Below are 576,716 nucleotides of genomic sequence, written 5' to 3'. Positions count from 1 at the left end.
ATTTGTCCTATAGTGATTGTACCAAAATAACTTATCTGAAGCCCTGGATACTTTAAGTTAATGGAAAAATTGAAGAGAACATTAAAGTCTCATTACCCTAGATGGTGATTTATGAATTAGGTTTAATAGCTTATGTATTCTCCCATCTGCTGAAAAATGTATCTTTAGAGATTTAATATTAAATTTAATAATTCTAGTTTTGAATGCAGTTTTTCATAGAACTTACTAAAAGAACTTGTAATACTTCTTTGAAAAAATCTCTGAAGTTTCATATGATTGAAATTGCTCAGAAATATAAAAGCAAAGAGCCATTAAAATATATGTAAATATCAAAGGAATGGAAATAACTTCATAAAAAATTACACAGTTCATTGTCTACTAAAGGGCTGATGTTCCAGTTTGTAAACTGTGGTAGTTCCTATATTCTTCTCCTGATTTTTTTCTACCCACTTGTCATTAACTCTGTTAATTATCTATATCAACATGCAAACAAAACTGAAAATTTTTAAATCACAAAATATTTGAGTAGGAAAAGTCCTCAGAGGGGATCTACTGAAGCCACTTAATTTACAACTGAGGAAACTGCTGCTAGTTTCTGCATTGTTTAGATTTTAATAAATTCCATTATCAAAATGACTAAAATCCAAAAATAAAAGATCACTGCATTGTTCTAAAATAATTCCATATTGACAAGACATATAACCGCCATTGGTCACATTCCTTTAAGAAGGGAGACAGCACTCACAATAAGAGTATCACAGTTGTACTTCAGGTATTTGTTTTGTTTTTATTTTAAATCTTAAAATGGTGATAATCGTACCTCTCTCTTAGAGCTATGGTGAGAATTTAATGAGACAGTGAAACCAGAGTGCCAGGCTCAGAGCCTGGGGCATAGCAGGTGGTCAAAATAAATATTGCTTTACTTTGCTCTCTGCTTTGTAATTATATAATTATTTCAATGCCAGAAAAATCTCTTTAGTTAAAATGTAGTAAAAAGTATAAAAATCAATGGAAAATTTTGGTCCCTTCAAATTACTTTCTCTAAGCTACTCAGGAATTGAAAATGAATTGCTAAGACATAAACAAATAAGTAAAAGAAACAAAGAAATGTCACATCTTACAGTGCTTACTTGGTAGATAGAAGACAGGTTATACTAAAGCTCCAGGTTTGCGACTGAAAGCTCAGGCTACTTCTCTATCTTTTTCAGTACCAGAAAGTAACCTAAGGGACAATTAGACATTCAGAGAATCACCTAGATGCAGCCAATTTCCAGTAGCTCTAGTTTTAATCAGGAATTCAACATACATACATTATGGAGCAACTGCTATGTATTGGCCACTGGGATAGTTGTTCGTGGGTATCAAAATTAATAAGAAACTGTCCTCTTCCTCAGAAAACTGAGAAATCTATTACAGCAGTTATGAAATATGACAGAAATGAATAAAGCTGGAGCACAGTTCAGGGAGACCTCTGCCTGCTTGGAGATAGAAGAGAAATTAGGTCTGAGCTTAGTCTTGAGTAGGAATTAGCCAATTCAAGGGCTGGGAGAAAGGAGAATATTCAATCAAGGGACACGCAGAGACAAGAGGTAAGGTGTTATGAAACGGACGGGAAAGTGTGACAGTGCAAGCAAGGGGAACATATGGGAAGTTGAGGCAATTATCGTGGAGACTTGTTGATTTTCCTTACTTTCGATGACACTTCTATCTGATGAGAGTGAGAGGTGCTCAGGGAAGAAGCTTGCCACATGTAAATTTAAAAAAAAAAGACAATTAGCTACAAGTTTCAATATAAATTATTAAATAAACAAAGAAAGGGAAGTGACTCATAAGGTGGTCAGGACAGGCTTCATAAGAGCAGGAAGGATTAAAAACTAGACAAGCATGAACCCACTGAAATAAAGTAGTTGTAGAGGTACTGGAGCAACTAGGAAGAGACTTTTAAGTAAAGAAAAGCAAGTCAAAGGACTGACACTACCTGACTTCAAAACTTACTATAAAGCTGCAGTGATCAAGACAGTATGATATTGGTAAAAGAATAAACAAATAGCTCTCTGAAACAGAATAGAGAGCTAGAAATAGACCTACACAAACATAGTCAACTAATCTTTGACAAAGGAGCAAAGGCAATACAGTGGAGCAAGCACAGTCTTTTCAACAAATGGTGCTGGAATAATTGGACATCCACATGCAAAAAAAAAAAAAAATGAATCTAGACACAGACTTTACACCCTTCACAAACATTAATTCAAATGGATCACACATCTAAATGTAAAATGCAAAACTACAGAACTCCCAGAAGATAACACAGAAGAACATCTAGGTGACAGGTATGGTGATGACATTTTAAGTATAACACCAAAGTACAATCCATGAAAGAAATAATTGATAAGCTGGACTTCATTACAATTAAAAACTTCTGCTCTGCAAAAGATAATGTCAAGAGAAGGGGAAGACAAGCCACAGATTGGGAGAAAATATTTGCAAAAGGCATATTTGATAAAGGACTGTCATCCAACATTTACAAATTCTTAAAACTCAACAATAAGAAAATGAATAATCTGATTTTTTTAAATGGGCAAAAGGTCTTAACAGACATGTCATTAAAGATCTACCAATGGCAAGTAAGCACATGAAAAGGTGTTCAACATCATGTGTCATTAGGAAATTGAGAATTAAAACAATGAGATACCACTATACACCTATTAGGATGGCCAAAATCTAAAACACTGCCAAGAGCAAGTGCTGGAGAGGATGCAGAGCAACACAAATTCATACGCTGCTAGTGAGGGTGCAAAATGGTACAGCCGCTTTGGAAGACAGTCTGGCAGTTTCATACAAAACTAAACATACTCTTACCACACAATCCAGTAATCACAATCCTTGCTATTTACTCAAATGTTGACATCTCTGTCCACATGAAAACCTGAAGATGGAAGCTTTTAGCAACTTTACTTGCAACTGCCAAAACTTGGAAGCACTCAAGATGTCCTTCAGAACAGGGGTCCCCAACCCCCGGGCCGCACAGCAAGGAGCTGAGCAGCAGGCGAGCGAGCGAAGCTTAATCTGCCGCTCCCCATCGCCCGCGCTACCACCTGAACCATCCCCACGCCCCCCATCCGTGGAAAAATTGTCTTCCATGAAACTGGTCCCTGGTGCCAAAAAGGTGGGGACCACTGCTTTAGAAGGTGAATGGATAAATACACTGTGGTATAAATAGACAATGGAATATTACTCAGGGTTAAAAATGAGTTATCAACCCATGAAAACACCTGAAGGAAGCCTAAACATATACTAAGTGAAATAAGCTGGTCTGAAAGGGCTACCTATACACTGGATGATTCCAACTATTCTAATTCTGGAAAAGGCAAAACTATGGAGACCGTAAAAAGAACAGTGGTTGCCATGTTGTGGGGAGGCAGAGCACAGACGATGTTTAGAGCAGTGAAAATACTCTGTATGATACTACAAGGGTGGATACATGTCATTATACATTCATCCAAACCCACAGAATGTGTAATGCCAAGAATGAACCCTAATGTGAAGTATGAACTCCGGATGATAAAGATGTGTCAATGTACCTAAATAGACATTTCTCCAAAGAACACATACAGATGACCAACAGGTACATGAAAAGATGCTCAACATCACTAATTATTAGAGAAATGCAGATCAAAAGTACAATGAGGTATCACCTCACACCGGTCAGAATGGCCATCATCAAAAAATCTACAAACAATAAATGCTGGAGAGGGTGTGGAGAAAAGGGAACCCTCTTGCACTGCTGGTGGGAATGTAAATTGATACAGCCACTATGCAGAACAGTATGGAGGTTCCTTAAAACTAAAAATAGAACTACCATATGACCCAGCAATCCCACTACTGGGCATATACCCTAAGAAAACCATAATTCAAAAAGAGTCATGTACCACAATGTTCACTGCAGCTCTATTTACAATAGCCAGGACATGGAAGCAACCTAAGTGTCCATCGACAGATCAATGGATAAAGAAGATGTGGCACATATATACAATGGAATATTACTCAGTTATAAAAAGAAATGAAATTGAGTTATTTGTAGTGAGGTGGATGGACCCAGAGTCTGTCATACAGAGTGAAGTAAGTCAGAAAGAGAAAAACAAATACCATATGCTAACACACACATATGGAATCTAAAAACAAACAAAAAAAATGGTCATGAAGAACCTAGGGGCAGGACGGGAATAAAGACACAGGACTACTAGAGAATGGACTTGAGGACATGGGCATGGGGAAGCGGAAGCTGAGACAAAGTGAGAGAGTGGCATGGACATATATACAATACCAAATGTAAAACTGATAGCTAGTGGGAAGCAGCCGCATAGCACAGGGAGATCAGCTCGGTGGTTTGTGACCACCTAGAGGGGTGGGATAGGGAGGGTGGGAGGGAGGGAGACACAAGAGGGAAGAGATATGGGGATATATGTATAGGTATAGATGATTCACTTTGTTATAAAGCAGAAACTAACACACCATTGAAAACCAATTATACTCCAATAAAGATGTTTAAAAAACAAAACCAAAAATTAAATAGTATTGCCATATGGTCCAACAATCCCACTCCTGGTCATATATCTGGAGAAAACCATAATTTGAAAAGATACATGCACCACAATGTTCATAGCAGCACTATTTACAATAGCCAAGACATGGGAGCAAACTAAATGTCCACTGACAGAGGAATGGATAAAGATGTGGTACATATATGCAATGGAATATTACTCAGCCATAAGAAGAATGCAATAATGCCATTTGTAGCAACGTGGATGGACCTAGAGATTATCATACTAAGTGAAATAAGTCAGGAAGAGAAAGACAAATACCATATGATGTTACTTATATGTAGAATCTAAAATATGATACAAATGTACTTATTTACAGAACAGAAACAGATCCATAGACATAGAAAAAGAGCCTATGGTTACCAAAGGGAAAAGGGGGTGGGGAAGAGATAAATTAGGAGTTTGGAATCAGCAAATACAAACTACTATATATAAAATAGATAAACAACAATGTCCTACTGTATAGCACAGGGAATGATATTCAATATCCTGTAATAAATCATAATGGAAAATATGAAAAATAATATATATATGTATAACCGAATCACTTTGCAGTACACTAGAAACTAACACAGCATTGTAAATCAACTATACTTCAATAAAAAATTAAAAAATAAAATTTTAAAAAACGCTTAAAATCTTGAAATTGTTTTGGGGTGACAAATTATGTATCCCAGTTGATATATCTGAGCCTGGACCACATGGTTGATGACTGTAGGTTTAGACCATTTACATTAAGTGTAAATATATGTAAGTAATAAAAGGAAAAAAAAAGATGTGTCAGTGCAGGGTCATCAATTGTAATAAGCATATTCTGGTGAGGGATGCTGATAATGGAGGAGGCTGTGCATGTGTGGCGTAGCAGGTATATGGGAAATTTCTCAGGCTTCCCCTTAATTTTGCCATGAACCTAAAACTGCTCTAAAAAATAAAGTTTATTAATTAAAAAAAACCAAAATAAATGTACAGATACACATACACATACAATCCTATTTCCAGGTGTGGGAACATTGGTCACTTAGATTTCTCAAACTCCTCAGCTCATGTAATTCTTATTTTTTTAAAGAATGGTTAGGTTGTATCATTGACCACTTTGAAATATCTGAGATATTTTACCACTATTAATTTAACCCCCAATGTTAAGTATCTCTAATTACTTAAAGAAAAATAAAAGCCTAGACTGGAACAGGTATTCTGGTATTCGTTTTAGGGTGGCCTGCTGATTCTGGGAATAAAGTTAATCTCTTTAAATTAAACAAACAAACAAAATGTTAGGTTGTCATTGATACTGTTCAATGACAAGTAACACAATCTTATTCAGGACTTTGCAATCCTGAGAGACTCTAACCCATTTTCTAGTGTGACTGTATATTCCAGGTTCTCTTCCCGTATTTATCACTTAAATTTCTGGAACTGTAAAGGGCATAATAATCAAAGTTATTGTCCAATTATAAAATATGAGTATGTTGTTCCTACATTGTAGGCCTGAAAATATATATATGAATCCGATCTTCCCAAAATGAGTCATATATTAAATATTCCATGAATGAACTGATAAATAACTTTATGATAAACTAATTTGTTAGAAGAGGAGAATACATAATATACTGAGCTAACTGAATGTGATTAGCTTACAATTTTTTTCTAGAAATACCCAGAATAAACATAAAAGGAGGAGATTATATTAAAATGAAAATCTTAGGGCTTCCCTGTTGGCGCAGTGGTTGAGAATCCGCCTGCCGATGCGGGAGACGCGGGTTCATGCCCCGGTCCGGGAAGATCCCACATGCCGCGGAGCGGCTGGGCCCGTGAGCCACGGCCGCTGAGCCTGCGCGTCCGGAGCCTGTGCTCCGCAACGGGAGAGGCCACAGCAGTGAGAGGCCCGTGTACCGCAAAAAAGAAAAAAAAAAAAAAGAAAGAAAATCTTAACTACATTCACAATACACATCTCCTACGCTGTCTTCTTGGATTGAAGAAAAATAATTGTATATAAAATATACCTTAAAAGCATTACTATCACCTGCAAGCCTATTCTCCTTCATCTATTTCATGTGAATCTGGGTATACAAATTCACTGTTATATACACAGTGTGTATATAACAATATTTATGTATTTAACTATAAGGATCGAAACTGAAAACCAAATACTGGTAAATCATAAAGGATAACTTGAAAATCCTTAAACAAACATATTTATTTATAGTTCTGTTGTAAAATTAGTAATTATTTTCAATATGACCTCTGTGCCTTGTTTTAAAATATCGTGATCCAAGTTACAAGGACCAAGCGTCAGAAGAAAGACACACAGAGAGAAAAAACAAATACAAGTAAGAGCCTTGAGCATCATCAGCAACAGAAAAGACTACCGTTGTACCTCAGTATACCTGGGCTGTGGTTACCAAAATCCGCCGATGCTGAACTCTCTTACGTAAAATGGTGCATGCAGTACAATGAATACTATATGCAAGACTCTCTGAGAGCCCTGCTACTTTTAAGATAACTAAAACCCCATCCAACTCTTCCGGAAAACTCAGAAGAGCAGGGATATTTCCTGAAAATAGCAATAGTGAATAAGGATAATGCTCCCATTCCTGGCCTGTACGGTCTGTGAGGGGAGACAAGTAATGTCCCCAGTCAAGCCAAAGATAAAGTAAGGATGTAGAGATGACATTCAAAAATATGGCTGAGGACTTTCAACCATAGAAAGTGAATTCCCTAAGATACAGTGATAGGATTTTAAAGGGAAAGATGAGGTGGAAGGATAAATAAGAGGTAAACAGATACAGAGAAAAGACGATAGCATCATGTGAATGATGGTTCCACAGAGTTGAGGAGGGCAGTGATCAAAGCTGGGTGTCTGATAAGAATTATAAGAAGTATGGTGGAATCAGCCTACTAAGCCTCTCTATATTAGTCTACTCATGCTCACTTCCTCTTAATTTTTCCATCCACCCCAAACTAGCTTCCCTGTCCACATTCCACTGAAACTACTTTTGCTACATTTATCAGTGACTTCCACACTGCCAAATCCAGTGAAATGTCTTTCACGTAATCTAACCCTCAGCAGGCTCAGGCGTGCTTGACTGCTCTCACTTTCTTATCCTGGCCTTCCTCACACCATGCATTCCTTTATTGTCTTCTCCTCTTGCCTGAATATGAGATTTCCTTTTCTTTCTCTATCCTCTTCCTAGGTAACACTGACCAATTTCATGATTTTAAATACCATTATGTCATAAGGATCCCTCAATTTTTCTCTCCAGCCCAGGTGTTTCTTCTCAGTTTGTTACATTTACCCCACAGCTTACTTGGCATCACTACTTCAGTGTCTAATAAGCATTTCAAAAAAATGTTTTTCAGGAAGTTCACTTATTTATTTATTTTTATATTGGCGTATAGTTGATTAACAGTGTTATGTTAGTTGTTCTCTGGTGTACAGCAAAGTGATTCAGTTATACATATACGTGTTAATGTGACTCTCAAACTGCTTCGACTTCCATCCTCCATTTGCCATTACAATAATGTCAGTAGAATAAATAACTGAGAAGAAAAATTACTAAATTTACAAGGTGTATATGTTTCTTCTTGATTTTAATGTGATAAATTTAGTCATCTTTATTTCACTCTTTTCTCTATATAAGCCAAGTAAGTTAAAATTTCGCAATAATACTGATTAGTGTCTTGCTTGTTTAACCAGAGCCACAATGACCTTGAATCATTTGGTTTGACTATGTTCTTTTTTTCCCCCCTTCTTTTTCTTCTTTTATTTGGGAGCAATGTCACACTTTCCTGGAGAATTTTCTTTTAGTAGCAGCAATTTAGATTGGTGATTAAGCTTGTGGACTCCAGAACCAGATTGGATGCTAAGCCCAGCTTTACAATTTATCAGCCACATGACTTGCCTCTGTTTCTTCATCTATGAATTGGGAATAATAATAACTATCTACTTTACAGGGCTGTTGTGAAGATGAGTCAATGCATATAGAGCTTAGAAAAAGGGGTCTGCCACATAGTAAGTGTTCATAATGTTTATTACTCTTACTTTCTCTGACTCTCATATGCCAATGAAGGAAGAAACCTAGCCTAGACTATCACTCATTTTAATTATTTTCAAATGAACATAATTTTCATTATTTTTTATTAATTAATTTATTTTTTTTTATTTTTGGTTGTGTTGGGTCTTCGTTGCTGTGCGCGGGCTTTCTCTAGTTGTAGCGAGCGGTGGCTACTCTTCATTGTGGTGCACAGGCTTCTCATTGCGGTGGCTTCTCTTGTTGCAGACCATGGGCTCTAGGTGCACAGGCTTCAGTAGTTGTGGCTCGCGGGCTGAGTAGTTGTGGCTTGGGGGCTCTAGAGCGCAGGCTCAGTAGTTGTGGCGCACCAGGGCTTAGTTGCTCTATGGCATGTGGGATCTTCCCAGACCAGGGCTCAAACCTGTGTCCCCTGCATTGGCAGGTGGATTCTTAACTATTGCGCCACATGGGAAGTCCCATTTTCATTATTAACACTACTATCATCTCACTCTTATATCTTCAATTCTTGGGGAGAAAAATCAATAACTTGCTCTTTTAGAAGGGCCAGACTACTTTGAGGAACAACAAACATTAAATAAAACCACTTAACCCAGCATTTATAAATCAAATTAACCTTGTTTCAAAATAGTGAGAAAAGCAGGTAACTTGCTATATATTTTCAGACCTCACTCTGTGTTAGGGAATTGTTTCAGGAGTTATTTATTCAAACAACACAAATTAGGTTTAATGAAGAAAAAACCATAAAGTTACAAAATTGGATTGCAACATACTCACAGTTACAATATCCGTCTATTCTAGTTTGAAAAGAAGTTTTAAATGTTGTCTTTGCAAGTTAAATGAAAAAACTTTCTCAAACACAGTGACTCATCTCAAGTCTAATTTCTGAAAGTTATAAAAAGCTATCTGAATATGTAAACTCAGTCTCCTCCTCCTTTATTTATTTTGATTTCATCTGTAAAGCCAAAAGCCCTCAGGTTTTAACATTGTATTGTTGTTAAAATCATGCAAATTTAAAACATTCATATTAAACAGAACTAAAAACAGAAATCACAGGACAGTCTTGAAAACATAAACTTATCTTTTACCAAGTAAGGTCCAAGGAACATATTAAGCAATGCTAGGCTCAGGTACCATTTTAAAATAGTTCTGGCATAGCAATTGGAAAAACTGAAGCTCAGAATTGACTGTGTCATATAAAGTTCCAGTAAGATTTTATTCTGCTTAAGTGTACAAATGATAATCAGATGGGTCACTCTGGTAAGAATTACATAAAAGAACACCAAAATATGTTCTTTTAAGGTTTTATGAAATTTTACTAGCTTTAAAAATGTTATGTGAGTGGATTCTCTGGATTACCCACCTATCAATTGTTAAACTATGAAATACAAGTAATTAGAGTATGATGTACTTCAGTCCTGCTGGTCTTCCCTCTCTTAAATGCACACAAAATAAAGTGAGTGCTCTCATCAGACACGTAAGAAACACCCACAGCAAGGACAGTCTTACTGTAGGTTCTAGAGTTTAGAGTTGTGCTAAAGACAAACTTTTCTTATGAAGGTAATAATCAATTAGAAGAGAAGATTGGAAAATACTTAAAAGGAATATATACAGTGTGAATTTATTGTGACTAAATTCTAAATAATTGCTAATAGCCAAACACAGTAGATTAGTAGTCAATTAATATATTTAAATTTTATTGTCAGAGATAATTTGCTTGTTGTCATTAAAAATATTCTGCATTCATAAAAATAATTAGTGCTTAAAATAAATTAAAAGATACATGAAGTTTATTAGATATATTCTAATTCTACATACTTAAATTGTCATAGAATTAAGTATCTCATAAATGGTCGGACAAGACTTCATCTATTACCCTCTGAAGTCAATTAAAAAAATCTTCTGAGTTAAAAGAGTACATTTAACAAACAAATCCAATTCACTGCCTCAAAAACCTTACTCCAACTGCATATTTTAAAGACAAAAATCCACAAGAAAAACAAGAGAGGTGACAACAGCAATAAACTTTAAAATAAGGAGGATTTGGTAAAAGAAGTGTGATAAACTAGGGTTTCCCTAGACACACTTTCCTCTTCATAATCTGACAGCCATCCTTCTTCAATACTGGCTGAAGACTGGAGAATTGTTTTCTGGAGAAATGAAGGACTAAATGACTCACATTAACTGGATACATATTAAACGCTGAAAGCTGACACACATAACCTGTTTTCCCCACTCAACTGCCAGAGCACTGACCTTTGCATTCCAAAAAAAATATTTCATAAAAGAAAACTCTCTTAGAAATCCATACAGTCTTAGGAAAATCTAAAAGTATTGGGATACTGGGGTTCTCCAGCAAAAATCCCATTCAGATCATTCTAGAGAAGCTAAAGTCAGTAATTTTCACCTGTATTTTCAGAGTTTCCAATTACCATTTTAGTCTCCCACTTTTAATTATGAGGATAATAGCAAAGACACCAGAAATTTGAGTAAAATCTTTAACATGGTTTCAAACAAAGTTACTGTAAAGAAACTGACATTACAGAAGAAGAAAATTTCAAAATCCATCATTAATAAGACAACACATTACAACCATGAAGCAGAAAAGGATGGATTAAAAAAAAATTCAGAGACTAATAAAGAAGTCTTCAAAGTAAATACAGATATCCAGAAATGGAAAATTCAATAGAAAGGCTGAAAATAATAATATAATCTAATAATATAATCTAATAATAAAATAAAATAATAATATAATAATAATATAATATTATAATACTATAATCTCCAAGAAAGGAAACAAAATGACAAAGAAATGACAAGGGAAAATAGATAAAATTAGAGAACCAAGCCAAAATAGCTAACACCTGGATAATAAAGGTTAAAAAGAGGAGTGGATAAAGAAGATGTGGACTATACATTGGACTATTACTCAGCCATAAAAAACAACGAAATAATGCCACTTGCAGCAACATGGATGGACCTAGAGCTTGTCATACTGAGTGAAGTAAGTCAGACAAAGACAAATATCATATGACATTGCTTATGTATGTGGAACCTAAAAAAAATTGGTATAAATAAACTTATTTAAAAACAGAAATAGAGTCACAGATGTAGAAAACAAACTTATGGTTACCAGGGGGGAAAGGGGAAGAGGGATAAATTGGGAGACGGATTGACATATAAACACTACTATATATAAAATAGATAACTAATAAGGGCCTACTGTATAGCACAGGGAACTCTACTCAATAATCTCTAATCGGGCTTCCCTGGTGGCGCAGCGGTTGAGAGTCCGCCTGCCGATGCAGGAGACGCGGGTTCGTGCCCTGGTCCGGGAGGATCCCACATGCCGCGGAGCGACTGAGCCCGTGAGCCATGGCCGCTGGGCCTGCGCGTCCGGAGCCTGTGCTCCGCAATGGGAGAGGCCACGACAGTGAGAGGCCCGCATACGGCAAAAAAAAAAAAAAAAAAAAAAAAAAAAAAAAAAAAAAAATCTCTAATGGCCTGTATGGAAAAAGAATCTAAAAAAAGTGGACATATGTATATGTATGAATATAACTGATTCACTTTACTGTATACCTGAAACTAACACAACACTGTAAATCAACTATACTTGAATAAATTTTTTTTAAATGGAGTCATACGGTATGTATTCTTTGTGTCTAGCTTCTTTCACACAGTAATGTTTTAAAGATTTGCTAATGTGAGTGTATTTGTAGTTTATTACTTTTCACTACATAGTAGTGTTTCATTGTATGAATTAACCACAATTTGTTTACATATTTCCTGTTGAACATTTGGGTTGTTTCCAGTCTTTTATGAACAAAACTATTATAAGCATTCTTGTACAAACTTTTTGTGAACATGTGCACTCATTTGGGGGTGGGGGATGGGATATATCTAGGAGTAGACTTGCAAAGTCAAAGGTTTGTGTATGTTTAATTGCAAAAAAATTATTGAATGTGGTTGTACCATTTTACACACCTCCTGTAACACATGAGATATCCTGACCAACACTTGATTTTGTAAATCTTTTATTTTTAATAAAATATGTTTTATTCTTGTAAACATAGAGAGATATCTCATTACAGTTTAAATTTTTATTTCCCTCATGATGAAGCACCTTTTGTGCTTTTATTGACCGTTCAAATATTTTCTGTTTTGAAATGCAGGTTCACCCACATTATGTATTGAACTGGGTTGTTTATCTTTTTATTAGTCACTTAAAAATGAATTATTATTCATTACAAGTGAGTTAGTTATTCTATAAATGAGTAATTTGTTAGATGTATATATTATAAATATTTTCTCCAACTCTGTGGCTTACTTAATTATGTCTACTGATAAAAAGAAATTTTAATTTTGTTAAAGTCTATTTACCATTAAATTTTTTTTGGTTACTGCTTTTTGTATCCTGTCTAAATAATCCTTGCCTTCCCTAAAGTCATAAATTTTTGCCTTTATGTTTTCTTCTAGTGATTTGACATTCATGTCTAGATCTATAATAGGTCTCAAATTAATTTTTATGTCTGGTGTGAAGTGGTCATAAAAATTTTGGGTTTTATGGCTATTCAGTTGCTCCACCACCAACTATTATAAGGACTTTTCTTTCCCTATTAAATTATATTGGCACCTTTGAAAATAATTAAGTGACTGTATATGTGTAGGTCTATACTGTAATCTGTTCTGTTGATCTATTTATTCTTACACCAATACCACACTGTCTTAATTACTGTGACCTTAGAATAAGTTTTTAAATCTAGTTGTGTCAACTCTCCAAATTTTTTTTCTTTATTCCTGGTAGTACTCATTGACTTGACATCTACTTTATCTAATACTAATTATAGCTAAATTGACTTTTTTATGATTGGCTTTTCAATCTATTTTTTTTCCCAACCTCTCTGCATACTTATTCTTTTTTTTAAAAACATCTTTACTGGAGTATAATTGCTTTACAATGGTGTGTTAGTTTCTGCTGTATAACAAAGTGAATCAGCTATACATATACATATATCCCCATATACCCTCCCTCTTGCATCTCCCTCCCACCCTCCCTATCCCAACCTTCTAGGTGGTCACAAAGCACCGAGCTGATCTCTCTGTGCTATGTGGCTGCTTCCCACTAGCTATATATTTTACATTTGGTAGTGTATATACGTCCATGCCACTCTCTCACTTCGTCCCAGCTTACTCTTCCCCCTCCCCCATCCTCAAGTCCATTCTCTAAGTCTGTGTCTTTATTCCTGTCCTGCCCCTAGGTTCTTCAGAACCACTTTTTTTTTTTTTAAGATTCCATATATACGTGTTAGCATACAGTATTTGTTTTTCTCTTTCTGACTTACTTCACTCTGTATGACAGACTCTAGGTCCATCCACCTTACTACAAATAACTCAGTTTTGTTTTCTTTTATGGCTGAGTAACATTCCATTGTATATATGTGCCACATCTTCTTTATCCATTCATCTGTCGATGGACACTTAGGTTGCTTCCATGTCCTGGTTATTGTAAATAGTGTTGCAATGAACACTGTGGTACATGTCTCTTTTTGAATTATGGTTTTCTCTGGGTATATGCCCAGTAGTGGGCCTGCTGGGTCCTATGGTAGTTCTTAGTTTTTTCAAGAACCTCCATACTGTCCTCCACAGTGGCTGTATCAATTTACATCCCCACCAACAGTGCAAGAGGGTTCCCTTTTCTCCACACCCTCTCCAGCATTTACTGTTTGTAGATTTTTTGTGCATCCTTATTCTTAATGCCTTAATGTCAGGCTGATTATAAAATAAGACTCAACTATAAACTGCTTTGTTGGGTCTTAGTTTTAAGTCCAAGCTAACATTTTCTGCATCTTAAGTGGAATTTTAATTCTATCAATATTTATATAATTATTGATATGGTTGACTTATGTCTTTCACCTTACTGATTTTTTTTTTTTTTTTTTTTGGCTGCGTTGGGTCTTTGTTGCTGCGCACGGGCTTTCTCTAGTTGAGGTGAGCGGGGGCTACTCTTCATTGTTCGGGCTTCTCTTCGCGGTGGCTTCTCTTGCTGCAGAGCATGGGCTCTAGGAGCGTGGGCTTCAGTAGCTGTAGCACGCAGGCTCAGTAGTTGTGGCATGTGGGCCCTAGAGCATGCAGGCTTCAGTAGTTGTGGCACATGGACTTCAGAAGTTGTGGCACATGGGCTCAGTAGTTGTGGCTCACTGGCTCTAGAGCACAGGCTCAATAGTTGTGGCGCACGGGCCTAGCTGCTCCACGGCACATGGGATCTTCCCGGACCAGAGATCGAACCTGTGTCCCTGGCATTGGCAGGCAGATTCTTAACCACTGCACTACCCAGGGAAGTTCCATACTGATTGATTTTTATTTGTCCCATCTCTTTTTCCTTTGCTCCACATTTCATAGCTTCTTACATATTATTTGAATATTTTTTTTAGTATTCCATTTTATGTTCTACTGGTCTTTTCATTATGTATTACTTCTTAGTGGTTACTTAGAGATTACAATATCCATCCTTAATTTACTACAGTACCTTGAATTAATAGTATACAATTTCACAAACAATGTAAGAACCTTACATATGCCCCCTTTGTTCTTATAGTGCTACTGTTGTATATTTTATTTCTACATATTTTAAATTCCACAATGCATTGTTATTTGCTTTTAAATAAATTTTAAAAAATATTTTTATATTTATCCACATATTTACCCTTTCCTGTGCTCTTCATTTTCTTCTTGAAGAGCTAGTCTTTCATCTGGGCATATTTCTCTTGATTCTGAAAAAACCTCTTTAACCTACTGTTCATGAATGTCTGCTAGTGAAGAATAACCTTGTAATTTGTCTGAAGACATTTTTACTTCACCTTAATTGAAGAAGATACTTTCATTGGGTAAAGAACTGTGTGTTGACCTTTTAAATGCTAAAAGATGTTATTCCATTGTCTCTAGCTTCTACAATTTAGTCGGTCATCAATCGTTTTCAGCCAAGGCTGTTTTTAAGTTTCTTCTATTTATCTTTGGTTTTCAACAGCTTAACTATGATTTACCTTGGCAAGATTTTCTTTGTGTTTAGCCTACCTGGTGTTCAGCAGCCTTCTTAATTCTGTGGTTTGAGACTTTAATCAACTTTGAAAACTTCTTGGTTATTCTCTCTTCATATTTTTTTTTCTGCCCCATTCTCTTTCTTCCCTGGGACATAGATTACATGCATACTAGGCCATCTGATATTTTCTCTCAGATATTTGCATTTCTATTCAGTAATTTTTAAATTATCTTTTTCTACATGCTTTAGTTTTGATTATTTCTAACGACCTGTTACTAATAATTTCTTCTGTTTAATTCAGTTACCCTGGTGTTAATCCAGTCCAATAAATTCTGCATGTCGAGTTTTTTTTTAATTAATAAACTTTCTTTTCTAGGGCAGTTTTAAGTTTACAGCAAAAATGAGTTGAGCTTATTCAGTAAAATTCTCACAGAAGGAGAAATGGGGAGAGGGGAATTCTTAAGACTCCTTCAGGTTCTGATTTAACACGTCAGCCCAGTGTGGCTGTTTTCCCCTTGTCCTCACAATTTTCCTTTGCCTATGACAAGCTTACTATTACATTTGCTTATGATCTGCAGACTACCCCCGGAAATGCAAGTGGGCACTGACTTGTGATAAGATAGGAAAGGTTTGTCTATATTTGGAATTTATTTAGACTTATTTGACTCTACAACTTTTTGATGACTTAAAATACAAACACTATTTTTTAGTTTAACCATTACAGTGGAATCAATGGTCTTTTCAACCTTCTACAACTTCACCAGAAGTGTAAAACAGTGTTTGATACCTTTGGCTACTCACTCGTCTTTTCTCTTAGCATCCAGGATGTCATAATATTCAAATTTTCCTTTGCCCTTATTTCTTCACTTTCCCTAATGTTGGCATTCCTCGGGGCTCTTTCTTCTACCCTATTATTTTCTCATTGTATTTTCTCTCTCAGAGTGATCTTATTTATTCTTGTCCATATGTTAGTGATCCCAAAATCCATTCTTTGCCTAAGTTGAGGGACCACATAATAGCTTTAAGCCTTTTTGAAACATAGAATAGCTTTTGAGATTAGAGACTTTAAAGAACACAGAACAAATGACTCTAGTTTCTAAAGAACTGAAAAGAATAAGATTTTCGGGCAGAAGAAAGAAAGCTCATACTAACTGAAAACCATATGTTTAAAAATTTCACCATAATTTGCAGCCTAAGGAAGAACTTACAAATTTTATACAGATTCTTTCATCAGATGATGATTTACAAATATAATTGGCTTTCAAGGAGAGAATCATAGTTTTACAAGTGAAAAAGTGAGGTCTTATAATAGTTAAAGTGGCCTTGTGAATAACTTTCAAGAATCATATTAAAAATTGTAATTGGCCCATGAAACTATATATATGATGGCAACAGAAATTTGCTATTGTGTTAATATTCCAATTTACTAATTTCTTAGGAAAAGAACAAATATTATGAACATAAAATGGTACTTTTTTTTTTTTTTTTTTTTTTTTTTTTTTGCGGTACGCGGGCCTCTCACCGTTGTGGCCTCTCCAATTGCGGAGCACAGGCTCCGGACGCGCAGGCTCAGCAGCCATGGCTCACGGGCCCAGCCGCTCTGCGGCATGCGGGATCCTCCTAGACCGGGGCACGAACCTGCGTCCCCTGCATTAGCAGGCGGACTCTCAACCACCGCGCCACCAGGGAAGCCCAAATGGTACTTTTTTATTAGACTATAAACCTGTTTCTTGTTAGACCTGCCATTATGTTTAGACCCTAGAGGTATATACTAATGCTTAAAGTTATAGAAAAGGAACTTTCACTATCTTACTGTCATTTGTGGAGCTCAAATCAAACTCTGCAATAAAGCTTCCCATCCACCAGATAATTCTGTCTCTCCTACAGATCAGAATAATCAAACATTCAAAATTTTAAAATTTGAGCATAAGTGCTTTACATGGATTCCAGATGAATTATTAAAAACAAAACATATGCCCTCTCAACTTTTTAAAAGAGTTATATTTCATAAGTCTGCCCAGTGAAAATATCCAAGCAGGGTTCTCCATAATCTCACATTCAAAGCCATCCAAATAAACATAAAATCCAAGTAAAAACAGTGGCCTTGTTATGCAAACACAGCTTTACTATTAGACTCTCCTTCCAAATAGATTCAGAAATTCTGGAGTTACTATATTCCATAGTAGTTTTGCTTTCCAACTATGATACAAAACTAGACTTAAGGGCTTCCCTGGTGGCGCAGTGGTTGAGAGTCCTCCTGCCGATTCAGGGGACACAGGTTCGTGCCCCGGTCCGGGAGGATCCTGCATGCCACGGAGTGGCTGGGCCCGTGAGCCGTGGCCGCTGAGCCTCTGAGTCCGGAGCCTGTGCTCCGCAACGGCAGAGGCCACAACAGTGAGAGGCCCGCATACCGCAAAAAACAAACAAACAAAAAAACCACACACAAAAAACTAGACTTAAGTATCAATATGGCTAAAATTTAACTAATACTAGTCTTGAATCATAGAATTCCTGAACATGAACTTTTAAAACCATGAACATTTATAATCTCTGAAATTTTCAGAATAAGAAAAACACCTTAAATTTGCATTAAAATACCTCAATAAAAATAGTGTATTATGTATGTGTTATTTAGCTTAAGTTACACTCTAGATTCAATCAATTATCTTAATTGTAAATTCACATTCCAGGGATGGTCACCTAGCATTATATGATAAAGGCCACACTTCAGAGACAGCTACTCCAAAGGCTTCAGCTTTCTTTATTTTTGATGAATACTAGATTTTTAATAATTAGAATAATGAGTAATAAAATGGGATTTCATTCATTAAATTAATGCTTGCTTGTCAGCATGATAAATATTTTAAATGGGTTCTTAGTGGTAACATTAGTGGTATTCCAGATATGTGGGTTGCCTAAAGTTTTAAGACACTCCTGCCCTTGCATGAAAGTATAGTAATCTAGGAAGCCCTATTACCTGAATCTTTGGGCACAGAGCTTAAGGCTTAGGTCTCAACTGCTCTGGGATCCAGATCCTAGAGTGCAGAATTCTGTTTTCCTTATGCCAGATATAAAATCAACCAAACCCTGCCTTTAGCACATTGCTGCAATTGTTTCAAGTAAATGTTTTATGGAAAATGGTCTTAAGGGCACCTAAAGAAGAGAGCCGGAACATAATCAAACTTTCAGAAGATGCTGTACATACAGCTTTGTTCACACTTAGTAATCTATGTTTGTTCAATAATTTAGTTTAAGATTTGCATTCATTATAATTTAGTAATGAGGTTGTGGGGTAATAGCTGAACTGTACCTCACCAAAAACTTTCTGACAGCTACCAATGTGTTCTAAAGGGACCTTGACAGTTGAACTGTCTCAATTCTGTTTGTATTAATATAGTTCCGGCAGTGGAAGCTTTCTTAAGACTCATTTTTAAGCTTCTATGAGAAGCTAGGAATTAGCATATGGAGAGGCTCTAGCAACTAAGCATTCCTTATGAAGGTGTAAAAGCTTTCAACAGTAAAAACAACGTATTAAGTAGGAGCTCAGGGGACTCCACAGTCTTAATTCTACACATAAACTATGAAGGCAGACATCAGAGACAATAGAGGAGGCCATAGTAAAAGGAGAAAAGGAGAGCAGCAGATCTTTGCATTATAGGCTGTTTGTAATCCACGAATGTTGTAAATTAAGGACAGAATACTTATATAGAAACATTTTTCCTTATACAATAATTAATACCTTATAAATAGTTTGATAAATCACTAAAAGAAAGCAAACATTGATTCCTTCAAAAGCAAGCAGAATTTTCCTCAAATCATTTAGCTTCCAGAAATCCATATTATGTGCTTAGTCACGACTGTTTTCAGAGCATTTACTCATAGAAGGCCTACACTGAGCATTCTGCTTCCCGACACAGCACCTGAACATTTTCTCCCAAGCTCCCAATATCACCTGATATCCAGGTTGTGACTTCTCTCTACTCCTCTTCCTTCTTTGGTTTTCTGTTTTAGAGCAGTGATAGTTAAAGCCTTTTCTACAATGGTCTTTGAGCAACTGGCTTAAGTTCTCTGGCAGGAACAAGAAATGCAACAGGGGAAAGAAGAACAGGATTTTCTTCAAGTACAGAATAAAGAAAAATTCCAATTATGATATTATCTTGTATTCAAGAGGATAATATTTAAAGCAATTCCAAAAACAGATTTTCTGTACTTTTTTTTTGCTTTTAACCAAAAAAAAAAAAAAAAACTGATTAACTTATGCTACCAAAAAAAAAAAAAAAAGGAATGAACCTTAGTATCTCACTGTACCACAAGTAGAGCTCAAAAATCAAACTTCAAGAAGAAGAGGGAGCCTTAGTAAAAGGTGTTCATGAACTCTATCAGAGTCACACTGTCATAAATTACTCTCTTTTAGCTGCTTTCTGTCCTCACGTATATCCACTAGAGATTCATTATTTCTAAAATAAAGAATCATTTTGGCATCGCTGAGATCATTTACCTTTCCTATCATGTGATGGTGGGGTATGTTTTGTGCTGGGCAAACAAAAACAATAGCTACCACATATTAAAGGGAGAGAAAGACAACATGCTTGTACCTGAAAAAACTCAAGTATTTCTGTGAAATTTAAAAAAAAAATACGGATGTATAGTCATACCATCTAGTCAATTGTTAAAAAATACTGATTAAAGAAAGAGAAGTGCTTTATTGACATTTTTAGTCCTTGATTATAAGCCTCCCAAAACATTTGAAGTTAAGATGGAGAAACATTTGCCATTATGAATTCACGATAAAACTGATGTGTGTGCTTCTGAATCTGAAAACTTTAAGTCAAATCTTTAGGTTTATTTTTAAACACTGAAAAACAATCAAAAGAATTGGAAAGTCAATGTAACTAAGAGTTTTTCATGCATTTTAAAAACAGATATTGGGTTTTACAATATCTCACAAGGAAACTGCTATAATGTTGATGAAATGGTAACTCAAGAAAACAAATTCTGCAAATACTCAGTATTTGCAGAATACTGAGTATTTCTAGTCTATACAAGGCACTACAAAGACACACAAATAAGTAAAATTTGTCCCTTGAAGAGCTTAAAACACAATAAGAAGTATAAATTAAAATCTCAAATAATCACAGAAAATTATAAATAAAATGGTATAGATTATTTTAAAAATAGGAAAAGATTACAAGGAATTAAGAGGGTCCAGATGTAATTTAGGAATGAGCAAAATGTGAAATAAGGAGTTCAACAGGCAATCAACATTTTCTTATTATCTATTCTTTCCTAGGAGCTTTAAATTTATCACCTCATTTAATCCTTTACACCATCCTTTTAATAGTTATTTTGTCCCAAATTCACAGACAGACTGATGCACACAGTGTAAACAACTTATCCAATGTCACTCAGGTAACAAGTAACCTAGATCTCCTTGATTATACAACTTCTCAATGGTTCCTGGAGATGTGCTTTGAAATACATGATAATGGAAAGACTGTGCTTTCAAATACAGGTTCAACAAAAACAACCTTTTTAGTGCTTGGGTTTGCTATAAGGAGATTTACAAAGAGTAAGAGAGAACTGTAAACTAGATATGTTTTTGTCTTTTACTAAAAGAACCAAACTGGAAGAACTTCTAGTTAGAGATGGTTGAATAAAAAAAATACCTACTACTACTATCTGACTCAAAGCTCAGTTAAAACAAAAGAACAATTTTTTTAAAAATAAGGAGGAATTTCTGATTCTGCTATTGACAGAATAAGAGCCTACCAGGCAATTCCCACAGAAAATAACTGTAAAATCTAGACATGCTACAAAATGCAATTGTCTGAAGGCACTGGAGAATGAACAGTAGACAGATTCTTGTGTTGTGTAAACACCTGAAAGAGAAGGAGAAGAGAAAAGCTATACCAAGAAAATTCCTATTTTTGTGGCTGTTAGCAAGAAGCTAAGGAGTACTGGCATGTCACAACAGGATAAGTGCCAGTGGCGAGAGTTTAGGATTTTCTGGCCAGGGGAACAAGAGAACTAAAGTCATGCAAATCACGGAAGCTGAAGAAACTGGGAGAACCTTTGAAAACAAAGAGCCATTTAAAGATTGAATTCCAAATGCTGTCTACTCCCATCTTTTACTGGCCCTGAACCATGCATGTGCTGCATCAATTCAAAGCAGATCAGCAAAAGGCAAAAATTGCGAACTGACACTGGAGTTTCCACCAATGAAATAGAGTGCACATATAAACCCAACTAAGATAATAGCCTGATGAAACAAAAGAAACAACACTCATTTGAAAAAAATAACAGAATCCAAAATCCCCATAATTCAATAGTCATACTGTCAAGAATACAATCCAAAACTGCTTGACAGAAACAAAAAAGAGAAAAGAAAAAAAGAAAGAGGGAGAAAGACATTTCAAGAGAAAAGAAAATCAAACAAGATCAACCTTGAAACGAAACAGATGTTGAAACTAGCAGAAAAGTTTTCGTAACTATTCTTAATGCAGTAAAACAAAATTTACTCATGGTGAATGAAATGATAGGAAATCTCAGCAGAGACACAGAAGTTAAAGCTAAAAAATTGGAAATTTTAAGAACTGAAATGTACAATAGCTGAATTACAAATTGCACGGGATGGACTTAGTCCAAGTCTAGAAAAAAGAGCTAACAGAGGATACAGCAAATAGACCTGAATATAGATCAACAGCAATTATCAAATATGAAGAATAGTTAAGATATCATGAAGACAGAACAGAGACTCAGGGACCTAAATATTAAATGATCTAACATATGTGTAACTGGAATCCTGGAAGAAAAGGAGAGAAGGGAATAGAAAAATTATTTGCATAAACAAGGGCTGAAAATATCCAAAATTTAATGAAACAAAGAAATTTAAAGATACTCAATGATGCTCAATGAACATCAAATGGAGTAAACATAAGGATATCCTTTCTTATAAATGCCTAACATGCATTAATTATTTAATCTTTACAAAATTGTCAAAAGATAGTTAATATTATTATCTCCATTTTTAGATTTAAACACTGATACACATACCAAAAAAAAAAAAGGGTTCAAATACTAATATAAGATCAGCAAGCTAATAAATGGCCAATCTCTTATTTGAACCCTAGTCTGACTCTAGAGGCCCTGCTTTTAACACTCTTTTAAATAGGCTTGTACATACACTGACTTAGTATCCCCAAACTCCTGAAGAAGAAACTGAAAATATAGAAAGGAAAAATATTCAAGCATATAATAGAAGAAATGGAGATACCACGTTCAAGGAAAAACCGATAATGTTTATCACTGATATATGTTTGGTGAAGTTACCAAATTTCATGAATTAAAAAAGTAAGTCTAGTTATCTAAACAAAAAAGCAACTCATAAGCAAGGTAGAAAATATTAGTCTCACTTCAAGCTACCATACAGGTAGAAATAGAATACCTATGACCTATTAAAAAAAAAAAAAAAAAACTACTTGATGAAATCCAGACAACTGAATACAATTCAAAACTTAAGTACTCAGAAGGGTGAAAGCCATAGTAAAAAGGACAGTTCATGAGCTCTGAAATCTTTATATTTCCATTGAAATATAGATAGGACTAAAAAATTGAATATTATGCTCATAAAATAAATATAAGGTTATAAATCCTGGTGATGTTAAAATATTAATATTAAAATTAGTAATAGCAAATATTTGGAAACAGATGAGAAACTGGGAATTATTATGTGTGAATCAGTTATCTACTGCTATGTAATAAATTATCTCAAAACTTAATTGCTGAAAATAACTAACATTCATTATCTCACACAGTTTCTACAAGTGGCACAGGTCAGCCTTATTCAATGAGAGAGGGAACAAACTACACAAGGGTGCAAATGAAAGGAGATGAGAATCATTGGAGGCCACCTTGGCAGCTGGCTACACCATGTGTTCATTTCCTCATCTTTCATAACACAGAATTTATTAATATTGTCCAAAATTGAAAAATGAGGCTACATTATAACAACTCCAAATTTTAAATAGTTTTTAAATAGCATGAAACTATTAAAGAGATTTTCAAGTGTGTTTAATTCATTTTGGTAACTAAATTAGAATATTTTTGTCATTTGTCAATAATTTATACTAGAATTATTCAATACCATAACAAGTTTTCTCAGTAAAATTTACGGCTTTTAAGGAATGTTGCCATATATTATAGAATTTCTCTATGGAAATTAATCTTATTTTATTTTGTAAATATAATTTAACATCTAACCTCTAATTTTAGCATCAGTGTGAGGAATGTTAAATAGAACTACGTTTCTTACCTTTTAAAGACTATTTTACAAACTTCTGGACTAAGAAACTTATAGATTTATGGAGAACATGTGGAAACAATTTAAAGCACTGACATGGTCAAGGCAAAAACAGAAAACGGAAAAGTCACTCTTTTGCAGTATGGAAAAAAATTCCCTTGGTCTGACTTTTGAGTTCTTCCATTCTCTATCTTGATCCTATCAACCCAACTCATTTCCCACTTTTTCCCAAAAGACGACTTCATTCTTTAAGATCAATGTCTCCCTGTTAGAAACATGCTATTTAAAAATCACTAAAAATTGGAGTTGTTGAATAATGTAACCCTATGTTTAAACTCTGGAAAGTATTAATAAATTCCCTGATATGAAAGATGAGAAAATGAACACAGAGTATAGCCAGCTGCCAAAATGGTCTCCCGATTATTTTGTTCTTCTTTATTTTCTACATTGGTCTATGTTACGTCCTTTAAAGGAATCCGATTTAAAGCATGGACCTCCTCCCCTGGTTTTTCCTAACTTCTATTCCTCTACCAAAGCCTTAGGTTCTTGCTTTAGAATCTTCCCTAGTCTCCCTTCTCCACCTTATGGGTTTTCTGAAGCAGAAGCAGTATTCCTAACTGCCACTTGAGTAAATGAGAGGAGGGCTATGGCTTCTAACCAAAAGGACCCTGTCACAACAGGAACACCCTCGATGTCAGGCAAATGTACGGAGCCCTGAGCACTCTCTTCTTGTCCCTGCTGTAGTCACCTATGATTCTGCCTGTGAAGTACACCTAAGGGAGAGAATTCAGAGGCTGGTCTCATAGAGTGAAGTGATATTCTCTAAAGTTCACTGGTTTTGATTAGCTTTCTACTTTCTACTGACCTGGGAAGCTGTCATTTCATTTTAAAAAAACGTTTTAAACAATTTCTCCTCTGGTAACTAGCAAGCAAGAAAAGGGTGGTAAAGTCAGATATTACCTGGATTTTATGTAATGGAGTGTTACAGGACTTACCATTTATTCATTCAGTCATTCCATAAATAGTTATTAACAATAACTTTGTGCCAATCACTACTCTAGATCCTGAAACTCAGTGATAAACAAAAAAAGAAAAATCTCTATTCTCACAGAATTTATATTCCTACGAATTGCTCATTGCCCTTACAACATCAGTTGGTGTTCCAGCTACACATTCTGGAATAAATAAAACACCTGTGGGGGAATTTATTTTTCAAAGATGGCCCCAACACTGTCTCCCACTTTTAATAAAATGTGACTCTGACACTCCTCCAAAATAGGGGGTTTAATAGGGTGACCAACTCATCCTGGTTTGCCTGGAACTTTTCTGGTTTTAGCACTGAAAGCCCTGTGTCCCAGGAAACCCCTTAATCCCAGGCAAAAAACTATGGGGGCTTGGTCACCTAAGATTTATCGTCCCTCCCCTTAATCTAGGTGGCTTATGACTACAACAAAAAGAACATATGTGACTTCTAAAACTAAGTCATAAAGGCAACAGGGCATTCACCTATCTCATTTGGAACCTGGCACCAAGCTTTGAGGACGCTCAAACTAGCCCATGTGAAGAGACCTCATGCAAAGACCACAAAGCTACATGGTGTTCCAGTCATTAGACCAGCTGAGGTCCTGGCTAACAGTCAAAATCAACCCCCAGAAGTGGAAGTGTCCATATGACTCAAGCCCTCAGCCACCAAGTCACTCCTAGCTTTCAAGTATTCCCAGTCCAGACACGGTGGAACAGAGAAAAGCCAGTCCTGCTGCGCCCTTTCAACTTCCTGACCCAAACAGACACTGCAAGACAATGGTTGCTATAATGTTAAGTCACTAAGTATGGGGATGATTTGCTATCTGTCAGGAACAGGTAACTGACATACTTTCCCAAACTTGGTGACTTAAAAATGCAAACACTTTACTATAACCGTCAATTTTATGGGCCAAGAATTTAAGACAACGTCAGCCAGGTGAGGGTTCTGTTCATCATAGCATTGACTGAAGCTAGTCAGTGGAAGTCATCTAGCTAATGCGCTGCTTTGGAGACGCCAAGACAGCTTCACCCAAGTGTCTGACATCTTGCAAAGGATGGCTGGAAGCAGGGCTAGCTGGGACTGTCATTTGGAGCACTCCTGCAGCATGGCAGACTCAGGTTAGGCAGACTTCTTAGGTGGCAGCTCAGAGCTTCCAGAGAACATTCCGGTAGGCCTGCATAAACGTTGCCAGTCTTCTTAGGACCTAGCCGCAAAAGTCCCAGAAAGTGTTCTCCAGCATGTTCTATCGGTTAAGCAAGTCACTAAAGCTAGCCAAAATTCCTGGAGAGAGGAATGGGACTCTGCCCCTCAATGGGAAGAGTAGCAACTGATTTGCAGCCATGTTGAATCTTCCATACTTGGAAGATTCATACAAGAACCATACATGAGCACAAGGAGTGAAGATGACGAGATTGCGAGTGTAAAGACAAGCGTGCTCCCGTCTTCATCTTTAGGTTCAGATATACTCCTCAACAGCTACCTGCACTCGCTATCAAATGTTTTGTTTGTTTGTTTGTTTCAAAGGCCATTATATTGCCATTTCATTAACATCAGGGTGTTAATGCTAATCATCTAAAAATGGCAAACACCAAACTTGTGTATGTGGGTGTCAGGAATTTAAAACAGACTATGTGGGCTACTATTGTAAGTATATATTACTTTTTTTGTTTGTTTTTTTGTTTGCTTTTAAACATTTTTATTAGAGTATAATTGCTTTACATTGTTGTGTTAGTTTCTGCTGTATAACAAAGTGAATCAGCTATACATATACATATATCCCCATATCCCCTCCCTCTTGTGTCTCCCTCCCTCCCTCCCTATCCCTGTGCTACGTGGCTGCTACCCACCAGCTAGCTATTTTACATTTGGTAGTGTATGTATGTCCATGCTACTCTCTCACTTACTTTTGTATTAAGAAAAAGAGTCATTTTTAAAAGTAAGATTCTCTGAATCTATAGTTAATCTTTATTAACAGACTGGGGCTATGACATAAATTCTAAATGAATATAGGAATCAGTGAAAATTTCAAGTATAAGGCAAAGGATGAGTGTTCTAAATAAAACGAATTTCAGACTCAATATTTTCACACATGTTGTTGCAACATATTTTGCTTTGTGTTATAATTGCTAGTAGAATTCTGCCAAGGAGTTATTAAAAGCAAATTTAACATTAAGCAATGATTTTCACATTGGCAACTGCATTCCAACAAGCTCCCTGTCTTCGGCATATGGAGCCACTGCTTATTTCAATGAATTATAATCTTCATCAATTTAATAATCAGTAGGTGGCTGTTGTATCTGTACTTCTTGACTTTGGTAATTTCAAAGTCTCCAGTGTGTAATCGACTATTCATTTTGATTTGTACATTCCACACTTATTTCTCTCTTCTAAGAATTTTTAAAAAATTTTAATTTGAATTTATTCCTTTTTAAATCTAGAATGTATCTTCCCAGACTAAGATTTTTAAAAATTTAGTGAGGGTGAAACTAATTAGAGATATTCGTCACAAAATCTCTCTTCTTCCTTCAGCCTCTTATTCTTCTTCATCATTAGTAATATACACTGACTTAGGGCCCACTATATGCAGGGCACAGTGGACAACAAGCCATGATTTCAAAAACATATGTAAAACAAAGCCTACATTCAAAAGGTTTACAATCTTGTTGAGGATATGTCACATATATATTTAAGATAACAATACAAGGTAATTTGGGGCTGGATGTCAGAAAGACAGGTATAAGGGCCCTTGAAAACCCTTGAACTTGAATCCCGTTCTCTAATCTAAGAAACCATGGCCAGAGATAATACCTTTCCCTTTTTGGAGACTGTTCTGGTACCCTGACAATTCTCTGGTCACCCAGACCCCCAAGGACATTATTCAGGACATCTACAGAAGTAACCTCCTGCTATGATTCACTCTTTATGGAAGAGTCCTCTTATCTAACTCCCTAGAAGACTACCACACACAGAGTTTGCCCCAAATAAGCAGGCTGGTGAAAGAAGCTCTTATTTTAAAACTAAGAAATTCATATCAACAGGAATAAATGGAAGATAGAAAAACAGAGATAAAACATACTAAAATGAGGCTAGAAATGGTGTGGCCCAGGCATAGAAGGAGGAGAAAGAGTAAAAAGGGATGTACTATTTAGGGAGCAAAATTCCCTCAGATCAATGTGAGTTATCTAATAAAACCATAATAATAATGTGTAACAAATACTCACAAAACCTCAGTGACATACAATGAGTGTGTGCTATTTGCAAAAATGATCAGGCAGTTCTACCGATCTATCCTAGGCTTGCTCACAAGTTATCTGGGGATACGCTGGCTGTCAGCTGACACAGAATGACCTTGGCTGCCTCAGCTGAAGCAACCTAGATTGTACTGTCACTCATTTTCCAGCAGACCAGACTAGCATGTTCTGTTCCCTGGGATTGTTTTATTGTGGCTCATTTTATGGCTGTAGTTTGGTCTCAGAGGGACATATGTTAGTGAACAGAGTTTGCTAAGGACTTAACTTGTTCTAATCATTTAACGTATCAAATGTTCTTGCTCCAAGAAAAGGAAGGTTACTTGCCTGTTAAGAAAACAAGCATTACAATTGGCTGACAAAACCCAACTGGAATTAGTTATGAAAGGTCATCTAAACAGACACATGTTTTTGTAGGGCTTTTTAAAATGCAAAATGTCTATAGATAGTAAAATAATCCTGGTGTGATACAGCAGCATTCTGAAGTCTTGTTTAAGAGCCTGTTTAATGTAAAAGAGATTAAATTAACACATTCTGAAAAGGTGATTAAATACACACTAATCTATTACTGAAAACTCATTAAGAGCTTCAATCTTATGTTCAGAGATGCTTATGCTCAGAGATTAATCTGTTTATATTCAACCTAGATCTAACATGAAAATTCTTTCCCAACTCAAAGCTTCTCCTTTTGTGGTTTATTGCTCTGGAACACTCCTCTCCCAGGTCTGGGCTCTCCTCCTGACCTCAGACTATATTACCTAATCGCGGGGCCCTCTCTGAAGTCAGTTCCCCCTGCACCCCATAAAACAATGCCGAGCCCTATCTCAGCACCTTGTTTCTTTCCTAAGAAGAATACTGGGGCTTCCCTGGTGGCGTAGTGGTTAAGAATCTGCCTGCCAATGCAGGGGACACAGGTTCAAGCCCTGGTCTGGGAAGATCCCACATGCCGCGGAGCAACTAAGCCTGTGCGCCACAACTACTGAGCCTGCGCTCTAGAGCCTGCAAGCCACAACTGCTGAGCCTGCATGCCACAACTACTGAAGCCCGTGCACCTAGAGCCCGTGCCCCACAACAAGAGAAGTCACTGCAATGAGAAGCCCGCACACCACAATGAAGAGTAGCCCCACTTGCCACAACTAGAGAAAGCCCGCGCACAGCAACAAAGACCCAACTCAACCAAAAATAAAAAATAAATAATAAAATTTTTTTTAAAAAGAAGCATACTTGTTTACTGGGTTGTTTGTTTAGTTGGTTAGTTTTATGCCTATCACATCCCCTAAAATGTCACCTCAAGGAGAACTGGGACCATATCTGTCTTACTCACTTCGAGATAGCCAAAGCTTAGCAAAGATTTGACATATAATAGACAATCCTGTAAATATTAGTTGATCAGATGACTCCCAGCTTTTTTCACTCACTACATTGCCCCTCATGGGCCATTAACTGCATTGAAAAACTTCTTCTGTTCATTAATTCCCAAAATAAAGAATGTTGAAGATAAAATAATAAGAACAAAATGTCCCAATTGGATACTTTTATAGTCCCATATTACTAACTGTTTCCATACAAATCTTTCTGGTTTCTTGCACTACTTGAAAATGAAGATGTTTCGACACCCCAGTGATAAAGTGAGTGTGGGCTTATCTACCCTCAAAAAAGATCAACCTGGGGGGCTTCCCTGGTGGCGCAGTGGTTGAGAGTCCGCCTGCCGATGCAGGGGACGCGGGATCGTGCCCCGGTCCGGGAAGATCCCACATGCCGCGGAGCGACTGGGCCCGTGAGCCATGGCCGCTGAGCCTGCGCGTCCGGAGCCTGTGCGCCGCAATGGGAGAGGCCACAACAGTGAGAGGCCCGCGTACCACAAAAAACAAACAAACAAACAAACAAACAAAGATCAACCTGGAACAACCAGAGAGAAGACCATCTCAGCAGAGCTGTTTTGTGGAGGGTCCAGAGTTATGTATTCATGGCGCTACTTTTATCTTTTCCACGATAGGGGTTGGCAGAATTGTGTGTGTGTGTGCCACAAATATATGTGAAGTGGCATTATGCTATTCTTGGGCAACAAACATAAGCTAGGCATTGTTCTCTGTCTGGGGATTCAAAGTACCAATAGGATACAATCCCTGTCCTTAAGGAACTCAGTTAAGTAAATCAGTTTATGTTGATATTAGTTTTCATGTTTCAACTTACTAAATAAGGTTAACATTGACAGCAACCTATCTCCCAGGGCTACAGAGCCTGGGGTGTGGAAAGCAGACGAAGGAGTAAAGAGCAACAAGGTTACAAGTCTTTGTTTATTTCTTCTGTATTATTATTAGCTGCAGTGCAATGCATGTGGTAGCTGACCTTAAGGAAGGACTTGATTTGCAAGCACTTGTCATTCGTTTCTCATTGTTTCCCATTGCTGGTTGCCTAGTCATGGTCTAACTTTACTTAAAGCCCAAGGGAAGTTAAGAAAGCATATTTCATTTCTCACTCCATTAACAGGATGGGAAAGCTATGGGAAAGTAGATATAACATTTGTTGCTGAAAGTACAAAAGATCATTAAACATGAGTATACCCAGATGGGAGCTCCACAAACATGTATGATCAAGTGTCATTTTGAATTGGAGACGTAATTTAATTAGGTTTGGCCAGCTTATGACAAATTTCACTGAAACAGTTTTATCTGTCTAGTTTTATGACATTCAAGTCCAGAAGGAGTGGTTTTTGTGTAGTCTCTCATGTGTTATTTTGTGTAGTTCTTAAGACAAAGCAGAGAAGCAAGCATAGACGGGGTTTCAGCTGTTTACTGAATTTTGCAGTAGCACGTGCATACTACTATACTATAACCTTCAAGAATGTTGTCTCCAAATATAAAGATCAATGATGAAAAAATGGAATTTACTATCTACAGAGATGTACAGATTTGAACCAAAGCCTTAAAGAGATATTTCCCAATGCTTCCTTTCCTCTCTTCATTTCCTTTTTCTTCTTTCTCATCTTTTATTCCAAATATGAAAAAAATGATAAACCATTTTTAAAATGAGAAATTCAAAGCAGATTGCCCTAGTGTTTGCTTTAGAGACAACTCCAACTAACATACTGTTACACTAAATGGTGAAGTGACATCCTTTGTCTTGAATTATGGACAAAGGTCTATGGGTATTTGTGATTTTCTTCAATTTCCTATAATACACTGATACTGGAAATTCCCTAGTGGTCCAGTAGTTAGGACTTGGTGCCCTCACTGCTAGGGGCCCAGGTTCGGTCCCTGGTTGGGGAAATAAGATCCTGCAACCCCTGTGGCATGGCCAAAAGAAAAAAATATATATGCTGATACTCAAGTTGTGTGGAAAGTGTTTAGAGGTGATGTCAACAGCTGCATGGGTCACGCAAGAACACCACACCCAACTACCACCTGTTTGAAATAAAAAACCACTACCACTGAGATTCTAAGTACAGACACGTTTCCTGCAGGTTTAAAGTAAAGGGCCAAAGTATATGGCCATCATATTACAGCCAGCCATCTTGGTTCTTTCTTCATGAAGAGCTAAGAGGAAAGCCACCTCAAAATTTTAAGACATGAGTTCCCTAGCAATAGTCATCTTCCTGTCTGTCCTCTCCTTCTCTCTTTCCCTTTTCTTTCCTGCCTGAAGATATTTTCTGTCTAGGAAAAAAATTCAGTTTTTTGTTTTGTTTTGGTTCGGTTTGGTTTGGTTTGGTTTCCATATCTCAAGATTGTTTAGCTAATATTTTTGTATGACTTTTCCTTGTGATTTATTCATTGTCACCTTTCTATCCTTCCTTTGGTAAACTGTTACTAAACTGTTAGTTTGCCTGTTTAACCTTTATTTTCTTGCTCGTTTCCTTTTAAAATATTTTACCCTTAGAATTTGGTATCTATTTATTTTTATGTTCAACTTTTTTGTTTCCAATCTCCATTCTTCATCTTTGATTTTATCAACCTCTACAACCTGATGTTGCTGCTAAAAAGATTCACATCAATCAGATTCTTATTCCTTTGTAAATAATCTATTTTCTTTATAGAAAGTTTTAGGACTTTTCATTCTTCATGTTCTAAAATCTCTCTACCATGTAGCTGAGAGCGTGTGTGTGTGTGTGTGTGTGTGCGTGTGTACATGTGTGCACACTTTGAATACATCCTGCTCAGGATTTGGGGTTTTCCTTTATCTGAGTAACCACCATATCTTCCTGTCCACAAGTTCTCTGTCTTTTCCTTCCCTTAAATATCATTTCCATTCTCTCTATTCTCTCCATCTGGCACTCATTTTGATAGATGCTGGAATATTTAATGCTATCACCTCTTCTCTTGTATTTTTGCTTCTTTAACCCTTGATGCTGTGTGCCATTTTATGTCATTTCTCACATTTCCAGCTCATTAATTTCTTCTTCAATTGATTTTGTGTTCTTCTGGAAGTGAAGTGAGATTCAATGTTAATAATTATACCATAGTCCTTATAGTCACACTTTCTAATTATTGCCATTACTATCTATTCTATTTTTATTGAGATATAATTGACATATAACATTATTGTTACTATCTACTCAAATCCCTAATCATATTCCTTGGTCATGATAGCTTTGTTTATAACTCTCAGGACATATGTAATATTTATTTTAACTCCCTGAACTGATATTTCTATTAAGTCCATTTCCTTTTGTTGAGTTTTAACCTCTCTTTCCTGTGACCAGTGTGGTCTTCTGGACCTGACCAGCTTTTTGTCACCAGGGCATTTGCAGCAACCAAGGACAGGAGTTTTTCTTTTTTACTTGAGTTTTCACTTACACTTCTCTGGCCTGGAAGCAGATATGTGATGTTTGCTGCCTGGTTGGAGGGAATGGGTGGTCGGGGGCAGAGATGAAAAGCTTGCCTGCATGACTGCTCCACTACATATTCCTGAGTAACTGACCTGGCAGATATCCTTTAGGACACATCTGCCCCTGGCTTCTCTTCCTGGCAGCATGAAGAGCACTCTCCCCAAACAAAATTATTCCATTAGTCCGTGTAGACCAGCAGTTGGACCCTTCACCAAAGCATATGACTTCAAAGTGATGACCCTGGATTTATGAGTGGTGGACATCAGAATGTAATTCTGCTTATATGTCTGTAAGTGTATGTATGTACACACCACAAGTACATTAATACATTTGGTTATATATTTTTTTAAAAATCCAAATTTTTAACAATGAGTACTCCTGGAAAGTAGAAGTGGGTTTTGTTTTGATTTTTAAATTTATTTATTCATATTACTTGAATTTTTTACACACATGCATCATATATAAATTTAAAACAATTATTAAAAATGAAAGAAATATAATCTTTGCAATGAATACATTTATCTGAATACTCAAATTCTACAAACCAGTAGGAGCCGGCACCTGAACTGCTCTATATTCTAACCCCCACTGGAATCAATTTTACATGAATGACTTTTTGGTGTTATGCCACAGAATTTTACTAAAAGAACTTACACAAAAGTTTCTCTGTGACATCTGTTGTTTTTCTTACCTTACAAATGTTGTTAAGAAAACAAGTCATTACATTTTAACCAGTTTTTTAGTACCAGGAATATTATACAGGTCCCCTGAGCAGTGACTTTGTTTGTATCTTCATAAGTTTGTGAATCTTGTAACTAATTACATTTCCCTCTTTACACTGGCTGCTAGAAATCTCTGAGCCAAATAGCCCACTTTAAGCAAGTAGACAGAATCCTGCAGCAAGCATTTGTTAAATTCTTTTACCCTTTGCTTCGTCTTGTTTTTCCAAATATTTTCCCTTTACCTCAATTTCCCCACTTATTTGTTCTTATTTTGTATATTTTTGTAAGTTGCCTGAAATCCTTTTCAAAACAAAGTAGGGTATAAATAACTAAAATCATAAATATGCAAAGCAAACCATGCCAGGACACAGTGACATTTCCATTTATGACCTAAATATTACTAGTTTTACTTTGGCCCTAATACCCATAATACTTTCATTTCCCCTCCACAGCCCTAGGGAAGCCGTTTATTCTTAATATACTATTGAGTCTATTCAGCATCCAAGGGTGCTTTGAAGGGAAGATGGGTCAAAGAAGAGGCAAAATTTCACAATTTTCGATGGGTCCCCAGATAAAAAGTTTCTTCAGGAGAATTATACAAGGGAAAAGCTATATTTATCACGTTTAATAAACAGTGTAGAGGTTTAAGTTGTCGTTTGCATTTTCCTTTAGTTAGATCCCAAACTAGATAAACATCCATTTAGAGTTATCAAATTCACTCTCTTTTATGTTGTTGCTATTAAGCACCACTGACATGCAAAAGGAGTTAAAAGCCACATGAGTAAAAAAGAACTTGAGGGGAGTTCCCTGGTGGTCTAGTGGTTAGGATTTGGCACTTTCACTGCCGTGGCCTGGGTTCAATCTGAGATCCCGCAAGCCACGTGGTGCAGCCAAAATAAAAATTTAAAAAAAAAAAAAAAGGAACTTGACTTTTGTTTTACTATAACTACTCTGAGAGAGAGAAAAATCTAAAATATTCCTTTCCCTCTCTTTCTTATTTCCATATTTCTGGCAAAATATATCATGATAAAGCTGTTTTTATTTCACTATACTAGCTGAGCTCACAAAATAACAAAGAACAAAAGGCAGAAAAGAAAACTCTAATAAAACTAGGAATGGTCATAATCCCAAACCATAAACTGTGAAGGCTATTTGCCAAATCCAGAGAGGATGCCACAAGCTAACGTATACTTCTCCAGAGTTCCTGCAGGTAACAGAGTTCTTAAAAAGTAAATGACATGCCACTCTCTCACTTCGTCACAGCTTACCCTTTCCCCTCCCCATATCCTCAAGTCCATGCTCTAGTAGGTCTGTGTTTTATTCCTGTCCTTCCCCTAGTGGCATGGACATATATACACTACCAAACGTAGGGTGGATAGCTAATGGGAAGCAACCGCATGGCACAGGGAGATCAGCTGGGTGGTTTGTGACCACCTAGAGGGGTGGGATAGGGAGGGTGGGAGGGAGGGAGATGCAAGAGGGAAGAGATATGCAAACATATGTATATGTATAACTGATTCACTTTGTTGTAAAGCAGAAACTAACACACCATTATAAAGCAATTATACTCCAATAAAGATGTTAAAAAAATAAACATAAAAATAAAAAAAGTAAGTGACAGAGCCCAGGAAGCCTCAGCAACTATTGTTTACTTGCTTCAATGAGTTCTGTATGTGTGCCCAGTTCCACCCACACAGAATCGTAGAATAGAAGGGACCAAGGGACAAACCATTTATACTTGCCACGTTTATTTCCTGAGACATAGACTCCTAACTCAGCAGTTGGAGTGGGGAGGAGGCAAAAAGTCAGAGTCAGTTAATAAGAGAACTAAATAAAGACAAATTCACAATTTGTAAACCACTGATATATAGCAGTTCACTGTCTATTTGTCCAAGTGAAGGCAAAAGTGCCAAGAGAAGACACAGTGACTATGTGAGAAATGTTTTGAGACAATGCTCACAAATTGATACTGGCAGCTGCCCTAGATCATGCTCCCTGTTTCTCTCCACACAATTTTTTAGTAAACAGCTTGTACATTCAAAACAGTAATAGCCAAAAAGAAACCAGAACAATACCTAAATATAGATACAAACAAAAAAATAAAAAGTAGGAGAAAGAAAAGTATAAAGCAATTAAAAATCCATTGAAGAATGACAGTAGACTGAGCCTCTCAACCTCTATTTGGATCTTCCTCTAGTATACTACAGAGACTGGAAAAATAAAAACTACACTTCCCAGATGAAGTTCCAGTATGGTTCAGGTTCCACCAAATGAGGCTTTTTCTTTTCTTTTTTTTTTTTTTCTTGGTGAAACTTGAATTCAGAACTGAGGAGGTGAGAAGAGAATCAGAGAATGAAGCATGCCTTCTGCTGGTGTGGGTCATACCAACTGCAGCATGGCTCTGGAGCTAACAACCATAGCTTCCCAGCTTCCGCATTTCAGCAGGAACACCAACTACACTGGCAACCATTTCCATTCTGTGGCTTCGGGAATTATTTCTGGAAGTTCTTCCTGAAACTTGCTTCTTCAACCCTTCCAATATGTCTGCAACCCATATAATATGCTACAGTAAATCCCTTATTAAGCAGGCGACATTCTGCCCTTACAACTGTGTACCTCCGCAACAGAGTATCAAAGAAATGGAAATCTAGGATTTGCTCTCTGACCTAAATACGTTTCAGCAGAGAAAGTCTCCTACCAGAACTAAATGGTGGGAACTAGGGAAATCCATGATGTGCGTTGGTGAAAACAGTTATTCAGATTGTCACCTGTGATCATGTGGAATTAAGCCCATTTGGGAGTCAATGCTTTGACAAACCAAGTAGCTGCTACAATAAAATATGACGGTAAAAATTAAAAATGTGACGTTCATGAGACTGTCAATAATGTCTTCTAACTACATTGTTGAGGCTAATAAAAAAGAAAATAACCAGTGCAGGATTTTAAGTTCTCAGCTCAAGTTATGGTACATATATGTCAATTCTCAACGTCATCAAGTGTTTCCGGAAAACTTAGGACATTGGGAGAAAGTGGTAGCCTGATCATTTGAATGAAGACATTTGGGTAGACTCAGATAACTTTGAGTACCCCAGATCTCTAAGTCCCTGGGGGCCACCCTGGTCAGCAGAATCAGTTCCTCCTTCCCTGTCTGATAAGTAGAGACCTGCCAGACGTAAGATCCTCTAATGGCTTCATGTGAGCAGGATACCTTTCAAAAGAATGACAAGTTTTCTCATGTTCCACTCTTGCATCTTTCATTGCCTCAAGATTGTCAGCTAGAATCAAATCCAAACATGTCATGGTGAGGATGGTACAAACTCTAATTCAGAAAGTAAACACCTTACATACCAAAATAATTTAAATATTTTGTAGTTAATTTTACATTGTGGTTAACCTGGGGGAATACCGCGGAAATAGATTCTACAAGTGATAGACCATGGAGAAAGGAACAAAATTATAGACCAGGATGAATTTATAAATAAGGCTACACTTTCATTAAATGAACTTAGTATGACAAAAAAAAAAAATCCTTGTAAGTGTTCAGCAAGAAATCCCAAGACTTAAGAAGACAGAAACGTTGGAATAGATTAATTAGGTATAACCATCTCCTAACTAGATCTCCTAAGAGGGCTCAGAGTATACCACCCAACCAAACCACTGAGAAATCCTCTGCTTTAGTCAATATTCAGTCAAGGAAGATTGAAGCACCACCTTTCCTGAGAAGCTCTGTAGTTCTGTAGAGGTTGTCCTTCTAGATTGAAAGAAGCTGCTACTTAAATGATCTCCCTGACTTCAATGAGCCGATAGAGCATCACTTAACCAGGAAAAGCAAAGTGGGCAAGGTGATTATGATGGACAGCAGAGCCAGAGCGATGATCAAAATGGTTTGACCCCCAGGATCTTTGGTACGCACCAATTAATGAAGAACTGATATAAATGGGCAGTTTTACTAAGGTTCTGCTTGATTTGTATAACATCAATAAAAACCTACATCTGGTAAACAGAGGCCTGACTTGAGTCAACAGATTTAAGGCTCCTCATCCAATCTCCAGGCCTGGGTCAGTAAATACACCCACAGCCCCTCAATAAAGATGAGACCAGGTATATTTCAGGAGGGACCTTGCAATAATACCACAAGTGTAAATGTTCTTAGAAAATTCCTAGAAGTCTACTCTAAAGGGATTAGGGCCATTTGTTAGGATGTGATGGTTAATTTCATGTGTAAACATGACTGGGCTAAGGGATGTCCAGATAGCTGGTAAAATATTATTTCCGGGTGTGTCTGTGAGGGTGTTTTCAGAGGAGGTTAGCATTTGAATCACACAGACAGAGTACAAAAGATCTGCCCTCACCAATGAGGGCTGGCATCACCCAGTCTGTTGAAAGCCCCAATAGGACAACAACAAAAAAGCCAAGGAATTCTCCCTCCCTCTTCTGGAGCTGGGACATCCACCTTCTCCTGCCCTTGGACATTGGAACCTTTGGTTCTTGGGCCTTCAAACTCCAGAACTTAATGCCAGTGTATCCCTGATTCTCAAGACTTCAGCCTCATACTGGGAGTTACATCATTGGCTCCCTGGGTCTTTGGCCTCTGGACACGGACTGAGATATAGGACTGGTTTTCTTGACTCTCCAGCTTGTAGATGGCAGGACTGTGGTATATCTCAGCCCCTGTAATCATGTGAGCCAATTCCCGTGATAAATCTCCTCATATATATCTATATATATCCTATTGGTTCTGTTTCTCTGGAGAACCCTAATACACAGGGTTACTATGTGCTGAGAAAAAGAACTAGCATACCTTCCAATAACAAATGGATGCTGATTCTGAGATGACACAAACCCCCAAGGACCCAGAATGCCACTGTTTCCTAAGAGTTAGAAAGGATTTACTTAGGGGACGATTTATAACTAGAGCTTTGGCTCAACTCCATCTCAGCATAGGCCCAGTATATCTGAGAACACGCCTGTGGTTATTTCCTCAATTTTGAATTCTCAGTTGGAACAGGCATACTTAGCTACTGACAGAACCATAACATCGGGACCCTGAACTATGAAGTAAAGGATATAGTGACAGAAATGGCAAAATGAGTCTCAGGGATAAATCCTTTCTCCCAAAGTAGTAAGTCAAATATCAAATCTGTACTCCTGAGGGGATTTCAGATATCAGTGTACCTCCAATGAGTACCTGAAAAATCCTGAGATTGTAAATCTCATTCCATTCCCATTTAACTGCCCTGTTTGGCCCATGTAAAAAACAGATTGACTTTAGAAAAAAATCAATACTGTCGATTGCTGTTAACCTAATCAGGTGTTGACTCAATCGTGGTTGCTGATCCATATGTAGCTCTTTACTGGAACAGCCCCTGATACCTTGTATGCTCCAATTCTCTCTATCGAGCACTCTCTCTCTCTCTTACACACACACACACACACACACACACACACACACACACACACATTTTCCTTCAGCCAGCAGGGTCAGAAGATTAGGGTCATCATTGTTCCTCCTCAACTCTTGGCTTTATACCACAGTTTCATCTGCAAACACTTGTATCATCTCACCATTCCAAAGGTCACCATGCTGATCTCCTATATTGAGGAACTATACACACATAGATAACACCTAGGAAAATCGGTGTCCCTCCAACTCTTTGAAGTTTTAGGGCGTCCAGAGTCCAGGACATAACAGGATACGAATATCCCCTCCGAAGTGAAAGACAGGTGCTGGACCTTGCTTGCTTATCACAAAAATAGAGATGTAACACTTCAGGGAACTTCTTGGATTTTGGAGAAAATATTTGCATATGCTCCTTCCACCAACTTATTAAATAAATAATTTGCAAGGCTGTCAACCTTAAGTAGAAGCCAGACCACAATAAGATATTCCAGCTAACCCAGACTGCAGCACAAGCAGCTTCATAATCCAGCAATTGAAGTGAGGATCTGGAAGAACTATTGCTGATTAGAAGGTCTGTAGCAAACAGACTGTTGCAAGGACGCAACAGCAAGCCCTGACTGAAGATTCACAGACAGACCTCTAGAATTTAGGAGACATGCCAGCCCTCTTTTAGAAGATAAATACTCTCCTTTTACAAAACAGATGTTCTCTTGCTGCTAGGCTACTTGTTGGAGAGTGAGACTTAACTCTGAGATACCAAGTAACAGGAGATGTTACTGTTCATCATGAACTGGTTATCTGATTCAGGAAGCCACAAAGTTGGCATGTGAAAATGACATGTACAAGATAGGACTAGCTGACTCTAAAGGCACAAGTAAACTGTGGGAACATATGGCCCCTGCCTGCTCCTGCTGTGCTGTCCCTTCTTCTTTCAGTAGGACTCCTAGGGATTTCTCCAGGGCCAGCTATCTGAGGAAGGAAAACACTGAGCCTGGTTTACAGGAGGTTCTGCATGATACACCACACTAACCAGAGTGGTCTGCTGAATCATTAAATATTTTATACTCAACATTCAATATGGAATATCACTGAAGACAAAAAAAAAAAAATCCCAAAAGAAGTAAGAGAAAAACTGGGACACCGTGCTGCTCTCTTGACAATAGGTGCTCTGCATAGAGTCCTGTGAATTAAAAGAACAATTACTAAAATCAGAAAATCAAAAATGTTAACTAAAAACTTAATTGCTGTAAATTTTTTAAAGGATAGGAAAAATACTTTAAAATTTTTGTCATGCTAAAAAGTGTATAATTATCAGTATCTTGCTAAACATTTCTAATCCACCTGGCACATTGGTTCAGAAGCTCTGGCCTATTAAGAGGCATTGAGGGGGGCTCAGTTGAGATGTGACCCTATTAAGGTCACAGAACCACAGTGACACGTGGTACCTGGAAATGTCAGGTACTGCAGAGGGCAAAAGTGAAACATGTCACTGAAAATAAGCAAATTACTTGAAAATTTGTATATACAGAACAGTCAACTCCCAACTCTACCCCTCTTCCCCACATACACACATAGATACAAGAGTCAGATTTCTGCCCCCAGGCAAAGTATTAGAGGGCTCCTCTCAAAGAAACTGACCCTAAGCAAACACCTTCACATAATGACATTTAGGGTAGGGTTGTAAATAAAATACTTAGACTAAAAAGTTATTTATTGTGTTAAACAAAATTCAACCAAGTAAATTTGAAGATCTAATTGGCTTTATTGAACGATTCATGAATCAGGCAGCATTCTGTCTAGCAACTAGAAGAACACTCCAAAGGGCTGTACAAAATGGAATGTTTTCGTAGGAAGAAGAGTGGGGTAATGCAGCTACTAGGAAAAGAAAAGCAAGCATTATTTTTAGGCCAGGACATCTTATTGGGGGGTAAAGGATCAGCAGGGGTTTAACCATGCAGATTGCCTCTTCTTCCTCAGGGATGGAGAGGGCCCATGTGACAGATTACTGCACTACGTTGGTGCTGACCAGAAAATTCCAAACTGGTTGATTAAGATTACATTTCTGGTTAAGGCAGAAACTGCATCTGAGTTAGGTATTAAATCTAGGTTTGGTATCATTAGCTTTAGCACAAGTAATGCCATATTAGGCCTGTGTTTTTTTTCTTTAACAACTGTTTTAACTAAAATTTGAGTTTAACTGCATGTCCCATATTTTTATTTGCTAAATCTGTCAATTGTAATTTAGAGATTCCCCAGTTTAACACCAGCCTCCCTGCCTGCCCATCTGTACCCCAAACCAAGTTCATCTGTGGACAAACTTCTTACAATATGAACAGAAGTCCCATCAGCATATTTTATTGCTTTATTACAATATATGAGTAGATAACCAGGGATCACCAAATATTTGAGGAAAGCTTCAGCATGAAAGTGAGAGATCCAGATTAAAAAAACAGATTGGTGACCGCCAGAGGCAGGGCTTGGGAGGCAGGCAAAAATGGATGAAGGGAGTCAAAAGACACAAACTTCCAGTTATATTGTAAAATAAATAAGTCATGGGGATGTAATGTATAGCATGATGACTGTCGTTAATTATATTGTATTGCATACTTCAAAGTTACTAAGAGAATAGATTTTAAAAGTTCTCAACACAAGAAAAAAAATTCTGCAACTATGTACGGTGACAGACGTTAACTAGACTTATTGTGGTGACCATTTTGCAGTATATACAAATATTGAATCATTGTGTTGTACACCTGAAATTAATATAATGTTGTATGTCAATTATACCTCAATTAAAAAAAAAGAAATAAATAAGAAAGTCCCCCAAAAAACTCAGAAAATACTACCCCAAAGGATACACAATATTTAGAGAACAGAATAGAATTTAAACAAACAAAACTTCTTTATAAAAGCAGAAAGAGGTTAGACAAGATATTACATCAACAAACCAAACATATTATTATGTAAAAGGACTAATCAGGGAACCAAAAGAAAGCAAGTTCTTAGAATTTTTCAATTATGATTACTAAAATTGAAAAAATTAGTAGAATATTTGGATAATAAAATTGAGGGGCTTTTCCTGTAAAAATACAGTAAAATGGAAAAGATGGGGTAGGGTGGGTGAAGATGAGAAAGATACAGAAATAGAGAATTTAGAAAGAAAGAGAATTTAGAAAGAAAGAGAATTCAAAAAGTCCAAAACCAGAAATCATATAAATCACAGAAGGAGGCATCCAAGAAACAGAAATAAAATTATCAAAGCAATAATTCAAGGGACTATCTCAACTGTAAAGTACATAAATCTGTAGATGAAAGAAAATACTTAATCTGTAGATGAAAGAAAATACTTAGTGTCCATTCCAGTAGATTAAAAAAATAAAAAAGACTACACAGAGCAGTGTAAACTTTCAGAACAAAGTCAGATTGGTATCAAATTTCTTATCAGTAACACTGAGTGCTAGAAGCCATTTTCAGACACAGACTCAGAAAATTTATATGCCATACTCCCTTCCTTAGGGAGCTGTGACAATAAACTGTAGCAAAATGAAGAATAAACCAAAAATATGTTGGCATGAATCCAGAAAAGCACGGAAGGAAGCACCAAGCGCTGAGATGACAGCTGTGTGGCAGAATGAGAGCACTGAACCTGGAGAGCAGCAGGGAGGGCGCTCCCGGGGGAGGCTCTGGGAGACAAAGGGGACTTCATGATAGCATGAAGAGTTTTAGAAGAAAGTGAGGGGAGACCAGTCTCACCTTCTGATATGTAAAGAGCTTAGAAGTTGTCACTCTCACCCTCCCAAGAGAACAGCTGTACCAACCGCAAATCAATGACTTTTCTTAGATCCATCAGAGAACTGAGGTCACTGCACAAACCGCACCTGAAACTCTAGAGAGACAGGCGACTACAGAGAATCACAACTGAGATGAGCTTACCTGGAACAGCCATCTCTGGAGCCTGTAACTGGTAGGAACACACACAAATGATAATGCTGGTGAATTGCTGGAGGCCAAATGTGGACTAACTTTAGTGTTAAACACCCCTGGGGCCCAGTCTTAGAAGAGCCACCACATTTTCATGGGTTTTACCTCCAGGAGTTCCAAGAGGTTCTCACAATGAAAATCAAAGAAGAAACCCCCTCACGCTTTGGGCAAGGAGCGGGGGAAATGTAACCATTTTGAAATATGCCCAGAGTGTTCTCCAGGACAAACGTCTGCCCTCCAGGGGAGACTACCAGAGCCTCAGGTGATCTGAGGAAAAGGCAATCTAGTCAATTCCAGTCCTCTAAGCCTCCCTCTCTCACAGAAATGGGCCGGGGGCTAAGAAATGCTTCTAAGGAAAACAGCCAAGAGACTCAAGTCCACTAATAAAACTTAGATGTAATCAAATTAACAGTACAGAGCACTGCCCCTCCCCAAAATCTTGCCAGCACATCAACAAGACTTCAGTACAATAACATGGAATTACAACTCAGAGAGCTGCAGGACACAGAGTACACTTAAAAAGGGGTTCTGGGACTTCCCTGGTGGCACAATGCTTAAGAATCTGCCTGCCAGTGCAGGGGACACAGGTTTGAGCCCTGGTCCGCGAAGATCCCACATGCCGCGGAGCAACTAAGCCAGTGCGCCACAACTACTGAAGCCCACGCACCTAGAGCCCATGTTCCGCAACAAGAGAAGCCACCACAATGAGAAGCCCGCGCACCGCAACGAAGAGTAGCCCCAGCTCTCCACAACTAGAGAAAGACTGTGCACCGCAACAAAGACCCAACACAGCCTAAATAAATAAATAAATAAATAAATAAATAAATAAAGGGAGTTCTAAGGGGAATCCAAAGACAACAGTGAGGGAAAAAACAACAACAGCAACAACAAGAACAACAAAAAGAAACTAGAGGAAACTGAAACCTCTGGCACTTAGAGCTACAGCAAACATTAAACACAGTCAGCTCCTAGCCAGATTAACATAAAATCTCACACTAAAGGCCTAATTACCACCTCAGCTCCTAGTACTTGGTAGATCGTGCCTAGCTTTCAACAAAAGATTACAAAGCATGCTAAAGCAAGAGAAAACAGTTTGAAGAGACTCAGCAAGCATCAGAATGAGGCTCAGATATGACACAGATTTTGGAATTATTAGATGGGGAGTTTAAAGTAACTGTGATTAATATGCTAAGGGCTCTAAAGGCAAAAGTAGACAACATGTAAGAATAGTTAATAAAAGCAGAGAGACAGAATCTCTAAGAAAATGCTGGATATCAAAAACATTATAAAAGAAATAAAGAGTGCTTTTGCAGTGCTTTGATGACTCATCAGTAGACTGGTGAAAGAGCCAGTGACCTTAAAGACATATCAACAGAAGCTTCCCCAACAGAAATGCAAACATAAAAATGAATGGAAAAAGAAATAGAATAGTATACCCAAGAACTATGGGATAATTAACAAAAGCTGTAATCTATATATAATATAAGTAACCAGAAAGAGAGAAAAAAAAGAAGAAATATCTGAAGAAATAATAACTGAGAATGTTCCCAAACTAATGACATACACTAAAGGACACACCCAGGAAGCTCAGAGAAAAGCAGAATAAATACTTAAAAAAAAAAAAATCGACTCCCAGGCATATCATATTCAAAGCACAGAAAACCAAAGACAAAGAAACAAAAAGAAAATCTTGAAAGAAGCCAGAGAACAAATATACTTTACCTACAGAAGCCAACATACTCTTTACTCTCATAAATGCCCTTTATTCAATAAATTCTCTGGTGAATTTCTAATTTTCTGCTTGTGTAGACTGGATGCTGAGAGGCAGGTGCACAGACCAGGGGAGTGTGCAGGTACATCATGGTTTATTACCCTTATCTCTTAGGCTTCACTCAAAATACTGAGAAAACAGGAAAATTCCTGTTGAATGGTGAGTTAACATATTTACAGTTGTTAGGTAATATTTTTTTTCTTATACTTGCTTTTACTTTCTGACACTTATCCCCATTTAGGCAGCAGCTAGTGGGTTCTATGTCTCCAGAAGAGGATAATGCAGAAGAATCTACAGGTTTTTAAAAAGTCAATTTTTTGGCTTTTGGTATTCAACAGCAAAAGCCCAAGTATAAAGCAAAAATTTTATGAGGAGAAATGACCAGACAGAGCCACACTGACAACCAAACAAACAAAAAGAACACAAAGTTAGGGATCAGTATAGAAAGATGACCGTGACCCACATGAAATGCCTCCAGCCCTTAACACTACTCAGTCTCCCAGAACTCAGACAATCAGGACAATGGGTGCTCCATAAAGAAATTAAGCTCAGGTGCGAAAATTAAAGGGAGATATTTTCACAACCAAAGGCTCTTATCTGAAATTTGGACTTGGCAGGTATTACTTGATTTATATAGAAAATGTCTGAAAGAACACATAAGAAACTGTCAACAGAGTTTATTTTAGGGAGTTAGAATAGGAAGTCAATAGGGGACAATAAGAACTTTTACTTTTCCCTTAGAAACTTCTGTAATGTTCATATATTTTTGAATTCATTTATTTATTCAACAGAGTATACATTACCTTTATTAAGGTATAGTTAACAACAGAGAACACACAAAAAAATACATGTGAAGAAAACTATTCAATGTAAATTTTACTCTGCTCTCTGAGAATGACAAAAAAGAAAATGAAAGAAGATTCAGTAGGAAAGGAAAGCAAGGGAGAAGGCAAGAAAGAGATAAGGACCCATAAAGAGTCAGCCAAAGGGAAAGAGAAACATTAACTTCTTGTACAAATAATCTGAGGACAAGGGCTTCAAAAAAAAATGTGTCTCTAGCCACCATACTATAAGAAAAACACTGAAAAACCCTCCAAAAGGAAACAAACAGGCTAGTTAAGGAACTGCTAACCATACTGGCTAAGGAAAAATGGCAAGTTGATACTTAAACATGAGCTAAGAAGCCTTATGAAAGACTGTAGCCACCTCTTCCTGCAAATAAATGAAAGTTCATCAACTGGCAGAAAGATTAGACTAAATTTTTGCCTCGGAGTAAAGAATTAAAACTGAAGTATCAATTAAAAGGAAGCAGATTTATATTCTCTAGAGTTTCCTTAAAATTAGATACATTAATTAAAGAACAATCCTGAACATTCTGGGGAGTAAAGGGCCAGAAGTGCTTTGAACTGTTAATACCTCTGCTTTGCTTTGGACTTGATAGCAGAAGTAGCAGCATGTATGCAGAAGGAAAATTGTTACAATCAAGACCTTGCCTGAGAAGTGAAGGTGAGCCCAGCATGGAGGGGCAGCCTTCCATTTGCCGGTGAGAAGAACCAGCTGCTTTTCCCTTCTATAGACAAGAACTGTAGCAAGCACAGCTGGGATGAGCTCTAGATAACCAGGGTAGCATGGCTGTGGGGATCCAGGAGAAAAGTTTCTGCAGAGAGTGTGTTCAAAAAGGAAAGCATGGTGAGAAGGGTAAAGAGACCTGAGAACAAAGTGAAGATTAACCTTACCCGCTTCACAACTTTGCCTCAGGCCAGACTTTCCACTCCATTTATGCCATCTTTTTTCTTCCCCTTATTATCAACTGAGCAACTATGAGCCTTAACTTGGAATGTCAATCCTAAATATTTATGTGTTAGCACAAGCTCCCACGCATTAGAGGTCTGATTGCTAAGCAGTGGTCAGAATACCTTAGCATGATAATCAAATGTCAGCATTATTTTAGTGTGGCAAAATAACAGTCCAAAAATATTCTATGTCCCAGTTCTCTTCTAAACATTAATCACAAGAAAATGAGTGCTTATAATTATCTTTAATTTAGGAAGGAACTCATAAATGATAGCTTGTTATTTGCATGTCAAAATCAAGACAGCACGTCGCTATTTAACAACCTGGAAGTTGGAAAATTAAACTGATGGAAAGGAGAGGGAGACTAGATACAAATCAAATTGGTAGTTATTTCTTTATTAGGTGTTTACAAGGAGCACTTAATAAGTTAATAGCAAAGGTCCTTATTAAAACAAGAAAGGCTCTTCACACCTATTTGTTGTGAAATAAATAGTAATTCAAAGACTTGGTAAAGTGTTTTCCCTTGGGAGTCAGAGGCAGTGTCAATGGTTGTATAAGAGTAATAAGACTAAGTAGTCATGGCTATTACTGTATAGTTTATACAATTTGTGCACACTTTCTCATATATTAACTCATGTAATCCTCATAAGAAGTTTTCTGTCCTCACTCTCTTCCCTAAACACCCTCTTCAAATCAGAGGTGAAGAAACTGAGGTTTGGAAAAGTCAGTATTTTAGCCAATGCAACAGAGCCAAGGAGCTAAACCAGAGTTCAACAGAGGTGTGACCTCAAACCCATAAACATTCACCTTTGAATAGCGCCTCCCTCTGTGAAACACTGGTTCTGCCATTAACAAGCTCTATGATGTCAGATAAATTGATTAATTTCTCTGGATCTTGGTTTCTTTCTATGTAAAATTCCTTTACTGAATTACATGAATTCGAAGTCCTCTTTCTTAACATTCATCATTCCTCTATTAAAAGTATATCATAGGGCTTCCCTGGTGGCGCAGTAGTTGAGAGTCTACCTGCCGATGCAGGAGACGCGGGTTCGTGCCCTGGTCCGGGAAAATCCCATATGCCGCGGAGCAGCTGGGCCCGTGAGCCATGGCCGCTGAGCCTGCGCGTCCGGAGCCTGTGCTCCGCAACGGGAGAGGCCGCAACAGTGAGAGGCCCGTGTACCACACACACACAAAAAGTATACCATAAAGCCAGAAATAAAGCATGTGATTTGCATTGATAAGTTTTGTTTGTTTATTTTTTAACAAGGGGTGATTATTCCCCTTGGAAATGAAAACACTACCTGAAGAATCAATAAATTCATTAAATCAATACTTATCAAGAGCTGACTCTGTACCAGAATGATGCCTGTGATTGATACAGAGGATGCAATAATAAAAATTAAAATAAAATAATAATAATAATAATCCCTGCTCTCACAAGTTCAGAGATAACTGGAGGAAATGTGCAAGTCAAGAAACAATTTCAAAACCATATGTTAGGGCAAACTGGACATGATAGAACAGGCATGTAACAGAGACCAGGAAATCAGGAAAGGCTCCCTGCAAGCCATAATGTTGAAATATAGCTTGAAGGAAGAGAGATTAACTAGGCAAATAAACAAGTAGAAGAAAGATGTTTTATGCAGAGAGAGATGAAGATAAACAAATATTAATAAACTAATATCCTAAAAGCTAACTTGCATACTGTAACTGCTCAACTTCCAAAGTGTATCCATAATTGCCATTGAAACCACAGGACCTGATGTAGCAGAAGTCATCCTAAACATATGGTTCTACAGTTGTGCAAAATGATCTTCATAAATATTCAGCTGCATGACTAAGGCAATCAATTGTGTCTGATTCCAAAGTATGAAGCCTGTGCTCCTTACCTCTAAGTGTTGCCACTTTCCTGTACATTTTTTCCTTTAAGTTCAACTGAGCACAAATGATCTTGGTGCATAAACACATTTAAGGACACTGGACAATTGAAGCATTACTGAGTAATTGAAGAGAAGGTACAAGACAACATAAACTCAGTTGAAGAACCAGATTTGAACCTGCTCTACATCCATTTGGAAAGGTCTCCCTGAATCTATGCCCTAGCCATGTACTAGAGACATCTCAAAGAAAGAGACTTTCTGCAAAACGGTAGTTGGAGGGGAACTTTCTTCCCTCTGAGGTTTAAGAGGGCAAGCCATCAATCCCACAAAACTGTAAGAGTACAATCAGATTCATTTTGTATAAGCAAAAGCATAATTTTACTTGTGGTTTGGCAGTAACTGGTAATTTATGGGTTTATATATTTTAACAAGGTATTAACATCCTATAATTTTTAAGCCAAAAAGATAAAACAAATTTGAGTTTTCATCACTCATTTTTACATCCCAAGGAAGGAAGATCAATGATTCTTTCAAATGTCCATCACACAACATTCACTCCTTAACTGCACATCTGGTGTAGTGAGAGAAAGTAAATGCCTTCAGACATGTGGATGTTGTATTTAGCAGGTGTTTCCCTAGACTTAACTAGCTTTGAAAAAGGTACAGACCTATGAGTCACACTCTCAATGACAACAAAAATGAAAAACCAATACTCCAGAGATTATGGTCCCAAAAGAGATCCCCAGAATCACCCAAGCGTCCTCTTTCTTCAGAAGGAATCCTGGATAGGGGCTGGGCTGCAGGATGGACCCCAGCCTCTCATGGCCTCACCTTCTCCTCCCAATCAGGGTAGGAAGCGAGTTTCTGTCACAGGGTGCACAGCCTAGGATTCCCTAGCCTTCCCCTGGGAAACTGACAGTGGTAACTAGAAATTGCTACAGATAGTTGAAATAGAAAACACATTGCCACTATTAAAAACAAAAATCATAAATACACAAGCAACTATACTCCAATTAAAATATATATATATATACATATAATTTGATTATCGATGTGAACTTAGAGCTCTCTCCAAGGAAACTCTTCGACTAAAAAATTGAAACAGCAGTGGAAGAGGTCTTGTTTCTAAAAACATACTTTGTTTAAAGTAGGAAATCACTCCCAAGCAGTGAGAACTCTAAGGATTTCATCATTATTACCTATTTTTTTCTGGAATCAAAACTGCCTTTCTACTCACCCTTGAAGCCACTTCAATAAAGGCTCTTCCTAGTGGGAAAAAAATAAACAAACAAATAAATAAATACACATTTGCTTTTTTTTAACATGTCACTAAAAATACCACTTTATTATTTATTTATTTATTATTATTATTTTTAAATTATTTATTTGGCTGCATTGGGTCTTAGTTGCAGCATGCAGGATCTTTGTTGTGGCATGCAGGATTTTTCGTTGTGGCATATGGGCTTCTCTAGTTGTGGCACGTGGGCTTAGCTGCCCCACGGCACGTGGGATCTTAGTTCCCCAACCAGGGATTGAACCCACATCCCCTGCATTGGAAGGCAGGTTCTCAACCACTGGACCACCAGGGAAGTCCCAAAATACCACTTTATTTTTAACCAATGATTATATTCTATGTACATACTATGGTTGTGAAACTTTATGCAACATCCAATACAGTCATATCTCTGGAATCCCCAAAGCGACCAATCAAAAATGTTTTCAAGATGTGAACTTAATGTACAACTTAAAGTGACAGAAGGAGGCCACCGACACTTAAGTTACACCCACCTGTCATTTCTACAGCTGTTTCAGCTCCCAGTTCCATAGTAACCAGATGTGGATATAGCCACTTTTCATTGGTCTTCCCAAACTTCTCCCAAAAAAGTGTGAATATAGCACACTTTTCCAAAGTTTGGTGCTGTAAAAGTGATTTATGTCAGAACAAGTGTCTTAAAACCAGATATTAGACAACTGTGCTCTCTAAAGACTTTAGCTATCCTGCCACAAGAAATTGTTTATCTCCTTAACTTATTAAGCATTTTTTTGAAGATTCCAGAATCTTGGAATCACCATATTGTATGGCTCCCTTCTCTAACCGCAGATTACTATTAACATCTTATGCAGAGCATTTTATCCAGAAACTTGTTTCACTTTAATAGTGTAAACCATGCCTTGGTGTCTTTCTCATCCCACCAAAGTGGACTACACAGGTGTTTTTTTAGAGGAAGAGTTTTCTTTTCTAAAGGAACTCTATGTTAGCTGTTAAAAAAAAAAAAAAAAAAAGCTGAGAAAAGAATTTCTCCCACTAAAGTAACAGAGTAATTTTGTTAAATTTAATTAATTTCAAGAAGTTATCATGAACTACATTAATAAGGCAGATAAAGACCTAAGGGCCTTGTTTGTTCTAACCTAAGGGATATTTTAATTCTATAAAATACCTCACTCCACACTTATTCAATTAAACTCCTATTAAGTACCTTCTCTTCCAATATTCTATCATGGATGAACCATAATGAGCCAAAGAGATGTAAACTCTGGAGGTTATAATCCAAAATGTGTGACAGATCATTTTTTTTTTAAGTACACATATATGAAACTTGTGGGAGTTAATATGATGAAAATGACTGAGTGTGATGATAAAGAGTAGTTAGGGGGACTTGCTTGGAGAGAATGGTCAGGAAAACTGTCTATAAGGAAGTGACATCTGGGCCAAGCCCTATGGAATGCGAAGATGGTGGCCACCTGAAGACTCATTTTCAGAGTATCAGGGCTCTGAGGAGGAAAAGGAGAAAATGAAAGAAAGCCAGTCTGGCTGCCCAGCACCACTCCTAGACATAAATGCACAGACCTTTTTCTTCCTCTGAGTCTACCCTTTAAAACAATGAGCAATGACCTTGGCCTGGAGAACAGTATAACAGACCAGCTACATTCCTACAACTCTACGGGCCACCCACTAAGGAGTAATTAACTTTTTGTCCATTCTCTCTTAAGCAAGGACTCCTTTCAAATGGAAGTTTTCAATACTGCATGGTGGTGACATTGCAGAAAACATCCACCAAGCCCTCTGGGACACATTTGGGAACTGTAAACAGTGGTCCATCTGCAACTCATTTGCTGTCCCTTCAGAGAGCAGACTAATGACAAACTTTTGACTGATGGCTAGTTTTTTGTTTTGTTTTGTTTTTAAATCTTGCTTATTGGTAACAGAGTTACCAAAAATGCTATACTTAGACAGGAGCCTGTGGCAGTTACTTGATTAAATGCAGCAACTGCATTGAGATAAGAATCAAACCACCATATAAAAGCCTTTAGAAAAACACATATGGACATGATAGTTGATGTTTCTCCAAAAAATATTGTTTATTCATGAGTTAGTGTAGTTCTGAGTTGGATTTAAAGGACTTCAAAGCTACCTCCCTTTCTATTCCAACTGATGAGTGACTTCTATAATGAACATCACTGGGGTGTCCATGCTCTATAAGCAACCTCTTTGGCACCACAAGTGAAGGTAGATAATGGATCTACATAACAATTCTCTTCCAGGGTCAATTTAACATTTTTCATTTTCAATTAGAGACACTAATTGTGTCTCTCCAAAATGTCTTCATAAAAATGAGCAGGGGAAAGTATATAAAACCATAGTGACAATTATAACTGTACAATCTTGATGTTGATTCACCTAAAGAGAAGAGTCTGCCAAGGCTAAGGAACTTCAGACTATAAAGCCTGTTAAATAATCATGGGAACATGAGAAGGAGCTCAAACACACTGGAGAAGTCGAGATTAGGAAATTGTTACTTTTACGTCTAGTGAAGCCCTCAAGGACTATCTTAAGTCTTATTTTCCAATGTGAGATGGGTGTGTATAAATTATCTGAAAAGCAAATCAAATTCCATGTTTTTCTCTACCTGTCCTTATCTGTAAAAGGGAAAAGTTGACAGAGCCTGCCCATAAATAAGCATATCCACTGACAGATGAGATTCTTCAAGCCATTATCTTCCACACTGCTTATTACTGTTATCATGGTTTTTGTTTTGTTTTGGCCACACTGTGCGGCTTGTGGGATCAGGGATCAAACCCACACCCTCAGCAGTGAAAGCACAAAGTCCTAACCACTGGACCACAGGGAATTCCTGACTATTATGGTTTATAACAAACACATCTATCTATAGCTTGGCTTGAAAAGAGTTTTCACAGTGTCCATCAGTAATAAGAAACCAATGCCCTTTCTCATGTGTTAGTTAAGCCTATAACCTATCAACTCACACAAAACAAAGAAAATGAGGCTATGGGGGTAGAAGAAAGAAGAGACCTAGGATCCGGAGAGGAGCATCAGTAAAATTCCTTTACTCTGGGAATGTGCACCCCAGTTCAGCAGGTCCTGGTATAAGTGGGAAGTAGGAAACTGGCTAAGAGTATCACTCACTCATAGGAGGAGGAGCCAAATGAGAGCTGAGACCCTCTGTAGACTGGGCCCTTCAGAGCTCAGTGCACAGTAAAGCATCGGTCAGCCCTTCCAGAAAACCACGACCCACATTACAGCTTTTGGTTGCACTTTGATAAAGCATTATCCTACGGCCTTGGAAAGAGGAAGACCCAGTTTAGGTTGGGGTGAGAAGAGAGGGTCACCAGCTAAGCCCTAGTAGGAGACACAACAGGCTCAGGAAATGCAACACTGAATAGAATGAACTAATTCTACCCTCAGCTCTAATGCTTCCCTGCTATGTGACTTTCAACAGCATAGTTCACCTCTCAGTCTACATTCCCATGTCTGCAAGTGGGGCATGATAGTAATACTCACATTCGAATGTTTTTTTCTTTTCTTTTCTTTTTAATTAAATGACATTACTGTAGTGCCTGTAGTGCCTGTAAAGTCATTCTTTTGAACACTGCCCTCCAAAAAATAATGGTTATTATTTAGTAAGTCTTTAGCATATACCCAGCATACAGCTGAGCAGTTTACATGAACGATTATCTCATTTAATCCTAACAAATATCTTAGGAGGTATAGCCATTTAGAAATTAAGGAAATGAGGCACAAAGAGGTAAGCTAACTTGCCCAAAGACATATAATCAGACATCAGTCGGATCCCAGCTCCTATGTTCTTAATCACTATAATGTAATAACTCCATATAACTAATTCTCAAGGATGTTTGTTATGAGCATTTCAGTGGCCAATAGTCTCACCAGTTTACTTTTATTCAATAAAACAATAAATTGCATTGGTTATAAAAAGAGTATTTTAAAATGAGATTCAGGGAAGCAGAGTCAAGATGGTGGAGTAGGAAGACACGGAGTTCATGTCTTCTCAGAACTAGAGCACCTACCAGGCACTGGTGGGGGACCTTGGACACCTAAGGGGACAGGAGGAGCCCCATCACAACTGGGTAGGACATGGCACAGATGAGGGGGAGGGAGAAGTGGAGGTGGGATGGCAACATCACCCCTGAGGGGTAGCTGGGGGAGGGTGGGTTCCCACGCTTGGAGGGCCCCACTTATGGCGAGGGAATCAGCAGGGACAGGGAGAGACCTTTGGGTGACTGGAGGACTGGAAGGAAAAACAGCCAGCATTTCCCCCGCCCACTCGGGCCCTGGGGAGCCTGCTGGGGTCCTGGGCCTAAACCTCTGCCCTCCGAGGCCCCGCTCCGGTTGTGCTGAGCATAAGCCCTGTCCCCACCCACTAGGACCTTTTCCAGCAGCTCTGGTCCTGAGCCTAGGACCTGCAACCTTGCATAAGCCCCACCCACCCGAGAAGCCTTTCCTGGTCCCTTTCTTTTTTTTGCTATTGTGGTTCTGTTTTGCCTTGTTGTTGTTCTTTCATTTATATTTTTATTTTTTTCTAATATATTTTTTACTTTTCTAATTTTACTTTTTATTCTTTGTTATTGTTCTGCGTTTTTTTTTTTCTTTTCTTCTTTTATTTTGGGCCGTGCCGTGCAGCTTGTGAAGTCTTGTTTCCCAGGCCAGGGGTCAGACCTGAGCTCCTGCAGTGGGAGCATCAAGCCCAAACTGCTGGACTAACCTCAGACCACAGAGAATATTAATCAGAGTGAGGTCTCCCGGAGGTCCTCATCTCGGCACCAAGATCCGGCTCTACCCAACTGCTAACAAACTCCAGTGCTGGATGCCTCAGGCCAAACTACCAGGAAGACAGGAACATAGCCCTAACCATCAAAAAAATGAGAGGACAAAAATATAGGTTACAGATGAAGACGCAAGGTAAAAACCTACAAGACTAAATAAATGAAGGAGAAACAGGCAACTCGCTAAAAAAGAATTCAGAGTAATGACAGCAAAGATGATCCAAAATCTCAGAAACAGAATGGAGGCACAGATTGACAAAATATAAGAAACATTTAAGAAGGACCTAGAAGAACTAAAAAGCAAACAAACAGTGATGAACAACACAATAACTGAAATGAAAAATACACCAGAAGGAATCAATAGCAGAAAAACTGAAGCAGAAGAACGAATAAGTAAGCTGGAAAACAGAATGGTAGAAATAACTGCCAAGGAGCAGAATAAAGAAAAAAGAATGAAAAGAATTGAGGACAGTACCAGAGACCTCTGAGACAACATTAAATGCACCAACATTCGAATTATAGGGGTCCCAGAAGAAGAAAAGAGAGAGGGTCTGAAAAAATATTTGAAAAGATTATAGTTGAAAACTTCCCTGACACAGAAAAGGAAACAGCCACCCAAGTGCAAGAAGCACAGAGAGTCCTATACAGGATAAACCGAAGGAGAAATACGCTGAGACACATATAACCAATCTAACAAAAATTAAATACAAAGAAAAAATATTAAAAGAAACAAGGGAAAAGCAACGAATAACCTACAAGGGAACCCCCATAAGGTTAACAGCTGATTTTTCGGCAGAAACTCTGCAGGCCAGAGGGAGTGGCAGGACATATTTAAAGTGATGAAAGGAAAAACCTACAACCAAGACTACTCTACCCAGCAAGGATCTCATTCAGATTTGATGGAGAAATTAAAAACTTCTACGGACAAGCAAAAGCTAAGAGAATCCAGCACCACCAAACCAGCTTTACAACAAATACTAAAGGAACTTCTCTAGGTAGGAAACACAAGAGAAGAAAAAGACCTATAAGAACAAATCCAACACAATTAAGAAAATGGTAACAGGAGCATACATATGGATAATTACCTTAAATGTAAATGGATTAAATGCTCTAACCAAAAGACACAGACTAGTTGAATGGATACAAAAACAAGACCCATATATATGCTGTATACAAGAGACCCATTCAGACCTAGGGACACAAACAGACTGAAAGTGAGGGGATGGAAAAAGACATTCCATGCCAATGGAAATCAAAAGAAGGCTGTAGTAGCAATACGCATATCACACAAGACAGACCTTAAAATAAAGACTATTGCAAGAGACAAAGAGGACACTACATAATGATCAAGAGATCAAAGAAGATATAACAACTGTAAATATTTATGCACCCAACATAAGAGCACCTCAATACATAAGGCAAATGCTAACAGCCATTAAGGGGAAATTGACAGTAACACAATAATAGTGGGGGACTTAAACACCCCACTTACACCAATGGACAGATCATCCAAACATAAGATTAATAAGGAAACACAAGCTTTAAATGACACAATAGACCAGATAGATTTAATTGATCCTTACAGGACATTCCACCTGAAAGCGGCAGAATACACTTTCTTCTCAAGTGCACATGGAACGTTCTCCAGGATAGATCACATCTTAAGTCACAAATCAAGCCTTGGAAAACTTAAGAAAACTGAAACCATATCAAGCATCTTTTCCAACCACAACATTATGAGACTAGAAATCAATCAAAGGAAAAAAACTGTAAAAAACACAAATAAATTGAGGCTAAACAGTGTGCTGCTGAATAACCAAGAGATCTCTGAAGAAATCAAAGAGAAAATTGAAAAATACAAAGAAACAAAAGACAATGAAAAAATGACGACCCAAAACCTATGGGATGCAGCAAAAGCAGTTCTAAGAGGGACGTTTATAGCAATTCAATCTCACCTCAAGAAATAAGAAAAATCTCAAATAAACAATCTAACCTTACACCTAAAGCAACTAGAGAAAGAAGAACAAAGAAAAACTAAAGTTAGTAGAAGGAAAGAAATCATAAAGATGAGAGCAGAAATAAGTAAAATAGAAAGGAAGGAAACAATAGCAAAGATCAATAAAAATAAAAGTTGGTTCTTTGAGAAGATAAACAAAATTGATAAACCTTTAGCCAGACTCATCATGAAAAAACAGGGAGGGGACTCAAATCAATAAAATGAGAAATGAAAAAGGAAAAATGACAACTGACACCACAGAAATACAAAGGATCACAAGAGACTACTACAAGTAACTATATGCCAATAAAATGGACAACCTGGAAGAAATGGACAAATTCTTAGAAAGGTATAACTTTCTAAGACTGAACCAGGAAGAATTAGAAAATATAAACAGACCAATCACAAGTAATGAACTTGAAACTGTAATTAAAAATCTTACAAAAAACAAAAGTCCAGGACCAGATGGCTTCACAGGCGAATTCTATCAAACATTTAGAGAAGAGCTAACACCTATCCTTCTTAAACTCTTCCAAAATATTGCAGAGGGAGGAACACTCCAAAACTCATTCTATGAGGCCACCATCACCCTGATACCAAAATCAGACAAAGACATCACAAAGAAAGAAAATTACAGACCAATATCACTGATGAACATAGATGCAAAAATCCTCAACAAAATACTAGTAAACAGAATCTAACAACACATTAAAAGGACTGTACAGAAGGATCAAGTGGGATTTATCCCAGGAACGCATGGATTCTTCAATATACACAAATAAATCAGTGTGTTACACCATATTAACAAACTGAAGAATAAAAAGCATATGATCATCTCAATAGATAAAGAAAAAGCTTTTGAAAAAATTTAACACCCATTTATGATAAAAACTCTCCAGAAAGTGGGCACAGAGGGAACTTACCTCAACATAATAAAAGCCATATACAACGAACGCACAGCAAACATCATTCTCAATGGTGAAAAACCGAAAGCTTTTCCTCTAAGATCAGGAACAAGACAAGGATGTCCACTCTTGCCACTATTATTCAACATCATTTTAGAAGTGTTAGCCACGGCAATCAGAGAAGAAAGAGAAATAAAAGGAATCCAAATTGGAAAAGAATAAGTAAAACTGTCACTGTTTGCAGACGACATGATACTATACAGAGAAAATCCTAAAGATGCCAGCAGAAAACTAATAGAGCTAATCAATGAATCTGGTAAAGTTGCAGGATACAAAATTAATGCACAGAAATCTCTTGAATTCCTATAAACTAATGATGAAAAATCTGAAAGAGAAATTAAGGAAACACTCCCATTTACCACTGCAACAAAAAGAATAAAATACCTAGGAATTAATCTACCTAAGGAGGCAAAAGATCTGTACTCAGAAAACTATAAAATACTGATGAAGGAAACCAAAGATGTCACAAACAGATGGAGAGATATACCATGTTCTTGGATGGGAAGAATCAATATTGTGAAAATGACTGTACTACCCAAAGCAATCTACAGATTCAATGCAATCCCTATCAAATCACCAATGGCATTTTTCATAGAATTAGAACAAAAGATTTTACAATTTGTATGGAAACACAAAAGACCCCGAATAGGCAAAGCAGTACTGAAAAAGAAAAACCGCTGGAGAAATCAGGCTCTCTGACTTCAGACTATACTACAATGCTACAGTAATCAGGACAGTATAGTATTGGCACAAGAACAGAAATATAGATCAGTGGTACAGGATACAAAGCCCAGATATAAATCCCCACACCTATGGTCACCTAATCTATGACAAAGGAGGTAAGAACATACAATGGAGAAAAGGCAGTGGTGATGTCTTTTCAGTAACTGCTGCTGGGAAAACTGGACAGCTACACATAAAAGAATGAAATCAGAACACTACATAACACCATACACAAAAATAAACTCAAAATGGATTATAGACCTAAATGTAAGACCAGACACTATAAAACTCTTAGCAGAAAACAGGAAAAACACTCTCTGACACAAATCACGGCAAGATCTTTTTTGACCCACCTCATAGAGTACTGAAAATAAAAACAAAGGGGACCTAATTAAACTTAAAAGCTTTTGCACAGCAAAGGAAACCATAAACAAGACAAAAAGACAGCCCTGGACATGGCAGAAAATATTTGCAAATGAAGCAACTGACAAAGGATTAATCTCCAAAATATATAAACAGCTCATGCAGCTCAATCTCAAAAAAACAAACAGCCCAGTCAAAAAATGGGCAGAAGACCTAAATAGACATCTCTGCAAAGAAGACATACAGATGGCCAATAAACACATGAAAAGCTGCTCAACATCACTAATTATTAAAGAAATGCAAATCAAAACTACAATGAGGTATCACTTCACACCAGTCTGAATGGCCATCATCAAAATATCTACAAACAATAAATGCTGGAGAGGGTGTGGAGAAAAGGGAACCCTCTTGCACTGTTGGTGGGAATGTAAACTGATACAGCCACTATGGGAACAGTATGGAGGTTCCTTAGAAAACTAAAAATAGAACTACATACGACCCAGCAATGCCACTACTGGGCATATACCCTGAGAAAAACGTAATTCAAAAAGAATCATGTACCAAAATGTTCATTGCAGCTCTATTTACGATAGCCAGGACATGGAAGCAACCTAAGTGTCCATCGACAGATGAATGGATAAAGAAGATGTGGCACATATATACAATGGAATATTACTCAGCCATAAAAAGAAACGAAATTGAGTTATTTGTAGTGACGTGGATGGACCTAGAGTCTGTCCTCCAGACTGAAGCATGTCAGAAAGAGAAAAACAAATACCGTATGCTAACACATATATATGAAATCTAATAAAAAATGCTTCTGAAGAACCTAGGGGCAGTACAGGAATAAAGACACAGATGTAGAGAATGGACTTGAGGACATGGGGAGGGGTAAGGGTAAGCTAGGAGGAAGTGAGAGAGTGGCATGGACATATATACACTACCAAATGTAAAATAGATAGCTAGTGGGAAGCAGCTGCATAGCACAGGGAGATCAGCTCAGTGCTTTGTGACCACCTAGAGGGGTGGGATAGGGAGGGTGGGAGGGAGATGCAAGAGGGAGGGTATATGGGGATATATGTATATGTATAGCTGATTCACTTTGTTATATAGCAGAAACTAACACACCATTGTAAAGCAATTATACTCCAATAAAGATGTTAAAAAATAAACCTAAAAATAGAACAAGCTTATGACCCACAATCCCACTCCTGGGCATATACCTTGAGAAAACCATAATTCAAAAAGACACATGTACCGCAATGTTCACTGCAGCTCTATTTACAATAGCCAGGACATGGAAACAACCTAAATGTCCAACGACAGATGAATGGATAAAGATGTGGTACCTATATACAATAGACTATTACTCAGCCATAAAAAGGAACAAAACTGGGTCATTTGTAGATAATGTGGATGGACCTAGAGTCTGTCATACAGACAGCCAGAAAGAGAAAAACAAATATCGTATATTAACGCATATATGTGGAATTTAGAAAAAATGGTACAGGTGAACCTAGTTCCAGGGCAGGAATAGAGACACAGATGTAGAGAATGGACGTGTGGACATGAGGTAGCGGGGGAGGGAAGGGTGGGATGAACTGGGAGATTAGGTTTGACATAAATACACTACCATATGTAAAATAAATAGCTAGTGGGAACCTGCAGTATAGCACAGGGAGCTTAGCTCGGTGCTCTGTGATGAACTAGATGGGTGTGATGGGTGGGGGGGATGGGAGGGAGACACAAGAGGGAAGGGATATATGTATACATACAGCTGATTCACTTTGTTGTACAGCAGAAACTAACACAATATTGTAAAGCAATTATACTCCAATAAAAAATAAAATAAAATGAGATTCAAAGCTATTTTTCTTTCAAGTGGGGGAAAAGTAGTACATAAAATATTTTTTCTGAAGATTTTTTTAACATCTTTATTGGAGTATAACTGCTTTACAATGGTGTGTTAGTTTCTGCTGTACTACAAAGTGAATCAGTTATATATACATATGTCCCCATATCTCTTCCCTCTTGCGTCTTGAAGATTCTTTAACCAAAAGATTTTTCAGCTTTAACACATACTATCTTGCAGTAACATATTTTTTGGAGATTTTAATAGTAATACTAGTAACCATTTACTGACACTCTACATTCAAGTACTGTTTCAGGTACTTCAGGTTATGTCTAATACCCATTATAACACGAGGAACTATCACCCTCACTTTCAGAGATACAAAACATTATAACGTGTAAAGGGCTCAAACCCTTAAGTGCTGAAGCTGGAGTTGAAGTTCAGGTCTCTCTTGCCCTTCAAGCTGTGTTTTTTCTGGTTCAACAAGCACTGTCATAAATAGATGCCTCCTTACTCTCTTAATTGTGCCTTACTCTCCCTGACTCTATCATCGCCCAAGTTCAAGTCATGCCTCACTGAAGCATTAAAAATGCCTCTGGAATTGCTTCCTTCAAATACATTCCACAATGCCACCAGAGTTATATAAGTAACAGCAGTGCAAATTTGATTATGAATGCTGTTCTTCACATACTTCAAGTCCCTCCAAATACATCAGCCTATGAAGCCCTCCATAGCTAGCCCTGCCCAAGCTTCCAGAAACCTACACCTCATATTTTGCTTTCTATTAATAGAAAAATGACACAGGGTTTGCCACATTCACCCTGCTGTTCATTCAGCACTGCCTTTGTGCTCTCTGTGTCAGGAACAATCTTCCGACCTTCCAGTCACCACCTTCTCTCCACCCCGAAACCTAGCCACACATGTTCATCCCTTAAGAATCATCCCAGGGCTTCCCTGGTGGCGCAGTGGTTGAGAGTCCGCCTGCCGATGCAGGGGACACGGGTTCGTGCCCCGGTCCGCGAAGATCCCACATGCCTCAGAGCGGCTGGGCCCGTGAGCCATGGACGCTGAGCCTGCGCGTCCGGAGCCTGTGCTCCACAACGGGAGAGGCCACAACAGTGAGAGGCCCGCGTACCGCAAAAAAAAAAAAAAAAAAAAAAAAAAAAAAGAACCATCCCAGACATCTCATCTCCCAGAAATTGTGCCTACCTTTTATTCCTCAAGCTGCATAAGGAGAACCTCTTCCAAAATCACAGTGCCCTGCACATACTTTTCTCACATTATTTTGAAACATTCTATATACGTCTGTATTTCTCTGGGACCATATTCCACTGAACTTCGTTTCTCTGGTACTTAGTAATACTAGGAATTCAGTAAAGAATCTGTTGAAATAAACTAAAGCAAGTTGCCCAAGTATAATAGTTAAGAAATAGAAGAAGCAGGACTTGAACTTCAGGTCGCCTGAGGCTGTGTCCAGTACTCTGTTACAACCAAAAAGAAACATATCTATGCAGTAAAGGATTAGACTGCATAGTCTTTCTTGAAACAGAGATTGCAATTACTGTCGTCTTGGGAACAAATGACAGAGAAATATTTTTAGACAATTTGTAAACCATTGGTATCAGTATGTGGTAAATCAATGCTAATTTCTACTGTGGCTCAGTGTATTTCTCAAGCGTCTGTAATACAGCAGTAAAAGTTTATATATAAATGAAATATGTTCATACCAACAATGACCTTTGGTAATTACATAATTACTGAACTGCCTGGTACTGTTTATAGACATCCAGTTATTAAACACAGATTCAGAAGCAAGGGAGGAAATAACAATTTTCCTTGGTGGGCTCTCAAAAGAGACATAATTAAAGACTTAAAAAACCCAAAACATTTAAAGACCTTCCACAAAACAAACAGTTAAACATATCTTAAATGAATATTACCTTCTACCTTAGAATTAGGACAATGAAGCATATTTTATCTACTGCCTGTAAGGGGTAAACACATATGAAATACTGAAAAAATAATTTTAAACTAACTCCTTGATTCTGGTATGGTCTCTTTGCTGGATTTCAAATAAAATACTTTCCTCTATTTGGGGAAATGCCTCACTGTCCTTCACTGGATTCCCTCCTTTACCTAGCTCTTAAATGTGAGTGCCTCTTAGATACTGCCTTTGGCTCTTCTCTCTTTTTTGCATTCCCTGGGAACTTCAACAGGGAACTTCACTTCAACTACCACTCAGAACAGGACTGCACCACTCGATAGCAAAATGCAAATAACCTAAATAAAGAATGGGCAAAGGACTTGAACAGACATTTTTCAAAATAAGACATACAAATTACGAACAGGTTATGAATACATGTTCAAAATCACTAACCATTAGGGAAATACAAATCAAAACCACAATGAGATACCACTTCACACTTGCTAGGATGACTATTATCAAAAATACAAAAAATACTAAGTGCCAGAGAGCATGTGGAGACATAGGCACCCTTGTACACTATTGGTAGGAATGTAAAATGGTACAACCACTATGGAAAATAGTATAGAGGTTGCTCAAAAAAATCAAAATACAACTACTCTGTGATCCAGCAATCTTACTTCTGGGTATATACTCAAAAGAAGTGAAATCAGGATCCTAAAGAGATATTTACATTCCCATGTTCATTGTAGCATTATTCATAGCAACCAAGATATAGAAGCAATGTAAATATCTATTGACAGATTAATGGATAAGGAAAAGTGGTGTGTGTGTGTGTATATGTATATATACATACAATGAAATATTATTCAGCCTTAAAAAAGTAGGAAATTCTGCCATATGCAACAACATGAATAAACCTGGAGAATATTATGCTAATACTATAATATATATTATTATTATATAAGCCAGACACAGAAGGACAGTTCATGGTTCCACTTATATGAGAGATCCAAAATAGTTAAACTTATAGAAGCAGAGAGTAGAATGGTGATTGCCAGGGGCTGGGAGGATGGGGAAATGGGGAGCTGTTGATCAAGGGATATAAAGTTTTAGTTATGTAGTATGAATAAGTTCTAGAGAACTGCTGTACAACATAATGCCTGTAGTTAACAGTGCTGTATTGTGACCTTAAAAATTTAAGAAGATCTCATGTTAAGTGTTCTAACCAAAATAAGTTTTAGAAAAAGAATAACATTACTCCCAAGTTTATGACTTCAACCCATTTGTCACTTCTCTTCTCCATACTCTTACAAATGCCTTCTAGTCACTTACAGGTGGATATATAAGAAGTACCTAAGCCTCAGCATATCTAATGAACCTCATCATCTTACACGCAAAAGTTAGTCCTTAAAAACACATTCCTTATCCTGGTAAACAGCACCACCCAGTTGCCAAACTAGTCCTTCTCTCTCCCTTACATCCAATTTTTACCTAGTTACATTGATTATTCTTCCTATACAGCTCAATATAGCTCCTCCTCTTCCATCCAGTTGTAACTGCCTTAATTCAAGTGCCCTTCATCTCTCATTGCACATTTCAATAATCAGTTTTCCAGCCTCCACTCTTTTACAATCGCTCCTTCATTCTGCTGCCAGAGACATATTTCTATACTGAAAATCTGATCACACTCTCCTGATTGAAATATTTTAATACACCCCACCTCCTGCCCTCAACATTCTTAAATGCCCTTTTCCTTCAACCTAACATGCCTCATTCCTGTATATCTTTGCTTATATTATTCCCTTTGCAAATTATCCTTCTCTTTTGCCCCTCCTTTACCTTTCATTCTTCGCTACTCCTTATCTTCTGGGAAAATGTATTCATCCTTTGATCTTAGTTGAAGGGTAACCTTTTCTTGGGATCGTTCTGCGATTCTCCTAAGCTGTTCTTGCTCAAACTGTGATCATAGAAGCATCAGATTCATCTGGGAGCTTGTTATAAATGCAGAATTTCAGATCCATCTCAGACCTCCTGGGTCCCACCCAAGGAGGCTTTTACAGATGTTAAAGTTTGAGAAGCACTGTGTTAGATCAGAGTTACTCCCAAAGCATCTGGGAGCTTACTGGAAATGCAAATAACTATCTGATAAAGACTTGTATCTAGACTATATAAATTATTCTCAAAACTCAATGATAAGCAAACAAAAACAACCAAATTTTTATTGCAAAGATTTGAACATACATTTCACTAAAGAAGATAAACAAATAGCAAATAAGCTCATGAACAGATGTTCAAGGTAAGTAGTCATTAGGGAAACTACCCCAAGATATCACTATATAAACTGTCAGTATGAAAAGAATAACAACAAAACCTGACAATAATCAGTGCTGCTGCCAAGAATGTGGAGCAACTGGAACTCTCATACATTTGGGGAATGCAAAAGTGGTACAACCATTCTGGAAAGCAGTCTGTCAGTTTCTCATAAGGTGAAAGACGCACTCAGCATATGACCCAGCAACCTCACCGCTTAATATTTACCCAATTGAAATAAAAACTACATTCAGACCAAAAAAAAACCTGTAGATAAATGTTTATGGAAGATTTATTCATAATTTCTAAAAAGCTGAACCAACTTAAATGTCTTTCAGCTGGTGAATGAATACAGTAACTGTATTACCATACACACAATGGAATACTCATCAATTAAAAGAAGAGAACTATGGATACACACAGAACATAGACAAACCTCAAATTTATTATGTTAAATGAAAGAAGCTAGACTCAAAAGGCTACATACTATATGATCCCATTCATATGACATTCTGGAAACTACATGATGTAGAACAGATTGGTAATTGCCAGGGTCTGGCAGTATGGAGAGGTATTGACTGCAAAGGAGCATGAGGGAATTTGAGAAGATGATGGAACTGTACTACATCTTACTTTTGGTGGTGGGGTGGATAAAGGACTCTCCATTGTTGTCATAACTCACAGAACTATACAGTAACAAGGATGAATTTTAATATACATAAGTTATATTTACTTTAATAGAAAAATGATAAAAGTTTTATTATACAAAGTACACATATATTATGATCCGTATATTCTAAAATGGCAATTTTTCACATTTTAACACTTCTGAAATTGGGAGTTATAATGAATGGCATTTAACATATCCTGGTTCCAGTGGGCAGCAGTTTCTTCTTAGTGGAACATAACATAATGTATCTCACAATCAGTGGTGTCTTAGATTTGATGAAATATGTTATGCACATGTACTTTTTCTAGTTGGTTAGGTTACATGCTTATTTTAGAAAATGTATAAAATATGTTAATGTAAAGGAAAAACTAAAGTTAGGCAATAATTCTAGAGATTATAGCATTACTATTTTTAGAGTACTATATATTTTGTCTCTTTACTAAGCACATATATTTATTCTTATAATTTAAAACATTTCTGCATTTAAAAAATAACCTAGGTTTGAATGCCACCTCTATCACAGAATAACTGAGGTGACACTGGGTTACATCTCTTACCTCTCTCAGCCTCAGTGTACTCAAATGACATCTGAGTTGGCCCTCATGGTTAGAAGACAAACATCTTCAAACTTATAAATTCACTTATCCCAAAATTATTTGAAAAATTATATATTCTCTCATATATTTTTAATTGACTTTAAGTATTTTCTCATATCTTTAAGTAGATGTAATTTCTCTAAAACTGAGAATAAAACAATTACTTCACTCTTTAAATGTATTGAGTGGAGTTAAAAACCATAAATATGTGATACCCACCCTAAAAATACATGCATAAACTGTTGTTCAACTGAAAATTAACATATTTCTCTTTTTCACTTAACCATATAATTTCATTACACAGAATTTTACTGTAATTATATAATATTTTATAATTAAAGGCCTTTTAGTGATCATATATTCCTGTACCAAAAATATGTATAGAAAATTAAAATGTGTTTTCTTTCTTGTGATCAAAAGACTTTAAATAGCTAAAAGTTTCTTCTGGATTGAGTTATCATTACAACTATTATTAGCTAATAATCAAAAGAATATACAGGTAACAAATTTTAGTTTAGTAATAATTAACTGTAAACATATAATTTTGCTAGACGTGTATGTCTTAGTGAGATGAATGGGGCTTTTTTTTTCCAATTAGTTCAACTATTTATAATTAAATGGACAGAATTCTGCATGGATTGATGTCTATTTTTCTTTTTTATAACTGGAATTACTAAACAACTTAGTTCACAAAAACAAATAGATAGAAATGGAAGGAGTTTTGTTAAAACACTGGCTCACATTTCTTTGAACTACTTCCAGTTTCACGATTAAACAAAAAAAAAAATCACATGATATATTACTATGGAGCTTTTTTTTTAAGTAATAAGCTAAAAACTCAGCTAGGTTCCCATTCAGTTGTATGGAAAGTGAAATGTTAGGAACTGTTTGATATGCAAATATAATTTTACCCATTATACTAAAATATAAATCTTATGTACCTTCCAAATTCTCTTGTCCAGCTTCTCCTTTCTATGCCTTGGTCAGCACTTTACTTACACAAAGTCAGTCCTCTACTTTCATATTTGGATGAAATACTATGCTTCAAGGCATGGGACCTGGTTTTCTGAGCAGCCACCAAGATGCAACCAAGAAGTGAGATCATTATGGAGGTAAACCTTGACCAAGGGGAAGAGGATATGGGAGGAGGTCAAGGAGAAAATGTCCCCCTTCTTTCATTTTTTCTTATGGTTTATTTTGAGTTGAAGTTCCTTCTTTCAATCCTTCTAGAAAAGTCTAAAATAAAGAGTGAACTGTGACTGTTAATGTCTCCTTTGTGGTTCCTTATAGTAACCAGTATAGCAATACACATCTCTTTGCCTCATTTCTCCTTTTCCCTTACCTTCACTGTCTTAGGCTTCCACTGATACCTCTCAAATAAAGTATTAGTCCTGTCAAGAATTGCAAAGGGTCTCACCTTGCTTGTGAGCTAACAAGTGAGCCTGCCACAGTTTCATAGATGCTGGGAAAAGACACGAGGTCCCTGGTGGGAGACAAAGGACTTGACTGTTACAGCACAGCGGGAAACTGAGTTTTATGATTACACTGGCTCCCCTTGCCAACCAAGTCATGTGCGGACATTGTACACACAGTGTATCTGTGTTACAACCGAGAAACCACAAGCTTGGGAAACCCCAATATTTAAAGGGGTTGCTAGCAATTCTGCCCAACCTCTTCCCCACAGGGGAATATTATCTTTATTATCATGACATTATTCATATCTTCCAAGGCTGTCTACTACACAAACATCCTTCAAAACATAATCTTGGACAAAAGCTGTCACAGATGTGTAGAAACACCGTGGACAATTGGCCCCGAAAAAGTCTTTTACTCTTTGCCTTCAGATCCACTGTCTAAAGAACCCAGCTAAGATATACAATCATTAAAGTCATTCATTTTCTCCATTTCTGGATATTTTCCAAATCTTCTTCTGCATCCTCACTTGACCATTTTTCACTCTATTCTGTACTCTGGCAACTTGACCCATAAGGACCTTTTACACTTCAGTTGTGTTCAGCCAATGAGAGGCACCATCTTCAGGTCTGAGGGTGGGTAGTGAGGTTAGAGTCATTTTTGCCCTGTGCCCTCTCTGCTAAAGGCTTCTTTCAGGTGGCAGCTGATCTAACAGCTAGTTTATAATTTTACTTTTGTTCACAGGACATAGAAAATGTTTAATTTTTTATTATCAAACAAGATGAGGAGTATTTGTAATTAGAATAAATTTATATGACATGACTTGGAAAAATTGATTTTAATTACTTTAGGTGACAATATATATTGAGTCTGAAAGAAACCACATTAAAGTGTTATTTGGAGTTTTTTCCAATGTATTTTGAAAATTTTGGTATTTCCAGAAAACATCCAATTGCACTGCTTAAAAAGCTTTCCTTCTCTATATTTTTTGGCTGTCCTTAGCTGCTTTCAGATACCAGAGAATAATACTGAGACAAGTGGAAAAGGATTTCCCTTATTTAAGTATGTAGAAAAGATCATTCTTAAGCATTTAATATTTTTTAGTAATGTTCTTTCCTCAATGGACTCTTCCACAGAAGCCATAAATTCTTTGGATATGGAAGAAGCAAAGCTGTATAAGTAAAAATTGATATTATTCCCTTACCCTCTATACTACATATCTGATTTCACCTCATTCTTAAGTGGCAGAAATAGCAGTTTCTACCATTAGGTTTTATCCTTAACAGAAATATGAGCAAATTCAGGAAAGACTCAAAGCCCTCTGGGTTCATAGTGCTGTAATTAATCACTGTCCGAGGCTTCCCCTTTGTTGGATACCCAGAGAGGTTTACTCTTCAGGCAATACACCTTAGTAGGAAATAAGGTGAATGAGGAATTTGCATATTCTTTATAAAGTAAGACTTGGGCTTTCAGTGAGATAGGCTTGTTTTCTGACACATCAATTTCGGGGAAAACATATGAAAGTAAAGTATCAGGAAATTTATTGTTTTAAAACCGTTCATGCTTAGGTATCTTGGAAAGTTTTCCCATACTCCCAGGTAGAAGACCACTGCACTATGCTATACTGTACTTCTAAACATTGGGAGGGATGCTAAAAGCTTACGAAAAATCTTGAGTTATCAAGTTATTGATTCACAAAAGCTCAAAACTACCTCAGTAAAAGGATAAAATCTATTTTTATTGTCCTGTTGAAAAATAAAATTAATAAATGTAATATTTTAAACTAAAAAAAAAAGGGGCATAGCCTTAGGTAAATCCATATGATCCTACCATATTTCTCAGGATCAGAGTTCCCGTGGCCTTCCAACACTCTCCCACCTCTCTCCCGGGCATCCATGTGTCCACATGCTTCACTTGCTACAGCAACAAGCATTCCTCAGGAACTTGCCTGAATGGAGTGTGAATCAGTGAGCCCATTATTCCAGTCTTTTCTAGGACCTATTCTCAACTCCCCTCAACTGAGTCCACAAAACCTGAATGTGGTAGGGGTTGCAGACCCCTCTTCCTGCCTCATTTTCCTTCTAGGCAATGAGAATGTGCATTAGAGAAAAACAAAGAAAGCTCCTCTTTTTGCCACCCGGAAATATTGAGCAGCAACTATATTCAAAACCCTGTGAAAACCCTGCATAATGATTGGTTCTTTAAAACATAGTTGAATTTTAATTTAGTTGGTTTTATTTCATTGGGGAACTGTTAGTGTAAATTAGTATGTTTCAGAGGTTCCAAGTATAATTTTATAGTGTTTAAAGGGTAGACTCCACATTCAAAAACTCTAAATCTCAATTAAGATCGCGCACCATTCAAAACTTCTCCAATCCCTAATTAGGATACATTGCCACCAGGTGGCAGAGGAATGCTTTCATTTCATGAACTGAGCTTACTGGAAAAATTGTATTGCTATTTATTTTAATTGTTTGCTTTTTGTTATAACCTAGACTCAATATTAACTAATGGAGACTAATGTTAATGTGGTACTAATTAATAATACCTTTTAGCACTAGTTAACAGAAATTGCTCTTCCTCCCTTTAAGTCCATGGCATTTTGGGGGGTCCTCAAGACCCTTTCAGAAACTTCACAAAGTCAAGAATATCTTCTCAATATTGCAAATACATTATTTGCCTTTTTCATTCTCATTTTTTCTCACAAGTGTACATACAGTAGAGTTTTCCACAGGCTACACAACACGGGATAAGATTATCATTCTGACAGTTAAAGGAATGAATGTATTATTATTGTATGTTTGTATTTTTTCTCAGTTTTAATTCCTAATATGGTAAATACTAATATTAGCTATACAAACAGAAGTTCTTTGGGATCCTAAACAATTTTTAAGAGTCTAAAGGAGCCCTAATATCAAAAAAAATTTGAGAAATGCTACTCTAATTAGTTAATTAGCTTTAATCAATGTTCATGTATTTTTGTCTCTTCTGAGGACAGGGATCATGTTATATTTACCTTTGGACTCAATCCCATTGAAAATCTAGCACTAACCATACATAATAGATAATAAAGGTGTGTTAAAAAATAAAGTATTGATAGCTGGGAGATGTGAGTAAAATGAAACAGGTATTAATGGAGAACACATTTTTTAAGTTTACCTATTAAAATTAAATAATAAAATATTTAATTTAAATATAAATCTTTAGCTAAAATCTTAAACCGAGTACAATTTGGCCCCTTTCTATTATTAACAGAGACTACATTAATGAATATATTTGTCTTTTCCTCAAAGATAACATTTTTAAAAAGACATTTTTCATATTTTTTGGAATTTACTTTCCTATACATAACCTGAAAATGTCAAGTTTTAGTCCCAAAATATCTCTAAGTTTCCTCCTAATATACAGTTATAATAAAGTCCACTGATACTATATATCTTCTTCCTCAGATATCAGTTTCTCGGCACTTCTTATTCTAAAATGCTAGTCTGTCATTTTTTTTGAAATTAAAATACAACAATAGCACCTTTATATGGTAAGTATGATCTTGATGCCCTGCCAATTTTTAGCTTTGATGAAAACTCATTTTTTTGAAGTTGGCATACTGTACCATGGAGCATCATATTCTGAACACCTTTTTTTTAATCTATAAAAGTTATAGATTCTGGGCTTCCCTGGTGGCGCAGTGGTTGAGAGTCTGCCTGCCAATGCAGGGGACACGGCTTCGGGCCCTGGTCTGGGAGGATCCCACATGCCGCGGAGCAACTAGGCCCGTGAGCCACAATTACTGAGCCTGCGCGTCTGGAGCCTATGCTCCGCAACAGGAGAAGGCGGTGACGGTGAGAGGCCCGCACCGCCATGAGGAGAGGCCCCCGCTCGCCGCCAACTAGAGAGGGCCCTCGCACAGAGGCCAAGACCCAACACAGCCAAAAATAAATAAATAAATAAATAATTTTTTAAAAAAAAGTTATAGATTCTTACACAAAAATTTTAAGTAAAGCTATTCCAGTCACTGAGTTCTAATGAAAATATACCAGAAACCACCATAACCGAACAGGAAGTCATCCTTAATTACGCATTGAGGAAACGAAGTATTTAAAGTATATGAAAGAGATTCTTATAACACACCATCATGTGAATTGGAAACTGATTGCTTAAAACAGTAATTATATGAGATACTAGGAATTAGCATACTGAGAAGAGCATTTCAAACATAGGCAAATACAACTTGCTTTGAGAAAAGGTAGGCTAAGAAGCATCGCAGCCTTACAGGGATGGACCTTCAAGGCACCTCCCAACTTTCAGGAGAGGACTGGGAATGACTTACTCATTCCGACAACGGGGTACAAATTTTGATTGAGCTGGTTTTACTCAATTCCTATATCTGAAATACTTAAAGGAATTCTGCCTTTACTTTGTAAAATTCCGAGTTAAATCATCAATACTGACTGAATCCAAGCTATAGAATGAGGAAAATATAAAGTTTTAATGAGCATGATTATGTATAGGAAAAAATCTTATAAATAATGTTGTGTAATTCTTCCATTTTCCCTTCATTCAATCTAAGGAACAGGTAATACTCTTAACCTCAGGTATAGGCTAAGAAAATGTTTTAAAAGTCAAATAATTTCTTTTTCTTTTTTTTTTTTATCACACAGGGGTTTTACTGTAAACTAACTTCCTCTGTATTCCACACCATTCATATTTCCTAAAAGACTTACTAGAATTGTTACTTTTTAAAAATCAGGAATGGATAAGTACCAAGTTTTCTTAGGTTATCCAACTGAAACCTCTACGTTTCAGTTTTATTTAAAGAGTCACCATAAACAATTCTATAGTTTCTGAAGTTTGTTCTTAGTTGTACAGAACTTAATGAGCTTCCCTCCCATCCAATAAGTGCAGTAAATTCTTGCTGCAGCTGCTCACATGTAAGAAATGGCACCTCTATTTGTGTGGTACACAGCTTTCAATTTCTCTTTTTGTTCTGCCTATAGGCTCTCTGGGTTTCTCTATTAGCCTAATGTAATCTGTCTTTTTTGTGTTTGTTTGTTTGTTTTTGAAGCCACTCACCTTGTTATCTGCTCCTATACTGCATCAGTGGGACATGTTATATAAATGTTATTTATTTTTGGTGAGATTATTTTCCTAAATGTTTAACATAAAAAAGTCACTAAACCCTATTAGTAATAAATTATGATTCCATGACATTCTCTCAGTCAATCAAAAATCCCCTGTAAGCACTGAAATTGTGAGGGGAACCAATGACCAAAGCTACCAGCCCTGGTCAGGCACGACAGTAACCACTCACATGAGTTCTCTTACTACAGGAGGCCCTGGAACCAACAAGCTACCACTGACCAGCAGAATTCAGGAAAGGTCAAAAGGAGAGAGGAGATGCCAGTCCACATGTCCTACCAACCTCCCACAATCCCTCTTGCTGGAATCCATCTCGGCTGAGCGATGTGCACGCCACCAGGAAGGACCCTGAGTCAGAACGATTGGCCAGAGACAACCCGGAAACTAACCCCATTACCATAAAACCGAGACTGCGAGCCACTTGGCAGAGCAGTTCTCCTGGGTTCCCTTAGCCTGCTGCTCTCTGCCCGGGCAGCACGTGTGTCTCCTTGGACAATTCATTTCCGAGTGCTAGACAAGAGCCCACTCTCAGGCTCTGGAAGGGTTCCCCTGCCTGCAACAAAATCATTTTATGCTCATTGTGTGTGGACAATACTTAGCTTTTTTTCATCCTGCCTCTTCACAGTATGGAATCTGTGTTCCCAGAACACACTTTTTTTTACATTTTTTCAAACATACTCAGGTTTGCAACGGCAACTTAAAGTCCTTTTAAAGAAATCTGAACTCTTGTTTATTTCCATGTACAATAACAACAAAACAGCAAAGCATATGGGCTTCCCTGGTGGCACAGTGGTTGAGAGTACGCCTGCCGATGCAGGGGACACGGGTTTGTGCCCTGGTCCAGGAAGATCCCACATGCTGCGGAGCGGCTGGGCCCGAGAGCCATGGCCGCTGAGCCTGCGCGTCCAGAGCCTGTGCTCCGCAAGGGGAGAGGCCACAACAGTGAGACGCCCGCGTACTGCAAAAAAAAAAAAACCAAAACAAAACAGCAAAGCATGGAAAATAATTAAAGATTTTGCTATTTTTATCTTAAAATCTATGAGGCATTCTTAGACAGAAGCCACTGGGCACAAGTTTTGTTTACCAAGTAAAAGGGAACTCCCTACACTAGGAGGCTTAGGACATGGTTCCCAGCTGACTCCTTCAAGCTCATTCAATGCCTAGTGCTTTTCTCTTTGCATTTGAAAAAATAAAGTGAAGACCTGGCATATTTATTCAGGTTATTCACGGAAAGCAAAATTCTAGTACTGACAATAAAAGGAGACTTAAGACTATGTTTATTAACCAAATTTTCTGTTTAATTGCCCTACTCCCCTTTTCATTTTTGGTTTAATAACAATCCTATAATTTTACTGCCCTCTAGGATACCCAAATCCCTCCAAGAACAGAGCTGGGGAGGCAGCAAATGAATAAGAAAGATTCAGGCTAAAGCCAGGTAGCCTTTCCCTCTTCCATCCTCTTCAAAACTATCTTATTGCTGTAGGGCAGTGAAGGCTAATTAAGGATTCACATTTCCAGACATCTCCCTTTCCTCCCTGGTTTAGCACCAAGCATCAGGAAACCACTCCTGGTTGTGCTCTGGAGGACAGTGGGGTGGGGAGGGAGCAGCCCACCATTAGAGTAACCAAGCCCAGCAGGGCCTCCCTCAGCAGCTGGAAGAGTGGAACTGATTTGTTTGGAAGCACTGACAAGCCTAGAGGGCAGAAGCTGCTGCCCTATAATTGCAAATCACTCCTCAGTTCTTCTTGGGGTATGTCATTAGCAAGCTATAGGAAGGATTAGCTATTCAAATTAAAAGGGGTGGGAAGACAGCCCAAAAGGATAAAACAACTAGCCATACATGACATAGAGTAGAAAGTCAATAAAGGCTGTTGACTGACTTGATAATATACATCTGTCTTTTTAGTATGGCGATTCTTTAAGAGGAAGAAAATAAACTATTCTGTCAAAACAACACAATGTGTGAATTCACTTAATACAAATGAAAAAGATGATAATCACAAAGAGGATGATGATCAAGGATGGTTAACATAATTCAGGTACTTTTTAATCAAAGAGGTAAGGTACCTTACCTATGTCAACAAACACAGAATCTTCTTTTTCCTTTCTTCATCTATTTCTAAGTTCATGAGTTTCCTCATGGATATTCATTTGTCCAAAGAAACAAACATAATAAAAAATGCCTGTTACATGCAAGGTCCTAGGCTAGTTATTAAATACAGAATAAAAATAAGATGATTTTTATGAAAGCACACAGATGGTTGTAACATGTTATACAAATGTTTGATGTTGTTATTACTACTACAAAGATTTATGTGCTTTTACACAATAGATTTGGTCCTCTTCTGGGGCCTAGATAGGCCTAGTTGGAGCCCAAGGCAGATGTTGCTGGGCAGGGACTCTCTGGAGTCGGCCTGCCAAAAGTGGAGCACTATCCCGAGTGCACTGAAGCTGAACGGTAACAAGAGGGAGGATCCCAGATAGAGGCAAGAATGAAGTCTGTGGCTCATTGGGCCATAAATACTCAACTACAGTCTAAGGAGCAAGATCTAACTGAAAAGAGGCCAGAGTAATGGGAATAGGTCAGTGTGGGATTTGATTTTATCCTATGTACAATTTAATAAGTTCACCTGAAACTAGTTCTAAATACTGGTAGAAGATATGGAACTTCTGGGTCAGAAATAAAAGACTTGATTACACGTGGCACAGGAAGGACCGTGAGCAGCCACCTTCCTTGCCTGGCCAGTCCCCCTGGGGCAACGCGGAGGAGGGCTCAGATGGATACACATGCCACTGATCTTGGAGAAGCCCCCATTTTACAGCAAGAGGTAAGGAATGTTACTCTTTGTTCCATTGTTTCATTCCTCAAGGTTGTTCCCTGAAAATAAAACCCTAAGAAATGGCCCAGGTAAAGAGTCCTCACGGCCTTGTATTCTTGGTATACCCAGCAACCATGTAGGAACATGAGAAATTCATGAGGTGTATCTCCCAACAAGTATTCCACATCAGGCAAATGTGTCAGATCTAAGACAGTACAAAGTGAAAGGATGCTGGCAGCCTGTTTATTTCTAGCACTGGCTAGTGGATTTGCTGATGAATTAAAACAGTCATCTTTCAACCCTATCTGGACATGAAAATCAGAACATTTTAAAAAATCCACATCCTAGATATTCTGATTAAACTGCGGTCATGTGGCTTGCCATTTTTAAAAAATGACTCTAATGTACAAAGTTGAGACTCCTGATTTAAACAACCCTTGTGGGATTAGATCATGTGTCCCCATCTTCCTGAATGATAAGAATCATGTACAGAAATGGTTCTCAAACTTTAGTATGCAGTAGAATCTCCTGGTGGGCTCACAGATTGCTAGGCTCCAAACCCACAGTTTCTCATTCAGTAGGTGTGGGGTAGGGCCTGAGAATGTGCAACTCCAAGTTCCCTGGTGATGCTGCTGCTGCTAAGTCTGGAAGTACCCTTTGAGAACCACTGATTTAGAGTGATGCCTCTTAAACCTGTATGAATACCAGGAGTACTTATTATAATGCAAATTATGATTTAATAAGTCTAGGGTGGGTTCCCAGAGTCTGCCCTCGCATACTGCCAATACTGTTGGTACTTGGCCCACATATTGAGTAGCAAGGATCTGGTGGTTCCAGTTAAAAATATAAAACCCAAGGCCCCATTCCAGACCCACTGAATCAGATTCTCCAAGGAGAGGCCTGGGCTACACGACCAAACACCCCAGGTGATTCTTCTCAAGACAAGAAATCTTTGTAATCTTAAAGTTGAATGTAAATAAAAATAATGTGATCAAACCTGAACTTTCCATATGCAGTTCTAGATACATTTCATTTTATGATTTATGTTCAACTGGCAGTAACTTTTAAGTCCCAGCTGAAAGCTTGTGAAGGGTAGCAGAATATGCCACCCTGAAAACATGCCACTGTGGCTTAGAATTATTTTGAGCTGAAAGCAATAGAGAAAAAGCAGATACAAGAAAAGCTCTCTGCCCTCTCCCCCCAACCATTTGTCTAAAAACAGGATATATATTCTCTACTAGAAAGGAGGAAAATTAATCACTAGAAACAATTCTTGACCCTTATCAGCCTACAGATGGCATACCTAACAAATCTTGCTAAAACTAGCCTTTATATACCATTAGTTTCCCCATATATTTCCCTTCCCACAATCTGCTGCCCCAAGAAGTTCAAAGTCCTCTTCCCTTCTCCTGTCATTTCTCTAAAAATGTATCCTTCTTTTGTTAAGATGTTATTTCAGCCCAAGTTCTAACCATCCCTTTAAGTTACTCACTGCTGGGTGTTCCCATGTAGATGCACAATGCACAGGTTAATGTGGTACACTTAGCACAGTTTCAGAAACATGAGGCTATATACCAGCAGACCAGAATAGCTTCCATTAAAGCTAGTTTGTGTTACTATTGTTTTAAGCCTCAGTACTCTGTCTCTCTCTACAAAATAATTTAATATCTGCCAATAAATGCTTAAATGCACTGAGTTAGCAATGCTAAATACATTTATAAAGCAAATACTCCTCTTTTAATATACATCAGCACTTCTAAATTAATGTTTATTAGATTTTTACATGTTTTTCTTAAAACACATGTCACTGAGTCCTAATATTTAGAAGAACAGCATGTTTAAAAGAAGAAAAAAAAAGGAGAAACAGAAAATAGCTAAACTATATTTTTATTATTCTTATGATTTACCATGTCTCCCTTTTTTTTTTTTTTTTTTTTGTGGTTCGTGGGCCTCTCACTGTTGTGGCCTCTCCCACTGCGGAGCACAGGCTCCGGACACGCAGGCTCAGCGGCCATGGCTCACGGGCCCAGCCGCTCTGTGGCATGTGGGATCCTCCCGGACCGGGGCACGAACCCATGTCCCCTGCATCGGCAGGCGGACTCTCAACCACTGCGCCACCAGGGAAGCCCCATGGCTCCCTTTTAAAATCATTTCTATCCCATACTTTGTTCATAACTGTCAGTGAGTAAAATATTGTTTTTTCAAGACTTTAGCAAGAAGCTGAAACAAATTTAAAGTGCTTTGAAGTCAGTAGATAGGAATCAAAACATGTCTAATTACCTCTGATGAACTTCAGCATTAAATATATATTAAAAATTATTTATTCTCAAAGGATCATTTTTATGCTTGGCATCACAAATTTTTATTAAAGCAGATAGAAAAAGATGAGGTTCACAAGATGACTAAATAACGAAGCAGAGGTATCAACTGAAACACACGTACTTTGGAATCTATAATTTTAGCAAATGTCTGACATACACAAGTATGGAAGAAAATTTTTGCCTTTGCAGGATCTAGATGAAGAGTAATAATTCTGATGTGGTGTCTCTACTATTTGAGATAGATTAATAATCAATTGCTTCCTAATCTTCATTCGTTTCCAGGTTTCTCTCTTCTATCTCCTCTTACTTTCCAGCCTCAATCATCATTTCCTACCCAGGCTAAAATACATCCCCATCTCAGGCCTATTTCTGAAGCTTCAGACTCACATTCTCAGCTGTTTACTAGCTGTTATTTCCTAGCTCACCTATCTGAACCATAAATTCAGCTTATCCTAAACCAGTTTAACAACTTTCTCCCCCAGAGGAGATCCTTCTCTGGTTTGCAGGTAATAGGAATTCTTTTTTTTCATACCTTCATGTTTATAATCACTAAGTTATTTTCAACTCTTCTTTCTACTTCACCCCTTAAATTCTGGCAGTCATCAAGTCATGTAGATTCTAGCTCCAAAATATTTCTTGCGTTCTCTCTCTTTGATCCTCACTTCCTCTGTCTTGTTTATGCCCTTCTTATTTTTAACTGGAGCTCCATAACAGGGGAGGGAGGAAGAGCATCTTCTCTTATCCTCTCCACTGTGGCACTGCTGTCAGATTCTTTCTTATCCTCAGCCCTCAACTCACTCTCTGGCTCTAAAGCCTTCAATGGCTCTTCACTTCCCATCAAATTAGCACTTTCACCCTGGTATTTGAGACCCTTCTAAATACATATTCCGGCACATATTCCCTGTCTTATTTCCTACTACTTTCCCCTAACTTCCACATGTTCCAGTCAAACCTGGTGGCCTCTCCAAATAGGACCTGCGCTTTCTTCCTTTTAAGGCTTTCTTTCATTCCTGACACTTAAAGACAGCACAACATGGTGGAAAGAAGAACTGTGAGCTTTGGACTCACTGCATTCAAGTCCCTACTCATCAGTTGTGTAACTGTGGAAAAATTACTTAATTTTTCAAATCCTCTATTTCATAATCTGTAAAAATGTACATAATTCCTACCTCACAGCTATAGTTTGAACTATTTTTTTTTCTTTTTACCGCTAAACACCAGGCAGGTAAAAGGTGAATAGGAACCGACCCTGTGCTCAAAGATGTTAACGTCCTATTAAGGAAACAGACTTTAGACAATTAGTTTATCCCTCTCCTTTTTCCTCGTGGCACTTTGTTCTGTGGGCCTCATGTAAAGGTGATGTGCAGAAGAGGATGGAAACCTTCACACTGGAGCTACTGCTTGAACTGGGTCTAGAAAGATATGAGGAATTTTGTCAGATGGATCAAATAGAAAGCAGAGATGTTACCAGACAGAGGAAAGAGCATGTGTGAAGGCAGAAGGAATGGCTTTATATTTGCTAATTTGATCAACCGGTGGATAAGGATGCCATAAACCAAGAAAGGGACCCATAAAAGAAGAAAATGGAATGCATGTTAGAAGCCCAGTTAGCTTTTTTTTTTCTTATATATCTTTTTTTTTTCAAGGTAACAGTAGTGTTTTCTTTTTAACTGCACATGTCTATAAACCTAATAAACAGGTTTTTTCTATTTTTTTTATAAAGCAGGTTTTTATTAGGCATCAATTTTATACACATCAGGGTATACATGTCAATCCCAATTGTCCAATTCATCACACCACCACCCACACCCCTGCCGCGGCTTTCCCCCCTTGGTGTCCATACGTTTGTTCTCTACATCTGTGTCTCAGTTTCTGCCCTGCAAACTGGTTCATCTGTACCATTTTTCTAGGTTACACATATATGCATTAATATACGATATTTGTTTTTCTCTTTCTGACTTACCTCACTCTGTATGACAATCTCTAGATCCATCCACATCTCAACAAATGACCCAATTTTGTTCCTTTTTATGGCTGAGTAATACTCCATTGTATATATGTACCACATCTTCTTTATCCATTCCTCTGTCAATGGGCATTTAGGTTGCTTGCATTTCCTGGCTATTGTAAATAGTGCTGCAATGAACATTGGGGTGCATGTGTCTTTTTAAACTATGGTTTTCTCTGGGTATATGCCCAGTAGTGGGATTGCTGGATCATATGGTAATTCTATTTTTCGTTTTTTAAGGAACCTCTGTACTGTTCTCCATAGTGGCTGTATCAGTTTACATTCCCACCAACAGTGCAAGAAGTTTCCCTTTTCTCCACACCCTCTCCAGCATTTGTTGTTTGTAGATTTTCGGATGAAGCCCATTCTACCTGATGTGAGGTGATACCTCACTGTAGTTTTGATTTGCATTTCTCTAATAATTAGTGATGTTGAGCAGCTTTTCATGTGCTTCTTGGCCATCTGTATGTCTTCTTTGGAGAAATGTCTATTTAGGTCTTCTGCCCATTTTTGGATTGGGTTGTTTGTTTTTTTAATATTGAGCTGCATGAGCTGTTTGTATATTTTGGAGATTAATCTTTTGTCCATTGACCAGTTTGCAAATATTTTCTCCCATTCTGAGGGTTGTCTTTTCGCCTAGTTTATGGTTTCCTTTGCTGTGCAAATCTTTTAAGTTTCATTAGGTCCCATTTGTTCATTTTTGTTTTTATTTCCATTACTCTAGGAGGTGGAGGAAAAAAGATCTTGCTGTGATTAATGTCAAAGAGTGTTCTGCCTATGTTTTCCTCTAAGAGTCGTATAGTGTCCAGTCTTACATTTAGGTCTCGAATCCATTTGGAGTTTATTTTTGTGTACGGTGTTAGGGAGTGTTCTAATTTCATTCTTTTACATGTAGCTGTCCAGTTTTCTCAGCACCACTTATTGAAGAGACTATCTTTTCTCCATTGTATATCCTTGCTTCCTTTGTCATAGGTTAGTTGACCATAGGTGTGTGGGTTTATCTCTGAGCTTTCTATCTTGTTCCATTGATCTATGTTTCCATTTTTGTTCCAGTACCATATTGTCCTGATTACTGTAGCTTTGTAGTATAGTCTGAAGTCAGGGAGTCTGAGTCCTCCTGCTCCGTTTTTTTTCCCTCAAGACTGCTTTGGCTATTCGTGGTCTTTTGTGTCCCCATACAAATTTTAAGATTTTTTGTTTTGGTTCTGTAAAAAAATGCCATTGGTAATTTGATAGGGATTGCACTGAATCTGTAGATTGCTTTGGGTAGTATGGGCATTTTCACAATATGGATTCTTCCAATCCAAGAACATGGTATATCTCTCCATCTGTTGGTATCATCTTTAATTTCTTTCATCAGTGTCTTATAGTTTTCTGCATAAAGGTCTTTTGTCTGCCTAGGTAGGTTTATTCCTAGGTATTTTATTCTTTTTGTTGCAATGGTAAACGGGAGTGTTTCCTTAATTTCTCTTTCAGATTTTTCATCATTAGTGCATAGGAATGCAAGAGATTTCTGTGCATTCATTTTGTATCCTGCAAATTTGCCAAATTCATTGATTAGCTTTGGTAGTTTTCTGGTGGCATCTTTAGGATTCTCTAATGTATAGTATCATGTCATCTGCAAACAGTGACAGTTTTACATCTTCTTTTCCAATTTGTATTCCTTTTATTTCTTTTTCTCCTCTGATTGTCGAGGCTAGGACTTCCAAAATGATGTTGAATAATAGTGGTGAGAGTGGACATCTTTGTCTTGTTCCTGATCTTAGAGGAAATGGTTTCAGTTTTTCACCATTGAGAATGATGTTTGCTGTGGGTTTGTCATATACAGCCTTTATGATGTTGAAGTAGGTTCCATCTATGCCCACTTTCTCAAGAGTTTTTATCATAAATGGGGGTTGAATTTTGCCAAGCTTTTTCTGCATATGTTGAGATCATATGGTTTTTCTTCTTCTATTTGTTAAGATGGTGTATCACATTGATTGATTTGCATATATTGAAGAATCCTTGCATCCCTGGGATAAATCCCACTTGATCATGGTGTATGAACATTCTAATGTTTTGTTGCATTCTGTTTCCTAGTGTTCTGTTGAGGATTTTTGCATCCATATTCATCAGTGATATTGGTCTGTAATTTTCTTTTTTCTGTAGTATCTTTGTCTGCTTTTGGTATCAGGCTGATGGTGGCCTCATAGAATGAGTTTGGGAGTGTTCCTTCCTCTGCAATTTTTTGGAAGAGTTTGTGAGGGATGGGTGTTAGATCTTCTCTAAATGTTGGATAGAATTCACCTGTGAAGCCATCTGGTCCCTGGACCTTTGTTTCTTGGAAGATCGTTGATCACAGTTTCAATTTCATTACTTGTGATTGGTCTGTTCATATTTTCTATTTCTTCCTGGTTCAGTCTTACCAGGTTATACCTTTCTAAGAGTTTGTCCATTTCTTCCAGGTTGTCCATTTTATTGGCATAGAGTTGCTTGTAGTAGTCTGTTAGGATGCTTTGTATTTCTGTGGTGTCTGTTGTAAGTTCTCCTTTTTCATTTCTAATTTTATGGATTTGAGTCCTCTCCCTCTTTTTTTGATGAGTCTGGCTATTGGTTTATCAATTTTGTTTATCTTCTCAAAGAACCACCTTTTAGTTTTATTGATCTTTGCTACTGTTTTCTTTGTTTCTATTTCATTTATTTCTGCTCTGATCTTTATGATTTCTTTCCTTCTGCTAACTTTGGGTTTTGTTTGTTCTTCTTTCTCTAGTTCCTTTAGGTGTAAGGTTAGATTGTTTATTTGAGATTTTTCTTGTTTCTTGAGGTAGGCTTGTATAGCTATAAACTTGCCTCTTAGAACTGCTTTTGTTGCATCCCATAGGTTTTGGATTGTCGTGTTTTCATTGTCATCTGTCTCTAGGTATTTTTTGATTTCCTCTTTGATTTCTTCAGTGATCTCTTGGTTATTTAGTGATGTAGTGTTTAGCCTCCATGTGTTTGTGTTTTTTTTCATTTTTTCCCCTGTAATTCGTTTCTAATCTCAGTGTTGTGGTCAGAAAAGATGTTTGATATGATTTCAATTTTCTTAAATTTACTGAGGCTTGATTTGTGACCCAAGATGTGATCTGTCCTGGAGAATGTTCCGTGCGCACTTGAGAGGAAAGTGTAATCTGCTGTTTGGGGATGGAATGTCCTATAAATATCAATTAAATCTATCTGGCCTGTTGAGTCATTTAAAGCTTCTGTTTCCTTATTTATTTTCATTTTGGATGTTCTGTCCATTGGTGTAAGTGAGGTGTTAAAGTCCCCCACTATTATTGTGTTACCGTCGATTTCCTCTTTTATAGCTCTTAGCAGTTGCCTTATGTATTGATGTGGTCCTATGTTGGGTGCATATATATTTATAGTTGTTATATCTTCTTCTTGGATTGATCCCTTGATCATTATGTAGTGTCTTTCCTTGTCTCTTGTAACATTCTTTATTTTATTTTATTTTTTTATTATTATTAATTTTTTTGCGGTACGCGGGCCTCTCACTGTTGTGGCCTCTCCCGTTGCGGAGCACAGGCTCCGGACGCACAGGCTCAGCGGCCGTGGCTCACGGGCTTAGTTGCTCCGCGGCATGTTAGATCTTCCCGGACCAGGGCACGAACCCGTGTCCCCTGCATCGGCAGGCGGACCCTCAACCACTGCGCCACCAGGGAAGCCCCATTCTTTATTTTAAAGTCTATTTTATCTGATATGAATATTTCTACTCCAGCTTTCTTTTGACTTCCATTTGCATGGATTATCTTTTTCCATCCCCTCACTTTCAGTCTGTATGTGTCCCTAGGTCTGAAGTGGGTCTCTTGTAGACAGAATATATATGGCTCTTGTTTTTGTATCCATCAGCAAGCCTGTGTCTTTTGGTTGCAGCATTTAATCCATTCACAGTTAAGGTAATTATCAATATGTATGTTCCTGTGACTGTTTTTTAAATTGTTTTGGGTTTGTTTTTGTAGGTCCTTCTCTTCTCTTTGTGTTTCCCACTTAGAGAAGTTCCTTTAGCATTTGTTGTAGAGCTCGTTTGGTGGTGCTGAATTTTCTTAGATTTTGCTTGTCTGTAAAGCTTTTGATTTCTCCATCGAATCTGAATGAGATCCTTGCTGGGTAGAGTTATCTTGGTTGTCAGTTCTTCCCTTTCATCACTTTAAGTATATCATGCCACTCCTTTCTGGCTTGTTGAGTTTCTGATGAGAAATCAGCTGTTAACCTTATGGGAGTTGCCTCCCTCTTGGTTCTGTGGCCTGAGGCAACTCAACACTGGAGCTGACCTGGGCTTTTTGGTGGGGCTAATGACAGACTCTGGGAGGGCTCACACCAAAGAGTAGTTCCCAAAACTTCTGCTGCCAGTGTCCTTGACCCCACAGTGAGCCATAGCCACCCTCCACCTCTGCAAGAGACCGTCTAACACTAGCAGGCAGGTCTGGTTCAGTCTCCCCTGGGGTCACTGCTCCTTCCCCTGGGTCCCGATGTGCACACTACTTTGTGTGTGCCCTCCAACAGTGGAATCTCTGTTTCCACCAGTCCTGTCAAAGTCCTGCCATCAAACCCCGCTAGCCTTCTGAGTGTGATTCTCTAGGAATTCCTCCTCCTGTTGCTGGACCCCCAGTTTGGGAAGCCTGACGTGGGGCTCAGAACCTTCACTCCAGTGGGTGGACTTCTGTGGTATAAGTGTTTTCCAGTCTGTGAGTCACCCACCCAGCAGTTATGGGATTTGATTTTGCTGTGATTGCGCCCCTCCTACCGTCTCATTGTGACTTCTCCTTTGTCTTTGGATGTGGTGTATCTTTTTTGGTGAGTTCCAGTGTCTTTCTGTCGATGATTGTCTAGCAGTTAGTTGTGATTCTGGTGTTCTCACAAGAGGGAGTGAGAGCATGTCCTTCTACTCCACCATGTTGGTTCAGACCCAGTTTGAGCTTTAAATAAGATAATTCAGCAAATGAACTCAGTACATATTACTGTCCCCACCTCCTTTCTTCATGTAGACAAATCTCACACATACTGTTCTCACTCCATTAAACTTTTCTTCATCTTCTAACCCTTCTATCTTAACTCTGTATTAAAATCATTTGCCAAGTAGCAAAATCTTTGATGTCAATGATTTTGTTTTATTCATCTCAGCATCTCTGGGGCAACCCACATAGTGTCTTGAATCTCGCTCGTTAAATATTCATACAATTGAATTGATTTTATTATCTCTAATAAAAAGCAGGATGAAGGAAAGAAGCCCCTAACTGACCCTGGTTCTATGGGGACAATCTAATCAGCCACATACAAGATGAGACTGCAGAATAGAGAGACCACACATTCAACGACAGAGAACAAGACTGCATGCCTTCTCAGAGTTCATTTCAACTTATGGGAACATCAAACTAAATCTCAGGGCTGCACCTCCAGGAGGGTACAGAACAGTAACTACTCTGGCCCATAATTTGAAGGATCTATTGCCACTGTAAGTAAGTAGACTCCAAGAATTAAAGACTGAGGGAGTTTATAGGGAGGACCAACAAGAGGTGATTTTACCAGTTGATGCCAAAAGTGACCTGAGACACAAACATTGCAAACAAAATCAGCATTGACAGGATTGGATCCAAATACCAGGATAGATATACCTTCAGGCTATTTGTTACCATTCTTTAAAGTATCTCTCTTCATTTTTCTTATATTTTGCTATTACTCCAGATTTCATGTGGATGAACAGCTATATGGTGGAAGGCTATTTACTGCATTTGTTTCAGGGCCCCAATCCTTGTAATGATGGCTTTGGTAAAGCCATTTTTTTCTCATCAACTAGAATTTCTTCACATACACTTTTTAGACACCTTAAAAAGCTTGGGGCTTCCCTGGTGGCACAGTGGTTAAGAATCCGCCTGCCAATGCAGGGGAAACTGGTTCTAGCCCTGGTCTGGGAAGATCCCACATGCTGCAGAGCAACTAAGCCCTTGTGTCACAACTACTGAGCCTGTGCTCTAGAGCCTGTGAGCCACAACTACTGAGCCCACGTGCCACAGCTACTGAAGCCCACATGCCTAGAGCCTGTGCTCCACAACAAGGGAAGCCACTGCAATGAGAAGCCTGCACACTGTAGTGAAGAGAAGCCCCTACTCGCCACAACTAGAGAAAACCCACGCACAGCAACGAAGACCCAACACAGCCTAAATAAATAAATAAATTTATTTTTTAAAAAAAGCTTGGAAGTTCCTCTTTTTTGGCATCAATTCAAAGGAAAATACTGCTACACATTTGCTTTTTGATATGGAGATTACTATGTTCTGATCTACATAGTGACTGATTCTATTTCAAGTGGGTTTCAATTGATAGCTATAAGGATAAAAGCAACTAAGAGAAAAACAATAAATATATAGACAACTTCTTAAGGTTTCTTTTGTAATTATTTCACTTTGGGAGTTAAGAATAGGAAAACAAATATCAATTGTGTTCATAAGCTCATTAGAAAAAATAACAACTTTGTGCTGAAGACAACTGACCTGACTACAAGAATGTTTTGGTGCCAACAGTTTCTAAGCTTTGTTTCCCAGTTGAGCCACAGTATTAGAAACCTGACTTGTAAAGAGTAGGTCCTGAGGGAAATGGAATTCCCTCTTTTAATGAAGCAGCCATGGAGAAGATAGACCAGCCAAGAGCAGGGCTCCACTCCTGATTATAGAAGCAAAGAAGGAATCACTGAAGAAGAACTGAGGCCTAGTTAAAGAAAACCCAGCAGTGTATGTCCTGCTTACTCAAGGACGCAGAAACCCCACCTCACCCTTTTGGCTTTTGTTAGAACAGGAATCCTTGACAAAGATGCAGCTGCAATCACTAATATCCATCACCATTCCCACCTATTTCACTAAATTAAGCTTAATTCATGAAAATACCCGCCCTTGACCAGGGGTGCAAAATTAGGAGAACTGGTTCTCTTTTATTTTTCCTTCTTTTCATTGCACGAGTAAATCAACTTATAAAAACAAACCAAAAAAAAAAACCTATGAGAAGGATTCATTCAAATGAGTTCAAGAGGGAGGAAGTAGCATAAACTTCCTACTTCCTACTAGAAAAATGGTACAGATGAACCTATTTCCAGGACAGGAATAGAGGTGCAGATGTAGAGTACAGACATGGGGACACAGTGGGGGAAGGCGAGGGTGGGATGAATTGGGAGATTAGGATTGACATATATACACTACCATGTGTAAAACAGATAGCTAATGGGAACTGTAAAGCACAAGAAGCTCAGCTCGTTGCTCTGTGATGACCTAGATGCGTGGGATGGGGGGCGGTGAGGGGGTGGGAGGGAGATCCAAGAGGGAGGGATTCGCTTTGTTGTACAGCAGAAACTAACACAACATTGTAAAGCAATTATACTCCAATTTAAAAAAAAATAACTTCTTGCTCTACAGCAGTTAAAAAAAAAATTGCTCTAGCACAGTAAATTCCCTGGTGGTCCACTGGTTAGGACTCTGTTTTCACTGCCAAGGGTGCGGGTTTGATCTCTGTTCAAGGAACTAAGATCTCACGAGGCGCAGCCAAATATATTTTTTAAAAAATTGCTCTAGCATATTCAGTGGGCATCTTTAAAACTCCTTCACAATGTGCATAAATGAGTTAGTTAATCTTGACTAGAACATTATCAGTTTTAGTGTTTATTCTAAACAGTTTTACTGAAAGTTATTTTAAATATGAGTAATATAAACTTTAAAGAGTCATTAATAAAAGTATCAATTTTGTCTAGATGGCAGTGTAAAGTGTAAGTACTCCTGTGATACCAGGATTAAAAGTCACTATAGTGCCTAGGATGGTGATTCACACATAATGTTGTGGATCCAGTATCCATAATTGAAAGAGTATTTAAATCCATATTAAGACTGACATGAAGTCTACTAAAATATGTTGAATATTCAGTTTCCCCCAGATGAATGCTTCAAATAAGAATGGAAGATTTTTGAAGCCTAAGAGAAAGGGAAATTTCTACTGTAGCCCACGCAGTAGAGGTGCTTGTTTTGTTTTATTTTGTTGCTTTGTGTTTAAAATGTGTGATATTGTTAAATTATTATGGCTGAAATGTTTTCTATAAAAAAATTCTCCTAGGGAGGGCTAAGGAAAACTCCCAGTAAGTGGGAAAAGCTGAGAAATTCAAACAAGCAGGTATTGAGTAGCAGCTGGTCTCAGGATCTGTCACTCTCTCTGTTCAGTTAGTAAGTGACAATACATAAATAAGTGATGAATTTCTTTATCTGCCCAAGCCTCCAGTGGCTCCCATCTACCCTATGTAAAATTTCAAGCTCTACATATGACTTGCAGATCATGTCAGGCTCTGACCTCCGTCTCCTCTTCCATCCCCAGATCTATATATTTATTAAGATATACATCCCCAACAAAATGTTTCCATGTTCAATAATAATTTATCAATATTTATAGGAAATTCCCTGGTGGTCCAGTGGTTAGGACTCTGTGCTTCCACTGCAGGGGTCACGGGTTCCATCCCTGGTTGGGGAACAAAGATCCCACAAGTCACATGGTGCAGCCAAAAGAAAGAAAATATATAATTATGCTTCACTAATCAATTGTGTAATAATAATGATTATAATGCAATATAATCCAGAATAGAAATATTAATGTTTCAAGCCTTATGGCCAAAGTAAAATTTTAAAATTCAATTTCAATTTAATAGACATAATTTATTTAAAGTATAATAGGCTGATCAATAAAATATTTTTAAGCAAAAGCATATATTACATAAGGATGACATGATGTGGGATAAATGGAATAGAACTATGTATTTTAGGAGAAAAGAAACAATATAAAAATTCTTACAGTTAAAGAAGAGCTTGTCAAGTTTGAGTCAATTGTAGTACATCATCATATTTCTAGAACCTAAAACAATGTGTGTTTATTATTCAGTGAACCAGAGATATCCTCTAAAACCAGAATGAAAAGAGAAATAAAATAATGGAAGAAGCAGAAGAGCACTAACCACTGTGTGCTCCAGGCTAGCCAAACAGAACAAAAACGTATTAGAAACAAGAATATAACTTTGAACCATAGAGTTCCAGGTGACACTGGAGAACTAGGTCTAAAATGAACTCGTCAAAATGAAGAGTCTTAGAGATAAATCACAAAAAGCATTTAGACCTATGCCTGGCATATGGAAAATCCTCATAAATATTTGCCATCCTTATTATTTTATCACATCATTATCATAATCAGTGGCCTTAGCCTATTTGGACTGCACCTAAGCATTCTCAGCAACTGGGGAATTTCCGAAGGACATTTTCAGTCTTCAGTCTTTAAGTGGACTCCCCTGTGCCACTTGACTGCCCTCCTTCTTGACTCCCATGACACTCACACCTGTTTCTATTTTGAAAATTCTGGTCACTATGTAATTCTTGTATAATTATATTTTCTTTTTCATAAGCTACCTACTGCCCTATACTTCCACCCTCAGCTCATCTCTCTTCTTAGCCTATATATTCTCTCTGAGTGATGGGTTCAACAATCCCTTTGGATCATTTCTAAGTCTGTTTATCCAGCTTTACCCTGTCCTCAAACCTCTGAACCACATGTCCATTTGGAGCAGATTTGGATGCTCCTAGTGGACAAGATGCATTCACCATTTTGCCCCCCAAAATTTTCTTACCTTCTCTCGGCTCTGTTAGCTAGTGGCACAGGCATTTTCCCCCTCACCAAAAGGAAAGATCTGGCATACATCCATTGCTTCTCTTCTTCTGTCAGCACTATTTCCTCTTATCATTAAGTCCTTCTCATATTACTCCTAGAACATTTGTTAATGCAGTCCTCTCCTCCCCCTCATTCCTTTCACATCACTGCTCTTGTTCAGGCCCCACAATCTCTCAACTGGACTACTGTAATGGCTTGTTAACTGGTCTCCCCAACTGTAATCTGCCCTCAAATCCATACTCCCTGACCATGTCTGTCTCCCTTAAATATTATTCAGTGGTATCTTATCCAGCAAAGGATCAAGTATAAGCCCTTTAACACCACATGTGAGGGCCCCCATTTCCTCACCTCTGTCTCTTCCAACACAATGTGCCATATCATGCTCCAGAAAGATGAAACTGCATGCAATCTTTACTTTGCTTGATCCTTTTCCTGAAATCTTTGGCCCACACTTTTTATCTTAGATAATTCATATTCATTTATGCCAAGAAGCCTTTCCTGACCTCATCAGTCTGAGAGCTAAGGGTCTTGATATATACTTCCTAATTATCTGTACAATATCTTTACCTATATATCCATATCTGTAGGTCTTCTATTAGACTATGATCCCAGTAGGACATGAATTTTGTCTGTTTATCCCCAGCACCTTATCACAGTGCTTCAGCTATAGTCACTGCACAATGAATGTTGAACAAGACTGAAGTTTTGAGTAATTGTACACAATTCAGGGCCATACTTAGGTAAACAAACAGGATAAAATAGTTGCTTCCCGGTGGAAATTAAAATCTGTTTTAAATGAGGCTTCACCAAGAACCTAAAAGGGAAATGTAAGAAGGAAAATGCAAAGGCTTACAAAGAATTCTAAAATAATACAAATCTAGTTACAGATTGTCCAGACACGTCAATTTTTTCTATTTCAACTTTATCAAGTTTCAATGCTAGTTTCAGGTTCCCTACACAGAAAGACTGAATTAAATAGAGGTTTAAAATATGCCATGCTCTCTCTCTTCTCCATGCCTTTACCCAGGTGCTACAACTTTCACAATTTTCTTCACCAGGTTAACCTATACGTCTTCAATCTCAGCTCATCTGTATGTCTAAGGAAAGATGCCACAATAGGTAAATGCAAAAGGCATTTCACAAAACAGAATATATACTTTGATTCTGTCTAAAGATATATTTGTCTCTGTGTATACTCAATCCAAATGTAACCTTTTTTTTACACAAAATATTCAGAAGGGTATATTATCTACCTCTGGGAGGTGGGATGGAAGAAGGACGGGTTCAGAGAATTTTTACTTCACTTTCATGTTATTTGGGAGGAGTTCATATTCACTTCTGTGACGTCTGACTGGACCTGCCCAGACTGGGTTAGGTGCTCCTTTCTGCTCCACAGCATCCTGGACAAACTCTGGAGCATAGCAGTATCCCAACAAGTTTTTACAGTATGTTATTTGAGTATCCATGCCACTACCCAAGCTTTTTGAAAGTGAAATTTATTTCTGTACTCCCAACTAGTACCTGACATATAATAGAAATTGTTTTATATTCTAGAAATTCAACAAGTTTCAACAAATATGAACAACTGAATTGAATTCTCCATGACTATCAATCCTGGTGCTCTTTTTCAGGAACAGAAGTGGTCAGTTTGACATGAAAAAAGTGCTCAAAGGTTTGAAATTCAAGTTTTTTTAGATACATCCCAAGATAAGAAAACCCTCTATATTCAGTCAAATTTGCAAACAGCTTTCCAAAATTCAGGAGACTTACTCTTATATCCTTGTCAAAAATATACCAACCCACTGAAAATAGGTAATCAAACAATTACTTGTACACAAAATGTTCATAGCAGCACTATTCGCAAGAGCCAAAAGGTAGACACAACCCAAATGTGGATGTATGGATAAACAAATTGTGGTGTATTCATTCAATGGAATATTATTCAGCTTTAAAAAGGAATGAAGTACTGATGCATACTACAATATGCATGGACCTCATAAACATTATTCTAAGTGGAGGAAGCCAAACACAGAATATCACATATTGTATGACTCTATTTATTTATTTATTTATTTTTTAATTTTTTTTTCGGTATGCGGGCCTCACACTGTTGTGGCCTCTCCCGTTGCAGAGCGCAGGCTCCAGAAGCACAGGCTCAGTGGCCATGGCTCATGGGCCCAGCTGCTCCGTGGCATGTGGGATCTTCCCAGTCCGGGGCACGAACCCGTGTCCCCTGCATTGGCAGGTGGATTGCATGACTCTATTTAAATTAAATATCTAAAATAGATAAATCCATAGAAACAGAAAGCAGACTGGCAGTCACCAGAATATGGGGGACGGTGAGGAAAACAAAGAGTATTCAGGGTTTCCTCTTGGCATGAAAAAAAAACGTTTTGGAACTATATAGACAGAAGTCATGGCTGCACAACATTGTGAATATATTAAATGACACTGAATTGTTCACTTTAACAAGGTCAATTTTATGCCACATGAATTTTACCTCAATGAAAAAAAACATGCCAACTGCTTATGACTTAGAAGTAAGACATAAGTACTTACATAAGGGCTAATTTTATGTCTTTACCATGATACACCAAGTATTTAAAGGGAGGGAAGTTAACATGTGATGTAAGTCTTATTCATTAATGGATAGCTAAATTTTCATGAGTATATTCTATTTCTGTCCAGTTTTAAAGGTTTGAGGGAGATGACAAAAAAAGAACTACTGGGAGAGAAGGTCTATAGCAATTAATTTTTGGTATGTCCTAACTATAAAAACAGATTAGACGAATTTGCAAGGTTCATTTTTCTGCAGCTCTTAAATTTGTTTTTAAAAGCTAAATTTAGCTGAACTCTCTGATAACAATCAGAATTAATTCTTTTATCATTATTAAATAATCTATCTCTATATGTGCTATAAACTTGAAACTGTAAAAATAGATGACTCAAGAATATGAAACTTAGATTCCTTGAGAATGATGTAATCACATTTGTTTGGATTCAGCTATTAATGTTATCCCAGATGGCACTGCCTTTGCTGTCATTTCCATGAGAAAATGGAAATGATTTTTCCATATGGAAAATGTTAAGGAGTTTTAGTACAAAATAACATACATACTTTGTTAATAATACTGAACGGTATCTTAATGACATGGAATAATAAATGCAATTCCTTAAATGCTTACCTTATGGTGAAAATTACTTAGGCTTAATAGTGGGTTGCACAGGAATGCACAGTGCATAGTAAGGTGCTTTTAAAATGTATGATATAATTTCTAGAAATACTATTAATATCCCAAGGGAAACTGTACAATTTATGGTTTCAATTAAGCTCAGCTCAACAAATATTGACCCTCTATTATATGCTGAACATTGTAAAAGGGGAGAAAAAGTGAGTAAAAAGAGAATTACTACCTTTAAGAAACTCACAGTCTGATGAAAGCCACAGAATCCAAACAAGTTGTAACTCGATAGTTTTATGTATAATAAAGTATGGACATATTACAAAAGTAGTACAAGCAAGGCAGTAATGAACTCAGTTTGGAGAAATTAGAAGGAATGGTACATGAACTGGCCTTAGTAGAATGAATAGGAGTTCAAGGGGTGAACAAGCTGGGAAAAAATTTTTCAGATGGTCTAGGAGTACAAAACAACCTTGTCATCTTCAGAGAACAACAACCAATTTAATACTGAAGGAAGAAGAAGAAGAGGAGGGTGTGGGAAGAAAAGAAGGGGGGGGACAAAGAAGGGGAGGGGAAAGAGGATGGGAGAAAAAGAGAAGTAGAAAAGGAAGAAGTTAAGAATTGAGAAGTGGCAGAAAACGAGGTGGGAGAAACAGACTGGGACCAGATTAGGAAGAGCTTTGTTGAGCTTGAACTACCTCTTCTAAGCATCAGGGAATTACTTAAGGAACTCACCTAGGGAATGATGTGGTCAGATTGAAATGTGGAAAGGTCACTCTGGTAACAATATGGAAAAACTGCAGGGGCAAGTCTGAAATGAGGAGGATCAAATAACAACCTACTGCTATAGTTCAGACTGGAGATGACTAGAGCTTGAACTAACACAAGGCCATTGGTGACACAACAGAGAAGACAGACTTGAGATACAACATGAGTGATCACTTGGGTACTGAAGGTGGGACAACACAGGAAGTTCCAAATAAGAGTTTTCTGGACTTTGGATAGTGGTGGTGGCATATCACTAATGCAGACAGGAAAAGAAAAGTGCAATAGTTTCAAGGTAGAGAAAGGGGAGCCACATTGCTCAATTCTGGGTATACTGACTGAGGGACTTATTAGACCTCCAGCTGAAGATACATATTTAGGGTTATTCATTTTTAAATAATAATTTCAGACAGAGATAGATGACATTATCCAGGGAGAGAATATAATGAGAAGAGAACTAAAGAGAAAACCATACTCAATCATATTTCAAGTAAGGGTTACTCTAAAGAAAATATCACAGAAATAGTAGGAAATCCAGAAGAGCATGATGTCATGGAAATCATGGGAGGAAATACTTTCAAGGAGAAAATAATCAACAATGTTAAATGCCAGAGAAAAACTAAGTAATATAGAGACTGAAGAATGTTCATTGGATTTGGCAACTATGAGGTGAAAAGTAATACAGTGGTAATTTCAGCAGAATAAGGAAGGCAGAATTCAGACGGTAAATTAAGGGCAAGGAAACAAAGGTAGTTTCTTTTATCCATTTATTATTTTATTTATTTAATCAAATTTTTATGCTTTATTTTATAAAGGTATTATTCCAATAAGATGGTAAAGGAGAGAAATAAAAGAGGTATTCACCATAGGAAAAACGTTTTAAAGAGTGTTTTAGGCTTCTTTTTAATGTCAGTTCAGTCTTTTTTTTAAGAAAATATAATCACTGGCAGGTTGACCTCTAAAATTCTCCTAGTAGCAGGAAAATCACTGCTGAAATTTTTGAAGCGTTTTGAAACAGAAACTATAAAATTTTAGGAAATCCTTTGCAGCAGAGAAACAGACATCGGAGAGCAGGGCACCCTAATAACTTCACATACTGGCATGAACAGCAAATGAATGCCTTCAGAGGTGCTGCATATCAAGAAGCTGTTGACACCATGGAGGTGGTAACATGTGGTGGTTAACAACAGCTCTGGAACCCATCTGTCCAGGTTCAAGGCCTGGCTCTACCACTTTCTCTCTCTGCGACCTTGCCTAATTTACCTGTGATCTTGCCTAAGTTAATTACATTGTCTTCAGTCTCAGTTTTCTCACCTGTAAAATGGAGACAATAACTCAATCTACATAATAAAGTTCTGCCAGGAATAAATGAGATAACATTTCTCCGGCATTAAGTGATTAGAATGATGATGCTGATTTGGTATATTTTGCTAGATGGTGATGATGCTGATTATACATAGTTTGTAAAATCTTATTTAAAGCTATGAAACTGGATGAGACCATGAAGGCAATGGCAGTAAACGGAAAAGAGAAGAGGTCTAAAGACTGTTCCAGGGCTATAAGCTATTAGGATCTTGAGGGAGAACCAGCAAAGGAGACTAAATTAGAGCAGCCAGTGAAGTAGAAGGAAAACTTGGAGAGTAGACTCATGGAAGCAAAGGGCAGAAAGTGTTTCAATAAGGAGAGGATAATTGAGTCACACAATACTAGTAAGTCAAATAAAATGAGGACTGAGAATTGATCACTGGATTTAGCAAAGTGGAAATCTTTGACCTCGACAAGAGCAGGTTGGTGGACCTTTATGTCCTATGTTAACATGTGTATGGCCTTGATCACTTATGTGCAAGCCACTGACTAGTATTTTTGCTCATTACAGAATATGATCCAAATAGGGACAACGAAATGTGGCTGATGTTTGCTGGGGACTTCTGCAGAAGATGTTTACATGCTGTTCTCAGAGAGCCAATGGAAAGATACACATTCTGCCACTGGATGTGACCAAGAAAATGAGTACCACTGGGAATTGTTGACAGACATTTTACAATCTTGAGAAGTAGTTGTTTTGTCACAGAGGAATAGATAGAAGTCAGGCAGAAAAATAGTCACTAATGACATAACTGAATTACCAGTTATCTGAAGTTCAACAGACCTTTACTTATCCTCCCCGAAGTCGGCTTGGCTCAAGATAGCTATAATAGTAAATAAATACCATGTTTTATATAAGCCATATTAGATTTTTCTGTTACTTGCAAAACAGATATTCCTAACTAACAATGCAATTTATCAAGGCTCATATTACATGAGCTGGGTCAGGGGAGAGGCACTGGTTACTGGAGGGATTCTGGACAGTCAATAAAAATAACTCCTACCACAATCTATATATTACAGATGACCAAATCCTGCTCTTTTTCATTTCTGTTTACTTCCCCATTTTAAAGACATTCTAATGATTTATAAAATTAATTAACTGATTTTTTAAAAACTAGAATTCTGTTCTGAGAGGATTCTGAGAAAGATAGCATTCAAATCTAAATGTCTTATTTCCTATCCATTCCTACTTTGAATCTATTTGCCTATCTTAAGTCAAGCAGCTGTTGGTGATGGTGAGCCACTGAGTATAAGTAAGATACTGAGTTCTGAAAAGGCCTTGGCAGAGGAAATAATGTTGGACCCTTTCCAACATGGGGCAAGCATGAGTCTGAAAACCAAACTCAGAGACCCTCAAGATGAAGTTCACACTTGGTGAATGCTGGGGAAAGCTTCAAAGTTCTGTGCACCCCCAAGCATCTGAGGTTGACGTGGTCTCTTGTTACATTTCTTAGCCTGACTAAGGAGTAGGCTACAATTTCAATATTTCTGAGGGCAGGAAAGTGTGAGTAGAAAGAGGAGCCGGAAGATTCTCTCTGCTGTCTAGATAGAGTCAGGTTGTCCATCTGCTGTACAACTCTCCAGGGAGTTAGACACAGGATGCCTTGCTTATCACTAATGAAACCACTGACACTCCAAGATCTGTACTCAACTCCACACCAAGAAAAATAACAACCTGAAAGAGGAAGATCAAAGAATATAGGTTGTCAGTGAAATAGAGCTCCTTGGGAGATTAATGACAAGTTGAACAAAAAAAACTTGAAGAGCACTTTAGTACAGCACACACACACACACACACAATCTAAATATGTATTTAAATCTAAACATATAATGGTAGACTGTATGGGAATGTGTTTTTAAAAGTACTAAATAAGAATTCTTAAAATGATAGTCTAATGAATTTAGAAGTGTTTACCTCAGCAAAACCTAGAAATTAGGGACAGGGGCAAGGTGGGATTGAGGTGGAGAGATTGGGGAATAAAAACATTCCAAACTTCTCATCTGGTGGGATGCAGTGGAGAAGATAAGTGAAAGTATGCTTACGGGACATATTTTGTTGGAGTGAGTGGGATAATAATTAGAAGTGGAATGCCTTCGTAGAAAAAAAGGTTGGTCTCTCCTTTCACAATGTACACATATATCAAAGAATCACATTGTACACTTTAAATATATTACAGCTTTATTTGTCAATTATACCTCAATAAAGCTAAAAAAAAGAGCGAGAGAAAGCAGAGAGAGAGAGAAAGAAAACAAGAGTCTAGTGAAGTATTAATTTCTTCATCCTGCTGTACCTTTTGTACTTCTGTGTCCTATGAGGCAATATACTTCCTCCTGTGCTTAAGTTTGGGGACAAAAAACCTAGGGATCTCGTTTTTAAACAGTAGTAGCAGAGAAATATGTGTCTGACTTCGAGTAGCCGAATAGGGGTGCTTAAAAGAGTGAAGGGGAATGGAAAGAACAGTAACCTGAACAAACCATGGAAATAAGAATAAATTGCAAATAATAAAGTAAAATAAGAGGAAAAATTATGGAAACAAATGAAAAATATCAGGTGATATGCACAATGTCAATGGACCATATATTTCCATTAAAAGATTCAGTCATGTGACCAGAGGGCAGACAGCAGAAGCAAAAAGAACTACAATCCTGCAGCCTGTGGAACAAAAACCACATTCACAGAAGGCTACACAAGATGAAAAGTCAGACGGCTAAGTACCAGATGAAGGAACAAGGTAAAACTCCAGAAAAACAACTAAATGAAGTGGAGATAGGCAACCTTCCAGAAAAATAATTCAGAACAATGATAGTGAAGATGATTCAGTATCTCGGAAAAAGAATGGAGGCAAAGATCGAGAAGATGCAAGAAATGTTAAACAAAGACCTAGAAGAATTAAAGAACAAACAAACAGAGATGAACAATAGAATAACTGAAATGAAAACTACACTAGAAGGAATCAATAGCAGAATAACTGAGGCAGAAGAACGCATAAGTGACCTGGAGACAGAATGGTGGCATTCACTGCTGCAGAACAGAATAAAGAAAAAAGAATGGAGAAATGAAGACAGCCTAAGAGACCTCTGGGACAACATTAAACGCAACAACATTCACATGATAGGGGTCCCAGAAGGAGAAGAGAGACAGAAAGGACCCAAGAAAATATTTGAAGAGATTATAGTTGAAAACTTCCCCAACATGGGAAAGGAAATAGCCACCCAAGTCCAGGAAACACAGAGAGTCCCATACAGGATAAACCCAAGGAGAAACATGCCGAGACACACAGTAATCAAATTGGCAAAAATTAAACACAAAGAAAAATTATTGAAAGCAGCAAGGGAAAAATGACAAATAGCATACAAGGCAACTCCCATAAGGTTAACAGCTGATTTCTCATCAGAAACTCAACAAGCCAGAAAGGAGTGGCATGATATACTTAAGTGATGAAAGGGAAGAACTGACAACCAAGATAACTCTACCCAGCAAGGATCTCATTCAGATTCGATGGAGAAATCAAAAGCTTTACAGACAAGCAAAATCTAAGAAAATTCAGCACCACCAAACGAGCTCTACAACAAATGCTAAAGGAACTTCTCTAAGTGGGAAACACAAAGAGAAGAGAAGGACCTACAAAAACAAACCCAAAACAATTTAAAAAACAGTCACAGGAACATACATATCGATAATTACCTTAACTGTGAATGGATTGAATGCTGCAACCAAAAGACACAGGCTTGCTGATGGATACAAAAACAAGACCCATATATATTCTGTCTACAAGAGACCCACTTCAGACCTAGGGACACATACAGACTGAAAGTGAGGGGATGGAAAAAGATAATCCATGCAAATAGAAGTCAAAAGAAAGCTGGAGTAGAAATATTCATATCAGATAAAATAGACTTTAAAATAAAGAATGGGGCTTCCCTGGTGGCACAGTGGTTGAGGGTCCACCTGCCGATGCAGGGGACACGGGTTCGTGCCCTGGTCCGGGAAGATCTAACATGCCGCGGAGCAACTAAGCCCGTGAGCCACGGCCGCTGAGCCTGCGCGTCCAGAGCCTGTGCTCCGCAACGGGGGAGGCCACAACAGTGAGAGGCCCGCGTACCGCAAAAAAAAATAATAATAAAAAAATAAAATAAAATAAAGAATGTTACAAGAGACAAGGAAAGACACTACATAATGATCAAGGGATCAATCCAAGAAGAAGATATAACAACTATAAATATATATGCACCCAACATAGGACCACATCAATACATAAGGCAACTGCTAAGAGCTATAAAAGAGGAAATCGACGGTAACACAATAATAGTGGGGAACTTTAACACCTCACTTACACCAATGGACAGAACATCCAAAATGAAAATAAATAAGGAAACAGAAGCTTTAAATGACTCAACAGGCCAGATAGATTTAATTGATATTTATAGGACATTCCATCCCCAAACAGCAGATTACACTTTCCTCTCAAGTGCGCACGGAACATTCTCCAGGACAGATCACATCTTGGGTCACAAATCAAGCCTCAGTAAATTTAAGAAAATTGAAATCATATCAAACATCTTTTCTGACCACAACACTGAGATTAGAAACGAATTACAGGGGAAAAAATGAAAAAAACACAAACACATGGAGGCTAAACACTACGTCACTAAATAACCAAGAGATCACTGAAGAAATCAAAGAGGAAATCAAAAAATACCTAGAGACAGATGACAATGAAAACACGACAATCCAAAACCTATGGGATGCAACAAAAGCAGTTCTAAGAGGCAAGTTTATAGCTATACAAGCCTACCTCAAGAAACAAGAAAAATCTCAAATAAACAATCTAACCTTACACCTAAAGGAACTAGAGAAAGAAGAACAAACAAAACCCAAAGTTAGCAGAAGGAAAGAAATCATAAAGATCAGAGCAGAAATAAGTGAAATAGAAACAAAGAAAACAATAGCAAAGATCAATAAAACTAAAAGGTGGTTCTTTGAGAAGATAAACAAAATTGATAAACCAATAGCCAGACTCATCAAAAAAAGAGGGAGAGGACTCAAATCCATAAAATTAGAAATGAAAAAGGAGAACTTAACAACAGACACCACAGAAATACAAAGCATCCTAACAGACAAGCAACTCTATGCCAATAAAATGGACAACCTGGAAGAAATGGACAAACTCTTAGAAAGGTATAATCTGGCAAGACTGAATCAGGAAGAAATAGAAAATATGAACAGACCAATCACAAGTAATGAAATTGAAACTGTGATCAACAATCTTCCAAGAAACAAAAGTCCAGGGACCAGATGGCTTCACAGGTGAATTCTATCCAACATTTAGAGAAGATCTAACACCCATCCCTCACAAACTCTTCCAAAAGATTGCAAAGGAAGGAATACTCCCAAATTCATTCTATGAGGCCACATCACCCTGATACCAAAACCAGGCAAAGATACCCCCCCAAAAAAGAAAATTACAGACCAATATCACTGATGAATATAGATGCAAAAATCCTCAACAAAATACTAGGAAACAGAATCCAACAACACATTAAAAGGATCATACACCATGATCAAGTGGGATTTATCCCAGGGCTGCAAGGATTCTTCAATATATGCAAGTCAAATAATGTGATACACCATCTTAACAAATAGAAGAAGAAAAACCATATGATCTCAACATATGCAGAAAAAGCTTTTGACAAAATTCAACACCCATTTGTGAGGAAAACTCTCCAGAAAGTGGGCATAGAGGGAATCTACCTCAACATAATAAAGGCCATATACGACAAACCCATAGCAAACATCATTCTCAATGGTGAAAAACTGAAAGCATCTCCCCTAAGATCAGGAGCAAGTCAAGGATGTCCACTCTCACCACTATTATTCAACATCGTTTGGAAGTCCTAATGGCAGCAATCAGAAAAGAAAAAGAAATTAAAGGAATACAAAATGGAAAAGAAGAAGTAAAACTGTCCCTGTTTGCAGATGACATGATACTATACATAGAGAATCCTAAAGATGCCACCAGAAAACTACTACAGCTAATCAGTGAACTTGGTAAAATTGCAGCATACAAAATGAATGCACAGAAATCTCTTGCACTCCTATACACTAATGATGAAAAATCTGAAAGAGAAATTAAGGAAACACTCCCATTTACCACTGCAACCAAAAGAATAAAATACCTAGGAATAAACCTACCTAGGGAGACAAAAGACCTGTATGCAGAAAACAATAAGACACTGATGAAAGAAATTAAAGAAGATACATACAGATGGAGAGATCTACCATGTTCTTGGAGTGGAAGAATCAATATTGTGAAAATGACTATAGTACCCAAAGCAATCTACAGATTCAGTGCAATCCCTATCAAATTACCAATGGCATTTTTTACAGAACTAGACCAAAATAATCTTAAAATTTGTATGGGGACACAAAAGACCCCAAAAAGCCAAAGCGGTCTTGAGGGACAAAAGCAGAGCTGGAGGAATCAGACTTCCTGACTTCAGAGTATACTACAAAGCTACAGTAATCAGGACAATATAGTACTGGTACAAAAACAGACATATAGATGAGTGAAACAGGATAGAAAGCCCAGAGATAAACCCACACACCTATGGTCAACTAATCTATGACAAAGAAGGCAAGGATATACAATGCAGAAAAGACAGTGTCCTCAATAAGTGGTGCTGGGAAAACTGGACAGCTACATGTAAAAGAATGAAATTAGAACACTCCCTAACACCATACACAAAAATAAGCTCAAAATGGATTAGAGACCTAAATGTAAGACCAGACCCTATAAAACTCTTAGAGAAAAACATAGGAAGAATACTCTTTGACATAAATCATAGCAAGATATTTTTTGATCCACCTCCTAGAGTAATGGAAATAAAAACAAAAATGAACAAATGGGACCTAATGAATCTTCAAAGCTTTAGCACAGCAAAGGAAACTACAAACATGATGAAAAGACAACCCTCAGAATGGGAGAAAATATTTGCAAAGGAAGCAAAGGACAAAGGATTATCTCTAAAATATACAAACAGCTCATGCAGCTCAATACTAAAAAAACAAACAACCCAATCCAAAAATGGGCAGAAGACCTAAATAGACATTTCTCCAAAGAAGACATACAGATGGCCAAGAAGCACATGAAAAGCTGCTCAACATCACTAATTATTAGAGAAATGCAAATCAAAACTACAGTGAGGTATCACCTCACATCAGGTAGAATGGGCTTCATCCGAAAATCTACAAACAAATGCTGGAGAGGGTGTGGAGAAAAGGGAACCCTCTTGCACTGTTGGTGGGAATGTAAACTGATACAGCCAGTATGGAGAACAGTATAGAGGTTCCTTAAAAAACTGAAAATAGAATTACCATATGACCCAGCAATCCCACTACTGGGCATATACCCAGAGAAAACCACAATTCAAAAAGGCACATGCACCCCAATGTTCATTGCAGCACTATTTACAATAGCCAGGAAATGGAAGCAACCTAAATGCCCATTGACAGAAGAATGGATAAAGAAGATGTGGTACATATATACAATGGAATATTACTCAGCCATAAAAAGGAATGGAGTTGAGTCATTTGTTGAGACGTGGATGGATCTAGAGATTGTCATACGGAGTGAAGTAAGTCAGAAAGAGAAAAACAAATATATATTAACACATATATGTGGAACCTAGAGAAATGGTAAAGATGAACCGGTTTGTAGGGCAGAAATAGAGACACAGATGTAGAGAACAAACATATGGACACCAATGGGGGAACGTGGGCGGGGGGCAGGGTGGTGTTGTGATGAACTGGGAGATTGGGATTGACATGTATACACTAATATGTATGAAATGGATAACTAATAATAACCTGCTGTATAAAAAAATAAATAAAATAAAATTCAAAACTTAAAAAAAAAGCAAATAGCAACTGAAACATATCACTGTTAAAATTTTGCTAACTATCCTTCCCCAAGTATGCCCATTCCTTTATTCATTCATTCCTTCATTCAGCAAATAATTTTTGAATGCCTACTGTGTGCCTTGCGACTCACAGTCTGTGTCCTCAAGGTGCTTTTTCTCTAGTCATATGTCTGGTAGTAATAGTTTCAATGAAGAAAAATAAAGAAGGGTATTAACGTTAGAGAGTGAAGATGTTATTTTAGATGAGATCATCAGGGAAAATCCTTTCTGATGTGGTAACATTTGAGCAGAGGTGTGGAGGTGAGAGCAGGAAGATGGGGACATCTGGGTAAAAGGGTCAGCTGTGCTATTAAAGTTGTGAGATGGGACAGTATCTGACTAACAGTGAGGACAGAGGACCAGTGTCCCAAGGGAAGGGGAGAGTAGTGTGTCATGAGGTTAGAGAAGTTACAGGGGCCAGATTCTACTCTGACTGCAATGGAAAGCCGCAGGAGAGTATTGATCAGAGGAGGCTCCTGATCTGATTTCTTTTCAAAGACCCACTCTGGCTGCTGCTTGGGGGATGGACTGTAAGAAGGAAAGTGTGCAATAGGGAGAAGACTGTAGCTGGAATCGAGGTGAGAGCTGGTGATGCTTGGACTAGAGTGGAGCAGTGGAAGAAGTATATACACATACAGGTATAGCCATATACTTATACCATTTTACAGAAATGGCACCATATCTATGCTGTACGTGTGGTTCAAACTTTTCTTATTTACTCCTTTTTCTTTTGTTTGTCTCCCTCCCCATTACCTGATCTCTAGCTCACACCCTTCTGCTCCTCCCTTCAGGTAACTAACACAAGAAGCCAGCCAGATATGCAACCTTTCAAATTTATCTCCATTTTTATAAATCACACATGGAGGACTTTTTGATAATGCCTTCCTTTACAAAAACTGAATCATACTATCTTACTTTGCTGTGTGAACTGCCAATACTTTTGATAACTTTTCTATTCGGTTGTTTGCCTTTTTCTTACTTTGAAGGCACATTGTAAGTATTGACTCTTTTTGTATCATTTATTACAAACATTCTTTCTCATTTAGCATATGTATTCTGACTTTATGGTATTTTGCCGTACTTTAACAATATTTTGCACAATAAATTATGTCTATCCATCTTATAGTTTCTTGGTTTCCTTCCTTTCTTTAAATCATCTCACCTTAGCCATACATATATTCCAAATTTTCTTCTAAAATTTATTGTTTTTGCTGATTAAAGTGTGAAATAAAAGTCTAATCAATACCTGATTTAATTCTTTACGCAAACTCCATTTTGAATACCAAAAATCTTGTTTTTCAGTTGGTTTCAGTTGTTTTTAAATTAATCATGCCACCCAGACACCATTACCAAAGGTCAGCAATTTTTATGCCAGAAAGTGTTGTTCTCTCCTGTATAATGGTTACCTCTATGTATGTCTCCTTTCCTCTACTGCAATGTAAGCCCCTTGAGGACAGATTCTTGCCATTTACCTTTATGTCCCTGTGCTGATTTTGAGTTCGTTTGCCCTCAGGTCCATTTCTTATCTCCAGACTAGGAGACTCAAGAGGAATAGGGCTAATGCCTGCTGCCTGCAATTCCCTGTTCCCTCATCAACCGCCTCCATCTGGGTTCGATTAATAGGAAACACTAGGTAAGATTAAAGAGTGGGAGGAAGGGAGAAGCCAGCGCATTCCTCCTCCTTTTCTGAGTCAGCCAGCATCTCTGGAGACAGCAACTCTCCTCCATGATCCTAGTTCTGTAACCCTGGCCCCCAAACCCCTATATGATCACCCTCTCCTTTTGCACACCTAGATGGTACTAGCTTCCTAATGTTGCCTTACTGTCCCCTGTTTGGCTTCTCAGCTCTTCCATCATCTAAGTAAATCAATTCTCAGCTTTAAATTCCCTATATTTACTTGATTCAGCCCTGATACATTCTCCAGTAATATTTAACTTTGTGCCTTAATCAGAAGAAAAGTTCAAATATTTTTAAAGCCATGAATATCATGATGGCCTTCCACACAGTAACACAATTACTGGGAACTGCTCATTCTTACCTATTCAACACCAAATGCAATATAATTTTTTTTTTTTTTTTTTTTTGCGGTACGTGGGCCTCTCACTGTTGTGGCCTCTCCCGTTGTGGAGCACAGGCTCCGGACGCGCAGGCTCAGCAGCCATGGCTCACGGGCCCAGCCGCTCCGCGGCATGTGGGATCTTCCCCGACCGGGGCACGAAACCGTGTCCCCTGCATCGGCAGACGGACTCTCAACCACTGCGCCACCAGGGAAGCCCCCAAATGCAATATAATTGACCACGCATTGCTGAGTGTCACATAGCCACCACCTCCAGAAATACAGCATCCCGTTTCTCCATCACCACAAGCAATGATACTATCTTCATTCACAGATTCTGCAGACTCTGGATTTAATTCACAATATCTCTGTTCTTCCTTGCCCTTCAATAGCATCTTTTCACTTATGATTCCATTAAATGTATAGATTATTAAAATCTTTCCTCTTTGGGCCTCCATGCTGTCAACTATCCAAATTGATCTGTCAAATTTATAAAGCAACTGATATCTCTTGAGAGCACAGTATCTGCCAAACAGTGTACAAACCAGAAGCTACAGGGTTACCATGATAAAGTCTCTCTGAAATCTCAGTAAGCTGGTAATTATAATTCAGTGTGATAAAGGATGTTTTGGTAGGCAGAAATCTGAGATTCCCCAAGATCCCCTACCCCTGGTGTACACGCCTTGTACAATCCCTTTCCCTTAAGTATGGGCAGGGTTTGTGAATATGAGGGGGAAGTCCCTCCCTTGATTAGGTTACATTATATGTCAAAGGTAAAGGGTAGTCATTCCTGCAATTATGTAATGTTACATAAGACTGACTCTTAGAAGACTAAGAAGAAAGATTCTCCTGCCGGTCTTGAAGAAGCAAACTGTCGTGTTGTAGAGAGGGCCATGTGTCAAGGACCGGACCTGAGAGTGGGCCCAGTTAACAGCTATTAAGAAAACAGGGACTTCAGTCTTACAGCTGTAAGGAAGTGAATTCTGCTGACAACATGAGGGAGCTTGGAAGCCTAACTCTCCCTAGTCAAGCCTCCAGATGAGGACACAGCCAGCCAACATCTTGATCTTGGCCTTAGATCCTGACTCACAGAAACTGTGAGAAAATAAATTTTATTGTTTCAAGTGCTACATTGTGGTAATTTGTTACACAGCAATAAACAATGAAAATAGATTTGAGAAAGGTAAGCAGAGGATATTAGGGCACAGAGGAGAAGACCTAGCCCAGCCCATGGCCAGGGATGACTTCCTGAAGGACGACCAAAAGTTGAGACCTGAACACTCTGCAAGTGTTAGTCAGGCAAGGGGAGGGAAGTAGAGAAAGGAGGGATCTAGAGATACTTCAGATAGAGAATCCTGTGTGTGTGTGTGTGTGTGTGTGTGTGTGTGTGTGTGTGTGTGTGTGTGTGTGTATGACAGACAGAGAGAAGCACAGACTATAAAATCTTTCTCATTAGGTCTCTAGTAATTTTATCATAAATTTTACCATAATATCCTAAGTGCAGAGAACAGCTTCTTTGACTCACAGTAGGTCTTCTCCATCTGCTTCACGTAACAACTGTTTCATGATCTCCAGGATGCCACCTTAAAGTACTTCCTTTTAGCCTCTACCCAGAATCTCACACCTCACCACCAACAGTGCATTTGTGTAACAACTGTGTGAACCTCCTTTCATGGTATCCTTGGCTTCTCGAGGGCTAGGACCATGTCCAGTTTACGTTCTCTCCTGTTTTAGTTTCTGTTATCATATCAAAAACACCTGCTGACTGGCTAATTTATTTTCTGGCAAGCAAGGCTTAATGATATCTGAGCTATTCAAAGTAGAAAGAAACCTCTCTCATCCCCAGCCCCCAGACCACCATTTAGGTCTTCTTCTCTCATGGGATATTGAGGGGTTTGGAAAAATGGATAATGGGCTAGGAATTTCATTTTTATTTTTGTTACCAATCAAGTGTATGTATAGTTAAGCTTTTTTGAGTGCACATTATGTGTCCAGCATTGTGTAAAGCACTTTACATGGATTACCTCATCCTGTGCTCACAACAAACCTACAGATAGATGTAGTAGTATATTCCCCATTACACAGACATGGAAACTAAAGGTTAGGGAGATTTAGTAAGTAGCAAAGCAGGGATACCAGCCCCAGCATTGTGTGTCTAGAGCACAGGCTCTCAATCACTATAGTATAGTGTTTCTTCAGGTCTCAACCTGGATATTACTCCACCCAGGAAGTCCTCCCTGACCACAAATGCACCCAAATGATTTTGGACATGGGAAGCTGTCTCTTCCTCAGGGGATTTTATGTTCAGGCACAGAGCTGAATTGACACTGCTTAGATTTAATCACAATTCTGCCATTTATCAATTTTGTAATCTTAATCCCTTGAAGAAATATGATTACTCTTATTCTGATCCCGAGAGAGCTGAAGCAGGTACGTATATTTAGAGTAGTGCATTTCCATACTACCTGGAGACAAATGAAAATGAAAACACAACGATCCAAAATCTATGGGATGCAGCAAAAGCAGTTCTAAGAGGGAAGTTTATAGCAATACAAGCTTACACTGGGAAACAAGAAAAATCTCAAACAATCTAAACTTACACCTAAAGGAGCTAGAAAAAGAAGAACAAACAAAACCCAAAGTTAGTAGAAGGAAAGAAATCATAAAAGTCACAGCAGAAATAAATGAAATAGAGACTAAAAAATAATATAGGGCTTCCCTGGTGGGGCAGTGGTTGAGAGTCCACCTGCCAATGCAGGGGACGCAGGTTCGTGCCCTGGTCTGGGAACATCCCACATGCCGCGGAGCAGCTAGGCCCGTGAGCCATGGCCACTGAGCCTGCACGTCCAGAGCCTGTGCTCCACAATGGGAGAGGCCACAAAAGTGAGAGGCCCGTGTACCAGAAAAAAAATAAAAATAAAATAAAATAAAAATAATATAAAAGATCAATGAAACTAAGAGCTGATTCTTGAACAAGATAAAAAAAATTGATAAACCTTTAGCTAGACTCAACAAGATAAAAAAGGAGAGGGCCCAAATCAATAAAATCAGAAACGAAAAAGGATAAGTTACAACTGACACCACAGAAATACAAAGGATCATAAGAGACTACCATGCCAATAAAATGGATAACCTAGAAGAAATGGACAAATTCCTAGAAATCTACAATCTCCCAAGACTGAACCATGGAAAAATAGAGAATATGAACAGACCAACTGCCACTAACAAAATTGCATCAGTAATTAAAAAATTCCCAACAAACAAAAGTCCAGGACCAAATGGCTTCATAGGTGAACTCTACCAAACATTTAGAGAAGAGTTAACACCTACCTTCTCAAACTATTCCAAAAAATTGTAGAGAAAAGAATGCTTCTGAATTCATTCTATGAGGCCAACATCACCCTGATATCAAAAGAAAACAAAGATATAATAAAAAGAGAAAATTATAGGCCAATATAACTAAATAACATAGATGCAAAAATCCTCAACATAGTTTTAGCAAACTGAACCCAGCAATACATCAAAAGGATCATATACCACGATCAACTGGGATTTACCCCAGGAATGCAAGGATTTTTCAATATCCACAATCAATGTGATACACCACATCCACAAATTGAAGAATAAAACCCATATGATCATCTCAATAGATGCAGAAAAAAACTTTTGACAAAATTCAATATCCATTTATGATAAAACTCTCCAGAAAGCAGGAATAGAGAGAACATACTTCAACCTAATAAAGGCCAGATATGATAAGCCCACAGCTAACATCATACACAATGGTGAAAGCTGAAAGCATTTTCTCTAAGATCAGGAATAAGACAAGAATGCCCGCTCTCAGCACTTTTATTCAACATAGTTTTGGAAGTCCTAGCCACAGCATTCAGACAAGAAAAAGAAATAAAAGGAATCCAACTTTGAAAGGAAGAAGCAAAACTGTCACTGTAGATGGCATGATACTATATACATAGAAAATCCTAAAGACACCTCCAGAAACTAGTAAAGCTCATCAATGAATCTGGTAAAGTTTCAGGATACAAAATTAATATACAGACATCTGTTGCATTTCTATACACTAATAACAAACGACCAGAAAGAGAATTTAAGGAAACAATCCCACTTACCATAGCATCAAAAAGAATAAAATACCTAGGAATAAAACTACCTAAGGAGTTAAAAGACCTGTACTCTGAAAACTATTACATTGATGAAAGAAACTGAAGACAACACAAACAGATGGAAAGATATACTGTGTTCATAGATTGGAAGAATTAATATTGTTAAAATGAACATACTACCCAAGGAAATCTACAGATTCAATGCAATCCCTTGGTACCCAAAATACCAAGGGTATTTTTCACAGAAATAGAACAAGTAATTTTAAAATTTGTATGGAAACACAAAAGACCCCAAATAACCTAAACAATCTTAAGAAAGAACAGAACTGGAGGAATCACACACCCTGATTTCAGACTGTGCTGCAAAGCTACAGTAAGGAAAAGAGTATGGTACTGGCACAAAACAGACACATAGATCAATGGAATAGAATAGAGAGCCCAGAAATAAACCCATGAGCTTAAGGTCAATCTACAACAAAGAAGGCAAGAATATACAGTAAAGACAGTCTCTTCTATAAGTGGTGTTGGGAAAACTGGACAGCTCCATGTAAAAGAATGAAATTAGAATGTTCTCTAACACCATATACAAAAATAACCTCAAAATGGATTAAAGACCTAAATGTAAGATTGGAAACCATAAAACTCCTAGAAAAAAACCTAGGCAGAACACTCTTTGACATAAATGCCAGCAATATTTTTTGGATCTTGTCTCCTAGAACAAAGGAAATAAAAGCAAAAACAAACAAATGGGACCTAATTAAACTTGAACGTTTTTGCACAGCAAAGGAAACCACTGACAAAATGAAAAGACAACCTACTGAATGGAAGAAAATATTTACAAATGATATGACCGATAAGGGGTTAATATGCAAAATACATAAACAGCTAATAGGGCTCAACATAAAACAACAATAACAACAACCCAATTTTAAAATGGGCAGAGGACCTGAATAGATATTTTTCCAAAGAAGACATACAGATGGCCAACAGGCACATGAAAAGGTGTTCAACATTGTTAATCATCAGAGAAATGCAAATTAAAGGTACAATCGGATGTCACCTCACATCTGCCAGAATGGCTATCATCAAAAAAAACATGAATAACAAATATTGGCGAGGATGTGGAGAAAAGGGAACTCTCAAATACTGCTGGTGGGAATGTAAATTGGTGCAGCCACCATGGAAAACAGTATGGAGATTCATCAAAAAACTAAAAATAGAACTCCTGGGTACATATCTGAAAAAAACAAGAACACTAATTCAAAAAGATACACACACCCCAATGTTCACAGCAGCACCATTTACAATAGCCAAGACAGGGAAGCAACCTAAGAGGCCATCAACAGAGAATGGATAAAGAAGGTGTGGTATATATATATATATATATATATATATATATATATATATATATATACACACACACACACACACACACACAATGGAATACTACTCAGCCATTAAAAAGGATGAAATTTTGCCATTTGCAACAACATGGATGGATGTGGAGGGTATTACACTAAGTGAAATAAGTCAGACAAAGACAAATACTTATGATATCTTTTATATGTGGAATCTAAAAATTAAAACAAACTAGAGAATATAACAAAAAAAAAAAACAACAGACTTGCAGATTCAGAAAACAAGCTAGTGGTTACTAGAAAGAGGGGAGGGACAAGATGGGGTAGGGGACTAAGAGGTACAAACTATTATGTATAAAATAAAAAAGCTACCAGGATGTATTGTACAACACAGGGAATACAGACAATATTTTATAACAACTATAAATGGAGTGTATCCTTTAAAAATCGTGAATCGCTATGTTGTACATCTGTAACATATAATGTTGTACATCGACTATACCTCAATTTTAAAAAAAGAGAAATATGATTACTATTATTCTGATCCTCAAGGGGGTTAAAGCAGGCACATATCCTTAGGATAGTGCATTTCCTACAGTGAAATAGAAAAATTTCTCTTAAGTCAAGCATTCCTTTCCAGGCATTAGGATGATAAATGTCAGGTATGTTGAAAGTTGACATGTCCTTTGAAACATTACCTTAATGATACTTTTAAAGCTATTTATAATAACCAGAGGGAGAAGGGACTATAAATGAGTATTTTTACATTTGTGATCTTTAACGGTGAACTTTAAATAACACTGTTGTAAACTATGAAATATTTTAGCTGATTCCCAAATCCCCAATAACTTCGCAATAGGGTAAAAAGGATGGTGTTCAGGAGAGAAGATCTGAGCAGCTATATATGCAATACAGCAGAGGGTGAGTAGTATGTATGTTCAAGACAGGAGGTCAAATTGGCTCTTTCACTATTTTCAATGTTGCTAACGAAGGGCAAACCTCAAAATGTTCAGCGCTCCATGACTTTTCAGATCAACATTGGAAATTGTGAGTATAATTCATGTCAGATATTGATTTACTGGAAAATACAAATGTAGAGAGAAAATTTCAGCATTTTAATCTTTTCTAAATATGGTCTCCTTGAAATACAGTGGGAAAGGTCTCGACTGTGAGCCAAGACATGTGGGCTCCAATGCTGGCTCTGCCTTAACTAGCTGTGTGGCCTTGGCAAGTCCCACCGTCTCACTGGGCTTAGCATCTTTGTCTTTACAAATGAGAGGATGGAGACCCTGACTGGAGGACCCCATAAGTTTCTTCCAGCTTTAGTAGCAAATGGAATAAACGACTTGGTATCTTTTATTTATTTTTGGTATCTTTTATTTTTAAAACAGATGATCATCTTGGAGAGCATACACTTTAAATAAAGCAGTGGTTTAAGGCATCTTGGAAAGGCATTTTCATGGTCACTGGATGGAGGAAAATAGACTGCAATTAACATATGGAGTCAAGACAAAATTAAGTGACATAAGAACAGTACTTAAATATTTTCCTGAGCATAGAAATGGAACTTTCAGGATTATCATTTTTAAAATTGTAACTTTTCAAAATGTACATGATTAGTAATCATCTGAAAAAATAAGTACAGCATAGTGTATATAAAATGTATATTATAGAAACAGACTCACAGATTTCGAAAACAAACTTACAGTTACCAAAGGGGAAATGTGTGGGGCGGAAATTAGGAATTTGGGATTAACATACACATGCTACTATATATAAAATAGATAACCAGCAAGGATCTACTGTATAGCACAGGGAACTCTACTCAATATTCTGTAATAACCTATATGGATAAAGAATCTGAAAAAGAGTGAATGTATCTATATGTATAATTGAATCACTTTGCTGTACACCTGTAACTAACACAACATTGTAAATCAACTATACGCCAATTAAAAATAAATAAAATAAAATGTATTTTACATGTAAATCTCAACTATAAAAAGCAAAGCCTTCTTATGAATTATTTTCAAACATTCAAATTAGATTTTAATTCATAACAGCCAAAATTTCCAATGAACTTACATATATACATATATTTGTATATTCACATACTAATATATATGAATTATTGCTAATCGGCTTAGTGAATTTCTAAGCATTATACATTTTTTTAAAACTAGGCTTCAATGTATTTATACTTCTTGTAACTCATCGGGAATTTCTTGCTTCGGAGAGCTATGCAAGCCCAGAGAAACCCTTTATGTCTGAGTTTCACACATGAAATGGGAATAAAGTAATACCGTATTTCCCTAAATCTTTACAGAGTAGTATATTCCACCAAAGTAAACTGGAAGTAGAGACTGAAAGTGCTTGTCAATGGTCTAACCGCTAATGGAGAGTCATTTCAAAACTGATGGAATGGCATTTCCCTTGGGAATTCGTGTGAATTTTACTGGCATGCTCCAAAATCTCTGACTCCTGGTTTACGAATCACGTTTTTGTTTTCTGTTGCTGTGTTGATACTTATTTGTCTTGTTTATTTGTTTCAGTTTTCCCTCTCCCAGGAACTCTTATGAGCAAATGTGATGATCTGTAGGTATATTTTGAAACTGCATCTTTCATATCACTGTCAGAAGATTATCTAATCCCTGATCTAAATTGTAATACAAATGCCCAATCTTATTTCTGTCCTAGTGAAATCAAACAGCTCAGAGATATCTCTCAAATCCATTATCTATCCTCTCTGCATTCTTCAAGAGACATAAACTAAATTGCCAAACCTCTCCCTGAGAGTTGGTAAACAATGAACAGGATGAAGGTACCCCAACAAGTGAGGGGGGAAAAAATTAGAGAGATTCTACACACTGAGCACACATACACACACATACATACACACATGGATGCTTATCTGTTTTGACCAAATGCCATTTAGAAAGTATTAGAAAAATTTATGTATGCTATATCCGTGTTAAGCATGGGATTACTGTGAATAATTCTAATTCTGCAGTTACCATTGGTGAATGGCAATTGTGTGTCTTCCAGGTGGTCTTGACAAAGAATGGTCTTGGTCTCCTCTGAATGGGAGGAGCTGCCTTCCAACATGGGTGATCTGCTACTTCTGAGATTTTTACTCTGGTTGCTCTGGGACATTTAATGGTCATTTAATCAACCTTAAAGTACTCGTTGAACTAGCTCTAACTAAACATTGTGATTTAAGTGGTGAGATTAGTGAGATATTGCTCCAGGGAAATTGATGTTTTGAACGTTTCTAGGGCAACAGTTAATCTCTCCCAGCAGCAAGTCTGTTGGAAAATAAGTGGATGGGAATATTCAAACCCTTTTAAATTAAAGGAAACACTATATTTGAAGATTAAGGTCATGGAGAGATGCAAACACATGCTAAGGATACAAAGGCTCATGCTGTTTATGTAATGACATAGTTACTCAGAAAAGCAGAAATCAAGACAATTTCACTTGATTAAATGGTTTTTTGTTTCGGTAATTTTGGTTTGCTTTGGTTTGCTTTTTGGTAAGTTACTTTCTGTGGTTTTTCGATACAGTTTAACTGCTGATCTGCCTAGAGGTTTGGCCCTAGAAGAATCTGAAATAACTGTGTAGACCTTACAGCAACAGACAGGAATCTATGTACAGAGCTGTAAAATAAGCAGATGCAGAGGAGAACAAAGGCAACTATTTATTTGCCTTTCTTTTTTTCATTTTCTATGATCCTACCATTCTTCTTAGAACTACATTTCCTCTCTATTATTTAATGTCCATTACTGATAAACCTGGAAAACAGATATTCCTCTTCTGTAACAGAATCTTTTCAATTATAGTATTTTTTTTTTTCCTTTCAAAACCTGCAAAGGCTGGATCAGGGACTAATAATCTCTTAGAAATGAGTGTCCTTTTTATATCTTTTTCCTCTCATTCATGCTGAGCAGGGGGTTGGGAGGTGGAAGACACAGTAGTATTGGTTTCATATGCTTTACTGGGGGAGGAAGGAAGCCTTTCCATCTTCAGGAATCCTGCTGCATAATGCAGATATGGGTAAGAAGGATCAAACCTTTATCAACTGACATAATATTTCTCTAACTGATGACACTCCAGAGAGAAGCAGAAATTCAAAAAGGCTTTACAGAATAATGAGGGATGCTACTAAAGGCAATCTGGGAAGAAAATTAAAGGGGAACAAAATCACACCTGTAATCATATAACCTGCTAACCACCTGATTAGTAATCTCCCTAGATGAGTAGTTTGTTTGTTTACTGTTTGTTTTGGTGGAGAGGGTTCAGACTGTGGAGAGGGTACAGTTCTAAGAACATGAGATTCTCCATTCAAGGAAAAGAAGAGCTCATTGAACACTTAACACTTGTCCTTGTATACACTAGTTTAGTGTACCAGCTTATCCCACCTTCTTTCCTTTTAAACAAGTTCATGTTGTACCATGTTCTCTCCTCCAATATCCACCAAGAAATGAAAGTTTTGTTTTTCTTCCTTTCTTAACAAAGTAGCTACAGAGAAGTGCTTTATTTTGCTTAATAGAGTAATTTGAAAAACAGGTCCCTGAAGAATCAGAGTAATCTCAATATACATAGAAAGAAAAATATAAGTGAATGGAAAATTCCCAACAGCGCATTGTGTGACTGGCTGACCTCAGCAAAATGTGTATTTGCTTGTTTTTCTTTTTAACAAATGTGCTATTTTAACACCTACTTACTAATGAGAGCTATCAATGTTTCCAACTGACAAACAGCCAATGCAGAAGGATTAAGAAGGACACGGATAATAATTTTATTGTAGGTAGAAAGAAAATTTATCACTCATGGTGTGTTTAAAGGCGGTCTTTCTGCCAGTGTTAAGTTCCTTGGGGAAGGGAGAGTTCCCAGTGCTTTACAAAATAAAATTTAAAAAATCAATGTGTTCAACTTGTTTTACACCTATCTGAGCACATTTTGAAGACCTTCTAAAGAAAAGTGTCGTTTTTCTAAGTTTTCTCTGATACAATATTTTTTTAGAACTACCTTTTCATTATTCTGGATTATCATCATTATGCCTCTCCTGCGTTAGAGCAAACACAAATAGATGAGAGAAGATTTAGCAAGTTAATAATAATAAGCACTTAAAAAAAAAAAGAAGTAGACTTGGTAAGGATTATTATTATTATCTTTTTTTTTTTTTTTTTTGGTGGAGGTGCCGGGGAGGTAAGGATTATTTGATTGATTACGTGTTCTTCAGTAAATCTATTTCTTGGCTACACCTATTAAAAAAAAAAAAAATCACACCCAAGGACCATGTTAGAGTACAACTATTGTGAAAGTACTCCTTATCAGCTGCCAATTGAAAAAAAAAAATCTCAGGAGGCAATGAATTCAGTCAACAGAGACCTTCTGAGTTTCAAACCTGACCTGCTGAAAGGAAGGAATAAATTTAAGATGCTTTTACTTATAACTTTTAATTCTGCCAGATTAAACACCTAAATCTTTCCCCTAAATTATTAACATGTCTAGGTAGGGTGAGATTATTCAGAGGTTATTTTTCCAAAAATTTCCCAAACTCTGGCACAGGATTGGCAATATCCCTATAATGTTCTTTCATTTAAAGAGTGGTGCTGAAGGAGAAAAAAATCATTTTAGTTACACATTGTAAACTGTCTAGCTGATAAAAAGCTTTCATAAGGATATTTGTTTTGGTGAAATAAATTGGTACTGATGCAGAGAAACTGATTCGAGAGAAAAGGATGCCAAAGAGGAAACAATGGAGGGATATAAATCAAAAAGTAATACCAGGAAGAGATTTAGTGACTAGCAGTAAATTGCTTATTCATGGCCATTTATTGATATTATACTTCCAACAACATGCTATAAGTAATACTAAAATCTTTGTATTTTAGAGGCACATTTAATATTTACTCAAAGTCTTAAGGAACTTTTCACTCAATTTAATATACTTTTTTGCATATCTGATGTAAAATTCTAGATATAGCAAATATAGTGTATCAACTGAAAAAAAATACACAACCCAGAAGTTGAGAATTATGTTTTATTCAGTGGACTTTCTGAGGACTTAAGCCCAGGAGTCAGCCTCTCAGATAGCTCTGAGGGACTGTTCTGAAGAGGTAAGGGAGGAACCAGGATATATAGGAGTTTTTACAACAAAAACCAGGTAGTCAAAACATCAAAAGATTACTGTTACTTAAAGAAAACCAGACATCTCAAGTTAATAAATTTAGCACTTTTCTGTATATGGGAAGATTCAAGAGTCTGGGTTCATTGAGATCATTCCTTTGATATGCACCTTAACTATCTAGGGCCAGTGTCCTGGTTTTTTCCATCCTGAATCCCCTCAAGGGTGCACAGTCAGGGCAGCTGCAGTGGCTGAGGGCTAGATGGCCCCAACATCCCTTGTTTCCTGACATGGCAGGCAACATTCTTCTTCCACAAGCAAAACTATCCCATTCTTATCCCTACTGTTTTCCCTTCCCCTACAGGTATTTGGAGGGTCACAAGGCTGAGTGTTTAAGATTCCATGTCCACACTTGGTAACCAGTTTGACAACCTCTTAAGCTCCGAGGATTATTTTATGGTCAGTACAAATTTAGTCTTGGCCAGTATGCCAGAGCTGGCTCATCCTGTCTGTAAGACCCAATTATTAAACTTTCAGGAGGTTTTGGAGCCAACCAACAGCACCTTGGTAGTTTGAAATTGGCTATGTGGGAGTATTTACACCATGTTAATTGTCACACCCCCACACCCCCCAAGCCTGAGAGATGGTTAATAAACATTTACCAGTACACTACTGGCCAGAGCTATTCTTTGACTTTTTCATAGAACGCCAAGGAAAATAAAACCAATTGTATAATTCAGCTTTGACCAAAAAGCTCTCTAAAACATTTTATGTGTTTTTTTTAACCAATAATTTTAGAATTTCAGGAATTGGTACTATTAAATTTAAAGAATATAGGCCAATCAAATCATATTAGATTGGGCTTATCTGTAAATAATTCTATTTAATTTAAAGCTTGAAATAATGTCTTTCAAAGAAATATATTCACTTTATGCAGATGCATTCAGTTAAGTGAGTTCCATGAACTCCAATCCCTTCCTTCTGTCTCTTGTCTGTTTTCTGAGGATTTAGCTCTATTGATTCCACAATCTGACATCCTCAGAATACATTTGTCTTATGAGTAACTTTATACATAAAAAATGTATTTACATTATTAGCCATTTGAGATTATTCTCTTGAAGAAAGACCAAAAAAAGTCAGAAGACAATACAGTTGACCCTTGAACAACACAGGAGTTAGGGGCTCCAACCCCTGAGCAGTCAAAAATCCATTTATAACTTTATGTCAGCTCTTCATATCCATGGTTCCATATCCGGATCCAACCAGCCAAGGAGTCAACCAACTGCAGATCATATAGTATATTATAGTACATATTCAGTGAAAAAAATCTGTGTAAAAGTGGACCCTCGTAGTTCAAATCCATGTGTTCAAAGGATAACTAACTGTAGTCAAATCGATAGAAATCAGTGACTGTAACTGTGAAATGTAAAATCCCCTGAAGAGGAGAGAAGGAGACAGCTCCCCAGGATCAACATTATTTGGAGACAGCTGTGGTCAGGGAGGACTTCCTGGATGAAGTGATGACCAGATTGAGATCTGAAGGGACACCATACTATAATGATTGAGACATGAGCTCTCATAAATTCCTAATGGACAATAAAAAGATACTAATACGTCTGCACATGAACCTACTAAAATTTTCCCCAACTAAATTTTTATAGAAAAAACAAGGTTGTTTTATTCACTTTGGTTTTAGTTTCACATTTGAGGAAAGCACAATGCTGGTAAAGACATCTTCTCTTATTTCTCTGGTGAAAAATAGGCCCTGTATCTCTGCATAGTGAGTACTTAGCACCTTTGTGACAGTGTTCAATATAAACCAGATTATGAGAGTATCTTCTACATTTACAGGTGGACAGGGTTCACAGTGAGGTGAAAGAGCTTAAACTTTTCTTTTTTCCTGGGTTTGGCTCTTGCTTAGCATCCCTCAGGAAATGAGCTGTTAAGGGATGTGCTGCCACATCAGAATTCTGAAAGAAGATACCTTAAAGCCATAAAAGTAAACCTTCCTTTGGATAATTTAGCAGGCTGATTATAGCACATTTCATCACTGACCAACAGAACAGAAATAAGTACTACAGCCAAAGGCCTGTTCCAGAAATATTTCTGACCAAATAGTTTTCTCGAGCTTTAGCTTTGTGGGTTCATATTTAATCACTTCAGCACTTTGCTGGTTAAACTCTGATACAAAATGTGAATCCCAGAAAAGTGTTGTTTCATCCCAAACAGCTGGAAAATTGGTAATTCCTTTTCCCTACCCCTTGCTGTAGATTCAAAAAGATCATTCCAAATTCCCACTATTTATTCTGCTCAATAAATTGTCTTGTTCTGTGGTTTTTCAGGAACTTTAACCAACAGTCCTAGTACCTTTTTGTAAATGTTGTCTCATTTTATATAACTGCTTTAAACAAATTATCTAAGCTCAGAACCAAATTTATGGCAGCAGATTCAGACTCAAGCCCTCCAGAGCACTGGTATCTATACTCCACATAACACATAAGAACAGAGTTTCCTAGGTCAGGCAGGACAAGACCTCCACACCAGTGAACTCTTACCTCTTCTCTGATTCACATCACCATTATGTACAATTTTTCTCTATATCGGTTTCTTTTAAAATAAATCAAGTATCTTTGTAAAATTACAGACATTATAATACTACTAATTTTCTTTAATTTGTTAAAATATTACTTCAATGACACTAACTCTGAAAAGTTATAAATGGCAAACGGCTTTTTCTTAGAGCATACAATATACCAGATACATTGCTGCTTTCTGTGATCCAGTGATATTCATGAACTTGATCAATGTATAATCATTTAAGAATCCATTAGGATAGAGTATGAGCCGGGTGAATCTGGCTGTGTCCACCACTTTTAACATCTGTTAGGGCAGTGGCCAAGTGTCATGGACCACAGCTGGATTCTCTCTGAGTTAATGGCAGTTGACCAGAGGGGGACTGAAATGCAAGGGTTCCCTGAACATATGCTCTTGATTCTAAATAATTTATTTGAGGCCTTTGTTTTATATCACTAAAACCAAAGAGTGTCCAGGTATGAGGGGGTCTAGCCCAGATGGAAGCCTAATCAAGTGAATCTCTGAGTGGGCCAAGCAGAACCAACCCTGTCCATCCCTTTCCCCAGGATCTGAGAGCTGATGGTCTCAAAAAGTGCTTTAGCCCTACCTCTCTCTTTAGTTCTGGGCTCTATGTCCAGCTCCCTCATCTAGACCCATTTGTAAACTGCTAGGAAACTCTGGGTAGATGGCATATCCATGTGGAGCACACATCTGTATGATCATTCTCTGTATGTGTTTGGACCCTTTACTATGAAAAAGCCATCACAGGCCCCATTTAGCCATCTGATTCCAGGTTGGTTCCCTGTCAGACTCCAGGAATTTTCTTAAGCAAAGGAAGAAGCCTCTCCCAGTCAATCTTACCTTCTGATGCAGGCATGTTAGTTCTAGATAGCCCCACAGACCTAAGTTACAGTAAGGCCATCAGAGCATTATATGATGCAGGGCCTTTCTTCACGTTAGCAGCAATAGCTTAGATACTGAGAACAAGGCCGGGTATTTTTCCTCCTGTTGTATTACATATTTTATTAGTAATCTAATAATCGCAATATTAATATGTTTGTGCTGCTCAGTCAATGCCAGTGAGTTTGCACTGTCAGCATTTTGTATCACTATTTATCCTTAATATTTTGCTTTGGGAGTGCCTTTGAACTAAACAAAGAAGGATAATTCTTCCTGTTTTTCCATTTCCTTCTCCATCTCCCTGTCCTTTGGGCTGCTGTTATACAGAACACTAATTTATAAAAAGAATGGTCTCTCAGAAGTGATGAAATACAAAAATTTTAAGCCCCTTAATTGCTATGTTTGTTTCAAGTGTTACAACACTGAATTCTAATTTAGTCTCAACGTTCTAAATTAACATTCCAAAGATTCTTTTATCTAGCAATGATGCAAAATACCAAGTTGAGAGTCAATCACAAGAAGAAGACATACAATTTCTACACAATTTATGTTTGGTTTTGCATTCAGGCGCCTGGGAGAACACTAGAACAATAATGTTTGCCATTTTCAGGTAACTTCAGTTTCCACTGTGCAATATAAAACCAATTCGAATAGGATTTTTAGCATTCTTTTCATTACTTATTAGGCTCTCATTTAGTGAGACATAGTGTGTACATGAATATGTCAGCTTATTTCTCGTTTCCCCCAAATACATAATATTATACTTACAAGTTACGGGCTAAAAGTAGAAAAAAGATTCACATAGTTTATGTTTGCTTTTGCCTGACTAATGGCAGTTGTATCACATGGCCCTGGCCAATGCTTGGGGAAGGCTGCCAAGTACACACAGACAGGCCAAACGTCACTAAAGATAAGCAAGTCACAATGCGTGGTATGTGGTGGCACCAAACACCTGCTTAAAATAATTCCTCAAAATAAAAGAAATTCACTTAAGGGAAATGCAGCTTATTTTAAGAAATTTTCCTCTGGTATATTTCTTCTTTTGAAATTTCAATAATACCCTGTTGGATAGTCATTTTTGTTTGGGCAGCTTCTCATATGAGGGCCATAAATCACAAGGAGACACAGACTTGGTCTCCTCTGTCCCACACAAAGGCAACCTGGGACCCTTGATTAATGCTTTGCTTTCAAATTAATGCTAACTGTTGTTACATTAATTCGGAATAAATTAAAACTATCAATAAGAAATAATAAATCTTAGAAACGAAATTGAGTTATTTGTAGTGAGGTGGATGGACCTAGAGACTGTCATACAGAGTGAAGTAAGTCAGAAAGAGAAAAACAGGGGCTTCCCTGGTGGCGCAGTGGTTGGGAGTCTGCCTGCCGATGCAGGGGACACGGGTTCGTGCCCCGGTCCGGGAAGATCCCACATGCCGCGGAGCGGCTGGGCCCGTGAGCCATAGCCACTGAGCCTGCACGTCCGGAGCCTGTGCTCCGCAACGGGAGAAGCCACAGCAGTGAGAGGCCTGCGTACCGAAAAAAAAAAAAAAGAAAGAGAAAAACAAATACCATATGCTAACACATACATATGGAATCTGAAAAAAAAAAAAAAAAAAAAGGTCTGATGAACCTAGGGGCAGGACAGGAATAAAGATGCAGACATAGAGAATGGACTTGAGGACACGGGGAGGGGGAAGGGTAAGCTGGGACAAAGTGAGAGAGTGGCATGGACATATATACACTACCAAATGTAAAATAGATAGCTAGTGGGAAGCAGCTGCATAGCACAGGGAGGTCAGGTTGGTGCTCTGTGACCACCTAGAGGGGTGGGATAGGGAGGGTGGGAGGAAGACGCAAGAGGGAGGGGATATGGGGATATATGTACACGTATAGCTGATTCACTTTGCTATACAGCAGCAACTGACACAACAATGTAAAGCAATTATACTCCAATAAAGATGTTAAAAAAGAAAAGAAATAATAGATCTTTAAAAATAACCACGCTTGCAAGGGGTAGGGGTTGTGGTGTGATGAACTGGGAGACTGGGATTGACATGCATACACTGATGTGTATAAAATGGATGACTAATAAGAAAAAAAAAATAATTAATTAATTTAAAAAATAATAATAACCACGCTTTAGTAGAATAAGCTGAGCTATCAAAGTGCGACTACACCTAGAGCAACACTGCAGTGAGTTTAACCCAAAGGAGCTACAACTTAATAAAGATATATGAGATGGCATCAAAGCATTTTGGCAAAATATTTCTGCCACTTTCATGTAACTTGTTTTAAAATATGTTAACTCAGTCTTCAGAATTTAAAAAAAATATCTTAATATCTTCTATAATGTAACTGTTTAAACAGCATTAGCATTAGCACTTACTGGACTCTTTCCAACATTAGGGTTATAGGTTGAAATTATTGCTTTAATCACTTGAGTTGAGACATCTCTACTTTCAGCACTTGAGGCAAGGGAGCAGGAATGGCGACGCAACAGAGAGTACACTGATTTTAGCATTAACATGTGACTGATCTTAACTGACAAGTCTCTCTTGTCTGTTATCACCACTCTCACCCCATTATCTCTGTCTAGTTCCAACATGGCCAGCGACAGTAGCTTCCTCTCAAGGCTCTGGGCCTCCAGTCTTCCTCTCCCCCAACCCACCCACTACTCTGAAGGAATCTGGCCATTTGACGCCTTTCCTTAAAGCTTTGGCAATTGTTCAACTGCCTATTGTACTTGACTGTATTAAGTAAACCAATTTTCTATGAGGTAAATCAAGTGATAAACCAATTTCTTCACAATTCATCATTAACCTATTTCTTCAGCCTTATCTTTAACCATCCCTTATGCATTCTAAATACCCTGAACTGTAATTTTTACCACAATGGCTAAAACACAGATTGTGTGATCAGACTGTCTCAGTTCTGATCCTAGTAGTACCACCTTCTAGACGTGAGAGCTAAAATTAAGCGCTTAATTTCTCTAAATTTCAGTTTTCTCATCTGCAAAATTGGTATCAAAAGGTTGTTGTTAATATTAAATGATACAATTACTCAATGAAGAGTAGCTAGTACTAATCACAGCAAATTAACACTTTATTCACTCTCACTTACATGCCTTTACCCAAAGCTATTTGCCTGATGTGACCCTCCCACCTGGCATCCTTTTTTCAATGAATTCCTATCTGTCCCTCAAAGTCTGGTTCAAATGGTAACTCTCTTTGAAAGCCTTCCTGGACCATTTCACTTAGAAAAAGGTAGTTGCCCCCGCTGTGGTAATTTTATAGCAATTTGTGCATATTGCACTATCACAACATGCGTCTTCCTAGATCTATATATACCTTCTCCCCTACACTGTAAGATCTGCATGGAATACAATAATATCTTTGCATCCTTGTATTATGGGTTGAACTGTGCCCTCAAAAAAAAGATATATTTAAGTGCTAATACCCAGTACCTCAAAATGTGGCTTTATTTGGAAATACGGTTGTTGCAGATATAATTAGTTAAGATGAGATCATACTGGAGTAGGATTGGCTCCAATCCAATATGATTGGTGTCCTTAGAAGAAGGCAGCAGTATGAAGACAAAGAGACAGAGAAAACACCATGTGAAGGTGGATGCAGAGGTTGGAGTGACACATCTACAAGCCAAGAAATGCCAAGGATTGCTGGCCTTCACCAGAAGCTAAGACGAAGAAAGGACGGATTCTTTCTGAGGGCCTTCAACCAACACCCTGGTCTCAGACTTCTAGCCTCCAGAACTGTGAGACAATAAATGCCTGTTGTTTTAAGCCACCCAGTTTGTGGTACTTTGTTATGACAGGCCTAGGAAACTAACACATATTCCCAGATTTAGGGAAAAAACTCCAATATATTTGTGTTGAAGAAACAAAAGGCTTTAAGAATTTCACTTAATCAATTTGGATTTACAAAGAAAAATAAGAGCATATGTAGATGGCTATATTAGATCATCAAAAATTCTGGCTCTAAGAATCTATGATTCTGTGTGATTTCATATTTTAGTGTCATATTTTAACCTCCCCATCTAAAAGTTTCTAAGATGATAGATTCTTAGGACTTTGAAAACTTTGCTACATTCCTCCTTGCCCTGTAACCTACACTGATTACTCATAAAATGAAAATTATTATTAATCATCAAGGCAGTGATATAAAGTTTTTCAACAGATGATTCATAAAAATGACATAATTTTTCATCTTTATATGTTATCTGTAATCTAAGGATATTGTGTCTGAGATGCTAGCAAATTTTTCTCAAAGCATTTTTACTTTCAACGTATTTGCTCTTAGTGGTCTATTAATCTATTATAGTGTTATGCTGATATGTGCCCTACACCTAGAAATATTAACTTACACAGAAATAAGAGTGTAAAGACAGATAAAACTAATCTTACATTCTAGGCCAGAATCAATGTCTACTCTCTACTTTAGAAACTGTAGCTAAGAAAAAGGCAGACAAAAACCTAGAAGAATTTGGAACAAGAAATGTAATTTCAGTCATTGTCGTTAGAAGGCATAGTCACTGTATAACTAAAAATTCCAAAGTATACAAGGAAGGCAGAATGCCATACTATTTGTGCCTAAAATAACACATTATTATAAAGTAAAACAATTTCATTCTTAGAGCATCGAAAATCCAAGACTATGAAAATGTGCTTTCTGAGATCTCTGAGCCTTAACTTTAAGAATCTGCAGTTAAGGTGCTAAATCTGTCATAAAATAGAAAGCTCTGCCCTCCCTGAGCCAAATATCCAGTTTTCTGACACCTACTTTTACTGTTGGCTCTAAATAGATATCTCATCTTTTATTGTTCAGGTCTGTGAGCATGAGAAGGAAGCCAGAGTGAGTCCAGTTCTCTGGCTTGTGGAATTCCTATGAGTGTACATGTTCTATTCAGTAATCCAATAATCCAACAGCCATGCAATAATCAATAATCACAGGTTATGTTTTATCCCAGGCCCACCATTAGTTTTCTGTGGGTAAGTTACTTTTATTCTGAAGATCAGTTTCCTCGTTTGTAAGCCAGAATAATGACAGTGCCTGCTTCCTAGGATTCGTTGTGTGGATTAAATGAGAAAAAGCTCAGAGTGCTTAACATAGAGCCTGGCATATAATAATCACCCAATAAAAGTTAACTGCTATCTTCAACATCATTATTACTGGGGCAGGTAATAGAACCAGGAAGCAAGTTAAGGGTAGGACCATGCCTATTAATGGACACCTGATACTAACACTCTAGACCAGTGACTGGCAAACTAAGCCTGTAGTTCAAGTACAGTCCAAAGCCTGCCTCTGTAAATAATCGTTTATTGGAACACAGTCACTCCTGTTCTTTTACATGTAGTCTATGTCCACCTTCCCCTGAAGGTTGAGTAGTTCTAAAGAAGACCATATAGCCTGCAGATCCTAAAACAGTTATTATTTGGTCCTTTAAAAAATAAATTTTCATGGACTTCCCTGGTGGCGCAGTGCTTAAAAATCCGCCTGCCAAGGCAGGGCACACAGGATCGAGCCCTAGTCCAGGAAGATCCCACATGCCGCGGAGCAACTAAGCCTGTGCGCCACAACTACTGAGCCTGTGCTCTACAACCCGCGAGCCACAACTACTGAACCTGCGTGCCATACCTACTGAAGCCTGTGTGCCTAGAGCCTGAGCTCCACAACAAGAGAAGCCACCGCAATGAGAAGCCCGCGCACCTCAACTAAGAGTAGCCCCCGCTTGCCGCTACTAGAGAAAAGCCCTCGCGCAGCAACAAAGACCCAACACAGCCAAAAATAAATAAGTAAATAAAAATAAATAAATAAATACATTTGCTGATCCTGCACCAGGCCCTTGCTACCTCAGCATGTCAAAAATGTAGACACTCAGGCTCCCCAGACCTACTGAACCAGAATCTGAACATTTACACAACATCCCCAAGTAACTCACATGCACATTAAATGTTGAGATGCACTGGTCAAGGCCAGGAGTCAGCAAACTTTCTGTAAAGGCCCACTAGTAAATATTTTAACCCTTGGGGCAATGCATCTCTGTTGCACCTGTTCGACTCTGCCTTGCTAATTCGAGAGCAGCCATAAACAACATGTAAATAAATGGGCATGGTTCTATACCAATAAAACTATTTATGAAAACTGAAATTTTAACTGCATATAATTATCTTACGTCACAAAACATCCTTTAAATTTTTTTCAAACATTTAAAAATGTTAAAACCTTTTTTAGCTCATGGACCATACAAAAACAGGCAGCAGGCTGGATCTGGCCCATAGTCTGCAGTCTTAGTCTAGGCTACTGGCACATCACTGCTGAGCCAATACTTTGCCCCACTAATTCCCACTAATCCCCACTAATTCTCCCCAAGACTCTAAACACCTATTTACATTTTCTAGCTCATGTGGCTTTACAGAAGTTACATGTTACTTATCTGACTTATCCTAGAATACATTTCTGTTCCTCCTATATAATTTCTAACTTATAACATATTTCTGTAAATATTTCTGTCAAATGATGTGATGGTATACTACATCTTTTTTCATCAGCAGAATAGAACGTAGCACAGAGAAGCTGAGCTAGGAAGAGATTATTATAGATCTATCTACCTATCAATAGATTTCATATATATATATATACATATATGTGTGTGTGTGTATACACACCTAACAAGCTGAAGCCTTATGAAATGTATTATTTTATATAAGTAATTCTGAGGAGAGGTAGCTTGGGGGTTGCTCAATTCAATGTCTCAACAACATCGTGAAGGACTAAGGATCTTTCCATAGTTCTATACTGCATTCTTCAGGATGTAGGCTTGTCCTTAGGCTAACTACCTTATTCATAACCACACAAAATAACATCTAGTAAAAATAATGTCTTTTTTTGTGTGTCTCCTTTTAAATGTGACAAAAATTTTCCCAAAGTTCCCCCGAATATTTCACTTCCTGCACTAACCAGAAATGCATCATACCTATTGCTAAAATATGAACAGCCAAGAAGAATGGGAAAGGATATGGCCATACTGAAGAGGTTAAATTATCTGCACAAAAATCCCATATTGGAAAGAAGTAAGGAGGAAGGGTGCAGGAGTTATTGAGCAGTCAAACAACACTAATACTGCAACTGGAATTTGTATTTAGCAAGTTGTCACTAATAAAGCATAACCCATTCATCAGCCAGAGTTAAGCTGAAGGTAGCTAATTAATTTTCAAGAAACAGGTAACACTGGGAGAGTCTGACTGTGACCGTATAACCCAAACATTGGCATAATATAGATCTGAAGCAGCCAAAATGTAATTAAAGAATTAAAGGCACATACCAGAGTCTGAGAATAGCTATAGAGTTTGGCAAAACCTAACCCTAAAACCTTTCATAGATCAACATCCATCATGTGATTCAGCCAGCTGGTATCTGTAACCACCACTCTGGCTCCAGCCAACCTTCTCAACAATATGATCAGTTCCAATTAAAATAATTGCTAACCCATTAGAATCCGCATTCTTTTTAGATTCCTTTCCATCCAGCTCAGTCAAATGTTTGTCATTTTAGTAATATTCCATTGGTTCCTGAATTCCCCTCACATTTTTGTTGGCTCTTGATCGTAATTTTACACTCGTCAATAGCAACCAACACTTGCTTTTACAGGTGGGATATTAGGGAGCAGTAGGGGCTGTGGAAAAAATGAAGAGCATATGCTCCACTTCTGGGACCAGCTGCTTCTCTGCTTAGGTCTCTTACCTGATGCTAGTGATTTTCAATGTGGTGAGATTTTCCAATTTTTCAAGAGAAATCAGGAATCTAGATGTTTATGTAGCCATTTCCCAATTTGTCAGCGTTGGCAATTAATTACTGGGTACTGATTACACAAAGATATTCATTTTGTGAAAATTTCTTGAGCTATATACTTTGATTTGTATATTATTCTGCATTAAAGTATAATATGTACTTGAACACAAAGTTCACTTTAAAACAAGCAAAAATGAAAAACCAAAATAAAGCAAAGTTAAGTTAAAAACACTCCAATATGATCTACAGGCTATCAGTCTGTGACCACTGGGGGAGATATCTCCTGCAGCTTCATTTCAGGGTGCTGCAGGTGGGAAGAAACAAGGCTTGGTCAATTCAGTGGCTGATGGGTGATAAGAGGACTAAAATAAAAAGAGAAGTTGGTGTATTCTCTTCTTTCTGTCTCTCACTGTCCATCCTTAGTGTCTACCCAGCAGCAGAAAGTACAGAAAGCTTGGTGAGAACAGAGCACTGTTTCTGAGACCCAGCTGGTGAAGGGGTAGCTATGCAGACTGTTACTGTTTATTTTTCCCAACTATTTCCTCAAGCCAGGAAACAAAAACCTATTCTAAATATAACCTATTCTAAAACTACTCTAAATTTTCCAAATATAACATAGAAAGTTCTCAAACAAATTTCCTTTTGTGTAATTTAAAAGTCTAAATTAGAAACTGACTGATATTTGTTAATATACAGTAGGACCTGACATGTTTCAGAGATACTTATCTGACTTTCCTGTTATGTTTTGCTCTTTTTCATAGGAATATAGTTATATGTTGGGTAATTTAGGATGGGGGTATCTCTTAGTGGGCTTCACAACAAGTAGTTTTGTTGACCTGCTTATTTTAAGTATTTTGCTGCTAAAAATGTGACAGTTATACTTTCTTTTTCCCATGAATGTGTGAAGACACATTTAAACATTTCAACTTGTGAGAAATCTGCTTATTTCCTCTGCAGAACATTGAAGAAAAAAAAGTTGCTACTTGAACAGAAAGATTAAAGCATTTAAATATGATCAGATATCTAGGAATAACACACTCCATAAAGAAATTATGAGAAATCACAACATAACTATATTGTAAATGAACAACTCAGAAATGTAATATAAGAGAATAGGAATAGAAGTGATGCTACTAAAGCAACCTGAATAAGCAAAACACCACCAGACAAATTCTATTGGATTTTTTTTCACAAAGACTAGAGGAAAAAATAAGATAAAATCTGGTAGTATTAGAGTTTGCCAGTCTTTAAACTTAAGGGTGAATTGTAGCTTGAGAATTTTCTAAAGGTTTAATGAATAATTATTTCCCTTTAAATCCAGTTTTTCCCTAATAGCTTTTTGGAGAACTATCTGATCTTTGACAGTACACAGCCCTGGCTTATGAATAAGGCAAAAATAGTTTATGAGGGAAGGAGTCTTCTATGTATAGACTTGTGTGTGTACATGCTTAAACTGTTTACAGTGGAAACGTAACCAGAATAAAGATAAAATTACCGACTGGATTCTTAAATGACATAACTACTGCCTCAGAGTCTTGGGAAAACTGTTGCTCAGAAGCTTCCAGGATTCCAAGAAATCAACCAGGAAGTCTAAGAGAAAAGGTAGGAAGATTTTAATTAAAAGTTCATTATCTAATCTGAGGTGAGTTGAGTGCTTCTATAGATGTTTATGAGATTTTATCACCTGTCATTAAGGTTCATAAAACACATCATTTATACACACAACAACCATATAAGTCAAACTCTCTAAACTTTCAAGTTACCATCTAGCTTAAGACCATCACTTACCTTGATTTAATACATTGCTCTAGATTCTCCCTAGATGGAATAGACTAGATATTGGGAAAGCAGCTAAAGACACAGACAACCTACTGACCTTTATCTTTTCTCTCTAAAAGGCATTTAAGGACTTCCCTGGCAGCTCAGTGGTTAAGAATCTGCCTGCCTACTAATGCAGGGGACACGGGTTCAAGCCCTGGTCCAGGAAGATCCCACATGCCGTGGAGCAACTAAACCCATGCACCACTACTGAACCTGCTCTCTAGAGCCTGCGAGCCACAACTACTGAAGTCCGTGTGCCACACCTACTGAAGACCACGTGCCTAGAGCCCCGTGCTCCACAACAAGAGAAGCCACCGCAATGAGAAGCCCGTGCACCACAACCAAGAGTATCCCCCGCTCGCCACAACTAGAGAAAGCCCACGCGCAGCAACAAAAACCCAAAGCAGCCAAAAATAAATACATTTATAAAAAATTAAAAAATAAATACAAGGCATTTAACAGAACTTCCTGTTTCAGACAGGTAAGATGTTGGTTTATGTATATTTTCATCTATACTAAGTATTGAGGCCTTGAAATCGGAAAGATCATTTCAGTCTTTCAAAAAATGAAGGGAAAGTGAGGCAAAAGACATTTTCCTTGTGTGTACTAATCTGTTACATTTGCTACTTTGGTTTTTGGAATGGAAGGTGAGATCCTATTGGAGATCAGACCCTAGCTTACTGCTTGAAGGCCCTTCCGATCCTGTGAAGTACATGACTCCATGAATACTTGCACAGACACTAACAAGAGCAAATTCAATTGGTCCCATAGTAAGATGCCCTTCAGACAAACAGTGACTCTTGTAGTCTATCTGACTTTTACTTCGAAACAAAATACAGGAGGAAATTTTCCAAGTTCTCATGCTAAGATTTTTTTTTTTTTTTTTGCGGTATGCGGGCCTCTCACTGCTGTGGCCTCTCCCGTTGCGGAGCACAGGCTCCGGATGCGCAGGCCTAGCGGCCATGGCTCACGGGCTTAGTTGCTCCTCATGCTAAGATTTATTGTCTGCTATTAACCAATGTTCCACATACCTTTATTTAAATCTTTCTTCTTATATTGAGAAAAGTTGAAACCTCCCCATCACCAGTATCAGCTGCTGTCATGAAGCCATAGTGAACAGCCTCCTGTGTTCACAAAGCACCTTACAGATCCCAGCAGTGTTAAGCACTCCTGGTTCTTCTGCTTCAGACTCTTTTGTCCAAAGAGGTCACTGAAGAAGCAAATTCACTGATCAACATAGTTTGCTGGTTTTTTTTTTTTTTTTTTTTTTTTTTTTTTTTTTTTTTTGCGGTATGCGGGCCTCTCACTGCTGTGGCCTCTCCCGTTGCGGAGCACAGGCTCCGGACACGCAGGCCTAGCGGCCATGGCTCACGGGCTTAGTTGCTCCGCGGCATGTGGGATCTTCCCGGACCAGGGCACGAACCCGTGACCCCTGCATCGGCAGGCGGATTCTCAACCACTGCGCCACCAGGGAAGCCCAGTTTGCTGGTTTAAAAAGAAGACACTTCGTGATTTATAGAGAGCATTTCACCAATACTATAAGCCATGCATGTGGAGTTCCAGAATACAGAAAACAAAATCTCTTATTTTTATAATTCCAAATATCAACATGTGATAGAACAAACAATAATAACAAATACCTATATTGTGAAACGCAAATCAACACATACTCTATCGCTTCATGCACACGTCTGAAATTATTTCCATACTATCTAGTTATGTAACCTTAAGCCCAATGGATGGGGGGGAGGGGAGGAAGCACAAACACGAAGCCATCGCTCAAGCAATAGAAAGAACAAACCCTGGACTTACTTGTTGGCAAGATTTCTAAAAGCTAAGAATGGCAAGCGTAACAGGAAATAATAGTTTGTTTATAAACAGCTTGTTTACGGATCAAACAAGAGTTAGTCCATGAAAGTCCTAATGTGGTCAAATCCATTGTTAAAATATCCCCTTATCTTACACAGCTTACAATTACTTCTAAATGTCACTCGCCTTAATGACATTTCCCTTTCCTTGTTCTCTATCGCAACATGGTGTGTAAGTAATAATGAGCTGAACCAGGATTGGAGGCGCCTAGTGACCCAGGTGGTTTTCCCACTGGTTTTGCCGGCATGGCTCCGGCTCCTTCTGTGACCCTCCTAGTTGCTGACAGTGAGCCTGTCCCTTTAATCCCCCCCCATGCCCCCCATAACCAGGTAATCTTTGAAGTCCTGAAGCTCCTCCGATTTCTTGATTTCTGCATTTCTGAAGGAACTCTGGGTGCCAGTTTTTTGTTGCCGTTGCTTTGTTCTGTTTGGTTTTTGTTTGTTTGGTCCTCCTGGTCTCTGTGAATTTTCTTCGTATTTGACCCCAGGAATCTGAACTTCCCGCCCCTCCCCAGCCTCCCCACCCATTCCCACTTCAGGAGTGACTTAAATGACAGAAGGCAAAGTCCTGAAAACGATCAAATTCCAACATAGTCAGGGACCATTACAGACAGCGTTACAGCGGCCACACGCCCGTGACTGTATCCGAGGGCACCGAAAGGGAGGAGGATGCCGTCGAATGCACCGTTGTTTGGAAGAGTCGCGCAGGAATGGCCAACTGGTGTTTTGCCAGAAATTCGGTTTTCCCTTCTATTTTCCTCAACGTGCAAAGGACTTGCGAGGTGAACTTAACTCCTTCTAAAACATGTATGCCCTTTTTATCTCAATCACTCTTCAAGCCTGAACTCGTCAAAGTCTCTTGCAAAAACACATATCCCCACCACGGTACCCCTTACCCACCTCCCCTGGAACATTCCGTCACCCATCTCGCTGTGTTGCTCCCTAGACTCGTCTGATATCCACCCCTCCCCTACCCCCCGGGGGCAGGCAGGGCTAGGACACCAGACTTACCTTAGTCACAGGAGGCACGGGGCAGGGGAGGGTGGCAGGGACAGTGGTTTCTGAGTGCCCAGGAGCGAGTGGTGTTTGGAGGGAGCCGTCCTCGGTTAAGCGGCACAAAGGAGATCGAGAGCAGCGGCCTGGGTCCGCAGCAGGAGGGCTGTAAAAGCAGACAGCGCCGGCACTTTCAGGCGGGCTCCATTCCGGTGGCCTCCTGCCCCACAGCCCCTAAGTTTCTGATATTGGAAAGGAACGGCGGCCTTCCCGTTGCTGAGACCTTCCTCGCTCCTTGGCGAGCGAATGTGGGCGCCTGCTCCGCTCTCTGCCCACAGGGGGCGGCAGGGGCTCCCGGTTGCTGAGAGACTCCAGTTTGCGCATGTGCAGTCTGCTTCCCGGAACCGGCCTGTGCTGGTCTGATCCTGTCAGGGCCTGTTGGACCAGAGTCTGGCTCGGCACAGGTGAGCCTCATCCAGGAGCTAGACCCCACCCCCTAAGCCCCTTCTACCCATTGACCCGAGCAGCTGGCAGGATGGCTTGAGACGGATCCCTCCTTGCCCTCTCTGGGATGTAGAGAAACTGGAACCCACTTGGATGTGTGTGTGGCGGCCACTGCCCTAAACGTCAAATTTACTCTGCTGTCCCCGCTTTCAACCGGGGCCCAGCAGAGGGGACGGTTTTCACAGTGCGTGGCGTACCTCTCTCCCTGCCAAGATTCTTCCTCATACCTGTCAGTCCGTCAAACCAGTGGTCCACGGAAACGCAGCTAGGGACAAGCGCCGAGGAGAAATGGGAATCTCTCCTTGGGAGAACAGGAGGAAAAGGCTAGAGAACTTGGAACCCGCGGTGTCTCATGCCCTAGGAGAACAGAGGTCAGGAAACGGTCAGTGCTGTCTGGCCCAGCGGGCTGCGGGAGAGGAGGAGGATGGTGACTCCAGCACAGCTGGGCTTGCTGCTTAGGGGCAGAGATGTAGGAAAGAGGCTGGGGCGGTATCATAGGAGAAGCTTTCCCTGCAGATCCAAGAAAGGAAATTATTTTTGGAACTGGAAAGGAAAGACCCTGAGATCCTTTCTTCTTTTCCCAGGTCCTTAGGAGCAGTCATTTTTTAATTAATATAGTCGTCCTTCAAACGGTGTTATACGAATTCAGTATAATATATGAATTTTAAGAATATACTTCGATTTTTCTCTCTCATTCCTTGTGCCATAATTTTCATGCAATTTATTTCTACTATATGTTACTAATTGTTTCTCCAGACACAGTAGCTCCTGTGGTTTTTATTTAACTTTTTAAGAAACTGCTGAATTGTTACCCAAAATAAGTGTGGCATTTTACATTCAGCAATATGTGAGGGTTCCAGTTTCTCTACGTCCCTGCCAAGGCTTGGGATTGTTAGCATTTTCAGTGTAAGCCATTTCAATGGGTGTATAGTGATGTTTAATGGTGATTTTAATTTGCATTTTCCAAATGATTAATGATGTTGGGTATTTTTTCTTGAGCTTGTTAGCCATGAAGTGTCCAAATCTTTTTCTTTTGTCCATTTCTTAATTGGGATGGTCTTATTATTGAGTTAAGAGAGTTCTTCATATATTCTGTGTATATATGTGCATTTACACACTTTGTCAGATATATGTTTTGCAAATATTTTCTCCCATTTTGCAGCTTGCCTTTTCATTAACAGTCTTTTGACAAGCGGAAGTTTTGGTTTCAATGAAATCCAATTTATCAAATTTTTCATGTATTGCTTATGATTGTTTTATCTAAGAAGTCTTTGCCAAACCCAAGATCATAAAGATTTTCTCACATGTTTTCTTCTAAAAGATGTATGGTTTAACTCCTATAGTTACATAAATGACCTATTTTGAAATATTTTTTTGTGTGTGTATGGTTTAATGAAAGAACTGAGATTCATTTTTTTCCATACAGATGTCCAGTTATACTAGTACAGTTTCCTGAAAAGACTATCCATTCCCCCTCTGATTTTTTGATACCTTTGTTGAAAATCAGTTGATAATGTGTGTTGATCTGTTTCTGCATTATCATTTCTGTTCCATTGATCCATGTCTATTCTTCACCATTATTACATTGCCTTTATTACAACAGATTTGTAAGCCTTGAATTCAGGTGATGTAAATCCTCCAGTTTTGTTACAGTTGTCCATAGGTATCCACAGGGAATTGGTTCCAGGACCCCTGCCCCCCCACAGATACCAAAAGCCATGCATGCTCAAGGTGCTTAGGTAAAATGGCGTAGTATTTGCATATAACCTTCACAATCCTTCTGTATACTTTAAATCATTTCTAGGTTAATTGTAATACCTAATACAGTGTAATGCTATGTAAATGGTTGTAAATGCTATGTAAGTAGTTGCTGGTACATGTCAAATTCAGGTTTTGCTTTTTGGAACTTTCTGGATTTTTTGGGGGGCAGAGATATTTTTGATCCACAACTGGTTGAATCAGTGGTTGTGGAACCCATGGATACAGAGGGTCAACTGTATTTTTAAAAATCATTTGGAAATTCTAGATCCTTTGAATTTTCCTAAAAATTATTCAGTTAGCTTGTCAATTTCTACTTGCACTCATTTATGAAAGATATATTTACTGGATATAGAATTTTAAGTTGACACTTTTTTCTGTCACCATTTTAGAGAGATAAGTCCAGTATCTTTAGAATTGCATAATTTATGACAAGAAGTGTGCTGTTATTTTTATCTTTGTTTTTCTGGATGCAGTGTATCTTTCCTTCCTTGATGCTTTTAAGATTCCCTCTTTAACACCTTTTTAGCAGTTTGATTATAGTGAACCTTGGAGAGGTTTTATTATGTTTATTTTACTTGGTCTTCATTTTGCCTTTTGAATCTGAGGGTTTATAGTTTTTTTAAATCAAATTTGGAAAACTTTAGGCCATTTTTTCTTCAAATATTTTTCTCTTCCTTTCCTTCTTCCCTGGAAATCCAGTTGCAAATATGTTAAATCATTTGTTATTGTCTCACAGGTCTCTGAGAACTAACTTCTTAAAATCTTTTTTTTTCCTCTGTGCTTCATTCTGAATACTTTCTACCACTGTTCAATATGTATGTTGGATTTGTGCTGTTTAAAAGTTCTTGTCTGTTAATTAATTTTACTATCTTTTTCATTTTGGATCTGTTTTATTGACTGACTTTTCTCCAAGTTATGGGTCACATTTTTCTGCTTCTTCAAATATGCGGTAATTTTGTTTGGATGCTGGACATCATGGTTTTATGTTTTTGAGTGCTGCATTTTGTTATATCTTTTAGGGTAAATCTGAATTACCTATAGTGCTTATTTAGCCCCACTTTTAAGGTGAGGCTCTTCTGGGGTCTCTACTAAATGCATCATATATTCACAAAGGTCTCTTTACTTTAGATTATGGGAACTTGAATGATCCTCAGACCTTTATGAACTCCAGAAATTTTTACAGCTTACAGCTCCCTGATAATTGTTCTGTCCTTTGATATCGTTCGTGTCCAATGGTATATTTGTAGATTGATATTCAGCCAAAGATTCAGTGGGACTCCTCTGAAGATATCTGGAGCCCTTCTCCATAGCTCCTTCCTCCTAGGCAGTCTGTTCCACAAATCGTAGCTGCCTTGGCTTCCCAAGTGATAATTTCTGTCTTTTCAATTCACTGACATACCCAAATTTTGTTTGTATACCCCCACTTCTTCTTGTACTTCAGTGGAAGTTACTTCTAGGCAGAAAGCCTGGGCAACAGTAGGGCTCACCTAACCCATTTATTTCTCTTTCATCCAGGATTACTGTCCTGTGTTGCCTACCATCAAATATCTTAAAATAGTTATTTACTAAAATTTGTCCAGTTTTCTAATTGTTTTTGAATGGAGGGTGATTACATATCCTTGTTATTTCTCATGGCCAAAATCTGACATAACTTAGAATGGGGTTTGGTTTTAGAAATTTCTGAGATTTAGTACCTCTGAAATAGAATTAAAACATACATTTGGCTGTTTAAAAAAAAAATGTAGCTACCTTTATTATTTAATCTCACACATCCTCTGAAGTCTAATTCCTTCTACAAGCAGGAAAAGATAAAATAAAATTGGACTAATTAAAATTAAGTCAGCTTCTTTTCATTTTAAAATATTTTGGGGAAAAAAATAAGTCAAAGGTTAGTCACAACCGTTTCTCCCCTCTTACAGAGACTTCTCTAAATCTCTTTTCTCTACAACTGGCTTGTGGGTCCAGGCCAACATGGTGGTATAGAGAAAGCTCTTTGGTCCACATGCTGTCTTCAGCAATTTTTCCTTTCCTCCCTTATCACTGAATAGCCCACACCAATGCCTGCTGATGTATGACCGGTCTGGCCTTTTTCCATGGTTTCATCTGCCACTGCTGCCTCTGGATCTTATCGTGTTCCCTCATCCTAAGGTCCTTATAGTGATTCTTTTCTGTTTTACGGATGGTCTCAATCTGTGACCTTTGTGGGAGGCCCAGGAACCGTCAGCAGACTTTCCTCACCATTTCACAATATGCAGAATTCTTTGAGGCAGTCTTCAAACATTACCTCAGACATTGCTCTTCTTCCCAGAGACTACATAGCACCAACACAAGGCTAAATGCAGGGTTTGCTATAGAGCTTACCGCATTTCCTCTTCCCTCTCCCCAGGGCATTAGCACCCAAGCAGGTGAGTATGTCACTCATATCTATACTCTCCCACTTCTCTCTCTCTAGTTTTCAAATCCTGTTCTTAGTGAAAAGGAACTCCCTATCCTGTTATAAGGGAACTTTCCTTGCAGTATAGTCCTTGTTCTCTTCATGCTGTGGCTTATAAATACAATACTATAGGAGTTGAGTGGACCAAGCCCAGACTTTTACTTGTAAAGAGAAGATTTTGAGCCTTATAAAACACTCTTGTTCTTTAACAAAGCATGACTTCATGAATAAAGTCTTGCAATGGATTAAAAAATGTCAGCTCTTAGACTCAAAGAGGAATAAAAGAATTCTTTGTTCTGTACCTACTCTCTGAAGCGATAAATGCCATTGATTCAACAGATAGGGCCGCCATTAAACACCCAGGGACTAGGGAACAAAAAATAAACACTGATTTAATACCTGAAAAAGTATTATCCCTTTAACCTTCTTTATAGTAAATTTTTGCATGAGAATTGGCTTTCATCATATCCTCTTCCTGTCTTCTAGCATCCACATGGCCTAGTTGTAATAATAGTAAGAGCTTAAATGTACTGATTGCATAAGTTATGTCAGGCACTTCTCTAAGAGTTTTCACTTAATCCCCATAACAATCCTATGTGGTATGTATTATCATTACCTCTATTTTACAGAAAGGAAAGCTGAGGCACAGAGAGGTAAAGTATCTTGCCCAAGATCACATAGACACTTTATCTTGGATAAAATTACTTAACCTTTAATTTTCAGAAATTTCATCTGTAGAATGAGGATAACAACTGTAATAATGTCAATGAGGCAGTATGTATAGCAATTAAGCAAAAGCTTCCCAGATCCAGACTGCCTGCGTTCAAGTTCTGTCTCTGAGTTACTAGCTGGTACCCTTGGGTTCCTTGAGCTCTCTGTACTTTAGTTGCCTCAACTGTAAAGCAGGAAGGATGGTAAATGTGTCTGCCTCTGAGGATTATTATGAGGATAAATGCATTAACATAAGTAGAGACTTGGAACCAAACATGGCACATTACAAGTTCTCAATAAATGTTAGCTTTTTTCAAAGGCTCACCCTACCTTATCAGAAATCCCGGAGATGAGGCAAATTTTAGAATTTGGAGACATTTTTTAGAATGGCAATATGGAACATTACCCTAGTAGGGTCTGAGAAATACCCCTTGACCAAGCATTAAGACTTCTATAGCAAAATATACAAATATTTACTTTTAATGGGATAAATAAAAACTAAAAATATCCTCATGTCAGTTCAGGTCAGATTTTGCTGTTGAATCAATTATTTCAAGATTTTAGTTTTCAGAGATTTTTATTTTAGACTTCAGATGAGGTAATATGAACTGTATTATTTCATATTGTTCTGAGGATTAGATGAGGTGGTCTATGTAAGCTAAGTCAAGCACAAGGCCTGGCACATAGTAAGTTCTCTGTAACTGTGCATTTGTCATTATTATTGAAATTAATACCATTAGTATTACTATTATAGTAAATCTACAAAATATTTACATCTAGAGCAGCAGCTTCATAGTTCCTTTACATTATTCTCCTAGACAGTCTCACAGATAACTTCCTATGAAGTTCCTCGATTTCCTTATTCTATGATATTTTATGCCTGGGCATGAAACTCGGCTATCCCCATTATCTCCGTCACCTTCCTTGGTGAACAGTCCCTTATTTGATCCCCCAGCCTTGTCGCTGTCTCGTCAAGTCACAGTGAATGAAAGAACACAGCCTCCTAGAAAAAGGAAGAAAGAAAATAAAATAATGCCTGTCATTTGTTGAGTATTTGCTCTGGGATCAGTGCTAAGTACTTTATATAATTATTTTTTTATTGAAGAATAGTTGATTTACAATGTTGTGTTAGTTTTAGGTGTACAGCAAAGTGATTCAGTTTTATATATATATATATATATATATATATATATATATATATATATATATTCTCTTTCAGATTCTTTTCCCTTATAGGTTATTTTAAAAGATTGAGTATAGTTCCCTGTGCTATACAGTAGGTCCCTGTTGGTTGTCTATTTTATATATAGTAGTGTGTATATGTTAATCCCAAACTCCTAATTTATCCTCCCTCCCCGCCTTTCCCCTTTGGTAACCATAAGTTTGTTTTCTGTGTATGTGTGTCTGTTTCTGTTTTGTATGTAACTTCATTTGTATCTTTTTTTTTAGATTCCACATATAAGTGATATCATATGATATTTGTCTGCCTCTGTCTGACTTCCTTCACTAAGTATGATGATCTCTAAGTCTGTCCATGCTGCTGTAAATTAAATGACATTATTTCATTCTTTTTTTTATGGCTGAGCAATATTCCATTGTGTATATATACCATATCTTCTTTACCCATTCATCTGTCGATGGACGTTTAGGTTGCTTCCATGTCTTGGTTATTGGAAATAGTGCTGCAGTGAACATTGGGTGCATGTATTTTTTTGGATTATAGTTTTCTCCAGATATATGCCCAGGAGTTGGATTGCATGATTATATGGTGGCTCTGTTTTTAGTTATTTTAAGGAACCTCCATACTGCTCTCCATAGTGGCTGTACCAGTTTACATTCCTGCCAACAGTATAGGCGGGTTCCTTTTTCTCCACACCCTCTCCAGCATTTGTTATTTGTAGCCTTTTTTTTTTTTTTATTTTTTTTATTTTTTATTTTTTATTTTTTTAACATCTTTATTTGAGTATAACTGTTTTACAATAGTGGGTTAGTTTCTCCTTTACAACAAAGTGAATCAGTTATACATATACATATGTTCCCATAACTCTTCCCTCTTTTGTCACCCTCCCTCCCACCCTCCCTATCCCACCCCTCTAGGTGGTCACTAAGTACAGAGGTGAACTCCCTGTGCTATGCTGTAGCTTCCCACTAGCTATCTAATTTACATTTGGTAGTGTGTATATGTCCCTGCCACTCTCTCACATCGTCACAGCTTACCCTTCCCCCTCCCCATATCCTCAAGTCCATGCTCTAGTAGGTCTGTGTTTTATTCCCTCCTACCACTAATCTCTTCATGACATTTTTTTTTTTAGATTCCATATATATGTGTTAGCATACGGTATTTGTTTTTGTCCTTCTGACTTACTTCACTCTGTATGACAGATTCCAGGTCTATCCACCTCATTACAAATAACTCAGTTTCATTTCTTTTTATGGCTGAGTAATATTCCATTGTATATATGTGCCACATCTTCCTTATCCATTCATCTGTTGATGGACACTTAGGTTGCTTCCATGTCCTGGCTATCGTAAATAGAGCTGCAATAAACATTTTGGTACATGAGTCTTTCTGAATTATGGTTTTCTCAGGGTATATGCCCAGTAGTGGGATTGCTGGGTCGTATGGTAGTTCTATTTGTAGTTTTTTAAGGAACCTCCATACTGTTCTCCATAGCGGCTGTATCAATTTACATTCCCACCAACAGTGCAAGAGGGTTCCCTTTTCTCCACACCCTCTCCAGCATTTATTGTTTCTAGAGTTTTTGATGATGGCCAATCTGACCGGTGTGAGATGATATCTCATTGTAGTTTTGATTTGCATTTCTCTAATGATTAATGAGGTTGAGCATTCTTTCATGTGTTTGTTAGCAATCTGTATATCTTCTTTGGAGAAATGTCTATTTAGTTCTTCTGCCCATTTTTGGATTGGGTTGTTTGTTTTTTTGTTATTGAGCTGCATGAGTTGCTTATAAATTTTGGAAATTAATCCTTTGTCAGTTGCTTCATTTGCAAATATTTTCTCCCATTCTGAGGGTTGTCTTTTGGTCTTGTTTATGGTATCCTTTGCTGTGCAAAAGCTTTTAAGTTTCATTAGGTCCCATTTGTTTATTTGTGTTTTTATTTCCATTTCTCTAGGAGATGGGTCAAAAAGGATCTTGCTGTGATTTATGTCGTATAGTGTTCTGCCTATGTTTTCCTCTAAGAGTTTGATAGTGTCTGGCCTTACATGTAGGTCTTTAACCCATTTTGAGTTTATTTTTGTGTGTGGTGTTAGGGAGTGTTCTAATTTCATACTTTTACATGTAGCTGTCCAGTTTTCCCAGCACCACTTATTGAAGAGGCTGTCTTTTCTCCACTGTATATCCTTCCCTCCTTTATCAAAGATAAGGTGACCATATGTGTGTGGGTTTATCTCTGGGCTCTCTATCCTGTTCCATTGATCTATATTTCTGTTTTTGTGCCAGTACCATATTGTCTTGATTACTGTAGCCTTGTAGTAGAGTCTGAAGTCAGGGAGCCTAATTCCTCCAGCTCCATTTCTCGTTCTCAAGATTGCTTTGGCTATTCGGGGTCTTTTGTGTTTCCATACAAATTGTGAAATTTTTTGTTCTAGTTCTGTAAAAAATGCCAGTGGTAATTTGATAGGGATTGCATTGAATCGGTAGATTGCTTTGGGTAGTATAGTCATTTTCACAATGTTGATTCTTCCAATCCAAGAACATGGTATATTTCTCCACCTATTTGTATCATCTTTAATTTCTTTCATCAGTGTCTTATAGTTTTCTGCATACAAGTCTTTTGTCTCCTTAGGTAGGTTTATTCCTAGATATTTTATTCTTTTTGTTGCAATGGTAAATGGGAGTGTTTTCTTAATTTCACTCTCAGATTTTTCATCATTAGTGTATAAGAATGCCAGAGATTTCTGTGCATTAATTTTTATTTGTAGCCTTTTTGATGATGGCTGTTCTGACCCCTGTGAAGTGCAAATCATTGTAGTTTTGATTTGCATTTCTCTAATAATTAGCGATGTTGAGCATCTTTTTATGTGCCTGCTGGCCATCCATATGTCTTCTTTGGAGAAATGTCAATTTAGATCTTCTGCCCATTTTTTGATTGGGTTGTTTGGTTTTTTTGATCTTGAGCTGTTTGTATATTTTGGATATTAATCCTTGTCTGTTGCATCATTTGCAAATATTTTCTCCCAGTCTGTGAGTTGTCTTTTCATTTTGTTTATGGTTTCCTTTGCTTTGCAAAAGCTTTTAAGTTTAATTAGGTCCCATTCATTTATTTGTATTTCTGTTACTCTAGGAGACAGATCCAAAAAGCTACTGCTGCAATTTATGTCAAAGAGTGTGCTGCCTATGTTTTCCTCTAGGAGTTTTATAGTATTGGGCTTTACATTTAGATCTTTAGTCCATTTTGAGTTTTTTTGTGTGTATGGTATTAGACAATGTTCTAATTTCATTCTTTTACATGTGGCTGTCCTTTTTTTCCCAGCACCACTTATTGAAGAGACTTTTTCTCCATTGTATATTCTTGCCTCCTTTGTCATAAACTAATTGACCACAGGTGCATGGTATATAATTATCTTATTTAATTCTCTCAAGTACTTTATGGTGTAGGTCTTGTCATTACCTCTTTACAGACTGAGAAACTGAGACATGAAGAGGTTAAATGATTGCCCAATACTTTAGAAAGAAGTCCCTGAAAGTTTTCTTGTGCTTCCTCCTCCCCTCCTCCTCTGTGGGAAAGAATCATAGTTTAGTCATGTTTTCTAAAGGGTGCAAACTGTTCCAAAGTGTAAGAACCACTGAGATTATAGATATTATTAAAATAGTAGATATTATAGGTAGGATTAATGAGTGCAATCAGATTCTAGATTCAAGTGAGATATATTTGCAAGTCCACCTTCCAACCTAGGTAGTGTAACATTGTTGACTCTGTGAAATGGGAATTAAAAGACGTCTCCAACAACATACAAGGCTGTAATCTTTTCTTCTCAGCTCACCTTCAGCATTTCCCCCACAACCTCCATCTTATTCCCTCCCTAAATCCTTTTTGTGTACTCTCTCCAGTCTGTCACCCTCACCAGATTAAAATCTCCTTTGAAACCAAGGGCCATGTCTAATTCCTCTTTCTATCCATCCCCAAACTACAATGTTTTACACATAGTGACTTCTTGATATGCTTTTGATGAAACAGAAACTAAAGCAATACCTCAGGGGAAATCTCAGACTGGCATTTCAGCCTCAGCTGTGTCCTTATTTTACACATACATCAGTCTCAAAATCAGCTACAGCCCTTATATTCCTTTGAGTTCCCAGAAACAGAAGAATCTGAGGTTCTTGTCAAATAACTATAAAAGAACATTTTAAACAGTATAGAAAGTATTTCTCCAGGTAAACATCCTCTTAATTATGCCTGTTCTCCAGTCTCCGAAATTATAAAATGCACTCCCCTTTTCCTCCAGTTTTGTGTGTAGGATGCAGATGTGTAGAAATAGGCTGTGGATGGAAACCCTCAAAAATTAAGCCCAAGTCAATTCAAGAATTAAAAAAAGAAATCCACAGACAATCCCTATCATTTCTTTATTTTTCAGTATAGCTTTCCTATAAAACACACCTATATAAAAATGATACAATAAAAGCTGTTTAAATGATGCAACTTCATCCCAGTCATCTATGGAGCATATGCTATATATAGCCATTTAATTTGAGTCTTTCTAGTCTCCAGAAAACCATCTTTGTCTCTTTTCCTTGAGTAAGGACTTTATTTGCCTGACAGTTTGGGTATTTGTGGGATACTGGCACTATTCTAGGATAGTGAACACTCAAATTTATGTTTCCATATTCACTTAAATATCTGCTGGGATCAGCATGTTCACATAGGGGATTGAGGGGCAGCAGGAAGTGGGGGGTGGGGAAATTCGGAGGCTTGGCTCATTTGTTTTTATCTGAATTACATATCACAGATCAATGAAAATAAAAACTTTTTCAAAAGATGATTTTCATATGATTAAGAGAATGGTAATTGTTTAGCTGGTAAACATATTAATTAATTTGTGGAGGTAACTGGAGGGAGGGTTAGGGCACTAAAAGATGGTTCCCCAAGCCTGTTTTTGGCATAGCCACCATTCATATGCTACTTTATATGTTAAACCACATGATTCTGCCACTGAAAATGTAAATAAAATTTGAATTTTAAATTAATAAGCATTGAGAAATAGAAGGCATTTCTTTTCTATCTTTTTTCTATTTTTTTCAAGGGCATATCCATTGACCATGCTACATATTCTGGGTAATACGAAGATACCAGAGATTTCAGAGTAGAAAGTATATGCCTAGCCCTAACTTTGGCCCATAAAAGTCTTTAAATTGCATCTTATAACTGTTGTCAAGTGAATTCATTCAAACAGCAAAATCAATTTAATCATATATTGTTTTAGTTTTTATTAAATAGTTGAAAGGAATATATTTGAGTAATTCAAAAAAATTTTTTAACCTGAAAAATCCATTCTATGATAATAATAGGTAGTTACTCACATTTTTTCCTAATGTCCAAGTGAAATACTGAGGTCTGGATAGGGCAAATCAATTGTCTAAAGTTACTCAAAGGACAAAAGTTTTGAGGAAAAGGAAATGTTCTTTTCACCTTATTAATAGTAAATCCAAATCAACTGAATGAGTTAAGAAATTTAAAAATTCAATAAAGAGTTTCAGTTTTCATTTCATCTTGTATGCAATACACATTAAATTCTAATTTAGATATATTTTATTTAAAAATTTTTTAAATGAGAAATGTCATTTACAAGTGTTAAATAGTAGATGATTTTTAAGCACTTCTATTTTGTATAATCAATTTTTAAATTAAAATTTTATAAAAAAAGAGAAGAGAGAGGATTAAAAAAAAATAAGGAAGACGGGTGAGACATTTTACAGTTTCTCAGTTGCAAGGAACAGCACTTCCTTTTCTCATGATGCCCAAAGCTCCCTGCATGGTGTACTGTGTCTTATTAGTTAGAATGTGTCTCTCCCTACAGCAGAGCAGTGATGTTACTTTCCCAACAGCTGATTGGGTCAGTCTGCCTCAGGGCACTCAGTTGACCACAGATTATTACATTCCCAAGACTGAAGACCCTCCTTTTCTTTCCCCAGCACTTAATGCATAGTTTCTCTCTTTAGAAATTCAGGCTTCTTCCTCTGAGAAGTAATACGAAAGTCTGCTGAATTATGGCCCTTTCAAACTGGAGCTTGATCTATTTTTTCTTCTTTAATTCCTGGAGAGTAAATGGAAAAAATATGTTTAATTCCCGATGTAACTTTGACTTCCATTTAATAGAATGGACATTTGAAATTTTTGCACTGAAAAAAATTGTTACATGGTTATTTTAACTTCATTTCAAGAAGACTAGACTTCTGTTGGATTGAAAATTATGGGTAAAATTGGGGAATAAAGAATTTGTTAACCAGGAATTGTCACTAACCTAGTTTATTTTAAATACTGTAGATTCTACAAGAGAAAAACATTCTCCTCCAGTTTACACAGTAATGAATGAAATTATGTATGGTGAGGGATCATTTTTGTGGCTCACAACTCTGGAGCCTGTGGAGCCAGAATGGACAAATGAAGTGAAGGTGCTTTGGTGTCTAAATTCCATTGATAACTTTTAAACAAAAATAACAGTAGAATGAGTTGTGGAAATAGCAGTGGAAGAGAGTGGATGTCTCAAGAAAAATATTCACACGATTGTTTAACATTGAACTGATCAAATAAAATAAAATTGTGAGCCATTTTCTTCTAAGGAAAATAGGATGTTTACATTCTTAATTTTTCTTTTTATCTGAGTCCAAGTATGGAGAATCTAAGAGTCTAAGGCTGGCTGGATCTCCCTATAATTCTCCTTCAGAGAAGCCTTCAGTGAGGAATTAAGAAAACCAATATTAGGGAAAGGAAGCTGTTTTAGTGGGAATGTGGAAAGCTGGGGAGAAGGGGCTAAGAATATAAAACAATAAAGTCTAAAAGGGAGATACATCCAAAAATCTAAATTCTTTCTCTTTTGCTAGCTACTTGACTAGTGTCAAATGACTCAACTCTAATAAATTTAAGGCAGTAGTTTTTAATCAGGCATAAGCATCAGAATTACTCACAGAGCTTTTTCGTAACACAGTTGCCAAGATGCCACCCTAGGCTTTCTAAAACAGAAACCCTGCAAGTAGGACATGGGCAGAGATCTTTTTTAAAAAAGTTTCACCACCAGTTACTCTGAAGCATACTTCAGCTTAAGAACTACTTTTCTCATATAGTCCATATTACCCCCAGGCCTCACCACTCTGCGCTTACAAACAAAACCACAGTAACAACTCTGATCACCCTCCAGGTGTAATTGAGGGTCTCATCCACCCATTTCCATAGTCCCCAAATGCATAGCACAGGGTTGAAGAGCACTCCTCCAAGATTTTTCTGCCTGTCCTCCCTTGCTGAGGTCCTGGCTAGCAGAGTCACTTGAGAGTGGTACTTAACACTGGCTCCCTACTCAGAGTGCTGACTCCCATCCTCGTTCTTGCAAAGTAAAACCCCTCAAACCCAAACAGGCTTTGTTATCTCAGAACAAGGCTGTGTTATGCCTAGACATAAAGGGTGCTCCTTCACAGTCCGGAGGCACCAGCTCACTGAAAGACTGAGACCTAATCACAGAACTAGAGAACTATTCCCCTCCCCACACACCTCACCACCATATTAATAAAGGTCTATTTACAGCAGTTACTTTTACCACTAAATCATGTTCAGTTCTCAAGAAAAATTACAAGGCATACCAGATGGCAAAAAAAACACAGTCTGAAGAGATTGAACAAGCATCAGAACCAGATATGGCAGGGATGTTGGAATTATCAGACCAGGAATTTAAAACACCTATGAGTAATGTGCTAAGGGTTGTAATGAATAAAGAAGACAGCATGCAAGAACAGATGAGCAGTGCTCAAAAACCAAAACAAAGAGAACAAAGAGTGAACAAAACAGAACAGAATATCCAGGGACTTAGGACAACTACAAAAAGTGTAACATGCATAATGGAAATACCAGGAGAAGAAAGAAAGGAACAGAAGAAATATTTGAAAAGACTGGACATTTCCCCAAATTAATGTAATATGCCAAGCCACAGATCTAGGAAGCTCAGAGAACACTAAGCAGGATAAATGCAAAAAACAAAAAACAAAAACAAAAACCCTACACCTTGGCATATCATTTGCAAATTATGCAAAACCATAAATGAAGAAAAAATTCCTGAAAAAAGCCAGAGGGGAAAAAAACATCTTATCTATAGAGGAACAAAGATAAGAATCACAGCCGACTTCTCCAAAGCCATGCAAGAAAGAAGAGAATGGAGCATAATATTTACAGTGTTGAGAGAAAATGATGTTTTTCCCTAACCTCTAACCTGCTTCATCACCTTGGCCCCTAAGCCACATGATAGGTGCCTTGGTGCCAGTGGAAACAGATCCATCTTGCAGTCCATGTCACCATCAGGGTTCACACTAATTCCATGGGACCTATTAATAGAAGAAACAGCCTCCTGTCCACCCATATCCCTTTCCATTTCTATCTCCAGACACCCTCCTCTTTCAAGATACTTTCCTTCTATGTAAACTATCTCACCAAAATAGCTTCTTTGAATTTTAGCTGCACCTTTTCATCAAACACATAGCAAAATTTCAAATCCCAGTTTAGGTTGAGATGAGATCCCTATTACTCTAGTAATTCTTTTACTACAATACCCTTTCTCTCAAGTTACCTAAAAACTAGCTAATTCCAAGGGGATCACAAGGTCTTAGATCAACTGAGTTGTTAAACCTCTGTGGTTACCCAGAAAACGCAGTTAACATCTGTATTTTCAGACCCAAGGACCAAGTGTCTTTTGGATTGCCCCATGGATAAGGGGAGGGAAAAAGATTGAGAGGACGTTGGGTAGAAAATGTATACTCAGGTCTCCAATCTTAAAAACTCTTTGAAAAAGTCTTTAAAAAATGATACAATGACCTTATCTACAAAACAGAAATAGGCTCACAGACATAGAAAACAAACTTATGGTTACCAAAGGGGAAAGGAGGGGGGAGGGCTAAATTAGGGATTTGGGATTAATAGATACTACTATATATAAAAGAGATAAACAACAAGGACTTACTATATAGCACAGGGAACTATGTTCAAAATCTTGTAATAACTTATAATAGAACAGAATCTGAAAAAGAATATATATATATATGAATCACTTCGCTGTACACCTGAAACATTGTAAATCAACTGTACTTCAATAAAAAAATAATAAATTACAGAAACAGAAAAAAAATATTAAAAAACCAGAAAACAAAAAATTGCCTGTATCATGTCATCAGTTCCTGATCTCCTTGCCCCCTGCAAGCCTCCTCTGCTCCCTGCTTCACCCCCACTTCCCAGATCTTCTTGTCAGGGTTTTTTACCTTTGCAGGTGTCTCCACCATCCAGCCAGTTGTTCAAGTTAAAAGCTAGTTGTCAAATCTGGCTCTTCCTTCTCCTTCCTCTCGCCTCCCACAACGGATCTATCACGAAGTCCCATTATACTCTGAATTTCTATTGACTCTATTGTCTCTTTTTCTCCATCCCTACCATCTCTAGTCCAGACTTGACATCATGAAACTAATGCAATAAGCCAGAACTGATTTCCTCAAGTCCACTTTCATACCCTGAAAATTTTTCTGTGGTACAGACATTCTTTAAATGTCTGCTTCCCTCCCTATTAAAAATCTTAAAATCTCCCTAAATCCTTTGAATGTCAGAGTCTTCAAATATAAATTGACGATAATGATTTCTACACTGATGGTTATTACAGTAATTTGAGAGAATGTAAAATATATGTATAGACAACATGTATATAAAAAGCCTGATACTTGGCATGTGTCAAAAGTTATTATTTTTTTCTTTCTAAGGTAATTGAGGGCATTGGATTAAATGGAAAAACAAAAGTCCTTTTCAGCTCGAAACTTCTATGATTGTATGTTACTAAAAGAAGCTGGGATGTACCTAAATTTTAAATTTGGTGCCACACTCTTGAGGTTTTCTATTGGTAATAAGATACTGAACCAGATGGATACAGATATGACTCAGGCTATGTCAAAGATGATAAAAATCACTCTTGTCTACACATTCCATTTTGCCAGCCCCAGCTCTGTCATCTTTTTTCTCCTGGGTCATAGGTTGCTGAACGATTGCTCAGGCTAGGGAGTCAAAAGTAAAGAGTCAGAGCTTCAGATAAGTCAAGCCTTAAAACAAACTGAAATAAGAGATTTAATATAAGCACCACTCATCTTATCTTTGTCTCAAATGGGCAGGGGTTAGGGGGTACAAGTTTCCAAAAGTGGAAGTGACGGATCATGTTTTTCATGTTAACCCTGAAGAAAGGAGAAAGGAACAGTCATAGAGAGGCATAACAGATGGTCTTCTTAGAAAGATTATACTTTATAATTTAATCGAACTGAATTGCATTTAACCCCCACTCCCATTCCAGGTTCTCCTACACAGGAATCTGAGGGTCAAGACACTGGGGAATGAGAAATGTGTAGTATTTCCTCTGGTTCCTAGAACTATTTCATGTCTTCTGAACCTGTGTGTATATATGGTAGCTGGTGAATGGGTTGGCTCCTAAGTGTGGAGTAACTACTAGGCAAGGGATATGGATAAAGAATACAGAAGGAAAATGGTGTTTCTCAGCACCTTGAGATTCAAAATGGAGCTGTGAAACATACATCTATAGGTATATATATATAGTAGCTTCTTCCAAATGCATAAGTCTATGTTCTGCTCTTTCCCTGATTGTCTTCTCCACATTCTAAACTCCTGCTTCATCATTCGGTTCCTGAAAGGGACCCCTTGGATCAGTGACCTATCACATACTCAGTCATTCCTGGAATTTCCGCAGACTTGGGAATCACACCATTTCCTTTTCAATCTGTAGTAGATAAACATATCTCTCTCAATGAATGAAGCATGAGTTTATTTGCTTAAGATAAATAAATAAATGAATGAATGAAGTTTGAGAACTCCCCACAAAGTTGGTTCTTACAGCTTGAATCTCAGAGTCTTCATCTGTAAATTGTGGGTAGAATGCCTACCTTGTTTATTGTCACAGGAAACTGAGAGTTAGAAATTAAAAACCTTATACTTTGCTTGGCAGAGAGTAGGCAGTTATCTTTTCCCTTAATAAAGCTCAGCGATATCCCAAATTTGGAAATTAAATTTGCACACAAATCCCTAGGACTAGCATCGTAAGGATTTTTTAAATAGTTCATAGCTCATGGTTCCAATATACATGTTTAAAAATGTCACATAATTGATGACATCCATTAGACTTCCAAGGACATACTTGGCTTTCTATTATGAATTCCAATACTTGAAAACCTTGGGGGAAAGTCTTCTGTTATAGGGTATGTCAAATACAAGCTCTGTTTTTGCTTATTTATACTAAATAGCCTCTAACCTCCAGTTCACTATGCTGTACGAGATTTATTTACAAAGCCTTCAGCCAGAGCTAGAGTTCCATGAGTTCTGAGTATACATGAACTTCCCTTTTAGCAGATTATTTTGGGTCAATTTCTCTGGTGTGACTTTGATTTCAGCATGTTTGTCCACTTATGTTTAGAAACTACATAATTATAAACAATTTTTTTCCAATGAGAGCTATTTTCTTTTAAGAGTATACTATTTAGAACAAAAACTAAATTTATTGACTACATTCTCACTTGGGTTATAAATTAAATTCTGTAGACAATGACATGATCATTACATCTTAAGCAAGTCAGGAAGTTATATAATTTTCAAAATGTGTAGTGAACTCAATTGACCCATATTTTGAAAAGCATTCAGATTTCTCCCTGTGGAATAATTTGAATCACACACAAACCCACATTTACCTAGCTTTTTTAAAATGTAGGAAAACTCAGGTTTCTTTTGCTAAGTAAATTACATGTTATTCTTCAAGATAATTGTCGTGTGACTGCTTTAGTTGGCTAACCTTGTGTTCTCACCCAGATATAATATTATTTTAAAAGAAATTGATTTTATATGAGGTATGGGGTTGGAGATTCTGAAAGTACAAAAATCCGTATCCAAGTCTTTAATATTTAATCAGGATTTTTCAGCACATTCACAAAAAAAGCAAGGTAAGCACATTTGAAAGTGACATTCATTCTTATAATTCATTTTGATACTATTCTTTGTAGAGCATTTATAAAATTATTTCCGAAGTGACATGTTCATATATGAAACTTCACATACTGAAAATGCTACCTCCTGCAGAAATCTTACTCAACTATAGATTTAGTGATAAGCTGAGACATTGGCTTATCTTGAGACTATCAGGTGTGTGTAATGATAATGTAACCATAAGCGCCTGTAGAACACTTTACACTATTGAAAGTGCTTTTACATTATCATTTATCATTTAATCACAAATAGTTACAGACTTCAATAAGTTTTTTTGGATTGGTCAAAATGTAGGAAAAAAAACCTAAATTTAGATCTCAAATAACTTTTATTAGTATTTTACTGATAAGGAGATAGAGCATTTAACCAGAAGAAATAAAGACACGTTGTGAACAAATATGTCGGAAAAACAGTTTTTCATTTAACTATAAAAATGCATATACCATGACTACTATCAATTCTATTGAGTTTACTCTTTTGAATATATAACTACATTATAACTTGAATGGGTTCAACAGCGGCACTGGCCAGATGCCACAAAGCTTAGGGATTAGAGCCTGATGCGTTAAAGCTCAGTTAGGAATTCGACAAGAAGGAGCCCAAATCCAGAAAGGAAATGGAGGGTGCAAATTATTGTTCTTAAGAAACACAGTAGTCACAGCTGGGGAAACCCAGTATGTGTAAAATAGAACCACAGCCTAGAGCAGGGCTGGCCATGAGAGGCTGATCCAAGGGGGCAACAAACAGATCCAACTGGAATGGAACAGGATCCAAAGTCCTGGGATTACTGAGTGTGGAGTTGGAGTGTGAATTGTATGCCCTCATGGGTCAGCTGGAACCTAGTCAGGTACAGGAGGTAGAACTTACTTAAAGGTGCATGTTAGGGAAGACAGATAAAATAGATCGTCTTGTTAGTCTTCACTTTGTGGTTATGAAACAGTAGGAATAGTGACGCAATTGCTGACTTCTTATTGATTTGGAATATTATTCAGACTGAATTTTTAGGAATCAGTTTCTGTAATGAACATTTATAAGTAATTAGAGAAATTAGAATGATTATTAAATATCTACTAAATTCCAAATAAAATTACTTTTAGGTCATTTTGAAGAGGATAAAGCTTAAATCCTCCATCCTGATCAATAGGAAGAATAAAAGTATTTCCTAAAAGCTTTAGGCCTAGCACATTGACACGATAGATATTAAAAATTATTTGTTGACTGAGCATGAATTATTTCTGATTTGTTGCAGTTTGGGGTGACTCCTTTAATAGTCTTTTAGTAAGTGAAAATAAATACTGCAATTCAATATTATTTTTGTTTTGTTTTGTTTTCCTTTTTGCCTATGTGTTTATATAATTCCAGCAAAGCCATTTGCACGATTCTGAATTCTGATTTTAATTATATATATAAGGTCTTTTTTTGACTAAAAACTGTAATTATCCCCCCGATTGTTTTCACAGGATGTTTCTGCCTCATGTTAGTTTTGATCTTTAATTCATACGTTTTTCTGAAAAATGTTCTGAGACATTTTTGTCTCATGAGGTTAAGGGAAATAAGTCTCCATTAGAGGATGTTGCTTGATACAGGAAAAATAACATGGTAAAATAGCGGCTCAAAGGTAAGTTTTCAAAATACATACCTCCATTGACTCAATGTGAATTTGTGTGATTCACAGAATCAAACTCTGAAACTGCTGGTAAGAAAAAAAAACCTAAAGAGCAGGCAAAGGAACAGAAATATGCCAAGGACTCAAGGGAAATTTCGGGAATAAAGAATAATGAGGTATGGGGTTTTTCTGAAAATGTTTTTCTGAAAAATGTTCTGAGACATTTTTGTCTCATGAGGTTAAGGGAAATAAGTCTCCATTAGAGGATGTTGCTTGATACAGGAAAAATAACATGGTAAAATAGCGGCTCAAAGGTAAGTTTTCAAAATACATACCTCCATTGACTCAATGTGAATTTGTGTGATTCACAGAATCAAACTCTGAAACTGCTGGTAAGAAAAAAAAACCTAAAGAGCAGGCAAAGGAACAGAAATATGCCAAGGACTCAAGGGAAATTTCGGGAATAAAGAATAATGACATCTAAGGGCCTAAATAAAAAATCAAAAGTTGCACCTTATTGCATTTTGGCACCAGTGTGTGCCTTGAATTAAATATTTGAAATAGCATTTTATTCAGAGACAAGTATATAAATTTAAAAGTGAAATTAAAATGCCTGCAACTAATACCAATATAGAAAATCCATTTCTTCTCCTCTTCTCCTGACCCCTACCCCACAGTAGGAGGTTGACCTTCACTATTTGTTGGCTCAGGAAGAGAAATCACACATCACCCCCAAAAGTTGACCTGACCAGGGCAGGAAACAGTTCTCCTGGGAATCATACAGCATTTATAAGTCTCTTGATAACTGCATCAATGGTGTCTAAGTTTGCCTCTTTTAGCTCCTATTTTTCTATGCCCTCCAAACCAGTGCAAGCAGAGAGGCTTTATTCCTAGTCCCAGTGCAGCCCCAGAATGGTTGCTGTAGAAGTGAGAGATTGGGGGACATGATGTTGATTCAGTTAAGTCTGATAAGACTGGATTTGTGAGAGGATTTGGGGAGGTAGATTTCTCTTCTGTGCCCAGAAGAGTACGTTTTTACACTCTTAGATGCTGCACAGTAAATTTAATGGAAATTTAATGGTAACTGTGTGTTTATTTGTATGTGGCTAGGTGTTTTCCATTATCCTGAGAGAGTGCTGAAAAATACACACACACATAAACCCATACACACTTAGTGGAGAGGCAAAAAGACCAACTGAACTGTAGTAAAGCTTAGCTTAATCTTCAAACTAGAGAAATGGCATCACCATCAATTAAAAAAAGAAACCTTCATAGTCAGACTGCCAGAAACCTCACCCAGGCCAGAGGTCCTCATCATGGCAGCCTTGGAGATAATCAGGAAAATTCTCTTAGAGACTTTGGCTGCTTAGCTCCAAGCGTCAACAGGGACAGTGATGTTATTTTTTAAATAATTTTTAAAAATATATTTTATGCATTTGCTTTATTTATTTATTTATTTTTGGCTGCTTTGGTCTTCGTTGTTGCGCGAGCTTTCTCTAGTTGCGGCGAGTGGGAGGAACTCTTCGTTGTGGTGCGCGGGCTCTAGAGCGCAGGTTCAGTAGTTGTGGCGCACGGGCTTAGTTGCTCCGCGGCATGTGGGATCTTCCCAGACCAGGACTCAAACCCGTGGCCCTTTCATTGGCAGGTGGATTGTTAACCACTGTGCCACCAGGGAAGCCCCAGGGACAGTGATGTTAATCAACAGTGAACTGTCCCGTCTTTGCCACACCTTCACCTGCCACCACACCCACACATATACCCACGTGTATTCATGAATAGGAGCTGTTTCTCTACAATCCTTAACACCTTCTGTATTGAGGTGAGTGGTCCCACATTTGTCTCCTTTCTGTTCTTTCCTCAGACCAGAGTGTCAAGATATGAGCATATGGACACAGAAACACATGGCAATCTCCTAAATATTCATTTGACTAACAGTCCAGCAAATTGCAGTACTCTGAGGATTAACTAGTCACTTTATTTCTTTTGGAAAGCTCTGCTATAACTGAAGCCCAACATTTTGTTTATGTTCCACTGTTTATCTTCCAAGGAACATGCTCAAATGTACTCATCACGACAAAGTACCTGCTGTGGAAATGCATTTTACAATTGTGAGACATGAAGACTTTTTTTGGAGGAAGAAGGGTTATTATTGAATTTTTTAAGATTTTTGATCCCTTATACGAGTGGACAAAATATAAGATTCTTAGAGATTTTAAACAACTTTAAGTAGTGTTTCCAGCCCCTCTTTATAAAGTTAAGCAGATCCACCTTTATGTTAAATGGATTATTTGAAACCTATAAATACAAATAAGTTCCATTTAATTGTTTTGACCTCCTCCTCCTGCAACAGCACTTTTTGAAGAACTGCTAACACACAGTAAAAGAAAGATTTGCATTTCAGAGCCCTTTGTTTCCCCAACCATGCGCTAGTGTGGGTTCTAAAGAATAATGCAAAAACTCAGTGGCAGGAAGCCAAAAAGAGAATAAAGAAAAGCAAAGATGGAGATAAAAAACAACTCCACAAACTATCCCATTAAAGATGGAGATAAAAAACAACTCCACAAACTATCCCATTAATCCTTGAATGACTGGGAATTGATTATTAGTGAGCTCATTTTTTTGTTATTAGTGATTATTAGTGAGCTCATTATTGACTAGAGAAGGCTGGCTTTGCCAAGCATCATAAAGCATGATTGAACAGAGGCTCTCTCAAAGACTCAAGTCCCTATATTTTCCCTAAATGGATGTTAACACTAGAACTATACAAGTCATATAACGTTGAGAAAAGAAATTAAGATTTTAGTTTCTTCTCTAAATATATTTTCATGAAAGTAGATTGGAAATAAAAGAACTCAGGGACTTTATTGCTTGTCCCAATGGCTAGATTTTGGGCATTTATATTTAAACAAATAACTCTAATAAGATGTAAGTGCTATATTCAAAATTTGTGCTATGGAAGACAGGAAATAAATTATATCTGTAGCAATTAAGATGTATATTCTTAGCCTTTTTGACCCACATTTTATTCAATTATCAGCATTCAACAAATATTTGTTGAGCACATATTATATGCCAAATATTTCCATCTAACAATGCCAACTATTATCTCCAATTCTCTTTTAAAACAAAGATTATTAAATAAATGGGGATTAATAGAGAGAGCAGATGATTTATTTGTCTTAGGAACATGAGAGGGAGAAAGAATTTAGAGACCTGGCTGGACCAGAGGTGTGCTGATAAATGTTTAACAACTGGCTGTCCAGGATTTTAAAAAAAGGAGGCCCCATTTGTAGTGTTTGTTAATTAACGTGGTGTTAATACCACCACCGTGTTTGATTTCAGTCTACCAACCTGACATCACTGAATGTGGAGCTGGGAAGAGACAAATATAATCCATTCTCCTTATCACTTATGAGCCCACTCTAGCACATCATTGTTAGTACTCAACAATGACTTTCCGGGGTCACCCTGAGAGCCTATCTATGACTACATAACAGGAAGAACTGGGAAGTTAAATAGCTTTGCAAAGTGACTCATACATGCCCATAGATATATTTATATATGCCTACATTGTCTTTATCTCTCTTCTTTTAGAGCATCCAGTCTCAATAGCTGTCTTTCTTTAGCCCTCTGCTACACTGAGCAACTGACCTCTGCTACCACAAAGAGAACAACAGCTTCTGCTATGGGAAGCTGGCAGTAACTTTGAGCTACTTCTGCAATATGTTCCACTGTTTTGTCACACAATATTAAAAAGAGGTGTACTAGGGGATGAGATTTAATAAAATCAGTAAATGTTTCTGCTTCATCAAGGAAATTCTTAAATACAACTTGCAGTTTTCAATGAGACTATGTTAAAATAAAGAATTCAATGACTATAAGCCTTAATTAGAGCTAAATTTCCAGAAGTTTACCCACTATTGCTTTTGTATCATCAGTACAAATGTCAAAACAATTTAAAGGGCCAATAATATCTTAGTTTTATCATGAAAATAATTTTTACCTTGCAGGTCTCATAAAAGCATCTCTGGGCCTGCTAGGGGTCCATGGACAACACTTCGAGAACTACCACTCTAGTCTAAAGTCACAGATGTCTCTTGGTTTGGTTATTGCAATAGGCTCCCCACATCCATTCTGGCTACCTTGTAATCCATTCACCAACAAACAGCCAAAGGTGGACTTGTAATATGGCAAATCTAATCATGTCACTTCCTACTCAAAACCCTCTTACGACTTCCCATTACTCTTAGGATTAAATGAAAACCCTTATGGTTGACACAGCCCTCTATGATTTGGTTCCTGCCTACCGGCTGCAGCCTCATCTCCCTCTGTTCTCCTCTTCAATCTGTTTGCAACAGCTACGTTAGCCTTTTTCTGTTCTTCAAACACAGTAAATTCATTCTAGCCCCCCGAGTCTGCATGTGCTCTTCTTTGTATTTGTAATGCTTTCTCCACACTCCACTGACCTGATTAACTAGACTTATCTTGCAGCTATCAACTTAAATCTCACTCTTAAGAGGATTTCCTTACCAGTCCCTTGTTAGATCCCCTCTGGTAAACGCTCGCCTGCTTGTAACAATATAAATTACTGATGTTCTTGTTTTTGAGATCTGCCTCCTCCAAGACCATAACTGTGCTCAAGGAAGAGACTATGTCTGTCATGCTCTCCATAACAGATTAAGGGCTTTGAGTCTGATTTGATTGAAGGATGTCACCTAGTATGAAAAAGAAGGAATTGGAACTTGATCTACACATAAAATGTCAGTCTTTCTGCTCTTTGTGTATAACACTGACTCTTTGGACCTCAACTGAGGGAACAACAACCTTGAAAAGACTTATTAGGGGGCTTCCGTGGTGGCACAGTGGTTGAGAGTCCGCCTGCCGATGCAGGGGACACAGGTTCGAGCCCCGGTCCAGGAGGATCCCACGTGCCGCGGAGCGGCTGGGCCCGTGAGACATGGCCGCTGAGCCTGCGCGTCCGGAGCCTGTGCTCCGCAATGGGAGAGGCCACAACAGTGAGAGGCCCGCATACCACACACACACACACACACACACACACACACACACACAGAGACCTTTATTATTTAAAAAACATGTAAGCTGGAGGTGCAGAGAACATGTCCCTCATTGCCCCCAGGAATTAAGTTAGAGCCAGACCAGCATGGTTGTATTCAAAACTGAAACTCCAATAGTGAAGATTTTGTTATAGGGATAATTTTGTCATACCTAAATTTCTCTTTCCTTTAAGATAATGTCTTTCCAAGGAGATTTCTAAATTCTTCATTGAAAGATACTTCAAACAATCTATAGATGTGTTCCAGCAAATATCTGAACTCTGGCAGTAAGCATAGCTCAAATGTGGACTTCCGCTACACATTATCCAGTCATTTTATTATCTCATCCATTCCTCCATTTTAGTAAAAATATTGAAGTATGTACTAGCTCTGAGTCAAGTCTATAACTTTTTGACTTTCCGGAAAAATTATCATACTCCCAAGCTTAACATCACAGTAAGTCTTACCTCTAGAAAATATTGTAGCTCTCCTTCTATTAAAGAAACGTGTGCCAGAAATTAACTCTAGGAGGCTCAAAGTTCTTCTTTGGAGTATGCCCAGTGTGACTTGCATGTGTCTTATGCCGGGTGGATGACCAGCAGGTGACTGTAAACAGCAACCTAAGAAGGTAAAATTAGAAGTTAAAATTTTTAATTATTTTTGCTTGGTTCAAAATAAGCCACCAAAATAAGAATTCTCAAAATGCGCCTGTAAATATTCTTTATTAATTCTAGTCAAAATGAAATTGATGCATCTTACACAGTGCAATGTATGAACAATTCATATTATCAGAATTGCTTGGTGATGAAAAGTGAAAGTTGTGGCTAAATGGCTAAATATTTTGTTTAAAATGTCTCAACTACATTTAGAAGCATGTGAGACATTGTTTCCTTTTTCTGTTTCCTGCAGTATTCCTCCCAAAGCTAAAGTTTGTTTTAAAAAGATAAAGATTAAACACTGCAGTGAATTACGTCTGCACTCATGTGCAAACATCTTTTTCTTTCTGCTTGTCTTTGTGAATATTTGAAATCTAATATTTATTACATTGTGTTTGAAAAAGAGACAAGTTAAAATGCAGCTTGAAATAGAGAAGTTGGTAACCGTAAGAGATCTAATTACAATGAACCTACCATAACTGGGTCAGCAAGAGGCTAGGAATGAATTTGTCTGTAATGGAAATAGGAACTTTTCTGGAACATTTAAATAGCTGATTCTGTGCCATTGCATTGGATGTAATCAGTCAGTTTTTTAGATTAGGTTTGAGAAAGGAATCCCGGGTTGAAAAGTTAAGAGCAGAAGGGTAGTATCTAGAGACAAGCTAGGAGTTGTGCTTGGAAACCTAGACATCGGCTGATTTCTGAAAGGAAGAAAGCAGCAGGAACCCCAATCCCGTAAGTGTGGAAGCATCAAGGAAAAATTCCATCCTCTGCAGCAGTTGGATGACATTGTTACTGAATGGTTTGGAATTTACCTATGTCCTTTTATATTTACTGTTTCTAATTTCTTTTTCTATTTGTACTGTTTGATTTTAGGCTGTTCACCCAACTGATGAGTCACATAGTGCTCCATAGTTCTGTTAGGTCTCCTCTAAGGAAATTTTTGCTCACAAAAACTGTAAGACTAAATGACTTATCTGTGGTGTATTATACACAGATTTCTTGATCTCAAAAAAGATGATGGCACAATTTGTACATTATCCTGCTTCTTGCTTTTGATTTTCTCCTTGCTTCCTTTAGGCATACTTTTCCCATGGTTAGTGCCTTCTCCAGAGCTAGAGCAAGACTTCAAATTCATGCCAGTTATGTTATTAGATGAACACTTTGAGAAGGATATGGAAAATAAGAAATTACCAGCAAAAGTGAGGTTTTTAAATTATCTATGAAGATAATTGATTCATATTATACATTCTTCCTCTAGAATAGCACTGTCTGGTAGAACTTTCTGTGATGGTTGGAATGTTCTGTATCTGTGCTGTTCAGTGCAGTTACCGTTGGTGCAACTGAGTAACTAAATTTTTAATTGTATTTCATTTTAATCATTTTAAATTTCAATAGTCACTATATGTATAACTGATTCACTTTGTTAGTTTCACCTGAAACTAACACAACATTGTGAGTCAACTATACTCCAATAAACATTTAAACAAAATTTAAATAGCCACATGTAGCTAATAGCTACTGTACTAGTCAGCACAGCTCTCAAATATGCCTTTCAGTTATGCTCAGCTATACAATGTCATTTCATTAATTCCCAAACTACCAATTTAGGAACCAAGATTATTATTATTTTTTTAAGTTATTTTTTTAACATCTTTATTGGAGTATAATTGCTTTACAATGGTGTGTTGTTTCTGCTTTATAACAAAGTGAATCAGCTATACATATACATATATCCCCATATGTCCTCCCTCTTGCATCTCCCTCCCTCCCACCCTCCCTATCTCACCCCTCTAGGTGGTCACAAACCACCTAGCTGATCTCCCTGTGCCATGCGGCTGCTTCCCACTAGCTATCCACCCTCCATTTGGTAGTGTACATATGTCCATGCTACTCTCTCACTTCGTCACAGCTTACCCTACCCCCTCCCCATATCCTCAAGTCCATGCTCTAGTAGGTCTGTGTTTTATTCCTGTCCTACCCCTAGGCTCTTCGTGCATTTTTTTTCTTAGATTCCATATATATGTGTTAGCATACGGTATTTGTTTTTCTCCTTCTGACTAACTTCACTCTGTATGACAGACTCCAGGTCCATCCACCTCACTACAAATAACTCAGTTTCATTTCTTTTGATGGCTGAGTAATATTCCATTGTATATATGTGCCACATCTTCTTTATCCATTCATCTGTTGATGGACACTTAGGTTGCTTCCATGTCCTGGCTATTGTAAATAGAGCTGCAATGAACATTTTGGTACATGAATCTTTTTGAATTATGGTTTTCTCAGGGTATATGCCCAGTAGTGGGATTGCTGGGTCATATGGTAGCTCTATTTGTAGTTTTTTAAGGAACCTCCATACTGTTCTCCATAGTGGCTGTATCAATTTACATTCCCACCAGCAGTGCAAGAGTGTTCCCTTTTCTCCACACCCTCTCCAGCATTTATTCTTTCTAGATTTTTTGATGATGGCCATTCTGACCAGTGTGAGATGATATGTCATTGCAGTTTTGATTTGCATTTCTCTAATGATTAATGATGTTGAGCATTCTTTCATGTGTTTGATGGCAATCTGTATATCTTCTTTGGAGAAATGTCTATTTAGGTCTTCTGCCCATTTTTGTATTGGGTTGTTTGTTTTTTGTTATTGAGCTGCATGGGTTGCTTATAAATTTTGGAGATTAATCTTTTGACAGTTGCTTCATTTGCATCTATTTTCTCCCATTCTGAGGGTTGTCTTTTGGTCTTATTTATGGTATCCTTTGCTGTGCAAAAGCTGTTAAGTTTCATTAGGTCCCATTTGTTTATTTTTGTTTTTATTTCCATTTCTCTAGGAGGTGGGTCAAAAAGGATCTTGCTGTGATTTATGTCATAGAGTGTTCTGCCTATGTTTTCCTCTAAGAGTTTTATAGTGTCTAGCCTTACATTTAGGTCTGTAACCCATTTTGAGTTTATTTTTGTGTATGGTGTTAAGGAGTGTTCTAATTTCATACTTTTACATGTACCTGTCCAGTTTTCCCAGCACCACTTATTGAAGAGGCTGTCTTTTCTCCACTGTATATTCTTGCCTCCTTTATCAAAGATAAGGTAACCATATGTGTGTGGTTTACCTCTGGGCTTTCTATCCTGTTCCATTGATCTATATTTCTGTTTTTGTGCCAGTACCATACTGTCTTGATTACTGTAGCTTTGTAGTATAGTCTGAAGTCAGGGAGCCTGATTCCTCCAGCTCCATTTTTCGTTCTCAAAATTGCTTTGGCTATTTGGGGTCTTTTGTGTTTCCATACAAATTGTGAAATTTTTTGGAACCGTGATTATTTGACTTGAACTAGTATATCACTGACTTTTTGAACTATGAAGAAAATGGCTGATGATCAGATTAATAATGTAAAAAAGTTATAGATCAAAAGTTCAACTTTTATAGGGATAGGAACTCATTACAAGACCTAGTTTAGAGCTATTAAAACTATTTATAAATTAATATAGATAATAAATTTGTTAGGTGCTGAATCACTTTTAGTATTCACTGATATGAAGCAGGTTTAAATGGACCTTTACTTGGAAACACTCTTGTGATGGTTAATTTTATGTGTCAACTTGACTAGGCTAAGGGAAGGCCTGGTAAAACTTATTTCTGGGTGTGTCTGTGAGGGTGTTTCCGGAAGAGGTTAGCATTTGAATTAGTAGACTGAGAAAAGAGATCCTCCCTCACCAACGCATCCCATCAGTTGAGGGCCTGAATAGAACAAAAAGGTAAAGGGAAGGCATCATTCTCTCTTCTTGAGCTGGGACATCCATCTTCTCCTGCTCTTGGACATCAGAGCTCCTGGTTCTTGGACCTCATGACTCTGGGACTTAAACCATCAACTCCACTAGTTCTCAGGGCTTTGGGCTCAGACAGAATTATACCACCAGCTTTCCTGTCTCTCCATAACTGCATAAGCCACTTCCTATAATAAATCTCCTCCTATATATATCTGTATATATTCTGTTGGTTCTGTTTTTTCTGGAGAACCCTGCCTAATACAACTCTTTAATAGGTATTCATTTATTTGAACTGTATGCCAGACACCGGACTAGTGCTGGAGATTTTTTAAAAGACTTGCCTTCAAGAAGCTCATTTTTGTCCTAGAAATTAAATATGTATCTTTGACTTATTATAGTTTAATATTAACATAAATATTAATATATTTACCACATTGAAGATATGCAAGGACATTAAACTATTTAATGTCCCCCCCAAAAAAACTCATTTTTAAAGATGTCACCAGCACTTTATCTATTGTATGTCATGTTTCTGAGCTTTTCCCAGATTAGTGCAAAGTAATGTTTTTTAATATTTCATTTAATTGTATTTCATACTGATTATTATTTATATGATTTATAGTTTCTTTAATATATTAGCATATAGTATAGTATATATGTATATATAATATATACCTCCAATATTTAAAGTTTTGCCTACATTTTTAGGTAACAATAAATTTAAAACTTTCCAATATTTAAACCATGATTTAGTTTTATATATAGTATATAGCACTAATGTACTAGTGTAAGTACTATATTCCTCATAGTAAGTACTATAAGTTTAACTATACTTATATAACCATAAGAATAACTGCATGTATTAATATAGAGATAAGTAATAGTAATTTCTCCTTTTAATTTCTTGCATTATTATTTTAACACCTTATATGTGTTATCATTAATAAAAATGATGAATTGATTTGCATTTAATGAAAGAGACAATATGTTAGCCTTTCCAGGAATATTGAGCATTGGCTATGGGGCCAGACTGCCAAATTGTTCAGTTCCTAGCTCTCTCACATACTAAATATAACCTTGAACAAGTCATTAAACTTATCCGTGCTTCAACTTCCTCACTGGAAAAGTAGAAAATAATATTTGCCTCTTCATGGAGTCCTTGTGAGAATTACCTTAAAAGATTCATAAAAAGTGCTTTACATAGTCCCTGACACATGATAGTGCTCGATAAAACTTTATTATTATTTTTTTTACTGCTACTACTATTGGGAGTATTGCAAGACATAGATATATTTGAGACCCTGTGTCACCTACTTAGAGGACATATTTGAGGAAGGGGAGCTTGCCAATGTTCATGTATTATTATAGTATACCAGGTAGTATCTGTCTTCACAGAAATTAAGCCAGAGTTTAAATACCAGAAGATTTTTACTTTAGGTATCTAAATTTGTAGATAAAATCTTCAAATATTTTCATTTCCTTATAGAAAGTTAATTTACTTATATTTTTCCTCTCAGTACAAGGTTAGAAAGTCCACACTTTCGTAATTTTGTACTTTATTTTAAAGAATGTATGTTTAACATGGAGTCATTGCAGAAGATGTCTCCCATGTTGAAAACAAATTTATTTTTCTCTTAAGGACATGTGTATATGAAATTTGAAAATGTAGTCTTTGCCCTGTATGCCTCTAAAACCAAGGAATGGATATATTAAAAATGTGAAAAACTAAGAAAACTTTTCCATAATAAATACTGTCCTAGAAAGGATGTTATATTTGAGAAAGGCTATGATCCAAAAGCATGATCAGAAATTTTCAAATAGATCATTGAATTAGATCTCTAAATGCCACCATGCACTCAGTAAACAGATTTAGCTGGCAATGCAAATCAAATTGGGAAAAATGCTTGCCAATTTCTCAAGCCTCAAAGATTTATATCTTTAAATTCATGCTTAAGTCAGTATTATAGTATATGGAATGTTCCATGAGCTTAGTTTAAGCCCTACATTACAAGGTATGCACTTGTAATTCCACTCCTCAAACTATGTGCTTATAGGACATTCAAAGGAAATAATTGGCTCCAGATATAATCTATTTGCCCTGATTGATCTTAACTGTTTAAAAGTACGTGCATAGAAAATAAATGGAAAGTAAATTTTTTAAAATATAATAATAATAATTGGCTCCAAACTGGAGAGCTAAATAGGGAAATGTGAGCAGTAAGTGTGCTTTTGAACCCGTTTCTCTCTTTCCATTAATTTTGAGACCATTAGCTTCTATAACAAATAAACTTACAAATGTATGATAGCTCAAATACAGTAAACATTTATTTCCCACTCATGTTAAGTCCAAAATGGGAATTCTTGGTTGACAGATGGTCTTCTTTGAGCAGAATTCAGAGACCTAGGCTTCTTCCAGTTTTGGATCCATTATTTTCAACATGTTGTTTCAATATGTCAGGCTAGTCTTCAGCTAATCAAAATGGGATGGAATAAATATCATCAAGGGGAGTGGTTTCCTGGACCAGGCCTGGAAGTAGACCAGGCCACTTCTACTCATATTCCACTGGTTGGAACTCAGTTACATGGCCACACCTCACTTCAAAGGAAACTGGGAAATATAGCTCAAGATATGCCCAGGATGACAGGCAACAGTGCCACCCTCCTCTGGATAATCTATACCCTGCACACTATAGTTTCCTCTCCTCAGTCACTAGTGCTCTCCTAGTTGTTTCCATCACCTCTTCAATTGCTGGAGGAAAGTAGTCTATTTAATTCACAGTTATGTGTCAGCCCTGGATGTGCATTTTAAAAGCAGAAGACTGGAGAATGATAACTCCATAAGAAGACAAATGGAGGAGTTTTGTTGTTTTCTTTGTTTTGTTTTTGGTTGTTATTTTGTGGGCTGGGTTGGTTGGTTGGTTGGTAAAACAGGATCAAAAAATACTTTAAGCAATATCCTTAGTCCACAAAAAAGACAAATTCTAAAAACCAGTCAATTTTTTGGAAAATGGGGGGTGGGAGCATACAAATGAAAGAATAGGTAGTATAAATAGCATCTATTTAATTCTGGCTTTTTTCTCATGTCTTTAGCTATTCACAGTGTAAAGTACTGGCAGATTGGTATCTCTACTGGTATTAAGTAAAAGATGTACGTCATCAAGTCAACAATAGAGACCATGTGTCTTAATTCCTACGCTGAGTTAGCATATATAAAAGTAGAAATCGTTAAGTGCAGTATGTTCCAAAACTGAAATCTTGACTTTCTTTCACAAACTTGCTCCGCCCACATACTTTCCCTTCTCTGTATTTTTTTAAAAATAAATTTATTTATTATTTATTTATTTTTGGCTGTGTTGGGTCTTCGTTGCTGCGTGCAGGCTTTCTCTATTTGCGGCGAGCGGGAGCTACTCTTCGTTGCGGTGCACAGGCTTCTCATTGTGGTGGCTTCTCTTGTTGCGGACCATGGACTCTAGGCGTGCCGGCTTCAATAGTTGTGGCACGTGGGCTCAGTAGTTGTGGCTTGTGGGCTTTAGAGTGCAGGCTCAGTAGTTGTGGCGCATGGACTTAGTTGCTCCGAGGCATATGGGATCTTCTTGGACCAGGGCTCGAACCCGTGTCCCCTGCATTGGCAGGCGGATTCTTAACCACTGCACCACAGGAAATCTTCCCTTCTCTGTTGATGAAACTTTATCCCAAAGTTGCACAAGACCAAAACTTTAGAGTCATTTTTGACTTCTCTCCTTCTCTCATACGTCTTGTCCAAGCTTCTCTCTTCTCTTATCCAGGAAATCCTGTTGACTCTATATTCAAAATACCCAGAATATGAACACTTCACTGCTGGTTTAAGCCTCCATCCTCTCTCACCTGGATTACTGAAATAGACCCCTAACTAGTTTCACTGCTTTTACTTTTGCCTACTCCCCATCACCTAGACCTCCATCCCCCTTACACACACAGAGACTACTGTCAACCCATGGGGTGGGGGAAAGAAGCAAAAGTTGAAGCAGTGAAATTTGTTAGGATCTACTGCAGTAATCCAGGTAAGAGGCAATGAATGCTCCTACCACCTTCCCTCTCAATCAGTCCACTTTAGCCTGAATGTCCTATAAATATTTCATTGTGTTTCCTGTCCTCCTACCCAGAATTTCCAAAACCCCTTAAGCTGATTTTTCATTTTCTTTTTTGTAAATTGAGGTGTAATTTACATATAAAATTATATTAGTTTCAGGTATAAAACATAATGATTTGATATTTGTGTATATCACAAAATGATCACTACAAGAAGTCTGTTAACATCCATTACTACACATAGCTACCAATTTTTTTTTTCTTGTGATGAGTGCTTTTAAGATCGAATCTCTCAGCAACTGTCAAATATGGAAAACACTGTTTTTAACTACAGTCCCCATGCTGTGCATTACGTCCCCATGATTTATTTGTTTTATAACTGGAAGTCTGTATTTGTGCCTTTTGAGCCCCTTCACCCATTTGCCAGCCCCCACCCCCCATCTCTGACAAGCACAAATCTGTTCTCTGTGTCTATGAGCTTGTGTTTTTAAAGATTCCACATATGAAATCATATTGTATTTGTCTTTCTCTGTCTGACTTACCTCACTTAGTGTAATGCACTCAAGGTCCATCCATGTTGTAGCAAATGGCAGGATTCCATTTTTTTAATGACTGAATAATATTCCATTGTATGTATAATACCATATCTTCTTTATCCATTTATCTGTCAATTAACATTTAAGTTGTTTCCATGTTTTGGCTATTGTAAATAATGCTACAGTGAACATGAGGGTGCACGTATTTTTTTGAATTGGTGTTTTTGTTTTCTTCAGGTAAATACTGGAGAAGTGTAAGTGCTGGATCACGTGATAGTTCTATGTCTAAGTTTAGGAGGACCCCACCACGTTGTTTTCCACAGCAGCTGCACTAACTTACATTCCCACCAATGGTGCACAAGGTTTCTCTTTTCTCCACATCCTCGCCAACACTTGCTATTTCCATGTCTGGTAGTTTCTTCATAATCATCTTTGCTGTAGACATGTTTGCCACAAGCATTCTTGCTGGAAACATTTTTGCCACTACTTAGCCACAAGGCAGTTTTGCCATAATAGTTAAGATAACAAAAAATAAAAGAGGGACATTAAAAGGGACATAAACAGGAAACATCAAAAATGAATAATAAAATTAAAAAGACTTTATCGCAAAATACAAAATACTTGAATACATTTAAAATCTGTGAAGATTCTTGGCAATACTGTGCAAGTAACTTGTTTTATTTTGTGGTTTGTACCTAAACACTTGTTTTCAAAGTCTTTTTTTCATAGTATTTTATATCTTTTTTCTTTTTTTTTTTTTTTGCTTGTTGATCCTTCTCCTTGTTGAGCATCACACTTTTTCTTTTTCACTAAAATTTCTTCCTTCATTAAGATAGACTTTCCAAATACTAGAATGCTTATTTATAACTGAGCTTTGTATTGTGTTGTGAAAGCCTTCCACACTGTTGTTTGTTCTTGGAATATTATGTCACATGTCCATTGAGAGACATTACAAAGTTCTATGGGAAATGTGGGCCTGGCCTCTTTCTCCTCCCATGTAGTGTGTTTCAAAATAAAAAACCAATTCTTAGTGTAAAATCATCATCTGTCATGCTTTTTGTATGTCAAACCAAGCTATCAACCAGTTATTTTATCTTTTACAGTAAAATTGCCTTACAGCCAATTAGTTATGCAGCAAAAATGTGGCAAAAATGCTTGTGGCAAAGATGCTTATGGCAAAAGTACCTAGAAACATTATTTCTTGTTTTTTTAAATAATAACCATTCTAACAGGTGTAAGGTGATATCTCATTGTGGTTTTGGTTTGCATTTTCCTGATAATTGGTGAAGTTGCATTTTCCTGATAATTGGTGAACTTTTCATGTACCTGTTCGGCATCTGTATGTCTTCTTGGAAAAATATCTATTCAGATCATCCTACCCTCCCATTTTTAAATCAGATTGTTTGGGTTTTTTTGCTGTTGAGTTGTATGAGTTATATATTTTGTATATTAACCCCTTATCAGATACATGATTTGCAAATATTTTGTGTCATTCAGTAAGCTGCCTTTTCGTTTTGTTGATGGTTTCCTTTGCTGTGCAGAAGGCTTTTAGTTTGATGTAGTTCCATTTGATTATTTTTGCTTTTGTTGCTTTTGCTTTCGGTGTCAAATCCAGGAAATCATCATCAAGACTGGTGTCAAGGAGCTTACTTGGTTTTTCTTTTGTATGTAATATATAGTACTCTCTAACATATCTTATGATTTGCATAATTTTTATGTTCATTGTTTGCCTCTCTTCCAGAATGTACACTCCACAGACCAGAGATTTCTTTTGTCATTTATTCCTATTGCTACCTTTCCAGTGCCTAGAAGAGTACCTGGCACATAATAGACACTCTGTGAATATTTATTGTATGTTGAATGAATTTTTCTAGACGGCAATATAAAATTAAAAAAATTGATGATCCTGTCAGTTTTAAGCTTTTCTAGGTCACTATTACATGCTAAAGAAGTTTAATCAAAATTCTTGGGACCGAGACTTCCCTGGGGGCACAGTGGTTAAGACTCCATGATCCCAATGCAGGGGGCCCAGGTTCGAGCCCTGCTCAGGGAACTAGTTCCCACATGCATGCCACAACTAAGAGTTCGCATGCCACAACTAAGGAGCCCATGAGCCACACCTAAGGAGCCCACCTCCCACAACTAAGGAGGCTGCCTGCCACAACTAAGAGACCCAGTGCAACCAAATAAATAATTTTTTTTTTAAAAAGAGAGACACCTAGTTCTAAAAAAAACAAACTAAAAAATTCTTGGGACCAATATTTCTCAAGATGTATTTGATGGAAAGTTAATTTCACAAAGTGCCCTTGCCAGACAAGTTTATAAAACATGGCATACCATACCTCCCTCTTCGAGATTTGCAAAGTCTATTAGTATATTATAGTCTCTGAGATAGTATGCTGTAAAGAAACCTATTTAACTCTAATGCAGCATTTCTCAATTTTACTTAATGTAACTCTTTTTTCATGGAGCAGCTATTAGCATCCAATGGAATTTTTGCTCTGAAGCTTATATTGGGGAAATATTGCTCTAGACCAATGGTTTAAAAATTAAAATATCCAAATGGGATTTAACCCAGAAATGAAAGGTGGATTCAACATATGAAAATCAATCATTATAATATACTATATTAACTAAATAAAAGATAAAAGCCACATGATCATCTCAATACAGTCACAGAAAGCATTTGACAAAATCCAAAATTCTTTCATGATAAAAACACTCAACAAATGAGGAATAGAAGGGAACTTCATCAACCTGATAAAAGACATTTACAAAAAAAAAAAAAAAAACCTCAGCTTACATCATACTCAATGGTGAAAGACTGAATGTTTTCTCTCAATGATCAAAAATAAAAATGTTCACTCTTAACACTTCTGTACAACATTAAACTGGAGGTATTAGCCAGGGAAGTTAGATAAGAGAAAGAAATAGAAGCATCCAGATTAGAAAGGAAGAAGTAAAACCATCTCTATTTGAAAGTTACATGATTTTCATGTCACACAATTAGAACTAATTAACAAGTTCGGCATGGTTGCATGATACAAAACCAGTTTACAAACATAATCATTTATATTAATATACACTAGTAATGAACTAGGAAATGAACTTAAGAAAACAATTCTATTGATAATAGTATCAAAAAGAATACTTAGGAATAAATCTAAAATAAGTGCAACATAAGTACACTGAAAACAACAAAATATCATTAAAAGAAACCAATGAAGAACTAAATAAATGGAAGGACCTGTTCATGGATGGGAAGGCTCAATGTTGTTAAGATGGCAATACTCCCCAAATTGACCTACAGATTCAACACAATTCCTATCAAAAATATTAGTTGACATTTTATTCAGAAATTGACATGCTCATTCTAAAATTCATATGGAGATTCAAGGGAACCAAAATAGCAAAAAAAAAAAAAAAAAAAAAAGGCTAGAAAACTCACTTCCGGATTTCAGTACTACAAAGCTACAGTAACTAAGGCAGTGTGGAACTGTCATGAGGATAGACAAACAGATTAAAGGAAAATAATTGAGAATTTGACAACAAATTCATTATAGAGCTGAGATTCAAACCCAGATCAGACATGAAAATCCATGTTTTCCCCACTACCATTTAATTTTTGTTGTTTTTCTCCGTATGCTCCAAAATACCTACCCCAGGATCATGTACCTAGTAATCAGTCCATAAGTAACCAATGCGTGAATGAACAATGCTTCTGGTGATGACAGCTATCTTATAAAGGAATGAGTGGCATGTAAGGAAGGATAATTATATCTTTAAGTACAACCCACCAGCTACCCTGAAGTCAAAGAAACAAATTAAAAGCTATAGTTGTCTGTGTGCTGAATACAGAACACAGATGGGGTTTCTATGCTCTAACAACCTTCACCCTTCAGAATGGATTGGTGAGAACATAAGTAAAAATTATCAGCCTGAACTATAAGACACTAAAACTTAAGATCAAAACTAAAATTAGAATAACCAGGAGACTTTCACCTCAGATTCTAACTTTTCCTGCCAACCTATCATTTTCAGAGAGATTAAGATCAGTGCTGACTGTCTGGGAGGGGGAACATTACATATACACTAATACACATGAATTCTCCAGGGAAGTCCTGGGAGGCACCGTAACTTTTAAGATCCCTGGAAATTTTTAGTCTTAAAATAGATTCACCAACAAAACGATCCTAAAGAGTTTAACATCGTCCGTAACTAACCTGCACTATCTCAAACCTGTCTCCTCTGACACCGAGAATGAAATGCTACCGCCATCAAGCCTGACAGTAATAGTGTTGAAGCACTAAGTGGCTTTCTAACAAATTTAGACTTGACAGTTATTTTCTCTTTCTCTTGTCTTAGTGGAGTAGTCCACGAGAACTCTGCACATTTTCTGGCTGCTGAGGGAAATACGCACTAACCTATCTGCCTGCAGGCAGCCATCCAGGATGGGTGCCCTGCAGATGGGGCTGTAGGGTGTACTTGTGACAGCTCTTTGACAACACAGGGGAAGGATGTCCAGAGGAGATTGTGGCTGACTGCTAGGCCGAACTTCTCAACTTCTCATTAGTCTCCTTTTATAGACTTAAGAGCTAACCACAAGCAGTTGCATGCTTTGATAAAAGTGGATCATAGAAATGGAAATAAATGCCATATTTGACACACATTTTAAGCTCATTTCGTTGGACAGTTGAATGTAAACCATTGTCTTCTATGGGGCAGTAATATCTAACAGGTATTTTTAAAGGCTTTATATTGTATCTAACATTATTATATAAATTAAGCCATTTTAGGTAAAACAAATAGCCTCTGAATATTGGTATTTCAATGTTTCTAACCTATAAAATCATCTAGAATAACTTGCTTCGTTTTTAGAGCCTAAATTTTCCTGCTTATGAAAATAGCAATAATAAAAGTCATCTTTCTGTTTCTTGTGTTACCAGGAAAGCTATTGTGCAGATAGTGTAAAATATCCCTCTGGTATGAATTTAGCCTTGAATGAATGATGTGGGCCTGAACTAAAAGAGTGCAGGACCTTATAGGGTGCCTTCCTGAGAGCCAAACTTAAAAGGTTAATTTGTCTTCCTCCGCTTGTTTATCTTTTGCCCTGATTTCATTACTTAGTTCTTTGAGCTTGTTATGTTATATATGTATTTTGTAAGAACCTGCCCAAGCCCTTTTGGAATAAAGTGAGGGTATAAATACTCAAATTTTAATTAAATAGTATAATCATTTAGTTGGATTTTCTTAAGCACATGCTGAGCGATTACAGGGATGAAACAAGGAAACAGAAAATTTTAGTGTTTTATTTAGGAACACCAGACTGTTAACCACTTAAAACGCATAGGCCATGTCCACATGAATAAGGCTCTCCTTAACATTTGGGAGAAATTTTGAAATGAAAAAAATGCCGGGAGTGAGAATCAAATATTTATTAATACACTTTTATACTACATGTTACGTGCCAGACACTATGCTGGTTGTTTTACATGTATGATGTATGTTCTATTATTACCACTATCCACATTTTACAAGTGAGGAAACTGAGCATCAGAATGGCTAAGTACCTTGCTTGAAGTCACACTGGGAAAAAGTAGCAGCCAGCATGTGAAGCCAGACAGATTGGCTATGGGGTCTATTACACAATTAGGCTGTGTTACCCCTCCAAACAGCACAAGGCAGTTGTGTAAATAGCTCTGTGATTCTCAGTCCTGAAGGCTCAGTAGCATCACCCTGGAGTGGGGTGAGGGAAGATTAATACACATTCTGATATATGGACCCCATTCAGAAATCATCACATATATTTTCTAAAATCCCTATAGGTGATTCTATTCTTGCACCCTATGTTAAGAACTACTGAAACAGATGAACCATCAATTTCAGTTTGTAAACTAAAGAGCAGCAAGGACTTTGAAGGGATAGTCTATGTTCTGAGCAGGCTTTTTTTTTTTCAACAAAAACTTTTCCAAATATTTATTTTCACTATTTCCTTTTTTTTTTACATTTTTATTGGAGTATAGTTGCTTTACAATATTGTGTTAGTTTCTACTGTACAGCAAAGTGAATCAGCCATATGTACACATATGTCCCCTCTTTTTTGGATTTCCTTCCCATTTAGGTCACCACAGATCAATGAATAGAGTTCCCTTTGCTATACAGTAGGTTCTCACTAGTTATCTATTTTATACATAGTATCAATAGTGTATATATGTCAATACCAATCTCCCAATTCATCCCACCCCCCTCTTTCCCCCTTGGTATCCATACGTTTGTTCTCTACGTCCGTGTCTCTATTTCTGCTTTGCAAATAAGATCATCTATACCATTTTTCTAGATCCCACATGTATGTGTTAATGTACGATATTTTTCTGGCTTACTTCACTCTGTATGACAGTCTCTAGGTCATCCACGTCTCTGCAAATGACCCAATTTTGTTCCTTTTTATGGCTGAGTAATATTCCAGTGTATATATGTACCACATCTTCTTTATCCATTCATCTGTTGATGGACATTTAGGTTGTCTTCATGGCCTGGCTATTGTAAATAGTGCTGTAATGAACATCAGGGTGCATGTGTCTTTTTGAATTATGGTTTTCTCTGGGTATATGCCCAGGAGTGGGATTGCTGGGTCATATGGTAATTCTATTTTTAGGTTTTTAAGGAACTTCCATACTGTTCTCCATAGTGGCTGTACCAATTTACATTCCCACCAACAGTGCAAGAAGGTTCCCTTTTCTCCACACCCTCCAACATCTATTGTTTGTAGATTTCTTCATGATGGCCATTCTGACTGGTGTGAGGTGATACCTCATTGTAATTTTGATTTGCATTTCTCTAATGATTAGTGATGTTGAGCATCTTTTCATGTGCTTCTTGGCCATCTGTATGTCTTCTTTGGAGAAATGTCTATTTAGGTCTTCCACCCATTTTTGGATTGGGTTTTTTGTTTTTGTGATATTGAGCTGCATGAGCTGTTTGTATATTTTGAAGATTCTTTGTCAGTTGCTTCATTTGCAAATATTTTCTCCCATTCTGAGGGTTGTCTTTTCATTTTGTTTATGGTTTGCTGTGCAAAAGCTTTTAAAGTTTAATTAGGTCCCACTTGTTTATTTTTGTTTTTATTCTCATTACTCTATCTGAGCAGGCTTTTCAAAATCTTTGGAATATAGGAATGATTAAAATGAGTGCAGTGTCACAGTGATAAAAACAATTATGAGAATAATCACAACCCAAAGAAACCAAGCCACATACATACAGGTCCCAAGCTGTCACTCTCCTGTCAACAAAAGACATCACAGTTGCAGCAGTAGGGAGTTAGATTCTATATTCAAGAGAATACAGAAACTTAAGTCCAGAGGTGAAGGAAGGCAGACCAAAGAATACCTCTCTTACAGCATGTGTAGGTTACACTTCCATTAATGGAAAGAAGTACCATTGTAAGGTAGCCACCCACCAAGCTAAATATACAGCTGCATACTCCATTTTTACTACATGAAAATGAATATCCTTTTTAACCTATGTTTTATGGTCAAAACTGTGAAATATCTTTAAATTTGTGATAGAAGATCACAGAGATTGAAGGTTAATTTATTAAGTTCATTTATTCTGTACTTAAAAACAAGACTTTATTTGGAAGAGGGAGAGCAAGAGTAAGAGCAAGGAAGAGATTAAGTGAAAGAGGCTAAGTAAAGTAGTAAATTAAAACTAATGTGTGTATTTACCTTGAGAGTTGTTGATTCCTCATGGAGACATATGATGCAGTACCTTTCAGTGTCAACCCTCCAAACCCTATCAGTTATTTTAGTTCCTGGAGTTTTCCAGAGACACAGAGGATTTAACAAATTACAGAGACTACATATGTGAATTATTCACTGGACATTTTTGCTGTATTTCATTCATATCCACACTGCTAAATGCAATTATGTTAGGTGCCAAATTCCTGAAAATAAAGTGGTTCTTTTCTCAATAATGTTTAGATGCTTCAGATCTTTTGGGACATGGTGGGGGTATAAAGAAGTAAATTAATATTATCTGTGCTCAAAGGCTCCCGTGTTTATTCCTGCACTGATATCAACCTGATTTGCTAATGAGGTGACAATAAAATGGTAGTTACAGTTCCCTACTTACATTTCACTATGAGGTTCTTAACTTTAGGGAATAAACTGCTATTTGTGCCCAGAAATGCATTCTTTCACCTAATTTTATCTTGACTGCCATGTGGTTAAAAAAAATCCTTAGCCTTTATGTGGCTGATTTTTTCCTTTCTTTCTCTTCAGGCTTTACAGTTTTTTGGAGCAGTTTTACCGTTTGAAACTATAAAAGAGCTCCTTGAGAATTTGGAGGACTAGCTCCATATCAATATGAATAAACCAAAGGACAACATTCTGTATCATCCTTCAAAGACTTCTATTTGCAAGGTATTATACCAAGTTGTTTGATGCTAAGGGGAAAATCTACCAAATGATAAGAAAAGTGATAGCCAAAATAATAATAATAATAATAATAATAATCTGTCATTAACGATCATTTGGGCAGGTTCTAGGTTGTCATTTTCCCTAGCCTAAGTAGTTTGAAGAGGCAGGCTAAACAAATTAATACTCTGGGTAAGATTACAGAGCGAATAGTATTTCAAATAAATATTTTCTGGCATGGTAAAAGCATCTGATGACCTACAAGGCATTGTTCAGCGGGGGAGTGTTATCTGAGGAGGGTCATCACACAGAAAGCACGAGGGCTCATCTTTCCCTCTTAACCTGCACTCCGCAGTGTCTGAGCTTGCGCAGCAGACCTAGACTCCTCCGTGAGGCAGGCGGGCAAGTGTAGGTGGAGTCAGCTTTGCGGAGCCAACGCCACCTGCAGATGGGCTCCAAGGTGTCCATATTGAGTCGAAGTTACAGAACACTGCCGTTTCAACCTTGGGTCTCAGCTCCATTTTCGAATTCAGCTTTAGCAGCCATTAATACACTAACCCTTTCTCAACATTTGTGTCTACTTTCTACCACTTGGAACTCAGAGAAGAGAAGGGGTGATTCATTGACTCCAAACTTTTTTTTTTTTTTTGAGTGCTAACTTTCGATGGCCACCTTAGGCAAGTTGCTTCACCTCCCTATATTTTTTAGGAATAAAATGCTCAATACTAAGGGTCCCTTCAGCTATTTCAACTTTCCTAAGTAACACATTTTTTAAAGCCAGCTGCAGCTGGCTGTAATCAAAAGTAGTCAGATGTGCATGGATGTTGAGAAAAGGGAACCCTTGTGTACTGTCGGTGAGACTGTAAATTGGTGCAGCCACTATGGAAAACAAAATGAAAGACCCTCAAAGAATTAAAAATAGAACTATTACATGATCCAGCAATTCCACTTCTGGGAATATATTCAAAGGAAACAAAAACACTAACTCAAAAAGATATCTGTGGGGCTTCCCTGGTGGCGCAGTGGTTGAGAATCCGCCTGCCGATGCAGGAGACACGGGTTCGTGCCCTGGTCCGGGAAGATCCCACATGCCGCGGAGCAACTAAGCCCGTGAGCCATGGCCGCTGAGCCTGTGCGTCCGGAGCCTGTGCTCCGCAACGGGAGAGGCCACAACAGTGAGAGGCCCGCATAACGAAAAAAAAAAAAAAAAAAAAAAAAAAGATATCTGTGCAGCACCCTCCGCCCCCCCCCCATTCAGAGCAGCACTATTTACAACAGCCAAGACATGGAAATATCCTAAGTGTCCATTGTTGGATGAATGGATAAAGGAGATGTGGTGTATATATGCAATGGAATATTATTTAGCCATTAAAAAAAAACAAGAAAATCCTACCATTTTGTGACAGCACAGATGGATCTTGAACGCATGTGCTAAGTGAAATAAGTCAGATAGAGAAAGACAAATACTGTATGATCTCACATATAATCTTAAAAAACAAATAAAAAACCAAAACTTATAGAAAAAGAGATCAGACCTGTGGTTACCAGAGGCAGAGGGTGAGGGAGGGGGAATTGGAGGAAGATGGTCAAAAGGTACAAACCTCCAGTTATAAGATAAGGACTAGAGATGTAATGTACAACATGATGACTATGGCTAACACTGAAGGATGATATACAGGCATATTGTATTATTGTGCTTTGCTTTACTTCACTTCACAGGTATTGTGTTTTTCACAAATTGAAGGTTTGTGACAACCCTGCATTATCAGATGATGGTTAGCATTTTTAAAAATTTTTATCTATTTATTTTATACTTATTTTTGGCTGCGTTGTGTCTTCGTTGCTGTGCACAGGCTTTCTCTAGTTGCGGCGAGCGGGGGCTACTCTGCATTGCGGTGCACAGGCTTCTCATTGCGGTGGCTTCTCTTGTTGCAGAGCACAGGCTGTAGGTGCACAGGCTTCAGTCGTTTGGGCACGTGGGCTCAGTAGTTGTGGCTCACGGGCTGTAGAGCGCAGGCTCAGTAGTTGTGGCACACGGGCTTAGTTGCTCCGCGGCATGTGGGATCTTCCTGGACCAGGGCTCAAACCCATGTCCCCTGCATTGGCAGGCGGATTCTTAACCACTGTGCCACCAGGGAAGTCCCTGGTTAGCATTTTTTAGTAATAAAGACTTTTAAATTAATATATGTACATATTTTTAGACATAATGCTATTGCACACTTAATAGACTACAGTACAGTGTAAATATACTTTTACATGTACTGGGAAACCAAAAAATTCTAGTGACTCACCTTATTGTGATATTCGCTTTATTGCAGTGGTCTGGAACCAAACCTGCAATATCTCCAAGGTGTGCCTGTGTAGGCAAGTTGTTGTGAGAGTAAATCCTAAGAGTTTGTATCACAAGGAGAAATTTTTCCCCGTTTTTTTCTTTTTTTGTTTCTCTTCTTGTTTTATCTATATAAGAAGATGGATGTTAGCTGAACCTATTGTGATAACCATTTCACAATGTATGTAAATCAAACCATCATGCTGTATGCCTTAAACTTATACAGTGATGTATGTCAATTATTTCTCAATAAAACTGGGGGGGAAAAGTAGCCAAATGTGCATTTCTCTAAAAACACCACACTTACGTTCAGGTCTACAAATTTGTGAGACTTTAAAATAGGAATTAAATATATAAAATAAATTCTTATCAACACTATTTCCTTCTATTCCTTTAAGATAGTAAATCAAATATTAAAATATCTTCTTTCCCATTAAAGGAATTTTACAATTATTATTATTTTCTTATCCCATTTAGGATAAAGATTGCATTTAGAAAATTCAAAAGGTAAAAAAAAAATACTGTATGAAAAGATATGTGGATCCAGCATGTATTCATGAAGTAAATACTCCAGGGCCTATCATCTCCAAAACCAAATTGCTGTGAATCAGAAACTCAAATATGATTGCAAACCATTGCAGCAACAGATTTTTGCCTAAAAAGGAAAAGGATAGAAAAGAGAATAATTTTGTCTTTTGAATATCTAGATGTGCTAAATACTATGTTAGAGACATTTATATGTTTATGTAATTGAAACCCCTGCAACAGTTTTGTGATGTTGATATTTTATCCCCATTTTTATAGAGAAGTCAGTTGAAGTCCAGAGAGGTTGAACACTTGCTCAAAAACACACTGTTAGTAAGATCTAGAGTTTGAATTCCTATCTGATGACCCCAGAACTCAAGTCTTTTCCAAATCATTCTCACCATGTGCTGGCATGAGTTACACTGGGTGGTGGCAGTGGAAAGTGTGTGTGTACAGCTATGATGACAGCATGGCTTTTCATTTCTGACAGGATAAACTCCCTTTATACTCCCATCATCTATGTTTTTTTTCAAAGAGCATCTATTCAGTCATAAGCCTCATATCCTCAGGAAGCAATTGTCCCATCATTCTTAGAGGACTGTTATTTTCTTAAATGTTAGTTGGGATGAGGTCACACATCAGGCCCTTGGCAACCAGTCTTTGTTTAATGTTTGATAATACATTTGTCTTAAGGTCAAATGGGATTATTACCAGAACTCTACTGAAACATAAAAGCAAATGGAAAAGGGACAAAAAACAGGGTTGGGTCCGAACTCCAAAAAAAAGAAAAAAGAAAAAAAAAAGCATCACAGAATGGATTTGATATTGAAAAGACAAAACCCGAGGAACGAAAAAGCAGTAATAGAAATATATTTTACAAATGTCATAAAAATTTGTTTAAAAGACAGATTTCAGTTTTGCAAGGCAAAGGAATGAAATCAAGAAAATGCTTGCTTATTTGCTGTAGAGGGAAAAAAACTAGTATGACATCAAAAACACAGACTTCAATTTTACTCCTTCATATATTACATTTTATTGAAAAAAATAACATACATATAGGAAAGTATATGCATTAGCCTACATATACATAAGTATACATCTCAGTGAATTTTCATAAAATGAGCACACCTGGATAACCACCACCCAGATCAAGAAATAGTACATTTCCAGGATTCCAGAAGTCCTTCTCGAGCCCCTGGCAGTTCCCTGCCCTGCAAAAGTAACTCTCCTGACTTATAACACTATAGATCAGTTTTGCCTGTTTTTGACCTTCATATAAAGAGATCATACAATGTGTACTTCTTTGTGTCTGACTTCTTTTGCTGGACACTATGAGATTTCACCCTTATTGTTACATGTATCAGTTGTTCATGTTCATTGCTAAATAGTATGTCATTGAATGAATAAAGTGCAGTTTACTTATCCATTCTATATTTATAGATATTTGAATTGTTACCAGTTGTGGCTATTATGAATGCTTAAGAATATGCATATTCATGTACCTGACTTTCTGTAGTTCACATATCTGCCGTATATGTACCGACAAGTGGAATTGCCGAGTCATTGGTTGTGCATTTGTTCAGTTTTAATATTACGAAAAGTTATTCTGAAGTTGCTGTATCAATTTACATTCCTGCTAGTGGTATATGAGAGTTCTGGTTGCTCCAAACCATTGCCTGAGATTGGTATTGTCAGTCTTGTTCACTTTAGACATTCTGGAGGGTGTGCAGTGATATCTTAGTGTGGTTTTAATTTGCATTTCCCTGATGACAAATGAGGTTGAGAACATTTTCACATGTTACTGGCAATTTGGATACACTTTTTTTTTTTTGTCAAGTGTCTCTCCATGTAAGTCTTTTGCAACATTTTCTAATGTTTTCTATCTTTTTTTTACTGATCTGTTGAAATCTTTGTTTGTATTCTAACTCTGTTGGTTTGTGTATTGCAAATATCCTCTGCTTTGTGGCTTGACTTCCTTAATATTATATTTTATCAACATAAGTTTTTGTTTTGTTTTGTTTTGTTTTGTTTGCGGTACACGGGCCTCTCACTGTTGTGGCCTTTCCCATTGCGGAGCACAGGCTCCAGACGCACAGGCTCAGCAGCCATGGCTCAAGGGCCCAGCCGCTCCGCGGCATGTGGGAATCTTCCCGGACTGGGGCACGAACCCGTATGCCTTGCATCGGCAGGCGGACACCACCAGGGAAGCCCCATAAGTTTTAATATAGCATGATTTATCAGTATTTTCCTTTTTGATTAGTATTTTCTGTATCGTGCTTAGGAAGTCTTTCCCTACTCCTAGTTCATGAAGTTATTCTCCTGGGTTATCTTTGTAAATTTTTTTGTCTTACCTTTCACATTTAAATCTTAACAGCACTTTGAATTGACTTCTGTGTGTGGGAGGAGTTTCCTTTCTGAAAAAATACCTGTTCTAGCTGGTCATCCAGGACAAGAGGTAGCACAACAGGAAAATCACACTAAAGTGAAAAAAACAATTTAATTGTAAAGCAGTCTTAAAATATTGTATATGTTTAGATTACTTGTGCTTGAAGATGGGATCCTTATTTATAAGATATATTGGCAGCTGTCACTATAGAGTCAGCAGCTTTATTCTGAAAGGATAAGAAAGAAAAATAAAGTGACTTTTTTTGGACACTAAAGAATACAAAGCTCCTAGTTATTTATGGTGGTGAGGGGGTAGGCAACTCCCTATTCAGAATGAGTTCAGGAGCTTTAGCAAGGGTTTTACAGTCAAAAAGAACTAGGTTTATATTTCACTCCTACTACTTACCAGCTGTAACTCCCTGTGTGTTCTCATCTGCACAATTAAAGTCATACCCATCTCCCTGGGTTAAAGGGAGGAGACAATTAGATACCATATATGTTTTATTCATTGTTGTGTCTCCAGCACTTACCACAGCATATGTCACACAGTAGGAGCTTAATATTGCACTCCCGTCTGTTTACACTGTCATTATCAGTTATCTACACTCTATTTAGAATAAATAGAGGGGCTCCCCTGAGGGTAAAAAAGCAAGAGGTCATGAAGCAACTTTGAAAACATTAGACTATCTACTTTCATAATTTGGTCAAAGCAAAATTAGTAAGACAGCTTAATGCTGATACTCAAGAAGAAAGTAGAATATCATTATTTTGAAATGTCCTTGAAAGGCCAGAAATAGAGTAATTAGCATGGCTTTGCAAACCCAAGTAGTGTTGGAAAGACCAATTTAATTTCTCTTCCTTATATATAGCAATGCTTATAAAGGGAAAACTCTTTAAGCTAATCACTAAGGGCTTTCATTTCATCCTACCCAACATTCCTGGGAATATACTAAATTCTTGCTCCTCAAAGTGTGGGCCTTAGCCCTGTATCAGCAGTGTAAATATCACCTGGGAGCTTGCTAGAAATGCTGACTCTCAGACCTACTGAGTTAGAACCTGCATTTTTAGCAAAATCCCCAGGGGATTCTTAAGCACTCTACTCTTGAGAAGCACTGGACCAGATAGCAGATTAAAGTGTCTATGATCTGATAACCATACTTAAAAAATAAAGCTAGGGGGCTTCCCTGGTGGCGCAGTGGTTGAGAGTCCGCCTGCCAACGCAGGAGACGCGGGTTCGTGCCCCGGTCCGGGAGGATCCCACGTGACGCGGAGCGGCTGGGCCCGTGAGCCATGGCCGCTGAGCCTGCGCGTCCGGAGCCTGTGCTCCGCAACGGGAGAGGCCACAACAGTGAGAGGCCCGCGTATCGCAAAAAAAAATAAATAAATAAAAATAAAGCTAGGAATGGAAGCAAGGATAGAAAGGAGGTGGGGAGGGCCGCGGGTGTCAAGCTGAAGAAATGGTAACCATCCTATATAAGGTCAGTTTATTGGTTAGCAAGGTCATTTTGACTGCAAGTCCCAGGAACTGGGCACTACATGCTCTCAGCCAGGGCTATTTATCTTTCCATTTATCACCATTTTTTTGGCTCTTTTCTCCACAGTTTCAAAAAAAAATCAAAATGATTGGATCTTATTTTTACTTTTGATTTCTATCTTAGCTTAAAGAGGGCTGCAGGAAAACTGAAGGGAAATAAAATGGAGGAAAGGAAGGAGGCAAAGTCTCTAAAAGAAACTGCAGCTGACATGCTTCATGGTCTCTCATTCAGATACTGATTTGGCCAAAAACTATTCTCCTTTTCAATCTCTGACTTAGAGTCCTAAACTCTTTATCTATACTTTCTATGTCCTCCCTTTGAAGAGAAAAACAGTATGAATGGATTGGGCTAAAGAGTTTCTACAAAAGTATTTTTTTTTTAGTTGGTTTGTAGAAGTAAACTCTGGTGAACTGAATAAATGAAATAGGTGGCCCAGGTCACTGTAGTGGTCTAAGAACCTAAAAGTTTGTGAATTGCTAGGTGGTTAAGTCCATTTATTAGTGGGTACCCCAAAGACTTACTGTTTATGGTTTAACTATCTTTGTTAAAGAATGTTGGTAAAAATAATGATAATAGTAACAATCACTAGTATGTATGGATTGGTTAATGTATGCCAGGCACTGTGCTAAGTGTTTTGGATATAGTCCCACATTTAGCTTTCTCAATAATATAGATAAGCTAGGGAGATTTTATATCAGTATTCATTTACTGAGTCCCAGTAGGTAAGAGGAGAGTAAAAGTCACAATAACACAAAATATTCACTAATAAGTTGACCACTTATAGAAAGAATTCCCACTCAAACAAGCATCACTTCTGTTTAATGCCAGGATCCCAGTCCAGGAACCAAAGTTGTCTCTCACTTTCTTGTTAATTGTATCACACATCCAGCACCACAGTGAAAACCAAAAACAAAGTATAATTGTAGATTTGGGAAAAGGTGAAGTTGATTAAAAAAATATGTTGGAACACTGTTCAGATCACAGGCAAAGACATTAACAAATGAGGACCTGGCAGAATTTAGAATAGTTAACAACTGAAAAAGAGAAAATAAGCGAACTTTTAGCAGGTTATGTTCTTCATAAGAGAAGAATTTATCAAAAGATTATGATCCTGCTAAAAAGCCAAATGTAAAGTAAAGATTGTCTATCATGATATCATATACTTTTATCCCCAAAAGTATACCAAAAATTAATAACTGATTCATTCTTTATGCAAAGAAATAACTTTTTGAAATGTTAACTATGAATCAAGAAGAATTCATTTTCATGTAGTTTAGCTTGAATTTTTAAAGATGAATTTGCAAACTGCATGCAATTTGCTATGAATAATATAAAATGATATCTGAAGTGTATTCATTTTAAGTGGGTTTTCCTTTCAGTATCAATCCTGCTCAGGTAAGAAGGCTCTCCTGTTTTATTATTATCCATTTTTTAAAAATTGAAGTATAGTTGATTTACAGTGTTGTGTTAGTTTCTGGTATATAGCAAAGTGATTCAGTTATACATATATATACATGTTCTTTTCCATTACTGTTTCTTACAGGATATTGAATATAGCTCCCTGTGCTATACAGTAGGACCTTGTTGTTCATCTATTTTATATATATTAGTTTGTATCTGCTAATCCCAAACTCCTACTTTATCCCACTCCCATCCCCTTTTCCCGTTGGTAACCATTAGTTTGTTTTCTATGTCTGTGAGTCTGTTTCAGTTTTGTAAATAAGTTCATTTGTACACTTTTTTTTAGATTCCACATATAAGTGATATCATATGATATTTGTCATTCTCTGTCTGACTTACTTCACTTAGTGTGATAATCTTTAGGTCCATCCATGTTGCTGCAAATGGCATTATTTCATTCTTTTTAATGGCTGAGTAATATTCCATTGTGTATATATACCCCATCTTCTTTATCCATTCATCTGTTGATGGACATCTAGGTTGCTTCCATGTTTGGGCTATTGTAAATAGTGCTGCTATGAACATTGAGGTGCATGTATCTTTTCAAATTAGTGTTTTCATTTTTTTCCAGATATATACCCAGGACTGTGATTGCTGGATCATACGATAGCTCTATTTTTTAGTTTTCTAAGGAACTTCTATACTGTTCTCCATAGTGGCTGCACCAATTTACATTCCCACCAACAGTGCAAGAGGGTTCCCTTTTCTCCAGACCCTCTCTAGCATTTATTATTTGTAGACCTTTTGATGATAGCCATTCTGACCAGAGTGAGGTGATAACTTATTGTAGTTTTGATTTGCATTTCTCTAATAATTAGTGATATTGAACATCTTTTCATGTGCCCATTGGCCATCTGTATGTCTTCTTTGGAGAATGTCTCTTTAGGTCTTCTGCCCATTTTTTGGTTGGGTTGTTTGTTTTTTCAATATTTATTTGTATGGGCTGTTTGTATATTTTGGAAATTAAGTCCTTGTCAGTTGCATCATTTGCAAATATTTTCTCTCAGCCCATAGGTTGTCTTTTTGTTTTGTCTATGGTTTCCTTTGTTGTGCAAAAGCTTATAAGTTTGATCTGTCCCATTTGTCTTTTTGCTTTTATTTCTATTGCCTTGGAAGAAAGACCTAAGAAAACATTGGTATGATTTATGTCAGAGAATGTTTTGCCTATGTTCTCTTCTAGGAATTATATGGTGTCATGTCTTATTTATTTATTTACTTTTGGCTGTGTTGGGTCTTCATTGCTGCGTGCGGGTTCTCTCCAGTTGTGGCGAGCGGGGGCCACTCCTCATTGTGGTGCGCAGGCCTCTCACTGCAGTGGCTTCTCTTGTTGTGGAGCACAGGCTATAGGTGCTCAGGCTTCAGTAGTTGTGGCATGTGGGCTCAGTAGTTGCGGCTTGTGGTCTCTAGAACTCAGGCTCAGTAGTTGTGACACATGGGCTTAGTTGCTCCGCGGCATGTGGGATCTTCCCAGACCAGGGCTCAAACCCGCGTCCCCTGCATTGGCAGGCAGATTCTTAACCACTGTGCCACCATGGAAGTCCCATGTCTTATATTTAAATCTTTAAGCCATTTTGAGTTTATTTTTGTGTATGGTGTGAGATTATGTTCTAACCTCACTGATTTACATGTAGCTTTCCCAATACCACTTGCCAAAGAGACTGTCTTTTGTCCATTGTATATTTTTGCGTCCTTTGTTGAAGATTAATTGACCTTAGGTACATGGGTTTATTTCTGGGCTCCCTAGTCTGTTCCATTAATCCATATGTCTGTTTTTGTGCCAATACCATGCTGTTTTGATTACTGTAGCCTTGTAGTATTGTCTGAAGTCTGGGAGGGTTATTCCTCCAGCTTTGTTCTTTTTCCTCAGGATTGCTTTGACAATTCTGTGTCTTTTATGGTCCATATAAATTTTAGGATTATTTCTTCTAGTTCTGTGAAAAGTATCATGGGTAATTTGATAAGGATCACATTAAATTTTTAGATTTCTTTGGGTAGTGTGGCCATTTTAACAATATTAATTCTTCCAATGCAAGAGCATATGATATCTCTGAATCATCTTCAGTGTTTTATAGTTCTCAGCATATAGGTCTTTTCATCTCCTTTGTCAGGTTTATTCCTAAGAATTTTTTTTTTTTGGATGGAATTTTAAAAGGGATTTTTTTTTTACTTTTCCTTTTTGATACTTCATTGTTAGTGTAAAAAAATGCAACCAATTTCTGTATGTTACTCTTGTCTCCTGCTACCTTGCTGAATTTGTTTATTAGTTCTAATAGTTTTTGTGTGGAAGCTTTAGGGTTTTCTATATGTAGTATCATGTCATCTGCATATAATGACAGCTTTGCCTCTTTTCTTCCAATTTGGATATGTTTTATTCCTTTTTCTTGTCTGATTGCTGTGGTTAGGACTTCCAATACTATGTTGAATACAAGTGGTGAGAGTGGGCAAACTTGTCTTGTTCCAGATTTTAGCAGGAAGGCTTTTAGCTTTTCACCATTGAGTATTATGTTAGCTGTGGGTTTCTCATAAATAGCTTTTGTTATGTTGAGATGTGCTCCCTCTATACCCACTTTGGTAAGAATTTTTATCATGAATGTATGTTGAATTTTATCAGATGCTTTGTCTGCATCTATTGAGATGATCATGTGGTTTTTGTCTTTTCTTTTGTTGATGTGGTGTATCACATTGATTGATTTGCGTAAGTTGAACCATCCTTGTGACCCTGGGATGAATCCAACTTGATTGTGGTGTATGATCTTTTCTATGTGTTGTTGGATTCAGTTTGCTAAATTTTTTTGAGAATTTTTGCATCTACATTTATCAAAGATATTGGCCTGTAATTTTCTCTTTTGGTATTGTCTTTGTCTGGTTTTGGTATCAGGGTGACGGTGGCTTCATAGAATGACTTGGGGAGTGTTCCCTCCTCTTCAGTATTTTGGAAGAGCTTGAGAAGGATCAGTATAAATTCTTCTTCATATGTTTGAGAATTCTCCAGTGAAGCCATCTAGTCCCAGACTTTTGTTTGAAGGGAGATTTTTTTCATTGTTTTTTTTTTTTTTTTAATTACAGATTCTATTTCACTTCTAGTGATTGGTCTGTTCAAATTATCTATTTCTTCTTGATTCAGTTTTGGTGGGCTGTATGTTTCTAGGAGCTTGTCCATTTCTTCTAGGTTGTCCAATTTGTGGGCATATAATTCTTCATAGTATTGTCTTATGGATTTTTGTATTTCTGTGGTATCAATTGTTAGTTTTCCCCTTTCATTTCTTATTTTGTTTATTTGGATGCTCTCCCTTTTCTTCTTGGTGAGCCTGGCCAGGAATTTGTCGATTGTGTTTACCTTTTCAAATAACCAGCTCTTGGTGTTATTGATTTTTTCTAATTTTTTTTAAGTCTCTATTTTGTTTATTTTCTCTCTGATCTTTATAATTTCCTTCCTTTGCTGACTTTAGGTTTTGTTTGTTCTTCTTTTTTCTAATTCTTTAAGGTGGAAGGTTTAGGTTATTTATTTGAGATTTTTCTTTTCTTTTTTCCTTTTTTTTGAGGAAGTCCTATATTGCTATGCACTTCCCTCTAAGAACTTCTTTTGCTGCATCCCATAGATTTTGTATGGTTGTGTTTTCATTGCCATTGGTCTCAAGGTATTTTTTAATTTCCTCTTTGATTTCATTGTTGACCCATTGGGTTTTTTTTAGTAGCATGTTGTTTAGTCTCCATGTAATAGTTTTTTTTCCTCATTTCTCTTTCTGTGGTTGATTTCTAGTTTCATGCTATTGTCTTCAGAAAAGATGCTTAAAATAACTTCTGTCTCCTTAAATTTGTTGAGGTTTGTTTTGTGTCCTGCTATGTGGTCAGTCCTAGAGACTGTATCATGCAGTCTTGAAAAGAATGTGTAGTCTGGGTTTTGTTTTCTTTTTTTGGATGTAATGTTCTGAAAATATCATTTATATCTAACTGTTCTATTGTATCGTTTAGGATCTCTGTTGCCTTATTGATTTTCTATCTGGGAGATCTGTCCACTGATGCAAGTGAGGTGGTAAAGTCTACTATTATTGCATTCTCATCAATTTCTCCCTTTATATCTGTTAACATTTGTTTTCTGTATTTAGGTACTCCTATATTGGGTGCATATATGTTAATAAATATAATATCCTCTTCTAGTATTGATCCTTTTTTCATTATATAATGTTCTTCTTTATCTTTCTTGATGGCCTTTGTTTTCAAAAGTTTATTTTGTCTGATTTGAGTATTGCTACCCCCACTTTCTTGTCATTTCCATTTGCATGAAATATCTTTTCCATCCCATCACTTTTGATCTATGTGTGTCCTTTGCCCTAAAGTGGGTCTCTTATAGGCAGCATATTGTAGGCTCTTATTTTCTTATCCAATCTGCCACTCTTATGTCTTTTGATTGGAGCATTTAGTCCATTGCCATTTAAAGTCATTATTTATACATAGGTATTTATTGCCATTTTAAACCTTGTTTTCCTGTTGGTTTTATATTTCTTCTTTCTCTCTTTTTCTTTTTGTTTTTCCTTTTGTGGTTTGATGGTTTTCTTTTGTATTATACTTATGTTCTCTTCTTTCTGGTTTTTGTGACTCTATTTTATGTTTTTGATTTGTGGTTACCCTGTTTTTCAAGTATGTTAACTCCTTCCTATCTCTATTTATGTTAGACTGGTAGTCATATAGGCTCAAACACATTCTAGGGGAAAACAGTCTACATTTTCTTACTTTCCTCTCACACATTTTATGATTTTGATGTCCTCCTTTACATCTTCATGTTCATCCTTTTGCTGTTCATTGTGGTCATCACTTTCACAGAAATTTTTTTAATTCTTTTTTTTTTAAATCTGAGTACTGGCTTATTTAAGTGATTTACTTTCCAAATGTGTTTTTCTCTTTCCTATAGATTCTTACTCATTTTCTCTTTAGAAAGGACCTTTCACTATTTCCTTTAGGATAGGTTTAGTATAGCTGTATTTTTTTAGTTTTTGCTTATCTGAGAATTTTGTTCTCTCTCCATATATTCTAAATGGTAATCTTGCTGGTAGAGTATCCTAGGTTGCAGGTTTTCTCCCTTTCAGGACTTTGAATATATCTTGCCACTCCCTTCTGGCTTTCAACGTTTTGGTAGGGAAATCAGCCTTATGGGGGTTCCCTTATAATTAACTCTTTATTTTTCTCTTGCTGCCTTTATTATCCTCTTTATTTTTAACTTTTGCCATTTTAATTATAATATGTCTTTGGTATAGGTCTGTTTAGATTCATCTTGTTTGGGACCCTCTGTGCTTCTTGTAACTGGATATCTGTTTCCTTCTTTAGGTTTTGGAAGTTTTCAGCCATAATTTCTTCAAGTACTTTTTTGATCCCCTATTTTCTTTCTTTCCTCTGGGATCCCTATTATGTATAGATTATAGTGCTTTATATTATCCCATAGGTCTTGTATATTGCTTTCATTTTTTTCATTTGTTTTTCTGTCTGCTGTTCTGATTAGGTGATTTCCATTATCCTATCTTCCAGATCACTTATTCGCTCTTCTGCATTATCCAGTTTTCTGTTGATTGCCTTTAGCTCAGCTTTTGTCTCAGCAAATGGGTTTTCTAATTTTAACTGCTTCTCTTTAAGGTTTCTAGTTCCTTTCTCCAGTAATCTGCATTTCTATCAATAGCCTTTCTCAATTCCTTCAGTATTTTCATTACCTCCTTTTTGAACTCGGGATCTGGTAGACTGGAGATGTCTGTTTCATTGTTTGTTCTTTCAGGGGAATTCTCTTGATCTTTTAATTGGGAGTGGTCCTTCTGCTTCTTCACTTTACTTATATTTCTCTGAATCTATGAGTTTAAGAGAAACAATTTTCTACTGTGGTCTTAAAGGGCTATTTTTATGTGGGAGTATTGCCTGCCACATCTGTCCTCAGTGTGAGTTGGCTGTTATCCCCCTGATAATGGGTATGATTGCTGTTGTGGTGACTAGAGCCTGCACTGGATGTTGAGTGGGGCCTCATCTTTGCTCTGTGGTTGTCATAGCCCTGTTGGGGGCAAGGTCTGCTCCCCGGTTGTTGGAGTAGACACACCCGATCCATTTATGCACTGCAGTATGAGGTAAGCAGGACTGGAGCATTCCTGCTGGGAGAAGAGTCACTGAGTATTCCTCTGCAGGAGCTGTCCACCAGGAAGTACACTCCATGGTGTCACCTGTCACCCATTGTGTGGGCTTACAAAGTACATCGTGTTTGGCACTGCCCTCAGCCCGAGGTCAGGCACTGGGACTGCCATAGTTGTGCACCTAGACCTGCCTTGGGAGCTACTGAGTCAGTCCAGACCCTGGCCCTGCCTCTGCATGCTTGACTGCAGTAATCCACTCAGATGTCCCACAGGCACTGAGTTTACAAAGCTGCCTGTGGCACATAAATCCACAGATCACACAGTTGCTAAGACACTCAGATTTCAGCCCTGCTTCTGAAATCATGCAGCCCCTGGGAATCCACTAGGATTTCAGCCTTGCCTCTGTGTGCAACTTGATGGTGCTTGTGTGCTCCCAAAGTTGGTAGAGGTGGAGCTGCATCCAGTGTGTGCACACCAAGAATGAGACTGCTGTGGCTGTCCCTGCCCCTCCCTTTGAACACACAACTTAACAATGGGGCTTCAGTGGTGGAGCCAGGCTCCTTCCTGATCACGCCCCAGTTGTGGCTTGGACCACACTCCAGCCCCTTCAGGCTGTCTCCATGCAGCCAAGCCCAGTTCTCTCCCCAGGTCTGTTCTCTGAAGCTTGAGTTTCAGCACCCAGGCCCTGCGCTCACCAGCCACCATGAGGCCTCAGGCTGGGGACTGCCGTGAGATGGTCAGGACCTTCTGTGCAGGTCTCTGTCTGTTCCTTCCACTACAATCCAGCTGCTTCACTCTCCTCTGAGGCTCTGAAGCTCCCTTTCTGTCCCGGCTCATCTTATGGCTGGTGAAGGGCCTTCCCAGGGTGAGTGAAACTTTTCTCTTTCACAGCTCCCTCCTAGGGGCCCAGGTCCCACCCCGATTCCTTTCTTTTTTTTTTTTTTTTCTTTCATCCTACCCAGTTACATGGTGATCTTTCTTGCAATTTTGGTTGTATGAGATCTTGTGCCAGTGTTCAGTAGGTATTCTGTGAGACCTGTTCCACATGTAGATGTATATTTTATGTATTTGTGGAAGGAGGTGAGGTCCACATCCTTCTATTCTGCCATCTTGATCCGGCTCTTATCCATTTTATATACAGGAAAACTGAGGCTTTATATGGCTCTATAAATTGACTAAGATCACAGCCAGACATCCATTCTGCAAGATCCAGTCTTAGTCCTTCAGAGTATCGCTACTAAAATTAGGATTCTAAAATCATTTCTAGGGCTTCCCTGGTGGCACAGTGGTTAAGAATCTGCCTGCCAATGCAGGGGACACGGGTTTGAGCCTTGGTCTGGGAAGATCCCACATGCCGCGGAGCAACTAAGCCCATGAGCCACAACTACTGAGCCTGCGCATCTGGACCCTGTGCTCCACAAAGGGAGAGACCGTGACAGTGAGAGGCCCGCACACCATGATGAAGAGTGGCCCCCGCTTGCCACAGCTGGAGAAAGCCCTCGCATAGAAACGAAGACCCAGCACAGCCAAAAATAAATTAATTAATTAAAATCATTTCTAATAATAAGAATTTGACCAATGAAGCCAACAAAATGAGACAGAGGAACTTTAAATTCCTGACCTCTAAAGTTGTTGAAAGTAATATGATGATATAAGACATAGAATAGGACCTGGGGAACTCACTGAATTTATTATTTGGGGGTCAAGATGCATCTTCTTCCTTAGAGAAAGTAAATGCAACTGGTACTGAGAGAAAAAGTTTTCTAAAGATATGGTATTTGGTGGATAACTTAATACAAAGTAAATCTGAAAGATGAGAGAACATCTGTAACCATAAAACCATGTCATCCAAGCCCAATGCCACATTCTGCTCAAGGTTATGGACTGTGACCATGTCATTGATTGCACATCCAAATTGAAACAAATGATGCAGTACCTATGGGAACTTTGGATGCAACCTTTCATTTATAGACATAACTGTAGTTCCCAGACTACACAAGTGTACATGCTTATTGCAGCAGTGACAAATCCCCTCATGATATAAACTGAATGATAAATGGAATATCTGCTGGGCACCATATCTTTTAATTCCAGTTGCTAGAATACACAGCCTTGTCTATTCTTACTTTTCATATATTTGAGGAAATATAATCTGCTCAAATTTTTAGTTAGATAAACATGATATCCTTGGGGGAGAGGGGAGAGAGAACTTTTTTTATGGTTCATTATCAGAGCTCCCACTGGCTCAAATTAAATGTAATTTTGTTAAAGATGTAAACAACAAAAAGCAAGAAGGTTTACTGGTGAGAAAGATGTACTTGAACTGGGGAAGTTGGATACTTTCCAATATCAATCTCAACTTGAGAACAATCTCAACCCTCTTAGTCAGTATAACAAAGAAATCGCAAGACACAAAATACATACATAATTTGCTTTACTTTTTTAAAAAAGTCACTGTATATTAACAGACAGAAATATGAATGCTTATTACTTTAGACTTCTAGGACAAAATAAAATAATTGTGTATAGTTGGTAAGATGAATTACATGGTGATTAATGTTTAGTTGTGCACATTTGCAAGGGTGAAGTGACACTAAGCTGAATGTTCCAGCATGCACTCACATGAGGGTAAAGTTATAATATTTAAGCTAGGATATCTAAGGTAAGATTGCATAGAATGGGTAGATTAGGCTTTATACAACTATATAAACATATGATAGCTTGAAGGAAAAGTCAGGGAGGTCTTTGAGGATATAACGTTTTAATAATAATAATAATAATGAAAATCATAGGCACACCACTATGGATCCAGGGTGAATTAATTGTGAATGAATGAAGTATTTAGTCAATGACTAAGCTAAAAGCCTACAAATGAAACTGAGAAATGCTTAAAATGTATGAATGCAAGATCACTGGATGAATATTTATGTAAGCATGGGAAAAACAGAGCAATCACCTCAACAGAATATATTTGGACATGTCAACAGAAGTCTCTCAAAAGCCCTAACACTGCAGAAAATGGCCTCCAGCACCTGGCCCTAACTTATCAGCTTGGAAAATCCATCTGGGCATATCATTGTCACCATTTTTTTGTGTAAACTAAAATAATCGTCTCCTCAACTAGAGAGTAGAGTCCTGGCCACAGTCAGTCACAGTCACCTCATCTGAAAGACTCAACCAAGGGAATGTGTGTGTAAAGGTACAGACAGGCACTATAACAAATGTCACTTCACCCTACCATATGTTCAAATAAATCATCCAATTTGTAAAACCCACTATCTATATTGAATACCATGTTAGGCAACAGAAAGGAATTTATAGTATGTTTATGAAAGTTTTCAAATAATACTAAGACAGGTGGATTAATTACAGACAAAAACAAGGTAATAGCTAGTTACCAGGAGAGACTGGTTAAGAAAAGGAAAAAAATCTAAAGAGTCACAAAGGACAACAAATTAAACGTGTTATCTCAATCCTTAGCCCTACACTGTCGTATAACGCTTACATATAGGATAAATAGGAAGATGGGAGCTGGAAAGTATTTTTCCCTCAAAGTTAATCTGTGTCAAATCAAGAGCTTTGTATTTGGGGGGCTTATATTGCCCCCAAAATTGGGAAACAGGAGAGAGTCTTGGAAGAATCTTAGGAATAATAAATAATTTAAAATATGCTAAGTCCTGTGAAATGATAAAGATGTTTAGATAAGATAAAAGAATAGTTGTCTTCTGAGAGTCTTAACCTCACATTTATTTCAGTGTAGTATAAAACAAAATATTTGTTTACTGATTTTAGATAGAATGGAACTCTTCATAACTCTTTTACAGGAGGATGATATCAAACCCTTATAACCACAATGAGCTACCATGTCATACCCACTAAGAAGTCTGTAATAAAAAAAGATGGACAATAACAAGTATTAATGAGGATGTAGGGAAATTGGAATCCTCATATATAGATCATGGAAAATTAAAATTGTGCAATCACTTTGGAAGACAATTTGTCAGTTCCTTAAAAAGGTAAACAAAGTTATCATGTGACCCAACAGTTCCATTCCTTATATATACCTAAGAGTATTGAAAACGTATGGCCACATAAAAGCGTGTACATTAATATTCACAGAAGCATTATTTCACAGTAGCCAAAAGTATAAAAACCCAAATGTCCATCGATTGATGAACGGATAAACAAGATATGGTATATCCATACAGTGGAATATTATTTGCTCATGAAAAGGAATGATATGTGCTACAACCTGGGTGAATCTTGAAAACATTATGCTAAGTGAAAGAAGCCAGACATGAAAGACCACATATTATGTATTTCCACTTATATTAAATGGTCATGCAGATACAAAGAGCATGTCGGCTTCATGGGTCTGCAAGTCATTCTGTTGGGCCAGAACATTTAGTTTTTGCAGAAGAGCTGATGCGGCTCAAAAGGTTTTGTGTTTACAAGGAATGAAACTATGAGCTTTATTCCATAGGAGATGGAGAGCCATCAAAGATAATACTCAAGGAAGTCAATTATTCAGATTTAATTTTAAGCAGATCATGCTGGCAGCAATGTGGGTCAAGGATTGGAGGACTACAAGGCTAGAGGCTGAGATATTCTTAGAGAGTAAATGGTTAAGGCAAGTAAATGATGAAGCACTATTGGCAGGAATAGAGATAAGGTGACCAGGTATGGAGATACTTAGAAAGGCACTGTGAGCTGAGGGAAGAGGAGGAATTGAGAATGACTCATTAGGCAGGAAGATGTTTGTTTGTGGTGTTTCCATTTCTAATAAAATTACATTTAAATTGTAATGTTGAATTTGAAGTGTTTGCTCCAGGATTAGAAATCTAGTTGGTAGAATTTTGAGTTTTCAGCGAGGGGGAGGATGTCTGGGCTGGAGATATATATTTGAGGGGTCATTAGAACATTCCTGAACTAATGGGAGTGGATAAGATTGAGCAAGAAGAACTGATAGAAAAAAGAAAAGAGGGCAAAGGCCAGAAACCATTAGAAGCCTAGATTATGGATAAGGCAGCATAGAGCCTGGCACACATTGCTCAGTAAGTATTTGTCAGATGAGTGGACAAGTGAACATCATATTTGCTCCCAAGGATAGCAGGTAGGATGAGGGATTGAATATGGAATCAAGAAAGAAGGATGCCACAGAATCTTCTTTCCTAGTTGTTAGTAGGTCACAATAAGAAATAAAAATCAGTGCTGTACATTGGTTGGGCATAAAATTTTGGAAATTTTAAACGAAGAAATGAGATTGCTGAGGAAATAAGTATGAATAGAAAAGAAGGCTGAAGACTGAATTCCAATCAGGAAGAGGAGGTAGATCCAGCAACTAAGAGAGACAAGCAGCCAGTGAGATGGGGGTAGAGGGAGATGGGAGTGGTGTCTTGGAAACCAAATAAAGAAAACAGATAAGGGGTAGTCATTGCTCCAAATGCTGCTGATAAGTCAAGATGCGACTGAGAATTTTATATTAGATATGGCAGGGTAGAGGTCATTAGTGACCTTAACAAGTGCCCTTCTATGAAGCTGAAATGGGAGAAAACCTAACTGCAGTGGGTTTAAGAGAGAGTGCTGTGGAGGAGTCAGATATGTGGGTTCAAATAAAAGATCCAGGCAGAGAATTGAGGAAGTGAAGAAAATAGAAACAGATATGGAGTTCTAGCATACAAGCGAGGAGAGAAATGGCAGAGCTAGTGTGGGAGGAGGAGTCAAGAGAGGGATTCTTTTTAATGAGATGGGAGATACTCCACATGCTTTTAGCTAGTGGGAATAATTTAGTGCAGAAAGAAAGGATGATGCAGAAGAGAGAAGGGATCAGCCTAGCCTCAGAGAGGTTAAGGAGGAACAGGACCCAGTACACAAGCTGGGGAAGGGGGGTTGGTTGGTAAGAGCCATGCTACTGCAGGAAAAGCAGAGGATGTGGGTCCAGATGTAGGAAATGCAGTAGATTTGATAGAATTTAATTTTGCAGATAAGAAAAAAAAATAGTAATAAATAACTTCCCAAGAACCAGGAAGCCATGATAGTTAATTTAATTTCTGTCTAAAAATTGTGACATGTTAAATGTTGGCCTAAATGAGACATAGTATTATTCCTTAAAAATAATAGTATTATGGGCTTCCCTGGTGGCACAGTGGTTGAGAGTCTGCCTGCCGATGCAGGGGACACGGGTTCGTGCTCCTGCCTGGGAAGATCCCACATGCCGCGGAGCGGCTGGGTCCGTGAGCCATGGCCGCTGGGCCTGCGCGTCTGGAGCCTGTGCTCCGCAACGGGAGAGACCACAACAGTGAGAGGCCCGCATACCGCAAAAAAAAAAAAAATAATAATAATAATAATACTATTATTCTCATAAAGTAATTTGTCTCTTAGTAAGTGTAAGAATAAAATGCTATAAAAGTTTGAATATGGGAGGTAGCTGGTTTTTACATATCAAATAATATGACAGCAATTTTATTGGAATCCATGTAAAGGAAACTAACACAACTGGAAGATTTCTAGGGTCACTTAACTAGCCTGACATTAAACAGGAAACCATCAATAGCAATATTTACTTTAGGAATACATATCTAAATCAAACTCAGAGGGGTACATTTCCTTGTAAAATAAACAGAAAATATGCCCTAATAGCTATCTTCCCAGTAATAGTGTATTTTCACAAAACACTTTTAAATAATTAGAATTTATTAATGTACTTTCACAAAACACTTATAAATAATTAGAATTTATTTTACATAGTAGGCATTCAAAAAAATCCTTTTTAATGAATACACAGATGGATGAATAAACTTTGAAGAAACATTGAGGAGCTTTCTGGATCCTATGAATAGTCCAATTATTCTTCAAAACATGAGTTACCTTCCCTTATATTGGGCAATAGAACATTGCCTGTTTGGGTCCTAAAGCAAAAGAAAAAAAGTATTATAAGCTATAAGTCAATTAGCTTTTGTAGAACTAATTAATATAAGGGATAAATTTATCTGAATAGAGTCGTATTTTTATTAGATAGTGGAAAAAGGCTTGAGCAGGCAAGGTAATAGAGATTTCAAAAGGCACCAGGAAACATTTACTTTCTAAATTCAAGGCTCAACGAACGTTGGATATGATTATAATTATCACTATTCATGTTTTCACTAACTTGTTTTGCAACTAAAGTTTCTTTACAGTTAGTGATTGGTTTTTCTTCGCTGTAAATAAAGCAGTTGGGGTACTGTCTGCACCTTATCAGGTGATAATGTGACTTAAACAACCTGGATTTTTATGTCCAACAGGGAAAATAATAATGTTTAAATATTACACTTTGCATATATATATTCAATAAATATTTGTTAATTTGGTTTAAAGATTGTACCTATTTCACATGAAGTAATAAATATTTAACATAATAAACCATCAATCCAAGCAAAGGTTAGAAAATGGTTACTAAAAGATCAATTGGGGACGATACTGTGATTATATATGAACAAATTCTGACCAACAGAACAGATGTCTTGCTACTTAAAAACATAGAATTATTGCTTTTTGCAAAATACATAAATACAAAGTAAACGTAAACTGCAAAGAAGAAATCTCTCTGGGATGCTAAAAGTCAGTTCTCTAGCTTACATCAGAGCTGGATCGTTTTTAACCCCCTTTTTTTTTTTTTTTTTTTTGGCGGTACGCGGGCCTCTCCCTGTTGTGGCCTCTCCCGTTGCAGAGCACAGGCTCCGGACGCGCAGGCTCAGCGGCCATGGCTCACGGGCCCAGCCGCTCTGTGGCATGTGGGATCTTCCTGGACCGGGGCACAAACCCGTGTCCCCTGCATCGGCAGGCGGACTCTCAACCACTGCACCACCAGGGAAGCCCCAGCTAATTTTTAAAAAATTTTAATCATGTCATGTGTTAAAAATATGCAGAGGTTCTACAGCAATTCATACACAAATATATACCCATCTTCACTCTTCACCTTCCTTTGCCAGGTAAATTATTACTTGGGCTTCTTGCTATCATAGGAAACTTGTAATTTCACAAAACACACAATGTACAATGTTAGGGAACTGAACCTTGATGACTTAAGATGAACGGGTATATTTGAACTGGCAAGTTTTTAAACTAATGTGGTCCTTAGGAGGTGCTTATTTGGCTTGGCGGGCCCCTAAGTATAGACTTCTGGGTTTGCATAGGTCTTACCATTTTGATACCGTGAGCAAGGACTATCTTTTTTACTTGTTTTATTGACTCAGCACCAGAATAAAGTGTTGATAGTGCATAGATTAGGATACGTTCAGCAGCAAATGACAGAAAACCCAACTCAAACTAACTTAAAGAATCAGATGTTTATTGGCTTAATTAGCCAAGAGAGAGGAGTTTTGGTTTCCTTAAACACTCCCACACTTAAAAATAAGGGGAGATTGCAGATTTCTTTGCGACAGGGATGGGGTGGGGTTAGAACTAACTCCCCAGAAATCAGGCAAGGTTAAGGGAGGGCTTGGCTCATGTTTTTAAATGCAGTTTTTTGTTCCCTTTCTAGAAACCAGCTGCAGCTTTAGGTCAGAGCACATTCAAATGAGCCACTTCTGAACAAGCAGCGCCCAGGCCCCAGGCCCTGCTGTGAAGGCCCTGGCAAAGGTCAGGGCTTGGTCCATGTGACCTTCCTTCCCATGCTCGTCCAAGCGGTGCTCTGCCTCAGAGTTCAACTTACATCAGGTCACCTAGCAGAAATCAGCCATTCCTGGGCTCAGTGAGGACGTTTGTTCATTTTAGTTTCCCTTAGCAAAAGACTCCCCAGACATTTAAGTGGCCAAAGCTCATTGATTAATGAGGAGAGGTATGCCATGTATAACAGAGTTACACAGTTCCTGGGTCAGGAGCGAAGTTTGCTTAAGCAAAGCTGTTGTTACCATTAGCCTGTCACATCCAGATTTCAAGACTGGAAAGGATTTGTCTCAAAGGGCACTCCAAAAATTGAACTGAGAAATCCCAAAAAAGCTGCCTGAATCTCCCTGTATAGTCTTATTCAACATCATGTAAGGGACCAGACAAATCAGATTGGTGGTTTTTGCCACGTGGCTGACAGGGTCTTGGTGCTCCGGCCGGGTGTCAAGCCTGTGCCTCTGAGGTGGGAGAACCGAGTTCAGGACATTGGTCCACCAGAGACCTACCAGCTCCACATAATATCAAACGGCGAAAGCTGTCCCAGAGATTTCCATCTCAATTCTAAGACCAAGCTCCACTCAACAACCAGCAAGCTCCACTGCTGGACACCCTATGCCAAACAACTAGCAAGACAGGAACACAACCCCACCCATTAGCAGAGAGGCTGCCTAAAATCATAGTAAGGTCACAGATACCCCAAAACACACCACCGGACTCAGTCCTGCCCACCAGAAAGACAAGATCCATCCTTATCCACCAGAACAGAGGCACTAGTCCCCTCCACCAGTAAGCCTACACAACCCAGTGAACCAACCTTAGCCCCTGGGGGAAGACACCAAAAACAACAGGAACTATGAACCTGCAGCCTGTGAAAAGGAGACCCCAAACACAGTAAGTTAAGCAAAATGGCAAGACAGAGAAACACACAGCAGATGAAGGAGCAATGTAAAAACCCACCAGACCAAACAAATCAAGAGGAAATAGGCAGTCTACCTGAAAAAGAATTCAGAATAATGATAGTAAAGATGATGCAAAAACTTGGAAATAGAATGGAGAAAATACAAGAAACGTTTAACAAGGACCTAGAAGAACTAAAGAGCAAACAAACAATGATGAACAACACAATAAATGAAATTAAAAATTATCTAGAAGGAATCAATAGCAGAATAACTGAGGCAGAAGAATGGATAACTGACCTGGAAGATAAAATAGTGGAAATAACTACTGCAGAGAAGCATAAAGAAAAAAGAATAAAAAGAATTGAGGACAGTCTTAGAGACCTCTGGGACAACATTAAATGCACCAACATTCAAATTATAGGGATCCCAGAAGAAGAAGAGAAAAAGAAAGGGACTGAGAAAATATTTGAAGAGGTTATAGTTGAAAACTTCCCTAATATGGGAAAGGAAATAGTCAATCAAGTCCAGGAATCACAGAGAGTCCCATACAGGATAAATCCAAGGAGAAACATGCCAAGACACATATTAATCAGACTATCAAAAATTAAATACAAAGAAAAAATATTAAAAGCAGCAAGGGTAAAACAACAAATAACATACGAGGGAATACCCCATAAGGTTAACGGCTGATCTTTCAGCAGAAACTCTGAAAGCCAGAAGGGAGTGGCAGCACATATTTAAAGTGATGATAGGGAAAAACCTACAACCAAGATTACTCTACCCAGCAAGGATCTCATTCAGATTTGACTGAGACATGTAAACCTTTACAGAAGCAAAATCTAAGAGAATTCAACACCACCAAACCAGCTTTACAACAAATGCTAAAGAAACTTCTCTAGGCAGGAAACATAAGAGAAGGAAAAGACCTACAACAAAAAAACCCAAAACAATTAAGAAAATGGTAATAGGAACATACATATCGATAACTACCTTAAATGTAAATGGATTAAATGCTCCAACCAAAAGACATAGACTGGCTGAATGGATACAAAAACAAGACCCATATATATGCTGTCTACAAGAGACTCACTTCAGACCTAGGGACACATACAGACTAAAAGTGAGGGGATGGAAAAAGATATTCCATGAAAATGGAAATCAAAAGAAGTCAAATATCAGACAAAATAGACTTTAAAATAAAGACTATTACAAGACACAAAGAAGAACACTACATAATGATCAAGGGATCAATCCAACAAGAAGATATAACAATTGTAAATATTTAGGCACCCAACAAAGGAGCACCTCAATACATAAGGCAAATACTAACAGCCATGAAGGGGGAAATCAACAGTAACACAATCATAGTAGGGGACTTTAACACCCCATGTTCACCAATGGACAGATCATCCAAAATGAAAATAAATAAGGAAACATAAGCTTTAAATGATACCTTTAGCAAGATGGACTTAATTGATATTTATAGGACATTCCATCCAAAACAACAGAATACACTTTCTTCTCAAGTGCTCATGGAACATTCTCCAGGATAGCTCATATCTTGGGTCGCAAATCAAGCCTTGGTAAATTTAAGAAAATTGAAATAGTATCAAGTATCTTTTCTGACCACAATGCTATGAGACTAGATATCAATTACAGGAAAAAAATCTGTAAAAAATACAAACACATGGAGGCTAAATAATACACTACTTAATAACCAAGAGATCACTGAAGAAATCAAAGAGGAAATCAAAAAATACCTAGAAGCAGATGACATTGAAAACATGATGACCCAAAACCTATGGGACACAGGAAAACCAGTTCTAAGATGGAAGTTTATAACAATAAAATCCTACCTCAGTAAATAAGAAACATGTCAAATAAACAACCTAACCTTACACCTAAAGCCATTAGAGAAAGAAGAACAAAAAAACCCCAACATTAATTAGCAGAAGGAAAGAAATCATAAAGATCAGATCAGAAATAAATGAAAAAGAAACGAAGGAAACAGTAGCAAAGATCAATAAAACTAAAAGCTGGTTCTTTGAGAAGATAAACAAAATTCATAAACCATTAGCCAGACTCATCAAGAAAAAAAGGGAGAAGACTAAAATCGACAGAATTAGAAATGAAAAAGGAGAAGGAACAACTGACACTGCAGAAATACAAAGGATCATGAGAGATTACTACAAGCAACTATATACCAATAAAATGGACAACCTGGAAGAAATGGACAAATTCTTAGAAAAGTACAACCTTCTGAGACTGAACCAGGAAGAAATAGAAAACATAAAGAGACCAATCACAAGCACTGAAATTGAAACTGTGATTAAAAATCTTCCAACAAACAAAAGCCCAGGACCAGATGGCTTCACAAGCAAATTCTATCAAACATTTAGAGAAGAGCTAACACCCATCCTTCTCAAACTCTTCCAAAATATAGCACAGGGAGGAACACTCCCAAACTCATTCTATGAGGCCACCATCACCCTGATACCAAAACCAGACAAAGGTGTCACAAAGAAAGAAAACTACAGGGCAGTATTACTGATGAACATAGATGCAAAAATCCTCAACAAAATACTAGCAAACAGAATCCAACAGCACATTTAAAGGATCATACACCATGATCAAGTGGGGTTCATGAACCAAGGACTGCAAGGATTCTTCAATATACACAAATCAAACAATGTGATAAACCATATTAACAAATTGAAGGGGAAAAACCATATGATCATCTCAATAGATGCAGAAAAAGCTTTCTACAAAATTCAACACTTCTTTATGATAAAAACCCTCCAGAAAGTAGGCATAGGGGGAACTTACCTCAACATAATAAAGGCCATATATGACAAACCCACAGCCAACATCGTTCTCAATGGTGAAAAACTGAAACCATTTCCTCTAAGGTCAGGAACAACACAAGGTTGTCCACTCTCACCACTATTATTCAACATAGTTTTGGAAGTTTTAGCCACAGCAATCAGAGAAGAAAAAGAAATAAAAGGAAACCAAATCAGAAAAGAAGAAGTAAAGCTGTCACTGTTTGCAGATGACATGATACTATACATAGAGAATCCTAAAGATGCTACCAGAAAACTACTAGAGCTAATCAATGAATTTGGTAAAGTAGCAGGATACAAAATTAATGCACAGAAATCTCTTGCATTCCTATACACTACTGATGAAAAATCTGTAAGAGAAATTAAGGAAACACTCCCATTTACCATTGCAACAAAAAGAATAAAATACCTAGGAATAAGCCTACCTAGGGAGACAAAAACCTGTATGCAGAAAACTATAAGACACTGATGAAAGAAATTAAAGATGATAAAAACAGATGGAGAGATATACCACGTTCTTGGATTGGAAGAATCAACAAAGTGAAAATGACTCTACTGCCCAAAGCAATCCACAGACTCATTGCAATCCCATCAAACTACCACTGGCATTTTTCATAGAACTAGAGCAAAAAAATTCACAAATTGTATGGAAACACAAAAGACCCCGAATAGCCAAAGCAATCTTGAGAAAGAAAAACGGAGCTGGAGGAATCATGCTCCTGGACTTCAGACTATACCACAAACTACAATAATCAAGACAGTATGGTACTGGCACAAAAACCATAAATATAGATCAATGGAACAGGATAGAAAGCCCAGAGATAAACCCACTCACCTAGGGTCACCTCATTTTTGATAAAGGAGGCAAGAATATACAATGGAGAAAAGACAGCCTCTTCAATAAGTGGTGCTGGGAAAACTGGACAGCTGCATGTAAAAGAATGAAATCAGAACACTCCCTAACACCATACACAAAAATAAGCTCAAAATGGGTTAAAGAACTAGATGTAAGGCCGGACACTATAAAACTCCTAGAGGAAAATGTAGGCAGAACACTGTATGACATAAGTCACAGCAAGATCCTTTTTAACCCACCTCCTAGGGAAATGGAAATAAAAAGAAAAATAACCAAATGTGACCTAATAAAACTTCAAAGCTTTTGCACAGCAAAGGAAACCATAAACAAGATGAAAAGACAACCCTCAGAATGGGAGAATATATTTGCAAATGAAGCAACTGACAAAGGATTAATCTCCAAAATTTACAAGCAGCTCATGCAGCTCAATATCATAAAAACAAACAACCCAATCCAAAAATGGGCAGAAGACCTAAATAGACATTTCTCCAAAGAAGATATATAGATTGCCAACAAACACATGAAAGTATGCTTAACATCGTTAATCATTAGAGAAATGCAAATCAAAACTACAGTGAGGTATCATCTCATACCAGTCTGAATGGCCATCATCAAAAAATCTACAAACAATAAATGCTGGAGAGGGTGTGGAGAAAAGCAGACCCTCTTGCACTGTTGGTGGGAATGTAAATTGGTACAGCCACTGTGGAGAACAGCATGGAGGTTCCTTAGAAAACTAAAAATAGAACTACCATATGACCCAGTAATCCCACTACTGGGCATATACCCTGAGAAAACCATAATTTAAAAAGAGTCATGTACCACAATGTTCATTGCAGCTCTATTTACAATAGGCAGGACATGGAAGCAACCTAAGTGTCCATCGACAGATGAATGGATAAAGATGTGGCACATATATACAATGGTATGTTACTCAGCCATAAAAAGAAATGAAATTGAGTTATTTGTAGTGAGGCGGATGGACCTAGAGACTGTCATACAGAGTGAAGTAAGAAAGAGAAAAATCAAAACTATATGCTAACACATATATATGGAATCTAAAAAAAAAATGGTTCTGAAGAACCTAGGGGCGGGACAGGAATAAGACGCAGACGTAGTGAATGGACTTGAGGACACAGGGAGGGGGAAGGGCAAGATGGGACGAAGTGAGAAAGTGGCATGGTCTTATATATACTACCAAATGTAAAATAGATAGCTAGTGGGAAGCAGCCACATAGCACAGGGAGATCAGCTCTGTATTTTGTGACCCCCTAGAGTGGTGGGATAGGGAGTGTGGAATGGAGACACAAGAGGGAGGAGATATGGGGCTATATGTATATGTATAGCTGATTCACTTTGTTATACAGCAGAAACTAACACACCATTATAAAGCAATTATACTCCAATAAAGATGTTTAAAAAATAAAAATAAAAATAAGGGACTTCTCTGGTGACACAGTGGTTAAGAATCCGCCTGCCAATGCAGGGGACATGGGTTCGAGCCCTGGTCCGGGAAGATCCCACATGCCACAGAGTTACTAAGCCTGTGTGCCACAACTACTGAGCTAGCACTCTAGAACCCGCAAACCACAACTACTGAGCCTGTGTGCCACAACTTCTGAAGCCCACCGCATAGAGCCCTTGCTTCACAATAAGAGAAGCCACGGCAGTGAGAAGCCTGCTCACTGCAATGAAGAGTAGCCTCCACTCGCCACAAGTAGAGAAAGCCTGTGCGCAGCAATGAAGACCCAATGCAGCCAAAATTAAATTTTAAAAAAAATTTAAAAAAAATAATCCTTTTAATCAGTTTGAGTTTACCCTCTATTTTCTTCAGAGATCCTTACTGAAACAATTGTAAATAATCACGCAAGCCAGGTTCTCCAAAATAGTAACTCCTACAGGTAAAACCACATTTCATTTTGTGGGTAACCTTTCCTCTAAGCAATTTTTGAATTGGAAAGAGGGTAGGGGGCTGTGAGGGGTTTTCCATGCTACAGACCCAGCTAGGCCCACGTAGGAGTGAAGGAGCCTTCACATGGTTCCAACCCCAGCCTGCACGCCTTCCACCTGAGACTCCAGGTGCAGTGGATTAGCAACCCTGCTGTACCCCATCTGAATTCCTGACCCACAGAAACCATGAGACATAAAAACTTATTATTGTTGTTTTAAGCCACTACATTTTGAAGCACCTTGTTACACAGCAACAGATAACTAGTTCACTTGTCCTCTCCAGTGTCCGTCCACTGAGGAGCTCCCAACCTTTCTCTTTTTTGCTGTCCATCATCTCTGACACCTGTGAGAAGAGGTGGTACCAGCACTCACTGACCCTAATCACACAGCAGAGCAGGGTGACTCATTTCTCCTGTCTGCTAAGTCTTTCCTGGCAAGACTTCACAGCATAACACAGTGGTAAAGAGTGTACACCCTCTAGCTGAACTGTGTGGCTTCAAGTACTAGCCTAGCGCTGCCACTTACTAGCTGTGAGCCCTTGAACCAGTAATATAATCTCTACATGGCCCAGTGTCTTCATTTGTAAAACAGCTGATAGGGTTATTAGGAGGATCAAATGAATTATTATTTGTATATTGTTCCAGAGCGCCTTAAATATAGAAAGTGCGACATAACTGTTTGTTAAATAAAATAAGACAGTATGCCAGAAGATGACCACTTTTCTCACAAAGCAAAAGAATGGGTAAGAGTCACTGAATCCAGAAAAAGTAAAGGATGGCATTAAAAACCTAGTCTCTTCTAAAGTATTCTAAAGTATTTCATTAAGGGTAACATACTAATTACCTGATATGACTATATACACATACTATTTTGCTAATTTGTCTCTGGCTTTCTAAAACAATTTTGAACCTCCTTACATAGACTGTAGCTTTCTCCCCTGCTCTTTAATAAATGTTGAGACCTGTATATCAGGTCTGGTATATAAGCCAAGATCATGACAGGAAACAGATGACACTCGGAGAATTTAATTAAGTGACTTTTTTTTTTTTAAAGGTGGAGAAGATTTTTAAAAGGCAATAACAAAGGATAGTACAGCTAGAGATGGCAGGGAGCCATTAGCTCCCACAGGCTGTAAGGCAAGTGTAGTTCTATGGAGAGGGTTGTCTGGAAGGGACTTTGGCAGAGGGACACAGCCAACCAGGGCTGACCCAGTTGGGAGGTTACCAGGTGTTTGGTTACTTATTGCTGTGAAACAATAATCACGTATTGTGCTCACAATTTTGTGGGTCACTAACTCTTGCAAGGGCACAGCAGAGGTGGATTATTTTTGCTTCACAAAAGCCTGGAGTCTTGGCTGGGGTGGTTTGAAGAGCTGGAGATGTTTGAGACAGCTTGACAGGGGTCATATATCTGGAGCCTCAGTACGGGTGTTGGCTGGGTTCCTTGGTTCTTCTCCATGATATATCTGCTAGGATTGCAATATCCTCCAAGATATTGTCTTCACTCATATGTCTTCCCCGGAAGGCTGGAACGGCTAGGGGATGGCCAGCATTGCTCTCTCTCCTCAGTCTCTCCCTATGGCTCCCTCCACCAGGGAAGTCTCAGCGTAGTTGACTTCTTACCAGATAGCACAGAGCTCCAAGAGTGAGTGCTCCAAGAGACCTAGGTAGTGGGGGCTTCAAGGCTTCTTGTGATGCCATAGCCTCAGGAGTCTCAAAATGTCACTGCCACTGCATCCAATTGTTCAAGCGGGCTACTTAGGCCAGCCCTGATTAAAGGGGAGAGGGGAATTAGACTCCACCCTTCCATGGGAGAAATAGCAAAAAAAATTAACATCATGTTTAGTTTACCATATCAGGTTATTAAAGATTCTAAGCTCATTTTCCTCCATGCCTGCCACCTCTTTCTGATGCTCCCTGTAAACCAAGGCAACCAATAGCCAGAGGGCAAAAGAGCTTGTTTTTTTTAATCCTGCTAAAATCTAATAAAATGAGAAAATTTACAAATTTATAAATATACAAATTTATTATACTTTTATAATCACATGTATTATTAATATCAATACAGTCATATTCATATTATTTTTAAAAATTGAAGTGTAGTTGATTTACAGTGTTGTGTTAGTTTCAGGTATACAGCAAAGTGATTCAGTTTTATATGTGTGTGTGTGTGTGTGTGAATACACACACACACACACACACACACACACACACACACACATATATATATTCTTTTTTCAGATTCCTTTCCGTTATAGGTTATTATAAAATATTGAGTATAGTTTCCTGTGCTATACAGTAGGTCCTTGTTGGTTATCTCTTTTATGTATATGTGTATATGTTAATCCCAAATTTCTAATTTATCCCTCCCTCCCCCTTTCCCCTTTGGTAACCATCCGTTTGTTTTCTATGTCTGTGGGTCTATTTCTGTTTTGTACATAAGTTCATTTGTACCTTTTTTAAAATTTAGAATCCACATATAAGTGATAGCATACATTTGTCTTTCTCTGTCTGACTTACTTCAGTTAGTATGATAATCTCTAGGTCCATCCATCTTGCTGCAAATGGCATTATTTCATTCTTTTTTATGGCTAATATTCCACTGTATATATATATATATATATATATATATATATATATATATATATATATATATATATATATATATATATATATATACACACACACCACATCTTCTTTATCCATTCATCTGTCGATGGACATTTAGGTAGTTTCCATGTCTTGGCTATTATAAATAGTGCTGCAATGAACATTGGGGTGCATGTATCTTTTTGGATTACAGTTTTCTCCAGATATATGCCCAGGAGTGAGATTGCAGGATCATATGGTAACTCTATTGTTACTTTTTAAAGGAAACTCCATACTGTTCTCCATAGTGGCTATACCAATTTACATTCTCACCTATAGTGTAGGAGGGTTCCTTTTTCTCCACAGTCTCTCCAGCATTTAGTGTGTGTAGACTTTTTGATGATGGCCATTCTGCCTGGAGTGAAGTGATACCTCATTGTACTTTTGATTTGCATTTCTCTAATAATTAGCGATGTTGATGCTTTCATGTGCCTGTTGGCTATCTGTATGTCTTCTTTGGAGAAATGTCTACTTAGGCCTTCTGCCCACTGTTTGATTGGGTTGTTTGTTTTTTTGATATTGAGCTGTGTGAGCTGTCTGTATATTTTGGAAATTAATTCCTTGTTGGTTGCATCATTTGAAAATATTTTCTCTCATTCTGTAAGTTGTCTTTTTGTTTTGTTTATGGTTTCCTTTGCCGTGTAAAAGCTTTTAAGTTTAATTACATCCCATTTGTTTATTTTTGTTTTTATTTCCATTACTCTAGGAGATGGATCCAAAAAGATATGGCTGCAATTTATGTCAAAGAGTGTCCTGCCTATGTTTTCCTCTAGGAGTTTTATAGTGTCCTGTCTTACATTTAGGTCTTTGATCCATTTTGAGTTTATTTTTGTATATGGTGTCAGAGAATGTTCTAATTTCATTCTTTTATATGTAACTGTCCAGTTTTCCCAGCACCTCTTATTGAAGAGACTGTCTTTTCCCAGTGTATATTCTTGGCTCCAAAGGAACTTGTTTATATGGTCCTTATAGGTCAGCCTTCTGGGGAACAGAGTAGGATCTGGAGGAACAAACAGAAGATATCCAGCATATCCAATGAGTCTCTTAATCCTCAAATACGTGTTTTAAGGCTTTCAAGCACTGTGCTAGAGTTATATAGGAGTGTGTTCTTGAGAACATAAGAATGACCAAGAGGAGAGAATCATATATAAGCCCTTCATTACCTACATTTGTATTTCCTATTATTGTACCTTTCATTCTTGCAGTCTTAATCTGTGTTCATATAGAACAGTGTTCTTTGGTTTGGGCTAGAATTTCATTCCCTACATACCTTCAATTTCTGGTGTTTCAATACCCCCTCCAGTTAGACTCCCCTCCAACTGGAATCCCACCATTGGAATATTCCTGGCAAATCGTTCTTACACAGGCTGGGTAGCAACATGTTCGTCTGTGTGGGCTAGCATGCTGAGGCTTGGGATGCAGTGCATTTGTACCCCAAGAGTCTAGCAATGTCAGATACTATGTCCCCTTCCATCATGAGGTTCTATTTAAAAAAATAATTTTTTTTTTGATGGAAGACAGGGAATAGTAGAGTATCAGGTGAAGCCCTTAAAATCATAATCTACATCCTTTTCTGTTTGGTTTATCGTTGGAGTCAAATAGTTAATACCTTTTTCAGCAAGGACTAGTAAAGTAGCATTCTTCTTCTATACCTTCCAGAATTTTTTGCTATCCAGTAATTTTAAAACATATTACAGTTTCATTTTAAACTAAGTCTCATCACAGTTTTCCAGATTCCCCAAGTCAGAAAGAGCTTTTTTCTCCTGAACTATCCACATACTTCTAGTGACAGGTGGTATAAGACACATTCATATTTCAAAGGATGTCCGACCCTTCTTGTCCTGAGATTAGGTGATTCTGAAGAATGGGTGGTAGGAATATTCTTACAATTCATTCCTACAGCAGGGCAGCTAGCAAAAACTTAACAATAAAAAGAATTGACTTTGAACCAGGTAAAGATATCCCCCTTAAACCAAACTAAATGTATACCTATGAACTTCCTCTTAGCTGGATCCCCAAAACGCCTTCAGCCACTCCAGTGATACTACTGAAGAAGTCCGAGGAGGAATTTTGGGTGGAAAGAGTCACTTGTCTTAATCAGTCAGCAGTTAAATCGTTACAATGATGTGGTCACATTGCTAGGGACTCACTCAGAGACTCAGAAGGGGTCCTGTAAATGAATGATCCAAGCTTCCATGATCCTGGAAGCTTCTTTAACTTCAGGATAAATCCACCTCTGCCCCTTTTGCAACTGATTTTTCCCCAGGGGGAACCATTGCTCTTCTCTGCCTTTGTACCTAGATCGGGGACATCCTGATTCAGCTTGGCACACTGTACCCCCACATGTCCCGCTGCCTCCAGCCGCCTCCCAGTGCTAAACCACAGGTAATAAAGATACATGTTTTAGTTCCTCTCTTCCAGATGTTCCAAATTCCTTATACAAATTCACTCTATCCTAGGGACGTTTTTTACTCAAGGGGTCCTAGGGCATGGCAGCCTTTTGTTTCAACTGTCATTCCCCCTTCAAACAAGGGAAACCTTCCTATACCACATGTACACAACTAAAGGCAAAACATCTCGTGATTTTTAGCAGAAGACCTTATTCAAAGAAACTGTCTGCCTCCTTTCTCACAGGTTGGAAGTGCTCACTTAATTTTTAACTTCCCCCCCTCAAAGTTTACCTACAGGTATTGCCTGCCTCAAGAGGCACCCTGTTACTTTTTTTAGGTGACTACTGCAAATACATGTACATATATTTATCAATTACATACTATAATATTTTAGGTCATTATGTGGAGCATACACAATTTACTGTTCTCAAGGACCTTATAATCTGGTATTCAATATTTTACTTAACATTAAGCACCTAGCAGGTGCCAGACAGTATTGTGGGAGCTGGGACCCAGTGGTGAATAAAACAAACTCAACTTTATGGAGCTTACAGACATCAGGAATAAACAAACAAATAATAAATATAGAATATAATGTCAGAGTAGATAAGTGTATCACGAAAAATATAGCTGTGTTTGACAATGGTCTGATCGTGTGTCCTATTTACTTACTCAGAAGACCCTTCCGAGGTGATACGTGAGCAAAGATCCACATTAAGTGAGAGGTTGAACTATGCAACTCTGGGTTTTTTCAAGTCAGAGAGGGCAGGTGTGAAAGCCCAAATTTGGGAGATTTATTTTATATTAATAACAATAAAAATCGTTAATGAGGGCTTCCCTGGTGGCGCAGTGGTTGAGAATCCGCCTGCCGATGCAGGGGACACGGGTTCGTGCCCCGGTCCGGGAAGATCCCACATGCCGCGGAGCGGCTGGGCCCATGAGCCATGGCCGCTGAGCCTGCGCGTCCGGAGCCTGTGCTCCGCAACGGGAGAGGCCACAATAGTGAGAGGCCCGCATACCACAAAAAAAAAAAAAAAAAAAAAAAAAAAAAAAAAAAAATCGTTAATGAGTTACAAGAGCAGTAAATAAGACATCAGACAGAAACATTATTCATTCATTCAATAAATGATTACTGAGCCCTATTATGTTCCTAGGGAAATAAATATGAACACAAGTTCCCAGAGGTGTTCAACTAAGACTAGCGTGAATAAGACACAGGGCCTGCCCTCCAGAAGCTCATTTCTTGATGTGGAAATACATTTCAAGTAGAGGATTACAATACAGGGCAATGGTTGAGCAGGTGCTATGAGATTACTTAAGAGATATATACCTAAATGAGCCTTGGGTGGGACCCGTAGCGGGCCTGGGAGTGTGAGTTTTCCTGGAGAACTTAATCTCTAAATTAAATCCAGAGGAAACAGTCGGAGTTACCCAGAAGCCAAAGAGGGCAAATTTCAACCTCTTGCAAAGTCCTGGGAAAGTGAGAATATGCTACATTTAAAGAAATGTGGCACTGATGCTTCTGGAATAAAGCAGGTTCAGATCACAAATGGCTTTATATGTCTTACTGAGAAGACTGTCCTCTATCCAGAGGATAATGGGGAAACACTAAAATGTTTTAAGAGGGAAGTGACTCCATCAGGCTTACACTTTGGAAAGATCACTCTGCCTGCAACATGGAGAGTGCATGGCTTCAAGGATAGAAGACAGGAAGTGGGCTGGAGAAAAGGGGATGGACTTAAGAGTCATGATGTAAGATCAATCTTCAGGACTCCATGATTGGTTAGAAAAAGAGAAAATTATGAAATGAATTATTTACACCAAAAAGGTGACTTCAGAGAATAGATTTGGAGTCAGTGTTGAAAGATGTGCTGGATTTGAATAGATGGAGTAAGGAGTTTAATAGAAAGGAAAGGACTAGAAATCCCTTCATGTAGCTATTCTCCAGGTAAGAACTATTGAGCTCTAACTGTGTGCTGGGCACTCTGACTATTAAAGTATATTTATTATATCCCATAATAGAACAAGTCTTTGTGAGCCATTGTTACTGCTGTTACAGATTAGGAAACTGAGGCATTGGGCAGTCACACAGCTGGCAAACAGGGTTATATGAATTTCCAATCCAGACTACAAAATTCAGTGCCATTACTTTATAAACATTTCTCATTTTACCAAAAAAAAAAAAAATGTTTCCCACCAGATCATAGGTGAAGTAATTTTGGCTATTTAAAATATACAAAAAAACAAATTCACTCTCAGCATAAAATAAAAACACCAAAATAATGTCACTACTGAAGAGATGCAAAAAGTCTAATGCAGACTCTGAAAGCATTCAAAGAGGAATTTCCCAAAATGTTTTGAGCAATGGCAACACAGTTTATAAAAACATATGGCTGGGCTTCCCTGGTGGCACAGTGGTTAAGAATCTGCCTGCCAATGCAGGGGACACAGGTTTGAGCCCCTGACCGGGAAGATCCCACATGCTGCGGAACAACTAAGCCCGTGTGCCACAACTACTGAGCCTGTGCTCTAGACCTCACGAGCCACAACTACTGAGCCTGCATGCCACAACTACTGAAGCCCATGCACCTAGAGCCCATGCTCTGCAACAAGAGAAGCCACTGCAATGAGAAGTCCATGCACCACAAGGAAGAGTAGCCCCCGATCACTGCAACTAGAGAAAGCCTGCACGCAGGAACGAAGACCCAATGCAGCCAAAGATAAATAAATAAATATTTAAAAAAAACAACGTATGGCCTTCCAAAGTAACTATTGCAAAGAGAAAATCACTTGCATTGATCAATTCTAGAGTTTTAAGACATTATTGAAATGTTTTTCAGGTTCCCAGACCTAATATGAAAGAAATTTTGCAGGCTTTACTCTCATGCTGGAATATCTTGCACAATACTTCTAATACATGCACCACCTCAGTGATTTCATTGACAGAGAAGAATGAAAACAAATAAACTGAAGGAATTGGGGCCTGTTCTGTGGAGTATTTCCTTCTTTCGACTGATTTATTGATTACTCTTCTTGGAAGTGGTATTATTTAAAGGCAACATTTTATGTAAGCATAGCTGGAAATTTTATTCTAGAACTTCCAGATATTATGACTGCATGTTATCACCTTTAAATATATTTTCATTTCCCTATAAGAAAGGAATGGGAAAATTGAGTCACTGTGACTATATCTATCAATAAAAAGACTGAACTTCTAGCTTCATCTAGATCTCTGTACAACCTTTGTTTATTGAAAAAAATGGAGTATTTTCAAGGCATGTATCAAAGTGGAGTGAAAATTTTTGCACACCTTAAGTATCCCTAATTTGGCGGTCTTGTTTGAGTTTTAATTGATTTTACTGAATTATAAAATGTTGATTTTTGTTTTCAAAGAATTGAGTCAAAGAAGTTTATCCAAAAGCTACTCCTAAAAGATGAATGTTATCTCCGGTCATGAGGTTCTTTCTTTTTCTCTGGCATAATAATTAAATCACACTTTTCCTTATATATTTGGAAAGAGGCAGGCTTCACAATGGTGTCTATGCAGCCATCTGAGATTTTTTAAATGAGGCTGAGCATCAACTAAGAAATTTTTATCTATAACTTATAAAGGAAAGACAGATGATTCTCTAGGCTAGAATCAAGATCAACAAAACTCTGTCTCTTGGCGTTCTTGTAAAAATACACATTTTTGTTCCTTTAACCTTCAGAGTTTATTTTAAATGACCTACTTTTAAACTGGTTTTTAGTTAAGTGTGTCACACCTGGATGCAGTTAACTTAAAAGTGTTTCACTCCTCGCTATTTCTTTCTAAACTAATTATTTTATTTTTAGTCATTCTGACTAGCACAGGATATTTTCTCTAGAGAATGAAATCTTTTCTTGAGTAGGAAAGTGGATGAAAAAAATATAGATTTATTCTGGATGTAGGTGTTTTAGGTTATTTCATGTTTCTGTGGATGGTTAATATTATATATCAATTAAAACGACATCATTCCTCTGTCTTAACATATTCTCCATATGCAGGTGAAAGGGCAGCGAGGAACCTCAAGGTTCCCCTCTAGGGAAAAAGTCCACAGTTGTTTTTCATCATGAATCCATCTGTGTTGCATCCCTCTGTCAGGAAAGTGTATCTAGTATCTGTCCAAAATCTCTCCTGTTTTAGTGTAAGTCCATTTCCTCTATGCGTGACCTTCCTTGATATGAAGAACAGCTGCTTGCCATCCTCTGTGTAATGTCTTTTCACATGGATCAGCCTTTGTATATCAAAGTGAATTCTTGGCTGCTTCAAGAGACTTAGGTAGAAAACCCTATGTTTGATTTGAGGGGAAAATGCTGTGTACTGATTGGAATCATGGCACTGCACTATAACAGTTTTATTATTCATCGGTTGGCTCTGTCTTTGAAATTGAGAATTATGGTCTGATTTAAATTCACGCATTTAAAATATTAGGCTGAGCCCTACTGTGCAACAACTTGAAACATGTGCTCCAACACTGTCCTCAGAAAACTGCTATATCACATGAGCCTAGTGCTGCTAAGAATAAGCTGATCTTATTAAGCGTGATACGACTTCTAAAGACCACTAAAAGAAATAACCCTTCCCCAGAGATCAACTGCTGACATATTTACATACATAAAATAAGCAAAAGTACTGCCAAAGTACTCTAAGGAAAAGTCCACATTTCTTTTTAAATTGACCCAGCAAATATCTACTGAACACATGCTATGTCCCAATCACTGTGCTTTATTATACAATATTATTTTAGTTGGATTCCTGAGGGGGCCTCCACGAACCCCTTATCCTGCTGTTTACACCCTGGTATGATCCCCTCCCCTTATGTGAGGGCAAAACCTGGACTTGCTTCTTTCAACTGAAAAAAATGTACAACCTGAAAGTTGAGCGTTATGTTTTATTTGGTGGCCTTACTGAGGGCTATATCCCAGGATACACCCTCTCAAACAGCTCTGAGGAACTATTCCATAGACGTAAGGGAGGAACCAGGACATAGAGGAGTTTCTGCTGGGAAACAAAACAAAACAACAACAAAAAACCATGTAGTCGAACATCAAAAGACTACTGCTAACTAATCACATACAGACACAAAAACAACAACAACAAAAACCAGACAAAACCCAGACATTTCACCTTAATGATTTTTAGTGCTTTTCTATTTATGGGAAGATGCAAGAGTTTGGGCTCACAGAAATTGTTCCTTTGTTATGCATCTTAACTATCAATATCTAGGGCCAGTATCCTGCTTTTCTCCATCCTGTGTTCCCCTCTGGGCACACTGTTGAGGCAGCTGCAGTGGCTGATGGCTTGATGTCAGGCAACATTCATTGTTTACTGAAATGGCAGGGACCTTTTGTTTGTCCACACTTCCAACAAATAGAATATGGCAAAGGTATGTATGTATTTATGTGATTATGGGTATGTGACTGTTTGATTACATTATTATAAGCTTACACTGCCCATCTTGATGGAGGCTGCCTCCCTTGCTGGCTTGGAGGAAGCAACTGGCCATGTTGGGAAAATCCGTGTGGCGAGGCACTGACAGTGGCTTTGAGAAGCAGAGATTGGCCTCCAACCAATAACCTGTAAAGGTCTTCAGCCAGAACCCAGCAAGAAAAAGAATTTCTCAGTTCTACAATCACAAGAAATTGAATTCTGCCAACAGCCTGAGTGATCTTAGCTGAGGATCCTTCTCCAGTTGAGCCTAGATGAGACTGAAGTTCTGGCTGACACCCTGACTGCCTTGTGAGACACCTCTGAGTAGAGGACCCAGTTTAACCAACCTAGACTCCTAATTCACCAAAACAGAGGTACCAAACGTGTGTCGCTTTAAGCTACTAATGTGGTAATATCATTGCATAGCAATAAATAATGAAGAGCTCCTCAGTCTTTGTCTTTCTTGACCTTGAAATCTTTGAAGCATACAGACCAGTTATTTTGTAGAATTTCTCAATCTAGATGTGTTTTATGTAAATCCCTCAATCTCATCCTCATGGTTAGATTCATGATTTTGGCAGTAATGACACAGAAGTAACGTTGTGTCCTTCTCAGGATAGTCTATTAAAAGGTGTACACTGTTGGTTTGTCCCAGTGTAAGTGATAATAAATCGAATCACTTGGTTAGAGAGGCATCCACAAGGTCTCTTTGTTGTAAAGATACTATTTTCCCACGGTAAGTAATAAGAAACCTGTGAGGAGATACTTTCATTTTATTTTATTTTACTTATTTTTTTTATTTTTTATTGGAGTGTAATTGATTTACAATGTTGTGTTAGTTTCTGCTGTACAGCAAAGTGAATCAGTTATACGTATACATATATCCACTCTTTTTAAGATTCTTTTCCCATATAGGTCATTACCGAGTATTAAGCAGAGTTCCCTGTGCTATACTGTAGGTCCTTATTAGTTATCTATTTTATATATAGTAGTGTGTATATGTCAATCCCAATCTCCCAATTTATCCCTCCCCGCCTTACCCCCGGTAACCATAAGTTTGTTTTATACATCTGTGACTCTATTTGTGTTTTGTAGATAAGTTCATTTGTACTGATTTTTTTAGAGTCCACATATAAGTGATATATATTTGTCTTTCTCTAGAAGTCTGACTTACTTCAGTCAGTATGACAATCTCTAGGTCCATCCATGTTGCTGCAAATGACATTATTTGGTTCTTTTTTGTGGCTGAGTTATAGTCCATTGTATATACATACCACATCTTTATCCATTCCTCTGTCGGTGGGCATTTAGTTTGCTTCCATGTCCTGGCTATTGTAAATAGTGCTGCATTGAACACTGGGGTGCATGTATCTTTTCAAATTATGGTTTTCTCCAGATATATGCCCAGGAGTGGGATTGCTGGATCATATGGTAGCTCTGTTTTTAGTTTTTTAAGTAACATCTCTACTGTTCTCCATAATGGTTGTACCAATTTACATCCCCACCAACAGTGTAGGAGGGTTCCCTTTTCTCCACACCCTCTCCAGCATTTGTGTGTAGACTTTTTGATGATGGCCATTCTGACTGGTGTGAAGTGATACCTCATTGTAGTTTTGATTTGCATTTCTCTAATGATTAGTGACGTTGAGCATCTTTTCATGTGTTAGCCATCTGTATGTCTTCTTTGGAGAAATGTCAATTTAGGTCTTCCACCCATTTTTGGATTGGGTTGTTTGTTTGTTTGATATTGAGCTGCATGAGCTGTTCGTATATTTTGGAGATCAATCCCTTGTCAGTCACTTCATTTGCAAATATTCTCTCCCCCTCTGTGAGCTGTCTTTCTGTTTTGTTTATGGTTTCCTTTGCTGTTCAAAAGCTTTTAAGTTTAATTAGGTCCTATTTGTTTATTTTTGTTTTCATTTTCATTAGTCTAGAAGGTGGATCAAAAAAGATCTTGCTGCAATTTATGTCAGAGTGTTCTTCCTGTGTTTTTCTCTAAGAGTTTTATAGTATCTGGCCTTACATTTAGATCTTTAATCCACTTTGAGTTTATTTTTGTGTATGGTGTTAGGGAATGTCCTACTTTCATTCTTTTATATGTAGCTGTCCAGTTTTCCCAGCACCACTTTTTGAAGTGACTGTCTTTTCTCCATTGTATATTCTTGCCTCCTTTGTCATAGATTAGGTGACCATGGGTGTGTGGGCTTATTGCTGGACTTTCTATCCTGTTCCACCGATCTATATTTCTGTTTTTGTGCCAGTACCACACTGTTTTGATTACTGTAGATTTGTAGTATAGTCTGAAGTCAGGGAGTCTGATTCCTCCAGCTCCATTTTTCTTTCTCAAGAATGCTTTGGCTATTTGGGGTCTTTTGTATTTCCATACAAATTGTAAAATTTTTTGTTCTAATTCTGTGAAAAATGCTATTGGTAATTTGATAGGGATTGCATTGAATCTGTAGATTGCTTTGGATAGTATAGTCATTTTGACAATATTGATTCTTATGTGAGGAGATACTTTAAGCTATGTAGATATCCCACCCATCATCACAGTCTCATTAATTAGTTTTAGCAACTATTAATAATTTTCTAATTACTTGATTCCTTTTATATTTATTAGTTCGCATTCTACTGTAAGGAACATTCCTTTCTCTTCTATTTATTTGCTTATCTATTTATTTATTTATATCAGTATGGAATCACAGTTTCTTATTTTAGTCAATGGTTTAAAATTTGCTTCTATCAGTATACATTTTGATATTCCAATTGCTTCAGACTTGTACATTGGAAGCCTCTTTCATATATGTCCTCTGTTCTGATATGTTGGTATCATTTTTAAGTCTCTCTTATTTTCTGTCAAAACAAGATTTTCCAGGCATATTTTGTACTTTCCCTGTCACAAAACTGGAATCTTTTCTCCAAAGGCTCCTGGTTTCTTTTAAAATGAAGAATGGTGTTTAGAAACCAAAATCTGGGACTAAGTGTACTCATTGTCACATGAATGTCATTGCTTCTAGTATCTCTCAGTGACAGTGGAATATACACTGAGATAAGTTTATTAAAATATGTGCAAGACATGTACACTAAAAACTATAAGACATTGCTGGGAGAAATTTAAAAGATTAGAATAAATGGATAAATATACTATGTTAATAGATTCTAGGACTCAGTGTTATTAAGATGTCAATTATGAAGATGTCTTCTGCTTAGCATCTCACAAGGCTGCAATCAGTTTATTGGCTGGAATCATGGTCTCATCTGAAGCTTGACTGGGGAAATATCTGCTTCTGCGCTCACTCCAGTTGTTGGTGGCATTCAGTTCCTTGCCGTTATAAGAGTGAGGAGTTCATTTTTCTTTCTGGATAGAGCTCCTGTAGGCAGTCAGCTGGAGGCTGCCCACAGCTCTTAAAAGCTGCCTGCATTTCCTTGCCATGTGGGATTTCCCCACATGACACATGCACACACACACACCCACACACATTTAATTTTTAACCTCCAATTCCATTTCAACACCACAATGTACCTTCTAGGCTTCCCATTCAACAATGAGAAACCTAGATCCCATTATATGTGCAAATGTATTTACTCAGTTTTTTCAAGCCTGGAACATATAGGTTTGCTGCAAGGAAACAGAAGATATTATGTGGTATTTGAAAAAGAAAAAAAACAAGGTAGGAAAGATGTCATGACTTTTATAATTTGTGTTCTTTTGTTTAGAAAAGGAATTTGATCATCCATGGTTTTGTTTGTTTTTTCTAGTTGTTTGAATAAAACCTTTAGCAGTAGAGGTCAGTAAAAATCATGCAGAACCTTGTAAGCCATGTTAGAGAGTTTGAGTTTTATTCAATGGGAATACATTGGAGGGCTTTCTGTTAAGTCATTGCATGTTTGTTTGTTGTAAGTAGCATTCACATAATTTTCCAAGTTATTTCCTGGTAATGTTTATTATTTACTCATTCTTCAATTTATTCTAAAACAAGATTTGAGATGGTTAGAGCAATCCATACCAAAAAGTTAGAACATACATAAAATAATGGAGCAAATTGGGATAAAGAATAAATGGAGCTGGAGAACAAAAGGCCAGGGTGAGGCCAGCTCAAAATATGCTTAACTTAAAGTACTTTAAAGTCACAAGAGGTATTGTTTTATCTGAGTTTTCTAGAGACTAGAACATTTGAAATGCCTCATCCCCCATCCCTTGAGATATACTCATTCAGGTTAACAGGCCTTCACAGTAACCCTCAACCCAACATCTACACCACACAGAAATGAGACTCATTATGGGAGAGTCTACAGATTGTTTGTCTTGCACAAACTTTTCAGAAGCCTTCCTGGTTTCTGATAATTTAACCCTTTGAAGTTAGGAGAGAAAATGGACATTTGGATAATGCCTGTTTATTTAATCATGGTAGCCAGCCAAGGCAAGTAATTCAAGCCAAAAATTCATTCCATCTTTAGTAGTACGTAGAGTTTTAAATTATAATTGACCTCTTGAGAAACGCATGGCTTTCCACAAGGAAAAACTGAGAACTTTTGTTCATGAGCACTGTAATCACTATCATAGTAACAAATTAGAAGAGAACTCTCATTTTAAAATCTGATATAATTTATTATGCATTACTTCATAATCTACTCCTTTGCTTGGTTTTTAATGGTTTGTGGCTACTTGCATACAACAATGAAGTTTCAAAGAAACTGAAGTTACAAAAGGACAATTATTTAATGCAGGAAGTATAAACTATTGCATTGGGGGATTGGAAGACATTTTTTTAAAGTTCTCATATTTTCTGTTTAATGATGTGTTTCTATGTGGTGAGTAATGTCTTACATTCTTGCCAAGAATATTTTGAAAGGAGTTTGTTAGAAGTATGTTGGCTAAATCACTTTTGGTATATCACTGTTAATGGTGTCATTTGCACGTTGTGAAACACAGCTCCAGTTTAATTTTGCCAAAAAAATTAGGTCATGGCAAAATACCATACTAAAACTGCAGGGAGATGGGGATGAGGATAAAGCAAAGGAAGATACCAATTCTTTTTTGTAAAGCATGATAGGGATTGGACAAAACAGGGTAGTAAGGCTGAGCCCTTTTAAACAGATACTTTTTTCGTGGTGTGTGTGTATTAATTCCAGTTCAGCATAAATGATGAATTAACTTAAAACTGGGCTAACTGGCAGCTCTGGTACCTCCGTAGTGCCTGTACTCTCAAGTTAACCTAATTGTACGGAGACGCCCTTGTTTTCTGACTTCATACACAAACCATCGTGATTATTGTATTTCAATCTACCTTTTTCTTTTTCCAGTCAGGAAAAGGGGCTTAATGCAAATTAAGCCTTTGATGAGAAGGCACTTAATTTATAAGTATTATTATTGTTATTATTAACATTAAATCACGGGAATGGTTTTGTTGGAAGTTACCCACCAGGACCTGCAAATCTATTGCGGTGACACACGCCCCAACTCTCCTTACCCAGGAGTGGTCCTTGGCTGGGGCGCTTTGAGCCACTGCGCTGGCTGAGCTCCGAGGAAGGTGCGTCCCCGCTCCTCCCAGACCCACGCGCTGGGCTGGTGGAAAGTGAGGCGGGACTGTCATTGTTCTCCCAGGCCTGAGGAAAAGTGCCCGGGCTACCACCACCTCTCATTTTCGGGCGAAAATAACCCCAGCTACCGCCCTCTGGGCTTGGGATGGTTCTCCACAGCGCGACCTTCCCTTTCCTAGAGTGGGACGCCTAGCGAACACACCCAGAGTCACCTTTGCGCGCTCCCCTGGAGCCGGCTCGGCACACAGCGCACCCCAGCGGCCGCCTTGGCTTCCTTCTAGTCCTGGCCACTAGGCTTCCGGAGAGCTCGCCAGTCGCCGCCGCGGCCGCCTCGGAATCTTGGGACTCGAGAGACTGCGAGAGCCTGTCTCAGCCAGACCCGAGGGAAAGCGCGGGGCTGCTGCACCCCGCCACACCTGGGAGCGGTGAGGACCGGGAGAGGCGGGGCGCGGCAGGAGGGTGGCCTGGTGCCTGAGCAGCTTCGCGGAAAGCCGGCCGGACTGGAGCAGGGCGAACGGGGAGGGTCTCGAGGCAGAGTCCAGCTCCTCCAAGGGAGGGACCCCAGCTGGGGTGGAAAACCAGCACCAGCAAGCCGCAGAGACGCGCCGCGCTGATCATGGAGCGGAGCGGCCCCGGCTCCGCGCGGCCGCAGCAGCAGTGGGACCAGGACTCGGTCGAAGCGTGGCTGGACGATCACTGGGACTTTACCTTCTCTTACTTTGTTAGGAAAGGCACCAGGTAAGAAGAGGACCCACGGAAGACCCTGCTGGGGCATGGAGCGTGACCTGGGGCTGATCTCTCTCCCCTATTGAATTTTCCCCTTCGTTAACCATTAAACCGTCACCAATCTCAGGCCCTTTGCTTTTGAAGTAGGGCCATGATCCTGTTACGGTGTAGAGACCTCGACTTTAAGGCGAGTACAGTCGAAAAACCGTCGGATTCGATCCAACTTGCTCACAAAGTTCAAATACAAAGATGAACGTGCCGACCCCCCCCCCCATGCGCGCGCGCGCGCATACACACACACACACACACACACACACACACACACACACACACACACACACACACGCACACACGGGCTGGCAGCCCTGGTATTCCCTGGGAGCAATATTATTTTCAAATATCTGCGCTCACGGGCCTTCCTCTAGCCCTTCTCTAGCCTCCTGGTTCCCCTAAATCTCCTTAGCGAAACCAAAACAGTTTTTACGCCCCTTCCCTGCAGCTCCGGAAGCACCGTTTCCAACGCGTTCCCTGTGGCTCCGCTCCTCCCCCGTCCCTCTTCGCCCCGGCCCTGGCGGGGCGGGGAAGCCCGGGTAGGGGCGAGACTACGAAGAAGCCCAAAGGCAGCAACATGCCGGAACCTTCCCAAAGTGAGTGCTGTCGCCTTTTGCCCCCTTCCAGTCCCCTGGTTGTCCCGCGCTTCCCCTTTCCTTCGCTTTTGCGCGCAAGGCGGCGCCGCCGAACGGGCTCCGCGGAGGGGTTCGTGGCGTGCACACAAAGGGCGGTGGGGAGGCGCGGCGGGGAGCGGACCCGGCGGGTGACAGGTCCCGCGGCCCGAGGCGACCCCAGAGGCCAGCTCTTCCTGGTCCGGAGCCAAGCGCCGGGACGGCTGCTGCGGAGGGCGGGGAGGAGGGAGCCTGTCCTTTGGAAGGCGGCTGCGCAGCGAGCAGTCGGGGCGCGCGTGGGAAACGCTCGCGGGAGACTTGGAGAGGAATTGAGACTGAAGCCGAGGGGCTAGGAGGGTGGAACGGAGAGTGCGTGGCGGGCTGGTGCCCCGAAGCCGGAGGAGTTGGTGCGAAGCCGGGGCGCGGGCAAGGCTACTGCTCTCGGACTCGGGCCGACTCCCAGACGCACCCCTTTGGAGAAGGGGCCCGAACCTCGCCGTCGCCGGCTCCCGGCAGCGGCCTTCGGGCAGCTGATGCTGGCCGCCTCGCCGGGAGGGAGACGCACGCGGGGCGGTGATGGTGAAGGGGCCGGCCGGGGCTGGGCGCTGGGCTCCCACTCGCCGGCGCACCGCTGCGACTCGGCCGGGCGCTCCCAGCCAGGGGTCGGCGCAGCACGGGGCGAACGGGCGGCGGCGGGCGGTGGCGCGACCGCGGGGGCGGTAGGGGAGCCGGCTTCGAGTCACCGGCCTCACCTGGGCACGTCGTCGCCCCCCGGCGCCTCCTGGAGTCCAGGGTCCGCCGAGGCCGCCTGATCTGCACCTCCAACTCACCACGTTTGCTATGTTGCCTTTTGGGGACAAAACAAGGTACTTCCTTCAGCATCCCGCCCGTCTTTCCTACTTTCCCCGGGGGCGCGGTGGGGGCCGGGTGCTGGGGGGTGGCACCCGGGTCACACCGACGGGGCGACGCTTCACTGAAAATGGACTCTATGAGATTTTTGTCTTCCTTTACTTTCCTGTGGATGTAATACCTTGAGGTCTTAGATGGGGCTCTTTTTAACTCCGCGTCTCCTAACGAACGGTCAGAGTTGGTGTCGATTTGATCACTTTCGGGGTTTTTTAATAGAGGCGGTGGCTTCGGCGCAAAACTTATCTCTTCTGTTTAATTACTCCGCCCTCCTTTTAAAATCCTCTTCGCCGCTTTCGCCTTCTATCAAAATCCTAAATCTGGAGCGACCTGAATGGAATGTGTTTTCTTTTCGAAGAGGACTTTTCTGTGAGTTTGGAGTGAGGCACTAAGACCATCTAGGTCTGGAATTATCGATTGCTGGGAGCCAACAGTTTTTAGAGGTCACCTCCTCCGAGGCCATCTGTCCCCGGTTTGCTTTCACCCTTGCACACTTCCACTCTTCCGCCCTTAATGAACTATAGCGCATAGAATGGGGAACGGGCAGGAGAACTGGGCTGATGTTTTAAATGTGTAGGGGGATGTTCTTTAGAGATGTTCTTCAGGCAGATTATTAAGAAAGAGCAAAATTACTTATTTTAAAATCAGCGTAAATGTCCTTTGTCTTCCCCCCCCGCCCCCCCCCGCTCCCTTTAAAGACATAAACTTGGGATTGTTTGGCGGTTGGTTTTAACTCATACATAAAAGTACTTCACTTTGAGAGCCTGCCAAAACTTTGAGTTACTTTTTTTTGGAAAATAAATTGAATGAGTTAAGTTACATTTCTTTTCACGTTACTTTTTTTCCCAAGTAGCATAGGATTAAGGTCCCAATTCTCCAAAGTACACTGCTTAGTGTAAAATTTAGACCACCTGAGACTCTAGTAAAGGCTTTTTTCTTCAGTTAGGGTTTTTACATTACAGTTGATGTTGACAAGAGGTTGAACCCTTTCTGTGATATATATGTGTGTGTGTATAATCTTGAGAGAAGAGTTTATGTTGAGTGTATGCCGGAAAATGAAAGTGTAAGACATTCACGAGTAGGGCAGGCCCTCAATTTTAGGAGTTACAAGGCGCTGAAAGTTGTCTGTGTGAAGAATGTAATCTAAGTCTTATGCGTCGCCAGAGGTTTTTCAAGAAACAGTGTTCCGGTTTGGACTTATATTTGATGGCATTAACTGCAGACTTAAAATAAGAATGAGAGATTGGGTACTAGTTGATTATAAAAAGGCCAACCTGCTGAACGTGGTGTGAATCACATGGTTGTGGTCAAATCTTACTACAGACACCTTAGCTTTACAGCTAAATCGTTTGTTTGCTTGAACAAGGAGATCATATCACTTTGCTTTATTCCCTTTTGTTACACAATGTAAAAAATGAATACTGTATGTGATTCAGGAAACCCATGCAACAAAATAGCTCTGTAGAGGCATTTGGCGAGTTTTAAGATTTTAAATAAATTTGAATTCACTAAGATTGACCATCTGTGCCTGTAAACAAAGTCTCATTGATAGAACTATTTCTACCTTATTTGATTTAATTGTTGTTTGACATTCATGCATGCTTCTCTATTCTCTCCCCAGACTGAATGGTTTGCACTCAATAGTCACTGAATAGAAGGAAAGTTCTGGCACTAAACTCTCATTTAAACACCTGTGAATTTTGGTTGACCTTGAAAGCAATTATTGCTGCTGTATTACATTGTTTCCTATAATTATCTTCAAATACAGAGCTAAGCACCTTCTTAAAAGCTATAGCTTGCAGCACACAAATAGGTGCTTTTCAGCAATCAAAACCTGTTTAAGCGAATTTTGAGTGTCAGTTGAACAATTCGTAACATAATTTATAGGCATAAAAATTACTTTGAGACTAGTAACTAAAACCTATGGAAAACCTCCACCCTGGCTATCCTAGAAAACTTTGCAGTCCCAGGAGTTTGAGATGCTGTGTTCATTAAGGGCTTTAATGCTTGTGCATTCACAGATGAAGCCTTTCTGGTGCTAATGCCACTTTAACAGCTGTTGTTATTCTTGACAGCTTATTAGAATAACTTACCTTTCATTAGTTACTAATCAGCTCTGTGATTGTGCCCGATGTTTTAGATCATTTAGAATTGTAGGGGTAATATGGTTGACTTTTTATTGCTTTGTTTTGTACTAGACAAAAGCTTGAAAATATTTGGCATATACTGGAAATAGGAGACACTAAGTGAGGACAACTTTTTATGACCACTTGGATCAAAGTCCAGAAACAGAAGTTTTACACTTGCATGTAGTTTTCTATGGGACCTTTTATTTGACACTGCAAAGCTGTGGTGAATTAGCTGATGTTCCAGGTCCTGAGTTTGGGATTCTTTCTCTCTCTCTCTTTTCTTTCTTTCTTTCTTTCTCTCTTTCTCTCTTTCTCTCTTTCTTTCTCTCTCTTTTCTTTCCTTTTCTTTTCTTATTTTTTCTCATCTCTAAAAGCTGTAACTTTTTTTTTTGCAAGATATTATCTTAAAGTCAGCTGATAGGTGTAAAATAAATATTGCTATTCAATCTTAAAAATGATTGTTTCTATGATCATACAGAAATATAAACTCACAATTTTCAGACACGATTTGTTAAGCAGTCACTAGTGTTGAAGATAATAAAATCCTGTGGATATTGACTCAGTCTGGCTTTAATATTTCTAATATTTTCATTATGGTAATTCTGGTGTAATAATGTCCTTTTATCCTTGTATTGCTTATAACCAGGGTCCTTATAGCCAGCTCGAAGGTACCTTTTAGTGTCCTAAAAGTACTCATGTGGATTGAATTTGGATAGGATTGAATCTGGAAGAATCCGTAGGAGCCTCTGAAATGATGTTTCTCATTGCTCTTCTATCACTAGTGTTCTCAAGGTTTCATATTCAGTTCCATTTTTAAAGCCCCCAGTACAAGATCATGATTTCTAAAACTGTGGTACAACTAATGCATTGCAATTAGTCATTCAAAATAAATCTATTTGCTTAGTATAACACTTAAATAGGCTTGTGGTACAATTCAGTAGCTTTTTTTTTAAAATTTGTGATCTGAAGATCTATTGGAATTGCCAATATTTTCTTAATATTGTCTTCAGTACCTAAAGATGAGTAGTTTTTAGCATTTTGATTATGTTGTGCAACAAAATTTCCGTTTTAAATAGTTCCACCTAAAGAAATGACTTGAGTATAGTCTCTGATATCATTTCTTTTAAAATATATGAAAGTGCTTTCAAGTTGTATGGGTAACGTTTGTACCTTCACCCTTATCTGATTTCAGAGAGTATGTCTTACTAAGTTGCTTCCCTTCCTCTAGATTTGAAAACATGAATTAATTTAAAACTGCTTGAACTTCCTGCTACATTTTAATAATGCTTGAGAAAGAGTTCTTTCATGCTTGAAAAGGCTTAAAAAAAAAGTGCTTGGTATTTATTAGTTTGTCCCCCAAATATTTTTCAAACTAACAGTTTATTAAACCTGTAACTGTTGTGTTGAGTTAGATTTTTTTCGTTGTTCTCAGGGCTAATTGTAGGATAAAAACTCTTCTTAGGATAAAAGCCTTTGGTAAGGACTGCAGGGCAATTAAATAAATCACTGAGCTGATTGATATTGGAGGGTTGAAAAATGACTAATTTTTGAATTTAGAATGCAGACTAGCTACTGACTTTGCAGGACTTCCTGTGAGATTACTTTAGTTGGATAGATGTAGATTCTGTTGACCAATGTTATAGCTGATTGATGTGGCCTTGGAAATATCTGTTAAATCAGGTTCTCAGTAAAAAAAAAAAAAAAAAAAAAAAAAAAAAAAAAGTGCCTGTGAATTACAACCTAATAATAAAAATTGAACAAAGTCTTTCCACGTGAGTCATTCATTTGATATTTAGCTCTGTAATCTTATTTACCGACTTGGTATTCTCATTTTATTTTGAATCATCTTTTTTTTCATGGTGTGAGTGCTTTATTCATTTTCTCTAACTGATAGGAATTTATACTTATTGCCAACTAAATATTTAAGGCAGGTAAAGAAAACTGAGTGTTAAGTTCATAAGAATTATTCTGGTGAATATTCTAAAAAGCTTTTAAAAAGCCATATATATGGAGATATATATATCCATGTGCCCCATTTGTAGTTTGTAGTGAACATGCTTTATAAAGTCTTAGGTGCCATTGTTAGCCTCTGTGTTCTTTGAGACCTTTCTCTTGATTCTGAATTGTGAAGTAAGATTAACTTTTTGCAAATTGTCTTCTCTGAATAATTTTATTACATCTGAATTTGGGAGAGAAAAGATCCCTACCTGATATCATATCCCTGGTAATAATTATTTAAAAAAATCATCACTTCTACTTTCTGTTGAATAAATATACTGAGGTCATAAGAAGAGAAAAGATACTGATTTTTTTTTTCTTTTTAACATCTTTATTGGAGTATAATTGCTTTACAGTCGTGTGTTAGTTTCTGCCTTGTAACAAAGTGAATCAGCTATACATATACAGATCCTGATTTTTTAAGCTGATGAAATAATTAAAACACACACACGGGATCTTTGAACTTTAGAGTTGGAGGAGATATGTAGTCCAGTGTCTTTCAAATTTAAGTAATGTTCCCCTGTTAAAGAAAGACATTCTTATTGATTCCCAGTATCTTAGTTAAAAAGCTTTTGGTCACAAGTGACAAAAACTCAACTTGAACTCATACATAATTAACTCACATGATTGACATTCCTGGAGATTGGTTTGGGTGTGAAATAATCTTGTCAACATTCTTTTTGTCTGTGTGTCTATCTAATCAATCTGTCTTCCTTTCTTCCTTCCCTCCCTCCCTCCATCTGTCCTTTTGGCCCTATGCTGCATTGGCTTTATTCTCCGGTAGGCTTTCTTCGTGAGCTGCCAAAGTTTCTTCTTGGCAAGTTTATGTGGGTCTTAAATTTCTCACGTTTGAAAAGTACCTTCTTATCCATATCAACCCTCTCAAAATTATTCGGCCTTGCTTGCATCACTTGCCGGCTCTGGGCCAGGCATTATGTCTGGAAGAATAGGGTTGTCTCACTACTTTGTTGAGGCAGGTAACCCCTAGTGTGGTATGTCGGGGCGGGGGGGTGGGGGCATGCCCAAAAGAAAGTGACGTGAGTGCATCCAGAAGTTCCAGATATCTGCCATACCTAGTATTGACTTTCTCTCATTTTAATGTGAGTTAAATGAGGAATTCTTAAGAGTAGGTATAATTTAATCATAGCATTTATGCAACTGTAATACCAAAATAAATGTATAAGTTTAATTATGAATAAAATGATAAAACTCTAGCCAAATGCAAATTGACAACATTCATTAAATCATCCTTGTAGAGTGAATGTGGCCCTGATTGGGATGCAGAGGGGTCTGGTGAGGTCGGCTTGCCTTTGCTACAGTTGCCTTGTGATGATTCATTGCTCCCACTGGGTCTCTCATAGCAATCATGAAACTTTTAGTCCTATAGCACAATACACCAGCTTTTGGTTTTTATTTGGCTTGAAAGCACATCTACATATTAAATCTACCTCTTTTATTTTCTCTTTATCCCAGAACCATTGGGCGGCAGTGTGATTGTAAATTCAAATATAAACTTGACTGCTAAAATTGCAGGATAGTATTTGATTATAAGGTGGTCATCCCAGTAATTTGAAGTATACATCTTTTACTTTTTTTTTGTTTGTTTGTTTTAATTGTCATTAGTGTGAAAATGCAAAATTGAAGCATTTCCATAGAAAAACTACAGATCTTCAAAACATAATTGCTCTGGACTCTCAGGGCTTCTCATACCTCATATTGGGCCATGCCAATCTAGTCCAATCTTTCCCATCTCTAAGCTGCTAAACAAATCGCTTTACAGCATAGATTTTGGTTATTAAGTTTTCTTTCAGATGCAAGTAAGTTTTCCTTTAAGGAACATTTTCCATACATGTGATTGTGAATGCATGGAAGATTACAAAGCATGTCTCTTCCAACTCTTGGTCAAATTTGAATGTAAAACCATGTGAAGCAGTTTTGCATTTTATTTATATTTGGTCTCAGTAAGCTTCTCAGATGTTTTCATAGCTGGAGAAAACTTGGGAACATTAAGTAACTTTAGACAGCATTTGTTTCTAATACATGCCAGAAGCAAGAGAACTATTCACTGTAACATCAGAGTAGGGATTATTGGAGGAATCACTTGGAGGTGTCCCAGATAGCCCCTGTTTCATCTGATACACTGTTATAGTAGGTTAATCTTTTATTCTTCTAAAACTGTTGCTTTTTTTCTTTTTTCTTTTAAATTGAAGTATAGTTGATTTACAATGTTCTGTTAGTTTCATGTTTACAGCAAAGTGATTAATCTTTTTCATATTCTTTTGCATTATAGTAAACCATTGCTTCTTAAAGGGGATGCTGTTTGGCATTTGGTAGTGATACTTTTTGTTGTTGTGAGAAACTGTTCAGCGTATTGCAGGATGTTTAACATCCCTGGGCCCCAGACACTAAATGTCAGGAGCACCTGATTATTGTGGCACACACTTACAAGTGCCCCCCAAAAGCTGGCGCCACTACTTGGTGGCGAGCCACTGTTCTGAACTCTTTAAAATTTACTTCAATTTATGGTGGTTAAGGGCCCCAGATAGGACAGATTTAAGTTTCAACCCCAGAACTACCTCTTTCTTAAAAGTATGACCTTTAGGTACTTTATTTGCTTTCTCTGTAAAATGGGAATAATAGCATTTACTTCTAGGGTTCTTAAGAAATTTAAAGGAACTAATACATATTTCCTTATCTTTTATAGAGTGATTTCCAGTAGGTTACTATTTATTTTACCTTGAGAATCATCAGTACCTTAATTATAATTGCAAACTTAGAGAGCCATCCCCTTATTCTGATAAGTGGGAGTTAGAACAACAGAACAGGGATTTAATAGACTTTGTGTCCTTCTCATTTTTTAGACGAATTTTTATTAATGGTTTAAACAGAACCTTTTGTGGATTGTGTAAGGTACTGGAAAGGGAATTGGAATGGGAGTCCAGACCTCCCGACTGTGTCCCAAGCTTTGTGACTGGCCCTGGTTAATAAATCTTGGCTTTAAAATGGGAAGTAGGAGGGGGTGAGAAATCAAGGCAGAGAAAGTCATAAATGAGTTTAAAAATCTCTTTCAGCTTTAAGCATTCTTGATTCTCACCAGAGGAGCAGAGTAGCAACTTCTTAGATTGAATAGTTTCCTTTAAGTATTTTCCAAGTATGAGTGGTGGATCTAGGTCAAATTATACAAACAACACAGCTAGAACTGTGTAAAATAAGGATCCAAGAGCAGGAGAAATGTCTAACATATTTTATGTGAGTTATTTTTATGTTTTTCCTACAGATAAAGCACATTTCCATATAAATTATCAACCATCCCATTTTAAACCAGAAACTAACACACTTTCTAATTCTGGTTTTAGTGGTTAATTCATATGAATGATGAAAAAAGCACTGGAGAGAAAGAGAAAGGGGTGAAGTTTTAATAGGAGACTTAAAAAACACGATCATGCATTGTGTTGTGTGGATCATTCAGGGCCTGTAACTTTTTCCTCTGTTTTGTTTGAGGCACTCTGCAAATCTCCCCAAATGTTACTGTTCCAGGGTAACCTCCTTGAGACCCAGGCATCAGCCTACTTACAGAATTCCCCCAAGTAAGCCCCCTTGGGTAGGAACTAAAATGGATCAACTTTAATCACCAGATCTCTTGTAGCAGAGTGTTGAAGCATTGTTTTATCAAGTATTAAAATCATTCTCCAGTTTGGAATTATGGTTATTATGAAATATTGCTGTGGTTTTTATTATAGATAATTAGTTGTATATCACATTTGTTGTCAAACAGTTTTATTATATCTGTGATGTTTTGAAAAAATCATCCCCCAAATTCTATAACTTATTTTTAAATATTAAGTTCTGAGTAGTAATAGAAAGTGATTTTTCTCAACTACATGTTCAGCTCTTAATCTTATGTGTTATTCAGAAAATTTGTCATATGTAAGTGTGGTTATTGATCTAGGGAGTCTATGTTTTTTCAATTCTAATTTGAGAAAATACCAACATTAAAACAATTTTTTTTTGCACAAGTGTTTCTAGAGAGAAATTACTGCTTTTAAACTAGGAGCTTAAAAAGAAACAATGGCTAACACCTAGTTATTCTGTAGAAACCCATGAATAAATTCTTTTTATTTTTACAAAAAAATTAATTGCTTTTGAAAATATATTCCAGTTAATGTTCGATTAACTTGGGAATTCCCTGGTGGCACAGTGTTTAGAACTCAGTGCTTTCACTGCCAAGGACCCAGGTTCAATCCCCAGTCTAGGAACTAAGATCTTGCAATCCATGTGGCACGGCCAAAAAAAAAAAAATGTTCAATTAACTTAAAAACAGTAACTATCACATATTAAACACTGTGTACCAGACTCTATGCTATCACTCTATAGGCATGATTTCCCTTAATTTTCTTAAGAAGCCTATGAGGGTTAATGCCGTTATCTCCATCTTATAGAGAGAGTAAATAATGCACCTGCGGTCTTATCTTAGAAGCAGCTCTGGAGTTGAAGCTTAAGTCTGTCCCACCTAGGGCCCTTACCCACCATTTTCTACTGCAGTTCAGTATCAATGTTAATGGAAGCAACGCAAAGACTCATAGGTTTAATGTCATGAGGAATTTAACTCAGGAAGAGGCTAAAGTTTCTCCTAGGGCCTTTTAATGTGCAAGTACATTACTAAATGAGGTGCCTAGAGACTTTGCCCAAGTGGGTTTCATTTCCATATATTATTTCAGAGTATAAAAAGTAGGAACTCTCCAATAACATTTTAAAATAGAATGCCTGAAAGTTTAGGTACTGGACTGTTACAATTATATTTTTAGTATTAGAATAAAAGTACCCTAAGTACAGTATATTTTCAAAGAATTTTTATCCTCTGATACATTATTTTAGGCAAGGGTACAAACTAGTTACGCTACAAGTAGGTTTCATCTAATTATATATATATATATATATTTTTTTTTTTTTTTTTTTTTCTGTGTTGGGTCTTCGTTTCTGTGCGAGGGCTTTCTCTAGTTGTGGCAAGCGGGGGCCATTCTTCATCACGGTGCGCGGGCCTCGCACAATCACGGCCTCTCCTGTTGCGGAGCACAGGCTCCACATGCACAGGCTCAGTAGGTATGGCTCACGGGCCTAGTTGCTCTTGGCATGTGGGATCCTCCCAGACCAGGGCTCGAGCCCGCGTCCCCCGCATCGGCAGGCGGATTCTCAACCACTGCGCCACCAGGGAAGCCCTAATTATATTTTTAACTCATGAGAATTATTATGTTTACATCAGAATTTTACACTGCTTCGTAAATTTTTCTTTTCCTTACTTTTCTAGATGCCAAGAAATATGCTATCTAGACAAGGTATTTTAATCATTTTTCCCTTTCAAGGCATCTGGAATACTGAATGTATATTTTAAGGTATTTGTCTTTTTAAGATTAGTTTTGTAAATGAGTGAACAGTTCATCTTTGGTAGAAATTAAAGTTATTGCTGCATGGAGCCCCTTTGGACACAGGCGTGTGTGTGTGTGTGTGTGTGTATCTCTTTTGCTAATCATTTGAAATGCTATGTGAGAGCTTGCATCCACTATGCAATAAGTTTTGCATATCCTATTTAATACTTCTAGATAGTAGGCATTTAGAAGAAGCTGTGACTTGTTTAGATTAGTGGAAAATTTCTAGAACACAAACTATAAACCACAGTTTTTCCTCCTGTGGTAGGTAACAATATTGAGTGAAAATGAGAAGTTGCAAAAGGAGAAAAGTTTCATTCTTAACAGAGTATGTGCCATCATACAGTGGCCTTCCAGTTCTTTCAATGAGTATCACTCATCAATTTGTAAAAAGTTTGTAAAGTATGAGGTGAAGTGTAGCTGATATACGAAAACTTATACCTATTTAAATAGCCATTAAAAAGATATTATCAGGGCTTCCTTGGTGGCGCAGTGGTTGGGAGGCCGCCTGCCGATGCAGGGTACATGGGTTCGTGCCCCGGTTCGGGAAGATCCCACGTGCCGCCGAGCGTCTGGGCCCGTGAGCCATGGCCTCTGCGCCTGCGCGTCCGGAGCCTGTGCTCCGCAGTGGGAGAGGCCGCAGCGGTGAGAGGCCCGCGTACCGAAAAAAAAAAAAAAAAAAGATATTATCAGCTTGGTACCATTAAATTTAATCATTAACTTAATTGAATCTATCATTTTAAGAATGATACGCTTTTCATCTTCTCTAAAAATAGGAGCACACAGGGTGTGTGGTATGATATATATAGCACTTTATTTCTGCCCTGTGTGTAATTTTGATGAGATAAACTCTTTGTTATAACCGTTATGAAAAAATGACAATTCACCTTCCAGGCTTTCTACCCCCCAGAATTCCTTCCATGTTTTCTTATCATTCACGAATGAATTTATTCATGCCATTGCTCTGTGTATTACTACAGACCCCAGATGTCTGACAATGGAAATGTCAAACTCAGCCTTTTCCTGCAGCAGCTGCTAGAACCTGGCCACCTGGCCTTTTGAGTACATGAACTCATTTAGTTTTGTAGGGTGCTCTACCCGCATGGAAGCGCTGTCTTGAAGAATGCAGTGCTGTTAGTGCTATAAAGAAGCCTCATGAGATCAAAATATGTTAAATGTTATTCCTCATGACACTGATTTTTTTTTTTTTGCGGTACGCGGGCCTCTCACTGTTGTGGCCTCTCCCGTTGCGGAGCACAGGCTCTGGACGCGCAGGCTCAGTAGCCATGGCTCACCGGCCCAGCCGCTCCGCGGCATGTGGGATCTTCCCAGACCAGGGCACGAACCCGCGTCCCCTGCATCGGCAGGCGGATTCTCAACTGCTGCGCCACCAGGGAAGCCCTGATTTTTATATTAAATCACCATTGCATGGACAGTTTGAGCTGCCAGAGTCTTCAGTAAAGTAGAATATTAAGACAGTAAACTTCTGATTGGAGTCATTGTTTTAAAACACTTGAGATTTAAAATCCAAGTCACATTTATGGTAAACTCATGACGTTTTTATCTTGGCTTTATTTCCTGGTGTCTAATTAATATCAGTCTTTTGGGTTCTTTACTTGCTCAGTATGGGAAAGGGTTCCTTAGTAAGCCCTGAGCAGCAGCTGTGGTACCTACAAGTTTGAAACCACAGTTGGTTTTCACATTCATGTTACCTGAGAGGAATAACTCCCAACATTGATTTTGGTACCCTCCAGGGTTTCTCCAGTTATTTTAAGACACATTGTACAAGTTTAAAAACAAAACTAAGTTGAATTTACCCATTTTAAAAAGATATATAATTCAACTCATTTATGAGCTAAGAAATTTTTTGTGTAATAAAATATGGAAGGAAACAACTGACTGGAGGATAATAAAACAGATTTTGGTGAGGAGAGAAGGAATGATTTGGATGGGATGTTAAGCATCGGGATCTTGTCATCGATTATAAATTCTCGGCATTAATTTTTATTGTATTTCCCTTGGCCGTGGCTCTATTTCAAGGGTCCAGGGCCTGTTGTTTTTCATTAACAGCCTTGTAAAAGTTAAATCAACTCAAAGACTTCAAGAGGGCCGCTCTGCTTGTGATTGCAGGACAGTTAACAAGGACTTGCTTATACATGAAAGCAGAGTCTCTAAGTTATTAGCACTTGGTGTAGAGGGTAAAATACCTTTGTGGAACTTGCATCCATTTCATTCTTTCTGCTCAAATGGCTAGGATGTAACTTATGGAGAGTTATGATGTAACTCTTCTATTTAGGGGGAAAACCTAGTGGGATTCTGTAATAAATGACAATCTGCAGTATCTGCTTTGGACAAGGACCTTGAATGCTCAGGATGCACGTAGCCAGCCTATTTCCAAACGCTATTAGACCCACTCGGCCTGTGGACCCATACCACCTGGAACACGACCTCTTTCCCCCTTACTTTCTCTGATTCTCTTGGCTGAACTTTATGATGAAATGAACAGCCATTGCTCTTTACCCCAGCCCTACATCTCCATTGGAATGAGTACTAAGGGTCTAGGAGATAGCAATATCGTAAAAATATGGAAGAGATTTTGAAATGCTTCCACATGCATTTTCTTTTTTTAAAAATTTTATTTATTTATCTATTTATTTATTTTTGGCTGTGTTGGGTCTTCGTTGCTGCTCCCGGGCTTTCCTCTAGTTGCGTGGAGCAGGGGCTACTCTTCGTTGCAGCGTGCGGGCTTCCCATTGCGGTGGCTTCTCCTGTTGCGGAGCACAGGCTCTAGGCATGTGGGCTTCGGTAGTTGTGGCTCACGGGCTCGGTAGTTGTGGCTGGCGGGCTCTAGAGCGCAGGCTCAGTAGTTGTGGCACACGTGCTTAGTTGCTCCGCGGCATGTGGGATCTTCCTGGACCAGGGCTCGAACCCGTGTCCCCTACATTGGCAGGCGGACTCTTAACCACTGCACCACCAGGGAAGCCCACATGCATTTTATAACTTGTCTCAAACATCAACCCTGTGTGGTGAGTGAAGCAGTAAGAAGTCTTTCCCCTGTTTGAAAATGAGGAAGCTGAGGGGCAAAAGGAGATGACAGGAGTTGACCAAACTAATAATCATCACCTACTGGCCTGTTGATAATGTAAGAAGTTGTGGGAGTCTTCATGACCTGTTCATACAGCTGACCATTTTTATAATGAAGGACTTGTACTCTGGAGAAAACGACCTCCAGAGAAGTTGTGATTGGTTCAGCCTCACATCTGTGTATTCTTATATTTGGAACTAGAGTTGTTTCCTGATGGCCAGTTTGGTATTCTTGACTTTATACTCTGCTGAAGACAGTCAGCACCTTGCACTTCATGAAGAAGGTAGAACAGGTAGCATTTCCCCTATTATGTAGAGGATGAAATTGAAACTCAGAAGAAGAAAATTGTTTGCCACTGGTCACAAATCCCATTGGCAGCAAATGCTAGAATAATGATTGGAATTTTGGATTAATGGCTGAAAAACACAACTTCTCGGGGTGCTTTGTAAGTCCCAAGAATTTTTAGCAATTAGTCAACCTCCCTTTTGTAAGTAGATTGCAGCTTGTTTTTTTTTCTCTATTTAATATATGGTATGGTTTGGACAGTAAAATGAAAAGGCTTGATTTAAGGACGAATTTTATGCCACAAATTATTCCTGCAAGAGCTTTCAAAAGGTTCAGTTATCATACACAGGATCACAGTGTGGTTGGTACACAGGATCCTTTGTGCTCTTTCCATGATAAAATTAGTTATTAGTGGTTTGATAGCCTGGAGCTCATTAGCATGCTTCATAGAACCTACCTTTTCTTTGTTGTCTATCTGCCAATAATTTCAGTTGGGAAAAACAGAATATCGAACAACCAGTGTGGCCAGCTAAAATACAGGACACCCCGTAGAATTTGAACTTTAGATTCTACTTATATTAAAAAATTATTCATTGTTTATCTGAAACTCAGTTTTAACTGGGTATCCAGTGTTTTTATTTCCTAAATCTAGCATCCCTGAGAATTACTCTTCTCTTGAACACATTTGTTATACATTCTTTTCAGTGCATCATTTTAGGTTTATAAACCATGACCTGTTTTCAGAGAAACATAGGCATGGGATTCAGTTAGATTTTTTTCAGGACACAATCCTTAAGAACGTTTGTTCTCTGAGTCCCTTGGGGCAGTGTTTTTACCTCAGTGGTTTAATGTGCTGTCCTTTTATGATCTGGATGGAAAGAATTAAGTTAGAGAATGTGTATTATAAGCGATTTTATTCTCTCTATGCCTTGTGTGTTTAAATTTGATTCTTGACTCTTTCAGACGCAGCTAGACATTATGAAGTGTCTTCATGACAAACATTGATGTTCTGGGAACTTTTATAGTCTTCCAGGCTGTTAAGACTTGGAATAGGAGACCTAGATTTGATTCCTGATTTTGCTGCCAGCTAGCAGAATGTGTTGGGTTCAGCCATTTAATTTAGCTGCATAATTGAGAAAGAGTAGGATTGTTAATGCCTGCCTCACCAGGTTTAAGTAAAATGGTGCTTTTTTTCCTTCCAGTATCACTAATGTAAGTACTTTTCAAAATCTCATAGACTCAAGGAAGAGAAAGAAGAGGAAATAGAGATCCTGTCTCAGGCCATAGAAGTGATTTGCTCTAGTCAAAGCTACCCAGCCAGGTTTCTTGAATCTCATCTGGTATATTTACCCTCGTATTTGACACGTTCATCTTTCCATCTTTCTTCATTCACATGCAGTTACGTATAACTTCATATGACAGCAAATTCAGTGCGTGTATAAATTAACTTCTGGACACAATATAAGCTTCAGTTCAGGGGGGAGAGGTCTGGGCACTCCGGTACCCCTGGTGCGCAGCCTAGTTAGTGCCTGACACTCTCAAGGAGCCTCATGAGAATAATCCATTCTAGAGAAAAAAGACACTTAAAAATGAATCCAGTTAAACCGAAAAATATCAGTGAAAAGGTTTCGATTGGAACTTTATCTTGAAAAATGGAACCACAAGTTATGAAAGTAAATTTACCTTATTTTGGACTTAGTAAAATTTAGATTATAATGAAAACTCCAAGCTAATTTGTAAAATACACAATTTTCTGGCAAGACTATGCCATAAACCAATATCTTTACTTCTCATTTGACATTTGCAGCAGGGTCATAAAGAGAGTCTTTTTCCCCAAATATGGGTTTTTAAAATTAATATTTGAAGATGTCATCAGTTTTTCCAGCAGCCCTTCTTAATCTAGAATGCAGTTATTTGAATAGAATTCTCTTTTCAGGTATTTATGTCATGATCCTTGCTGTTTTTTAATTTTTTGATTGTTAGCTGTTTTTTTTTTATTGAGCTTAACCCTTAATTATCAGTGGCTTTATGTAATATTAGAATAGTTCTCCAACATCACTTTGGTTTACTTCTAGAAATTCTGTATCTTACATAAGAGTTTAAATTTCAGTCTGCAGGTGATTTGTATTTGCAGAGATTGAAGTATTAAAAAACAGTCTACAGGAGATGATAGATGTTAGTCTTAGGAAGGACGGCCCACTTCATACAGCCACATAGGTCATGCACTGCAAGACGTCAAGGGATGCCTGAAGGGAGAGAGGTGTGAGAGATGATTTAATTTTATTTACAGTTGGTTTATAAGTGATTGTTTTGATGTTATGATAACATATGTCTTCCATACACAGGGATATATCTCCAGGGACTCAGATAATCAATAATGTGGTCATGAGAAAACCCTTTCTCCCATGACTGGTGATTAACAAAAATTGTTGATTGAATCACTTAATATACCAGGTCTCCTGTTCCTGTGTCATTTAATACCGAGTTCATCTCTCCAAGAGAATATCTAGAAATACAACACTTGTGAGACTATTAAATATAATAATACAAAACACCTAACAAAGAATTTTTGGACACTGGCTCTGTTTAAGACATATATTAGGCCCTACAGGGTATACGAGGGTAAATTAGCCATGGTCAGTTATGAGGCTTACATCCAAGGAGTGATGAACATTAATAGCTAAAACACAGTGTTGATTTTCTGTAACAAATATATCAGCATTCACATTTTCAGAAGACTGTCGTCCCTTTTAATGCAGGTAATTTAGGAGTCTTTATTTATTTATTCATTCACTTCACTCAGATATTTATCAAGGACTTGTTATGCGACAGGCGTTCTCTAAGTACAGGAGTGCAGTCGTGAAGAAGACAGACAAGTATGAAATTTACATCTCACCGGAGGAGGCAATAAACCAACAGATTAGTAAACCAGAAGAAGAGATGACAGTAAGAATTCAGACAGCATGGCGGGGAGAACATAACGGGCCCGGCGCCACCTGAGGTGGAGTGATCGGGGAGGCCTGTCTGCACAGGAGGGGAGGAAGCTGTGGTCAGCCAGGTGCAGGTGAGGAGAGCTTTCCAGACCGGGAGCAGTCTGACGTGCTTAAGGAGCGCCAGGAAGGCATGGCTGAGAGGGACTGTGGTAAGGGATTGGAAGGATTCGAGTTTTGGTCTCAATTCAGTGAGAAGCCAAGTAGGGTGGTTAAGATGTTAAGGTTCACTTTGTTCGAAGATTACTCTGGCTACTGTGGGGAGAGTGGGTTGAAGGGAGGCTAGTATAATATCAGAGACACCAGTTAAGGGGTTGTGGCCACAGTCCGAGGTGAGAGGTGGTGGGGTTTGGACCAGGGAAGTGGTACAGGAGATAGAAATGAGCAGATTGGACTCTAGGGTTTTAGAAGTCAAGGTGACGGGACTTGGCTGCTGGATTAGAAGAGAGAGTTGAAGGAAACAGAAATCCAGAGTAATTCCTAGATGTTTGGTTGAGTAACTAGGGAGATGATGGTGCTACTTACTAATATGAAGAAACCTGGCAGGGAGTGAGGCTGGAGCAAGATGAAGGGTGGGGCACTAGGAATTCTGATTTCAACATGTTAAGGTGTCTATTTAGACGTTCACATGGAGCTGTCAAGTAGGTGGTTGGATTAAAAAGTTGATCACCATTTGCCAATGAGAAGGTAAGAAATAAGACGAGGCTGTGTTTCAGGTTTGTAACTGAAGTAGTTAAAATGCCTCTTTTTATATTGATTTGAGAATTTAAGTTGCATGTACATATTTTTAAATCACATGATATGTTAATTTAAATGTATCGCTTATTTCCTGTCTTACATTTTACAAAACAGTTTAATTCAAATGCTTCCTGTACATTTTTCACATGCGTGTCTGACATCAGTTTCTTTGGCACTACTGTGATTTTGGAGGTTATGTAAGCATTTCCCAAAGTATGTTCCCCTCATTTCTATCGAAGTTTTTGAGATACAGCATTATTTTAATATCAATCTATGTTCTCATCACTGGAAATTTTGTCTCAAGCCATGTCATGCATTTATAAAACATTAGGCAATTATATTTTAAAAGACTCTGTGCTAGAGGTATACACCGGAGATCTGTACAATATACTTACTGCATTGCTTTTTAAAAAACTTCTGTTTATTATTATTATTATCATTTTGGCCATGGTGCATGGCACGCAGGATCTTAGTTCCCTGACCAGGGATCAAACCTGTGACCCCGGTAGTGGGGACACAGAGTCTTGACCACTGGACTACCAGGGAAGTCCCTACATAGGTTTTTAAAGAGAGCTTTAAAATTTATAACTATATCTAACACTTGGAATTATGAGGTAATCCTGATAATATCTGTGTTATCTTTTTTTGACTCATTTCATTCTAGACCAGTGCCATTTCAGGGTAATATATATTTACCAAACAATAGAGTGTTGTTCAAACTAAAATAATTAAGGGAGCATTCTATAAGTGAAAGGCTTAGTAGAGACTCTGAAAAGAGGCTAACTCTTCTTTCCCCCTTCTGGATCTTCTTTTTTCACTTAATAAATTGTGGTGATTATTCATATCAGTATCCATGACCATTTTAAAATCTTTGTCTAGTGTTACATTTATAAATGTGCCATGATGTGTTTTCCAGGCTTCTGTTTGAGGTATTAGGTTTCTTCTTATCTTTGCTGTAACAAACAGTACCACAGTAAATAAATACCCTGGTACTTCCTTTGCCGCATGTGGAACAAAGGATAAATGCATTTTAAAACTTGTTAGATATTGCCTACTTGCCCTCTGAAGAGGTGTTATCAATTTCTACTGCATCCAAAAGGATGAGAGAGTGTCTGTCTCCTTACACTATCCAAAATAGTACACTGTCAGACTTTTTTATCCTGGCTCTTTGGTGAAAATAATCAGTAAGTCATTGCAGAGTGGAGATTGCATTGCTCATATAGGCCAGTTCTTTTAAATATCCTCAATGGTAGCAAGTTTTTGTCTTTTGAAAGTAAATTTGAGTTTTGGAAAAAGTCAAGTCTAATGCATAAGATATATATGAAGTTAGCCATTACTCTAGGTTTTTTGCGGTTTTATTTGCTTGTTTTCAGAGGAAGGCTTAGTGAAAAAGAAGATCTAACTTTCAGATAAAACTAATATTCTTATATGGCTTATGAAATTTTTTAGGAGTTAGTTTCAAAAGAAGTTCCAAAAATGTCTAAAGTAATGGCACCATCAATTGGCGTAAGATTACAGCTGCCCAAGAGGAATTATTTGAATTGAACAACAATTATTTGGATATATATGATCCGGTATATTTGTTTAAAAAAATCACCCACTGTGAAGGCTTTATCTCAGACAGGTTTCTTCATGGGATGGCACATTAACAACATAAATAATTTAAGTTTTCTTGGACTGAATTTTTTATACTAGTTATACTTACTTTTTTGTTTTCCTCCTTTATACAAGGAAAAGATAATCTAGAAGAAGAGATCATTTTTACCATTATCTGAACAAACATTATCAGTATGATATTCATGGAAATCTATAATCTTTTTAATACATACCAGATCAAATTGTTTATTTTTCATTTCCCTTTCTAAATCTAATGTATATATAGCAATATAGATAACAATTATCTAAAACTAAGCATATTAACTAGCCAAATTCAGATAAATTTTTAAAAATATTTAACTTCAGAACAAGTTGTATGTTTTAAATAGCAAATTAATTTCCGTATCTATGTTTTCCTAAGACTATTGTTAAATTTAGTGTCTTACTTTAACACAAATTGATTTTGAGAGGAGCAGACTTGACACTTGATGTATAGTAAATCAGATATCTGAAAATACATGTATATAGGAGTCAGGCTTTATCAAAGTGTTCATTGAAGCAACTGTCCTCTACAGATTTTCAGGCTAAAACTGTCCTAAATAAACCATCTTGTTTTTATTTTCTATGACAGATTGAACCATTACTGCCTCAGTTTACCATGAGAGGATTTTTAGAAGCTTTCAGGGGTAGCAATATTTAAGGAAGGGTGTTCTTCCTTAAGTATTCACTGTGTCTACATGTTCTTTTCTGCAGAGAAATGGTCAATGCATGGTTTGCTGAGAGAGTTCACAGCATCCCTGTGTGCAAGGAAGGCATCAGAGGCCACGTGGAATCTTGCTCTTGCCCCTCGCAGCAGAGTCCCCGTGCAGAGAGCAGTGTCCCTGGAGCACCAGCCAGGAAAATCTCTGCCTCCGAATTTGATCGACCTCTTAGACCCATCGTTGTCAAGGATTCTGAGGGAACTCTGAGCTTCCTCTCTGACTCGGAAAAGAAGGAACAGATGCCTCTAACCCCCCCACGGTTTGATCATGATGAAGGGGACCAGTGCTCGAGACTCTTGGAATTAGTGAAAGATATTTCTAGCCACTTGGATGTCACAGCCTTATGTCACAAAATTTTCTTGCATATCCACGGCCTCATCTCCGCTGACCGCTATTCCCTGTTCCTCGTCTGTGAGGACAGCGCCAACGACAAGTTTCTTATTAGCCGCCTCTTTGATGTTGCAGAAGGTTCAACACTGGAAGAAGCTTCAAATAACTGTATCCGCTTAGAGTGGAATAAAGGCATCGTGGGACACGTGGCAGCTCTTGGTGAGCCCTTGAACATCAAAGATGCATATGAGGTAAATAAGAAACTGTTGGAACAGAGGCGGGGTGGGGGGTGGAACACGGGTGGGGCATTGGACAACTGCTGTGAATCGTGGGGATATTTGACACTGAGATGTAATAATGTGTGTACTTATTTAAAATGGGAATATATGGCAAGAACTTTCCCATCCTTTAAATGTCAGAGTTTCTTCGCTAATGTCTGGATCAAGGATAGAGGCCGGAGAGAAGTCTTGTCCTGTTTTTCTCCTTAATGATAATTTAACATAGGTCATCTCATAGCTGTATTCTTTCCTCTTTTTACCTGATCACTCTACATATCCCCTATCTATGTTATCTCCATGTGAACTTCTAGGAATTTACTAATATTCTAAAATGATAGGTCCAAAAGCCATCAGAAAACCAAACCCATAGTCTTTTTAAGTTCATTCATTCAGTTAATCATATTCATTCATTTGAACTCCCATTGACAGCAAAGTCTGATTTTCTTTCTTTCCACTCTTTCATTTGTTTTATTAAACAAATAAGTTTACGGATAGCTTCAAAAAATGGAAATTTTTGCCCTACAGTATTTCGATGGAAAGATTTGATATTTCTTCCACTTTTACTTCAGTTATAGACTTAAAGATTACACTATATGATTCTTGAAATTTCCCATTTAAAATTAATCTTTTATTACTAGAATTAGAGGTTTTAAACAAAGCATCTTAATTGAATGACAGTATGTTTATGAATTATGTTCTAGCTACACATCACGTGGTACACTATGAAGGTTCCATAGTAATACTAGCTTGCGGCTCCTCTTTGTAATTGGAGGGGTCATAGATGTTTTAGTCACCCCTGTATTCCTGATGCCTAAGACAGTGCCTGGAACATAGATAAGTCTTAATAAATAGCGTTTGGGAGAAAATTATAGTAGATGAGATAAATAAGTAGAATGGAAAGCAGGTCATAATAGATGCAGGGAAAATGTGTTATAGGTTCAGGAAAGCAGGAGATCACATATAATTGGGGAGACGGAGAGAGGTTTCTTTGAGGAAGCAGTGATTGATGTGGACCCTGGAAGACGAGTGAGATTGGAGTAGATTGAGTTGTGTGCATAGTGAGATGCAGATGTAAAGAGAAGTTTGCAGAAGAGACAGGAAGTTGGACCATGTGGTGCTCGTATGGAAATGTGTGGGTGATAGTCAGTATAGATGTTGAGGAGCTGCTGGAGATTACTGGGGTCTTGAATACCAAGCTGAGGCGTATATGTTTGATTCAGAGCTATGAGGAATAACTGAAGATGGTTTGAAAGGGGAACTGGCATGATTCAGACTGTGATTTAGAAAGATGAATAATATGGTGGTCATAAAATGAATTGGGGAAAAATACTGGAAACTGGGAGGATAGGTTATTTTAATAGTCTGAGGAAGTAAGGACCTGAACCAGGGCACTGGCCTTCAGGACCAAAAGGAGGGAATGGATTAAAGATGAAGAAGCTGAGTCTCCTAGACTTGGCAGCTAATAGGAGATGGAAGTGAGGAGAAAAGAGGAGTTGGAGAAGACTTGGGTTTTGAAGTTGGTTGAATAAATAATGGTAACTGGTAGGGAATACTGAGGGCAGGGATCTGAGGAGAGATGTGATAGTTCGGATAGGTTAAATCCTGAGATAGGTTTCAGAATCAACTCTATACCAGCAGTCTTTTCCATTTTGATTCTTCACGGAGCTATCTCCATGACCTCTTTGAGCTCTGTGGGTAACATCACACCATGACAGACTCCAAGAGGGGTATTAAGGACACAGCTGCAGAATCGCTGCCAATTTTGCAGAATTCCCTTCCTGTCTTAGGTGACAGCTGGGTTTCCGCTTTTCAAGGACACTATAGTCCCAAGTACAGTAGGACCATAAATACGCTTCAGCTTTGCTGAGAAAGCCTTCATTTGTCTGCATGGTCCTAAATTTCTTCAGCCCTGAGAATTTCTTCATTTATATATAATTTATTTAATCTGTTTACCATCTTTAGAGTTTTGATGGTATAATTTTTGTCTTGCAGTTAGTAATAATTTAATTCTTGTACTGCTATCTGAAATAGGCCCAGTGTCCTTGATTTGCAGTGACCCCAGGGTGAAGCCTCTTAGCCTGTGGATTTCTCATGTTCCTGCTTCACCCTTGGCACCCTTGATCTGTGTTTATAGAGGCCTTGCAGAAGTTATTCCTATCCCAGGAATTTCATTAGAAGTTGTGGGATTGATCTGTGACATAATTTACATTGGTATTAACAGTGGAAGTCAGTTGGCTAGTGGCTAATTCATTACTCAGCCCGCTCATAGCTTGAATAGTCAAAATGCTGTCTCATAGCCTTTTGTGAAAATAATCAGAGTATCAAAGTATATTCTATGTTTTCTGAGTCCTACTTCTTTAAATATGTGTCTGTAAAAATGACACATTTCTTTAGCTTATGTGACCATAGAACACTTAAAAGTTACAGTGTTGCAGTAGAAAACGAAGACATGGCCATGAAATAAGAGTAGTGCGCAGATTGAAACTAAGAGTAAAAAAAAATAGTCTCCTAGATAGATTAATTGTAAGAAGTGGTCAACATTTGATTCACTTTTTAAAACTTTGTAACAGAATGATATAAACTTGGGGATTCAACTGTTTTATTGCTAATAAAATAACACATTCATATTTTAAAATATAAGACAAAATCGACAACTTAGACCAGTGAGTCTCAATTAGATCACAAATACCAGTGATGTTCAGTCACACATCATCTCCTCCTTCATCAGCCCATCATTCATGCAACTTTCTTGAATATGGCAGAGCATTTCATAATAATAAAATATTAATACATAATAATCAGAGCAACTGTATAAATGTGTTGGCATTATCCTCATATATATAAACTAGATATCATCCAGTATCTAGATTGGATTGTGTATTAGTCAGTGTTCTTCAGAAAAACAGAACCAGTTGGATAAATAGAGATAAATAAGAAGTGATTTACTGTAGGAATTAGCCACTTAGATATGGAGGCCTAGAAGTTCCACAGTCTGCCTGCCATCTGCAAGCTGGAGAATCAGGAAAGTTGATGGTGTAATTCAGAGTCTGAAGGCCTAAGAATTAGGGGGGCCAATGGTATAACTCTGGTCTGCGTCTGAGGCCAAAAGCTTTAGAACCAGGAGCTCTGATGGACAGCAGGAGGGCAAGAGAAGATGGATGTCTTAGAGAGCAAATTCGTCCTTCCTCTGCCTTTTTTGTTCTATTCAGGTACTCAAGGGATTGGATGGTGCCCACTGGCATTGATGAAGGTCTTCTTTACTCATTCTACTGATTCAAACGTTCATCTCGTCTGGACACATCCTCACAGGCACACTTGGAAGTAATGTTTTATCAGCTATTTGGGCATCCCTTAGCCTAGTCGAGTTGACACATAAAATTAACCATCACAGATTGCCTGAACCCCCGGTTCCATGTCTTATGGAAGCCTTAAGACTCTGCAAGATTTCCTATGTCAAAGGATTTCTATTGTCTAAACAACCCTCTTTTTCCTAAGTCAACTGGAATGCAAAACTTGGGCTCTTCTCCTGTTTCCATGGGACAGCCTCTCCATGGATACCATGATTTCTAGGGAGAAAACTTGGAGGATCTTAGGGAAGGGTCACATTGTCACTCATGTGGCCTTCACCGTGGAGCTGCTACTCCTCCCACTCCCACTTCATTCCTTCCTTTTCAGTCCTTTTCCAGGTAAATAAATCTTCATCTTTCATCCTGCAGGTCTCACTTACTGCTCAAGTGAATTTCTGGTGAATAAAATTATTTCCAAAATGAATTTCAGAGGAAAGAGATAACAATAGCAGCTGTTCTAATTTTGATAAATTCTTTAGTTTTGATAAATTATTAAATTTGATAATTTTGTCATGGTGTAATTGTGTCCCAGGGAACACAGTTTGGGAACTGCTATATCTTTGTTCAGTGTTCTAATAACCTCTAGGTCTAATCCACTTTGTGGAAGAAAACCAGCGCATATAATTTGGCAAGTCTACTGTGTTATTTCCTTTTTGTTTCCTGTTATTTTTATTTCTATACCATTTCAAGCTTAAAGAAAAGTTGCAAGACCAGCATCAGAAACTTGTGTATACCCTTTACCCGGATTCTCCAATTGTTTATATTTTGCCCCATTTGCTTTATTATTTTCTTTTCCTATATATAATACATATATAAGTAATCTATGCATATTATTTTTTTCTGAACCATTTGGAGACAGTTTTACCAAATATTTCAGTGTATAGTTTATAACAAGAATATTCTCTTACACAATTGTGATACATTTATCAAAATCTGGAAATTTTATGATACAGTACTATTATCAAACATTCCATAGTCAAATTTGGTCACTTGTTCCATGAATGTCCTTTATAGTTATTTTTTTCACTCTGATCAAGGCTGTAATTCAGGATTACATAGTGCACATACTTGTCCTATCTCTTTGGTCTCCACTAAATCTGGAATAGCTTCTCAGTGTTTCTTTATCTTTCTTTACATGTAGTTTGGAAGAATACAGGCCACTTATCTTGTAGAATGTTTTTTCTTGAATTGATTCAAGTCAGGCACTTTTGGCAGGAATGTGACAGATGTTGATCTTGAGACCTAGTTTGGTTTTACAAACAACAATCAATTCTTTACTTCTCCTACACCAGCTGGGGTGTCCTACAATCCAGCTCAATTCTGACACTAGCTCCTGGAGTTAGTGCAGACCCCACAGGTTAAGGACTCAGTCCCACAGTGCTGTCCCCACTTCAGATACCAGCCCTAAATAGGATACCCAGGGTAGCCACGCCTTTGTCTGGCTAACTACAAATTCCGGGGTTCCCTGCTCAGGTTTAATAATGTCCTAAAATGACTCAGAACTCAGGAAAACACTAAAGCACTACTTAAAATTACAGTTTTATTATAGAGGATGCAATTCAGAAATAGCCAAATAGAAGAGGTGCATAGGGCAAGGAGCAAGCGGAGGGGGTGGGGGGACGGGACACAAAACTTCCATGCCCTCTCAGCAGGGGCCGGGGAAGGGGGAGGTGCACCACCATCCCAGCACACAGTTATCTCCACCAACCCAAAAGTTCCCTCAGATCTGATGGCACGATTGATTAAATCATTGGCCACCGGTGATTGGACTCAAGCTTCAGCCCCTTCTCTCCTATCCAGAAGTCAGTGGTGGGGCTGAAAGTTCTAATCCTCTAATCACTTGATTGGTTTTCCTGGCAGCCAGCCCCCATCCTGAAGCTATTTGAGGCCTCCCTCCCCACCACCCGTGAGTCTTCTCATTAGTATGAACTCAGGTATGGTTGTAAGGGGCTTGTTATGAATGTAAAAAGAATCTCCTATCACTCAGGAAATTCCAAGGGTTTGAGGAGCTCTATGCTAGACCAATATATTTTTTATTATACCACAGACCTTCTTAGCATACATTACCAGGTAGCATATGATGTTACTTTACCCCAGTATTGATGATATTAAATTTGATAACTTGGTTAAAGCGGTATCCACTAGGTTTTTCCACTATAAAGTTATAATTTTTCCATTGTAATTAAGTATCTTAAGAGGAGATATTTTGATATTGTGTAGATATTCTATTCCTCATCAGTACCTTTACCAGTTTTGTCATCCACTGATTTTCCAACTTCATAGTACCTTCTATATATATTAGTTGGCATTCCAATGTAAAGAACTTTGCCTTCTTTATTGATTCATTATTTATTTCTATCATTATGGACTCATGGATTTTTATTTTGTTTAATGAGTTATGCTCTGTTACTATCTTTATTTTTTCAAATTCTCAGATTATATCAGATTTACTGGCTCCTATGTCTTTTTGACATGTCCCCATCACTCTTGGCATTTTCTTGCTTTCTAGGGGAGCCGAAAGTTTTAACTGCTTAACAAGATGTTCCAAACTCATCTTTTACTTTCCCTGCCCTAGCCCTATGATCATTCTTTTTCCCAAGGAGCCCTGGTTCCTTTCAGTGGAGGGGATGGTATTTAGAAACCAGGATCTAGGCAGTAGGTGTGCTCACTGCTACTAGTTTATCAGCAGACAGAGCTAGAAAAAAAAATATACACAGACACACATACACTTATATTTTATTTATTCCTATATCTAACTACTCACTATATGACAAACAATGAATTCTTACCTCCAACTTCAATCTAACACCTCAAGGTATATTTTTTCTTCCTCTTTTCTTAATATATATAATGTAATATTATATATATTATACATGTTATATATGTTCTTTCTCAGATTCTTTTCTCTTATAGGTTATTAGAAAATATTGAATATAGTTCCCTGTGCTACACAGCAGGTCCTTGTTGATTATCTATTTTATATATAGTAATGTATATATGTTAATCCCAAACTCCTAATTTATTACCCTCCCCTTTCCATAAGTTTGTTTTCTATGTCTGAGGGACTGTTTCTGTCTTGTAAATAAGTTCACTTATGTCTTTTTTTGTCTTTTTTATATTCCACACATAAGTGATATCATATAATATTTGTCTTTCTATGTCTGGCTTACTTCACCTAGTATGGTAATCTCTAGGTCCATCTGTGTTGCTGCAGATGCCATTATTTCATTCTTTTTTATGGTTGAGTAATATTCCATAACACACACACACACACACACACACACACACACACACACACACACACGTACACCAAATCTCTGACAAAAGAGGCAAGAATATACAATGGATAAAAGACAGTCTCTTCAATAAGTGGTGCTGGGAAAACTGGACAGCTACATGTAAAAGAATGAAATTAGAACATTCTCTAAGACCATACACAAAAATAAACTCAAAATGGATTAAAGACCTAAATGTAGGACCGGATACTATAAAACTCCTAGAGGGAAACATAGGCAGTACACTTGCTGACATAAATCATAGCAATATCTTTGTGGATTCATTTCCTTATTCTTCATATATTTGTGCATGTGCTCAAGCCATGTTCCTACTCCTTTCTGTAGAATCTCTTATCTTTCTCTTCAAGCTGAAGAACTCTCATTAACATGTCTTTAGTACTAGTCTGGTGGTGACGAATTCTCTGATTTCATTTATCTGAAGATGGCTTTATTTTGCTTGTAATCTTGAAAGATATTTTCACAGTCTAGACGATTCTCAGTTAATAGTAGTTTTCTTTCAACACTTAAAAAGTTCTCTTACTTTTTTCTGGTTTTCATTTTTCTTATGAGAAGTCAGCTCGGCTTCATTTTTCACCTTATATGTTTCATAGTATATATCATTTTCACACTGTGTATATATTTAATGTTTTCACTAACTTTGGGAAATTTTTGGTCATGTGTTTAAATATTTTTTCTTCTCCATTCTCTTCTCTTTGGACTCCAGTTGTATATGTGTTAGACTATTTGATGTCCCACAGAACATTGAGGCTCTGTTAACTTTTTATAGGTTTTTTCTTTGTCCTCTCAGTCCTTTTGATTGGATACTTTCTGTCAATCTGTCTTCAGGTTCACTGACCCTTCCGTTGTTTCCAGTCTGCTGTTAAATCCATCAGTGAACTCTTCGTTTTAGACTTTGTACTTTTCAGTTCTAGAATGTCCATTTGGCTTTTTAAAAATACTTTTTCTTTCTGCAGAGATTTCCATCTGTTTATTATTACCATGTTTTCTCTTCAGTCCTTAAATACATTTATAATAGCTGCTTCCAGGTACCTGTTTGTTAATTCCAACATCTGAATCATCTTGGGGTCATTTTCTATTGACTGCTTTTTTTCTTCACTGTGGGTTTCAATTTCCTGTTTCTTCACATGCGTTGTGATTTTTTTTTTTTTTATTGTATGCTGGACATTTTGAAAGTTTTGTTGCAGGGCATTTGGATTATATCAGCTTCCTTTAAAACGGAGCTTACCTTTGTTCTTGTAGACAGTGAAGTTACTGGAAGATCCTTCCGGTTCTGTCACGTTTGGTATTATTATTTGTTAGGATGGATCTACTTTAGTTTTAAATTTAGTCTTAGGGAATGCTGCTCAGGTCCTTACTGCCAAGGAGTGGCCTTTCTGTGTCTCAACTGAATGCCTGAGGTGCCTAGGGAGGTATCTCCTCTGGTGGGTAGAACAACAGTGTCTTCAAACATTTTTAGAATTGGTTATCACCATTCACTTTCAGCCTTCAACAGGAAGTCTTTGCTAGGTCTCTTAGAGTCTTGCCAAATACCTGTCTGTGAAGTGACTAGCCACTCAGTCTTCTGCCACTCCTTCTTTACACCCCTAACCCCACCCAAAGCACAGCCTCTCTTATCAGGTACTTTGCCTTGCACATACCAGCCACTTTAGAAGCCCTGAATTCAGTTCTATTTGGAACTGTTACTCTACTTGGATACCACCTGCCTGCCCCCAGGAGGAAACAGATTATTGCAAGGCAATCCTGTGTATTCCCTTCTTCGCTGTGGTGTAGTTTAGCTATCGCACGTATTCGTTCTAATCTTGTATTTTTCAGCAAGAGGGCAAGTCTGGTACTAGTTGTTTTAGTATGGGAGGTGGATATCTAAACTGTGTTTTTTTTTACACTGTCGTGTTCTCATAAACAGTGAAAGAAATAATCAATAATAATGAAATAATAGTGCTCCATTTTTCTTTCGACGTTTACTGGACCTAGAGGGGTCAGAAGTTCTCTATGTGTATATAGCCCCTGCACTGGGTACATTGTTAAAGGAAAAATTCTTTGAGATGCCAAAATTCACTTAAAGTGATTTTGAAGCATACATTACTCCTACTTCCTTCAATGAAGAATGAAATTCAGGGCTGCTGTTTATTTTAAACTTCCAGTATGCACAAAAAAATTCTATGAAAGTGCTACTAATTTCAGACTCTTGCTTTGATTAGATAGTTGGGTTTAATCCTCTTTTTTATAAATTGGTCTTGTAATTCAGATACTCATTAACAAAATAATTGCTGAGGATGCATTTCTATTCATATTTTGATTATTGGCTTGTAGAATAATTCACTATATAAATTCATAATTTTTAACTTCTTTTAATTTGTCCATATCAGTATCCTGTCTGCTTTCTTTAGATGCCTTGCAATATAGTATGCTATTTAAGAACTGTTTTTTGGAAACATTGAGCCAAGGTTTTCTCTGTCTTTCAGTATAACTTTGAGCATGTTTGCAGAAAAATTAAAAATGCAGTAGTGTATATTTATAATATAAAATATTTATATTGATTTTCTACCATTTTATAACTTTTCTTTTGAAATTGCCTTTAATGCCATGTTTGGTCCTCTCATGGGGAAAATTGGCCTCATTTCTGACCCTAGTTGATGGAATCTAGTGTAATCATTCACAGCTTTGGCTTTGCGTACTTTAGACTAATTAAAAAAAAAAAAAAAAAAAAAAAAGAAATGACCTTTGAAGATGAGGATTTCTCCAGTGTGACTATTCCATATTTTCTGAAGGGAATTCCAAAAGCAGAGTTTTTAAAACAATAATGCTATTATTAGGTTGAGCATGTAAGTTCCCAAGGCTGTTGCTTTGAAGGGAACAATATTCATTCAGATGTTTATGTTCTGGTATGTTTGCTTCCCTTCTAATTGTATCTCATATACTGGTCTCTGTCCATTTCCTTGAGTATGTTTTTCCTCCTACCTATCAGATTTGCTTTAAACTGTAGTAAGCTAAAAGTGATCATGTTGGATAACTATGATATCATTTGGTAATGAATTCCTTCATATGTTTAACAAATGTTTTTGAGTTCCTGTGCTAATCTTGGGAATACAGTGTGGTGAACCAAGAAAAGCCCTTTATAGAATTTACAGCCTACCTTTGATCTTCTCAATCTGGTTTAATGGAAAATAGCCTGTGTCTTTCTTTCTTTAAGCCACATTTAGAACTTTTACACCTTTCAGCAGTCCTTTGTGATTATTGGATGTGGGAAGATGTACTTTGTAAAAGGGGAAAGAGATTCAAAAGATTGAGGAATTGTTTATAGTCTGATGAAGCCCATGCAGTTTTATTATATACAAAAAGAGAGAAAATATAAGATTTTTAATTCTTATGAAACACCTGAGATAGAAATACAGAATACTGAGGAAATATATATATACAGTCATTACAAGGGAAGTTAAGTCAGTATTGAAAAGGTCATTTTGGAGGTGGTGGGTTTCATAGGAAGAGTTTCAGACCGAAGATGCTTTTCTTTTTCAGAAGAATCAGTACGATGGGAATAGGCAAATTGTATTACAGAGGAGGAGAGTTGCCACTTTTTCCTGAGTTTAAGTGAGGCTATCTAAATTGGTTAATATTTTGAATTTCCTTTATTTCTTAATATCTGTTTACATCTGTATTTTTTTCATAAATACTAGCTGCTAAAAAACCCTTAAATTTGTCTTTGTCAAAGATGATATGTACTTGTATGATTTGATACCTTTTACAATAATAAAATTGTCATTCAGAACAACAAGGTGAGTCGACGATTAGATTTCTCTAATCCTATAAAACAGAAAAATCAAATCAGTCTTTGAACAGGTCAGTCACTAAATTGAATTTCTTCTTCCTTCCTTACTAGGATCCTCGGTTCAATGCAGAAGTTGACCAAATTACCGGCTACAAGACACAAAGTATTCTTTGTATGCCAATTAAGAATCACAGGGAAGAGGTAAGCCAATTTTCCATTTTATTCTAAAAGGTCATTTAGAAACATTTTTCTTTTTGAAAAAAATTTTTCACTTTGCACACTTATGAAATAATGCTGTAGTGACAAGTTAACTATAAAGTGCCTAAATGTTCTGCATGATGTTTTTTATTTAGACTTTAGTAATAGGGTTGACTCCTGATACTTTACTTTGACTTAGAAATAAATTTTAGACATGTCATTTCTTTTTTTAAAATAAATTTATGTATTTATTTATGGCTGCATTGGGTCTTAGTTGCTGTGCACGGGGTTTCTCTAGTTGCGTTGAATGGGGGCTACTCTTCATTGCAGTGCACAAACTTCTCAATGAAGTAGCTTCTCTTGTTGCGGAGCACGGGCTCTAGGCTCGCGGGCTTCAGTAGTTGTGGCACACGGGCTCAGTAGTTGTGGCTTATGGGCTCTAGAGCGCAGGCTCAGTAGTTGTGGCACATGGGCTTAGTTGCTCCACGGCGTGTGGGATCTTCCCGGACTGGGGTTCAAACCCGTGTCCCCTGCATTGGCAGGCAGATTCTTAACCACTGCGCCACCAGGGAAGTCCCTAGACATGTCATTTCTTTACCCCTCTTTCCTGAGGACCTTACTGAATCCTAAGATGTATAATTGTGGTTGTAATCAATTTATTTCATGTTATATTTTACACATCTGAATAATGCTTATTTCATAAATGGTTATCTAATTGCAGTGGTAATCAGCTGATTTTTTTGTTTGGATTCAAAATGAGGTTTTGAAAAAATAGAAATTGTATATAACACTAAGCAAAATATATTGTGAAACTGTAACAAGCAAATGAAAATAGGTTGGTTTATGTTTCACCTAACTAGAAGGTTTAGATTCTGTAAGCACTGAATTCTCTCTTCATTTTACATTTATTTGAGGAAAAAAATAGTTAATCATCATTTAAACTGAATGGTTCAATTGAGTGTCCTCAGCCCTGTCTACACATAACAATCGACTGTGAGACTCTAAACTATTACCAATTAAATTAGAATCTCTAAGGGCAGGGTCTAGATACGGATACATTTTTAAAGATCCCCAAATAATTCTAAAATGTAACCAGGGTTGAAAATCATTTTCCTGAGTGAAAACAAATAGATTGAAAGAGCCCGTATTTGTGGTTCTTAACCTTGGCTGCATAGTAGAATCACCTGGGGAGCATTTAGAAATTCTAATGCCCAGGTTTCACTTTAAATCAGAATCTCTGGGGTTGGGACCTAGGCATCAGTATTTCTTAAAGCTCCCAGGTGGTTATCATGTGCTGCTAAGGTTGAGAACCACTGCCAGGGATACAAGAAACACTTTGCTGGTTCTACTTGGTTTATATTCAGATTCTGACATCTTTCCTTTCCCTCCTCCATCCAGTCCTTTACCAAGTCCCATCGGTTTGTTTTTTTTTTTCCTGATAGTGTTTCTCATTTTGATCTCTTTCTTTTCATTCCTGCCTGTACCATAATTCAGATCTTGAAGTAATGCCTGAACTTTTAAAATATTCTTGTAAGGAGTTTCTGTACTTTAAGTCAATTTCCCTTTAATCCACCCTGCATATGCCCTTGGGAATTTTCCTAAAACACGGTTTGCTAAATCAGTGCTTCTAAAACAGTCATGTGCATATGAATCTTAAAATGCAGATTCTGAATTCAGTAGGTCTAGGTGAGGCCTGAGTGAGTTTCTTTTCTAACAAGCAACAGGTTGTTGCTGATGCACCGGGTCTACAGATAATTTGATGAGCAAGATCTTAAATCAGTCACTTATCAGTAGCCTAAGATAAGTTCTCAGTGCCTTAGAGTTGCTGCATGGTTTTTTAAGAGGGTAGTTACAGCCACAGTTACTAAAAATTCCTGCCGCTACAACATGCATATGAGATTAAATAATTAATTAGCTAATTAATTGTGAATGAATACATAAAATGGAAAAGGCCATGCATGGACCAGTGGTGTTCTTAAGCAGATTGCCTGATAAAGCAAATAAAAAGCATGTCTTATGCAATATTGGGGACATAGTTATACTAAAAAATTATTTGTTGTTCATCTAAAATTAAATTTGACTGGACATCCTATATTTTATCTGGCTGCCCTAGTTATAAACCAAGGATTATGACTGTGTGCACTTAAAAAGATGATGTTCAGCTTTTAATTTCTAAGTATGTTTTAAAACCATGGCCTGAAAAACAACTTTGTACTGGCTGAGAGATTCAGCTTGAATCATGCTCTGGTTAAATATCTCTTTTTAACTTTCGTGAACAGTGGGGATTGGGGGAAACCCATGAGAATGTGCAACAGAATCACAAGGGTGAAGTAGGTGAGGTTGTCCTCCTGTAAGAGAGCATCCTCTGGGTACACACGTTTCTGTCTTTACGACGACCAGTGAGGATGGTTTAAACTAAAACAACAATAACAAAAATCCCCACCGTATTGAGGTATAAGTTACGTACCCTAAAATTCACCCATTTTTAGTGTATAATTTGATGAGTTTTTGACAAATGCACGACAGTCCTATAACCACCACTATAATCAAGATACAGAACATGTCTTTCCCCTCAGATATTTCCCTGTACCCCTTGTAGTTGATCTCCTCCTCCTCCTCCCTCAACCCCCAGCCCCTGAGAATCACTGATCTGTTTTCTGTCACTATTGTTTTGCCTTTTCTAGAGTGTCATATAAATCATGTAAGTGGACGCATACAGTGTGTAGTCTTGTGTGTCTGGCTTCTTTCACTCAGCATAATGCTTGTGAGATCCATCCATACCATTGCGTGTCAGTCGAGTGTTCCTTTTTATTGCTGAGTGATTATTCCATGGTATGGATGTGCCCCAATTTGATTATCCATTCATCTGTGGCTAGGCATGTGAGTTGTTTCCAGTTTTTGTCTGTTAGAAGAACAGCCACGGTTTGCATACAGGTCTTTTTGTAGACGTGTTTTCATTTCTCTTTGGTAAATATACAGGAGGGGAATTTCCAGGTCATATGGTGGGTGTATGTTTAATTTTATAAGAAACTTCCAAGCTCCTTTCCAAAGTGGCTGTACCATATTGCTTTTTTGCCAGCAACGTATGAGAGTCGGCAGTTGCTTCACATCCGAGGCAACGCATGGTATTGTCAATTTCAAAAAAAGATCGTAGCCATTACCTTTGATTTCATGAATGAATAACCCCACTCTCAGTCAGGGGTCGTCCGCTTACTTACAGACCTGATTAAAGTGGGTTCAGCTGCAGGTCCCCAGACTGTGATTGTCCAGAGCTCTCCTTAAGATTTCTGTTGGGCTTCCCTGGGGGCGCAGTGGTTGGGAGTCCGCCTGCCGATGCAGGGGACGCGGGTTCGTGCCCCGGTCCGGGAGGATCCCACGTGCCGTGGAGCGGCTGGGCCCGTGAGCCATTGCGGCTGAGCCTGTGCGTCCGGAGCCTGTGCTCCGCAACGGGAGAGGCCACAACACTGAGGCCCGCATACCACAAAAAAAAAAAAAAAAAAGATTTCTGCTGGGTTCCTCAGCATCCTCAGGGCTGTCTTCCTCCATGCTCCCTCATCTTCTCCTGCTGTCTCTGTTTTACCCTATGATGACTTGATACGAAGGCTGAGCTCCTCACTGGTTTCCACAAAAGTTTTTTCACATGAAGCATTTCATGAGATAAACAACCTTCAGTAACTTCACTGAAGTCTTAGTAACTTTACTGATGGGAAGGTTTCCAAACAGCTTTTTTAAAACAGCTTGCTGACCCTCCCTATTCTCTGTCCTCTCCCCCCTGTTCCTTCTCCTCCCACGCCCACCCTGCCTGGTTTGAAATTATTTCCTGTGAGAATTATTTCTTCAGAAAGAAAGGAATGAAGAGAAACAGTCAGAAAAACAGGCATACTCTCAGCATGGCTGTGCAAGTATAAAAAGTACTTTGGCTGACCGAGAACCAAGACCCCTAAGAAGATGCCATAGACGACTTCCAGAATTATCCTTAAATTTATAGCTACACAAACAAACTCAGGGCAATGTTTGCTGTTTTGTACACGTAATAGAAAGTACTCTTTCTCCCACGAAGCTTTTGAAATCAAAATGGAGAGTCACAGTAAGGCTTTTGGGAGTAACTGTTAAGATTGCTTGCTCTGGGCTTGAATCCCTCACCACTTACATGATGAGTAACCAGGATGGAGCTGGTTAATCCCTTTGATCCTCAGTTTCCTCATCTGCAAAATGAGGGTTATAAAAGGACCTGCCTCACAGGGTTGTTGTAAAGGTCAAATGTGTTTGCACGCAAAGGGATTACCATATTTTCCGGCACACTGGGAGTGATCCATAAAGGTCAGCTGTTATTTTTTAAAGGAGACATAGAACTAACTGACCGCTTATGAGAAACAGGAATGATAAAGTTGTATGCAGAGGTCATCAGCCACATAATAACCAAACAGCTGGGATCAAATGACAAGCAGCACTGGTCCCTGACTTAATTGGTCTGTTACCCTCTAACAAACTTTAAGGGTAAAAGAAAAATACTTTTCATTGTTTTTCCTGATTAATGAGGCAAAGTAAATTTGGTTTCTTCTCTTTGTATTAGTCCAGTTGTATCGAGTAAGACAACACTGATTCTAACTAATTACCAAGAAACCTAAGAAGAAATGTCTTTACTGACTGTTTATAAAACGTCTTGGTACCTTTTAGTGACCCCAGTTACTTAAGGTACCAACTCTGGAGAGCTGATTGAAGGGAGCAGTTGAATATTGAACACTAAAGTCTGAACTACAACATAGTCCAGAAAATTCAGGAAGATTTTTAAGATTCAGTAAAATATATAACCACTTCATCCGCCTCTCGTGAAGTATCTCAACTAATTAAAATTTTTCAGGAGTTCTTTTCATTAGTGTTATAATCATAAGTGTAATAGTGCAATGCCTTTTTAGAAGTCAGGATCATAGATATTCCTAAAACTTCTGTGACAGATTTTTTTTTTTTTTAAATCACAGAGGATAAGTTTTTGCAGTTTTCCCCTCTCTGTACTCCCTTCTAAGACAATGGCATTAACCGGCAAAGTGTGTGTGGTGGGTGGTGGGGGGGGACAGAAGAAGCTAGAGGAAGCTGAAATAATTTATTTTGGAAAGGTCAGAGAGCTACTGGCTAGAGAAGATGAATGAAGACAAAAAGTAAAGGGGTCCGAGGAGAGAAGAGAGCCAGCCCAGGCTCTATAACAGAATGGCTTGAGGGACGACAGAGTAGGACTTTGGAAATAACTGCCTGTCCTGTGGAAACTATTCTAAGGACTTGACATATATTAATTCATTTAATCCTCATAACAACCATAAGAGGTAGTCATTATTTTATTCCCACTTAGCAGATGATGAAACTGAGACACAGGACATTTAGGGAACTTGGCCAAAGTCATGTAACTAAAAACTGGCAAAGCTGAGATTCAAACCTAGGCAAGAGGGTTTCTTAAAATTCTGCCGTGGATGATGACTGCACTCTCCTTTCGTCCCCCTCAGTGTTTTCTTGAGCCGCTGCAGTAAACATTTAGGTTACTGTTGATTTGGGGGTGGGAGGTGCACTGATGTGAGATATGGCTCCATGTACAAGCAGGGCTTGATCTATTCTGATGGCTCTTTAAAGTTCAGTGCTGAAACCACCCTGCAGATGGACTCTTTAAAATGAGAGAGAGTGGTGGAGGGGAGAAAGAAGGGCAGGGAGCAGGGGCGGGGGAGAGAAAGAGAGGTCAGAGTCACATCCTCTATAATAATGTCTTAAGAGGAATCCATCCAGTAACCGAGAAGAAATTTTTACCAGGGATAAAAGAGTTACAGGAGCATGTTTGATGTTAATATGGGCCAGTGTGCTCTGTGATATGCACAGGAAGCATCATGAAAAAAGTTTGCAGCAAGTGTGTGAATTTTTAGAGCTGCTGTTAAATTTCTTTCAGGCTTAACACTGGATTTTTCAGACCTGGGCACTTGGATCGGTTTTTTATTTTTGTCACATGCATTAGTTATTTCTATAACCAGATGGTTCTCTTATGTTTAGTAAAGAAGTGCAAGGAAACTCAACTCTTTCTCTCTAGCTCAGATGACCTATTTCTGAAATACTGCCCTCTCTTGAAGTATTGCTTGTTATGACATGGTGGAGATGAGTGCTTTTTTTTTTTTTTTTTTTTTAATTTATAGCGGCTGCACCAATGAGGTAGAAGCCAGGACATTGTGAAATAATGCAAGTTCTGTGAAAATTTCATATTGATCTGAGGTAGAGATTATATCCAATAATGTCAGGCTAGGCTGATACCTGTTTTCTCTTGGTTGAATGTCAACTCCAGTTATTAAGTAAAAATCTAATTTGGAATCAGAGCTCTTATCCTTCTCTGTTTTTATCATTTTGATTTTATTTAATCATATTTGATGATATAATTCTTTGATGCAAATACAGCAGTTGTAATAAAAGATTTATAAGTTTTTTTACAGTGTAATAAAGGAGCATTTTTATCTAAATATCCAATTGTTTATATCTTCTTTTAAAAGAACAGTGAAAAACTTCAAAAAGTATCAGTGAATTTTATGAGATTTTTATGAAATAAATATAATACTTTGATGAATCAAAGAGATTTAATGCCTGCCAAAAATCATAAAGTAAAGCATTAATGGACTCAAATGTATAATTCCAACTGCTTTATATAAAGGTAAATGTTTTCTAGAATTTAAGCTACATAACTTTATCTGCTCATCCCCCCCTAAGTTAAAAATATTCTCATTCCCCCTCCCCCAAATGATCTTGTTTTGAAAGTGATTGTTGAATCACTGCAATATGTGGAGTCCTGGTCTAGGCAGTGAGGATATTAAAAAAAATGAAGCAAGGAAGATACTTAGAAACTTTTTTTTCAATTTCAATAAGAGGGAGATCTTATATACCAAAAAGCAAATATCAATACAAGGTAACCAAACAAATGTTAAATGAGTTAAATATTCAGCACCCAAGTTCAAAGGAAAGTCTGTGCATTTCAAGAACTGGAGGAATCACAGAGGAAGAACGAAAGCTGTGGTTTCATACAGCAGATCCCTGCTGTGTTTATCCCACAGGCTCAAGAGAGGAAGCTTGAACATGCTTTCTGAGAGAGGGTGGAGACAGGGTAGCTGCTTGCCTCTGATATTCTGCTCACACTACTGACTAGGGCTTTTCTTAAACTTGTCATGTAAGCTTGGAACAGATGAAGAACATTACAGCTTTATACATAATCCTACAATTCCAAGTCAGACTAGATGAAAATATAGCTATAAGAATAAGCAGAGTTTAATTGCAGACTGTCAGTTGATCTAGATCTATTTTAGTCTTAAAGAATTGGCTAGTTACGTGTTTTTTGAAAACTTATAAATTGTCCATCGCATTTATTCCCCTGTGATATTGTCTTGTAGCTTTGTTTTAGCAACAAAACAAAAATACTCCGAAAAGTTTCCGTCGGTTCTGGACTTGATGGGGTGATAGTGAAGATCTTTTCTTTTTCTTTTGCCACATTACCCTTTAAATAATAAACAAGTGTATTTTACAGAGAAGATGGTAACTGCTTTCCTAAGGAAAAAAACACTTCTCAAGAGCATCAGATGAAAAACATAATGCTAGTAGGTTCAATCCCTGAGGTTACACTACTGATCCAGGAGAAGAAGAAAGAGTGAATAAAAGCTTGAGACTGAAGATTAAGTTAATGATAGGCTATATTTACCCAAATCTTATTTTGAATGCACAGAAAATTTGGTTCAGACCGGATGCTATGATTTATTCAATATGGGGTTTATCTTCATTGGTAGTTTTAGAATAACCATTCCAGCACTTGTTGGAATGCATTGCATTTTTAGTTTGATAGAACATTTATAAGTTTAATTTTGAGAATTTTTATATAGATCCTGAATTATGACTAGTAGAAGTCTGGAACCAGTTGCAGATAAGCATAAATAATTTCTTTGTATAATATCTGACCAAGAACCACATAATTAGACCTGGGGATGGATTTTGATTATTAAATAATTTTCATGCATTCTTAAAGAGTTAAGGTGGTTGTCAGTGAAACTGCTGCTCTCGCTCTCTCTCTCTCTCTCTCTCTCTATGTATATATATATATATATATATATATATATATACAAAATCTATATTCATCTAAGAGCCAAGATTATATAGGTAAAGTGCTTAATAAACTATGTACTCTGTATTCCTTCTTATTAAATCCTCATCTAAAAGTTCCTACTTGTTTCTCTTCTACTAGAGTGGAAATTAATATTCTAGGCAGAATTTAAATAAAAGTATAAATTTTATCTTATAAAATTTTTGAATCATATTTTTCTTTTTTTTTTGGTATCACTTGGTAGCAGTGATAAAAATGAAAATGACCTGGATTTAGAATTCCAGATCCATTTGATTATTACAGATTACTTGATGATCGTAAGTATATTAGTGATCTCTTGCAGCATAACAAATTACCCTAAGCTTAGTGATTCTGAACAACAGCCTTCATTATCTCAGTTTCCGTGGTTCAGAAATGCCAGAGCGGCCCAGCTGGCTGTGTGCTTCTTCTGGTCCAGGTTCCCTGCCTGTGGCCGCACTCAGGAGGCAGCAGGGGCGCCTGACTCACACTCGAGCGTGCACTGCTCAGAGGGCTCACTTGCGTGGCTTTTGGCAGGAGGCCTCAGTTCCCAGCCAAGCGGGCCTCTCAACAAGTCACTCCGTGTACTCAGCACGTGGCAGAGTGAGCAAGGAGGAAGTGGCACTGCCTTGTATGACCAAGTCCCCAGACCTGTTCACCTTCACCTCACGGTAACCGTTCATCAGAAGCCAGGCATCAGGTCCAGCCCAAACTCGGGGAGGGCAGTTAGGCTCCACCTCTTGAAGAGAAGAGTATCAAAGAATGTGTGGAGATGTTGTGAAACCACCAAAAGTACTAGGTGCATTTTGAGGCCTTAGTCTCTTTTCTTAAAAAACTGTTCAGGTGATAAATGAGGAACTCTGCTTGTTAATTAAAATAATATCTTACACAACAAGGGCCTACTGTATAGCACAGGAAACTATATTCAGTATCTTCTAATAACCTATAATGGAAAGAATCTGAAAAAGAATAGTGTGTATAAACTGAGTCACTTTGCTGTACACCTGAAACATTATAAATCAGCCATACTTCAATTAAAAGAATCTTAAAAATTAGTGCTTCTCAACCTTTCATATACTAAAAATAATATGAACTACCAGAGGTAACACAGACTAGGTTTAAATAAGGTGGCAAGTTGGGGTGTGTGCTCTGCCAGATTGGCTTGAATCAAAGGGAAAAGAGGAAGGAGAATTAAAAGAGGAGGGCTGAGGAGAAGAGGAGGAAGCTGCTTGCTGTTTGAGCTGAGGCAAACCATCGAGATATTAAAAGTCTTCTAAAATGTTATGTCACAAATGCAGGTCTTCATGAGATCACTGTTTGTGTAGCTTAGGTGTTTTGCTTCTTAATGCCCATGGAAAATGCTCACTGGTGCATCCTTATTATTTCTCTGCACCATTGTTTTCTGCCTTCCTCGTGGATCAAGATTGGAAGGAACCTGTCTAGTAAATACCTTGGCACTGGAGGCGAGGCTGAGCATCCAAGCCGAGGCAAGATCATGAAGCATCCTCAAACTGCCATGCTAAGGAGGTGCTGGATTTTTTTTTTTTTTTTTTAAGCCAAGAAACATTTGCTGTCATTTAAAGATCTGTGTGGCCATAGCGTTAAGGGTGAAGAGTTTTCTTTGTTTGATCTCTAACCAGAGCCACAAAATTGGACACTTCATAGATTTTGATTTCCTGATTTGTTCATACACGGAGAAAATCCTGGGTCTGGAAGCAGGGAAGTTGGTAAGGAGGCTTTTGCATAATCCAGACTAGGCGTGGGTTCGTTACACTTCTGTTGAGGCGGTTGAGGGATTGATTTGATGGAGGTGAAGCAGAAGGAAGAATCTAGAATACTTTCTCGTGGGAAGAATTGTGACATTCCCTCAAATAAAACATGCAACGGAGAGAATTGGTTTGTGGGGATCAAAGCCATTAGCTCTTTTGCTGGGTGTGTTGTTTTCCTGTCTGTTCCTTTCTCCTCTCTCGTCAAGTCTCAGCACTGCATCCTCATCTCCACTTTCATCCGGTGGTCTTGCTTACTCTTTCAGTGAAAAATAAAGCAGTTACAGGAATAATTCCACAAGAGAACTTCCCCAGTCTCTTTCCCCCTGCTCCTGCATCTGAGTTTACATCCTCCATTATCCTTTTACATTAACCATCTATGAAATAGCAAAGGTCAGTCTCTCACTTGTGTACCAGATCTCATCCCATCTCATCTGCTCCAAGACACGACTCAGCAGCTCTCCCCGCTGTGACCAGAGTCACCAAAATCCCCCTCTCTACCAGACTGGTTTATCAGCACACAAACATGCTGTTATTTCTCCCATCTTAAGAACAAAAGCAAACGCTCATTGGACTACATATCTCCCTTCGGAGATCACCATTTCTCTGATCACCATCAGAGCTAAACTCTTTGAAAGAGTTGTCCACATTTGCCATTTCCATTTCCTCCCGCTCTCCGGAGCATAATGCACCCAAGCCTTCACCCTCACCGCTCTGTGGAAGCCGCTCTTGGCAGGGTCGCATGGCATCCATAGGGCAGGAGCTTATGATCATTTCTCAGTATTCACCTTACCCGGCAGGTCGGCAGCATGTGGCATTGTTGATCACTCATTGCTCCAGGACAGATTATCTTCACTTGCTCTCCAGGACCTCAGACTCCCCAGTTTTTTCCTCCCATCTCTCTGACTGCCTCTCTGTCTCCTTAGCTGGTGCCCGCTCATCACAACACTGCTAAATGGCTCAGCCCTGGACCTTCACTCACTGCTTATGTGATTTTATTTACTCTCATAGTTTTAAATACCATTTGTGTGCCAACCAAACTTATATTGCAACTGTATTGTTTCTTCAATTTAAACTCATATATTCAACTGCTTACTTGACTTCTCTACCTATATATGTCTGACAGGCATCGTGAACTTAATGTGTCTAAAACATCACTCCTAATCTTCCTTCCCACTAAACCTGCTCTATACTCATACCTACCACACTTAATTTCTCTGTCTTCCCAGCTATTCAGGCTAAATTCCTTAAAGGCTAAAATCAGGCTGAATTCCTTCTTTCTTTCTCTCACACTAGATATCCAGCTGATCAGGAAACATTCTTGACTTTCCCTTCTATCACTGCTCTCCACCTGTACTTCTACCACACTGGAGCTTCAGTGTGGAGCCATCAGTATGGAGCACCTGAATTATTATAGTAGCCTCCCTAACTAGTGTCCCTGCTTCAAGCCTTTAACGCCGTTCAGTCTATTCTCAACACAAATTTTAGAAAACATGCTAGATCTCATCATTCCCCTGCTCAGAACTCTGCAGTGGATTTCCACGTCACTCTCTAAAAAAGGTCCCCCATGACCTGGCTCCCGAAGCCCCTCTGATCTCACCTATTGTCTCCCCGCCAATCCTCTCTAGCACACTGTTGTTGTTTTCTCTCCACCCCAGGGCCTTTGCACTTGCTGTTTCTTTGTCTGAAGTTCCTTTGCCTAGTTCTCCACATGGCTCAAATCTGTCACCTCCTTCAGGTTTTTACTCAGATGACATCTCAGGAAGACTTTCTTCGGCATCCTTATTGACTATCTACCATTATTTCTATCCCTGCTGTTTTCTTCATGACACTTAAGCACTTAATCACCATTTGACATACTACATATTAACTTATGGGTTCATTTCTGTTTCCCCCTCCCTAGACTGTAGGCTCCATGAGAGCAAGGTGAGACAAGAATGCTACACAGAGGAGGTGACATTTAAACTGCATCTGTGGTATGCAATAATGCTAGCTGACCTGAGAACTTCTTTTTCAAAAATGTTTCTCTGCCGTCTTGAAGCATGGAAACCAAAGTAGATTGACAAATTAAGGGATTTCAGGTAGAAATTTAATCAAGGCTATGTGGTAAATAGTAGTAGGACTAGCATCTTCCTGCTGACCCTTAGAGATCAGTAATAACTATTTTGTATTGATGTTATCCTCCCCATTTTTTTTTTTAAATTTTTTTTTTTTTTTTTTTTTGCGGTACACGGGCCTCTCACTGTTGTGGCCTCTCCCATTGCGGAGCACAGGCTCTGGACGCGCAGGCTCAGTGGCCATGGCTCACGGGCCCAGCCGCTCCAGGGCACGAACCCGCGTCCCCTGCATCAGCAGGCGGACTCTCAACCACTGCGCCACCAGGGAAGATCCTCCCCATTTTAGATGAAGAAATATGGGCTTCATCAAGTTAAGGAAATTTCCTAATATTCCATATCTATTAAGTAGCAGAGCTGGAATTGATACCCATGTCATCTTATTCTAAGGCTGCATTTTTCTCACTGTGAAATAATTACCTTCTTTCATCTTTATTGATGATTGTACCTAAAAAGCTACCAACCAAGTCTTTTTACTGTTTTAGTTTTTGAAAATGCAAATTATGGACTGGAATAATAGAATGATAAAATCTAGAGTTGCCAACAATGATTCCAAATTAATTGCTTTTTATATTATCTGGCATAGCTGTGTGGAGGAGGGCATGTCTCTTTGTGCTGGTAACACCTACAGCCAGGAGTTTTGCTAGTGAGACTGGTGTCTGTCTGCATCTGAGCTTTCATATATGATTATCTTTTCAGGCTCATCTGAGCTTTCATATATGATTATCTTTTCAGGCTCATCTTCCATTGGGAGGAAAAAGCACTTAGAGGTAAAATATTATAAGTTATATTCTCTATACGAAGGATTTGTTGAGTGTGAAAAAATTATAAACAAACATACATTTTTCCCCTGGATCTCTTAAGTTAAATGTTCGGAATATCTACCTTCTATGATGTGAATATCTAACTGGCTATGATGCAGTTAGATGGTCCAGTAGAGGCAAGAGCACTGATCTGAACATTTAGTTCAACTCCCATTGAGATGGCGTTCCCTTTTTTTTTTTTTAGATGTTGGGGGTAGGAGTTTATTAATTTATTTTTTATTTATTTATGGCTGTGTTGGGTCTTCGTTTCTGTGCGAGGGCTTTCTCTAGTTGTGGCAAGAGGGGGCCACTCTTCATCGTGGTGCACGGGCCTCTCACTATCGCGGCCTCTCTTGTTGCGGAGCACAGGCTCCAGACGAGCAGGCTCAGTAGTTGTGGCTCACGGGCTTAGTTGCTCCACGGCATGTGGGATCCCCCCAGACCAGGGCTCGAACCCGCGTCCCCTGCACTAGCAGGCAGACTCTCAACCACTGCGCCACCAGGGAAGCCCGAGATGGCGTTCCTTTGATACCAACTTTAATTTGCAAGTGAGATTCAGCCTATTCAGTGTTTTGATGCATGAAACTTGCTCTTTGCCACTTTTGCTGTGTTATTTCTCCTCTGTTTGTATTAGGCCCACATTTATGAGCACACCCCTTTACCCTGTAACTATCAGGAAGCTTTACTAGCACAGCATCTGGCCAAGGTATAGAGGCATGGACCTGTTGTAAGTGCAGGCAGTACTGGAACAATCTCAATCCTGGGTTAACAGAGTCCAAATCCAGCAACACTGTCCAGGGTGTGCTTTGCAGGCCAGCACCTGGCGATGTGCAGGACACCACCCTGAAAATAAATCATAGTTATTAAATAGATCCAAGGCTCTGAAGTTATTTTTGGCAATGTCATGTGTAGTGGTGGGCATAACAGTGATAGAATTATTCTGATACAAAGTGCAGTTTGTACAATATATATTGAGGCCACAATTTTTTTATTGTTATTTTGGACTTATTCCCAATTAGGCAGAGAGAGAGAATTTGAAAGAAAGAGTTCCGACTCTAGCGAAACAACTGTCTTGAGTGCTGGTTTAAGATCAGCGATTCCTTGAGCAACCTTCTTCACCAATCTGTGCTTAAGGTGACTTGTCTGTGAAGTTTCAGCATGAGGTACAGACACACACTGGGGGTTGACAGCGGTCATAGTGAGACAAGGAACGTGACAGCGTCCACCCCAGAACTCGTCACCTAGTGGAGGTTCAGAAAATGGCTGTTCCCTCCCTTTGGAGTGTTGCAAGGCCAGACAAACGGAGGAATGGAAAGTTAAATAAAAACGGTAAACACTGAGCGTACCCTGCCATGGGAAGGACAGCAGGCTCCTTTCTGCTCTGTACCCTTGTGTCGCTGCAGTTTTTAAAGGGCGTAGAAGGAGACTCTGCTCACAGTGGTTTTGTGCTGCTCTCTCTCAGGCCTAAACCTCTGTATCCCAATGGACGGAAAGGTCTGATTAGAGGGCAGCAGGTCCCTGTGGTTCTAAGACCTTTACACCTCATTGCTTAAAAGCTGGTGTGGCAGAGAGTTTGGTATTTGGCAAGGAAGAGGAAATTGTGTGTTGTGTGTGTGTGTGTGTGTGTGTGTGTGTGTGTGTGTGTTTGCGCACGCGCACACGTGCAAAGGGATAAGAATAAACGCTAGGATTAAGAATTATTCCCAGCATCCCCTTGTCTGGAAGGAATGCAGTCTCAGGTTAGCACCTCTCCCACTGGACGTTCCCAGGGTAGGACAGCTACTGACCCCCAGAGGTGGATTTGTCCTGGCACCACATCTGGGGAGCATCCGTCCTGCCTGATAGCACAGAGCAGATGGTCAGGACCTCAGCACGTTCCAGGACAGCTGAGAACTCAGCACGTGGACCACCACTTTCAAATATCATCAGCAATTACAAATTTACTTTTAAGACTTTCAAATACTTTTTGAAAACCAAATTAAAGTTTACATACAGTGAAATATGCAGACCTTCACGTACAGTTTGATGAGTTTGACAAATGTTTATTCATCTGTATAACACCCCAGTCAAGACAGAGAACACTTTCATCACCTCTGTCAATGCCCACAACCCATGGGCAACACAGTTCTGATTTTTATCATCATAGACTAATTCTGCTTTTTCTTGAATAATCTGCTTATTTTTGAAACTGCATTATTACCTGTTTTCCTCTGAAACATAGGATTCTTTTTTTTTTTTTTTGGTACACGGGGCTCTCACTGTTGTGGCCTCTCCGTTGCGGGGCACGAACCCATATCCCCTGCATTGGCAGGTGGACTCTCAACCACTGTGCCACCCGGGAAGCCCCAAATAGGATTCTTTATGTTACGTTAAGTAGTTCTTGGCTATAAAAATGTGTCTTTAAGGTTTATAATCGAAGTCAAAGAAAGCAGAACTTATAGCAGCCACTTTGGATTTGTCTTTGTTTCTTTCTTTTTAAAAAAAATTTATTTTATTTATTTATTTTTGGCTGAGTTGGGTCTTTGTCGCTGCATATGGGCTTTCTGTAGTTGCAGTGAGCGGGGTCTACTCTTTGTTGCGGTGCACGGGCTCTAGGCGCGCGGACTTCAGTACTTGCGGCACGTGGGCTCAGTAGTTGTGGCTTGCGGGCTCTAGAGCACAGGCTCAGTAGTTGTGGCACACGTGCTTAGTTGCTCCGTGGCATGTGGGATCTTCCTGGACCAGGGCTCGAACCCGTGTCCCCTGCATTGGCAGGCGGCCTCTCAACCACTGCACCACCCGGGAAGTGCTGTCTTAGTTTCTTAAAGTTATAGTTTTGAAATTGTTCCATTCCCTTTGATGAAAGCGTGCTTTAAAAAGATAAGCGTACGTATGGGGTCTGAAGACAGTCTTGGATGTACTGGAAAACCAGTGGTCTTCAGGATTCCTCTAGTTTAAACAATAGTGCTTGGGGCTTCCCTGGTGGCGCAGTGGTTGAGAGTCCGCCTGCCGATGCAGGGGACACGGGTTCGTGCCCCGGTCCGGGAAGATCCCGCGTGCCGCGGAGCGGCTGGGCCCGTGAGCCGTGGCCGCTGAGCCTGCACGTCCGGAGCCTGTGCTTCGCAACGGGAGAGGCCACAACAGTGAGAGGCCCGCGTACCGCCAAAAAAAAAAAAAAAAAAAAACATAAACAATAGTGCTTACGAGCCTGTATTTTATATACACTAGTGCTGGTTTCACTTTCCCCTGCGGGGGAGTAGCAGGAAGAACACAAGCTTTGGGACCAGACCTGGAGAGCATCTGGGTCTGCACATTCTTGCACTACCTGTTTAACTTTTCTGAACATCAGCTGCCCTTGTGATAAAATGGGAATAATAATATCTACCTGAAAGGGTTGTGACAAAGGTTAGATGGATTAACAGGCAAAGTGCCTGTTATGTAACAGGCCCTCCCTTTTCCTTTTTTTTAAGTGGCAAACTTTTTGGCATTATAAGTTTTTTTTTTTTCTTTTTCTTTTTGGCTGTGAATAGGTTTATTAACTAACTATATTAGGGCTGCTGGCTGTCACTCATGTATCTCTGATGCCACTTATCTTCAGGGCACTGCTCTTTATATCATTCAACTTCCTAGAAGCTTCCCTTCACCTTGGCTCCCTCTTCCTGGCCACCCAGGCTGTGAGAATAAACTAAAATCATCCACTTCTATACGCGTTCCTGTCTTGTCTTCCAACCCTGGAAGATCGATAAACGTAACTCCTGAGAAAAATAGGTGTACAGAGGGATAAAATGAGTCCCAACCAAGGAAAGTCAGTCTTACCATTTAAAGAAATATCAAACCTTGATTCTCAAATTCGTTAATGAAAGCCAGACAACCCAAAACAACAAAAAGGTCAAAATTGGCAAAGGTACACATAGGCAACACAGAAGAAGAAAACCAATGTAGCCAATAATAACTAGAAAGCAGTAATAATTTAAAAGCTCTCTAGTAATCAGGAAAATGCAAATTAAAGCAATAATGAGATACATTTTTATACCCAACAGATAGACAGAGGTTAAAAATTCAGCCTCGTAATACTAGGCTTTGGTTAGGATGTGAATATACATTGCTGATAAATATAAATTTCTGTAATCCTTTGAAGATTTCATCAAAGAAGCTCTCTCACATGTGCACAAAGAGACCTATACAGAGATGTTCAATGTGGATTATTTATAATGGCAAAAAATTGCAAACAACCCAAACATTTGGGGATCAAATGAGCAAAATTTGGCATGGAATACAACGAGACTGGGAAGGAGAAAGTCCAGTTTGTTGTTATCTTAATTTAACTTTAAAAAAAGAGGAGACATTAACAAATATTAATGCTTAGTAGTTCTATATCAATGGCTGTCAAAGTGTTTTTTGTCCCTACACCAGCAGCATTTGGCATCACCTGAGAACTTTTAGTAAAACAAGTTCTCAGGCGCCAACCCAGATCTCTGAAACACTGGGGGTGGGATCCAGCAAGCTGTGTTTTAACAAGCCCCATTTTACCACTGTTCTAGATGACAAGGACATGGATATTTACTGTATTTTTTTTTTTTTTTTTTTTTTTTTTTTTTTTTTTTTGTGGTATGCGGGCCTCACTGTTGTGGCCTCTCCCTTGCGGAGCACAGGCTCCGGACGCGCAGGCTCAGCGGCCATGGCTCACGGGCCCAGCCGCTCCGCGGCATGTGGGATCCTCCCAGACTGGGGCACGAACCCGTGTCCCCTGCATCGGCAGGCGGACTCTCAACCACTGCGCCACCAGGGAAGCCCCACTGTATTTTTAAAATTCAAAATTAAAACTAACAATCTCAAGCTTTTCTTTCCCACTGTCCCAAAGCCGTTTTAGGCTATAAGTTTCAACTCCATAAGTAAAGTCGTATTAAGAGTATGTATTTCTGGGCTTCCCTGGTGGCGCAGTGGTTGAGAATCTGCCTGCTAATGCAGGGGACACGGGTTCGAGCCCTGGTTTGGGAGGATCCCACATGCCGTGGAGCAACTAGGCCCGTGAGCCACAAGTACTGAGCCTGCGCGTCTGGAGCCTGTGCTCCACAACAAGAGTGGCCGCGATAGTGAGAGGCCCGCGTGCTGTGATGAAGAGTGGCCCCCGCTTGCCACAACTAGAGAAAGCCCTCACACAGAAACGAAGACCCAACACAGCAAAAATAAAATTAATTAATTAATAAACTCCTACCCCCAACATCTAAAAAAACAAAAGGCTATGTATTTCTTACTGACACACGAAGTTTTTTTATCTTGACAGATCTCTTAAATCAAGCAAAGAGCAGAGAGAAAAAATGGGCAGAAAAAAAATTTTTTTAACATCTTTATTGGAGTATAATTGCTTTACAGTGTTGTGTTAGTTTCTGCTGTATAACAAAGTGAATCACCTATATGTATACATATATCCCCATATCCCCTCCCTCTTGCATCTCCCTCCCACCCTCCCTATCTCACCCCTCTAGGTGGTCACAGAGCACCAAGCTGATCTCCCTGTGCTGTGCTGCTGCTTCCCACTAGCTATCTATTTTACGTTTGGTAGTGTATATATGTCCATGCTACTCTCTCACTTTGTCCCGACTTACCCTTCCTCCTCCCCATGTCCTCAAGTCCATTTTCTACGTCTGCGTCTTTATTCCTGTCCTGCCCCTACGTTCATCAGAACCATTTTTTTTTTTTTTTTAGATTCCATATATATGTGGTAACATACGGTATTTGTTTTTCTCTTCCTGGCTTACTTCACTCTGTATGACAGACTCTAGGTCCATCCACCTCACTACAAAAAACTCAATTTTGTTACTTTTTATGGCAAAATAATATTCCGTTGTATATATGTGCCACATCTTCTTTATCCATTCATCTGTCAATGGACACTTAGGTTGCTTCCATGTCCTGGCTATTGTAAATAGTGCTTCAGTGAACACTGTGGTACATGACTCTTTTTGAATTATGGTTTTCTCAGGGTATATGCCCAATAGTGAGATTGCTGGGTCATATGGTAGTTCTATTTTTAGTTTTTAAAGGAACTTCCATACTGTTCTCCATAGTGGCTGTATCAATTTACATTCCCACCAACAGTGCAAAGGGCTCCCTTTTCTCCACACCCTCTCCAGCATTTATTGTTTGTAGATTTTTTGATGATGGCCATTCTGACCGGTATGAGGTGATACCTCAGAATAGTTTTGATTTGCAATTCTCTAATGATTAGTGATGTTGAGCATCCTTTCATGTGTTTGTTGGCAATCTGTATATCTTCTTTGGAGAAATGTCTATTTCAGTCTTCTACCCATTTTTGGATTGGGTTGTTTGTTTTTGTGATATTGAGCTGCATGTGCTGTTTGTACATTTTGGAGATTAATCCTTTGTCAGTTGCTTCGTTTGCAAATATTTTCTCCCATTCTGAGGGTTGTCTTTTCATCTTGTTTATGGTTTCCTTTGCTGTGGAAAAGCTTTTAAGTTTCATTAGGTCCCATTTGTTTATTTTTGTTTTTATTTCCATTTCTCTCAGAGGTGGGTCAAAAAGGATCTTGCTGTGATTTATGTCATAGAGTGTTCTGCCTACATTTTCCTCTAGGAGTTTTATAGTGTCTGGCCTTATGTTTAGGTCTTTAATCCATTTTGAGTTTATTTTTCTGTATGGTGTTAGGAAGTGTTCTGATTTCATTCTTTCACATGTAGCTGTCCAGTTTTCCCAGCACCACTTATAGAAGAGGCTGTCTTTTCTCCATTGCATATTCTTGCCTCCTTTATCAAAGATAAGGTGACCATAGATGCGTGGGTTTTTCTCTGGGCTTTGTATCCTGTTCCATCGATCTATGTTTCTGGTTTTGTGCCAGTATCATACTGTCTTGATTACTCTAGCTTAGTGGTATAGTCTGAAGTCAGGGAGCCTGATTCCTCCAGCTCCGTTTTTCTTTCTCCAGATTGCTTGTCTATTTGGAGTCTTCTGTGTTTCCATAGAAATTCTGAAAATTTTTGTCCTACTTCTGTGATAAGTACCATTGGTAATTTGATAGGGATTGCACTGAATCTGTAGATTGCTTTGGGTAGTATAGTCATTTTCACAATGTTGATTCTTCTAATCCAAGAACATGGTACATCTCTCCATTTGTTTGTATCATCTTTAATTTCTTTCATCTGTGTCTTATAGTTTTCTGCATACAGGCATACAGGTTTTTTCTCTCCTTAGGTAGGTTTATTCCTAGGTATTTTATTCTTCCTGTTGCAATGGTAAATGGGAGTGTTTCCCTAATTTCTCTTACAGATTTTTCATCATTAGTGTATAGGAATGCAAGAGATTTCTGTACATTAATTTTGTGTTCTTCTACTCTACCAAATGTATTCAGTAGCCTAGTAGTTTTCTGGTAGCATCTTTAGGATTCTCTATGTATAGTATCATATCATCTGCAAACAGTGGCATGACAGTTTTACTTCTTCTTTTCCTATTTAGATTCCTTTTATTTCTTTTTCTTCTCTGATTGCTGTGGCTAAAACTTCCAAAACTATGTTGAATAATGGTGGTGAGAGTGGGCAACCTTGTCTTGTTCCTGCTCTTAGAGGAAATGGTTTCAGTTTTTCACCATTGAGAACGATGTTGGCTGTGGGTTTGTCATATATGGCCTTTATTATGTTGAGGTAGGTTCCCTCGATGCCTACTTTCTGGAGCGTTTTAATCATAAATGGGTGTTGAATTTTGTCGAAATGTTTTTCTGCATCTATTGAGATGATCCTATGGTTTTTCTCCTTCAATTTGTTAATATGGTTTATGACATTGATTGCTTTGCTTATACTGAAGAATTCTTCCATTCCTGGGATAAACCCCACTTGATCATGGTGTATGATCCTTTTAATGTGCTGTTGGATTCTGTTTGCTAGTATTTTGTTGAGGATTTTTGCATCTATGTTCATCAGTGATACTGGCCTATAGTTTTCTTTCTTTGTGACATCTTTGTCTGGTTTTGGTATCAGGGTGATGGTGGCCTCATAGAATGAGTTTGGGAGTGTTCCTCCCCCTGCTATATATGGAAGAATTTGAGAAGGATAGGTGTTAGCTCTTCTCTAAATGTTTGATAGAATTTGCTTGTGAAGCCATCTGGTCCTGGGCTTTTGTTTGTTGGAAGATTTTTAATCACAGTTTCAATTTCAGTGCTTGTGATTGTTCTGTTTATATTTTCTATTTCTTCCTGGTTCAGTCTCAGAAGGTTGTGCATTTATAAGAATTTGTCCATTTCTTCCAGGTTGTCCATTTTATTGGTATATAGTTGCTTGTAGTAATCTCTCATGATCCTTTGTATTTCTGCAGTGTCAGTTGTTCCTTCTCCTTTTTCATTTCTAATTCTGTCGATTTGAGTCTTCTCCCTTTTTGTCTTGATGAGTCTGGCTAATGGTTTATGAATTTTGTTTATCTTCTCAAAGAACCAGCTTTTAGTTTTATTGATCTTTGCTCTCATTTCTTTTATTCTTTTTTCATTTATTTCTGATCTGATCTTTATGATTTCTTTCCTTCTGCTAACTTCGGGGTTTTTTGGTTCCTCTGTCTCCAGTTGCTTTAGGTGTAAGGTTAGGTTGTTTATTGGAGATGTTTCTTGTTTCTTGAGGTAGGATTGTATTGCTATAAACTTCCCTCTTAGAACTTTTGCTGCGTCCCATAGGCTTTGCATCGTCATGTTTTCATTGTCAGTTTTTTCTAGGTACTTTTTGATTTCCTCTTTGATTTCTTCAGTGATCTCTTGGTTATTTAGTAGTGTATTCTTTAGCCTCCATGTGTTTGTATTTTTTACAGCTTTTTTTCCTATAATTGATATGTAGTCTCATAGTGTTGTGGTCACAAAAGGTACTTGATATGATTTCAATTTTCTTAAATTTACCAAGGCTTGATTTGTGACCCAAGATATAGTCTATCCTGGATAATGTTCCTTAAGCACTTGATAAGAAAGTGTATTCTGTTGTTTTTGGATGGAATATCCTATAAATATCAATAAAGTCCATGTTGTTTATTGTGTCATTTAAAGCTTATGTTTCCTTATTTATTTTCATTTTGGATGATCTGTCCATTGGTGAACGTGGGGTGTTAATGTCCTCTACTATGATTGTGTTAGGCTGTTAGCATTTGCCTTATGTATTAAGGTGCTCCTATGTTGGGTGCATAAATATTTACAATAGTTATATCTTCTTGTTGGATTGATCCCTTGATCATTATGTAGTGTCCTTCTTTGTCTTTGTAATAGTCTTTATTTTAAAGTCTGTTTTGTCTGGTATGAGAATTGCTACTCCAGCTTTCTTTTGATTTCCATTTGCATGGAATATCTTTTTCCATCCCCTCACTTTTAGTTGTATGTGTCCCTAAGTCTGAAGTGGGTCTCTTGTAGACAGCATATATACGAGTCTTGTTTTTGTATCCATTCAGCCAGTCTATGTCTTTTGATTGGAGCATTTAATCCATTTACGTTTAAGGTAGTTATCAATATGTATGTCCCTATTACCATTTTCCTAATTGTTTTGGGTTTGTTATTGTAGGTCTTTTCCTTCTCTTGTGTTTCCTGCCTAGAGAAGTTCCTTTAGCGTTTGCTTTAAAGCTGATTTGGTGGTGCTGAATTCTCTTAACTTTTGCTTGTGCGTAAAGGTTTTAATTTCTCTGTTGAATCTGAATGAGATCCTTGCTGGGTAGAGTAATCTTGGTTGTAGATTTTTCCCTTTCATTGCTTTAAATATGTCCTGCCACTCCCTTCTGGCTTTCAGAGTTTCTGCTGAAAGATCAGCTGTTAACCTTATGGGGATTCCCGTGTATATTATTTGTTGTTTTTCCCTTGCTGCTCTTAATATTTCTTCTTTGTTTGTATTTAATTTTTGATAGTTTGATTAATATGTGTCTCAGCGTGTTTCTCTTTGGGTTTATCCTGTATGGGACTCTCTGCGCTTCCTGGACTTGATTGACTCTTTCTCTTCCCATGTCAGAGCGACTATAATCTCTTTAAATATTTTCTCAGTCCCTTTTTTTTTTTTCTCTTCTTCTTCTGGGACCCCTATAATTTGAATGTTCCTGCATTTAATGTTGTACTAGAGGTCTCTGAGACTGTCCTCAATTCTTTTCATTCTTTTTTCTTTATTCTGTTCCCTGGCAGTTATTTCCACCATTTTATCTTCCAGCTCACTTATCCATTCTTCTGCCTCAGTTATTCCACTATTGATTCCTTCTAGAGTATTTTTAAGTTCATTTATTGTGTATGCATCACTGTTTGTTTGCTCTTTAGTTCTTCTAGATCCTTGTTAAGTGTTTCTTGTATTTTGTTCATTCTGTTTCTGAGATTTTGGGTCATCTTTACTATCATTACTCTGAATTCTTTTTCAGGTACGTTGCCTATTTCGTTTTCATTTATTTGGTCATGTAGGTGTTTACCTTGCTCCTTCGTCTGTAACATACTTTTATGTCGTTTCTTTTTTTTTTTTTTTTTTTTTTTGATGGGTGGGGCTGTATTCCTACCTAACTGGTTGTTTGGCCTTAGGTGTCCAGCAGTGGAGTTTGCAGGCAGTTAGATAGATCTGGGTGTAGGTGCTGAGATTAGGACCTCTGGGAAGCCTCAGTCTGATTAATATTGCCTGGGGTCTGAGGTTCTCTGTTAGTCCAGCAGTTTGGACTCGGAGCTCCCAGCACAGGAGCTCAGGCCTGACCTCCAGCCTGGGAACCAAGATCCTGTAAACCGGTTGCTGGGGGTTCCTCCTGTCCCCTTAGGTGTCCGTGGTCCCCCACCAGTGCCTGGTAGGTGCTCTAGTTGTGTGGAGACACGAATTCTACATCCTCCTAGTCCGCCATCTTAACTCTGCCCTTTGTAACAACTTTAAATGGAGTGTAATCTAATGCATACAGATCAGGAAGCTGTCTTAGACAACAGCATTCTGTGGCCCATTTGAGTTCCTCCTAGATCAACAAGCAGGGTGACTGCTCAGGCCCAGACCAAAGAAATGTACTACCTCGCTGAAGGTGGGGGCTCAGGTCCGGGCGACCATGAGAGGAGGGGCGAGGCCTGTCCAAGGGAACCCCTCTGAAAGCCTGAGCCAAACCTGTCCTTTAATGCGCGCCATACATCCCGAGCCCTCCCTTAACGCAGGCCTCACCAAGCACACCAAAATGGGCAATTTTTATTAACTCTTATTCAGATGTGAATTGTCCAGTAAGTACGTCACCTAAATAAAACTTTGATATCTGACACTTCTCCCATTATCATCAAGAACAAATATCTGTGAAGCACTGAGTACATTCAGAGTCTGATGCTTCCTTAAGACATAAGATATAAATCATGTCCTTAGGAAACAACTGAGTTGGATGTGAACAGAGAAAATGAGGTTAAAAATGAGAATACCTCATTGTCAGGTTATAGCACCCTCAGCTGCAACACAGAATTTCAGAGGGCTTTGAAGGGAAGCTTTTTGGAGACAGCATCAGCCGACAAACTAGAAGGTAATATTTCAAGGAATGACGTGAGCAAAGGTCTTTGTAGCATTCTACTTCAAAGACCCATGGAAGTGATTTTAGTTGAAGTTGAGCATATGGAATCAGTCTTCAATTTTTGTCCTATAGATGGATGCATGGAACTATTAGAAGCTTTGAGTAATGAGATGACTTGTATGTGCAAAGTAGTGTTCCAGGAAGGGAAATTTGGACTTAAGTGTCATAGATGGACTGAGGCAAGAAAACAATTAACAATGAGATGCCAGGGCTTTCAAGGAAAGTGAGGATTTAGATGGTGAAACACAAGATACAATGTGGGGTCAGGAAGAGTGAACAAGGAATGGGAGCATGTACGAGTGATTCTGATGGAACCTATTAGTTTCTTATTAGTTTCTTATTGCTGCTGCAAAAAACTACTGGAAATTTAGTGGCTTAAAACAACACAAATGTATTATCGTACAGTTTTGGAGGTCAGAGTCCAAAATAGTTCTCATTGGCCTGACACAAAGGGTCAGCAGGGCTGTGTTTCTATGTGGAATCTCTAGAGAAGAATCTATTCTCTTGCCTTTTACTGCTTCCACGGGCTGCCCACATCACTTAGCTTGTGGTCCCTTTCTATCTTCATAACCTGCAGCCATGGGACTTCCCTGGCGGTCCAGTGGTTAAGACTCCACGCTTCAAATGCAGGGGGTGTAGGTTCAGTTCGATCCCTGGTTGGGGAACTATGATCCCACATGCCTCGAGGTCAAAAAAACATAAAACAGAAGCAATATTGTAACAAACTCAATGAAGACTCTAAAAATGGTCAACATCAAAATAACAAAAAAGATCTTTTAAAAAAAAAAAAAGCCAAAAAACCCTGCAGCTGCATCTTAAAATCTATCTGACTCTCCTGCCTCCTACTTTCCATCCAAAGGATTCTTGTGATTGCATTGGGCCCACCCAGATGACTCAGGATAATCTCCCCGTCTCCAGATCCTTAACGTAATCACATCTGCAAAGTCCCTTTTGTCATTTGAGGTAGCATAGTCACAGGTTCCAGGGATTAGGATGAGGAACATCTCTGGAGGCCATTCTTTTGCCTACCACATGGCATCTGACCATAATTTGCTGATTGCCTAGGATTTGGAAGAGGTGGAAAAGCCTGGATTGGTCATGTCAACGCTCTCGGTTTCATTTTCCCGGTAAATCAGGGGTGGGCCAGAGGATGGGGGTGGGATTCCCTTCCAAGCCTAACACTCTGACTAGAATGTCAGCTCCATGAGTACAGAGATTTGTGTCTGTCTTGTTCACTGCTGAGTCATCTTCATTGTCTAGAACAGTGACTGGTATATTAAAGGTGCATATGAATTATTTGTTGAATAAAATATTTGTTGCTGAATGAATGACTGAGTCAAGAGAAAGTGTGAAAAGAGCACTGGGAAGAATTCTCCACTGGCTCCTGTCTACGTTAAGTTCTTGTTTTCCTGGTGAAGTAAGGTTTTCAGCTCGGGTTACAGATGGTCTAGAATCCTGTCATTATAATAGAGGCATTCTGCAGGTGGGACAGGGCTAGCTAAGATTGGTAGAGTTTGTTCCTTTTCTCCCAAGCTTTTAGCCTCCATGCCGCTCATGCCCTGGAACTAGGAACAGGGAAATGTATGGTAGGGATTGATGTATGGCCTCAGTAAAGGTCGGGGCAGCTGCTGATTGAAGAAGAAATTGCTCCTGCTGTGGCAGTGATCACTTGTCCCTGAAGCGACCAGCTGTCACATTCCTCACTGATCAACCCAGCAAGAGTCAAGTCTTGCCCTTTGCATTCCTAAAAGAACACTTGACCCTGTGAGGATGTAATATTCATTTATGTTCTGAAAAGTGCCAGTGACATAGAAAACAGAGAAGCTTCTTTGTGCTTTAAAAAAAAAAAATAGCATTAAAGTATCGGTGTTGGAGAGTACTGCAGGTGGATAGCAGGTAGGCAGAGTGATTGGGCTTCTGATATGGAAGCTAAAATTTTTAGGGGCTTTGCCTCTCAGATATGAGGTCTGACAAATTCTTGCCATAAAAGCTGTCCTTGAAAACTGACATTTAAAAACCTTGTCTTGAAGAAAATTAATTTGTTTAAAGGAGCAATAGATGGTAGGGGGTACAAGTTTTGCTAGGCTCCTTGGAAATTTGGAGAATCAAAGTCTTTTTTGTCTTTTACTGTCTTATGGTACCTTGGACAAACACTATACCTTTTCTCTGATTTTTATCTGTTGTTTTTATCGGTGGTATTTAAAAAATGTCATCCAGCTAAGTATTGAGGCACATGTGAGTACCATATATATTTTCCTGATCTAATAGTCCCTTGAAACAACTTGCCTGTTTTTCTAAAAAATAATTAATTATATTTAAATAATCATCCCTTAAGCAAATTAACCTCTAATATCTAAATCTATAAAATTACTAGTGAGAGAAATAATTGGTCACCGAAAAGGATGGAAAATTCTTCACTGGAAGTCTTCATTCCATGAAGTTGCCTAATGATTAATATCTTGCCCTAATGTTAGGGGAACACAATTAACTATAGTAAAGAGCTGGTGTTCAGGGGATACAAAGTAGGGTTTAAAGCCTGTGAACAAGACTTCTGATCAGTTTGCCAGACTGAACAGGTGCAGAACACCACCCACCTCCCCATTCTGCAAACAAGTAGAGAATAAAGTTTCACCAAAAGCCATCTTAAAAATTACAGAGGAGCTCAAGAAAGGGAAATCCCCAGGTATCAGAAACCAAGAGAGGAACCCAAGGTAAGCAGCATGAATGACCAAAGTCCAGATGGGCTCCTGAGTTGTGAGAGTCAGGATGGTCAGGTGAATGCCTGCAGGTAACATCTGCAGGCAGGGGTGATGAGCCCCCTCCACAGGCACGGTGAGGGCAGGGAGGGGAAGCTAAACTCCCAGGGGAAGCCTGGGTCTGTGAAGTTTCCACCCGTGGAACCAGGCCTGGAAAACTTTGCAGCAACGAGGAAAGCTTGCCTCCGCCTGCAGCTGCGAGACAAAGAAGAGACACCGGTGAACCATGAGAGCAGGGCTTGTGCCCCGCAGGGTATGGAGTTCAAGTTCATGCCATCAGTGCAGTGCCAGACAAGCAGCAAGTCTCTATGCCTGACACTTCATGACTCAGGGGACATGGGGCTCCCATGGAAAACAGTCCCTGCTATGGGTGAACTTACACTCAAAACCCAGTATGTTCTAAGAGATGAAGGACAACTGGCACTAGTATTTAAAGGAAAAAAAGAAAGAGGAAGAGGGGAAGGAGGAGGAGGAGGAGGCGGGTTTGAGAAAAGAATCAAATAGAAATTCTCGAAATGGAGAACAGTTATTGAACTACGTGAACAGTGTTGTATTAGTTGAAAATTGTCTTGCTTGTAGTACGTTGAGTCACACGGCTCCAGGTACAAACAGCACATCAATACATGCTTCTTTTAATACTGTATAGTTATCTGAGAAGGTTTGCATAACAGTCTCTTTATCTGTTTTAATCTCTTCTTCCTTAAAATGAAGATTTTAAAATTTAACTCTTTCTTTTATCAAACCATTTATTAAAGACAAATAAAAACTCAGATGTCATCATTTCTGAGACACCTTCTCTTTTATGCATATTTGGTCTCCCTTCTGTTCTCTTAACAATCTGTGGGTGTCTGTACCATCACTTTGATCATAACGTGTGCTGTACATATATGTTTATGTATCACCCATTCTTGACTCTTGAGCTCCTCCCGGGCAGCCTTTCTCCCAGTTCTTATCACTCCCTGGTACACAGTCGTCACCACAATATTTTTAGAGTAAATGAATGAATGCTTAAAATAGAATCACCAAGTTATACTGGTAGCACTGTGTATTAGACCCCAGTGACCCTCAAGAGACTCCCATCAGTTATATTCAAGTGAATGTACCTGGCTGCAGTCCAGACGTTTTGACCTTAGACAAAAGCTTTTGTAGGCATTTTGTCATTGAGATTGGAGCATCGAGAAATCTGTTAGCCAAGAGCTAAAGAGTGTCAAATAGGTGCAGGATAATTGGATGATTCTGCTTTTTAAAATCAACATCTCTTCACTCTGTCGTAGGGTGGGGAGGAAACGTTGAGAACAGAAAACATCAGACAAGAATGTATTTCTCTGTCCTTGCTCTGCTATCTTGGAAGGGAATTTTTTATATCCATTTCTTAAAGCTAAGGGGCTAGAGTGAGCTGAGAAAAAAGGACGGACCATCCACACAAAACTCAGGACTTTATATTTCTAAAGTATAACCGTTCAGAGGATAATAGCTTTTTACACTGATATTATATTGTAGAAGGAGACAAGTAGAATTTATAAGTAGTAAAGAGGAAGCAAAAGTAAGTTGAAGGTCTTTAAAAGACTAATAAGGTAATAACACAAACTTCAACTTGGAACTAAATGGGTAAGTAAAATATATTTTTAAGTAGGAAGATGACAAAGTTTTAGCAAGTTCTTAAAAGTCTTGCTAAATGTTTGTGGAAACTTAAAACATATTCCCAGAGTTTAGCTCAGTCTTTTTAAGATGTAGTTTATCTTTCAAACCCCTTCTGATTTGAAATAAGGCTCAGTCTATTTTTCAATAAAACTTCTTTCCACCAAAGTAAGTCTATTGAAGGTAAGATAATTTTCAAGTTCAGAAATTTCAAAAGAAGTTGGACAACATCTCTACATTAAGAATTATTTTTACCCTAATTGGTCCTCCTGCATTTTAAATTCTGTGACTGGCCATTGGTCCTATTTCATTTTTAGTAAAAGAGCATTTAGCCCATTTGAAATATTATATTTAAAACCAATATAAAATGTTCATTTAATCATCTATTCTATTTGAAACGTGTTATAAATTTAATGTTTATTTTTTATTCAAAAGCCATGGAAAATATTCACATACAGAGTGATTGCCAACAATTTCTTTCACAGGGCAGCATGAAATCCCAGAATCAAATATAGTTTGGGACCCAAGAAGTTAGAAACATTTGAACTCTTATTAGGAAAAAAGAATGTACAAAATGATACGGAACTAATTCAGATGCTGAGGGGTTTGTGTTGATTTTGTAGCTTATTGTTATTTTAAAGCACATGTAGAAATTATTCTGCAAACACGCTTTGGTGAATTTATACCAATAATTTCAGTCAACGAAATTACCAATGTTCTCTTCTTATACCAGGTTGTTGGTGTAGCCCAGGCCATCAACAAGAAATCGGGAAATGGTGGGACATTCACTGAAAAAGATGAAAAGGTACCAAAACTTGGTTCTGGTATGGTCTCAATTTAGGAAGATGCTTTCTCTTTAGAGTTGTATAGACCTCTGGAATTAGTGATTGCTGACGTAGTTGATCACAAAAACATTATGGTTTAAAATGATCCGAAACGTTCAAAAGTGTCTCTTGCCTCTGGCTAAATCAGTGCTGACCTGAGTTGTGGACTAGTTGTGGTCTTTAGTCAACAGAACCCCGTCCCCACTGCCTCCTCACCATGCCACCAGGCCTCCCCTGAGGCTGTGTGCATGTTGCAGCCATCCAGAGCGTGATACAGTGTTCTTACTCTCTCATTTACCTTTCATCACTGCTATCAAGAAATTCAACATTACGTAAAATCCCTGAAACACTGCTCCAAGTTCAGTGCTCCAGGTCAGCTTAAAATTAGAACTGCCTCCTGGTGAAGCAAATGCAGAATGTTTTATAAGCTTTGCACTCAGACGGTGGGGCGCCAAGGTGTGAATTCGTGCTGAATGATGTGAATTTAGCTTCAGAAAGAGTGGCAGTCAGCATTATTTTATTACCCTTCTCGTCCAACTCTGAAGGAATACATTCCTCACACCACATCGACATGCTTTCCTTTTAAGGACAGAAGCCCTTAAACCTGTTTAGAACTTCATTCTGTCAGTAGGTTTTATTATTTCTCTTCTTGAATATGCAATTATAATGTATATCATGGAGCCCACTGAATTCTTCCTATTCAAGCCCATTGTTATTTCTGTCACTTCCTGAAAATTAGTAGGAGCTTTTGGAAGACATTCCAACAAGACGGTTATTTTTGTCTCATGTTGTAGGCTGTGTTGGCACTAATGTTGGTCCCCATGTCTTAATTGCTTCAGAACATAGCAAGTACCTTTTTAAATCAGTGTAATAGACATCTAGTCTCCTATTCTATCGATGACACCTGAGGATATTTGGCGGGGAACATGGTTCTAGATTGGCTATTTATTCCGTTATTTGTTTATAGTCCATTAATGTCAACCCCTCTTGAAAGATTTGCATTCTTAGGCTGTATCATCTCTTGGCAAAATAAATTCATGATTGTGAATAAAGATTTCCTTTCATCAATAATTAGTATAATGGTGAGCACATCACCTTAGTATAGTATAATGAGGGTGATATATCATCTTTAAAATGATATATTTAAACTAATACTAAATTTGCAATTTAGTATGGGACTGTTATTGCCAATATTCTCCTAACAAGATTGTGAGCTTTCAGTTTGCCCCAGTAATAAGTTACAGGCTATTTTTATAGTCTTAGCTTAAACCCAAGTCTTAACATCATTTAGAGACTACACCAAATTTTGCATAGAGTGAATTTCATTTTCACATGGTGTAAAGAGATCTGTGTCTCTTCTCTCTTTGCTAATTTTCAACTACTGTATGACTTTAGGGGACTGTGTTAACAGTTGTCATCTACTGGTTGTACCATTTAGCTAACACTTGCTTTGCATCAGTTCCTAATTTTATGCAGAATAAACATCTACACTGTTGGTTTCCAAATATTTATTTGAACTGTAAATATTTTTGAATGTTGTTTGTGTTTCAAGCAGTATAACAAGACAGGTTATTGACAGTTCTTATTTGGCTTTTGTCTTGCCTGTTTTCTAGGACTTTGCTGCTTACTTGGCATTTTGTGGAATTGTTCTTCATAATGCTCAACTCTATGAGACTTCACTGCTGGAGAACAAGAGAAACCAGGCAAGTCTGATTACTAAAGAGAGAGTGTAGAAATCCTTTTTTAAAAAATGGAATTTAAATTGTTATCCAAGTTTTATATATATATTCAGTGTTTCCTGAATAAGCTCAGGAAACACTGTAGAACACTGATAGAGACATCATATATATATTATATATAATATATTATATATATATATATATATATATATCATTAGAAATCCAAACCGTGCAAATTCAATTTCTAAATATTTTAACTGTTTCTTCTAATAGTTATATTTTCCATTTTGTATTTTCCATGAGCTGTTGCTTTATCACTGTTAACAGATGAAGATTTATTTAACTTATACCACCCTTTAGTTTGCCGTTATGGTACCAGTTTTTTGTTTGCGGTACGTGGGCCTCTCACTGCTGTGGCCTCTCCCATTGCGGAGCACAGGCTCCGGACGCGCAGGCTCAGCAGCAATGGCTCACAGGCCCAGCCGCTCTGCGGCATGTGGAATCTTCCCAGACCGGGCCACAAACCCGTGTCCCCTGCATTGGCAGGCGGACTCTCAACCACTGCGCCACCAGGGAAGCCCATGGTACTAGTATTTTTATGTCACTATTTAAGGTTATTGGATGAGTTGTGCGTGTAATATTAAGAGTTTTAGTTCTTATTCTATCAATTAGAGACATCATCTCTATATTTTTTCAGAATATGCTTCATTTTATTACTCATATTAAAACAAAGGATACAAAATGTAAAAATTATTGTAGAGAACTTCTAGAAGCATGGGAATAAGCTCAGGAAACACTGTAGAACACTGATAGAGACATCATCTCTTATTTCATGCTTTATAAAATGATAATCTTAGCATCCCTCGTCTCTCCTTCCCAATTACTACGCCTGACCTCTGCTTTTCCTATCTGGACTTTTTCATTTATATTGCCCACATTGATAACATATATACGGATGGTCCTTAACTTACACTGGTTAAACTTACAATTTTCCAACTTTACGATGGTGTGAAAGCTATACACATTCAGTAGAAACCATACTTCGAATTTTTTTTTTTTTTTTTTTTTTTTTTTTTTTTTTGCGGTATGCGGGCCTCTCACTGTTGTGGCCTCTCCCGCTGCGGAGCACAGGCTCCGGACGCGCAGGCCTAGCGGCCATGGCTCACGGGCTTAGTTGCTCCGCAGCATGTGGGATCTTCCCGGACCAGGGCACGAACCCGTGTCTCCTACATCGGCAGGCGGATTCTCAACCACTGCGCCACCAGGGAAGCCCAATACTTCGAATTTTTAATATTGATCTTTTCCTGGGATAGCGATATATGTCATGGCACTCTCTCATGACGCTGGGCAGTGGCAGTAGCCACAGCTCCCAGCAGCCACGCCATCACGAGGGTAAACAACCAGTACACTTAAAAGCATTCTGTCCCCATACAACCATTCTGGTTTTCACTTTCAGTACAGTATTCAATAAATTACATGAGATATTCAATACTTTATTATAAAATAGGCTTTGTGTTAGATGATTTTGCCCAGCTGTAGGCTAATATAAGTGTTCTGAGTATGTTTAAGGTAGGCTGGGCTAAGCTGTGATGTTCAGTAGGTTGGGTGTATTAAACAGATTTTCGAATTTAAATATTTTCAACTTAACAATGGATTTATCAAGATGTAACCCCGTCGTAAATCTAGGAAGATCTGGTATTGTGCTACCACCGTGCTTGACTTTTCTAAAGCTTTGTCTAGGTTAATTCTAAAGTTGCAGTTTAAAATAAAGTGTTTATAAGTACCATGATGTAAATGTTGTTCTTACTAATTATGTAAATGTTGTTGTTCATATTACCTTTGTTATATAACTTAGTTTTTCTTGTTTCTGAAATCTCTTCTTTCTTCCTTGAACTGTTTGCTCTAGTGTAGCCTCATGTTCTTGGTCCCCCTCCCCCTGCAAACTCTCCATTATTTAGGCATTCTCTTGAGTTCTTTTTCATGGAGAATCCTCAAATTGAGGTTCTCTCTCTTTCTTCTTTCAAGCAAAACTATTTTTCCCCATGCCTGCTGCAGAGGGGTCATCATAGAACTTTCCTTCAATGCTTTCTTAGAAAGACTCCACTGGTTATCCACTGGATCCCAGAACTCTTTTTTTCTCAGTTTACTCCCTTGTTCTAGTGTAGCACATTCTCAGTTAACTACTTGAGAACCGGTATTGGTGAGGTAAGCTCTCTGAGTCCTGGCGTGAATGAAAATATCTATTGTACCATCCTACCAATTTGGCTGGGTATAAAATTCTGCATTGAAAAATTAGTTTCTCAGAACTTAAAAGTAGTACTGTCTTCTAGCATTCATATTGTTCTGATTCTTGGTGCTTTTTTTTTTTTCTATAAGCCTTTTGGATTATTTATTTATTGTTGCTTTTGTACTGAATTTCACCATATGATTCTTTTTTTCATTCATCATGCCGGTACCTGGTCATTCCTTTCAGTCTGGAGACTTAAGCCCTTGGGTTTTCTGTAATTCATTTTCATTATCTGTTTGATAATTCATCTCCCCCACCCTTTAATTTCTCTGTTTAGAACTTATGTTAATAAGACTGTGGACCTTCCGTGGACTTCAACTCCAGCATCTTCCTGACGTCTCCCTGCTCCATTTTTGCCACCCATTAATCCAGTCCTCATTTTTACAAACATACTTGTGATTCTTGTCACTTCTCTCCTGCAATCCATCACAGTCCAAACTGCTTGAAAAGAAGATAGGGCTTTTGAGGTTCTTTCTTCACTTACCTCTGCAATCTCATCTCCCTAGTTCTCCTCTTTACACTCTGTATTCTCATAAAACTTGATCAAAACTTGCAATATGCTACTTTCTCTCAATTCAGTTCTTTTTTTTTTCCTTCGGTACGCGGGCCTCTCACCGCTGCGGCCCCTCCCATTGCGGAGCACAGGCTCCTGACGCTCCGCGGCACGTGGGATCCTCCTGGACCGGGGCACGAGCCCGCGTCCCCTGTATCGGCAGGTGGACTCTCAACCACTGCGCCACCAGGGAAGCCCAATTCAGTTCTTTAGGACTGAGATATTTTCCTTCCCCACTTCACCTGAACAATTCCTGCTCATCTTTCAGGGCTCAGCAAGGATAGTATAACCTCCGATAAATTTTCTATAATACCCTTTCTCCCCCACTCGTTGCACAAATACTTTGTGAGACTAGATGAAATCTGTGTAAGTAAAGAAAAGAGAAATTATCAGGAAGAACACAAAAGGAACTTTTAAAACTTTGTTTATTTTGGACAATATTTTCTGTTCTCTGTGAAAATGTTGGCAATGTTGATCTCAGAAGTTTGGATCACCAAAAACAACAGTGTATTTTATATATCAGACACTGTTCAAAATGCTTTATAAATGTTAACTTATTTAGTCCTCACAACAGCTCCATGATTTTGGTACTATTATTATCCCCATTTTCAAGAAACTTGCCCTAGATCACAAGGCTAGCTGGAGGGGAAGCTGGGATTAAAAACGGTTGGCTTTGGCTTCAGAGTCTGTGATCGTAACCAGTGTACTAATTGTACTAACAATCAACAGGGAAATTTTGTTAGTAAGCAGAGACTTATGTATTTAGCACTTGAATGGCAACTGGGGTGTAACTTGTTAGATTATATGTAAACAACTTACAACCCATATAAATCATTGTATTGCTTTAATAATTACAGTTACTAATAGTAAGCTTTTAATTTTTTTTGTCTAGGTGCTGCTTGACCTTGCTAGCCTAATTTTTGAAGAACAACAATCATTAGAAGTAATTCTAAAGAAAATAGCTGCCACTATTATCTCTTTCATGCAGGTGCAGAAATGCACCATTTTCATAGTGGATGAAGATTGCTCCGTGAGTACAGAGTATGACTTTTTTATTTTTAGAAAGACAAAAATTTGTATTCCTTAAAGCACTGCTTTAAACTTCAGGTTGGCCTCAGAACTCTCTCAAATCCCACTGAATATGGTTGTTTATGTAAAGTCAATCGAAGTGTGAGCTGTTCTGGTTGAAAAGAGGTAGAGGTGAGGTTGGAGGATGCCTTCAGTGCACCCTTTCCCCTTGTTGACCCTCCACTAAGTATTACAGTTACCATTGGTAACGTCAGTGTGTTGCTTTTGTCAATGGCTACACTACCTTGGTGGAGAAATACATTGTCACTACAGTGACACACTACAGTGTGCAGACCTTTTTTGGTGGAGAATAGTTGTGCTCTCTTGCTATGAACAGGTAGACCGCCTTCTGAATTGGTTGGCTATAAAAATGTCTTTTTACCAGCGATTATGTAGAAACCAAAAGGCGTGGCCCAATGGAGGCAATGCTGCTAAAGGTACCTATTAGTCCCAAATTCTTTACCCACTGTAGAAAGCCACTAAACTGTTCTAATTGGTAGGTTTCAAGCCATTGATTTGTAATGTAAAGAGACAGGATGTGTGTGGAAAGATGGAGTGTTCTCATATGGTTACTTCTAGACAGGCCAACTGAGTTTGCTGTTAGCATCAGGGCCTTTAGCCCAAGGTCGTTTTCTTTTATGCAGTTTCTTTTCCTTCTCAACCAATGAACCACTGTCTTTGGTATATTTCTTTTTGATGTAGTTGTTTGTTTCCTTTTTCATTTAGACCCTGAGAGCAGGCTCTTCATTGGTGGGTTAGGAAAAAGAATGGGAATTCTCAAGTGTATAAAGTCAATTACAGTCCACGTGTGACATCTGAATTGATGGTTTTTTGGGAAGTAGAATAATAAAAGATATTTTAAAACTTATATTTTAAATTTTTAATTATTTTATTAGATGGTAAGACCTACTGTGTGATGCAACATTATCTGAATCATCGTGTGTGTGTGTAACTCTCATTAATAGGAAATCAAATAAGAATTCACTATGCTATGAGATAGTCAGTATTCTCATGGATATTATTTAATATTTTCAATCAGTTATAAACTCCTTAGTATAGAGATAATTAAAAGATTGTAGCTATCCTTTTCAAGTTCAGGTCAGAACTCTTTAATGCAGTATGTCAATTTATCATTTTTGCTCTGTGACCTGCTCTTTGGCATTTAATTTTTGAAAGTTATACATAAGTGCACTCGCTTTTTTTAGACAACTTAAATATCACTTTAATTAATATTCAGCTCATCCAGTTAACCCCTATCATGGCAGCAATTGACTGGTATCAGTGTTGCTTTAAAATACAGCTCAGCAGTATGCCCACTAATATTTTTGCTCACTTTTTAATGACTTAATTTTGTGGGTGTAGCAGTTAAGTGACTTGATACCCATTTATACTGTAATTATTTTTTGATTAAAAATATTTCAACACATGAGCAAAAATCCAAATGTGAACAAGAAAAAAAATGTACTCAGTTCTTCTGTCTCCAAATTAAACTGATATCATTGTTTTATTTGTTTCCTTCTAATTTTTTATTCAGTTGTAACTATAGTATGGGTGCAAATGTGTGTTTTGCTTTTTAATTTAACTTCAGAAATACTTCTCTATGTTGTTAAAATCTTCATAATTTAATGATCTCATAAAATATTACTGAATCAGGTGTCTTTTCAAAAAGACCCAACAATAGCAATCAACGTATGCATAAAAGCTAAAACTTGAGGATTTTGAATAAATATAGAGAAAATTTGAAGTTAATTATTTATTAACAGCTGGCAGAAGAACAAAAACTCAAACAAGCATTTTTGCAAGTCGGTATCAGAAACAACAGCAGCATGTTCTAAGTAATAGGAGTTAGACTTGAGGATGTCGTGAGCACTTAGGTCAGTTTTGTCTGAAAAAGTGAAAAGAAATTGTGAGGATTGGTGTCTTCAGTCAGTTCCACAGACTCATATGTCTGTATTTAGATAGTTTTCATTGCATTCTCAAACTTATTTCTCAGTCTGTGTTGTTGCTCTGTTTTCAGGATTCTTTTTCTAGTGTGTTTCACATGGAGTATGAGGAATTAGAAAAATCATCAGATACTTTAACAAGGTAAGAAAACTTAATTATCTGTCTGTGTGTCTTTATCACATGTAATTCTGGCTACATAGTTATTTCACAACCTATTTAATTTAAGACATAGAAGCTACAGCTGCTTTTTTCCTCCCACAAATAATTTCATTTGTGAAAATACTTTACTATTTGATGTTATATGTCCAGGTTTTTTTCCACTGCATTTGACATGTTGGAGAATTCTTTCATAGAGTGAATGGTGTCACAATTAGTATAGGCCTGGGTACAGTGTGTTTTGTGAACTGACTCATTTAAGACCCGCAAGTACTATATTTCAATTATATTTTTTCATTGCGTATTAGACCCTCACTGGAAATTTGACAGGCTTCTGAACACATTTTTTTCTATGAGTCTATTCTGCTTTGGAATCAGCCATAGGATTTAACTAACACCAGAAGGAAGCCTGTGATCTCAGTCACACCAATACATGTACCCTATGGCTAGAATCAGACCAGATCTCTATTGTAGTTCATTTATTTTTCATGTTTTTTTTTTAAATTTTAAAATTAGTATTCATTTTTTGGTTGTTGTTAACTGGTACGCAGAAACAATAGAAAGTATTAACATATCAAGGTTATACTTGTTACTGGCCCAATTGTATATTTGCTTTCTGAAGAATTTTAAAAAGGATTTAGAGTAAATTACCAAGTGTTCTTGTCATATTTCCTTTTGCACCCTTAGCAAAACAGTGGTGGTTTTTGCTTAAGCAATAAGGTAGTCTAAGGAATATAAGTCTGCCAGGGTAAAGCATCAGGAATTCTTGGGCATAATGCTGATTTTATCACATTATTCCTTATTCATTTGTTTCAAATTATTTCACTCCCTAAAATAATTTGTGTCAATTTATATTACTCCTAATTATTGATATTGTAACTTAAAAGCCTCATATGATCATGGAAATAGAACATTATTTTAGCTTTACTATTTGACATTAAAGTTCCAGATTTTTACTCTTCAGTTGACTTACCAGAGAATTATTTCATGTAGGTGAATGATGCCACAGTTAGTAATGTCCTCAGTAACCAAGCTCCTTGGTGGTGATACTTTAAAAATAACCTCTGTGCAAATCTAAACTATAGAACATTCTATAAGATAACTGGCCTGGTCTCTTCAAAAAGTCAATGTCATTGAATAAAATGGAGGCAGGGACTGTTCTCAGACCTAACAGCCAAATGCAGTATGTGAACCTTGATTAGATCCTGGTTAAAAACAAATAGCTATCAAAGACATTTGTTAGGACAGTTGGAAATCTGAATATGGACTGGATACTAGGTGTTGGTGGGGAATTATTGGTACCTTTTCTTTGGAATTAGGAAGATATTGTGGTTAGTAGGAGATTGTTTTTATTTTTAGGAGATTCAGGCTGGTGTATTTAAGGATGAAGTGTTATGATGTCTGCACCTTAGTTTAAAATGGTCTGCCATTTTAAACGGGGGTGATAAATTAGAAGGTCGGGACTAACATATACACATTACTAAATATAAGATAGATAACCAGGGCTTCCCTGGTGGCGCAGTGATTGAGAATCCGCCTGCCAATGCAGGGGACACGGGTTCGTGTCCCGGTCCGGGAAGATCCCACATGCCGCGGAGCGGCTGAGCCCGTGAGCCATGGCCACTGGGCCTGCGCGTCCGGAGCCTGTGCTCCGCAATGGGAGAGGCCACGACAGTGAGAGGCCCGCGTACCAAAAAAAAAAAAAGATAACCAGCAAGGATCTACTGCATAACACAGGGGCCTATACTCAATATTTTGTCATAAACTATAAGGGAAAAGAATCTGAAAAAGGGAAAAGAATCAGTTATACATATATATGTATATGTATAACTGAATCACTGTGCTGTACACCTGAAACTAACATGACACTGTAAATCAACTACACTTCAATTAAAAATTCCCAACAAAAAATAAAATAAAATATGGTTCAGCCAAAAATAAATAAGTAAATATATCTAAATTAATGTATTTAAACAAATAAATGTTTGCACATACATATATAGATATAGCAAATGTGACAAAACATTAAAAATTGTTGAATCTAGGAATAGGATATTCATTTTACTTTCAACTTTCTTATGTGTTTCAAAAGTTCATCATAAAAAATTGGAAGAAAATGTTTGTGATAAAAACCTGGAAGCAAAGTAAAATGAAAATCATCTCTATAGATCATATAAAGCAGAACTACCTGAGTTTGCAACTGCAAGAACAAAATACTTAAGTGCATAGCCTGGTTTTGTTCTGACCCTCCTAATTAAGACTGACCCCATGAATCAATGTGAGGTCTGCAGCTGTCTTCTGCCCTCTGTACCCTTTCCTTTCTTCTCTTATCTTTTCTCGCATTTCCTGTCCTCTTCCGTGTTCCCCATCAAGATGGAGAAACTGTTGACTACAGTGATTTAGAGTTGTTAGTTTAAGTGATTATATGTAAATCAAAACTCATTATTTCAAGACTATTATTTTAACAATATGAAAGACCTTTTCTTCTATTGAAAGAATTTCAGGAATTAGCAAAGGAGCAAATGTAACTTGGGGGCAGATGGGGAATGAGTTTGACTCAGAAGGTACACCTGACTCAGGCCTTGACTGGTGACTTGGGCGTGGGATGGGTAGTCAGCGTACATAAACCATGGATCTGTACCCAGAGATTTTTCTGCTACGCTGGAGTTTTTGGTTCACAAAGTTTTAACAGAATAGCTGATCTTTATTTCCCTCTTGGCATTGCTGGTCGTGAACTGAAGTTTATATCCCGTCTCCACATCTATTCTTTTCTAAGCTTCTGTGTGTGTATTTTCTGGCACATTTGACATTGTTTTAGTTGAAATTGAATCCTTTTTGAATATGTGGTAATATGCATATGTCCTGGTGAGTATGTATGTATCTTTCTTAAATACTGGTATTGGGCTATACTGCCTAGGTCAGTTATGAAGTCTTATTCTTAGGAGGATCATTAATAATACTATTTTGATTTTATGATACCATACATTTTTGTTGCTTTTTATAAAGAACATTTTAGAAAGCTTCTAAACATGTAAATATTTGATTATTTTACTTTTTGGCTTGCATAAATAATAAATTGCTATATAGACAAATAAAAAAGAAATATATACATGTATATTTATGAATTTACATATATCCAGAGGACAGTAGGAAAATCAGTATGATAATGCATATTAAATGTATAAAATGATGGGAGTTCCCTGGCGGTCCAGTGGTTAGGACTCGGCGCTTTCACTGTTAGGGCCTGGGTTTGATCCCTGGTCAGGGAGCTAAGATCCTGCAAGCCGTGCAGCACGGCCAAAAAGAAAAATATTTATATAAAATGATGAATTATCTACATTTACCTCTGAATATTTGTGTAGCAGCATATGCCTGTGTAATTTTATGTATTCACATTTGATTTTTGTTGTGAAGTCAGACAAGTCCTCTTATTTCTCTGACAGCTGAACAAGCCCGTGACTTGGTATGATAGTGACCTCTACTGGTCAATTTGCATTAAAAAAACTGAGGTCCTACTATATATATATATTTAAGTCTTAGTATTTATTTATTTATTTATTATCTTGATCTTTTGTTAGCACTTTTACTTTGTTTCTGATGAATATCACGTTCCCTCTCTGTAGGAAAAATGGAAGATATCTTTCCACTTTTAAAAATTATACCAAGACAGTCTTAGTATAAAGATTGTTTTATAAAGGATAAATAGGTCAGTGTGGTTACCTTAAAAGAGACTAATTTACATGGATCATTTAAACTGATTCATTAACTGATTTTACAGTAATGAAAATTATTCAACACCAGTGCCGTACATTAGCTAATAGTTAGCCTTTATTATAATGGTGCAATAAAAGTCGCCTTAGTGATGTAAATATGGTTTTATTTTAATAAAATTAGATTTCAGGCTTAATTTTGTGAAAACTCCTAATTAAAATTCAGGCTTTATTTTGTGAAAACTCCTAATTAAAATGGTGTTTAGCAACTTCAGCTTTTTGAAGGACTAACTGGTATTGACACTTGACCAGCAGATTCTGTATTACGTTTCTAAAATTGCTTGTTGATAGAATTTAGGCCTCTCCAATTCTCATTATTAAACACTTTGTCAATCCAAACACTCTTCCATGAGATGAAGTGCTAGGCAATTTGATGATGTTAGCAGTAAGCAAATCGTCCTTTTTAGGCAGTTATGTATCAGCTTGGTACTTTTCCAACCAACCCACTAATTACCTTTTATAAATTAAAATAATTTATTGAAGACAGTTTTGAAATGTTAAGTGTAAAAATAAAAAATATTCAGGGTGAACATTATACATAATTACTAGAATCATATTATCACTGGGATAAAGCACAGCAAACTGTTGGAGTTTGGGTCACCCAAGAATTCAGAAGGGGAGCTCATTTCCAGATGGCGGGAGGTTTTAGAGTTTCTGTGCTTCGATTCAAAGAGCCACCTAATTAGATGGGGTACAGTTTATGTTAGCTCTTAATTTTAAGAAATAGGTATTTTAGTGCTATAATTCCATATCAGTTAACTTCATGTTGATTTAAATGCACATTTTGTCATAAAATGACAAATACATAGAATTACGCCTTTAAGCTCACTTTCTTGGAATACATATACTAGTTAATACTTATTAGTTATAACTATATTGGAAAACAATTATAGTTAAATACAGTAACACCTACTAATTTGAAAATAGTAGAAAGGTTTTTACTACTTAAAAAAATGGTAGATATAGAGTGTAAGAGTGTAGACTCTGAAATCAGACTGGTTGTATTTAAACTTAAGTTCCACCACTTACTAGCTATAGCGCTTTGTGTGAATTATTTAACCTCTCAAAGCCTCAGTTTCTTCATCTGTAAATTGGAGATACTGATGGCAGGATTGTAGAAAGGACCAAATGAGTTAACACACATAAAATGCTTCAGAAAATTTCCAGCACATAGTAAGTAATCAGTAAGTGTTTGTATTTCTGTGTCTCTTTGATGTGTTTTTCTGTCTTTGGTTCACATAACCTGAAGTGATTCCCATTTACATCTAAAAGCACAGAAATTTCTCAGTGTTTCCAAGCTCCAGTGTCCCTGACTCTCTTCCCAAGGATGTACTCATGTGCACCTCCCTTGATATCCACTGTGCAAAAAGCCTTAGAGGTCTGAGTTAGCGCAGGCTTTCCAAGAAGCAGATGCCAAGACTAGATTAAATGTGTAAGACATTTATTAGGGGAACCCATGTGAGAGTAAAGGGGGAGAGAGCTGGGAGGGGATGAGAGAGTCGTGAGCTCCCCACACAAGTCTGACCCAGAGTGAAAGAGAGGGTAAAGAAGGAAAGAGCATCGTGTGGAAGTGTCTTAGGTAGCCGAGCAGTTCTAAGGAAAGTTTGGCCAGGCTGCTGGGGAGTTCTGTAGCCAAAGCCTCCAGTCAGAAGCATCCTGGGTCTCCCAAGCCTGGCTACCTTAGTGTCCCTGCTGTGTGTGCTCCATCTTTTTCCAGGAGCAGCCCTGGGAAGTGTGTCTGCGGTACAAACACAGTCCTGGGTTTCAGAGCACAGTGACTAGAGACACTGGTCATTTAGGTCTCCTGCAGTTGCAGGTCTGAGAGACACATTTGCAAGGCTACCAGAATATTCCTGTTATTTAAAGAAAGATCCTATCCCTTTGCATTGCACTTTCAAAATCATCCACTACCTGTCCTAACATCTTCAGCCTGAAACCATCACTTTATTCCTAACAATCTGTAGCTGTTTAATGTTTCCCAAATATACCTAGAACTCTTCCATTTCAGCAATGTTTTTATACTGTTTTTCCCCCTCCTTTTCATTCTTGATGTCTTTCTTTGCATCCTTAAATCTTACCAGCCTTTTGCGCATTTCCCTAATACCCCCTCTTTTCCAACCCACTCCGACAAGGGGTTATCTGTCCATCTTCTCCACATGTGGTGCTTTCATTGTTACCAGTTGTATTAGTTAGGATTAGGTTTGAGTGTGAATCATAAAAACCCAAAGTAAAAATAGCTTAAATAAGAACGCAATATTATTACTCTCTCCTGTAAAGGCCCAGAGGCAGGCAGCTCAGGCTCTGTGTTGCTGCTCTGTTCTACAAAGGCCTCAGGGACCCAGGTACCTGCAAGCTTTCTCCTCTGCATCTCTAGGGAGTGGCCCTTCCCTTCAGGGTCCAGGATGCAGCTCCAGCCTTCATATCCACATTTTAAATGGTAGGACGGGGGACAGGGAAAGAAGGGGCAGAGAGCACACGTCAGCTGCCTTTTGGGTAAGCTTTCTAGAAGCAGTCACATTTCCTGTTGCCTAGAACTTACATCGTCACATGATGATCCCAAGCCACCAGGGAGGCTGATATATATATAGTCTTTATCCTCAGTGGGCATGTGTCTAGATAAAGAGAAAGGGAGAAGAGTTACTGAGGGACAGCTGGGGGCTTCTGCACTAGACTCTGCTCAAAGAGGACATGCAACTAGACATTGTATTATTATTCATTCTCTGTCACATTCCTCTACTAGATTACAAGCGCGTTATGACAGCTACTGACCTCTAGGAGTTTGTCTCTCCATGACGCTAAGGGCGCCTCTCATGGAAGAAGTGCTCAGTCTGTTGTTACTGAGGGGAGGAAGTAAGAATTTATTAGCACTTTTTACAGAGTAAGAAATAAGATGCTATCACGTAACCTTAATAAATCTAATACTAATTTTTCACTAAAGTAACCATCAGGAAAACTTAAAATTTTCAGGGAATTGAAAAAAGTTAGGTTTCTATTGATTTAAAAGTAATTTTAATACTTCTGCTTCTCTGTATCAATGCCTATACATCTGAATTTATGATCTCTGGCAAGTTGCTTAACTATTTGGGTTTCATCTGGCTCCCACTGTTGACATAATGATGATGATAAGAACAATAAAAGTAATCATCATCATTATCGTCATTTTAAAAGAGATTTGGACAAAGATATCCTCTCCAGTGTATATCTCTCTCTATAACTACCTTTTCATTTTTCTTATCTTTAGTGTAGCTTCTTGTTTTCTTTTTGTGAGACTTTTGCTGTCCATGAAATATTTGTGGTTTTAAAATAGTTTTGTTAACCTAAATCTTACACTTATAACCTTTTCTTGGGGTTCTACCCAAATGATATGTATGAAATAGAAACCCAGGAATGTCCTAGCTCTGATGCGTGTGACATTTTGCATGCCTTCCCACATTATCAATCTAGGCTCAGAAAATGCTCCGTCTGAAGTTCACGTATTCCTGTGTTACTATTGTCATTTCCCTTTCATTCTTTAATCACTTGTATATAATACTGGACATATGGTCAGTACCTGATTTGACCAAATTATGCTTAACCTAAAATGTACAGCAAAGAAAGGAAAGACTCAGTTATCTTGGCCAGGAATGAGGCCACGACGTCAGGAATCTTTGTGGAATCACAGTGATTGAGAACATCATTTGAAAACCACTGTCCTAGGAGCAGCTTGGCAGGCTAAGTGAGAAGGATGGAAGACAGGAAAAGATTAGCGCTTGGAGAACTCAGACCAAGTGGACATTTTTCCTGAGGCGCATATTTTATTGTGAAATGTCTCCCGCTATTAGGCTTTCCTGTTTTCTTCAGTTAGTGATGTTACAGTTAATAACAGGCACATACTTACGGCTGGAGTAAATTTCTATAACTTGACCCTCTTTGCGGAATGCATGCCCGTCACCAAGGAACATAGGAAGTTTCCTGCTGAAAAGATGCGTTCTGTTCTGTTTTCCCAACCCCATTACTGGCACTGCACTTATGAACCCTGTGGCATCAGGTTAACCTTTTATGTTCAAACTATTAAGCAAGAAACTGGGAAAATGTTGTAGGTTCAAAAAAATTTTTTTTTCAATTTAAAGCGGAAAAAAGAAGAGGGACGAGCTTAATAAAATTCTTCTAGGCCTGCTCGATTTTCCCCTTGGTCTGAAATGTGTAAAAGATTGTTTTATTGGAATGGATAGATTAAATAAATAACTGAGGAAGTAAAAACAGACACTAGACTTTAGTCATTCTATAATCTGATGAGAAAATAAGACCTAGGGAAAATTCATATGGATTTTACATTAAACACAAAAATCAACATGCCCATTAACAGTGGTAATAAGATTACTTAATGACATTTTAAACTTGTTTTAGATAGTGGAAAAATTGTGGGTCTTTGTTTTTTCAAAGCATTTCAGTTATAGTAACTACCAAAGTTGTAAATCATCAAATATGTTTAAAGCTGCATTTTCCAATTAAGATATACACTTTGCTCTATAATTTAAGACTGGTATGTTTCTCTTATAATCACCTATTTGACTCTGTTTTGCCTACGTTTTTTCACTGCACAGAAAGAATTCATCTCTGTTATCTCCACAGGGAACGTGATGCGAACAGAATCAATTACATGTATGCTCAGTATGTCAAAAATACTATGGAACCACTTAATATCCCAGATGTCAGTAAAGATAAAAGATTTCCCTGGACAGTAAGTAACCCAATTTTAGACTTGGAGCTTGAAGGCTGTTTTCCTATCAGATCTGCACTTAAACTAGTTACTCTTTTTAAAAAAAAAAAATTTTTTTTTAATTTATTTATTGATTGATTTTTGGCTGCGTTGGGTCTTCATTGCTTTGCATGGGCTTTCTCTAGTTGTGGTGAGTGGAGGCTATTCCTCGTTGCGGTGCGCGGGCTTCTCGTTGTAGCTTTTCTTGTTGTGGAACACGGGCTCTAGCCACGCAGGCTTCAGTAGTTGCAGCACGTGGGCTCAGTAGTTGTGGCTCATGGGCTCTAGAGCACAGGCTCAGTAGTTGTGGAGCACGGGCTTAGTTGCTCCAAGGCATGTGGGATCCTCCCAGGCCAGGGCTCTAACCTGTGTCCCCTGCATTGGCAAGTGGACTCTTAACCACTGTGCCACCAGGAACGTCCCAGACTAGTTACTCTTAACTGAAGGACTGGCCCTAGTATTGGCTCTTTGGGAGTGATCTATGCTTTCCGTGATCTGAGGAAGGAGAATAAAACAGCTTATAACATCTGTTGAGATGTTATCAGCTGTACTTGAGTATTTTTCTCTGTACTTTTATTAGTTTTTTTTTTTTTTTTTTTTTTTTTTTTTTTTTTTTTGCGGTATGCGGGCCTCTCACTGTTGCGGCCTCTCCCGCTGCGGAGCACAGGCTCCGGACGCACAGGCTCAGCGGCCACGGCTCACGGGCCTAGCCGCTCCGCGGCACGTGGGATCCTCCCGGACCAGGGCACGAACCCGTGTCCCCTGCATCGGCAGGCGGATTCTCAACCACTGCGCCACCAGGGAAGCCCTATTAGTTTTTTAAACATGTATTAATGAACTATCATAAACTAATTTTGAGGTAATTTAACTATTACCTACTTAATGACATTCTTTAGATAGTATGGCTGGAGTTCTTGAGTTTACCCTCAAAAATTAAGTTTCATGTGACTTAAATGCCTGTAATTGGTAATCTGTCGCATTGAACAGCTCTGTGGAAAACTGAATATCTGTTTTCCTTGAGAGCAAAGCTACAAGGGTTAGTTTCTCAGATATTGAAAACTTTGAATACTAGTATTTTTTCTCATCTAACTTCAGAAAAGCATTGCAGTTTGAGGCAGCTGCCTTGACTTTGTTATTTGCCTACCTAGGAGACCTTTTTAGAACTTTAGCAATATGGGCAATAGATAACAGTGGTAAAACTAAACAAGGACAGATTTGTAACATGTAGAATCCTAGGTGGTGTAATGCTTTTGACTTCTGCCCCTCTTGTTAAGTTATTTCAGGCATCCACTACACAGGGATAGTAGAAACTGAATAAATACTTTGCTTACTATTACTATAAGCTGCTTGGAGAGTTTTAAATGGAAAATAAAATAAATACTGGTAAATAAAATGGAAAATATGAAAAAAAATTTTTAAAGAAAATAGGATATTTAGTAGTTTTAATAATGCAAACAGTAATTGCTTTATAGTACATTTATGTGAACTTCATTATAATTTGTACATTTTCTGCACTCTGATGTTATTTCCAGCTAATAAAAGATGAATATATTAGTGGCTTCCAAGGTCCAATATAGTTTCTATAGCATCTAATGGACAGTCTTCTCATAATATTTAGCTGTCTTGTTTTTGTTTTTGTTTAGAATGAAAACACAGGAAATGTAAAACAGCAGTGCATTAGAAGTTTGCTTTGTACGCCTATAAAAAATGGAAAGAAGAATAAAGTGATAGGTAAAGCCTTTTTGTTGACCTCTCCTCTGCACTTTTTAAAGAAAAACATGTATTCTCAGCAGCTTCTTTCTTTCAGGTGTAAATTTAAAGACTAAAATGTTTGAAAAAAAAGATAAAAATTGGAATGATAAAAGAATTTTGAAATAATTTTATATTGATAAATGTCAACAAGCATTTGTTAAATACCTTATTAACTATGATGTATTTTGGTAATTGTAATCCTGTTTCAACAGAAGTTTGGTTTAAGAATGACATGTTGAAAGTTAGCAAACTGAGAGAGGTCAAGTCGATAATGTGTATTGTTTTAGGGCCTCACTTCGTGGTTTCTGGTTTTTCTTTTTTGAATACATGGTTTAGATTGTAGGTTGTATTCATTGAACACTCCACTGCTTTAGGCACTTGGGATAAGTCAGTGAACAAGCAAAAACCCCTGCCTCGGGGAGTTTACATTCTTCCATGAAGGTTAGTAAAATATGTCTACTGCAGGAATGATGGAAGAAGGCATTCTCAGAAAAATGAGATGATGTTTCCTATTATCAACGTATTTATTTCTTGGCATTGCAGGTTATATTAAACGTAGAACAGAAAATGTGAGGTTTTATATGCCAATCATGCATGATTGACAGTGTGAAAACAGTGTGAACTGTTAAATATGCTCCCAAGAACTTGGAACAGAGGCTAAACTTTTAAATAAAAACCCTAACGGAGCAAGGCTTAGCCATATAAATTTACCTTAAAAATTCTGATGAGTTTCCAGGTTGTAAGATTTGACCAATTTTATTAAAGAAGAGTATTGGTCAGAAAGGTGCGGGGTGGGGGGTGGGGAATCGTTCATGAAAATGGAGGGAAAAAAAAGGACAAATATTAAAAGTACCTCTCCAGTTGTGTGCAGTAGTCAGGGAACCTTTGCCTCTCACGTGGAGATGGATGAAGAAGGTTGTAGCAGTGTATAGGGTATGCTGACCACTTGGCAAGGCCAGCACTTGCGTGGCGATGGATGCAGCAGGTTGTAGCTGGTACTGCTCTGTGATTCCAGTCCGTTTGCTGGCATGCGTCCTCACTGTGAGATGGGTACACGGGCTTATGCCATTAAACAAGCCACCAGTCTGACTTCCCTTATTCTGATTATTTTCTTGCCAAGATATGTTAACTCATAGGAAGAGAATGCGTTCTTCATACCCTCTCGAATACATTGCTGGCTTTGCCAGTTGTTTCTTATCGTAAATCGGTGAACTGGGCTTGAGGCAATGGGCTGAGTTGCAGGTGCGCGTACTCGAGTTCCTGGGACAGATCTGTTTCTTGTTGGACATTGATACTATTCTGGTTTTCTCTACTCCAGAGAGTGGGATCTGTCCTCAGCATGGTCAACTAGTTTGTAAGCCTACAGGGCTAGGCTTGCGGACTCCAGTGCATTGCCTCATAAAGCCTCTTGGAAGCCAGCCTGGCGATTCCCTGAAGGCTGTTCATCACCTGCACGCTTCTCAGCTCTCAGAGAAAAAAGTAGAGCCTAGTGAATACATATGTCAGCTCTCTTTTCAAGATTATCACCGATCAGATCTCTAACATAAACAACAGAAGAAAACTGACAAGGGTGCCCTACAATATGAAACTACATAAATGTTTAGGACATAAAATTTTATATTCTAGGAGGTGAAAACTACATTATAAATGTTATGCTTCTTTTTAAAAAAATTTTTTTTGAATTTTATTTTTTTTTACAACAGGTTCTTATTAGTTATCTATTTTATACATATTAGTGTATATATGTCAATCCCAATCTCCCATGTTATGCTTCTTTAAAATGCTTTTTGATATAAATATAGAGCTTACCACAAGCTGCCTTTGACCTTTGAAAATGTGAAATGGATTCCAGAAGCGATGCATCATTTACTAGTAAGTTCTGATAAGAATGAGGACAGAGTGGCGACTTGCCACATCAAGGCACATCTTCGCTTTTTCTCAGCATCTCTTTGGAATAACTGGGAATGGGGAGTGGCTGGAGGAAATTATACATCAGGCTTTTTCATCACTTTACACATGTGATAAATAAGAGGATTTGGGGGAAGTGCAAAGTTCCCTGGATGGGAATAGGGCTCACAACATCCGGCTGGCTCCACTCTCCCTTTAAGCATTTAAAAGGTATGGGCTTCGAGCCCTGGTCCAGGAAGATCCTACATGCTGCGGAGCTACTGAGCCCGTGCGCCACAACTACTGAGCCTGCACTCTAGACCCTGTGAGCCACAACTGCCGAGCCCCTGTGCCACAACTACTGAAACCCACATGCCTAGGGCCCATGCTCCACAACATGAGAAGCCACCACAGTGAGAAGCCCACACACCTCAAGGGAGAGTAGCCCCCGCTCGCCGCAGCTAGAGAAAGCCCGCCTGCGCAACAAGAGCCAATGCAGCCATAAATAATAAATTTATTTATTTATTTATTTTAAAAAAAGAAAAGGTTATGGGCACATTATTCAACTAACTAACCTTTCAGATCCCTTCAGAATCCACATTCTGTGTTCCTGTCACTGTTTCAGACAAGTGAACAAAGAAAGAAATACCAGTTGAAATAATCAGACTTCTCTTGGCATACATTTTGTGTCACCCTGCTTGATAACAGAGTGAAAAGTAAGTAAATGTTGTCTTTGGAAAGGAAAAATTCCCTGCCAATAAAAAGAAAGAAAGAAAAAATGATTTCCCTGGTGGGGTTTCTGGGGGCAGGGTTCAGGTTAATTTCAAGAGGGAAAATTTCCAGTGTTCCCTGCTGTCTTTATAAGTGTGACAAAACAGAAAATTTGAATTCTCGACTATACTTTGTACTCACAAATGCAGCATGGAAAACATCATGGCCGTAGATAATTTTTCTTACATGTCACAGACCAGATTTTGCTAGTATGTAATTCTAATACGAAATCCCCACAGAGTTCCATGCAGGAAGACAGACGGGCCCATGTGTTTTTGGTAATCTTCTTTCCCTTTCTTTTTTTTTTTTCCCATTACTGACAATTAGATGAAATTATAGACATTAGACCAGTATGGGGCCTGTTGTATCACCAAATGTATTCCCTGAGGTATTTTTTCATATCAAATGTTTTCTCAGTGCTCTGGCTAACACAGAGTGTTTCCACCACTTCATTTTCAACACTATTAAGAAAATACTTCCTCATTCAAATTCACTTATTTTAACCAATTATATCCCCTATTTATTAGACTAAGTTTGCCTTTTTCTCATATCATATTTACTAGAAATTCTTATGCCTATTTTCCATGTCAATTTCAGGGCATATTTTGAAGAAATGAGTTCCATTCCCATCCAAAAACTATTGTTGAGAACATCTCCACTTTAAATAGCTTACATTTTCATCTCTCTTTTTTTTTTTTTAGTGAAAAAGTAATAAAAATCATAGTGTTATACCACACGTTGTTTGACAGTGTGAAGTATGAGAGAGGAATATGTATTTCTTACTGAATATATTTTCTAAACTGATTACCGTCCTAATGCTCTGCTCATCTATGTGTTGCAATGTGATCCCAAGGCATAAGTCAATACTGTAAAATTATGTAAGTTTAAATTTGACTTCTTAATTTTATTTTTCATATTAAATTACATCATTTGGCAATATCACTAGCTATTCATTTGTTTTTAAAAATAATTGCTAGGATTTTCCTAGTGCAAATATAATTACACTGTGCAGTGTCGTCCATGGTACATACTGCTTATATTGCTTAAAGCATACAGATTTCCCCAATTAAAGAATTGTTAATTATGATTAGTGATAAGAAGTGCCAGGAAATAAGGCTGTAGGGGCAGTAATAATGGGAAGAAAATGAGAAAAAAATAAAACTAGGAGATTATAGCTTGAAATTATAAAAGTGAAAATTTATAAAATAAAAATAAATATAAGGATTATAGTTTCAAGAATTGATTGAAGAAATAGAAAAATAAGAGTAACCTCATAGTAACCCTGGAAAACAGAGACGCTTACCTTTATTGGACCAGAAACACTGAGGAATTTCTAGAAGATAGGAAGAATATACTATTTGTAAGAATACATTTTACACAGAATGGGGAAAATTTGAGTAGAGATAACAATATCAATATTCAGACAATGTAAATTTTAAGGTAAAAACATATACAGAATCACTTTGCATTGATTAAGTTAAATTCACAGAGGAAAGTGTAATTGTCATAAATGCTTCTATAAAGTAAATAACATCATCGACATACAAAAACCAAAGCTATTAAAAATACAGGGAGAAATGGACAAAATGGTGGTCATAGTGAGAGTCTTTATTACCCCTTTCATAGAATGTTAAAGTACAGGAAAGTATAAGGAAACATTAGAATTGATTAATACAGAAAATGAAATGGATTTAATTGGCATATAAATATTTACTTTTATATTTCATAATTTAAAAACAAATTCCTATCAAATATTCATCAGAAATTTACAAATTGTAGTGATACACAACACAAACTTAGTCATTTCTGAAAAGTAGAATTGACAACCTCTGTCATGGATCACAGTGCATTAAAACTAGAAATTTGTAATAAAAGGATACATTGGAAGGAAAAAGCTCACTTAGAAACTGAAAAACATTCTCCCAAATGACAAAGAAGAAATCAAAAGTCATAATGAAAGTATAGCATTTTAGAAAATTAGCAGTTGTATCAATTTAACATAAAAACTCAAGGTACAAGGTCAAAGCTATATATATAGGAGTTATATAGCTTTAAATGTTTTGACATTATTAATTAGGACATAATGAAGTTATTTGAACTAAGTGTTCAACTGAAGAAATTAGAAAGACAGCACCTTCCTCTTTCTCACCCTCTATGCCATCCCCAAAGTAAACAAATAAATAGGAAGAAAGCAAGCGGAGGAAAGAAATTGAAAAGATAAATTTATGAAATGAGAGGGGATAGTAAAACAAGAGATAATAGGCAAACACAATAATAATAAACACAGATAATGAGGGAAATAAAAGAAACACAAATAGGAATGAGAAAGGAAATGTAATTACAGATACAGAAGAAACTTTAAAAGATGTTAGATAATACAATGTACCAAAAAATAATATGTTTTGATGAAATGGAGAAATTCTATAAAAATTGGTAATAACCAATACTAACTCAAGGAGAGTTTAAAATTTTTCATAGAAGAGGGTGTGGAGAAAAGGGAACCCTCTTGCACTGTTGGTGGGAATGTAAATTGATACAGCCACTGTGGAGAACAGTATGGAGGTTCCTTAAAAACTGAAAAATAGAACTACCGTATGACCCAGCAATCCCACTCCTGGGCATATACCCTGAGAAAACCATAATTCAAAAAGACATACACGCCAGTGTTCATTGCAGCAATAGTTACAATAGCCAGGTCATGGAAGCAACCTAAGTGTCCATCGACAGATGAATGGATAAAGAAGATGTGGCACATATATACAGTGGAATATTACTCACCCATAAAAAGAAACGAAGTGAGGTGGATGGACCTAGAATCTGCCATACAGAGTCAAGTTAAGTCAGAAAGAGAAAAGCAAATACCATATGCTAACACATATATATGGAATCTTAAAAAAAATGTTTCTGAAGAACTTAGGGGCAGGACAGGAATAAAGATGCAGACGTAGAGAATGGACTTGAGGACACGGGGTGGGGGAAGAGTAAGCTGGGATGAAGTGAGAGAGTGGCATTGACATATATACACTACCAAATGTAAAATGGATAGCTAGTGGGAAGCAGCCGCATGGCACAGGGAGATCAGCTCAGTGCTTTGTAACCACCTAGAGGGGTGGGATAGGGAGAGTGGGAGGGGAGAGATGTAAGAGGGAGGAGATATGTATATGTATAACTGATTCACTTTGTTATACAGCAGAAACTAACATACCATTGTAAAGCAATTATACTCCAATAAAGATGTTATTTTTTTTTTCATAGAAGTAGTTGAGAAAGTATATTTTTAAAGTCACTAAAAAAACAAAACAAAGCAACTATTGCCCAAAGTAAATTCTTACCAAAGCAATAGAGGACAGGAAAGGATGAAATAAGGTGAGGCATGGAAAAGGAAAAGGCAAAATAACTTACAAAATGATACGATTGTTGAATGAAAAAACCTAAAAGAATCAGCTGAAAGTACCTATCTAAAAAGAGAGTTGCAGAAGTTCCTGGCTGTCAAATTTTTGAAAGAAAATAACGTTCTTACAAGCCAAGACAAATTTGTTAGAAAATAATAATGGAAAAAGCATCCCGTTTACAATAATAACAAGGAATAAACTTGGTCAGAAATAGGAACATTTATATGAGGAAAACTATAAAATTCTACTAGATAACTTGAAAATCTTTAAGTTATCTTTAAGTGAACTGATACAACATTTCCTGACGATAAGAATCTATTATTTAAGGTGTTAACTTTTTGCAGATGAGATTTATATCAATTTTTTTTTTTTTTTTTTTTTTCGGTACACGGGCCTCTCACTGTTGTGACCGGCCTCTCCTGTTGCGGAGCACAGGCTCCGGACGCGCAGACTCAGCGGCCATGGCTCACGGGCCTAGCCGCTCCGTGGCACATGGGATCTTCCCGGACCGGGGCACAAACCCGTGTCCCCTGCATCAGCTGGCGGACTCTCAACCACTGCGCCACCAGGGAAACCCTATATCAATTTTAATACATGTCCTCGTAAGAGTTTTTTTTCAGGGGGTAGAGGAGTTATTGACCAACATATATAAATTTCATCTGGAAGAATAGCATAAAAATAATCAGAGTTGATGGATAGAGAATTGCCTTGTCAGAAATTAAAATAATGCTGTATAAGTAACATTATTAAAAGTATTATATGTGTGCTAGAAGAGATGGCAAGATTGATGGAACACAGTAGAAAGTCTAAATGCAGACCCAAGTCTGATATAACAATTGTGCTATTGTGCATAATAGAGTATATTTCATTGTTTCTAAGATGCCATTGGTTGAAAGACACCATTTTATATATCTTTAAGAAAGAAAAAAATGATTTCAATTACAGAATGACAAGCAATTGATTAAGATGCATACTGATTTCATAACATTTAAATGTGAAAAAGTACATAGTTGAAATAAGTATGAATTTATTATTTAAGGTGACAAGTCAAATTTTTAAAGAATGGATAACTATTTAAGTTTTGCAAGAATCCAGTAGCAATTTAGGGAAAAGATTCAGTAGAATTAAAAGATTAAATGTGATAGAATGAATCTGTAAAAGTGCCAGAGGAAAATATAGGTTTGTATGTAATTTTAAAATGGGGAAGCTTCTTTTAAAAGCAAGACACTATAGTTGAAAACTTAAAAGATAACTGTTTTAGTTACTTGAGAAATGAAATCTTTTCTACAACCAAAAAACTCCCTGAGTGAAGATAATTGACAAATAACAAGTGCGAAAAAATTATTTGCAAGGTAGGTGACAAGGGTATAAGGGTAAGTCTTACACAAACCAGACAGGATGCTAGTTTTGGAGCCCATGTTGTGCAGGAGAGAGGACAGGAGACCACAAGCAGGATATAAGAATTGACCACCTGCTCTGCCAAGAGGCCAGAAGGAAAACTGTGGTTGGTAACAACATCTGATCCCTGGAATTATAGAAAAGAAAACATAAGTGTGTGTTTAGAAACTGTCTAGTCCCTTCAGCATAATTTCCAGAGATGGCTTCAGTGCCAACTATCTCTCAGAGCTGCTGTGATGACCGTGTGAAATAATGTCTGTACAAGTACTTTGTGAACTCTAATAATATTAACACTGATATTTTGCTATCTAACTGTACTACTTCTTGGTTTTCTCCTAATATATTTTTGAATGTTTTATTTTATTTTTGTATGTAGTTATTGGTTTTTGTTGAGTGATTTTGTTTTATTTTTGGTTCTGCAATAACTACTTTTTTTTGTTTGTTTGTTTTTTTTTTTTTTTTTTTTTTGCGGTATGCGGGCCTCTCACTGTTGTGGCCTCTCCCATTGCGGAGCACAGGCTCCGGACGCGCAGGCCCAGCGGCCATGGCTCACGGGCTTAGTTGCTCCGCGGCATGTGGGATCTTCCCGGACCAGGGCACGAACCCGTGTCTCCTGCATCGGCAGGCGGATTCTCAACCACTGCGCCACCAGGGAAGCCCACTACTTTGTTTTTATATATAAGTGATTCTGATTTTATATGGCTTACTAGTAGACGTGGCATTTCAAATGACCAGCTTTAAATTTCATTTTTGTACTCTTTATCCACTCTTCCAGATCTTTAATGAATAAGTTGTGAAAACTATCTGTAAACGGGCCCAAGCTTTACATTTTCTCAAAGAACCCTATTTGTTTGTTATGAACCTTTTTCTTCTTCATAGCTTTTTTTTTTTTTTCCAACTTGGGTATTTTTGTTTGATAGAATTAGATTTTATGAAGGGTGTAAAGAGATCAACAGGATTGTCTTGAACGCTGTATAAATGTGACTGCTTTCAAAGAAGAATTAAATTCTATTCCTAAAGGGATAATTTGTCTTCAACCCTCGTCTTGCCCTGAGCATAACTCTGTGTCTGTGTGTCTGTATCTACAGAGGTGGAGTGTGACACAGACACACTTTAGCTGTTCTGCTCTGAGCCGTGGTTGTTACCGTCAACTCTTCCTACTTGTACACTTAACATGCCATTTTAGTACCTTTCGATTCCTGAGGTATTAGTTAATACCACTTAATACATTCACTCAATGACTGTTGGCTGAGGCCCCGATTTGAACCACTGTCCGGAAAAGAGTTCCTTACCTCGGTCCCAGGCCCAGCAGACTGCCTATAGCCACGTCTCAACCCCTCCGGATTGTCTTTTCCTTCCCATACATAGTCAATCTTATGCAGTGATAAAAAGAAAAATCTTGGTTATGAAAAATGGCCATCAACTAGGAGAAAACTTTAGTAAAAATTGAAAGGCAGTTACATTGTGATGTGAGGATAAGGAACAGAATGTGTGACCCTCAAGAAAATGTGATTTGGGAGATAGCCAGAAGCTTATATAAACAGTTCCGTATTTATAATTTGGGGATACACAAAGGTTGGAGGACATAACCCAGGCGTTTTTACCGTACATGGGACATGGTCTTTTAAGATAATGAATACCGATTGCCATATTTACTCACGGTTTTTACTTGCAGTGTCCAGATTCATTATGTCTTGTTTAAAATTTTTCTTGATAATGGAACGTGTTAGAGAAGTAATCTCTGCAGTACTAATACAGATAGATAAGGATGCCTTTACTGTCTAAAGTAGAAAAACTCCCACAAACAAAGAAGAGCAACATGAGAATACAGCTAATTTGTAGGGTTAAAAATAAAGTGCACACCAGTGGTAATAAAGGGATTTCATGTACAACCATGCGTCATCACGGATGCTATGAAATCCTTTTGTGCTCCAGGAAAAATAAGAGATAACAGAATATAGTCTTCATGGGAAAGTGGTTTCAGTCAGAGCTGCAATCCTGCATTCTTTCATTAACTCAGTACACATTTTTTGAGTCCTGCTATATGCCAGGCATTGCTGGCTGAGGAAGTGGAACTGAAAAAATAAAATCTCTAAGCCCAAGATATGTACGTCTAGAAAGAAAGACAGAAATAAAATCCCCCATGATACTCCAAATGATAAAGTTAAGGAGATAGAAAGGAGAAGTGCCCGCCTCACCCAGGAAGTGGGAAGCCTGTGGGAGCTCGCTGTGAAAGGCATGTAGGGATCTGTTGGACAACAGGAAAGAGGGCAGGGGGGAGCAGTATAGGCCAGTGGAAAAGGATAGGCAAAGGTGTGGACGAGCAAAATGCAGTCAGGGAACTGCTAGCAATGATCTGACGGGGGTAAAAAGGCACAGAGCAGCAGTGTGGTAATAAACTAGCCTTTGGCGCTAGGCTGAGCTGGGGTTTCAACTAGCTGAGTGACCTGGAGCATGTGACTTAACCTTCCTGAGACTCAGTTTCTTCATCTGTAAAATGGGCGTGGGCACACCTTCCTCACAGTGTAAACTGTGCAGACTAGAGTTCACGTGCGTATTAAAGCACTGTACCTACACGCACATGATGGAAGTCTGTATTACCTGTGCAGAGGCAGAAGAGATGAGGACTTTAACAGCAGTGTGTTACCCAGAGGTAGGAGGTCATCAAACTCCTCACAGAGACCACTAGGCTCAGAGTCCCATAGAACAACTAGCTCAGTAAAGATTTGATGTAATCTTCCATTCATATCGACCACGTGTTTGGCTTTCTAAGAAAGGCCAGGATTTGGGAGGTTAGGTTACAATTGTCTCCAAAGATTAGTTCTGCTTTTATTTCCAATAAATAGTCATTTCTATGTGCATTTTTTTGTAGTATCAAAAAATGATTGGAAATATGATTCTCCTGGAGGCAGAGGTGCATATTTGAAACTTGAGACTGTCTATGTGAATTGTCTGCTTCCTACGTTCTATTTTGTATGTAATTGTGTTTTTTAACTTCTGGTTTCTCAGTAAGGAAAGGCAGTCGGTGTGACCCAAAATTCTGATGTGCATCAAAATTGCTCTCTTGGCAAATGTACAAACATCCAGTTAGTCTCCAAAGGGCAGATTGTCTTTGGGGACTCAGCTGATCTGAAATTCGTGACCGAGTCTGGAAGAAAATAGTACTCTAGGATTTTTTTGAACACAGACAACATACATTTAGGACTATGTGAAGCAAGTTCTCATGTAAATTGATTCAGATGACTTTTCTAGCTTATATTTGTGAGGATTCATTTGCATATTTGGAGATACCAAGAATTCCTAAGAGAAAAGTATAAGACAGTCTTGGGGGGGGGTGTGTGGTCTTAAAGTCAGTGAGAACTGTGATGATGAGTTATAACATTTGCTTGATTTCTTGGATTGTTCCAGGGGTTTGCCAACTTGTTAATAAGATGGAGGAGACCACTGGCAAAGTTAAGCCTTTCAACCGAAATGATGAACAGTTTCTGGAAGCTTTTGTCATCTTTTGTGGCTTGGGGATCCAGAACACACAGATGTACGAAGCAGTGGAGAGAGCTATGGCCAAGCAGATGGTCACATTAGAGGTGGGCTGACGCTTACAGGACTTCTCAGTCTCTATGGCCCAACTCTCGACTTACACCTCTCTCTGTAACAGCTCTCGGTGTCTCTTATATCACTGTATCCTTACGAAAATCATGTGCTTTAGATGGTCAGATCCTTCTCTCCTCATTTAAACAGCTAAGGAAGCTGAGACCCAGAATATTTTAGAAACTTGTCAAGGGTCTTATGACCAAACCAAAGCTCCAGCCGTTGGTCCCTTCAGTCCTCTGCTTTTTCGGCCAAAAGCAGTCCTTGACCTTAATAATCCGTTCACACAGATGTCTACTGCCACTGCACCCCGTCTGTCCCTTCCTCATTGCCTGAGCCTCCCCATCTCTCCTTGTGAGCAGTTGTATTCACACGTTTTAACAAAACAAAAACAGAAATCCTAAGCACTCAGAATCAGAAATGAGGAAAAGTGAAAGTCTTTCAAATTACAGATTTGTGGATCCCACTTCGGAAAATTCTGATTCAGTCAGTCTTGGGTAGAGGCTGGGAATCTACATTATTACAGAGCTCCTCCAGCTGACTCTGAATGTGAACCACGGGCTTGGGGCACCGACCTCAGGCAGACTCCCTCCCGAGCAGGACAGGCCTACCCAAGTGGGCCGGCCCTTTCCAGATGCAGTTCACTAACTGCCTGAAGATGCTCACTTCGTGTAACATAGAAATTTCTTACGTCATAGACCAATTTAGGGAAAGAGACTTCATAAAGGGCATTACTTAGTCCTTCATACATTGCTATGAAATAATACTTGAACGTTTGCCTACTCTTAGCTAGTAGAGATCAGTGGATATCAATGTTTGGGATGTGGATCATTAACTTTTCTCCAACCCCTAATAGCTACCTAACCTAAAGAGCTAGAAGGATATATAAGTCAAGATTTACCAGTAACCAAGATGGTATGCTTTACTCTCTGAAGTGAATATATAACACTAATAGTTTTGCTATAGTGTTACATAAGAGACCTTGGCTTAGAAACCAGTAGAAATCTGTTTCAGATACACACACACATATGTATGTGTGTGTATATATACAAACAAATATACATATATTTCAAGTTACATATATGCACACATGTACATATACGTATGTGTGTGTGCGTGTGTATATACAATTTTTAAGCAATTTTTTTTTTTTACTGTTTCCATGGCTTTGCACTGAAGAATTGACTCTAAGCCAGCTATCAATTAGAAGTTATCTCTTTTTTAAAAAACTTCCTATTTGGAAAATTTCCAACATAATGCTAAAGTAGAGAGAATAGCTTAATGAACCCCCATGTGTTCATTAGCTGTCTTCAGTAATTATTGACCTATGGCTACTATTATTCCACACACACCCTTCCTAAATTCTCTGCTCTCTGCTTCCCTATTAATCCATTGATTATTTCGAAGCAAATCCCACATATATCATTTTGTTCAAAATCTCTGAATATTTTCCTGATTGAGATTTATTTCTGTTTTTACACTATAGTTTTACTTCATTTAAATACATGAGTAATTAGGCTTTCACTTAATATATACATTTTTCAATTTCAATTCATTATAGGCAGGCATATGTACAATCACAGGTTTAACCTTGAAAAAATTTTTTCTCCTGAGGTATTGGTTAAAAGCTAGGGACGTAAACCCCTCACGTTTTCTTATGACAGGGAATCATTTTGACCTGGAAAACAACATTATAGTGACAGTAAAACAACAATAATAGCTAACCTTTATCAAATGCTTACTCTGTGTTCTCACTTGTGTTAACAAAATTAATCCATACAACCCTATGAGTAAGGTGCTATTTTTATCTTCAGTGTGTGATGAAATTAATATTTTTTAACTTAGAATGTCATGTTATTCCTTTATTCACTTATCCATGTTGCATTTTGCACTGATTTATATTAGACTAATTCATGGTCATAGTCTTAGCCTTTCTCAACAAACCACCTCTGTGGTGTCAGCAGCAGCTTAGCCGTGACCTGTCAATTTCACAGGAGCAGGAGACGGTAACTCCAAGGTTCCTGAGGTTTCCTAGTGATGAATGGTTCAAACACTAAGACAAACCAGGTGTATCATAGTATTGTAACATTCTGAATCACAAGATAGTAGATGTCTATACCATTTGGCTTGAGATTTTGAATTGCTTAAAATTTTAAAAACTAGTTCAAGGAAAACTGGTTTGGGCTGCTGAATTACTTGGCTCACCATTTAAAGTCTGAACATGGGATACCTTTTTATCACTGATTCTAAAACTTGGAGGGATTTTAGTAAATCTGTGTTGACTCTGTCAAAAATGAAGTTTTAAAAATGTGTTTTTAAAATATGATAGACAATTTAAAATGCAATCACTACCTTGGTTTAAAAGAATGTCGAAAATATTATTCCATGACTTAGAGGTTATCACTTTTGAAAATGGGAATGAATGATTCTCATGTTAAGTTATAAGAAGATAGTAAACCTGCCTTACCTTCTTCTTACAGCTTAACTCACTAGGGTGATGGGAAGTGTACTAGATTGGGAGTTGAAAGCTGGGTTCTAGGCCCTCTTGTCTTCTCACTGGGAGTGAGCTCACAGCCAAGTCCTGAGGATCCCTGAGCCTAGGTGTCCTCAGCTGTTAATGGATATATTTGTAGACCAGCCCTACTCTTCTCAGTTCTTGAATCCTATGAGTGTAAAAGGATCCTTGAATCTGTGTGATATATCTCCGCTGTGCAGTTTTTCCTTATGAATTCTGCAGTGGTTACATGCTTCATCTGAGTGCAACTTCTAGACTACTTTCTTTCCAAATATCAACATTAAAATGTCAGTTTATGCAAAGGTCTTTTATCTTGATTCTGTACACAAGTAAAAATAACTAAAGTCAGTTTTTTTTAAAAGAAAGTGACCCAAAATTTTCTGCCAAGTTTGACCTAATAGTGTGGCTTATAAATAATGTGTTTGTTATATCAACAGTGTCAGAGGAAAAGTGACAGTTTTCTTTGAACATAGGGAGTATAACTTTCTGTTTCCGTAATAAGCATTTGAATCAAAGTCTGGGATTTTCTCTCTGTTGAAGAAAGCAGCAAACAAGATATGATGTTCTGAGGAGTCTAGCTGTCTCTGCAGGAAGTTTTAGCAGAATCCCAGGCTTGCAATTGTGGTCTATGTTTAGTAGTCCTCTCTTGTATAACCTGCATTCCTTCTTTTCTCTCCCTGTAGGTTCTGTCATATCATGCTTCAGCTGCAGAGGAAGAAACAAGAGAGCTCCAATCCTTAGCGGTAATCCTCCTCCTCTTTCTTTGTAGAAATGACTAATTACAGGCATCTAGTTAATACATAAATATGCTTCTCTCAGGACAACTGCTTCTACTGGTAATGGTCCCCTAGGCATTTAATTAAATGTGGTAAATATTTATATGGACATGTATAAAAATATCTAATCAAATCTCCTTTCTTGCAGGGCTAGAAACTCACTGATAACACAGAGCAAAAGATAGCATCATTGATTTTGTAATACATTATATGATTCTGATATTTTTCCAATAATTGTTATAATCTTTACATCTTTCTTAAGCCAAAATTAAATGTAGTTTTCAGTTCATGGGGAAGTGTCGACAGGCGATTGCAAGGTGGTTGGTTGGTTAGAGTAATAACAACAAAGATTTTATAGCTTGTAACTGATAATGTGCTCTGTGTTATTAAGAATTGAGAGTGATTTTAATTTCTGACCGTATGGCTTACAGAATGTTATTTGAAATTGGGTTCAAATGAGGTCAGTTCCTGAATTCTCACCACATTCTTATTTAGGATGCTATGAGAGAAAACCACATTGATATGTAAGTAGAATGTCGCGTGTTCTAGGTCTTGATTGAGATTGCCTTGGATGAGATTAATGAAAATTCGAGGCACATACACACTGACAACCGAGACTGACCCTCTGAGTTTAAATTTCCTTGAGAATTTAAACTCTCATCACGTGATGAGAGTCACGTAAGGAACGAGAAGGGCCATCGAGATCATCGAGCTGCGGCTTCTTTGTCGCCATCATCACGGCTCGCCAAATGTCCGCCCTCCGTGCCCTTCCATACATTTTCTCATGTAAACGGGACAGCTGTGCTGTGAAACAAGGGACTTGCTCACAGTTGCGGTGGCAGGAAGTGGAGGGTCAGGATACAGGCTCACACTGTCTTTCTCCAGAGTGCATGCACATCATCACTGTCCTGTCTATGATGGGCTGTTAGGGAGAGAGAAGGCTAAAGATGATTCAGATGTTCTGACCTTGGGAATTCAGAGAAGGATCGTCCCATTCATTAACAGAAGTGGAAATATTAAGCAGGAGAACGGATAGATTTGATTTAGAACGTGGTAAGTTTGAGGTAAGTGAACAGCCGAATAGACATCTTCAACAACCAGGAAGGGCAGGTCTAGAGTGGAGAGGGGCTGGTGGGCAGAACTAGAGGTGGTGATCTGGGAGTTAAATCATGGGATCTGGGGGAGTCCCATGGTAGGGAAACACCGGGAATGAAGCACGTTGCGGCGAGTGCAGAAACATGTGCGAGGCTGCGGGCAGAACTCTTGTGGGTTATGGGTTTAGATGGAAGGTGTAGGAAAAGAAACCAGCTGAAGTAGAGAAGTGGGAGTTACACTGGGAGGAAGCTTTAGGCCAGGCAGTGGCACAGAAGGCTAGTAGAAGAGTTTTTACAAGAAAGGAGATCCCATCAGTCGTTACAGGAAGGTTGAGAAGGCTGCTGGATTCAGTGATTAGGTGATTGTTTAGAAGGCAACTTCAGGAGTGACACGGCAAAGGGTATGAGTAAATGGTGAGAAAATGGAGGAAATGAATACAGACTATTTTTAAAAATATGGTTTGTATAAAAGAGAGAGTAAAATAGCTAAGACAAGGTGTTGGCTGCATCATGTGAAGTGTTTTACTTGTTTTGTTTTGTGTTTGTGAGCAGGGTTTGCTCACAAGCAGGAAAAGCCAGCATGTTCTTGGACAAAGGCATAAGGTCCAGGGTGAGTGTGAGACTAAGAAATTTAGTCAGTTTCTTTCAAGAAATTGAAAGAGGTCTGGACTTTGAAGTGGCCTAGGTTTTTGTTTTTTGGTGTTTTTTTTTTGCGGTACACGGGCCTCTCACTGTTGTGGCCTCTTCAGTTGCGGAGCGCAGGACGCACAGGCTCAGCGGCCATGGCTCACGGGCCCAGCCGCTCCGCGGCATGTGGGATCTTCCCGGACCAGGGCACAAACCCGCGTCCCCTGCATCGGCAGGCGGACTCTCAACCACTGCGCCACCAGGGAAGCCCTGGCCTAGGTATTAAAGCGACATTTCTTTGGCCAAGACGAGAGAAAAGGGATAATAATAACAATAATAGTAGTAGTAAATAATAATAGCTACACTTACTTGAGCAGTTACCATATACCTGGTATGTTTGAAGTTCTTTGTGTGTGTTAACTTAAGTGTATTAAATCCACAGCCATCCTATAAGGTCAGTATTAGCATTTTGAAAATGGAATTTGAGGTTGAGAGAGTTTAGATTGTCCTACTCAGGATCTCCCAGATCGTGAGTGAGTGATGGTGCCAGGACTAAATCCAGGCGGTCCAGACCCAAAGCCCACGTCATTGCACAGCGCTGGAGAGAACGAGCTAGGAAAGAAGGAAAGAGAATCAGGACTTGTAGATGTTCTTGATTAAATCACCGAGTAGGAAGCTGAGTCATCTGCCAAGAAGGAACTTGAGATGATTTCATCTGAAAGATTAAGCTTCTCTAGGGGTTAGCCTCATTCGAATTGGCTGTATTTCTTTTGTTCACTGTGAGCTTTGAAGGAATGAAACGTTTTTCAATTCTTTACAAAGGTTTAGAGGTTTAAAGTATCTCTCACATCAGGCTTAATTGCCCATTTGTCTAATCCTGGTTTTGAACTAACTGCATACTGTGAGCCGGAAATGATCACATGGAGAGATACATTTTGAAGTGCTTGCAGGCTTTGTGGGATTATTAAGTTAGCTCTAAAATGAGGGCAAGGGTACACTTTGTTGTTTTAGATAAATAAAAAGTAGCAAATAGAGGCATTTCTAAAGATAATGCTTAAAAAAATTCCATTAGGATATTAAACTTTGCTTTTTACTTTGAAAATAGCATAGTCTTTCAGAAAAATTTGAAAATTATTTTCTCAATTACGTTGATAATTTTAGCAAGAGAAAAACACTTTGGAAAAACTGAGCATTGCTATATTGCAGTATTGTTCAAAAGCATCTGTTGTTCCATTTGGAAAATAGATTTCTGGCAGCTGCATTGAGAAATTTAGGGTAACATAGCTTGTAGGTCAGATAATTCATTGGAATTGGTTGGAATTCAGCAAGTGATTTCAATTCTGTTTTCTGTCATCCTAATAAAAATTCCTTAGCAGCCCCAAATACACAGGTGTCTGCATCATCCAGAAATTACCAAAATTGCTGTCTTAGTCATGTGTCTGATGGTTTATCTCAATTTAAAACCTAAAATAAATTGAAAAGCTGTCAAATGCTTCTCAATTTTTATTTTTAGAAATCAGTTCTGAAAAGAATTAAATAATGTGCTTAAGTATACTAAATATTTATGCCTATGTTCAGAAAAGTTTTCTAGTCATAAAAGTATAACAAAGTTGATAGGAAATTCAGAATCCTTTTTTTCCCTTGCTTAACTTGAGTTTTTATCCCATTTTTAATCTTATTTTCTCTTGGCTTAAAATTGGGTGTAGCAGAAATAGGGCCTCAAACAAGCATTTTGCCATATACCTTTTAATGATCCTTACAAGTTACTGAGATAAAAATAAAAGGACCCCAGCTGACCTGGTTATGGTTATTAGAAAGTTGTTAGTTAAGATATCAGAATGAAATAAATGTTTATGTATTACAAGTAACTGAATATTTGATTGATTGATTGCCTTTTCTGCCTTCTCTTGCTACAAGAACAGTAAATTAATACGTTTTAGAGTTTAGTTTTTTAACATAAACTTCTCAGTTTTGTCATGGAGTCAGTGCTGATTCAGTTCCAATCCCTACAGCTTCTGCTTTATAGCAGTTTCTTTAATCACATGTAATGTATCTCAAAGCAAACTGAGACCCTGTTGTGATCCTGAAAGGTCTTCTGTATCAAAATAGAGAGAGAGGGAAAAGCTGGCCACTTAGGCAGGATTTCCTAGGACAGAATTTATACCTCATCTTGACCTTTAACCTTTCAGAGACAGAAACTTCATGTGAACCCTCTTGATCAGGCATGTGTGTGGATGCTGCAGGTAACAGCAGTAAGGGGCAGAGCCAGATACCTGACCCAAGTCTCTATTGCCTAAGGCAGTGTTAAGAGTACAGAGCCACTTCCTTATGTCAAGATGATCATCACATTCCTTCACTTTGGGGGAGAATCTCTATGGATAGTCAAATTATAAATGTAAAATTTTGAGCAGATAATAATAAAGAAGAGTTGACCCTATGATCTAGATAACTAGTGTCACCAAACTGTAGCAACAAGGCATCCAGTAAGGCATCTTCTTCCTTAAAAAGTGCTAGAAATACTCGGGAACAATTTGGGTCCTTTGGACTTCCTGTACACTGTCAGTTGATGCATTCATTTTTATAGATGTCTATAACATGAAAAGATATAGATCTTTTCCACGTTGCAAGATTTAATAGATTCTGTTTGATTCTTCCTACTTTCATCTGACAAGCAAATCTCACCTATTTTGCTTTGATTCTACTAGTGGATTACTTCTAATGGTAGTCTTAGCTCCAAAGTATGGTGGCACTGTTCTTGAGCTTCTTATATACTAATTAGATGCTAACAAAATCTGAGTGTATTAGCCCCAATTGTAGTCATACATGTTCTCCGAAGTTTTACTTATAAGCATATATGTATTTTATTGGAATCTTGACATTATTATTCGCCTTCTTTACATGGTTTTGAAAAACCTTATGCTCATTATTCAAGTTTTTTTAATAGTCTGTGCCTCTTCCCTATTGAGATGTAAAGGAATCCATTTATATAGTGTTAGGAAGAAGGAAAAATAATAAAATGTTAATATAGTTATTGAAGAAAATATACTAATCTAGTCTTGCTATGCCTTATTCGCTTCTTTATTCTCTTTAAGATTTGGTTCCACGTGCTGAGGTGGAATATTCACCTCTCTTTGTATTAGTAGGTTTCTTTCTCATTCATATCTGGATCCACTTCCTTCTTAGAGGAAGATATATTCTAACAGCCTTGTCAACTAATTGTGTGGGGTTTCTTCTTTGAAAACACATTTTCTGTGCATGTTAAACATGGGGAAGAGAGACATTAGCCTTCTGTAAAGTGTGATGTGATGGCTGTCAGCGTGGCTTTGTTCAAAGACCCAGACCCAAACTGCTCTGCATAAAAGAGTGCCCCAAGAGGCAGGCCAGTGATGGGGACGGATAAGGAGAACTGAAAACACCTGACTGAGCATATCTCCTTGTGGCTCCCAATAAACTCATCAAATACCTACGTTAATTTTATTCCTGAAAATAATTCCCGTAAAGAATGGATCCTTGGGCTCCCCTGGTGGCGCAGTGGTTGAGAGTCCGCCTGCCGACGCAGGGGACACGGGTTCGTGCCCCGGTCCGGGAAGATCCCACATGCCGCGGAGCGGCTGGGCCCGCGCGTCCGGAGCCTGTGCTCCGCAACGGGAGAGGCCACAACAGTGAGAGGCCCGCGTACCGCAAAAAAAAAGAATGGATCCTTGAGGAAAATCTCGTTCCCTCTTAACATTTGTATCGAATAAACATCAAGGAGCGATGTAACAAAATGCCTTCCTAAAACACTGCAGCTAATTGGAAGAATTTGACATTTTATGGAAGACCAAGTTCAGTGGCTGCCCTTCTTTCAGACTTATTTTAATAAATAACGTTCTGAATAAGGGCCTTTTCTTAAGAGTTGACTATTGGGAGTTGTTTCTGTAATTTCTATTTTAGCTCTTGAGATTTGATACTTCAGACCTATGGCGGGTAGAACGCCATTGATTGCAGTGTGACCTTTTCTGTGTAAAGATTATACAGTTGAGGGCTTTCCTGGTGGCGCAGTGGTTGAGAATCCGCCTGCCGATGCAGGGGACGCGGGTTCGTGCCCCGGTCCGGGAAGATCCCACATGCCACGGAGCGGCTGGGCCCGTGAGCCATGGCCGCTGAGCCTGCGCGTCCGGAGCCTGTGCTCCGCAACGGGAGAGGCCGCAGCAGTGAGAGGCCCGCGTACCAAAAAAAAAAGATTATACAGTTGAGCAAATTGTGTAGCCACATGTCTTTATTTTCTTCCAAGGTTACCAGAGACTTTGCCACAGGCTAAATATAAACCTTTTTCATGAGACAGCCACCAAAAATGTGAAACTCAATAATTTTTAAATGACCCTTGTATTTACCTTACCCAAGTGTATTATTTTCCATGCACATGTGATTTATGGGCTTCAAGGAGACTATACATTTTATAAACGTATTATTTCCTATAAAGTTTCATTTCCACACTTGTGTAAAAGGGACCCCAGTGTGTCCCTTTTGTTGTGTAAATGGACTTATTTCCTACTAAGAGATAGTTGAATAAAAGAAGGGCTGTCATTTGTCTTAAGTAAGGTACTGATAAAGCTCAGGAATGATTCTCTTTGACTTTAGAAAAATAGGTGACTCCATTAGTCAGGATTCTCCAGAGAAAAAGAACCAGCAGGAGATTTTATATATGCGTAAATGAGAGAGAGAGAGAGATTCTGAGGAGTTGCCTCACGTGCTTGTGCGGGCTGAGAAGTCCACAGTCTGCTGTGTGCAGCCTGGAGACCCAGGAAAACCAGCGGCGTCTAAAGTTGAGTTGAGTCTAAAGGCCTGAGGGCAGGGGAGCTGACTGTTGAAATCCCAGGCCCAGCGCCTGAGAGGACAGGAGATACCCCCGTTCCAGCAGGCTTGGAGGAAGCAACAAGGGGCACGTTCCTCCTTCTTGCACCTTTTGTTCTGTGAGGCCCTCAGTGGATTGGACGATGCCCTCACACGTTGAGAAGTACAGTCTACTTTACTGAGTCCACAGATGCAAATGCTCATCTTACCCAGGACACCCTCCCAGATGCACCCAGAAATCACGTTTCATTTGGGCACCCTGTGGCCAGTCAAGTTGAGACATAAAATTAACTATTACAAATGACTAAAAAAGGAAGTTAAATGTGTACTTACATTCTCTGTCGTTGTGTTGTTAGGGATCACTTACACAAACTTACTAGCATCCTCGTGTTGTTGCACTTAAACGATATATTTCAATTTTTTATGTGTCTGTCTTCTCCATCAGACTGTTAGTTCTTGAGTGATAATAATAATAGCTACTATTTGGTGATTGCTTAACAGGAACCTGGTTTACATGTTTTGTTGGATAACTGAATGAATGATTCTAGAAAATTCAGACTTTTAGGAAGCCTGTAATCTAGCATGAAATAACACAATTCACGATCCTTAAATGCATTCAACAAGATTATGCTTTCTTTTTTCTTAAAGTGATTATGAAGCTAGAAATAATGTAATAGTTGATGAAATGAATAAAACAGAGGCTAACTGGTCATAGAGCTTTCATTTTCATGAATATAGCATGATGGTTAAGAACGTGAGTCTAGAGAGACATGTCTAGGTTCAGATTCCAGCTCCGTGATCTCGGGCAAATCTGTGACTTCTCTGAGCCACGGTTTCTTCATTTGTAAAAAGAGAATAATGAAAGAACTTACCTCAGAGAGTTGTAGTGACCAGAGTTCCTGGTACATATGCCTCCCCCGCCTATTATGTGTCAGTTATTATTAGTAGTGGTGATAGCGGAAGAAAAAGCAGTTCTCCTAATGTAGTAGGAACAGCATTGAGGCCTTCATCTTCTCCATCATGTTCCAAGCCTTTTTGCCCAAGCCATTCTAATTATTCACCATCAAGAAAGTTGTTGGGGGATGGAGGGAATGAAAAGTGCCCACCAAACTGAGAAGGTGTCTTGAGACTGAAAAACAAGGCAGGCAGCTCCATACAGTCAATGGATCAGTTCATTGTAGGGTAACTTACAGGGTAGGATCGGAGGGACGACAATTTGGAGGCATTCACAGCTGCACTCCATACCACCGAGGGGCCACTGGGACAATTTTATGGTTAATCTAGGGTATATGGGTATGTGCTTGGAAACAGGGAGTGCATTCCTAAGTCAAGATTTATGAATGGGTAGCTAGTCTCAGGGGCACTGGGAATTGTCAGTGAAGGTCTTCATCATTGTTTGGAGCTAACAGAGCATAGAGGCCACCTGGACCTAATGATTGTTAAAAATATCTATTAACTACAAAGCCCTTGATGACGGAGAAATGATTTACCGTATAGTACAATCCTGGGGAGGGTCAGTGGAAGGACAGGAGGAACTGTATGGGCTCAAGATGGTGTCAGTTATGCTAACAACCATACAAAAGTATGCACTCATTTTCTAATTAGCAAAAAAAGAACAACAGGTAGGTGGAAAACAGGTAGGAAGAAAAAGAGCACCATGTGTTCTAAAATAAATGTAAACCTTTTGTTTGTGAAGTGTAACCAATTCTCTACTTGAGGGGAGTTATCTAGAGTTGACCATTTTAAGTAACGTCCTACCCAGAGCTGCTAAAAAGTGGAAAACTCTTGGTCATTGTTTTCCCATCCTGAGTTTCCAGTGTTCTTGCAAGTGAATGAATCAAAATTTAATGACACTTAAAGCAAGCTGAAGCTGAGTTTTTAAAATTACAGTAGCGAGGTATTCATTGTGCAGATGAAAGAGGGAATTCAGCTATAAAAAATTTTTCAAAAGTAAATAAAGTGAATAATTGAACTGTAAGAGAAGAAGGCATAGTCTACAGTTTATCCATTGTGTCTCACTCAGCATGGTTCATTACTAATGTTTGTGTTATAGCTCTGCCAAATTAAACTAAATATTATGAATATTTATAAATATAAATATATTATATATAATATATATTATATAATATATAATATAATATAATAAATATAATATATAATAATATAATAAATATAATATTTATAAATATTATAAATATGATTAGGTACTTGATGATCACAAAAAACGTTTCATTTATACATTCACATTTATCCTATTTTATGTGGGTATTAGGTGTTCCAAATATAACAATAAATAATCAGTCTCTGTCCTCTTGGAACTTAAAGAATAGTGAAGGACTATGTGTATAACTTTAATATTATATAATTATAATCAGAAAAAGAGCTATGACTGTAAAGTATAGGCATCATGAAATTACATACTATAGAGACGTATTCTAGAGAGAACGGTTTGGGACATGTGTAGTTATCCACGTCTTCTTAAATGTCTCGGTTCCATTCTTGGTGCCCCACTTGCTCCTGATCAATGCTCTAATGTTCACATAAGAGATATGGCAAGTCTGTGATTTCATCCTGCACCGTCACTGAGCAGCCTGCAGGATAAGATCGTGTGTGGGTTTCGAGATCTGACCCACTTTGGAAACTTTCATGTAAGCCAGAGTCAGAAAGCCACTAGGCCACCTCCTTCCAGAATCAACCATCGCAGCATAGTTTGGGAGTGAGAAAGGTGCTGCCAGAACTGAAGTCTCCACAGCTGCATCACACCCACTGGAACCACATTTTAGAAAAACGGGTTCCTCATGTGGTGTAGGCACTGTGTTAGTTTGAAATTCAGGTCTCACTCAAGTATACCTCATTGAAGAAACCAAATTTCATCTGGAACCCTAGCTGAAAGAGAGTCAGGGAAATATATTTTTGAGCTTTCTTGACTCTTCAGAAAATGAAAGCTCACTAGGAAAAGGTTGAAATAGATGTTATGTTAATGGAGTCTTGCTACAGTATATACCACAGAGACCAGTGAATGTTTCTCTGGTGCAGCTGAGACATGAAAAAATGGGAAAGAACTAGCTATATGAAAACTTGCGGGGGGTGGTATTCTAGTCAGAGGAGGAGAAATAGTTAAAGAGGCCCAGAAGTGAAAGAGAGAGCATTAATTAACCTTGAAAACAAATGGCAAAAACATAAGACACCTCTGCCTACCTTGCACAAAAAAATCAAATGATGGCCATTTCCAAAAACTCAATTTTTTCATTTAGAGCATCATTGCAGTAAGTATAGAGGCTACCACGTACCCAGTCTAACACTCCTCTGCACTCACGAGAGGCTAGGGTCCTCTGTTCAAGCCAGGAGGAGTGGAATATCCCTTCTCTCACGTGTGAGGAATCAAACATGAAAAGCATAGTATAACCATAACAGCTAAGGAGCGCCATCCATTTACTTTAAATGGTGAGAGAGTCAGAGACAGAGCTTGGGCCTCTACAGGAAGGTCACTGGCAAGATTTAGATGCCACTCACAGGGGGCCTTGGATTCCAAAGTGAGAAGGCAGTTATAGATCCTGGAGTCCTGTGGACACAGAGATAAATTAAACCTTAGAGACAACCCCCTCATTTTACAGGTGAGAAAATGGGCAGAGCTTAAACGTCTTGTTCAGGGTGACAAAGTCAGTGGGGCATCGGGACTAGAGCCCCTAATAGCAAACATTCCTTTACCATGTGCTTCACCTTGCTTTCAGGTTTCTCGTTTTATGATCGTTATCTAATGCCAAATGCAAATGTGGTAGTTGATCTAGGGTAATGCCGGCTGGTGATCAGTTTATTATATAGCTCCTCATCAGTCAGATGGTTTTAATTAAAGATCACTGAGCAGTTAAAGTATTTTTATATCTCCGAATACTGCTTCCTTTAACCCAATCCAGTCCTATTCCCAAGGATATGTCCAGTTCCACCCTTAGTGAATTTCACTTCCAGAGTTTTTTTTTTTTTTTTTTTTTAATTTTTGCAAGAATGGTGAAAAGGGATCAAGACATTAGAAAAAAAGAGTTATAAAAAAGGGACTTGGGCTTCCCTGGTGGCGCAGTGGTTGAGAATCCGCCTGCCGATGCAGGAGACACGGGTTCGTGCCCTGGTCCGGGAAGATCCCACATGCCGCGGAGCAACTAAGCCCGTGAGCCATGGCCGCTGAGCCTGTGCGTCCGGAGCCTGTGCTCCGCAACGGGAGAGGCCACAACAGTGAGAGGCCCGCATACCGCAAAAAAAAAAAAAAAAAAAAAAAAGGGACTTAAATGAAGAATTTCCTCTAAAGAGTCACGAGAGGTAACTAGTTTCTTTATTAGTTTGAGTGGCAGATATAATTAAAGAACTCAGAAGAAAAATGATTTTATTCTACCAAACTGTTTACCAGGTTGAATCTTTAACCCAGGGAGCTTTGTATATTCTTTATATTCCATATTCGGTTACTTTGACACAAATTAGAACTCCCAACCCTAGAAAGGCTTAACTATATTCAGATGAAGCACTAAAATATCTAATTGCTATTGCCCGATAATTCACAGGCACTGTGTTTTCATGTGGGGAAATAAGCAGTATTGTGCAGTATTAGGTGGTGTCATAGTTCCAGAAGTTCGAATTGGATTAGTCAACCATAATACATATACACATTTATAGCTTTACAGAATCTATAAAATATGTTATTTGTTTGTCTTCAACATCATGATGCAATAAGTTATATTATCCCCCAAAGAAAAACAAAGTCAGAAGTCTCACTTTGCAAATTCTAACAAATCAAATGGTCAGTGAAAGAAGCTATAAAAATCCAGAATTGTATGTACATAACCTCTCCCAGAAATACCACATATTTTTTTCCCTGCTATTAGTAAGATGTAGACTCTTTTGTTTTATAAAATGGTAAGTTAGAATGACAGGCAGTATGTTCTACTTAAAATCCCCTTTATCCCAAGCCCTTTCAGGGCAGACAGAAAGTTGAATTCTCTTGTGATGGTCAGAGAAGCAGTTTACGAGAGCTTTAAATGACGTGTGACCTTCTCATGGCTTATTAGCAATCGATCCCAAGAATTGCGAACCTCTGTATCACTGAGCACAAGGTTCTGAAGGAAAATGTCTGTACATCCCCCCTAGGTCAGCGTAGAAAGGTTGAGTCGTGGTGTGGCGTGGCTGAACAAGCAGAAGAACAGCGTCTCTGCTCTCAGGAGAGAGCGGTTGGGAGTTAAGAGTCTAAAATGGAGCGAGGCACAAGCCATGCTGGCCGTCTTCATGCTGTAGTGTTTAGAATATCCTTCGTGGAAGGAGAGAGAGAAAACTTCCTGCTCTAAGCATAACGATGCCCTCAGGAACAAACATCTGTTCTCTTGTGCAATGTTGAAGGGAAGCAGCTGTCATCTGCTCTGAGTTAAAAGGTGGGCCCTACTCCCACCTCCACACTTCCGCGTCCCCCCGAAGCTGTCTGCTCCGTCTCCATGTTGGAGGCCGGTGTAAACGGCGCCACCCTTTCTTGGAGCATGTTCAGCCCTCCTTTCTTCCCCCTAGTTCAGCCCACGCATTAGCCTGTCGAATTGACTGAACAGAGGCGTATTTTCTCGTGAACTTTGGGCTTGGGCAGAGCCTTGGTTTGGAGTATGAAGAGGGTGACATTCTTTCAAAGTTTAATCAGGTCTGGTATATGTAAGTAAAACACGACGGTCCCGATGAACAGAGAATGTGCGCGCGCCCTCAGGCTGGTAGGGGAAAGTTCTAGATCGCTCCTTAAGGTTTTAGTAGTATTGACCTTTTTACTTCACAAAAGATGGAGGGAAGGCAGAGAAGTGATATACCGGATTCTCAGAAGCAACTTAAGGGGTTTGGAGGGAATCAAGGAAAAAACATGGGAAAGAACCTGGTTTTCTTCCCTCCGCTCCACACCAAGTTAAAGCCTCTTTTCATCACGTAAATCTCAGCCACATCTGGCTCCAGCAGTTAAAGTGCTGGCTGACTGAATAGTCAAGGGGATGGAGGAGTGAGGTTCTTGTAAGTTCTCTTGCCGGCAGGGGCGCGGCAGGAAATCCAGGAGAGAAGCCTGACAGCTTTGCTCAGTATGAGGGAGCCTGGGGGCCTCGGCTGTGGCCAGCATTGCTTCATGGGAATTGGGGCTCAACGTGGCCGGATTTTCCAGGAGACGCCAGAAATCCTGTTTTACTGTTGAAACTCTCCCAATTTTTAAATAGTATAACAAATTCGGTGGTTTTTAAAAAAATACTCATTACCAAACCAAACAAATGGGAATGCATTTGCCAGGTCTGCTAGTTTTCTAACTCAAGTCGATGGGCTCTACCCTCCTAAGAAGTTTTGGAAGCTTAAAGCCAGAACTTACAACTCAAATTAAGTGAAGGGAATAAGATTTTTTCCCCCTCCATTCACTTAATAAATATTCATATTAACAAATATCAAAACTGTATCTATCAGTAGACACAATGGATACAAAGATGTGTAAGGTACAGCCCCACCTGTCAGTCGCAGTGTACTTAGGAGACAGATAAACAAGAAATTACATTATAGTGAACTTTGTGTAATTAAACAGGTATTCCCAAGGTGGGCTTAGCTCTGAAGGGCATTTAACTCTTCTTTGGATGGGAACTGTGTCTTAAAGAAGTCCTTTAGTTAAAGAAAGTAGGAGAAGCAGGAGGTAAAAGGAACGTTGATTAAAAAAAAAAAAAAAAAAAGAGCGAGGTGTATTTGAAGAAATTGCAAGTGTTTTACTACAATTAAATGACTAACAAATCAAAACTGAGGATGTTAATTAAAAAACAGATCCCCTCTCCAAAAAACCAGTTTCTTAACCCATCCCAGACCTACTGAATCAGAATCACTCATTCTATTTTTGATAGGCACCCTAGGTGATCCTTGTGGTCAGGCTTGGGTAAGGCAGGTTCTGTTGGCCTCTAGATTAGAGATTGTGTCAAATCTGAGAGCATCATAGTCTGTCTGCATTGGAAGCCAGGCTCCAGTCCTTACCTGGCTGTGCTACCATGGGCAGGGAAGTGTTCATCCATGCTCACGTTTCTGTACTTGAAAAATTGAGCTAGAGTATCGATTTCATAACGTTGTCTTGAGAATTAAATGTAAAACGCTTAGAACATTATCATTATCCTGCTCACCACTTATCCTCTGGGACGGGGCCAGTAATTACTCAATAAGTATCTGTTGAACAAATAACACTGAGGAGGTATAAAGGGACAGGATCATTGGAGTCCTTAGTTCTGCCTACTGTTCTAGGTACAGTTACCCTCTCTCCTCCACCTGGCCTACCTGGAACCATATTAGTTACCCACATGTGGCTCAGTTTAAAAAAAAAAAAAAAGGAAGTAATTTCGACATTAAAAGATTTCTAGTATATGGCATTAAAAGGAAAAAAAAAAAAACAGTGTGCTATTTCCCCATAGCAAAGCAAGAAAACTTTGTGAATCACTGCTGCTTTAACAGCTTTATTTCACTTTCTTCTTCTCCCCTTACCTAAGGCTGCCATGGTACCATCTGCCCAGACCCTTAAAATCACCGACTTCAGCTTCAGTGACTTTGAGCTGTCTGACCTGGAAACGGCACTGTGCACAATCCGGATGTTCACTGACCTCAACCTTGTGCAGAACTTCCAAATGAAACATGAGGTAGGGATAAAGGGACGTCCTCTGGAAAGTCTGTGTGTGTGTGTGTGTGTGTGTGTGTGTGTGTGTGTGAGAATTAGTTTTGGACGCTGGTATGGAATAAGGATTTTTAAGTTTCAGAGATTCATATACTGTCACCTAATGCATACCCAGGGTGTTTAAAGAAAAGTTATCAGCCATTAAAAAGACACGTATTGGGTTCCCACATGTATCAAGCACCAGGTTGAAGAATAGGAGAGAATATTCCCAACAGTGAGAGCAGGATATGCAAAGGCAGGATGACAGAAAGAGGGCGTTGGAGGCATGGAGTACTGGTTGAGGGGGTGAGAGTGGTGAGAATACCAACCAAGAAGCAGGTTCTGTAGAACCTTGTACACTGTTCAGAGGAATTTGGATTTTATCCTGAAAACAATGGTGAGTCACTGAGGAATTTTAAGCAGGGAAGTAACATGATCTGATTGCCGAGGTTACAGATAACAGAGTAGAAAGAAGGACCAAAACAGAGTGAACTCCTTTGGAAATGAGGGAGTGAAGAGGTTGATGTGAAGCCAGGCTCTTGGTTCAAACAGGGTCACCCATATGGAGTGAAGATGAAAACTGATTTTCACCCCTGTCGATTACCTTATTCGCGTCTCAGAAAATAGCAAGACTGAAATCAATACCTTCTAATACCAGTTGGGAGATATCAGGGAATTCTATTCTGTTTCATAATGGCTACGTGTATCTCATCAAAGAATAAGGGAGAATAGAAAGGCCGATATGAAAAAAAATTCAGTAATTTGCCTTTAAAACTACTTTTTTCCAGTCAGTTGAATGTCTAGTCTCCTCGTACAGATTTCCTATCTGGAAATGTAAATACCTTGAAGGCCTCCACTATCCAGCAATCCATTCACTCATAAAATGAAAATTTATTAACCATAAACAGTGTATCCTGTCCTGTGCTAGGTATACACTTCAGTGATGAGTCATTCCCTGCTCTCAAAGCCTCACTGAGACATGAAAACTGAGGGCTAATATAGCTAAGATTAATACAGTGTCATTTCTGGTATTACTGGGGGCCCGAATCTAGTTCTTTCTTTAATTTAACCGAAGTTTATATTACTCTTGGGTGAAAACAAAGACCAGCTGTCTGTAGACTCTTCTCTAGTAATACTTCACTCCTATAAGAGTGTGTTGATTAAGAGATATCATATCATTTAATTATTTTAAGAAGCTCTCAAGAAAGGTTCTTTGGTTATTATTGTCCCTGTTTTACAAATGAAGAAATTGACATAGCATGGTGGAGTAGAAATTTCATGGATTTTGAGTCATAGCTCGACTAGTGATTACCTCTAGTTTCTTTGGGTAGTTAATCTCTCACATTCTCAGTTTTGTAATCTGTTAATTGGGAATAGTGGTATGGCCTCCCCTATGGGAGTCTGTGAGAATTACACATGCATCTGTGAGATTGTCTATTTGCATGCATGTGTATGTGTGCACGCTTGTGTATTTCGATTAATACACAGGTGTAGAGTACATGACAGTTATCCCTTCCTTAGACCAAATTTGACCATGGTTATGTTTCCCTATCAGATTTCTCTGTTGTAGGTTATAGGGCTCATTTTAAAAAGCCTTTTCTACTAATGGAATGAAGATCTCATTTAGAGCCAGAAGTTCTAAATGCAAATCTCAGTTCTGCTTCTTGCTAGTCACGGGACTTATAAGCCTAGACAGCGACTCAAATCCCTTTCCATTCCTGAGATCGCCCATACTTTACACTAGTGCTGATTCTGTTGAAAGGGCGTGGACAGAACAGGAATATGATCCTTGTGCCTATTTATGAAATTCTTGTATAAGTCGATTTATTTCTTATTTCTTAAAAACATAAGCTTTTAGATAGCATTTGAGCGCTGGGTATGAAGATAGTCACTGAGAATTTCTTTTACAGTCTTTATTTTTGCCTTTCCAGATATTTCTCCTCAACGTCTCATTCATCTACTCTCCTTTTCTGTTTGAGTAACTACTATTCGAATCCCGGCCGACATCAACATGAACATTGCTATCATTCTGGTTGGCCTTCCTGCCTTAGTGACTCTTCTGTTTTATTTCAGATACGATTGTCACTGTACATTTCAGATATAATTTTAGGATGATAAAATTAAAATGTTACTGCTAGAGAGGATGTTAAGCATCATGAAGTGCCCCGACAAAGAATATTTCCTACTGAAAGTTATGTCAGGTCTTCCTGTCTCTGCGTGGCTTCCAAATCTTGAGATCCTCTCCTATAATTCTTGCTGATCTCTGAAGCAGATCCTTCAACTCTACTCCAACAAATCTGCATGTGCTGTACTTGCTTTCCTTGACCTTCTGTCTGTTACGTGTCATTCCTCCCCTGAATGGACAAGATGGCTCCACTTGCAAGTATGTTGTGCCGTAACATACTTTTCCTCAGAGCCTGACTTCTGGGAGAACCCTAGGATTGACTTCATGCTGCTTAGAATGCTATTGACAGTTTATAAGTTTGTGCTCTCATTTTTCTGTGAATTTATTTCCTTTATATGTGCGCTTTTGTTACTTTCACTCACTACTGATTGAAATTCTTGAAGGCAGGAGCTGAGCTGCGTTTTTTCTCTCTTCGCTCTCTCCCGTAGCATCTTAAGGGTGCCGTGCAGGACTCAGGAAGCCTTTGTAATGTCGGAGACTGACTCAGTGTGTCGAGCATGCTCCCTGGGGTCTTCCAAACCGCACATAATTATTCAGTAGTCCTGCACAGAAGATTGTACTACAGATTTGAACGCTCCAGGCATATCCACCAAGCATTAAGCAGATCTGACCATAATTTTCCTAAATGCTGTTAAGAACGTTTGATAACAGAGTCCAAAACTGTACTTGAATCTAGTTACTAATTAGATACAGTGGGGTATCCATTGGGTTACCTCGTTCAATAGGCCCATTTCCATAGAAGCAGTATAAGGAGTTCCCTGGTGGTCCAGTGGTTAGGACTCAGCACTTTCACTGCCATGGCCCGGGTTTAATCCCTGTTCGGGGAACTGAGATCCCACAAGCCACGCAGCGTGGCCAGAAAAAAACAGCAGCAGCAGTAGCAGCAGCAGCAGAACAGAGTAGTCCATCCGGAATTAGGTTTCATAGAGTCATTTTGGTCATTATTTCACATGAGATGCATAAGTGCCTATTTAATTATATCTACAGATTTACGATTAGTAAAGAGATATGTCCATAGGTTAAATTTCTGGGTTTTCCTGCTTATTTTCCTTGACTCTTTAATTAATCACCAGTAATTTTCTATGACACTTCACTTTCTAAGCATATCAAAGAAAGTTAATTGTTCTTACTTAAAATTCTCCTAATAAGATGAATCCATCATCTTCGGGGTTGACTTTGTTGAGAAATCGTCATGCTGCAATGTACTTCAGGTTGGCACGTCAACCTTAGACATACGGAAATCCTCTGGGAAATATGGTTACTCAGGGGTGAAAGAGCTAGGGGACATTTGGGTTCTTTTTATCAGAATTCCCTGTGAACTGCGTCATAGAACAGGAACAAAGAGACCTGAAAAGAAAAGGGAGGATATGAAAGCACTGATTTTCCTGCCAAATCCTCTATAAACAATTTCTACCAACAAAGAAGAAACCTTGTTTCTGGCCTACTTTTGCAGCCAATCAAACTGTGTTGAATATTGTTAAAGCAACATTCGTTTCCCTGGTACTTTTTTTTTCCCCAGGGCAATGCCCTTTGTGTTTGAAATATCTCCAGTGATACACGTAGGGAGAAGCACATATTTATTTTTAGAGACCCCCAAAAGTATAGTAAATCATTCAGTATTGAAGAGAGGCAGACTCTGATGCGAACACAAACACAAAATTATCAAGCTTACAGCCCATGAGTCCCTGGGGATTTTACTGAATACACCACTTAGGAGTTGAATTAAACCCAGCTTGTGAGATTTTTCTGAAGTCTATCCTTTTTTTCCCCATCTTTTAAAATATGTGTCACACACACACACACACACACACACACACACACACACACACACACACACCCCCAGGGCTTTATGTTGCATATATTATATTTTGTTAATTACTTCTTGGTAACCAAGCAGTAACTCTGCCTGAATATTTAAGCATAGTTTAAAAGGGACAAAGATTGGGACTTGGAGCTCCAGTTTGTCCTTGGACATGTGCTGTGTGCCTTGCCCCCAAGCCATCCCCAGAGCCTCGCACAATTACCTTTGCAGACATACAGAATGGAGCGTGAGAAGAACTGGAGACTGGCTGCTTGCATGGCTCCCTGAGAGTGAATCCATGCACGTGTGACTGCCTACTTGGACTCTCCCAATTGATGACACATGGACATCATATCTTTTAAAAAGCTAGTCTGTGCCCTACCCCTGACAAAAGTACCTTTCTTTGAGCTGCCTTGCATTTCACATCTAATTTAGTTAGCATGCTGGTTTGCATGGTAGGCTCTGAAGTCAAACTGCTGAGGTTTGACTTTTGGGCCCACCCTTTACAAGCACTGTGACCTTGGGCAAGTCTCTGAATGTCACTTTCCTCATCTGCACAATAATCAACATGGTAGTGCCTCCCTGAGAGTCCCGGGAGTTAGATGTAAATGCTTTGTACCATGCGTGAAGATTAATAAATTTGTGATAAACGTCAGCAGTTATTTTGACTACTTACGCTTTATTTCCTAAAGGTTCTTTGCAGGTGGATTTTAAGTGTTAAGAAGAACTATCGGAAGAATGTTGCCTATCATAATTGGAGACATGCCTTTAATACAGCTCAGTGCATGTTTGCCGCACTAAAAGCAGGCAAAATTCAGGTACTTCTTAGAGCTCTTTATATATTTAAGACATTTTGTTGCTTTGCTGCAAGAATACAGCATATTCTTTCAAGTGTTTCTTAATGTGCACTAATGATGATTGAGAATAATATTTAATGCCGCTTACAAAATAAATTACATTTTGTTAATTAAGGAAGACTGGTATGGCAAAAAAATTTCTAATTTTCTTTCATATATAATATATATGGCCTATTTTTTAAAATCTTTAAAATAGCTTCATGTTAAACTTAATAGCCTTTGGGCAAATAAATGCTTCCTTCAGAGGGAAACTCTACAATATAAGAAAAGTATCAAATTTCTCACGTTCACATTCAACCTGCTCCATAGTAGAATTCCTCAAAAACCACTCAGGTCCTGAACTTGGCTCCATAGATGAGTCCAGGGTTCTCTGTCACATTTTCTCTGGAGCACTCTGTTAATCTTATTAAGTACTATTTCATGGAAAGGGTTTTGTTTTCATATACATTGACCAGAGACTGTTTACAGGAAGATCAATGCAGAAAACGTTCAAGTAACTCAGTGTTTTCCAGGCCAAATTTTTCACATCTCTGTCCTTAGATTCTAGCTTCAGTGGGAATCGACAAGTTATTCTATGTCAGTGATTCCAGGCATACATCATAGAACTGTTTTTAATTCAGAGCTTCCATGCTCTTTTTGTTTAATAAATTCTAAAAATGTTATTTGCTGTCTCTACTTTCACGCAGTGCACATTTTAGCTAGAGCTAAAAAAAGTGATTGTTGTCCAAGAAGCCTGTCAAATACCATAGTAGTACTTTCGTGCCCTAGCAAACATTTATAAGAAATAGAGTGAACTTATTTTGGGGTATGGGATGGTCATAAGGACTACACCACTGAAGTCTATCCTTGATTTTTATGAAGAATAACAAAATGGTGATTTTTATGTATGTTGTAGACACTATATAGAATGTTGAGAGTTGCAGCAGAATACAGCTGAAAATAGTTTTACCTTGTGTTTTCTTTCTAATGAAGGAGAACAGTAATGCAGATAATACAAATGGCAGGTATGAAAAAATAACCTCTGTTTGGCTTTGGAATATATTGCACAACTTTTCAACGCCAAATTTTCACTCCTAATCCTCTTTTTTTTTTCCTATTGTTTGCTAATATTCACATTGTCTATGCTTCTCATAGGAGAGAGTGAAGGATATAGCAACTGACAACAGAGAGCGAAGGCAGCAGAATCTGCAGGGAACTGAAAATCAGAGAGACAACAGTTATTTAAAGTTTATTTGGTATAAAATAGATAGCTAGTGGGAAGCAGCCGCATAGCACAGGGAGATCAGCTCGGTGCTTTGTGACCACCTAGAGGGGTGGGAGAGGGAGGGTGGGAGGGAGATGCAAGAGGGAGGGGATATGGGGATATATGTATACATATAGGTGATTCACTTTGTTATACAGCAGAAACTAACACATCATTGTAAAGCAATTATACTCCAATAAAGATGTTAAGAAAAATTTATTTGGATTATTCCACATATGTGTATATAGATTTTTAAGAATTAAAAATATTGACTATGGGTGGACAGGTTAGTGATTATTTGAGGCATTTGAACTTTTTCTGGTGATAAGGATAATTCTGAAAACAAAGTACGACTGATTACCTGCAGAATGGGATTCTAGCGTGAGTCCTGTGTGACTAGAAAGCACATATGTAAAGCACTAAGGAGAAAACCACGTGATTGGTGGAAAGAGGTGGTATAATGCGCTTTACCAAATTGTTCTTTCTCTTTCTTTCCGCTACTCTTCGGTCGTGCAGAACAGGCTGACTGATCTGGAGATACTCGCACTGCTGATTGCTGCCTTAAGCCACGATTTGGATCACCGCGGTGTGAATAACTCTTACATAGAGCGGTAAGGCATTCACCCCGGCAACAGAAGAGATTGTTTCTTTTAAATTGTAGTTTTAAAAGTAAAAGCCACAGCGTAATTTGATAGTACAAAATTTCAGTTGGTCAAGGTCCCATAACATACTCTGGTTTTATTTAAGGGAAATGGAAAAAAATAATGCAAGTCCAACGTTGTGTTGGTAACATCTCTGGCCTGAAGTTCAAAAACTATTTATGTCGAGAATCTTATTTCGTTAGATAGTTACCAAGCGTTTTGCTTTAGTTTATATACACCCAGCTTAGGAGCTTCATTGGAAAACTGTTAAGACTAGATCAGAAAAGGTAGAATTTCACCCTGGAATAAAAGATAATATTTGAAAAGTGCTTAGCTCTATCCTAAGTACTTAGTAAGTGCTGCCTAGAAAGAGGCTTTTGGTCTTAGTGAAGGCAGTGGAACACAGTGTTGGAGACTTTGGGCTCTGGGGTCACACTTGGATTCCAATCCTACCTCTGCCACAGGGTTCCTGTGTGACCGCGGGCAGGACACTCATGTCTCTATGCCTCCATTTCCTGGCTTGTGAAGTCGAGATAACAGCATTCCTACCTCATAGGGTTCATATAAGATTTAAGACATAACACACATCGCTGCCAGGTAGGATGCCTGGTACATATCTAAGTGGTATAGTCCTGTCATCATCAGAAGCCTGCATTTTGGCTGATTTCGCGAGTAAGATACTAACTCTTCAGACAAGCTTTTCAGGCTCCCTCCTGGACCACGCTTAAGTACCATTTGCAATGACAAATGAGATAATAAAGGTGATAGCACTTTTCATCAGATTTTTGAGCCACTGTGACATTTTTATTTTCTTGAAGCAAGTTAGTTGAAAGGCATACGTTTTAATGGTGAAATCTCTTACTACAGAGCATTTTTAAGGTATGCAAGTGATTCAACTAATGCATAGATCTCTCTAGGAAATTCCACATGTCTGATATCTTGAGGGAATTTCAGAACGCTCTCTAATCACATTCCCTTTATCTAAATACAGTAAACGGAAAACTTCGTGTAAAAAGAATTGTAGCGATGTAGCAACCGTGTCCTCTGCTGAGCTTTGACGGGACAAGATAGCAAGCTCTTGCCTGACTATCAGAGGCTTGCTGTCTCCTCTTTAAGGTCTAATGTTTTGGAGAACTGACTGGGTGACATGTCCTTTGTACCCTGTGCTTTGTCCTGTGATTGTGGTCCTGAACCTCACATCGACACAGGGGTAATCATGGAAGGAAGCAACGACGTGGAAAGATTTACAGCGCAGAGTCGAGCACAGCCTAAGGATAAGAGCCAGCGGTGCTGCCTTCTCTTCCTACCTCAGCACTGAACAGCCTATCATTAGGATATGGATTATTAGTGTACGGATTGCCATACTGCCCTGCTTTGGAGTGAAAAAAACCACTAAGCTATTTTTTCCTTTGTTTATTTAAAAATAATTACCCAGAAAAACATCTGGAGAAACGTCATCCTCTCTTTGAAAAAAAAAAAAAAAGTCCTGGGAAAAAGTCAGACTGCACAATCTTGCTTTCACATACACCGCAGAGCAGACTTACACTAGAGTAATAATAACTTTTAAAAAAATTAAAGGAGTTTCAGAGACATTTATTTCTTCCTACATCCTTGTGGTTTGAGTAAAGGAAACCAAGAATTTCCCAGGGGTGTTTCTTTTTTTTTCTTTCCTTAGTGGTAAACGAGTGATACCTCCAGTAGGATTTTCTTAACCAGGGGACTCTTTGGAGACTAAGAGTATCAGAAACATTTCCATATAAAGAACTAACTTCTCAAAAGGTGTACTGTGTCCAGACCTCATCAGATAGTCAAACACTCTGTAAAGAAAACCAAAACAATAAGACACAAAAATAAAAGTAATACATCAAAAAGACAAAGAGCCCTCATATGGTAGCAAAGTTAGAAACTGAACTCTGTCGTTTGTTCTTGTTGAACATCTTTTCAGAAAATTAAATTGAAGTAAGATATTCCTTGTTCAGGAAACTGTGTTTTGATTCATTATCTGATTCTTTGATTCCTTCTTGGCTTAGGAAGATTGCCATTATGAAGAGTGCTTCAAGTACGCCGGTGCAACGTGTGGGAGAAGAGGGCGCTGCTTGTGCTTTCTTCTCCCACATGGGTGGATGAAGGGAGGAGTGAATCCAGATAGTTATTTAATTATTCTTTTAAAAATAGGCAGTCATAGGAACAAAATGGCTGAACTGGAGACATCTGCTTATGGAGAGGAATTTTCCCACGTTAGGCCTGCAGTCAATATAAGAGGACTCTTGCAGATGCATTTATTTGGTTAGATTCAGGATTGGTGTTTTATAAATATAGTGAAATTATCCTACATTTTAGGCAAACAGATCATGTGCAGTTACTGGGGCCTGGTACTTTGCTAGGCAGAAAGAGAGCTATGAAAGCATAAAATTCGGCTTCTGTTATCAAGGAATTTTCATAGTTTCATGAAACGATGGTGATTAATGCCAGAAAGTATCTAGTAAGTCCTGTGTTTTTTGTTTTTTGTTTTTTGTTTTTTTTTGCGGTATGCGGGCCTCTCACTGTTGTGGCCTCTCCCGCTGCGGAGCACAGGCTCCGGACGCGCAGGCCCAGCGGCCATGGCTCACGGGCTCAGTTGCTCTGCGGCATGTGGGATCCTCCCGGACCAGGGCACGAACCCGTGTCTCCTGCATCGGCAGGCGGACTCTCAACCACTGTGCCACCAGGGAAGCCCAGTCCTGTGTTGTTTGATAACGTGGGCTGTAAGCGATCAGTAGAGAAGGAGACTGATGACGATTAGCGTAGCCCATGCTTATTGTTAATGGAGGGAGTGAGGCTGCAACCGGATCTTGGAGTGTGTAGGATCGGGAGAGGGGAGAGCATGAAGGTTCTCCAGGAACACCATGAAGTGGGCATATTCATGGAACAGGCACGGTGGCTGGTCTGACTGGTCAGAAGGCTCACTGACTAGGGATGGAAATAAGAGGAGGAACAAGTGGAGGTTAGAAGACCCTTCCAAGGGAGAGCTGGAAAACCAAGCCGTGCATTTTACGTTCGGTGTAGTGAAGAGACAAGGAGCCATTGCTGCGACGGTTAATGAAGAAAGACATTGTTTCGGAAGAAAAGTCTGTAAGTAAGGTAGAAGCACAGAGTTCAGCCAGAAAGCTGTTAGGTTGGGGAAGCCAGGTGTGTGTGAACATCACGTACTGGCTAGAGGAAGGAAGAGACTGAAGGAGAAAATGGTTTAAATGTTGAACAGCTAGTTACATGCAGGAAGGAAGGGGGAAAATCATGACTCCGGGTCCAAGAGATTCACCGTGACGGTGCCACTGATAACAGTGAAGAACTGAGAAGTGTGTATGCGTGTGTGTGTCCTTTGGGAGGGAGGACGGGGGGGAAAGGAGTTTTGGCAATGAGGAGCAAGTAATACATAGTATAGTGGTTAGAAGAGGTAAGATGACCAAATGAATGTTTTTTTCAAGATTAGAGATTCAGCAAAATCAATAAACAACTTGCTGGTAGCGACGATCAGATCATGTATTAGCCACCCTGTACGGTAGTGCCCTCTGCTCGGGGACACAGGAACAGGAGCGAGCTAAGGCCGTGAACCGGCTCGGTGGCAACGGGGCCAGCAGGCTCCAAGAGACGTAAAAGAGCATTAAAGACGGCACCGGGGTCACAATTTGTGACGTTCACACGGAGGAGAGTCTGTTTGAGCCAGTGAGAGCATCCTTGGTAAGGTCGGAGAGCTTGAGAGACTAGAGATCTGAATATGAATAAAGTGCAAGTTCAGTTAGTCGCTAATAATAATAGTAATAATAATAATAGAAGCTAACACTTAATACAGCTCTTACCCCATGGCATTTGGAACTCCTTCCAGCACTTATATACACGAGCTCATTTGGTCCTTAGATGACCGCACAGGAGCTGCGATGGTTCTGGTGCAAATTCGAATCCCTGACTCCTCTCACCTCGTGACCTTGGGCAAGTCATTTAAACTCCCTATGTTTCCTTCTCTGTATAGTAGAATAATGACAGTGCCTGTCTCACAGGGTTTCCTATAAGGATTAAGGAGTATAAGTAGATGTAAAGTGCTTGGAACAGTAGCTGGCACAGACTACATGCTCAACGTTTTAGCTATTTTCACAGGGGGATACTGTTAAGGACAAATGGGAGTTGAAGATCTTGCTTTTTTTCCCCCAGGGAGGGACAGGGAGTAGCAAAGAGACTATGCCTGGTGGCAGCTAGGAGCTGTGGGACAAAGAAGGGATTGTCTATTGTTGATGTGGAAAAAAAAAAAGACAATCAGCAGCGTCAAGGAGGTCCAAGAACTGGGGTCACAAGGTCAAATGAATCATCAACTTGAATATCTGTGATCACAGAGAATAGGAACATAAAATAACCCCTGACTCATAGAAGGCAACAGTGATGATTTGGATGGAAATTGTGAAGTTAAGTATTAAATGGGTTGGGACTTCCCTGGTGGCGCAGTGGTTGGGAATCCGCCTGCCAGTGCAGGGGACACGGGTTCGATCCCTGGTCCAGGAAGATCCCACGTGCCGCGGAGCAACTAAGCCACAACTACTGAGCCCACATGCTGCAACTACTGAAGTCTGTGCACCTAGAGTCCGTGCTCTGCAACAAGAGAAGCCACTGCAATGAGAAGCAACAAAGAGTAGCCCCCGGCTCACTGCAACTAGAGAAAAGCCCATGTGCAGCAACAAAGACCCAATGCAGCCAAAAATATAATTTAAAAAAAAAATTCAATGCCAAATTTAAAAATAAATACATTACCCAAAAAAAAGAATTAAATGGGTTGACATGGGTCACAAAGAGTAGCTAAGAGATTTGAGCCCAGAGCAATATATATGGATGAGAAGCCAGATTAAGGACAGTTGTTAGAATCAGTGAAAAGTAGTACTGTGCTGGGGTGGCTGTGTTTTTCTCACAGAACTGTCATTTTCTATTGATTTCTAAGGCTCTGTACTTCTGAGACATTGGTTTGATTTCTGCATTGGCATCCTTATGCCACTCTCAGAGATGGAGCAACACCTGCAGGACAAGAGGAGTTGCAGGGAGGGCATGCTAGCCCACGACTGCTCACTGACGTGTGGGAATAACCCCGCAGCAGGAGTGATTTAATGGGTCCTTGTGACACACCCTCAAATAAAGGGGCAACGAAGCCTTGTGTTTGAAAGAGTAAAAAGTAGCAGGATATAGAATGCAATGGTTTCCATGAATATCTTTGTAAATGGGAAATTTTGGGAATTTGTCACCCTTTCATTGATTCATAAATCCATATTTTTAGAATGTAAGTAGAGGCAAACACATAATTTGCATTCATCTATCTCACAAGGCAAGAATTTTCTCTAATGCGAAACCGTCCTTTCTACATTGTCTAAAAATGTAATGTGCGTTCGAAGTTTTAAACATGTTTGTGTTATATCCACCTAATCGCATTTCTAGTCCAGCTTCTAACTGGGTCGGTGAGTGGATACTGTGTGCAGAGTGCTGTGGGTCACAAGCCAGTGTGATGCAGTGAAAAAGATGTGTGTGAATCCCGGCTCTGCCTTTTCTGTTGACCTTGAACAAGTTAGATAATCTCTCTGAACCTTTGGTCATCCTTAAAAAACTAAAAATAGAACTACCATAGGACCCAGTAATCCCACTACTGGGCATATACCCTGAGAAAACCATAATTCAAAAAGAGTCATGTACCACAATGTTCATTGCAGCTCTATTTACGATAGCCAGGAGATGGAAGCAACCTAAGTGTCCATCGACAGATGAATGGATAAAGAAGATGTGGCACATATATACAATGGAATATTACTCAGCCATAAAAAGAAACGAAACTGAGTTATTTGTAGTGAGGTGGATGGACCTAGAGTCTGTCATACAGAGTGAAGTAAGTCAGAAAGAGAAAAACAAATACCGTATGCTAACACATATATATGGAATCTAAGAAAAAAAAAAAGGTCATGAAGAACCTAGGGGTAAGACAGGAATGGAGACACAGACCTACTAGAGCATGGACTTGAGGACACGGGGAGGGGGAAGGGTAAGCTGTGACAAAGTGACAGAGTGGCATGGACATATATACACTACCAAACGTAGGGTGGATAGCTAGTGGGAAGCAGCCGCATAGCACAGGGAGATCAACTCGGTGCTCTGTGACCCCCTAGAGGGGTGGGATAGGGAGGGTGGGAGGGAGGGAGACGCAAGAGGGAAGAGATATGGGAACATATGTATATGTATAACTGATTGAGTTTGTTATAAAGCAGAAACTAACACACCATTGTAAAGCAATTACACTCCAATAAAGATGCTAGATTAATTAATTAATTAATTTTAAAAATCCCAAATCTAAAATGCCAGTTCTAGAGGTCTCAGCCTGGGTCACCCAGCAGGCACAGCCTGAGACAAAAGCTGGCGTGCGTATAGCTTATTAGTGCGTGTGATCCCGGGAGCAGGAGTGCAGGCCTGGGGGTGGGAAACGGCGAGGGAAGGGGAAGCCAGGAGAAGGACCAGGTGTCCAGCTGCCCACCCATACAGGCAGCTGGTGCTCAGCCCCACCAGGTGCTTTTGAGGAGTCTCAGGACATGAGACCCAGAACTGCTCGCAAAAGGACAGAGACTGTAGGGGGAGGGGCAGCCCCACGGGCTTGCGTACCCCACTGGTCACAGGGGACCTCCAGAGGCCTTAACTCCTCACGCTCCAGGCTGAGCAGGTGTGGGTGCAGAGAGCCCTCCTGTGGGCAGAAGTGAGAGGTATTCTCAGCGGGCCAGGGCAGGTGGCCAGGGCAGGCGCCTTCCGACGGGCTCCTGGTGCCGTTTGTTAAAGCAGGCGTGAGGCTGGACACGACCTCAGTGGCTGCAGGACGGGGTAGGACCGAAGATTCTGATGTGGTGAGCTGAAGCGTCCTGTAGAGGACTGTTGTAAAAATGAAATATAAACCACTTAGCACAGTGCTGGACATGGTGTAGGCTCTCAGTAAATAGTAATCGGTAGATTCGTTTTCCCTAATGATAACTAACTCAGAAGGAATGCAGTCTAACAGGGTAATAGACTTATAAACACCTAGCAGAATAAAACTGCTACTAAACTAATACGGGATGTGCTTGGATTCCTCATATAGACGAAAATAACGGATACTCTGGAAGCGTTTCCTTTTCTAAGTGAAGGGAATGAGGAGGGCGGTAGCTGTACTGAACTTGACTTGAGCTTATCCAGTCTGAGTTGATGAGAAAGTGCTGTTGCCAAAACAGAGGCTATAGAATACGGGCAGGGTTTGGAGGGAGAGCATCGACTCTGATTATGCCAGAGGCCCTCTCTCACCCCGGGCCGTCTCCCCGGAGCCCCTCGCCTGCCCCTGTGGCTTGGATCGCCAAGCGTGGTGGTGTGACCTACATCTCCCTCTCCAGCCCAGACCCGGGTTCACAGCATTACACCCGTTCGGTTGTACCTCAGGCACCTTAAAATCAATAGCTCCAACCCTCAACTAGTCCATCTTGCCCTCCTTCATCCCCCATCTCTAACCATCTTCTCCCTTTCTTCCTGTGTCCGAAATGACGAAGCCGAAGCTTAGCCTCCGTACTTTCCCCCTCCATCTCCCGCATCCCCGCTAGCTCCCAGCATCAGGATTCATCGCCAACCCCTAACTAATCTACCTCCTAAACAGCTCTTTTTACTGGGGGATTCTACCACTCTAATGCAGGCGGTCTCTTACCTGGGTTACTAGAACAGTTTCCCCCTGGTCTCCTAACGAAATCCCAGCCGTCTCCGTGCATCTCTAGTCTTGGCTCCAGCCACTTTCTCTTTTCTTACGAATCTGCTCATTTTAGTCCATCCACGGCCTTCCCACTGTCCAGTGATAAGCACAGTGTCTGACCCATGGTCCAACTCACTAAATACAGAAGGAACAAAGAAGACAAGGCAGGAGTTCACTTGGGAAAGGTGACAGCAACAACAAAACATGGCAGTTTGGAAGTCAGCAATATCGGTGGTGGGTGAAACACGAGGAGTAGATGAGATCGCCCATTCTCTTAACCTTTATTTTCGTTTTACTGTTTTTGTTTTCCCTTAAGCTTCTCTCACTCCAACTCATTTTTTCCTATGTTACATTTCTTGTCTTGGCTAGGTTCTCTATCTGCAACAAATTAAATGCAAAGTAAAATAATGATTCATGTACTACTACAGAGGAATAACAAGCCAATTCTGTCATCTAACACTTGTATCGTGCTTTACAATTCATAAACCCCTGTCCTATTAATTCAAGAAACAGAGACTTTCAGGAACTATAACTTTTTGTCTTTCTTTTAAAGAACAAAGAGTGGAAATGGTGCTTTATGTTCACGTGTGAAGGGTCATGAGAAATAGGAGGTGGAGGAATCTGCTTGTCATGCTTTAGAACTTGATTTGTGACTCTGTTACATATAATGAATTGACTATAATATTCCTCCCCTCACTCCACTCAGCCGAACGCTCTTTACTGTTTTCCCCGAGTTCATTTCAGAGCACCGCCAGGATGTCCTGCATTGAAATAACCTGGATCCCACGTGGGGAACTTTTTCTGACTCAGCTGTCTCCTTCCTTCCTCCAGAGGGGGATGTGCACCCACTGTCCCCCATTTCCTTGCCTCCCATCACTCACACCTCAGCTAATTCCATCTCCGTTGACTCTTTTCTTATATACAGGCACACACAGGGATGCTGACCTTCAGCCTTATCTCAGAAGAAAGGCTTGCATGGAAATTTATTTCAGATTTTAAATTAACTGCACTTTTGAAATGGAAAAATATTATTGGCACAGCTATTTCAGAGATTTTTTTTTATGTGTAGAGAAAGTAATCCTTTGTCTTTATTCCTTCTACTACTTTAATAAATATTAAAACCAATGAAATTGTTCATACTTTGAACCAGCATCAGTTAACATTGGTATTTGGAAACAATTTGACTCTTTATATGTATTTCCCAGAGATTCCCTCACTCGTCTTAGCAAAAGGAGAGAAAATTGTTAGCTGGGTTAATTTTTGTGAAGTAGCCTCTTTTTCAGTTAACCAATAAGAAGAAGAAATTGATAACTGATATACTGGGGAAATTGATCATTTTTTTAAACTTTTTTCCTTTTCTTCAACAAACCCAGAAGTGAACACCCACTTGCTCAGCTCTACTGCCATTCAATCATGGAGCACCATCACTTTGACCAGTGCCTGATGATACTTAATAGTCCTGTAAGTACCTCATTTATGGTTACAGAATTTTAACAGAGAGCTTTATAAATTCAGTTTTATTTTTAAGTTTTGGATTTATTCCCAGCAACATAAATTCTTGAGCAGGCTTTATTCTTTTTTGGGTAAGAAAGGCAAAGCCAAAACATTTGAGATCTTCACAGCCTCCCTTCTCTAGAAACCAAAACTGCCTAAATGTTGCCTGAAAAGGGAAAACTGGTTACTCACCTCCATTGGGTTATTCCAAATTAGAAACAAACAAAACTGGTATTTTATGGCTCTCAGTTCTGTTTTTGTTTTTGTTTTTGTCAAATGAAGTGGTTTATACTACTCTCAAAGGTTTTCTTTCATAAGGCAATACCTTTTCCTCTTTTTATGGAAACTTTTGACCGCTAATAAACATTTTCGTTAAGGAATAAAGCTGTTCAACAGTTTGGCTAAATGAATATCCATCAGTGTAAGAAAGCATATAATATGTTATTCTAGTCATATTTATGTTAAGGAAAATAAATTTCAAATGATATATGCCAAAATGTTCGCAACGGCTGTCTTTGTCTTGTTAAACTATTAATGCTTTTTTAAATTTTCTGATTTTGATTTGTTGTTCATTATTCACATCACCCATTGTATGTATTACCTTTATAATAAGAAAACAGTGAAAGTTGTAGATGATTACGTTGAACACGCACAAACGCGTGGTATATAATTTTAAAGCAGTTTTACCTCCATCTCTTTACATTTGCCCAGTGGCACTAGTTCTTCCCTGAGCCCCAGAAAACGCAGGCGGCCCATGACTTCTGTGGTCACTCTTTGATGAGTTTTACCCTCTAGTTACTACTTCAGGTCCTAAAATATAGCATACAGTTCTCAATTTAGAAACCAAAATGTGCAGCCCTATGTAGTAATCCAGATTGGGGGCTTGATTTAACGTTTCAGGTTCTCTCTTCCCACCCTGGTTGGCTCCTTTCGTCCCTCCCTTATGTTTCTTCTGACTCCTTCCTCACCCCCAAACCCCCATGTCCCTTCCTACTCCCCCAGACTAGGAGGATAGGAAACAGGAGGGGTAAGAACATTCTCAGCAGGCTGGTAGTGTGATGCGTGTCGCCCCGTTTGTGCCTGGCGGGTGTGTAAAGCAAGTTCTTTCCTTACGAGTAGCTCCATGATCCCGGCCGAGCGCCTTAACCGTGTGGCTTTTCCACTGACGTCGCCTTAATGTGAGTGACCATCTCCGGCCGGGTTATCCCCTTAGGGCCCCTTCCTCAGCTGCGGGCACTCTGACTGTTAGCTGTCGGCTCCTTTCTGCTAAGCTTCTTTTGCCGCCTTTGTGGTCCTCTTGAACAGGACAGGACCGAAACCAACCCCATGCCTCCGAAACTCAGAGAAGGCCGGCCGTCCTGTGCGGTGGGTGGCAGCCTCTCCTTCACTGCTCCGTCAGCGCGTCTAGCCAGCCTGTGTCTTGCCTTGTAGATTTTCCAGACAGGAATCGGACACCAGGGTACCGCAGCCCACCCCGGCCAGCAAACGCCAGCAGGCATACGCAGCGACCTCAGGCCGCTCTCTCTTACTTGAGTGAAGGGGGTGCGGGTGAAGGGATAAGAGTTATGTGGCCAGTTTGGGCACCTCCTTATACATTCGGCACATGCTCTAGTACAGACTGCTACAGGTGTGACCGTTTAACGTGAATTAGTTGATGTACGATTGGGAGGTAGGGGAGTGAAGTCAGTAAAATGTGCAGGTTGGACTGTTTTCGTGAACAAGTTCGCTTGGGTAAGGTGCCGGAATTATGGGAGTTGAATTTTGACCTTCAGCAGGGACGGAAGAAGCCCTGTGCTTGGCTCCTGCATGAGCAACCCTTTCGGTTGTTTTAGGGATATTGAAAATGGGCGCTTAGCCCCGAGGCGCTCTCCCTCGCCTTGGGCTGCTCTGGGCCCTTCAGCACCTCCCTTAGTACAGCCCCGTTGTCTCCATGACCCAGCTCCCGCTGTGCTGCCTCTGGGCCTCCACAAACCACCATTTTCCACTCAGCTCTTTCTGTGCTGCTTTAATGTTCTCAGAGGCAGCCTCCAGACTTGCTAGCCTGGCCTGTCCAAGTTACCTCCAGAGCTACCACTTCTTGATCTGGTTTGTGCTCTGGTTATAAAGTTACATAGGCTTGGAAGGGTCGGCCCCAACACTGTTCCTCCCCACATCCATGTCATTTTTAGCGTGTGGTCTTTCTGAACTGAGACTTCTTGGGAATGTGTGTGTCGATTTATAGCAGCAGCATCTGTACCTTCATTGGAATTTGCTGTCTTTGCCCTTCAGCTCAAACTTCATTTTAATATCCTATTTAGTTTTAAAGAAAATATGCTAACCTTTTAAAAAACCATATTTTACAGTATGCCTATCACAGCTCTCTGTTATTAGATAACATAACACTTATGTAATATATTATTACTTAACATAAAAGGAATCTGGTTGTATATATGGCTGGCCTCACATTATAAGGCCCATCTATATTCTGTCTTTGTAAGCACCAATACACAAGAATTTACAGCCTTTGTTTTTGGAAGGGAAAATAAAAATACAATACCAAAAGACATTTCTACTTTTCCACTTGAAATAGTTTTGTCTTAAAATAAATAAAAGTATCAGAATATAGTTTTGTTCTGCCCAGAATCTAAAGTGGCTTAGGGCTTCCCTGGTGGCGCAGTGGTTGAGAGTCCGCCTGCCGATGCAGGGGACACGGATTCGTGCCCCGGTCCGGGAGGATCCCACGTGCCGCGGAGCGGCTGGGCCCGTGAGCCGTGGCCGCTGCGCCTGCACGTCCGGAGCCTGTGCTCTGCAACTGGAGAGGCCACAGCAGTGAGAGGCCCGCGTACCGCAAAAAAAAAAAAAAAAAAAAAACAGTGGCTTAATATTTAAAAATAATGTTTCTTGTGTAATCACAGATTCATTAATTAGACGTATACCACAATTTCAGCATCAGTTATCCTCTAACCAATGTTTGAACCTGGCTCAGCAGTTCCCTTTCTTCAGAACAAATCCTTTACCTCCAGACCCTATTTCTAAGCTTCTGGTTTTTTTTCTCAGCCTTGAGGTTTAGGAAGCATGTCTGACTCAATTTACAGATGTTGTTTTGAGTATATTCTGGGTACCCACGGTATGTTTTACTTAGTCCAAGATTAGAGAGTCACTGTGCTTTAAATTACAGGCAAGAAATAAAAAATGGTTACACAGCAAAAACTTCAGATAACTTGCACATGGATTAGCCACCTTTGAAATATTCCTTATAGATGTTTCAACCCTTGCTTTCTTTATGCCACCAGTAAGCCCATCACTGCTCACACCATCTACCCATCTGTATTGGCATGTTCCTGAGGAATACACCCTGTTCTCAATATGAAGTTAAAATTTTATAAATCTGCACCAGAAATGTTATTGGATTTATTACAGAAGCCATAGAGAAATGATTTTTTTTTAAATCAATTGTTTACAATTTCCTCACCTTGTTCTTCACATCTATTAATACAGTTTTTGATTTTTCAAAGTTTTACTTGTTCTAAGATCATAGCAGTTAGCCTGCCCAAAGGAAAAAGGTATATAATTATTAGATTTGGGGCCTGGACTAAAGCCTAAGGAGTAGAAGAGTTGGAGAAACATGCATACTTTGGCCCATCAACCATCATGAAGCTGTTTTTTCTTGTATGACAAGGTGATGGGGGTGGGTGCATAGAGGGGAAACATTATTTCATGGTATTTACTTTATGTAAGCAGGTGTCCTCTATCTTCCTGAGTTCAGAATACTAGGCATGTGTTTAAGAGATGTGACTATTTTTTCAGATTTTGTTCTTATCAGCAGCTTCTCCAGGTGGAATGCTAATGATGGTTTTCTTTTTTTTATGAAGGGCAATCAGATTCTCAGTGGCCTCTCCATTGAAGAATATAAGACCACGCTGAAAATAATCAAGCAAGCTATTTTAGCTACAGACCTAGCACTGTACATTAAGTAAGTTTTAAGAGATATGCTGATCAATAGGTCTTGGATGTGTTTGCATTGTTTCAAACTTTAAAAATCCACACTGGGGTATTTTTCGATTATAAGGACAAATGTCCTGGCAAAGCTGTCTGTCAAACTATGGAGCAGTTTCTCAAAGGAAGCCAGAAAATTCGACTCCTTCCGCTTACTTAATGCTATAGAAATTACAGAATACAGAGTTATTTCTGATGTTTGTCTCTGAAATAATGCGCAAAGCCAATAACCATCTCAAGGTCATTCCAAGCTAGGTTGGCCAAGCTAAAGATTATATAGGCCATTTGCTTTTCCTCCTTTCCTTCTCTCCCCCAACTTCTGACCATTTCACAAGTCCTTTATACCGTCATCCAAGTTTACGTGGGCTGGAAAAGGAACTGAGTGCCAGACAAGTAAATTTTGTTTCTTTTTATTGGATTTTGGCAACAGGAGGATATTAATGCAGAACTTTAATGAAGTTAATGTTTCAAAAATTAAAGTATGCATTAGAGTGTATTAGGGATGTAGGTATGTTTGCATCGTTAAACTGCCTTTTCTAAAAGCAAGGAAAGACGTTGCTGCCTTTGGGCAAGCATTCGTTTCCCACACAGAGACTGAGGTCTTTGCTGCACGTTTGGGAGTGAGGGGCGCCCGGCAGTCACACTCAAGGGATTTCCCAGGAACACGGGCCTCTCCGCCTCTGTACAAGGATGTGCATTATGGTTTTAGCCACTCTTTCGAGAAGTGAAAACAAACAGAAGAGACACACAGAACCACATACCAGATATCCACTGCTGTGCATCTGAAAGTAACTACATCTAAAAGAGTCTGTTTCCTTGGATTTTGGAGCACTTTAAAGTTAATTAGGGTAAAAGAAAATATAGTAAATTTCAGTGTATTCAGAATGATTTGCAGAATAAAGATTATCAAATTACCAAGAATTTGAAAAATACCTGTAACCACAAAGACCTCCCGACCTTTCCAGGCCGCATGGGTCTCCCCTCTGAACCCTTTTGAAACCTCTTTTCATTTCTGGTGCTTAGTCATAGACGGGCAGCTTTGTTGTGTAAGTTTCTCTTACGTTTGTGTCTTCGACTAGATTTTAAACACTGTGAAAGGAACTCATGTCTAATAATTTCCCAAGATGCCTCACAATGTTGAGCACATAGAGGTATTCACTATACAGTGAATGAATATTAGTTTATACTTTACTGGGTCATTCTGTGCTTCAGAAGGACTTCACAACTTCATGGTGACAGAGTGATTGTTATGAACATTTTTTACCCTATACCATAATATATGTGAATGAGGTATATGAGATTAAACTGAAAGCATATACATCTTATTATGCCATACATAAAATTTCTTACATCATTCTTGGCATCAAACTTTTAACTCATATTGGTTCATTTTCTTAAAATCATGTTCAAGAATTGAAATTTCCATTCTTTGTGATTCATAGTTAAAAATGAGGTGAGATTTAATGTTTCAACCAAAGAATATGGTAGAAGAGAAGAAGGTAAGGTATTTAAGATTTTTAAATGATGATTTTTATATTGGATTCTAAGATGAGAAAAAACCATTAGAGATTTTTTTTCCCCCCAAATTTTACTCCATGAGTCTTTCTAGACCAAAGGGATAAGAGCTTGGGGGGCTCATCATAACTATGAAATATTTTTCTTTGTTTTAAAGGAGGAGAGGAGAATTTTTTGAACTTATAAGAAAAAATCAATTCAACTTGGAAGATCCTCATCAAAAGGAATTGTTTTTGTAAGTAGGATTACTATCCTTAAAGCTGAAGTTTTGCTACCTAATTAATTTTATTGCATTATTTGTTACAATGTGATGATCTTAGAGGCTGTCAGAATTCTTGAGTGTTGTACAAAAATGAATATTCACTTGAAAAGAAATGCATTTGCAAATTCAAGGGAATGAATCACTTTTGTCCTAGAAGGACCTTTACAATGTGGTAGAATATCAGTACCAGGCTATAGAGTTCCCTTGTTCATACAATTCTTTAGAATTGAAGACCTGAAAATAGCATCCTAAGGAATGTAGGAGCGAGGGCTTCCCTGGTGGCGCAGTGGTTGCGAGTCCACCTGCCGATTCCGGGGACACGGGTTCGTGCCCCGGTCCGGGAGGATCCCACGTGCCGCGGAGCGGCTGGGCCCGTGAGCCATGGCCGCTGAGCCTGCGCGTCCGGAGCCTGTGCTTCGCAACGGGAGAGGCCACAACAGCGAGAGGCCCGAGTACCACAAAAAAAAAAAAAAAAAAAAAAAAAAAGAATGTAGGAGCGAGAACATGGCTGTGAAGTGTTTACTTCTCTTACGTGATAGCAGAGTAGCGCAGTCAGAACTTAAGGGTTTCTGTTTTTCCTCACCTGTTCCTCTGTCCCTCCCTCCCATCCTTTGCTATTACTATCACTGCCTTTGTCATGACAAGAACTGGATCAATAAAAAAGAGCTAAGTGTCAATAATAAAGAAAAGATAGAGGTAGTAATACTAAGGATAGTGCTCTATTACAATTTTATAACCAACATTTCCTTAAATAGATTGGTATTACTTCACATGCAAACAAAGATGCAAATTATAAGGAAACATACAAATGCCCAGCTGCCTGTTCTGTATAGTCACGCTTCACCTAAGAGTCTCAACGTGTTTTTAGAACAGCGCCTTAGAAAAGTACAGACACGCTACTGTGATTCGTGAACAGTTTTTCTCATTGACAAAAGTGGAATCCGACCACAATTCCAAGTCTGTGCCACAGTTTTCACTGCTCCACTCTCCTAGCTTCCGACCTCTCGGCAGACAAGCACTCAAGACATCTAGCGCTTGCGTTGCCTCTTCCGGTCTTCACAGTCCAGACTGTAGTTAAGCTCACACAGGTGCATAGTCTCCTTTGGGGGAGGCAGTTTGTATTGGCAAGTGTTATTGAAATCCTTCATGATTAAAGGTTTCTCTGGTGCACTCATTACTTGCGAGAGAGTTGGTATAAGAGAGAGAATTAGAGGCAGAAAACCATTTTCTTTGTGGCCTAATATGGTTATAGGGAGAATGTACTTTTAGGTTGGGTTTCCCTAGAGGGACAAGTGATACAGTCCTTGACCTTGAGTGCTTCTGTATGACAGTGATGGCCTTATTGCCTATGTCTTCAAACAAATTAAAAGGATTAGATGGCAGGTATTTGGACCTGACGTGGGAAAACACGGCGCTAAAGACAGAGGTACTTGCATACAGCAGTCTTATGTAGTATTGAGCTCCAGAGCGCCTTGTCACGGACTCCAGACACCAGCATGGTGTCAACTTCTCTAACAAGCAAAGCAATACACGGCATCATCCTTTCATTTCCCTCTTTTCTCCAGCAGATACTGTTCAATAATTCAAAGGCTTTTCACATAGGAGTCACTACATGTGTTGAGTGAATTAGGATGACCCACCGTAGTTCTTGCTGTCACGGAACTCTTATCAGTAGGACAGCTGAAGTTACCCTTTAATGGTTAATTATTAGTAATCAATGTGTTTTCATCATACGGTCACTGAGATTGGAAGACCAAAGTAAAAAAAATAATAAGAGCAGGCAAGTTTTTGCTCAAAGGTTAATAATGACTCTCCTGCTGCTAATCTGGAGATAAATGAGGCAGTGTGAAGGCAAATTCCAGTAGTTCACTGGGTAACCAAAACAATGACACTGTGATATCACTGTATCAGCCCTGCTTCTGTGTGAATTCTATTTCTGCCTCTTTAGTCTATAAACTGCCATCCTCGTAGTTTAGAGGGTTTTGATTTAACTTTTTTATTAGTAACTATTTACTACGGTTTATATTCACATAAAAGTAAACAGGAGTATTGGGCTTCTTGTTCCCTTAACAGAGCGATGCTGATGACAGCTTGTGATCTTTCTGCAATTACAAAACCCTGGCCTATCCAACAACGGGTATGTTGCTTAGTGACGATAAAAGTAATAATTAAAAAGTCAAAATAAGAAAAATCTTTGCTCTTAAATGTACTTTTGGAAGTATTTGGGGAAATTTTAATCTAAATTTTAAGTAGTATTAAAAGCAGATAATTGGACATAAACAGGTTTTCTTTTTTAGAGGACTCGTTAGCACTTAATAATATTTGTAAGATATATTAAGAAAGAAAGCATCTATATTAACACAGCAAAACCCAGCTGTTGATAAAGCTTGATTCCAATACTACTGCTGGCTTAGTTGGGGATTTCTTTTTTAAACACATCCCTTTAATAATATTAAAGTTTAGAAGAAGCAAACTTAATTTTCTTACAGTTAGCGTATTAGGCTATACCTCAACTCTAAATAGGTGTTAACAAGTAGAACTTAAACACTTCTGGTGCTTAGAAGTATAGGACGTGTTGATGTAAGATGTCAGGAAGGATCTGATCAGGGCCTGTGGCTAGGAGGCTAGAAATACATCCTCTCTCTAAATAAGTAACTGCTGTAACATTTTGCAGAGGCGATAAAGGCCCTAAGCTAAAAGAAGGGGTGGGTATATATGCAATGATGTGTATGTTGTGGTTTTGATTTTTGAGATCACATCTTGAATCCTAAGTGTACTACCTGAGATTACTGACCACTGCTGTTGGTCACAGCTCTGGGCTGCATAGTCATGGAGCCCAGTGATGACAGGCTCATCTCATGAAACAAATGCTGAGAAAACAGTATCAGGAATGCACTCTCCAATGTGCCAAAGCTGACATGCCACAAGCACTCAAGAAATGTCTTTATAGACCTTCCTGCTCCATAATAAATAAGACTATACACCCATTTCCAAATAGAAAAGAGAATGGAAGAGGGAAGAATTTGTCTTTTCATTTACTCTTTCTTTTTTCTGAATGAAACCCTGAAAAAGTACAACAGTGAAGTTGGGGTCCAGACATAAAAAGCAATACTATAAAGCCTCTATAATTAAAACAGTTTGGTATTGGTGTCAGACCAGTGGAACATAATAGAACATTAAGAATTGCATAGAACGTTTAATATATAATAAAGATAGCATTTCAAATAACTGGGGGGGAGGAATAGACTTTACTAAATAATGTTAGGATGATTTTCCCATCTTCCATAGCCAGATGGCAAAAGACGAAATTGGATCTATTGTGCATACTTCCAAATGGGGCACAGAGTTCAGTGTAGAGAATTAAGCCATGCAAGTACTAAATAAAAATGTTTGTGGATTCTTTTATGAACAAGGAGTGAGAAAAGTTTCCTAACCATGGCTCAACATGCAGAATCAATAAAGGAAAAGATTGACATAGTTGATTACAAGAAAATTTAAAAATTAAGAAAATTTTTTTGCAAGGCAAAGACACTATAAGCAAAGAAAGACAATGAAAAACAGGTAAAAATATTTGCAACTTTTATCTGATAGTTAATATCCCTAATATTAAAGAACTTCTTGGGCTTCCCTGGTGGCGCAGTGGTTGAGAGTCCGCCTGCCGATGAAGGGGACACAGGTTCGTGCCCCAGTCCGGGAAGATCCCACATGTCGTGGAGCAGCTAGGCCCGTGAGCCATGGCTGCTGAGCCTGTGCGTCCGGAGCCTGTGCTCTGCAACGGGAGAGGCCACGACAGTGAGAGGCCCACGTACCACCACCAAAAAAAAAAGAACTTCTTAAAAATAGAGAAGAAAAAGGCCAACAGCCCTACCGGAAAATGGGCCAAAGATTTGAACAAAAAGTTGACAGAAAAAGAAATGTGAATGGCTCTTATTCATTTGGAAAGGTTCTCAGAACCTCAATCATAAGGAAAGATGCAAGTTAAAACTACACTGACACATGGAACTTCCCTGGCAGTCCAGTGGTTAAGATTCCGTGCTTCCACTGCAGGGGGCAGGGGTTCGATCCCTGGTCAGGGAACTAAGATCCTGCATGCCACGCGGCTGAGTGGCCTTAAAAAAATGAAACAGGGCTTCCCTGGTGGCGCAGTGGTTGAGAGTCCACCTGCCGATGCAGGGGACACGGGTTTGTGCCCCGGTCCGGGAAGATCCCACATCCACATGCCGCGAAGCGGCTGGGCCCGTGAGCCATGGCCGCTGAGCCTGCGCGTCTGGAGCCTGTGTTCTGCAATGGGAGAGGCCACAACAGTGAGAGGCCCGCGTACCGCAAAAAAAAAAAAAGAAAAGAAACAAAACAAAAAAACCACAAATGGGCAGAAACTAGAAACAATCCAAAAGTCTCTCAACAGGAGCGTGGATAAATGTATTGTAATACACTACTCCTTCACACAGTGGAGTACTGCTCAACAGTGAAAAGAAAGTGAAACTGATACAGGCAACTACATGGATTAGTCTCATCAAAGCTAAACTGAGCAAAAGAAGCCAGATACAAAAGAATACTCTTATGTCATTTATGTGGTGTTCTGGAAGAAGCAAAACTAATCGATAGGATAGCGGTTGGGTGGGGAGGGAGGGAAGAAGGTGCAGGGATTCACTGTGAAATGGCCTGAGGGCACCTTCTGGGTGACAGAAATATTCTGTTTCTTGGATGGGGTGTGTGTTACCTAGTTACATGCATTTATTAATATACTGAACTGTATACCCATGGTCTATTCAATTCACAGTATGTAAATTCTACTTCATTTAAAAACACTGAGACACCATTTCTCAATTGTCCGATTGGCAAACACACAAAGGTTTCACAATATACTCTGTTGGGGAAGCTGTGGGAAAAAAAGGAATGCAAAATACTATAACCCTTTGGAAGTATATGAATACACAAATTCATTACCATTACTCCTAAGAATGTTATCCCAAAAATGTGCTGGCAAGAATATAAAAAGACATTTACAGCCTATTCATTTTAGTGCTATTTGTAATAGCAAACACTGGAAATAACCCAGATGTTCATTAATAGGTTACTGATTGAATAAATTGTAGTACATTTACATGATGAATCCTTTGCAACAGCAAAAAGAAATGAGAATTCTCTATATACTACTAGGGAGTGATTACAAAGATATAAGTTTAAAAAAAAAAGCAAGGCAGAGAAAAATGGGTATGGTATCCTACCATTTATCTGAGAAGGGGATGAAATAATATATGTACATATTTGCTTATATTTTTAAAAAATAGAAGGATTAATCACAAAAATGTTAATTATTTCCCTCAGGGGAAGGAGGGAATAAGATAGAGGGAACAGAGATATAAGCTAGAGTTGCTTGCATGTACTTGTTTTGTAGATTTAATTTAGGAACCATGTAAACTGCTCTTATAAAATAAATTGAATTTTTAAAAAATCACTTAACCTTGAAAGTAAAATGAAACAAAATGATTTTGGTTGCAGAACCACACTGAGAGGGACTGTTTTATTCCAAGTGACATTAAAACAGTAATTTGACCGTATAACTCTGGTGAGATGTACACTGAGAACAAAAAGAATTCCCCAAAAAAGAAACCTTTAAAACTGTTTTTAATCATATTAGTGGTAATTTTGTATAGATATTCAGTCACCATTGTGGGTGATGTGGGATAAAAGCAAATGAAAAATTATATTGGTATTGTTGAGAAGTAGGATTTTCAGTATGAGTGAAAAGATAAAGATCTAAGGTGGATAAGGTTTTTGCAGAAATCCTGTAGTCCTGAATTTGAATAGGAAATACCGTATAAACTTATGTTGTATCTTAGCTCCATCCATTAAAAGGGCTTAAAAATAATGATCACCCTGGTAGTAATGAATGAACCTAGTGCCCAGATTGAGGTTTCCAAATACCTCAGTTTAAAGGAATTAGGGCTCCACAATGAAATGGCTGATTGCAGTTCCAAAGCAATGAGCCTAGAACATAAGATGAACCTAGAACATCTTGTTACAGCAGAAAGCAAGGAAGCTATCAAAGACTGATGAAGCCATGTCAAAAGAACAAAGCCAACTTAATATGCTCTCAACTGGCCAAAATGGAACAATGTCTGAGTGTCAGTGAGGATTGAAATATATTATGATGTTTAAATCCAAGAGTTCAAAATAATAATCAAAATAATAAAACAAAACCTTCCATAGCCATCTTTGGTGGATGCTCGAGAACCAAGTTATTTTTTTTTTTAATAGTAACTAAAGTAGAGAAAATCAAGTATTTCTCATGCTTTACTTATACAAATTGTACTTGAGGGCAGGGGTCCCCAACCCTCGGGCCAAGGACTGGTACTGGTCCGTGGCCTGTTAGGAACCGGGCCTCACTCACAGCAGGAGGTGAGCGGCGGGTGAGCAAGCGAAGCTTCATCTGTATTTACAGCCGCTCCCCATCACTCCCGTTACCGCCTGAGCTCTGCCTCCTGTCCGATCAGCAGCGGCATTAGATTCTCATAGGAGCGTGAACCCTACTATGCTCTGCGCATGCGAGGGATCTAGGTTGCGCGCTCCTTATGAGAATCTACTGCCTGACGACCCGAGGTGGAGCTGAGGTGATGCTGGCTGCAAATACAGATCATCACTAGCAGAGAGGTTTGACTGCACAGAGACCATCATCAATCAGTTGCTTGCAGACTCATATCAGAACCCTATCAGTGAGTGGCAAGTGAAAACAAGCTCAGGGCTCCCACTGATTCTGCATTCTGGTGAGTTGTATAATTACTTCATTATATATTACAATGTAATAACAGAAATAAAGTGCACAATAAATGTAATGCAGTTGAATCATCCCAAAACCATCCCCACCGACCCTGGTCCGTGGAAAAATTGTCTTCCACGAAACTGGTCCCTGGTGCCAAAAAGGTTGGGGACTGCTGCTTTAGGGTAACTAAATAATTGATATGGGGAACTTTATTTTATTTCAGCTATAAAGGAAAAAGGAATGATTGCTTTGCATATTACCTTTTTGCAGCCTCTTAATTAGTGAATCTAGACAAAGATCATGAAGGGTTGTTAATCTCACAAAGAGAGGCAAACAGGCATTATACAGCCCTTGAGAGAAGTACAGGGCACTGCCTGTGAAATAGTCGTGGCAAAAAAAAAAAAAAATTCAAGTCTCAACCTGATCAAGTGTCTAGATCTCATTACTGGTGTATGGAAATACAGGAGGGTATAGAGAAACATTAAATTTCATCATGCGAACACAATCAACAAAATCCAGACAGTGGAATACTGCAGGATAAACAACCCAGTTTATTCAACAACAACCAAAATTATAAGGAATATTTTTAAAAAGAGAAGAGGAGGAACTGGTAGATTAAAAGAAACCTAAAAGGCATATCAATCAGTCTCAGTATATGGACTTATTTGATACTGTGTTTTACACAGCACCTCATACAACAGATGCTTAATAAATATATCATTGATTATGCATACAGATGGGCACACGGTACTTTTTTCCCACTAATTGCTGAAGTTGAAATAATGTTGCTTTTTTCTGTGTCATTATAGAAGACTACAAACTCTAGCCTTTGTGATTAGGTACACATTAAAACAAGTAAAATTTCTATTAGTTGTTACTGCTTTATTCTAATTTTACTGATGTGGTTGAAAGCTACAGCTTTGATAGATTTTATTATCTTCATTTAAAGTGTCTGTATTACAGAGTAATATGCTTTTATTTACCCAAACTTAGTCTGTTATTGATTTCAGATAGCAGAACTTGTTGCCACTGAATTTTTTGACCAAGGAGACAGAGAGAGAAAAGAACTCAATATAGAACCTGCTGTAAGTATGAGACCTTGCTGGTAGGAATTACTCATATACATTTTTTATTGTAGACTCTTTTTATGCTTCTGTGAGATCTTAGGAACAGAATTGCTCATTATTTTTAAAAACTTTTATTAGAAGATTATACGTTTGCTACAGAAAACAAGCAAATAACAAGTCATCATATTGTACCTATATTTTGTAATTTACTTTTTCCATTTAAATGTCATAAGCCACTTTTCATTCTAACAGATGCTCTCTTATATATCATATATAATGGTTACATGAAATAGATGTAACCATAATTTACTTTTTGGTACAATGTTTGCAGAGTTCACTATTACAAACAGCACTTTGATAAACATCTTTGTTGCTAAACATCTGTGGGCCATTTTTCATTACCTTGTTAGGATAAATTCCAGAATTGCTGTGCTGTAGGGCACACAGATTTTAAAGATTTTTTTGATACATACTGCCTTTTTGTATCGTGTAGGGAATCTCGAATACAAGAAGATTCTTCTTAAACCACTGGAGAAGTTTTTCCTGGAAATGAAGCATAGAATCTTTTTTTTCCGGTTCAAATGAACATTTATTGAGGCCACATTAAATGGGACACGGTTACGAGATGCCCCTCCTCCACCTGTGTAGCTTTTTATCCTCCACTGGGTACATCCTATGTCTCACTAGTCTTTTGCAGTTATTCAGTCTCCTCTTATGTAGTAGGTGGGCTTGTTCAGAAGCTCAGAATCTTCTCAGAAAATGGTGGGCAGCAGAGTGAGGGCCGCAGCTAATGGAGAATTTGCTTCATTTTAGACAAGCGCTGAGACCGACTCTTTGCTCCCCATGGAGGTGCTGGCTTGTCCGCTGCACCTGTCATGAGCTCCTGGGAATAAGCAGCAGGGACATCTGCATAAGCTTCACTCAAAAAGCTCTCTGTGTGAATTGAACTGTAATCAACTGTGGCCTCAGTGGCTTTTTCCACAAAGCTGAGTGTTTGATTCCGCATCAGTTGACGGTTTGAAAGCATGTGTGTTCTCCAAACACATGTCAGCAGTGGACTCTAGGTCAGTGCTTGACTGTAGGTCAGCAGTTGATTCTAGGTCAGTGATCACTTCTGGGGGTCATGTGGGGAAAGTCACAGCCGGGGCGAACACGGGAGAGAGGACCAGGGCCTTCCTGAGTGTGGTAAGAAGGCAGGTAGGCAGGTATCTAGCCTTCCTCAGCTAACCCAGTGATTCATCTTTTTAGAGCCAACTTGCATTGTGTTCTTAAGTAAATGCAGATCTGTGTGTGTCTGTTTCTGTTTTCAGGACCTAATGAACAGGGAGAAGAAAAACAAAATCCCAAGTATGCAAGTTGGATTCATAGATGCCATCTGCTTGCAACTGTATGAGGTATTTATTATGAAAAGTACTAGACTTGCTAAACTTTGACCATGTTATGAATTAAAACCTAAAGTAAATCGAAGCAACTAACACTAACAGGCGTATATTTTTTACATCTTAATCAACAAACTAGAAATAAAATTATCAGAATTATTTCTTTTGCTAATGAACATGCTGTTTGAACTGAATAAGGAACACATTTTATATTTACTGTTTCTCAAAAATGTTTAATTATTAATGTATAACTACCTAGTGAGTGCCTACCATGTGCTGGGCTCCAGCAAATTCGTGTAGGGAATGCTAAGAAAAGTCATGTGCCAGTGCTACCCTCAAGGAGGTATACTGTGCATACTCTATGTTCTTTTTAAGAGCATATTCTTTTTAAGTCTGACTTTTGGCCTAAATAAGGAAAAATAGTTATCTAACTTTTTCTCATTGTCATAGTGTGGCTTAAGAAAATTTTTATGACGATTAAAAGAAGGCAGCTAGAATATTGCAGGGTCCCATTTCCATATACCTGTTGGCTTGGGGTTTTGTTTGGGGTTTTTTTTTTTTGCTTATTTATTTATTATTTTGGTAAAGATATTCTCCCTAAAACATCCAATTTACTAGTTTAGATGTTCATGCCCCAAATACATAACGTAGATGCTGTCCTTGTCTTTAGAAATTTAAACAGGAAACTGTCTTTAAGATTTAAGTATTTGGGAAAAGAACATTTATCGTAGAGTAATCACAGACTGTCAAGACCAGAAGAAACCCTAGAAATCTTCTAATCCAGACATTTCACGGATTCCGTCATTGAATCTGTAAAAAGTCCAACTTCCAGGGAGATGCAACGTTTGTCCCAAACAGGTAGTTAGTGGCAGAACTGTATATAGAATCCAGTTCTCAGCCTGAGTCCAGGGTTCTAGCCAGCTGGATGAATTTAAGAAAAAAGCTGTGGCTGAGGAGGGAAGGACAGAAGAGTCAGCAAAAGAAAACAGGACAGAAGAACATTGGGTGTCAGGCCTCTGCACCACTGTCTCCCCACCTTTCTCGGCAAATCTGTGCAGAAGTGTGTTCAGAGCAGTGTCTCCAACATCCCTGAATATCTCATTCTTTCCATAACAGATGCTTTTCTTGTGGATTGGATCAGTAGTTCCTCAGTTGTAGACACTAATGTCTCTCTTGATTTTTTTCCTCATGCCTGTAAATATAGTCAAACTAACAGTCAAATCACCCATTATAGATTTCATCCTTCTACATTTCCTATTTGTGCAAGGATTCATTTTATTTGACTCTCCTGTTGAATTCTATTTGATATAGACATGCATTTTTACCATTATTACAGAAGTAATATGTTGTTATAGAAAAATCAGAATACAAAGAAGCAAAAAGATAAAATCACTTATAATTCTACTACTCTTGAGATAACCACTGTTATCTCCCTTTCAGTGCATATGCTTTACGACATTTTCATATATTTTTCATGTAACAAAAATTGCTCTTTGCAATCCATAATATAAGATACATCTTTCTGTTTCAAATGTGTTTCTATGACATTTTTAATGGCTGCCAAATAGTAACACAAAATTCCTAACCCCGCTGTTGGGTATTTAAGTCATTTTCAATGTTTGTCTATTACAAAGAGATCTGCAGTGAACATTCTTGTAGCTAAATATTTATGGCACTGTAGTTGGTAAATAATGTTTAGTTACATTAAACATATACATATAGTTATAAATTAACCTTTATTATAATCTTGGATAAAAATCTACTTAAGTACATTGAATAAAGTCATTTTATAGAAAAACAGAAAAACTAAGCAGCTCTCAAGGCAGTCAACACTTAGGGAGAACCATTTGCACTACATACAAGCAAATGGATAATTTCTCTGCAAAGCCGATTCCACACAGATCTGTCTCCATAGCTCAATAATGTTATTTTGGAATGTGCTTGCTCTCTCTCTCTCAGCATGTTCTCCCTGTCTGTATAGCTTAAGAGGAATCATTCATAAATGATCTGTGCTCACACAGTTTGTGAGAATCCCAACAGTGGGCCTGCTTATGAAGTGAGTGTACAGTGTGGCCCTTTGCATCCTAGCTGCCATCTAGTTGTTGGCTTTCTTTTCTTTCTTTAGGCCTTGACCCACGTGTCGGAGGACTGTTTCCCTTTGCTGGATGGCTGCAGAAAGAACAGGCAAAAGTGGCAGGCTCTTGCGGAACAGCAGGAGAAGACATTGATTAATGGGGAAAGCAGCCAGGCCAAGCGGAGCTGAGTGGCCTATTGAGGCAGAGTTGAAGTTTACAGATGGCGTATTCTGCAGTATGCCTAGTTTTGCTATACACTGTACAGATTTGGTGTATACTTTGCCACTGCTGTATTTTTATTTTTGCACAACTTTTGACAACACAGCATGAAATGTTTTTAGAGGACTATTGCATACTTTCTGTATATTTGTTTTATGCCACTGAACTGAGATTATCAATGACACCTACTCTTAGCACATGGATAAGAGCTCTGTTTGTGATATTTTGTGTACTGCGAGGTACAAGTTGCATTCTTGCACTGAGGCTGGGTTTTTTTGGGTTTTTTTATTTTTTCTTGCTGAGGATTTTAAATAATTGGCTTCGTGTTTTCTGAATTACCAATCTTTCAAGAATGTTTGGAATCGTTTTTCTTAAAAACAGGCTAGGAGCAAAGTGAATATATTCTGTGACATTTAAAACCTTCATAGAATAGAGAAAAATATTGGCTGAGTGGATTTTAAGAGGAATGGGGTATATTTGTCAACACTGTATTACCTTAAGAAAAAAAGTTAAAATTCTAAACAAATGGAAAGTACTATAAGGTAGTACTGTAAAGAAAAGGCATTATTTAATTATTTTGATTTTTTGTTGTTGTTAGAGAACAGGCAGGAGAGAAATTTCTCATTTCAATGCAATAAATCTATCCAAAGGCTACCCATAAACTCGCTTTGATCTAACCTACCTGATGGAAAGCAGGGGAAACCTTGGGAGAAGATCCAGTCGCTGCCTTTACTGAGGGATGAGTGTGACGCAGAGATGGAACAGCCAGGGATGGCTGCCAGTGAAGAGAACGTTCCGCTGGAAGACACTTCTGACAGTCAGTGAGTGTTCTGAATACTGAACTTCCTTTTTAAAATACCTTCCTTATCGTTCACCTTATAAGCCACAGCTTGTAAGTCAACACTTTAAAACTCAACAGGAGAGCGAGAAAAAGTGATCGTGGGAGCATTGGCCTGAAGTGAGAGATGACTGTATAGGATAAGAGGGTACAAAGTGAATCATATGTTTTTCTGTTTGTTAAATGGAGCAGAGAGAAAAGTGCAAACAGCAAAGGGCTATCCTTGATATTAGGGTCAAAAATTAAATCGAGGGAACAATATGGTAAGAAACCTTAAGCTTGAGTAAACTTAGCAATATTGAGTTTGTGACTGAGAAACTGCCATATTTTGGTTTACAGGACTAGTCAACCCAGAATCACAGAAGTTTGGGTATGCACCCTAAACACTGGCCCTGAGCTCGTAGTTAGTGGTATCTACTTCTCACAGCTTTTAGTACATTTAGAAAATGTTAACATTTTCTTAGAATTTGAGCCCATTTAATTGAATTCCCACTGTACATGTGTGCCCCTAAAGACACTTGTATTACATATTGGAGAAGTAAATAATGAACTGAGAACATAGTTCAGGAGAAGAAAATCTGCTCTAAATATGCAATAATGTTTGTGGGCAAGAGTAGGAAGAGAGGTATTTGTTTGATCTGTTCACCCCCTTCCCCACCCCTGAATAAAGTTTCTGAGTTTCTATAACTAGTTTGTATAGAAAAGCCCTTGGGGATATGATAATGCAGCATTCTCAAAGACTTTTCATTAAAACATGTTTTCCATTCATAACCATTTGTTCCCTAGACTACCTAAAATTCAACATATTCATTAAGTTTTTAAAATTCTGAGTGTGTATATGTATCTTGACATAAAGTGGCTTTATTCTTACCCTTCAGGTTTTAAAAAGAAAACAAAACCAATTGTATTGCCATTACTTTGTAGCGGCAAGGGATATGTATTACTGTTGTGACACCTGTATTTTCAAGATGTTATTCTATTTTATGTCATACACATGAGATCTGTGAGGTTGCCTCTTGGTGGCACTGGTCTGTAACTTACAAAGACTGTCACTAAAATAACGTACCTACATACTGGTGTACACCCTATGCATGCGGACACAATTCCTTAGTACAGAAAAATTGTCTGAAGAATAGCAGTCTTTAATAACCTATCTTTTTGCCGTACACATTGTGATTTAGCAGTTATGCTAAAATCTGTAGTCAAATACTTTAGTAGTTTGTTTAGAGCCCTCTAATATATGTCACTGAGATTTTTAAAGACGCAGTAGACTATGTACAGAGGATTTGTATGTGTGTCATTTTAACAAGCAAGAAGGTGTATTTAGATTATAAATTTCTGGTTTACTTTTAGATAATGGCTTATTTTACCTTACTAGTTTAGAAACTGAAAGAAGTGGGGCAGTGCCATACCTATTTCATTTTTGGGTAGTTTAGTTCATACAGAAGAAGAGTGCTTCTTTAGGACTGGTTACTTGGTTCAAATAATTCTTAATTTTTTAGGAAAATCATTCCATGCATGGATTATTACCTGGTACATGGGCACGAATTTTCTTCTTATGTGAATATTTCCTTTCCGGTATTCTCTCAAGTTGAAAAAAATATATATATGTAGTCTTCTCTCACTCTACCCTATATTTATATTACCTGTAACCTAGCAAGAAGTTGTTCTTGCTCTAGATTAGTTTGTTTGTTTTCATTATAGCCGAGTACCCTGATACCATTTCATTTCAATTTTCAGCCCCAGAAGTTCCCACTATTTTACTAAGTTGTGAGAAGATGTCTATAAAATTACCTGGTCTTGTACTTTTCACAGGATTGGCCTTTGCCAGCCACAATCCTGGGTGAACTTGTGTAAGTCTCTTTAACCTCTGTGAGTGTGAACAAGTTGTGCTGTTGAAGGAGTTATGTTTGGGCTAAGCTTATCTCAGAGGAGGATGTCACAGAAGGCAGCTACTGTGTAAGCCCTAATGGGCCCTGGAGACCACTGTCAGAAATGGGATAGCAGGCCACAGAGCAAGGTATCTAATCCCTTAAATCATTTCCTGTGTTGAGTCTCCAAGACTGAGAAAAAGATAGTACATTTCTTTGGCTTCTCATGCAGATCACTAGATGTGTGAGATTTAGAGCTGTTTGAGCACCTCATCTCATGGTACAAACCCTGGACTATGATGTTTCACCACTGATCTCTTTACTGTGAAGAATGGTGTCCTTCCGTAGGAGTGCTGGAGAAAAGAAAGTGTATGAACGTGTACTGGAAATAATGGATTGCGGGAGGAAACTGGTTACAGATATATTCTTGCCTAGCAGTGAAGTGCCTTTATTTTCAGCACAGAGCACAAATGTTAGACCTACTCCAATCTGATGTTCAATTTTCCTGTGTTTTCCACCTGATTGTACTCCTAAAGCTTTACAGGCCATCAAAAGAAATGCTATTTGTTTTGTTTTACAAGATTGATTTAAGAAGGCGGGGGTGGGGGGATGTAACTGCTCTCCTCTCCTGGGAACAACTACAGTTAAAACAAGGTAGGATAACGTAACTGCTCAGTGTTAGACATGCCTCGATCCACCTTTTATTGAGTTCCTGCTGCATGTCAGGCACTGTGCTCCACTGGGGAGAGAGAGCAGTGACCTCAAGGGGCTCACAGTCTCTGCAGGGAGTGCTGGATAAGACACTTACCAGCTTCTGATCCTGCCGATTTAAAGTGAAAATACAGGGTACAGTTATCACTTTCATTCCGTCTATAACATATGTATTACATCGTTTTCCAAGGACCTTCTTTACCTGGAACTTATTAAGAATCTGTCAGTCAGTGAACATCTTGTCTTCTTGCAAGCATGAAATCACTTAGCCTGCTGATAGCTTAGAGAACACCTTATGTAAGTAAGGAGTCATATATGCCACGATGTAGATTATTTTTCCATATGCCAGCCAGGTAGAGACTACTCAAGAGTTCTCTTAGACTCTTAAATTGCACACAGTTTTGGACCCCTTCTGCTCCAGCGTAGGGAGTGAGGAAGAAAGTATTAAAGCTCACTTTGCCCTTCCACGTGCTTCTCGAAAGTCTGCGTAAACATATCTAAATAGATGTTGAACACCATGTAAATAGTTGAAAATATAAATTTCTATTTCAGTTTAAGAAAAAGCTTATGAATCATCACTAGCCACTGTTAATATCTATTTGTATTCTTATACCTTTTCAATACATTTGAACAAATATATAGTTTCGGGCACTATTTTTGTACTAGGATAAAGGAGTTACTATGTATATTATGTTTAGCTTTTAAGTCATTTTAAATAATTGTGAATGTTGATTTCTTGTCTTTCCTCTCCCCCCACGAGAACCCTTTCATGTGACTCTCCTATGACAAAATCACTTTAAAGGAACACTTACCCACCTACGATCCCTATAAAGTCAAGAGACGGTCAGGGTGGTTTTCCACTGCACAAACTCTTCGCTTGTCAGTTGCCTCCTCATTTTGCCATGCTTTGTAAGAATAAAAAGAAGAGTGAACAAGCAGTTATGAGTGTTGTGTGATTATTAGGGACTCTGAATTTTAGGCAGGGAGAATGGGCCCAATAGTTTGAGAGACTTTAATCAAGCTAACCTGTGGTCCTATTAGCTGAAAAAAATGTGGTTTAATAAACTCCTTTCTTTCCTCAGCCTAGACACCTCAGTAATAGTCTTTTTGTTAATATTCTCTGCTCCCAGTTTGAGGGCAACATTCTCCATACACCTCACCACTTCTCAAGTCCCTAACGATTCTGTAGAGGGTGATGATTGTTACCATCCTCAGGCTGCATGCCGAGCTAAGGCTTAGGAATTAAATACTTGCCAAATGGCATGAGCTGGATTCGATCCCAGATCTGTCTAGTTTGAAAGCAGGTATTTATTCCACTTAATTCTCTTTTTGAATTTTAATAGTAAAAGGTCCCAAATCCACTCTTAGTGGATCAAATGGGCTACCTAGAAGCATTAGATACAAGATTTCCCAAACCCAGCAGATTTGGTTTTGTTTGGGATTTTAGAGTTAACGTTCCTTTAGTTCCTCTAGTAATAGCTAATGGCATGCCATCACAGAATCCCAGGTACCACCGTGCTTCAGTGCTGCTAGTCTAGAGGCATGGAGGTATAATTAAATGCAAGATTTCTGACTCATTATTTAGTTTTGCCACTAGACAAGCCCTCTTTCACGTGGAGCAGAATATCTAGGCTATGCCTAATTCACAAAGCTAAAGGCAAAAGTAAAATGAAAGCTCATGTAAAACAATATTTTAGATCTTCTGATCACTAGAGTGCACCACAGTTTCAGTTGTATTTAAAGAAGTAATCTTACTGGGTACAAACACTGAATAAAACTGCCAACAGAAGTACTTTCTAAGGGTGCTCTACCAAGTCTGTTAGAATGAGTAATGCACTTGGAGGAGTGTATGAAGGCAGGACCATGTCCTATCATTATTTCCTCTGTTGCTTTTTTTTTTTTTTTTTTTTTTTTTTGTGGTACGTGGGCCTCTCACTGTTGTGGCCTCTCCCGTTGCGGAGCACAGGCTCCGGACGCGCAGGCTCAGCGGCCATGGCTCACGGGCCCAGCCGCTCTGCGGCATGTGGGATCTTCCCGGACCGGGGCACGAACCCGTGTCCCCTGCATCGGCTGGCGGATTCTCAACCACTGCGCCACCAGGGAAGCCCTCCTCTGTTTCTTAAACCTCTGCTTCTCTTTTTCTGTTCTGGCTCCATTCATAAGGGCTTCAAACATACTTGATTCTCCCCTGCCCTAAGAACACCTACCTGAATCACACAGCCCTCCCACCAGCATCTCTGTACTCTGTCTTGTACTTGGAAGGTACTCAACAAACACTGAATGAAAGACTAGATTTCTATCCTTTCCCATTTGACATAAAATTGAATTTTTTATAAAGAAAGGAGAAGGTAATTCCAATGAAGGACAACAGAAAACTCAGTACAGCATTTTTAGAAATTCTCAGTTGGAAAAGAGCTGAATTTTAAGATGAAAAAAAAAAAAAAACTGAGTAAAACAATTTGGGGTAAGAATATTTGTTTTCTATTGTGAAAAATTAGTTACCAGGCTTTAATTCATAAATTGATAACCATTGGTGGAGTTACTCCCAGTTTTACCATATTACTAGGAGCCAAGCCAAAATTCATAAATGCTAGAGGCCAATGATCTTGCAGAAAAGACAAGATTTACATTTAAAAATAAAAATAAGCAAACAAAAGTCAACAGAAGACGTTCATTCATTCAAAAATACTTGATTCTCTCCTGAGTGTCAGGCTGGGGTAAACTAATAGGCAAGGTCTCACAAGCATCTAGTCCAGAGGAGGCTACACACCAGGGCAAAGAGACAGCCATGTCTATGCACTGAGGATGGGAGTGGAGGGTTTACAGATGTTCTTTAAGTGTGTGACAACTGGTTTATAGCTAAGTGAAAAGGAAGAAGAGTATTCCTAGGCAGAGAAAACATGTGAAGACCTAGAAGTAGCAAACTTGAGAACTTGAAAGCCTTCTCACAATTTATTTAAATAATTATAAATTTTATATTTTGAATGATAAGGGTTAAAAATATATTTACAAATATTATGAATACTTATGAAATATAAAGTAAAGCTAATGTCCTTTTTTAAAAAATTGAAGTGTAGTTGATTTACAATATTATGTTAGTTTCAGGTGTACAACATGATGATTCAGTATTTTTATATATTATACTCCAGCTAATGTCCTTTAAATGTATATTTGAACTTTTAAGAAAATAAGAGAAATCCCCACAGGTCAAAATAAAGCAAATTAAAAATCCAATCAGCAAGCATGTGCGTTGATACTATGTCAGGCCTGGGAATATTTGCAGATCTATATCACGAAGGGGTTTTAAATCAGACCAGGAAACACAGTCTTGAGATCCACTGAAGCACTTGGGGAATGGCCCTCCAAGAAAGACTGAAAACTCTGAAAAGCTGTGCTCTCAACATGTAGAAAGGGAAGGGGGGAAAATTCACTCAGAGACACAGGACAACTGAAGGAAGCATGCCTGTCTTAATCTGAGCTCTGGTTTAAAAAAAGAATTGTAACATTGAGACCATCCTCCCATTAACACAGATTTGGGGTTTGAATGTGATGCAGGACTACCCAAGTTATTGATAAATAGCAGAAAAAGAAGTCTCAGGCAGGTAATAATATCCCTGAACAACTGGCAAAAGCAAAGGCAAAATGTCTTTGGAAGAACACAGCCTCAAATAGGCCCATGAAATTCCCACAGAAATAATGCCACTAAAGACAAATTCATAATTGCAAAATACATGAGGAAACAATTCACAGTGTACAAAGTCAGAAGCCACAAGACTGTACGATCAGATACCCAAGAAATTCAAGCAACAGAACTCTTTGATTGACTCCTCACTCTTGTGTTTCCAAATGAAGGAAGACCCCTAAAATGACACTCTTGGTCTCCTGTTCCACCCTTAACCCAGTCAGATATGTGACTGGAGGGTGACAGCCATCAGTCCACAGTCCTAAAATGGGTGTGGTTAATCTAATAAAAACAGTAAACACTGGGGATTCATTTCTTTCTACCCTGATCCAGTGCAAGTTGAAAATCCTAGGTAAGTGTGTTCGGTATGTGAGCTGTCCCAAGGTCTAGCCTACAGAGGGGTGGGGGTCAAGGCAGGGAGTGTCAGTAAACCCATCTGACCACAGCATGCTCTCCAAAGGAACTTATTTACAGGACCGCCTCCACAAAGCTCCACACGAGCCAGTGTCGCATGGTTTTCTTGGAGTGCTATGCCTACCTCCTGGGTTTCTAGACTGTTGCTCATACCAATGGGTCTTTTCAATCAATGTCCTCTCCTGCATCTGATGAATGTGGTAAATCAGTGCTTTCCTGGGTTTGCTCGTAAGCTGTGCTCTTTGAGAGCGCAGAGAATGTGCAAATAAGAACATCTTCCTCCTCTCTCCTTCCTGCTTGTGGCTGTATAGAAGGCAGGAGTGAAGTCAACACTGAAAGAGATCCCATTTTAGGAATGCAGTGAATTCACTGAAGAATTCAAGAGAAGCATAGTTGGAAGATATGTTGTTCTATTTTATATTAGAAAATTCTGAAAAGTAAATTTCACACAGCCAGAAATTATCATTCACATTTTTCCCCCTGCCTATCCTGTGTAAGACTTGCATCTGTGGTAATCAGCACTGAAGAACATGAACAAACTTTGAGTCATTGGAAGCAAGTATTCACTGGCGGCACAATGAATGAGGCAGCGTCATGAGTAATCATATAACCATTAATATAAATAAATGGTATTAGGGAACTGCAGAGGCAAGAATATCTACATTATTTTTGTACAAACTGGTTTCAAAGACCACAGCATTTTGAGTATAACAGAGTCACTATTTTCTTCTGTCAGTGGGAGCTATGAAGTTAGAGACAAAGAACACATTTGACAGTAAAGAACACAAGCAGGTGGTTCCTGAAATTGAACACTATCAACATGAATTGATTTTTACATGGTAATGAAATATGTAAATATCTCTTCTGTATTCAATTTCCTAAATTTTCATTGAAAAAAACATTGTATTAGTTTCCTACTGCTGGTGTAGCAAATGACCACAAATGTACTGACTTAACACAAATTTATTATCTTACAGTTCAAGTGATCAAAAGTCTAACGTGTCAGCAAGGCTACATTCCATCTAGAGGCCATTTCCTTGCCCTTTTAAGCTTTCAGAGGCTGCCTGCTCTGCTTAGTTGATGACCTCTTCCTCCATCTTCAAAGCCAACAGCATAACATCTTCAAGGCACTCTCCCTCTCACAGTCACACACACACACACTCCCCCTGACCCCAGCTTCCATCCTCACATTTTCTTCTCTAACACTCCTGTCTCCCTCTTATAAGGGTCCTTATGATTACATTTGGCCCACCCAGATAATCCAGGATGAGCTTCCTATTTGAAAATGCTTAACAATCACATCTGCAAAGCTCCTTTAGCCACGCAAAGTGGCATATTCACAGGTTCCAGGGGTTAGGACGTGAACATCTTCGGGGGCCACTATTCTGTCTAACACAGTCACTCTCACATGGACTCACAAATTATGTAATACATTTTTGGTGTGTTCTTTTAATAGACCATTTTTTAGAGCAGTTTTGGGTTGGAAGAGGATTGGCCAAGAGAGCAGAGTAGAAAGACCCTGAGATCACCTCTCATGAGCACACCAAAACCACAACTAATTGCAGAAAAATCATTGCTGAAAAAGACTGCACCTACCAAAAAAGATCTGCTCCAGCTAAAGTCATAAAGCAGGAACCACAGCGAGGCAGGTAGGAGGGGTGGACTCATGGTATAACCAAGTCCCATAGCCCCGGGCGGGCAACCCACAAACTGGAGAATAATTATACAGCAGAGGTTGTCGCACAGGAGTGAGAGTTCTGAGCCCCATGTTAGGCTCACCAGTCCAGGGATCCTGCACTGGAAAAATGAGCCCCCAAAGGATTTGGTGTTGAAGGCCAGTGGGGCTTAATTTCAGGAGCCCCACAGGACTGGGGGAAATAGAGACTTCATTCTTAAAAGGTACACATAAAATCTCACACCAGGACCCAGGGTAAAAGCAGTAATTTGATAGGATCCAGGGCCAGCCCTACCTGCTGGTCTTGGAGAGTCTCCCGGATAGGCAGGGGTGGCTGAGGCTCACCCTAGGGACACAGACGCTGGCAACAGCCACACTGGGGAGCCCCTTCTACCACACGGACATGCCTCCTGGTGGCCGCTTTGGGATCCTCCCTCTAGCTCATTAGTGCCAAAACCTGGCCTTACCCAACAGCCTTTAGGGCCCCAGTGCTTGGACACCTCAGGTCAAACAACTAACGGGGCAGGAACACAGCCCCACCCATCAGCAGACAGGCTTCCTAACAACCTCCTGGGCTCACAGCCATCTCTTGACACTCCCCTAGACATGGCCCTGCCCATCAGAGGGCCAAGACCCAGCTCCATCCACCAGTGGGCAGGCACTGACCGTGCCCTCCAGGAAGCCTGTATTAGCCTCTAGACCAGCCTCGACCATCAGCAGGCAGACATGAGACACAAGAAAACCACACTCACACAGCCTGTGGACACAGCCCACCCACAGCAGGCCAGACCCCACCCTGGGACAAGCTAGGCCCTGGCTGTGCCCACTAGCAGGCCAGCACAAGCTTCCCCAGACCCCATACCAAACTGTGTCAGGAACCGGTGCCCCCTCCCCTGCCCCTGCCCCAGTGACCTGACACCAGCTCCAGGATTCCTGGGCCCTGCAGCCAGACTTCAGGACCTGGCTCTGCCTGCCAGTAATCTGGCACTAACCCCAGGACCTGGCTTTATCCACCAATGAATTGGCACCAGCCCTGGAGTCTTCTGGAACCAGACTCCACCCACCAGTGAGCCAGGGCTAGCCCCAGGGCCTCCTAGGGTCCTGCAGCCAGCCGCCTCATGACCAGGCCACACTAACTAGCAGCCAGCAACATCCACATGAGGCAGGGCCTGGCAGCCAACCAGGCTGGGGGTCAACCAGACCTGTAAGACCACCCACAAAGTCAGCCCATCAAAACAGAAGGACCCACGCAGCCCTCTTAGGGGGAACCCCTAGAGCATATAGCTTGAGTGACAAGAGGGGAGTGTGCTGTTGTGAGGTATAGGGCATTTCCTACAGAAGGCCACTTCTCCAAGGTCGAGAAACATAACTAACCTACCACATACATAAAAATATAAATAGCAACTTAAACAAAATGAGGCAGCAGAGGACTATGTTCCAGATGAACGAACAAGATAAAACCCCAGAAGAAGAACTAAGTGAAGTGGAGACAGACAATCTACCCAAGAAAGAGTTCAGATATAAAGATGATCAAAGAACTTGGGAGAAGAATGGATGCACAGAGCAAGAAGGTAGAAGTTTTTAACAAAGAGTTAGAAAATATAAAGAACAACCAAACAAAAGTGAAGAATACAGTAACAGAAATGAAAAATACACTAGAAGGAATCAGCAGTGGACTAAATGATACAGAGAAACACATCAGCAAATTGGAAGATAGAATAGAGGAAATCACTGCCACTGAACAGAAAAAAGAAAAAAGAATGAAGAGAAATGAGGACAGTTTAAGAGACCTCTGGGACAACATCAAGCCCACTGATGTTTGTATTATAGGACTCCAAGAAGAAGAGAAAGAGAAAGGTGCTGAGAACACATTTGAAGACATAATAGCTGAAAACTTCCCTAATCTGGGAATGGAAACAGTTGCCCAAAACCAGAAAGTGCAGAGAGTCCCATACAGGATTAACATGAAGAGGAATAGAGCAAGACACACCATAATTAAAATGACAAAAATTAAAGATAAGGAGAGAATATTAAAAGCAGCAAGGGACAAAAAAAGACAACAAATAACATAAAGGGAACTCCCATAAGGCTATCAGCTGATCTTTCAGCAGAAACTCTGCAGACCAGAAGGGAGTGGCAGGATATATTTAAAGTGATGACAAGGGAAAACCTACAACCAAGAATACTCTACCCAACAAGGTTCTCCTTCAAATTTGAGGAAGAAATCAAAAGCTTTACAGACAAGCAAAAGCTAAAAGAGTTCAGAACTACCAAACCAGCTCTACAACCAATTAAAGGAAATTTTATAGGTGAAAAAGAAAAGGCCACAACTAGAAACAAGAAAATTACAAAATGAGAAAGCTCACTGGTAAAGGCAAACACACGGTAAAGCTAAGAAATCATTTACACACAAAGCTAGTAGGAAGGTTAAGACGAAAGCAGTAAAATCATCTATATCCACAATAAGCAATTAAGGGATATACAGAACAATGAGATGTAAAATATGATATCAAAAACAGTAATCATGAAGGGAGGAGAATACAAATGCAGGTTTTTAAAATGCATTTGATGTTAAAAAAAAAAACCTGAAACCTGGGGATATATGTGTACATATAGCTGATTCACTTTGCTATACAGCAGAAAGTAACACAACACTGTAAAGCAATTATACTCCAATAAAGATGTAAAAATGAATAAAAATGCATTTGAAATTAACAGATCAGCAACTTAAAACAATCGTGTGTGTGTGTGTGTGTGTGTGTGTGTGTGTGTGTGTGTGTGTGTATATAGACTACTATACAAAAACCTCACGGTAAACACAAACCAAACATCTATAATATATATGCACACAAAAAAGAAAAAGGAATCCAAAATAACACTAAAGATAGTCATCAAATCCCAAGAGGAAAAAAAGGAAAAAAAAGACCTACAAAAACAAATCTAAAACAATTAACAAAAAGGCAATAACAACTACATATCGATAATCACCTTAAATGTAAATGAACTAAATACTCCAACCAAAAGACATAGAGTGGCTGAATGGATACAAAAACAAGACCCATATACATGTTGCCTACAAGAAACTCACTTCAGATCTAGAGACATACACAGACTGAAAGTGAGGGAATGGAAAAAGGTATTCCATGCAAATTGAAATCAACAGAAAGCCAGAGTAGCAATACTTATATCAGACAAAAGAGACTTTAAAATAAAGACTGTTACGAGAGACAAAGGACACTACATCATGATCAAGGGATCAATCCAAGAAGATACAACAATTGTAAATACATATGCACCCAAGAGAGGAGCACCTAAATATATAAGGCAAATATTAATGGACATAAAGGAGAAACTGACAGTAACACAAGAATAGTAGGGGACATTAATACTCCACTTACATCAATGGAAAGATCATGCAGACAGAAAATCCGTAAGGAAGCACAGTCCTTAATTGACACATTAGACCAAATGAACTTAACTGATATATAGAGAGCATTCCATCCAAAAGCAACAGAATACACACTCTTTCCAAGTGCACATGGAACATTCTCCAGGATAGATCACATGCCGGGCAACAAAACAAGCCTTGGTAAAACTGAAGAAAATTGAAATCTTATCAAGCATCTTTTCCAATCACAACACTATGAGACTAGAAATCAACTAGAAGAAAAAAAAATGCAAAAAAAACACAGACACATGGAGGCTAAACAATATGCCACTAAACAAGCAATGGATCACTGAAGAAATAAAAAAGGAAATTAAAAAATACCGAGAGAGGGGGCTTCTCTGGTGGTGCACTGGTTAAGAATCCACCTGCAAATGCAGGGGACACGGGTTTGAGCCCTGGTCCGGAAAGATCCCACATGCCGTGGAGCAACTAAACCCCTGTGCCACAACTACTGAGGCTGTGCTCTAGAGCCCATGAGCCACAACAAGAGAAGCCACTGTGATGAGAAGCCCATGCACCGCAACAAAGAGTAGCCCCCACTCGCCACAACTAGAGAAAGCCCACGCACAGCAACGAAGACCCAACATAGTCAAAAATAAAATATATAAAATAAATAAATTTTTAAAAATACCAAGAGACAAATGAAAATGAAAACACAACAATTCAAAACCTATGGGACGCAGCAAAAGCAGTCTAAGAGGGAAGTTTATAGCAATACAATAAAAGAAATAAAAGAAATCCAAATTGGAAAGGAAGAAGTAAAACTGTCACTGTTTGCAGATGACATGATACGACACATAGAAAATCCTAAAGACACCACCAGAAATCTACTAGAGCTCACCAATGAATTCAGTAAAGCTACTGGATAAAAAAATTAATACATAGATATCTTTTGCATTTCTATATACTAACAACTAAAAAATAAATAGAAATTAAGGAAACAATCCCATTTACCACTGCATCCAAAGGAATAAAATACCTGGGAATAAACCTACCTAAGGAGGCAAAAGACCTGTACACAGAAAACTATAAGATGCTGATGAAAGAAATCAAAGCTGACACAAACAGATGGAAAGATATACCGTGTTCTTGGATTGGAAGAATCAATATTGTCAAAATGACTATTCTACCCAAGGCAATCTATAGATTCAATGCAATCCGTATCAAATTACCATTGGCATTTCTCACAGAACTAGAACAAAAAATCTTAAAATTTGTATGGAGACACAAAAGACACCAAACAGCCAAAGCAATCTTGAGAAAGAAAAACAGAGCTGGAGGAAATCAGGCTCCCTGACTTCAGACTATACTACAAAGCTGCAGTCATCAAAACAGTATGGTATTGGTACAAAAACAATCATACAGGTCAATGGAACAGGATAGAAAGCCCAGAAATAAACCCATGCACCTATGGTCAATTAATCTACAACAAAGGAGGCAAGACTATCAAATGGGAGAAAGTCTCTTCAATAAATGGTGTTGGGAAAACTGGACAGCTACATGTTAAAAAAAAGTGAAATTAGAATATTCTTTAATACCATACAAAAATATAAAATCAAAATGGATTAAAGAGCTAAACGTAAGACTGGATACTATAAAACACCTAGAGGAAAACATAAGCAGAACACTCTTTGACATAAATCGCAGCAATATTTTTTTGGATCTATCTCCTAGAATAATGGAAATCAAAGCAAAAATAAACAAATGGGACCTAATTAAACTTAAAACCTTTGGCACAGCAAAGGAAACTATCAAAAAAATGAAAAGACAACCTACTAAATGGGAGAAAGTATTTGCAAATGATATGATCAATAAGGGATTAATATCAAGCATATATAAATGGCTCATACAACTCAACATCAAAAAAACAAACAACCTGATTAAGAAATGGGCAGAAGACCTAAATAGACATTTTTTTCAAGAGGAAATGCAGATGGCCAACAGACACATAAAAAGATGCTCAACACTGCTAATCATCAGGGAAATGCAAATCAAAACCACAAGGAGATATCACTTCACACCTGTCAGAATGGCTATCATCAAAAAGAAAACAAATAACAAATGTTGGCAAGGATGTGGAGAAAAGAGAACCCTCGTATGCTGTTGGTGGGAATGTAAACTAGTGCAGCCACTGTGAAAACAGCATGAAGGTTTCTCAAAAAACTAAAAATAGAACCACCATATGACCCAGCAATTCCACTCATGGGTATATATCCAAAACAACCCAAAAACAGTAATTCAAAAAAAGATACACACACCCCAATGTTCACAGCAGCATTATTTATAATTGCTGAGATATGGAAGCAACCTAAGAATCCATCAATGGATGAATGGATAAAGAAGATGTGGTGTGTGTATATATACACACATATATACAATGCAACATTACTCAGCTATAAAAAAGAATGAAATTTTGCCATCTGCAGCAACATGGATGGACTTGGAAGGCATTATTCTGACTGAAATGTCAGACAAAGACAAATACTGTATGCTATCATTTATATGTGGAATCTAAAAAATACAACAAACTACTGAATGTAACAAAAAAAGAAGCAGAATCAAAGAGAAGCAACTAGTGGATACCAGTGGGGAGTAGGGGAGAGGCACTATAGGGGTGGGGGAGTAAGAGGTGCAAACTATTAGGTATAAAATAGGCTACAAGGATATATTATACAACACGGGTAATTTAGCCAGTATCTTATAATAACTATAAATGGAGTATAACCTTTGAATATTATAGTGAATCACTATATTGTACACCTGTAACTTATATAATACAGCAACTATACATCAATAAAACACGCACACACACGCAAAGGAAATAGAGCAGTTTTGGGTTCACAGCAAAATTGAACAGAAAGTACAGAGTTCCCAGATACCCCCAAACCCACCCACGCACAGTCTCCCCCACAATCAACATCCCTTACCAGAGTGGTTGATTTGTTACAGGTGATGAACCAACATTGACACATCATTGCCACCTAAAGTCCAAAGTTTACATTAGTGTTCACTCTTGGTGGTGTACATTCTGTGGGTTTGGACAAATGTATAGTGACAAGTATCTATCACTGCAGTATCAAACAGTAATTTCACTGCCCTAAAAATCCTCTGTCCTCTGCCTATTCATCTCCCCCAACACCTGACAACCACTTATCTCTTTTTTTCAATTTAAAGACTATTTTTTTTAGAGCATTTTAGTTTCACAGCAAAATTGAGAGGAACGTACAGAGATTTCACATACACTCCCTGCTTGTATCCATCACTATGGTATCATACAGAGTAGTTCCACTGCCCTACAAACCCTGCGGGCCCCACCTATTCATCCCTCTCCACTCCCTTAGCCCCTGGCAACCACTGATTTTTTTTTTTTTTTTTCTTTACTGTCTTCAGTTTTGCCTTTTCCAGAATGTCACATGGTTGGAATCATATATTATGTAACCTTTTCAAATTGGTTTCTTCCACTTAGTAATACACAGCTAAGTTTCTTCCATGTCTATTCTTGGCTTGCTAGCCCATTTCTTTTTAGTTCTGAATAATATTCCATGGTATGGCTGTACCACATGTAATACATTTTTAGTCATATTGTTTATATAGACAGGGGCTTCACACACCCAAGGAGGCTGCCCTGCCCTGAGACCTCAAGAAAAATTTAAATTCTGTCCAGTATACTCCTTTTAGATAGGCAAAGAATTTACATTATAAAGTAGATTTTATGAGGTTTTTAAAAACATGAACTTATCTCACCTTTATAGCAATTCTGCGATGCAGGCATTATTTTCATTCCTGATTTTCAGATGATGAAACTGAGTCTGAGAGATTCAGTAGTTTCACCTTTTATAATTTTCAAAGTTGCCCCTTGAACCCATATCAAATCTGGTATACTTTACATTACAAAATAATTCCACTCTCTAAGGTTCCAAATGGTCAGGTTTTTATTATATAAACCAGTAAATTTCAAAGTGTGATTCCTGGACCAGCAGCATCAGCATCACCTGTTGAAGATGCAGATTCCTGAGCCCTACGCCTGACCTACTGAGGGTCAGGCTGAGCAGTCTTGAGTTTTTTATTAGCCCTCCATTTTATTCTGATGTACGCTGTAGTCTGAGAACCACCGATCTAAGACACTGCTCTTTTCTTCTAACTGCTAACAATCCCAAGGTTAAAGAGAAATAAGATATCGCCACACAAAGCCATTTAAGCAATGATTTAATGCTTAAAGTAACAGTTTTATTCAAGAGAAATCTGAAACAGCAAACTCACTGAAAAGTTTGTTCACTCTCTAATTATTTGGATTTTTCATCTTAACAAAAGCACAACATATTCCATCTATGTAGGGAAGAGAGAAGTCAAAACATGGGGGGTTTGGATTGAGTTTCAGCAGGGCAGAAGTAGGATAATCATGATGGTTTCCAAGGTTTCCTCTCCTCCTGTATTATCTACAATTGCTTAAGCAGGACTTTGAAAGACTAGCTCCATTATCAGTCCTCCTCCTCCTCATCGATCATATCTTTGGAGAACACTTAACTGCAAAAGGCCAGGATGATGAAATTAAGTCCTCTCACAGCTGGAACAAAGACAAATTGGATGTGGCATGTCATAGGCTGAGATGGGCGAAGGGAGAGCTGACACCTCATATTTTACGGATACTGCCTACTGGTAATTCTCCCCATTGTTTCTAGATCTGGGAGAAGAGGGCAAAGGTGCTCTTTCTGATTTATCATCTAAATATGTCCAGATGGCTTGGATCAACATCCAGGAGCAATTTGGGAGGGCAAAGATTCCTGCCAGCTTCCGCCCCAGAAGTCTTGACAGTCACTGTGCATCATCAGAACCAAGGGATCAGTCCAGCTTTGAAGAAGGCCCTGGCAGAAGACTTGGGGAAAAAGCATCCCTGAGCATGCAGTCTGTTCCAAGTCTATCAGAGACACAAGCATTTCAAAGCAGATTTAGGAGAGGAGGTGAAGCCAGTGGTGCTTTCATCAGAAGCCAAAATCTGAGCGAGGACGCTGGTCTCCCGCTCAGCCCTAGGCCTTCCTTGCTGCTCTAGTTTACAGGCTCTTCAAAACCCAGGGTAAACTCCAGATGAGGATGGGGCCGTCCCAACTCCACAGAGAAAGAGAGCTCTACCTTGGCAAGGGCGTAAGTCCTCAGGACCATCCTGCTGCAGGTAAAGTGAAGCATCTTTCTGGCCTGAGCCCTGCCCCTTAGAAGGCTCTGAAGAGCTGTGAAGTCTGTGTCCTGGGCACAACTGGCAGATGATTTCACACTAAAGAGGCCTTTCCTATAGAATTACCAGAGAACAATTCTTGGTGTTACAGAAAGGCCTTCTAGCAGAGCGGAGGGAAGAAGGTGAACGTTTATTGGGCAGCAACGATGTGCCAGGCCCTTTCCATACATTAACTCATTTTATCCTTACAACAATCTCATTATGTAGATAATTTTGCCCCCAGTTTTCAGACATGAAAACAAGGCAGAGAAAGGTTACCTACTCAAAGGCACACAGCTTGCAAGTGACATAGCTAGAATATGAACTCAGGTCTGGCTTCAAAGTCCCTGCTCTTGTCACTACTGTGCTGTCACAGGAGAAGTGACCCAATGGGCTAATCACCTGTCTCTGAGAGGCCACCCCAAGACTTCCTGTGTGAGCTGTGGCCCGCAGATCAGTGGCGATTACAGTGTATATCTCACCTGTGCCATCTTTCTTGGCCTGCAAACACACATCCTAATTACCCTGTCCAGAGAGAAGAGTCATTATGCACTTCTACTATCTCAGAAGGCATTGGAGATCAAAGACTCGCAGCTGAGCTGGAAGTCTTTCTCATGGATGATCCAAATGTGTGCTGTCTACTCCTCTTTCTCCATCCAAACCTCCTTCCTCCAAATTACTCCCATACATCCCAGTTAAACAGAAATCCATCATCTATTTTTTAAATCTCTTATGTGAGGGGAAAAAAAAAGGCTGAGGTGAATGAGCTTTTTATTGCAACGGTAACCAAAGAGCATTTGCTGCAATCTGCTTATCTCAGCACAATCCTCTAAGTGCTCTCTTACTTCCCCTGAACAAGCTTGATACACAATACAGTCATAATCATCAATGAGATTTCAGCCAGTTAATCATTCATTTGTGATTGCCTAAGTCATAAGACCTGTTTTCCATGAAGTTTACTTTCCCATTTTCAAGCTGGCCAAACTAACTTCTTGTAGAAACAGACTCTTTACCTGGGGTATATATCTATCATTCTCCACTGGAGATTTGTTTAACTACTACAGAATAGTGAAGTATTACCTAATACTTCAGTTTGTATTTGTCACCTACAATAATATCCTTCCCTTAACAATCTATATGCCAGGAAAATTCCATGATAGAATCCAGTCCCCTACGGCAGGGCTGGTACCGCTTGCCAGGCACAGCAAACAATGTGGAATGGAAAGGGGGTGGTGGGCGTCTGTAGGCAGCCCAGTGTGTTCTGTCACGGCCTAGAAGTAGGAACACTTACCCTCATCTGTATGAGAGCTGATTTTACTATGACCATTTGGCCAAATAAATATACTTTATGAATTTCTCCTAAGGAAATAAAGGTATGCATATACTGCAAGGGTGGGGATCAGTCTCCAGGGTATAGTATACTTATTAATAAACATTATATGAGACTCTATCATCGATAGGTAGAATATCCAGTGCTGGGAAATAAAGAGTAAAAGTAGAAGTTGCCATTTTGCCATCACTTCCCACTCCAACTCTGGCTTCAGCAAGTTTGGAATCCTGTTTCCCAAGAGACCAAGACAAGGCAAGAAGTCACCACCCTAGCAGGAGTAACTGACCCAGAGTACCAGAAGGAAGGGTTGCTCTTACACAAGAGGAGCAGGAAGGAATATGTTTGGTATCCCCATGACCCACTGGAGAATCTTTTAGTATTTCTTTGCCAAATTTTAAAAGAAAATGGATAAGTGCAGTAGCCACAGTTGAGAGAACGGCATGACTGAAAGCTTTTAAAGAAGCAGATAAATTCCCAAATCGCCTTCTCTATACTACACCCATGAGTAATCACCTCTCACAGCCAGCAGAATTATTCTACAGAGAGGGTAAACAGAAGAACTCTTGACTGAGGGATACTAGACACAACTGAGATACAAAAAACGTGAAGAAACAGGAAGATTGACTGAATGTGTGCCTATTAAATATTGAGAGACCCACCCAATTCACGTTTTAGAACACTAGGAGCCAAACCCTGACTTTCTTTTCTTTTCTTTTAAAATTAATCAATCAATTTATTTTTGGCTGTGTTGGGTCTTTGTTGCTGTGCACAGGCTTTCTCTAGTTGTGGCGAGCAGGGGCTACTCTTCGTTGTGGTGTGCAGGCTTCTCATTGCAGTGGCTTCTCTTGTTGCAGAGCACGGGCTCTAGGCACGTGGGCTTCGGTAGTTGCGGCATACGGGCTCAGTAGTTGTGGCTCATAGGCTCTAGAGTGCAGGCTCAGTAGTTGTGGTGCACGGGCTTAGTTGCTGCTCCGCGGCATGTGGGATCTTCCTGGACCAGGGCTCAAACCCATTTCCCCTGCATTGGCAGGCGGATTCTTAACCACGGTGCCACCAGGGAAGTCCCAAGCCCTGACTTTCTACACAAGATTATGGAAGAGTCTTCTCTGTGGGAGCTGACAAGCCCATGTGGAAAGACCTAAAGAAAATTACATGGCACTTTTCCCAACAAATGGCCCACCTAGGTCACCCTACAGGGAAGTTCATGATTGGCAAGCTCACCAGGCCTCTAAAAATGAGCATTTAATCAAGGAGACATTTGAGAAAAAAACTCTAGTATGAAAGACACAGAGCAAAACAAATACATGAAATGATTTTAGATATATGTGGGAAGTATAAAACCTCAAAAATCAAAACAGGAATATATCTATAATTAATATCCTCGATATAAGAGAATATATGTATCTCTGGAAAAAAAAAACAGGATGCCATGAAAAATTAAACAGAGAACCAAAAAAACAGCTCTTGGAAATTAAAAATGTGATGGGAGAAATGAAATACTTAGTAGAAGAGTTAAGTGATAAAGAAACATCTCAGAAAATATATGAGGGGCTTCCCTGGTGGTGCAGTGGTTAAGAATCCGCCTGCCAACACAGGGGACACAGGTTCAAGCCCTGGTCCGGGAAGATCCCACATGCCACGGAGCAACTAAGCCCGTGCACCACAGCTACTGAGCCTGCATTCTAGAGCCCACGAGCCACAACCACTGAGCCCATGTACCACAACTACTGAAGCCTGCGCACCTAGAGCCCATGTTCTGCAACAAGAGAAGTCATTGCAATGAGAAGCCTGTGCACCACAAGGAAGAGTAGCCCCCGCTCGCCGCAACTAGAGAAAGCTGCACGTAGCAATGAAGACCCAATGCAGACAAAAATAAAAACAAACAAACAAACAAATAAGAAAATATATGAAAGAGACAAACAAAAATATGCTGCTGGAGGATAAAATATGCATACAAAACTTGGATTAAAAAAAACTTTAAAGTATATTTTAAAACGGGGAAATATAATACTGAATACTTTTTCAAAGTGAAATATCTACCTTCCCTAAAATAGTGTACATAAAAGTTCCCTTAGGCCACATCCTCATCAATAACTATTTTTCCTCTAGAAGTTTGTTAGAATTCATTGTAAATCTGTCTGAAGCTGATATTTTCTTCATGAGAAAAGTTTTAAGACAATTTAATTATCATAATATATAGTATCTATGTAATAAAACAACAAATATATAGGACATATGATATAACATATGTAATATGTATATTCTATCTATATGTATATTCAATCAATTCACTATATTTCAGCTAACCCCTTTTATCCCATCTTCCAGAGGTACCAATCATGGAGCCTTTTGAGGATTCTGCAGTATAAATTAAGTTGGTTCCCTGATTCCCATCCACTGCCCCTCAGCCCATCTTAGATTTGGCTTTCTCAGTTCTACCAAGTAATTTGCCACTTACCATCTACTTTCCAGATTTAAAACTTGCATTGATATTGTCTCATCCTCTCTTTTCCCCATCTCTATGGATTTTTGTCTTTTTAAAAGCTTTAGTTGGGTTTTGAAAGAAAATAAGATTGGACTTATGTATTAAATCTACTGTCCTTACTAGGAAATGTGACTTTAAAAAAAAAATGAAAATGCAGAGTCTATGACTAAACAGTTTTGCTCCTAGGTAAACTCTTGACATGTGTACCAGGAGAGATGTGCAGAAATATTTACAGTAGCATTGACATAACAGCAAAAATCCACAAGTAACCCATGGATGAATCTTAGAAACATAATGGTTAGTTTTAAAAAACTGCAAAAGAATGTGAATAGTATGAAATAAATTTAGTCAGTTCAAAAAACATTAAAGAAAATCGAAGCAGTAGTTAGCCTTGGTTGGGGAGAGACACAGTTGAAATTGGGGATGAAGATGAGGAGCTTCAACAGTACTGGTGATTGTTAGAATACCCCAGGAGCAAACTCTGATGCAAGAATTTGGGTGTAATTACAGTTGACCCTTGCACAACATGAGTTTGAACTGTGTGGGTCCACTTACACATGGATCTTTCTCCACAGTACATATTATAGTGCTATATGATGCAAGGTTGGTTGAATCTGTGGATGTGGAACCAGGGATATGGAGGAACCGCGAATATGGAGGAACCGCAAATACGGAGTGCCGATATAAGCTATATGTGTGAATTTTTGACCGTGCAGAGAGTCTGCACCCCTAACCCTGTGTTGTTCAAGGGTCAACTGTAGCTTATTTGGGAGACTATCCCAGGAAACACTGGTGAAGGAGTAGGGAAGTGAGATGGGAAAGGAAAGGTAGGAAGTTATAAAGGGTGAGTTAAGAAGCAGATTATAACCATGAACAACCAAGGCTCAGTTTCACTGGAACCTCTTGGAAACTGTATAGAATACATCTCAAGGTCATCCTACCTGAGGGGCAAGGAAGCTTAGATATTTATCTACCACCTCCGTCCATTATTAGTTGAGGGCTGCTGCTGGTGGCCTTGATCCTCTGGCACTTCCAGCATGCCATATTTGCAGGGGCTAAGCATATTTCTGTGACCAGAGGAAAGCCTGAAGGCAAAGCACCTCAGGTGCTTACAGCAGATGCCATTAGTGCTTTCCAGGAATAGAGAGCAGTAACGGGATAGGCCTGCTGCAGTACCACTCTAGTTTTTAAACTAGAAGGGGCTAAAATGGGATTTATTTGGTTACTGTTTGTACTATATATGTGAAATGTATTTTCATATCAATGCTAATGTTAATAAAAATATTAAGTAAGCTTGTACATGTTTCTTGAATTCCCAGTTTATTCTTTGCAAAATGTTCTGTTAGAAATGTGGACTTTATAGTATGTGTTCATTCTTCATTTTCACTGACCTTCTGCTCACATGCAGCAACAGGACCACAGACTCCCTGGGTGTCACTGGGCCCTAAATCATTTTTTGAACAAATGAGCCTTTCACTGCAGGAGGGATATTGTGATTAGATTTAAATATGGTCATTTATATAGCAGCAGGAACTGATTTGCAAGAACTCTTTAGACAGTTTATTTTAGGAAAACATCATGGTGTGAAATTCAATTCAACTTATGTGTGTGTTTGTTTATTATATGGATCATTTTTACATAGTAAGATTTTGGCATTTGGGGTCTCAGAGGTCATACGCCTTGGGCTAAGACAACTTTTTGGATTATAATTAATTCAAACCCTAATTATGCTCTTCCAAGCAGGAATGGTTCTATAAAGTCCTTTCTGTGGCCAGCATGTTACAGTTTAGTTTATTAAGCCAAATGCACTATAGGCTGTGCTTATGGAGCAGGGTCATTCAATTGACCAAGGCAACCAGAGCGGACAACTGGACACTTTACAGAACAATACACTGCAGTTGGACTCAAGAAGGAAACTCACTAATTTGTACCTGGTTACACAAATAGGCTGAAGGTGCCTGAATTGATTTTAGAGAATTGTCTTTGACCATTCAAAATCACTGGAGCCAATTGCTCTGTATGAAGTAAGCTAAGTAAACAGATAACAAATGTTTACTGATTAAATTACCCCTTTAATCCATCAGCTTTAAAAAAAAAAACTTTGAAAATAAATTTCAAAAAAAAATCTCAATGCCTACAATGACATGCATATCTGTACTGCTTGATAAAAGGTTGAGTTAATCCTTTGTTAACAACTACCTCTAAGGCAGATGAAGGGTAATAAAAACACTCTTTACAAAGGCACTGACAATCCACTAGCTTGAAGGGCCCTTAATTTTTCTCTGAACAAGATCAGGCTCATCACTCTACTTCGGAAGATCTCTATTTACATTGACAAACCGATCAGAAACCATGGAATGAGCTGTTTCAGAACAGCTCACAAGGCCTTACTCTACACAGATAAGCAGAATAGAGGAGTTGGTAACATGAAAATGTTTTATGGGACATTTCTAACAGGAAAGTAGAATACATTGCAGATCCCTTTAATTTTACAAATCAATCTCACGGCCTACTTGGTAAGGCAGATCAATTTGGTATTCCCTTTGTAACTGTAAACATTTCCATTTAACAGTCATTAGTTTAATCATCTCTTAAAATGAATTAATCAGTAGCATTTGAAGATTGTTTTTATTCTCCTTCAAACAAAAGCCCATTAAATGAATGGATAGATGGATAACTATAATTTAAACTGGAAATTTTGACTGATGCAACAATATACAAAAACACATTTCAAAGTGAGCTGTTAGAACACAGAGCCTAAATTTCAACACAGATATAAAAAATGATGGCAATTGAGAAAATTTTTTGAGGAATACTTCCTTGGAAAGAGAGAAGTGCTATGGGGGAACAATGATGAGGCTTGTTTGCAATGCACCTCAAGACAGTCACAGAACTCAGTAAGCATCTCCTGTACTAATCCTGTCTTTATTTAAAGTTTTGATATCTTGTTCATCATGCTCTTTTGCATTAATATTTACTTTAAAATATTGTTTACCTTGACTGCTGAGTTTTCTGGCTCCCTCTTCAATTCTGCACTCAAGGTGAGTGCCTCACCAGCTTCACAGCAGTCCCAGTCCTGACTGATGGGCACAAGGTAATAATGTCTGACCCTCACCTGTACCTGCAAAAGCCACCTATGACAGCAGGGCATAGGTGGGTGAACTAGGAAGGTACTGCACTCTCCTCTAGTAATGGGTCAAAAGTGTGGGATTCCAGGGACTAGATGAAAAATAGTGGTATAAATATCTGCCTCGGGTCATTTAAAAAGGTATCCTCTCCAACAGGATGGTCTGAGAGAGTTGACACCGACCTAGGAGAAAGGGACTTTGGGAAAACTGCTGCAAGGCAGAAGCCAAGGGGCACTGGGGTGACCAACTGAAGGTGAGGCACTGCTCCACGTGGAGAGTTAGGCTGAGGGCCAGGGCAATCAGAGGGGCCACTTTCCACCCTCCTCCCAACTGTACAACCCTAGGAGTTGAGCGAAGAAGGTTTACGGCATACTCTTCCCTGAAGACTGCTGGCACGCCTGTAGCCAGGCCCTGGGATGAAGGTGGGGTGGGGAGGAGAAGTCTAAAATGAAGGAAGAGCAAAGTATTCTTTAATATATTACACAAAACGTACCTAAATACTAAATTAAAACTATGATTTTGAAATCCAAGTGACCCTAGCACTCAAGGCCATGTTGCAAAACTCCAGCGGCACCATTCCCATTACAGTTATCGGAGCTGGGCTCCAGGAGACTCATTTACAAAGATTGCAATGCAAATGGTGCCCCCGCGAATTGTGTGACTTGGAGGCCCCGAGAGAACACTGTATTACTTGAATGGTCAGAAAAATCATGGGACTGCATAGGTTTTTATACCGGCACAAGAAAAACACTTCTCCCAGTGAAAGTTAAAGACAAAAATGAATTTGCATTTTAGTTAAACTCCATAAATTATGCTTATTCTACTTAACCGTTACAGAAGGATGGATGGGGGGAGAATGAAATGAATAAAAAAAATAGATAGTATAAGGAAATTTAAGTTACTAAAGAGAGTGATTCTATTTAAATTAATCTGTTTCCTTAACAGTGAGTTGATTTAAGAAGAAAATTGCTGTTGAAAAGGGTAGAAACATTCATTGGGGGCAAATGTCAATGTCTGATTGACTGATGTTATTTAGGGACTTTACCTGTATTTCAGAGGTTGTTCTCCCATATAGATGAGCTAGTTGAAGAGAGACTACTGTGCCCTGATGACCCTGGTTTCGAAATACCATAGCCATCCGGTACAGCTGTCAGTCTTGTTTGCTATTCTAGTCTCTGATACCACCAGGGTGTTCCCACATATCTGTGGTTATCTTTTCTCCAATCTCATTTTCACCATCTAATTTTCAGTCCTCATTTCTCACCAAGATCACAGTAATATTTAATTAGCCTTCTCTTCCAAAGGTGTGCCTCAAATCTTTCCTATATTTTGTGCCAAATGAAACCTTCTAAAATATAAATCTGATCAAATGAAAATATGTATGTCGGTATCTACACACACACACAAACATATGTGAGTATACACATACACATACTTATGTATTCGTATATATACAAGATGTATATACATACATATACACACATATATGTACATGGAATACATGAAAATATACATATATGTGTGTATACATACACATATACTTAAAACCAGAAGAATAACACATAAACATTACAGTAATTATGTTCAGCTGGTAGGATCATGAGTCCTTGATTAAATTATTCTTTATGCTTTTTTACATTTTCTAAGTTACTGCATTGACTGTTCATTAATATAATTTTAAAAAATTTCTTAATGATATAGAGAACATTTAATGAAATGAGAAAATTTTCAATAGTTGTTAATTTTTGAAGTGTTTACAAAATAGTATATATAGTATGAACCCATCTATCTGTGTAAAATGTATATTTTATACACAGTAAGTCCCCTACATATGAACAAGTTCTGTTCCAAGAGAGTATCTGTAAGTCCAATAAAGTTAGCCTAGGTACCCAACTAACACAATCGGCTATACAGTACTGTACTGTAATAGGTTTATAATACTTTTCACACGAATAATACCTAAAAAAAAAAAAACCACAAAAATAAAGAAAACATTTTTAATCTTACAGTACAGTACCTTAAAAAGTACAGTAGTAGAGTACAACAGCTAGCACACAGGGGCTGGCACTGAGTGAACAGGAAAGAAGAGTTATTGACTGGAGGAGGAAGAGGAGGTGGGAGATGGTAAAGCTGAAGGATTGTCAGCAGTAGGAGACAGAGGGCAAGCTGCAATTTCACTCATGCCTGACATTGATGGCACACGTTCTGGTTCCTTGCTGGATTCAATTCTATCTACCCTCTTGAGAAAATGATCCAGTGATGTCTGGGTAGTAGCTCTTTATTTCTCGTCATAGATGACACGGTAGAGCTGGATTGCATTCTGAACGGCTGCTGCAACCTTCTTGTGCAGTTCTACATTCAGATCCTGTGCCTCAAAAACTAACAGTGCCTCCTCAAATAGCACCAACTTACGTGATTGGACACGTGAACTCACGTTCGTATCTTTGAAAGTTCACAACTTGAAGGTTCGTATGTAGGGACTTACTGTAAATGAATGGTGTGTGTATATACATATATACATCTATAAACACATACATGTAAATGCTAGCACTGATTACCTTGGGAGATGATACCTTGAGCAATTTTTACTTTTCTTTGTGCTAAGCTATATATTCAGAATTGTCTATAGTGAGTATATATAGTCATGATAGTCTCTCCACTAAGTGTGATTCTCTGTGGCAAGGAGGGAAAGCTATATAAAAGGCATAACAAAGCCCATTGATGCTTTTCCTAAAACTGGTAACATGTTCTTTATTTCTGCAATATTACTTCTGCCAAGCCTAAAAAGTAGCACTTTGGCAACATCATTCTTTCACTCTTAGATGACAATTTGCTTCATTTCATCAAGGAGCCAAAGTCCCTTGTAGTATTTTACCAACTAGATAGCTTTGGAGCCAATTATCTGCAACTAACTTTCTTTTGGAAAGCTTGCAAATGCATGCTCTTCACTTAGGCTGCAAAGTAGGCAGAGAGTCAAAATATTACACAAGGTAAACCCATGACCTTAGTGTCAGAATAGAAAGCAGTGAGGTAGGGCAGGGATAAAGATGGCAGAGTAGGAGGACAGGGAGTTCACCTCCCCCCACAAACACATCAAAAATACTTCTACATGTGAAACAATTTTCATGGAAAATTAACTGAAAACTGGAAGAAGAACTGCTGTACAACCAAAGCTGCAAGAAACATCTCCATGTAATCAGGTAGGATTGGGAAATAAAGGCATCAAGCTGGGACCTGTGCCCCCTGGGGGGATCTGTAAGGAACAGAAGGTCCACATGGGTGGACCCTCGCCTTGGGGAGAGAGCAGGTGGGGCCACAGTCTGGGAATCCCAGTCCTAGGGTCCTACATGGAGGAGACAAGCCCCTTTGCCTGCTGGGAAATCAACTGAGACAGATAGGGCTGGAGAAGCCTAGACTCTACTCACAAGAATTGCACATGTGCTGGCTTGCTAACAGTCAGGGTGGAGAGAGCCTTGCACTGGCAGCTGCTGCCTCACCGCACTTCCCAATCCAAAGGGGCAAACATCCCAGCCCTGCTCACTCCACACTACAGACTGGCACGACATCTGGGCAAAGACTCGGTCTAGTCACATGGAGACAGACCGGGGCGCCTGGGGAATGATCCAGGTGGAGCCATGAAGGCCACTGTCGGTGCACACATCTGGCAGCAGGTAGGGCCACAACAGCCATTGTTAACACATGTAGGGACAGCACCACAGAGCACTTAGCAGCTAACTGCTGAATCTCAGGTAGAGAGCCCTGGGAGAGAACTCATCTAGCTACACAGAGACAGCCCAGAGGGCCTGAGGTATTGTCTGAGTGGGGTGGCAGAAGCCACTGTCAGCACGCTCAGGAGTACAGAGCAGCTCCTCTCCCATGGAGAGCTCCCTGGCACCACCTACTCCACACCACAGCTTAGCACTAGATCTGGGGTAGACAGCTCCTGGGAGAAAACTGCCACAGAGGCAGCCCAGATCTCAGACAGCAGCCGCAGCTACCTCAATTCCTGCAGCCACAATACCCCAACCCCCAGCCCTATCTTACTCCACACAACACTTTGCACTAACTAGATCTGGGACAAACACAAGAGAGAAAGGGATGTGACCTTGGGCTGCTTCTGAGCAGAACTGCAGATGCCTACACACATGGTGCATAAGTTCTCTGTGATCACACAGGCCTCACTGCTTCAGCAATCACCTCCTTTGAGGCAGGGAACACACTCAAGGGCAACAGAGCCTGATCAATTCCAAACTTCAAGGCTTCTACTTCAACCTCTGGGGAGAAGACACTGGCCCTGACTGGGTGACAACAGCTACAGATCAGAGAGGAAGCCCTGCTTCACACCCAACACAGGCTCTAGACACTACGACACCAACCACTCCCCCTATCAAGAGGTAACAGCCAGCACACCCTGAGGAAAGGCGTGGCTGGCATCCATACCAAAACTAGCCCTCACACCAAAAACATTAGACACACACAGTGTACACAGGGACTCTCCCACATAAAAACACCCCTTCAAGACCACAGTAGATAACTGTTTTTCCTAAATTCATAGAGAGAGAGAAGCTCAAGTAAAATGAAAATGGAGAGGAACTACTCCAACTAAAAAAACCAAAGAAATCCCCTGAGAGAACAAATGAAACAGAGCTTACCAGGGTACTAGACAACAAGATCAAAAAGGAGGTAATAAAAATGCTAACTGAATTTTAAAAGATTATTGACAGAAACACAGATCACTGTAACAAGGAACTAGAAACTATAAATGTGAACCAATCAAAAACAGACAATTTAATTGCAGAGATGAAAACCAATCTAGAGGCACTGAATAGCAGACTAAATGACACAGAAGAATGAATAAGTGATCCAGAACAGCAGACAGAAAGACAAATGAAAAGAAATGAAAGCAACATATGAGATCTACAGGATAATATAAAATGTGTCAATCTACACATAGTAGGGGTTCCAGAAGGAGAAGAGAGAGAAAAGAGGATTGAAAATGTATTTGAAGAAAGTAAGGCTGAAAACTTCCCAAATCTAAAGAAGAAAACAGATATCCAGGTACAGGAAGCAGAGGATCCCAAAATAGATGAACCCAAACAGACCCAGACCAAGACATATCATAATTAAAATAACAAAAGTTAAAGGTAAAGAGAGGATTCTAACGGCAGCAAGAGCAAAACAGAGAGTCCATTACAAGGGAATTCCCATAAAGCTATCAGCTGATTTCTCTGCAGAAACGTTGCAGGCCAGAAAGGAGTGGCATGATATATTCAAAGTCCTGAAAGGGGAAAACCTGCAATCTAGAATACTTTACTCAGCAAGATTATCATTTAGAATAGAAGGAGAGAGAAAGAATGTCTCAGTTTTTTAGCAAAAGCTAAGAGAATTCAGCAATACTAAACCTATCCTAAAAGAAATATTGAAGGGTTTTCTCTAAATAGAAGAGAAGCAAAAATCTATAGAAGAGGGAAAATCACAATAGGAATGTAGGAAATACATAAAGGGAATGAAGATCACTTAAACAAACCAGTGCATAGAAAAAAAAAAAAAACAATCAAAAAGTTGTAAAAACGATTATAACTGCAATTAATAGTAAAAGGATAAGCATGAAGATGTAAAATAGGCTTCAAAGTCACAAAATGTGGGGGAGGGGAGAATAAAAATGTAGATCTTTTAGGACTTGTTTGAACTTACATGACTGTTAATTTAAAGAAAGTAGATTTAGTTACGGGTCAACATACTGGAACTCCATGGTAACCACAAATCAAAAACATAAAATAGATTCACAAAAAACAAAAAAGAAAGGAACTTAAGCATAGTACAAAAGAAAGTCATCAAACCACAAAAGGAAAAACAAAAAAAGAAATAAACAAAAACTACAAAAACAACCAGAAAACAAGGATTAAAATGGCAATAAGTACATACCTATCAATAATTACTTCAAATGTCAATGAACTAAATGCTCTGATCAAAAGACATAGAGTGGCAGATTAGATAAACAAAAACAAGAATATACTGCCTACAAAAGACTCACTTCAGGGCAAAAGACACACACATAGACTGAAAGTGAAAGAATGGAAAAAGATATTTCATGCAAATTTAAACAAGAAAGTGAGGGTAGCAATACACATACAAGACAAAAAAGACTTTAAAACAAAGACCATAAAGAAAGACAAAAAGGGCATTATATAATGGTAAAGGGATCTATACAAGAAGAGGATATTATACTTGTTAATATATGTGCTCCCAATATAGGAGCACCTAAATATATAAAACAATACTAACAGACATAAAGGGAGAAATGGACAATAATACAATACTAGTAGGAGACTTTAACACCTCACTGACATCCAGGGACAGATCATCCAGACAGAAAATCAATAAGGCAACAGAGGTCCTAAATGACACAACAGACTATTTGGACTTAATTCATACCTACAGGACACTACATCCAAAAAAAAAAAAAAAGCAAAAACAGAATACATTCTTTTCAAGCACATATGGAACATTCTCTAGGACAGAGCACATACTAGATCACAAAACAAGCCTCAACAAATGTAAGGGGACAGAAATTATTTTAAGCCTCTTTTCTGACCACAACAGCATAAAACTAGAAATCAACCACAGAAAGAAAAACAGGAAAACAATGAACACATGGAGACTAAACAACATGCTACTAAAAAACCTATGAATTGGGCTTCCCTGGTGGCACAGTGGTTGAGAGTCTGCCTGCCCATGCAAGGGACGCGGGTTCGTACCCCGGTCCGGGAAGATCCCACATGACACAGAGCGGCTGGGCCCGTGAGCCATGGCCGCTGAGCCTGCATGTCCGGAACCTGTGCTCTGCAACGGGAGAGGCCACAGCAGTGAGAGGCCCGCGTACCGCAAAAAAACAACAACAACAAAAAACCTATGAGTCAATGATGAAATCAAAGGAATCAGAAAATACCTGGAGACAAATGAAAACACAACCTTACAAGATTTACAGTATGAAACAAAAGCAGTTCTAAGAGGGAAGTTCATAGAGATACAGGCCTTCCTCAAGAAATAAGAAAAAAACTCAAATAAACAACCTAACCTACCACCCAAAAGAATTAGAAAAAGAAGAACAAACAAAACCTAAAGTCAGCAGAAAGAAGTAAAGAATAAAGCTCAGAGAGGAAATAAATAAAATAGAGATTAAAAAATAGAAAATATCAATAAAACCAAGAGCTATTTTTTTGAAAGATGAACAAAATCAACAAACCTCTAGTCAGGCTTACCAATAAGAGAGAGGACTCAAATAAACAAAATAAGGAGAAATAACAGCTGATACCATAGAAACACAAAAAATTGTAAGAGAATAGTATGAAGAGCTATATGCCAACAAGTTAGACAACCTGGTCTAATTTGGACAAGTTTCTAGAAACATACAGTCTGCAAAAACTGAGTCAAGAAGAAACAGATAATCTGAACAGACTGATCACTAGACGTGAAATAGAATCTGGAATTTTAAAAACTCCCTGCAAACAAAAGTCCAGGACCGGATAGCTTCACTGGGGAATTCTACCAAGGATACAAAGAAGAACGTATACCTATTCTTCTCAAACTATTCCAAAAAATTGAAGAGGAGGGAACACTCCCAAATTCATTCTATGAGGCTACCATCACCCTGATACCAAAACCAGAGAAAGACACTACCAAAAAAGAAAATCATAGGCCAGTATCTTTAATGAATATAGATGTAAGAATCCTCAACAAAAGGTTAGCAGACCAAATCCAACAATACACAAAAAGCATCATATATCATGAACAAGTTGGATTCATTCCAGGGCTGCAACGATGGTTCAACATACACAAATTAATCAATGTGATACACCATATTAACAAAAGGAAAGACAAAAGACACACAATCATCTCAATAGATCAGAAAAAGCATTTGACAGAATTCAACACCCATTCATGATAAAAACTCTCACCAAAGTGGGTATAGAGGGAACATATCTCAACATAATAAAAGCCATTTATGACAAATCCACAGCCAACATAATACTTAACAGTAAAAAGCTGAAAGCCTTCCCACTAAATTCAGGAATAAAAGCAAGGAGGCCCACTCTCACCACTTCTATTCAACATAGTATTAGAAGTCCTAGTCACAGCAATCAGATAAGAAAAAGAAATTCAAAAAGGAAATAAAATAAATAAAAGATATCAAAATTGGAAGGGAAGAGGTTAAACTGTCTCTATTTGCAGATGACATGATACTCTGTACAGAGAACCCTAAAGTCTCCACATAAAAAATAATCAGAACTAATAAATGAATTCAGCAAGGTAGCAGGATACAAGATTAATACACAGATATCTGTTGTATTTCTTTACACTAATAATGATATATCAGAAAGAGAAAATTAAAAAACAATCCCATTTAAAATTGTGCCAAAAAAATATCTAGAAATAGCAGGAAAAAAACAGGAAAAACTAAAACTACCTAAGGAAACTTGAGTAAGGAGATGAAGGACCTAGATGCTGAGAACTATAAAACATTGATAAAGGAAAGTGGAGATGGTTCAAAGAAATGGAAAGATATCCTATGCTCTTGGATTGGAAGAATTAATATTGTTAAAATGGCCATACTACCCAAAGCAATCTACAGATTTAATGCAATCCTTATCAAAATACCCATGACATTTTTCATAGAACTAGAACAAATAATCCCAAAATTTATACGGAACTACAAAAGACCCAGCATTGCCAAAGCAAGTCTGAAGGAAAAGAACAAAGCTGGAGGTATAACCCTTCCAGACTTCAGACTATACTCAAAGCTACAGTAATCAAAACAGCATGGAACAGAACAGAGAACCCAGAAATAAACGCACACACCTCCACAATAAACGAAGCAAGAATATAAAATGGAGCAAAGACAGCCTCTTCAACAGTTGGTGTTGGAAAAGCTGGACAGACTCATGTAAATCAATGAAGTTAGAACACTGCCTCACACCATATACAAAAATAAACTCAAAATGGTTTAAAGACCTGAATGTAAAACATGACACCATAAAACTCCTAGGAGAAACATAGGGAAAACATTCTCTGATATATATTGTAGCAATATTTTCTTAGATCAGTCTCTCAAGGAAAAGAAATCAAAGCAAAAATAAACAAATGGGACATTATCAAATTTAAAAGCTCTTGCATAGCAAAGGAAACCATAAACAAAACGAAAAGACAATCTAGGGAATGGGAGAATATCTGTAAATGATGTGACCAACAAGCGGTTAATATCTAACATATACAAACAGCTCATACAACTCAATATTGAGAAAACAAACAACCCAATCAAAAAATGGGGAGAAGACCTAAATAGATACTTTTCTAAAGAAGACATACAGATCGCCAACAGGCTCATGAAAAGATGCTCAACATCACTCACTATTAGAGAAATGCAAATCAAAACTGCAATGAGGTAGCACCTCATACAGAAGATTATACTTAGTGAAGTAAGTCAGACATGTATTATACTTAGTGAAGTAAGTCAGACATGTATCAAATACTACATGATATGACATATGTGGAATCTAAAAAAATAATACAGATGAGTCTATATACAAAACAGAAACAGACTCAGACATAGAAAACAAATTTATGGTTACTAAAGGGGAGAGGGAGGGTGGGAGGGACAAATTAGGAGTATGGGATTAACAGATACAAACTACTATACATAAAATAAACAACAAGGATTTACCGTATAGCACCGGGAATTACATTCAAAATCTTGTAATAACCTATAATGGAAAATGATCTGAAAAAAACACTGAATCACTATGCTGTACACCTGAAACTAACACAATATTGTAAATCAACTATACATCAATAAAAAATCTAAGAAAAAAACAGCACTGGTGTACTGTTCATTATCAAACAACCTGTTAGCTAGTCAATATTCACATCCTGTAACCAGGGTAGGAAAAAGTAACACTTCTAAAGGGGCAACAAGGGCATTAATTAGAATACATGAACTTATTTCTTTCCTACTATGTATCCATTTTATGTCATCTCCACCCTCAAATCTGAAAGTAGAAGAGTAGAAGAAACAAACTGGGTAACAGAATATTACAATCAATACAATAAGTGTAAAGAAATAGGGTTATGATGATGATACTGATATGAAGGAAAGTTAACCCAGGCAAGGAGGAAGGACATAGGCAAGTCAGGCCTATTGGAGAGGTGACACTGAGCCGCTTCTTAAAGGCTGAGTGGATGTTAGGCAGGAAAAGCATGGCAAGAGGGGTGGGATTTCCATGCAGAGGAAAGAGGACGTACAAAGAGAGATGTGAGAGATCATAGCATCTGGTGAAGGAAGAGTAAATGGGGGTGAACAGGACAGGTAAGGAATCTGGAACTTTATGCTGATAGCAATAGGGTATCAGTGAATGTTAACAGGCAAGGACAGAAAAGAAAAAAATAGGCAAGGACACGATATGGTCAAATTAGCATTTTATAAAGATATTCTCTGGATAAACTGGATTCTGGGAGAATAGAGAGGGGAAAACCATTTAGGAGATTATTGCAGTCAGCTAGGTGAAAAATGGTGATTATCTGGGAATACAAAGGAAGAGGAGATATATTTAAGTGATATTAAGGAGTAAAAATTGTATTGGTTTGTTGATAAAATGGAAAGCCAAGGATAAAGGAGAGGAAAGACTTTAGAATGATTCCTAGGATGGCAGTATCATTCACTGATAAGGACATACAAGAAGAGAGAACAAGGCCGGGTGGAACATTAAGGTCCTTTCCAGTTTGTGGAGTTTGAGGTGCCAATTGAACATGCACACAGAGCAACTTGGTAAGGAATAGGTCCCTGGTAGGAGAGAGATCTGGGTTGTACCTTAAAATTTTAGAGTCACACAGACAGAAACTGAAGCCATGGGAATGGCAAAAATAGCCCAGGTAAATTGTGTGGAATAAAAAGAGATCTTAAGATGCAACCTCAAAATATAAAGTGTTGGTTGAGAAAGAGTTGCCTGTGAAAGAGCCTGAAAAGGACATTCAGAGAAGTAAGAGAAATATCAAGAAAGAATAAAGTCAAGAAAAGAAAAGGAGAAATTTCAAAAAGGGAGGAGTCAATGGTCTGGAATGCTGTAATGACATAAAATAAGGGCCAAGGGGTGTGCACTGGATTTGACAACAAAAAAATTCATCAACGAGCTTAGTAAGTAGTTTCAGTGGAGGGGTGAATATGAAAGCCCCACTGAAGCAGACTGAGGCTCTAACAGAAGATAAGAATGAGGAGACAGTATAGATTACTTTTTCAAGAAGCCTGGCTATCAGGGGAAGGAGAAAGATTGAGTAGGTTCTAGAAATGCCAATAGAAGCCAGGGACATTTTTTTTCATTTCTTAAGATGGGAGAGACTGTATTATCTTAATGTGAAGAAGAAAAGATCCCACCTCAGCCAAATAAATAATTAAAAGGGAGATATGGAGATAGGAAAAAAAATCTTTATATGTACCAAATTCTTGTAATTTCAAGCCTTGCTTCTCTTGACTGAAACTGTATGTGTTTATCATTCTCTCTCTATAATTTAGCATCCTGCCTAGGTTATAGTGGGAATTCTAATACATGTTGAATGAATAAGTGCATGAAAGAATTTATAGAAGTAAGTAAAGTAGTGACAGATAACACTGAAAAGGAGAGCACATAAATTGGGAGAGTTATTGCTTGCTGGTTTATTTCCCCTGTGGAGTAATACCCAGGTCATCTGCTGGAGGCAAGGGAAGAAGACTACAGGAGAACGATTCAAGATCCAGTCACTGCCACAGATGAGGAGGGAGTTGACTGAGGTACACAAAAGTCTTGCCAGGCAGCGCAAACAATTCAGTTGAAGCTGCAAACCGTGCGTGTGTAATAGCTCCTGGAACAGCACAGGAGTTATTTTATTTGCAACAGGTATTAACTGGATAGAGAATGTAGACAAACCAGGAGGGGATTCCAACTTGGGGAAAAATGGAGGCAACAACTGACTGAAGTTGTCTCCCAGCTAAGAGCTGATACTGTGGGAGAAAATGAAGGAGCTGAGAGGATGAAAAGTTGTGGCCGGAGAGCAGCATGTTAAATTTCACAGAAGGAACAACTATAGTAGTGACGAACCACAGGTTACAGCCCTGGACGTAAGTGCATAAAGTGTAGAGGTAAAGATTATGAGAGATGAGGAGGTTAAGGTACCATGAGGCCAGAGTGACAAGGAGCTTATCCACATGGACTTTGAGCTCACACAGAATGATGGCAAGACACAGAGCATGACGGTGAGCCTGGTGCCATGATTTTCCGTGATAGACGGTAGATAATGATGATGAAGTTGGCTGGAAGGTTACAGCCAAATGGAAATGGTCTCCAAGGAAAAGATTTTCTTTAAAAAAAAAAAAAGGGCAGAAACATAATGGATGTGGGAGTGGGGAGCTGAGATAATGCACACCCGTCTTCCTCTGTGGTATGAGGGGTATAGGAGTTGAGAAACCTCCCATTCAAATTGCTTGAGGGAGACATTATTTGGGGGAAGAGACCCAGATTTAAAAAGATAAGACAGAAGATGGAGTCATAAATCCTTCATGCAACATCATTCAACTGCCACTGATGGCTGTCTTGTTATTAATGAGAATCAGCAAGTTGCACTCACCATTATTTGGTAGATACCTCCCTGTACACTGCTGTAACTCTACAGTCTTTTCAGAAGAAAATCAACCAGCCATCTCAGGTACAAAATCCTAAACCATAATTTAACAGGTCTTAATATTTCTAAAATTTAGAGGCTTATGGTTAAAACAGAATGAAGTAATCTCTGTAGGCAAACTTTACAATTCTCCCTCATTCCCCATTCACTGCTAGGGATTGGACAGTAACCTTAAGAATTTCCTGTTGCTCTTTCCATCTGTCCCTCACATCCTTCTCTTACATGGCCCTAATAGGGACTAATAGGGCTAACGTGGGACTTCCCTGGTGGTCCAGTGGTTAAGAATCTGCCTTCCAATGCAGGGGGACGTGGGTGCAATCCCTTGTTGGGGAACTAAGACCCCACATGCCACGGGGCAACTAAACCCACGCACTCTAGAGCCCACGTGTTGCAACTACTGAGCCCGCACGCTCTGCAGCCCATGCACCACAACTAGAGAGCCCATATGCCACAACTACTGAGCCCGCACACCGCACCTACTGAGCCCGCACGCTCTAGAGCCTGGAAGCCACAGCTAGAGAGAGAAGCCTGGCAGCACAATGAAAGACCTCGCATGTCACAACAAAGATCCTGCATGCTGCAACAGACCCAATGAGCCAAATAAACAAATAAATAGATAAATATTTCTTTAAAAATTTTAAAAACTTTATTTTCTATTTCCCAATGTCCTGTTCAAATCTGTTAGATACATCCCTCCCCTGACCCTGAATGAACTCTTGGGCATGCTCTATAGTTTCTCTCCTGAGCTTTAGTTAATAAGAGGTTCTCTGGTCACATTCATGCACAATAATAGTCTCTTTTTAATAATGAGTATGTTTGGGCTCACTAATAATCAAAACTGCACATTTCACACTAAGTTAATGTTTTTTCCTGCACCAGCCAGGGCATGCTCCAGATTGGAAGCCTGCAGTGGGGGCAGGGACAGATATGGTGACCTTCTTCTCTCTTCACCTTTCTAGCTACCCTCTATACGCCCAACCCACCCAACACACATATTGAGTTTTGGCTTAGGACAGCACCAGGTTTGGGGATGAGAAGGAGTGAGAGTAAAACAAAGGAATGGTTTTAGTTAATGGCATAGCTGACACCTGGCTTTTGTTTTTTCTGCACGTGGCAGATGTTTAAAGATGTTCTTTCTCCTATGGGAGCTGTCATGTTATCCACCCACATTTCTACCTCTTGAAATTTTTCTCAGTGGCCTATCACCATTCAAGACCAAAACAAAAATATAATGGGTCCCTATTGTGTGTCATGCACTGTACCAGGTGCCAGGATATTTTACCCAAAGCCCTGGCAACCCAAAAACACAATGCAGAAGGACATATTAGAAAAATAAATGAATATTCAGTATCAATATCCTACTAACCTTAACTTTTCAGCTGTATTTGGTCATGAAGTCTTACTTTACAAGGTAATTGCTATTGTAAAAAAGGGATACATCATTAATAGTCTCATTTCCCAGATGTTATTTGATATATGCTCTAAATTACATTACATTCAACACAGTGTGCACTTTGAACTTTTAAGCGGAAAAACTATCTGCAGACAATATGCATTCTAATCTTTGAAATAAATGTGCCCACAATCATAGTTTAAGACACAGTAAGTATGCTTATCATGCTTTAATGCAGCTGAATTTCAGGAGAAGAGCTAAGGAATTTATAGAAACTAGAGAAACTGTGATGGTTTGGCATTAATGTAGTTAAGTGACCTCTTGAACTTTAAACTTCCACATCACAGTAGGAAGCTGGTTCTAAGATAAGAAGCAGCATAAATTCTCTCCTAAGGACAGCCCTGAATCTCTGATTGCCTAGAGGCTCAATCAGCTGGAGACCATGGCGTTCGATGGTACTTGGAAGGTAAACCGAAACGAGAACTATGAAAAGTTCATGGAAAAGATGGGTAAGGGCTTAATACTTTAATGGCTTGTTCTTCTGTTTCTCACAGACATCTTTCTAACTCCTTCTAAACCTTAAGGCTTAGAGAATGACACCTGCTGTGGCAGTGCGGCTCAGGAATGGTTGATGGTTCAGAGTAGCAAAAACCACATTCCCACTTCTTACATTGGAAAGAATACACTGTCTCACCACTGGAAGAAAAGATTCTTGGGTGCTATTCTCTGAAACACAAAAAACATCCAGATACGTTTCATTCACATTAACTGTTGATTCAAAATTGACAGTTTTTTTGTTTGGAAAGTAAAATATGGCAGTGCGTAATGATAACTTCCAGACTTTAAAACATTAAATTCTAGGGAATGGAAAAGCAAAGTCCATAAAATAAAGCAATTAAAAAGAGTTCTATCAAAAGTCACAGGTCTGAATAAATGAGACTTAATTCTCTTTTCCTCTGACTTACAATAAATTTGACTGTAATGTTAGCTAATTTTCTCGTTTTTGAGACAGTCGGAAATGCCACAAAAAACAAAGAGAATTATGAAGCTCAAAATTTTAAAGCCATTATGGAAAGCAAAAGGACATTAAAGAAAAAAGAGTACCATACATGTGGAATTAAAGTTGTATATCCTTATAAATATATAAATATACTTTTAAAATCCTTCACTTGACACTCCTGGAATTTGGTTTACTTAACACTGAAACAAAAATATTGATAATTTTTAAAAAATTACTCAGTTCTAAGATTCAACAATTCTTGCTTCATTTAATTTTTCTTAAGTTTTGGAAAAATAGCTTTACATGATTGAGCCTGAACTTTTTCTACAGAAGCAATCTGATTGCTCTTGTGCAAAGGCAACGCTATCAGGTTTTCTTCCCCCCTCAAAATATTAATTGATTAACTAGTTAAAACAGAACTTGGAAAAGTAAGCATTTTAAAACTTTATTTCCTTAAATCTCTTTCCCTTTGCAGGTATTAATGTGGTGAAAAGGAAGCTTGCATCTCATGACAATTTGAAACTGATAATTACACAAGAAGAAAATAAATTCACAGTCAAAGAATCAAGCACTTTTCGAAACATTGAAGTTGTGTTTGACCTTGATGTCACTTTTAATTATAGCCTCGCAGATGGAACTGAACTCACTGTAAGAAATTTTTTATAAGCAGTGTATTCTTGATTTTTCTACACAATACTAAAATAATCTCTGCTTTCTGTCATTGGATGGTTTAATTAATGTAGGCCTCCTTCATTTACTGAAGCAGCCAATAGAGTTTATCTATATTATATATCAAACAAGTTAGTTAGCAGAGTATTTAAATATAATGTTTTGATTTTCATACACATCTGTAAAGGATTAAACAATAAGAATTAGAAAAATATCTTTGAATGACTGAGTATACACCTCTTCATAAAGAAAACTAAAGTTCAGTGTTTTCAACTTTACATATCTGACAGTAACAAAAGCTTTTAGAGTTATCTAACTTAAACATAATAGACATTTAGTTAATGTAACTGAAATAATACAATAAATGAATAAATTAGTAAATGAATGTGTGACCAAATGGAAAGGTCTAATGCTACAATCTAGGTCATTGGGAATTCAACATTTAATATTTGAAATAAAATTTTATGGAGTCACATTTTTCAACTGATTTTTGAAAAACTTTTCTGCCCTTAGAATTTTTCTGGTTAAATTAAACATGCTTCCAATGACAATTACACTGTCAAATATTTTATCCATTGTGGTTATGCTTTAATTACTACAATTACATAAATTAAAACAAGCACAAGCTTGTTAGCTTCTCCATGAAACTAATATGAACTATGACTAAATTTAGAACACTCTTTTTAATGTGAAAGGTTTAGAAAAAAGAAGCCCTGATTATCTGCCTTAAAATCTGGCATTTGGAAACAACTGAGTGAGGACAGCATGATGGTTACAGCGCATACTCTAGAGCCCAATAACCTAGGTTCAACTGTGGCTTTGTGACTTTAGGTAAATTACTGTATTTCAGTTTTCTCATCTGTGAAATGGAGATAATATTTACTTCATAGGGTCATAGTGAAGTTTGAAGAAGTAGATCTGTAGGCCTCAAAACAAGGCCTGACACATGTAAGACCCTAAAAAATGCTATTTTATTATTTTTTAAAAATTTTATATAGGGGTCTTGGAGCCTAGAGGGAAATAAACTTGTTGGAAAATTCAAACGGGTGGACAATGGAAATGAACTAAATACTGTCCGAGAAATTATAGGTGATGAAATGGTCCAGGTGAGTGGTTATTATAGTTATTTTCCAAAGACGAAAATAATCACATAGCAATGATTTTATTTTGGGGGTTGTTGAGTTATATCATCAGTAAATAGACTATTACTTTTCTCAATCTTACTGATTTTTAAAATACAGATATTTTCTGATGCCTATTTATTGAAGAAAACATATATGTCAATACATTGAGCCTATTTTAACTAAAAATGTGACTAAAAATCAAAACGTGTTTTTAAATGGATGTATCCTGTATCTGTATAAAGTGTTGTTATCAGGTACAAGAAAAAAAAAACTATAAACTTATTTCAAAGCTATAATACTACTAATATTTTTCTTAATTTAGCCTTTAATCTTAATGGCAAATTCTTCTATGTTTGTTAACACGGTTCAGACTTATATATATGAAGGAGTGGAAGCCAAGAGGATCTTCAAAAAGGAGTGAGCATTGTTCCTGGAGCAGAGCCCAGAACACATATTAGATGGAAAATCTATACTGAACCAGAACTTATTTTCCTCTCCTCACCAAGTATAAAGTTGCTGACTGATTAGTCCTTTTATGAACATTAGCCAATGGTTTATATTTCCAGTCTTGCTAAAGCAAAACACATAAAAGCTAATCAGGATTTAATTTGTTTTACATTCTCTAAGATGTACATTTATTGGTGTTCTAAAAGAATCTGTGACATTTTAAAAAACAGATGAATAAATATTGTTCCCACATTGCTTTATAAGTCACTTCTCCTTAAAAAAAAAAAAGCTATGCAGCATATGCATTGATAGATGGTTTTGGGTTTTTTCCCACATTTGGTAAACTAAAAACATACATTGCATGGAGGTCTTTAAAATCTTGTACTAGTGGTAAATATTTTCCTTAGTAACATTTATTATAAAAATAATATATATTCAACCAGAAAATTTAGAGATAAAAAAGCAAATGAAAAATAAATATTTCCATAAACCCATAATCCAGAGATAATCACTATTCTGATTTTAATAGATATCCTCCCAGTCCTCTTCTCCCAGTGTGGATTTGTATATTTCCCCGTACATACCACTTTGAATAATCTGATAGGAAACAAACGATGTACTAGGGTAAAGAACTGTATTATATTTTTCTACATTGTCAGTGATTCCTAGACCTGGGTAAGCATCAGGATCATCTGAGAAATTTAAGAAATGTTTGCATGCTTAATCTCCACTATTATCCTATTAGATCAGAATTTCTGAAAATAGAACCAGGGATTTTAGAAAACTCTCAAGTGATTCTGATGCAGCAGGTACACTAACCAGTCTTTGAGAAAAAGTGGGCTATCAGATACCAAAAGTGTCACCTTCAAGTGTCATCCCCCCTTTACTCATAAACACATACACTGACAGATTTTCAGGGCCTCAAAAGTTTTCTTTCACTCATATGGTCATCACATGATATACTATTTTATGTATTTCAAGCAATTGCATTTTAGGTGGTTGTGTATTACAGGGCACAGAGGGTGGTCAATTTTTTAAGCATTTAACTCTACAGACTTTTGTTTTGACTAATTATTTTTCACACTGGTGAAGGTAACAGCTAATATTTATATAGTTCTTACCAAGTTCCAGGTATCATTCTAAGTTGTATATAAACATAGCAGATACATTACAATGTGGGAAGAAAAATGTTTGGCGTACATGATGAAGATGAATAGATTAGAGAATATGTAATCTTTTGCAAAAACAAGAACTTAAATCCACTGTTCATTTTATAACTTCATTAAAAACTTCACACTCGGGCTTCCCTGGTGGCGCAGTGGTTGGGAATCCGCTTGCCAATGCAGGGGATACGGGTTCGTGCCCCGGTCCGGGAAGATCCCACATGCCGCGGAGCGGCTGGGCCCGTGAGCCATGGCCGCTGGGCCTGCGCATCCGGAGCCTGTGCCCCGCAACGGGAGAGGCCACAACAGTGAGAGGCCCGCATACCACAAAAAAAAAAAAAAAAAAAAAAAAAAAAAAACTTCACACTGAAAATAGTAATTATTTAGATTTTTCACACACTTTTTTTGTTTTGTTTTGTTTTTTGTGATACGTGGGCCTCTCACTGCTGTGGCCTCTCCCGTTGTGGAGCACAGGCTCGTGACGCGCAGGCTCAGCGGCCATGGCTCACGGGCCCAGCCGCTCCGCGGCATGTGGGATCTTCCCGGACTGGGGCACGAACCCGTGTCCCCTGCATCGGCAGGCGGATTCTCAACCACTGCGCCACCAGGGAAGCCCTTTCACAGACTTTTTAAAAATAAAGGTTCAAAGTGCTTCTACCTCTCTGATCTTATCTACGTATGTGAAATAGGAAAAGGGCAGGTACTAATCTCACCTGAAAGTGGAGAAACTAAGGCACAGAGAGGTTTATTAGCTTGTCTAATGTTGTACAGAGTCCATGAGGAACACAGGAATTAAATGTAGGTCTTGACTTTTAGTCCAGTACATTATGATCTATGCTATTACTCAGCCTATTATAAACAAAAATATCTTAAGGAAAAAGAAGTTCCTTAATTCCTTAGTGGCACCCAAGAATAGCACTCCAAATGAGTCAGGTCAGACTGTAAAATAATGACAATTAAGTGGTTAGGCACTTACCTATTTCTAGCCTCACCACAGGCTCACTTTTTTTTTTTTTTTTTTTACAATGTATATCCTTTCTAGCATTAAATCTCCACTATTTATTAGTATTGGAGAGCAGCCTATCGTTTGCTAAGTGACTACCATTGCTATAACCCCTCTTTGGGAAACTGACCTTGATATCACGCCAATTTGATTGACCAAGAGAGGGTGCCTGACCCAAGAGCAGCCAATCTAACACAGTTTGGCCAGTTTATGTTCCTTCTCTGTGCAGAAGGAACAACACAATGAACTGAACCTAGAAGAACCTCCCTTTAGGGAGTCTGAATGTGAGAAATACACAGTAATTGGTAGAAGGAAAAAGGTTTACGGAATTCCCTGGTGTCCAGTGGTTAGGACTCCATGCTTTCACTGCTGAGGGTGCGGGTTTGATCCCTGGTTAGGGAACTAAGATCCCGCAAGCCGCGCAGCACAGCCAAAAATTAAAAAATAAAATTTAAATTAAAAAAAATTTTTTAAAGGTTTAAAGAGGACAAAGAGGGCAGGCAGTAAGTAAAAGCCATGAGTATGTGAAGCTATGAACAAGTAGGAGCCACAGGGTAAATTGCAGAATAGAGGAGCAGTTAGAAGCAGCTGGGGTAGTAAAAGCTGAAATATTTACACATGAAATACGGTATCTGGGGTCTCCTTCAAATTGCTTCCTCCCCAATCTAGGGTCAGGGAGGTAGTGGGGAGGAGTAGAGAAGAAACAGATTGGTCACAAGTTGACAACTATTGCAGCGTTGAAAAGTGCCCGACCCATACTGACACGTGATAGGTTCATGGGGTACCTAATAGGAACATGGCAATTCATTAAACTTTTCTCCCTACTTTTGTATGTATTCGATATTTTCCACAACAAAAGGTTAAAAATTTTAACACATTTCATTTCCATTGCTATCACCTTGGTCAGTCACCATTTATCCTTCCCTTGATTACTGTAATAATCCCTAAAAAGCATCCTACTTTCTTTCTACCTTCCTTACTCCGCCCCCTTAGTCTCTTTTTCAACACAGCGTCAGAACAATCCTTTAAAAATCTAAATCAGATCATGTCACTCCTTTACACAAAGTACTGCAACATCTCCCATTTCATTCAGAGAAAAAGCCTATGTCCTTACAATGGCCTGCAAGATCCTATGTGATCAGATCCCCTATTACCTATCTGACATGTGTTCCTGTTTTCATGGAATATCTGGAGGAAGATGTTTCAGGTGGAGGAAATACCCTGGAGCAAAGGCCCTAAGGCAGGAGCAAGGCTGGTAAATTTGAAGAACATGGATTACCTCATAAGAGCCCCCAAGATCATCCAGAGATGATCAAAAACAAGACCGATGTTCAGGAAATACAGGCTGACTCAGTCTTTCTAGAACTCAGGAATGATGTGGTTAGAAAAAGGAATGGGTTTTAGAATAACATAGACTTACCTAAACACTTATCTTTCCAGTTACTAACTAAAATTCAAGTTCTGAGCCTCAATTTTTCTCACTTGAAAAACAGGGAAAACAGCAATGATTTTCTGAGAGTGTTGTCAACTGAGGTATTATATATAAAACATCTAGCACAGTGCTCACCACATAGCTGGTACTCAATAAATGTTACTAAGTAATACGAACCTGTGCCCTACTCTGCAAGAGAAAACAGAGCAAAGTCTGGCTTAGGTAAATGGGAAAACTTTTCTTAAAATATCCCTCACAGGGCCTGTGTGGTCGATGGAGCCTTGGCTGGTAGAGCTTTGGGCAAGTCACTTCACCTCTTTGGAATTTAGTTCAATCATCTTTAAAATGAGTTAACTGGACCAGATGATCTCTAGTGCTAAGAACTAGTGCTGAGATTCTGTATCTGAATAACAGTCAGTGACTCCTCCTTTAAGTAGCCCCTTGGGTATGCATCACAGGGAGGTATTGCAATGACAGAGGGTGGGGTGGGGAGAAGGGATATCTTCTAAATTCTGAAGCCTGGCTTGCTTCATGGGTGTGTGACCTGTGCAGGCTCAGAAGGGCTGTGTGCTTAATTTAATGCTCTGATGCTAGTGTCTCAAAATTCTCAATAAATTTTGAACAGGAAGACCTGCAAATTATGTAGCCAGTCCTGTTCCTAGGAGATGACTATGAATAAGTAAGTATAAAAGATATTTTCCTCTGATTCATTAGAGACTGGCAGTAAGACATCCCTGGTCACCTGAAGAGAGGTGACTAGGTGGGTAAGATAGTTGTCTAGGATAGAACTGAAGTGGGAGGAGGTTTTGTGGGGATCGGGAGGGAAGGATGATGATGGATGAACATGTCAAAGTACAGCTGACCCTTGAACAACAGTAGGGGTTAGAGGCACCACCCGCTCCCCAGTCGAAAATCCAAGTATTACTTTACAGTTGGCCCTCCATATCTGCAGTTCTGCAACCATGAATTCAACCAACCAATCGCTTAGTATGTATTTATTGAAGAAAATCTATGTATAACTATAGCATAAGACTGCCATCTACTGGTTAATGATATGAATTCTTTCAAAGATTTCTAATGCAAGGTCTTTGCATTTCAGTATCTAGAGGGTTCCAGAAAGGTTTGACATACTATACTGTACAGTTTGAAATAATTATTAAATGCTTCCTCAGTTCCAACTTCCAAAATAATCAGAGGTAATACAAAGACTCCTTTTCTGTTTTCCTCAACAATTCCCTAAGGCTGCTTTCATTTGTTCAACAAAAGATAACTTTTAAAAAGTACTATGTGCCAGGTATCAAGTATTCAATGATGAATGCCATTGGTAGAGATATTCAGGTCATTAAGAACTTCACCAAATAGATTCAAATTCTCAGGTTCATCCTGGGTCTGAATCAGAATACCTAGAATAGCATCATCTTCAAAACTGGATGGTCATTTAGGGGTAGGGTTATGCTTTCATTCAATATGAAATGCTTTGAAGAGCTTTGGGCAAGTCACTTCGCCTCTTTGGGACAATATGAAGGGCTAACATGCACAGTGATGTTCAGGCCCAATGACCAACATTCAGGCTACTGGCTTGAACAGACATTATTGGAGAATTGACTGGAAAAGAAGAGTAAGCAAGGCTGTGATAGAAGATGAAGGAAGTTAGGGGCATGGAGCAAACTAATAGTCACAGATAAAGAACAGTTTTCCAGGGGGCTTCTCTCATCCATAAGCATCCCCACTGAGAATTCCACTAGAATAAAGGGTTACCAGAATTCCTCTCTTCTACAATATCTAGATTACCAGGAAGAAAAGAGGGAACTTAAATACTCATCCAGCCATTAGTGGTTAGGACCACTGTGAAAGGAGAAGAGTAGTAGAAATCTAAAGAAGGGTAAAGAAGATCTCTCAGGATCTCTGCCCAGTTTTAAGGCCACATCCCTCATATTACAGGTAGCGTAATGGTTCTTTTCAAATAATTCTGATATACTCACTACACTGACTGTAGAAAATATCTGAGAGCCAAAGAATAATACTCTCCCTCCACTCAAAAACAAACAAAAAGTCCTTTAGGTAAACGATTATATACTCAATGCCGTTTCTTGTTTTGCTTTAGGTAATTTTTTAAACATCAAGATAACAAGGATATCAAAGGACATAAATGTGACACTGAACTTCCTCTCTTTAACATGTCCTTAGGGCAGAAAAACCTGAGTGAGGATGGGGCTTACTTCACACTCCAGACCCCACTGAGTATTCATCCTGCGTTCCCAAAGCACAATGTACTCACCAATATCATACCATTCTTCTGCCTTCAGTTTGCGTGCCTGTCTCCTCTAGTCTGTGAGCTCTGTGAGGGCAGGACAGTCTGATATCTATACCCCTCCCACAACTATACCCCTTTAACACACAGTAAACATTAATAATTGCAGTGGAGTAAATAAATGGGGCATGCTGGACAGTCTCAGACTCAGCAAGCCAGCCTTCCCATCCTATATTCTGAGAACTTACACACAGAAGCTCTACTGAAGGAATCAGCCCCTGCTGTTTTTATACACAGATAACCTTATTCTGAACCAGATCAACACTACCTTGGCCATAACAGATTAGGGCACTTGCTCCAAGGGCCGTCAATCTATATATTTAAGAACAGCCTATGAGAACTTTATTCAAGACCAATAATTCCAATTAGCTAAACCAGTTAGGGTCTGATTCTTGGGAATTTGACTTCAATACACAGAAAAAGTCATCAACTAGTAATGATGGTTTCAATGATGGGAACAAAATTTGCCACTCCAAAATGTATCTCTTTGGCATTATGATTAATTTAGGCTGATTATCTTTAAGAAACAGAAGACTCAGAAAGTCTTTCTTTTTACTTCCCTCTTAGCTGCCTAAAATATTTAAATAAAGGGCTTATTCCCAGAATAGAGGTATCACCAGAAATATCTGCAAAGAATATAGGCTACATGTGGTGGGGGAAACTCAGTGTGGCCTAGAGACCAGAGTCCAACCAAAAGGGGCCTAGAGATCAGAGTCCACCCAATGTCCCATTTTCTCTGCAGGGCCCAGCAAACATTTGTTTATCAAATATTTGCTTTTTCATCTCCAGAAGCATTGTCTTCCTCGCCTTTGAAGTCCTAACATCCTCTTTTATCTCTAGCTGAAGATGGTATTTATGGTGAGCTTTTGGCCATTTTGGCAAGTTACTCCATTTTCCTGGGTCTTTCCTATGTCTACATGTTATTTAATTTTTGTTTGATTTTCTCCTGCTAATCTGTATCATGTCAATTTAATTCTTGGACCAGCCAGAAGAACCTAGATGGGGAGAGGAAAATTTCTTCCTCCCAGACAATGGGCAAAAGTAGAAAGGCACAGAAGGAAAGGCAGACAACAGAGGCCATGAGGCAAAAGGGATCATGTTGAGTTCTAGTGAACAGAAAATGGATAGAAGAAAAGAGGGTGAAATAATAGCTTCTTAGAAATGGAAATAATGAATTCTTGCTTCTGATGAATAAAAATATAACTTGTTCACTATAGCTTCCTTGGATCCTGAGTGGCCAAGAGTACGTATTTCTTTTCTTTTTTTAAAATTTATTTATTTATGGCTGTGCTGGGTCTTCATTTCTGTGCGAGGACAATCCAGGGACAACTTCCCCGGAAGAATGCACGGCATGCCTCAGGCTAGTGCAATGTCACTCCGGCCTCTGCCGCCACCGGCTCGCCCTGCACTCTGTACCCCTCCCTCCCCCTGGCCTGAGTGAGCCAGAGCCCCATAATCAGCTGCTACTTTAACCCCGTCCTGTCTGAGCGAAAAACAGACACCCTCAGGTGACCTACATGCAGAGGAGGGTCCAAATCCAAAGCTGAACCCCAGGAGCTGTGCGAACAAAGAAGAGAAAGGGAAATCTCTCCCAGCAGCCTCAGGAGCAGCGGATTAAAGCTCCACAATCAACTTGATATACCTTGTATCTGTGGAAGACGTGAATAGACAACAAATCATCCCAAATTGAGGAGGTGGACTTTGGGAGCAACGATACACATATTTTTTTCCCTTTTTCTCTTTTTGTGAGTGTGTGTGTATATGCTTCTATGTGTGATTTTGTCTGTATAGCTTTGCTTCCACCATTTGTCCTAGGGTTCTGTCTTTCCTTTTTTTTTTTTCTACTATAGTTTTTAGCACTTGTAATCATTGGTGGATTTGTTTTTTGGTTTGGTTGCTCTATTCTTTCTATTTTATTTTTTTACTTAAAAATTTTTTTAAATAATTATCTTTTATTTTTTATTTTAATAACTTTATTTTATTTTATTTTATTTTATCTCCTTCTTTCGTTCTTTCTTTTTTTTTTTCTCCCTTTTATCCAGAGCTGTGTGGATGACAGGCTCTTGGTGCTCCAGCCAGGCGTCAGGGTTCTGCCTCCGAGGTGGGAGAGCCAAGTTCAGGATACACTGGTCCACAAGAGACCTCCCAGCTCCACGTAACATCAAACAGCAAAAATCTCCCTGAGATCTCCATCTCAATGCCAAGACCCAGCTCCACTCAACGACCAGCAAGCTACAGTGCTAGACACCCTATGTCAAACAACTAGCAAGACAGGAACACAACCCCATCCATTAGCAGAGAGGCTGCCTAAAATCATAATAAGGCCAAAGACACCCTCAAACACACCACCAGATGTGGACCTCACCATCAGAAAGAGAAGATACAGCCTCATCCACCAGAACACAGGCACTAGTCCCCTCCACCAGGAAGCCTACACAACCCATTGAACCAACCTTAGCCACTGGGACAGACACCAAAAACAACAGAAACTACAACCCTCCAGCCTGCATAAAGAAGACCCCAAACACAGTAAGTTAAGCAAAATGAGAAGACAGAGAAACACATAGCAGATGAAGGAGCAAGGCAAAAACCCACCACACCAAACAAGTCAAGAGGAAACAGGCAGTCTACCTGAAAAAGAATTCAGAGTAATGATAGTAAAGATGATCCAAAATCTTGGAAACAGAATGGAGAGAATACAAGAAACATTTAACAAGGACCTAGAAGAACTAAAGAGCAAACAAACAGTGATGAACAACACAATAAATAAAATTAAAAATTCTCTAGAAGGGATCAATAGCAGAATAATTGAAGCAGACGAACAGATAAGTGACCTGGAAGATAAAATAGTGGAAATAACTACTGCACAGCAGAATAAAGAAAAAAGAATGGGGCTTCCCTGGTGGCGCAGTGGTTGAGAGTCCGCCTGCCGATGCAGGGGACACGGGTTCATGCCCCGATCCGGGAAGATCCCACATGCCGTGGAGCGGCTGGGCTCGTGAGCCATGGCCGCTGAGCCTGCGCGTCCGGAGCCTGTGCTCCGCAACTGGAGAGGCCGCGACAGTGGAAGGCCCGCATACCACAAAAAAAAAAAAAAAATAGAAAAAAGAATGAAAAGAATTGAGGACAGTCTCAGAGACCTCTGTGACAACATTAAATGCACCAACATTTGAATTATAGGGGTCCCAGAAGAAGAAGAGAAAAACAAAGGGACTGAGAAAATATTTGAAGAGATTACAGTTGAAAACTTCCCTAATATGGGAAAGGAAATAGTTAAACAAGTCCAGGAAGCACAGAGTCCCATACAGATAAATCCAAGGAGAAACATGCTAAGACACATATTAAACAAACTATCAAAAATTAAATACAAAGAAAAAATATTAAAATCAGCAAGTAAAAACAACAAATAACACACAAGGGAATCCCCATAAGGTTAACAGCTGATCTTTCAGCAGAAACTCTGCAATCCAGAAGGCAGTGGCAGGACATATTTAAAGTGATGAAGGAGAAAAACCTACAACCAAGATTACTCCACCCAGCAAGGATCTCATTCAGATTTGACCAAGAAATTAAAACCTTTACAGACAAGCAAAAGCTAAGAGGCTTCAGCATCACCAAACCAGCTTTACAACAAATGCTAAAGGAACTTCTCTAGGCAGGAAACACAAGAGAAGGAAAAGACCTACAATAACAAACCCAAAACAATTAAGAAAATGGTAATAGGAACATACATATTGATAATTACCTTAAATGTAAATGGATTAAATGCTCGAAAGGACACAGACTGGCTGAATGGATACAAAAACAAGACCCAGTATATATGCTGTCTACAAGAGACCCACCTCAGACCTAGGGACACATACAGACTGAAAGTGAGGGGATGGAAAAAGATATTCCATGCAAATGGAAATCAAAAGAAAGCTGAAGTAGCAATTCTCATATCAGACAAAATAGACTTCAAAACAAAGACTATTACAAGAGACAAAGAAGGACACTACATAATGATCAAGGGATCAATCCAAGAAAAAGATATAACAATTGTAAATATTTATGCACCCAACATAGAAGCACCTCAATACATAAGGCAAATACTAACAGCCACAAAAAGGGAAATCGACAGTAACACAATCATAGTAGGGGACTTTAACACCCCCCTTTCACCAATGGACAGAGCATCCAAAATGAAAATAAGTAAGGAAACACAAGCTTTAAATGATACCTTAAGCAAGATGGACTTAATTGATATTTATAGAACATTCCATCCAAAAACAACGGAATACACTTTCTTCTCAAGTCATCATGGAACATTCTCCAGGACAGATCATACCTTGGGTCACAAATCAAGCTGTGGTAAATCTAAGAAAATTGAAATCGTATCAAGTATCTTTTCCAACCACAATGCTATGAGACTAGATATCAATTACAGGAAAAAATCTGTAAAATATACAAACACATGGAGGCTAAACAGTACACTTAAATACCCAAGAGATCACTGAAGAAATTAAAGAGCAAATCAAAAACTACCTAGAAACAAATGACAATGAAAACACGATGACCCAAAACCTATGGGATGCAGCAAAAGCAGTTGTAAGAGGGAAGTTTATAGCAATACAATCCTACCTTAAGAAACAAGAAACATCTCAAATAAACAACCTAACCTTACACCTAAAGCAATTAGAGAAAGAACAAAAAAAAAAACCCCAAAGTTAGCAGAAGGAAAGAAATCATAAAGATCAGAGCAGAAATAAATGAAAAAGAAATGAAGGAAATGATAGCAAAGTTCAATAAAACTAAAAGCTAGTTCCTTGAGAAGATAAACAAAATTGATTAAACCATTAGCCAGACTCATCAAGAAAAAAAGGGAAAAGACTCAAATCAAGAGAATGAGAAATGAAAAAGAAGAAGTAACAACTGACACTGCAGAAATACAAAGGGGCTTCCCTGGTGGCGCAGTGGTTGAGAATCCGCCTGCCGATGCAGGGGACACGGGTTCGTGCCCTGGTCCGGGAAGATCCCACATGCCGCGGAGCGGTTGGGTCCGTGAGCCATGGCCTCTGAGCCTGTGCGTCCGGAGCTTGCTCCGCAATGGGAGAGGCCACAACAGTGAGAGGCCCGCGTACCAGATTAAAAAAAAAAAAAAAAAAGAAATACAAAGGATCATGAGAGATTACTATAAGCAACTATATGCCAATAAAATGGACAACCTGGAAGAAATGGACAAATTCTTACAAATGCACAATCTTCCGAGACTGAACTAGGAAGAAATAGAAACTATGAACAGACCAATCACAGGCACTGAAATTGCAACTGTGATTAATAATCTTCCAACAAACAAAAGCCCAGGACCAGATGGCTTCACAGGTGAATTCTATCAAACATTTAGAGAAGTGCTAACACCCATCCTTCTCAAACTCTTCCAAAAGATAGCAGAGGGAGAAACACTCCTAAACTCATTCTACGAGGCCACCATCACCCTGATACCAAAACCAGACAAAGATGTCACAAAGAAAGAAAACTACAGACCAATATCACTGATGAACATAGATGCAAAAATCCTCAACAAAATACTAGCAAACAGAATCCAACAGCACATTAAAAGGATCATACACCATCATCAAGCGGGGTTTAACCCAGGAATGCAAGGATTCTTCAGTATATGCAAATCAATCAATGTGATACACCATATTAACAAATTGAAGAATAAAAACCATATGATCATCTCAATAGATGCAGAGAAAGCTTCTGACAAAATTCAACACCCATTTATGATAAAAACCCTGCAGAAAGTAGGCACAGAGGGAACGTTCCTCAACATAATAAAGGCCATATATGACAAACTCACAGCCAACATCATTCTCAATGGTGAAAAACAGACACCATTTCCACCAAGATCAGGAACAAGACAAGGTTGCCCACTCTCACCACTATTATTCAACATAGTTTTGGAATTTTTAGCCACAGCAATCAGAGAAAAAAAGAAATAAAAGGAATCCAAATTGGAAGAGCAGAAGTAAAGCTGTCACTGTTTGCAGATGACATGATACTATACATAGAGAATCCTAAAGATGCTACCAGAAAACTACTAGAGCTAATCAATGAATTTGTTAAAATAGCAGTATACAAAATTAATGCACAGAAATCTCCTGCATTCCTATACACTAATGATAAAAAATCTGAAAGTGAAATTAAGAAAACACTCCCATTTACCACTGCAACATAAGGAATAAAATATCTAGGAATAAATCTACCTAAGGAGACAAAAGACCTGTATGCAGAAAATTATAAGATACTGATGAAAGAAATTAAAGATGATACAAATAGATGGAGAGATATACCATGTTCTTGGATTGGAAGAATCAACATTGTGAAAATGACTCTACTACCCAAAGCAATCTACAGATTCAATGCAATCCCTATCAAACTACCACTGGCATTTTTCACAGAACTAGAACAAAAAATTTCATAATCTGTATGGAAACACAAAAGACACCAAATAGTAAAAGCAATCTTGAGAAAGAAAAACAGAGCTGGAGGAATCAGGCTCCCAGACTTCACACTGTACTACAAAGCTACATTAATTAAGACAATATGGTACTGGCACAAAAACAGAAATACAGATCAATGGAACAGGATAGAAAGCCCAGAGATAAACCCACACATATATGGTCACCTTATCTTTGATAAAGGAGGCAAGAATATACAATGGAGAAAAGACAGCCTCTTCAATAAGTGTTGCTGGGAAAACTGGACAGCTACATGTAAAAGAATGAAATTAGAACACTCCCTAACACCACACACAAAAATAAACTCAAAATGGATTAAAGACCTAAATGTAAGGCCAGACATTATCAAACTCCTACAGTACAACATAGGCAGAACACTCTATGACATAAATCACAGCAAGATCCTTTTTGACCCACCTCCTAGAGAAATGGAAATAAAAAAAAAAATAACAAATGGGACCTAATGAAACTTCAAAGCTTTTGCACAGCAAAGGAAATCATAAATAAGACCAAAAGACAACCCTCAGAATGGGAGAATAGTTGCAAATGAAGCAACTGACAAAGGATTAATCTCCAAAATTTACAAGCAGCTCATGCAGTTCAATATCAAAAAAACAAACAACCCAATCCAAGAATGGCCAGAAGACCTAAATAAACATTTCTCCAAAGAAGATATATAGATTGCCAACAAACACATGAAAGAATGCTCAACATCATTAATCATTAGAGAAATGCAAATCAAAACTACAGTGACATATCATCTCACACCGGTCAGAATGGCCATCATCAAAAAATCTACAAACAATAAATGCTGGAGATGGTGTGGAGAAACAGGAACCCTCCTGCACTGTTGGTGGGAATGTAAATTGATACAGCCACTATGGAGAACAGTTTGGGGGTTCCTTAAAAAACTAAAAATAGAACTAACATATGACCCAGCAATCCCACTATTGGGAATATACCCTGAGAAAACCATAATTCAAAAAGAGTACCAAAATGTTCATTGCAGCTCTATTTACAATAGCCAGGACATGGAAGCAACCTAACTGTCCATCAACAGATGAATGAATAAAGAAAATGTGGCACATATTTACAATGGAATATTACTCGCCATAAAAAGAAACGAAATTGAGTTATTTGTAGTGAGGTGGATGGACCTAGAATCTGCCATACAGAGTGAAGTAAGTCAGAAAGGGAAAAACAATTACTGTATGCTAACACATATATATGTAATCTAAAGAAAAAAAAATTTCTTCTTGGTCATGAAGAACCTAGGGGCAAGATGGGAATAAAGACACAGACCTACTAGAGAATGGACTTGAGGATACGGGGAGGGGGAAAGGTAAGCTGGGACAAAGTGAGAGAGTGGCATGGACACATATACACTACCAAACATAAAATAGATAGCTAGTGGGAAGCAGCCACATAGCACAGGGAGATCACATCAGTGCTTTGGGACCACCTAGAGGGGTGGGATAGAGAGGGTGGGAGCGAGGGAGACGCAAGAGGGAGGAGCTATGGGGACATATGTATATGTATAAGTGATTCACTTTGTTATAAAGCAGAAACTAACATACCATTGTAAAGCAATTATACTCCAATAAAGATGTGTAAAAAAATTAAAATTTAAATTAAAAAAAAATAAAGCATCATTCACTTGAAAAAAAAAATCAACTCATGTTAATCCTCACAACAACTCTATACTATAAGAACTACTTAGGGGGCTTCCCTGGTGGTGCAGTGGTTGAGAATCTGCCTGCCAATGCAAGGGACGTGGGTTCGAGCCCTGGTCTGGGAAGATCCCACATGCCACGGAGCAACTGGGCCCGTGAGCCACAATTACAGAGCGTGTGCATCTGGAGCCTGTGCTCCGCAATGAGAGAGGCAGTGATAGTGAGAGGCCTGTGCACCGCGATGAAGAGTGGCCCCCGCTTGCCACAACTAGTGAAGGCCCTCGCACAGAAACGAAGACCCAACACAGCCATAAATTAATTAATTAATTAATTAATTAATTAATTAAATCATTTGGGCTTCTAAGAAGAACTCTGCTTAAAAAACAAAAACAAACAAAAGAACTAGTATTACTATTCTTATTTTACAGAATAGGTAACTTAGGCAAAGAGAAGTTATGTAAGTTCGCCAAAGGTAAACAGGCAGTAAGTGGCTGAACCAGGATTTGAACCCAAGTAGTCTGGTTCTAGAGTCTATATATTCTAGAATATAGATTCAATTTTATTTAATATGGTTATACAGGTAAATTTTCATTCAAAATATTATTCAACACATATTTATTGAACATTTATTAGATGCAGGTGCTGATCTAAGTGTTAGAAACACAATAGTAAGCGAGACAGACAAAAAAAATCCCTGTCCCCATGGAGAACACAGATAATATACAAGAGAAAAAGGTTAAATATAAAGTACATTAGATGGTATAAATGCTACAGAGAAAACAAGGCCAGGAAGACGGATGAGGAGTGAGTTCAATTTTAAAGAGGGATGAGAATATCAGTACAGTTTTAAGTAGGATGGCCAGGAAAGTAACCTGAATAGGTGTTGTCTGAGCAATAACCAACCTGAAAGAGGTCAGGAAATGAGCCGTTCTAGTTATGCTTCAAATGACGACAGGCAGAGTAAGAGCCCTGGGTTTGGATCCTTGGATTCATGACAGTCCTAAAATGGCCCTGGAGTTACATTTAGTGAGTTTCTGGGATTTGCAATACAAATACCTAAACCAGCACATTCTATGAGGGCTTGATGTTGCTAGTTTAGGAAGAGCAGAGTAATGAAACTGAATGAGTGTTATGAAACAAGAAACAGCTTCTTCATTTATTTTGAGTTGAAATTCCTGTAGGATTATTTTGTCAGGGGGCAATGTTAAACACTTTATAAACTTCATTCTTCCCAGTTTCTAAAATCAATACACTCTCTATTTTAGTCTGCCTGGGCTACCAACTGATGTAGTGTACTCTGCAGTTTTTGTGTGGAGTATTCTATATATGTCTGTTACGTCTCATTGCTTTATAATGTCCTTCAAGTTCTCTATTTTCTTTTCTTTGTTTTAAATTGAGGTATAGCTGATTTACAATATGATATAAGTTTCAGGTGTACAACAGTGATTCAAAATTTTTAACGGTATACTCCATTTATAGTTATTATAAAATACTGGCTATTTCCCTGTGCTGTGCAATATATCCTTGTAGCTTATTTATCTTATACATAGTAGTTTGCACCTCTTACTCCCCTAGCCACTATATTGCCCCTCCCTGCTTCCCTTTTTCCACTGGTAACCACTAGTTTGTTCTCTATATCTGTGAGTCTGTTTCTTTTTTGTTATATTCACTAGTTTGTTTTATTTTTCAGATTCCACATATAAGTGATATACAGTATTTGTCTTTATCTGAAAGCCCTCTATTTTCTTATTGATCTTCTGTCTAGATCAGATGTTTTGCCCATTACTGAAAGTGGAGTATTGAAATGTTGAATTATTATGGTAGATCTATTTCCTCCCTCAATTCTATCCATGTCTTCACATATTTTGACTAGGATTTGCTTGGTTTCTGTAAACCTTTGACTGTTTCCCAGAGTTCTGGCAAACTTATTTCAGGTTGTTTCTGCTTATTTTCAATGTTTCGTGGAGGGACAGTAGGCATGGAGCTGCCTACTCTACCATTCTGAACATGGGTCTCCCAAGGTGATTTTTTGACAGGGCTCTCATCAGAGCAGGAAAAAATAAATCTGTTTTCTAACAGGGCATATTTATAGGTATGAACATAAAAGCTGAGTTTCTCCAGTAGAGGCCTGAAGCCTCATTCCCTGCATCTGTTCCTCCGTTTCATGTTGGTCCCCCTGAGTTCTCCCTGAGGAAACATGGAGCTCCATGAAACACAGTTTGAAAAACACTGTTATAAATCATTAAAATCCCCTGATACTTATTTGCCTAGAGCCTGTGATCTGATGTCAGAACTACTTAAGTAATCATTTTGACCTAGACTATCTCTTGCTTGTTTCCTAACTTACTTCAAAAAACTTTCTTCCCATCTTCCCAACTTTGTGAAAAAGCACAAAGAATAAAATGATCTGTCATTCCATCTCCCAGAGTTAACTGCTGTTAACATGTTGACATTTCTCACACTTATAAAATAAGTGTAATTCAGGTTAATATTTTATATATAGCAGTTATCACCTGGGCCACCATTTGCTTAACACTGTTATTCTAGTTCACACCTATGTCAATATTGTCATGTCTACTCTTGGAAGCCTATTACATGACTTTATGAGAGAAGACATGTCATGTATTGACTAACCTTTCAATCTGCACCCTCAATGACCATCCCTCCAACACCTTTCAATAAAACAAAGGTTGGGGCTTCCCTGGTGACGCAGTGGTTGAGAGTCTGCCTGCCGATGCAGGGGACACGGGTTCATGCCCCGGTCCGGGAGGATCCCACATGCCACGGAGGGGCTGGGCCCGTGAGCCATGGCTGCTGAGCCTGTGTGTCCGGAGCCTGTGCTCCGCAGCAGGAGAGGCCACAACAGTGAGAGGCCCGCGTACCACAAAAAAAAACAAAACAAACAAACAAAAAACACAAAACAAAGGTTGATTGCTCTATTGGTTAGCATAATGAGACTTCAAGGCTGTGGGTTTTAACATCTTTGTCATCTATGCCTACCAATTAAGCTTGGCCATATTGAAGTTGTTTTTAAACTTCAAAACGCAGCAGAATGCCCTCTTTATTTTGAAACAAAATCTTTTATGAAACCCCAACATATAAAATAAACAAAACTGAGCTCCTAAGGTTGAAGTCTGTACATGAGCGAGTAGGTAGGGGGAAGACAGTAGGCAGTTTATTCACAGCCAATCCTGCTTAGCCTTCCTAACATCCCAACCATGATGCAGAACCCCAGGGCTCTGGGACAGAGTGTCTGAATATCCCATATCTGTGCGATGTCCTCAGCCAGTACTTCTAAAGAACTGGATGACTATTGCATCTGTATCTCCTATGGCTCCTCAGATAGTGCCTGACACACAGTAGGCATTCAAGGAGTATTCACTGAAATAAAAGACATGAAATCCAAAATGGGGGAATGGATTAGTGTATATCCATTACTGGTACTTGAGAAAAATCTCAGAAAGTATCCTCACTGACAGTGGTAGATCAGTAGTGGTAGACCTCAGTGGTATCATTATACTACTATGTTACAAAAGAGATAATTAAGATTGTATTAGTGGCTGCAGAATACAACAAAACATAACTGAATAAATATTTAATTTCTTCCACATTCAAGGTACGGTTTGAGAGACTATAGAGGCTGCAAAGATGGTATAAATATAGGATAGGTAAAATATCCTAAAGAATATTTAATACTCTGATAGGGGAGACAATTTACATAAAATTTTGCTACAACGCAAGCCAATGTACCAAACAACATGTCAAGAAAATTTCAATGTTTTTTGAGCTGAAGGTAGAGAAGTTTTGAAAAATGACCAGTAGACACCTCATCAACAGGTGGCTGTTACAGAATGTAGAGGGTAACTGATGCATTAGAAAGACAAGAAACTATGGGAATACTCACTGCATAATTTTCAGAAGATAACTCTCACTCTAAGAAGAAAGCATGACATATGAAGTAGTTGGAGATGAGTTAAATGTAAACTTTTTTGCAATTGGTGTGTTAAAAATACTGAGAATGGAGAGATCAATGTGAATTGTAGCAAGGGAAACTTTGTGAAGTTGGCAATTTGAACTGAAAAAGGATGGGAAGGATTAGGATAGGTGGGGAAGTATTTCAGTTTAATGAAGACAACATGTGTCAAAGGCCAAAAGGAGAAGAGTTTCCATGAGGAAGAAGAAGAAATCAATCTGGCTGGAGCAAAGGGTGTTTGCTGGGCACCAGGTTGGCTGAGTGGGGTGGAGACAGATTAATAGCGGGAGCTGCTAAAGGCCAAGATGAAGATAAAAGAGAAGCTGCAACAAATAGCAATTAGTTTTGATGACTGTACAACTCTCAAAGAAAACTATCATAGGTATGGAAAGTAGTAAAGATGGAAAAGAAATAAGAGAAATGGAAGTCCTAAGGATACTGAGGTGGCCTGAGATGTAGACAGTGAAACAGATTACCCAGAGAATTCAACAGCTTGAATAGAATCAGGGGTGACAGAGATAAATCCTCTGAATTGACAGTAAAGTTGCACCAGTGTCAATTAAGAAATCCAGTTTCTGATTCTCTACTGTAAGTTTAATGGTGAGCTCTGGGGTGCAACTGAGGATCAGTTGACCTTGTCATTTGATGAGGTACTGTCCCTCAGAGGGGTAAAAATATACCCTCTGAGGGTGCTGGGGTCTAGGGAGATTGTTTTTTAAGCTTTTCTTTCTCTACAGCCACTAGAATAGAAAACAAGAGTATTCATAACAGAAGACACCAGAGTCACTATAACCCCCCCAAACAGTTCACACAAATGTTTTCTCCTGCTAATCTAAATTCAGAAAGAGAAAAAGACAAGAAGAGACTCTTACCATTCTCATTTATTGGATACTACGGGCAGAAAGCTGGGAGACTGCCTGGTAGAATTCTCATCTTCTGCTGGCTCATGTTGGAGGTCCAGGATCTGTCAGCAGCAGCAGCCCTGGAGTGAGCAGTGTCCAGTTAGTGACATCCACCCTTGATACCAGAATTGTGGGCAAGGAAATGTTCTCCTCTACCACACTGTCCCTTGCAGGACTCCAAATGGATTTCACAGTTTTACCTCCAGCTCTAGGCTAATCCCAGTGGTTTACTGTCTGTATACTAGTAGATGGACTAAATGCTATCTGACCAGACATGACAACACCACACAGCAGTGAATAAATTAATAACTAGATTATTTCTCATTTTGGTATTCCTTTATGGATTCAGACCAAGGAACTCATTTTACAGCAGAAATAAACTACGTGCTTGCAAAAACTTTGGGGTAGGTACTCTTTAAAATTTCATGCCCTGAACCATCCCCAATCCTCAGGGCAAATAGAACATAAAAATCTAGACATCAAAAGGACTTTAGGAAAAGTCTATCAAGAGACTGGACTTAATGGCCAGAAGCACTACCTCTGGCCCTTATAAAAATCCAGAATACTCCAAATAGATGGTGTGGATTAACCCCTTTTGAAATAATGTTTGGTCACCCTATGCCTACTGGCGTCTCTAAATCTCCCATTTCTGGATTGAGTGAACACTATAGGGACTTAAGTGAACAATATGATACTACGACTAGCCATATACAGGAACTAACTAGTATACTCGGGGGATATTACTGACAGTAAAAAGGGCGTGGAATGCACTGACTTGATATCCCCTTTGACCAGGAGACTGGGTATACATCAAGGTTTTTAGAAGAAAGCATACATTGTCATCTTGCTGGGAAGGCCCTTACAAACTGCTAAGCACTTACACTGCCATCAAAATAAAGGAAAAATCCTCCTGGATTCATACAAGCGCTGCCAGCTTTGACCCAGATCAGCAGCATTCCCAGGACAACTGGAAGACCATTCCTAAGGTGACCTTAAAGTAAGGATTTCCAGGGCCAATTTCCAGGTCCCAGAAGCAGACAAAATCATGAAGTAGACAGCTTTTCCCAAGATCACAGATCAAGAAACTTCCTTCTACCTATTTTCTCCCCTATTGCATCTCCCTAGTCCCAGATGAAAAGAAAAAAAAGCGCTTCCTTGTAACAAAGCCCTCCCTTTCTTTAGCCATTTATTAAAAGGCTGACTGGAGATTGCTTGTCTCAATCTATTTCCCTCTGATCCTCCACTATGGGCTCTTTCAAACTTTGTCTCCAGTCTTATTAACTCATTGTTTTCTCAACAGGTCAAGCACAGACCGGACACCCCTTTATTCAGTTTTCCAAACGCTGGCCACATTAACTAATCAATCTGATTGCTGGTTATATCAACATCTAGATTATGCAAAACACCTGAGCTAATTTTTGTTCTTGCCAATCTGAGCACCCGGGCAGACAACTCAGGAAAATGGATGCATAACAGGTAATGGCATCCATGACCAAGAAAATGTCACTCTTCTCCTTTCAATGAGTTAGCCGCACATAGAAAAACCTCTACGGAAGCTCAGGGAGTGTCCTTTGCTCAGGTAAAGATGTTAGAAGGGAATTTTTCCCTTTGCATTGAAAACAGGCATGATGCTGGGCTTTTCCTAGGTGACATACTAAGGCAATATTGCAACCAAACCTTGTGGTTTGATTCCACAGATGCATCCTCAAGCCTCTCTTGAAGGTCATAAATGGTCTTAGCACTGACTCTTATGGCAGGGACACTGGCCAAATCACCAGATGTTATGGCTGACTCCTAAGCCACCCTCGTGTAACCTAGGGTAGCTCAGTTGCTCCCCTCATTAGCTGTCAAAGACGAAAGATTACATATAAGCAGACCACAAATTCAGACTAAGTTGGTCAGGTAACAAAACCAAGCCTTACAGCTACTAAGACCTAACTGTAGGCCTCCTATATCAGATATTTCACAACCTATTCTGCTCCTACAGACTGACAGGGATACACAGAAGATGGAGATGTACAGATGCCAATATGACAGGTGACAAGATACACCAAACCCCAACCTAATATGTCACAAGTTCCATTCTGACCTTATCCAGGAACAATACTAGTCTTTTTATCTCATGTGAGATAAGGTATATAAAGGGCTCCTACCTGGATGGTCAGAAAAATGTGGACTCGAATTCCTGACACCCTCTGTCACCCGATACTCCATTTTAAATGCCAGCCCAATTTAAAACTTCAGCTTCTTTGTTCATAAAGTAGGGCCACATAAACACACTAGACCAGATATTACAGAAAACTGGCTTGTATACACAAGTCTAAGTTCTTTTCAGTACTAAGATCCTTTTTCTTAGGCTTTGGAACTTATGAGTTGGAAAAGGCAGTTCTAAATCTTTCCATAGTAACAGAACAAAGTTCAATATTGGTATGCAAATGTCGGAAGCCTTTCAGTCAGAAGTTAGTAGCCTCTGCTGGACTTGAAAATCTTCTTGCCCTGGACACACTGACAGCCCAAGAAAGAAGAGCTTGTGCCGTCACTGATGAAACATGCTGCTTCTATGTAAATCACCTGGGACAAATAATGTCTAATCTGCACCTTTTGAAGATAAGATAAACACCCTCCATCAGATAAACGAGGCTCAGCCATTCTATTGGACTGACCTATTCCCAGGGATGAGAGACTGATTTAACGGGATATGGGGAAATGTGCTTAGATTTGTTATTTTCTGTTTATTCATCCTCATTCTAATCTATGTTCTTCTCTCCCTTTGCAGATCCCTTGCCACTCAGCTGCTAACCTAATTCTTCTCTCCACAGCCACTAACTCAAGCGAGTTTATGTGAAACTTCTCGGGAAGTTTCAGACAGGGGAATGAAGGAGTTCAGAGCATGTCACCCCAAAATATGTCACTTTGGCATATTGAATATTTTCAGTTAAAGGCATTTGAGAAACAGCTGGTGCTAGAAGGTCACTCGGACCTTCCTTTTTCTTCCTGAAGGAGATAAAATTCCCATGTAAAAGATGCCCTCCCTACATCAGGAGGAAGAAAAATATTTTTATCACCAGAGATGGGAAATTGGAACAAAAAATCCATACAAACAAACCTTGTTAAACTAACCCTTATCTTCCTAGTCATTTCTCCACAATTTACTACCCCTAACCAAACCTCTCTGTCTTACTTGTTTCTTTTTCTAAAAGGTAGAAAAGCTTTCTGCCCATGTCACTTCCTCAGGTCTTCATTCTCTTGTTAAGGTTCCCATGTACATGTAAAAACAAACAAACAAACAAACAAACAAACCCCCCCCCCTAAAAACCACTTCTATGCTTTTCTCCTGTTAACCTGTCTTATGTCAATTTAGTTCTTATGCCCAGCTGGAGACCCAAAGAGAGTAGAGGAGAATTTTCCCTTGCCTACAATGGTAAATCATTTTCTTTCCGCTAACATTCTAATGTCACGGGGGAATCACACTCCCAAACCCTTGGAATATTCTTAAATTCACTCCTTTGAGGTACATACAAAATTCTCACGTTTTGCTCTCTGGCCCCTTTAGAAACTTACGCTCATACTTATGATGTCAACCTCATTAGAGCTGTTTCCAGAATTTAATCAAATAAGTGTAACATGCTAGGGACAGGACAAAACCCATTAGAGGAGGCTCTTTTAAAACCTTGGCATAAGGACCAAAAGGAATACAGGGATAAGGAGAGGCGACCATGGGCACTTCCCAGGTGGAATCCATCACCTGTCAGGAATGGGACGTGAAGTGACTTCTGGTCCGGCCAGAGAGTATTCCTTCTAGCGAAACCTGAATAACCGGCTTCCCACCTGGACGCTGCAGGGCGGAACGGGCGGGCAGCTTCCCCCGCCTCCAGGTGGAAACGTCGCTGTCCGTCCGCAGTCACGGAGGCAGCAGACCGACGGGCGTCGCCTACTCGCTGGGAGGGGCGGGTACAAGACCCATTTCCGGGGCGGGTACAGGGTCCATTTCCGGGGCGGGGAACAGCGCATGCGTTGGGGGGCGGTGGGCGTCGGACTTTGTCCGCTTTTCCGGCGAGGTGAACGCGGAAGAGTGGGAGCTGAGGATTTCCGGCTACTCAGATTGTGGCGCGGCGACTGTTGCGAAATGGAGGTGGGCTCGACGGCCGAAGATGGTCGGGATGGTCCGCGGGAGCGGCGAGGCTTGGGTGAAGCCGAGAGGCCGCAGCAGAACCACGAAGTGCGGCCTCAGTCCGGGGCAGACCGGTTACCAAAACATTCCTACTGGTTGGATCTCTGGCTCTTCGTCCTCTTAGACGTGGTGTTGTTTTTCTTCGTGTATTTTTTGCCCTGGTGAGTACTCTTAACGCAGCGTTGAAGTGGTAAGGGGCTTAGAGACCATCTACGCCAGTTTGGGGAGGTGGGTGCGGGAGAGGCGGGGAAATTGCATTACGGAAAGTTATGGCCTGTCCACCATCATCCAGATGGCGAGTGGCAGGATCGGGTAGGCGCGGGAGTGGAATGAAGACCAGAGTGAACATGTCCTTCCTTGGCACCTCAGTGAGGGTGTTCAGATGAGGTGTAGAGGAAACTTGGCTTAATAATTTTTTTGTTCTGTGTTGGGAGGAAAGAGGCTGGGTTTGAGTTCCTGCGCTACCACGAAGAAACGGGAGACGTTATTTGGCTTTTTGGAGCTTTATATTCCCATTTACCATTTGGGACCAATAGTAACCAGGTCATAGGGGTGCGGTGTTGTGGCATGGTGTTTTAGATAAACCGCTAACTTATCTAAAAGCGATTTATTTGCACATTGCCTGTTAGCAGTCAGCGCTCAGCTAAAGCTGCTGTTACTGTACAACGGTTTGACCGTGAGCAGGCCGTGCACGGTTATCTCAGATAGGTCCAGAACTGGACTCTTGACTTCTTACTCAAATGACCTTGTTTTTCAGTGTTCCCATTTCAGTAAATGTTAACTTTATTCACTCACTTCTCCTCCCGGAAGCCTGGGTCTCATTTTTTGATTTCCCGCTTTGTTTTATATACACACCCGCACGCTCCAAAACACCAACTGATAAGTCACAAAACTCTAGATTCCGTTTGGAAAATCCATTTTCATTGCCACCCCCTCTGAGAAGACAGTTTTGGCAGAGGATGAAGGAAGGGAACCTAGAGAAGGGGGTTGAGGGAGCAGAACAAGGTGGACACAGGACTGAGATGATAACAAGGGACGATTTCAGGAGAGGAGCAGTGAGCTGAAGGAGGAAAAGCGGTGCAGCTCATTTAGTCATTAAACGGCTCCTTTGGGCTTTGGAGCTAATCGTTTACTCACTGTAAGTTCATTTCTCTCAGTCATCATGCTTATTGAATTTGCGGTAATTATGTCTTCTTCTCTCACCCCCAGCCCCCCATTTTGGAAAAAATTTGGGCATAAACTCACTGTTGGTGAGGCCCCATTGTCTCTGATTCCTTTTTTTTTTTTTTTTTTTTTTTTTTTGCGGTACGCAGGCCTTTCACTGTTGTGGCCTCTCCCGTTGCGGAGCACAGGCTCCGGACGCGCAGGCCCAGTGGCCATGGCTCACGGGCCTAGCCGCTCCGCATGTGGGATCCTCCCGGACCGGGGCACGAATCCGCGTCCCCTGCATCGGCAGGCGGACTCTCAACCACTGCGCCACCAGGGAAGCCCTCCTTGGATTTCTTGAATGGTGTGGCCGAGGGTTCAGTGGGACCAATGGAAGATGGGTGTTTCTATAAAATCCTTTGTCATTTGTAAAGGAGAATCTTTCCACCCACTCCTCCTGATATTTGGTAGAGTGATACTTCAAATGTAGTGGGGGTTTTTTTGTTTTTGTTTTTAAAAATGATCCGAATTTTCAGCTCTGGATAGAAAATGGAAGACTTACAAAGAATAGGCCTTTTTTTGCTCTTATCAATATGAAAGTCATTTAGGAATAGGCAAATAACTAAGACAAAGTTTTCAAAAGTTGGCATAAAGTATTTAAAGGGAAAGAAAAAGGAAACATTGTTGACAATTATTTGGTTTTTACAGAATGGTTTGCCTGGTACCTAAATTAAGAATTTTGGCTCCTGGAGTGGATCCTGAAAATGACTACAAACTTGAACAAAGAAGACAGGATTTTGCGCCAGAAGAATTTCAAACTCTAAGGGACCTTCATTTCATTTTACACATTCTGTTATTCTTCGCGGGGACTATATTAAATGGGTAATGATCTCAGCCATTCATAGCTAAGTTCTTAAAACTCGGCTCTGATTCATGTTTTAAAACTTTTTACAGATTATCTGGTGGCTTTACAGGGGCTGAACAGAAAAAGTATTTATACATGAAGGTTTATTATACTCATTAGGAAATAGATTGTTTTTCCTTTAACATTTAAGGGTTGGCCAAGGTTTAGTATGATGCAGATAATATGGTGAAATATTTAGAAATTATCCAAAAGCAAGGGAAGGATTTTGAAAAAAGGAGTTAAAAGCTATACAGAAAATGTAGGCCCACAATATATTTGCTGTAAGTGCCAGTTTAATTTTTAGATTAAGTGGACCTCTGTTATGGTTGCTAGGTTGGTACAATCTTAGAGAAAGTATATAATATCCAGTAATGGAAGGCTAGAGTGCATGTTCTCTTACCTGGATGCGTCCCCTCACTTTTAAGCTCTTGAACTCTGTAAAGTAGGACTGTATGTTTCAAACCTAATTTTTATTGTGGTTGCATTAAGGATGTTTGTGGCCAAAACATGTTTATTATAATGTCTGTAACTTACTTTAATCCTCCAGCAAAGTCACCATATTTACTCATTGAGCAAATGTTTGAGCACTTACTGTGGGCCAGGTACAGCACTGAACAAAACCGACAAAAATCCTTGCCTTTATAGAGCTTATATTCTTTTTAATCTAAATATGTTAACAAGAATTTATTTCCCAGGAGTGATCAGCTACTATTTAATCAAAAAGGTCACATTCCCAAAGCAGCTACTGTATGCCCTTCAGAAGCTATTCCTATTATATAACAGATGTTAGAAATGGGCTCTTGTCCTTGAAATTGGTGACATTTTATATATTGGAATTGCCTAAATACTTTTCCCGTCCCTTAGAAATGGCATAGATCTGGTAAACTCTACATCCTCTGTTCTTTAGAATGGCATCTAGGGTTAATGTGAAATCTGGGATTGATTTTGGAGGCTTTTAGCCTAATGCTGACTATAAGTTTAACAATTATGCCTTCAGAGAAGCTAACAAACCTGCCTGAGGAGAACTTTTTAGGCAAGGTTGAAGCATCTAGAGTAACAGAACTGGGATTTCATTGAGGGTACCAAACAGATTGTATGAATTGTTTTTGTGCTACTTGCTAATAATTTTGTCCAATAAATGTTGATTATACAGGTAAATTGGGTCTGATTTCCTTTCATTTTAACAAATTACTGGTGTGTTCAGTCACACACAAAGATTTATAATCCATACTACCTTTCTGAGCTTAGAATCAGCCTTCTACCACAACTGTTGAATATTCTGAAAATTTCTAGTACAGGGAAGATACTACTAAGAAGAAAGATCATAGTGTTGTGACATGACTGTAAATGGTATCCAAAATGGTGGCAGTATGAGGTTTGAATCTTTCCTACAGATGAAGTTGTGCCTACCACTGAGCTGTGCCATCTCAGGGTAATATATAGTATACTTGCAGGCTTTTAACTGGGTAAATGGGACACCAAGAAGAATTGGCCAAGTTGCTGTGATAAAAATAGAGACATCAAAAGTATTTACATCAATGTGATTTTAGTCTGATAAATTCCTTTGTAAATTTCATATAAGTGAAATGATTGTTTTTGGTTTTTTTGGGTACGCGGGCCTCACTGTTGAGGCCTCTCCCGTTGTGGAGCACAGGCTCCAGAAGTGCAGGCCCAGCGGGCACGGCTCACGGGCCCAGAGGCTCCACGGCATGTGGGATCCTCCCAGACCGGGGCACGAACCCCGTCCCCTGCGTCGGCAGGCGGACTCTCAACCACTGCGCCACCAGGGAAGCCCCTGAAATGATTGTTTTAATAACCATTTGAAATCAACTGTCCAATGAGCAATTGTGAGGAAGTCTTCAGAGTTCTGTTAACCTGAAAATTTTAGGATGTGAAGTGCTCCATATACCTAGTCCCTAAGTGGCGTGGGAATACATTCAGAGACTACAGGATATTTAGTAAGGGCATTTAATGTAGAGGTTATTATGCTGTAGGAAAAGGGTCATCAAACTGCACTAATGGGCCAAATCTAGCCCACTTGCCTCTCTTTAAAGGCCTGTGAGTCAAGAATGATTTTTAACATCTTAAAATGATTGAAAAAAGTCAAGACTATTTCATGATGTGAAAATGATGTGAAATCCAAGTTCCAATGCTTATAAAGTTTTACTGGAACACAGACATGCCCATTCATTTGCATACTGTTATGTAAATGTTACATTACGGCTGTTTTCACACTACAGTGGCAGAGTTGAGTAACAGAGATCCTATGGTCTACGATGCCTAAATTATTTACTATCTGGCTCTTTAAAGAAACTTTGCTAACTCCTGTGGGAACGCTCCTTTAGGCCTTGCTGGAGTTGAACTCTTAGGAGTCTCCTGTGATAAATTTTTTGATCAGTGATATTCCAAGTTCACCCCTGAACTTTAAATTGACTTATATTTCCCATAAAATACATAATTCACAGAGGTGAGAGGAAGCCACAGTTTATGAATGCAAAGAAAAGTCCAACCATATTAAATTAAAAATCAGTTTATCCCCCCCCCCAAATTTTGAATCAGAAGAAACTGACTTCACACAAAAATACTCTGAAGTATTTTGAACGTTACAATTGTTGGCTGCATTATTTTAAAAGTTATAATATAATAAGCTTATAACAAGAAGAAAACATCTATAAAAATAGACACCCCAGAAACAAAAAATTCACATGTGAATGATTAGTAAATACATAATCTATATTTGGAGTGTTGAATCAACAAAAACAAATGGTAAGTTTCTAGTCTGTTAGTACTATAACATGATTCAGGAGGTTTCAACTGGACAGTACTTTAAAAAGAGCCCAAATTGGACGTTTCTATTTGATATTTGCAACTCAGTTGTGAGTTGAATCCCATAAAAATCTATGAGATTGTTCATAAGTATCAGAAATCAGTTTAAATGTTTCAAATAATACATTTTCAACTGGACATAAAAACTACACAAAGTTTTTGAAAGCTATTAAAAATACTTGAAGCTCATTTTTCTAGTATTTTACAATGTTATAAAAGCAGTAATTACTGTGACATTTCAAATACAATTTTACAAACTTTACAATATTTACAAACCCCCCATACTAAAAGCTATGTTAAAAAAAATTTTTTTAAAGATAAAATTTTATTTAGTTGATATTCAAGTATTTCTAAATTAAGAGAATATAAAATAATAATCACCTACTGTTATAGCTAGAAAAGGCTATTAAAAACTTCTCTAGGTGGAAGACAAAATTTGGCCAAGATTTGATAACTCAGTGAGCTTAGACTTCTACAAGCAATCATATTCTACTTATCTAGAAAATAAGATTCATTTACATTTTGGAATATTTTAACAATTTGTGGGATTGGTCAAGATATTAAATTTACTAATTAGTTTATGGAATTATTATGTTTTATATATAAAATTCATCTAAATTCTCAGTTCTCTAGTGTGGACAATGTAAAACTATTCTAAACTACACTTAGTTTACCAGCTTAGTACAAAATTAAATGACAACTATGAAATAAGGCAATTAAAGTACTTATTTTCACTTGTAAGGTCATCATCATAATGGAAAATCTTTTTTTTTTTAAAAAGAAAGACTTCTCCATGAAAGTAGGTGGGGTAAAAATTAAATTATTTGTTTAGAAAAAAGGGAGGGATGCTCAAATTAATACATTTCATTAAAAATTAAATCTATGTGAAAGGCAAAAATTTCATCTGGAAACCCAGAAAGATTTTCAAATTCAAGAATAAAAATTACTAAAATGGGCTGACAACCTACAAACAGGTAATATTATAGCAGGGAAAATTTAGGCAGTCACAGTGATATTCTTAAAAAGAGGACCATAGGTTAATTCCCAATACTAGTTATTAGCAGCCCAAAGTAAAAACCTTTCACATTTCATATAAAATCAGAAAAAATGTAACAAGGTAAATAAATACACTAAAGTGAAGTATTTTAACTATTTTTAGCTTACATGACTGAAGTAATGTTTATGAATGCATACAACAAAGGATATTCTGAAGATAAAAATTCTAGGAGCAAAATTAAGTGTCTTCTCTTCTGACCTTGAGAATTTAATTTAAAAATTGCTTTATCATTAAGGCTTTTTTCCCCCAAATGCTATCAATTTCATGGGTCGATATATTTTAAGACACTTAAAGGGATCATATGTAGTAGACTATCACAGAAGTCAAAAGCAAATGGGTGAGTCCTCTTTTGGCTCCTCATTAGAAAGTGCTTCTTTACAAAGCAAATATTGCTTTGACTACACAAGCTACATAACCATCTATCTTTCGGTTAGCTCAGTTTACTAATCTACATGAGTACTGGTTAGTTTAATACCTATAGGTCTACCAGTCAGAAAATAAAGGGACAAATTACATTTTTACTCAACTGCAGCATATGATAAATGACTTCTGCATACCCCCGGATTTTCTATTTTTTGAGGCATGCCAGGACAATTCAGAGGGAATTCCAAAATATCCAATGAGCAGATCTTCCCAAAATAAAATATCTGTATAGAAAGTTAAAGTGATTAATGACTTAAAAATTGCCATGGTTTTAATTTCATATAGCACTAGGTTTGGTCATTTGATTCCTAGCTAATGGCCTTAGAAGTTAAAGCCTGTCGGTTTCATCATTTATCTATTACAATGTATATACCCGGTTTATATCTTTGCTGGGAAGGGCAGTTGGAACCAAGACTACTATGTAACACAGGCCCTAGCCCTCTTTCATTCTGAGAAAGTCAATTATCATTACAAAAGCCACTGCTCTCTGGAAAACAGAGCTTGGGCCTCTGATGGTATTTCAATCTATATGTATCAGTCATGCAGTTATCCACTGAAAAATAGGTAGTTAATGAAATTGTCTCATTTGGACAGGCAGAACTAGAATCTGTTTCTGGCTGGCCAGAAGCACCAACAGCTGTACCCGAGTCTGCCTGAAAATCATTAGCTGAAGAGCTGGAAGGGGTGTTTGATGTGTTGCCGACATACTCTTTTGCTTGAAATGTTTCCTTAAGTCTTTCATCATTCATATATGTACTCACTTCTAAACCTGGTTCCGAAGCTGTCCTTAAACTGTGCTTTGGAAGACTAGAAGAATCAGCTTTAAGCATCTCTGTTGGTTTGACAGCAGGTGGAGCATCATTTTTCTCTGACTGTGGCACACTGGTTATAGCATGTTTCTTCGGTGGCAGAGGGGGTGGGGTATTCTGGCAAACAAGGTCTGGCATCTGACAACCATCAGATCTGCAGGCTGACTGAATGAGATGTTCCCTGGATGGAGAGTTCTCAGAGTAACACTGTTCCATCATATTTTGCTGCTGGATGAGGGGAGCAGTTCCTGGCTTCAACTCCACAGTTCTCGTGTGTAAAGACCACAGTGAAGATGGTGAGACTGTTCCATTACTGTTCACTCTCTTTCCAGAAGCAGAATTATCATCAACGTGAAAAAGCAAACCTGTTCTCTCAGAATTTTCTATATTAAGCCACTCAGAACATTTGCATTCACTTGCTTTTTCAAGTTTCTGTTCATCTGACTGTTGGGTATGCTCTCTTGCTATATGGTCCTTGAGTATTTGTGGATTGGATGAAGGGAATAACTTTCCATTGGTTTCACGTATATGTGACCTGAAAAACAAAAACAAAGCTAAAACGCCATACACAAATATGCAAAATTGGAGGGAAAACAAACATTTGTCCTGTAGTTTAACTTCCCAATACAGCACTTATGTTATTTGTGTAACATAGCAGAAATGGAAAGCTATTTGCAACCATTAACAATTTATATCTCTGAATCCAAAATCTTTATGCCAGAATACATAAATGTTTATCAGAAACATCTGTCATTACCAAGTTCAGATTTATAACTAGAAGTATAATTTAAAAAGCAAATTTCAGAGAATTCCCTGGCAGTCCAGTGGTTAGGACTCAGCGCTTTCACTGCCCGGGCCCATGTTCCATCCCTGGTTGGGCAACTAAGATGCCACAAGCCACATGGTGCAGCCAAAAACTTCAACTTAAAAACACTGAAATTACATTTATTGTGATAAAATGTAGCACAGACTTAAGAAAAATGTTACTAGCAAACAATTCAATATTCTAAAACATTTCCCACCCAAAGTTTATAGCAATAGAGGTACTTTAATTTTGATATATAATGCTATAAGGATAATATACTAATTAAAAATAATTTGGTTAATCAAAGACTACCTTTAAGTAATAGTTAACTTCTAAGGTGAAGAAAAATGATATCACATTGCAAATTATTTATCTTCATATGATTAAATTATTTTTCTCATGTGAATTGCATAAAATTCAATTAGAGCACAAAGATGAAAAGAGTTGAGGCTCTGCTAAGTAGATAAGAGCTATATATTCAAATCTCAACTCTGTTGCTTTGGCCAAATTACTTAATCTAAGCCCCAAATTTTCTCTTTTGTAAAATACCATATATCTCAAAAGAATGCTGTGAGGTTTAAAACAAACAATTATATATTGTACAAGGTACTTTGTAGGCCCCCTATCATTAAGGTTTACATCCTTTTAATGATCCCCAATAAAACATGCCTCATAATACTCTAGACCAGCAGTCCCCAACGTTCTTTTGGCACCAGGGACCAGTTTCGTGGAAGACAATTTTTGCACTGACTTGGGAAGGGGGTGTGGTTCAGGTGATAATGCGAGCGATGGGGAGATGAAGCTTCGCTCACTCGCCGCCACTCACCTCCTGCTGTGCGGCCCCGGTTCCAGTATCAGTCTGCAGCCTGGGGCTTGGGACCCCTGCTCTAGACCCATTGCTTTCAGAGTAGTGATAGGTAGTATGCCTTTCTGATACAGAGTTCCTATAATACATGCATTTAATTTAAAAGATTTTAGTATTCCAAATAGCTAGGATTACCTTTTTATCAAAGGATTTTTTATTTGTAGATGTGATTCTGGGTGGGACTCATAAGATTTATAGGCTACTTCCAGGTTCTTGAGTTCTTTTCTAAAGCCTGAGGAAGAGAATGAGAAAAATTATTTAAGTGATCTTTTAGAATTTACTCTATCTATACTTCTCCATAATTTACAAAAGTTTTTTCTATAATCAGGTAATTCTCTTCCAAATTAACAGATGAAAACTCATTCTTCAAGCCTCAGCTCAAATAATACCTCTTTCCTGAACCCTTTATACAAAATCAATGGCTCTTTCCTCAATTTATTATCTCTTGAAAATGTCAACAATCCCCGAAAAGTGTTATTCTAGATGGGTCGTGTGGAGCTGTGCTTCCCCTGTTTACTCTTTACTGACAAAATGGTGGGAAAATCCCACATTTGGAGACAGATGGCTTGAGTTGAAGCTTAGATTCATAGCTTATTGGCTGGTAACTTTATATTCCTAAAACCAACTTTACAAACTTATACCACCTTACAGTCTAGGTTTCTACCTTTACATAATGAGGTGCCAATATCTATATTACAAACCTCACAGAAATATTAGGAACATCAACTGAATTAAAATGGGTGGAAGGGTATTATGATAACATGTTATCCCACCACTAACTAGCTTCCGTTTATTGACTGCTTACTCAAGTTGTAAGAAGTTGATAATAATTATTTCATTTAATCTTTACAATTGAACACCTTTTTACTTGAAAAGACAATGAATGAACTTCAGTTATTCAGACTTGAGTATGTGGCAGAAATTTTCTTGAAAATAAAAGTGAACCTGTCACCTTGAATAAAGCAACTGGCAGTATTAATTGCCAATGATAAAATTTAACCTTTTAGATGAAAGTAAGAGTTTTGGAAAACTTGTATTTACCACCATGAGTTTTGTAGTTTTCTAATACTTAAAAAGGCTTCCTGATAATATCTGTGGTGATATTTTAAAATCTGTTCTTTAAAAATATATATATATAGAGAAATGGGACTTCCTTGGTGGTCCAGTGGTTAAGACTCTGCACTCCCACTTCAGGGCGCATGGGTTCGATCCCTGGTTGGGGAACTAAGATCCCGCATGCCGCGTGACACGGCCAAAAAAAAAAGATATACAAAGAAATGTATCCAGACAAGTGACCTGGAAGACAGAATGATGGAATTCACTGCTGCAGAACAGAATAAAGAAAAAAGAATGAAAAGAAATGAAGACAGCCTAAGAGACCTCTGGGACAACATTAAACGCAACAACATTCACATTATAGGGGTGCCAGAAGAAGAAGAGAGAGAGAAAGGACCAGAGAAAATATTTGAAGAGATTATAGTTGAAAACTTCCCTAACACGGGAAAGGAAATAGCCACCCAAGTTCAGGAAGCGCAGCAAGTCCCATGCAGGATAAACCCAAGGAGAAACACACCAAGACACATAGTAATCAAATTGGCAAAAATTAAAGACAAAGAAAAATTACTGAAAGCAGCAAGGAAAAAATGACAAATAACATACAAGGGAACTCCCATAAGGTTAACAGCTGATTTCTCAGCAGAAACTCTACAAGCCAGAAGGGAGTGGCATAATATACTTAAAGTGATGAAAGGGAAGAACCTAAAACCAAGGTTACTCTACCCGGCAAGGATCTCACTCAGATTCGACGGAGAAATCAAAAGCTTTACAGACAAGCAAAAGCTAAGAGAATTCAGCACCACCAAACCAGCTCTACAGCAAATGCTAAAGGAGCTTCTCTAAGAGGGAAACAAAAGAGAAGAAAAGGACCTACAAAAACAAACCCAAAACATTTAAGAAAATGGTCATAGGAACATACATATCGATAATTACCTTAAACATGAATGGATTAACACTCCAACCAAATGACACAGGTTTGCTGAATGGATACAAAAACAAGACCCATATATATGCTGTCTACAAGAGACCCACTTCAGACCTAGGGACACATACAGACTGAAAGTGAGGGGATGGAAAAAGATATTCCATGCAAATGGAAATCAAAAGAGAGCTGGAGTAGCAATACTCATATCAGATGAAATAGACTTTAAAATAAAGAATGTTACAAGAGACAAGGAAAGACACTACATAGTGATCAAGGGATCAATCCAAGAAAAAGATATAACAATTAGAAATATATATGCACCCAACATAGGAGCACCTCAATAAATAAGGCAACTGCTAACAGCTGTAAAAGAGGAAATCTACAGTAACACAATAATAGTGGGAGACTTTAACACCTCACTTACACCAATGGACAGATCATCCAAAATGAAAATAAATAAGGAAACAGAAGCTTTTAATGACACAATAGACCAGATAGATTTGATTGATATTTATAGGACATTCCATCCAAAACCAGCAGATTACACTTTCTTCTCAAGTGCGCATGGAACATTCTCCAGGATAGATCACATCTTGGGTCACAAATCAAGCCTCAATAAATTTAAGAAAATTGAAATCATATCAAGCATCTTTTCTGACCACAACACTATGAGATTAGAAATGAATTACAGGGAAAAAAATATAAAAAACACAAACACATGGAGGCTAAACACTACGTTACTGAATAACCAAGAGATAACTGAAGAAATCAAAGAGGAAATCAAAAAATACCTAGAGACAAATGACAATGAAAACACGATGATCCAAAACCTATGGGATGCAGCAAAAACTGCTAAGAGGGAAGTTTATAGCTATACAAGCCTACCTCAAGAAACAAGAAAAATCTCAAATAAACAATCTAAACTTATACCCAAAGGAACTAGAGAAAGAAGAACAAACAAAACCAAAGTTAGCAGAAGGAAAGAAATCATAAAGATCAGAGCAGAAATAAATGAAATAGAAATAAAGAAAACAATAGCAAAGATCAATAAAACTAAAAGCTGGCTCTTTGAAAAGATAAACAAAATTGATACACCATTAGCCAGACTCATCAAGAAAAAGAGGGAGAGGACTCAAATCAATAAAATTAGAAATGAAAAAGGAGAAGTTACAACAGACACCACAGAAATACAAAGCATCCTAAGAGACTACTACAAGCAATTCTATGCCAATAAAATGGACAACGTGGAAGAAGTGGACAAATTCTTAGAAAGGTGTAACCTTCCAAGACTGAACCAGGAAGAAATAGAAAATATGAAGAGACCAATCACAAGTAATGAACTTGAAACTGTGATCAACAATCTTCCAACAAACAAAAGTCCAGGACCACATGGCTTCACAGGCAAATTCTATCAAACATTTAGAGAAGAGCTAACACCCATCCTTCTCAAACTCTTCCAAAAAATTGCAGAGGAAGGAACACTCCCAAACTCATTCTATGAGGCCACCATCACCCTGATACCAAAACCAGACAAAGATACTACAAAAAAAAGAAAATTACAGACCAATATCACTGATGAATATAGATGCAAAAATCATCAACAAAATACTAGCAAACAGAATTCCAATAACACATTAAAAGGATCATACACCATGATCAAGTGGGATTTATCCCAGGGATGCAAGGATTCTTCAATATACACAAATCAATCAATGTGATACACCACATTAACAAATTGAAGAATAAAAACCATATGATCATCTCAACAGATGCAGAAAAAGCTTCTGACAATATTCAACACCCATGTATGATAAAAACTCTCCAGAAAGTGGGCACAGATGGAACCTACCTCAACATAATAAAGGCCATATATGACAAACCCAAGGCAAACATCATTCTCAATGGTGAAAAACTGAAAGCATTTCCTCTAAATCAGGAACAAGACAAGGATGTCCACTCTCACCGCTATTATCCAACATAGTTTTGGAAGTCCTAGCCTCGGCAATCAGAAGAAAAAGAAATAAAAGGAATACAAACTGGAAAAGAAGAAGGAAAACTGTCACTGTTTGCAGATGACAAGATACTATACATAGAGAATCCTAAAGATGCTACCAGAAAACTACTAGAGCTAATCAATGAATTTGGCAAATTTGCAGGATACAAAATGAATGCACAGAAATCTCTTGCATTCCTAAACACTAATGATGAAAAATCTGAAAGAGAAATTAAGGAAACACTCCCATTTACCATTGCAACAAAAAGAATAAAATACCTAGGAATAAACCTACCTAGGGAGACAAAAGACCTGTATGCAGAAAACTATAAGACACTGATGAAAGAAATTAAAGAAGATACCAACAGATGGAGATATATACAATGCTTCTGGATTGGAAGAATCAATATTGTGAAAATGACTATACTACCCAAAGCAATGTACAGAGTCAATGCAATCCCTATCAAATTATCAATGGCATTTTTAACAGAACTAGAACAAAAAATCTTAAAATTTGTATGGAGACACAAAAGACCCCGAATAGCCAACGCAGTCTTGAGGGAAAAAAACAGAGCGGGAGGAATCAGACTCCTTGACTTCAGACTACACTACAAAGCTACAGTAATCAAGACAATATGGTACTGGCACAAAAACAGAAACATAGATCAATGGAACAAGATAGAAATCCCAGAGATAAACCCACACACCTATGATCAACTAATCTATGACAAAGGAGGCAAGGATATACAACGGAGAAAAGACAGTCTCTTCAATAAGTGGTGCTGGGGGGCTTCCCTGGTGGCACAGTGGTTGAGAATCCGCCTGCCGATGCAGGGGACATGGGTTCGTGCCCTGGTCCGGGAAGATCCCACATGCCATGGAGCGGCTGGGCCCGTAAGCCATGGCCGCTGAGCCTGCGTGTTGGGAGCCTGTGCTCCGCAATGGGAGAGGCCACAACAGTGAGAGGCCCGTGTACCGCAAAAAAAAAAAGTGGTGCTAGGAAAACTGGACAGCTGCATGTAAAAGAATGAAATTAGAACACTCCCTAACACCATACACAAAAATAAACTCAAAATGGATTAGAGACCTAATGTAAGACCAGACACTATAAAACTCTTAGAGGAAAACATAGAACACTTTTTTTTTTTTTTTTTAGAGAGTGGTGACTATTGTAACTTGATGGGTTTGACACCTATGGAGTTTTGTTTTGTTTTTTTTGTTTTTTTTTTAGATTTTTAAAATGTATTTGTTTATTTTTTTGGCTGTGTTGGGTCTTCGTTTCTGTGAGAGGGCTTTCTCTAGTTGTGGCAAGCGGGGACCACTCTTCACTGCGGTGCGCGGGCCTCTCACTATCGCGTCCTCTCTTGTTGCGGAGCGCAGGCTCCAGACGCGCAGGCTCAGTAGTTGTGGCTCACGGGCCCAGCTGCTCCGCAGCATGTGGGATCCCCAGACCGGGGCTCGAACCCGTGTCCCCTGCATCGGCAGGCAGACTCTCAACCACTGCGCCACCGGGGAAGCCCCATAGAACACTTTTTGACATAAATCACAGCAAGATCTTTTTTGATCCACCTCCTAGAGTAGTGGAAATAAAAACAAAAATAAACAAATGGGACCTAATGAAACTTAAAAGCTTTTGCACAGCAAAGGAAACCATAACCAAGACGAAAAGACAACCCTCAGAATGGGAGAAAATATTTGCAAACGAATTAACAGAGAAAGGATTAATCTCCAAAATATATAAACAGCTCATGCAGCTCAATATTAAAGAAACAAACAACCCAATCCACAAATGGGCAGAAGCCCTAAATAGACATTTCTCCAAAGAAGACATACAGATGGCCAAGAAGCACATGAAAAGCAGCTCAACATCACTCATTATGAGAGAAATGCAAATCAAAACTACAATGAGGTATCACTTCACACCAGTTAGAATGGGTATCACCAGAAAATCTACAAACAACAAATGCTGGAGAGGGTGTGGAGATAAGGGATCCTTCTTACACTGTTGGTGGGAATGTAAATTGATACAGCCACTATGGAGAACAGTATGGAGGTTCCTTTAAAAACTAAAAATAGAGTTACCATATGATCCAGCAATCCCACTACTGGGCATATATCCAGAGAAAACCATAATTCAAAAAGACACATGCACCCCAATGTTCATTGCAGCACTATTTACAATAGCCAGGTCATGGAAGCAACCTAAATGCCCATCAACAGACGAATGGATAAAGAAGATGTGGTACATATATACAATGGAATATTACTCAGCCATAAAAAGGAACGAAATTGAGTCATTTGTCGAGACATGGATGGATCTAGAGACTATCATACAGAGTGAAGTAAGTCAGAAAGAGAAAAACAAATATTGTATATTAACACATGTATGTGGAACCTGGAAAAATGGTGCAGATAAACCGATTTGCAGGGCATAAGTTGAGACAGAGATGTAGAGAACAAACGTATAGACACCAAGGGGGGAAAGCTGCGGTGGGGTGGGGATGGTGGTGTGCTGAATTGGGAGATTGGGATTAACATGTATACACTGATGTGTATAAAATTGATGACTAATAAGAACCTGCCCTGGTGGCGCAGTGGTTGAGAGTCCGCCTGCTGATGCTGGAGACACAGGTTCGTGCCCCGGTCCGGGAAGATCCCACATGCCGTGGAGCGGCTGGGCCCGTGAGCCATTGCCGTTGGGCCTGCGCGTCCAGAGCCTGTGCTCCGCAACGGGAGAGGCCAGAACAGTGAGAGGCCCGCGTACCACAAAAAAAAAAAAAAAAAAAGAACCTGCTGTATAAAGAAAGAAATAAAATAAAATTCAAAAAAAATCAGTTTTAAACAAGAAGCACTGCAGGTACAAAGTTACAAAAAAAAAAAGTATCAACATTTGGAAGACTTGCATAATTTAGCAAACCAATATTTTCCAAATGAGGATACATGGATGTTTCAAAATCATGCGTGAGTAAAGGATTTACTCATTCTTTAAATAAATAAATAAAATATTTAAGATTTTTAGTTTTAATGCCTAATACAGCGAATTTTAATAGATATAGCAACAAAAGCTGTTTGAGGTCCTCAATACCTTTTGAAAACAACTGTTCCAGTTAATTGCAAATAGGTGTCTTTTTAAAATCTGAGTCACAACTATTCTGTAAAACTTCCCTTTTTATAACCAAGGAATTGAGACTTAAGGAAATGAAGTTTCCTAACCGATGCCATATAGGTGGTTAAGCGGCAACACTCAAACAAACCCAGCATTAACTGCAAAGCCAGCGCTCTTTCTACTACCTGCAGGCTCTCTTTCATGTATGCCTAAAACACAAGCTCATTATACAGAATTTCCTGATGAAACTAGTCCATTAGTATGAATATCAAATACAACAGGATATACTTTAATGTGCTGATGCCCACAGAAGATACCAAAATATATGGCATTAGCTTGAATATTCAATTCATTGCCTATAATTCTGTACAATTCCACTAAATTTTTCTGTATTTTCCCTTATTTTTAGTTGACCTTTTCATCATGTTAATTTATTTCAGTTTCCTCTCATTCTCATGCTTCTAGTCTACTGTACACCAAATCTGTGAACCAAAGATTGCAAGGAAAATAAAATCAAGTTATTAAAAAAGCAACTTTTATTTTTTAAACAATAGATAACTTTATCTTAGATGCCTTTTTATCTCTAAATTGATGTTCTAGGTACATTTTTTAAAACTACCCTGTCTCTCAAAATTCAACTGGAACCTATAGTTGATCATAACATCTAAATATTACCCTATTTTAAAAATCTATATTGGTTATTATATGGCTCTGCGAGTTAAATCCTAGAAGTAATTTACAAGAAAGAGTAATGTAATATACATGAGAAATTAATACCCTATATGCCATATTGCTCACACAGCAAATGGCAGCTCCCAATAAAAAGGCAAAACACACTGTTTTTTCTTCTTTTAAATCACCTCCACTGTCCACCATATTCTCAACTCACTGATCTAGGACAAAGTAAGTATAAACTGAGACAAATTCTTCTTACCTTCCCCTCCACCAACCTATTTCTATATCTACCAAGTGCCATACTAATAAAGTCTCAAGAATAAAAGGCAGGGCTTCCTTGGTGGCACAGTGGTTGAGAGTCCGCCTGCCGATGCAGGGGACACGGGATCGTGCCCCAGTCCGGGAAGATTCCACATCCCGCGGAGCGGCTGGGCCCGTGAGCCATGGCCGCTGAGCTTGCGCGTCCGGAGCCTGTGCTCCGCAATGGGAGAGGCCACAACAGTGAGAGGCCCGCATACCACGAAAAAAAATAAATAAATAAAATAAAAATAAAAGGCAATATAATATATCACAGTCTCATGACCCTATAACCTTGACACACTGCCTGAGGCTCAAAAACTAAGCCTCCCTCTTAAGTGAAGTACGTCAGACAGAGAAAAACAAATATCATATGATATCACTTGTATGTGCAATCTAAAAAAATGATACAAATGAACTTATTTACAAAACAGACAGACTCACAGACACAGAAAACAAACTTATGGTCGCCAAAGGGGAAAGCAGAGGGTGGGGGGAGGGAAGTAAATTAAAGAGTTTGGGATTAACATACACACACTACTACACGTGAAGTAGATAAACAACCAGGACATGCTGTACAGCACAGTGAACTCTACTCAGTATCTTGTAATAACCTATAATGGAAAAGAAGCTGAAAAAGAATAGATATATATATACAGGTATAACTGAATCACTTTGCTGAACCCCTGAAACTAACACATTATAAATTAATTATACCTGTTTAAAAAATGGTTGTTAAAAAAAAAAACTAAGCCTCTCTCTTTGACAGCTACTTTATGACTAAAAAAAAAAAGTAATGGTTTTCCCTGGTGGCGCAGTGGTTGAGAATCCGCCTGCCGATGCAGGAGACACGGGTTCGTGCCCTGGTCCGGGAAGATCCCACATGCCGCGGAGCAACTAAGCCCGTGAGCCATGGCCGCTGAGCCTGTGCGTCCGGAGCCTGTGCTCCGCAACGGGAGAGGCCACAACAGTGAGAGGCCCGCATACCGCAAAAAAAAAAAAAAAAAAAAAAAAAAAAAAAAAAAAAAAAGAGTAATATCAGAAAGAATCTTGATTATTTTTCAACCTTTAAAGTCTGAAAAATTTGTAAGTTAAAGTTACATTATGATTTCCCACCCACTGTGATTTTCACTTTGGAATGTTTATTTACTTCTTAACTTATCCATAACTTCAAGTTTAATATTCACAAATACAAAAAAAAGTAAATAATTAATTCTTAAAGATTTCTTTACTTTTATTAAAGTATCCATGCAATGGGCAGCAGGAGGCAGCAGAGGTTTTATAAATATGTTTGAAATTTTAATATCACTATGGCAGGCATTCAACCAAGTGGTTTGACTTCAGAATTCCAACTAACTTAAAAATAGATGTGTTATTTTTCTCTTCTGCTGACACAGACATCCATGTGTCTTTACCGGGAATTTTGGCTTCAGGTTCTTTGCAAATCTAAGATAGTCAGATTTTAACACTTGGCACAGAAAATACTTCAACATCAAAGCAAGATGCTTTAATTAATAATGCTAATTTTGGTACTGTATACAAAAAACCTAAAGCCCAATAGTCAAGAAATCAAAATATATATATACTTAATCGGAAAAGGTGACCTAGATTTAAAACAGACTTACGTAGCAAGAAAACCAAGCTGCTAGTCTAGACACTGTAAGCCTCATTCATGTTGTTCCGTGTGATAACTCCCTCTCCTGTATTTTCTCATACTTTCCAGCTACTCCTCATTCTTCTCCAAAGTTGCTCCTTCTCTCTACTCTTAGCTCATCTCTTTTAGTCAGCAAATCCCATGTTTCTTCCTTTGTCTATTTTTTTTTCCCTAAAATCTCCCATTCTCCTGCATGATGTTGTCCATGTCTACCGCATTCAATTCCCATATATGTTGATGGCTACCAATACATAATCTTTCCTGCATTCCAGACATCTGTTCCTAACTAATCTACTTATCTAGATGACAAACCAAACAAATCCAAAAATAAATTTGCCATCCTCTCTCACCCCCAAAATTTGTCCCTTCTTCCTGTATTCCTCCATTTGGTAAATCCACTTATGTAAGACCCAAATACGGCCACCCCCAGCTTTCTCCTTTCCCCCCACTGTGCACATCTGTCACAGAAAGTGACTCCACTGTCCACACATTCTTATAATCTCTCAAATCTTCTTTCTTGACATTGATACTGCCTTAGTTTATACCCTCATCTTTTCTCTCCTAGGCTATTGAAGTATTCATCTAAATAATTTTTCTCCCACTGCTCCAAATTCACCCCCTACACTGCCACCAAAGAGTCCTTTCTAAATGCAAACTGGAGTATGCTACTCTCCTTGTCCTTAGGTGCCTTTCCATTTATTTTTCAGGATTTAAAAATAGCATAAAAGTTTCATCATGATTTGGCTTCTCTCTATCCTCTAACCATCATCTCACAATTTCCACGTATGCATTCCAGCCTTGCATATAACAAACTAGCTGTATCCTTCCAATATGTGATAGTTTCTCCTGACCATGAGCTTTTTTTTTTCTAATTTTAAAAAATTTATTTATTTATTTATTTGGCTGTGTTGGGTCTTCGTTTCTGTGCGTAGGCTTTCTTCTAGTTGCGGCGAGCGGGGGCCACTCTTCATCGCGGTGCGCTGGCCTCTCACTGTCGCGGCCTCTCTTGTTGCGGAGCACAAGCTCCAGATGCGCAGGCTCAGCAGTTGTGGCTCACGGGCCTAGCTGCTCCGCGGCATGTGGGATCTTCCCAGACCAGGGCTCGAACCCGTGTCCCCTGCATTGGCAGGCAGATTCTAAACCACCGCGCCACCAGGGAAGCCCCGACCATGTGCTTTTGAACATGTCATTTCTTCTGTTTTGAATGTAATTTAAGGCGTTTGACATTCTCCCCATTAGTGACCCATTTTTAAAAGAGGAGCTAAAATAATCTAAGTGGCACTGTGGAATTTCAACAATGTTCCCAAATAATAGCTTTAGGCAGTGTAGGTATGTTTGTTTGCAGCAGAATCCATAAATATAACAGGCTATATAATATCTCTATCAATGAAAACCTATCAGTGAGATAATTACAATGCCATTGTTACAGATTTTAAGTTCTCTACCATCACATAAACTTGTACAGACTAATACTGGAAGCTGACTTAAATGTCAAACAAAATATGAAAATAAAAAAATCTCTAAGGTTTCTTAACTTTGTAAAAGTCTTTTACCTACGGATAGAAAGTGATTCTTCAGGTCAATAATGTAAGTGTACCCCCATTTTATAATTAAGAAGTAGGAGAAATCCAAGAAAAACATGCCAAGCCACAAAAAATTAAACTGTGCCTTACTGAAAAAAAGGAAAAAATCCATGCAGGGCCAGTTTTTAGCTTGGAAAAAAAAATTCCTATACCCACTGTAACATGTTCTCAAAGACTAGAGGAGGGAAATACACATACAGATACCATAAGGCATGAACATTAATAAAGTTTCCCTAAGCAAACACTAGCTTAAAGAACTATGGTAGGCTTTGAAGTTTATTAAATAAGAAATAATTTTAATGTAATGCAATTTATGTAGTTAAATAAAACGTGGGGTACATAAAACCATAACAAGATACCACTTCACACCCATTAGGATGGCAATTCTCCCAAAAAAAACCCCAGAAAATAACAAGTATTGGTGAGGATGTGAAGAACTTGGAACCTCTGCACTGCTGGTGGGAATGTAAAATAGTGCAGCTGCTGTGGAAAAGAGAATGGTGGTTCCTCAAAAAACTAAACAGAGAATTGCCACAGGATCCAGCAATTGTGCTTCTGGGTATATACTCAAAAGAACTGAAAGCAGGGATTTCAGATATTTGTACACTAATATACATAGGGGCATTATATACAATAGCCAAAAGGTAGAAACAACCCAAATGTCCATCAACAGATGAATGGATAAACAAAATGTGTTACATCATATAATGTAATATTATTCAGCCTTAAAAGGAATGAAATTCTGATACATGGATGAACTCTGAAGACGTTGTGCTAAGTGCAATGTAACAGTCACAAAAAGACAAATACTGCATGATTCCACTTATATGAGGTACCTAGAGTAGTCAAATTCAAAGAGACAGAAAGTAGAACAGAGGTTGCAGGGGCCAGGGGAGGGGAAAATGGGGAGTTGTTTAATGGGTACAGTTTCAATTTGAGAAGATGAAAGAATTATGGAGATAGATGGTAGTGATGGTGGCAAAACAGTGCGTATGTACTTAATATCAGACAATTTTAACTTAAAAATGGTTAGAATGACAAATTCTGTGGTGTGTATTTTACCACAGTAAAAAAAATTAGTTTTAATTGGTTACATACATACTATTTCATATTAAGTAGGGAAACCTAGAGCAAAGCTATTATAGCAATGCACTCCTAACCATCGAAATTTCTATGACCTTGTGTTTTTATTAATATCAGGAAGCAAGCATCATTTTATAAAGAGCACTGAACTTGCAGTTATTGTTCAATTTTTACTGACTTCTGCTGTTGATTTCTGGCCAGCCTTTTACTGTTTCCTGTAATACTTGGTTACCAGAATTTTATCAGATTTTTTAAACAGGCGAGACATTTTATATGGGAAAGGAAGGTTATTTCCTTAATATAAGTGTTTCCTTCTGATATTATACCATTTGATGAAAACAAAATAATTAAACATTAATCATATTCAATATCTGCAACCTGAAAAATAATATCCACAAAAGCCTTAAGGATGATAAAGACTAAAAACAAACTTTAAAATGTGTTCTTCATGGCTTTTTTTTTTTTTTTTTTGGGGTACGCGGGCCTCTCACTGTTGCGGAGCACAGGCCGGCTCAGTGGCCATGGCTCACGGGCCCAGCCCCTCTGCGGCACGTGGGATCTTCCCGGACCGGGGCACAAACCCATGTCCCCTGCATCGGCAGGCGGACTCTCAACCGCTGTGACACCAGGGAAGCCCCATGGCTATTTTTTATCGTGAAAAACTATAGCCCTTCTAATCCTCCTAACTCTGAAATGTGAAGACAACGCCTTTGATTCCAACCTCAGTAATCTCCTTGCTCCTCAGCTTCCTTTATCCCTGATCTCCAAATCCTTCAGGTATAACCGCCTCTCAGTAACAACGCGAAGTCTGTATACAAACATCTCATTTTCTTTGCTTCTGGGCCGCTATGTGTTGCTAACAAATCACCTATAATCATGTCACACCATTACATATTTATTGTTTCCAAAGTGAACTTGTCTAGCAGGCTGTTTATCAATTTTTCTATCTGTCCTTAACGCCTGTGGTAGACATTAGGACTGTACCTACATATTGCAGTGCACCAGCAAATTACCCTTTTCCATCCTCTTTGAAATTAGGCCTGGCTGTTAAGACTTGCCTTGGCCAGTCACATGTGAGTGGAAGCACATTTATCACTTCTGGGTTGAAAGCTTTAAGAGCTTACATGTGATTCACTACCTTGTGTCCTCTTCAATCTCCTCTTCCCCCAGTACTGCAATGATCAGAGAAGTACTGGTAGAGATGGAGTCCCATTAGTCTCAGGCCCTGAGTGATTACTAGGAAGAGACTTCATGCTCACATTCACAGGACACATGCTGTGAGCAAGAAACAATCTTGTACTAAGACACGGAGATTTTCAAGTTGTTACCACTGCACAGCCCAGAACCTAGCCTAACATGACTGACACACTTCCCATTTTTCCTATTCCCTGAAGTAGCTATTCCCATATTTTAAGACTTCAAGCATAAACTCTCCCAGCTTCCATCCTCATTACTCATAAACTTATCAGTAACAGGACTGTCCTTAGCTTTACTCATAATACCATGATTTATTCTTTACTGCTACTATGATAATACATTTAAATAAAATTTTTACCTTCCGAGTAGTTTTTGCTCTGTTGGGAGGTACAGTTCATACGATCTATGTTTAGATTGCTTGTCTTAATCTGGTTGCTAGAAAATAGAATAAAACACACACCAAACACATCAGCTATAATGGATTATTATTTAGTTTACCCCAAGAAAAAGAAAGGAAATAACATTTGCCAAACAATTATTATATACCATGTGCTGTTCTAGGGGATTAATGTACATTATTAATTTACATCTCACAATTTAAAATACTTAAAAGGAGTTATTATCCTCATTTTTCAATAGGAGATTAAGGCTGTGAAAGTCAAATTAATTTGCCCAATAATTAAAATCCAAGCCTATCTGATTACAAAGTTCTGATCTTTCTAATACCCTAGGCTACCCCTTTGGAAGAAGTATTATGAAATTACCCTGTGAAGTCAAAAAGCTTCCCAAGTCTTTATTACAGTGATTATTCCGGTAAAACATGAGCAGTCGCTTTTTGCAAATCTGGCTTTTCAATAATGAATGTAATAAAACACCAGCTAACATCAAATTAAGATGCTTTCGATCGATTAAGAGCAGAAATAGTGGCTAAATTGAGCTAAGTGGCGGACATGTTTTAGACGTTACACAGAGAAGTGCAAATAGACTGCTAACAGTAATATAATAAATGATTTCAGAATTAATTAAGAATTAATTGAACACAAACTTAGTTATTTGGCTGTATTCTTTAATACTTGCTAAAGGAAAAATATCTCTTTCATGGAACTGGGTTGTGACAGAAAAAAATAACCCCAGTTCTGAGTTACAGATGTTAGAAATGGGATAATGAACATTAACTAGGTTGAAGAACTAAACAATTAGCTTAATGACTGAGATACACCAATTTAAATCTATGGTTTAAAACCTATAGTATATATACATCAATAGTTTTTAGTGGCAACAATGATAATGTATTTTACTTTCTAAATTTCCCCAAAATAAACAGTTGTTATTTTTGGAATCAAGAAATAACTATTAAAAATAGAAACTTGATATATCAAATAACCTGAAATATCCCAGGATACTCTGAGCTCAGTCTCTTTCCTTTTCATTTAACTGACCCCAACCTTTGAGTTACTTCAAATAACTAAAAAGAGAGAATGGTGGGGGTAAATCATTCATACAACTTGTGTATTACCTGAAGGATGCGGTTTCTTTAACACCACTGATATCCATCACTGTACCATTTCCATTGATAACAGGTGAGTCCAAATTAGCAGAGCCATTACTGATATGATCACTGCTTTCATATCCAGACTCTGTCCTTTGCATTTGCCAGTTGTCACCATGAACTTTAGTTTCTTGGAGGGCTTTATTTTTCTCTGTTCCTTTTCCATTAAATTCAAGGGAACTCCTGCTTCCTGTTTCCTGCTTCATTTCATCTTCATATATAGTCATTAAACATTTTTGCTTTGGATTCTCTTTTGGACAACTGTTAAAACTCTGATCTTTGCTACATTTAGATTTGTTACTAATATTTGATTTATGTCTTGGACTATGCTGCCTTTTTTCACTTTCATTAAAAATACTATCGACATTTAAGGTTTCTCTCATAGGTTTCCAACCTCGATTTCGGCTTTTAGTGCTGCCATTACAGCTGCTTCCTTTATCCCTAGAATCTTGGCTACTGTCTGTATCATATCCAGTACCGCTGTCACTCTTAAATTTGCCAGTTATTTTCTCTCCTGAAGCAAGAATCTTGGATTTACTTGAACTTAATGTTTGTGCAGAAGCTCGACTCTGATGGGCAATTCGGTCATGCTTACACGGTCCTTTTCCTTGACTATGATATAGATGTGGATTCCCGTATTGTCTAAAGCCATTTGGGGCAGGAGGTGATCCAGACTTGAAATGTGGAAGGTCTTCATCAACCAAATCTTTAAAAATAAATATGTAAATAAAGATACAAATGAACTACTCTTCAGAGCCACTTTTTAGTCACAAGCCAAATACCTTGTTAGAGAAGAAATGTTAAACAGTAATAAGTAAATCATAACATAAGTGGTTATATAATGATTTTTTTAAATGATCTCTAAAGTAGATCATAAGATAATTAAAGCAATTTTTAAAAATGATTCTATCTCATTCATAATTAATAAAAACCATAAAAATAAAAATATTTCCCACCTATTTATATTGGTAAAGATTTAAAATTTATTAAACCAATTGCTGCTGGAAACAGACATCTAATCACTGTTGGTGGGAGTGCAGACTGTCAAGTATTTTAGGAGGACAACTGAGCCACACCTACCAAAGTTGAAAATAAATAAACATACCCTAAACCCAGCAATTATTCCGAAAGAATTTTATGCTAATGGCTGTATGCAAAAAGTACCTGTGAAAGGATTTCACTGCAACAAGAATCTTAAATCAAGTTCTAAAGTCTAGCAATATCAGTTAAATTATGCTATGTCCATAAAGAAAAGAGCATAAAACCATAAAAAGTAAGACATGCTCATAATGAACTGGAAACTAGTGGTACAGAGTGAAGGTCAAGGGTTGCTGGCAAAGAAGTTCTTTTCACTTAATTTTATAACCTTCCTTATTATTTGAATGTACCATATTGGTGAACTGAATTTATAGTTAAAAGAAAGTTGAAACATAAAAAACACAAGTATTCCAGGATAGAACTGAATAAGAACTAGGAAAACTTTACATTTATAGGTTTAATAAGTATATTAAAGAAATCATACTAAGATACATATCTAAATAAATATATATAATATATAAAGAAATTATATTAAATTGTATTAAATTATAAAACTTAGCTTTAAAATAAGATTTTAGCTGCCCCTTTTCCAATGAATGCTGTAAGTTCTTAAGTTACCTCTATGTCTGCCCAAATCTTTTCTTTGTCCCCTTTCCAAATCTTTCCTTTGTGAGGAAAGTAAGTTTTTCTGTTCAATGGCTTTTAGAGCACATTCTCTGGAAATGTCTTTTATTTTTTCCCTTTGATCATTGTGACTTGACTTAACTGTAAAAGAAACCATTCTTTAATAATGATACAGATCATTTTTCAAATTGCTCAATAAAAGTACAAATTGAACTACACTAAAATTTAAGATGCTATATATTAACAAAATACAGATTAAACTATACAATGAAATCATTTTTCTTTTTAACTAAAAACTCAATTTGATTTATGCTGACACTAGAGATGCAAGCTGTGTTTTAAAACTTCATGTATAGCTCTACAGCGAATGTAAAGGAAAACAAGAGAACTTTTCTTGAAATAATGAGAGCTAAAGGTAACTGAGTGGTATGTGTCAGGCGCTATTCTAAGTGTCTAAACTCATTTATCAATACTTCTCTGAGGTGGGTACAATTACTATCTCCATTTTAGATTCGGAAACAGGCATAGAGAAGTTAAGAACTTGCCCAAGTTCACATAGCTTGTACGTGTAGAACCAGAATTATTAACACAAATCGCCTGGCTCCAGTGTTTGTGTTCTTAAACACATACACAGTTTCTAGTAAAAGTAGGTATCTTTGAAAAATAGATAATGGCTTAATCTAAGAGTATCAATAATACATAAAATGGAAAAAGTTCCATTAAGAACTTTTAAAAGCATTTATCATAAATGGTAATTGTTAATTCTGAATCTTATCACCCTTGATTAAATAGGTTACTTTTAGGGTTAGACATTATTTCATGAATATATTTAAAAGTCCCTTACAAAATCATCCTCAACGTCTACCCAATTAGTGTTTTGCATATTTCTAAACCATAACTGTACATCATGCTGTGATTGTTTCATGTTGGACCCTAATCACAGATCTTGGATTGTGAAAATTAAAGTTGTGGAATGATAATAACAAGAGAAAGTTGAATAAAAATGAGGTTAAAAATAAACTACAATATAGTAACTTCAAACTATTGTTGCATTCACTAAGACTACATTTAATTTTGGCATATGAGCCTAATTATTAACTAAATGTTTTTCCTCTACAAGTTAACAATTAACTCCTTGAAGGAAAGGCCATATCATAGCTTTCTCTGGTGACAGTCCAGGTTGCCTCCACCCTACTATGTACAGCCTTGAATGCATGGAGAAACTCAAACACTAGTTGCGTCAAACTGTTCAAATAAAACTATAGGCCTCGGAGAAATGCTTAAGTCAAAATACAAAAGTTTGTTTCTACTTTTTATTTTCTCTTCATGGCCAAGGAAAGCTAGTTAAGGACTCTCCTCTCGGTCCTTACCAAGAATTAGATACAGTAAGTGAAGAAAGAGGGAAGCTTAACTATTCAAGGACAATGTAAAAATTACAATTTAAATACATACCTGTTCCTCTGCTGCCACTTGTTTGAATGTGGTTCCAATTAAATGATGAAATACTATCTGCTTGAAATTTTTGATTTTCTCTCTGTTTTGTCTGATCACCAAATCCATTTTCTTTTGAATTCTCCGACTTATGAATTGAGGGCTTTTCACATCCTTAAAAAGACCAACAAAAATGTTTAATCCCCTTCCTCCTCTCCACCAGCAGAAGAGATATTTGAATTATCTTTTCAGACACTTTAATAATATAGAGAAAATTACTTAAAAACTCAGAGGACTGACATGTTTTAAGGACTTCTACATGCTTTGTAAGGCATTCAAAAATGGCCTCGTAGGACTTCCCTGGTGGCTCAGTGGTTGGGAATCCGCCTGCCAGTGCAGGGGACACGGGTTCGAGCCCTGGTCCGGGAAGATTCCACATGCCGCGGTGCAACTAAGTTCATGAGCCACAACTGCTGAGCCCGCGCGCCAAAAAAGAAAAAAAAAAAAAAAAAATGGCCTCGCATTGCAGGGGATGAGGGTTCATGCCCCCGTCTGGGAAGATCCCACATGCCGCGGAGCGGCTGGGCCCATGAGCCATGGCCGCTGAGCCTGCGTGTCCGGAGCCTGTGCTCCACAACGGGAGAGGCCACAGCGGTGAGAGGCCCGCGTACAGCAAAAAAAAAAAAAAAAAAAAAGGCCTCGCTGCTTTGGACTTTCCAGTGTACTAACTCACTTTAAATCTCAATATTTACGCTAGGAAGAGCTACCAGCCAAGTGTCCCCTCCTGTGTTTGTGTGACCATAGTCGTGGGTGGCTGCTGAAGGTGCTTCTGAGGCCACAGATGAGGAAAGGTTTCTTTATAAAGACTAGCTCTAAGTATTAGAATTTTCCTGAACTCCACACTTTACTGAAACTAAATTTTGAAATTATCCTCAACATTCATTTCATATTCAGTACATTAGTATTCCTAGTGTGATTGTCATAACAGAAAAACACTAAAAAGAACTTTTAAACAATTACCTATATTTTCTGCAGCAGATTTATGATGTGACCAGTTGATGACCTGCCTGAGTGCATCTTCAGTGGAAACTGCTGTGCCATCTGGGTTTGCGTAAAACAAAAGCAGTGGTTGGAAGTGGCATCGGATACACTTGGAGACCACATCTTTCCATCTAGTTCCAACCTTAAAAAAGTACAAATGAATAGAAACAAAACCAAACCTTGTAATCAATGTGTTACATGAAAAGGCAGAGACTGAATTACTTTGTATATTAAAAAATTTTAAAGACACTCAGACACTAGCAGTTCAACTGTTCATCATACTATATGATTAATTTTATTTTATTTAGTAACTAGTCTAGTTAAAAATCATATAAACATTATCATTAAAAAACTGATGGGCAAGACTGTACACTTTCTATAACAAGACCTAGATTATCAAATTTTTAACGGCTTTGTTCATACATGTTGATTGACTTTTGACAAAGACTTCAAGCAATTTAATGGGGAAATATAAGAGTCTATTCAACAAACGGTGCTGGAACAAGTGGATGACCGTATGAAAAAATGTTGACCCCATTCCACTAAAAGCACAAAAATTAACTCAGAACGAGTCTTTAAAAACCTATAAAGCTTATAGAAGAAAACAAAAGAGAAAATTCTAACAAACTTGGGGAAAGTAAAAATTTCTTAGATAGGACATCAAACAAATCACAGAAGAAAAAAATTATAAAATGGGCTTCATCAAAATGAATTAATAAGTTCTGCTCTTTAAAAGACACCATTAAGAAAATGGAGGAAAAAAAAATAAGAAAAAGCCACAGACATCTAATAAAGAACTGGTGAGCAGAAGAATTACTATAACTCATTAATAAGATACTCCAATTTGAAAAATGTACAACACATCTGGACACTTCACCAAAAAGACATAAGAATGGCCAATAAGCACATAAAAAGATACTCAAAACATCATTAATCATAAGGGATATGCAAATTAAAACCACCGTGAGATAACATTATACATTCACTAGAAGGGCTAACGAGGGCTTCCCTGGTGGCGCAGTGGTTGAGAGTCCGCCTGCCGATGCGGGGGACGCGGGTTCGTGCCCCGGTCCGGGAGGATCCCACATGCCGCGGAGCGGCTGGGCCCGTGAGCCATGGCCGCTGAGCCTGCGCGTCCGGAGCCTGTGCTCCGCAACGGGAGAGGCCACAACAGTGAGAGGCCCGCATACCGCAAAAAAAAAAAAAAAAAAAGAGCTAACGAACATTAGGATGACTACCAGCGTGGACTGCTGCTAAAAATGTGGAGCAACTGGAACTCCCAGTACACTGCTGGCAGGAATGTAAATTGTACAGCTGCTCTGGAGATCAATCTGCCAGTTCCTTGTAAAGTTTAACATACACTTACTGTACAACCCAGAAATTCCACTTCTGGGTATTATCTGAGCGTAACAGAAAATAATATGTTCACGCAAAGACTGTTCATACCTCAAAAGGTAAATGGATAAATTGTTACACAGTCATAAAACGTAACACAACAATAAAAATCAAGCACTGATACACACAACATGAATGAATATTAAAAGATATTATGCCGGTCAGTCCCTTTAGGCTCCTCCGCCGCTGCCGCCCCTCTGCCAGAGCTCCGGCGCCACCTCAGGCCGGCGGCTCTCCGCGGGAGGGAGGGAGCGAGGCGGCTGACGGGGGCTGCGGGGACCCCGGCGGGCCGGGCGGCAGTCCTGCTCGCTCGGTGGTGGTGGCGGCGGCGGCGTCTCGTCTCCATGGGGTCTGCCCGCGGCGCCCGTGCACTCGAAGGTGGACAGCAGGTTGCGCGTTTGTCAGCGCATTTCCACTGCTGCACCGAGGGCACACGCATCTTTGGCGGGACTAGGAATTCCTGGAGAATTGCCTTTGTGAAAAGCTGGCAAAATTTCTTTAAATTTCATCTCTTAGCTTCCCATAAAGATATCAAGAAACCATGAACAACTTTAGTAATGAAGAGTTTGACTGCCATTTCTTGGATGAAGGCTTTACTGCCAAGGACATTCTGGACCAAAAAATTAATGAAGTGTCTTCTTCTGACGATAAGGAGGATGCCTTCTATGTTGCAGACCTGGGGGACATTCTAAAGAAACATCTGAGATGGTTTAAAGCTCTTCCTCGGGTCACCCCCTTTTATGTAGTCAGATGCAGTGAAAGCAGAACCATAGTGAAGACCCTAGCTGCCATAGGGACAGGATTTGACTGTGCCAGCAACACTGAACTCCAGTTGACACAGAGTCTCGGGGTGCTTCCAGAGAGGATTTTCTATGCAAATCCTTAAAAACAAGTGTCTCAGATTAAATACGCTGCCAATAATGGAGTCCAGATGATGACGACTTTCGATAGTGAAGTTGAGTTGATGAAAGTTGCCAGGGCACATCCAAAGGCCAAGTTGGTTTTGCGGATTGCCATGGATGACTCCAAAGCTGTCTATAGCCTCAGTGTCAAATTTGGTGCCACACTCAAAACCAGCAGGCTTCTTTTGGAACCGGCGAAAGAGCTAGCTATTGATGTCATTGGTGTCAGCTTCCACGTGGGACGTGGTTCTACTGATCCAGGGACCTTCATGCAGGCCATCTCTGATGCCCACCGTGTCTTTGACATGGGAGCTGAGGTTGGTTTCAACATGTATCTGGCTTGATATTGGTGGTGGCTTTCCTGGATCTGAGGATGTAAAGCTTAAATTTGAAGAGGTCACCAGTGTAATCAACCCAGCGCTGGACAAGTATTTTCCACCAGACTCTAGAGTGAGAATTATAGCTGAGCCAGGAAGATACTATGTTGCATCAGCTTTCACACTAGCAATTAATATAATTGCCCAAAAACTTGTATTAAAGGAACAGACAGGCTCTGATGATGAAGATGAGTTGAGTGAACAGAGACATTTATGTGTTATGTGAATGATGGAGTATATGGATCATTCAACTGCATCCTCTTCGATCACGCACACGTGAAGCCTCTTCTGCAGAAGAGACCCAAACCAGATGAGAAGTATTATTCATGTAGCACCTGGGGACTGACCTGTGATGGCCTGGATCGCACTGTGGAGCGCTGTAACTTGCACAAGATGCATGTGGGTGATTGGATGCTCTTTGAAAACATGGGTGCTTACACTGTTGCTGCTGCTTCTACTTTCAATGGATTCCAGAGACTGACCATCTACTATGTGATGGCAGGGCCAACATGGCAACTGATGCAGCAAATCCAGAACCACAACTTCCCACTCGGAGTAGAGGAGCAGGATGTTGGCAATCTGCCTGTGTCCTGTGCTTGGGAGAGTGGAATGGAACAGCACCCAGAAGCCTGTGCTTCAGCTCATATTAATGTGTAGATACCATTCTTGTAGCTGTTAACTGTGAGTTTAGCTTGATTTAAGGGTTTGGGGGGGACCATTTAACTTAATTTCTGCCAGTTTTGAGATGTCTATTTAAATAGGGTTGGCACAGATGCAACGATGTGTAAGACTAGGTGATGGGGTCACACTTATCTGTGTTCCTATGGAAACTATTCGAACATTTGTTTTACATGGATTTTTATTCACTTTTCAAACATTCTACTAAAGTGTGCCCCTCAGCTGCTGAGTGAGTATTTGTAGCTTGTGCATTGGCAGAATGCGCCAGAAGCTTAGTGCTGTGACCTGTTTTAAAATAAATAAAGTATCTTGAAAAAAAAAAAAATAAATCAAAAAGATATTATGCCTAGCAAAGGAAGCCAAACACAGAGAATGTCTATTGTAAGGGACCATTCACATAAACTGTAGAATGAGATCAATGATTTCCTGGGACCCAGCGTTGGGGACAGTAAAGGGACGTGACAGGATTTTCTGGAGTGATGAAAATGTTCTATACAATGATTGTGGAGGTTACACAGGCATGTATACAGTTGTCAAAATCCAAACTATACACTTAGAATGGGTGCATTTTAATGTTTGTAAATTATACCTCTATAAAGTTCATTTAAAAACAAAACAAAACCAATGAAATAAAAACCAAAGCATTCTAGAATATTAGCTTTTTATTAGAGAAGGAAGGAGTCTTTAAAAAAATTTCTGAAGGAGTTTGTTCAAATTACACATTTTTAACTGTTTACCCTCTTTACCTGGGATTCTGAGATACCTGAAGAACCAGAGTAGTTTGAAAACAAAACAAACCTGAAACTCAGAGAGTGACTACCCAGTTCTTCCTTCAAATTTTGACAATTTAAACGATGAGTATGCAAAATAGGAGTGCCAAAATGTTGCTGCATACTGAACTCAAGATGGAACTTCTTAATAAACTGCCATATCAAAGTACTAAGTAATTCAAGCAAAGTGTGGACTTTAGAATATGAATTTCCAAATTTTTTCACTGGCTTTATTAAGTATAATAAAATAAAACCATCCAATTACACTGTACAAGTCAGTGAGTTCTGATAAATGTCTACAATCACATAATCCACACTTCCAAAACTTTCCCTGTACCCCTTTGCAATGCCTGGCAACCAATGGTCTACTCTGTCACTTTGTTTTTTTTCCTTTTCTAGAATTTCATATAAGCGGAATCATATTATTTAGCTGTTTGTGTCTCACTTCTTTCATGTAGCGCAATGCTTTTGATATTTTTCTACATTGTTGCATGTATCACTAGTTCATTCCTCTTTATTGCTGATTATTATATTCCATTGTATGGTTGTACAACTTCTTTATCTATTCACCTGATGATAGACGTTTGAGTTGTTTCCAGTTTTGGTTACTATGAGTAAAACTACTAGGAACATTGAAGTACAAATTATGTATGGATACATGCTTTCACAGGAGTGGAACTGCTAGGTTGTATGATAAGTATACGCTTAAATTTATAAGAAACCGACAAACTTTTCCAAAGTGATTGCTCAATTTTGCGTTTCCATCAGCCTCAGGAGAGTCCTTGCCAGCTCTTGGTATGGTCAGTCTTTTTAATTTTAGGCATTCTAATAGGTGAGTAATGCAATCTCACTGTGAATCAAATTTGTTCTTCCTTTGTGCCTAATGATGTACTGAATATCATTTCAAGGGCCATTCATATATCTTCTTTGGTGAACTGTCCAAATATTTTGCCCACTTTTTAATTGATTTGTCTTTTTATTATTGAGTTTAAGAGTTCTTGGGCTTCCCTGATGGTGCAGTGGTTGGGAATCCACCTGCCAATGCAGGGGACATGGGTTAGAACCCAGGTCCGGGAAGATCCCACATGCCGCGGAGCAACTAAGCCCGTGCTCCACAAATACTGAGCCTGCGCTCTAGAGCCCATGAGCCACAACTACTGAGCCCGCGTGCCACAACTACTGAACCCCATGCGCCTAGAGCCCGTGCTCTGCAACAAGAGAAGCCACCGCAATGAGAAACCTGCACACCACAACGAGGAGTGGTCCCCGCTCGCTGCAACTAGAGAAAGCCCGCGCGCTGCGACAAAGACCCAACACAGCCAAAAATAACTACATTAAATACATAAATTTTTTTTTAAAAAGAGTTCTTTATATATTCTGAATATAGCCTTTGTTAGATATATGCTTGACAAATATTTTCTCCCAGTCTATGGTTTGTCTTTTCATTCTCCTAACAGCACCTTACTGAAGAGCAAAAGTTTTGATAAAGTCCAATTTATCAGCTAGTTTTATGGTCCATGTTTACTAACTGTTATCTAATAAATCTCTCTATAGCCAAACAGCAGTTTTAACCTTCTTATCTGATATGTCTACTTCTGTCATTTTTGGTCTTTTTTTTTTCCTAAGGCAATTTAATATCAGATATGGCCTGGAACTGACCTCCGAGATCAGTTCTTAGCACGAACCCTCGTTTCTGAGGTGCTGATGATGAAGTTTCTGTGCGAAAAGAAGGTGTGCTCCATTTCCCTACTCTGCCTGCTCACCCCATTTCATGTGATTTGAAGAACTGAAATGGCAGAGAAGGTCTGTTGTTACTGATATTCCTTCAGGGCATGGGTCATGTCTTCCTACTTCTTTGTATATTTGGTAATTTTTTTACTGAATGCTATTTTGAAATGGCATATTGAAATTTCACTGAATTTTACATTTTTGGCTATTGAACTATTTTGTTCTCCTTGTAAATTGTTGACATGTAGTTATGTGTTATATTATGTTATATGGTATCAGCTTGGTCCTTTGAAGGCATCATTTGAAGCTTTTTATGTCAGGTCCAGAGCAATCTTCAGTCTAGGAATAATTTAGCACCACTATTAAAGTGATATTTTTCTGAGGATCCAACTTGATGTCCTGTGTACCCACTCTTGCTAGTACGGATGCAAACTATTCTAGGCCTGTATGAGTTTAGGGAATTGTTCTCCAGTGCTCCCTTCTGCCACCCTGTGCTCATTTACCCTACACACGGTGGATCACTATTCAGCCAAAGATTAAAGGGAATCCCTCTCCCAATCTCCAGAACTTTCCCTCTGTACAGCTTTCTTCCTGGTAATCTGTCCAGCAAATTTTAGCCATGTTGGCCTCCCTGAACTCTAAGTTCGGTTTCCTCAACTCAGTGAGACAACTAGGCTTGGTTTGGGTTCTCCCTCGCTGCACTGCAATCCAGAAACTACCTCTAGGCAGTAGGCAGGGATCACTGTAGGGGGTTCATCTTGTTGGTTTCCCTTTTTTCTGTTCAACTGCCTGTCCTCCGGTGTCTAAAGTAGTTGCTTCATCTATTTGGCTTTCTAATTTTTAATACTGGAGGGCTTTAATGATGCTATTATAATTAAATTCACTTATGATTATATAAATACTTACTATAATAATTATTTTATATAATTATTTCATTATTATATCATTTATTCCTGAAAAGTAAAAATCACAATAAATATTCCAGTTAGTAAAGCGTCACTTACCTCTTTCACATTTGCATCGTCAAAAAATACCCATTTGGAACTCTTGGTATGAAAAGCAAAGGCACAATAATGTCGGCTAGTGTAGCAAATCATGCCAACAAGGTGAAGTTCACTATTTTTGGCATTTTCATCAGTAACCCTATAAAAAAGCTGTTTAAGAATAATGTATATTTAATACTGTATATTTTTTAAAATGAGGAAGAACTATTTGATGAGTCATGCATTTGATTCTCTATGAAAAATATTTCTCATGCATACTGCCCCAAACTGGTATTATATTAGTACTAAAGACACATTGCACTGTTAACAGAATTACTACTTTCAATTAGTCCACAAGAAACATTAAGTCCAATAAAATGTATTTACTACAACTTAGTTTAAGTAGCACAGTATCTCTAACACAGAATTGACATTTTCCATACATCAACTCAAAATGTGAGGTAAATTACACATTTCCTGATAATTCATGATTGAAACACATATTTTAACATACATTAAACATACTACCCTCAAGATAACTATTTAAAAGTTTTAAGTGTAATATAAACCCATTCAAAATATATTAAGATAGTAAAAAGCATATTAAGATATCAGAGCTGTAGATGGATTTTAAATCTTAAATTTTTCTAGCTTAATATTTATATTTATAATCATTATCAAACACACAAACACATACACACACGCATATAGTATCGTATCATCACTCTACAGTGATACAGGGATAGAGCAAGTGATGGTTTAGTTTGTAACTGAAAGCCATTCCTAGTCTAAGCAAGAAAGGCATTCCAGTTAGCCTTATTTGATTAACTTTATCAGAGTTACATCTGCAAATTATTTCCTTTAGAAAGAAAATTTAGTTCTGAAAAACAAAGTGCCTTATAATATATGCAGATGTTTTAGAGGAATTTAAAAATAAAAAGGAAGAGAATGAAAAGAGCTGATATACCCCGGGAAGATAAAGATGTGTTGCGAGATTCCGAACGACATCTTCGGTCAAGTCAGAATGCTCAGAGTCCCAGACTAAACCAATTGTAACAATCTCCGGGCAATTCATTAAAACACGCCGAATTTTTATTTTTTGGCCACAGTTACTCTAAAGAAAAACACAAAAGACAACTTTTGAAATTATCAAAACAGATATACCACAGGTAATGCCTTATACAGTTTGTATTATGCAATAACAATCTTAACATGTATCAGAAATTTATTTCTTCAGCATATTAAAATAGACTTCTAGCAAAGTATTTGTCTTAATTATTGATTAAACATAAAGTTTATTTTAAATCGAAGTACTTTTCTTCGGTATTTTTGTAAATCTGTTAAAACAAAAATTCAACCGAAAAAAAGCAGATATAAAGCCCTTGAAGCCATTAATAATGTTACATGAGGGAAGAATAATACCATCTGTAATGTTTATTTAAAGAAAAACAAAAAAGGAATTCTCTCTTTAGTCAAATGATAGACTTCAGAACTTAATCAACATATGCTACCTTAAATCCTTCACAGTGTTACAAGTTTTTAAATAAATAAGGGCTCACATGGTATAAAGAGTTACCTAAGAAAACACCGAAAAAATAAATTCTTCAAATTAATTCCAGATATAATTAATATTTGCATGGTAATTTCTGAATGTCTATTTTCAAATTTACAAATACAGAAGCACACTAATGTTCTCCAAATTATACTTACAGGACATTTCCTATAGTCATCAGTTGTATTTGCTGCTTGCAGCAATTCTGCAAACATTTCAGGCTTAGAGCGTTCATGCCTTTCCATCATTCTTTCAACTTCATTGCTACAAAAGAAAGAAGCAGTCCCAAATCTGGCCTATGAACTTAAAAAATATCTAGTAAATTTGCATCAAAAATACTAAGTTATCAATATAGGTATGATCATTTTTTCTGTCTTAAAACACAATTTTGTTTGAAAAATTAACCATGAAGTAAATTTCCATGAAATGAAAAATTATGATATTTGGCAGGTTATGATGAAAAAAGTTAGGTCAAGAACAGAATAAAATAACATGAAATCATACCATTGTTTGGAATTAGATGAATGAGGTAAGATGTTCCATCTGTAATTCTAAGTTAACCGTTTCTTTTACATTATTACTTAACAAACAGGGACTTGAGTTTAAACTTTTGCCTAACAAGAACAAGAAACTTTAGGAAAGGCTCCCTCTCTGGCCTAAAGTTCCCATAAACAAAGTTATTTTCAGCTAAAAGAAAGGCCCTTTGCTGATTAATGCACAAGTCACAACCAAAGCTACTTAAACGAGGCTTGTGCCTTTTGTTCCTATTATGACTACTAACCATTTCATTAGAGTCTAGTCAGGGTATCAGTGCCATTTTGTAACCAACTTCTCCTAGAGTCAAATTTTTACATATCAAGGTATTAAGTATCTTTAAACAACTATTTAAATATTTTCAAAAAGATATATAATGTAAGCTCAATACGCCTACTAGTTTCCATTCGTGGTGCTCTGGTTTTACTTAATAGTAATTTTAACTGTCCTAGAACTGGATATATTTTACTGTTCAATGGTAAATAATATACAATATTCAATAACAACTAAGAGTACCAATTCTTCTAAAGCACTTCACAAGTAGACTAGAAAGCACTAAATCTGACAGGCTCATTCAAAATTCACATAATGGTTTTTTACAAAATTGACAGCATCAAAGTAGTGGGTAACCAGATACATTTTGAATTTGAAATGAACCCAGATATGGGTTTCAATCTTAATTCATCCATTTACCAGGTTAATCATATTAAGCCTATTTCTTGATCAACAAAAGTTTTTGTTAAGATTAAAAGCAACAATTTATGTAAAGCCTGGAACACAGTAAGCATTGAACAACTGGTATTCAATACTTATCACCAATAAAAAGAGAGAGATTATAATTAGAATTCAAATGCTGGGCTTTCGCAATTCATGGCGTGGACCAGGGAGAGACTGATGGCACTCTAATTCTTATTACCTAAGACACTGTCTCAGAGCACTGTCATTTTACACAAGAGTTTCAAAGTAGACTTCAAGTTTTACAGCTTTTAATTTGCGGTCTATCCTTATTCAAACACCACCCTACTTTTCATACAAAGTGAATGAAACGGACTACAACTGACTGAAGTTTAAAGAATGTTCCTCTAAATCAATTTTTCCCAACTCTGTATATATACAAATTACCAACTTGCTATATTCAATGATCTTTAGGAAATAATGTACTATATCCAAAATAAATCAAGGAAGTTTAATATTTAATAATACAATGAAATGGATGAGCACCTAATATTCACTTTGTGCAATGATAAAAATATTGGTAGCATTTAGCAACTAACTGCTGTACTGATGTATTCTGATTGATAATTATTGATCCATGTTTTGTCTTTTGCATTAAAGTATCTGCAAACATTTATGACCTCATTCAATGTTTATCATACATCAAATATTTACACTCTCAAATATCTTTTGCCGTGTTCAAACAACTCTTATTATGTAAAGTCTAGAGATCATTTTTGGATCGCTCAGCTGATGTTTCATGGCGAGGGAGGGAGGGGACAAACAAGCATGGCACATTTTTATTTCAGGTGAATGTTATCGCCTTAAATGCAATAAACCTAACAGAGGATTATTTTCACTTTTTTCTTTCTCGTCTGCTTACCCCAGCTTCCATCACTACGCAGGGACATGGTGGAGCTGACAGGAGACAAGGCCACTACAAAGGTCACACCTTAGCAAAAATGAAGAAATCACGTACAATTCCATTTACCCTTGAACTTTTCATTTTAAGCTCTCCTTCACGGTTTCAAAAACTTGCTATAAATATAAATAGATATACATTTTGACTAATATTTTGTACATTTCACTGAGTGACATCTATATTTGGTAAGTCAGAAACAACTGAGATAGACATCACTTACTACCCCCGATGGTAGCACATTTGTTAATCTCCGAGAGTAGATATTCATATATGTTACAGTTTCATAAAATAAAGGCTCCATGTGACCACGTACGTGACTAACACCTTTGGTAAATATGCTTTAATAGGTTCTTACCATAGGGCCGTTGTAGAAATGTATCGCACAAATTCTGTAAAGGGTAGAGGATCTGATGACGCTCCACAGCTACGACACACACACTGCAGGTAAAAATATATGTCTAATTTATCAATCATAAAACACAGTCTCTAATAAAACACTTAAGCCATCTCACCTGTTCATACAGAGTCATAGCAAACTTCTGGTGAGTGATACAAGATTTAGAGGTACACATGTCTGCATCTCTGCTTGGCACTATGTGAAAATGAATCCTCTCCAATATATTTTCCTAATTTAAAAATTAAAAGACAAATGAGTTGCAAATCTTGCATAGGACACTTCAAAATACCACTCTTTTAACTTTACAAATGGAAAAATCTAAGTATTTTGCAAAGTGTCAAACTTAGAAGTGCCATATCCATTGTCAGCTTTTCAGCTTCCCTCCTTAACGGAGCCTTCAAATGTTGCTCAATTATTCACCTTTTGCAGCATTCGATTTTTAAAAAAATTTAGCAAAACATTATAATGTAACATGATTTTAATAAAGATGTAAAAAAATCAATTCATGGTGGCTGACATCTAGAATTTAATATTAGAAAACAAGATTTCCTATGTTCCCAGCATTCTCACATTGAGAAAAAGCAATTAATTTTTAAAAATCCTACTTGGATCATTTGGATAGTCTATGGTAAAGGCTTATAATACCTGCACTAACAACCCGAATGCAAGTAATCTGCTCTTCAACAAACTTCTTGTGAAAGTGTGGATTTGTAATATAGATCAATAAGGGGTATTAATTTCTTTAACAAATTATCCTTCTTACCAAAACTTAACCAATGGATTATTTTAATTAGTTAACTTCCCCCTCCTCTGCCCCAGGACATTTATAACTGTTCAATTATTTAAGCCTGGATGTCTAGATATCCCATGAATAATCATATCATGGATTAGTATACTTCACTTAAGTGAAAGTAAGACTATAAAGTTCAGTATTGTACAAAATATATCCATTTATATTTTAAGCAGTGGAGCAATTATAAACATGAGAAGTACAGAAAGCATATTTCATGACTGTGTGTGTTGTTTTTGTCATATTTTAGTCAACATGGCAAGTATGCTAAGCATTCGAGATGTTCATTTAAAAAAAAAAATAAATGCCAAACGAATTCTATAAAGAGTAATAAATTCTTCAAAAATTTGGAGAACGGATTGGGGTGCTTTGATGATGCATTATCTAGTAGATGTGACTTACGTTGAACTTTAACAAATAATAGATTAGGAGAGTTTTGAATATTTCAGGAACTTGAGCAAAGGCTATAAAACAGGAATTTAAAAGACATGTTTGAGGAATGGACTGAAACTATCTCACCAGCAGGGAAAATTCAGGAAGGAAGCAAAGAGATAAACTGGAGTTTAAATTTAAAGAGCCTTAAATGTCAGAAGAGAGTCAGATGTGAATCACAGAAATATTTGATGCACAAGCATTTATCTGAAAAAAATTATATTAATATGGTGGCTGTTAAAAAAGACTCTTAGCATATAGGTTAAAAGGACACTAGTAAGGAGGCTTAAATAATGCTGAGAGTAGAAGCCCGAGCTAAACAGAAATGGTGACAGGGAAATAACATGGCAAGGCAAATCTTAAAAGGGTTTCTGATGAAAGAATTTACAAAATTTGAAGAGATATAAGACTAAGAGAAGAAATAGCTATCTTAAATATAGGTGACATCTATGTTATTGAAACAATTAAACATCAACGTGCATATTTAAGAAGGTATATAAGGTACATCCCTGATCGAAGGAATGCTCTACTTATCAAGATGGTGGTAACACAGTCTCAGAACATCCATCTCAGCGAGTGATTCTCAACCTGGAGTAAGGTGTATATCAGAATTGCTGCCCCTGACAGCTGCCCATTCAAGATCCTCTGCTCTTCAAAGAGAATCATTGCATGTAATGAGAAATGTTACCGGGAGAGTGTGTTGCATATGTAAACCCTGTAGAACAGAATGACTTAAGTGCTATGATTTATATATAATAAGCCTTTTTGCTCCAATAAATAAATTTTAAAGTATTTTAGTAGCCTAACTCTGAAAAATTAGAGCAGCACAAATAATCAAAAGCAAAAGGACACAAAACACATGTGTACTTAAACTGAGCTTTGAAGGGTAGGTAAGACAAGGATCTACTGAGCAGTTCTGATACTTTTCCACTGCTATAAATTTATGTTTCATTTGTCTCAAAGGGTGCATAATTTAAGGAATGCCAACTGCCATTCTGACTTAAGGATTATCAGAAATACTTACAAAGCACTCTGCAGCATCATCCATAAGGCCAAGCTGAAATCGCTGCTCATCTTTGAAACTTTCTGCAAGAGCATGCCTTATGTTATCCGAAGGAAGTGCTTTTTCCCGACTGTGTTGAAACTGTGCAAATATTGTCTGGGAATCAACAAATACATCAAGCAGTAAGTTTAACACCAACAACTAAAAAACACTTGAGCAATTTCATTTCAACAGTGAAACTCCAAACTCTATACTCAAACTAACAGTCTTTTGCTTTAAAATTCCATACAAAAAAATTAATTATTTCTATGAGTAATATGTAGAAATGGTTGCCCCAGCCTCTAAATCAAATGTTAGTGCATAAGAATTAAACATGTGAAGTTCTCAGATCCCATCCTCAGAGATTCTGATTGAGATGAGGCCCATTTTTAAACTGTTTCCTAGCTGACTATGATCTAAGCTGTTTAGAAAGAGTTTTGAGGTAAGTTGCTTTAAATCTTAAAGTGTACTGTAGGAATTAAAATTATGTTATACAAAAATAAACATATAATCAAATAAAACAGTAGGAACTCACTAGACTTGAAACAGTGGGAACATCATTCAAGAACATTAAATTATAGGTGTTAAACTGGTCTTCTATTTTCTTTATTGAATTTAAGCAAGAAAAACTTTTTAATAAGTTCCAGTTTTATGACAATCATCTTAGGTGAGTGAAAGTGGGGAAAAAATAAAGTTTGCTGTGATAAATCACCAAATAAGGATTGATCATATTAAGTTCTATATTAATTAGCTCAAGGGGTATGTCATCTCAAAAAAAAAATTGCTTTTAAGATCAACATATGGTAGGCTAGGAAATATTTCAAGAATCTGTTCCACTGATACAAGAAAATTTAATTTACAAATAAGAAATTAAAAAAGAAAGATGTCAAGTGATATTAGATATCCAGAACCAAAAATTTTAGCTACAATTACAAATGATAAAAAATGAAAAATATTTTCACAAGTCATTTCTTATTTAGGTAGTCAACTTTTCCAGGTTATGCTTAAGATATTAATCCTACACAAGACTGATGTTCATTTAACATCTATTTTTTTGATTGTCTAGTATATGTGAGGCATTGTTGTACACCAGAAAACAAAGACGCTGCCCTCATGGAGCATATGTTCTAGTTGTAGTAATGAGGAGAGGCCAAATAAGTAATTATATGTCAGAATGTAATAAAGTACAATAGAGAAAAACAAAGAAATACAATACAAGAGAGAAAGATAAAGTAATAGGGATAGGGATGCTGCGGGTAGGAGAGAGGGAGGGAGCTTACCTATTACCAAGGGTAATCAGGGAAGGTCTCACTGATGGAAAAATAACATTTAAGGAGAAGCATAAAGGAAATAAGGGTGTTAGCCACAGGGACATCTGGAAGAAAATTATTCTAGACAAAAGGAATAATAATGAAAACACTCAGAGATGAAAGCCAGCTCTGAGAAACTGCAAGGAGGACAGTGTAGTGTGTGCGTGCGTGAGTGTGTGCGCGCGCGGGCAGGTGTTTTGAGGCAGGAGATGCAAGCAGGGGAAAGAGGCAGGTGATGTGTAAGGCTATGGGAAGACCTGAGCTAGAAAATTTAACTAGTTTTTACAACTGGACAAAACATTCAAACTTTACTGCAGAGTAAATAAAATGTGATACTGTAATCTGATCTAAGTTCATTCTTCATCAACCCTATTTTTACCATATAAAACAGAGAATATAAAATCGCCTCCTGATTGGGATTGACATGTATACACTGATGTGTATAAAATTGATGACTAATAAGAACCTGTATAAAAAAATAAATAAAATTAAATTAAAAAAATAAAAAATAGGGCTTCCCTGGTGGCGCAGTGGTTGGGAGTCCGCCTGCAGTTGCAGGGGACGCGGGTTCGTGCCCCGGTCCGGGAAGATCCCACGTGCCGCGGAGCGGCTGGGCCTGTGAGCCATGGCCGCTGAGCCTGCGCGTCCGGAGCCTGTGCTCCACAATGGAAGAGGCCACAGCAGTGAGAGGCCCTTGTACCGCAAAAAATAAAAATAAAATAAAAAATAAAATTGCCTCCTTTGGTGACTTATTCAAACAGCCTTTTTAGGAATGTAAGCCAAAATAAAGCATGAAAACTACCTTTTATTTTCCTGTATTATGTATATGTGTGTGTACTAAGAATATTCAAGAATGTAAAAGACTGAAATATTTATTTCTGAAAACTTATTAATCAAATCTTAAATTCTTGGGCAAAAATTTCAATGACATAAATGAGTTGCTAATATACACTGGACTCCCCGTTTCTGCCTTTGTCCCTATTCTATATATTCTCATCCAAGCAGCCAAAGAGAGCTAGTCCAAATGTTATACTTACTTAACACAGGTTATATCACTCCTCTACTCAAAACAAACCCATGACTTCCTAAATCACTCAGGAGAAAAAGTCAAGGTCCTCACAAAGGTCTAGAAGGCCCTACACAATCTGGACTCCTGTTCCAGTTATCTACTGCTGCATAACAAAATCACCCCAAATCTTAGGTACTAAAAGTAACATTTATTTTGGTCACAAGTTTGCAGTTTGGGTGAGGACAGCTCAACTCTGCCCCACTTGCAGTTATATCTGTAATAGTCTGAATGCTGGTACTTGGGAGTCATCTGAAGGTCGCTCACTAGTGTCTAGAGATTGATGCTGGTTGTTGGTGCTGCCTGTTGGCCAGGATCTTGGCTGTAGCTATGACCAGCTTGGCTTCCTCACAGCATGGCAACTCACTACCAAGAATGAGCACCCCAACAGACAGAGCCAAGTGGAAGCTTTATCATTTTTTCTCATCTACCCTAATCTCATTTCTGCCACATTCTATATGATGGAAATGAAACATTGGGGGCAACCCATATTCAAGGAATTAGACTCCACCTTTCAAGAGAAGGGTGCAAAAGAATCTGCAGATATTTTTGAAGTCACCACAACTCACTTTACCTCTGAGCTCATCTCCTATCACTGTCCCCCTTGCTCACAAAGCTTCTGCCACCAGTCAGGTTTCCTTGAATATGTCACGCACACTCCCACCTCAGGGCCTTTGCAGTTGCTGTGTCCCTGCTTGCCTGGAAGGCTCTAGTCCACTCCATCACCTTTTCCAAGTTGTGATTTAAATGTCATTTTCTCAGTGAGGCTTTCGTTGCTACTCAACACTCTCTAGTACCTATCCCTGATTTATATTTCCTCCTTTGCAATTATTATTACCTAACATACTTTATATTTTGTTTATTTATTTTCTTCTCCCTTATAAGAATATAAGCTACATGAGAACAGGGATTTTTATTAGTTCCATTCACTGCTGTATCCTTAGTAACTACAGCAGTGCCCAGAATTCAGTAGTAACTCAAAAAACATGTTAAATGATTATTTCAAAATAATGAAAAATATAATGTTCCTAACACAGGAAAATGGATCCATAAACCTGAATAAGTCATACTTTAAGAATTCCTCTTCAAAACTGTTAAGTCACTTGACAATAACTTTAATTACAAATAAACTAACTAAATATGTCAAACAAACCAAACTATCAAATAAAATTAAATCTTTTGAGAAACAATAGTAATTTTTCGGAACTATTAAAAGGTTACCTTCAATGCACAAAATATGCAGGCATCTCCCTGACAAACATGTCCAGTCAGAACCCGCAAGCTTCTCCGGAAGATATCTAATTGCCATAAAACCTAAAAAATAGTGAGATGTGAAGAAAGAAAGAAACACAGTAATATTTTTCTCACTGGGATGAAAGACAGATTTAAATAGTTTTTAAATTGTGGGAGGCTAATAACTTCTTTTAATCTCTTTTACATAATCAGATATATACTACTAAAAATAATAAGTATAAAACGGCTATATACATGTAGTTCATATATGAAATATGGATTTAGAAAATATTACTATGGATTCACATGTAAAAACCATGACAGGCACAGAACAAGAAAAAAATAACTCCTCAGTTAAGGAATTTATATGAACAGGAAACAAGGGATACTGAATGCAGGACTTGGCAGAGACTTCAGAGAGGAAGTGATTATAATACTTGGAATGAACTGAAATTTAGGAAGGAAATATAATTGCAGTTAAAAGTCAGGGTGTACCAAATAAGGGTCAGTATGTAGTGGCAAGAAAAAAGGGCAGAGGCCTGTGTGGTCATTGTATACTGAGTGAAAAACGGGGCATCTGTGTAGTCATGGGGGTACAGCATAATATGAAGCAGAAGTTAAAAAATAACCTGAATGTATTTGCTGCAATCATCCAATCAAAATTTACTACTAAAAAATCAAAAACAAAATAAAAAAGACTGTAGTTGTTTAAATAAATCAGTCTAATACTTAAAATCATTCTAGAAAAATCTGAAATTTATACAATGGGGATAACTGTGTCAGCCTCATAGACTGCTTGTAAGGATTAAACATATGTATGTAATATGTGAAGTATTTAGAGCAGTGCCCAGTACACAAGTGGTATGCATTGAATGCAACCTGCTATTTGTTACTGTAAATACTATTACAACAAACAATTAAGATCTTCAGGTTTCTCTATACCTTTCAGTCATTTCCTCAAATAATAAAACCAAGAAAATCCATTCACCATCTCACATTTCTCCCAACCAAAAAAAAAAGTTAATAAAAACAAATAATTTTAAAAGTTTCCTATTTTTTAATAACTCAGTAACTAAAAGCCATTTCAGAATTTCTCTTTGATAGTTGCTTTTTCTTAAAGCATAACTAATAGGTTTCATTTAGTTATCACAAATAACTCAGTGTTTTGCAAAGCACTTGAAAATGTTTAATAACTTTCGTGCATAACATATTCTATCATACCATAAAATATACATTAAAATTCATTCATTTGTCAAGATGAAGGTCACGACAGCACAGTTCTGGGAAGTGCACAGCACTGTGGTTAGTGATACACCCTCTGAAGACAGGCTGCCTGGGTTCTAATTCTGGCTTTACTGTTTACAGCTCTTGGGCTGACTTGAGCAAAATACTTCCTGAAACTTAGTTTTCTCATCACTGAAAGGAAGATAAAAGTAGTACCTATCTCTTAGGATCACTGTAAGAACTAGATTAGATAAAACACAGTGTACCAATGCACAGTAAGAGCACAATAAATGTTAGCTATTAAACATTTTAACTTTGCTCTTAACTTACAGAACTCAAAACCACACCAATATGTCATACCTACTTAACTGTACCACTTTCTCATCAAATAAAAGTTCAAAATATTCAGCCACAAGAGAAAACTCTATAATCTGCTTAGAAGGCTTACGAATCAAGTCGTTCAAATGTAATGTTTTCTAGGGTTAGCAAAATGTTTAACTTACACTGGATCTAAACTACAGAAAAAATATTTTATGTGACTTCTCAGTATACTATTCAATATAAAAGTTTAAAAATGATTTTCACAAATCCATACCAAAAATTATCTTCATTATAGTTAACCTTTATCCTATTTCATTTAAAAATGTTGATTATATTCTACCACCTGTTTTAAGTTAAAGCCTAAGCTAGTTGTTGGACTAATTAGATTTTAGCAATATAATCTTATAATATAAACATTTTTCTTTTGCATTATTTCCATGTTTCATTTTAACATGGTACCTAACAAAATTAATGTAGCTATTTTGAATGTTTATGCATGTTTCTTATTTAGTTATTCCCCAAAGATTAATACATATATGCATATGCATTTAATAAAGGAATGTAAACCTTTCATCATATTCCTGACCTCAAAATAATATAAAAAATAATAAAAACTAAGGGGAAATGGCATATAAATTCATTTTTCTTACTTGTATTACATCCAAAACATTTTAATAATGTCCATTTTTAGTTATTTCTTATAAAGTGTATTTCACAATTTATTTCTCAGCAGTTTTAAAAAGTACTCATCAAACTGCATATTAGCATTTATATTCTGAATTTTTAAAAATGAAGTCAGGCTTTTTCTGACAGAAGTCTACTTGAATAGCTGTTTTGTCAGGGAGGACTGGCTTTCTATATTAGTATATACAGTAGACATTTTAACATCAGGGGCCAGCAGACTCCCTGGGTTGAAGGGATGGAGCTGGGAGTCCAGGGAGGCCAAAGCAGCTAGAGTTGGCGGGACAGAGTGCCGCAGTGGGGAGAGCTGCACACAGTTAACACCAGAGCTCGCGAGGGGGCCTCTCAAGTATTCAGGTGAGCACTGTGAGGAAACTACCTGAGGCCAGGAAAGAAAATCCCAAAAGATTAGATGTAATGCCCAAAGCACATATCAGTTCAGGGAAGTGCCTGTTCCCAACAGCCAAAGTGGAAAACATCATAATTCACAAAGCATCAGTTAAAGAAAGAAGGGTCCCTCCCCACTAGCAGAGAAATTAACCCCAGAATAAACACAGTTCTGGTACTGCCTACAAAGGTTAAACGTAAAATGATCAACCTGTTTCTAAATAAACTAACCCTATCCCAGAACAATGTTCAAGAATGTTTTTAGGAATATAAAAATACCCATCACCCAACAAAGTAAAACTTAAAATGTCGTCTGACATCCAATCAAAAATTACCAGGCATGGGCTTCCCTGGTGGCGCCATGGTTAAGAATCTGTCTGCCAACACAGGGGACATGGGCTTGAGCCCTGGTCCAGGAAGATCCCACATGCCACGGAGCAACTAAGCCCGTGCACCACAACTACTGAGCCTGCGCTCTAGAGCCCATCAGGCACAACTACTGACGCCCGCATGCCACAACTACTGAAGCCGGCGCTCCTAGAGCCCAGCTCCACAATGAGAAGCCACCACAATGAGAAGCCTGTGCATCGCAATGAAAGTATCCCCCACTCACCTCAACTAAAGAAAGCCCACACACAGCGACTAAGACCCAATGCAGCCAAAAATAAATTAATAAATTAATTTTTAAAAATTACCAGGCATTACAAGAAACCAGAAAATATATTCCAAACCTAGAAAGAACAGAATTTGCACAGACAGAATTAGTAGACAAGTATATTAAAACAATTATTATACCTGTATTCATATATTCAAGAGGACAGAGAAAAGATTGGACATGTTAAGTAAAGACACAAGTGATTTTTAAAAGACCCAGAGCAAACTTCTAAAGGTGAAAATTACAATGTCTGAGATTTTAAAATACACTGGTGATAATACTAGCAGATTAAATAAACATTGCAAAAGAAAAAATTAATGAACTTGAAGACACAGCAGTAGAAACCTATAAAACGAAAGAAAGAAAAACAAAAGAATGAGAAAGAAAATGAAGAGCACATCAGTGAACTGTGGGACTTAAAGCAACCAACTGCATATACATCAATAACTGGAATCCCCCAAAGGAGGGGAGGGATAGAAAAATTTGAAGAATTAATGGTCAAAGAGTTTCCACATTTTAAAAAAATTTATTTTTATTTATTTTATTTTTGGCTGTGTTTGGTCTTCTTTGCTGCGGTGCGCGGGCTACTCATTGGCGGTGGCTTCTCTTGCTGCAGAGCACGGGCTCCAGGTGCGCGGGCTTCAGTACTTGTGGCACACTTGTGGCACACACTTGTGGCACACTTCAGTACTTGTGGCTTCAGTACTTGTGGCTCTGTAGTTGTGGCTCACGGGCTCTAGAGTGCAGGCTCAGCAGTTGTGCCACATGGGCCTAGTTGCTCTGCAACATGTGGGATCTTCCCGGACCAGGGCTCGAACCCATGTCCCCTGCATTAGCAGGCGGATTCTTAACCACTGCGTCACCAGGGAAGCCCATCCACATTTGATTAAAATTAAAGCCATGGGTCTAAGATGCTCAATGAACCCAAACACAAGAAACATGTAGAAAACTATATCAAGGCACATCATAACCAAATTGCTTTAAAACCAGTTAAAAAAAAGAAAATCTTAAAAGCAGCCAGAAAAAAAGGGGCGCATTACAAACACAAGAACAAAGATAAGAATGACAATAGTTTTCCAGGAGAAGTAATGCAAGCCAGAAGACAGATGAGCAAAATCTTTAGAATACTGAAAGAAAAACTGTCAACTTAAACTTCGTTAATGAATGAAAATATCTTTCAATAACAAAAGTCATCCTTCAGGCAGAAGAAATGATACCAGATGGAAAGCTGGATCCACACAAAGGAGGGATGAGCACCATAACTGGCAGCTATGTAGATAAGTAGAAATAACCTTCATGGCAAAGGTCAGTGGACTGTTTTTTGATTTTTTAAAATATATCAACATAGGGCTTCCCTGGTGGCACAGCGGTTGAGAGTCCGCCTGCCGATGCAGGGGACATGGGTTTATGCCCCGGTCCGGGAAGATCCCACATGCTGCGGAGCGGCTGGGACCGTGAGCCGTGGTCGCTGAGCCTGCGCGTCTGGAGCCTATGATCCACAACGGGAGAGACCACAACAGTGAGAGGCTCGTGTACCGCAAAAAAAAAATATATATATATATATACACATATATGTATATATATATCAACATAGGAATACTTCTCCATTTTCTTTACCACGTAAGTGTCCTTGCTCAGAGTTTTCTTTTGTTATAATAAGCTTTTCATCTCCCTAAACTACACACAGTATTTTGGGAGCCAAATAAAGGGACAGACACAGAGGGTAATACATAAATGTAAAAAAAGAACTGGAAAAGGGGTAACAGGAAAAGATTTGAAATGATAGAAGCTCTTTCTCAGAGCCTGATTCAATAAAAGCATAAAATTCCATGTCTTTTGGAGTCTGGTATTTCTCTATATCGGGTGTCATTCAATAAATATTTTCCTGCCCTTCTCACAGCACTTAATGCCAAAGGGATCGTTCAGCCAGGGCAGAACAGTGACAGTCATTTAAAGGTCCCAACATAAATTAGAATTAATGCTTTTCTAATATCAACTGCTTCTGTTTCCCTGAGTGAGTTATAAAACTTTCAAGTTTGACATATGTCTCGGACAGCGGACAATTAAGAACACAAGTCTGAGTCAGATGTCTGAGCACTTGACACATTCTAGATGTGCTCATTTATCAAATGAGTTAATTAAGCAATATTTCTCTTTGAACTCTCAGTTTTCAGGAGGAAAAAAAAAGCAATAGAAAGAAAACATGTGAAAAGCTATTTATTTTCAATAAAATCTTTTAAGGTATATTCTAGTGTCAATAGAGTAACATTCCAATATTCTAAATCTTCCTCATCCTTAGTACTATACAATCAACGGTCAGAAGGATATAGGTCCCTACAAAATCTGAAAATGTTGAATAAAAACTATGATACATAAGAAAAGCTATTTATGTAAGGCAGAAAGTTAGATTAATACATATTTGCTAATTAAAAGAATTTCAACAAGGACTGAAGCAAAATGAATTAACCGTTAATTTAACTACAACAGTGGTGTCCAAATTATGATTCTACAGAAGGGATTTAAGGCCACGGTGGCGGGGGTGAAAGGAATTTGAGTACTGAGATTAAAAACTCTGCATTCTCATTTCAATCCATGCAGCTTGTTTCTTTTTATGCTGTCTATGGGGATCCTACTGGATTTCTTAACCAAAAAAAAGGGAGGGAGAGAGAAGTTGACTAGCTAATTCAAAAAAATAATTTTATGCATTTTAGAAACATTCTTAATTTACTAAGTAAACATTTTAAGCCACAAGATATTTTTATATCCTAGCAATGTATCATTCTGTTGAAAACAACATTTCCATTTATTATAAAAACCAAAATGCCCAGTCAAAATATTTTGCTACTATTAGAAGTGATATTAAAAAGTCATTCTAGTCAATAGTAACTTTATTCTTAATTTACAAGTTAAAGAAGGATTAAGCAAAGAATTTCCCGAAAGGCACTTTTTAAAATTTAACAAGAAATTATGGTCTCACCTGTACAGCACTATTAAGAAAGCAGCTGTTTTGTCCTGGTTCATTCAACAAGCCTTTGGTAGGGGCTAGGGATAGCATACTCCCAGGTTGATAAGCTTTTCCAAGATTGCCACCAGGTTTTCGTAAGAATTTTACCCATGCCATTTTCAAGCAACTTTGTTTGCATTAAAGCTAAGAATTATATACTTATGTGATACTTTTGATAAAATGGATGGTTTCTTGAATGGTCCACTTAAATTCGCTGCAGTCTATTACCATAACATAAGTTTCCAAGTCCATATCTTTCCTGATGCTGTAGTTTTGAGGACTTTTGTCAAGTAAAACAAGGATACATAAGCATTGAAGTTCTGAAAACTAAAAAAGAAAGCTATTTTAAACAAGGCCTTAAAGATTTAAAAATCTTTGTGTTAAATTTTATAAGAGTACAGTTTAAGGTGAAAAAGATTTTTTTTAAACTGCTAAAGTAACATCGATGAACATATTCTTTAAAGCACAAGTCATTTGTCTTGACGGTTTTAAAAACAGATGATACAAAAAGATGTAGAGTTAGCATTTGGTATGATTCATTTGGTCATTTGTTTTCCTTGCGTTTCTTTAATAAGAAAGAAGTCTTTCTCTTGCCCAGGTGAAGTTATTAAAAGTGACTCCATATTTCATATCAATGTGACCTCAAAGCAAACCTATAAGAAAAAAAGAAAATGTTTAAATAAAAGTAAAGGCTAACAAAGAAAATTCCTAGTTTACTATATGACCACAAATACTGAATACATAATTAAAATATTATATATATAATCATAAAATAATTAGAACTAATAATGTTCTTCTTAAAATATGAAAATGAAAACACATTTCATCATTTAAATTTTCAAAACATATCAAGGTGACAAGACTTCAATGGTCATATGATGGCTTCATATTCTAAAGAAAACTGGAATCAACTTAAATCTCAGGTAGTGTTTTGAATAATACTAACTTTGCTGCCAATACCATATTGCTGTTTACTAAACAGAGACTCTACAGAGACTCTATATTGTTATCTATGTTACAGAGAATCATATCGTTTCTGCAAGAAAGTCAATAGATTTTATGTAAATTCACATGCATCAAAACTCAGAAGAAACATTAAATTGATAAACAAATCTTAAGAATTAGAGTAAATTTCCACACTATTCATGAACACATACTCCTGGCTAAAAGGACTTCAAAATGTTCAACGTCTAAATTAAAAACAATCAAGTATTAATGCCAAAGTTTGGTTTAATCAATTCAATTTCCTTCCTGCATTCATTCTTTCAACAAATGTTTATTGAGCCATGTACTATGCCAGGCACTAGAACTGGCATTTTAATGAGGAAAGACAGACCATAATTCAGTGAATAATAAATTGTAGAGTGTACTAGAAGAGTTATGCTCTGAGTGCTAATGGAAAAACAATTCAAGCAAAGGAGATGAGAAGTGTATATAATGGGAGATGGTTTACACTTTTAAATAGGATAGTCTCGGAAACTGTAATTGAGAACGTTACCTTTGTACAAAGATTTGAAGGAGGTGAAGATGCCACTCTGGAGAAGGCATTTCTAGCAGAGTGAACAGCATGCCTGGCATACTGGAAGGTAGTAAGAAGCCCAGTGTGGCAGAATAGATATGAACAAAGAGAAGAATAGATGAAAAGCGTGGACGGGAAAGAGAGAGAGATCATGAAGCGCCTCAAAAACCCTGTGTAAGGACTTTGGCTATAAATTTAAACTCTAGATGAAAGCCATTGAGTTTCACTTCACAGCACAAAAACATGAGAGGACAGAACCTTATAGGTCAGTTCAATTCCATTGATCAAATACCCACTAAGATAGCAAAGCACTGAGGAATAAAGAAGAAAAGCATTAGTCTTTACAGAATTCAAGTCAGGAGACTTTTGTTTGCAGCCCCACATATTAGCTCATCACTTATTAGCTGTTTGGTCTTAGATAAGTTCTTGTCATCTCTGATTCATAGCTTCATCTATAAAATGGGGACAAGAATAACAGCCCCGTTTAACATAGGTTAAATGTTTCAAGAATTATAAAACACTACATTATGTTAGTTTTTCTCTTTTTGCTTTAACTCTGTGGATTGTAACTTCCTCTACAGTGATCTAAATGATCCTAAAAACTTTCATACAAATTTTTAATAAATGTAGTTATGATTTTACAACATTAAGAAAGCTCTGTATCGGTAGTTAACTTGTGTTTTTCATGGAAGAATCCTTTGAAATGATATTGAAATCATTTAACTAGGTACCAGGTCTTACCCTGAACTGTGATAAGATACATGAAACAATCCCTACCGTAACGAGTTGTTTTGTGATGGGCACAGACACAGATAATTTTAAAATATTGTAGTTTCTGTTCCTGTGCAAGATGTCAAACTATATGTCCTCCTGGTTCCCTTCCTCCAACCCAACTCTGGAGATTATACAAAAGCAACAGATAGTATAAGGAGAAACAGGGAGAAACATTAAGTAACTGGCTTCCAGAATGTGAGGGAAACAGCAGTCAAGAGATAGAGAGGGCCAAGTGTTACAGACTGGGAAAGTCTTTTTTAGTTGTGACCTTTTCCATTCTTCATATTGCTCTGGGCAGAGAATTCCCACCCCACACAATGCAATGAAACAGGAAAGCTCTGTTACCACCCCAGGGCCATCTGGAGGGTAAAGGAAATTATAACATCAGGTAAGCATGGGAGGGAGACGCAAGAGGGAGGAGATATGGGGATGTATGTATATGTATAGCTGATTCACTTTGTTATACAGCAGAAACAAACACACCATTGTAAAGCAATTATACTCCAATAAAAATGTTTTAAAAAATCAGGTAAGCATCAGAGAACAGCTGGTTTGTGAAGTGGTAACAAGTACAGACACCTGCAAGGCCCCTGCGTGTTCTATCCTCACCCTACTCTGCAAATCGAACAGAGGATGGTAGGACCTGGAGAAGATCATGCCTCTAACCAAGTAAACAGGAAGTTCTTTTGGAATCAACTCTTAAGCCATATCACCGCAAATCAAGCCCTTACGTCCCCACCTCTGCTCTCTGAAATCATCCAAAGAAACACAAATCAGAGCCTAATGCTTTCATTCTTCTCATCATGTAAATATTACTAGCTTATCACTTGGTTCTCCCAGGAAAAAGATAACCAGATACTTGCAGAGTATGAGCATTATGAGAGAAAGGCAACAAACTGAACAATCTACACCACAGGAAACAGAATGAACAGACCAAAGGGAACACAAATTTAAAATAAACGTAATACATATCCACCAATTGAATGAGTACATTTTTGAAACTGCTGAAAGAAAACACTCAAAGGATGAGTTAACTAGCAAGATGAATAGAAGGAAACATCATACTAATGAGCAGTAAGTTCAGGTCTACAAATTCTCCTAAAAGTATTAAAAAAGAAACAGAGTGGAAAATATAAACATTTTCAAAAAGCTAAGATACACAGATGAAATCTAAAAGTGTCAAAAACTATCTAAAAGGATCCCCAGAAAGAAAGGGGAGAAAGTAAACAGAGTAGACACTTTTAGAAAGATTAAGATTTTTCCAGAATTAAAGGCTGAAAAACCCAGAAAGAAAAACGACAGATAACACAAAAATCTAAACATGATGTGAGAAAGAAAGGAAGTAGGATGAAAATTGTGAAACCTTGAGAAAGAGAGAGAGAGACTGATTTTTCAAGCCCATTAATAGGCAAACAACAGAAAGAAAAAATAAATCTAAAACTAAACTTTTGAAAAGCTAGGGCTTCCCTGGTGGCGCAGTGGTTGAGAGTCTGCCTGCCGACGCAGGGGATACGGGTTTGTGCCCCGGTCCGGGAGAATCCCACATGCCGCAGAGTGGCTGGGACCGTGAGCCATGGCCACTGAGCCTGCGCGTCCGGAGCCTGTGCTCCGCAGCAGGAAAGGCAACAACAGTGAGAGGCCTGTGTACCGCAAAAAAAAAAAGAAAAAGAAAAAGAAAAGAAAAGCTAATAAACAAAATCTTCACAAGCATGATTAAAGAAAAAAGAAAAGAGAAATATAACATGAATAGGATTGATAAAGGAGAAATGACCACATATAGATGAGCAACCAAAAGAAATATAAAAGAACACCACTTAAATCTTATGACAATAACTTTGAATATCTAAAGGAGCAGGTAATTTCATAGCAAAATTCAAATAACCAAAATTAACTCAAGTGAAGTAGAAAAATTTTTTAAAGACTACAAGAAAACGGAAAGGAGACAAAAGTTCTTCCATTGAAAATGGCATCTGGATCAGATGGATTCAAAGTTAAATTTTACCTAAACGTTAAAGAACTGTTAATTCTAATGTTAAAATACTGCAGGCCACATGAAAATAAAATACAAAGAACCCCAAATCATGTCATGATGCTAACATAACCTTAATATCAAACCATGATAAACCTCAGACCAATGTGACATGTGATTAAAGATGTAAAACTTATAAATAAAACACTAACAAATGTAATCTATCACTGTGTCAAAAGAATCATGTACCATTGAAAAAAATAATAAGGTTTATTCTAGGAATTTAACTGTGATTCTATATTTATTCTTTCAATAAATATTTGGGAAGCTGTGCAGAAAAGAGCTAACAGCAATACTTATAACAGCTGAAAGGTGGAAAAACAACCCAAATGTTCAACTAAAGAATGAATAAAATACAGTGTGTGTGTGTGTGTGTGTGTAATATTATTCAGCCATAAAAAGAAACGAAGTACTTAAACATGCTACAACATAAACACTGAAAACATTTTGATAATTGAAAGTCAGTCACAAAAGACCACACACTATAAGATTCCATTCATACAAAATGTCCAAAAGAGAGAAATCTAGAGATAGATAATAGGTAAGTGGTTGCTTAGACTGGAGAAGTGGGGGCTATGGAGGACAAGTGGGGGCTATGGAGGACGAGTGGGGACGGGCATGGAAAGTGATAGCTAAAGCATACTCAGATTCTTTTTTTTTCCTTCCAGTTTTATTGATACAATTGTCACATGCACTGTGTAAGTTTAACATGTACAGCATAAAGATTTGACTTACATACATTATGAAATGATTATCACAACAAGTTTAGTGAACATCCATCATCAAATATAGACAGACAAAGAAGTAGGAAAAATTATTTTCCTTGTGATGAGAACTCTTAGGGTTTACTCTAACAACTTTCATATATAACAAACAGCAGCGTTAATTCTATTTATCATGTTGTGCATTACATTGCTAGTTCTTAGTTATCTTATAACTAGGACTTTGTACCTTTTGACAACCTTCATCCAGTTTCCCCACTCCCCCCACCCCCTACCTCTGGTAACCACAAATCTGCTCTTTGTCTATTGACTTTATATTTGTTCATTTTTGAAGTATAACTGACCTACAACATTATGTTGGTTCCTGTTACACAACAAAGTTATTTGGTATTCCTACATTTTTTAAAAGTTACAATACATCACCTTACAAAGATATTACATAACTATTGACTATATTTCCAACATTGCACACTTCATAGCCATGACTCATTTATTTTGCAAGTGGAAGTTGGTAACTCTTAAGCTCCCTCACTTACTTCTTTCCTTCCTCCAACCCTCTGCCCTCTGGCAACTACCTTCTTTGTTCTCTATACCCATAACTCTGTTTCTGTTTTGTTATGTATGTTCATTTGTTTTGTTTTTCAGAGTCCACATATAAGTGAAATCATACAGTATTTGTTTTTCTATGTCTGATTTATTTCACTTAGCATAATGCTCTCTAGGTCCATCCAAGTTGTCACAAATGGCAATATTTCATTTTTTATGGCTGAATAATATTCCATTGTATGTATATAAATATATATAACACCTCTTCTTTATCCATTCATCTACAATGGGTACTTGGGTTGCTTCCGTATCTTGGCTGTTGTAAAGAATGCTGCAATAAACATAGGGGTGCATACATCTTTTCAAAATACTGTTTTCGTTTTCTTCAGGAGTGGAATTGCTGGATCATATGGCAGTTTTTTTCTTTTTCCTTTTTCTTTTTGGCAGTTCTATTTTTAATTTCTTGAGGAATCTCCATATTACTTTCCACAGTGGCTGACCAGTTTACACCCTTACCAACAGTGCATGAGGGTTCCCTTCTCTCCACATCCTCATCAACACTTATCTGTTGTCTTTTTTAATGACAGCTATTCTGACAGGTGTGAGGTGATATCTCATTGTGCTTCTGATTTGCATTTCTCTGATGATTAGTGATGTTAAGCATCTTTTCATGTGCCTGTTGGCCATCTGTCTGTCTTCTCTGAAAAAATGTCTATCCAGATCCTCTGCTCATTTTTTAATCAGGTTGTTTTTCGGATGTTGTGTTGTATGAGTTCTTTGTATACTTTGGATATTAACCCTTTATCAGATATATCATTTGCAAACATCTTCTCCCATTCAGGAGGTAGCCTTTTCCTTTTGCTGAAGTTTCCTTCACTGTGCAAAAGCTTTTTAGTTTGATGTAGTCCCATTTGTTTATTTTTACTTTTGTTTGCCTTACCTGTGGAGACATATCCCCCAAAATATTACTAAGACTGATGTCAAAGAAAACATTCCCTATGTATTCCTCCAGAATTTATGGTTTCAGGTCTTATATTTAAATCTTTAATCCACTTTGAATCTATACTCGTGCATGGTGTGACAGATTAATCCAGTTTGATTCTTTTGCATGTAGCTGTCCAGTTTTCCCAGGACCATTTATTGAAGATGTTGTCTTTTCCTCTGTATATTCTTGCTTCCTTTGTGATAGATCAATTGCCCATATGAGTGTGGGTTCACTTACGGGCTATTTTGTTCCATTGATCTATGTGTCTGTTTTTCTGCCAGTATCATACTGTTTTGATTGACTGTAGCTGTGCAGTAGTTTGAGGTAAGGGAACATGATATGTCAAGCTTTGTTCTTCTTTCTCAAGAATGTTTCAGCTATTCAAGGTCTTTGTGCTTCTATACAAAGTTTAGAACTATTTGTTCTAGTTCTGTGAAAAATACCATTGGCATTTTGATAAGGATTGCACTGAATATATAGACTGCCTTGGGTAGTAGGATCATTTTAATAATATTAATTATTCCAATCCATGAATACAGTGTATCTTTCCATTTGTATTGTCTTCAATTTATTTCATCAGTGACTTATAATTTTCCAAGCACAGGTCTTTTACCTCCATAGTTAGATCTATTCCTAGGTATTTTATTCTTTTGGATGCAATTGTAAATGGGACTGTTTTCTTAATTTCTCTTTCTGATAGTTCATTGTTAGTGTATAGAAATGCAACAAATTTCTCCATATTCATTTTATATCCTGAAACTTTAATGAATTCTTTGATGCACTCTAGTAGTTTTTGGTGGCACCTTGAGGATTTTCTATGTATAGTATCATTTCATCTGCAAACAGTGACAGTTTTACTTCTTCCTTTCCAATTTGCATTCCTTTTATTTTTTTTCTCATCTGATTGCTGTGGCTAGGACTTCCAATACTATGTTGAAACAAAGTGGTGGGAGTAGGCATCCTTATCTTGTTCCTAATCTTAGAGGAAATGCTTTCAGCTTTTCACTGTTATGTGAAATGTTTGCTGTGGACTTGTCATACATAGCATTTATTATGTTGAGGTAGGTTCCTCTATACCCAAATTGTAGAGAAATTTTATAATGAATAGATATTGAATTTTGTCAAAAGCTTTATCTGCATCTACTGAGACAAACATGATTTTTATTATTCAATTTGCTAATGGGGAAATCACACTGATTTGCAGATATTGAACCATCCTTGCATCCCTGGGATAAATCCCAATTGACATTGACATATGACCTCTTTAATGTATTGTTGAAATCAGTTTGCTTATGTTTTGTTAAGGATTTTTGTGTCTATGTTCATCAGTGATATTGGTCAGTAATCTTTTTTTTTTACATCTTTGTCTGGTTTTGTTATCAGGGTGATCCGGGCCTTGTAAAATGAGTTTGGAAGTGTTCCCCTCTCTTCAATATTTTGAATAGTTTGAAAAGAACAGGTGTTAACAATTCTTTATGTGTTTGATAGGATTCACCTGTGAGGCCATTTGGTCCTGGACTTTCATTTTAGGGGAGTTGTTTAATTACTGATCCAATTTCTTTACCAGTAATTGGTCTGCTAATATTTTCTATTTTTTCCTGGTTCAGTCTTGGGAGGGTGTACATTTATAGAAATTTGTCCATTTCTTTTAGGCTGCCCATTTTATTGGTGTATAATTGTTCATAGTAATCTCTTAGGATCCTTTTTATTTCTGTGGTTTTGATTGTAACTTCTCCTTTTTCATTTCTGTTTTTATTGATTTGGGTCCTCTCCTCTTTTTTCTTGATGATTCTGGCTATTGGTTTATTAGTTTTGTTTATCCTTTCAAAGTACCAGCTCTTAATTTTATTAATCTTTTCTAGTGCTTTATTTTTTAGTCTCTATTTCACTTATTTCTGCTCTGACCTTTATGACTTGTTTCCTTCTACTAACTTAGGGTTTTGTTTGTTCTTCTTTCTTTAGTTCGTTTAGGTGTAGGGTTAGGTTGTTTGAGATTTTTCTTCTTTCCTGAGGTAAGCTTGTATCACAATAAACCCTTCTGAAAACTGTTTTTCCTGTGTCCCACAGGTTTTGGATTGTTGTGTTTTCATTTTCATTTGTGTCTAGGTATTTTTAAATTTCCTCTTTGATTTCTTTAGTGATCCATTGGTTGTTTAGCCTCCACATGTTTGTGGGTTTTTTGTAGTTTTTTTCTTGTAGTTGATTTCTAGTCTCACAGAGTTGTGGTCAGAAAAGATGGTTGATATGATTTCAATTTTCTTAAATCTACCACAGCTTGTTTTATGGCCTAGCATGTGATCTATCCTGGAGAATGTTCTGTGTGCTCTTGAAATAGCTCTAATGACGAGAAGAGAGTGTGCTGTTGTGGTGGGCTGACTACTGTGGGCAGTCTAGTAGGCATGGCTGGCTGCCATTCTGGTTGACTGTCAGGCACTGTTTTGTGTGGATACTGCCAGCTGCTGGTGGGTGGGGCCAGTTCACAAGGCTGCTGGCTGTGGGGCCCGGGGTGGAGGCGGTTCTGGAGCTATTGCTGCCCCACTGGTGAGTGGAACCAGGTTTTGGAGTGCGTGGCTGCAGGAGTGGGGGTCTTCATTCTAGAGTCAGCCTGCTGGTGGATGGGGCTAATTCCTGACACAGCTGTCTGCAGGGTCCATGGTGTTCCAAAGCTATTGCTATCCCACTGGTGAGTGGAGCTGGATCCTGGGGCAGCTGGCTGAGGGGTCCAACGTGTCTCCAATCTGGTGGTGAGCTGCTGGTGGGGTGGGGCCAGGCCTAGGAGATCCCAGGCGAGCGCAAGCTCACTGTAGGACAGAGCTGGGTTCCCAGGTCTCTGGCTGCAGGGACCCAGGAGATCTTGGAACTGGTGTGGGCATGCTGGTGAGCAGAGCCCATTCCTGACACAGCTGGCTGTGGGGTCTGGTGTATCCCAAAGCTAAAGTTAGCCTGCCAGTGGGTGGGGCCAGATCCCAAGGTGGCTGGCTGAGGGGCTGTGTTGGTCCTGGGGCTGGTGTCTGCCCACAGATGGGTGGGGCCAGGGCCCAGGGGTTCCCAGGCGTGGTTCCTGCCCAGTGACTAGTAGGTAAGGGAGGATCCTGGAGCTAGTGCTGCCCCACTGGTAAGCGGAGCCAGGTCCTGGGGCCTGGCTACAGGTTCCTGGAGCTGGTGTTTTGGCCTGCTGGTGGGTGGGACTGAGGCCCAGGGGAATCCAGGGTTAGTGCTGGCCCACTCTTGGGTGGAGTTCTAAGGTCCCTGGCTGTGGGGTTCTGGTGCTAGTGCCAGTACACTGGTGTGTGGAGCTGGGTCCTACAGTGGCCGTGGGCTCATAAGATCTTAGATCAGCAGTCCTGCTGGTGGGTAGGGCTGAGCCTCAGGCCAGCTAGTTTCTTAGCCTGAGGCATCCTAGTATTTGTGCTGACAGGCCAGTGGGCCTGGCTGGGTCCCAGCACTAATAAGCTAGAGAAAAGAGTCCAAAATGATGCTTGCCAGCACCAATGTCCATGTGGTAGAATGAGCTCCCCAAAATGGTACCACCACTGTCTATGGCCAGGACGAGTCCCAGCTGCCTTCTGTCTCTCCAGGAACACCTCCAAGATCAGCAACTCAGACTGACCCAGGGTCCTTTTTAAATTACTGCTTACCCTGGGTCCTAGAGCATGTAAGATTTTGTATGTACCCTTTAGGAATGGAGGCTCTATTTCCCACAGCCCTCTGGCTCTCTAGAAAGTAAGCACCACTGGCCTTCAAAGTCAAATGTTCTGGGGTCTCATCTTCCCAGTGCAGGACCCTCAGGCTGCAGAGCTCGATGTGGGGTATGGACCACTCACTCTTTGGGGAGAACCTCTGCAGTTGTAGTTATCCTGCCATTTGTGGGTGTCTAACCTGGGGTTATGGGTCTTTACTATACTGCATCTCTGCCCTCTTACCTGTCTCATGTACATCTTTAGTTGTAGAAGGTATTTTCTGCTAGCCTTCTGGTTTTACTCACCAATAGTTTCTCTGTAAATATTTGTAATTTTGGTGTATTCATGGGAAGAGGCGAGCTCAGGGTCTTCTTACTCTGCAACCCTTGGCAACTTCCCCAGTATCATACTGTTTTGATTACTATAGTTTTGTAGTACAGTTTGAACTCAAGGAGTGTGATGCCTCTGGTTTTGTTTTTCTTTCTTAGGATAGCTTTGGGTCTTTTGTGGTTCCCTACAAATTTTAGAAGTGGTTTTTCTCTTTCTGTGAAAAATATCATGGGAATTTTATAGGAAATGCACTGTATTTATAGATGGCTTTTGGTAGTATAGACATTTTAACAATATTAATTCTGCCAATCCATGAACATGGGGTATCTCCATTTCTTTGTTTGGCTTCAATTTCTTTCATCAACATCTTACAGTTTTTAGTGTACAGATATTTTACTTCCTTGGTTAAATTTATTCTTAAGTATTTTATTGTTTTTAATGCTATTATAAATGGGACTGTTAGTTGTTTCTTTTTCGGACAATTCATTGTTAGTGCATAGAAATGTAACAAATTTCTGTATGTTGATTTTGTATCCTGCAACTTTACTGAATTTGTTTTTTAGTTCTAAAAGTTTTTTGGTGGTTTTTAGAATTTCCTATATACAATATCGTGTCATCTGTAAACAGAGAAACTTTACTTCTCTCTGATGTAGATGCCTTTTATTTATTTTTCTCGCCTAACTGCCCTGTCTATAACTTCCAGTATTATGTGGAATAGGAGTGGTGAGAGTGGGCACCCTCATCTTCCTGATCTTAGAGGAAAAGCTTTGGAATTGAGTCTGATGTTAGCTGTGGGTTTTAAAATATGGCCTTTATTATGTTGAAGTATGTTCCCTTTATGCCCACTTTGTTGAGAACTTTTATATTGAAAGTTGAACTTTGCTAAATGCTGTTTCTGCATCTATTGAGATACTCATGAGTATCTCATATGAGATAAAAAATCATATGATTTTTGACTTTCCTTCTATTAATGTGGTATATCACACTTATTGATTGTGCAAATGTTGAGCCACCCTTGCATCCCGGGGATCAATTCCATTTGATCATGGTGATGGATTCTTTTAATGTGCTATTGAATTTGGTTTGCTAATATTTTATTGAGAATTTTTGCATCTATATTCATCAGCAATATTGGCCTATGGTTTTCTTCTCTTATGGTGTCCTTATTTACCTTTGGAATCAGTGTAAAGCTGGCCTTGTAAATGAGTTTGGAAGTATTCCCTCCTCTTCAATTAATTGGAAAAGTCTGAGAAGGATTGACAATTTTATCTTACGCAAGTATTTCAAACTTATAATTTAAAATTTTGAATTTGAACTTGAAAATGTGCCAGGAGTTTGAAAGGAAAAAAAAAAAAAAAAAAAAAAAAGGCGAGAAAGAAAATCACTGCTGCTTTATTATGAATCAGTGCTTTACCAGAAATAAGTTAACCCCAAAAAGCAAGATTCCAGGCTTCTTTCCTTCGTTACCCTAGATACTAACTCCATTTTCTTCTCCCAAATTTTAAGCCCAGTACCTTAAATAATTAGGAAATCTACAGCACACTAAAGTCTTTAGTTGGGGTAAATTTCTTTCCCTATTTTTAAAACAGAGAGGACTAGGCTACATAGAATTTATTCAAATTCTAACAAACAGTGATTTGATTAGGCTACTAGAACAGTCTAGGTAAATGGTAATAATAGCTTAAATTGAACTCATTTTATGGTTAAATTGTGTGTCCCCACACACACACCAAAAAAATATATATATATATATATTTTGAAGACCTAACCTCTAGAACCTCTGGACATGACCTCATTTGGAAACAGGATTTTTGCAGATGTAATTAGATTATGAAGAGGTCATTAGGATGAGGCCTAATCCAATAGACTAGAAGAAGTCATTAGAAGAAGAGACACACACACAGAGAATACCATGTGAAGATGACAGGCAGAGGTTAGAATGATACAGCTGCAAGTCAAGGAAAACCAAGAATTGATAGCCACCAATGGAAGCTAGAAAGAGACAAGGAAGGATTCTATGCAGAGCCCTGAGAAGAAACCAATCCTGCCAACACCTTGATTTTGCACTTCCAGCCTCCAGAACTGTGAGAGAATAAATTTCTATTGTTTTAAGCCATATGATTTGTGGTAATTTGTGACAGCAACCCTAGGAAACTAACACTATAGCTGATAAAGCCATGAGACTCCTTTATTTGTTCTTTCGAGTATATTGGGTTTTGCTTATAAAATAGTATTTGTTTTTATATAGATATCTAAAATACATATAAATACTGCATAAAGGAAATTAGAAATACCTACAGTCTAGGTATAGTACGATAGAATAGTAGTAGTATAGTAGTACAGAATCACTGTTAATAAAGCAATTGAAGTTATTCTTAATAGTACCCTGGCCCAGCCATCAAACTGTAAAGTGAAATTTCATTTTAATATCTTTTCACATGGGCTTCCCTGGTGGCACAATGGTTGAGAATCCACCTGTCGATGCAGGGGACATGGGTTTGTGCCCCGGTCCGGGAAGATCCCACATGCCGCGGAGTGGCTGGGCCCGTGAGCCATGGCCGCTGAGCCTGCGCGTCCGGAGCCTGTGCTCCACAACGGGAGAGGCCACAACAGTGAGAGGCCCGCCTAGCACCAAAAAAAAAAAAAAGATAATATCTTTTCACAAATAAGCAATACAGCTACTCAAGGACACACTTAAGACTTTTCACTGATATATTACAACTGTTCATCTTACTAGTAAAAGTATTTAAGGCTTTATTTTAGATAACTAGATTGCAAGCTATCTATAGGTATAGATACATATACCAAATATGTAGCAAGTTAAAGCAATAAAAAAATCTCATTCGTTATAGAGCTATCTCATTTTCATAAAGTTGAAGGATTACAGTAAGAAAGATAATTGAAGAGTAGATGTCCTTTGATAGAGAAAACCACTGTCACTCTACTAATAAGAGGAACTGGAGAAGACTATACTAGAAAATTTATAAAACAAACACAGAAAATAAAACTAAAGTAATAAGGAAAATCTATATCACCACCACCAAAAACAGCAAATTTTAAGTAATTTTCAATGTTTTGTACTTTTTTTGCTCAGTTTCTTTGTGTACAATAAAGAACTGTGCTTTATTTCTTCTGGCTTTTACTAATCACAAGTCTTCACTGGTAACTAATTAGAGAAAAACAAGAGTGCATGTGTATCCAGGACACAGAGTATGAACATTAAAGGCAATGGCTTATGGCAATCTGCTTTAAGACATCATCTTCAGAAGAAAAGCATGCCAAAGCAGGCATAACCTATCATTCCTTTGCCTTGACAAAGCCCCAAACTGAACTCTTGCTTTACCTATATCTTCTTCCCCATCTTAGCTGATGGTAACTTCATCATTCCAGTTACTCCGCAGAAGTATCTTGGTATCATCTTTGACTCCTCTTTCTTGCCTATCTCAGTCAGAATGTGACCAATTCTCACCACCTCCACTTCTACTATTCTGGTCTTAGCCATTATCAGCTCTTCCCAGGATTGCCAGAACAGACTCCTAACTATCTCCTAGCTTCTACCCTTACCCCTTTACAGTCTATCCCCAACATTAGACCAAGAAATCCTTCTAAAATTACATCATAAAGTCATCCCTCTGCTCAAAACCTTGTAATGGGTCCTTATTAATTCAGATTAAAACCCAAAAAGTCTCTATAGGGCTTCCCTGGTGGCGCAGTGGTTGAGAATCCACCTGCCGATGCAGGGGACGCGGGTTCGTGCCCCGGTCCGGGAAGATCCCACGTGCCGCGGAGCGGCTGGCCCCGTGAGCCATGGCCGCTGAGCCTGCGCGTCCGGAGCCTGCGCTCCGCAACGGGAGAGGCTACAACAGTGAGAGGCCCGCGTACCACAAAAAAAAAAAAAAAAAAAAAAAAAAAAGTCTCTATAATGGCCTGCAAAGCCCATACTACCTGCTAAAAGTAAAAAACACTTTATTCTATACTCTCACGCCACTTCTGAGCCCAGATGTGTGGGTTTTTACACAACAAGCAATTCTCTAATTCTCGGCAGAAATTACAATTTAACTCAATTTGACATTACCGGAGTTAGGGTCCGTATTCCACAAGTCAAGGGCTCAGTCCCACTAGACTGACCCCCCCACTTCAGACACCAACCACAAGTCCCAAGTCGTCATCTGTACTTCTGATCAATAACCAATAAGTTAGGGGTTCCCACCAACCTCTTCCATGGATTCAATTCACTCGCTAGCACGACTCTGGAAAATAGCTTACTTGAGTAGATTTCAAGTTTATTATAAAAGGATACAACTCAGGAACAGCCATACGGCAAAGTATGTGGGAAGGGGAGCTTCCATGCCCTCTCAACAAATGCCACCCTCCCAGCACCTCCACAAGTTCCCCAACCCAAGAGCTCTCTGAACCCCGTCAATTAGGACTTTTTATGGAGGCTTCATTACGTAGGCATGCTTGATTAAATATCTGGACATTAGTGAGTAGCTCAATCTCCACCTCTCCCCTACCTGAAGGGGTGGGGAGGGGCGGGGGAGGGGGGGGCTGAAAGTTCCAATCCTCTAAATCACATGGTTGGTTTCCTGACAGTAAGTTCCCACCCTGAGGCTAACCTCCAGCCACCAGTCATCTCATTAGCACACAGAAAACATTTATCACTTTGTGGATTCCAAGAGTTTTAGGAGTTGTGTGCCAGGAAACAGCCAGATACTAAATATATATTTCTTATTATGTAACACCTGTCCATCTTCTCACCTCTAACTTCATCTCTAACTACTTTCCCTTTACATTCTCCTTTTCAGCTTCATGGGCCACCATGAAAACTCCTGCTCTAAAGCCTTTACACTATCTATTCCTCTGCCTGGAATACACTTCCCCTTGATACCCACAGGGCTTCTCCTTGGCTCACTGCATGATTGCTGTGCTCAAAAATCACCTTCTATATGAGGCCTATACTCATTTAAAATTGCAACCCACTCCACATTCCCAATTCCCCTTTCCCTGCTCTATTTTTTATTTTCTCCTTGGCATTCTTTGCCAACTAATATAGTATACGATTGACTCATTATTTTTATTATCGTTTATTATTGTTTCTCCTCCAAATCCTCTTAGAATATAAAGTGAATTCCAAGCATCTAGAACAATGCATAGTACATGGTAGGTAGTTATTAAATACTTACTGAATGAAGCTCAGGAAATAAAGTGAAACCTCAATCAACAAACCCTCTGAAATCAACAAAGATGACCTAGGCACTAAGGGTACAGGACAATTTCCCATCACCTCACAGCTAGGTTAGTGTCAGTACTATACTGACAAGGAGGTAAGATTATTTCAGGCCTATACAGCAGTACCTTATAGGAGGAAAAATCTTCCAGGGTTCAAAGAGCCTGATCACCTAAAAACAGGGAGGGCCATCATTAGAGGGGGCAGGAGCTTATTATGCAGGCTGAGACGTTTAGAAGAAGCCAAAGCATAAAATACCTGGTAAACAAAGAATGCCCTGATGGGTTCTTGACAAGGATGGAGTCCATGTTTTGATACTGACCTCATGATTCCCAATTATTCTACCTCTGAAAAGCTTCCGCCAACAAAGCACATTACTCAACTACTCAATCATTAAAAGCAGATGAGTTCCATCATCTGTAATCATAATCTATTTAAAAAGGTTCATAGAATTATTATAAGAATCATCAACCATGTATAAAATACCTAATAAATGCCCAAAACATAGCACGCACTCGGTAAAGGCAAGCTAATTATAATGACAGTAAAAACACAATCTTGGATATAAAATGATTTTTTAACAATATAAATACACATTTGAAGAAAAAGTAAAAGCTGTATTATATTTTATACCCCATTTTATTATTTCTCCATTTCCTTAAACTGACATATCAATCTTGACTAAAGCCTTAATCCAGATTAGTGGCATCAGATAAACTGTATAATAAAGTATTAATTTCTAAATTTTAAAATCTATTAATAAGTCATTCTTAGTAGAAAAAAAGCACTTTCATTTACAGAACTATCTTACTTTCAGAAAACTTAAAATATGAAAAATTCTAATTTACAAAAAAATGTTTGGGAATGCTTCACTTTACAAGTGGATTCACCATAGTATTATTTTAAACATTCATTCATAAGCTGTTTGGGCTAGAGAAAGAGAAATGGGTTACAATATTAGAAGGCAATGCATCAGAAATAAAGGGAAAGCAACTCTGAAATAACAATGTAAGCAACAGAGAAGATTTAATTTAGAAAAATTCAACCTACGTAAAACTTTTAAGAAAAATAATTCAAAACTTCCTTAATGACGATTTTAATTCATAAATAACACGACAATCCACCCAGCCATAAACAATAACTAGAGCACCCAAAATGTCCCTTGACATTGCTCACATCATGTCTCTGGGTCATAAGAATGCTCCCCGCACCTGCATTACCAACCCTTGTGCTGTCCATCCAGTATTCTCCTTAAACTTAAGATGCAATACACGTATCGTGTTCATTCCCTTAGTTTTTCCCTCTTCCCTCTATAGCGACACAATATAAATCTTTAACAATGAGATGTAAAAAATACAGTGGTAACCAAAAATGAAGATAATTCACAGGTGTGGTATAGATGACTGGGAAGCTGGAAGAGAAGGGAAGCAGCACCTTGCAAAAGCAAGGGTGTAAGAAAAAGACTATTTTATCTTTGGAAACTCAGTGCATTTGGGGGAGGATTGGGAATAGCCAGAGACAAGGCTTAGGAAAGGTAGAACTCTTACTTCTGACTACTTCAACATTGTCTTATTAATTTTCTAATCTCTAGTGCCTAGCATACAACAGTAGGTCAATAAATATTTACTGAATATATTTGCTAGCTTGGAAAAGCACAAAAATTTAAAAAAAAAAAAAAAAAAAAAACCTTCCAAATTCCAAAGGAAAAGTATTTCTTCAAACTGCTTTTTGCAGGTCAACATTTGTAAAAATAGAAGAATAATGTAATTATTTCCAAGTTAATTCAAAAATACCACAACAGCTCAGATAACTGACTTTATTCATTAAAACAGTTAAGATATTGAAATACAATTTATGTTGTACAACATTTTATTTTCTGATGAATGACAAATATATGAAGCAACTTTTCTGAAGTGACTCATCTAAAACAAAATTTCTTCAACCATATGCAATGGTTTGTGGCACTTTGGGGTATGTCATGGACACCTTTGATAGCCTAATGAAGCCTATGGATGCCTTAGAATAATGTTTGTAAAGCACAAAATAAAATTCATGGGACTAAAATTAAAAAGGAAGAAAAAAAAGAATGTATATGATTCCAAAGAAAAACAATTACATTAAAATTCAGTCCTAACCACAGACCACAGGTCTAATCATGTAACCTTAGTTTATAAAAGAACTGCTGATAGAGGATATGGATTAACTTGGAAAAGCAAAGAACAAATACTTTTTGCCTAAATATTCTATATATGTAGTATTCCTATTATTTAAAGAAAATAACTAGCCAAGATTAGGATATTAAATAGTTATTTAAAGTTTAAATAACCTCTGAAGATTTTATCTGTGGTAGAACATTTCTTGTTCCTATTGTGTGCATATACTGTAATGCAAAATTTTCTAAAATCGTTACATCTGTACAAAATTAATCATACACTAATGCTACATATGTATCATCACTAATTTGTAGCTATCTCTCCAAATATGACATAAATTAGCACACTTCCTCCTTTAATCCAAGAGCTCACGAGCAACAGTAGGCTATACTGATAATCTTTTGAGCCCAAACACATCTAGCACACCCTGTGTTCAAAATACTTCCAGATGAAATACCTGTTACCTTACTGTAGGGTGCCTTAGGGCCTATAATTAAGAAAAACCTTATAGTTAAAGCTGTCAAATACCAAGATCTGCAAAGTATTTTAGTAACTAAACATCCTTGTAGGATAGCTCAATCTACCACTTTATAGATTTCAAACATATTTTTGGAAAATTGTAGGGTAAAAAACGTCCTTTCTAGCATGATAGGTGAGTTCCAAAGAGTTCCAGCAGGGAAAATAACTGTGATTTTGACTTTTGAATGTGTACACTACCTTAAAAGAGAATTTTCATCTTTAAACTCTTTGTCTTGCTAAAACAAACTCCTAAACCATGATCCCAATATTGTATTTGATACACAGTTTAAAATAAACATTTGCCACTAAATAATAGAAAAGATCTTGACCCACAGTAATACTAAAACCATACGTTTTGTGATTCTTTTTTTTAAGAAAAAGAAAACAGTGAAAAATGGTGCCCTTACACCATTAAAATTGCTTTCTTTGTAAAAACTACTTTTTCGTATCTTCTAAAGAAAATAATATTAATGAATGACTATTGGTTTCAAGTTCCATGAACTATATGCAATCTACATACATTTATAAAAAGGTTTTTTTAGTTAATAGGGAAGAGGAAAGATCTGTTTTTGTTTGCTTATTTTTCACACTGTAGTAAAAAATACACTAACTACCAGGGAGTTGAGTTGAATAAATCGCCATCATGATTTATCACCAGTAATCAAGAACCTAAACAAATTGTCCAAAGAGCTCATTTTAAAAACGTCTAAAATGTAAAATAAAAACAAAAACCTTGTTTTTTCAGAACATAATTAACTCCTACCTACAGTGAGTTTGTCTATTTGGAATTATGACAATGGTGGATAAATCATATACTCTGATTTTGCAAAATAAGTTTCGTTTGTTTTAGTTTCTCTTTACAAGATTAAGGATTTATGTCTAGACCATCATCATGGAACTGAAAAGACATAGAAAATTAAACTAACAAGAAGTATTAACTTAGGCAAAAGTTCATTTCAATCAGAATTTTGTTAGCAATTTCTCCTCCTTTTAAATATTGAGAATTAGCAACGCTTTTCTTCAAAGAACAGAACTAAAAGTGAATCAGACCCTAATCACAAAGACCCTGCTAAATTTAAACATCCCTCAGAAACAGCCTTGAAAACTCCTTGCAAAAAAATACATATTTTTTTCCAGATGAGAAAACATTTGGCAAACTCAGCTATCTAACAAATAAAGCCTTGCAGTACATTTTGCAAGCATTAATCAGGCTTCGCATTGATAAAGAAAACCTTGTAGCAGGATAACAAAACCTCAGAGCACGCTCAGATTGCAGGCTTTAGAAACCCTCCGTATTACACCTGTGCAAGTACTTCCTGTTCTCCAACGATGTTTAAAAGTAGTTTGGTAAACGTCCCATAAGTCGCCATTTAGAAGCTAAACTTTCTAAATTACTACTACCACCCAGAAACCACCAGCCCAAAGATTCTCACGAATCATCTCTTCTTCAAAGAGGGCAACATAACTACCTGGACCCCTTTCAAAAGCTCGGGAGAGGCAGTGGCTTGAAAAGTGAGGGGCAGGCGCCAGGTAAGCGTAATATTCTTAATCCCAGTGCAGTAAGCGACCCAGCAGGATCCCAAGTTCTGCCCCTGGCCAGCTCTCAAACACAGCAGCAACTAACAACCACGACCCAGTAAGTACAGCACCTCCTCCCTTCGCGCGCGCCTCCAGCCTGGCCAAAGGCATCTCCGCCAGATCCCGGACGCGGCGGGAAGGAGGCGAGGAAGCTGCGTGACCTCGGGCGCTAGAACACGGGCAAAGAGCCCTGAGTCTGCCCCGAGGAGGGTGGGGTGAGGGAGGAGGTCGCGGGGCTGCGAGGGGAGAGACGAGGCCTGGGACTGGAATGAGGGTCTCCGAGTCAGGCCCATGGGGGTAGCAGGTCGTTGGACCTCCATACAGGGACTAGTTTTGGAGACTTACCTTGAGCTCTGCCCTTTTCATGAGGGGAGCGTGCGGCTCAGGTAGAGAAATACGGGCCTTCTACCTCCCGCTGGCCCAGCTCCGCCTCAAGCTGACAACAGGCTGACACACCATCAGCTGCCACCGTAACCGGGGCTCACCGAGAACTAGAGCAGAGGCGGCTGGTCTCCGCCGCCCAAAGCGCGATCCTGCGCACGGAGCATGCGCACACGCCTCAACACTGGCAGTCAGGACAGCGACACCTGCGATCAACAGGTCCTGGGAGCCCCGCCCAAATACCCGCCTCGCCCCCGCCCCAATCCCCGCCTCACCCCTGCCCCGCCTCCTCGGAGCTGGCCCCGCCTTCATGCTCCCCGAGCTGGCTCCGCCCCCGCACGAGATTTCCCGGCTTTCCTGACCTGCCGAACTGTGTTCCCGCGGGGGTTCGTTGGGGCACGCCATGTAGTTGACTTACTCGGAGGCGTAAGATCCCGCGAGAGCAGGAGCTTGACCATTTTTTCCTAAGGCGGGAGCGAAGCGCTGTGGCTTAGCTGTTGGAGAAAGGTGGCCGCAGGTTTGTCTTTGTGGTGTAGAGGGGAGGAAGGGATAGCTCCTCAGGTGGAGGTGGTTATTCCGATACTCTTGGTCATTTGTTTATTCAGTATTTTCTAAGCTCAGGGACGCGAATCCACCAAGAGCTGGGCTTTAAGTTAGGAGTTGTTACCTCAGAGAAAACAACCTGTAGTGCCTGGCTTCGAAACCCTTGCGGATACGCAGTTCTCTTTAGCATCTGTTTGCAGTTAAATGACTTCCATTGGTATGAGTGTATATCCCCCAGCTGGTTGTTTTCGTGAGTATTAATAAATTGAAAGCCTGAATAAACACGTTGACCCGTTTAATGGTTAATTGTGGTGAGAAAAATGTGGCTGCCTCCTTACTGTGCTTTCAATAGGTTTTAAGTTGCAAGCTAATGCTTGGGAAATGGGCTAAACTTTGTTTTGGAATAACTTGTTTCTTAGGAACCGTAGTAAATGAAAAACCCACTGTCTACAGATCCCTCTTAATAAGTAGTAAGGTTTTGGAACTCATTTCAGAGCTGTTGCAGGTACAACATAGAGATTATAAAAACTGATCTAACTAAACTCGGAGGTAACTCTAAACATTTATTTGAAGAAACAGAACGAAGAAACGTTTTAGGTCGGTATAAGCGAAGAGTACCTGGGACTGAATCAATGAGAATTTATTGAACATTTAATGTTCCCTTCACTGAATTGAGCACTCAAGAAAATACAATGAAATTTCAGACATGGTTCTTGCCTTCAGGAAATTTAAAACGTTTGGAGAATGAGGGAAAAAATACTCTACATTTAAAAAATAACACCATTAATTCTACCCTTGGTTTCCTTAGTGCCACTTTCTCCTGGTTCTGCAACTACCTCTTTGATGCACTTTAAATATTTTTCTTCTTACGTGTGCCCTCTGTGTTTCCAAACTATCCATTTTCTTTTGTTGTTGGTCCTCTTGTCTCCTTGAGGAATCTCTTCCCCATGACGGACTTACGTACTAAGTATCCTGGGCACCATGGACTCCCAAATGTATATCTTCAGGTTAGACACTTTTAAGCAACAACATCTTCGTTTGGATTTCATATAGGTACTTAACTATGTCCCAGATTGACGTGGGCATCTTTACCATTCCCTGTTAGTGCAGTTATCTCTTCCCACCCATCTGGAACTTAGCCTGCTTTCATTCCCTATTTCAGGTAATAGCACCCAGTTGCCCAAGTCAGTAATCCATGGGTACCCCTATATTACATTTCCTTCATTTCCTCTATCCTAATATCAAATTCTATTGACTCATCTCCTTAAAGATGTCTCAAATCCACCACTCTTTAATCTCCATTCTCACTGTCTTAATCCATCACGTAATCATCTCTCCTGACTCATCTTCCTTGACTATTGCAATAGCGTCTAGTTATTTCCCACTCCAGTGCAACCTCCAGCCTATTAATAGTTTTTCTAACATGAAAATATAATCGTGATATTCCTCACCAAGATTTTTTCAGGGGCCCCCATCCTCTTCATGATCTGGCCCCAGACTGTTATCTCATCTACCATTCTTGCACATTTACTCCACACTAGCTCTACTGAACTCCTTGCACTTCTTTGATTCTACTAGGTTCTCTCAAGATCCTTTAGGTCTCAGTTGAGTACTTATTTCTTCCCTGGAACCTTTCATAACTTCCTGAGACAGATTTGCCTTTCTTTCACCATCTCTGAACTTATTTATATCATAACAATTATGTTGTACTATATTTCTTTGCAAATGTAACTGACAGAGCACTCTTGAAAAATAATTTGGACTGTGGATAATGAAGACTCATACTATCTCGCTTCCTCATTTCGAGATTATAGAAGAATGCCCTTCAGTTCACCTTGCTCAAGAATTTGGCTAAAGGCTTCCCTGGTGGCACAGTGGTTAAAAATCCACCTGCCAATGCAGGGGACATGGGTTCGATCCCTGGTCCAGGAAGATCCCACATGCTGCAGAGCAACTAAGCCCGTGAGCCACAACTACTGAGCCTGTGTTCTACAGCCCGCGAGCCACAACTACTGAGCCCACATGCTGCAGCTACTGAAGCCTGCGCACCTAGAGCCCGTGCTCCGCAGCAAGAGAAGCTGCCGTGGTGGGAAGCCTGTGCACCGCAACAAAGAGTAGCCCCCGCTCCCTGCAACTAGAGAAAACCCGTGCACAGCAATGAAGACCCAACACAACTAAAAATTAATTTTAAAAAAATTTGACTAAACCCTGACTGTACACTTTTTAAATCATGTAATTTCAAACTTCCTACCAGTTCTTGGCATATCTAAATACTGAGTTTTAAATGATAGACTTATAATAGGTCACAAGTTAAGCATCAAGAGGGCAGTCTGAAGCAAACAGATGGAAAAAAGGAAAATTGACAGTGCACTGCATTTTAGGGCAGGAGTTGCTCCTAGAAAACTTTTAGTTAGAAATGTCACAACATAGGTTTTAAATGTAGTGCCTCTGAGAATTACTGTTTGTCCTTGGGGGATATGTGTGTATGTTTGATTCAATAGTTATTTATAGGGTGGAACCAAATTAATAAAGAAAAATGTCTGTACCTCACACTGGCTTGAGATCATGAAAGGGCATAGAGTTGGAATGCCAAAGATCATCTTAACACTGTTTGAATGAGGCCTACCCAAAGATTACATCAGCAGCACCACCATATGTACATGCCTCTTAACTATTATTCTGGAGTGATTATAACTCAGACTTTGGGAGATGTACCATCTTGAGGATATATTCACCCTATCACTGATAAGTGGTGAGAGTAGCAATATTCTATCCTGAGGAGCTGTGATCCAATAGTTCCAGGAGGTAATCAACATCTAAAGGCATAGCAAAGCATGAATCAGCTGGGTGAGGTAAAGTGAAATGCAGTATAGAGAAAAGGCTGAATGGCTCCCTCAGGATTGTATACGAGGCAGACTCTTTTTTCCCTAAATGCATCAAAGAAATATTGACAAGTGTTATTTTCTTAGTAAGCTTCTAGAGAGCAGGGACCATATATTTTCATCGTTGTATTTCCAGGCAATGATGCTTAACAAATGTGTTCAGCGGATAGAGTGAAAAACTGGAAGTTTTGTTGATTTTTTAGAGAATAGAGACATCTATGTGGACGAAAATTGTTGGGGAAAGCTTCTGTGGGAGATCAGACATGAGCTTCAGCTTGGAAGGTTCATAGGTAGGGATATTTGAAGGCACTGAGGAGGAAACATGACTACTTAAAGAGCAAAGTTTTAGAAACAGTAATGAACAAGGCCAGTGCAGGGCTATAATAGGAAGCCTTTATAAGTTCTTAAACAGGTTGTTTAGTTTGGAATTAGATACAGAAGATTTGTAGAGGAAATTGTAGTTAGGCAAGAAGATGAGCTAAGCCAGTGCAATTCCAGTGAAATCATCAGTCTGTGACTTGATGATGAGGCTAACCAGAAAAATCTAGTTACAGTCGACCACTTCATCCTTGACTCACCTCCCAGTTTTTGTAACACCATCCTCTTTCATGGCTTTTCTCCAACCTCTTTGATTGCTCCTTTTCATACTGTTTTTCTCTTATACTTTCCAGTCTACTTTTATCTTCTAAATGAGGATAAATAGTGTTCCACAGTGCCTGGTCCTGAGATCTCATTTATCCTCATTGTTTTAAATCTGTTTCCCACACAGGAGCCAAGGTAGCCTATTGTAAATGTCAACGTGTTACTCCCCAACTTAAAAAGTGTTCAATGGCTTACTACTTACTTAAAATAAAATCCAAATTCTTGCCAAGGCCTGCAGACCCCTGAATGGTCTAATGATCTATCCTTACTTCCCTAACTGCATCTCATGCTATTCAAGGCTTTGCCTAGAACAGTGGTTCTCAACTGGGGATGATTTTTTTCTCCCAGGGGACATTTGGCAAAGGCCAATACATTTCTGGCAGTCACAGTTAGGGTGGGGAAGAGGTGCCACTACTGGTATCCAGTTGGTTGAGGCCAGTGATGCTGCTAAACATCCCACAATGGGCAAGACAGTCCCCCACAACAAAGAACTGTATGGTCCAAAATGTCAATAGTGCCAGGGTTGAGAAACCCTGACCTACAGCACCTTCCTCTGAGTCTCCAAGTGGCTGACTCCCTTTCATCCTCTGTACTTTAGTTTTAACTTCATCTTCTTGGAAAATTCATCCTTGACCCAGAACTCCCTGCTTATCTCTATCACAGTGTTGTGTTTATTCATCTCATACCATTTTTCACAACCTGTGATTATTTAGCTTATTTATTTGCTTATTTGTTTCTTATCTTCCTCACTATCTAGGAAAAAGATCCCATGAAAGACCTCTCTCTTGATCATCATTCTTTCTGTAAAGTCTAATACAGTGGCACAGAGTAGGCATCAGTAAAGAGTTGTTCAACACCTGAATCTGTATCTACAATAAGTCACTGAATGGAAACTTAACAATAAGGCTTTCTTTTCTTCGTTTTCTTTTTTTCTGTAAAATTAAAATATACAGTTACCAAGAGTGAAGACACCTGGAAAGAAGTTGTCGTCACTAAGAGTGTCTTCCGGAAGGCTGCTGGTCTGCGGTCAGTATTCAGATGTGTTCCACGAATACTCTTCCTTCCTAAGTAGCTTCTCACAATCAGAACCAGAAGTAGAGTCATATTATGGCCAAATTGACTAATGTCTGTGAGATGATAAAAATCTGGAAGGAAAAAAAGAAATAAGGGAGAATAGAACCAAAAATGAGGTAAAATTATAATATTTTTGATCAAGTAATCTCTAAGTTTAGAAACTTAGTTTTTTAATATATGCACATCTAAAAGAAGCCATTTCAAAGATGTATTTAGAAGTGCCTGGTTGTTATACATTTCGGTTATTTCAATTAAGAAAATATGTATTGTGGACATACATTGCTTTGTCTTTTCCTGCTTTTAGTAATCCACACTAGTAAACCACAGGATGGGCACAGCTCCATGTGGGGCATTTCACCATTTTCTGGCTCTGGTGATTGGTATATGGGTGATTCATGCTAATCAGCATTCTTTCCCAGGAGTTTTCAAATTAGAGCTTACAGGAAAGCTCCCTTTTCTCTCTGATTGCAAAGCTATAAAACTGTGAGCTCGGAGGTTCTTGTGGCAATGTGCCTTGTCATTTATAGTATCTGGTCTGTAAGAATAAGGCAGATATGGGGAGAGAGGGGAGACAGAGAGTCCCTGAAGTTTCTCTATCCTCTTATAAAATAGGTAATTCAGGAACTGAGTGTTCTCTGGACTCCTCAAAGCTCTGCAGCATGACATGTTGTTAAACATCAGAAGATCAAATTCAATATCCATGGCATCTTAGCCAGCTCTTCATTAGGCAAAACTTTACTGGCCTTACATCTCAACCTTTCTAAGCCTCTGATATACTAGAGTCAACATTAGCTAGTTAACCACAGTTAGTAGTTTAGCCAGTAACCTCCTTAATTTTTGCTGACTTATTGTCAGCTTAGGCAATTTCATTACCTTTGTTTGTTATTTCACTTTGAAACGTCCTAATTTTCTTATCTGTAAAATTGGGATGAAAAATAATGCTTATATATGATGTCTTTTGATGATGCCCCAGATATAAGCAATTGTAAAGTCTTATACTGTGTTATTATGGCAATTAGTGTTGTTATTATGATTACCAATACTGCTGTCATCAATGATAATGTGATGCGATAAGAACCTATGTGTTGTTTTTCTTGCCATAATATGTATTTTATTACAATCTCAAAGATGCAGGAGGCTTTAGATTCCATCTGTCCAGCCTCCCACTCACTAAAGGATCATCCCTGCTGGTGGCAGTCCAGCATCTCTTCAAATATGGTGACAGTGATAGAAAACCTGATGCTTTGTGGGGCATCCTGTTTCTTTTTAAGACTTCTTTAACTATTAAGAAATTTTCATCACAGTGAGTTGAACTTCACCTTCTAGTAATTTCTACACACTGGTCTTATTTTCTGTCCTTTATAGCAACAGAAATCTTTATTCTCTTTTCCATAAGATGCTATTGAACTTTGAAAACATCTTTTGTGTTTTCAAGCTAAAAGTACTCAGTTCTCTCAATAATTTTTTGAAAGCCTAGTAAATATTAAACTAATCCACTCATTCATTCATTCATTATACTTCACCTTATCCTACAAAGATTTAAAGTAAATTCTAAAAAATAAAATAAAATGAATTCTAGTATATAACATAAAACAATGGTCAAATGTAAATAAGAAAAAGAATCAGATCTATGGGAAATTAAAATACAAGTAGAATGTAAAGAATGAGAACTAAAGAACATAAATATGCATGAGCCTATGGCTTAAATTTATTTGACTCTGATCTAAAATCAAAAGTGAAAAAGATATTTAAGTTATCAGTAACAGGAAGACATTTTTCTGTCATCGTCTAAGATGCTTTTTCCTCTACGTGGGCCTTCATCTAAGGAGGCTCTTACCTATGTTCACTGACAGTGGACTCATCAACATGTCCCTGGAAAATGCAGTAACAGTCTTCATAATCCATGAAACTGAATTCAAGATTCACTTTTGTTATCAACTTCTGAAAAAATGTGGTGCCCAAAAATAAAAACAGGTTTTTGCAATTAGCTTGATTATGGTTTGGGGAAATTATTTCCTTTTTTGGTTCAGACATTGTTTTTATCAGGACAGTTTAAGTAAGATTGTTTTAACCTATTTTGTAACTATGTCACTTTGTTAGCCAATATAAGTTTGTGTTCAAAATACTAAATTTTTTGTTCCATTATTTTGTTTTTATGAATTGGCATTAAGCCCAGTTTCACAAATTTTAATGCCATTAGTTTTTTTGGACACAAATGCTTATATTGCCTCAGAACACAAGCATCTTCATCATCTGTTTCGTTCATTTCTTTAAAACATCCTATTAGGTTTTGAAGTTTTAGCCCATATTTCTTAAAATTCACTATTCTTCCTCAGTTTTTATATTGCCAGAATTAATGATATCTTCTTTGTCTGCAGCTAAATCGTTGAGGAAAATGTTGATGAAGGCTGGATTCCTGACATTCAGCTCCAGCTGTGGCCCACGTTAACCCTCATGGCAGCATTAAAATTGTTTAGAAAGCCAAGTAGAGACCGTGTTTAAGGGCAACATGATATCATAAAAGAACATGGCCTTTAGACTTGGACAGACCTATGTTCAAATCCTGACTTTACCATTTATTGTTTTGTGTGACCTCGAGCAGTTATTAGCTACTCTAAAACCCAGTTTCCTCATCTGTACATAGCAAGGTGTCCTAGCTAAACTCTAACTGGGTTGTTGTAACAGGATTAGTAGGATTGCCACCCCTGTGGGCATTTATTTGCATGGTATTTTTTCTAGCAACGTTTCATAATCTGAGAGAAAGAATGAAAGAAACAGATAGTGGAATTGCTTATGTTCAGAAGCAGCATAATATGATAGAAGAATGGATAGAGAGTTATGGAACTCTTTTGCTCTCAAGGAGCTGAGCCTGTGGGAGGTCAGCTCACCTCTTTTAACCTCTTAATCCATAAAGGAAGGGCTTGAGCCACGTGGTTCTAAATGCTGAAGATGTGAAATGGGGCCTTTTCCCCCTAATTCCAAAATACGCCATGAACTAAGTGTTTTATGCAAATTACATTATTTAACTTTCCTAACAACCATAAAATATTAATATTTAGATATTATTAATATCCTTATGTTAGAGACAGTGAAAGTGGGGTACATAGTACAGTGTCTGGCATATAGGAGGCACTCAATAAGCAAACTGAATGACTAAGTAAAAGAACTTATCAGTTAAGTATGACGTCTGGTTACAGCCATGGAAATACAGTAGAGTAAGTAGGAATGAGGAAGAAGACAATATGTGCCATACTAACAGATCCAGAATTAAAAGCCGAAAACATCTAGGTTTTGATTGAAAGCCTAGGATTCACTAGGATTTTTGTGCATTAGTATAATTTCTCTTTAACTTTTTACGAAAACAGGTTTTATAACATGTTTTATTTATACAATTCTTCAGAATCTTAGAGATAAAGAGGATCTGAGAGGTTCATTTGCTAAAATCCCTCACTGTACAGATAATAACACTTAAGCTCAAGGAGGTAAAGTTACCTAGGCTCATGCTAGACACTGACAGAAGCAGGGCTAAAATTCAATTCCTAGTCACAGAATTTTCCTGGTGTGAAATATTTTCCCTAAAATATTCTGAAAGTTTCATAGGAGATAGTACTCTTTCGTTTCTTAAAGTGCAGTCAGATTTCTTCTACATTCAAATACTGGTGATAAACATACTTGACACCTTTGTGGCCTTCTGAAAGACGTGGGAAGGGGAACGTAAGGAAGAAGTCAAGAGCACTTCACAGGAAAGGATTTTCTTTTTCTCAATTGTGATATCTGTGGTAGTACTCTGACTTTATGAAAAACACCATGGCATTTGGAAATTTACGGAACTTACTTTCCTACCTCTTGGGACTCTGACAAGTCTAAGACTCTGTGACGTGTGTGTGCGTGCACACACACACACACACACACACACACACACACACCACTATATATCTTAGACTGACTTGTTTTTGAGGTAGTTCTTCAAGAAATACAATAGTAAAATAACACCGTATCTTTTGCTCATACCGTATTGGCTAAAGCCATGAACCCAAAGGAAGTTGCCCTGGAGAGCAATTTTCTTTGTAAAGATGACAAAAATATTCAGGGCACCAGTGTTTTCAAGTTGAACTTCCTTGTTGAAATTCACTTCACAGCCAAAGGAAAAAAAAGTTTACTTTTTAATACAGTAATAAAATTGTTGGAAAATATTCAGTGATAGAAATAATTCAAAGAAGTATAGGTAAAGGCAGAAATTTTAGAGTATTTTCTTTATTTCTTAACTGTCTGCTCTTGAGTTTTTTAGTCTCTTATCTGTTAAACAAGCCCTCAAACTGAAATTGTGCTGGAGGAAAAAACTAACTCTTGGCAAGTAATATCCCTGGAATGTGTGTTAATGCCATTTTGTACATTTTTAAATCAAGGTTTTCTGATTAAATTGTTTTCTATAAGTTTTATTCTGCTACTGTTTCAAATTCTGAATAACTCTCTTTATCAAATTAGTTACAATAGTTTTGATGTGATGAAGAAAAGCCATTCCACTTGCTATTAACAGTGCTGACATTTAAATTTTAAACAGCATTTAGTAGTAGGTACAACAGTAACTTTCAAACATTTTAGACTGCAACCTAGAATAAGCAATATATTCTACATTGTGATCCAGTTTGCATGAACATATATGTAAAGTAAAATCATTAGTTTCCTGAAATAATACTATTTCTATGAGTGATATGCTCTGATGTTTTCTTCTCCTTTATTCTGTTCTGTTTCATTTGGAAAGCTGCTGATCATAACCATCTAAGTTAATTTTTACACCACCTAACTGAACACAACTATAGTTTGAAAGACGTGAACCAAGAGGTTTCTGGTGGAAGGAGCAATGTTTACTCTTTTTTTTTTTAATACAGTATGGAAATTTACTCCCTTCCAGTTAGAAAAGAATATTCATTTTGGTTTGATATTGTCACATTAAAATTTTTTACTGATTAAAGTAAAACTTCTTGATATTGTAAAAAAAAAAAAGCCTTTACTCTCTGGTTCCACATTTTATTAACATTACCCCAATTCAGAGTTTATTTCTCTGTGACTAATAAATAAGGTATACAAATTATATAAGGCTATATTTATATAGATATAGATAAATATGAAATCATGTACAGTATGTAATGTCACCAGAAGGTGTGTGGTTTCTACCCATCATCTGGATGATTGTGTTCTCCACTGAGAGAGGAGAGAGAATAAGTTAGTGGGAGGAATGTTAGATCAGAAGTAGGACTCTTGGGTTCTAATTTTAGACATGCAATGTGAGACTGGGCCAGTTCCTTAACTTTTCTTATCTAAGTTTCTATTCTGTAAATGAGGGAATTGATCTAGAGTATTTCAAAATAGAGTCTAATTCTAAAGTGCTGTGATTCTAAGTAAATGGTTGTTTATTTAAACCAAAGAGAGTGTTTCGTTATGCTATTAACATAGTACTAGTGGGTTGTATTTGGTAAAATATAACTTTTTTGCTTATTCCTATTATATCTTAAATATTAATATCCTTTTGGTAAGCTAACAAGAGGACACTTAAGTAAACATCAGGGTATGGATTTGTACATAGTCTAGTACATAGTAATGCATAGTCTAATACATTCTGGTAATTATGATCATTAACCATAATTAATACATTATACATATATGCATCTAAAAACATGGTAGGGCTTCCTTGGTGGCGCAGTGGTTGAGAATCCGCCTGCCGATGCAGGAGACATGGGTTCGTGCCCCGGTCTGGGAGGATCCCACATGCCGCGGAGCGGCTGGGCCCGTGAGCCATGGCTGCTGAGCCTGCGCGTCCGGAGCCTGTGCTCCGCAAAGGGAAAGACCACAACAGTGAGAGGCCCGCCTACCACAAAAAAATAAAATAAAATAAAATAAAAACATGATAATTTTTCTGCATTGCTACGTGTCTTAGTCTGTTCAGGCTACTGTAGCAGAATACCATAGACTGGGTGGCTTATAGACAACAGAAATTTATTTCCCATATTTCTATAAGCTGGGAAGTCCAAGAGCAAGGCACTGACAGATTGGTGTCTGGTGAGAGCCTGCTTCCTGATTCATATTTGGCTATGTTCTCTCTGTGTACTCATGGGGGAAGGGACAAGGGAGTTTTGTGGAGTCTCCTCATTCATGAGGACTACGCCCTTATCACTTAATCACCTCCTAGAGGCCCCACCTCCTAATACTATCACATGGAGGTTAGGATTTCACCATATTGATTTTAGGGGGGCCATGCACATTGTCTATAGTATTATGATAAGTTTAATGTGTTTTTAATAGATTTTGATGAGTTTGTGAGGAAACTTATTGTAATTAACCATAAACTATATCCACATCTCTTTCTATGCATCAGAACTAAAGAATGTTTTTTGAATAAATGTGGTCCATGTTTATGTTTGACTTTATGTTCCAAAATAGTGACTGAGCCTAGAGTGCTGTATGGCTCAGAAGACAGCCTTGCACAGGAGGCCTGGAACCTGAGGCAAATCAGTTGTGTTATAGAAACTTCATTAGCTCTAGTTTTTCACATAGGTAGAAGTAAGGTAAAATAAATATTAGGAACTGAGTTTAAAATTAAGCTTAGAAAGTATTCCTGCTTTTTCAAGATAAGTTGGAAAAGAAAAAGTTATTTCAGGTTGATTGTATTTAGGTGAATTTTCCATTATGTTAGCATCAGCTCATAGAGGAATCACCTCCTTTCCATGCTTATGACTACCAGATGCCTAATTTCTTTAAGCAACATGGAAACCCACCAGAGAAGGGGACTTGGGGTGATTGTTTTTATTCATTGTGCTCTAGAGATGACTGTGCCAGAACATTAGGATTCCGGGGCAACGTACTTCCTGATTTGAAATATTCCAAACAGGTATTTAAATGAAAAGCCATTTTAGTTTTTGAAAAAATGAAGGATTATGTAGCCATCTGTCCATAGGAACTCCTTTCTGATTATATAATGTATTTTCTAAAAAGGTAGTATATACTGAATAAGGAAAGTATCCACTATATCGGTTTTTTAAAATTTTCAAGTGATCTACAAAATATGTGAATGCTCACAAGAAATAGTACTATTTTCGCAAGATCCTAAAAAGTCTCCCTGGGCTTCCGTGGTGGCGCAGTGGTTGAGAGTCCGCCTGCCGATGCAGGGGACATGGGCTCGTGCCCCGGTCCGGGAAGATCCCACATGCTGCGGAGCGGCTGGGCCCATGAGCCGTGGCCGCTGGGCCTGCGCGTCCAGAGCCTGTGCTCTGCAACGGGAGAGGCCGCAACAGTGAGAGGCCCAAGTACCGCAAAAAAAAAAAAAAAAAAAAGTCTCCCTTAATTGCAGTTTTGAGTCTGGAGAATAGAGCTGTCACAAGCTTATCCTAAAAAGTAGTCAGGCCACGTTAGTGTTTCTGATTATGTATGTATTCAATATACACATTGCGTCAACATATATTAGCTCCAAATCAGGGTCAAATATATTTATCCCAAAGCAGTTCCAGTGTAACCTCTAATCTAACTTCATTCTAAATGCCTTTGCTTTCTTACTGCGTGCTAATTTTTTATTTTGTTAATAATAATAGCTAACATGTATCAAGCATTTATAATGTATTGGGTAATATAATGTATAATATATAATTTTTAAGATAGATACTAGTATTATCCCCATAATTAAGATACATTTAACAAACTTTTATTGTTCTTTACTGTATACCAGGCACAGAAGATACAGTAGTTAATAAAAAAACAAAGTCTCTACCCTGAGAGAACATTCGAGTGGGCGAGATAAATAATAAAGGAATAAATACATACATCGTGTGTGGTGGCTACGCCTTGTGGATCTTTACGTAGTTACCTGAGGGCCCCAGTTCTGCTCCCTCTGACCTCCGTCACTGCCTCCTTGCTGAGCCTGCCTTCCACAGTCTGCTCCCAGCCAGTGAGGCGCTGTGACAGTGACCCTAAGGCACACTTGTTTCTGGGAAACACCCGACCTCTCCTGCAGGTGACTTGGGCTCACAGATCCTCCAACAGCCTTGCTGAATCTTCCCTAGACTGCTGGGCAGTCTAGAACTTATCCATGCAGTTCCATCAGAGGTCCCTTGGGTCTCTCCCAGCCTTCCTTTGACCCTCTCCCTTCCTTTCTTTGACTCTCTCCCCATTTTCTCTCATGTGGGCAATTTTCCTAATAAAATTTTTACAGGTTTCACCCCATCTTGGCATCTGCTCCTCAGAGGACCCAGACTAACACATTATGTTAGGGAGTAATAAGGGCTATAAAGGAAAAATACAAGCACAATAAAGGGTTATAAGTGTGCTCTCTTAAGTAAGTGTGGTCAGGGAAGGTCTTAGGCAGAAGTGGCCTTTGAAACACATAAATAGTTGGAGAAAACTTCCAGAGTGAAGTAAATTGCTTGAGAGTATATTACTAATTTGTGGTAGATTGGCAGATAGCTGACACATTTAAATACAACTGCTTTAATATGCAATTTATAAGTGCGTGTTGAAGAAAATGTAATGAGAGTTATCTATTTTGGGTGACAATTCACATTAGACAATTGATACACATATAACAAAACTTCTTCAAAGGGGGATAAGGAAAAGGCTCTAGAAACCATAGAATATCAGTTATTTCCTTTTGGCCTGCTTCATTCTGGCCTTCCTTTTTTCCCCCTGTTCTTTTAGATTTATTTTGCTAGTGCTGCAGCTTCTATACTAATTCTTCAATTAATAATTGAATTTACCTTTTGTCCTTCTGACTCTTTCCAATTCTGTTTCCTGAACTGTCTCCATCTCCTACACTGCCTAAGGTGTCATTGAAATGTGCTTCAAAATATTACACAATCCAGAATAATAAGCACATTGTTTTTGAAACAATTGTAACCTCTTAGCAATAACTTTTTCCTCCCTCTTTGCCTATATGTACCAAATCTTCCTATTGAAATCACATTATATTGAGAAGTCAGAGAAAGTTTATATCCTGAGTTGAAATCTAGTTCTTTTATTTAAGGAATTCAAATAGGGACATACCCTTTTATTTAATAATACTTCAGTGTGTAAGCCATTGAATTTCTTAAACAGTTTTACTTACTTTTTTCTTAGTTCTGAAAATTTTAACTTTTTTAAGCATTATAATTTTCTAAAAATCCTTTGATATATTTGTGAAGTGCTTTGATCAGTTAGTTTGGAATAGATTCCCTTTGCTTGTTCTTTTGGCAAAAGCCTGGCACTCTTCCACCTTTCATAGAAAGTGAACTGCCCTTCTTCCTACAGAATAGAGCGTGTGGAGGTTGAAAGTATTTTTCATAAGAAAAGGAGCATTCAGAGCAATACTTTCCTAAGCTTAATAAAAAGCAGTTGTGGCTGGGAAACTGCAATGATGTCATGTAAGTTTTATCTTGCATAAGCAGCAGAGTGAGGAAATTCCAGAATTAATAAGTCGGCTGGTACAGCTGTGCCCTGAGTTGGAAAGTTCAGGATGTTCTTTTCACACTCAACGACTGGACATTCTGCTCCACTTTAGCCTCTGTGAGAATAATTGGCTCCCTCCATTTCCACGCTGCTAAAACATTTATAAATTGGTCTACTTAGAAAATGTAAAATTTTAAGTCGATAAATGGTCATTTTGACTAAAAATTATTGTCCATATTTGCCTTGATTTTGTAATATCTGATAATTAGTTATTTTAAGTTATCTAGTCCTTTCAAATATTGAGTTAAGAAATGGAAAATACCAGCCTTGAGAAATGATTGAAGGGAGTGGAGAGTTAAAAGCCAAGAATGAGGACTTCCTTGGTGGTCCAGTGGCTAAGACTCCTCAGTCCCAGTGCAGGGGGGCCTGGGTTTGATCTCTGGTCAGGGAACTAGATCCCGCATGCCACAACTAAAAGATGCAGCCAAATAAATACATAAATATTAACAAAAAAAGCCAAGAATGATCTAACTATTGCTGTAGTTGTTAATGCAGACCTAGTGTTATCCAGAAAACAACTGGCCAGCTGATCATCAAGAAATTGGCTAAATAAAATAGGAGATAAAATTTTATGACCCAGAAGTCAGTCTGTTGAACAGTATAATGGAAATTCTTCTGAAGTTTTGAAAAGTAGAAAACATTTTCATTTAAAGGAATGTTTTTGGAGTGTTATCACACTAGATGATTTTGTTCAGCCTTATGGTTATTAGTGTTGTGCATTTCTGTCCTCTTTATTTCCTCTTCTTTCTCCCTTCTTTGCCCGTTACAGGGGAAAGAAAAAAAAAAGTTTACATCAATCAGAAGTGTGCACAATGCTGAGCAGAAACAAGCAGGTTTAATCAGAGTATGCTTTTGTGTTTCTCTAATTTCATAATTAAACATGCACATTGCTTGTTTGAAAGTCTGAAAGTTCAACATTTTATGATTATGAGTGCCTGAATGACTTTAGAGCGTGACTCTAAAATTACTCAATTTATAACTATTTTCCCAAAATTAATATAATGGAGATTTTTTATTATTTGTCTAGACATAATAAAATAGTTTAAGGCTGAAATTATTCTGAAAGAGAAGTTATGAACCATGAGTTCTTAGAGCATATATTTTAGAGCCAGACTCACCTATTTCTTCTACTTTGGAGCTAGAATTAAGCTAGTCACCTTAGTTCTCTGAGGCTCAATTTTCTTATATAAAGTGGAGATTATAATACATTTCTCACAGGATAATCATGAAAATAAAATAATATTTAAAATATAAGGAATTCCCTGGTGGTCCAGTGGTTAGGACTCAGTGCTTTCACTGTGGTGGCCTGGGTTCAATCCCTTGTTGGGGAATTAAGATCACACAAGCCATGCGGCGCAGCCAAAAAGTAAAATAAAATAAAATAATACATGTTAAATAGCCTGTATAAACCAGTGAGTATAGTGCTTGGCATTTAGTAGTCCATCAGCAAATATTATTTTCATTCATTTACTTTTTCTTTTAATTTTCTTTCTCCTTTATTTCATTTTTCATGTATACAAATGTGGGTAGAAAAAATGCCACAGTCTTTCTGCTGTTCTATAAAGCCTATCATGTTTCTTCAGACTTTGAAAGATTTAGCTGCTTTTTAGGTCAGTGGAAAACCCATTCAAAATTCCTTTCAAATTCTAATTGTGTAGCAACCAGATTGTGAAATTTGGCATTTCTAAAGGTGTCAGACAACTGAATTAGAATTAATAGACACTTCCAGGAAAGGAAGAAGTATGATAGTGAGCAGAGGGCTATTCCATCATTTTCTAACCAATCTTAAAAAAAAAACTTAAGATTCCCCCTTTTAAAATTCTCCTTTATGACGTGGAGAATACTGTTCTATAACTAACCTATTTAATTGCTGGCCCCTTGTTGGTGGTTGACAGAGTGGTGACACTGAGCATAGTTTAATTATTTGGAGATAGTTAAAATAATGCAATAAAATTTCAGTGTAATGAAAATAGTAACATTTCAAATTGCTAATAACTAAACCATTTCATCAAAATGCATAGTAGAATATGACTAATTTTTTATTTATTAAAAGATTAAAATGAACCAAAAAATGGCATAATGAGACCCTCATATCTATAGTTATCATAGATGCCAACATTGTTATTTTAAAACAAGTAAATACCAAAACATAAATAAAACTAATATACCTTTTTTGTAATGTAACTTAATTTTATTTATTTATTTATTTATTTATTTTTGGCTGCTTTGGGTCTTTGTTGCTGCATGCAGGCTTTCTCTAGTTGCGCCAGGCGGGGGCTACTCTTCGTTGTGGAGCGCAGGCTCTAGGCGCGTGGGCTTAGTTGCTCTGCAGCATGTGAGATCTTCCCAGACCAGGGATTGAACCCGTGTCCCCTGCACTGGCAGGCAGATTCTCAACCACTGCGCCACCAGGGAAGCCCAAGGTATCTTTTTTTTTTAATTTTGCGGTACACGGGCCTCTCACTGTTGTGGCCTCTCCTGTTGCGTAGCACAGGCTGCGGACACGCAGGCTCAGCGGCCATGGCTCTCGGGCCCAGCCGCTCTGCGGCACGCGGGATCCTCCCGGACCGGGGCACGAACCCATGTCCCCTGCATCGGCAGGCGGACTCTCAACCACTGCACCACCAGGGAAGCCCTGTTTGTTTTTTTTATATTTGAATTTTATTTTATTTTTTTATACAGCATGTTCTTATTAGTTATCAGTTTTATACATGTTGGTGTATACATGTCAATCCCAATCTCCCAATTCATCCCACCACCACCACCCCCGCCACCCCCCGCTTCCCCCGAAACTAAGATATCTTAAAGATATACTTCAGATTATACAAATTCTCTACAGTGATAATATGCATAAGTAAGATACTGTTCCTTTCTAGGCACTGCATTTTTCATAAGCAAATTTGTAAAGACTAGAAGATGATCAAAACAACCACCAATTTCAACATTACATGCAGATTCTTTTGTAAATATGTGGTGTTGCTACACAGCATTTTCATTACTCTGTTATACACTTTCCTTCTTCCAGTCTCCTAAACTTAATGTGGTAGATAGTTTTCTATGGATAAGATATTTCTTCTCTGGTATAAACATCTATCACAGAACTTTTAACTGAATTGAAATGGGAAGAATTGATATTTATGTCCTACCAGTTCCATGGCATCAACCATATTTTAAGATGTATCTATAACTTTGTATTAGTTTGAGTCTTTTATACAAATATATTAATATATTTCATGATAGATGTGTGCTATGTTACTTTCAAATGCTTTCGTGTTCTTCCATTTCTTGTTTTTATTTGTGTTTTATGACATATACACCCTAGTGCTTAAGGATTTGAGCAGAATTTAAAGATTCAGCAAAGAAAGATGCCAATTCAAATTAGACACTCTCTTTGTCCCCCCGTCATGTACATATATTTATTTATATGTATATTAGCATGTATTTTGCTATTACTCTTCTAAAAATGCATACATAAAGTTGAACCTAATCAACACACAACATTGTGGAACTTGAATTCCAAGTATACCTTGATCATGAAAACTGCAATAGTATGACGTTCTTTGAGTCATTGTCTCTCAGTCTCCTTGACTTAATACTAAACAAAAATAAGAACCCAGTTGAACTCTGGCGAATGCCATCTGGAACAATTACCTAATGATTCAAAGCACGTTGAAAAATACAAAGCACTTTAGAAATTCTAAGAATGACTAATGAAAAGACTTCATCTAGACAAGTTATTTTATCATGGAAGCTTGTCAGAAAAGCAGAACCCAACCCTTTTCTCCATCAATAATGTTTGTATATCAACTTCCATAGCTTTCATCCCTTAAATAAAACTCTGAATTAATCTAAATATCTTGCGCTATATTTTGATTCTAGATCCATTTGAAAAACTTATTCAGTAATAGCTTATATTAAAGGCAACAAAGATGAAACCCTTTGTTGTCAGAAACTTTTCTGGACTTTCTCAGTGAAAAGGCTGGATTGCTTAGACCAGGTGAAAATAAGATTATGAATAAAGACAAGTGACTTAAAAGGTTTTAAAATAAGATTTTTATTTATTTATTAGATTTTGATCTGAGATTGAAATTAAATGTCATAAAAGGAAAATTGCTGAATTGCTATTAAATTATTGCTACTAATGAAGAGTGTAAGTGGCTTTGCAAGTAAGTGAAATAATAAAACAGCAACACTCATGTTCACAGGTTTTTGTGTCACATACAACTTTCTTTTCATAGGTCTTCTGATTCCGGTATGGTGGTATCCTCTGTAGGTTCAGTTGTTACCACTATAGGAATATTCTCAGATATCCATCCCTTAGGAGTCCTATTAAAGGACCGTCTTCCAGAAAGAGGATTGGCAAAGGCCATGAACCTGGGATCTGTTAGAAGTAGTAGGTCAAAATCTGGAACCTTAAATTTAACCATTTTTGATGCTTTTTCAAAACCTCCAAATGGGGTGGCAACTCTGTGAGAAATGAATAGAAAAAGACTAAATTAATTAATATTCAAATTTATTTGACAGAAAATAGAAAACAATTTAATGCATGGTCTTATGGGCATGTTGTGTTATATTATTAGTAGGGTTTCAGTTTTTGACCTCTGAGGCAAGCATTTCCATTCAAGGACCATGCCTTTATGATAAAACAGATATTTGATAGTAAATTGGTATAAAGTCCTTATGTACATACTCTTAGTTTTGGACTGAACTAATCTGTGCCCTGAACATCACGACATTTCTTGCCTTTGCACCTTTGCTGACAATGTTATACTTGCTTAAGATATTTCCTCTGTGCCTCCTCTCCACCAGCCCTCACTCCCCTTCTTAACCAAATTCCTGTCACGTTGTCTTATGTCAGTCATTTAGTACTTATAATAGGGTACTTTGTATTGTTAGCATCTCATTTTCAGAATACGATTTTGTTTGGGTCATCTGTGAATTATAAACTCTTTGAAGGCAAGAGGTATATCTTTGCATCTTTCCACCTCGATCTCAAAAAGCTCAAAATCCTTCTACTCATCTGAATAAGGTCCATCTTCCTTACCTTGGCATGCAAGTTCCCATGTAACATTCTAGCTTTGTTTGATTCAGCCATTAATTATTCATTCAGTCAGTGCCAGGCACAGTTCTAAGTGCTGGGGGTATACCAGTGAACAATGTAGTCAGAGTCTAAGCTTTTATATTCTAACGAAGGAGACAGACAATTAAAAAACATAAACAGAGTCATACAGAGTGAAATAAGTCAGAAAGAGAAAAACAAATACTGTATGCTAACACATATATATGGAATCTAAAAAAAAAAAAAAGGCCATGAAGAACCTAGGGGCAGAACTGGAATAAAGATGCAGACATAGAGAATGGACTTGAGAACACGGGGAGGGGGAAGGGTAAGCTGGCACAAAGTGAAAGAGTGGTGTGGACATATATATACTATCAAATGTAAAATAGATAGCTAGTGGGAAGCAGCCGCATAGCACAGGGAGGTCAGCTCGGTGGTTTGTGACCATCTAGAGGAGTGGGGTAGGGAGGGTGGGAGGGAGGGAGATACAAGAGGGAAGAGATATGGGAACGTATGTATATGTATAGCTGATTCACTTTGTTATAAAGCACAAACTAACACACCATTGTAAAGCAATTATACTCCAATAAAGATGTTAAAAAAAATAGAAGTAAAAAAACAGTGGATTACAGATGAAAAAAAAATGTAAGTCAACTATACGTCAATAAAAAACTAATAAATTTTATAAAACATAAACATATAGACAAATATCCAATAATGACAAGAGCTATGAGAAGATTAAAATAGGATGATATAATAGGTCACAACTGAATGACTAGATAGGTAGAGAAGACATCTCTGAAGAGGTGACATTTAAACTGCCATCTGAAAAAAAAACAAAAACTGCCATCTGAAGGTCAGAAGTTAGCTGTGGACCATATGGCTGAAGCACTTCAGCCTTTCAGGTAGAGGGAGTAGCTAACGCAAAGAACCTAAAGCAGAAATAATGTTGATCTTTTCAGGAAAAGAAAGAAGGCCTACGTTGTTAGACAGGTGAGGGGGATGACAGAAAGGAGAGAGGACAGAGAAGTAGATTGTGTGGAACTTTGTCCAATAAGGAATATGGATTTCATTCTAAGTGTGAAAGGGAGCCATCACAAGGTGTTAAACAGGGGAGTGGTAAGTATAATCTGATTAAATTTTTATAAAGATTACTCTGGCAGCTGTCACTATGTGAACAATTATAGGTGGACAAGAATGGAAGAAGGGAAGATATTGTAGCAATTCAAGTGAGAAATTATGGCAGCTTGGATTTCAGGTGTTTTCCTTGAAGAAGTGGGTGGTTTCAAGATGTGTTCTATGGGTAGAGTCAACAGGATTTGCTGACACATTGGATAAAAATTGTGAGAGAAATGTAGAAATCAAGAATTACTCCTAGGTTTAGAGTTTCAGCAACTGGCTGATAGAAGACAAAGAGGAACAGGTTTGGTGTACGTGTGGAAAAAATTACTTTGACATCCTAATGGAAAGGTCCATGCTGGTTTTTCCCTATTCACTTTCATATACTCTTTGTTCCAGTCAAACTGCTAACACTGCTTGCTCTTTTCCTTATGCTTTCTAACCTCATTGCCTTTACTCATATTCATTTTTCTCTGCCTGGAGTGCTCTGACCCTTATTACTACATTTCTAAATCCCCTTTAAGTTCTTTAAGTTCTAAGTATGTTATATAAGTAATTTATATTTAAGTATTTACTAATTTAACTTTCTTCTTGAAGCTTTCCCTGATCTTTCACAGCCAGAAATAAGCTCTTTCTCCCCTAAGTTTCCATGGACTCTATTTTTACCTCCCCTGTAACCTTATTTTCCATCTTTCATTATATCCACTGGTCTGTCTGTCATATTTCTTACCAGCTTGCACTCCAAGAGGACTGGAATTCTCTCTGATGTATCTTTGTAACTTACTCAATATATGTACTTGTATAATGTATTGTACCTAGAAGATTCTTATAAACGTTTGGACAATGGAATTGGCAAGACTATTTAGATTTTCCAGTATTGCAGAGACTATTTTAAAGCCTGGAAGAGATCTGATTTTCTTCAAAGCTCAATCACCTATGGTCTTTCTTGAATATCTTAATTTCTGGGTGATAATAGTGAGGGACCATGGAGTCTGATAAAGTAAGGAGAAAATGATTGATAGACTTTGAAAACTGACATGGCTTTGATGTGTGGAATTGAAACATTATTGAAATAAAGAATAAATGAAAAATAAAGATAAAATGTGATAGAGAGTGGGATGCTTGAAATTGAGATTTTGAAGGTGATAATAGGTATTGGTAGTGACAAACTTTAAGAAAAGCCAAGGGCTTCCCTGGTGGCGCAGTGGTTGAGAGTCCGCCTGCCGGTGCAGGAGACGCGGGTTCGTGCCCTGGTCCGGGAAGATCCCACGTGCCGTGGAGCGGCTGAGCCCGTGAGCCGTGGCCGCTGGGCCTGCGCGTCCGGAGCCTGTGCTCCGCAATGGGGGAGGCCACGGCAGTGAGAGGCCCGCATACCGGAAAAAAAAAAAAAAAAAAAAAAAGAAAAGCCAAGAGTGAGTGACTAAGGTGGGATTGAGAGATGGATCCTTAAAAGCAAGACAGTCAAGGACTTGAAAGGGCCTAGAGTTCAGTGGATCATTTACGTAGATACTTAAGCCACCAAAAAGTGATGACAGGAATAGTACTGGGGAAGAAGAGGGAGAGCCAGGTAAGATCTTCAGTGTCCACAGAGTGGATAGGTGACCTCAACAATGGCTATAGCAGATGTAACTGTGTCATACAGTATAGAATCTCATGTCTTATTGGCCCATAATTTTCATGTCTTCCAGTGTTTTGCTCCCTTCTGAAGAACAGTATGTTTTACTTTCTATTGCATCTGTTCTCAAGATAACTGACCTTATAATATTTTCCCCAAATTGCTGTGGAAGATATGGATAAAAACAGATCACTGACTGATGCAGTAACCTCAGTCTAATGTAGTATTTCAGCAATCATATCAGTATAGACTTTCACATCCAGGGCCTAAAACCATTACTCTGGAGGTGAGAGAGATTGTTTAGGAAAAGAAGTTTAAGAATTTAGATCAACAGTCAGGTGCTTTATGACTGTTAAACTTCAGAAGGCATAGTAATAAAGCTAATATTGACAGGGTACTGTGCACCTGACACTGTTTTAAGTGCTTCTCAACTCTTTTGGTATAGGAATCACCTTGGGATCTTGTTAAAGTACAGATGCTAATTCAGTCAATCTAGTGTGTGTCCTGAAATTCTGCATTTCTAACCGGTTCGCAGGTGATGCCAGGACAGCTGGTCTGACCACACTTTGAGTACCAAGCGTTACATGATTGTCTCATTAAATTCTCACAACAACCTTATGAGTTGATTCTTTTTATATCCCCATTTAATGTATGAAACTGAAGCACAGAGAGTTAAATGACTTGCCCAAAGTCACCCACCTAGTAAGGTGTAGAATCAGGATTTAAATCTAGGCATGCAAACTCACTGAAGGCCTTCTTTTCTATACTACCTTATATCGTACCCACACAAGATCATTCTTAAAGAGTATTGGGCCTTCTGAGATCACTTTCTAAGTAGAGCAGGATATTTAGGAATCTCAACCACTTGGCTGTGTCTAAATGATGTCAAACCAGGTTGCTATCACATTCGTGATGTAACTAGGTGATTAATATCCCACATTTTGTCACGTGATTTAGTGAATTGAAGAGTCTTTATGACTCAAATTTGACTCAGTACATAAGTAAAACTTCTTATTCTTGGATGTCCAAGATGTCCAAGACAATACTTTGTCATTTTAGAAATTTACCACTGTAAAGCAATAGTTTGTTCATTTGTTGATTCATTCATTCATCTAATGAATTACTGATTGCTTATTATATCTAGACACTCTGCTATATGCTAGGAATTCAAAGATTGTAGTAGGTCTTAACCTCAGTGAACTCACAGACAAGAGAAGAGTGAAACGTGAGGGGGAAAAAAAAACACGTATGGACCAATATAGTTACTTTAAGAGAAAAATTTCCTGAATGCAGAGGAGCTTAGGGTAAAGTTTAGAACCTGGGATCAGGACCCGCCACATAATTTTGTAGGGCACAGTGCAAAATGAAAACTCGAACCCCTTTGTTAAAAAAATTGTTAAGAATTTCAAACATTAAAGCAAAACATTAAACCAGCCATAGCGCTTCCCTGGTGGCGCAGCGGTTGAGAGTCCGCCTACCGATGCAGGGGACACGGGTTTGTGTCCCGGTCCGGGAGGATCCCACATGCCGCAGAGCGGCTGGGCCCGTGAGCCATGGCCACTGAGCCTTCGCATCCAGAGCCTGTGCTCCGCAGCGGGAGAGGCCACAACAGTGAGAGGCCCGCGTACCGCAAAAACAAACAAAAACCAGCATGGCCTTCTAAATTGTGGGGCCCCCAGCAATTGCACAAGACATATATTCATTTGCGGGAGTTTAAGAGTATATGGATAGCCATTGGATACAAGAGGCTGGAGTTGAGCACTTCTAGATTTAGGCTGAATTTGGTCAATTAATCTTGTATTTATTAATTCCAGAAATCACCTTTACTCATTTATTTATTTTTTTTCTGAATTAAATGAAAAAAGAAATGTTCCCGTGCCACTGAAATCCAATATTTGGGTTTGGCATTTAGTGCATTAGCTTTTCCCTTTTTATCCAGTTCTGTTTTGTTTTTCCCACCCAATTTGTGGGTCATTTTCTTCTGTAAATGCAAACATTCCCTTCTGTTCATCACCCATCTCTTACCTCCTACCACTTATCCAGTGAACGGTTGCTCTTTGAAAAGCAGAGTTTTCTTTTCTTTGGCACCATTGAGACTATATCCTGTTTAAATTTTTATTGCCCTCAGACACAAAGTAAAATCTTTTAACAGAGATGTTAAGCATTTAAAGTGAGAGACTATTTGTAAAATTTTTAAGATCTCTGAAAATAGTTTCAAGTTTTAGTTAGTGAAGCAAAAAATTCCACTGAAAGATTTGGAATATTCTACTAAAAGATCACTGTGCATCTCTATGATTCCCGTAACATAATTTCTTCAAACATAGATCTGACTTAAAATGATTTTTACATTTTATCGTCTATGTAGTGACTAACAAGCTTGTTTCACTCAGATTCAGTTGATATGTGCTTTGTTGTTTATTTCAATTGATCAATAATTAGTTTGCATTTGTAAAAATTAATAGTGCTGGACATATAAAACACCGATAATAATTACTGATTATTCTATAAGGTAAAAAATTATGTAAAATGGCTGTATAGACGTTAAAATAAATTGCTCTACTAAATAGATAACGCATGTAATATATTTAAAGGTACTTAATCACATAATCATACAATGTATTTACAGATGAGGAAATTAATACAAGGAAAGGTTAAGTGACATACCCAGTCATACAGCTTTTTGAAGCAGAGCCGGAAACCTCCTTGCTCCTAGTTTACTTTTCCTCACATGTTACATAGGTTTAATATAGTGTTATTTAAATGTAACATAAATATTTAAATATCTCAAAATGAGTATAAGAATACAAAGTTGTATTAAACTATGGGCTATTTTGAAATTACTATTAGACTTGGGAGCCCATTCTCATCCAGTCATTACCACTGCTGAAGGCTATAAGACTGTATCTCACTCTTACATGCTTTATTAACAATATCTAGTAATTATGTATAGTAATATTGGGCTACCAAAGAGCATTATTTTACTCTTTGCAAAAGACTTTGTGAATATTTGGAAACTACTTATTTCCTCCCCCTTCCTCTCCCTGTCTCTGTTGTTCTCATTTGTTTTTACAAAAAGAAAAAAATAGATATATTCAAATAAAATTTTCTCAGGTAAAGGAGAACTACTAGCAAGTTAAGTTCTCTCCCCCCTCCCCTTCTCTCACTTTCACACACACATACAGTGTTACATTTACAAAAGCCTTGATTGAACACAGGGAGCTACATTTCCTAATTATATAATATTGTGTTCATTGTTATAGCACTCACTTGGTCTTTATACAATCAATAGGCATCTCTTTATAACCAACCCAGATACTATATTGTGTTTGTAGAACTGGAAGCAAGCTGCTCAGCAGGTGTGGGGTACTGAAGCCACAAGGTATACAGAAGTCATATGGCATCTCTAAAGCACTAATCTCAAAAACAAGCCTCAAGTGTTCCATTAGTTTCCATTTTTTCCTAGTGTTTTACTTTTATAATTTTCTACATTCTCATTTTTGAAAAAAATTATATCATTGATTAGAATGGGCCTTCAACAGCCTTTCTTTGCCACACCTCAAACCCTCCTTAAATTCTATGGTATACCTCATTAATGCTAGTAGTACTAGATGTAATACTAGTAGATGTATTACTAATGTATTACTAATAATAGATGTAGTACTCATACTATTACTATAGCAATATGTGAAAACTAAAATGTTAATAGTACAATAATTTGAAAAGTACTAAGGAAGGTCACTATTTAAATGCAGCCTTTATGGCATTCTTTTGTAAATCAAAAATTTACTCCTTAATTTATTAACTTTTAAGTGAATAATCACTAAGCGGCCTATAAATTGAATGTGTGTGAGACAGGATACCGGAGATATTTTACTCTAAAATAAAAATCTAGTGGTCAAAGAATGGATTATGAGACCATTAAAAATATATGGAAATTATAAAAAATGGATAACAGGGAAAAATAAATGTCCATTGTGTAAACTATAATGCAGATATTATTTGGCAGTATTTTTGGTAGCATAAGTATTGGTGGGTATATGTGCTGGAGTCTTGGCCCTAAATTACCTTTAATCTGGCTTAAAGCCTACGCAAATATATATTGGAACCTAGAGTTAGATGGTAATTCTCATAGTCCTGCATGCAAATTATTTCTGAAATTCTTGAACAGCATTGTCATTTGGAGCAACACATAAACTAATATCAACCTTCAGATTAGAAATTATTATTCAAATAACATTTTAAAATGTGGGAGATGATCTTAATGATTGTTTCTGAATTATAGTATTCATTGTTATAATAAAAAGGGACTAAGGTTTGACATATTAATAATATTGCAAAAATGAGTCTTTACCTAGGCTAAGGAGATATTATATATTGCTATTTAGAGTCTTTAAAAATTTTTTTCTACCAGAAGATTCAGTTCTCCATACCATGATATAAAAGCCTTGGTATTGCATGCTGAAGTGTCACCCAGGATAATTGAATTACCTGTTAAAGCTCCTGTAATCAGGCAGTTCTGCCTTTCCTTCAGGCTTGAAAAGTTTAGGGTATAAAGCCTCTAAAAGCTCCGGATCATTGCTAATGGCCTGTTCCCAGGGTGACTGGTAGTACTTAGGGACAGCTGTGGTGTTGAATCTTTCAGGAGGAATTTCCTTCAGTGGTCCAGAATATCCTTTGGAAAAATATTGTAAGAATAAGTAAACACAGAGTGCCTAAGAGTTACTAAACTCCACCTAACATTTTCCTATGTTTAATTTTTCATGCAGGGGTAAATTTATGAAGAATGCATTCTTTTTATTATCTCTCAGAAAAGAGTAGTCTGAAAGTGTGAGACATTTTTAAACCCCTTTTAATTTATGGAATTTTCAAAAGAAACCACTTAGTGTTTAATTTTACCAAATCATAGTTAATTTTTTACTTGACTATCATAGTATATATTTGTTCAATGAAATGATTAACTTAATTTTTTAAAAATTGTGCCCCTTATATTAATTTATACTAAGCCTTATATACCACACTTAATGGATTAATTTAGAAATGTAAATTGAGTGTCTACTGTGGTCTAGGTTCTGGGGAAATGTCATTGAAGACAAAATCTCCCTCCTCTGGAGCTGATTCTTTAGAAGTAATGTTCAGGTGTTGACTATCCTAAATTTCTGAGTGGTCTGTAAAATGTTCAAGCTTCAAAATGGTGAAGCAATTTGTTTCCACTGTCTTAATCAGGCCCTTCTTATTCCCTGATGTGTCCATCCCTTGTTTACTTTGTTCCTGAGGATTTCTAACTTTTCTGCTTCCAGTCTCACCTCCTCAGTTTATTCTCACATGAGCTAGAAATTTTCTGTAAGTACCATTTAAAAGTCACACAAATTCCTGGCGTAATTGTGAAACCATTTTCACATGCATTAAGTGACATTCTTCAAGTCTTCAAAGGCACAGCTGTTTACTCTCCAGCTATACTACCATACCACCTAGTTATGTCTTTCATATAATTCTCTCTTCCACCATGTCAAAACCTCTACATTGATCACTCCTACTTTTGGGTTTCCGTGATGCTCTTTTCCTTCTCTACAATATTTTCTATTTTCTTCTGTCAAACCATGCCTATCCTTTCTTTACGCTAAAAATTACTTTTTCTTTTCCAAAAACTCTTGATAATTTCACCGGTAGACAGTTATTTGTTTGCAGTAATTTAATTTTCTTCTGATTGTCTCCGGTATCAAATGATAGTCTCTTTGGTAGGCTGCTACTCTCCGCTTGCCACTTAAATGTTAGTGTTACTCAAAGCTCTTTTCTTAGACTATATACTCTGCCTAGAAAATTTCATTTATATTCTTGGCTTTAACTGTGACCCACATATTGATGATTCCAAGGTTTGTTTTTGATCTCCAGGCCCTTCTATTCAACCACCTATTATATTTGTCCAAATTAATACTCTCCTGGCACCCTTTATAACCTATGTAGACCTACGTGCATCCGTTTTCCAATACATGCTGCTTCTTTTTGTATATTGGTCATCTTAGCAAATGTTATCACTACCCTCAGATGTCCAAGACAGAAGCACTGTCCTAAACAATTCCTCATTCCCACAACATATCAGTAAGTATTACCAACTATATTTGAGGATTTCTAAAATAGGGGCCCTCAACTTTGTGTTTCTGAATCACCTTGGGCACCGACGACTTAAAATGTTGATAATGGAGTCTTCCCTCCAAAGACAGGAAGTTTCAAGTATTGCTTACAAATTGTATGCAGGTGATTTGCAAACAGAACATTGGGAGATCTTGTTCTAGCAAATTACCCCTTTCCTCCTCATTTCCATTTTTACCTACCTGGTTCAGGCCCTGCGCATCTCTTGCCTGGGTTTTCACAGTAGCCTTCATACTTATCTTTTAGCTCTCAGCCTTTCGTCTAGGCACCTCCCTGTTGCTGCCTGAGTGACCTTTTTAAGTGGAAAACTTTATCAGGTCACTCACTTCCCTTACTCCAGGTTCTATAATGGCTACCCAGGACAAAAATCAAAACTACTCAGCAAGGGAATTCCTTGGTGGTCCACTGGTTAGCACTTTCACTGCCATGGCCTGGGTTCAATCCCTGGTCGGGGAACTAAGATCCCACAAGCCATGCAGTGTGGCCAAAAAAAAATAAAAAACTATTCAGTATGACACAAATGGCCCTACCTAACTGTCCAGCCAGCCTCATCTCCTGCCCTCTCCTCTTACATTTTATGTTCCAGAACTGTGAATCTACTTGAAGCTTGAGTTCCGTTATGCCTCCCTATTGTTCCATTTGTTCCCTGTGCCTGGAATACTCTCTCTAACTCTTGTCACCTACAAATTGCTATTTTGAGCCTTTGCTCGAGGTTATCACTTCTGTTTATTCACTCCTGACTTTCCCAGGAAAGCAGAGTTACCCTTTCCCATGTCTTTCCTCTGTATAGTATACATAACTCCATTACCATGACTACCACATTTTATTTCCTATTCCTTTCCTAAAACTGATCTGAGTCAACCATATAGAAATTGGAAATTTTAATATTCTGTATTTTTAAAAACTTACTGAAATCCCACTACCAAAACACAATTTTCCCCCAGTTTTTCTTCACCTATAAACATAATGATCACATAACTATAATTCTAGTGCACGTGGAATCTTGTATTTTATTGCAAATCAGTTTTGTTTGAAATACTTTTGAAAGCTTCTACATCATGTTCATGATCATTTTAAGGGTTTTGTAATAATCTAATAATAATCTGTTGACTTGAGGAACTATAAATGGTCTAATCTTTTCACATTTTTGAATATTCCAGGTTTTCAAATTTTTTAACAGACAGAATTAACTAATAACTTTTTTCTTTTTGGATACACTGAATTATTTACAAGAAAGAATCCACATATGTTTAACCTCTCAGAAATAATACAATTCAACAATGCTACATGCCAACATTTTTGTTTGATTTTTAAATATATTTTTAATATAACTGGTTTAAATTCAAAGGAAACTCATTCCTACAGTATTGTGGCATTGTAAGACTTATTCATATTTGAGATAAGTTGGCTTGTGGAGATATAGTAGGTTAATCAATAAAAATTTTTGCTAAATTGGGATAAGCTATAATTTGCTCCCTGAATTTGTTATACTTTTCAACTCATCGACCAAGAAGGAAGGATCCATTACTCTTGCTTCATCACAAGCTATCTGATAACCTCCAAACTCTCCCTTTTCTTAGACTATATTACATAGACATGTCCAAATATTTAATAATTGAATATTTAGCTTTAAATAGCTATGTGAATTTGTATTTTCAATGTTTCCCTCTTTATATATATATATACATAGATAGATAGATAGATGGATAGATATTAATAGATAGATTCCTGATGGTAAATAAAATGTACATATGATATTGAATTATATATGCAGAGAGAAAATGAGACTATAAATATAGTGTGGACATTTGTCCTGTCTCCCTATGTATGATTCCTTGAGGGTAGAGATGAATTTTTCTATTCCTTTTGTAATTCCATAGTTTATGATAATGATGATTAATAAACATTTTAACTTAGTAATGGGAGTACCAGATTGAATCAACATAAACTTTTCTATATGTCTTCTGTTTCCTATTAAAAAAAACCCCTACCGTTCCAAACATTAGAAAGCAAGAGGTTGCAATATAGTGGTTGGAGCTAAAAGTATATGTATATAGTCTGTTGAGTATTAAGAATATAAGGTGGGTAGGGAAAGGATTAATTTTAACTGAGTACTTTATTATATGTTAGGGACTATACTTACATTTTCACATTTAATTCTCACAACGACCATGTGCAGTGAGATTTATTTTCCTTATTTTACAGATGGAGAAAACTGAGACTCAAAGAGATTTATTTTCCTTCCCAACACAGTGGTAAAATGGGCAGAAATGAAAGGAGCCTGCAGGTTGAACCCAGGTCTGTCTGATTCTAAAGCTTGTTTTTCCTCCATGTGCTTAATGTTGTATTTGAGAACTTAAAATTGTAAAGCTATTTGAGAACTCTATTACAATGCTTCACTTCAGAATTCTGTGCATTCTAATTGTGTATTTGGTTTCCTTCAATGTTACTTTATTATGTCTATCAATACCTTTTCTCATTGTGTTCAGTAAGAACGTCCTGATAAATCTAAGCTCATCAGTGACTGACATTCAACTTACTTTTAAATAAGATTTAATATTATACAGTTGCTTTACTTATATATTTTCAAAAACACTATTGCTATTTGAGAAGATTTCCAGAAGTACTCTTGCTAAATTTAACTGTTTAATTTACAAACATATGACATAAATATTGCTAATTTCAATATAAAAGTAGTTGAAAATTTTATAAACCTACTTTATACATTACTCTTGAGGAAAAACCTAAAGGTATTCGCTTTAAGTTATTTTGAAAAGTTATTATCTAAATAGATCAGATAATTTTTCTGATTGAATATTTCAAAATCAAACAATACTTCTAAGTAACGTATACTGATTTGGATAGCATTTGCTTCTCTTTTAAGATAATAAACAAATATACAGTATTAAAGTATTGCATTTAAGGTTATGTAAGAGAGCAGAAAATAACAAAAGCAATCTCCACAAGGTCACTTCACATGAGGCATCTGTAAATTTGGTACCAGAGCTGTATTTAATTCTTGAACAGTCAATATTGGCTTATAGCTATTCACAGCCCCAGGTTCTTAATTTGTAAAATGAGGATTATAATAAATGTCTTAGAGTTATTATTAAATTAGACAAATATATATCATAGCACTTCATAAATTGTACAGTTCTATACAAATAGGATTTCAATATAATTACAAACAACTTAATTTTTAATGTAATAGGTGATTGCCAACAAATACAATGGACCATCTGAAAGAACTTAAGACTACTGTAAATGTTTTACAAGACTCCTCTAGGTCTAAATCTTTACATTTGTCCTGAACTTATCTACAAAGTAGATATATAATGAGAAAAGCTGTATAATTTAGATACCATTTACTAAAGAATCCAAATGACTTGAGTCATATATTTAAGTGCATAACAACTTTATTGTTCTATTTGTAAGGGGATTAGTTACCTGGTGCAATGTTTTCTGGATTTGGGGGACTTCGTGGATCCGGGGTGTTAGGAGGAGTAAATGGGGCTTGCTGTGAACCACTTTCCAAATTGCTTCCATCCAGTTTCTCATTCTGCATGGCAATATTGTGCTGTATTTGATCAAAAGTAAACTCAACTGAAAACTCAAAAATATTAGATACACTAATAAGAGATAGCATATGTGCAAGATGCCATTTGTATACTTAGAATTTAAATACAATGCCACTTTATTGTTACATGAGGTCTCAATAATTTATATTGTAATTACTTGAGCTATTGAATGAGAAATTTTACTGATACCAATCTAAGATCTGTTTTGTGATGGCAATCCACTTAATTAATTGAGCCTTACTGTGTGCCAGGCAGTGTCTAGGGCTTTGTATCAATTATGTAATTTGCTATTCACAGCATACCTAAAAGGGAAATCTAAGTATTTAATTTTTAAGTCTTTACTAATTTAATATCATACAGCATACTCGCCAAACATACAGCTTAATCATTGTTACATTACTATTTTATTTATACTTGGGATTTAATGATATGCTTTAATATGCCTTGTTTTAAAATTTAATCTGAAATTTGGACAGCAGTCATATATAATAAAAAATATTTGTACTTTAAGCTGCATGAACTTATAGAAGGAAGAATTTGGGGTTTCTAGAAAATAAAATGCTTAGAAGAGCATTTGTCTTTAAAGTTTTAGGTGAATTTGTTTTACTCTTATAATTTAGGATTTATTCTATGGTAATACAGCACTTTAAAAACAGTCAGTTTGCATTTTAACAGAGAAAAACAGACATTGTAATAGGTTACATCCTCAGAAATATGGCTAGGACTTATCTCTATGGTAAAGTATTGTTTTAATTATATATGAGAAATATACATATACTTTTTAAAAAGCCAGTCTATTTAAAAAGTGTGTAAAGTCAGATCATCTTTTAACTTTAGAAGGAAAAATTTATTGAAAGCCATAGCAAGTAGAGACCAATTTTGACCTTCTTCTGTGTGACATAAGCAGAAAGTATTTTAAAATATTTTTTCATTTCTGTATTTATTTATAAGATGATAAGGTAAAGTACAATTTTACAGTTTAATACTTATTCAACTTTATAGAAATGTGAGGATAAAAGACCATTTTGTCCTAAAATCCAAATACTATAATTAAAGACCATAAATTAAGGCCTCACCTGACAAAATTATGAAGAAAATAAAGTTTATTGCATTTTCAGGCTTCTCCCACCCACAGCCACTCTCCAGGTGCCTTTTACCTTCACCTTACTCTAGGCAGCACCCTGGTAAAGTTGCTGTGGAAACGAGTAGGGCAATGTTAGTAGGGGTAATAAGCTGGCTTGTGGAGCCATGCAAGAAGGCATGAGAGGCAACATCAACTAGGTGAGTACAGGGTCTTGATTACTGGGCATAAAAGTTTGCATTTTATTCAACAGTCAATAAGAAACAATTTCTAGAGATGAGTAATGCTATACGCAGATACATCAGTTTTCCATGTTTTGAATTTAGCTCTTGTCTTAAGTTCAACTTAATTGACTGGGTTAGTATCCTTTTTTACTTCTGAACCTACACCACCTCTTAGAAAAGAGAAAAGTTCTCGCTAACTTTAATTATAAATAAAAGCCAGTTGAGATAAATATAGAAAGTTTAATTGTATCATGCATAAAAATTACTGAAATGTGCCCATGAAATGAATTTCACCTAAACTTACAAATCATTCTACCTACATTAATTTAAAAATTGTCACACTAACCTCATTTACAGATGGGAAAATCAACTCTTTCTAAACAGTCATTAATTATCAGGAGACACCCAGTAGCTCTATTGTCATTGTTAAGTATACAAACAAAGACTTTTAATAGTTGGGTAGTGACTTATTTTAGTTATGATATGAGCCTTAAATTATTTTTTATAAAGTTATTCTTTGAACAAAATAAATATATGTTCAGAATCTCAGTATATTTAGTTTGGTCTTATTTCAGAATTACTTGTTACAGTATACTTCTCCTTTTCCCAGTATTATCTAATATTTTAAGAATTTTGAAAAGTCCATAGTTACTAAAAGCATATGTAGTCTTAACTGTAAAATGTGAATTGTTTTGATTAACATCCTTTTGTTGTGATTTACAGAAGGGAATTTTAATTCTGATGAATCATTCTTCTATTTTAGTTTCACTCTAATGCTCCTTTTCTTCATCCTTTTCTTTTTTTTTTTTTTTTTTGCCTATTTCTGTAAGAAGTGGATTAGTTCATGAACTAGGGCTTCAAAATTGGCATATTTAGCAAGCAACGTATCTTCATTTCTTTTTAAAAACGCCTATTTTCTGTTGTTATTTATGACATAAGAAGTTTTGTGTAGCTTCAGTTTGCCAGTTTCTCAGCAATAGAGTAAGCCCAAAGCTGTGCTTTTTTTTTTTTTAATAATACTTAATATTTAAACCAATGGCATTGATTACCAGGGAGTTGGCTTATATTTTCATCAAATGATGTCCTGAACATTATAATAAAATAAGAAATGCAGAAATATAAGTTAAATAATTATTTTGACAATATCTATAGCTCAAGGGAAGCAGTAAAAGGAAAAGGTCATTTCAGAAAATGTAGTCAATAAGTTAATTTGATATAAATCATACAAAGATGATTCAAGAATTAGATTACAAGTAAATAGTTGTTTTCTATTTTTCAATGTTATTTTGTCTCTCCATCACTAGACAAGGGCTGTATTTATTTATCTTTGAAATCCCAGCATAGTTTCTAGAACAAGGTAGGCAATCAATAAATTTTTGCCAAAAGTATAAATAAATGAATGGAGCAAGACTTGAACCTAATATTATTTTTTAAATTCCTGTCATATTATCAATGCTTGCTTCAAGTTGCAATCTAATACCGTTATAAAGCAAATGCACCATCATACAACGTAGCTCACTATCTTCCTTAATGATTTATTATGCAGGTCATTTTTAGGATTAGGATCAGAGAACACAGATCTTTAAAGCCAGAAAACACCTTAAAAAACCATTTGCGGGCTTCCCTGGTGGCGCAGTGGTTGAGAATCCGCCTGCCGATGCAGGAAACACGGGTTCGTGCCCCGGTCCGGGAAGATCCCGCATGGCGTGGAGCGGCTGGGCCCGTGAGCCATGGCCGCTGGGCCTGCGCGTCCGGAGCCTGTGCTCCGCAACGGGAGAGGGCACAACAGTGAGAGGCCCGCATACCGCAAAAAAAAAAAAAAAAAAAAAAAAAAAAAACCATTTGCATTAATCCCTTATTTTATAAATGAGAAAACAGGTCCAGAAAGGCAAAGAAAGTTTTAAATTGACTCCAAATTACACAGATTGTGGGAGAGCCAGGACTGAACCCTGGTCTTCTGGTTCCCAGGCCAGAGTTTCTTTTAATTACACCATGACAAGTGTCAGTGCAAGAAATCTAGAATTCTGAGAGCTGGGTTTCAGTCTACTTTATTATGGTGTTACTTAAGCCAAATAAATATGTGTACTTCCTTGAATACTACTTTCCTCATTTCTAAAGAAGAGAGAGTACATTTCATCAGACTTCAGAGTATGTTATGTAACTCAATGACATGTGACTTTATTCCATATATTATTATTGTTTATTGCTCTATGTTATTTATCAGCATTTAATTGTTTATTTCAATATGGCTATTTGGGATTATTTTATTTATTTAGTTCCCAATCTTCTAGGAACACTGAAAAACTATCAAGACCTGTTCTTAAACATTTTACCTATGACCAGAACATTTGACCACAGGTGTATAAGATTATTGTCAGTAATTAGAAATACTAGTGATAAGAGAATATGCTTTATTCTAATGGACATTTTAGATCTCATTGTACCTTCTACCAGAGCTGTACTTAGAGGTATATTTAGAGATATAAATGTAAGTTATGAAAACTAGATTTATTCATTTATTCAGATGTCTAGACTTGTAGATGACTTTTCAAAGAATCTCCCTTAAGCTGCTATATTTCATATTATTCTTCAAAGCTGCTTCTCTGTTGTCATTATTGAAAGAATATGATTATATAATTATACTCTGTCAGATGAGGTAGGGGTTATTTTAGGCTCATAGTGTATTAGCTGCAGACATTTTCTGATAAGAGGATACTGGGCATAATTATAGGGTAACATAACATTACATTTATCCATGACTTCAAGTGAAAACCATCCTTCATAAGTGTAAATACTATGGTTGAGTAAAGTTTGATGTCTAACTGAATTCATAATTATAACTAAATTCAATTCATGGGTGTTGAAGGATGCTCATTAATGTGAAAAAAAACTGTTTAAGATGTTCTCTAACCATTTATTGTTAACCAGCATCATAACAAGGAAAATAGAAAGTTCAGGAATGAATAAAATTTTAGTGTTTGCGAGTGTGGTTGTTAGTTCTGTAATGTGTTTTAGTAATTATGTAAAAGATCAGTGAAACCAGCCTGTTTGCTGTAAAGAATTTAGCTGTCCATTCAAAACAACTTAACTAGTGATGGCAGCTGGAAAGGTTTCAGGTTTAAATTCATAAGTAAACTTATAGACTTTTCATAGCTATAGGAAGAAGCCCTCAATAAAAAAAACCACAAAAGACAAAAAAACAACTTATATTTGTTGTAGTCTCTAGCATCCCCTCAAATTTAGAACCAATGCACTATTGCTTTTTGATTCTTCATACCTGGTATTTTATTTTTAAAGTCATTTTCCCAAAGCTAATTGTTTTTCTACTATGAACTTCTTCCTCTAAAATCTCTCTAAATGACAAGAGAATATGGTATTCATGCAATATGTAAAATATAACTTCATTAATTCATTTGCTTTTTTAAACTTCTGGTTGATGAAAACTTTTGTCCAAAGAGTTTTGTCCACATTGGTTTTGTTGTTAATAAATAACAGACTTCTCTACACAATGTGGAGAAAATACTTTGAAAGGAGATCAACTGTATCTGTAGTTCCCAGGCATGTTTTACTGCCAGGATGTATTCAGCCAATAAAATGTTTATACTTACTTTATGGAGCACTGTGCGCTTTGGAAATGTTTCCATCCCAAACATTTAACCAGTGGTGATAAGACCATGGAAACTTGTAGTACCACAATCTCCACTCCCTCTCCCTGGTCTTAGCAGAACAGAGGAGTTCTTCAGTGCCAAATCTACAAACTTACAATGTCTGTACTGAACTAAAAAGATACTCATATCATGCATAATATTTCTTTTGTTTATCCACCTAAACTATTCATTATCATGAAAAAAAAAGTCTAACAGAATCAATGAAAAGAAAATTTGTAGAATACTTGTTTGAGAATCTAATAACATATAAATTTAGAAGTGCTGCCTGTTTATTTAGATACCACACTATCAAGTTATACCTACATTTATTTGTGCTTTAGATTCATAATGGAAATTTTCAAATGTATATTTGTCAGATCTTCTTTGTCGCATCTTAAATAGTCTGGCACCACGGTTACTGAGAAGGGATAATTCTTCCAACATGATGTCTCTGGGGATGCTGACTTTTTTTCCCAGGTCCATGCCATCTACATCTGTAAAACAATATTCATTTGCTTGAAAACCCCAAGATAAGCATTTTTAAATGCTTTGCTAAATTTCATGATTTATTGCCCACTATATGCTAGTATAGTGACTAAAATGTAGGCTCTTTACTCAGACTGCCTTGGGCTGAATCCTGGCTCTACTACTTTCTAACTGTATGATCATAGATATGTTACTTATTTTTTGTAAACCTCAATTTCCTTATCTCTAAAGTGGGGCTAATAATAACACCTACTGCATAGGGTTGATATGAGGATTAAATAAAATGTTTCTTATCAAACACTTAGCATCATACCTGGCACATAGAAAGAGTGAATGAAAGTAAGCTAATGACACTATCAATTTAATCTTTCCTTATTTAGTGAGTTTTCAAACAACACTGCTCATAATTCTCTTCATAAGCTCTGTTTGACTCCCAACATTTTTCTGTATCAATTTTAGCAATCTCTGTTACAAGAATGCCTACCCTTTGGCCCATGCCACCCATTTTCCTGTCTCTGTCAGAATGCTATTCATCCTGCCTCTAGCACCAAGGAGCCTAACATAAAGTAGGTGGGTGATAAGCATTAAATGAACAAATCCTTCTCAATCTAGCTTATGTGCCATTTCTGTCAGTTCCTTCTCTAAAATCTCTATTCATAATTATTCGTGCCTTTTCTCTATTCCCATAGCACTGAATCACAATTACTTGATTCCATTTTACTTATTATATGGCTTGCATATTCTTTATGTTTTTGTCTTTGTGTCCCCCATGCCTTAAATATAGGAGATGTTCAGTAAACAACTGTTATTTTCTATTTCTAGTACTGAAGGACTTTTCTAAAATCCCAAAGAAATAAAACTCCTCCACTTGCTCCTTTAATCAGAAATATCTTTTTGTGTAACCCACAGAGTTCTTTTTCCACTGTGGACTGCTCTTAAATGCAAAGAAGAAAAATTGGACCATTTGTAAAATAAATAATTATGCTGGTTGATTGGGACAACATTTTCTGATGTAACAAATTAACCCTAATAATTAGGCTTTTGGAGGTCTTTAGGGATAAGATAATAAAATTACTTACAAATTTTCTCCCCATTTTGCCTTGAAAAATAAATCAATTTGTTTATATATTTTGATGTTACCCAGAGAGGAACTCCACTAATTATAAAAATTATAATATCAAGACTTCTGCTTCTGGGAAGATAGAATAGATCCACTTTTCCCTATACCTCTACTAAGTAAAACTAAAAATCCTGGATATTATGTATAAAATAAACATAAGAAGGCTCTGGAAGTTGGAGAGAAGAAGGCAGACCAACTAGGGACAACAAGGTCCTTCCTCAGGATCCAAGGAACAACAAGGTACTGAATTCTCTGGGTTTTCTTTTAGCCCCATATATCCCAGACTTGGAGCTGAAGATGCTATTAACCCAGAAACACCAAAAGGTGCAGCCAAAATCCTCCAATAAAAGATTGTTCTCACTAGCCAAGACCAGGAAAGGAGCAGCCTAGAAAGACAGAAAACTTTTAGACAATAGCTACTCTACTTCAGCCAAATGCCACAGAAAAAACTTTGGCCTCACCCATATCAACAAAGTTCAAGTGGGGAGCCCAAAATTTTACCCTTGTGAGGCTGTAATGAGGTGCCCCAATGCTCCCATAAGGGTGGTATCAGAGGGGCTAAGGAGGAAGCTGGAACTTTCATCCCTGTCAGCCAGTAACAACCCTCCATCCCTGTAGTGTTAGTGGAGATCAGGTGGGGATTCTGAACTCCTACCCCCTCCTACTAGTAACTAAGTGACGCTCCTCAAGTTTCAGTGGGGGCCAACTGGGAAACCTTGACTTCCTACTTCCACCTGGCAGTGATGAGGTGGCACTCTCCTTCCCCTGCTGAAGCAGTGTCAGACTAGGATAGATAAAACAGAAGGCTTAAATAAGAGCAAGATTCTTAGAGCATAATATGACAATATGCAGGCTCAAATTAAAAAATCATTTGTCATACCAAGAATCAGGAAGATCTCAAGCTGAATGAAAAAAAGACAGATGCCAACATGAGGTGACTGAGATATTAAAATTAAATTACAAAGATTTTAAAGCATCCATGATAAAAATACCTCAAAGAGCAATTACAAAGTTTCTGGAAACAAATGAAAGAAAAATAGAAAATTTTAGCAAAGAAATAAAAAATCATGGCAGAGAAATAAAAGTTGTAAAGAACCAAATAGAAACATTAGAACTGAAAAATAAAATACCCAAAATAAGAAGTTCAGTGGATGGATTCAATAGCAGAATGGAGGGAATAAAGGAAAGAAATGGTGAATTGAGAGATAGAACAATGGAAATTACCCAATAATAACAACAGAGAAAAAAAAATAGACTGGAAAAAAAAAAAAGAAAGCCTTAGGGATTGGTGTGACTAGAACAAAAGATATAGCATTTGTATCACTGAAGTCCCAGAAGGAGAGGAGGCATGTGGGACTGGAAAAGTACACAAAGAAATAATGGCTGAAAACTTCCCAAATTTAGTAAGGACATAAACCTACAGATTCAAGAAGCTAAAAGCATTCTATAAAAGATAAATCTATAGAACTCTACAGCAAGACATATTATAAACTTCTAAAAACTAAAGACAAAGGGAAAATCTTGAAAGTAGCCAGAGGAAAATGACAACTTACCTATAGGGAGGAAAAAAATGAGAATGACAGTGGATTTCTCATCAGAAATCATGAAGATCAGAAGGAAGTGGCACAAAAATGCTGAAAAAAAAGAAATGTCAACCCAGAATCTGATACCCGGTGAAAATATTCTTTAGAAATAAAGGGGAAATTGAGACATCTTCAGATGAAGGAAAACTAGGAAATTTGTTGCCTGGAGACCTACCCTAAAAGAATGGTTCATGCTGTTACAACAAAATATCAAAGACTGGTGGCTTATAAACAACAGAAATATATTTCTCATAGGCCTGGAGGCTGGAAGTCTGAGATCTGGGTGCCAGCATAGTTGGTTCAGTTGAAATCATTCTTCTGAGTTGTAGACTGCCCACTTCTCACTGTGTTCTCACATGGTGGAAGGGACAAGAAAGCTCTCTTGGGCTTCTTTCATAAGGGCATTAATATCATTCATGAAGACCCCACCCTCATGGCCTAGTCACCTCCCAAAGGCCCCATGTCCTAATACCATCAGGGACATTAGGATTCAACGTTTGAATTCTGGGGGGCCACAAATATTCAGACCATAGCAAATAACTAAATTAAGTTCTTTAAACAAAAGGGAAACAATAAAATAAGGAACCTTAGAACATTGGAACAAAAAAAAGATTACAGTAAGCAAAAACGTGGGTAAATACAGTAAGCTTCCCTTCCCCTCTTGAGTTTTCTAAATTATATTTGATCATAGAAGCAAAAATTATAAAACTCTGATATATGTAGAAAATAGTTAACACAATTATATTATAAACAGGGGAGGGTAAATAGACATGAAGGTAGGTAAGTTTTCTGTACTTCACTTGAACTGATAAAATGACAATATCCTAGACTTTGATAAGTTAAGCATATATAATGTAATAGAACAACTACCAAAAACTATACAGGTACACTTGAAAAACTATAGATAAATAAAAATGGAATTCTGAAACATGTGCAAGTAATCTGTAGGAAGCTAGGAGAAAGAAAACAGAAGGGAAAAACAGAGACAACAAACAGAAAGCAAAAAATAAAATGATAGACTTAAGCTCTACTACATCAGTAGTAGAGCTTAAATAAAAATGCTCTAAGTACCCTAATTAAAGGATAGAGACTAGCAGACTGGATTTAAAACATGACCCAAATATAAGCTGTCTAGAAGAAACTCACTTCAAGTAAGTGCCTTGAACAGTATAGGCAAGTTGAAAGTAACAGGATAGAAAACGATATCAAGCAAACATTAATCAATGGAAAGCAGAAGTGCTTATGTTAATTCCAAAGTGGACTTCAGAGCAAAGGAAATTTCCAGAGACAGAGAATGTTATATAATGATTAAAGTGTCAATCCACCAAGAAGACCTAGAAATGCTAAATGTGTATGCACCAAAAAACAGAGCTGCAAATGGAGCAAAAATTAATAGAACTAAAAGGAGAGATAGTTAAATCCACAATTAGAGTTGGAGACTTCAACATTCCTCTCTCAACAAGTGATAGGACAACAGAGAGAAAATCAGCAAGGATATAAAAGAAATCAACACCACCATCAACCAGTAGGATATAATCCTACTGTTTATAAAATATTTATAAACAGTATAAAATATTCTACTGAACAACAATAGAATGCACACTCTTTCCAAGTGCACATGGACTATATACCAAGATAGACCAATATCTTGGACCATAAAATAAGCTTAACAAATTTAAAAGAATCAAAATGATATACAGTATGATCTCTTATCACAATGGAATCACACTAGAAATGAGTAACAAAAAGTTTAAAGAAAAATCTCCAAACATTTGGAAACTAAAAAAAAATCACACTTCTAAACAATCCATGAGTCAAAGAAGAAGTCTCAAGGGAAATAAAAAATTCATTGAACTGAGTGAAATTAAAAATAGGGCATATCAAATTTATGGGGCACAGACAGTACAGTGCTGAGAGGGACCTTTATAGCACTAAATGCATACATTAAAAAAAGAGGAAAAGTATCAAATCTATACTACAAACCCAAAGCAAGCAGAAGGAAGAAAATAATAACGATAAGAGTAGAAATTAAACACAGAAAAACAATAGAGAAAAATCAGTTGAGCACAGAGTTGGCTTTTGAAAAGATCAGTAAAATTGACAAACCTCTAGCTAGACTGACACAGAAAAAAAGAAATGTAGAAGATACAAATTACCAGTATCAAGAACAAAATAGGGGATATCACTACAGCCACTGCAGATAGCAAATGGATAATAAGAGAATACTATGAACAACTCTACATGTAAATTCACATAAATTTGAAAACAGAAAATATATGACCAATCCCTTGAAAAGCAGAAAGTAACACATCTCACCCAACATGAAGTAGATTATTTGATTAATCCTATAACTATAAGGCAATTGAATTTATAATTTTAAAATCTCCCCAAAAAGATATCTTCAGACGTAGATGGTTTTACCAGAGAATTCTACCAAACATTTAAATTAACGCCAATGCTACATAGTTTCTTCCTGAAAATAGAAGATGAAGGAACAGTTCCCAATTAGTTTATTAAGCTAATATTACCTTGATAGCTAACAGAAACAACACACAAAAAAAGAAGCTACAGATCATTATCCCTCATGCTTATAGAAGCAAAAATCTTTACTAAAATATTAGTAAATAGAATTCAACAATACAGAAAAAGAATTCTATACCATGAACAAGTGGCATTTATTCCAGGGATACAAGATTGGTTCAATATTCAGAAATCAATGTATTCCATCTTATTAAATGGCTAAAGAAGAAAAATCACATGATCATACCTTTGGGATCTAGGGCTGGACAAAATGTTGTTAAACTTGACATCAGAAGCACAGTCCATAAAAGGAACGGTTGATAAATTAAGCAAAATTAAATACTTTTGCTCTGAGAAAGACTGTGTTAAGAGGATGAAAAAACAAACTACAGAGTAGGAAACAATATTTGCAAACCACATATGTGACAACAGACTAGAATATATAAAGAACTCTTAAAACTCACCAGTAAAAAAGCAAACAATCCAATTAGAACATGGGCAAAAGACATGAAGAGATATTTCACTGAAGAAGATATACAGATGGCAAATAAGCATAGGAAAAGATGTTCAACATTATTAGTCATTAGAGAGATGCAAATTAAAACCATGAGATATAACTATACACGTATCAGAATGGCCAAAATGAAAAATAGTGACAGCATCTAATGCTGGGGAGGGTGTGGAGAAACTGGATCACTCATACATCACTGTTGGAAATATAAAATGGTACAGCCACCCTAGAAAATTATTTAATAGGCTCTGTTAAAAACTGAACATAGGACTACCAGCAATACTGGGCATTTATCCCAGTGAAATGAAAGCTTATGTTCATACAAAAACCTATACACAAATGGTCATAGCAGCTTTATTCTTAATAATAATAATAATAAAAGAAACAACTCAAACGTACTTTAATGAGTAGGTTAAAAGTTAAAAACACTATGGTCCATCCAAAGCATGGTACTCGGCAATAAAAACGAACCAACTATTGAAACAACACAACAACTGGATCTATCTCTAGGGAATTACACTGAGTGAAAAAAGCCAATCCTCAAAGGTTACGTACTGTATGATTCCATTTTATAGCATCTTAAAATGAAAAGATATATACATATATATATATATATAAATGGGAGACATTAGTGATTGGTAGGACTCTCTTGACTGCATGAATATCAATATTCTGGTTGTGATATTGTACTATAGTTTTGCAAGATGTTGCTCTTGTGGGAAACTGGGGAAAGGTACGTGGGATTGCTTTGTATTCTTTCTTACAGCTGCATGTAAACTACATTTATATCAAAATTAAAAGTTTAATAGAACTATCAAGCCATGAAAAGACATGAATGACCCTTAAATGTATATTGTTAAGTGAAAAAAGCCAGTCTGTAATGGCTACTTTATGACTCCAACTCTATGACATTCTGGAAAAGACAAAACCTTGGAAGACAGTAAAAGAATCACTGGCTGCCAAGCGGCTGTGCGGAGGGAGTGGCGATGAAGAGGTTGAGCACAGGGGAATCTTAGGGCAGTGAGATTCTTCTGTATGATACTGTAATGGCAGACACGTGACAGTGTGCATTCATGAAAACCCACAGGACAGTGCCGCACAGTGTGAAACTGTATGTAAACTGTGGACTTCAGTTAATAGTACTACGTCGATATTGGTCCGTCAGTCATAACGAGTATAACGCACTAATGCAAGATGGTAATAATAGGAGAAACTGTTGGGAGGAGAAGGGGTATATAGGAACACTATACTATACTTTCTGTTTAGTTTTTTTGTAAACCTAAAACTGCTCTAAAAAATAAAGTCTATTATTTAAAAAATGTTCAATTAAAAAATTTTTCATAGCCCTTCCTAATGCAGTGCAGAGTGGCATTGTCTACTCTCTAAGGTGAAAAAAAAAAAAATCCTGTGCTTTACAGTCCCCAGGATTGGCAGAAATAGCTTATGGAAGAGGAATGAAGGCGCACAGCAGGGTAGGTGAGGGTATTTTACAGTTTCCTGGGATTTGTTTGCCAGCTCTGCTGAGTTCTACAGGGAATATTCACTATTCACTAAATAAACAATATTCACTATTGTTTATTTGCAAGTGTTTGGAGTCTCTGTTACTGTGTGCTAGCAACATGGAAGGAGGAGCTGGGTTATTTTTCAGTGTGTCTATGAGTATATCCCTCAGTGTTCTAGAAAGTGTGACAGGAGTGGACTATTTCAGCTTTTTGATTCTGGAATCAAAATAGCAAGTTCCCTTTAGATCACAAATGATCAAAAAGACACAATATGGCTTATAGTAATTTGATGCAGTACTACGGGGTGGAGGGGAAATCTCCTTTAAATTCTTCTTAAAATAATTCAATTAGTAATGCAAGAGAGAGAAACAGAATAAAATAATAACACAGAAAATCGAAATCCATAGATTTTTTTGTCCATTAACCTTCTAGGAATACACATTCTATGTAATGTATTTATATATTACAAATAATATTTTTAAACAGATTTTCTAATGGGACATTTTCAGGAAATAAATGCCCCAAAGCAGGCAGCCACTAGAAAATGCAAAGACAACAGTCTTTATATTATAGCAATGGAATCTTTCTCCTTACAGTTAAGGCTACAAAGTTTTTTCATAAGGAAACCAAAACAGGGATGCAACTTTTCTCTTTCTCTCCTTTTCTGTTACCAATTTGAGTCATTATAAACAGTTAAATGAAAATAGAGGGGCTAGAAAAAGGAATAGCTTATTATTATGTTATTTTCTCTAAGTTCTAAATTTCAAGCTATGGCATAAGTTTAATTTGGGGATCCCAAGACAAAAATTTGAGAAAATGTTTTTATCTCATTTTCCTCTTCCTAATGGCCCCCAATATTAGCTGATTCCACCAATGTTTCTGAAATAACCACATGCCCTAAGTGAATTCCATCCCTCTGGCCACTTAGATTTACAATAGTTTTCTGGGGTATATTTGACAGGAATTAATTACCTTTGTGATTGATACAGGAACAGGTGTATGACCTGACCTAGGCCAATGAGGCAAAATATCAGGACTTTTCTTTGTGTACATTGTGCCAAAGATACTTTTCCTACTGCAGGTAAGCACGGATGTATATTGCCCAGGAAACTGTTGGTAGGTACTTGATAAAATGATAGAGCCAGATGTGGGGTGAAGCTTACCCCAAGAAAATCAGAGCAGAGGGAGAAAGAAACCTGGTCCTTAATGGCATACTTGAGCTGCCAGATGAAGACTTACCAGATCACCTCTGAACTTTTCAGTTACGTGAGGCAATAAATTCCCTTCAGTTGGTTTCTGATTTTCTGCTATTTTCAACTAAAAGCATGCTAACTATGGTCATTCTCTTCAGATCTTCATCTCACTGATGTAAGTCCAAAAAGTCTATTAAGATTGGAATCAAGAAAGAGTAAAGAAGAATAGCCTAGAAGCCCAGCAGTGGGGGCCTCGAAGAGGAGAGGAAAAAAAGAGCAGAAGTGTAAAATATGGATATACCTCTGGCCAGACTCATTTGGGCTCATAAGAAACATTCACGGGGCTTCCCTGGTGGCGCAGTGGTTGAGAATCCGCCTGCAGATGCAGGGGACACGGGTTCGTGCCATGGTCCGGGAAGATCCCACATGCCGCGGAGCGGCTGGGCCCGTGAGCCATGGCCGCTGGGCCTGTGCGTCCGGAGCCTGTGCTCCGCAACGGGAGAGGCCACAGCAGTGAGAGGCCCGCGTACCACCAAAAAAAAAAAAGAAACATTCACTCCTTTTTAGCAAAACACAATAATCATCACCCAAGCTGCTACAAGGAGTAGATGTGCAGCAAGAGCCATGTGGAACTTACCTACCCTCAATAATCAGTTGGTACAATCCATTATTACTAGTAAATTTATACCACAAGAGAGGAGATATAAGAGACAAAAAGGAAAGAGGGGAAGAAGGCACACAAAATAATTGACCAACTCTCAACTCTCTTTGCTTATTCTTCATACTTCCTTCGACTACTTTAAGCCTAAATATTCTCCCTCTTACTCTGTAAGTAACAGACAGTGAGTTAATAGTTGGCTGTGAGTGACCATCTAAAGGTACTGTGGATCTCTGGGACCAGAAGCACTGCATGAGAAATCTAGTAGTGTCTGGAGCAGGCTTGTACTGGTTCACAAAAGTCGATTGATAAATTTTCAGAAATTCTGTGAGCCAGTAGTTAAACTCAGTGAACATAACCACTATTAAAATTAAATTATATAAACTTAATAATAAGTTATATTAAAAAGAAAGCAATAAATACTCAAAAATATCACTTTCTAAATGTTTTACTCCTTTTTGCTATTATCTATGCTCTTGATGTTTTCTTATATCTATTATATCTGTATGGTGGAAATACTGTATAGTGTTGTATTACTACACATCTCTTCCCAACTCTGCATTCAGTTTCTCCTTGATGGTAGCTCAAAATTGGCCATGGCAAGAGTATTTATACCACAGAAATTGGCAAATTCTACAAACCAAGGCATTTTTCCCCCCAAAGAACCAGTTAAATATTCACTACCATACTGATAGACATAGGAACATTTTAAGTCAATATATTTTGCATAAACAAACAAACAATAAAAGACATAAACTAAATTCTCCAAGGTTTTTTTCCCCTTCCCCCCAGTAGTTAAGTTTATGATGTAACTGGAGCTGGAGTTCCAGACCATCTGTGAGTTGGGAAATCTAATGTATGAACACTTTCATTTACTTAAACTTTCAGAGTGAAAAGAATGGTGTCAACTGAGCAGATAGAATCCAAATTCAGCTGTTCCCTGCCCTTTATTGCAAACCTCTGTGCAGGGTCTTAACAGTGTGTTTAATCTGGATGCCTGATAAATGATATAACTTATTCAGGGTTCATATCCTTGCCCTGATGGATTAGAAGGTTGTCTTTGTGGCATTAGATCATCTATTGAAAATAATATTGCTAGGTATGCTTTCCTGTTAATGTCGTTTATAGTGATCCAGAATTTTCCATTTATTCTTTAAAGATTTTATAGGACTTAATCTATTATAGTTTGCTACTATTTTAAGGAAATAATGATTATTTTGGAATAAATATCTAATTATAAAAAACTATTAAAATATAACTTTAGGGTCTTGACCATTATCAAATTAATTTCTACAAAAACCTCCACATTTTTCAATCTACTAGAAATATTAAATAATTGTGATCAATATTCTTTCTCAGTAATGTCCTCAAATGTGCATTATTTTGTAGCTAAATTAAGATTTAAAATCTTACATTAAAAAGTTCAAACTTTTGATTTCTGAGTATACTTTCCTTCCACTTTAACCATATTACTATGAGTACTGGAAACCAAATGGAAAATTGCATTTTATTGGGAGAGTATCAATGATCTTTGACAATGTGATCAATTCCTTTTTCAAGCCTTTCTTCAATATGCAGTCTTATGAGCAGACACTGAACCTAAATTCCTCCAAAGGAAACTTTTTTTTTCACATTTATTTCATAGGTTAACATTCTAAAACTTAGTCAACAAGGATTTATGTGTGCACAGGTAGTTCTGTATTTTTAATTTGTAATTTTGATCCTGCCAAAGTTACATATTTAGTTAGATCAGTGAATCCAATTCATAGTTTGTAAAGATACCCACTTACAAATAATAGTAGTAAGACAAAAGATCTTTTAAAACTGTTTCCCCATGATTCACTGGCAGCTGCAATTCTGGTAAAATGGGCAAAACCATAGAAGGGGAGATAACTGAAATTGATTTGCTTTAGCGTGATCCTATCAATTTACTTAAAAGCCTGATTGAAGCCAAGAGATTTTCTCTACGCTTAACAGGACTCTTCTTCCTGTTTACAGACAGTTGGCCTGTGTGGATTGAATAATAGTCCATAAATATACATTACTGTAAACTGCAACATGCATATATACATATTATATAAAAGTTAATAGTCCAGACTGCAATTTTGAATAATAGTTGAAAGGTCTACATTTGATTAAAAGTTTATTAGTAATTTTTAATAATTTTCTCTAGATTAGAAAGTTGATTTTGAAACTCATCTGGGATTCTATATTTTCCTATTTCATATCTCCTTGCCTTGATTTGAGTTCAAAAATTTACTGTTAATTAAAGTATTACCATTCAATAACTGTAAATCTATAAACATTTAAAAAATGAGATTACCAATGTATTGAATTGTGCAAATTGAGTTACACAAACCAGTAATACATCTAGTACTGTTTATAGGATGTATACCTAGAGCATATTAGAGTGAAAAAGGCAACAAAGAAATTATGTTTTTCATTCTTCTAGTATGATGGAATATGGCAAGAATTAAACATTGTGATTTCAACTTTGGTATAAATTGGAATTTAGCCTAATTCTCTACTCTGCTACTTTGCTGAAGAGCATTATTAGAGGTTTAGAAATCTATGGCATGCTTAGAAAAATCCATGGTTTCACAACATATTATTGCACACCAATTTTCAAAATAAAGCATGTGTTTTTCTTCGGGTTATGAGAATGCTAATGTGAAATTTTAAACCAAAGAAAACTAACAAATTTGTACATTAATCATTAGGTTAAGTTCTTTTTCTCCCCTAGACTTTTAACATTTGATCTGTGGTGTTTAAGTCCTTCCTGGTGTCCTCATTTTTACATTGATGACTTGATTAATTACAGTTTAAGATATGCTTATACAGGAAAAGTAAAAGGGGTCCTCACATTATCTTTCGTCTGAAAGTCAAGACATTATATCTATGCTTTTCAAAGTGCCCCTGCAATTTGTGTTAATATTATCATTGCCTCTGTTATTGGTGGAAAAACTCAAATACACTGATGTTTGAGCACATAGCTCAATATATTAGAATCACGAAATTTTAGAAATAGAGGACTCAACAGATCCAACCTCTTCATTTTCAGATGAGGAATCTGCTGTCTGGTCTGGAACTCAGGGCTCCTGGTACCATATCAACAACAGCACTCCATTTAGAACCTGGCTTCCTGTTTTCAGACCACAGACTAAACTCTTTTCCTGAAATCACAAAAACAATCTGCTCAGTCCTCTTCTGTGTGCTGGGAAAAGCGGTTCACCAGTCATGAGGGAAAAAACAAACAAAAAACATAACAAAAAAGCCCTCACAGAGCTCAGGTGCGAAAACTGTAGGGTGACTGAAACAACTGTAGTCTTTCTATTTCTGAAACTCTTCTTCTAAACTGTCAGCAATATCTGTGCTTAAGATCAGGGGACAGCATACTCCCAGTTCTTAGGTAATTTTAATTCCTTTTCCTTTTCCCCACCATTTCTGGACGGATGCCAGTTGCTCTATAGTGCCTCTCCTTCTTCCGTTCTCATTCCCCATTCTCTTTCTCTATAGACTTATTACTTCCTATTCATTTATCCTTCCCTCTCTCTCTCTCCCTCTCTCTTCCTTCAGTAATCAAGTCTCAAATGAGTTACTGAGTGAGAGAGAAACATGATCACCACTGGAGAATTTGTACAGCAACAGGAGTAAATAGCACAGGGCTGGTGGGCATGGAACCATTACAAGCCATATTTTCTTGCCTCCAGAACTAATTCATGACAGATAATGGCAAAGTATTTTGGTGTTTTTGTCTTTTAGAATAGCACTAGTTAGACAGTAGCACCATGGCTCTGATATTTCTGTTTAAAGCTTCCGGGTTTTGCATCACGGTAGTAACACAAAGCAGCTACTAATCATCAGCTCTAACACTTTTAATATTGATGTCGATGACCATGTCGATGATCATCATGATATGATGCTGAGGATGGTCTGTCTGAAGGTATAGAGCCGTAGTGTTAGGAGATACTTTTTATTAATTACTTATTGAGGGTGTAGTATATTTGCTTCTGGTACATAATTTGACACCAAATCATTATGGATCCATAATGAGTGAACAATTTGGCGTATAGTTAGTACAGGCTGTGAGTTATCCACATTTTTACTTGTGCCATCCAGTTCTATGTATTTTAGTCTATATGGGTAGGATTTCTCAGTAATTCTTTGAGGTTATTTCTCCTTCAGATTCAATGAGTGCTCTGATGAAAAACTCTTCTTTTTGATTCTTATATTTTCCTACTGATCATCTCAAGGCTCACCAGCTATAGTTTCTCTCCCCACAGCAAGAACTGGACTGAACTCCTAGCTCAGGTTTAGAAGACAGCTCATTTAGTCATCTTATTGTCACATTTTTTTCTCCTCCAGGCTAAATGTTTTTGAAAAGTGATATAAAAATAAATGAATTATAATACTGAAAAAAAAATCTTGATGCACAAGGGGAGAAGGGAGTGGAGAAGAACTTCAAATAGCTTCTCTGGTCATTTTTATAGAGGACAATCCAGTCCAAATTTCACTTATTTAGTCTTAGTATTAAGATCAAAAGAGTTGAATGCTTTATCTTAAATTATCCAGGTTTTTATTGGTGTGAAGTGTTTGAAAGTTTGGAGAATTATTCCCAGAAAGATTCCTCTGCAGTCCATGTCTCATTTCTGCCTCCTTAGAAAAAATGATACTCCCCTAGCTCCAGATCTCTAAACACTATGTCATATACAAATAGTAAAGTTCCATGTAAGATGTCAGAGGAAATAAAAGAGGGAAATTATTTAAACTGCTTCTTAAAGTACTGCAGCTGTTTTATCTGAGATGAGTTAAGAAAGAAGTCTGTGATTATCCCTGTTATCTGTAGTACTTGACCTCCAAACAAAGGCAGAGCATGTGACTCCATTTAAGGGACTGGAAATCTTCCCGTGACTTGGGAGGGAGGGCTTGAGCAGACTTTACATGGCCAGGACCTGTTGGTGGTGAGATTATAGTCTTGAGGGTTTTTTTTCCCCTTGAGATATAATTGTACTTTTTCTTTATATTTCATAAAAAAACAAAAGTTATAAAAAAAGGAAAAAGATACTCTTATAGGTCTATGTCAGAAATAAGAGAGTAGAATCCAACACATGATTTAAACTGGGAATACATTAAAACGATGGATTGATTTATGATTATGATGCAATTAGAAAATGATAACTTATCCCAAGCCTAGTTTTAAGATAGATAATTTAGTCTCAAACTCAAGTGATTATCTGATTTTTTCCTTATTGATCAAGGAAACTATTAAAACAATTTCAAGTAAACTACATGAAGCAGGAAATACAAAGAAGCACAAAAATTTAAAAGAAGCCTGAATTTTGGAACTTTGCATTGGTACAAATTTAGTTCTGGTGTCTGATGCAGAATTATTTTCACTTTATTTCAAACTAGTTTGACATCATAGTAAAACATGGGTCTAAGTTGAATCCAGTATGGTGATTTTGTATTGCAAAAAAATAGAAAACCAAACTTAATAACAGAACCCTTTAGATATGACTGCATTGTGGGGGGAAGCATCTAACACAGTCTCTGATTGGTTCTATTCAGCTTGCTTTATGGAAGGTGAAATATGAAAATGCTATACTTATGCCTGTTCCCAACTACCTGGTGAAAGATCTCATTGCTCTAGGTCTTAGTACTGTTCAGGTAAAAGGTCACATTCCTTGTTAATAGAAGGGAAATAAGGAGGTGCCCTGAAAATTCCACAAATATATTCTGGAATGGCTCAAATCAGCCCTTAAAACTATCTAGATATTCTACTTATTAACTTTTAAAATTGATGCTATCCTTTGCTCAATTTCCTTTATAACAATCAAAGTTGAATTTCCTTTATAACAATCAAAATGCAATGTATAAAGCATTACTTTCTAGAGTGTTTTGCTAGAACTTAGAGAAGAGAGTGGAATATCATCTTGCATCTAATTTATATTAAAATTTTTTTGAGTTATATGCTTGAGACTATAAGAAATCTCTATTTTCCTAGAAATTATAAATAGAAGTAGATTTCCACACAGAATATCTCGGTAAATCAGTTACTAAATATGAAGACTGGTTTCAGGGTTAAAGAAGTTCACAATGAATATGAATTCCAATTTAACACCTTTTTTAAATAAAAAAAAGGATGCTAGAACAGATTTTGAATGATTTATGTAATATAAGGTAAAAGAAATCAAGATAGATCTTGTGGGATGGACAATGAAGACAAGATTATATGAGACCTGTCCAAAAAAGAGAAGAAAAGATCTGAGAGTGGTGATATTAACTTATAACGTGAAATGTGAAAGGCAAGCCAAGTAGAATGTACATCAGCTGTCAGATTGCTTCATTCCTTTAGAGCAGTTGTTCATCTGAAAATAGCTTTCAAATGAGAAAGGATGACTACAAAAGGATTAGTTACCATAGGCTTTTATACACCCCCTAGAGCTCCAGGTTTGTTATGACAGAATAGCAAGAATTTAAAGGAAGTAAACTATAGAATATTAAATAACACCAAGAAGGGTCTACATTAATGCTGAGCTATATTATTGCTGTGAAGGGTTTTCACTGATACCATTTCCATGGATTTCCTTCATGATGGCTGATGCTTGCTGTTTCCTCTGCTTCACCATGGTATTATGTGATAGCATGATTTTTTTGTTCCCTCCCTGTGAAAAATAAAGGAACATTATTGAGGCAATGTCAAGAACTCATTTGGAGTGTTTTATAATCATCCTTTTGAAAGACAGCATCTTTGTTCTTTATTAAGAGTTTATTATTGCTTTCCACTGAAAGACTTTAATACCATTCCTTGTCTGGTGACAGAGCATGCTATTCATTGACAGGCAATGTCACAGTGAACAGAGGCTGTTTCTCAGAGTTTCTGGCCCAGTCTTATCTATATACTAGTACAATGATTATTGGGCAATGAGAAACAATGAAAGAGCTGGCCTCCTTTCCCCTTCCTCTCTCTTTTCCACAGTTTATTTTAATCCGTCATTGTTTCCTTACTGGCCTTCATTTGTACCAACATCACAGTACATCAATTCCAGCAAATTGTAAGAATGAAGAAAGGATGCCAGATTAAACCAGAACTCTTTGGTGGTAGTATTTTAATATTGGCATCAACAGCTGTCCTTTAAAGCAAAGAAAGCCCATTAATGAGTCACAACTCTGAACTTCCTTGGACAACTGACTAATAGAACATTGTAGGAAACAATATACTTACCTTGCTCTTAGACTGTGCTTTTCAGGAAGGATGAATCCTGATTTGTGGAGGAAAGACTGGAGATGGAATATGGATGGCACTTGGGCCCGATAGTTTTTATCCTTGAGCCTGGGATAGCATGGTCCCTAGCTCTGACTCAGACTGGGGACTGAGCCTTTCTGAAGAGACTGGCATCCAGCTGACATCAACTGACTATATATAGCACCAAATACTTCAGCTACTCATATCTTCCTGGCAAAAGGGAGGAACCAAGAAAGATTAGGTTCTCTCCATTGTGTTTCTAGTTTGTGAGATGTTTGAATGAACATACAGAAGGTTTTTATGGAGTACCTTCTGTTTGAAGAGATACTAGCCAAAGAAGATTTTTAAAACTTTTTAAGATGTAGCCCTTACATTACATCTTAATTGAGGTGGCAAAAGATACATATTGAATACGTGAATTAGAGCAGAATGATAGATTATTAACAACTAACGTGAAAGTATTGACCATAATATCTAAGGAGTTTCAAGAAGAAAGAAAGCAATATGGGGCAGATCAATAGTGCCATCCCTTAAGCAAGAGTGAGAACCTATAGTAAGTTCAGAAAAAATGGGTTATATTTGAATGGCGAAGTGGGGGAGCATTTTGTAATGGGCCTTAGAGGTTGAGCCTTGAAGCTATCTGAGTAAAAGCTTAGACTCATAGCTGGGTCATGAGTCTTTCTGAAGAGACCCTGTAGAGAGCAGTGCCTGCAAAGTTGACTGATCTCTGCAAGGTCTGGAGTCAAGGATTTCTGTTTGGGAATCAGGATAAGAAGTTGGGAAGGTAGGCCATGTTGCCCTCCTTGCTGGTCTTTGAACACAGAAGTGTTCCCTCCCATATCCAGGCTTTGGCTCTTACTATTTCCCACTTCCTGGAACATGCTCTCCCCCTACCACTTGCCTTACTCATGCATTCAGGACTCCCCCCAACTATTAATTCCTCATAAAGTCCTTCCCCAGTCACCCTGTCTAGCATATCACATGGTGCCACACTCTAGTCCCTTACTCTGCTTTATTTTTTAAATATTTTTGTATTAGTTAAGATTAAAGTCGAATGGGAGTGACAGAAAACCCTAAAAACAGAAATTTCAAAAAGATGGAAGTTTGTTTTTCTCACACATAAACTTTGTCCAGAGGTAAATAATCTAGGGTTCGTGTGATTGACATAATTATCAGGGGCGCAGTCACCTGTAGCATTTTGCTCCATTGTCCCTAAAATGCAGACCCTTGGGCTTAAATGACTGCTTCAGCTCTAGTCAGCATGCTCTTATTTCAGTCAGCAGGAAAAAAAAAAAATAATGAGAAAGGCAGCAGGAAAAAGAAAAAGAAAAAGTAATGAAGGTCTCCTTCAAACATGTCCTGATATTGCTCAGATCTCTTTTGTTTACCTCCGTTTGGCAGAATTTAGCCACGTAGCCAAACACAGCTCAAGAGAGGTTGGGTAGATTTTATTCTGGGTGGCCACGCCTAGTTAAATTCAGAGGTTAATTTACTGACAAAGAAGATAATGATTACTGGGTGACAACTCTCAGTTTTTGCCACAAGGACATAACACTATTTTATCTATACCTATATCTATATCTATTTGTCTAGCTAGCTAGCTGTCATCCATCTATCAGTCTATCTCTATCATCTATCTGGTATCTCTTTTTCCTATTAAAATATGAACTTCATAAAGACTTAGGCTTTATATAGCAGTCTATCTCTATCATCTATCTGGTATCTCTTTTTCCTATTAAAATATGAACTTCATAAAGACTTAGGCTTTATATCTTCAGCAGCAAGAATTGTGTCTAGTATATTGGCCAACATTCAATATTCATTAAATGAATGAATAAATGAGTGGGTTGGAGATTGTGGAATGCGTGAGTTTGGAATTATTTTCCTGTTATGTCAAACACATGGGGGGAAATAGAATTGTAATAAACAGTCAATTGAGTATAAGATGATGGTGGCTACTTAAGGGAGAAGTTGTTTTATATGCGACCAAAATAAGTGCCTGATCATAGGATTGACAGTTCAAGGTAGTAAATGGTAGGTGTAAGCTAACCTGTTGCAACTGCTTCTGAGTAAAAGTTTGCATTGAAGTTATTAATTAGGTACCAGTGAGAAACATTTAGCCAAGCCAAAGAATTTAAGTTCCCTCTCAAGATCTCTAAATTGCTTTTATATTCCTGGCTTAAGCATTTACAGTGGTGTGCTGTTAGTAAAGTCTGTCAAACTCTTAGTTTTTTCGTCTGTAAAATGGAGGTTACAGTATCTACCACATAGAACCATGGACATTTTACATGTAACAATTTTAGAAATTCTTGTTACTTAATAAAAGTTTAGTAAGTGTTCATTTTTCCTTTTACTATTTTATTCCTGCAATATGGAAGAATTTAGAACCTTAGAATAATCTGCTGCATTATTCAGTAAAAAATTAAAATATATTCAGAAAGACCATTTTCCTGTTTGGTCACCTTTATGTTTCCAATTTTGTGTTATATACAGTTCTATAGGTTGAAATGGTGTCCTCAAAAGACAATGATTGTTATGTTGATTTTGGTTTCCAAAATGAAAGATTATTTTTAAAGATTTTTAAAGTTTTGAAGACTATAATAACTTACTTGTTTTTGTTTATTTCTGAATTATACCAAAAGTTGTTTTGCCTTATATTTTAAGCTCATTTACACATATCTCTGATAGCTTTCTGGTTTTGGAGTTATTATTTGTTCTCAAAAGAAGAAAGAATTAGTCACTGGTATCATAGCTTTAAAACAATGTATACTATCTATTTGCTTCATGACACAACAGCTAAATTTTTTTTAACATTTATTTATTTATTTTTGGCTGCATTGGGTCTTCATTGCTGCACGCAGGCTTTCTCTAGTTGCTGCAAGCGGGGGCTACTCTTCGTTGTGGTGCGCAGGCTTCTCATTGCAGTGGCTTCTCTTGTTGAGGAGCACAGGCTCTAGGCATGCAGACTTCAGTAGTTGTGGCGCACGGGCTCAGTAGTTGTGGCTCGCGGACTCTAGAGCGCAGGCTTCAGTAATTGTGGCGCACGGGCTCAGTAGTTGTGACTCACGAGCTTAGTTGCTCCGCAGCATGTGGGATCTTCCCCAACCAGGGCTCGAACCTGTGTCCCCTGCATTGGCAGGCGTATTCTTAACCACTGTGCCACCAGGGATATCCCAACAGCTAAATTTTAAAAAGAACTTTAATGGTTATTATACAGCATTTTCAGATGGTCCATTCTGAAAGTCAGTGCCTTTCAATTTTAAATCAAGTCGTAGTTAATATATTCTGTTTCATCTACACAGAGGTCTGGCTCCAGATTAAACTCCCCTCCAGTTTGTCATGTTGCAGTCTTTCTTTGGCTGTAGCCCCCACCCTCGCACCTCTAAGACCCAGGACTGCCCTTCTCCCTGTGTCCTCCCCACACCCACACATCCTGTACACTAGAGGAGAATCTGTCCTACCCCCAGGGTCTCAGTACCTACACTGGTCCTACTAATCATTCCTGTCCTTGAAGTGTCTCCCTAACCCCAAATGAAACAGAGTAGGACTTTATTTTCCCCCCAAGGCCCTAAGTATTTTAAACTAATTGGTGCTAAAGATAATGACAGGACCTTTTACTGTAGGCAGAATAATGGAATTCTAATGGTGGAACCTGGTGCCTTAGGAGGCCGGTGACGATGAAGTTTTTGGCAGAGCTTTTCAACACCCCTATAACCAAATCATTTCCATTTCTGGGCCTGCCTCAGTTGCATTTCCAACTCTTTTACCTCTTGCTAAAAGAGGAAAAAGAATAAATAAGGTGAATTTTACTTCCAATAAACCACCTAACAAAAATCCACACCATTAGGACCCAAGAAAGGCAACTTTATTCAGCCAGTGGTAAACATGAGCCCTTTAGCCAAGTGGTAAACAATGTCTACATTGATCTTCCTCTGACTGAGCACTTGTTTTTTAATCCTGTGTTTCTCCTTGTCCCATTTTGAGTCTATGTTAGGTGACTGTGGGCAGTTGGAGATTAGGGCAGGATCCTGGGGGCCCAGGATGTAGGGACTGACCATCTGCTAGGTGGGCAGACAGTACATTACCATTACTGAGGCTCAGTTCTGGATTATTGCATGCAGAATCCAAACAGGGCAGCTCCCAGGCTAGCGCTGAATGATATATCTGAGAGGACTATCAGTTCTTTACCAGCCTTCAGGGCCTTAGATATGGTGGTAACCCTGGGAGGAAAGAATGTGCTTGAAAGGATAAAAAAAAAGGTGTAGGGCTTCCCTGGTGGCGCAGTGGTTGAGAGTCCGCCTGCCGATGCAGGGTACACGGGTGCAGGGTACACGGGTTCGTGCCCCGGTCTGGGAGGATTCCACATGCCACGGAGCAGCTGGGCCCATGAGCCATGGCCGCTGAGCCTGCGCGTGCGGAGCCTGTGCTCCGCAAAGGGAGAGGCCACAGCAGTGAGAGACCTGCGTACCGCAAAAAAAAAAAAAAATTTTTAAAACAAAAGGTGTAAAAACTCACAGCTGATGAGGCTGTCTATGGAAGCATGGGCTTTGGTTTGTGCAAAAACCCTTTGCATTCTCCTTAATAGCTAATTGCCATGCCTTCCATGGTTTCTATTTTCCTATTTTGAATAAGGTCCAGCTTACAATCGATCTCCTTACCATCCCATAGCAAAGGCAGAATAGTTATAAGCAGAGCTGTGGTGATTATCCTACTGGCCAAAGTGAGATAGTACAAGACAGAGACCTAAGGGCACCAACTAATAGTAAACAGAACTCTTACAGCTGCTATTTATTTACTGTTTGCTAGGCAGTTCCTTTGTTTTGCAAATGAGGAAATTGAGGTTCTGAGAGATTAAGTAAAATCCCCCGTGCATCATACTTGTAAATTATAGAGATGAAATTTAAAGTTGTTTCTCGGACTTCCCTGATAAAGCAGTGGTTAGGAATCCACCCACCAATGCAGGGGACACAGGTTCAAGCCCTGATCCAGGAAGATCCTGCATGACTCAGTGCAATTAAGCCCATGCGCCACAACTACTGAAGCCTGCGTGCCTAGAGCCTGTGCTTCGCAACAAGAGAAGCCACTGCAATGAGAAGCCCGTGCACCGAAACAAAGAGTAGACCCCACTCACCTCAACTAGAGAAAGCCCACGCGCACAGCAATGAAGACCCAAAGCAGGCATAAATAAATAAATACATTTATTTAAAAATAAATAAATAAAAGTTCTCATTTAGGGGCTTCCCTGGTGGCGCAGTGGTTGAGAATCCGCCTGCCGATGCAGGGGACACGGGTTCGTGCCCCGGTCCGGGAAGATCCCACATGCCGCGGAGCGGCTGGGCCCGTGAGCCATGGCTGCTGAGCCTGCGCGTGCGGAGCCTGTGCTCCGCAACGGGAGAGGCCACAACAGTGAGAGGCCTGCATAGCACAAAAAAAAAAAAAAAAAAAAAAAAAAAAAAAAAAGTTCTCATTTAAAGGCTTTTGTGTTTTCACTATACTGTGCAGAAATCTCCAGCTTCCTGATCTCTGAATATCTCTGTAGTGATACCTTCATGATAAAAACAGAGTTAAGAATTGTCAGATTAAGTATTTCAATGTGCTCCTTTTTGATTCCCTTTGGAATTTAGCATCCCAACACTAGGTTTATCTTGGCTGAGGTGCTTTTTACTTATTAACATTTATGGCTCTTTCCCAACTCATGTTTTTCTGGTTTGCAAACTTCTAGAGTTCCTCATGGTGTCTATCCTCAGGGTGCTTTCCTTTCCTTCAGCTGTGCAAATACTAACGTTATTTAAAATGCTGAACATAAACAATGAAAACGTGCCAGTTGCTGTGCAGACCTCTCCTTCCTTTCCTGGCCCATGAACCACACACACAAACACACTTACCACCTTCACTGCCAAAAATAAGGATCAAATCCAACTTCATCAAAATAATCCATTTATAGGCAAGCCCAGTGTTTTACTTGTCTTCCTCTGCAAATTTATGTCTTTTACTTAAGCATTTCCTTCTAGGCTCTTAAATTAAGCCTTAAGGTAAACTGGGGAGAAAAGGAGAAGTAAACAGAGCCGGATGACCAGCTTGTCAAGGACAGACGCTAACGTAATAAAGTTGGGAACCTGGAAAGAGAGAAAGTTTCATATACAGGAATATTAAGAAAGAAATTGCCAAAGAAAACCTGCAAATCATTTTTTTTCTTTTGCTTGTATAATCCCAGCATTTATCCAGACCTTTGTCACATTTTCTTTCACAATTCTAGCCAACCTGTATTTTTCCTGTCGTTTACAGGAGCATTTTCTTTCACAGTTTTCTCACATGCAAGAAGTCCCCTGCTTTTATATACAAATTTAGCATGACCTAATTAAACAAAAGTTAATTAAAGAAAACATGAAGTTTTTTAAAAGAATGTATAGTCAAGGAATTTAGTGACAGAATCTGGACTTCACAGCCATGTATCACATGCTAGAGTCCCAACAGTATGGTTATAAAATAAGGACAATCATAATATCAACATCATAAGGCTGTTGCATGGCATAGTACTTATCTCAATGCCTGGCTCATATTAAATGTGTCATAAATGTTAGCCATTATTATTATTATCACCAAAATGTTTAACTTTAGCATAAACATGAGAAAGGATGACATTCAAAATATGTTAAGTCACCTTAAAAAATAATGGCTGGGCTTCCCTGGTGGCACAGTGGTTAAGAATCCGCCTGCCAATGCAGGGGACACGAGTTCGAGCCCTGGTCTGGGAAGATCCCACATGCCACAGAGCAACTGGGCCCGTGCGCCACAACTACTGAGACTGCGTGCCACAACTACTGAAGCCCACGTGCCTAGAGCCCGAGCTCCGCAATAAGAGAAGCCGCGCAATGAGAAGCCTGCACACTGCAACAAAAGAGTAGCCCCTGCATGCCGCAACTAGAGAAAGCCCTCACACAGCAACGAAGATCCAACACAGCCAAAAATAAATAAATAAATAAATTTAAAAACAAAATTTAAAAAAATAATAATAATAATGGCTTAACCCCTGTTTGCAGACAAGGCACAGAGAGGTTAAGTCACATGTTGAAGGCCACACAGAAAAAGAATAGTTCCTTAACTGAGAAAGATATGAATATGAATTGAGCTGTGGGATTAATATAAATAAAGCATGTGTAGATCAAAAGAGGAATTGCTAAGAAATAAAACAGTCAGAAAGGAACAGTGAAGGGTCTGGTATACTTGTTAAGTATATATCCTATGTGTGAGTGATTTTTCAGTGCATCAGAACCTAATGTCATTAATAAAATCTGAATTGTATGAATAACTCTCCTTATTCTGATTCTATGCTCCCATGCAAACGTCCACTAATATACTGGTTTCCCATGTAGTTTGCCTGAACCCAAATCCACCTACTACTTTATCTCATAAATTGTGACACATTTTAAGAGTAAAAAATTCAGTGCCTAGTAAATGTTTATTGAAAGGATGAATCAGAAAAAGTTAAAGAAATTGGGAAAAGAAAAAAAACAGGAGAGCAAAGTTCAAGAGAAAAGAGAGGGCTTCCCTGGTGGTGCAGTGGTTGAGAGTCCCCCTGCTGATGCAGGGGACACGGGTTCGTGCCCCGGTCCGGGAAGATCCCATATGCCGCGGAGCAGCTGGGCCTGCGCGTCCGGAGCCTGTGCTCTGCAACAGGAGAGGCCACAGCAGTGCGGGGCCCACGTACCGCAAAAAAAAAAAAAAAAAAAAAAGAGAGAGAGAAAAGAGAATTTTAAGGCACCGTCAAGTTTTCCACAGAGATTATAGAGGATGATATGAGAAAAGGTCACTGGATTTAGCAAGAATTAGGTCACTGGCAGAATTTAGAGACACTTTTTAATGTGGCAGTAACAACCCAAATAGAAAGGATTTAAGGTAAGAATGAGTGGATGGGAAGCGTCAGCTGCAAATGGAAACCATTTATTTAAAAGAACTGGTTGTGAACTAAAGGGGAGAGAGAGTTCAGTAGCTAATAGGAAAGCAATTTGCATGTGTGCATGCTTGTGTGTTTAGAAAGAGGAAACTTTGACAGTTTGGAGATAAAAGCGAAACAAATATTGCTGTGTAAAACAATAAAAACTCTGATAATTTGCGATTTGGGGTGGTTCACTTCAGGATAGATGTAAGTCTATGATGGTTGATCATTGGAGAGAAATCCTGTAGGAGGGAAGAAGTATGTGCCATGCAAGGTTGAAAAGGAAATGTGAATGGAGTTTTGGCATCTGGGACAAGTGGTGCCATCAGAAGGCCTTCCAGCATGCCATCATCAGGGTAAATTTACCAGGGCCCAGGTGCTGAACAGGTCCAGACATGCCAACTTCCCAATTTCATTAGTCTTAGGCTGTGCCCCGTCAGTTCATTGAAATTACTTTTGACACAGGTGACCTCCTTGATGGCAGATCCTAATCTATCTCCTGGCCTTCTTAACTGTATTCCAAATTGCAACTAGCAATCTCATTTTAGTGTCCCACAAACATCTCAACATTAACATGCCCAAAACTGGGCTTATCATCCTCTTATATGAGCTCCTCATCCAGAATTCCCAATCTCAAACAATATACTTATCACTACCTGCCCAGTAGACCAAGCCAGGAATCATCCTAGACTCCTCTTTCCACCTTTTCCCTCTTACAATCTAATCAAGCTCTTAAGTCATTTTTAGGCTGGGGGGATGGAAATCTACCTCTACCGCACCCCTCTTACCCAAAGAAAGAGAGGAGATAATAATCTGATTGTTGGTTCCGAAGGCACAGTTCTGGTTAGGTTGGGTGGTGACTTGTCAAAATGTGTTCAGAGGATATACAACTAGGTATTGTTTCATTCTTTGCTGTCTATTCCAAGCAAGCAACAAAAGTTGTAAGCAACTGCAGTCCCAGTCTTGCTGTTCTCTCCTGTTTTCATTTCTATATGACTGATAAGATTATATTAAAACTATGTTTGGGGGCTTCCCTGGTGGCGCAGTGGTTGAGGGTCCGCCTGCCGGTGCAGGGGACGCGGGTTCGTGCCCCGGTCTGGGAGGATCCCACATGCCGCGGAGTGGCTGGGCCCGTGAGCCATGGCCGCTGGGCCTGCGCGTCCGGAGCCTGTGCTCCGCAGCGGGAGAGGCCACAGCAGTGAGAGGCCCGCATACCGCAAAAAAAAAAAAAAAAAAATCAAAAAAAAAAACTATGTTTGGGCTTAAGGTTGGTAGGCTCTTAGGCCTCCACCCATGTTCATTGTTTGGAACTTAGAAGTTTTACAAACAATAGTGTTTCCCTCTACTTGATGAGTTCTCTTACTTGGTGAGTCTCCACTGATTTTTCTACAGTCCCCTTCTACAAATATATCTACTTCCTTGAAACCTTCTCTGACCTTCCCAAGTAGAGTTTGTATTTGCTCTTGGGCTACTTGCTATTCTGGGCTTATGTTGTACTATGTTTATATGTACAATACATCTATTATTATATTCAATCTCTTTGTTCTAACAAGGCCTTCACCACCATTAACTTAACCATCCATTCTCCATTCTTACCTCCTGATTCCATGATATGCAGTGGTGGGTCAAGAAGTGATGTTGGTTAGGGGACCTTTAGCTCCCTTGTTTTGTATCAAAGCTCTTGATGCCAAAATGGCATGCATGACTTCAACACATCTCAAATAAACACATCTTAAGTCAAAAATGCATCATTATTACCTTTTTTCTTGAAGAGATTTCATTCCTGATTCTAGAAAACCATATAATCTTGGTTTTCCTCCTCTCTTCCCTCCTAGTTTATTCACTCAACAAATATTTATTGAGTACCTATCATATTAGTTACTATTCTAGGCACTGGGTAGTAAATAAAAATTTTTTAATTCTCCCCTTCATGGAGCTTACATTCTAGTAGGAGAAATACGCATAGGGCAAGATAAACAAGTAAAAATACTGTATGTTAGATAATGATAAGTACTAAGAAAAAAAATAAAGCAGGGAAAGCAGACAGCATTGCTGGGAGTAGGGATTGTGATTTTAGATAGAAGGACTGAGGAAGACCTCATTGAAAAGATGACATTCAACTAAAGATCTGAAGGAGATGCAGGAGGAAGCCAGAAGTATATATTAGGAGAAGAACATCCCAGCAAGAAGGAGCAAGTACAAAGGCCCTGAGGTGGTAACATGTCTGGTATATTGGAGAAAAGTGAAGAGGCTAGTGTGACTAGGACAAAGTAAGGGAGAGAGAAGTTAGGAGATTGGTCAGAGATAATGTAGGCCTCATCAGCCATCATAAGGACTTTAGTTGTACTCTAGGATGGGAAGCTGTTAGAGGGTCTTATCCAGAGAAATGACATGATATGACTGCAGTTCTAATAGGACAACTCTGGTTGCTCTGTGGAGAACAGAGCACAGTGGAGCAAGGACTTAGAAAGGCTGTTGTGATAATCTAGGCAAGAGATGGTGGTGGCTTGGTCCAGGGTGGGGAGCAGTGTAGGTGGTGAGGAGTGGTCAGATTCTGTATATATTTTGAAAGTAGAACCAATAGAATTTGCAGAGTTGGTTATAAGATACGAGATGGAGAAATGACTCCAAGTTTGGGGAGCTGAGCAATGGGAAGAATATAGTTTCCACCCTGTGAGACTGAGAGGATTGGATTTTAGGGAGAATGTCAAGAGCTCAAATTTGGAATTGTTAATTTTGAGATGTCTGTTAGACATCTGAGTGAAGATGTGAAGATTGGGATATATGAGCTAGAATTTCAGGGAAGAAATCTGGGGTAGAAATATAAATTTGAGAATTGTCAGTGCTTATATGATATTTAAAGCCTTGAGACTGGATGAGATCCTCTTTGCTGGTTCCTATTCAACAACCCAAACTCTTAATGCTGAAATGCTTAGGGCCTAGTCTTCGAACCTCTTCTCCTTTCTGCCTATACTCACTCATCTCTTGTTCTTTCCTTTTTCTCTCATACTCCTTATCAAATCTGGTCAGCAAATCCTGGGTATATCCTGGATTTTGAAGGCTTCAGAATAAGTCCAGAAACTGACCCCTTCTCACCACCTCCACTGTTACCACTCTGATCTGTTTCTTTTGCCTAGATTATTGCAGTAACCTCAAAGCCAATCATCTATTCCTGAAACTGTGCCCCATAGAGTTAACAGAAGCTGATGACTAACAGGAATTCTTGAGCTTGTCTTGCAGAGCAACAGATAGGGGAACAGCTTGTTAAAACCCCTCTGCTTGTAAACTGCCTTCACTGATTAAGCTCGTTTTAGTCATTGTTTTCTTTCTTTCTTTCTTATTTTCTCCTCTTTAATTGCATATCTTCCCAGCTTCACTTAGCCCAGTTGTATTCAGAAACTTGGAGTCAGCTCTTGTCTGGTGAGAGCTGGCTAAGGCTGATTAGACCACCAACCTTAAAACTGGGCCTGCTCAGGTGTCTGACGAATGGCGTTTTGATGTCAGAGGGCTAGAAAACTTAGATCATACTAAGCACCTCCATTTCTATGCAGAAGAATGTAACCTGAATACATCTGCACAAAGCACTGATTACCTCACCTTTTCCCCTACCTCTAATCACCTTTCCCATTGCCTAAGACCACCCTGCCCCTCCCATAAATATTCCACTACCCTTGCCTTCAAGGAGGCAGATCTGAAACTTTTCCTCCTGTCTCTGTCTCCTCGCTTGGCTGCCGTTATGAATATACTCTTTCTTTGTTGCAAACCTCCGCATCTCGGCATTTGGCTTACTGCCCATCAGGGAGACGCACCTGGTTCAGTAATATTTCCACATGTATCTCACTTAGGTCTGTTTTCGAAAAGTAGCTAGAACTTTTTTTAAAAGTAAAATAAAATTTTACTCCTCTGCTCAAAATGCTCCAATGGTTCCTATCTTAGAGTAAAATCCAGTCCCAATCATGGCCTAAATATATCTTCCACAATCATATTATCTGATAACTCACTGACCACTCCTCCTATGCTCTCTCCTACTTTTGCTGCTCTAGACCCCCAGTCTTCTTTGCTTTTCTCAAACATCCCAAGCTGTTCCCTCTGAGAGGAACACTGCTCCAGATGTTACCGAGTCCAAACTCACTCTGCTTGCTGCACGACAGGCCAATAAATCGGGAGACGAGGTGTTGAGGCAAGGAACACGACTTTACTCGGAAAGCTGGCAGACCAAGAAGATGGCGGACTAGGGTCCCCAAAAACCATCTTATAGGGGTCTGGATGCCAGTTTCTTTTATTTTTTATCTTATTTTTTTAAAATTGTTTTTAAGTTTTTATTTTTTGGCTGCTTTGGGTCTTGCTGTTGTACGCGGGCTTTCTCTAGTTGCAGCGAACAGCAGGGGGGCTACTCTTTGTTGCGGTGCGTGGGCTTCTCATTGCGGTGGCTTCTGTTGTTGCCGAGCAAAGGATCTAGGCGCACAGGCTTCAGTAGTTGTGGCACGTGGGCTCAGTAGTTGTAGTGCACGGGCCCAGTTGCTCCGCCGCATGTGGGGTCTTCCCGGACCAGGGATTTAACCCATGTTCCCTGCTTTGGCAGGGGGAGTTCTTAACCACTGTGCCACCAGGGAAGTCCCCAGTTTCTTTTATAGAATCAGAGAGGGAAGTAAAGTAAAAAGGCAGAATAGAGCGGGAGAGGCAGGGAGGAAGTAAAGTAAAAAGTGCCATCAGTTTTGCAAAACATTTCCTGAAATACTCAGCCTCGGGGAGGGGATGTCAATTTCTTCTTTCTTACAGCCATTCACAGGTTGGTGGGGTTCCCTGAGGCAGGCCATTATGTATGATTATAATAACAAAAGTAACAAAAAGCAAAGGCTAAAGTCAAAGAAACAGATCCAACATGGAGTCAAAATGGGCTCTTCTCTGTTATACAGATAGATATCTGTGTGGCTCTCTCCCAAACCACATTGGTCCTTTACTCAATGCCACCTTCTCAGTGAAGCATCCTTTGTCTACCCTGTTAAAAAATACACCACCTCCTTCCTCTAGAATTCCCTATCCTCCCAGATTTATTTTTCTCCATAATACTAGTCACTGTCTTCATATTTATGCAAACCCCATGAAGCCATGAATTATTGTCTAGTTTGTTCTCTGCTGTATCCCTAGCATCAAGAATAGTATCTGACACATTGTTGGCACTTAATAAATATACTTTAATAAATGGATGAATGACATAAACATACAGTCTAAGCAAAAATGGTCTGCTTGCTACGTGAATGGTGTTTCATATTATAGTCTCCTAGGCTCCTAAATGAAATACTGAAACACCCACAGATGGTACAGTAGAAAGTACATGCTGTGGGGCTCAAGAGTCATACTGAGTGCTTCTTTAGGTCATACCTATGGCAGACATTTATAAAAATGATTAAGATATGGTTCCTGGTTTTGAGGAATTTGTAGTCCAATTAAGGAGAAAGTTGTGTACAATGTGACTTGCATAAAAAGAACAAATTTTAACATAAGTATTCACAACTTTCCCTTTGGATGCCAGTTCTTAAAGAATATTTTGAGCGTTAGGCCTCAGAGAGCACAAATTTGAAAGAAGCTGGGTGGGCCTCCTTCATTTACATTAAAAAGGGGAGGAGTGGCTCAAGAATGCTTTTCTTCTGAAAGGCCAGATTAGAAAGGAAGGAATTGGGTAGTGATAATAAGAAGGAAGGAATATGATCAAGTAATAATCGTAAGCTTAGGTTTGGGCATTAGGGTGCATGGAGGGGAACAAAGAGAAGGATTTTGGAACAGCTTCCATAAAAATTGGAGGAAACCATGTAGATAAAGAGAATTTTTAGGTTATTTATGGGTCAAGTAAAGGAAGTCCTTTCTTTCCTCTAGAATATCCCAGTTTTATGACCACTTTTTATTTCTGAGAGCATCCAAATGACTTGATTGTTAATGTACCTCTAGAAGGCTGAATAAATTCATCTAATGTTTGCTATTTGACTTGGAAAATACCTTGTTTCAAAATGATAATTTCAGTTTTGCCTAATATACAGCAATTCATTCTGACTATAAGTAGCAAAGATCAGAGGCTGTCCCTGGTTTTTTATCAAACTATACCATCAGCACAGAGGAGAATGTTTGTGACAGAACTATTGAATCTGGTACTTTTACAAAAGACATCTATAAGCCTATACATATACACAAAACTCCCTTTTATCTAGAAGGTACTGCATTTGTACTCTCATTGTTTGCTCTCTAGAATACTTTCTTCCCTCTTTTTCCTTTTTTTGGCTGAAATGTTAAGGTCTTTTGTTTTTTTTTGTTTTTTGGTTGTGCTGGGTCTTTCTTGTGGCAGGTGGGCTCTTTAGTTGTGGCACGTGGGCTCCTTAGTGGTGACAATGCAGGCTCCTTAGTTGTGGCATGTGAATTCTTAGTTGCGGCATGCCTGTGGGATCTAGTTCCCTGACCAGGGATTGAACCCGGGCCCCCTGCATTGGGAGTGTGGAGTCTTAATCACTGTACCACCAGGGAAGTCCCAGCCATTTCTATACCATAAAAAAATTATAAAATTTTAGTAGTGTTAGATGTTTTTCTTTTTAAATTTTTCATCCTTTTATACAGGGACTCATTAACTGACTGATGAACTGTGCCAAGCAAGGACTAGAAAGACCCTTTTCTACCTTCTTTGTTAAGGGATCTCTGAGTGTGGGATTTCTACATCCCACAAGTGAATTATCATTGGATCAGTATTAAGTTTCTATATATGGTTGTCTGTTTCTATGACATCTATCATGTTCCACTGGTCTGTTAGTCTGTTTCCATCCCAATATCACACTCTCTTAAATTTTATAACTTTATAATGAATCTATATGTGGTAGGGCAAGCAGTACCCTCTCTGTTTTTCTTCTTTAAGATCTTAACTTGTCTTGGATCTTCCACATACATATTAAAATCATTTTGTCAATGTCAAGAACTGTGTGAGTTCTGAGATTTTACCATACTTACAAGCCAACAAGTTAGCTTACCACGGTTTCATGAATGCCGGCGGAAGACATGAGCTCCTGAGTCAGAGATAAAAGACTTTACTTAAGGCACAGCAAGCAGCATGAGCTTCATATTCACATCTATTCTCCTTGTATCCAAGTCCCATGGGGTAATGTGGATGGGCTCAGACGGATGCCTGCATATGCATTGGGTGCATTATAGAAAAGGAACCCTAAGCTTAGGGAACCTGAATCTTTTATACTGGGCAGTAAGTATGAAGGCTGTTTGCTCCAGAGGGAGACACTATACCTTCCAACACTGTTCATTATACAAACATCCCAGACAAGTTAGTCCAGAACAAAAGCAGTCAATGTCTCTTATCTTTTAGTTTTGAAAATATTCTCTTATTTTAAAAATCTCTGCTATATCTGCAGTGTTCTCCTTTTTCATTTCTAATACTGTTAATTTTTACCTTACCTCTTTTGCCCTGGATCAACCTTTCTAGAGGTTCGTTAATTTTATTAGTCTTTTCAAAGACCAACATTTCATTTTGTTGCTCCTCTATTATATGTTTGTCTCTATTTCCTTATTTTCTATATTATTTTTCTCCCCAACTTTTTGTGGGGGCTTATTTGTTATTTAATTCCAGTATCTAAAAAAATGTATTACTCTCCTCTTTAACTCTTGAGTTACCAGAATTGTTTTTAAAAATTTGCAAACAGAGAGGATTATTTTTAGCTCTTATTTTATTTTTCATTTCTGTGTTCTCATAATAAACTATCAGCGGCAGCAAATAATTCCAAATCTCAAAGGGCTTTCTTAACACACTACAAGTTTATTTCTTGTTCATTTGAAATCCAATCTGAATGTTTCTGTATATGACACAGAGAATAAGCTTCTTCCCTTTGAGGCTGCCAAAATTCTCAACACGCTGCTCCTTACGTTTTTGAAGAAGAGGAAGCAAAAGCGTGGAAAATTGCACAGGATATTCTGTATTCGGGCCTGACAGTACATGCAACACTTTTGCTCACATTCCATAAGACAGAGCTAAGCCTCCTAAATTTACCAGGGGCTGGAAATGACGTCTAACTCTCATGACCAGGACAAATAGGAAAATCAGGTTCCCTGCCATAATTTCTAATGTAATTTCATTATTATCAGAAAATCTGTTCTGTATGATACCAATTCTTTAGGAAATGTGACACACAGTCAATTTTTGTAAATGTTCTGTGTGTGCCTGAAAATAATATATATTTTCCAATTACTGAAGGCAGGCTTCTATATACATCAATGACATCAAACTTGTTAATTGTATTGTCGAAATTATCTATATTCTTACTGGTTTTTCTTTTTTAAAAAAAAAATTTCCTCCATTTTATTTTATTTTTTATTGAAATACATTTGATATATAGCATTGTGTAGATTGAAGGTTGAAACATGTTGATTTGATACATTTATATATCGTAATTGGATTGCCATTTTAGTCTTTATCATATCACATATTATCACTTCTTTTTTTGCGGTGGGAATAATTAAGATCTACTCTCTTAGGAAGTTTGGTGATTATAATACAATATTGTTGTCTGTATTCAGTATACTGTGCTTTAAATCTACAGGACTTATTTATCTACTGGTTACAACCTTATTGGTTGTCTTATCTACTTTACGTATTAATGACCAAGAGATATGAGGTAGAAATTTCCCACAATGTTGATGAACTTGTCAATTTCTCCTTGTAGTTATTTTATGTTATTTATTTTGAGGCTATGATATTAAACAGTATACATTTACAAATGTGGTATCCTTTTGATTATATCCTGTTATTTTTATACAGTTCCCTTCTTTATTGGTGGTATTTTTTCTTTAAAGAATACTTTGATACTTATTACGGCTACATTACTTTCTTTTGGTTAAATTTTCCTGATTGTTCTAAAATTCTGACTAGATATATTTTGGACTTTCTCTGTTCTCCTTGTGTCTTCAATTCTTTTTTAAAAAATTTTTATCATGAGCTTCCCTGGTGGCACAGTGGTTGAGAGTCCGCCTGCCGATGCAGGGCACATGGGTTCGTGCCCCGGTCTGGGAAAATCCCACATGCCGCGGAGCGGCTGGGCCCGTGAAGCCATGGCCGCTGAGCCTGCGCGTCCGGAGCCTGTGCTCCGCAACGGGAGAGGCCACAACAGTGAGAGGCCCACATACTGAAAAAAAAAAAAAAAATTTTATCTTTTTATATTGATTGCTTTATTTTGTGTAATTTTTCCTTTTAAGTAAAAATCTTTCATTTTATTAATTTTCTCCTCCATTGTAACTATCTGCTATTTAACTCTTACATTGAATACTTACTTTTAATTATCATACTTTTTATTTCTAGGAGATCTCTTCCTCCAATTCTGCCTAATCTCTTGCTGATTAGTCATAGTTTTACTTCCCTTCCCCCATTTTAAAACTTCTTTAAACATATAAATATATTTAATTTATTTTCTAATATATTCCTTGTATTTGTACATTTCCAATATCCAAGTTCCTGTTGTTTATAATCTATGTGACACTTGATTATGGTGGCCTAGTTTCTCATGTGTTTTGTGATTTTTCTTTTATTGTGAACTTGTATTCAAAATAAAAGACAATCTTTTGAACTTTTAAAATTCATTCCTCAAGGGAAGATTTGTGTTTCTTTCTGCCAGGGTTATGAGGACATTACAGACATGAGTCCAGTTTAAATGAGTCCAGAAATGAAGAATTTTAGTGTATGATATTCCTTACCACATAAACAGTATAAATTTTGATCCTAAATCCATGTCTGAACCTTCCAGTGGCTATAAATTCTCAGGAGAGCTTTTCTCCCCTTCTCTTCTAGACAGTTTTCTTTCCTGCTTACCTCTGTGAAGGGTTATTTATTCACTTGTTTCTAGTGAACTTTTTTCCTTGTGAACGGCTTTTCCTGAGCATGGCTTTTATGCTAGATGGAGCTCTCTGCTCTGGGAAGATGTACAGTTCTGGGCAGCCTGGGTGTAAAGGTTCTCCCAGGGCACCCAACTGCTTCAGTTCTCACTTCTTTCCCTATATTCATACTCCTGCTTTCCTGGAAGCCTCTTCCATTCATTTAAAAATTGTTTCTAATATTTCATCTAGCAATTTTTCAATGAATTTAGAGAATTATGGATGAATTTCTCTTTTATTTTTTCAAGTAGCATTTAAATACAGTTGGAAAATGGTACAGATATTTGTGGGAGAGATCATTGTCTTTTCATTGTCTTTTCTATTGCTAATGCTGGGTACCTCAGTGAATTGGTGTACCACTCGAAATGATGCCATCAATGCTCAGAATTGATGAATTCTGAATAGCACACATTAGAATCATTGTTCATATGAGGCCTGTGAAAACCCAATACTCACTTTCCCACTAAGTGATTTTGTTAACCCCTCTGGTGTTAAGCCACCCTTTGGGGCTTGGTTTTTTCCTCATCTCTATGATGTATTGGTTTATCTAGTATATCTTCTCAAGCAGTATGGGTTACAGAGGTTGTATGACATCTTGATCTCTGTGATCCCCAAGTGTTGCCTGGAGCAGCATGAACTCTTTGCCAATCACTGTTAGTCCCTAGCAGTCTCATCTTTTTATCCCAGTCTCATCTTTTTATCCCAGTGCCAGACAGACATAATTTTCCATGTGTACTATGTTGTGAAAAAGGTTAAGAAGCGTGGTCTAGATGATCCTCTAACAGTCCTTCTGTCTCTAAAACTCTTGATTTAAAAAATTAACTATTAAGGCACTTTTCCTCTCTGGGCACTTGTTTAGTGAATAAGTATATTGTATCCAAGAGAAAACGGGGGTAGGTTTTACACAGAGTTACTTTGAACTGAAATCTTTAAAAGGAGTTGCATGTCTTTGTGAATGAGGAAAATCTCAAGCATTTTGTGCTAAGTGACCTATTTAGAGCCAGTAATGCCATTCTAGGATTTGAATGAGCCAAGGCCCTTGATGGCTTCTTGGGCACATATCATATTTTCTTATAACTAGTTTCATTGTGCTGCTTCATCTTCTCACTTTTGCATGAGTACAATATAATAAAAGCAGTTTATGTGGCCTCATGTTCTTTCCTCTATTTTTTTTTTTAAATATTTAATAGTTGTATGCCTTTGTTTCACTTTGTTTTCAATCCTTCTGTTTCTCTGGTATTTTGAACACTTTGAAATAAGAGTTTGATTTCACTTCCTAAGGACTCATACCCATAAAACCTATCAAAAACAATGATTGGTTTTGTTTATACCTGAAAGCATGGATCCCAACACACTCTACTTCTGTTTCTAGTGTGATTCTGAGTCATGCTTTAAAAAGAATGTTTAGCACTTAGCAACCCAGAATTCAGTCTGGCCCTGAAGTCGCATTGTTTGGTTTGGGATGTAGTGTGTTTTTAAAACAATGTATTCCTGTCTCCACTCCAGACCTACCAAATCTGAACCTCCATGAGTGCATAAGGGGAGGTGAGGGAATGCAGTTTTACAAAACTGTACTTTTAGCTCTGGGGAATACTTCTCTGGAAACAGCTGAGAGCAAGTTATTTGGCTAAAAAAAAAAATGGAGGTAGGGTTGAAGAAGACGTCACAGAAGAGGTTTTTTTTTTTAAAAAAAATATCTTTGAAGGATGAATCAAATATTTGCCTAATGAGGAAGACTAGGGAAGGATATTTTAGACAGAAGTGGAATGAGTCAAGGCACAAGAGTGAGACTCCGTGGCGGATCTTTCAGAACTATGAATGGTCTAGTGTAACTAGACTAGATTGATGCCGATACAGGAAGTAGAAATAACAGAAGAAGAATCAAGAAAGTAGATTAGAACTAAATTGTGAAAAGTCTGGATTGATAAGGAATTACATTTTACTTCATGGGAAATAAAAGTCATCAAAGGACTCGTAAATATGACAATAATATGGCAAGATTTTTATTTTATATTATAACCATGGCAGCAATGTGGAGGATGAATTCAACAACAGTAGACAAATGGGACCTAATTAAACTTAAAATCTTTTGCACAGCAAAGGAAACTATTGACAAAACAAAAAGACAACCTATGGTATGGGAGAAAATATTTGTAAATAATACGACCAACAAGGGGTTAATATCCAAAATATATAAACAGATCATACAACTCAATATCAAAAAAAAAAAAAAAGAACAACCCAATCAAAAATGGGCAGAAAACCTGGATAGACATTTTTCCAAAGAGGACATACAGATGGCTAACAGGTACATGAAAAGATGCTCATCATCACTAATTATTAGAGAAATGCAAATCAGACCCACAGTGAGGTATTACCTCACTCCTGTCAGAATGAATATCATCAAAAAGTCTATAAATAACAAATGCTGGAGACAATGTGGAGAAAAGGGAACACTTGTACACTGCTGGTGGGAGTGTAAATTGGTGCAACCACCATGGAAAACATTTTGTAGATTCCTTAAAAAACTAAAAATAGGGGCTTCCCTGGTGGCACAGTGGTTGGGAGTCCGCCTGCCGATGCAGGGGACACGGGTTTGTGCCCCGGTCCAGGAAGATCCCACATGCCGTGGAGCAGCTGGGCCCGTGAGCCATGGCCACTGAGCCTGCAAGTCCAGAGCCTGTGCTCCGCAACGGGAGAGGCCACAGCAGTGAGAGGCCCGCGTACCGCAAAAAAAATAAATAAATAAAACTAGCTGGAAATCTTTCCCGTTAAGTCTCAGATCCAATTTCCCCCTTTGAGGAATTAAAGCCAAAGAAGTGGAAACGTGAAGGATATTTTTCAAATGGGGATTTTAATGGTCTCCCAGAAGAATTAATTTTGGAACTACAGCCAGCTCATTTGGCTTAACTATATCCTTTGTCATCTTATTCATTAGAATAAGATGGCCTGTTCATCCTGAATGACAGAAAGTGGTTGTTTTTGCTTCTGAATTCACATTCTAGCTACCATTTACGTATTCCAACAGCTTTTAAAAAATCTTTAATCCATTTCATTTTTTTAAGGAAAATATTGGTTATTTTGTTATCATAGAATCCTTGACCGAGAACCTTAATTCCTAAATAGCATTACTTAAAAGTAGATTTATACTGAAAAAGTATTTGTGTATTCATATACGTAAAATCATGTCTTTTCATATACGATGTAGACTTTAATAAATTGCAATTTTTTGCATAGAAATAAGACATTGAATTAAATGACTTATCTCAAGCCCCCAAATTCTGATTATACAGTATTCTTAATAATAACTCTCTGTGATTGATAAGTCCTTTTAAACTCTATTCAACTAGCAGGTGAAGAATTCATTTACAAGGGCTACGTAATGCACTCTATAGTATAAGTTAACATACCTATAGGATATATCATTCATGATAAGAAAACATATACACTTGGTTGTGCTTGACCATTTTCCCCCCTAAGGATTTACTCTCTTAACAACTTTCATGTATAACATACAGCATTGTAAATTATATTTACTATGTTGTACATTACATCCATGGTACTTATTTATCTTACAAAGTGTTTGTACTTTTTACTGCCTTCATCAAATTCCCCCTCCATACATCTCCTGCCTCTGGTAACCACAAATCTGATCTCTTTTTCTATGAGTTTATGTGTTTGGTTGTTCATTTTTTGAAGTATAATTGACCTACAATATTATGTTAGTCCCTGTTACACAACATAGTGATTTGGTATTTCTATACATTTCAAAATGATCACCACGATACTTCTAGTTACAATATGTCACCATACAGAGATATTACATAGTTATTGACTCTATTCCCCACACTCTGCATTTCATACCTGTGACTCATTTATTTTCCAACTGGAAGTTTGTACCTCTTAATCTCCCTCACCTATTTCTTTCCTCCCCCCACCCCCTCATTCTTGGTAACCACCTGTTTGTTCTCTGTATCTGTAACTCTGTTTCTGTTTTGTTGTGTTTGTTCAATTGTTTTGTTTTTAAGATTCCATATATAAGTGAAATCATACAGTATTTGTCTTTCTCTCTATGACTTATTTCACCTAACACAATACCCTCTGGGTCCATTCATGTTGTTGCAAATGGCAAGATTTCATTCTTCTTTATGGCTGAGTATGTTCTATTGTATATATACATACAACATCATCTTTATCCATTCATTTATTGATGGGCACTTGATTGCATCCATATCTTGACTATTGTAAATAATGCTGCAATGAACACAGGAGTGCATATATCTGTTCTAACTAGTGTTTTCATTTTCTTTGGATAAATACCCAGGAATGGAATTGCTGGATCATATGGTAGTTCTACGTTTATTTTTTGAGGAATCTCCAAACTGTTTTCCATAGTGTCTGTACCAATTTACATTCCCACCAATAGTGTATAAGACTTCCTTTTTCTCCACATCCTCACCAATATTTGTTGTTTGTTGTCTTTTTGATGATAGCTATTCTTCTGACAGGTCTGAGGTGATATCTCATTGTGGCCTTGATTTGCATTTCCCTGATTAGTGATGTTGAGCATCTTTTCATGTGCCTGTTGGGCATCTGTATTCTTTGGAAAAATGTTTATTCAGATCTTCTGCCTAGTTTTTAATTGGTTGTTTGTTTTTCTGATGTTGTGTTGTATGAAATCTTTGTATATTTTGTATATTAACTGCTTGTCAGAAATATCTTTTGCAGATATGTTCTCCATTCAGTAAGTGACCTTTTTGTTTTGTTGATGGTTTCCTTTGCTGTGCAAAAGCTTTTTAGTTTGAGGTCATCCCATTTGTTTATTTTTGCTTTTGTTTGCCTTGCCTGAGGAGACATATACAAAAAAATATTACTAAGACTGATGTCAAAGAGAGTATTGCCTGTGTTTTCTTCTAGAAGTTTTATGGTTTCACATCTTACATTTAAGTCTTCAATCCATTTTTAATTTGTACTTGTGCATGATATGAGAAAGTAGTCCAGTTTGATTCTTTTGCATGTAGCTGTCGAGTTTTCCCAGCACCACTTGTTGAAGAGACTGTGTCTTTTTTTCCATCGTATATTCTTGCCTTCTTTGTCAAAGGTTAATGGCCTATATAAATGGGCTCTCTGTTCTGTTCCATTGATCTATATGTCTGTTCTTGTGCCAGTATCCTACTGTTTTGATTACTCTAGCTTGGTAGTATAGTTTGAAATCAGGTAGCATGATAACTCCAGCTTTGTTCTTTCTCAAGATTGTTTTGGCTATTCAGGATCTTTTGTGTTTCCATACAAATTTTAGAATTATTTGTTCTAGTTCTGTGAAAAACGCCTTTGGTATTTTGATAAGGATTGCACTGAATCTGTAGATTGCCTTGAGTAGTAGGGCCATTTTAACAGTATTATGTCTTCCAATCCATGAACACGGTATATCTTTCCATTTGTTTGCATTGTCTTCAATTTCTTTAATCAGTGTCTAATAGTTTTCCAATTACAGGTCTTTTGCATACTTAGATTTAGTCTTAGGTATTTTATTCTTTTTAAAAAAATTTATTTATTATATTTATTTTATTTTTGGCTGCGTTGGGTCTGTTGCTGCGCGTGGGCTTTCTCTAGTTGCGGTGAGTGGGGGCTAC

The 576,716-nt window shown here is 38.1% G+C and overlaps 5 protein-coding genes, 2 long non-coding RNA genes and 1 pseudogene across 18 annotated transcripts; 5 read left to right on the top strand and 3 right to left on the bottom strand.

The window, feature by feature from the left end:
* Positions 1 to 220,747: 220,747 nt before the first annotated feature.
* PDE5A (phosphodiesterase 5A) lies at positions 220,748 to 366,817 on the top strand. Of its 5 annotated transcripts, XM_067036580.1 has the most exons (22): positions 221,009 to 221,434; positions 221,922 to 222,069; positions 241,988 to 242,576; positions 253,124 to 253,213; positions 282,646 to 282,717; positions 284,350 to 284,439; positions 288,148 to 288,285; positions 290,341 to 290,408; positions 298,805 to 298,913; positions 300,575 to 300,662; positions 311,540 to 311,715; positions 314,918 to 314,977; positions 329,070 to 329,216; positions 333,909 to 334,034; positions 335,833 to 335,927; positions 345,084 to 345,171; positions 349,056 to 349,156; positions 350,852 to 350,929; positions 353,030 to 353,093; positions 358,730 to 358,804; positions 360,097 to 360,180; positions 362,291 to 366,817. In XM_067036580.1, the coding sequence occupies exons 3-22, from the start codon at positions 241,992 to 241,994 to the stop codon at positions 362,426 to 362,428; spliced, it is 2,472 nt and encodes an 823-aa protein (XP_066892681.1). In that variant the 5' UTR covers positions 221,009 to 221,434; positions 221,922 to 222,069; positions 241,988 to 241,991; the 3' UTR covers positions 362,429 to 366,817. The 5 variants fall into 5 exon arrangements, with proteins under 5 accessions (XP_058922179.1, XP_066892682.1, XP_066892681.1 ...); XM_059066196.2 differs by lacking the exon at positions 221,922 to 222,069 and having other exon boundaries at positions 220,748 to 221,434; XM_067036581.1 differs by lacking the exon at positions 221,922 to 222,069 and having other exon boundaries at positions 220,971 to 221,121.
* On the bottom strand, positions 357,178 to 427,506 carry LOC136794402 (uncharacterized). Of its 7 annotated transcripts, none has more exons than XR_010841143.1 (7): positions 427,291 to 427,500; positions 423,516 to 423,625; positions 366,692 to 366,784; positions 365,977 to 366,087; positions 363,142 to 363,257; positions 361,202 to 361,357; positions 358,249 to 360,099 (listed from the first exon to the last, which is right to left on the bottom strand). It is a non-coding gene; the product is annotated as an uncharacterized lncRNA (long non-coding RNA). The 7 variants fall into 7 exon arrangements; XR_010841145.1 differs by lacking the exon at positions 365,977 to 366,087 and adding an exon at positions 360,906 to 361,086 and having other exon boundaries at positions 363,142 to 363,428; XR_010841144.1 differs by having other exon boundaries at positions 366,696 to 366,784.
* Positions 401,788 to 404,559, top strand: FABP2 (fatty acid binding protein 2). The gene is made up of 4 exons (XM_059066198.2): positions 401,788 to 401,854; positions 402,821 to 402,993; positions 404,013 to 404,120; positions 404,509 to 404,559. The coding sequence occupies exons 1-4, from the start codon at positions 401,788 to 401,790 to the stop codon at positions 404,557 to 404,559; spliced, it is 399 nt and encodes a 132-aa protein (XP_058922181.1).
* A 19-nt stretch (positions 427,507 to 427,525) lies between the features above and the next one.
* On the top strand, positions 427,526 to 430,924 carry C6H4orf3 (chromosome 6 C4orf3 homolog). The gene is made up of 2 exons (XM_059066138.2): positions 427,526 to 427,877; positions 429,571 to 430,924. Coding segments are annotated over exons 1-2 (324 nt in total). The 5' UTR covers positions 427,526 to 427,554; the 3' UTR covers positions 429,572 to 430,924.
* Positions 430,925 to 432,235: 1,311 nt separating this feature from the next.
* Positions 432,236 to 499,627, bottom strand: USP53 (ubiquitin specific peptidase 53). Its single transcript, XM_059066740.2, has 16 exons — positions 499,308 to 499,627; positions 478,874 to 479,553; positions 472,617 to 472,709; positions 469,002 to 469,136; positions 466,871 to 466,984; positions 466,714 to 466,796; positions 464,347 to 464,452; positions 463,604 to 463,750; positions 462,658 to 462,807; positions 455,783 to 455,945; positions 454,784 to 454,936; positions 453,326 to 453,472; positions 451,637 to 452,375; positions 450,479 to 450,555; positions 436,687 to 436,783; positions 432,236 to 435,416 (listed from the first exon to the last, which is right to left on the bottom strand). The coding sequence occupies exons 2-16, from the start codon at positions 479,015 to 479,017 to the stop codon at positions 434,531 to 434,533; spliced, it is 3,234 nt and encodes a 1,077-aa protein (XP_058922723.1). The 5' UTR covers positions 479,018 to 479,553; positions 499,308 to 499,627; the 3' UTR covers positions 432,236 to 434,530.
* On the top strand, positions 457,726 to 459,185 carry LOC131758533 (ornithine decarboxylase pseudogene; annotated as a pseudogene).
* A 132-nt stretch (positions 499,628 to 499,759) lies between the features above and the next one.
* Positions 499,760 to 530,186, top strand: LOC131758539 (uncharacterized). The gene is made up of 3 exons (XR_009336211.2): positions 499,760 to 499,860; positions 504,364 to 504,436; positions 530,098 to 530,186. It is a non-coding gene; the product is annotated as an uncharacterized lncRNA (long non-coding RNA).
* MYOZ2 (myozenin 2) lies at positions 517,983 to 553,413 on the bottom strand. Of its 2 annotated transcripts, XM_067036576.1 has the most exons (7): positions 553,221 to 553,396; positions 552,567 to 552,660; positions 539,582 to 539,662; positions 536,747 to 536,916; positions 531,340 to 531,469; positions 526,234 to 526,417; positions 517,983 to 518,419 (listed from the first exon to the last, which is right to left on the bottom strand). In XM_067036576.1, the coding sequence occupies exons 2-7, from the start codon at positions 552,640 to 552,642 to the stop codon at positions 518,185 to 518,187; spliced, it is 876 nt and encodes a 291-aa protein (XP_066892677.1). In that variant the 5' UTR covers positions 552,643 to 552,660; positions 553,221 to 553,396; the 3' UTR covers positions 517,983 to 518,184. The 2 variants fall into 2 exon arrangements, with proteins under 2 accessions (XP_066892677.1, XP_058922731.1); XM_059066748.2 differs by lacking the exon at positions 539,582 to 539,662 and having other exon boundaries at positions 553,221 to 553,413.
* Between the last annotated feature and the right edge of the window lie 23,303 nt (positions 553,414 to 576,716).

This window comes from Kogia breviceps, chromosome 6 (assembly GCF_026419965.1).
Source record: "Kogia breviceps isolate mKogBre1 chromosome 6, mKogBre1 haplotype 1, whole genome shotgun sequence".
NCBI classification, from domain to species: Eukaryota; Metazoa; Chordata; class Mammalia; order Artiodactyla; family Physeteridae; genus Kogia; species Kogia breviceps.
This window is presented reverse-complemented; position numbering and strand designations above follow the sequence as displayed.

What these genes read in the sequence shown, in the direction of transcription:
- PDE5A (XM_059066196.2), top strand. Translation starts at nt 221,313, where the DNA reads ATGGAGCGGAGCGGCCCCGGCTCCGCGCGGCCGCAGCAGCAGTGGGAC. An exon ending in ACTTCCAAATGAAACATGAG is followed by an intron (nt 329,217 to 333,908) that starts GTAGGGATAAAG and finishes TATTTCCTAAAG; the next exon opens with GTTCTTTGCAGGTGGATTTT. An exon ending in GACCTAGCACTGTACATTAA is followed by an intron (nt 349,157 to 350,851) that starts GTAAGTTTTAAG and finishes TTTGTTTTAAAG; the next exon opens with GAGGAGAGGAGAATTTTTTG.
- FABP2 (XM_059066198.2), top strand. Translation starts at nt 401,788, where the DNA reads ATGGCGTTCGATGGTACTTGGAAGGTAAACCGAAACGAGAACTATGAA. An exon ending in AAAGTTCATGGAAAAGATGG is followed by an intron (nt 401,855 to 402,820) that starts GTAAGGGCTTAA and finishes TTCCCTTTGCAG; the next exon opens with GTATTAATGTGGTGAAAAGG. An exon ending in TAGGTGATGAAATGGTCCAG is followed by an intron (nt 404,121 to 404,508) that starts GTGAGTGGTTAT and finishes AACACGGTTCAG; the next exon opens with ACTTATATATATGAAGGAGT.
- C6H4orf3 (XM_059066138.2), top strand. Translation starts at nt 427,555, where the DNA reads ATGCGTTGGGGGGCGGTGGGCGTCGGACTTTGTCCGCTTTTCCGGCGA.
- USP53 (XM_059066740.2), bottom strand. Translation starts at nt 479,017, where the DNA reads ATGGCATGGGTAAAATTCTTACGAAAACCTGGTGGCAATCTTGGAAAA. An exon ending in TTCTTAATAGTGCTGTACAG is followed by an intron (nt 472,710 to 478,873) that starts GTGAGACCATAA and finishes ACTATTTTTTAG; the next exon opens with GTTTTATGGCAATTAGATAT. An exon ending in CTATGACTCTGTATGAACAG is followed by an intron (nt 466,797 to 466,870) that starts GTGAGATGGCTT and finishes TTTTACCTGCAG; the next exon opens with TGTGTGTGTCGTAGCTGTGG.
- MYOZ2 (XM_067036576.1), bottom strand. Translation starts at nt 552,642, where the DNA reads ATGCTATCACATAATACCATGGTGAAGCAGAGGAAACAGCAAGCATCA. An exon ending in GAAGGAAATCCATGGAAATG is followed by an intron (nt 539,663 to 552,566) that starts GTATCAGTGAAA and finishes CTTTTTTTTCAG; the next exon opens with CATTTTTGTGCCACTTCCTT. An exon ending in TCCAGAAAACATTGCACCAG is followed by an intron (nt 526,418 to 531,339) that starts GTAACTAATCCC and finishes ATTTTTCCAAAG; the next exon opens with GATATTCTGGACCACTGAAG.